Source organism: Ambystoma mexicanum, chromosome 6q (genome assembly GCF_040938575.1).
Source record: "Ambystoma mexicanum isolate Mex_15411 chromosome 6q, UKY_AmexF1_1, whole genome shotgun sequence".
Lineage (NCBI taxonomy): Eukaryota > Metazoa > Chordata > Amphibia > Caudata > Ambystomatidae > Ambystoma > Ambystoma mexicanum.
Window position 1 is genome coordinate 1,405,476,517 of NC_090937.1, and position 542,967 is coordinate 1,406,019,483.

Below are 542,967 nucleotides of genomic sequence, written 5' to 3' on the forward strand. Positions count from 1 at the left end.
TTTTGGGAGCTGCAGGAGCCAAAAGGGGATGTTCAAATGTGGTCAGGGTCTCATCTCATGCCACTCATAAACCTGGTTTCCCCTGCCTGGCCCAGGGGAGGGGTTCTGCTCTGGGTACCGCCAGACAACCCCAGCTGCCCCTGGTCTTGCCTTCTGGAGGCACAGTTCCCTCTCCACACTGCAGTCTTCTCTCAACTCACAGGGCCCGTGTTTGGGTGGTTTTCTCCTCCTCCAGGTCTCCAATGGTTTCTGCAGTTCGGTTGGTCTTCCTCCAGCTTCCCGGGACCTTCCAGCATCCCCAACTCGCTGAAAGTGTGCTCTCCTGCTCCGCCTTTTATACTTCATGTGAGTGGTGATTAAGTTCAGGTGTGCATAGTTGTAAAGGGAGGCCTGACTTTGCCTGGCCTCATTACTGGGACAGTCTGCTGTCAAAAGGAAAGAGTCTGTCTTCTATCTCTGAGCATGTTTTTCGTCAGTAATCTTCATCCTCCCAGTTTCCCTCTTCCTCGTCTCAGTGTTTATATGGAAGGGGGGAGGGGGAATTGGAAGGTCAGTAAATCTGACATAGTAGGATGGGGAAGAGGTCTCAAAGGTAAGGAAATACTGTGTTTCACCATCAGGGGCCCCTACCCTGCTCCCCGAGGTTCTGTACAGTGAAATACCTTGGGTTTTTCACACCTGTCCAGTGGAGTTTGTCATTGCTTTTTTGTGCTTCCTTGAGGGCCTGCAACAGTGGTCTGGTGTATACTGTATTATCTAAAATCCACGCTCTGCAATAGTTATATAGCCCTAGAAATGTCTGCATGTTCTTTACTGTGATTGGTCAGGAAGCGGCACGCAGAGAAGCTGCTCTGTTGGGTATTATTCTCTTGCCGTTTGCTGATATTAACTGACCCAGGTACAGTACTTCCTGTTGACAGTACTTTAGCTTAGCCTTGTCAACCTTGTAGCCCTTTCGGGCCAGTAGTTGTAAGAGCATGATGGAATCCCTTCTGCAGTGCTGCTCAGTGTCACTACACAAAATCCAGGGTGCAAGAATACTGAAAAGAAGGCGTTCTTGAGATCTACCACTGTGAAGTGGGTTGCTTCTTTGGGGATGCTGCATCAAATGGTGGCAGGGCTGTCATGATGCCTACCCCCGGGGAACCAGACCAGGTCCAGCAACCCTGAAAGCAGACATCAAGTTATTTTGAGCAAGCCCAAAAACCCCTGCTAGGGGCCGTTTGGGTGCGGTCCTGGTGCCTATGGCGCCAGGCTCATATGGCAAGTCAGTCCTGGCGCCTATGGCATGCTGCAGAGCTCCAAGCCAAATGAGGCTGGGAAGGGACTATTTTACCTAGGGACTATTCTTTACCCGGGTGGGGCTGGGGAGGAATACTTACCTGGGACTACTTTGGAGGCTATTTAAACCACACCCGAAAGGGCAGCACACGCTTTGCGTTATTCTGCATCCAGCAGCGTAACGCTCACCGTGTCTGCAAGCCTGCATCCAGTCTTCTGCCACGCCCGCCTCGAGTCTGCAGCTCCTAGAAAAAGTAAGGAACAGAAGGAGAAGAGGTTAGAATAAGAGCAAAACCTTCGATCCTTACCTGAATTCCGGAACCACTGCGCCTTCGAGCTGGAAGAAAGAAGCATTTTACGCGCGCCGCCTCGCCTGCTGCAGCATGGCGCTGAACTCACCGGCCTTCGCAGCATCCTCATGATCCACTGCATCCTTCTGCACGTTCCCGCTGCACTCTGGCACCTAAGGGGAACACAAGAACAGCAAAGGTGAGCCAAGGGAATAAACAGAGGCAATAGTAACTACCCCCATAGACTTACCTGATTACCGCCGGAGGTACTATTCCTCTTCACGGGTTGGCGCAGTCTCCATTGCATCCTCGCCGTACCAAAAGGACAACAAGGTGAGACGAAGGGACAAACAACGGGGAACTCTTCTCACCACAATAGACTTACCTAATTTTACCGCCGGAGGCATTATTCCCCGAACTTCATATTTTCTCTCCTCACCTGAATAAGGGAGCAAGCCACAGGTTACATTCTGGCCTTATTTTATTGAACTGTGTAGGATAAGCCAAATCCTTACCTGAACTTCGTCAGCTACCACGAGGAACTCTTCGCTGGGGACAAGCTGCAAACTGTAAGGAATCGGACAAGAGTGAAAGTCAGACATGTGAACTCTTACGAACTACATACTTTTCGGAGTCAATATTGTTCTGGAACTCACCAATTCCTTCGAGCCAGTGAAGCAACTGGTTATCAACGCGCCCCTGCGCTCAATGCAGGATGGAGAGCTCATCTTTTCAAAACATCAGAAGAATATTCCTACGGGCCAAGCAAACGAAGCTAGGTGGGCCAGTCCAGTCTCTCATCACAGCCCTACGTGTCACATTGGTGGAGACCGCAGCTGTCCAGTTCAGATCGACGCCTCTGTGGGAGCCAGGTGAGCGTAACAGGACTAGGAACAACTGGAAACTCTTTTTGTACCACATCGTATAGGGGGTATAAATCCTGGATCATCCTCCAATTTCTCCCGTTGCCTTTTTGACAGGGTAGATCGCTGTGTTACACAGGGATGTGGATGGCACTATTATGCCTTGATTGAGTAGGACCTGTATTGTGTCTCTGATTCCCTTCTCTGCTTCTCTCGATAGTGGATACTGTTTCACTCGGGGTAGTACTGCTCCTGCCTTTAGTGTTATGAGTACTGGAGTCACTTCCTCATCTGGGTTGAGGGTCATTGATAGGACCGGACATGCAAGAGTTCACTGTGGGCTGTCCTAGTCAGGATATGTATTGGTCCCGGGAAATGAGAAAGGATTTCCCCCAACCACGGCCGTGCTTCGGAAAGGGGCAACAGTACCATTTGGTATTCCGTTAAACGGGCTGGCGTCATTCCATTGTTGGCCTGTGTGCTGTGGTGTGTACTGTTGGACTACCTGTTGCTGTTGTCCGTGTGGGCCAGGCATTTGCGGAGGTCATTGTGAGTAGGTCTGGTGTACTTTCGTAGGGGATGAAGGTCATTCAGGGGGCTGACACTTGCTGGGGCCCCAGAGATGATGGGCCATAGCTATATCCCGTCCGTTCTTTGCCTGCTTCTGCACTCCCTTGTGAAGTGCCGCCACTTCCCACAATTCCAACAATGTGAAGGCTCCATCCCTCCCCCTCTAGGTCCCATCCCTCAAAAGCCTCCCCCCCTTGCTACCCGAATCCCGCCTCTCCCTCTCTGTTGTCCTCCTTGTTGCCACTGTGGGTTGGGGTACTGTGGACCTCTGCCCCACTGTCCTTGTTCTCCTCCCGCCCAATTCGCAGCAATTCTGGCAAGTTCTTCGGCAGTTCCCAGCACTTCCATTTGTTGTGGAGTGGGTACTGAGGTTTCCACAGCGATCTTAGCTAATTTATTTTCTACTAGTTTTGCTTCCTCCTCTTGTCGCCTTTGGACAGTTTCCCTGTCACGCTCCTTTATTCTTTTGCATTGGTGTACTATGCCCACCCCTTTGCTTCAATATCCACAATTTTGTCTAGTGCATTTTGCACCTCTTTTGGCAGACCTTTTTTAACAATAAAGTAGGGTATTGATTGGTCCCACGAGCTACCTGTTTCCGCTCTCCACATCTCTTGACCCTTAAGAATGAACTGTGTGGGGTCTTCATCATCACCAATAGTACACTGCATTATTGATTGTAAGTCAGGTGTATCTGGGAACGTTCGACGCAGCACGTCCCATATCTGTGCTTGAATTTTATTAAATGAGACGCCATCATGTGCATCGTTTGCCAATGTTGCTTCCTACCTTTACCCATACTTCACCTGCCTGGTCTCTAATGACCGCTACCAATAAGATTGTTATGTCCCCTACTGCCAGGGGCCCTTCGGCCGTCTGTTTCTTGAATGCATAAATCCATTTACCCGCACCCACATTGAGGGGCGGGAGTGCTTTTAAAACATTGTTTTAATCCATCTGTGTCCATGGCACATAGTGCGGCCTACCGGCTCCCTTATGTATGAGGGGCATCTGCAATTACTCTCTGGGAGTTTGCTCATGGTCTTGATCTGCCTCTGCGTCCTCATCATCTTCGTACTCATCAAACATACTCTTCCCCTCTGCTTATCCCCTTCGGGAGACAATATTTTCATATCCTAGGCTGTCCGCTTCCCGTCCTTTTCTATCTGCACGTTTTGTATGGGTGTGGTATCTATTTTAAAGAGAAAGTCTCCTGCCTTCCACCCATGTGCTTCCTGTTCTGCTGGTTTATCGTCTTGATCTCATTCTGTGCCACTCGCTATCTGGACAATTTTGTCTATGCAGAGGCCAATGTCACTTCTATGTCTCTTTTATTAATATCTGCATATGCGGGGAGCTCCGGCGGAGAGGTATATGAGGGTGGTGGGGCTGTCGCCGGGGTAGCCACACAGGTTAGATTAGTATAACCTAGTATCCCTGAGTTACCAATGGGTATATTCCCTTATGTTCTGCTGGCGGCCCTCCCTCCCTTTCAGAACATTCGCTCCTGCTGTCATTTTGCACTTCCCCTCCCCCTTCGCGCTCTTTTGTGTCTTGGAACATTTTCCAAATGTCTAATATTCCTCTCCTCTTTTGCAGTTGTTTCTCTTTATATTTGGCTGTCAAAAATATGGACATGTGCTCCAAAATACTATTGTGGGAGCCCTGCTCTGACCAGGAGCTGGACATCCTCCTTCCCCTGTTTCTGTCACCCCCCCTCCATTAAAATGGCTCTTGCATGCCTCTGCCTTTATGCCTCTTCTAGTATGCTGCATGCGGCCGCTGCCAGTTGTAAGGAAGGCATGCTATCAAAGTAAGACAGATACAAGTGACCATAGTTCAAGGGTGTTTATTGAACTTTATCAAGGGTGTTATAAACGCCTATCTAAACCTAAATCTAAGATGGGAGAAATCTACAACCATTAAATAATAATAATGTAATCCTAGTGGAGTCTCGTCAAAGGGCCTATAGTAAAAAACTTATTGCAAATCCTTACCTCTAAGTTATAAATAGTGTGGGGTGATGTTCATGAAAAAGAAAGAAGTGTTCACAAAATGATAAGTCAGGTTGTTCAGGCCGTTGGCCTCCCTTCCCCATGTTTTCAGCACGGGACAAGGTAGTTCACTCGAGCATAGCACACTCTTGGGCTTCTTCGGCACAAGGACACAGTTCCATTACAAGCATCAGGGCCTTCTATGCCCAAGTCTCTTAAGTTATCAAAAGTCTCTGGCTTCAGAGGGCCTGATGTATCAAACAAACGAAAAGTGCCTTTCCAAGTATTCTAGTCACAGTGATTCATTCTTCACCCTGGATCCTTCTCAGCCGGGCTCAGATCCCTTTTTCTTTCCACAATACCTTTTCAGGTGACTCACGGTGCACCCCGGATCTCCCTCAGCCAGGCTTAGATCCCTTTTACACAATTAGTCTCCCTGAGCCAGGTTTGGACCAATTACAGTTTGTGAGTCTTTTCTCGGGTGCCTCACGGTTCACCCAGGAGCCCCCTCAGTCAGGCTCCGATCCCCTTTTCACAATTAGTCTCCCTCAGCCGGGTTCGGACCCATTACAGTTCGTATTAGCTATCGAAGACTTTTGAATGTGCAAAGGGTTTGGCTTGACCCGTTGCAGGACCACTTCCATGTTATAGTTCACAATTTTACACTCTCAGTTGGATACCTAACAGAGTCCTTCGAATGAACACCAACGTGGTGCCAGACCACTCTGTATATGGTATCTTGGGATTGTCTCCCAATGTTCAATCACAAAGTTCAATTACTTCTTTAGTTCCAATTATACTCGCGTTGCTCATCGCCAACGCCTCACACATGGTTCTCTTTTGCAACCCTGGTTCTAACACAGACTCGTCTGCTATCAGTCTCTCTGACTCACCGGCTGTGCTGACTTTACTGAAGCTGCTTTGTTGTAGGAGCCAAGGACAGTACCATGGCAACAATTGCTCCTCCCCAACTCGGCTATTGATGTGGGCGCACCCTGTGTACCTTCGACACACAATGCACCTTTCTTTAGCTTTAATTCCCGGTCTTATGTTTCTTATTCTCGAGGGCTCATGAAAGTAGCAGCTTTCCTCCGAAAAGGCCAAGGGCAACTTCCTCCTTGCAACTCTTTATGGTCTTGGCGTCTTTCTTCTTGTATTAAACTGCCGTCTCGGAACTACTGCTTCCTCATATGTTCTGCCTTGCTCAGAGTGTGCTTTCATGCTCCGCCTTTTATCCATGTGGGGAAGTGTAATGGAAGTCAGGTGTGTGTATTTATCAGTAATTGCCTGACTCTGCCTGACCCTTGTGTTGGGACATGTCAGGTATACGGCTCGGGTGTTAGTCAGTTTTCTTTCACAGTGAGCTGTCCGTGAAACAGTGTTTGTGTCGCGGGAAAGAAGGGGGTTGAGCTCCTAGGTATCCTACCTGGTAGGATGGGGAAAATGTGTTTTTGGGAAGGGGATACCTTGTCTTCCCCTCCGGTGTCCCACTTCAACTCCCTGAGGACCCCTCATCCAGGTGATCCTCCCACATTGGTCCACCCCCAGGAATTGGATCCAAAAGCGATGGCCATGTCCTGGTCACCTGGATGACCGATCCGCAGGACTGGCGAGTTAGACACCTTCAGGTTTCTCACACAGTCAATGAAAAATCAGTTTGTTATTCCTTCATCCCCATCGAAAAATCAAAAATGCCTCCCTCTCTTCTCACACACCCACTCATACACACCATACAGTCAAAAATACTCCACCACTTACACTACGCCCATCCTCGGGCCTCCACTGTTACACAATATAAAAGCACAAACAAGACAAGCAAAAATAACAAGCTAAAACAAAAACCTTCTCCTTGTTTCCTTGTCTTCTGTTATACAAGACATGTGGTACCACCTTCTTCCCCCACTCTGGAAGGCTCCCTACCATTCCAATTTCCTTTCCTTAATATTCTTGTTAAAAAATTAAATAATAATAAAAATAAGAAAAACCAAATCCATACCACACCAACAATCTCACTTACTGCATGTTCACTCCTTTCATACCTTCCCATATACCTGTCACCCACTTATTGGCGAAGTGTACACAAGTGGTTGGAGTGTTGCGTACCTTGCTTCATTCGCTGTCTTACCAGGAAGAAAGACTGACATCCTTCCGTGGCTGCTCCTAATTGTGCTTCTACCACTTTAAGTATACAAGCTTTATAAACGCTCCCCCTCCGCGAAGCGGAGCAAAGTGTGCGCAAGTGTTTGGAGTGTTGGGTACTTTGCTTCATTTGCTGTCTTGGCAGGAAGACTGACGTTTTTCTGTGGCTGCTCTTAATTGTGCTTCTACCACTTTAAGGATACTGGCTTTAAACAGCCTCCCCCTCGGCAAAGTGGAGAGAAGTGGAGAGAAGTGTGCGCAAGTGTTTGGAGTGTTCGGAGGTGTGTGAAATTTGCCTACGGTATCCCGGAAATCGTTTACAATTGCTGAAGAGGCGGAGGAGGAAAGCCTCTATCTATTGTTACTTCCCTGTCTTACATTTCGGGACTATATGTGAGTTGGACCATTTGTAGACGATCTGTAGGCACAATTAGAAATCATACGCATGTGGCGAGTACGAAAATGACTGCCGGTATACATGACTTTTTATTCTGAATAAAAGACAAGAGAGTCTGTGGGCAATTGGCCTTTGATCTCCCAGGCAAACTGAAATAATGCGCCTGGCACAAAGAAAAATAACTGTTTGCCATATTTTATTTCGCTGTAAAATTAAAGGTCCTTCGATCTACTTAAAGAGATGAAATAAATGCCTTTGGTGTCTAAGGAATGAACTGTTGGGAACAACTACTTCTCTTGATTGAACTGTTAGGAAGGCATGGTATCAAACTGTGAAGACAGACACAAGTGATCACAGTTCAAGGGTGTTTATTGAATTTCAATGAATTGGTTGAACACCTTTCTAACCTAAATCTAAGGATGGGAGTAAGCTACGACTATCAAATAATAATAACGCAGTCTTTGTCAAAATAAAAGGGCCAATAATAATAAACCTATTACCAATCCTTACTTCTAAATACAAAAGTGTGTGGGACAATTGTGTATGCAAGAAGAAAAGTGTTAAAGAAATAATATGTCAGGACATTTGAGCAGTTGGCTTCCCTTCTCTGCGTTTTCAGCACGGGGCAAGGTGGCACGCTCAAGATTCTCTGCCACGAAGATACAGTTCAAAGCTTAGGTATCAGGGCCTTCTGCCAAAGCCTCTTTTCCAATAACATTCTCTCACTGCAGAGGGCCTGTCACAACAAACACATATCAAAGTTCCATTCTTATCAGGATCTTCACATGCACAGGTTCTAGCTTCCAGTGTTCATCATGGGTCTCCCTCCTTCAGGCTGGGACCCCCTTTTTACCACAATGTTTACACTTGATCTCCCTCGTTCGGGCTTGGACCATGTAATGTCACTTTCTACAGTTTCCCCTTGATATCAAAATCGAAGACTTTTGATTGTGCAATGGGTTTTGCTTAAACCGTTGCAGGACCACTTCGATCCACTTCACACAATGTTCTGATCCATCTACTACTTTCGTTTCTGCCACTTCTTGGCAGAATACCTTACAGAGACCTCCGATTGAGCACATTCACAGTGCCGGACTACTCTGTCAACGGTATTGTATCTTTCCTTCTTAAGTTCAATAATTCATCAGCAGTTTAGCTTTACTTGTGCCTTTCATCACACGCATTTAGTAATGTTTGTTACAGAGCTCGTGATACAATGTTGCAGTTTGCAACCTTGACTTCAACACAGACCGTTCTTGCATTGGTCTCCCCAACTCACCGGCTATGTTGATCTCTTTGACGCTTCTTTGTTCTTGGAGCCAAGGACGACACCACGGCAGCTGCTGTTCCTCCCCGCCTTGGTCGGTTACGCTGGAGTGCCTCCGGTATCTCTGACACACAATGCAGGATTCTTCAGTCTGGTTTCCTGGCCTTACGCTTTCTGACTCAAAGGTTCTTGTCAAAAAGGTCAGGGGTATTTCTCTCCTTGTGAACCCTTCTTGGTTTAGTTGGTGTGGCATCTTTCTCCCCTCGTTCAGCTGCTGACGAGAAACTGCTGTTCCTTCGTGTGCTTTGCCTCACCCAGAGTGTGCTCTCCTACTCTGTCTTTTATCCGTGTGGGGAAGTTTAATGGAAGTCAGGTGTCAGTGATTGTCAGTAATTGCTTAACTTCGCCTGACCATAGTAGCATAACATGTCAGGTACACTGCTCGGGTGTGAGTCGGTTTTCTCCCAGAGCGGGCTATCCGTGTGAAAGTGTTTGTGAAGGGAAGGGGGGGTAAAGTTCCTACATATGCTACCTGTTAGGATGGGATAAAGGTGTGGCAATGGGAGGGATAACACGTCTCGCCATCCGGTATCCCACTCCTACTCCCCGAAGACCCCTCACCCAGGTGATCCTCCCACACTGGCCCACCCCCAGGGTTGGATCCAAAGGCGAGGCCATGCTCTGGCCACCTGAGAGAGGGATCCGCAGGAACTAGTGGGTGAGACACCTTCTGGTTTCTCACATACCCTTCCCCTATGTGATGTAGCCGCATCTGTTTCACAGGGAAACCGGCAAAGGAAATCGACGTTCCCCTGGTCAGTGCCTTTTCAGTGTTCCACAGTGAAACAGTAGGGTTGCAGGTCTAAGAACCAATGCATGACTCGAGGGTTAGAATCTTTTAGTTGGCTTATCCATACTAAAGGTCAGTGGTTTGTGACAAGAGTGAACTTCCTTCCTAAAAGATAGTGGGCCTCATTACAGGTCCGGCGGTAGCCGGTGATACGGCCGTGTTGCCGCCGGACCCATAATGATTTACTGGCGCCTGACGTCCCGTGCCACCGGGGGATTACAACTCTGGTGGCTCAGAAACTCAGGCGCCGGTAAATAGTAAGTCCACATTCCCATGGGAGTGGGGACCACGGAAACACTGGCACCATTAGTAATGGCGCCGGAGCTTCCGTGAAAATTCTGCAGGTGGGTGCCGTCCCGTCCGGCACCCGCTCACTGAGTTGTAGTGTGCCGGTCCAGAAACAACGGTGCCGGTAAGCTTACCGTCACTGTTGTTTCCGGACCGGCACACTTAGAATGAGGCCCAGTATCTTAGATGGGTGATTGCCTATTTGATGGCAAGGGCCTCTAACTCCAACACGAAGTAGTTCTTTTCATGTGGGAAGAGTTTTCGACTAGTGAATAGGATAGGGGGTTCTAATCCATCATAAATGTGCGATAAGACTGCTCCTAACCCGATGACAGAGGCATCAGTTTGTAACACAAACTCCTTTTAAAAGTCTCCCACCTTTAGGATTGAATCTGGCACAATATTTGTTTTAAATTGTTGTAACATATATCATCCTAATCAGTCCAGTTAATCTTCTGGGATTCAGCGTTCTTTAATTTGTTGGTTAACCTAGCTGTTTTATCTGAGAAATTAGGGATAAACCTACGGTAATAACCAAGCAATCCTAGGAATGCCCTGAGGTCTCTCGTGGTCTTAGGCGTTGGGGTATCTAGGACAGCTTTCACTTTTTCTCGTTGGGGCTGGACACTGCCATACCCTACAAAGAAGCCAAAATATTTCACGGCTGATTGGGCCAGATTACATTTGGATGGATTTGCAGTTAAGCCGGCTTCTCTTGGGGTTCTCATAATAATAAAGAGACGGAAAAGATAGTCTTTCCAAGTCTTACTGTAAATTACTATGTTGTCAATATAAGCCCCACAGAAATCGGATTAAGGCTGTAAAATCCTGTCCATAAGCCGTTGGAAAGCGGCTGTGGCCCCATGGAGGCCAAAAGGGAGGACTTTAACCTGGAACAGTCCCAGGGGCCTAGAGAAAGCTGTCTTTTCCTTAACAGGTCCATATACGGGGACCTGAAAATATCCCTTGGTTAAGTCTAGGGTCGATAGAAAGATGGCACTTCCGAGTTTATCTATTAACTCATCGATGTATGTCTTAGGATAGGCATCGAAGGCAAAAGTATAAAAACAGTGTCTTAACTGCTAATTGGAAATTGGTCTTAAAGCTCATCCAAACTTGTGATTCCTGTAAAATCTGGTCTTTGTCTCGCACCTATACAGGTGGTAAATCGCCTAAAGAATTGTGTGGGATTAGCGAACAATGCTGGTCACAATCTATAATCTCCACCCTGTGGACTACATAGTTGTGTAGACACTAACCCAATTCAAAAGGACCCCAGTTTAAGGGGCAGAATGAGTACAACCAATATTGCCATAATAATCAAGGGGCTAAAATTGTCCCAAACTCCTGGGCCGGATGGGCTACCAAATGTTCTAATGAAAGCAAACCTTCAGTTTTGGGCAGAGGTCCTCCACACAATGTTTATGGAAATACTGGACAGTGGCAATATCTCAAATAGCTGGCGATTATCTATTTTAATTCCTGTGCATAAAAAAGGTCCATACAACAACCCACAGAATTATTGCTTGCTAGCTATGCTAGAGTCGAGTAGAAACATAGTTGCCACCCTATTATTAAAATGACTGGAAGAATGGGCATATAATTCTCATAGCCTTCAACTGCAACAACTCGGCTTTGGGAGAGGAGGCTCTACAGTATTGGCCATGTGGGCCCTGCAGCTACTCTTTGCTGATGTCCACAATGGAATGGGTGGGGCATTCTATCTTTGCTTCGTCGATTATTCTGCCGCATTTGATTCAGTAGATCGTGCACGTCTGTGGAATGAATTAGCTGCCTTGGCACAGTGATCCACAGCTATTATATCTTATACGACTCTTGTACACTGATATATCTGTTTCAGTGCGATTTTCCCAGGAGGGTGCCACAACTGTACCCGTCGCTACTAATAGGGGATTGAAGCAGAGGTGCGCCCTAGCACCCCTACTATTCAATCTCTATGTGCCGGATATGGTAATGTTTCTGGCCCAATGTATTAATCATCCGCCTCGTTTGGGAGTGTACGTATCTCTTGGATGGGTTACACGGATGATACTGTAATATTCGATGGTACCCCACTGGGATTACAACATTCTTTAGATGCCCTTGCGCAGTATGCAAAAGACAACAGCATGGTAATTAATCTACAGAAGACACAGATTGTACAGTTGCAGCGCAAGGGAAAGAAGCCCATCAGTCACAACTGGTGGCTAGACGGCACCAAACGGAAACAAGTCAAGACCTACATATATTTGGGATGTCCATTTCCCAGGATAACCATTCTGAACGATTGTTGGGGGCCCTGTGACCTCTAAGTTGATGCGTAAGTGGCAGGTTCTGAGAAATGTAATAAAAACTAGGGGATGTGAATCTATAGAAGGCCTTCTTGAAGTGTACATCAAATCAGCTATGCCGACCTTGATGTATGGTATAGAATCCATGATGGGTGTTAGCACTAATTGGCTGAACAAACCTGCGGGGGAAATCCTGTGGTCGATTTTGGGGGTCCCCAAATCAGTCCCAGTTGAAACTTTAAGAATGGAACTGGGGTTGGCCTTGCTTGCCACTTTCTGGAAGATGAAGTGCTCCAGACTATTTATGAATATACTTGAGGGTAAGTCTGGTGCAACCTCCAATGCATTAGTACTTGAGGCACATGACGAGTTTAGACTTGGTAAAACAGCCAACAACATCGGCCTTCAAGCAGACGTTATATCAGAGGCAGTTGTATTCTTGATTGAATAAAGGAAAAGATCACTGTTATGGGATGGGGTAACAATAATTGATACATTGGGCCTTATTACACGGTAGGCGGTAAGAGATTACCGGCACCGGTAAGGGCACAGGTGATGGTAATCCCTTACCACCCTACTACGAGATCCCTTAGCGGGTCCCTCCCCTAACGCCTGGTTTTACCAGGTGTTATGGAAGGGGCCCGCTAAGGGACTTCAGAGCTAATAACTGTACCGCAAATTGCGGTACCATTATTAGCTCCTTCCCCATTCCCATTGAGCCCTATGGGGGCTCAAATGGGAATGGGGAATGGTTCCCGGATTGAGGACTTACCGGGTCCTCCAAGGTCGGAATGACCCGGTAAATCCCTATTCCGGGAACACGGACCCGGAATGCGGTAAGGGGGTAGCCATGGGGCTAATAGCACCATGGCTACCGCCTACCGTGTAATGAGGCCCGCTGACTCTACGTAAGAGATACCTTGAGTTCACTAAGCAGGGCTTTCCCTGGTGTAATGTAACGCTCACCTGGTATCCATGGGGATGTCACTCAGCCTGTTCTGACCTCTTACGACCTCGAACCCTTCCCTGGAGGCTATTCGACTGGAGACTGGGCCTGAAACACAGGATTGGTAGAGTTTAACTCCCTATTGTCTCTGTGTGCTTGAACCCCTTCTTCCCCAGGGCCCAAACCTTCCCTTAGATCCACAGCTCACCTTGTTTTCTTGGATAGTGTGCTCTCCGTCCTGCCTTCAGTGCAGGGGCGCGTCGATTGATGCGGGCTCGTTGCTGCCTAGTTACTTCACTGGCAAGAGTCCGACAGGTAAGTATAATGAGTATTTTGAACAGTTCTTTAACTTTGTTCCTTTCCTTCCTTAGATGATGGCCGGCGTCCAGGGATGGCGGCGTGCTGCTGAGATGAGTAGCGCTGAAGGTGAGTGAGAGCGCAATGCGCGATCCACCCCTTTCGTATTTGCATTGAACTGAGTTCTTTTTCTGTGTCTTTTAGGTGCCGCGACGTTTTCAGTGTGGATGCCGGTTATGAAGAACAAATGCTGTGGGTAAGCGCGGTATGCGGCGCCTCTAGATGTTTCCACGCTAACCTGGAGTGTCTTTTCCCTCTTGCAGATGGATGAGAAGTTCCGGAGACAGAGTTCCCCCAGAGCCGCTGGGATTCAGGTAAGCGTTTGAAGCTCGTACAATATTTAAAAATAAGCGAAGATTTGCAGAATGCTTACTAATGCCTTTTTTCTGTTCTTTTCCCTTTTCCTTAGGAAGCAGCGTGCAGGGATGGGAATGACACCGCCGAAGATACCCGCAGAACAGAGGAGCGATGACTGATGGGCAGAAGCGCCGCAAGGTAAGGCTGTTCCTAACGGTGTTCTTGTTCTTGCAGGAGCTGAGCGCAGAAGAAAGATGCAGGCCTACTGAAGACCGATCCGAACACGGTGAGTGTCACGCTGCAGTTGCAGAAAACGCAAAGCATGTTTCTCAGCCTGGGTGTGGCTTAAATAGTCTCTGGGTATCCCAGGTGCCTCTGGGCCGAACCACACCCAAAAGACTAGACCGCACATGCAGTTCTGGGAACCGAAATATGTGGGGCCATCCATCTTGTCCGCATCAATGCACTACAAGTCCAATCCCCAATATTATCCTATGGGAGTGAGTGAGTCTGGTGCCACAAGCGGCAAGTCTGACTCCAAGTGGGTCTTTGGAGGGATGGAAAGGCCCTTGAGGGCCATGTAGGTGATCGTGGCCTGGCTCCAGCCTGACATCTTGGAGGGCTGGGGACATGAGGGGCAGGAATCATGACATGTAAGCCCTGTAGCTACTGTGAGCAAGGCATGGTATCGAGCAGTAGACACAGACACAATGGATACAAGATTTGAAAACCTTTATTCAATGTTTTGTTTGGGATGGTAGAAGTCCCAACTGGCCCTAACTCTAGAATGGGATTAATCTCAACAATTTAACACTAACAAGTGCATCCAAGTCAGTTTGGTCAAAATAAAAAGGCCTATACCAAGAAAACCTAACCTTGCCCTCCTTCTCAGAATAACAAAATGTGTAAAGGGAATACAAAAGGAAAATAGTGTCTCAAAATGAAATGTCAGAATGCCTTCAGTACCCACTCCCTTGCCCAGGTTCAATCCCACAGGGCCTAGAGAGTCTTTTAAGAAAGCAATAGGTGGATGGCACAGTTATCTCAGTCTTGCACACTTTGGCTGACTGGTACAATTTCAACAGTTGAATCTTAGGCTTCCAATTTGCGATAGTTCAATCACTTTCTTTAGGCTTTGCCCTCCTTGCCATCAATACTCAGTTCTTATGTTTTTCAATTTCTCACATTTCTGCACAGGCTTACCTCCGCCGGGCTCGAGCCTATCTTGTTTCATTTCATCACACAATTTCTCACAGTTCTGCACAGGCGTCCCTCTGCCGGGTTTGAGCCTGTCTTTCCTTCGTGGGGGGTTCTCTTGCCCAGGTTTTATCTAAGGTATCTTTTTCACTGTCGAAGACTTTTAAAACTGCAAGGAATGTCCATAGACCTTGCATGACTACTTCGACCTCTCTTTTAACAATCCTTCCTTTCACAAAACAATGCTTATCTGGTGGCATCAATACTTCTTGTAACTCATGATTGTCACTCTCTTTAGTCTGCCTTCTTGGCCTTTTCAAAAGTTTATATGTAACACCAATACCTCTTGGTATCTCTTTACCCCCCGCCCCCAAGCCTCTTGGTATTTGATCAGTTCACAATCTTCTTTTGCGGCACCAATGCCTCTTGGTACTTGTAGTTCTTATTCCTCACAGCACCAATGCATTTTGGTTCTTGTAGTCCTTATTCCTCACAGCACCAATGCCTCTTGGCACTTGTAGTTCTTATTTTCTTGCCTTTTTCCAAAGTTCTTATATTTTGCTTTTGCCCTCTTGGCGTATTCACAATTCACATATTACTTTTGCCCTCTTGGCGTATCCACAGTTCACATATTGATTTTTGCCCTCTTGGGCTAGTCACAGTTCACAAATTTAAGGCTTGGCTTTCTCTTGATCCTCTCAACTGTTGATCAGCCCATTGGCCTTCCAGCTTCCACCGTCTGGTCAGCATCAGCCACGGAAGAGCCGTTCCTTCTCGTACCCAGTCTCGCTCAAAGTGTGCCTGTGCGCCACCTTTAATCTTCACAGGGAGTGCTAGTAAGTGGCAGGTGTAAATTGTTAGACCTACTTGCCTGACTCTGCCCGGCCTCATTACAGGGACAGGGCCAATGCAAGTCGGGGGAGGTAATCTCTCAAGCCTCATTCCTCATCTTCCTTGGTGCAGTTCTTTTGTCAAGATAAAGTGGGGAGGAATTATGGGAGTTGTAATTTCACATAAAATAAGCCGGGATAGGAGATAGATGGGTTGTGAAAAAAGGGGGATACCATGTCTCGCCATTGGTGCTTCTCCCCTACTCCACGAGGACCCCCTGCCCGGGTAATCCTCCCTCGCCTGGCCACCCCCAGGGTCGGGATCCAAAAGCGATGGCCTTTCCCTGATCACCTGAGTACGGGATCCCCGGGGACTAGGTTGTGAAACACCCTCTGGTTTTTCACACTACCTCATTAAATACTGCAGCTTACCCTTGCAGCGTTTTGTTTTGTACTTGAGGTTGAACATACTGCCAGTATGAGAGGTTACAGGGTCTTGGATCAAGGAACACATGGAATTGAGATTGTGCCATATTTGCGAGGTCAAGTCCAGAAGACATATTCTGACTGGATGCCCTGGTTTAAAAATGCTGTACGACAAGGGCCATGACCAATTTACTGCAAAGTGGGGGGATATAAATAGGACCATATTTGGTCCATGCTTTATTCTGAGAAACCATTGATGGCGGGTATTAGACTATCAGTCAGGCTGTTGGGCCTGACTGAGTGAAATTCGATTACATACACATTATAACAAATGTTATATCTTAAATGAATGATTAATCATGTTTTAATGTATGGCAATGTTTTTCTTAGAATAATGTGTTTTAAGGTTGTTTTATTGTTTTAGTTTTCTCTGCATTGCAATTTTAAAGTTATGAAATGCAAAATGCTTGAATTAGCCAAAAGCATAAATAAATAATAATAAAAAAATATGCTTTTAGTAGTATGCCCATTTTCTCGCTGGATCGAGGCTGGTCCATGCTCACAACCTGGTGCCCTCAGTGCAGTGCAATTCCTCATGAGAGCGGTGTTCCCACAGTGGGGCGTGTGTGAGGTCCTACGTTCAGACAATGGAACCCACTTCGAAAATGAAGTGTTTGAGCACATCACAGCCCTGCGACTTATCATCCGCAAGCGAATGAGATTTGTGAAAGCCTCAATAGCTTGCTCAAAGAAATAAATCGAAAAGTAAAAAAATGGCACTGAAAAAGGGATGGCTTAATTGCCTGCCTTTAGCATTATTCGCATTGCGTAATCAGCCGGCTTCTGACCACCATCTAACCTCTCAAGAGGTGGTAACAGGATGCATGGCCTCCGACTTGCTCCTCCCATTGGTATCAGGTAATATTATCTGCACAAATAATGTCGCCATATACATATGGTCACCAGGAAAGACCATAGGCGACATTCCTTGTGCGGATAATTTATGGGGTAAATGGAAGCAGGAGTTGCGGGGGTGTCCCCCGGTCCCTTGAAAAAAGTATGGAGGTTGCAGGGGTGTCCCCTGCAGGTTCCATGGGTTAATATCACTTCAAAAAAACTGCGCCATTCTTGTATGGCGATATTATTGTGGGGATATTAACACATGGAACCCTACTATTAGAGCGCTGACGGATGCCGATAATGTTGCTACTGTTCTTGGTAATGAAATGCATGAATATCTCACTTCGGTGATGGATAGTGCTTTTTATCTCTCAACAGCTGAGGTTGCAGTTTGGGAGGTTGAAGAAGGATGATGAAGATAACACACAAGTAGAACAATCTGAACTGCTTAAACCACCACGTCATTATCCAGGGGACAAGGAGCTTTTAAATTTTTTTATTAGAGCGTGGCACAAGCCGTGCTGTGATGGCCCCTTTACAGTAGAGCAAGCAACAGACAAGTGTAAGGAACTCTTGGTGGCAACAGTAAAGACAGACACAAGTGATCACAGTTCAAGGGTGTTTATTGAACAATGAATGCAGGGTGGAAAAACGCCTAACCTAAACGAAATCTAAGATTGGAGCTAGCGTCGGCCATCAAATGAAAAATAAGGCAGTCCTAGTGGTGTTGTGTCAAATAAAAGGGCCTATACTAACAAAACCTATTGCCAAATCCTTACAACTAATTACAGATAGAGTGTGGGTTAGGGTTTCAATAAAGGCGTGTTCTCAGATAATAGGTCAGGATGTGATTGCCAGGGGATCTCCCTTCCCCACGTTTTCAGCACGGGCAAGGTGTGACCTTAGAGCATAGCACACGCTCGAGCTTTACCAGCACGAGCCGACAGTTCCACATCAGCTGTTGGGTTCTTCGAGGACGAAGTCTCTTTTCAATAAAAAAGTCTCTTGCCTTCGAGTCTTGATGTATCCAACAAACAAACAAACACAAAGGTTCTGCTTCATGTATACTTTGGGTGATGGTTTCACCCCTCGGTCCCCATCTTCCGGGCGTAGACCTTTCACAACTCGTATTCAACAATTTCACTGAACAGTTTCCTTTTTAATCAACTTTTGGGTGGTAACTTTCCACCCCTTGATCTCCCTCCTTCGGGCTTTAACCCCTTTCAGATTTCAGCCTCCCTCTTCTGGGCACACTATGGCTTTTCTTACTTTCACTAAACAGTTCACTGTGGACAACCCTCTGCCAGGTTCACTCCTGTCAACACACTGCTCATAGGGACGTCAAGCTTTGCCCCTTTCTGTCAGCATCCCTCCGCCGGGTTCACTCTTGCCAAACTTTGTAACAATGGTCTTACATTCATTTCACCATGCGGGATTCATTTCCCTTAGGTTGTCAATCATCTGTCAGTCAAAGACTTTTGACTGTAGAGAGGATTTTGCAAGACCTGTGTATGCAAGGGCTTTTGGTTACAGTAGTCTTTCTGCCATCAGGTAATCGCCTAGAGTAATCCTGCTTGTGCACCCACGTGGTGCCGGCCTGCTCTGTTGCTGGTTTTCCTCCTCTTTAGCTTTTCAAATTTCAATTTATCCGTTGGCTATTCTTCGTTCAACACAGTTCTGTTTCTTATCCGCTTTTCCCTCGGCTCACTGGCTGTGACGAACTGCTTGGCTTTCTTCTCCTTCGAGTCAAGATTGGTACCACAGAGACCTGCATCTCGCTCTGGCTTTGTTATCAGCAGGGGAGGGTCTCATGTACCGTAGACATCTGCTGCAGCACATGCTGGCCTTTGTTCATGGTCTTATGTTTCCATTTGCAGAGGTTTCACGGGCCTGGATTGGAAAGGGCAATGTCACTTCTCTCCTTGTCACCCTCTCGGTATTCGTCGTCTTTCAGCTCCTCTTGAACTGCCGTACTGAGTTAGCCCTCACATCGTGTGGTCTGCCTTGCTCCTCTTGTGCTCTCGTGCTTCATATTTTATCCCCATGGGGAGAGGAAAGGGCCGTCTGGTGTGTGCGATTCAGGTCAATTGCCTGACTTTGCCTGACACTTGGGTTGGGGGGACAGGTCAGGTAAACAGTTTTAGGGAGAGTCTGTGGTTTTATACGGTCTGAATAAGTGTTACGGTCGGAAAAGGAGGGGTTTGGAGTGCCACCGTATCCTACTGGGTAGGATGAGGAAGAGGTGTTATCGGGAATTACAACCCTCTTATCAGGAGGATTGATGACCCTTAGGGGGAGCTTGATAGGAACCGCCAGGATTGTTATTGTGAAAGGAACTGGGGGTATTGTGGGAACAGTAGTGTTTAGTCTAAGTAGAGTGAGTGTTTGGGACGGAATAACCAGAGGGACATGGAGAAGAATGATGGGGAGTATTCGGATAGGGAACAGGAAAGCAGGAATTCTGAGAGAGATGATTTCTGAATGAACTGGGGTGTTCGATCCTAGGGGATTTGTTATATACAGAGGGGTCGGCAGGTTTAGGTAGGAGAGATTTCATATGGCGAAAGGGGGTAGACGTGGTACAGCCCACAAAGGCCTCAGGAATCTCACCCTCCTCTCCTTCTTCCCCGGTATAATACCCAGTATAATTCCCCCAGGCATAACCCTGGTTTCCCTTATCCAGGTGATCCTCCCTCGCTCATCCACCGCCAGGGTTGGGATCTGAAAGCGCTGTCCCGTCCCTGGTCACCTGAATAAGGGATTCTCAAGGTTCCATGGAAGAATACGCTCAGGTTTCTCACACAAGACTGTCAAATTAGTAGGGAACTACCTGGAAGACGTCATGCCCTGCCGAGGTGAGAATCCCCCATAGCCCAACACGCAGACGATCCAACGCAAGAAGAAAAGGAACAGCGACAGGTTCAAACATGTTCAAAGACCAGAGCTAGACAAGAGCTCACAGCGAGTTAGGTTAGGCACATTGTTTCTTCGTACACTTGGTGATGCCCGCGCATCTGTGAGCTGGGTTCAACTAACAATTCTACACTAGCACTATCGATGAAAAAGAACTTCATGAATTCATAGTAACACAGAGCCAATGGTGCCAGGGAATTTTTATTTATGCTTTCCTCCTTTCCGTCGCACACACTTACCCAATTCTCACAAGAAATAACATGTCTTTTGTTGCCTTGCTTCATACCCCTAAGGTTCAGTTTATATTTGAGCGACTTTTTATTGCCGCCTTAGCATAGCACTATCACAGAAAAGCCTAACTGTTTTAGCAATGATGGCCTCAAGAGTAATGAGTTTTGGTAAAGGTTTGTGTTGAATTCATGGACAACGTCGAAAGAGTACCCGTATGCCACAGTAAGACATATTAGTGGATGGGTTTCCCAACATGGATGCACACCAAAGGAAGAAACGGTCTGTGGGGCTGACAAGAGTGAAACAAAGAAACTTTGTCTCATCCAAAATGGAAGAAGCACTTGATGCAATACCACCAGAGCACAGACTGTTCAGCAGAACTGAAATGTTCTGCATGTCAGTTGTTCCAGGGGTCCAGGCCAACACGAACTCCAAATGGCTCCAAATCACTGTTGCAGACGATCAATTCAATGGTTACGGGGTTCAACGCCATCAAAGAAGAATTGCGAGCTATCAGACTCATGATCATCCACAATAGATATGGTTTGGATCTCCTCACAGCTATGGAAGGAGGTGTGGGCACAAAGATCGGCCCATCTTGCTGCATATACGTGCCCTCCCACGATGGAGAGAATGGAACCCTCACAGAAGCTATCCTACAATGATCAGACTTACATGCCAAGGTGGAATGCATCACGAGCTCAGCCGGGGAAGATGAAGATTGGCTGATGTACATCTTTTCCTGGATAACATCATGGATGGCCAACGAGCTGAAGGTACTGGTAGCTGCCTTAGTGCTAGTACTTCTGGCCTTCTGTGTCATCAGAATAGCAATAACCCAGTGCAAGAAGACTACAAAGAAGACAATAGGGATGAAAATATTACTGGATATAGAAACAAAGGCAGACAGAGAGACACAGACTTTCAAAGTATTACAATCTCACTTGAAGCAATGTCCCCTCTTCCCCTCTAAGCACAAGATTCTCATATACCCCGGATCCACGTAACTACATGGGATGTTGGGTATGGTGCAAGCCCGATGGAGTCTGCTGCTATATGATCTTGGGTTTCGATGAACAAGTGAAGTATGAAGGTCACCTGGGAGGAGTGGCTAAAGTATGGATTCCAAAACCGTACCTAAGCAGGGAAAACATCTAAGGAAGTGTGGTCAATTGCTCGGCCATAGGGGGGATTGAATAGGGAGACCTAAATGTGGCCCTCGTTGTAACAGTCCACCCTCATCTAAACGCCACATAAATGAAAGGTGTACACCGTTCCTGGCCCCATCCTCCCGATTATCAATGTACTGCAGATGTGAGAAACATTATTCACTCAGCCAGCCATTTACACCCTATCCTGATGACATTGTAGAAGAGATACGTTTGCAATAAATGGAGCAAGTAGACTGTGAACACAAAGAAAAGCTGATGGTGTCATGAATAGAATATGACGTAGATGCGTTAGACAAAGCACACACACATTCCTGCATGAAGTTATGCAGACACTTAGGCTACACTGCTCTTAGACACGAAGAACATGCTTATGACTCATTTAACTAGTGGACGGACACACCTTTGCTATGCAGTAACCGCAAGTGGTACAGGAATACATATGAACTGCTGGCTGATGTTTAAATGCCACTAACATGAATGGCCATGTAAATAAAGATGCAAGCCACAGCCACATTAAAATGAATGGAAGACGCTGGAAGAGGTCGAGAATGCAGAGAGAGGCCTGACATTCTGACTTTGCTGAGATGCGCAGACCAGGTTGTCAGTGCAGCTGTTGTGCACAGCCTCCCCAAGGACACTGAGGGCGGGAAAGTTCCAAGTTAATAGAAGCGACAGGACACCTGCAAGAGCAAAAAAGAAAATCCTCAAAAATTGAAGCAGGAAAATTAAGTTTGTGGGCCCTGCACACGTGTCTTCAAACAAACAGAGCCTATTTATCTGAGCCAGACGGAGACCGTCATTCCCATTCAACTTAAGGCAAGATGATATTAAAGTAATACCAGGATGTTGATGTTCTGTCTCATGGCCTAGAGGATCGAAGATGGTAACTTGTTAGGAACAGGCAGTACCTTTGTGGCTGTTTCCACCGCCTTGAATAGTTGCTCATGGGTTGGTAACCTTCCAAGCAGCCAAGACTGAGAAAGACCCTTGCTGATCAATCCCTATCCACCTTCCACGCTAGCTCACACTTTGTTGTGAAGCCTTATGACAGCACACTAACCTGACATACCGGTATTTGCAATATTTAGTAGGTGGTCACAGGAGGAGCCACCAGATATGGTATAGCCAATACATGTGTAGTTTACCTCACTAACCAATCCCATGTTCCCTTAGGTTTTTTGCAATGTATAATGTAACGTCACTGGGCCTTAAAAGACTGTGACGAGTCTGAGAACGATGAGAAAGTATTGGAGAAGGAAGGCAGCCTCCTCTTGTGCCACTGTGGTTATCCAAGGAGAGGAAGGATGACAGGGTTGACATGAAAGAGTGGGTATAGCGAATACAAAAGAACAAGGACCAGATGAAGGACCTGAGTGCCGCCTGCAGAGCAACCATGAGAACTGAGGTCAATGAAGAAGACCTGGTAAAAATAAGAATGCCACATAAGGATCATGTGACTGGTTCCAAGTACAGCAAACCTGCAGAAGTGGTGCAGAAAGGCACTAACCACATATGCACCAGAGATGGAAGGAAATGGAATCTCGAAGGGTTGCCTTGTTCAGAAGGCACACTCTTAAATTGAGAGAATCGTCTTTGGCGGAACCCACTCCGAGGCACACTGTGACCATGAGATTGAAGGAGGAGAATCCCAGGAAGAGAACATAGCCAGAGAAAGCACACAGGTGGAAAGTGAATTGAGAGATGAAGAAGTCATCGCACCGCAGGCCAGGGGCACAGAGGACAAAGGCGGGTGAAAACACCCGATTTTGTTTTTGGCGGGTGAGAGCCTATTGAAATGAATGGTGTGCAGGAGGCTTGGCGGGTGACCCAGCTCTTTACAAGGCAGGTGACACCTGCCAAAAGTGTGTGAGTTTAGAGCTATGCAGGAGGACAGCAAGAGAGAGTGCTGAGCGGACCAGGAGTACACGGCAAGATGCTCCCCTGGGCTCCTTCTGCCCAAAGGCTTGGGGTTTGATGACAGCAGTGGACCCTTAAGAGGGCCTAGCCTAGGACAGTGCATACTGGCAGGGAAGTAACGGCAGGACACTAGTGCATATTGGTAGTGAAGCAACTGCTGGACATTACAAAGGGGACTTTAAATGGCAGGTCACTGTTAATCTCATTATTGCAGATTTGTCTCATGCACAATAAAGCCTTCCTCAAACCAACGTTGTGCGCATATTTTTATAGAAGACCACTAAACTCATCTTCGCAATGACCGATCCTATATGAAACCATAAATATGTAAGATAATGTATGCACAGACTAATCGCTAAGACAAACTTTTTAAATTAGTTTTTGTTCAATTCATGACTCTGATAATGTACCAAAATCACACTTTGGGAGTGTACGTATTATAAGGTGTAGACATAAAAGACAGATTGGGGAACGCAACATCAGATTCAGATAAATTGGCGGCCATATTTGTGTGACGATCTCACTAATTGCATATCGTAGATAAAAACTGCCAAACTTGTTTTGAAGCCATAGATATTAGATTATTTTTGGCATCAATACATCCTTTTCCGAGGCCGTGAATTTCCTATGCCGAGACCGTGAATTTCAGGGCATACGTGACATGAATGTGAAATAAACAGAGCTTTTTTATTTTGCGCTAGTATGGTAAAACATGCAGAATCTATCGTTGCTACTTGACTTACCGGGTCAGATTTATTTCGAAAATGTCAATAAAGGCGCTTTAGTCTGCGTTTGTACATGAGTCTGTTGCTAAAATGGCAGGACATCAAATCCTCCCAATGTGGCCAGCCTGAGCTGAGAGTGAGCAGTCCTTCTTCTTTTTCTATGAGACGAGCTTATCCCATGCTTGTGCGAATGCACTGTACTCTTCGCTGTCACAGAAGGGGATGGTCGTACTGATTTGCAGCAATTTATACGGTTAGCACGCTAAGCGAAGCGACCGTATCCACATTGTTTCTGGCTCTGTCCGTGTATGGTTTGGCAGACAGTGCTCACCATACACGGTGTGGCCATGGGCAAGGTTGAAAAGAAGAGGAAGCCTCTCCCTACCGGCCGTAAGTTGCCCAAGTCTATCGGTCAGCAACAGCCAGACGTTAGGAATAACCCATTCGAGGTGAAAGTGAACAAGCAGAAGTTCAACATATTGGGCAGAAAAACCAAGCATGACGTTGGGCTGCCGGGAGTGTCCCGATCAAAAGCCATCAAGAAGGTGAGGGCTCTAATTACAGGATCATCACAGCATTCCATTTTTGGTTGTTTTCAAATAGATAAAGTGCACTGTTTTTGAAGGGCGATGCTGCGAACTGTGTCACCCCTAATGAATTCTATGACGGCAGGTGGGTTTTAGTTGGAGTGCTTTATCTTCTGTTGCAAGATAACCCTGGGCTGGCGACAGTCGCCGGTGCTTTGGAAGAAGCAAGGTTGGGGAACTTAGCAATTAGAGAAGGAGGGCAGTACCAGGTTGCTATTTTGTATTTGTTTTTATGTTATACGAGGTGCGGGTGGTTATACCTCGAACATATGGTACACGTCGTCCATCTCTTTGCAGATCAGCTCTGTTGCTAAGTGTTCTGCAATAAAGTGAATGTTGAGATTTCAATCTTATGTTTGGTATAGTGTTTGAGAACATTAGGGAATGGAACTAAGTAAGGTGCATATAAACTGTATACAGGTTTTCAAATGTGTGCATATAAACAGCATACTGGTTCCAAATGTGTAATATATACGTGCGAGGCATGGTTAACATGTAAACGCTGAGGGCACATTCGGTTTGCAGGCACAAGTGGGGATGTGGTTTCAGGCTAAAGCATTCCAGACTGAGGAACCATAAAGGTGAATGAGCAGAAGTGGGTGGCTGTGGTGTTGTCGTGTATATGTGGAATGAAGATTACCCCTGCTAACTGCGCAGGGAGCATTAATTCTATTAAAGACCAGGAGGTGAGCATTATGCTTCATCTTCTATTTATTACTCCTCAGAAGTTTCAACAAAAAACACACAAGAAAATGCTGAATAGTATCTTCATTGCACTTTTCCTTTCTTGAAACTACAAATCCCAATGTCTCTGTAGTCCAATACTGTCTCAGCCCAGCTATGAAACTTCCTGTTCCCAGACTCCTCCTCCTCTTTTACATGCTCTGAACTCTCTTTCTTGAACCTTTTAACAGTGTCCCACCAACAGGGTGAACAACTTCAACTTGTCGCAGACTCAACGGATTTGCTTCACGCTTGCACTAATCTTTCCCCCCAGGATCTGGTGCTTGCTGATGCTCGGCCTTCAATTGTTCTTCTGGTCTTCCCCCTAAGAATCCTGCAATGTCAGGGTGGTGTCCATGTACTGTCATATCCATTATTCATTACATGCATCTTTAGACAATACATGGCTGGGTTGGAATTTAATGCTCGCCTCCTAGTCTTTAATACTCTTCATTCTATGTCAAGACTGGAGGCGAGCAATATGCTTGTTCAAAGCTTCCCAACACAGTCGTGGCCAGACCTTCAATTGGCTTGAAATAAAATTCTTTAAATGTGTTATCGCTAGCCCAATCAGCTGCCTGCCTAATCTCCCGCAGAGATGTTCTCATATTCCTTAATGCATCTCGCAACACACCACTTGCAGTTGTTCAGGAAATATGGATAATGTACCATAGTGGTCACCGTCTTAGTCCTTTTTGACTATTGAAAAGGTCACACCTTGTGGGCTGAAAGACTTTAAGCTCAAGTCCTCTGATTTCTGCTACACGCATGCAAGATACTAAACATAACAGCATCGCTAGCTTGCCGGATAGTTGTTTTAGTGACATATGTCTATCTGCCAGCCAGCTCGCCAACAGGCGCAGCCCCACTGTAACATACGTTACTTTATTATACCCCAGCTCTGGAGGCGCCTTATATCTCGCTCTCTCATGAGCCTTGCTACCGCTGGATGTTCTCTCGCTGGGACTCCTTTGCTTGGTAGGTGTCCCGCTGAAATAGCTGACCTGTACGGAACGCTTTCCCATCTTGCAAAAGATGTGCTAGGAAGTTCACTAGAGCACAGGATGAAAATGGCTCCCTTTACACTTGCTCGACCGCTTGGTCCAAGCCGCGTCGTAGCTCCTCCTAGTGGATGGTGCCCAGGATTCTGCGATGAGCTCGGCAGCCTGCGACGAAATGCCTAGCAGTTCCCAGCGTCTCCTGATATCCTGCACGCTATGAGCGGGAGAGACCCTCCTACTCTGAGGATGAGACAACCCAACTGGGTCCGCGAGAAATCGTTCTCCGCTTGGGAGGACTCTGAGTATGTCTGTCATCAGTTCCATTAATGTTGGGGAACCAAACATGCGACTTCCACAGTGTTGCTATCAAAATTACTGCTTTCTCCCTCCGACACTTCGCTAGGGCTCTGCTCAACCTCACGAAGGGAGGAAACGCATAGTGCAGTGCTCTTGTCCACTTCTGCAGAAATGTATCCGTGCCTTGAGCGTCTGGGTCCAGTCTCCAGCTGAAGTAGCTGGGTGTTTGTGCATTGAGACATGACGCAAATAGATCTGTATGAACTGGACCCCATATCTGATTCAAGCGTTGGAATACTGTCGTGTCCAGTCTCCAGTTGCTGGAGTCTGTCAGGAATCTTGAGTTCCAGTCGGCCACCACGTTCAGTGATCCTGGCAGGTATTCCGCCGTCCCTGACTGAAGGCAGAAGTGCCAAAAGTCCTTTGCTAGTTCCGCTAGCAACTTGGTTCTTGTTCCTCCTAGGTGGTTTGTTTCTGACTGCTGATTGTCCATCTTGAGTAGGACCCATGAACTCGCACTCCCTTTTGTGAATGCCTTGATTGCGAAGGAACTCACTAGGAGTTCTAAGCAATTTATGTGCAGTTGGAGCTCTTCTTCGCTCCATTTCCCTCTGGTTTCCAGAGAGCATCATCTCGCTCCCCAGCCTATTCGGCTGGCATCTGATTCTTTCACTAGGTCTGGTCGATCTCTGAAAATGGCATGACCATTCCAGGCGTCCATATTCTTCAACCACCATTCCAATTCTGTAATGTACTCTTGATCGGGTATGTGCTGATGGTACTTCAGACTCTGCTCCAAATGTTTGATCTTCAGTCTCTGCAGAGCACGATAGTGCAAGGGGCCTCGAAAAATCGCCTGTATTGAGGCTGCTAGCATTCATACTATCCTCGCTAGAATCCTGAGCGATAGTCTGCTTGCTCAAGCAGTCTATGATCTCTCTCTTGATGTCCCTTCTCTTTTGAGCCGGTAACTCTTGTGTTGCTTTCCTGGTATCAAGGACGAATCCTAGGAAGTCCAGTCTTTGGGCCGGCGTGGTGTCTGATTTCTCCACGTTCACTAGGAATCCTAGTGACGTCAGGAGGTCCTGCACCCAGGCTGTCTGGTATACTGGCGTCTCTTGATCCTCTGCTAAGAACAGTAGGTCGTCCAGGTATATAATCATCCTGATACCCTTCTCTCCAATCGCTGCTGCTACTAGACTTATCAGCTTGGTGAAAGAGCTGAGCTGAAGCTAGTCCGAAGGGCATTTTTCGGAAATGCCAGAGCTGTTTGTTCCAGCGTAAAGCCAGTAAGGTCCTGAATTCCTCTTGCACTGTCTGGTACTCGTCCTTTAAGTCTAACCTTGTGAGCCAGTCTCCCTCTCTTAGGAAATCCCTAAACTGGTGTATTCCTTCCATCTTGAAATGGCGATACACAATCCAGCCGTTCAGCTCTTTTTAAGTTTGACTGGTCGCACTTTCTCTTTTCTGTGGACCAGGGACATACAAATCTGGGGTCAGCCTTGCATCTCTCTATGGCTTTTTTCCTCTCTAACTGGCTCAGTCTGAGCACTAAATTTTCATGTGCCGCTTGCGCTAAGTGTGCCTGATGGGGACAGTTTGTACTGGCTGTTGAATGAACTCTAGCTGCAAACTCTGACGGTTTGCTAAACCCAAATATCGCTGAAAAGTGTGCCCCAATTGTCCCACAAAATCACTGTTCCGCGCCCCCCCCCCCCCCACTGGGGTATTTCGTGACTCTCACCTGGTGTAAAACTTTGTCCTCGACCAACTCCTCTTCCTCTGCGCCCTCTTGGGAATCGTCCTCTGGCCGGGAAGGAGTCCTATTGCTTATTTTGCCAGTACTGTGCTCTGGGATTCTGGGGTCTTCTTCCCCCTTGAAAACGACCGGATGAAGACCCCAGTAGTGACCGGTCCCGACAAAAACACTGCCTGGGAACATTTTTCGTATGGACTCTTGCGCCTTTTCCAACGAGATGTAGGTGTCGACGAACCAGTCCATTTCCTTGCCGAAGGTCTCCCCGAAGAGCAGGCCCTGTGCCGCTTCCCTGGCTTCGTAGGAAGCTAGATCGCTCAATTTGGAATCAATCTTAAGTAGTAAGCCTCTCCTTCTTTCCGAACAGATGGCACAGTTTGCGTTGCCTAGTAGGCAGACTGCTCTCTGAGCCCAACTAGCTAGTAGGACGTTGTGATCGATTTCCTCCCACGTATCCTTGGCTCTTTCTGCCACATCCATTATTTTTGCGAGTGCGCCAGACAGATCTAATACCTTCTCCTGGCAGCTCCTCCAGGATCTGTCTATCCCCTTTCCCGGGTCCTTGCTGGTCTTTGACACAAAGGTTAAAGGGATGGTCTAGTAAAAATGTTTATTTAAAAAATAGATAGGCAACATAAAAAAAAAATACTAGCATTCTCTGTTTTAAAACTTCCTATGTAAAATTTTGAGCTATTCAAACTCAAAATTCGCAAAAGCAAGCACATGGGCGCATCCATTTTGTGAAATGGATGGCCCGCCTGTGCTGGCTTTTGCTTTTGCGGCACTAATGAAGGAAAAGCCAGCCAGCTGTAGTAAACAAAAGCTACCGCTGGGTGGCTTTCCCTTCATTAGTGCTGTAGGCGGAGGACGGGGACCGGAGACCAGAGCAGGAAAGCTGCAGCTGAATCTCCGTAAGTGCTATTTATTTTTTTTAAAAAAATAAGCACTAGCTGCGTTTTTTTTTTCTAAGCTTTTGAAGCGACGGCAAACATAAATACAACGTTATTGTGTTGGAAAACGCTGCGGTTTTTCTTTCCAAGTTTCTCAGGCTCCTCCGGCTCGGAGGAGCCTGAGAAACTAGGAAAGGAAAAACCGCAGCGTTTTCAAACACAACCGCGTGTGTTTCTGCCTGCTGTGGCTATCACTTTGGGTCTCCGGTGCTCCCACCGGAGACCCAAAGTGAAAGCCACAGCAGGCAGAAACACAACACGGTTATGTTTACATGCCGCGTAGTGTTTCTACCTGCAGCTGATTTCCCATTTGGGGAGCCCGAGAGACCCAATGGGAAATGCTAAATGCTGCGTTGTCTGCCTAAATCTGCTTTCCCATTTGGGGCTCTCGGGCTCCCCGTGGGGAGCCCGAGAACCCCAAATGGGAAAGCAGATTCAGGCAGAAACAACGCGGTTGTGTTGGAAAACGCTGCGGTTTTTCTTTCCGAGTTTCTCAGGAGCCTGAGAAACTTGGAAAGAAAAACCGCAGCGTTTTCCAACACAATAACGTTGTATTTATGTTTGCGGTCGCTTCAAAAGCGACCGCAAACATAAATGCAACGTTTTTAAAGCTGCGGTTTTATTTCTAAGTTTTCCGGGCTCCTCCAGCCTGGAAAACTTAGAAAAAAAAACGCAGCTAGTGCTTATGTTTAAAAAAAATAAATAAATAGCACTTACCGAGATTCAGCTGCAGCTTTCCTGCTCTGGTCTCCGGTCCCCGTCCTCTGCCTACAGCACTAATGAAGGGAAAGTCACCCAGCGGTAGATTTTGTTTACTACAGCTGGCTGGCTTTTCCTTCATTAGTGCCGCAAAAGCCAGCACAGGAGGGCCTCCATTTCACAAAATGGATGCGCCCATGTGCTTGCTTTTGCGAATGTTGAGCTTGAATAGCTCAAAATTTTACATAGGAAGTTTTAAAACGGAGAATGCTAGTATTTTCTTTATGTTGCCCATCTATTTTTTAAATATACATTTTTACTAGACCATCCCTTTAACGTCTTGGGGTCCAACTCTGGCGTCTCCGCCACTTTCCCTGGGAGGTCTGGACGCAGGCATTCAGCGCGCAGGCGTTACCTCACCTCCTTGTCTAGGGCCTTCCTTAGCCTCAGAGCCATGTACTGTCACCCTGGGTGAAGGCTGCCGATCAAAGTACCTGGGGTTCCTGATACTGTCAGGGTCGAACATGTCTATGATCCCCTCTGGTTCCTCTTCCAGATGTTTCTCCTTGTGGGCTCTCTTACCCCCGCTGGGTCTTGCCCACTCATCCTGTTTTCTCTTCCTCTTCATGAGAGGATAAGTTACCTTCTGCTGGCTCCTTGTTAGGCAGAAACCTGTGCAGTTCCCTCTGGGACCACTGCAAAAGATTTAAGACTACAGGTATTTGGCAGTAAACCCACTTGGTAGCAGTCTGTACCGCACAGATTCACTTGGTAGCAGTGGCTGAACAGTCAGACCTCCCTCAAGAAGAGTTAGGCAGTATACAGAGTATTCACAATAGGTCAAAAGAACACAGTAGAACAAGCAAACACTGACCAGAGCTTGGTGTAAAAGAGATATAATTATGTATTTAAAACCACATCTAATAAAACACACAGGCACTAATATTAAGCAGTTCAAAAACACGGTCACTAAAAGATATACACTCCCTTAAAAGAATATTAGACAAGTCTTAAGTAAAGCCCCACTTATTTTCAGACAGCGGTGAGCGCTTAACACAGATGGCACTCTAATAATTCGGTTTAAAAAGGGAGAGAAAGGCAGAGCATAAATTGAAACAGATCCCAACACTTAACCGTGAAGTTAGAGTTCAGAAAGCCGGGTCCACTTTAAGAGGATCAGAACGAAATGTGTCCAAGGTCACACGGTTGAAAAGTGCACAAAAGTCTCAAAGGTTCAGAAAGAGTTGGACCAAAAGAAAGGGACCAGTTAGATGGTCAAGGCGGCCAGCCCAGTCCAGAAGGTTAAGGGATTATTATTACCTTGTAGCAATCTTGAGAAAGGGAGGCCTGGCGGACACGGTACCTTAAAATGGTGAGAATACTCCAGCGGGGGCAGTTGTTCCTGGCAGCGGATGCAAGTCGATGCTTCGTCCAGGGGAAGAGAGGATCTCGTCGGGGAGGAAGACGGGAGTCTGTTGCACTGCCAGGGAAGAACCCAGCCGCGGAGTTCTCAGTTAAAAGGAGCGGTCCTTTCATTAGTGGTCCAGTGGTAAGTGGCTATCCGGTTGCCGGGGTGCTTGGCACGATCAATTCGACCACAAGACGTCATGGGATGTGAGGAAAAGAAGGTAAACTGGTTGTGCCCACCAGTCGGGGGAAGAAGACTCTCCAGCCGGGAGATCTTCTCCGCTGTCGGGAAGTGGTGAGTCGGTTCCGCAGGGCTCCACCGGTGGTGTCGTCGTAGCAGGTCGGCTCAGCTTCTCCCTCGTCGGATTCTCAGGTCCTGTGGCGACTTCTAAAGTTCCAGTCCCAAAAGCCCTGCTTTTATGCAGCACACCCCCCATTCATTCAGCCTAGCTGTCAATCTTGGGCCAATCACACCAGAGTGCGACTTGAGTTACCAAGGTAACTCAGTCCAGGGAGCCTAAACCCCCTCGCACACCCCCTGTGGTACCCAGACAGAGTGGCACCACTTTTGGAGGCTTCTGTGGAGAAGCCTGCCAAAAAGTGGAACAAAGGGCTCGACTTGGGTTGGAGTCACAGAAGAGAACACAAACGCCATTTTAGAATCGAGTCCTGGCAAAAAATACCAACCGGCGAATTAATATTAAATAAATAAACCGGTGCTATGTTCGAGGCTATGAGAATTAAATAATTAAAGTTGGTAGCCTCGAACAATGGGAAAATCCCATAGAGATACATTCGCGGTCGAATATAAAAAGTAGTATCCACTGCCACCAGCCAAAACTCGATCAGGGGGGACGGAGACGTGCCCCCTCGACTAACAGACCCCGGGGCAATCGAATTGCCCCGACCAGTAAGTCCACAATATGATGGTTTGTACTGGTTTCTGTTCATAATTTGGGACTAGTAAAGCCAATGGTGACTTTACATGCCCTGGGAGGCAGTAGTCAGTCCCAGGGTATGGAGTCTATGGTGGGGTGTCACTATGACACCCCTGTGTCACGGCACGGAGGGTGCTGTGTAACACACATAGTAAAAACACATGAGACCCTATGGAGTAAAGGACCCCATAGCCCATAAAACACATTAACATTCAAAGGAACACCACAAATCATGTCCAAGAGTGGGAGAAAGAGTCTCACTCCTGGCAGGAGAAAAAAAAACAAACTCCAGCAAAGCTGCTGGGGGACTCACTAGGTTAGGAAATTCAGCCTAAACAGAGAATTCTCCCTAACACTCCTCTTCCGACCCTGGGTCTTCCTTCCCTATATTATCTTTCCCTGGGAAGGGGGTCGTGAGGCCTGGCACTGTGTGCCTTTGCATGAATGCCTTTTTCAGCTTGGCAAAGGCGTCTACCTCCTCTAGGGTCTTGTCTTCTAGCCTGTATGGTTGACCCCAGAGGGGTCAAAAGAGGCTTGTCTCTTTCGGGTCTGAATACTGCCCTTTGGCCCTGTATACGAGGGTCCTGTGGGCGTGCTGTCATTATCTCTGGTGCTCTCAGGGCTGGCTTAACATCGTCTCTAGCCTTTCCTGTAACGGTTTCACCCCTTGCCTGACGGCATGTATCAACGAGCACCCCGGCACTTCTTTAAAACTGGCAGCGAGGTCAAGGGGTTGTTCCTCCTCACTCCACTCGAATTCCGACATACTCTTGCGTGCTGTGTCCCTGGTACCTGAGTTAGGTGTCCTTTGCCACCCACGGCTGCGTTGACCAAGATACTTTTGTTATTAATGTCTTTGTAAAGGATATCGGCTCCTTTTTATTAATGTTTTTTTATTAATATATTTTTTAAATTTCTTTTTAATGTTCTGCGTGGATGTTGTAGCACCAGTGTTCTTATGCGCTTGATGGTGTTATGCCTCACTGTTAGGCTGTCCGGGCCAGATTGTGTTGAGAGGTGCTCCCCTCTGTTTCGCGGGTCTCCTGTGCCGCGTTTAAGCTCCTCCGAGCTAACAATTCAGCGGCTTGTGCTGTTTGCCGCTAACGTTCTTGCGGCATAGGTTTATGCCAGCTGCTGAATGTAGCGCATGCTACGTTTATTTCTTTAATGGTGCGTAGATCACCGCTGGGCCCGGCATCCGCTTTTCACGATCTCGTCGCTTGAGATAATAGGCCAAGACGCGGTGCTCCGGCCCTGCCTCATCCAAGACTTCATCTTATTCCTCATGTTCCAGTGATGTTTACCTATTTAACAATCTTTCTGCCCAGTCTTGGATTTCTTTTGCATTTCCTTTTGGTCTTTATAATTAGAGTTGTTTGGCCACATGCTCTGCAGTCCACATTCTGCCAGCATGGGTTACAGCATAGCTGGGCCCATTCTTCACCACTTGCAGTGGTACACTAAATCTGGACCCAGTATAGTGAAAAAGATGATTCCCAGGGTTCCATGTCTTAAAATCGAGGCAAAAATGCTGTTTTTTCGCACCACAATCATGTAAAGGATGCAGGGGACACCCCCGCAACCCTCAGACCCATTATACCATTTAAGGGGAGGTAGCGACTCCCCCCGCAACCCCTGCTCCCCTTAAATGGTATAATGGGGTACACCTTTACCGGGTCAAACCACAGAATTTTTGTCGCAATTTTATTACCTACCCGATACCATTCCCAGTGCATGCCCCCCCCCCGAAGCCCCAGACTTCAGTTATCAACAATATGTATTGAATTTTTTCAGATAATTAACAATAAATGTATAAACTGGTAGCAAAACATTAGTTGTGATGTTGTTAGTAAGTGTAAATGACAATTAGCAAAGACTGTTCCACTTACAAAGACTATGCCAACTGCATGGCCATCTGTTTTATCACTCTGGCTTTTTGAAGGTGAAAATAAATTTCAATGTATCAAAATACAGTAACAAACAATTATTTGGTCTTAAAATGAAAATGCAGAGCAACCGCAGAAAATGGGGTAAAGAAAAACATCAACTATAACAAAGAATGGTTTGAGACCAATGCAAGAATGATAAAAAAAAAAGAATAATATGCCTTTTCGATTTTCTGTAGCTTATTAGTACTTCCAAAAACAGTCATGAGAGCATCAACAAGCATTAGCAAGATAACTGACCCATCAATCTTTGAGAATGGTGTTGGAATAGGAGTAGCCCTGTTCCTCTGGGTGCAATTCCCACCAAACATCCCTCAACCCTGTTGCATTGATGACATTTTTAAGTTTAATAGTGGGATGTACCAGCCTTCCCCTTGACAGTGATATATCTACTGCGGGCTGTACCATGTCATGAAAATCCCCCAGCCCCCGTGTAATGTCCAACCTCCCCCATATTTTGCTAATAGTTTGGACCTGCTGCAAGGTGTCCGATTGTAATGTTGCAGGAGCATACACGTTTATGATACACTGTTCCGCCCCAACCCCCCCCCCCCATAACGGGTGTTCAGGAGAGCAGTTTCCGTGCTTCTGGCTGCGCTGAATCCAAAATGGTGGTCATGGAAACAAGCAACCGATTCAGTATGTAGATTAAGCTGGGAGATGGCCAGCTTTTCCAGTAGTTTGCCCAGGAAAGGAGTGATGGAGACCGATAGAGAGCAAGGATCGGAAGAGGGGTTAAGAAGGGGTTGCACAAGGGAGTGCTTAAGGGAGGGAGGGGAAGTTTCCCGTGGCATGAGTGATTGCAGAAATCGGCCAAGGCTGGAGCAAGAGTTTCGATGTGGTCCTTAATGGATTTGGAGGAACAGGGGAAACCCTGCTTTGATGAGACTTTCGTATATCAGGCTTGTCTAGAAACATCAGCGGGAGTGAACGGGGAGAAAGGCAGAGGAGAAACTGCTGGAGAGGGGCCAGAAATGGTAGAGATGGAGGGAGAGAAAGAGGAGGTAGAGGCAGAGAGAGTGGACAGGATGTCCAGAGTTTTAGTGGTGAAATGAGATACCAAAGCTGTGCAGAGGGCTAGGGAGAGAGCGGGAGAGGTAGAACCTGCAGCAGGATTGGCCAGCTCCTGGCAGATTTTGAAAGGTTTGGCCGAGTTGTAGCTTGGATGTAGGCGCTCTTCATAGAGAGGACAGTCTGTATTGCCTTTACAGCAGGCCAGTTTGTCAGAGGGTGCGCTTGATGACCTCCATTTCCTCTCAGCCACCCTACACTTGTGCTTACTGGTGATGAGGTCGGAATCGTACCAAGATTTGTACTTGGATGCTGGCTTCAAATTGATCCTCGTGACAGGGGCAAGGACATCCAGAGTGTTAGAGAGACCTGTAAATGGTGACCACAGTGGAAGAGATACAGAGCCTACAGACCAGGCTTTCAAAGGAGGAGTAGGGCTGCAAAGAATTGCCGAGCAAGGATCCGCTCTGGGAAGATCAGGACTACTCCTCCTCCAGGATTGTTGGTTCTGGGTTCAGAGAGGATCTTGTAGCCATCAGGAAGAGGAGAGTGTCAAAACTTGTGACGGAGCTGGCCGTGAACCAAGTCTTGGAGAGACAGATTACATCCAAATTAAACTCTTAGAGGAGACGGCAGATGTCAGGAGTGTTTGACAGCAGAGCAAGAGTTAAGAGTAGCGATTTGGAACAGATTGCCACCTTTGAAAGACTTCCATGGAGGGGTACAAGCATGAGATACGCCCTGCGTACATGTTCGAGGTGCCCGAGAATGGGCAAAGGAGAAGGCAGAGCAGCCAGAGAAGCATGGGAGGGTGCCGGAGAGGTGGCGGAGGGAGGAGACTGCAGAGAGGTGGCAGAGGAACTAGGTGGCAGAGGAGCCAGAGAGTGGAAGGTAGGAGTAGTAGGAGAAGAAAGGAAGTTGATAAGATGTGGGAAACGTCTATCAAAAAGGAGATTGGCCTGAGGGCCCTGGACCAAGATGGTACCATTTAAGTAGGCATGGTCTTGGGGGAGTGGAAGGGTGGCACGGGGGCCTCCCACCGGGTGCCACCATTAATGGGAGAGGAGGAAAAGCGAGGGAGAGAACAGAGACCATATGAGGGGTCCTCAGGCCTGGAAAGGGAACAACAAAGAGGATGTCGGTGAGGGTCTGTCTGGAGTAAGCACTGGTGTGGGTATCAGCAATTGGGGGGGGGGCCTGGGTTGGAGACCAGGATGTCCCCTTTTGAGCTTTTTCCTACCAGACTTGGTGAGAGGGATAGGAAAGTCGATAGAATAGCATTTGGAGAAGAAAGGGGAGAGAGATGGAGGGGGCAGCCCAGGCAGGAGAGGGGGGGGGGTGGCAAATGCTAGGGGCAAACGGGAGGGAGGGACACGAGGGGGGTCACACAGCAAAGAGGGGAAACAGTTACATATGACACAGAACACTGGACCTTACGAGGTCGTAGCGTGGGTGAAGAACAGTGCAGTTTGTGATAATGGAAGTACAGTACAAGAATGTAAAGCGGGAAGTCTGAGGGGCCCTAGAGGGGAAGAAGAGAACGCAAAGAGATAAAGCACAAACACTGGTGGTACAAGGAACCTGGAAGTAAGAGGAAATGCAGGCAATGCAATGGAATGACAATACAGTAGTGTATACAATAACGTGGAATGGTGACACCAAGGTCACAGAGCGTAGGGACAGTTACGTGGGGAGCAGTGCAGCGAGGGGTGTGTGGGGGTAACGCAGCAAGGGGTGCGTGGGGGGCACTGCAGCGAGGGATGTGTGCGGAGCAACGCAGCGAGGGATTTGTGCAGGGCAACACGGAAAGGAATGCGCTAGGTTAGGGCAGGTTGCTAAGGGGCACAGGCGCGAATGGGGGGGGTGTGTGAGTGGAGCGAGGGAGGTGAGAAGGGCAGATGCCAGGGCAGGGGAAGTGTGGAGCAGATTGCCAGGGGAACAATGCGAGTGCAAGAGGGAGAATGTGAGAGGCTCAAGGTCAGAGGGGTAGCGTGGCGTCTCCCTCCCCGAACCCTCCTACCTTGCGGCCACAGAAAGGACGGTGAAGTCATCCACGCTCACAATCTGCACCGCTACACTATCGCCGGCAAACACCTGCATCGCTCAACACCGCTGCCTTATCCTGCGTGGCCTTTGCCGCAGAGGGTCCGATCCTCGGTTCTTAAAAGCTTGGAAGCATGGATGTAGTGTGCTACGTATTGCCAGGCAGAATCTCCTGCGCACCTGCTTTTCATGTGGGAAATTCTGAATGACACCAGGCCTAGTAAGACTGTTGTTTTGTCCTCCTCCTGTTTCCCCCCACCTCCCCCTTCTCTTGTCGTCTCTAGAAACACCTGTGTACAGTCACGTTATAAATGACATATCCTATTAAGGAAAAGAAAAAATCCTAATTTTTTGGTGTTTTTGGATCAGCTGTTTGTCCTGATAATTGATATATGGAAGACATTTTATTGGAACTTAATAATTTTTGAGCAACTAAAAACATAACAGTTCATTTGAGAAGTACATATGCATGTTTAGAAATACCAGTTTGATTAAATATGAAATTACCATTTGAGATATTATCTAAAAATGAGTTTTTTAAAATTGTTTCCAAATAATTAACTTTGGAAACTTAACAAGTAACCTCGCTGTTCTTGTTTTCAAGAACTAATTGACACTTGGAAGGAAGGTTTGTACCAAATAGTGCTACTGAGATCCACCCTTGGGTTAGTGTGCCAACCTACATATTTGACATAGACCTGATTAACTGCAGGTCTCGCCAATGAGCACCAGAAATATTTTTGGAATATAAGGGTTCCATTGGGTAATTAAATTAAGTTTAAATAAAGAGTGTGCTCCCTTGTTACTTCTGCTTGCTTCTTTACCCAAGCAGGATCGAATCTTGTGGGTCATCGGTCTCTGCCACATTATGGTCCACAGTGTTGTAGTCTTCTGTGACATTTCGGGAAACCCCTCCAAAAATTATGAAGCAGCTGGTTTATGAAGGACAAGTTGCGCCCCCCTCCCCCACCCCTGATTTCATGCTAACAAATCCAGTTCTAGCTGATAATAAACATGTATCGGCAGAACTGACCATCTCGTTTACATTTCAAATATCAATCTTGTTATAGGTCGCTTATTTATGACCTGGCATGTTTGAACAAGATGGGCCTTTGCTAAATGATACAAGACGCTAGTACTTTACCCGAAACATTTTTGGCTAGCCGTTTGTTCCTATTCAATGTTCGCTCTTCTTCGTGTTTTATTTATAGTAGCTTGGACTTGTTTTACATAATTGTAATGCCGACATGTTTGCAGGCCATGTAGTGTTTGTTCTGCAGTTTGTAATTAAATCTTTTCGTAATAATTATTTTAATTCTTTTGTTTAACAAATATTGAGTTTGTTTTCAAAATGCTTTACTCTGTGATTTGTTTTAAGAAATGATGCAAGCAAGTGGCTATGCTTTAATTATAGCGGAGCTGGGAGATCATTTCTTTTGATTAACAAATTGCAAGCAGAATAACTTAGAAGTGAGGCCTTTCGGTCAGTCCCTTATATTATGGTTTTCGCATAGAGAAAACAATGCATTTTTTGTTTAATGCAACACGCTTTTTGTGGCTGCAGTTAAAACAGGTTAACACTGTACTGCATTGTTAATGTTTCAATAATGTTCTGTACATTATTAAATTCTGCTTGAAAATAGTGTCAAAGCAGTAATTTTGAATGGACATTAGTGAAATGTGTCTTCCGTTAATAGGAATGCATTCCTGCCATCAACAATGGGATAGTTCCCAGTCTGGATGAAGATCCATGAAGCGTAGCTTGGAGTTTAGAGCTGTTTAAACTATAAAGGAATTTATGGCAATTCTGTTAGGAATTTCCATCTGGCAAGGGTGTAAAAGCCCTGGCTGTTTTAGATTTTTTTTAATTAACCCATTAAATGATGTGGATATTTCCCTTGCAATGCTGAAGCATAGTTTAGACCTGTGCCCTGATCTGCAGCGCCTGCCCTACAGTGATACAGAGCAGGTTTAGGGGTCACAGGTGCACGACTTGAAAGATCTAATACTACTGTCATGAAAAAAGTGAGACAAATGGACGCTCCTATTTTTTCAAACTAAGAATACCTGAGACCTGTATGCTGGATTGATATGCTGTGGGGATTGTGAAAGATGGATGTGGCGTGGACCAGGAAAGAGGTAACTTTTAGTCTCCCCGTTAAACCATCTCAAGTATGCATTACCATTTTATCATGGGGGGGACTTCGCAGATGGATGTGCGTCTACTTTTAATCAGGAACCACAACATATATATCAGTTGCCTACCCCCACATCTTCTTCCACAAGCTTAAGTTTCATCTGAATTGGATTTAGCCAATCCTTTTGTATATAGTGTATTTGGATGACCCAAGCGCCCTTTCATTCGACATCTGTACTTATAAGTGCTTGAGAGTCTACAGTGGCAACCTTAACACATGAAGATTAATGGTAAGTAACCCAGGTATTTAACACAAGCCCACACATTCACACCACTTGCTCATTTACACATGCACTCATTCACTCACACAAGCACGCCCAACCAAACATCATGCCCTCGTTCACACACATTACATGATCGAGACACACACACACACGTATATTACATAATATACACTCGCACAATAAATGTTCTTACCACCCAGAATCCGTCTTCTGCAGGCATGCCTCTGGCTCCCTTGCGCCAGCTTGCAGGCAAGGCCTGTCATGCAGCTGAGCACAGGAGCCAGAGCAATCCATGTCCTTGGTGTGCGGGGGACGTTCAGGGTTTGAAAATGAAATCATTTCTTTTTGAAGTCACTATTGAAAAAGATTTCTTTTTGTAATCCGAGCCCTCCAGGTGGTGCAGAGGCAGTGGCAGGGGTTGCACGGGGGTTGCCAGGGATCGCAGTTGCGACCCCCAAATTACGTTCATGGATGTTGGGGGGGTGGGGGCGTCTGGGGGGGATGCAGCAGCAGGTGTAGCTGCTGTGGGGGGGAGGATTATTAGCAGCAGTGGGGGGGAGGAAGAGTAGCTGTGGGGGTAGAAGAAGCTGGGAGAAGCAAGAAAGTTGGCATCAAATAGTGGAGGCAGGCGAGAGGATCAAAGCGGGGACTAGGAAGGGAAGTGCAGGTAGAGTAGGAGAGAGTTGAAGGTGGTTTCCCCTTGGAACACTACCTTGTGGTGAAAGTAGGGAAAGTTCAAATGTGCCTGAGGGAGTTAGTGAGACTGCTTTTAGGGCGAACACCATTAGTATAAGGCATCTACAGTAGGGATCAACAATCAATAGAACTAACAAGTGCGTTACAGACTCCTGGGTTGGGGAGCAGGTTTGTGGGCATTGAAGAGAGGCAGAGGGTGGGACGGTCATTTAGTAAATACCCTAGAACAATCCGTGTGTTTTCATTGCCATCTGTGAACAGTCGCAGGGTGTCTCAGCATATGCTGTTGAGTTACTGCACAGAACCACTTGACCACCAAGCTACAACAGTACATGCTTGTCCAAGTGCATATAAGTATACACGCAGTAGGCAGTACCTAGTTTGTCTCTTTCTGCTTTCCTTTTTTTGTGTTCTTTCTTAATTGAAGATTTCAAAATAAAAGCATGAACATGTTAATGTTAAAGGACATTTGTACCGCACACTATCACCACTGTAGTGGTCCCTGGTGCTCTGGCGGCTCTGAAAGAGGGAGGGAGGGAGGGTGAGTTAGTGAGAGGAGGATGGAAAAAGGCAAGAGTGCAGTGATGTGCTGTTGGCGGCCTCAGCCCGGTGGGTCCGTTGGCTATGCCTTTGGTGTTTGTGGCCGGTAGCCGTCGTTTACTGTTGTGCTGTCTATTTGTGTTTTTTGTTTTGTTGTTGCAGTGTAGTGAAGTTTGTGCGGTTTGTTATGGTGTAGGTTTGTGGTTGTTTGGTTTGGAGTTTGAGAGGTGTATGCAGAGAAGGAAATTGTTAGTGGAATTGGTTAGTTGGCATCTCTATCCTGAATTGAAGAGTTTGGCTTGCGTAATCTCTCACAGATGGGGTGCGTGTGCACCCTGTGCCTCTGGTTAGGTCTGGGCCCGTTCTGAATTCGATGCCCCTTTCACATCTCGCTCCCACCTCCACCAGCCTCCCCAAAAACCCCACGTGTTTCTTTACTCCCACTTATATGGCCAGTGCACCTGCCAGTGTCCACATCTCAGTCAGTGAATATAGCAAAAGGCCAATACAAACTGGCATTGGCAGAGGTCAGTCGTATACCGCTCCACTGGCCTCATGCCACCCGAGGCAAGCACTTTTACCACCAACCTCGAGAAGATGAATATTGGAGAGCATCAACTCATCCCAATCTGCGACTTTCCCTATGTTTTGGACTACAACTCCTGTGATATCTTGTCGTTGCTGGCTTGGCCTGATGGGAGTTGTAGTTAACAATCTGGCAAGCCAAAGGTTGCAGATTACAGAGGGTAACCATGATCACTTTAAAAACGTACTAAAGTCTAAATCCGTGCAGCCTCAATTCTCCTTTGATTCAATTTTCACAGCACAGAGGGCTTTGGGGTTGGGAGGACTCTCCCATGAGCCACCCCTTTATGCCTCCAATACAACTATATTCTGGGACTTGCTACCATGGGTATATGTTAGGCATATACTGAATTACTGTGCTTTGTCCCAGCTGTTCAATGAAAAAATCAATAACTTTATTTGGCTGAAAGTGCAAACAAACACACAACAAAATAAATTGCAATAGATATATCCTCCCATTATACGATGTCGCATTTACAGTTACCGCCATGGCACCACCAATGGCCATCGTCCACCAGTCTGTTGCATTCCATGTGCCCCAGTCCTGCTGCAATTTCCCCAGTGGTAATGCATTCGCCCCAGATAGCACAGAATTATGGGACCTGATTGCAGCCGGAAAATAAATATTGTGGTCAGGATGTGGGCTAATTAGGATTGTGCTGTTGGGTAGTGGGGAGCTTTTCATATTGATGCCGTTGGCTGTTCCCGAAGTTCTACCCGGATGAAATCATGGCTGCTCTCCCCCTGGTAATGCAATCTTGTGCAATTTTTAAAATGACCTCCTGAGGTACAAATGAGCAGCCGTGTACGGTGCAAAGCCAATGCATGCTTTTATTTATCAGTGCCTCCTGGGTTCTGGCTGATTACAGGATAGTGGTGCAGGTATACCGTACCTTTCTTTGGGCCCCGCCCGGACTGTACTATGCGGGCCATTGAGCGGGCATTCGTGGCGTGGTGTTGTACTACATAGCCGGCCCCAGCAGCTTGCTTACCATTTGGTGAATATGAATATGGTCTGCTTAAACAATTGCACGTATTGGTTCAGTGGTCTCGAAGTCCACACAGGGTAACCAGGATTAGTTGGGGCCAAATGCACCTCAGTGATCATGGCCCTATTCAAGCCAATGGGTTCTCCACTTAAAGTGGGCCCCAACCCTGTTATACTCTGGTTCATAGTAGTTATGGGGGGGATCCATGGCACCTACCAATCCCATTGGAACTCCCGCAGCCCCTAAATGCTCCCCCTCGATCCTGCGCCTCACTACAACCCTGAGTTCTGACAGAATACTGCATTTGCATCCACGCAGTGTACATGCTCTCTCAGCAGCTGGGGCAACAGTATGCTGAATTAATGCATCAGGTAGTATTTGGGTGCATAGATGACTGGAGCTCAGCAAAGGGCTATTCCCAGGGCAATTCCTGTTTTGGTCAGGATTTAAGGATGGAGAGTCCATTGCGGGAGCAATGTCATTGACTGGGAGATGTTTGGCCTTCAAATTCGCTTTGGTCCATTGGAACTAGGGGCCCATTCATATCCAAATGTGGCTCCAGCTGATTAAATTTGGTTTGGGTCACCATGAGCCATATTGAATGTGTCCTTTGGTTCTTCTGTTTTTCCTGAGTTTGCCTGCCCACACAGATGGGTTCGAGGGTAGGCTAATGGTACAGTTCTGGTCCATAATCACCAGTTCTGGAGCAGGCACATGCACTGAGTTACGTCAGTCCATAGCAAAACTAGTCGGAGAGGTATCCCTGGGAATGGTGGTGGAGCTGGTTAGATGTTGCTTGTTAGACATCAATGCCTCGGCGGCCAAGATGGTTACAGCTCATCCATTGCCACCCACTGCCCCGTCCTCTCACTTGTTGGCTTGGGGGGATGTCTGGGATTTCGAGGCTAATTATGATGGTCTTGTTAGTACTCATATCCTCAGAGGATGGAGGAGATTGGAAAATTTCCACCCTCAGTTCCCCCTGCCCCTTGATTATAATCTCTCAAGTGGCTGGGGAAACCCTGAGGCGGGCCTTCAGTCTTTACTATGGCCTCGCAAACTCCTCTCTCATGTACATTCATTTCCTGCTGCTTAAGTTCACAAGCTCTCGATCTGTTGCATATGCTGCTGCCCATGTAAGGATACTCCCATGCCTTGCAGTCCATAATTTTACCCCCACTGGCTATGTTGATGGTGCCCAGGAATTGGTTGATTTCTTGTATTAAAAGAAATAGGCCTCCCAGTGATTCTTGTAGGGCTCAGAGATGGTTTCTTTTCAGGGTAGGTACCTGGACCTGGATACATCGGACCGGCTGCCAACTGCTGCCTTAACTGACAGAAATGTACGTTTTGTTGTTGCTTGCTCATCCCCCATAACAGCGTTGTTATGAGGTGGCAGAAATTCATTTGGGCTAGCAGTCCTATACTGTATGTGTGGCTTCTCATCTAGTGGCCCGCTTCTCCCTTTACTTCCATTGCCTGAACACCTGGACAGGCTGATAGAGCATCCCTCCCTCCTCATGTGGCCGCCGAACTCCCTGCGGAACGCCAGACTCCTGCGCCCTTTCCACGCACACATTTCATCCAGCTGGAAGAGTCTAGGATTGATGAGCTGGTGGGGGCGTGGCAAATGCAGCTTCTTTGGTCCTGCTGCCCCGCGGGACACCAAACTCCTGCACCGAAACAATGAGCGTGTGTTTTAGCAGATAGTAAACCCCCCGCGCCATCACAGACTCTGTACTGTATGATTGATCAACATTTAAAATATTTCGGGGGTACCGATTGCAGAGGCACTGCGTAGAGCCCCCGCTGATAGCAGCAGTATGGAATATGCAGGGCCTGCGTGATTGAGCCACCACCAGGCTGGGGCTGGGGCTGGATACTGATCAAGCACAGGGAGAGGAACCACTCGTGCATGCCCCACGCTCAGATTCCCTCCAGGCGTTATCAGGCTTCCGATTTCTCCAGTAGGTACAGCAATCCTTCGCAGGGTAGTGAAAGGCAGCCACCAGTCACAAAACAGACTCGGCGCTGGTCCTTATTTCTTAAGTAATGAGGCGAAACTGGAGGTTCGACAAATGCTTACGTTGATTTTCTTTGAGAAATCTGGTAAAAGTAAAACCTTTTATAAAACAGCCTTGCTTTCAGCAGCCGCTTAGTAAACCGATGCGAAAGCTTACTCATTTGCTTCCAGATAGGTGCCGGAGTAGCTGTATTACAAATTAGACATATTGTACGTGATAGCAGGTTTCCGATCACCCATATATGGAACCCCAACTAGAGTGTAGAAAAGGACTGCCCTTTATGCTTCAGTTTACCAAAAACGATTCTGCAAAAGTCAACCACAGAATTGGCAACAATGAAGTCGGTGGCATATTCTGGCTTGCATTGAGGTGTACTGAAAAGGTAATTGCGTCATTCAGAAAAGATCATGTATGCTATGTAAACTTGGCTTTAATCTCGAGCTTCTTCAGGGAGCTGAAACATGCCTCAACTGACAGTGTAATAATATTGTAACACAATAGCAAAACAATGGCTTTTGGCAGCCAGAGGAGGAAGACGCACAAGGCTTTGGTGGCTCGGACTTGTATCCCATGAAAAACTGTATTGAAGGTATTTTGGTTAGTTATTTATATTCCATTTAGTGTGTGCTTCATGAATTGGACAAACTGCATTTCATCCCTGTCTGAAATGCTTTCTTTTGCTCTGCATGCAGATAACCTTCATTTGTTTAAGTGGTAGAAAACATTGAAGCATTACTGATGAGTGTCAACCGCAACGTGCAGATTTCCAAACCTTCTGAAAGGTTATACTGCAATAGGCTTATGCCCCCACTTTTCTTGGTGCAAGGTCTCCAGTTTGCATGCTTTACTTCCATGCAGCATACTCTGCGCTAAACATTCTGGATCCTGTTGAAATCAGAAGAAGCGTAACTTCCTGGCATGGTGCAGTGAGTGTAGAGTTGCTCTTTTAGTAGTTTAAATCACTGGATGCTCATTCGGAGTAGATGCCAATGTACTCTGATCCATTTTTTCATTCACATATTCGAGGAAAATGTACCTTATGGGGATCCACTGATTAGTAGCAGAGAGATTGCCAATTAAGAATGCCTATCCTTTGTATGTGAAACAGTAATTGTAGGTTATGCTGTTTGTGTAGAAGCTGAATTCTTTGCATTTTTTAAGACTTGATTTAAGTTTGGCAAGCACAGTAAAAATAGCATTATTATAGCATCATTCATTATTGCATTATCAACCATGTGGTTGTCAGTGTTACATATCACTATTTGTATCTTTAGTGAGGAATGTCTTAAATTCCCCCCTATGTCTTTTGGTCGGGGCAAGACCTGCTGCATTGTTATATACGTATCTTCAGTCACTGATGCATGTTAGTTACCTCATCCAGTCACTGACATTAGGCGGATGCTACCATGCAACCAATGTTTAGTAAGGACCTCAGCCGTCACTTGGGGACCTCCCACCACACCCCAAATAACACAGTCCTAGGCCTTTTCCCAGAACTGCTCGAGCTCCTGGCAAGACCATAGCCTTTGTATATAGCCTGCATCGCTCTCGGCAGCAATCATCATGCTCAGGGTATAGTTTCCTCAACTTTCGCAGTGTGTATTGCAACATGTGTAGGATTTTATACTGCATTAGTTTCAATCTCGTATTCATTGAAACTATCTTAGTAAGCATACACCTGGACCTCCAATGTCCATCAATCCCATCCATTTCCAACTCCGCTGCCCACCGCCCTCGAGCCTTATCCACCACCTCTGGGGCACCATCTAGAATACCCTTGTATAGGGCAGCCAGTAACCTACAGCAACAATAAGAGTTGGATATATGGATAAGCAGTGCGTTCGCCAGAGGCTCAATCGGATGACATTCCCATCTTTTTTGCATGGCTGCCCTTAACATATAAAACTTGAGCAGCTCCGTAGGCGTACCTTTATGCTCTTCCTGGCCAAGTATAGGGCATCAGAAACTGTCTCTCCGGAAACAGGTGCCCTATTACCTGATAAGCCACTATAGTCCAATTCGATCTCAGAAAAACATACCACGTAGGGGAGAGGCATGGGAAGTTACACAGTGGCAACAATCAGTAATATGGGCCACTCACTGCAGTTCTTGCAAAAATGGCTCTCCAAGCGATTAACATTGCCTGCACAGGATCAAATGGGCAGTCCTCCTTGAAGTTGGAATCTAGTATCAAAGATTTCATGTCCACCTTCCCTGCTGCTGCTGCCGCTGCAGCACTCTCCAGCTGGTGTGGTGGGAGCCAGTCTGTCCCGTACCAAATTGCGCTTGGGCTGCTAACCAATATATCTCCATGTGCGGGTTAGTAAACCCCCCTTTGTTATTAAGCCTCACCATGTCTTCCTAATCTTTCCTAATGGCCTGAGTGCCAAAATCTAAACATGTCACAGTGTAAGTCTCTAAAATACTGCTTTCCCAGCCACATTGGCACAATGACAAACCGGTATAGTAGATTGAGTGCCAAAACCATTTTGATCAATGCTAACCGGCCCGTCATGGACGTCCGCACTTTTTATCCATTTTCATGTGCGTGTACATTGCGTGGACAATGGAAGTTATTGGCCATCAATGTGCTTTAATCTCTGGAGACTGATGCCTAGTTTTTGTAACCTGTCCGGTGCCCATTGCAAAGGGAATTCCCCTCGTGGTCGTGATATGTTCTCGTTTAGGGGGAATGCCTCAGGTTTACCTTAACTTCACAGTCCATCCCGAGTATTGGCCTATGTGCTGTAAGGAACTCGTGGTGACAACAGTAAAGACAGACGCACATCACAGTTCAGAGGTGTTTATTAAACTGTATAGGCAGGTTGGAAAAACACCTAATCTAAGCCTAAATCTGAGATGGGAGCAAGCTACGACCATCAAATAATAATAAGGCAGTCCTAGTGGCGTCTTGTCAAATAAAAGGGCCTATACGAAGAGAAACCTATTGCCAATACTTATGCTAAATACAAAGTATGCTAAATACAAAGTGTGTGGGATAGGGTTCACAGGAAAGAAAGAAGTGTTCACAAATAAGTCAGGATGCAGAAGTGGGGGGGGCAGGGTTGGTTGGGAAGGGGGGGGCTCTTTTTAGCACGGGAGATGGTGGGACTCCTGCACACACTTGAGCTTCCCCAGCACGAGCTAACAGTTCAACTCTCAGCTTATCATTGCCTTCAGTGGTTAAGTCTCTTTTCTACCAAAAGTCTATTGCCTCAGAGAACCTGATGTAAACAAAACGTTCCTTTCTGCTTGCACGTTGGGTAATATCTTTTCACACCTGGATCACCCTCTTCCAGGCTCAGATCCACAAGTTGTTAGCAGTATCGGGCCCTTCGGTATTCAAGCTTCTTATTTGTGCGAGTCTGATGGCTCCAAAATATTAAACAAAAGGTTACCAAAAAAACTCCAAAGTTCTTCTCAATGTCTCTGCTTGTGGTTGGGTGATGGCTTTTCATCCCTGGGCCCCCCTCTTCCGGGTTCAGTCCCTTCTCGATTGCTAGCCTCCCTCCGCTGGGTTCATTATGGCTTTCATCACAATCTCATCTGTGACTTCTGGTGTCCAGTCATTATTTCGAATACAAAATGGTCAGATACAATACATTCGAACCAAAAGGATCAGAAAAAAAAAGTTAATGCTTTTTTTTTTTTTGTTTTTTTAAAAAAATATTTTATTTAATGTCTTTTGTTTTTGCGGTTTGGTATGGGGAAAAATTAGTGTTCCCCCCCCCCCCAAAACGGGAGTCTTGGGGGGGGGGGGGGGTGGGAGGGAGCAGCAGGGTCTGTGGGGGCTTTTTTGTTCGAATGTATTGTAGTTGTTGTATTGTAGTTCGAAACTATGTATTCGAACATTTGACTATAAACCGTGACTTCAATTTGATTCACAAATGTTAATGTCTTTTTGAACAGTTCACTCTGGACATCCCTCCCTGGGTTCACTCTTGTCAACACACTATTCATTGGGACTTCAAACTCCCCCCCCCACCCCTTTTATTGGCTTCCCTTGGTCTGGTTCTCTCTTGCCAACTTTTCCAAATCATATAGTTCCTTGAACAGTTCTTATGATGTGGGATTCTCTTCCCAATCATCTGTCGGTTGAAGGCTTTCGACTGAACAGAGGATTTTACTAGACCCCTGTATGACCACTTTGACCCAAGGCCTTCTAGTAACTGTAGTTTCAACAATAGGGTAATCGGCCAGAGTTTCCAGAGTGAGCACCCACGTGGTGCTCGCTTTCCCCTTGCGCATCAAGAGTTCTTGTTCTTTCTTTAATCAGCCGCCTGCTACTTTCGGTCAACACCGTTTGGTTTTGTGAGGTTGGGCCAAGAGAGAAACGGGGATATTAGTTACAAAGTGTTGGGTTTATTATATATATTTATAAGACGGTTAGCACTTGAGGAACAATACAGTTTTTAGTCAATACATTATATGACAAGGTTGCATTTAGAAACAAGGGGATGTTGAATTCATTGACATTATTATTCAGTTTATAAGAGTTGATTGGGGCTAAGGTTTCTAGTTCGGCAAGACAAGGTCTGAATGGTGCCCAGATGTCTTTCGCTCGGCACGTGGGACACACATTCTGGACAAAGCCTTCTTCACATTCCTTTACATAAGTTATGTCCTTTAACCAGCATTTCAAAGTAGCCTGCGCATTTTAATGGGTACCTTACAGGTGTCCCCAAGTAGATATTTTATTGGAGATAGCCTAGATATTTATCTTCTACTGTCTTGGCCACCTCCCTCCAAAAGTCAAGTATTTGAGGGCATGCCCAATACATGTGGAAGGAGTCTGCTTGTTCGGCCAGGCATTTAGGGCAGCCGTGTGATACTTTGGGGGAGAATTTCACTATTGTTTGTGGGGTCAGGTGGTTCAGGATCTTAAATTGGATTAATCTCAAATTAGTGATGATTGAGACCCCCAGATCCCACTCCCTTCATACGGTACGAGAAGAAAGTATGGGGTTGTATCATTTTGTATAATTTGGAGGTCCCACAGCCAACCCTGTTGGGCGTCATGTGAGCTATGAATGGGTGTGTGGCCGCCCGGTTCAAGTGGAAAGGAGGGCGAGACTCTGCGAAATGCTGCTCTCATTCTGTGGTATTGAAGGGACTGCAATGGTCCGTGTCCTAACTTAGCTACAAAGGCAGTCATTGACACACTTCCCGTCGGGGAACATACCTCCCAGTTTTAGTTGGGCATGGGGATCCCAAGCTCTCCTAATGGTCGGGTCATATGTAGGGGCTATCCCAGGGAAACACCACAGGGGAGACATGCTGTTAAAGGGCAAATCATATGTCATGTTTAACTATTCTGGCCCACGCATTTACAGTGGTTTTGACGGAGTCGAAATAACTAGTGTCTGAGTATCTGTAGGGGATGTGGCATATTTCTCCACCTTGAGGTGAGCAAAGTCTTCAGAGTCGGGGTACCAGTACCCTGAATATTGGGCCTGAGCATCTAGAAAGTATAAAGTCCCAGTTTGGCTTCCAGCTGTTATATGTATGTTTCGTGATTGTTTGCATAAAGTGATTGGTAATCAAAGGATACAACTGTTCCTAGATAGCGGGTAGATGTAGGGGACCAGCGGAAGCCCATCCAGTCGGCGGGCTGTGTCGTGGTGTATGTGAGTGGCAGTATTTCAGATTTGGTGTTTATTCTGTAGCCTGAGTACATGGAGAACTGATGGACATCTCTCAACGGGCAGCAAGGTCTCATAATGGGGGCAAGGTTTATTTCTCGGTCCCGAAAGGATAGTAGGGAGTCATCGGCATATAATATTACTTGTGGGGGGCCATTGATGTGGAATTCTGAGTACTTCGACCGAACCAGCGCAGTTAGGTATTCAATTGTGAGGGAAAACAATAAGGGGGAGAGAGGACATCCCTCTTGCGTGCCGCTGCCTTGAGGGAATTTACTTCAGAGGGTGTGGTTAGTCTGGACCATGGCACTGGGGTTGGTGTTAAGAATTTGAATATAGTTTATAAATTGTGGGCAAAATCATTTAAGCATTTAAGGATGGCGAACATATATTGCCATGATATTGTATCAAACGCTTTCTCAGCATCTAGTAATGCTGCCACGACTTTGGCCTTGGGGGTCTAATTGGGTAATGATGGCATAGAGTCTACGTAAATTCAGGGAGTTCGATCCGGTAGGTATGAATCCTGATTGAGCAGTGTGCACCAAGTGGATCATGAGAGGTAGCAGGCGGTTTGCAATGACTTTGGCGAATATTTTGGCATCCGAATTAGAGTGGCCAAAATGAAGCAACATCCTGTGGGGATCTATGGGGTTTGAGTAAAATGGATATGATTGCTTCTTGGAGCGATGGAGGAAGGGTCCCTGACATGAGAGCCTAGTTCCACATTGCTAGGAGTTTGGGAGAAAGTTCCTGTATGTAGCATTTGTATAAGTCGATCCCGTGTCCATCTGGGACGGGAGCCTTCCGACTAGCTAAGCGTTTCATTGCAAATGGATTTCAACAATGATAAAGGGAGGCCTCTAGGGTTTCACATGCATCTAATGACAGAGAAGGGAGCGGGATCGTAGATTAGTTGGCGAGATCACGGGCAGAAACAATGTCAATATTGGTATATAGTGAGGAATAGTATTCAGCAAACACTTTAATTGCAATGTCCCCATGTTGGTCACATATGCTGATGATTGGTTGTCTAAGGTGGTCAGCTTTGATCAGTCTCGCTAGAGATTTACTGCCTCGTCTCCCTCTCCATATCTTCTTGCTCTGGTGGGTTTGGTGATGTATATAATTTCTTTGTCAGCTAGTTTGCAAAATTTGGCCAGTTGTGTATGAATTTGAGCCAAGGTTAAATCCTCTGGTGTCGGTGCATAATCATTTTCTAGTCTGTGTAATGTCCATTCAGTCACCAGGAGGTCTTGGCGAATAGTTCAGGGAATTATGGGTTTTCGCTGTAATCTGGCCCTGCAACCAGACCGTGAAAGTCTCCCAAACTGTGGCTAGAGAATCCACCGTACCCTCATTGCGCTCAAAGAAATCGGTTATTTCCACCCTCAGTAGGCTCACCATGGTGGCATCATGCAGGAAGGCCGGGGGCATTCTCCAAGTCTGGGGGTTCTTATCTGGGTGTATCTGCTTAATGTCAAGGAGTACAGGAGATTGTGAGAGGGAAAATGGTGCATTCTGGAATCCGTGGGGCCCATTCAGGTGTGATTAACCAGATGTTGCTACGTGATCCTGAGTTATGAACGGATGAGTGGAAGGTGAACTCATCACCCCAGGAGTGTAATACCTGCCAGTACATCTCCATGTTTGTACAATTTATTCATGGCTCCTTTCTTTTCTATGTTAGAGGCTGAGGGAGTCTTGTTTTCAAATTACGCAGACGACACGCAATGTGTCGTCCCCCTTTCAGGGTTTCATGCGTAGGATGGACTGGCAATCAATAGAGTATCATCCGTGTCCTCTCCTCCCGTCAACAGATATGCCGTCAATGGGCCCCTTATTTCCTTGGGCTTATTCTGCAGTCCACACAAGGCAGCATAGTCTTTATCAGTGTCAGACAGCCTGAGTAGGTCCTTCAGCCACACTTTCACCTCCGGGGGGGGGGGGGGGAGGAGAATGTGTCCATTTCATAAGGATCAATCGTGCAGGATGGCAAAAAGTTTACTACACTTCAGGGGTATACCCGGGGACCCTCCCAACATGCCACATAACATTGTACGCGGGACATTCACCCCCACTACATCTGTGACAACCTGGAACACCCCCTTCCAGAAAGGATCAAGAACAGCACACATCTCATAGCATATGGATTATATCCGCTTGCTCCTCCCTGCACCTCGGACAGGCAGCAGATTTCGTTGCATCAAACTTATGCACCTGCGCCGGTGAAACATAAACCCTGTGGAGTGTCTTGAGTTGTATCAACTGCAGCCTAGAGCTAAACGCTCTGGTATATGTAATTGCACATATCTTCCCCCACTGCTGATCCCCAAGAGTAACCCCGCTGTCTCGCTCCCATTGGCCCTTACTTGCGGGTGGGGGGGGGAACTCTGTGCGTATCTGCTAGTATAATTTTATATAGTGTCAATACCACCCCCTACATCCCTGGGAGTTAAGTATGTAATATAGCAGGGGCGTCGATCGAGGGATCTCTGGAAAAACTGATGACCAAGCCTTAAAGGCCGCCCTCATCCTATAATACTGCAAAGTAAGCTGAGGGCCAGCACCCGCCACACCCCCCAATGTCTCCAAGGACAGGAACCTCCCCTCGGGGTACATATCCCCCAACGTTTCAATACCCACCCCCTCCAAACTTCTATTATGGATTTGTCGCACGTTGGTGCCAAATCTTCAATCTGCCACAATCGAATACCCGGATCAAACGGGCATTCCACCCCTACCCTTTTCAACACCCGACTCCACGCATGCACCGTGCACTCCACTGGGTCAAACCTACATTTGTCAGCCACTCTCCCAGTAACCAGGAGACCTTGCAAGGAATACGGGTGTACCGAACCTCTATATGTACGTGCGGCGGCCACCGCCCTTCCCACACCCAGTACCTAGCATAGGACAGCTGTGCCGCCAAGAAGTATGCCTCCGGGGCTCCAATGCCACCCCTCTCCCATGGCAGGGTTAACGTTTCCCAGTTTATTCTCGGGGCTTTGGGATACCAAGACAGACGAATCAGTTGGGACCTCACCTCTCAAATACTCCCTCCCCGGCCAGACTGGTATATTCGCAAACATATACAAAAGCTTGGGGACAACCACCATTTTAGCAATAGCCACCCGACTCGTCAGCGAGAGAGGAAACTTACACCACCTATCTATTTTCACTCTGAATGACCTCCAGTATTCCTTATGATTCATTTCAAGCAAGGATTGCGCACTCCTACTAACTACCACCCCCAGATATGAAACGGAATCCTGTTCCCACCCGAACCCCTCCGTGCACGACGGAGGGGTTGTTGCCTCATTCAAGAGAAAAAGGGAAGACTTGGCTCGGTTCAAACGGAGACTAGAGAAATCGCCAAACTCCGCCACTTCCTGCGCAAGGGGCTTTAGATTGACCTCGGGATTCCGTATAAAAATGATGGCATCATCTGCGTATAATGAGATCAGATCCCTTGGTCCGCCTATGCCCAGCCCCCTATGCCCATGCAGCCTACTAAGTCTGCCCGCTAATGCCTCTATGGCCAGAGCGAAAAGCAAAGGGGAAAGCGGGCACCCCTGCCTCGTCCCTCTCCTAAGCCGAAATCGCTCCAACCACATCCCGCTCACACTTATCTAAGCACTGCATCCCGAATACAGCAGTTTCACGGCCTTCACAAAATATGGAGGGGTACCCACCAATGCCAACACCTCAAATAATCCCATTCCACTGAGTCAAATGCCTTCTCCATATCCAGGAACACCGCCACCGCCTGTGTCTCGGGGTCACTGTGCTCAGAGAGACAAAGCTTCACCTCACTGATGAGACCCAACAAGGCTGAAACACGTGTATGGGGTTGCTTTTGGTACTCTTGTTCAGAGAGGAATTGCCATAGCATTTCGGTGCTGGACTGCCCATGTGGGCGGGACAAAGACTTATATGCAAATGGATATTTCCCATCTGTGAAAGGTACAGTGAGCAAAAAGCGTGTGCTGCAAACTCTTATCTCAGAACAGGTTATCATGCCATGTTCTTTCTGGAGAGGAGCGCCTGCTACCTTCTTTGAAATGTGTCCCGGGGTCTATTTGCGCTAGAATCGCAAACAAGCGCCTAAGGTTTAGCGACGTCGACCGCCCCGGAATAAATCCGGATTGGTCCCTATGCACTATTTGTGAAACATACGGCAGAAGACGGTCCGCCAGGACTTTTGCAAATATCTTCGTATCCAAATTTAGCAAAGATATTGGCCGGTACGACGCACAATCAAGAGGATCTTTGCCCAGCTTTGGGATCAACGTGATAGCAGCTTCCCGAAGCGTGGGGGGGAAGAAGACCCCCCTCCATCCACTCCTCCCACACTCCCAGCATATGACTGGCCACCTCCAGGCCCCATTCTTTATAGAACTCGGCTGTAATTCCATCAGTGCCGGGTGCCTTCGCAGTAGGAAGCGCCTTTATCGCGCCCAACACATCATCCACTGTTATCGGCCTAGCAAGAGACTCCACCGCCACCGCATCAAACCTGGGAAGCGCTGCACCCTTAATATAATCCCGCAGAACTGGACCCGAGGGCGCACCCCTCGCGGCATACAAAGATTCATAGAATGAACGGAACTCCCCTGCAATCTCACATGGCTTCACCAGGACCCCTCCAGTTCTAGACCTTACTGCTGTTATATCACCAACACCCCGCTCCCCTCTAATCGGGTCGGCCAAATATTTACCCGGCCTCCCCTCCTCACCATATATACGAGCTCTAGCAGGCCTCGCAAAGTACTGCACTTCCCTATCCGTCAACACCTTAAACCTATCCAGCCCTTCCTTCAGCTTGGACAGAGACTGCTTTGAACCTGTGCTCCTCGCCTCCTCCTCCCATTGCTTTATCTCCACCTCCACTGCATTAAGGTCCCTCCGTATTGTCTTCAACACACCTAGCTCCACAGACGGGCACCCCCTTCTCAACACCACCTTGAACGCTTCCCAAAGCACTCCTTTGCTCTGCACGGAATCAATGTTTTCTTGAAAATATTGCTTAATCAAGCTGTGTATAGCACTCTCTTAAAGGCCATGTCTAGCAGTGCAGCAGGCTTAAACCTCCATCTGGGCCTAGGCAGCCGGTCTCCCAAGTCCAAGGACCACAGAACAGGCGAGTGGTCGGAAAATGTCCTAGGCAGCATCTCACAACCCACCGTGCATCGGATAACATGGGAACAACCCAGTATATAATCTATCCTGGTTGACGTGTTGTATACCGTAGAATGGTGTGAATATCCCGCCAGGCCCCGATGTAGCACCCTCCAAACATCCCCTACTGCAAGAACATCCATAGCCCCCAGCACCGCTTCTGCAGCCCTCGTGCGTCGCTTCCTCCTCCCCCCCGTGGAGTCCAACTCCGGATCTAAAATGACATTCAAATCCCGGCCCACCAAACATAAGTATCACGGTATTTTAAACATTTTTCAAGAAGGCGCTCATAGAAACTTGGATCGTCCACATTAGGGCCATATACATTGACCAGCGTCAGCAGTGTCTGCCGCAGGCACCCCAAAACAATGAGATATCTACCGGCTGGATCAACCTCGGTCCCGCTGAACCTAAACCCCAATGATTTATGAATCGGGGTCATTACCCCTGCCGAACGAGGAATAAGTGGTAAAGAACTTAAATTTACCCCACCCGCGGGCAACCCCTTCATTACCCTTTCCCCTAAGGTAGGTTTCCTGCAACATAATGATTTTGGCACCATGTCTCTCACAATACTGCACCACCTTTCCAGCTTTACGCGGGTCATTCAGTCCCCGCATATTCCAGCTCAGCACCTTATACACCATGGCTGGAGCCAATGCAGCTCAATGCGACACCCTACCATGCTCATGAGGCCCTGCCCAATAAAATACCATGGTCTGACTGATGCAATGTGAAACTTTTCCAACAACCACCCCCCCCGCCAACCGGGCAGTTTACAAGCACCCAAGCCCCACTTCCCCCACCCCCTCCCACACTGCCCCACCCCAACACGCAGTGAACATCCCCCCCCCCAAACAGTACCCTTTAACCAATAACCTGGGCCACTGCCCGGGGGCACCGGAGACCACTCTCCAAGCAGCCGGTCTCTCTGGCGGGTCAAACAGCCAAATGCGCAGAAAAAGAAAAGCATGGACTGACTAGGTACATAGTTAGCTATGGTCCAGCTTGACCCTCCAGGGTGGGAGTCCCAAATATCCTTTGTCTCCCGACCTTGCTTCCTTGATGTAAGCACGCCTCCCTGCACGACTTCTTACTCAGACCCAGACGGAGCTTCTCGCGGTCACTTAACGGCTCGACACGGCAAGTTCTCAATAAATTCATGCGCAGCAGGCACATCTGTGAAGAAATACGCTCTCCCGTTATGTTGTACCCTCAGTTTGGATGGGTATTGCATGGAGTACTGCATGCCTTGCTCATGCAGTCTCCTTTTCACAGCTGCAAACGACATGCAGGCTTTCTGAACCGCCTGGGTGAAGTCGGGATAAAAGGATACCCTACCATTCTCATACATGATGTCCCCGAGCTCCCTGGCCCATCTCAGTATAGCATCTCGGCTGCGGTAATGAAATACTTTAGCAAGGACCGGCCTCGGACTCTGCCCCGGTCTCGGTACCACCTGCGTTATTCTGTGCGCCGTCTCAACTAAAAATTGTGAGGATAAAGCCGGCCCCTGCAGAACATTTTTTTTAAAACAATTTCATTGCATTTTCAACAAACAAAGCCAATACAAACCAAATACGCAGTGCAAAGATCAATAGTACAATTTCACATTGTTCAATACACAGTTTTGGTCACTGCTCCCCTTGTCCCACCCCCACTTACGAGCCTATTAATTCTATTCACTTTGTATCCGCACCATGTGGTGGGGTTAGATTTTCAGTGGATTCTGTCAGATCTGGTATCGTTCCAAACAGTTCTGCTACCAACAATTTCCATGCCATCAGGGTTCCTACCTCTTCTTCTACCCCTGTGTTACTTGCCTCCTGCCATACTATAGTCTCCGCTTCCGCCCACTTCTTCTACTCATTCATCTTCACCCGTGGCATGTGACAAGCCTTCCATCCCATGGCAATCCTCCTTTTTGCGAGCACGTATGCTAAATCCTTCAGTTTGTTGACATGCTTCAATTTCTGCGACCTGGGGAACCCCCCCCCCCCAGTAAGCAGGCCGAGGCTGAGTCTATGACAATAGTGACCCCTTTTCCGCTAGTTTCCCTGCTACTTCGCTCAAAAATCGCTCAATCACCAGGGAGGGCCAGAAAATATGTACCATATCAGCTTGTTCTTCATCACATTTGGGACATGCTTGTCTACTGGCATTTTCAAACCGCAATATCCTCAGGGGTGTCATGTAGGCCCTGTGCGTAACATATAATTGTATCTGTTTCAATCTAGCATTTCTTGACACCTTTTTATGGTACCCCAGGGCACGCTCCCACATTCCGTCCTCTATTGGGGCTCCCACCTCAGCTTCCCAGTCTAATCTCAGTTGCGGTAATTCTTTCCCAACCTTGGACATCATCATTTCGTACTCTCATGCCCTCCCTCCGCTATATCATATATCATGTCTACGGTTACATCTGGCTCTTCCTCGTTTCTTAATTTCTTGCACCAATCTATGGTATGTTATATACTGACCCACGTGTAACCCCACTTCCTCACCTAGCTCTTCGAAATTTATGATAGTCCCCTCCCGCCAGACATCTCCCATAGTTACCAACCCCACCGATTCCCAGTGGTTCCTAATTATCATTCGTAGCTGCTCATCCCCTCCTGCCAACGCAACCAGGGGTATCTGCGGGGAGCACAGAACTGGGTTTTCCATCATCCGGCATGCTCGGCGCCTGATCCTCCACCCAAGCAGCATCATCCCAGGCCTTGCTTTCATTTCTGTCTTGGGCAGCCAAATCACCTCTTTTAAATAAAATGGGGCATAGTCTGCTCTAAACAACCTGGATTCAGGGGCCGCTTCGTCTGAGAGCCATTTAGCGATGTACTGCAGTTGGCTCGCTACATAGTAGACCTCATAGTTAGGGATCCTCCTTATTCCTCCTTTTTCATAAAAGTTCTGCAACTTCTATAGTACCACCCTATTCCTGGTACCCTGCCACAGGAAATCCCTAGACATGCCGTTCAGCCTGGTGAAAAACTTCCTGGGTATGGGATGTTCCCAAAATCATGCAGAAGCCTGGGTAAGACCACCATCTTGAGCATTGCACTTTGCCCCATCATCGCTAGAGGTAGCTTCACCCAAAATGTCATACTCTTTTCAATTTTCGCTATGGCTACCTCAGTGTTATTCCCATGTTTTTTTTCCACCGTATGGTACACATCTATACCAAGGTACCGAAAAGTATCAACCGCCCAAGGAGCTTGCAGCACCGGCAACTGCCTGATGGGGATCCCCTTATAGCTACCTAGCGGGAAAATAGACTTTTGAGGGTTCACCGCTATGCCAGACAGCCCCGCATACCTTTCCATAACCTCCAGGATGCACTGGAGATTCTCCTCCGGGTACTTCAGGTACAGCAGCAAATCATCCGCATACAAGGAGATCAGGTGTCTCTCCCTTCCCACCTCGATATTGTTGTCTGAGGTATATAGTCAAAGGTTCTAAAGCTAATATGTATAACATTGGGGACCATGGGCACCCTTGTCTGGTACCTCTACCTAGTTGCCATCTCTCGGAAATCACGGCCCCTGTTTTGACTCTGGCCAGCGGTTCACTATATAGCATCTTTGTCCATCTTATGTATCCAGGCCCCACCCCATAGCCCACCAGGGCTGCCAGCATTTGACAGAATCAAAGGCCTTCACCACGTCTAGGGACAGTATTGCCATTTCACCCTCATTCTTGCTCGCCCATTCGACAACCCGATGGAGTCGCCTGTGATTATGAGTTATGTTCCTATTCGGAACATAGCCTGTCTGATCGGGGTGTATTAGTTTGCCATTGACTCTTCGCAGTCTGCTTGCCAAGACAGCTGTCAGTATCTTGCTGTCCTGATTTAGCATTGATAGTGGTCTGTAGGAGCCACAGCTATATCCAGGCTTGTTGGGCTTAGGAAGCGGTATTATGATTGCTTCTCTAAGCGACTCAGGCAGCCGTCCCATCTGAAACGCTTCGTTTAGCATATCTAACATTGGGGGGAGCACTTCTGCTTTATACACTTCATAAAACTCACTTGGAAACCCGTCCGACCCTGAGGTCTTACTAGTAGGTAGCTGTCTCACCACTTCTAATTCCTCTAAGGTAATCGGTGCATCCAGCTTCTCTCTTTCTTCGACACTTATTGTGGGCAGACATATGTCTCCCAGTGTTTCTTTTATTTCCTCATAACTGCTTCTCTCCACATCCCCGTATTGTTCCTTGTAGTAATTTGCAAACTCCTGATTAACTCCTTCCTGGGTATCAGCTACACTGCCATCTTCTCTTGTTATTGTCCTTCTGGTGGGTCTAGGGGTTTCGCTCTTGTATAACCATGCCAAAAGACTTCCTGTTTTATCTCCTCCCGCATGCTGTCTCTTTATATATTTCTGATAATTAAGGTTACACAGCCTATCCCATTGCTCCGCACAGATCTGTTGCAACTTAAGTATCAGCTCCATGTCTATTCCAGTATCATCATTCCCTCTCTGCTTTTTCCAGCTCCCTTTCTGCTTCATGTAGATCGGTCAGGATTCCTCCTTGCAGGCTTTTAGATTTTGCTATGGCTACGCCCCGCAACACCACCTTAAAAGCTTCCCATAGCGTGCTCGCTGAGTCCACGCTACCCGTAAGTAGTTTATGATCTCCTCCCTTATATCTTCTCTAAAAAGGGGATCTTTAAGTGCCTCTGCCCGGGGCCGCCATGTTGGGATCCTCGCTCTTGGAGGGAGGTATTACCAGCCAACAACTAGAGGCGAGTGGTCTGACAAGACCCTCGCTTTATATTCTGCCTGCACCGTTTCCATCATTATTTCCGACGTGGCAGAGACCTAGTCCAGCCTCGTATACAACTGTTGTGGGGCAAAATAGTGGCAGTACTCTTTCCTGGGGGTGCTTCATTCTCCACACCTCCGCCAGACCAAAGTTGTCTAGCAGTGTATGCAGCGCTCTTGCCGCCGGGGCAGGTCTATCCAGTTTTCGATCTGATCTGTCTACCATAGGGTTTAGTACACAGTTAAAATCATCCCCACCCCAGATCACCGCACTTCCCATACACATGCTAAGATTAGTATTCCAGGTTCTGAAATATGTTGCCGTATTCTGATTGGGAGCGTATGTATTCACTATACTTATCTCCCTTTTCTCCACCAATCCCCTCAGTATGACCATTCTCCCATCCGCTTCCGCAGTTTCCTGCAACAAGTGAAAGCGGACATGCAGTGCCACCCAGATGAGCACTACTCTAGCATAGGCAGAATATGTCGAGCCCGCCACGACCCCTTTCCATTTTTTTATTACCGTTCCCAGCTTTTCCTGTGTATGATGAGTCTCTTGTAGCAGTGCAATATCTATCTTTTGTCTGCGCAGGTATAACATAACCTTGTTTCTCTTAAGGTCCCCCATGGCTTGTTATAGTTCCCATTCCCCCCCCCCCATCAGTGCAGTCCAGTTCTCGTTTCTGTTCCTGTCCATATAGGCTCGTTCCCTGGTTCAAACTTCCCCTATCTACAAACACCTCAAACACCCCTCCCTCCCTCCCTCCCACCACCCTTCCCTTCCCCAACTCCCCGTTTCCACCCCACTCCCCCCCCCTCCCATCCCCAACATCACCCCCCCTCCAATCCCCAACATCACCCCCCTCAACTGTTGCCCAGCTCCATCCCTGGATCTCGGGCACCCCCGCATCTAACTCTTTCTGGCTCCCGCCTGTACTCGAAGCTCCGCAGGGTGAGGTCGCCCTAGTGGCTAACCTGCTACAAATACTATTATTCGGGGGGTAGGGCGCTTGCGTCCTGCCGCTCCTATTTGCTATAGCTCAAACGCACCTTGCTGTACATTTTGCGCATATATACGTGCTACTATATTCAAGTCTTTTGAGTTCGACACAATGGTGTCCCTGCTAAATAGCAACTTTGCCCAGTCGCACCCCTTACTCGTAATCCCTATCATTATTTCTGCTGGGGTACCCGCTTTGCGTCACATCAATATACATGCAATGTCCCCATCACTTATGTTCCTCTCGAGCTTGCTCCGCATCTCGTTCCGGACAACCCTGAAGGTCTAGCCATGTCGTTGCTTCTTCGGGGGTGTAAAAAAAAAAAAAAAAAAGAAATCTTGCTTTTGTGCAGCACTTTCAATTTTGCAGGGTATAGAAGCATGTATTATATTCCCGCCATGAGTAACATCCTTTTGATTGCCACATAACTGTACCCCTGCCTCTGGACCAATATTGTATAGTCCGGATACGCTGTGATGGTGCATGAAGCCCTTTCAATCATTCCTCCTTTGCGAAAGTACTCCAATATCCTCTCGAGATCCTTGTAGTTCAGTATTTTAGTGATTATTGCCCGGGGGAGGGGGCCCCCGGCTTCGGCTTCCTCATAAGGGCTCTATGTGCACGCTCCACTGCAAATCCTTGAAAACTTTTTCGGCCCCTATTTCTTGTAAGAGTAGGTTCTCAACGTAGTCTGTAGGGTCTTGGCCTTCCTCCCCCTCCGGCAGGCCGACCACGCAGATGTTGTTCCTCCTTGCTCTCCCTTCCGCTTCCTCCGCACGATTCTCCAAGTTAGCTACCTGTTGCTTTAGTACATGAATCTCCTTTGCATTTTTGGCGCTAGTGTCTGAGTTGGTTTTCACCGCACTCTCCAGGCTGCTTGTTCTCTCTGCCAACGCCCTAACATCTTGTCGTAGCAGGGCGACGTCCATGCCTACTGCGTTTATCTTGGCCTCCAGGGAAGTGCGCAGGTCTACCATCGCTGTCTCTCAGCTCCGTGATGGCAGCTAAAATCTGATGGTTTTCCGTCGCTGCGGTGCTCTCTGCCGGTGCTGTTGCGCCCTTAGGTGCTGTGGTCGCTGGAGATAGTTGCGTCTTGGCGAATGCTTCATTGTGGGTTGTTTGTTCTTGTTTTTGCTAATGGCCCCTCGCCCAGTCATCTTGCGGCCTCAGTTTGTGTCTGAGGTTGCTTGGTCTCAGATGTGTCGATCTTGCTCCTCTGATTTGATTCGGCCCCAGTGTAGCATTTCAGGTCTGGGTCAATTGTTCAGAAAATCCTCTATTTAAGCTTGTGTTTGCAGGGTTAGTTCTCGAGTGGGTTGTGTCCTCCCACGTTTTAGCCTGTTTTATTGCGTCACGGGAAGCACTCTTTCTTTCTGTCTTGTTCACCTGGCTTTTTGGGCTCTGCGCACGCTGTGCACAGCTGCCTGTAGCCTCAGCAGTCTTGTTTACTTCCTTATTAGCTGGAATCCACCCCACATGCAGTGCCTTTCTGTGGTGGCTTCCATTTTGTGACTCTGATCTCCCCAGGGTCATATGTTGGTCTACAACCACCACGTGTGCCCCCAGCTCCCAATGCTGTGCACTCTTTTATCCTTAAGAGTGCAAGACCACCATCGTAAATGCCAGCCCAGCAGTATTAAAATATCCTCCAGTAGCCGTTATTGCTAAATGCGCAATTACATGTTCCGGCTGCCAAAATTGTTAATGAGCAGCCGCTTACAGCATCAGGGGGCCGGGGGGGGGGAGCGGACGGCCAGGGGCCAGGGGGGGGGGGGGGAACAGGGAGGGGGAGCCTTGTTTGCGCTTCGTTATTCAGTAAAATCACCGCTCCCAGGCCTGCCGCACCCTGCTGCTCACCGCGACCGGGTGTTCTATCAGACGGTTGCTTCGCCGGGCGCCCTGTTCGAAGCGAGCTCCTCAATCACTGTGCGCCGGCTCTCGCTCGAGCTGCCGAAGCAATTTGATCTTCCTCTCCAAGGACCCGATTTCTTTGTTAGCCGCCATTTTGTGGGACTACGTGTTCCCCCACGGCAAACACAGAAGAGCTCATATCTTGGGCATTCTTGCCACAAAGTACTATTCCTTTGCTACTATGACAGGGAACATGTTCCAACACCTCCGCTCATGTTTCCACGAACTTTCCAGTCCGTATAAGTGCTTCAATACGGATCGTCATCGGAGCAATAGGAGCGGCCACTCCGGAGCACGTCCTACTCCATGGCTGGCTGGCCACGCCCCCCCCCCCCTGCAGAACATCCTTAATGAACTTCTCCATGAAGTCTTCCAAGTTCCTCTGGGGGACAGTTTCCGGAATTCCAACCACCCTAATATTATTTCTGCATGACCTTGCTTCAAGATCCTCGTTTTTAACCCGAATATTTTGCACTTCCCTTCTCAAGTCTTGCACCACCTGCGCAGTCGCACCAGCAGAGTCTTCTAGAGCCCCCACTCTGGTCTCCACCTGCGAGGTTCTGATGCTTTTCTTATCAATCCTCTCTTGCATCCTGTCCACCTTATAGGTGAGACCATCCAGTTTGGAATTAATGGCAGCAAACCCAGATCTCACTTCAGCCAAGATCAGGTTCAACTCCAAAGAGGGGGGGGGGGGGGGGGAGTTCCTCACTTGAGTCCTTCGACAATGCCGCTGAGTGCCCTGCCTGCGCCATATTGGCCGGATCAGCCTCCACTTCAGGCGCCTCCAGGTCCCTCCGGGAACTATCTCTATGTGAGAATGGTAAGCGGATTTGCTCCTTGCCACCCATCCCCAGCGCCGTCCTCCCATCTGCCGGCCTCCATGCAACCCCCTGTATCCTGAGGCCACTGCCCGCCGCCCCACCATGCGGTAGGTACAGAAGCACGGTCCCCTCCCCTACCAACCCGCCTCGGTATTCAGGCAGTTAATCACTCAGGGTCCAGCTCCTCAGCCCGACTGAGACCAAGCCCCTGCCCCCCACTCAGTCCGCCAAGGCCTCCAAGTCCCAATCCTTCAGCAGGACCAGGCTCTCCCACCACACACTTGCCCCACCACAGCTGGCTCCAGTAACGTATCTGCTCCTCCGAGGGGCTGTTGGAGCACAGGCAGGATGTCTAACCTCCACCCTGTCAACTCAGGACCTCGAGCTACTACAGTGCCGGTCCCGTCCCCCGACTCGAGGCTCCCCTCCTCCTCACACCTCCTAGGCCGCGATCGGCCATTCTAGGGCCCAAAAAGTCTGGTGGAGGGAGGAACTGTTACGCTCACCTGACTCCCACGGAGGCGCAGGCCTGGTTTGGAGTGCTGTTGCCTCTTCTATGGTGAAGCGCAGGACTTGGAAGATGGACAGGACCGGACCTTCAAATCTGGCTTGTCTGACTCGCAGAAATATCCTTCTGTGTGTGAAAAGGGAGTATTAACAATCTGCGGGATAATGTGTAAGCCTCCCACTCCCTTCTCAACCTCCACAAAACCCTTCTGTGATTCCCTGTGAAGTCTCACCTCAGGGTCTGAAAGGACAAGCTCTCCATCCTGCTTCTGATGCAGGTGCGTGATGTAATCCAGTTACTTCACTGGGTCATGGATTGTAGAGAGTTCAAGTTTGCTTGACCTTCCCGGTAAAGTACTGTGAGAATTCTGTTTATAAGTATGAGCCCGAAATAATAATTGTCCGTTGTCTCTATTTCAGGTGCAGAACAAAGATTCCGAGATGAGCAATGGAACCGACGAAGGAAACTAAGGTGAGTTGTTTGATGAGAGCTTCCTTTAGTGTCCTTGCATTAATGCAGTAATGCTTGTCTTTTTTCCCCCATAAGGGCTGGGGTTCGGAAATGCCGGAGATATGGCACCGACCCGAAGTGAAAGGTGCAGTTCCAGTATATATCAGGTAAGTCTTTAATGAGCGTTCAGGTAATGTCTTAGCATTCGCTCACTAACGCTGATGTCTTTTTTTCCCCTTAGGGGCTGTGGTCCGGAAATGCCAGGATGCGGCACCGACCCGAAATGAAGTGGGAATGACCCAACAGGTAAGTCTTATGATGGCAAATTAAGGTTTTCTTATTCTCTTCCCTAGCTCACCTTTTGTTCTTGTCTTTTTCTCCCTAGGCGCTGAAATGTGGTTGCGGATCCAAATGGTCGCTGATGAACATGGAGGTGCCTAGTAAAGGTGAGTGGAATGCGGCGCTGCAGCAATCGATGCGATGTGCTTTTAAAATGAATGTCTTCCTTTTCAGGATCGTCGGCGAAATGTCTCCGGAATGCGGATTTAGCAGGTAAGGACTCTTCCTTCTCCTCTTCTCTTCTCTTCTCTTCTCCCTTTGCAGGGGTTCCAGGATGCTGGCGGGGGTGGCAGAAGTCAGGATGCAGGAGCAGACACGGTGAGTGTCCAGCTGCCAGATGCAGAACAACGCGAAGCGTGAGTTGCTGCTTGGGCGTGGCTTAAATAGCCTTCAAAGTAGTTCCAGGTATGTATCCTTCCTCTCAGGTATGTATTCTTCCTCCGGCCACACCCATGTGGTTAAGTAGTCCCCAAAGAGAAAGTAGTCCCATTCAGGCCTCTAGATGGCCCGGATGTTGCAGCATGGTCTGCATCAGGTAAGTTTACACCAAGCACCTTTAAACACAAAGTCATCTTTTATGAGCCTGGTGCCTGTGGCGCCAGGACTGTTGTCCAATATGAGCCTGGCGCCTGAGTCCAAAGGGCCCCTACTTGGGGCTGCTGAGACTTCCCTCGGGGGACATGATGTCTGCCTCTGGGGTAGCTGGGCCTGGTCTGGCTCCTTGGAGGTAGGCATCATGACAGGAACACCCCCAGTACAGGACGCGCGCGGGCCTCCGCTCACCCTTCTGCACCCTGCTGGGCTCCCACGCCGGTCCGCTGCTCACCTCCTCCTCCTCCTCCTCCTCCTCCTCCTCTCGGCAGCCGCACCACTCCGCTTATCCTGCCGGGTCGGGGGCGCACAGGCTCTCAAGCCAGATGGAGGCCAAGCTGCACCGCAGGATCTACCCCGCCAGCCGGGCCCCTGCCAACCAGCTGCCACAGTATCTTCCCTGATTGCAACACCGGCACTAGGATTCAGGCCGCCGGCCCTCGCCGAGATCCCCCCGGAAGATCACTGCAGCAGGGGACACACCTCCACCTCGTCCACTCGGCGAGGCTCCCCCGCCAGCAGATCCACTCCGCTGGGCCACCGGCCGTGCCTTCCCAATGTTCCAGGCACCACCGGTCAGTTGGCGTCCGATCACTCCGCCGGGGCTCCACCGAGCCGCGCCACCCAGCCTGGATTCACCACCCAACCGGCACTTCATGGCCGCCTCCTTGCTCCCACAGTCCACTGCACCAGATGCGCTAATGCTGCTCAACCAGGTGCTCAAACGTCTCCAAACACGGCCACAGCTCTCCCACACGTTTCCACCTCAGTCCGCTGCAGTTGTAGGTCCTGGAGAGTCAGACATCGCCCTCCTCCGCCGCCGAGTTCCCGAGAGCTCACACAGACACCGCCACCTTGGTCGTGGGCTCTCTAGTGCCCCCCATCAATGGAGTATTTAATCTCATAGAGAAATGGATGCTTTAAAACCACTTGGCTCTAAACAGGGGAAAGACTGAACTTATGATATTAGGTAGCCCGTCCTCCTTGCGAAAACTGGACCATACTTAAAGTTCATTCACGCTAGGCGATAACATTATCACTCCTCTGCCAAAAACAAAAATCTTTGGAGTGATTCTCGATCAGACTCTTTCTCTGAGACCCCATGTAACCGTTGTAGTTGCTGCATCCGTCTATTATGTCAAGCTGCTTTCACATCTAAAGCCCCTTATTACTCGGGCAAGTGCTGAAACAATTGCCAGAGCTATAATGGGGGCTAAGATTGATTATTGTTGCAGCCTATTGCCGGGTCTAAGTAAGTGAGACGTACACAAACTCCAGACAGTGCAGAATTGGGCAGCCAGAGTCCTGATAGGCCTGCCCCCGAGATCACGTCTGAGGCTATGGGCTCCCTCCACTGGCTACAAATAGAGTCTCGGATCAAATTCAGGGTACTGGTGGTCACATTCAAATGCAGACTAGGACAGATGCCACTCTATCTGCAGAGGTACATCACTGATAAAGTTAACGGTAGGGCATTGAGGTCTTGCACCCAGAATTTTCGATTTCTACCCCGATGTAGAACATCGAAAGCAGGGAAAGGCGCATTCTATCTGGTAGCGCCTAAACTCTGGAATCGGCTACCGGAAAACAAATGAAAGCTCTCTAAAAGTCTTTAAAAGAGACTCAAAAACGCTATTTTCTTGATTTGTCCAAGGGACCCCACCCCCGGCCTCAGATATTTAGACTGCTGGCTTCCCACTCAATCTTTTTGTGTCTCCTCTGTCTCATTTGTTAAAACTGTCTGTGCTTTCATGCCTCAGGGTCCACAGTGTGCACTACAAATGTTGAAATGTAATGTCCACCAAATGTAGCTATTCCATAGATTGGGTTATAGTCCTTGGATGATAATCGCATGTGGGGTCTAGGATGATGTTGAAATTCCCGCCCACAGTACCCAAGCATAGTCTATTAGGGGTATTAAGTTTATGATCGTGAGGAAAAAAACTCTGGGTCGTCTGTTTGGACCATACATCTTAAGAAGTATAGAGGGTCGTCCATGCAAGTTGCCCCAGACAACCATAGATCTGCCAAGCGGGTACACCGTGGTTTTTGTGACCTGGTAACCCAATGTGTGGTATATGAGAGCGAGGACCCCCCTAGACTGAGGAGTAATAGTTGCACATTTTTGGTGGCCCCAGCTACGTGCAAAGGAGTCGCTTTTTTTCTTTTTTCTTTTAGTGTATGGGTCTCTTCTTGCAGCATCAAGATTTGTCTTTTGCCGTACAGTTGTATTTTCCAAGACTTTATGGGGTTATTCAAACCACGAATATTCCATGTGAGCATCCTAACGGACTGACTACTGTTCCCCATCAGATGACAGTAAGGAATCACTTTCCCCCATATTCATGCAACAGCTGACAAATGATCCACGCATGTATCCGTCAATTTGTATGCTTTGAACCACTTAACCTCCCAAGCCCCACCCTCACTGTACTTCAAACTTGACAGTGTTGCCCCATAATCAAAAAGCCCATCTTTAAACAGTGGGAGGTGTCCTGCGAATATCAGCAAAAACCTTGGAGCTTTGTCTGGTGCTTGCACGTACCACCAAAAGGGTGCTTCCAGGGTGTTTTATGGTATAGTGGTGAGACAAGAACCACATCGGAGTATTTCTTCTTGGCAGCAATTTCAGAACTGCCAGTGGCGTTTGATGAACAGTTCAACATGACACGGTGGCAGAATGTCATACGGGTAAGTCAATTGGTGTCAGGGGGTATTGGAATGGTTCATTCAATGTAGGATGAGGCTGCTTATGGGGTTTCAATGGAGTTGGATCTGCCTGCATGCTGTATCTGGAGTTTGGTGGGGAAGATCATAGCGTACAGTATCTTTCTGTCACGCAGAGTACGGTTGACTTGATTAAAATTGTGTCGGGCTATCTGGACCCAAGATGAAAAATCAGGGTAGATGTAGATCCTGGTCGAGTCAAACTACAATGAGCCCTTCTCACATGACAGTATCAGGTTGCGGTCGTGATAGTTAAGCAGGCGAGCAATGATTGTGGGTTGGGGGGGGGGCGCCAGAGAGCAGTGTGCCCTTTTCACCAAGAAATGTGCAGAAAACTGTGCTTCTGGAAACAAGGAGTGCAGCATGTCTTCTGTGAATGTCTCCATGGGGACATTTGGTGGTTTTTCTGTCACTCCCACTATCCTGATGTTCTTGCGGTGCAATCGTGATTCTATGTCATCAGGTTTCACTCGGACAGTTTTGTGTTCTTTCTTAATCTGATTAATTTCCTTTCTGTGTATGGCGGCCTCTCTCCTTTTCAAGTTTTGCTTTGAGTGAGTTTACTGTTTAGCCAATGTCATCTAACTTGATGTTCACTACCTCAAAGCCAGCCTGCATTGCAGCCATATATGGGTCCATGACTGCATTCGTGGACGAGTTGGTGTCAGAGGCCTGATCTTGTGGGTTTACAGGGTCAGCGCTGGGTCGAGATGTGCTGCAAATGCATCCAACCGGGCTTTTCTTGCTCCCCTTGAATCCTCCTCGAGTAATTCCCTGCAGTATATCCCTAGACAGCGGGCCCTTATGTTATTGGATGCACAGTTTTATTGGGGCTTTGTTCACAGCTGGGGTCAAAGTGCACTCCTTGCACGGTAAGTTGGGCGGTCACAGGGCCAGGTGGTGAAGGCGTTTGGTCCGTGCACAGAGGTAGTGGTGGTGATATTCTTAGTAATCTGTCACCATCACTCTGGGGGACTAGTGCGCAACAGTGAGTCAGGGGAGACCCACCTTCGCAGTGTCGCTGCTGTGCCTGGGTGTTTTGATCTGCGAGCTTCGTGGCATGGTAATGGTCTGCCTGCAGTTTGTGGGGTCAGCGGGCCTCCAGGCGAGTCACCAGGCAGGTTGCTGTGTGTGAAGGGGCCGCTGTGGCCTGACCCGCTAGTGGGGCATGGTAGCGCTGGCGGCAGGCGTCCAGTGTGCTGTGCATGGGCACGAGCGGAAGTCTGCCTTAGCTACATTTGTATTAGCGCTGTTGTGCACTCCCCTGATGCTGGCATTGACACCCGCATCCCTGACTGGGTCGGTGCCAGTGCAGGCAACATTTGGCTCGTGGGCCTGGCAGGTGTACAGTAGACGCCTCACCGCTTTCTGTGATTGCGTCATCAGTTATCCCTCCAGCGTCTGCTCCGGCTCCAACAGTTCGTGTGGTGGGCGGATTCTTGGCCCGCCCTGCAGGACCCTGTGAGACCACGCACGTAAGTCTGGAAGGAATTCCGTCAACAAATGGGTCAGGATTCACATGTGTAACGCAGCAGGTGGTCCAAACGCATCGCACTGCATCGGAACAACTATTTAGCACCTTGGAGCACCGGATTTTTAAAGCGGGATATCTGGTCGCGGATGTCACGGGTCAGGCAGCCATTCTTGCTGCTGCTCAACAACACCCCACCCCCTCGAAGTTGATATTTCATTTCATTTTAGTTTTTGACAAGAGTGCATAACTGTAGTGCGCTTTTCTAAGCCTAGCGGCGTTGTTTAATATGCGCACATGCTCAGCTAGTTGGTGACTTTCGTGATATGCAGCAGAGCGTCATGCCTGAAGAAACGTGTCTTCTGGGAACAGAGCTGTTCTGAGCATGCATGTATGCATGAGGATAGGATAGTGTCCTCGTACTTCCCTGTTAAATTTGAGAATCCATGAACAACATAAAAGTACAGAGGCAAGTTTGAGAAAATGCACAATTGGTTTGATTTAAGTAAGTGAAGGCAATTCAAAGTCAATGTAGGAAATAAATCTATTCAACTAGTTTTATAAATAGAAAAATGTTACAGGTCAGAGAGCAGTGTCTGCATAATTCTAAGATCAACTTTCAGACTATTTCAATAAAGTAAAGGTATTTCTTTGAAGCGTTCCTCTCTTAAGGTTCAAGAGTGTTGAAAGACTTTGCAAGTTAATTTGACGTCTTTAAAAGAGTCTTTGAATATTCCTCCTAACTCCTCGAGGAGTAAAAAAAGGTATAGAATGTACATTTGGTCTGAAGAGAGGTTCTAGGTTTTAGAGGGGGTAGTAATTGCTTTTATTTTCTTGTCCTCTGCAGATTTTCTGCTACTCTACTCCAAGTTGAAGACTGAAGTCTTTTCTAGTTTACAGCAGAAGTTAGAACACCCCAGAGGGAAAGGGGAAGTGGATAAAAAGATCAGTAGTTGACTGAACACTTTAGAGGGTCTGTGGGGATCGGGAGCTTCCATGGACAGGGAGTCCAGTCTGCTGTCGATGTTTCCTATGCCGGCCTTTAGTTCAAGAAGGATCTCTCTGATGTCTGTAGCCTGGGTGAGGTCTTCGTCTTGAGGTATGGACTCCTCGGGCCTCTCCAGACAGCCGTTTGTTTTTGGGGTTTTGATTATGGTTCCTGCCTCGAAATTTAATTTCCTTTGTGACTTGTCGGATTTCCCCATCCTGATGGCTCTGTCATTCCCAAATTATTTATGGTGCCTTGTCTGTGAGTTTTCCCCCAATGTATCTCTTGTTTTGGGAAAATGCCTGGTGGGCTCACTGGAGTTCTTTTACGGATGAAGCTGGCACTGTGATGGGCGACTGTGGCGGGTGGGGGGCTCTCCGATGGGTCCTAAGAGGTCGCCGCCTGATGTTTGCGATCATTGGGGCGGGGGGGAGGGGGGAGTCTTGGCTGTTAGCCGATTTTCTCTTCGCTCTTGTGGGTGTTTGCCAGTACTACTTGCCCGGTGAAGGGTCGGGGCTCACGGGCTGGCGGGACCGCTGGTGTCTTGTTGGGGCCTAGGCTGCCCCTGTCGATCACCTCTGTGTGAGCACCGACCGGGTGCAGCTCTTTGTAATGTTGTATCTAGTCCGTATCTTTTGTTGGAGGCTGATGAGGGTCCGTTCGCTGCCTTAGGTGGTATGGCCGATGGCCCAAGAATCTCGGCAAGCCAGTATCTAAGCCGGCAGTCCAACGGACAGGGCATCAGATCTCATCTGCTTCCCTCCGCTCTCCCTCCGCGGCGGTTTTTTGGTTGCGTGGCAGCAATGGATCTGCAGGCCGGGGGGGCCTCCAGATGCCGCAGATCTTGTGGCTGGGATTCGGGCGCAGCCTTGGGAGTACAGGCAGCGTTGGCTCTCTGCACTCCGCCGCTGCCGCCCTCCGAGTGATGTTGCGGGGAGCCGCTTCGGCACGTCCTGCACCATGTAGGCCCCGGGCCCATCTGAAGGCAGTGGGGGCAAGGGGGGGGTGGATGGCCCCTGGAATAGTTCTTCTTTTTTTCAGGATTTATGCAGTGTGCTCACGGAGCTCGCATCAGAGCCGCCATCTTGGCCTCTAGTGCCCTCTCTCAGCTTCCATGGACAAGGTAACCAGGACCTGACCGTTTTATCGGCTCTCCCCTCGACTCACCGGCTGTGATGAACCGCTTGTCTTTTCTTGTCTCTGTAGTCAATGTCTGTACCATAAGGCCAAGCGTCTCTCCCCGGCTTGGTTGTCAGCGTAGGAGGACCCTGTGTACTGTACACATGGGCTGCAACACACGCTGGCTATTCGCGGTCTTATGATTCCTTCTGCAGAGGTTTGACGGGCCTTGATTGGAAAGGGCAAGGTCGCTTCTCTCCTCGTCACCCTCTCAGTCTGCAATGCCTTTCTCCTCTTGAACTGCCATGCTGAGTAAGCTCTCTGGACGTGCGGTCTGCCTTGCTCGTATTGTTCTCGTGCTCCACCTTTTAACCCTGTGGGGAAGGGAAAGGACTGTCAGGTGTCTGTGATTCTGGTCCAGACTTTGCCTGACCTGATGTGTGAAAGTAGTTGTGTTGGGAAAGGGGGGGGGGGGGTGGGTAGAGTGTTCAGTATCATACGGGGTATGATGGGAGGGGGGGAGGAATAACGAGAAGGGGGATGCCGCGTCTCGCCCGTCGGTGTCCCACTTCCAGTCCCTGAGGACCCCTCATCCAGGTCCACCCTCGGGCACTAGATTCAATAGCGATGGCTGTGTCCTGGCCACCTGCATGACAGATCCCCGGGCACTAGTAAGTGACACCTTCAGGTTTCTCACTGTGCGTAATGTCCTCCATAATAGGGTCCAGATAGTAATGCATCATCTGTATATAGTGAGATGATCTCATGATGTTCCACTATCCTAATTCCCTGCCTTCTGTGGCAATGTCTGATCATTTCAGCCCTAAGCTCAATTGCCAAGGCAAAAAGTATGGGAGTTGGTGGGCAGTCATGTTGTGTGCCCCTACCAAGAGAGAATGATTTAGACTGTACCGCGTTAACCTGTATGGTGGCAGACAGGCACGAGTAAAGGAGTTTCATATATCGAAATTGATTGTTCACCAAGGTTGCATTTGTGCAGCACTGCAAACAAAAATGAACAGTACACCATATCAAATGCCTTTTGCACATCTAAGGCTTCCGCCACAGCATGAGCGGTGGGTGAATTGTGGGACTTGATATTAGACGCCTGAGGTTTAAAGATGTGGACCTTACTACCCAGCCTGGTTGTACTAATGCGGGCATCGGAGGCAGCAATCTATGGGCAATAACGTTGGCGTAGATTGTATTGTCCACGTTTATAAGAGATAGCGGCCTATAAGCACTGCATTCTTCCTGGGCTTACCAGGTTTTAACAAAACTGTAGCTTCCTGGAGCCTCTTCGGGAGTTGCCCCGTCTTCACAGCCTCACTTTAAGCAAGTAGGGACCAAGAAGAGCCCCATACTCTTAACTCTGCAGTTAGTCCATCAGGGCCCAGAGATTTAGTTCACAGTTGGTCTCTTAATTACCCGTAGTATTTCTTCTACAGTGATTATTTATATGCCCCTGGGAGATGTCTGAGAGAATCCACGTCGGAATGGACTCTAAACGATACTGGGGGCCCACTTTGTCTTTCTTGTCTTGTGCCTGTCTTGTAAAATTGTACCAAAACATCATAAATACCCTGGTCAGAATATTGCATCACATAGGGCTCCTTGTGCACCCCAATGATGTAATACGGTTCTCTTACCATACGGACCAGTGTGGAATTAACTGCGTATATCCTCCTCTGTGCTGCTTCTAAACACGAGGTCATGCAATGCCAAAGACCTGAAATCCCAGCTGCATGATCCCAGTGTGTCACGCTCCACTGCACGGAGAGCGATGCGAGTGATCCGAATACATGTGGGTAGCGTATCGCGGTATCGGCCAGTTCTGTCTGCCCTACCAGGCACCCGATTACAAGAAAAGATCTTTCCTCCTGGAGGACATGTCATTCCCAGATGAATAATGGGAGAAACCCCATGCCGTCGGGTATAAAGTCTGCCATATATTACACAGGCTGAGGTCCTTCATTTAGTGCATGATCGGGGTGCTTTGCCTGTGCATTTTATGTTTACGTCTAGATCAAGAATTGTTTTCATGTTTCCTCCCCCTGTGACTGCTGTCAACGGTTAAGTCATAAGGATGTCTGCTAAACCTACATAGGTAACCCTTCTGCCTGCTATTTTTGACCTCGGAGGTGGTTTAGAGAAAGGAGCTTGCCACTGTGCTCTCTCCAGAACAAGCAAAGCTTGTACCTTTACTGTTCTGTATGTAATGATTTGTATTGCACGATTACGTTACCCAGATATGTGAAAACCAATGGGATGCACTCCCAAAGCAGCAAAAAACGCTGTAATGGCTTTCTGCAAAGAGGCAGGGACACCGAAGTTGGTCCAGACAAACAAATCCCTTTTATTTATAATTTGTCACCAAAACAAGGAAAAGCAAAAGAACACCACGTTTCGCTGTGCTCTCCCCGCTTCATCACTTTAGGAATTTAGACATTGTAGAGGTGACTTAAAATAACACAGCAGTCTCTATGGTTTCACCTCCTGATAGTTACGCAATGTGAAACATAGTACCGCTCTTGGGGAGAAAGGAAGACCTCTTTCAATGTACAATGGCAAGCACAGTTGCTATGATCTATTAAAATATATGAATCACACCACATAACATTTAAAACAGTTTTCTCATACACAATGGTAAAATAGGAAGATACAATTATTTCTTCACAATTATTTCTTCACGTAGAAAAGTGCATTAGGTACAAAATGTGCATATATAGTTCATTGTATATTTAAACTAATTATGATAAAGGCAATAGTAAAAATATTTTTCTGTAAAAAAGAAACTTCACTCGCCAAATAATAAACGCTATGTGAACCTAAGTATAGTATTCTCTCGGGGCGTGGCTTGATGGCTACGTGAGAGGACGTTCTTGGAGGAGCTCCCGATGATCCGATCCTGGGAAGTAGTGATGGTTTTTGGCGGACTTTCGAGCCCACGGTGTAACCAAAGGCGTATGAAAGTGGGGGGCACATGGTGAGTACCCTCCCCACCAGCGAGACTGCATATCCACGGAACTAGACTCTGAAGAAGGTGGCGGTCGCGCAAAGGAAGGGGAGCACCCAAGATGGCCGTCTGTGGACAAAGGGCCATAAATGGTCCGATGAGCTGAGGAAGTTGGTCGGAACGTGGGCAAGCCCAACCAGACAGAGGGGTCGCATGCGCCTCTGTCAGAAGGCAAAAACATAAGGGCGAGCCCACACTGAAGAGGCCCTGGATCGTGGTGGGCTAGCAGAGTGAACCCGGGTCCAGCGGAACCTCGCTGTGAAGAGGCCGGCGAGCGAACCCCACGAGGATACAGCTTGGCGCGTGGGCCCAACCGACGCCGCAGGATGTCCTCCAAGGTGGTGCGACCCCGGATCAAACAGCCCACGATGGAGACCTACGTTAGGTCGCCCTCAAGTGCGGAAGGGGGCAAGAGCAAAGAAACCCCCGTGGCAGCGACGGACCCACTGGGTACTGTCCAGCTTGAAGGTGGCCTGGGAGACGAAGCTGGGCCTGGCCATGAAAGAGCTGCAAGAAGGCCTAAACCTTAAGATCGGAGCGGTCCGAGAAGAGGTGAACATGTTGCCAGGATGTGCGAACGATCGCGGAGCGCACTGGGGAACTGGAGATGGAGTTGGCCCCGACCACGGAGGCGTGCAACACACACGCCAAGGAGCTTCATGCCCTCGTGCAACGAGTGGGCAATTTGGAGGACAGAGCAGAGCAGGCAGAGGGGCGCGCCAGGCGCAACAACATTCGCATAGTGGGGCTACCGGAGGGAATGGAAGGATTGAACCTCGCGGATTTCGTTGAAACCATGCTTTTGCAGGAGATTACAGGCGGGGAGCTGACCCAGGGGTTCGCGGTCGAAAGGGCGCACAGGGCCCTGACCAGGAGACCGGCCCCAGGAGCCCCCCCCCCCCCCGCGGCCGTTGATAGCGAAGATCTTGAACTATCGTGACCGCGAGAAGATTCTCGAATTTTTCCGGAAAGGAGGCACGATAGAAAGGGGGTCAGCGAATATAACGGCGTATCCGGATTATACACTGCTCGTACAACGGAGTCGAATGAACTTTGGAATGGTGAAGAGGAGGCTTAGAGAAGCAGGCCACCGCTACATGTTGCTTTACCCCGCCAGGTTAAAGGTGTTTTATAAGAACAGATCCCTCTTCTTTGAGACGCCGAGCAAAGCGATGGAATGGTTGGATATGCAAGGTCGACCTCAGGAATCGGATGCCCAGACAGAAGCGGCTGGAGATAAGTAGCACGTGGCAGAGGCAACCGTGAGGCCATAGCTATGACATTGGGACTGGAATATAGTTTGATATTGTGCTTGTGTGGAGGAAGTCACGGCATCTGCCGGCGGGTCCCGTTGAATTCACTTCTCCTAAATAGATGACTGGGAGCTCCTGGGGAGCAACCTCTGCACCCGATAGTATATTTAGTTAGGTCACTGTTAGATTGGTGACACCCCGCGGGGTCCTTGTTCTTGGTCACGAGGAGGGTCCAGACGTGGGTAGGCCTGAGATCCAGGGATGGAGCTGGGCTATTGTTGGGGGTTGGCGGGGAGGGGTGGGGGGGGGGAAGTTATGTGCAGTGATGTGAGGTTGGGGAAGGGGGATGGGGGCACTGTTCGTGAATAGAAGGGAAAGAGCCAGAAAACGACCCTACGTGGGGAACATTATGGGAAGGGGTAGGATGGAGATAGACCGACCGGATGGCATCGGGTAATCTCAGAATCGTGACCTGGAATGTACGGGGCCTCAACAGCTACCTTAAACGTAACAAAGTGATGTTGTATTTAAAGAGGATGCGCGTAGACATAGCCCTGCTGCAAGAGACCCACCTCACTAGGGAAAGGCTGGAGGTGGTCAGGAGGAAATGGAAGGGCACTGTTGTGGGGGCGGAGTACTCGGCGTATGCCAGAGGGGTTGTCACCTGGGTGGCGCCCCACGTGCCTTTTCGGGTGCTTGATTCTACCGTGGACCCGGAGGGTAGAATGGTGGTGGTAATGGGTCTCTTGGAAAACGGAGAAGTGCACATCATAAATTTGTATGCCCCCAATAACGATACAGCGGCTTACTTTAGGACCCTCTACGGTAAACTTGGCCCCCTGGCAGGGGGTACGGTAGTGTGGGGGGGGGACTTTAACTGTACCGTAGACCCCAGAATAGATAGGTCCATGGACAGGGCAGGAAAAAACAGCACCGGCGGCTAAAGCGCCGAGTACCTTACTGAAAGACCTAGGCCTAGAGGATGCATGGAGAAGCCTACATCCCACGGATAGACAGTACTCGCACTACACAGCGCCACATGATTTGTACACAAGGTTAGACTACGTGTTTGTAACAGCCGAGATAGTGAGAGATATAGAAGGAGCGGAATACAAGGCCCGAGTGCTGTCGGACCACTCGCCCTTGGTGGTAGACTGGAGACACCAGCCCCCACGACCGCGGATCCCTACATGGAGACTTAGGACCGAGGCTCTGCAGGATGAGGGGTTTCGGGAGGGCCTGAGGGATGCCATTGAAGAATACTTTGATACAAATACGGGAAGCGTAGGCTCTGTGGGCACACTGTGGGAAGCGTTTAAGGTGGTGTTGCGTGGGGTATCCATTTACCAAGCTAAGGGGCTACATGGGGGGGGGGGGTTGAAAGGGAGCTCCGGGAGGCGGAAAGGGAGCTAGAGGAGCTCACGCGTTGCGAGAGCACCGCTTATGATGACAGAACCAAAGTAGAGGAGCTACAGTTGTCCTGCAGCGCACTCTGGGATAGACTGTGCAGACTCAGCTACAGGAAATATACGGAGAGGATACATGCAGGGGGCGACAAGCCGGGCAGACTGCTGGCTTGGCTGTATAAGAGTGAGACCCCCCGCTCGGTGATTAGTGAGATTCAGGGCGAGGGAGGTTGCATCTGCAACACCCAGAAAGAGGTAAATGAGGAATTCCTTAAGTTTTACAGACACTTGTATGAGGACACGAGGGAGGATATGGGTCAAGACATACTGGACACATTGGGGAACATTGAGCTGCCCACCTTAGATGATCTAGAACGTTCTGAGTAAGACGCACCCATCACCTCGGATGAGCTGGAGGTAGTGATTCGGAACTTGCCCACTTGCAAGGTGCCGGGTTCGGATGGGCTGCCCAGCGAGTTCTACAAAACATACCAGCAAGAGTTGCTTCTGCCACTGCTTGCTACTTTCAACGAGGCCTATGAGCAGGGAGAACTCCCGTTGTCCCTCCGTGAGGCTGTAATCATCCCACTCCTGAAACCAGGCAAACCGGCCGTGGAGCGCGGGTTTTACAGACCGTTGTCCATGCTTAACCAGGACAGCAAAATACTCACGGCGGTGCTGGCTAATAGACTGAAGAGGGTGATTAAGAAACTGATACACCCAGATCAGACGGGATATGTTCCAGGTAGGAACATCACCGATAACCACAGGAGGCTACACCATGTCATAGACCAAATTGAGGAAGACACGGGCGACCTGGCTATAGTGTCGTTAGACACGGTCAAGGCCTTTGACTCGGTACGATGGCCCTGGCTGAAAGCGGTCCTGAAGGGGTACGGAATGGGACCTGGATACCTCAGATGGGTCCATTTGTTTTATAGCACCCCGATGGCGAGGGTCAAGACAGGGTCCATAGTCTCAGATTCTTGGCAACTAGGCAGGGGGACCAGACAGGGATGCCCCTGTTCACCCATGCTATATATACTGGCATTGGAGCCGCTGGCAATATGCCTGCGACAACAATATGGGGAGGTGGGCATAAACACTGCCAGTGGAGAGCATCTGATATCATTATATGCGGATGATATGCTCCTTTATTTGCGCTACCCAGAGGAAAACCTACAGTATGTGCTAGAGGTAATAGAACGGTACGCCATCCTCTCGGGAATATCGGTGAACCCTGGAAAGTCCAGTCTGTTCCCCTTGGGCAGATATAGGAATGTCCCGGTGCAGAGGCTGCCTGTCCTGCCAATACCATGGCAGCCCGTGACATTTAGGTATTTGGGAATAAATATTTACCACAAGGTCGAGGCAGAACACAAGCACAACACGGAAATGACGATTGAGGCGATCAAGAACAGCATGGTATTCGGGGGCAATCTGGACCAGACCATGATGGGGAGGGCAGCCTTGCTCAAGATGGTGGTCCTGCCTAGACTTTTGCACTTCTTCGTAAACGTCCCGTTTCTGATACCCAGGAGCCTATTCGCGAAACTTCACAGCGTGTGTAGGGGTTTCGTGTGGGGCAGCTCTAGGAATAGGGTGGCTCTGTGGAAGCTCCAGAACCCGTGTGACAGTGGGGGGATAGGCCTGCCTAATTTCGAACTCTATTACCTGGCGGGGCAGCTGCAGTACGTGGCCAGGTGGCTCTCGGCTGAAGACTCGGCGGAAGCCGGGCTCCTGCGTGGAGATACAGCCCCATACTTTCTAATGGAAGTGGTGTGGTTGGGCAGAGACAAACTGGTGGGCAAGGGGCGGCTACTGAGGCTGGGCTGGGAGATCTGGCACAGGACATGGAAGATTGGGGGGAACTCGGAGCCGTACTTTGGCAGCGCTGTGCGGAGCGACCCCCAACTACTTGAATCGGTCCGCAGATACTGGGAACAGGTAGGCCTAGCCACCCTCGGGGACATATGGCAGGAAGGGGAGGCAGTGGACTTTCAGAGGTTGCAGGAAGAGACGGGAGTACATGGTGGCCAATATATAACCTACACTAGGCTTGTGAAAAAGACTAGAGAAAGATGGCCTGAGACAGTGCTAGCGGAAGACCCAGACGCCTCCCTGGAAACCATGTATGATGTATCGGAGGGCGGGCACGAAATATCGAGGATATATGAGCTCCTGCGAGTAAGGGCAGGGAAGGAGTTGCTCCAATTGAGACAAGATTGGGAGGAGGAGGTGGGAGGACCCATGACGGATGGGCAGTGGGAACTGGCTCAGAGGTACCACAAAAAGGTGTCCCGGAACGCGAGATTCCAACAGCTTCAACTGTATGTTACCCACAGGGTTTATTTAACCCCCGGGAAGATTGCAAAGTTTGGGGGATCAGCTATGCAGCAATGCCCCAGGTGTGGGGAGGTGAATGCGGGATTGCTACACATGTTCTGGGCTTGCCCGGAGGTGCATAGATTTTGGGACGAGGTCAAGACGAAACTGTCCGGCGGGGGGTGGTGGTGCTGGATGTGCAATCGGCCTGGTCATGCATGCTTGGGCTTTTCCCTAGACCACGGCATTTGAAACACATAAGCAAGATAAAGGACCTGGCTTATGTCTTGGCCAAACGTAGGATTGCCATGGGCTGGAAGGCGGCCCACAGACCTAGGGTGGAGTTATGGTGGGCGGAAGCTGAATCCGTAGTCTGGTTTGAAGCGGTCACTAGGGGGGGCGAGGAGGAAGTAGGGCCCTTGCTGGCGGCAATTGGTGGCCTTGTTGGCAAACCCTCACCAGGGTGACAACGAAACAGAGGACCCGGATGATGGCTGCCTAAGTATTTTGCCACCCAATGATGTTCCCGTAAACGACATGTGAGAACCGGCTCTAGTTTAAGGGGGGAGGGGGGAGTTGGGGAGTTTGAAAATGTGTTGGAATATGATGCTTTCTATGTTTTGAAACAGTTGTAGTGTGTGTTTTTGATTTTATAAAATCCATTTTTAAAAAAAAAAATATATATAGTATTCTTCTAACTGAATGGTGGTTACAATAGAGATAGCTATTCATTTTATTTATTTGCAAAGCACACAACTGCCCTCGGGCATTGTGGCGCTGTTAAGAAAGCTTGCTTGGTTACATAAGTGCATAAAGTCCGAACAGGTGGCATAAGACACGAGGGCCAACACCATCTTGAAGAGCGGCAGCAGCAGCATATAACGTCAAAATAGGTGGCATTAACATGAGGGCCAGCCCCATCTTGAAGGGCGGCAGCAGCATACAATGCATAGTGTCAAAATAGGTGGCTTCGGCTGCATACAAATGCAATGTCAATTCAAATGCAGTGTCTAAGTGGTGAGCAGATGCATGGTGCCTGCCCCATTTTACAGGGCAGAAACCTCATACTACTTCAAGGACAAGTATGGGTGGGTGTGGGCGCACACACACACTAGAGCACATTCGACCAGATGAGACAGACACCATCAGTAGGGGAACATATGCTGCAATACAGGCAACCAGATAGATGGGCGGGGTCAAATACTGCAGCACATCTGACCAAGAGGGAGATGCAGACACACACGTACGAGCGACCCGTAGGGGGGGCACACAGATTGCAGTACATTCGATTAGAAGTCGGACACAGACACAACAGCACATGCGACCATGGGGGTACACAGATGCAGCACAGGCGACCAAGGGGGGGGGGGGCACACGCTACAGCACATCCGACCAGAAGCGGGACGAAAACACAAAAGCACCCAGATAGAGGTACACACACTACAGTACATTCGGCCAGAAGGGGGACTCTGGCACAACAGCAAATGCGACCAAGGGGGTACATTGGCTCCAGTGCAGGCGACCAATGGGGAGGCGCACATACTGCAAACACAGGCGACCAGATTTGGGGGGGGCATACATAATGAAACACGGCAACTCTAACGTATGTCACTACAACGGGTTGTAAGCTCAGTAGGATCGGCCAACTAACGTGAAGCAGAGTAATGTCCCAACATGAGGGGTACGATTGTAATAGTACAGTCTGTAGGACAACTGGAAGTAGTTCAGCAGTGGTGCAAAGCGGAAAAAGAGATGGTGGGCCGCATAGTAAGTGTACATCGGGCGGGTGAGTTTCGGATGAGCGTATAGATGAGGATAGGGCGCTCTTGCCGGAAAAAAGGCAGATTGCAGATAGGGGTGTGTAATGGGAGAATAGGAGAGAGTAAGCAGACTGCAGGAGATTGCCTCTTACTGATATAGAATCGGGGGCGTCCCGAGGAGGGGACAGTTGGTTGAATACTGCATCTGGCAGCCGAATTAGCCATTGGCAACTCCTGGGCAATGACGGGGAAAGGACAGGAAGCCTTGAATCCCAGCCTTAAATACCGGACCCGGCTTCGCCTCACGGCTTGGCTGGGCCTCGGTATATGCTGGTGGCAGCAGCAAATCCAGGCTGCATGTTGATGAGGTATACCACCACCTATGTCAAGACTAACATGATAAACTAAAAACATTTGCATGAATGAATGTGAATATTGAAAAATATGTGGCAGGAAGCCCCCCTTGTTTCAAGCCTACATAGAATATCGGGTCAACAAGGTTGGGCACATACAAATTCACCAGCAGAACTTCTTTCCCCAACAACAGTCCTGCACGCATTGCCCCCCACCAGCAACCACGAGGATCAATGAGCCGAAATCGGCAAATCTAAGATGGCCGCCGCTTCCATGACAACCCCACAACAACCCACTAACGCCACCCGTGATTGGCGCACCACCATGCCATGTCCCTCCCCCTCTGCCTTTATCCGATGGAAGGAGCACCGTCTGGTAAAGCCGCAGGAGAGCGAAGGCCAGGAGCTAAGGCCTAGCACACTCTCTGTGGCTCTCCGCTGCTCGACAGCGTTGACTGTGGCCACAGGAGACTCGCTCCAAGGTAAGAGTCAAGGCTCCACCTATAACCCCATCCCATCCAATGTCGGCTCCATTGAGCGCAGGAACTCGATGTTATGCTCCCGCATACTCGCCATCTCCCCGTCAATGTGCTGCCCTACTCTTAATGCCAGGTCAGCCGTGCTAGGGGCTAGGATTCATCGCTCCTCCTTCCTCAGTATCCGGCCAATCCCACAACCACTCAGCCCGCTCTTGCAAAGCCGACCAGTGTAGCTGCTGATACCCATGTACACATCACGTGCAATTCTCTTTCTGCCGACAGCCCCTCACCAACCACAAGTTCGCCAAACGGGCAAGTTCATCCATGGCCACACCCAATGCCTGCTAAGGCCCCGTTCACCCCTGCCGTACCTCCTAATGTCGCACGCCACAGGTCCAGGTCTAAAACTGGACCTGCTCCTTTCCTTCTGCTTCCTCAGAGCATTATCACCCATGACTGCAACCCATGGTCCGTGATGCCAGACACACGGTGTGCCATGCCTAAAACTGCCTTAAATCTGATTGCACCCTATGCTACTCCTGCCTTAAATATGATTGCACCCTGCGCTAATGCTGCCTTAAATGTGATTGCACCCTGCGATACTACTTCCTTAAATGTGATTTCACCCTGCGCTAATGCTGCCTTAAATGTGATCGCACACTATGCCAATGCTGCCTTAAATGTGACTGCACCCTGTGCTACTACTGCCTTAAATGTGACTGCACCCTGTGCTACTACTGCCTTAAATGTGACTGCGCCCTGCGCCAATGCTGCCTTAAATGTTATTGCGCCCTGCGCCAATGCTGCCTTAAATGTGATCGCACCCTGTGCCAATGCTGCCTTAAATGTGACTGTACCCTGTGCTACTACTGCCTTAAATGTGATTGCACCCTGTGCCAATGCTACCTTAAATGTGACTGCACCCTGTGCTACTACTGCCATAAATGTGACTGCACTGCCCAGCATCACAAATACTTCTGACACACGGAACACGAGTGCCTCCCCACTGCTATGTGCCCTAATCAACGCCCAGTCCCTACCGGCACAAGCCTTGGATGTGCACGACCTCATAGTCAAAAACAAATTAGACATCCTCTTCATTTGTGAGTCCTGGCTAAACGAAGCATCAGGCCCTGCCCTATCCCTTGCCATTCCCGAGGGATTCTCCATCTATAGACAGGATTGTACTTCCCACAGAGGTGGTGGAGTTGCTGCCATCGCAAGGGAGACAATCAGGATAGTCCAGGCGGACCTGGGCTCAACCTCTGATTACCTTTTACTTAAGCTCAATCTATCACCTAACTGTACTATTGCCTTCCACATTATCGATCGCCGTCCCGGGCCCAGCTCAGACTTGCATGATGCCCTAATCCATTTACTGTCTGACAATCTTAAGAAGACCTCAGAAATCCTCCTCCTAGGAGATCTCGACCTCAGCCTAAATGACCCCAGTGACCACAACGCCACTGCCTTACACAAGGCCCTCTCCACTCTAGAATTTTCCAAGGCAATCACCGCTCCCACCCACACCAAAGGCTGCACGTTAGTCTGGGTCTCCCACCACAACTGCTCACTAAATATCAAAGAGATCGCTCCCATTCAGTGGTCCGACCACCACAGCATTATATTTGACATTAACACCTCTAATGGACCCCCCAACTCGGGTGTTCCTCTTCCTGCCGCACTCTCAAGAAGCTATAAATTGCTCACCAGGAAAACCTCACTCGATACCTTCTGGTGCCTGCACTGCTCCCCCCCCCCCCTTAGCAATGACCCCACCATTCTTGCTAATGACTTTAAAAAGAGCATCACTCTAGCTGTAGACACGGTAGCCCCACTAACTCTCAAAAAAGCAAAGAAAGTCAAACATGCGAACGCCTGGTTTACCAAGGAGCTCCTACAGTTGCGTTCAAAGAAGAGAGCTGCACATACTTCTTGGAAGAATAACCCCAAAGATTCCACTAAAGCTGCTTTCAAAGCACTGTCTAATGAATTTAAGACAGCCATTATCAAGGCCAAAGCCCTATCCTGTAACACCAGGATAGCCAACGCCAAATCCGCCACTAAAGAAATTTGTGCCATTTTCAGAGCGCTTGAAACCAACACCTCCCCTCCTCCCACTCTTGTTAAAAACGAGGCTTGGTACAACAAAATTCAATTGGCCATGCTCGAGAAACTGGACTCCCTGCACGCCAAAATCCTGGCCCACCAAAGGGCTCTTATCGATATCATAGCCAACAGCCCCAGCCCACCCTCACCAGCCACCGACACCAACCAACCCCCTCTTTTTGAATTTAAGGACATGACTGAGTCTGAAGTCATTGCCCTGCTCACGTCTATCAAACCATCTAACTGCAAAGGGGACGCCTGCCCTGCGCAGGTCATTAAGGACTGTGCAATCCCCCTTGCGCCTTTTTATCACCGCCTTCATCAACGCATCCTTACAGTCTGGCCACGTCCCAGCTGGACTCAAAAGAAGTGTGGGTCCGACCACTCTTCAAAAAACCCACCATAGACCCATCGGTCCCAGGGAATTACAGACCTATCACCACTGTCCCATTCCTACTAAAAATTTTGGACAAAGTAGCTTACCTGCAAGTGCAAAAGTTCCTGGAGGACAACCACCTACTAGAGCTTCGGCAATCCAACTTCCGGCCGCGACATGGCACCAAAACGGCCCTCCTTGACCTTAAGAACCAGATGGACGATCTTAGAGATGCAGACAAACCTGCACTACTTCTCCTTCTGGACCCATCTGCTGCCTTTGACCTTGTTGATCACAAGACCCCATGCCACCATCTCGTCACCGCAGCTAATTTCTCCCCCAGGGCCTGTAAATGGATAACCTCCTTTCTGCAAGAAAGAGTAATGAAGGTTTTTTCGACACAGCCTCTGCCAATCCCAGCCTCATTCAATGCGGCGTCCCACAGGGTTCCTGCATTGCCCCCACCCTCTACAATCTCTTCACGAGGCCCTTCTTCAAAATTCTGGACGCCCTGGGCATCTCGTACACCAACTATGCTGATGACACTCAGGTGCTCATCCCCCTCTCGGGAGATTACACATCCGACCTTAACACCCTCAACTCCATTTACGCCATTATCCAATCTTGGATGGCAGAAAACTGGCTATGCCTCAATACTGAGAAAACCGAACTTCTGCTTATTAGATCCCCGTCCACCCTGGGCAGGCTGGACAAGCAATACAGCTTCTTCACCGTTGACAACATCCCTATCCTAGTCTCTCAAACAGTCAAAACCTTGGTGTTTACCTGTATCCGAACCTGACTATGGACAGCCTACCACTCTAAACTGCTCAATGCTGTGAGGCCGTATCTCTCCCAACAGAACTGCCTCACTATCGCCAGGGCAATAATCGGCTCAAGGCTTGACTATTGCAATACCCTACTCATCAGGGAAAAACCTTGCTAAACTACAACTGGTTCAGAACAATGCCCTTGGGGCCGCCACCGGTACTTCACGCAGGGACCATGGGTCAGGTCTCAGGAAACAAATCCACTGGCTCCCAGTTAAGGAAAGAATCGTATTCAAAACCCTTGCCCTGACGCACAAATGCCTCTGTGACATGGCCCCACCTTACCTTGTCCAAAGGATCGCCAAACCCTGCACCACCAGGCCAGCCAGAACAGCATATGCCAACATGATTACTGTTCCAAAAACTAACAAAGCACGTGCTGGTGGCACCAGCTTCCCCACCATGGCTGGCACCCACTGGAACGCCTTACCACCACACCTTAGGCTAATTGAATCCCATGGTGCCTTTCGTAAGGCCATCAAAACCAAGCTCTTCGTGTAAACCTGCAGGCCCTACGTGTACATCCTAAACAGTCTGTATGTTTACTGCTAATGTATGTACCAATTTGTCTGTAACATGTAATCTCAAGAATACTTGATGGGCGGCTTTTTGTAACCCTTAAATATGCCTTCTTACGATCCGTTTTAAGCGCCTCAATGCCCGTGGGCTGTTGAGCGCTCTACAAATGTAAAAATAAATAAAACTTAGTGTACTACCACGTAACAGCCTTCCGGTACAACACGGTAGCTGAATTTCTTTCGATAAGAAACTTCTTAGGACTGTCTTCTCTCCTGCCTGTGTGCAGAGAATGAGAGACAGGCCTCAAACTAGCTAACTGTTTTCTGCAAGTTTTCCAGGTAGATATGGCTATGTGTAGCATCCTGGTGTATTGGAAGCTCCAGATTCCAGTAAATTCTGTTGTACTGGAATTGAAGCTAGGAGCTTGAACATGCTAGATGTATATAACCTGTACACTCCTGCCTAACATTCTAACTGAACTCTGTAACATGGATAAAGACGTTTCCTTTTATACTCGCGTGTATCCTGGTATTCTGCTCTGTGTGATTCTTACCTGAAGCCCCAGGAGGCATCCTTGAAATATTTCACCAAGCTATCAAGGGCAACTCTTAGAAAGGCAACTGGTTAGTTCAGATACAGTGCAACACACAGGTACCATTCAATAAGGTATTGAACAATGTTATAAAAATACTTTTATCTTCTGTGAAAATTGCAGGTAAGCAAACTGTTAAACGTGTTTTTAGTGTTTTGAGGTGATTACCCTAGCAATTGGGATCAGCGGCCGTAGCCAAGGTCTGGCAGACACTCTCGGTGCTCATTCCAGCAGTCTTTACCATGGGTGCCTTTAAATTGGCAACCTCTTAAGCAGGGCTTTCTCGTGAATTAATGGGAGCAATGGATCATATTAGCTGAGAAGTATGCCAGCTGAATTTAATTTTGTATTTGTTTTTATTTTTTTTTATCAAGCTTCATGCCAGAGGCAAACTTTTAAGAGTGAGGACAGGATTCAAACCAGTGATGCTCGGTGTTGTCTTGCTTTCAAGACAGACTTGTTGCCCCCGAACTATCCTTCGGGCCTGAACATTGTTGTCTTCTAATATTAAACCCTAGGATACATGTTAGTCCTATAAACTAGTCCTTGCAGTAGCCACTGTACTCAAAAAGTTAAACAATTTTTCGATTGGTGGCCTTGCTGATCTCTGGGTTTTCATTAATGGGTCAGGTGGTGATGGCTGCGTGCTGCAGGCAGGATAATGGGAGATCAACTGGAGACAGTGCTTAACTTGGAAGCAAGTCTAACTGTTGTTCCTAAGGTATGGTGCAGCTCTACTGGTCACTGACTATGGCAAGTGGTCCAAGCTCAAATAAGATTTTGAAGAGACTCCAATACTACTGCAACAGTTTTTGTTTGCTCTTTGTTCTGTAGCAATAGCATGAGGCATGTGCCTTTTTATCCGTTGCTGGTTTTCCAATACTCCACCACTTTGTGCCTGATGAGCCTTGTTGCTTATCCCTATGTGGAACAGGGGACTCCTGAAGGTTTTAATCGTACCATGCCCACAGGGCCGGGAGAAGAGCGTGCTGATCAAACTGCTGCTCCCTCTAATCTATTGAGAAATCTGGTGTCTGCAGGCACTAGCTGATTACTAAAGATACTCCTGTGAGTATGATCTGTCAAGCTTGGCCTAACCTAAGGATCCAGCTTAACCTTTGACTTTGCATTACATCTAAACAAGTAGAGTCAACGCTTGGGCATGTTTCTAGAAACATTTTTGCCAGCCATTGGTTCCATCCCAAATGCAACCTTGAAACAATCACCATTAAGGTGATTGAAGTCATGGACGTTTTTGCTGCGTTGACATTATCATCACACACAAAAGAATGTTAAAGGTATTTGTACCGCGCACTGTCACCAACTGAATTGGTCCCCAGGCGCTCTGGCGGATCTGTAAATGATAAGGTGGGATGGGTTAGTAAGGTGAAGAGGGAGTAGGATAGTGAGAGGAGTGGTGTTCTGTTGGCAACTTCAACTCGGTATACACCAGATGCTGAGCTTTGGTGCGGGTATTGGATCGGTGTCAGTCCATGTGTGCTGTTGCTCCGGCTCATGTGTTGTTGCAGTGTTGTGAAGTGCGTGCGGCTTGTTGTGCGAGAGATGGTTGTGTGAGTTTTTTGAGTGAGAGAAGTATGCAGAGTTTGAGCTTATATTGGTTAGTGGGTTACCTGACCTTTAGCATGCTAACATTCACAGTTCTGTCCAAGTGTGGCACCTGTTGACCCTCACAACTGTATCTTGATGCGGTGCAGGCCAATGCTTAGGATTCCATCTAGGTGTGGGCATGCCAACATTCACAGTCCCTTCCAGATGCGGTGCAGGCCAATATCCATAACTCTAAGTGTGGCATATGCCAACATTCAAGTTTCACCCAGTTGCAGGCATGCCAACATTCAAAGTCCTATCTAGATGCAACGCAGGCCAATATTCACAATTCTATCTAAGTGTGGACATGCTAACATTCAAAGTCCTATTTAGATGTGACGCAGGCAAATATTCACAATTTTGAGTGTGGCTATGCTAATATTGAAGTTTCATCTAAGTGCGGCGCTTGTTGACCTTGACAAGTATGTTAGTATGTAATGCAAGGCAACTTCGACAATCCTGTCATGAATAAGTTCAGTCTGGTGGTCACAAATCTTTGAGTGTACCTGGTGTGAGTCTATGGCAGTCTGTTATTTGGAGGTAAAATAGAGGGGTATGGGTTTTCTGGAGTAGAGTAATTGCTCCACCCCCCACCCATGCCACACTCAGTTTTTGTTGGTGTCTGTTAACTGCTGGCTTCACTGGCTTACCCTGCGGACACCTGCAGACACCTCTTCAAGCCACCAATGTCGGAGCTGCCCTTGACCTTGGGGCCCTTGGCCGCAGGGGCTGCCGGGCAGAGGGCTGCCCTGAAGTGTCCTTGATGTGGGGGAGGCGGACCAATCAGGGTGGGGGAGGCGAGCTCAAAAGGAAGCAGGAAGCGGGCGGGCATGGGCAGAGGAACCGCGTGCCGAGTGAGCTCTAGGTGCTTTTAAGCACAATATAGCCATTTTTAGGTGTAAAATAAAGCAGGTAGGGGTCAGGAGACTGTTACCTCGGGGTGGGTGGCTCAGCAAAAGAAGGGTGTCTTTGGCACTGTCCTGAAATGGTTAACAACTTGGCAGATACCAAGCTGCCCCAAAGGGCTACCTCTAGTCCGAACACCAGTTACCTGTGGAGTCCATCAAGGTTCGCTTCTCTATTTAGCAATTTATTACCTCTGTGGAACTGCTGGGTTTATTCGTAGAGGACCCAACCATTGCGATACATTCTTACACAGAAGATACAGTTGTACCTAAATGTCAAGGGCCCACAAGATATTGCTCGACTTTGCTGATGGTTTGCATTCATTCAAATATGGATGGCAAGTTCCTAATTAAAGCTTCTCTCCACCAAGACCGAATGCATACTCCTCGGACACCCCTCCAAGCAGGAACCCTCTTAATGGTAGCTGGATGAAATTACCTTGGGTGGGGGCAACCCTCTTATCACCCATGCAGCAAAATCCCTCGATTTCATAGTTGGAGCAATATAGCCTTCTATCAACACTTCGGAAAACAAGGCTTAAATGGCATAGTATCAAATATCTCAACTTCAAAAGATCAAGCCTTTTTTCCTACCCCAGCAGTTCTAAACACGGGTGTAGGCCCTTGTCATCTTGCATTTTGATGGGGTGAATGCCCTCCTCACAGGGATCTCGCCTGCTCATCTGGCCCCCCTCAAAGCAGCCTACCATGTTGTGGCTCACATCACCCGTTCTAGCACTTTTGACTACATCTGCCCCACATTCGTAATATTACACTAGCTCCCCATCACTTCTATGAATTGATTTGAAAACCGGGTGCCTCGCCTACAAGGTAACCACTGCCAGTACATCGGCTAAACTATATAAACTTTGGGCGGTTCACGGTCCTCTCACAATAAGACTATCAACAGACTTGAAACTAGACTTGTTCATTATGAGAACTAGGAAACAGTCTTTCTCATCCTACACTCTGGTCTTCCGGATTTAATTCCAGGGTGTGCTCGGTATCCTTCAGTTTGGAAAAAGAACGAAGGACCTGTCTCTTCCAGCAACACCCTGGAGTAGCTTAGATTCTGGCTATCTTGTGCACACCCCATCTGTAATATGTGTTGCGATAATTATTACGAGTTGTTACTTAGACTTTATTACATTTTAGAATTATTTTCTATGACCTGTACCATGTGCTGATCCTCCCGAGCTAGGTTTGCGCTGTAAAATACTGACGGTAGTAATACATATAAAGTATTAGTACCCGGCGAGAGTCAACCCGAATGTGAAACACATTCTGATTGGCTCTCGCTGGGTCGTTACCTGGCCGGGAATCCCTTGTCTGGGATTTCACGGCCATTGTTCCCGGCGGGGGGTGTGGCAGCCCCTCAGCCAATGAGGAGACTCAAATCGTGGGTATCCCTGCTCCAAGCCCCCACACGCCTGAGAAGCTGCCATCGCCCCATCGCGACCTTTTTCTTTATCATTTTTAATTTTTTTTGTCCCTGCAGCGTTTCGGCAGAAAAAATGCTTTTAGTACCCCGGTCTTGCGGGCTGGGGTACTAATAGCAATATTCCCCGAGCAGCAGGGGCCTTACTATTACTATTGGCCCTGGGGCATTACCTGACTCGGTAATGCCCCCGCTGCTCGGGGCATATTGCTTAAATATTACCCTGTGTTTTGGTCCACTCTATCTCCTTTCTTGGATGGATCCACTACAGCTACCACTAAGTGAGCCAATGCAATGTTAAAGCTTTTCTTTGTTAAGGTTTGGAACTGTACTCCTATGAGGGGTCAGTAATGTGAGACTCACAACTGTGTTCAGTTTTCTAAAGGTTTGACATTTTATTTGAAATAAAATCCGAAAATATACCCCAACTTAAACCTACTCTACCAGGGGATACCCTGCTTGGTCTAGGACCGAAGGAAAACCTCCTAGCATGCACAAAACTAACCCTCACACTAAACAACGAACATTCAAAACAACATAGAAACAACATAAATAAAGGTTACCAAATAACCAGCGTCTTGGATGACTTCTTATTTGTCCTGGGCAGATCTTGCTCCCCAGGAATGTCCCAAGTCATTTTCTTCCAAGCAAAAGGAAGTCATCAAGCCTTGAAAAGTTCCAAAGAAACAAATGTCCACACATATAAAATATTGACTGGTAACAGTTTGTTCTTCGCTTGATGAAAACATTCCCCCTTCAAATTCCACAGAGAAAACTTCACCAACCGTATTTTTGGATAACTTCCTTCCAGGAAGGAATGGATATAGTTGAAGACAAAATTGCACTTTACAACTCTTCTTGCAACTTCTGCGGCGTCTTTATATACAGTTTGTCAGTATGCTTCTTAGGGTTTGCTCTCTTCCTAGCCACTCCCTTCTGTCAATGATACTCTGAGAGCAGGCCTCCTTGCCCCACAGTTGACATCTGCTTCTACTACGTTAAACTGATACCGTTCTGACAAAAGTATTGACAACCACAGTTCTACTACTGCTTCCGCGACTTAGGATATGTAGGTAACTTCAACAAGACTCTTCCACCTCTATAGGTTGGCAAGGCACTCTTCTCTCTTATATAGAAAGAGGGGGCAGCCTTTTTGCCTTTCCTTTCCGTCTTGAGCTCCCAGACTGCTGTTTCTCGACTTTCTGCTTCACAGATTTCAATGAGTTCCTTTTAAGAAGTACCCAGCTCCCTGCCCCAGCTTCATATACACCCTTTTGCCTCCAGTGGTTACCTCAAAGCTGTATTGCCACCCTAACATCCTTGAATAACCTTGTCAACCTTGTATCACAGCACTATGGGAGTACAACGGCTTCAGCAACTTTAAAACAGTGGTGTTCCGGTCTTCAATGAGCTGGTTTCACTTTAACAGGTTTGGTTTACTGGCTTGGGTAATACTTGTTCGTTTAACTTCAGTCACTTCTACAACTTCTACTTCAGTGTTCAGGATTTACAAGGAGCAAGTGTCTTAATAGAAACAAAATTAGGCACACCCAATTTTGTTTTGATGTTAAACGACCACTTCAAAATATGAGTGTTCACTCCTTTCGGTTAGCATTATGCTTCCAATGTAATCTGGAAACCGTTTCATGCGCATCCTCTTACGATGTTAGGAGTCCAAAAAGAGTGCATGGTCTCGTTTTCCCCTTGTCTTCCAATTCCTCTTCTGGATCGTCTTAACTTTTTTCCACCTGTCTTTGTCATTCTCAGAATTCCAACTTTGCCACATCTTCACTTCTGCTTGTCCATTACTTATCCATGCCAGACCCTGGTCTGTCTTCTTTCCTCCCACCATACTAGCATTTTCGTAATAAAGTGCAAGACACCCAGCTGTCTATGCTCTGCTGCCTCTGAAGTGTTTCTGCAACGATTTTGTTTTAGATTTAATAGTATTTTGATTATGTCAATAAGATTTAATTTTTTGGATGTTATGATGACAATGCCACATCAGACTGCACTGCAGCTAACCTGTAGGAATTACTGGGTTTATTTAGTTTTAAGTAAATTGCCAGTCCCAATAGAACTAGTTATGATTTCCATAGTGTGATTTCCTGATTGAAAATCTTACGTTGTGGTGTAAAGAGTGCGATAGAGTGCTGGCAGTTAAATGGCAGGTAGTGAGGTAGGACCAAGCCTCCTGCTCTCCGCGTCAAGCACACCTCACTTCCCTCTTCACACCATGCACAAGCACCTAGGTCACGCAGCAATCACACTACAGTCACACTACCTGCAGCCTCCCGTTCTGTCACTCACGGTGGGAGGGTGTCACGTGAGCGGGTTCACCCCCGGGGCCGCTGCATCTACATGCAGGCACACAAATACGGGAACTCCCCATTTCTTCGTTGGCACCTCCCATGGTGTCTGCAGGATGATGCTCGCAGACAGCCGCTTCCGCGATCAGTGAGACGGAATCCGCACTCGCGTGTCCCGCTCGCAGGTCACGTGACACGCTCACCCGTTTCCCTCGCGGGTCATGTGACACGGGGGCGGCCTCTATTTAAACCTTGAACTACCCGCGAGTCCTTGCTTCACAGCTGTTCACTTTGGAGGACTCTGTACGGCGATCGGCGATCAGGATTTACTTGTTTTCACGGAACTATGACTCAGACTTCTACATGGACTTGCTTTGGTTTTGCTCTTTGGCATTTGCTACCTCGATAGATCACCTGACCTCGGATTGTATTACGGACTGTCTTGGTTTGTCCTTATTGGATTTGGCGTTTTGCTTTCCTTGCTACATCAAGTCTTCAAGTCATTGATTCTGGTTCTTCTGCACTCGCTACAGGCGGGTAGGCTAGGGTTTGCACCCAGGCCACTGCTCCTCGCCCCTCTCCGGGGAACCAGCTCACGTGCCCCTTCCACGGAGCCAACACCAAGCCCAGGGGATACGCCCACACCATCTCCCTGCTTAGGTAAGCTCCCGCTATTATTCAGTCTCTCTGGTTGACTGTGCTCATTTGGTGCTAATCAAAGCTTTCCTTTGCAGCAGCCTTGGGGTTATCAGCGTTCCGCGGTTCCGGGCTTCGAGGATCACCCACCTGTGGCCTCAATGGTTGCATAGGGAGTAATCTTGTATTCTCTCTCTCTGCGATACTTGTGGACGGAGGTTTCATACTCTTCACGACAATTAAGAAACCTGACACTGCGTGTGTACAATCTACGCAGTAAATCGGACTCTTAAAATGTCATGTTGCTCAAACTCATTGGCTAATAAACACACTGAAATAACTGCAGACACACCGACATCAATAATTACCACGGTTAGAGCACTGATGCAAAACCCCCAAGCGCTGGTTGATGGACAGCATTTGTCTAATAGTATTCTAAATGCCGAGAAAAAAACCTGCCTATTCAATTGGCGAGTTGCTTGTGACAAAAACGCCCAGGAATATACAATTACCTGCTTCTTTCCTAAGAAAAGATCGAGCATGTACCTGTAACACAGCAATGCAGTCGCTCGGTACAGTACCGAAAAGAACAGTATTTCTGATTTAAGGAAGGTTGCTATTGAGGACGGTGACAGTAGCGCAAGTAGACTGTCTACTGAAGTGGAACTAATTAATGAGTTTTCCTCTCATAACACTTCTGCATTGGAAGGAAATTAGTCTGATTGATCTATGCCTGGGACAGGAACTCCCTTGGCTTTGACAGACCTAATGGGGGAAAAGATTCAACTAACTTCCATCTTTCAAAAATGAATACAGAACATCCACACATGCATCACACTTTGAAAGAAGCGGACGATCAAATTAAACTAACCACTCAAACTAGATCAGCCCTCAATGTTGTTTTAAGCTCCTTCATCAACCTATATGATGATACTAGAGACGAAGTTGGAGCTCACGCGTTAATGCTGAGTGAAATAAGTCCTGCTTAAACATTTTGGTTTAACTGTGAAAGAAGTAGGTCAAAATGAAAGCAGTGGTTGAATGAATAAATGTGTTAAAACAAATTTTGTAAATGGAAAACCTGAGATGGTAACAAAGGCCATGACAGTAATTCCATTAACGTGTGCATCTCTACAAACTGAGGTAATTGTTGCGGCACCCAAGGAAAAGTAATTTAAGACCCATCAAAGCCAGCTTCCAATAAACATACTTCTGTAGTGATACAAGCTGAAAGCCCTATTTCTCAAAAGAAAGCTAAAAAGAATCATCAAAAGAGTAAAAGTAAGAAACGTTCCTGGAAATTCCTGAGATCGCTACACAGAACTGAGGACGTAGCAGATCAAGCAGCAAATAATCTGTTGAGTACATCACCCGTAGTCTGAAACAGTAATGCTGGAACACAATTGCAAGATCTACAACGGACAAAGAAGAGCATGGAAAATCAGAAAGTGGAGTCATGTCAAAACTCAGAATTGCCTATGAAATACAAAGCCATTGAAATGTTTATACATTGTGTTGATCCAGCAGGTTCAGCACCAGCTAGGCATTTTGTGTCTGATAGTAGCCAAAATGATCCACAATTAATGGCATACTGCTCAATTGCAACAAAACACTTGTTCATACTGACATGTCTACTCCATGTTCTGTTACTTCAGGAAACAAGGCATGCAGACGTTAATGCGTAAGTAAGGATGTTATACAGCAGGTTGTGCCCAGGCAAGGTTCCATTGATGCTATCGACAACATTGGCCCAAATAAGAAGCCGGGTTGAGAAACTTCCAGTATGATTGTCAATTCTAACAAAGAGAAAACCTCAAGTTTTCACTCTTTTGGAAATGGTTTAATGTTGGAATACATTTTTGAAAGTGGCAATCTAATTTTAAATTCCATGAATGTTTTGCCATTATTTAACGAAAGTCCGCATCTCGGACTACAAAAGACAATATTATTGTTTTTCCCCCAACCAGTTATGACTGAGATTATAATTTTAAAAAATCCACTCGAGCAGTATCTGTGATGCTCACTGCAGAGACCGAAGACATTAGGCAAATGGGTTACGATCTGACACCTTGTGACAGTCTAGATTTGAATTTAGGCAATATGGTAGAGCCAAATTCAAAATATCATAATGTAAAGTATGGTCCAAACTTGAAAATGCATGCTCTGGCAACAACTCCTGGAGACTATAGAGAGATTTGTCATGGCAACCAGGTAGCTGGAAATGCATACTAGACAGTCTTTAGTTTTCCCAAAGAGTTCCAGTAACTATCTATTGTAAATTGACACAAAATGGGAGCTTGTGTAATTTTCTTACATATTTCCAAATTGTTTTTCTAATGGATACATGCGCCACATTTGACGTGGTCTGGGACGGCTATGTAATTTTTCAATGAAAGGCAGTTTGCACTGGGTAGGACGCCTGTTGATTGGTCCGATGGCTGCTTGAAATCAAATGTGTTACATACTCTAGAGAGTTTGAATATATGCTAGTATAAATTAGCCATCAAAGCTACATACTTGGATGGTAAGGTTAAGAGTTTTGCTTTTTGTTAATATTTTTGTACTAGAATCCCTCCCAGTCTCCTATTGATGGAGTGCTAGAAGAGGTGAATTTGTTGCTGGAAGCAGAATTACAAACATCAACAGGTAAGGAAATGAAGATAGCAGGAGACTTTAATTCCACATGCTTGGAATTCCCAATGGAAAAAACAGCCATCACAGTGAATAATGTACACCTGGTTCAGAAAGCAAACAATGGCTTGCGGTGGAGTACCTGCTTGGAAACGTGGGGCCTTGTTCGACTTAACGGGAACATGAGTGGAGACATCCCTAGTAAAAACGCATGGTTTAGAGGAGAGTACAACGCCAGGATAGACTCTATCTTTGTGATCGAGACCCGTGTTTCTACGATGTATGAATCCGAATGTCATTGAAACTACAGAAAGTGACCATCATATGTTGACAGTGGGTGTGGGTTGGGAAAGAGCCAAGACAGCAGTGACGACAGCAGTAGGTATGTCATGTGCAAACAATATCTTGGAATCCAAGGAATAGTCTATGCTTAAATACTATTTTAATTACCAGGTGCAATCAAAAAAGAGGCTAAGGTTCGAGATTAGACAAATTGAGAGATTGTATCTAAATAGGAAAAAAAGCACAGGTTATGCCAAAATTGCAGAAATTGGCTAAAAACCACCGTCACTTAATGATTCAAAGAGACGGAGAATAAATGTTGGATGCAATTCTAAAAAATAAAAGAAAAGGAATGCCGTTTGTTCATTTTTTTGACATTAGTCAAAGGTCAAAAGATGATAGACAATATAGCTCAGCTGAATCCAAGAAGTGAAGATTCTTGGCACCAGCATTTCGAGCTTTTACAAAAAAAAATACAGAAATTGTCTAAATCGAGATCTGCAGGACTTAATGGGCTGGGCAACATTGTCATTAAAAGTGCACTGGAAAGGGGGGGCGCTGTTGTGCACGCTACAAGATGGCCGCAGCCTGGGAGTCGTCCTGCATAGGCTCGCAAATATGGAGAACATCCTGCGGGCCTGACGTTTGCTGGGGTGAAGGACAGATGTTGCAGGGCATCGGACGCTTTCGGAGTGGGATCTATCATAGCCTGCCATCGTGGACCTGTGGACGCTGTGTGGCGGACTGTTGACTTCGCAGGCACCGCAGCTGTTTCCTTGGTGGGCTTCCCCTCCCCCGCCGGAGTTTGCCTGGCTTTCCGGCCCTCTTTCTAGGCGGCAGTTTGTTTTGCGGCCTGCCTCTCACCGCCGCCTTGGTTTCCGGACTGATTCCTGCTGGGAGGATTGGTGCTCGGGCCCCTGTGGTGGCGTTTTGGGTCCGCGAGTCTTGGCTGTGCGCTGACCGAGTGCTGGCTGCTTTTTCCTCGGTGCCTGGAGGAGTGGCCACCTCATCTGCAGAGCGGCGCGGGCGGCCCACCTTCACCAGAGCCCTTCATCTACTCTGGTGGATCTGCGTCCGCGTCTAGTTCGCCCGCTGTGCCCAGCGCGGCTGAGATCCTGCGTTCGTTCCCTTCCCTTCCCCACCCGACCCCGTCGGTTTTGCATCCTGCTGTGCGGTGAGTCGGTGGAGGCTTGGGGTGCACTTCTGTTTTGAGGTGGGGTGGACGGACCGCGATTGCCATGCCTGGGTAATCCTATTGAGGTATCTGTGGGTCTGTCCCCCCTCCTCCCCTACTTCCCTCTATGGTTGTTGACTGGTGGCATTGAGCTGGAGGGGCATTGTGCGTGGGGCCCTGCGCCTGCTCAGTTGGAGGCCCGCGCACCGCGGTGCACCTCGAGCCCCGTATTGGTGGAATGGCGGAGCATTTCTTTGCTCTAGAAACTTTATGGTTTTGACTTGTGGACAGAAGCACTGAGCGGCCCTCTTTTGTCCACTACGGCCCCGTTCAGCCCCTCCCTCCTCCCCTTTCCTCCCATTGACGGCTAATGGTTTGTGCATTGAATCACTGGATCGCAACGAGTGGGCCATTTTATTGAGTTTTTGGGGGCCAGCACCCTCTCTTTCTTTCTTCCTTCCTGAGCGAGGGTTGCCCACCTGTCTCCAACTAATCATCATTCAGGAATCTGCAAGAGCTGGTGCAGTCCTTTTGGTGGCCTTATAGCGGTCTATTTGATCGGCGGCAGTCTACCCCTCTGCTCTTCTCGCCCCGTTGGTGGGGGTCTTCCCGGGGGTGTGTGTTGGATTGTCCCGCTTGGTTGCACATCGCCCGCCTCCGAGATGTTGTGTGGGGCACCTTTTATCCTGAGGGCCAGCCTGCGCGCGGCTTGGGTCTACCCTTGGAGCCTGATATGGGCAACCAGAAGAAGCAGGCAAGGATGGACCAGTATGCCAAGTCAGATTCTTCGCAACAGGAGCCCGAGGCGGGCTCTTCTCAATTCGACCTTATGGCTCTTAACCAAACTTTGTTAGCGCTCAAAGGCAGCACAGTCTAGGCGCAAAACATTGATGCGCTAACTTGCAAGGTGGACGTTTCCGCTGCACAGATTGAAAAGCTGTGTGGGAGGATGTCTGAGGCGGAGCGCCGGATCGCTGAGGGGGAGGATAAGATTACAGTGCTTCAATGTGAGGTGGAGTCTCTCCAGCAAACGGTGAAAAGAGTGGTGGCTAAGAACGATGATTTGGAAGGTCGGTCAAGAAGGAACAATATTAGGATTACAGGGGTCGCTGAGTCCACCCCCCCTCGATAAAATGGAGGAATTTGTGGAGAAACTGCTCTGTGAGGTCCTTGACAACCGTCCTGTCACAAGCATGTTCATGGTGGAGCGGGCCCACCGCTCTCTGGTGGCGAAACCTCCCCCGGGGGCACTGGGGAGAGCCATCATAGCCCGCATATTTAATTATCGGGATCAGGATATCTTGCTTCGTGCTGCCAGGAAGAAAGTCACTCAGGTGGGGGTCTGCTACAATCGGACTTTTTCTGGATTTTAGTCGGCAAGTGCAGAATTTGAGGAAGCCGTTCTTGGCGGTGAAAAGTACTTTACGCCAGAAAGATATCCGTTATTCTATGATGTATCCTGCAAAACTAAGGGTCGTCTATCAGGGGAAGACCTTATTCTTTACAACCCTGGAATCAGCGGAGCGATTCGCCTCGGAACTCCCAGATGCGGGGTCCTCTCCCCGACAGTCATCCTAGTCCACTGCCCGCTGGAGACGTCCCCTAAGTACTTATGCCCTGCCCGCGGGGCCCTTGGCGAACCTTGGGACCTAACTGTGCAGTTCTTGGTCCCAGTTACACAGAGTTATTTCCAAAATGAGCCTCTGCTATTAAGAGGTACAGTGGCCGCCGGCACCCCACATGCCCAGCGGCACCTACATTTTGTGAGGTTGTATGTTTGTAGGAGGGTGGGGCTTGCAGGCCGGTAGGTTGGGGTTTCTGGCATGGGTGAGGGGTGGAGAGGGTTTTTCTTAGGTTTTCAAATTGTTGGGGGGCTGTGTTCGATTGCTCCCAGTTCAAGGGGGATAGGGGTGGGCGTTCCCTTCTGAGCCATGTATGCCTTTTCTAGCGTCAAGTTTTGTCAAAATGTCTGCCGTCCTTTATTGGGGGTTTTCCTCTTGTCACAGGTTTTTCCAATTGCTTTTGATTTGCAGCTACACTGACCACTTCATTGGGTCTTCACACCCCGGTTCATTCTGAGAAAGTTCTACTCAGATGGAATATTCGGGGTTTCATCAATGCTAAAAAGACACGTCTTATCTCTCTTTGTTCGGAATCATCATGTCAATGTCTTCTGTATACAGGAGACTCACATAGGCAAGCATCACAATCCCCCTGCCCTGTCTGGGTGGGGGTGTACATAGATATGGCTCCTCCTACTCGTCTCATTCCCGGGGGGTGGCAAGATACATTCACCGTACCTTGGAATTCAAACTGCACAAATAGGTTTCGGATGGTGAGGGTCGATTTTATTCTGGTGGCTGGTGAGATCGCGGCCTGGCCTGTTATATTTGTAAGTATGTATGGCCCTAATTATGATTTTCCCGAGTTTTTCCTGTCATGCTCAGAACTACCTCCGGACATTTCCGGGGTACGTAGTGGTTTTGGTGGGAGATTTTAACCTAGCCCTTTTCGGCCACACTGGACAGATCAACATCAGCCCCTAGGCCACTTACTTGGGCAGCTCAAACGTGGCATTCCATAGCTTCAGACTACTCTCTAGTCGATATTTGGCGTTCGCATCATCCAAATGCCCGTGAATACACATTCCATTCAGGTGTATACGGGAGTTCCTCTAGAATTGACTATATATTTCTGTTCTCTGAGCTATCACGGGTGGCAGAAAGTACGGTGATTCTCCCTCGCACTTTGTCGGACCACTCCCCGGTACTGGTGAGGCTTTAGGGGTCCATCCCCCCCCTACCCCCTAAACAACTCCGTTGGAGTTTCAGAGCTCGTGCTCTGGAAGATGGGGCGTTTCGGGAAGATCTGCACCGGGCCATTACAGAATTTTTTTCATTTGAATGAGGGCTCAGTCTCTAGTCCCGGTGTCTTATGGGAGACATTTAAGGTCTACTTGCGGGGTTGGTGTATATCTCAGGAAGGGGGGGGTCCTGAAAAGCATTCGCCGGGCGATCGGCCGTGTGGAGGAGGATATTGCTTCTCCTGGGGGAGTCTGACTCCCCCCACGCTTCAGGCTGACTTGTCGGCGAAGAAACGTGAAATTCGCTCACTAATGGACAGCCAGGAGAGGTTCCTGGGTGACCCGGTGTTGCGGGCGAGATATGGGGAGGGTGATCGCCCGAGTAGGACCCTTGCCTGGGCCATAAGGCAGGAGAATCGTCTGGAACCTATGCTGGAAGTGGAATCCCCCACAGGGGAAGATGTCAGAGACGTGGTGGGGATAAACTGGGTATTTCATCAGTTCTATGAAGAGCTCTATACCGCTCGTGGCGGGGCCGGTCACAACGTCATTGCCCAATATCTTGATAGGGTGGCCCTGGGCTGGCTTGACTCTGAGGTCGGGGGGCTTCTTAATGTTCCCCCCACGGTGGAGGAACTTCGTGGAGTAATACGGTTGCTTCCGAATGGCAAGGCCCCCGGTACGGACGGGATCACGGCTGAGTTGTAAAAGGCTTTCCCTGATTTATTCATCCCACATTTATGTAACATGTTCGAGGAGGCAGCCTCCTCAGGGGTGCTGCCGGAAGCCACTAGGACGGCCTTGATCACGGTACTGCTTAAACCCAACAAGGACTCTAGGAAATGCTCTTCTTATAGCCCCTTATCTTTGATAAACGCGGACAATAAAATCTTAGCGAAGTTGCTTGCGGACCGGCTCCTTCCTCATATGTCCGCTCTGATTCTCCCGGACCAGGCAGGATTTATTCCAGGCCGATAGACACAAAATAATCTGCGTAGGCTATTTACATTAATTCACAATGTGAACCCGGACGTCCCTATCGCTGCGATGGTTTTGGACGCGGAGAAGGCGTTTGATTCGGTGGAGTGGCCTTTTCTGTTTGAAGACCTCTGGCGTACGGGCGTGGGTAACATGTTTCTCCATTGGACCAAGCTTCGGTACTAAGCCGCACGCGCCCTGTTATACACAAACTGCATTCAGTCCTCTCCTATTTACCCTACTCGGAACTAGACAGTGCTGTCCCTTCTCCCCCCTCTTGTTTGCCATGGCTATCGAGCCGGTGGCCTGTGCCCTGAGGGAGTTCCACTCTCACCGTGGAGTGACAATCAGTTATCATGTATCTATTGTCTCCCTCTATGCGGATGCTGTTATACTTTAAAAAAAACCTTCGTCCTATTTTACCACCGGTGATGGAGGAGATATCCACATTTGGGGCCGTCTCTAGCCTACAAATAAACTGGCCTAAATCCGAAGTTCTTCCAATCACTCCTGGGGTCTCTGCACAGGATGTCTGTTTCTTTTGCTTGGTGTCCGCGGGGAATCCGGTACTTAGGCATAAGGGTGTCCACTTCTCCTGCTAGCCTATTCGAGACATCACTGCCCTGCAACACTTGGAACATAAGGTAGATGTTTGGATAAGACTTCCCCTGTCTCAGGCAGCCCGCATCTCGTTGTCTAAAATGGTTATCTTGCCGAAACACTATGTGTTCAATAACGTACCAATATGGCCCCCTACATCTTTCTGGAAACGCGTAAGCGCTCCGATGTCCAAACTGATCTGGGCAGGGAAACGCCCTTGCATATCTTCATCCACGTTGTGCTGTACGTACGCTCAGGGAGGGCTTGAGAAGGGAGGGCTAGAGATCCCTAATCTCTTTCTTTACTATCTTATCGCTCCGATCCAATACTCTACTTGGTGGTGGTCCCCCTCGGATGGCTGTCCCCATTCCCATCTCGAGAGGGCCATCGCACAGACCAAAGACTTACGGGGCTTTCTTTGGGCTGTCCGGGAGCGTCATGTAAAGGTGGAGGTCCAACCACTGGAGATCACGTTGAGGGCCTGGGATCAACTGGCGAAATGGGCGGGTTTGGTTCTGTGGTATTCTCCACTGCTGGCCTTTTATAGGGTTTGTGTGGTCCCCCTCACATTCAAACACATTTATTCAGAACTTCCAGACCTTGCGTATTTTCACGTTGAGGGATGTTGCTCCGCATGGTAAATTCATAACATGGGAGGGAACTTAAGTCCAGGGGTGACTGGTCTCCGCTCACTATGCTGCTGTACCTCCGTCTTCGTGAGGTGCTAAGGTCGAGATGGCCGGATTTTCCCTTAGCGCTGGTTGTTTCCCCAATTCTGGAGTATGTCACAAGCCTGACATCCTCTAGAAGGGCGGTCTCATCTTTGTACGGTATGGCTAGATTGTTGGTGTCCCCCTCTTCATCCCAATATAGGACTAAATGGGAAAGCTATTTAACACAATCTCTGACGGAGACACAATGGGGTGTTTATACTGCGTCAGTCCAAATGAATCTCCATTAATAGCAGATTTCGCTTGATTCATTATAAGTTTCTATATCTGCTGTATTACTCTCCTTTGTCTTTGCACAAAATATTCCCACTTAGGTCTTCGAACTGTGAAAGATAGTCTTTGGCTGACTTCTATCACGTGGCTTGGCTCTGTCCTCTTATTTAACCCTTCTGGAGGGCCATCGCAGACGTTATGGAAAAGATAATAGAAGATCCAATCCCATTCACTCCTAAAACTTGGTTGCTGGCATTGGTGGAACTGCGATCTAACAGTGATAGATGCCTGGTGAGCATGGCCTCCGTGGTCGCCAGGTCATTGGTGGACCCTGCCTGGGGGGCGGCTGTGGCCCCTACCCTACACCATTGGGTGAACTCCATGTCGTTGTGTGAACGTAGAGAGACACAGTACAACCATTCACTCCCGCCCACTGGCAGACCCATGGACTTTTGGGTAGCCTTCAGGTCCTACATATCTGATGAGCAGTGCGGCGGGAGGGTCTCATCATCCCAAGGCGCTACGGAAACTAATCTGATAATGCTTTGAAGGTGCCTGGCCATTGAACTGAGTTGCTCCCCTTGTTCTGGTGGGGATTGGCCTACGAGCTATCTCCTTCATAATAACAGTGCACTATAGGTTCTCTTTTTGTTGGAACTTCTGCTGTGACATGGATATGCTGACGCGTTATGGTTTATATGTGGGGCTCGGATGGGGGAGGTGGGTGGCTAGAGGGGATATGTTACGTCCCGTGTAATGGGGATTTTGTTGTATTGTTTGGCCTGTAACTTAAATTTAATAAACGGTTTTTAAAAAAAAAGCGCACTGGAAATGTTTTCCCCAATCCTTCTCTTCTTGTTCCTCTATATTATTGCTAGAAAATCCACACCACCGTCTTGATTTCGAACATTATTACAATACACAAGAAGGGCAATAGGCCTATAATTGCTCGGGTTATTCCTATTGCTCATCTTCATGTAGAAGGCAAGATTTTTGCTGCATTCAGTTTGGAAAGAATCGAGGTCTGGTCAAAAAGTGTGAAAGTAAATTCCAAATCAAATTTAGGAGTGTGGTGGGGGAGGAAAAGGGGGGGGGGTTATGGGTGGGGGTGCTAAGGTACCACATTAAACGGTTCTACTGTGTATAGCTTCCACAAGTCTTCAATTTGGTAAATCTGGTTTGTCTGCGGAGTAAGCTACGGATATGGGGCTTTCCAGAAGATTTATTCACTATTTTAATTCATTTACATTCCAACACCTTTTATTGAGAGTTTGAATGAATGTGCAGAAATGTCAACCACAAACTGATTACGACAGCGCTCTGTATTGGCACCCTGTCTTTTTCATCTGAATTTTTCAGACCTGAAGGAATATTTACCAAAAGTGGCATTTATTTCTCCAAGATTGAAAAACACAAGAATGTCCTGGATTAGTTATGCAGACAACATAATTTTTATGGACCCTACAAAAGTATGTCTCTAAAGTTTGATGAATCATGTGTGTGTATATAGGGTGAAAAACAAATTAAAGATAAATGTGAAGAAAACTAGTCACGCGCTTTAATAGGCCCAAGAGTAAGTTTGATCTTAAATGGAACCTAGGAACAGAGAAACTGGGGTGCATGAACTTAATTACTTGGTTTTTCATTTGGTTTCAAAGCCGCTTAAAGCACTTTAGAAGATAGGCTAATGACAAATATTTTGCATTTTGGAGCCCACATTTTGCAGTTTGGAGCCCAAATGTACCACATTCGTTTGAACTATTTTAGAGTTCACGTTAACACCACTGATAACACTTTACTGTGCAAAAGTGATTCCAGTAGTGTGATGTATGCTATGGCTTTTAATCAACAATTGGAACCAGCGTTTTTGGACCGTATGGCGGAGAAAATATGGCGTGTGGCTCTGTCTTTGCCTAATTGTGTGCCTGTAACCGTTTTAAGATCTGAATTAGCTTTAGCTTCATTAAGAGCACACCTCTGATGGTGGGCCTTGGGCCTGTATCAGTGAATCATAGTGACGGAGCGTGATGATCTGTATAATCTGCATAAGCAAATATTCCATTGTTAGTCTGTAAACTAATCCCTACTCCCCTGGGCAACCATGCACTGGTCTTAGACAATCTCCTAGGGGGGGGTGTGGATCACTATACCCCCCCTTCCCCCGCTTTCGTATCTCAGGGCCTTTGTGCACTGTTACTCCTATCTTACACCTAATAACATAAACCTATCTTACTTCTATGGACACAAAACACAAGACACAAAGAAAACACATGATTCGATTCAATTATTACAATGGAATACATTTATTTATGCACATCAAAGCATGAGGCAGACAATTCTAAAACTCTAGCCAATATCGAATTTGCACCTTTTATGCTTCTGGTGCAAATCTACCATGCAATAACTATAAACCTTACAGGTTTCTAATGCAATCCTGTGATGCAAGCCTGTGATTCTAATGCAGTCTAAATGCAAGCGTCAAACATCCAGCAATCCTCTCCTTCATGCAGAATCAAACTTCTCCAATCCACACCATGCTTCACACTCACTCTTAAAACAATCCCAGTCTGATCTCCCCTTTCCCAAACCCAAAGCTCTTTATGTGAGTGTCTGTTCTAATCATGGGCGTAATTGTAGGGGGAAGGGGACAGGGGTGCCCATCCCCCCTTTTCAACCTCCATGGCACACCATTCTGTCCCCACTCATTTGGCTCGGGAACCTCCCCTTCAGATGCCATGTCCTTCCCAAACCCATCAGCAAAGCCACCCCACTGGTTGTAATCAATCAGTTTATCTAGGCCATGGACCATACTTCCCATTTGCTTGTGCATCTCTCTGTCTCCAGCTCTCTTTGTCAAGTCTCTCCTCTATGGACAACTCTGCAATCAGCCAGTTAGTGGCAGGCCCCTCAAGATCTGGTCACTCGAACTGCTTCTGCCAAGCTCTGCCATCTCTCTGCCAAAGCCATCGGATTCTGCTGCACCAAGACATCTTTCCCTCATTCTCCCATCCAAAACTCCATCAGCAATTAACTCGAACGAACTCCATTTGTATCTAACCCCATTCTCCAACATCGACTACCAGCAACTACTAACAACCAGGGACTCTCCTCTCTCTTCACCTCTGCTTCTACCAATCCAATGACGCACTCATTCCCATGGTTACTTACATTCTCTAAGCAAAGAATGTCTCTTACCTTGTCAGCATTCTATATTCAGGCAGTGCCTGCCAGTCTGTCATGTGTATTTCGTGTTCTGGTCACTATGTGTTCTGTGTCAAAGTGACATAGGATATCACATCTCTGCCTTGGCCTTCCGTGTGCTGTGCAAAACACCATCTTCCATCTATTTCTCCATTCACTCCACTGTTGGCTTTGTCTGCATCCCGAAATCCTCTCTGTGCCCGTGTTCAAAGCATCTCATTGCCTGAAAAGGCTTCTCTCTAGTGCTTAATGGCAAGCGCTATAATGCAAACATATCATTCTAAAAGCATCTCTTTCAATCATATATGGCAATGACCTAACTTAAGCAAACCCTTCATATAACAGGGCCTATTTCTCTCTTCAAATGCATAATGCAAATGGCTAATGCATACAAAGTGTCAGTCTAATAATGTGGATAGTGTCTACTTCAGCAATGTATAATGGATAGCTAAATCAGGATGCAATGATGGATAACTAAACATGATGCAATAATTCCTAAAGGGGTAATACTGGGTAACAATGCGTAATGGTTCTGTAACAAAGAGTACTGATTCTCTAATGATAACAAATCCAGGCATCCTCATTTTATCAGATTTTACAGCATGTACTTGAGGCACAAAATGTGGCCCTCCTAGAAAAAATACATCTAAATGGTAATGATCTAATGAATTACGTTTTAGTAAAAATGGAGGTGTGTTCATATGATTAGTGTGAGACCTGCGGCAGGAGACAAAATTATAAATTCTACAAAGGTATGAAGTAAAAAGTTGGGAACCCCAGATAAATATTTAGAAGTTTTTTTGATCATAACTATCGAAATGTGTGATTCAGATTAAATGTGGTTCCAACTCGAGAAATTCTTGTTATAAGGCCTTGAACGTGCTGCTTTTTCAATGATACAGAGGCTGTAGAAAGCCCAAAACAGATCATGTCCTACTTTGCATATTTCAAGAGGAAATTTTTAAAGATGCATTTTTTTGTGGGGCATGCGTTGGTGTGGAAGAACAATGGAAAATACTGTATAGTGGGAATAATGATGCTTATTCTGTTGCAGTGACAAAAATGCTAAAAACTATTTATTTGAGTTTGAATGTTTATTTGTAATATTGTATGATATTGGTAGATTACATTTCATTAAGTTGATTATATTTTTGTCTTTGATTCTGTATGTCTTGTAGTTCAATTTTAATTGTGGATCTTATGAAAGAATTTTGTATCATTCATTAATTTAAGTAGAACACAATAAAATATGTTGTGGTGGAAAAGTGAAGGAAAACTGATGGTGAAAGGAACTGTGACGTTGGGGGCCTTAGGGTAATCAATGCTATAAAGGATGAACTAGAGCAACGAGGCTTCAGGCTTGATTCCAAGCAGAGTTTTCTTTGTAATTTAGGTTGAGCTATTTAGCAAGATGGTGAGTGATATTTATTGTTCCCCAAACTGTTTTTTAGCGTACGGCTACTCTTCTGAAAGAACATCAGCAAAGGGGACGGTCAAGCGTGTTCAGAGATAAGCGGTTTGGTGAATATGATACCAAACTAACGCCCGAAGAGAAGATGCTGAAGAGGTTTGCCTTGGAAAGACAGGTAACTTGAGTTGAACAATAAGCGATGGATAGAAATGCTGTTCCATTGCTTCTCACCAGAACCTTGTCTCTAAGCTTGCATTACCTCTTGCATTGTGCCTTAGCAAGACCGTTTCATCTGTTGTAAAGCCCCATGTAATCTTCTTTTTGTTGATTACATCCCCCTGACTTTTGTATTGACATGCAGGCTGTTCTAAGAATCGTCTACTAGTTTATCGGGAATTCCTCACAGAATTGAGTCAAATTATACATTATGTAGCTGTAACATGTAAAGTATTTCTGATGGATCAGTAGGTAAACCACATTCCTGCTCAGATTTGCCTAGGAAGGATTTATGTAGTTACTTTGTATGGTTTTCAAATATAAACTTTAGTAATAAGGTCAAATGTAGTATGGTTCTAGCCTGTTCTACTTCTGCTTGCTCTAGAACATATTTGGCTTACTTGTCTTAATTTTTCCAGCGCAATAATGAGAAGAAGAATCTGTATAACCTCAATGAAGATGAAGAGTTGACTCATTTTGGGCAGTCACTGGCAGACATTGAAAAACTTAATGACATAGTTGATAGCGATAGTGAAAATGAAGAGCGGGGAGCACTGTCTGGTGAGTTTTGAGTGTCTGTGTTGAGTGGGAAAACCAAACTGATGAATAGAAATGCTTTAGTTGATGCTTCTTTACAATGGAATTCCTATGCGTAATATGCCATCAGTTTTGTTTAGTGTGCCTGTGAAAAGGTGATAGGCAATAATATGCAAATTAGCTTTAACTTGTGCACCAAATGGGAATAGGCTACACTTAACTGCTAGTACATATCCACGTGGCAGGTGATAGTAGACCACTGCAGGAAGGTTTCAGTTGTGTAAAGTGCATCAGTGAATGTAGTTTTTTTTTTGCACTTAAAGATAGTGATTAGGTTTAGGGAGCCAATCTTTTTCTAATTGAGTGAGTATAGCTATTTAATTAGTATCAACTAGAGTTAACAGCATCTGCCACAAAACGGTTCAGGGTTCTTTTCAGTAAGAAAAAGAAATGTTTATTTTCTTTACAATGCTCATTTTTATACAGTGCACAGTAAACTATATATAAAAACCTTACTTTGGAGACTGCCTGGCTTCAGTTATTTCTTCTGCTTCAGGATGTTTAGCTGGCAGACGCACTTGGCTCGACACAAAGGTTGTATAAGCTGGACTACTTATGCCTGCAGCAGCCCAGCAGACAGCAGCAGTGTGGGGCAGTCCCTTATGGCCCAGCTGCATATGTTGGGTGAAACCCTGCATGTGGGGTGCCCACAAACAAATGCATCACCCGGATGCGTCTGCCTAGTGCAGTCCATAAAGTCTCTGAGGCATGCCGTGGAAGGGGTTGAGCCTTCAAGATTGATGCAGCGTGCTCCCCTTCCTGGGCAGGGAGCGCCGTGCAATTCAGGAGCAGCTATGCTCCGGTCTGGTGACTGTTGGGCACTTCCTGTACAGGGAGCACCGGAGTGCAGTGCAGTGCTGTGCCAGTGATGGAAGTTGGCGGTGTGTTGGGTAATCCTCTCTCAGGTGAGCGCCACACTGTTAGCCAGGACCGCACTGGTGATTGGGTCCAAGCAAAGGTGTGGCTTCACCCTCCATTGTGTTTGTTCTTGCCCCATCCTTTCCCGCAGAGTGTTCTTCCTTTGTGTGTGTGTGGATCAAGTTCAATGATCTTTCGAGTAAAAAAAATGGCATAGTGCCTGGGCCCAAAATGGCTAAATGCTAAAGGAAGGTCTTTTTGGGCACCTCTGTACTAAGGACAAAGAACTTGCTGATCTTAATTTTATTGTTGGGTGGAGGGGGGGAGAAGGCGGTCAGAAAACCATTTCTGCCTGTTATTAGTAGTCATCTAAACATTTTGCAAGCTTTTTGGTTGGTTTCCATACTTTTGCTATCGGAGGGATTCTACAGAGGCAGCCCTAAAAGCTGTAACTCATTTTTTATATGCTGGCCTTATTACCACCATGGCTAACTGGGCCCAGGTTCCTCCAAAGGACCCTGCGTAAGTCTTCTTACTCTGTGTGTTTGCGGGTAGGCTGGAGCAGCTGTACGTTGTACTTTTGGCTAGACCTCCCTGCTGCCTTTTTAGAGTTTGGGCCATTTGCTCCCCGAATGTGCAAAACAGCCTACCAATGCGTTTTAAGTCCCAAAAGCCAAACATTTTGATTGTGGACTTTATGCGTATGTTTGTGCCATGACAAATGTTGAAAATGTCCATTCTGTCTGTCTTTGGTTCTTTAGTGCTCACAAAGGCACCACTGGATGAATGGAATCTAGAAATGACTGGATGGAGGACCCTCCAATAACTCGATGCATAACTGTTCGTGTTCTGTGAAAGGAAGACTTGACTAACCAATCCTGATTGGATTGCCAGCAAACGGTTGAAAATTACAGAACCTACATTAGCAGACTGAAATTGTAAACCACAGTTAACCCATAGTAACTTTCATAAAATACATTCCTCCATATTTTGATAGAGCTTGAAGGCCACTCTTTACCAGCATAATATGCAGGACTTTATAGAAGTAGTCAAATATTTCAGTTGACTTCTCTTGAGGCTGTTGCTATCAGTTGCTATAACCCTCTATAATTAGACTTTTTTTTTTTAACCACCCTGTAAACGATGAAAGGCCATCATGTGAACCTTGGGGAATGGGGTTTGTGAATTGCAAACTTCACATATATTGTACTTGTAGGGTAAAGTTACAGTTGATTATTGAGCCTGCCTCTCGGTAATGAGTGTGACCTCCACTTCTTCTCTTTGGACCTCTCTCCCATTCACTGGCCCATGCTTCACGAGGCGCACACACAATAACTCAGTCCTTGCCACTATTTCCTCCAAAGATAACTCTTCATATGGGAGCATGATCAGCCATGTGGCAATGCAGCTTTCAGGGATTTTGTTTACATGCCCTGTTAATTTGCTTTGCCTCTCATATAGAAAGTAAGAAACGTGACAGCACAGAGCCTGTCAAGTATATTTTTGATAGTATTTTTGTTGTCAACACAACATTTTAAATGGAGAGGGATTAGTGGTAGCTGACTACATTGCCAGTCACTATTGTTAGTTGAACGTCCCTTAGGGAGTGAACATATTGTGTGATTTGTAATGGGGTGGCAATGGACTTTTTATGCCTGGTCAGTAGCTTGCTACTTAAAATGTTGACCCCGGTCTAGTGCCTAATTTGCACACTGGGCTCAAATCTCTGCATCACCAAAACTGTGTGATGCTGGGCACATCATTTCATCTCACTGTACCTTAGCTACCAAAATTAGGAACCATAAAAGGGATTAAATTCCCTAGTCGAAGTGCCTTTTGTAAATAACTACAGTCTGGTTTACTTGGACTATAGTTATTTACAAAGTCAGTAATTTTATGTGCTGTGGATAGCTGAAATGCTTTCTTTGTTGCAATGTATTCACCATACAAAAAATGTTTGTTTCCAAATATGTCTGTCGCTCTTAAGCTCTTGGTTGCAGGTGCAATTTCTGATTTTTGAGTGAAGTCTGTCACTTATCTGTGTTGTCCCCAGTGACTGTTCCATTTACTCCCCTCCACAATATGGTCACGATGTCCCTCAAACTCCCCCATTAAGCTGAAACCGAGGTGTTGTCGTGCTGCTGCTCAAAATGTACGGATTCTTTGGTGGGAAATCCTGTTTTAGATCTCTGCAGCTGCTTTACTTGTAGGGTCATCCAGTCTCTTTTTCTGGGAGCCCTTAGTCTCCACTGGAGTGTCCTGGGGACCTGTTCAGAAGGGTCACTATTGTTTCCTCACTGTGGCTTCTCCAGTCATGAAGAAGCAGTAGGTTGGTCGCCTTGACCTGGTCCTCAGATTTCACAAGTTTTTTGTTTTTTTTTTTAAAAGTTTTTTGGCCTAGCCATCTCCAGCCCTGCAATGGAAACTGGCACAGCTATTAAAACCGAAACCCAACGTCCAAACTCATTTTTCTCTTTGAAACTTCTGTGCTTTCTCGGCTGCTTCAATTGGCCTGGGTCACCTTCCCAAGGTCTCTTGACTTTGAATACCTCAGAGGTTTCATCTTCTTGGGGCTTTACCTGCAAGTACTGCCTCAGGAGCTCTATTGCAACAATTACTGCAATGGGGTCTAGCTCTGCAATCTTTCTTTTCTAGGCCTGGAAGTACTCAAATGGGGTCCACAAGCCTCTCAAGTAGAAGGATGCATAGTCTGCAGCTACTGTTGCTGGTAATGATCTTACTTTCAATTTAAACCCAAGCTGGATACTGACCGATGCAGAGAAGTACTGAATTATTTTACTACTTGGTAAGATGCTGTGAAAACCTGTTTACAAAGGGGATTCCAATTTTTTATCACCACTGTATTTTAAAGGCTTACGTTTTGTTTTTAAAGGACTAGTTTGCTTTTGCAAACTTTAACAATTTTGATTTTTTTTTATTGGCTTTGTTACATAATACAATCTCCCCACCCCCTTTTGTGAATCCCCACCCCCACAACCAGAAGTATCTTTAATAGTATAACAAGCATTCAACTTATGTTCCATATATCAGTGGGCCTTAGGCAATGTCGAAAATCCTAATATTCTGTGTGCATAGATATATTCTGTAGTCATCCTTCAAATAGTCCAGCAATCTGCCCCATTCCGACACAAACTTAATACAATCCCCATGCAAGCTATAGGTCAACCATTCCATAGCTAATATTTGTCAAAGTTTTTTTTGCCAGTCATGGTAAGTTGGTGCGGCCTCCTTCTTCCAGTTCCGTGCGATCACCAATTGGGCAGTTGGCATCATGGCAAATGCCTTTTTATGTGAATGTATCTCGTAAGTTCACGTTTTTTTAAAATATATTATGAGATGTAATATTTCTCAAATGCTGTAAGTTGTCTTCCTGCTTGAGCTTTATTTGGGGGGTGCATGGCCCAATGCCGAAGCGATAGTAACTAAGTCGGTCCTTTTCCGAGAGAGTAAATAATTATTTGCATTGATCAAAAGTTCTAATTCCTTGGTCTAGTGTTCAATCATTAAGCCTTATACAGCCCCCTTCCTTCCATTTTATAAAAGCTTTAGTCTCCATCCCCAGGGGAAACCGAGGGTTCCCAAATATTGGTGTAAACGGTCCCGGGATCGTTGTGTGTTTTTTGTTTGACTACTTCATCCCATAGATCGTCACCAGTGCCGTTATTCGTGATGCCTTCATGCTTAGATCAGCTCTAGATAACAAGAGAACCTCAGCTAATGGAGCACCCACCACTGACCTATACACAGCGACCCAATATCTACTATCGTCTCCTGTCAACCATTGTTTCAATATCCTCAACTGTGCCGCCCAGTAGTAGGTTCCAAAATCTGGGAAGGCTATCCCTCCTCTATTCTTCGATGCCATCATCGTGTGTAAGGCCACCCAAGGTCTTTTATTCTGCTAGACAAAGGTGGATAAAATGCGATTGAGTGATTTTAAAAAAGCTCTTGGAAATCTGAACCGGTAATGCCCGAAAGTAATAAAGGAACGGTGGTAAAGTCACAATTTTTATTGAGGCCATACGCCCCATCCAAGATAGATATATATATTTCTATTTTTGTAAGTCCCTTCTCAAGGCGTCCAACAGATGAGGAAAGTTTGCCTCATGTAACGGTGTCATGGATTTCCTTTATAAAAAACACTAGATATAAAAATAATTCTTCTGCCCATGAGAATTGGGTAGATCCACACGTTTCTGCTCTCTTAATGGAAGATTGAGTATTTCGTATTTTTGTTGATTTATTGTATTTTTTTCAACATACAATTTTATTTGTCTTCAACAATAGTTGGGTCAAAACAAAGGTGCAATTCGAGTTATTGACATTGCGAGGCAACATAAACAATATAGAAACATACAGTTATTGGGTCAATTACAATATATAGTTTCATTCGGAAAGGGTGGGTATTAGGGTGGTGGTTCTAGGCTCAGTGCTTTGTGCACCATTGGAGGGCTGGTGGTTGTCGCTCTACACCAGGAAATACGCCGGTCCGATAGCACAGAGAGTAGAGCGCTCGCTTTGACATCTGTGCCGAGCCTGCTGACGCAGGTTCGAATCCTGGCAAGGCCAAACTCGGCCTTTCATCCTTCTGAGGTCGATAAATGAGCATCACACACCGTGGGTAATAATAAGCAGTGCTCAGATACCTTAGGGTTCATAGCGCTATATAAATGCTAAATTATTAATAGTTCTGCATATTCAAGGAAAGAGGCACCAAGTGCTGTAGAATCTCCCCATCACTCCCACACGAGAAGCCGTAATTTTCTAAGCCACTGCTGTGTCCCAGAATTTCACCCAGCACATGGGGGGAAAAGCTGGGCCTTCTGTATGCATCCAGATCCGAGCAATGGTGATTTTAGCTGCAGTGATAAGGTGGGTGATTAGGTCAGCCGTATGGCCCGTGAGTGGGGAACACACCTTTTCCTGCGTCCCCCTGCTCATTAACTTTCAAACCTGACACTGCTCCAAATTTTGTTAGTTCTGATACTATTGCTTTTAGAGATTCGGCTAGGTCTGATAAGGCTAGTAACGTCATCGCCAAATGCCATTATTATATGTTCCGTTTCTTCAAATTGGATCACATTAACATCTGTGTTGTAAAAAGGATTCTAAATATAATGCATAAAGCAGTGGGCACAAGGGACACCCCGGTCTAGTACCAATCTCTAAGCAGATCGGGTGTGATAGTTGTCCATTAATGGACAACCGCAAAGTTGGGGATTAATAATTTGCCTGTATCCTCTGCAAAAAACGCTTGCAGAACCCCCATTTTTAACATTGTTTGAAAAAGAAAGGGCCACGCCACCCTATCTAACGCTTTTTCAGCATCTAAAGCGAGGAGTATCGCAGGGATACCCCTTTGGTTCACTTTCTCTAATAGGTGGCAGACCCTTCTTAAATTATCGAAGGTCTGGCAGTTCTTAATAAACACCGCCTGATCGGGCCTTAATAATAAATGAAGTCTGTCCTCCATTTGTGTGGCAAAAATCTTGGTGTATATTTTTGCCTCAATATTAAATAGCGCTGTTTGTCTATACAACGCACACCATGCCGGGTCTTTGCTCGGTTTCGGAAATACTACCAGTTTGGCTCCGTCCATCGACGACGTTACCTGCCTACTTTTTTTCAAAAGAATTATATAGGGACTCTATAAGAAATATGGTCAAACTCTGGCCCCCCATTTAAAGTATGTCTGTAAAATCATCTGGGCCAGGGGCCTTTTTCTATGGGAGTTTCCTTATGGCCGCAATCACTTCGTCTTCTGTAATATCCTCCTCAAGCTTCTCCCCATCCATTCCTGATGGCTTTGGGAGAGATATTTCAGCTAAATATGTTTATCTGGCCCTCCTGTAGTCAGGAGTACAGCGCCATAGAACTTTTCAATGCATTTTATGATCCCTTCTGTGTCCACCACCTCTTCCCCTCCCTCATTCTTAAGTTTCAATATTGTTTGGATGGCTATTCTTTGTCTTAATTGACGTGCCAGTAATTTTCCTGTCCAATTTCCCTGAACATAATATTTTTTAGTTTAAAGTGAGGTCCTCTCTGGCTTTTTTTGCCCCTAATAAGTCTAACTGTCCCCTAATTATCCTATATATTTTCATTGTTTCCCTCGTAGTATAGTTACATTTTTGGCATTATGTTTTTAAGTTGAAACTCTAGATCATCCTCCAGTCGCCTAGACATCTTTTCCTTCAATGCTTTGCAGGCTATCGGTTCCCCTCTAACTACGGCTTTGAAAGCATTACAGCATATACCAGGGGAGGTATCCCCCATTGCATTTTCTCTAAAGTAGACTTGAAAGCATTATTCTATTTCTCCCGAAAAGACTGTCCGCTAGGATCCATTCCTGTAGAACCCAATTCCACAATCTCTCGTATTGCCATAGTCCCTATCGCCCCTAAAGCTTAGGAGTCCGATAGTGCTAGAATTCCTGTCGAGACTTCTTGAATGTTACCTGCCATTCATGCAGATACCCAAATATAGTCTATTCTTGACTGGGTTTTATGTACGTGCGTATAAAACGTAAATCCTGGCACCCTTTGTCAGTTAACCTGCCAAGTATCTACCAGCCCTAATTGTAAGAATTTGTCTTTAAGCAGTTGTGATAGTGCACCCTTGTCGTCAATCCCGCGCGATTAGCGTCAATTCCTGCATCTCATATTAAATTAAAATCCCCTGTCAGTATTACGTGAAACTTTCACTTGTCTCCATTGTTGCCATCAAGAAGCTTTCCTGTCACAAATTAGGTGCATATACTGTCCCTATGGTAAATATTTCCCTTTTAATGTGGAATTTCACCACCAAATACCTCCCTTGTTTGTCAGTTACTACTTTTAAAATCACCAATTCAGGATTATTCCTAAATGTAATCTGTACCCCTGCTTTTTTCTCTACCACGTTTGCTTGTAAAAAGCGAGGAGTATCGCATGGATACCCCTTTGGTTCACTTTCTCTAATAGGTGGCAGACCCTTCTTAAATTATCGAAGGTCTGGCAGTTCTTAATAAACCCCGCCTGATCGGGCCTTAATAATAATAATAATTCAGGATTATTCCTAAATGTAATCTGTACCCCTGCTTTTTTCTCTACCACGTTTGCTTGTAAAATCTGCAGGTACCCCTTTAATCTAATTCGTGATTTATCTTTTCTGCATATATAGGTTTCTTGAAGGGCGAGAAAGTCAGGTTTCTGGCTCCTCAAAGATCCAGGCTTGCTACGTTTAGCTAGTGTGTTTAGCGCCCGAATGTTGTACGTAGTTATTTTAAAGCTCATGATAGATGTCTGATCCCACCCTTGGTATTCCTTTCCTTTGGGCCCCGAACCTTTGTGCCTTTTGAGGAGAGATCTAAATATGTTCGGGCTGTGGTTAATGTGAAGTAAAAGGCATATTTTACATATATTAAAGCTTTCCTGATTCAGTTTTGATTGTCCTCAACCCCAAGTCGTACTCTGTTATCCTGCTGGATGGTCTTTCATCTGCACCCCCGCCCCAAACCCCAATCCCTGAACTTTGGCCCAGGCCGGCACATGGGTCCTAGTGAAGACGTCTGGTGAACTAGTCAATGTGCCAGTAAACTACCTGGGATCAACCAACTGCGGAAAGGTATACTAGCACCTTCCATGAGATCCCAATCCGGTCCCCTACTTCAACGTCCACTTTCATTTCGGTCCTCCAATTCCACTGTCCCTCACCCTCCTCTTCTTATTCATAGTATATATCCCCATTCCCCTGGTGTACATGAGTCATCTGATCGGCCCGCCATCACCCCTCAGTTTGTGGTGTGTCCTTTTGATTTGTCCCAGCCTCTTGGAGCTCTGGTCTTCCTATTGTCCCGTTTAACAATCGACCACTCCCCTTGTCGACTCGGCTTCTGCCTTGAATGATCCTGATTGGTCTCTTCTGTCTTCCAGCGCCACAACATCCAGGCCCTCTTAACATGTCTTTACCCGAAGCTGTCTCCCCTGCCAGGCAAAAGGCAGTCCAAATGGAAAGTTCCATCTGTAACTCGCTGTCCCTTAGTTGAGAATACTGGTAACCGGGTTCATCTGTCTCCTATTGATTAGGGTACAGAAAGCCAGGCCCTGATGAAGCTGGACTTCCGATCCAATGATGGTTAAGGATGTACTTCTCCATGCTGCCCTAAGGACTCCTTCCTTCTTCCCATAGGATGCGAATGCAGCCAATACATCCCAGAGTCTGGTTCCCGGTGCTTCCTAGGAGGGCCCACCCAATGTATTCTGTCTTAAAGAATGTCATCCGCAGGGATCTCCAACAGTATGTCAGCGCAGAGAGTTTGTATTGCATGCATACGATCTTTGTCTGTTATCTCCTCTGGGACATTTTTAATGCGTACATTGGATTGCCTCTCTAGGTCTTCACACTGGATTTTGAGATTGTGCATCATCGGTGCTAGCTGCTCCAAGGTTTCATCATCTTTCCTCTTTCCTCAAGTATTCTGCTAACTCCTGTAGAGCTCGCTCTGTGTAATCAACTCGCTCTCCTAGTTTTGAGATTTCCCCTTTAATTTCTGACACAGCACTTTTAATGACCAATCTAACTGCCATGATCTGTTCCTGAAAGCACTCCTGAAGCGTTTCCTTTAGGCATTGTTGGTGTTCCCCTAGGCACTGCAATATTTCTTCTTTAGTAATTGCCATTTGATCTGCTCTTTTGTTGCATTGTATGGAGACAGTGTACTGTGGTAGCGCGTCTTGCCAGGCGTTTCTTTCCCCTCTGGCTGCCAGCACCCTGTGATTGTCGCCTCTGTCCTTTGGGTGCTCACCTTGGGGGGTACCGAGGTGCCTTAAATGCTTCCTTTCCCCTTAGCACTCGACATATGCTTCCCTTGGGATAGGTCACCTGTCTGGTCACTTGCCACAGATTCACTAAGCCGTCAGGATTTTATTCACCACTCAGTCTGGTGACAATCTCTGCCCCCTCTCCTCCCAATGTTAGTTTTCCTCTATGCCCTCTGTATACTGAACAGCGACCAGAGGGGATATCCGGATGGCTCTCCTGCTTAAACATTCAGTCCTATAGGTCTGGTATGCAGCCACCAGATTCTGTATTCTCTCAAAGACCGTATCCCCTGGTCAGTAAGGCCTTGTCAGCGTTGGTGCGGCTATAGTCCTCCTATTACGTGGGTGGTATATGTAGCCTTTCCCCTTGATTGGCAGTTTAAAGTTAAGGAAGATTGGGGGAGTGCTTGCTTTTACCCCTTGCTTGTGTACCCTGCATGTTATCAAGTGTCCCAGAGATCCGAGTATCTTATCCCTCGGTGCCACATGTTCTTAACTGCTTCCCTCCGCGGTCCGCTTGCCACCTCTTCTAGGAATTAGCAGTGCTCCTCCTCTGTTAGGCTCTTTTTGCAAATCAGCTTCTGCACGGGCAAGAGGGAGTGTGCCTTACTCCATCAGGTCCCTCATTCAGGCTGTGCTGCTCGCTATGGCTTCTGCCGGGGTGTTCTGCCCGCCGCGCTGTAACTTCTCTGATTCGCTCAATCCTGAGACGTAATTGCGGCTCCTTTCCTTTGCTAGGGAGATGCACGGTGGAGGGGGGAGCTCATCCTTTCTTCATATGGGCATCATGGGGAGGGAAGAAACGCTGCATTCCCCCTTTGCTATAGGCCGCGAAAGAGCTGCCGATCAGCACTTCCTCCCACCGCAGGAGGCCATTTTGGAATCAGCACTTTATAATTTTTGTAATGCTCCCCAAATAACATTTAACACCCTGGTAAAATCATGTTCTACTCTTCTTTTTTTTTAATTTGTATTTATTTATTTTTATTGGCATTTAGTGAAAAACGGGGAGCTGGTTCGCAAACAAACGTTCAAGGGCTCCTTAATTAAACCACCTCCCCCCTCGGTTGAACAGGCTGTCACGGACGGACGGATCGGGAAGCTTGGATCACTTAACAGCGTGAGTCCATAGTCTGACGGATTAGTCTCAAGTGGTCTCCGACTTACTCCGACGTACAACTTCAGAGTCTGAGTTAAATGTCTGATGAGGCCGAGTCCGTGTCTTTCGTTACCCTGCTTTTGGGATTTTGTGGCGCAAAAGAAGTTAAGAAATTGGGGCCATTCGGATTCCACAGATGTAGTGTTGGCTTGAATCGCAGCCATGAGATATATCTTTGGCAGTCCCTACCCATTCACTCAACGAGGGGAGATGCATTCTCTTCCAAGGTCTGGCCCGGCGGGCCCTCGCCGCCAGAAGCAGGAAATTAGCCAGGAGCTTTATCCATTGTTCATCTCTTTCCTCTAGGCCAAAGAGCACTAAGATGGGATCCAGGGTGTAGCCCCCCCCCCCTCTCTAATCCATCCCAACACCTCTGTCGGCACGACCACCACATATGCCAATAGTTGGCTCTTTCCCCACACCCATGCCAGCAGTGGGGGTCAACCGCCTGGTACATCCTAGTGAGGGGCACCGGATTGTACTGCCATCTGTGTAACAATTTCACAGCATGCATCTTGTATTGGCAGACAATCGAGGTCTTGAAGGCCCGCCCACAGATCTGAGGCCACAGTACATCACTCCTGTCTCGGCCCAGGTCCCTCCCCTATTTTGCTCTGAGACTGCCATTCGCCTCCCCCCCTGGATTCAAGTAGTGCCCCATAGAGTACCGAGATTAGCCCACTCATGTCAATGCGTCTCAATGAGTGTCTAGGATTTTCTCGACCGGGGTGAGGTCTCTCCGAATCAGCGGTTTCAACTTTGCAGACATGAATATCCCCTTCAATCGGAGGTAGATTAGGGGAGATAATGTACAGATGCCCAGTGCCTCCTCAAGGTCTTGAATACCTATGAGTTTGTTGCCCCGTATCAGCTGGCCAATCTTAGTGAGCCCTGCCTCAAACCAGGCCTGGTATTGCCCTACCTCTGGGCTTGCATCTCTAACTGGTGGCGCCCAGATATGGCTCATCGTGAGGCCCAGATGGTAATTTGACCCCCTCTACTCCCTCTTGCTAGGGCCTCCCACATGGCCCTCTGATAGGGATTTTCCCTAATTCGCCTCAGGAGCTTGTTAATGGGGACCCAGAGCAATTCACCAACCGTGACTGGGTACAGGTGGTGGTTTGCAAGATAGACCCATTGCTTATCCTTGTCCTCTCTAAAATGGGGAATTAGAGCCCGGAGTTGTGCAGCCCTGTAATATTGTAGATCAGTGAGGCCCACTCCACCCTTCTCCTTTGGGAGTGTAAGTATCTCATAAGATAGCCTAGGTTTTCTGTCTTGCCATATAAATCTCAGAATACAACGCTTTGCTTCTTTTAAGTGGTCTTCCAAGGCCCCAGTGGGGAGCATTTGGAAGAGGTAAAGCACTCTAGGGAGAAGGTTCATTTTTATCGCATTCAGTCTCCCCATCCATATTTGTCCTTTACTCCATTTCTGTGAACAATGTGTCGAACAGTGCGGGGTAGTTGGCCTGGCCTATATCTCTATCCGGTCTTACTATGTTTACACCCAGATATTTTATCTCTTCTGTTTGGATATGGAGTCCCATGGATTTCAGTTCTTCTAAGTTCCTGACTGGATCCGTGGCGAGGTGGAAGATCACTGATTTACCCACATTCACCTTAAAGTCGGAGAAACAACCAAACTTGCCTATTACTTGGAGGGCTGCCGGGACTGACTGAGTTGGATGTCGTAGGTGCGGCATTATATCTGCGTAAAGGCCAATTCTGTCCCCTACCTCAATACCCCTCACCTCTTCCGTCCCTCTGAGTTCTTGCCAATATTTCCATGGTCCTGGCAAAGAGGAGCAGTGACAGGGGGCAACCCTGTCTTGTCCCCCGTCGGAGATGGAAGCTACGGGAGAGACACCCATTAACCGTGACCCTAGATGCTATCTGTCGGATCTTCATAGAGGGCACAAATAGCCTGCTGGAGTGCCGTCCCATACCAAATTTTTCCAATACTCTATGCAGGAAGCCCCAGTCCACCCGGTAGGAGGCTTTTTCTGCATCTATGGCCACCAGGAACAGGATATCCCCGCGTGTCGCTGCCTCATGCATAAGATGTAGCGTCTTTCTCATTGTATCTGCACCTTGCCTCCGATTTATAAAGCCAACCTGATCTGAATGGATTAGCCTCGTCATCAGGTCTTCCAGCCTTGTAGCGATTATCCTGGTGAATAGCTTAGCATCAACATTCAGGAGGGAAATGGGTCTATAAGACCGGCAGTCTGTCGGGTCCTTATCATTCCTAGGGGATTACAGTAATCAATTCCTTACCAAATGATGGGGGGGGGGGGCCCTCCCTGTCTCCATAATATGGGTAAATAGATCGGCCAGGAAGCCTGCCAACAGTCCGGAAAAGGCCTTATAGAAGCCTGGCGTGGACCCATCTTCCCCCGGGGTCTTTCCTATTTTCAGGCCCGCTATTGCTACAAGGACCTCCTCTGTTTTGATCGGGGTGTCCAACTCTAAAACCTCTCCACTCCTGAGTGTAGACAGGGTTACCCTTTCCAAGTAGGATTCCATCTCTTCTCCATCTGCTTGTCCCTCCTCCCCCTACAGGGTTTCCTACTAATTTGCGAATTCCCCTATCGCCTCCAGTTTTGACTCCATCCCACCTCGCAGAGTCTGGCCGCCAGCATTCCATCCACCTTATCTCCTCTCTCGTAGTATGGTTGTCTCAAGTACTGGAGGCCAGAGACTATCTTCCCCATCTCTATCTCTTTTAGCTTGTGTCGTTTACTTCTAGCTATCTCTGTCCCTTTCCCCTTTTCATCCCACTTTTCTTCTGCCCTCGCCAGGTGGCGTATCTCTCCCCTTTAATTTCTAGGCCATAAGGGTCCTTTTTCTTTTCTTTGCTGCCCCTTCCCTTATCGGGATGCCCTGCCAGGTTGCTTTAACGGACGTCCCACACTATCCCACTCTCCACCTCCCCCATGTCGTTAAGGGCGAAGTATTCCTTAATGGCCTCTCCCATCTCCTCCTGGAAAACCGCATCTTTCAAAAGCAAGTCGTTGCAACGCCAGAGGGACTCCCTGGATTTAAGCCCTGACATTGTAATGTCCACCCCCACTAGGTCGTGGTCAGACCAGCTGACAGGGCGGATCTTGGATTTGTGTACTCTAGAGGTCTGATGGTGCTCCATAAAGAGGTAATCTATTCTGGTGTTAGAACCGTGAGCTGCCGGGTGGAAGGTGTATCCCTGTGTTGTCGGGTGGGTATCCCTCCAGATGTCCACCAACCCCTGACCCCACATGAAGTCGGCGAAATCCTGGTTCGCCTGCCCCTCCCTACCACACTATGGTCCAATCCCCTGTCAGCCCACTCCCCCCCTGCCCAACACAAGGAGCCCCTCCACCCTGTCCAGGATCTACCTCAGTGCCTCCTTCAAAAATGACATCTGGCCTGTGTTGGGGCAGTAGAGCGACACCAGGGTTATCCTGGTATTGACTAGGTTCCCAGAAACCACCAGTGCCATTCTATCCATTCTGCCCCATACTGACAGCTGGGAGAAGAGCCTATGTTTTCTATGAACCAAGAATCCGACTCCCCCCTTCTTAGCGGGGCCAGATGCCCAGAACGACTGGCCTATGTGGGGGCCCGGGATACGTCTCTCCTCCCCCGCCACCAGCCTAGTTTCCTGGACGAAGAGGAGAGCCAGGTCTGCATTTCGCATCTCTACCCAACAGGGAACGTTTCGTGGGCGAATTAAGGCCCTTCACATTGAGAGTCCCTACCCCGAGTTTTTCGGCCCGGCCAGCTTTCTCAGGAGTAGCCATCAAGAAGAACCTGGTTACTCACGCCACCTCCTGCCTTGGTATGCCCCTTCTCATTCCGTTTTATTCCTTGTCCGGGCAAAGTCCCGTTCAGGCTTCCCATTCCCTCCCCACTAGACTCCCCCCCCCCCCCCCCCCCCCCACCCCCCCCTGCACCTCCCCATTAGAGACTCCTGTCAAAGGGCAGGCTACTGCGGGTCCTGAAGCAGTGGTCCTCCTTTGTTCTCCCTGGCCTCATCTTTCCCCCAGTAGGGGTCGAACTTTGCCCATCATAACTGGGTGAAACTTTGTGTCGTCACATCAGTTTTCCTTAATCCATTCCTCCTTCACGTGTTGGAGTGCTCGGTTTCATGAACTTCCTCTTCTCCTTCATCTTTTTTTTGATGGACCAGGGGCTTTCCGGAGCTCTGGAAGAATCGGGGGTGGGGGGGCAGGGTGTCTCCCTCTCCCCTCATGGAGGGGCCCCCGCCCCTTTGAGGACCTGGAGCACCCGGAGGGCTTCCTTTCCGCTCGTCACTGTGTAGTCCACTCCATTTCTCTCAAAGGACAGGGCAAAGGGGTATCACCACCTGTATATGATCTCTTGTCCAGTGAGCCACTGAGTGAGGGGGGCCACAGTCCCTACGACGGCCAAGTGTCAGGGTCGAGAGGTCTTGGAAAACTGTGTGTCCCCCTCAAAGTTGAAGCTCTCCAGTCTCTCCGCCTTCTCCAGTACCTCCCATCTTTTCTCTATAGCGGAGGAAACGCACCACTATGGATCTCTGGCCTCCTCCGCCTCTATTGGCCCACTCTAGCTGGACTGCTTTGACCTCCTTTAGGGTGAACAATTGGTTGATCAGCCCCTGGACTTTCCTTCTGACCTCTGCCGCTGTTTCCCCTTTCTGCTGCGTTACCCCAAGGATACAGTGGTTGTTAAGACGTTCTCTATTTTCAAGATCATCCATCTTTAACATGTCCTTCTCCTCTCATTTCGAGGTCGGTCAGCCTTGCACTTCATGTCTAGGAGGTCCGTCTGGAGGTGGTTTTCCATATCTTCAATTTTCTCTTTGAGCGTGTCCACTCTCCCCCTGAGGTCTCATATTGAAGCTTGTAAATCAGTCCTGGTTGCTTTCATTTCTTGGAGAATATCCTTCCCTTATAAGTGCGGGGATTGAGGGGCTGTCTCCCGCCGACATATTGACTGTGCGCCTGGTGTGACACTTTATGTACTTGGGGTGCCCTCCTGAATCATTGCAGTGATAGAAGTGCCTGAGTGCGCTCTGTTCTGCACTGTGGGGCACCATGCCTGCGGGTCCGGCTCCTTGATTGCGCCGATTCCGTGTGGTGAGGGTTCCGTCTCACTCTGTTCTGGGCCGTCCGGGGATCTCCGCCTTGCTCCTACGTCAATCTGCCTCCGGCCGCCTCGCTCCAGGAAGGTCTTGGAGGCCTCACCCTGGTGGCCGTGAGGGCACCCCTCCGGGATGTAGCTCACCCGGGGTGGGGGTACCCTTTCACACGGGCCCTCGTGGTCCTCCTGAAAGTCTTTCCGTTGATCCTCCAATGGGACGGCTGCAAAGGACCGCCACGAGTGTCACACTTGTACTTCCCGTCTCTGTTGTCTCTCAGTGTCTTTCAGCGATCTGGGACAGAGTTGCTAGGTTGGATTGCTCCGGTGATCATAATCGCGGGTGAAGGGGTAGGGGGGGGAACTCCAGCCGAATTGCTGTCGTAGTACCCCTGCCGGGGTGTAGCAAGCTCGTTAGGCCTAACGGAGGACGACGGAGCGCAAGCTTCACACGTCCACCATCCTCCGCACCCCCTTGCGGTGTTCTACTCTTCTTAACTGTTTCTCTTTTAGATACTTTACTGTTTTCATGCATACTTGTCTATATTTTCAAGTACTTACAATGATTGGAAGAGATTGCTCAGTGCTTGACTTGGAACAGTGCATATATTTTAAATATAGTGCCTAGAGCTATCTTTGTTGTGTGCTGAGGTATGTCTTGTTGTACCCTAGTACCACCCTTCTCCCTTCCTAACAGTGAAGACTGGCTACTCTTTAAAGTTATCATTGTGAGAGCTGTGTCTAACATAGTGGCATCCCTGTCTAACATCACGGGTTGTTTTGATCTAAACCATTACTTAAAGGCCACTTGAAAAATCTCCCTAACCGGTTCCTTGTCAGTATTGACGGTGGAGTCACATCAGACTGACTCGCCAACTGAGTTGCAGTTTTAATAGGTAGAATTGCCATTTTGTGTGATAGTCTCCCAGCATTTCTTGTTGGAGTGTTGTTGTTTTTTTTCACTCTCCTGAGTGAACCGGAACCTTTTTCCTCCCTCATTCTTGTTTTTACTATGGGTTTCTTTTGATGGAGTCTACTTTTCTCCATCTTTTCCTATAACATCTGTAATTTCCTATTGCAATGCACGGCAACTTGTGTGTAGTGCTGCTGGAAGCTCCCTGAGTTTTCCTCTGTGGTTTAATTGTATTTCCTTGTGATGACTACTGTTTCCAAGCATAGGGGATTACTTTTTATCCTACCTACACTTTTCCTGCAAGATCAGCACAACCCACTTTATGTGGCGGGCCGAGGGGATACGTTATATCCCTTTCCTTACTTCTCCTGCAACTTTCTAGCTGCAGTAACAAATCTGTCTGAGTGGCTGGTGGCAGTGCATACTTTTTCTACCAATTTTGTGACCCAACACAGGCTGCATTTGCAGCTGCTTTAAGGGACACATGAAACGCCACATGCCGTGCTGGGTGGAGGAGGCCCGGTTTTCTTTTTCCTTTGCCAGCATCCCTTTGTGAAGCCTGCCAGAAGGCACCTATGAGTCTGGGAGGACAGTAAACTGGTAGGGCTCGGAAACTCAACAGTTCACCTTAAATCCAGTTCTAACTGGGAGGCTGGCTGTTCTGAAAGGACAGCCCCCACCCAAAGGTTGAATGGAAGCATGCTTGTTGAATGGCTGGTTTCCTGCATAAAAGGCAAGGCTCTTGATGCTGAAGCCAGAGTCGATCAATGGAATATCCATTCCGAAGAGGAAGGATGTCTGCAGCAACCTCCACCTCTTAGACTTATCAGTCATCCCTCGACCAGCAACTCAGACATTCTGTCTGCCAAGTTAGCACTGTCCCCAACAGCACCATCAACATCCATGTCCTAAACCGCCCCCCAGGTCTCTTCTTAGATTTTCAGGGACACCTCATCCACCGACTCGGCAACAACATCAAAAGCTCCACCAAGACCCTTCTACTTGGAGACCTAAACTTAGGTTTCAATGATCATAACGATAAAGCTGCTGATACCCTCACTAATGAACTTATTGACCCATGATTCACCCAAAAAGTTATGAACCCCATGCATTCCAAAGACCGCTCCATAGACTGGGTCGCAGACCAGAACTGCCTCACCACTATCACTTCCAATACAGCCATGCCATGGACTGATTGTCACGCTCACCTGATTCCCACGGAGGCGCAGGTCTGGCTTCGAGTGCTGATGCTTCTTCAATGGTGAAGCGCAGGACTCTGATGATGGACAGGAAGGGCCCCTCTCCTCTACTCTGGCTTTTCTGGCTCGCAGGAATATTCTCCTGTGCGTGAAAAGGGAGTATTACCTACTGACGGAATAATGCTCAAGCCTCCCACTCCCTTCCAACCCTCCTCGATACCCTTCCACGATTCCCCGTGAAGTCTCACCTTAGGGTTTGGAAGGATGAGCTCTCCATCCTGCCTCTGATGCAGGGGCGCGTTGAAACCCAGTTACTTCACTGGATTGAGGTTTGATGGGAGTTCAATATAAGCTTGACTATTCAGGTGAGGCGCTGTAAGAGTTCTGTTGCAAGTTCAAAAGTTCAAGCTTAATAATAATGTTCATTGTCTTATTGCAGCAAGCGCTAATGCTTATGTCTTTTTCCCCTTAGTGGCCGGGGTTCGGAATGCCGGAGATATGGCGCCGACCCGAAGTGTAAGTTCTGGATGAGCGTTCAGGTAATGTCTTTGCATTCGCTCATTCAATGTCTTTGTCTTTTTTCCCCATTGGGGCCGGGGTCGGGAATGCCTGGAAGCGGCAGGACCCGAAATGAAATGGGAATGACCCAACAGGTAAGTCTTAGAAGGAAACTGAGCTTTTCCTTTTTCCCTTCCTTCTCTCACCTTGTTTTCTTGTCTTTTCTCTCTAGGTTCTGGGAAGTGGGTGCGGATCCGGATGATCGCTGCTGAAGATGGAGGCGCCCAGGAAAGGTGAGTGAAATGCAGCGCTGCAGCGGTCGAAACGAAATGCTTTTAAAATGATGTCTTCCCTTTCAGGATCGTCGGTGTGATGTCCCCGTGATGCAGCTTTAGCAGGTAAGGTCTTCTTTCTCTCCAATTCCTTCTTATCTCCTTTTGCAGGCGATCCAGGATGCTGACAGGAGTGGCTGAAGTCCAGATGCAGGAGCTGACACGGTGAGCGTCCAGCTGCGAGGAGCAGAACAACGCGAAGCGTGAGTTGCTGATCGGGCGTGGTTTAAATAGCTTTGGAAGGGGGGGGGGGAGAAATGATGCCTGCCTCTGGGGTTGCTGGGTCGGACCTGGCTCCTTGGAGGTAGGCATCATGACACTGATCGCAACTGTATTGAATTCACGCTACCCATCACCAAAAGCCACAAAACTCTCACACCTGCCCCTGCAGCTCAAGTGAGAAGCTCAGAGAACAACCTCCGCCCATACCTTAATATCCCTGAGCTAGCCCCCTCTTTCTCCAATTATCCTAATACCTTAGCAGACATATACAAGGACACTCTCACCAAAGCCATTAATGTAATAACACCTCTTGAATGCAAAAAAGAAAATAAATCACTACACTCCATTTCTTGGATCACTGAAGAACTATAGTCCTTGCGCTCCTGCAAAAGAAAGGCACTAAAAACGTGTAAATTAATCCAAGTGACAGTGCCGAAAACAGCTTTAACTTAATCTCCCACCAATACAAAGCAGCCAAAACCAAAGCTAAAGCCAACGCATTCAATGTACGCATTTCCAATGCGAAATTACACTCGAAGGAAATCTTCACTATCTTCAACAAGCTCATCTTGCCACCTAACACACCAGATGAAATTGTTAAAGATGAAGCCTAGAGTGCCAGTATCCAATATGCCATGCTTCATAAAATCGATCTCCTTCAAAATAAAATCCAGGATCACTGTAAAGCTCTACCTCCTCATCCTAAGCAAACCAACTCAACCCCTGCTTCAACTAACTACACTAAACCCGTCTTCACCTTCAGTGACATCACTGAATTAGACTTGATGAACCTCCTCAAACCCTGTATGTGCAAAGGTGACATATGTTCTCCAAAGCTTATCAAGGACTGCGCAGATCGTCTTGCATTGCTCCGGACAGCTTTCATCAATGCTTCTTTACGAACAGGCATTATCCCAGACAGCCTCAAAGAGGCTTGCGTCTGCCCCCTCTTAAAAAAGCCTACTCTCGACCCTCTACAACCAAATAACTACCGACCAATAACCACTGTGCCCTTCCTCCTTAAGATATTGGATAAAGCCAGTCATGGCCAAATCCAACATTTCCTGGAAACCCACTCCTATTTTAGAATCTATGCAATCTGGTTTCCGAAAAGGACACAGCACTGAAGCAGCCCTGGTGAATCTAAAGAACCAGATCACACAAATCATGGACCAAGGCAAGCCAGCCCTCTCGTTACTCCTAGCCCTCTGGGCTGCCTTCGATTTGGTGGACCACAAGAACCTTGCATCTCACCTTACATACTCAGCAAACTTCTCTAAAGAAGCAGCGCTCTGTATCGCCTCCTACCATGAAGGCAGAGCAATGAAGGTATTCTCAAACATAGCAAACGCTACCCCTACCACCACCATTCATTGCGGAGTCCCACAGGGATCGTTCACAAAGCCCCTCTGCGATAAGCTCGACTCACTTGGTATTGCATACACTAATTACGCTGACGATACGCAGGTACTCTTACCTCTCTCTGGCTCATACCACAAAGACGCAGAGGCACTTCACACAATTTATTCCACCATTCAGACCTGGATGGCGGTCAATTGCCTCTGCCTCAATGGGGATAAGACAGAAATAATTATACTAGGTCAAAAGAATACCCTTGTGAAACTTGATAAACTGTATGCCAATTTCACCATTGATAACATTATTATCCCTGTGGCTTCAGCCGTCAAGACCATAGGGGTCTATTTAGACTCCACTCTATCCATGACCAGACAGGTTGGCACTATCACATCCGCAGCCGCACACACTACCAAGCTCATAAACGCCATAAAACCTTACCTTTCCAAACCCAATTGTCTATCAATAGCTAGAGCAACTATTGTTGCTAAACTGGACTATTGCAATGGCTTACTAGCAGGTACATAAAAAAAAAAAACTAAAACGGGTTACAAGTCACGCAGAAAAATGCACTTCATGCAGCATTAAACATCCCAAAAAGGGAGCATGTTTCTCAGGCTAGACAATCTGCCCAATGGCTCCCGGTCAAAAAGCGATTCACCTTCAAGATCCTCACCCACAAATGCCTCTCTCTCTCTGCACCATCATACCTATCAGAGACAATTACCAAATCCTCCTATACTCGACCCACTAGGTCACAATACACCAACCAACTGCACGTGCCACGAATCAATAGGGCCAAAGCTGGTGGCATAGGCTTCCCATACATTGCAGCTAAATCCTGGAACGCACTACCCACAGACATCAGAGCAGAAAACGCACTCCTTGCATTCTAAAGAAAACTCAAAACCTCACTTTCTGTTCTGTAAATTGCAAATGCTTTTTATGACAACTCTCAACTGTTTTTATGTTAATTGTCACTTTAATCTGTCTGTAACAAACAACCATACTGTAAACTGCAAATGTACATTGACCTGTAACAAAGATCTGTCTAACAAGCACCACGATGCGCCCGGGCTGATGCATGCTCTACAAATCCAAATAAATAAACTGCTAGAGCCATGTGAGTGACCGCTGCTGCTCCAGCACTCTTTTCCAAGCGACAGGGGGGAGATTTCCAGACTGGATGACCGCCTCCCTTAGACTGGTGGGACCATCCATTCCCAAGATGACCGGCACTTTGATCTCTCCCTCGAGGAGCTGTGACCTTCACGGGCTGCAAACTGCCAATACCCTGGGACCTGTAGCCATTGTGCAGCGCATTGCTTTCCGAAGATCGAATCCTCCCAAAACTTTGGGAGACTCCTTCCGTACCGCCAGAGGCAAGATTCCACTCCTTGATGGCTCATCTCCTGAAGGCTGGGCCGAGGAAGCAAGCTAAATCGACTGGACAGGAACCGTTCTTCACTGATGCTTTGAAAAGGGTTCCAAAACCACAGAACCATGAGGAATCCTTTGCTGACAGTCTCTCCGCTCGACTGCTGCTGCAAGGTCCAGCCAGTGTCCCTTCTTCAGTCTGCCTGACCAAGAATCCGGTGACCGGGTCTGCTACCGCTGCATCGTGGGGGCATTGTGCTGAATCCTCTTCACATTTAAGGTACTGTGAGACTCTTTGTAGAACTTGCCTAGAGTTGCTTTGCTGCCCCTGTGTTGCTAAAGGGCTGATTTGTCTGTTTGTGATTTTGGTGTTCTTACAGGGAGCCTTCTCCGAAAGTTAATGCGTTTATCTATAGGAAGCCAGTGTAGAGCCCTTCTGGCTGTGGTCAGATCTGCGCAGGCCCATCACCACACGCACTGTTATTCTGAGCCACCTGAAGGCGATTAATTTCACTGTTCCTGATACCCAGCAGGATCCTAGCACAGTTATCGAGGTGTGCTCCAACAATCGCCAGAGTAGCGCAGTTGGTGGCAGTCTAAGTTGTGCTAGCAATTCGATGTAGTAGGAGGTGCCTGAGACCAAGCTGTTGACATGAGCCTTCATGCTAAGCTCTTGGTCAAGGACAACCCCTAGAGTCTTAACGTTTTGGCAAGGTAGCCAGGATGCATTCAGCAATTTGGAAGGATTGATCATTGGCGTCCAGTTTACGCACCTGTGATCATAGTCTCGGTTTTTGCATTGTTAAAGCCAACCCGTTCTCAATCATCCAAATATAGATAAGGCTGTAGATGTTATGGACTGTGTTGGTGTCAGTTCTGTAGTTGCCTGAGAGTGGAATAAGACACTTAGTGTTGTCAGCGTAGTTAGCGTTCACTACCACACTTGCATCCAACAACTCAAATGAAGGCAGAGTGAAGATCTTGAATCTGACACTGCAACACTCTTAACTAGATAGGGATAGACTACTAAAGCCTCAGGCCTCTGTGAAATTAATGCAAGTCATACCGGCTCTGTGTTGGTCTTGATTCATTCTGCCTGAAAATGTGATTCCAAGTATTAATTGTCAAGTGCTTTTACTTGCCTTATTCTGCAATTGTATACAAACTTATGATACCTGCCAGTATTATCATTCTGTGATAGTTGGTTAATGAATACTTTTGCTAACCTGAAGAAACATTCCTTGTATTTTAATTTAAGGTTTACTATTGAATTGTTACAACTGCAAAAGCCCTACTGTCTATATTTATAAAGTTTCTCTTTCTTGAACTGAAAAGTGAACTGAACACTGCCTAGTATGTATAATAAATAAAAATATTTATATATCTGACATATTTTTTTTTTTTAATAAACCATTTTCGTTTGATTTTTAAACAAAAAGGTACACGACGAGTCAGGGAAGTACAGAGAAAATCGACATGTCATGTTACATTGATAGAAGCCCTCCCCCAATCCCCTCCCGTTGTTAATTCCTCCAGATAACCCAATATACCATAATCCCATTCCGCCTCTATCCAACTCCCCAGGTTCAAGACCCCTTTCCACTTTCAACAGTCTGAGTCCCTCCATGGTGATCAACCCTCAGATCTTGTCTTGCCATTTATCCCATGTTTGGCTGTTTCTGGGGCAGCCCCTATTTCTTTACACTCAGTGTTACAGGTCACAACAAAAGTCCATTCCTTCTCTCCAAGTTGAAATCCTCGGGCGACCGATCCAGCCCACTGCAATATCCCTTTTTAGATATCATCAGTGCCGTTCTAATCAAGCACTGCTCCTTTCAGGGAAAGTCTGTACCCTCCCCCCACTGCCGTCCGCCCAACCCTCAGCATGGGTAGCAGTCTGGCAAAGGCCTCCCCAGTAGCACTTTATCCTGGGGCATTCCCAGATAGTATTGATGTAGGTGCCCTCCATGTAAACGAGCCATAGTGTAGTAGGTCCTGTGCAGTATTTTGTAGTGACCAGCTTCCCGGACTTACTCTCTTCCAGCAGGTTGGCCTCCAACGGGGAGCACTCTGGGAGGTCACAGTCCTCCCTACCTTCATGTCGCATGGCATGCTTTAACCGTGTATATGTGAAGCAATCACTTTCGCGCAGCCCTTGGGAATCTTGCAACCGGCGGAAGGGGACAATTGTTTAGGATGTTTTGTTTTCTGAATGCCTGCTGCAGCTTTTGCTTGGTAGCCTAATTTCCCCCACCTGTGGGAGAACTTGAATACCCCAAATGTGTGCCTCCAACACACCAACCCCCTCCAGCCTGTCTTGCCCAGGAACACGGACCACGCTTCATTTGTAAGCCGACCTGGTGACAGCAGGGGAATCCTCTGCCAGTGCCAGTACAGCATAAGTGCTGGGTGGGGAGGTTCCTCATCATGTTTCTTTCCAACTGAATGTGTAGCCCCCCTTCCAACCCTTCCTCATAAAGTTATTAGTTCATGGTCAACAATTGGTTAGCCCAATAATATTTCGTCTGGAAGCCTCAGCCCCCGTCCCACACAGACCTGACCTGCGTTGACCCTGCAATTCTTGGGGCCACCTTGCCCCTCTGCAATCCCTCAATGACTCGGCACACGCTCGGGGGGACTTGGGAGCATCATCATTTTTAACAGATTGGCTCGACCCAGCATCGAGACAGGCAGGACAGGCCAGTTTTGGACATCGGCCTTAGCCCTCACTAAAATCGGTCAAGGTTGTTCTGGAAGAAGCAGTGCTCTTCCATACCAATGTTGATCAACAGATATATATATTTTTTTACTAATTAATAAGGTTCACGTTGAGGCACCATTCAACAAGTGTACTTCAGTTTTCAATGTTAACAGATAGAGCGTCTAATAGCCAATAAGGGCCACATAACTTGCAAAGGCTAATGGCCCTCCCTGACATGAAAACAAATCTAATTTAAGTCAGCTTTTCATATCTCAAGCGGCCTGTAGTCCGTGAAACAATGACAAATGAAGATGACTGCTGTTTTCATATCTCATGCGGCTTGCAGCCATTAATGGCCGAAGAATGGCAGTCAAACATACAGCATCTGTTCACACTTGGGGCTAGTGTGCACACTTGCTGGACGAATATTTCTTGGCATCACCAGGGTCCAGCAAGTGGTGCTTTCCTGTTCTAGCAGATGAGCAAACGGCAGATAGCTGCCTGTTATAACTGCACACCAGTAGGTGCGAGCGTTGACTTCACACCATTAAGTGTTATATCTGATAAGGATTCAAGAACAGGAAATTGGCAGACACGAACAGATGCATCGTGCACGTCTCAAAGGTTAAGAAGTAACAAGTGAGAGAAATGTCTCTTCACAGCAGATAGCCAAGCGCCGTAGTATACAGTGGAGGCATTCACTGAACGGGTACAAAGCGCTCAATGAAGAGGTGCAAAAACCCACCTAATGGAGTTGTACATAGCAGACCTAACTCGGCGAGCACAGTGACACGCTCAGCTCTAGGCTTTACGCTTCACGATAGCAGACATGACATAATGCACACACACTGGCTGGGAAACCATGTTCCTTCATACATATAAGGCCCAAGCAAAAGGGGAAGGGACACTAACGGCAGCAGACATGCCTGTGCATAGAGGCCTGAGGGGCTGGCGAGGAGGGCAGAGCAGAGGAGTCCTAGGCAGAGCAGCAGCAGGAAAGAGACAGCCGTGCCCAACTAAGCAGAATTCTCAAACCCCAGAAGATGCGGTTTCATTTGAAGCACATTCTGCTCTAAATGGGAGTGAAGCTTGGGGGCTTGCTGAGTGCATTTAAACTGATAGCGTGTTACGTTACATCTGCTTTTGCTTTAGGTTGTTGAATGAAAATAAGATCCTTCAGAAGATAGGGGGGTCATATTAAATACATAAACATAACTCCTGTGTCAAGTGTATAATTCAGAGTAATGCATCAGAGTAGCAACTCTTGAGTCCAAGAACTTTACAATTCCTGGCTGTGTATGTTTAATCATGTTGCTAAGCACACACATTTAGGCATGCCTGTCTTTTAGCGCTGAGACACAGCCTAGGGTGAATGTCGACATGAAATGACTGATGATCAAGGGTCCATTTTCACAGCCTCAAACGAGGTGGAGATAAGAGGCTCATGGTCATGCCCAACTCTTAGGCAATCAAGTCATCCCGTACAATGCCATGCCTTGACCCGACTGGGAGGCACACTTTGCTGCATCAAGACCCTTCCACAGTCCACCAGCTCATTCACAGCCGTTATTCCTCCCTTAGGTTCCCTCTGCCTTACCCCTGCTGATCCGCATAGCCCGCAATGGATCCTAAATGTCTGCAGGCCTATAGCCGGTCGGTAGTGTCCTGCAATATTCCTGCTCTATATCACAGCACAATGCCAGGTCCTTGAGCCATTTTGACAGCGTTGGAGCCGCCTGGTATGCCCGGGGCATTAATATGCAATGTTGAGCTAGCACCGTACAAATAGACAGTAATTTCATACCGCCCTATAGGGCACGTGGTAACCAACCAAAGATGCAACACAGTATAGTTAAAGGGACTTCACAGTGAATCATACCCCCTTTAACTTCAGAGACCTGTCTCCAAAAGGGGAGCAAGTGTGGGCAAATCCACAAGACCTGAATAAAGTAGTATTGGCACATTTGCACCTCAGGCATTTTCCTCAAACTTCGACTGAACCACTGGGACAGGGTACGTCCGATGGAAAATATTCAGCTCTACGAGTGTAAATCCGAATCAAATTGCCACATTTTTAGTACGTGTACATCTAGCGTTCCATTTAGCATCCCCCCAGTGCTTTTACCTATGTCAGCTTCCGATTTCTGCCTACTGGCCAACTCATCCCTGGGGGCCAAACTCACGGCCATACTATAGATCACAGCCGCTATCCTTTGCGGAATTCCCTGAATTCGCCAAGAACCTCAAAAGGGAAACCAAATGGGGCTCCTCCAGGAATGATGCTGACCACCCCCGGAATGACTCCCACAGTCTCTGAAGTTGGAAAGCCAACCCAAATGTATCCCCCCAATTTTGCCTTAACTTGATCCAATGTAACAAACTTTACTTCAGGATAGATTGTTAGTATTCCCATGCCCATATGATTCCCTCGTAATGCTGTCATCGTACGCCTGGGCCAGACTTTGAATCCCCCACACAACCAGTTCCGGAGCATAGAGACTGGTCGCCAATAGCCGAGCATAGCCTTCTCCATGCGTGGACCATGCATGCTGCCGGATTGAACTGGCACTTCTCATTTATTTTAAGGGAAAGTTTTGCGCCTAGAAACACTTGTGTACAGACGTGTTTATAAATGACTTATCATATAAAGTAAGGAGCCCTGCAGAGTATACAGGAACGCTGACCTTATCTCTAACCTCCCATGCAGGAACTGTTGGGAGTCTGACCTCCAGTATGTAGCAAGACACTTGCACCACCATGTACTACAACTCGAAATCAGGCCAGCCTACCCCACCCTGCTCCCATGTTCCTAACAATGAGTCCCACCGAATCCTAGTTTCTTTTTTTTGGGCTCCTCACCATTTTGGTCATCAAAGATTTGAGCTCTGTGAAAAATTGGGAACCCAGTCACACCGGGACATTTAAAAACAGATCGAGCAATTTTGGGAGGTAATCGTTTTTATAATTGCCACTTTCCCAAGAAGAGAAATCGGAAGCGACGCACATCTGTCGACCCGACTCCGGAGTACCTCCACATTCACCCCATAGTTCTCTTCAAAGCTGAGCTCGGGACCTAGCTACTCTGATCCCCCAAACGTCTCGTTGAAACCTGATCCCAGCAAAAACACTCCACGCCTGGGGGGCGCAAAGTGCCCTCATTCAGCAGGAAGATAGTAGACTTGGACCGGTTCACCTTCAGCCCTGACAGCCACCCAAACCTTTCGATTTCCCGAGATACCGGAGCAATGTTTCTACTGGGATCCTTTAATATACAAAATGATATCCTCTGCATATATAGCGAGATCAGTTTCCAGCCCCCTTCCCCTATGCCAGTCTTCAGATGAATGTCGAATCTCCTCAGTCAGCGAACAGTTCCATTGCTATGGTGAACAAGAGTGAGGACAGAGGGCACCCCTGGCGTGTCCCCCGCCCCAGATTAAAGGCCTCGGAGTGATGTCCGGATAGTCCAATCCTCACAGCCATCCCAGAGTACAATACCTGCACACAGGACATAAAGTATGGGGGCACCCTGATCCTCTCCAGGATGGGAAAGAGGTACTCCCACGCAACCGAGTCGAACACCTTTTCCATGTTTAGCATCGCCCCAATTGCCTTAACCGAGGGATCAATCTGTGCTAGCACCTCAGTCTTCTCAGGTTAAGAGCCGTGCTCTTACCCGGAATAAACCCTGCCTGATCTACATGCATTATAGAAGGGAGGAATGCGCCAGACCCCGACAGGATTGTGAACGTTAGCCTGAGTTGCTTGTAGATAAAAATGCAAATGTTGGCATGTTCTTCACTTGGCTGAAGCTCTGAACAGTAGCTTTCGCATCTGGATAGAAATACAAATGTAAATGTTCCTGTTCCCCATGCTGTTGCTATAAATCCGTATCACCCCGTCCCCCTGTTGCTGTAAGACCATCCCCCTGTCTGTGTCGCTATGTTCCCTGCCGTCCTGTTCACGTATCGGACGCTCCAAAGATAACCATCATATCATATCATATATCACATCACTACGCTTACTCTCTACTATACACCATCATTCAACTAGAACACAGATATACCCCTGATTAATTCGGCCTAGCTGTTCACATACCAATACGGCCCCATGAACACCTCATCACCCTAATAAAATGCAACTAGCCGAGCACATTCCGGCCTAGTTGCTCACATATGCCTCCTTCAGGCCCAACGCAGCCAGAAGCCCAGTGTGGATATCCAACTGATAACTCCAGCACCAGACCTAACGCTAGGATGCAGCTACTACCCAGCAATTACATCAGCTGCACACATCTGGTGCACCCACGCACCCTATGACTCTATCTCTCTCTCTCTCTCTCTCTCTCTACTGACCAGAACTATGGTTTCCAAGTGCGTTCAACCTACCAGCGCTTTGAGGTCATACCAATGATATATAGAGTGCTATATAAATGCCAAGTAACATAACATAACAGACTATATCTTAGAAAAAAGGTTTGTGTCTGCGTTTATCTTGGAGATCAGCCTGTACAAGGCGCAGTCCAGCTGATCTTTATTAGATTACAGAATCAGTGTTATGATCCCCTCGGGCATCGTGGGGGCATAGCCACCAGTTTCATTCTTTCTCGCCATGTCCGCAACAAGTGGTCCGCCATCCATGGACCGAACACATTAAAAAATTCAGAGGTGATTACGCCCAACCCCAGGGCTTTAGCCGACGATAGATCCCTGATAGCTTTCATAATATCCTTGAGAGTAATTGTAGCATTTAGGCCTCTACTGCAAAAGAGTTAAGAACCAACAGTGCGGCATCCCCCACCAACTCCTGAAGAATGTCTGAGCACCTATCAGACTTAGAAGTGTACAAATTCCTATAGAAATCCTGTAATTCCGCCAGAATGCCTCCTGGTTCCGACACCAACGAGCTGTCTGCCCGACGGATGAACAGTATATCAGTCTGGCCTCTGGTGCCCTTGTCGGGTATCTACCCGGCCTACCCTCCTCACCAGATCTACGTGCCAGTTGCTGGGCTACCAGAAAGCGTACCTCTGTCTGCCTCCATTCTAAATTGGTTTAATGCCGTTCAGACCTCTGCCAGGGAGTTGGTGGAGCCACTCTCCCTATTCTTGACCTCCAACTCCACAAGAGTGCGTTCTAGCACCCCTGTCTGCAGCATATCCCCTTCAGTACTGTTAAAGATTCCAATCGGCGTCACACACTGGACCAGGACACTTGGTCTTGGCCTGGGATGTGGTGCTCAACAGGAATGCTTTTTTCTTTAATGTCATTGAATTCAATTTGAGCCGATACCCGACTTGTCTCACACCCCCTTTTACAAATATCCCGGGTCGCAATGGACCATGAACCAGGCCGGTTGGTGAAATACAATATTTATTCTTAGAATTCACAAATCACACCTTTTTAATATTGGGCAGCAATCGCCATTGGGGTTATAATTACAATGGAAATGGAAGCAATGCACTTGATTAACCTTCTAGTAGAACATATCCAAAGCACAATTTAATAGGAGCACTTTTTGAATTCGGATAGATGGCACCCACGTTAATGTTTTCCCCTGCAATGTTCCCTCAACCAACAAATAACCAAATTCTGAGTGGATAGAAAGAAGCAGCAGGGATAAGAGGCAGCGAACAGATTCAAAATCCGACCTTCCCTCACAAAATGAGAGGGAAAAACAGATTTTAAACCCTTTGTAATAGCATGAAATGACACTCTGATATTGACAAATAATGAATGTGCAGTTAAATCTTTGGGACAAATATGACTTCTCACAACAGCAGTAATACATAAACCCTAGCTATCACAAGGCAGGGATCAGCAAGAAGCATACACTCCAAAAACAAGTGGAAAATTAGAACATGCTGCAGCCGAATGACACGTTGGAAAGTTGCAATTTTCTCAATTCCTGTTTAAAATGACAAACTAATTTGAGTAAAAATGGGAGAAATACTTGAATTCTCAATGCAGTATTTGGGCTGGGGGATATCACAGGGACAATATAGAGGTTAAAATAGGGTAGGGATTGGATTGCTTAGAGAGTAGAACAAAGACAAACTGGTTAAGATGGGATAGACTATGTGTTATGGGATTTGGGATACTCACAGTCCACGCTTGGGTTTGGGAATTTTGGAACAGTCAGCGGGGTTCTGGTCACAGGACCGCTCGGGTCACCAGGTAGCGGACTCTCCTGGTAAAAGACAGCTGGGCAAAGGTCTGGTCAACGGATGGCAAGTGCAGCTGGGCAATTGGGGTCACTGGATGGCAGAGGTAGTGGACAAGCCGGTCTGGTCTCAGGATGCTAAGGTACCACAGCCTTTCCCCTTTATAATGGGATTTTCTTTATTTAGGCCTTTGCTGGAGGAGTCAGCTATGCTTTGGCCTGGCAGTGAAATCTGGTCACCTTTGCAGTGGGTTCTTGAGTCTGGCAAGACGAATGTGGAAGATCAGGAACGCAGGCGCCAGGAATTCAGGAGAGAGTCTGTCTTGGAACTCTGTCAACCACTCTTATTTACAGAGAATTATTGGTTGGCAGGACTGAGCTACGCCTACCTCCAAGAAGTGGATAGGACAATCAATGTTGGTTGCCTCCTCTAGGAGGAGTCCCAGTTTATGAGGTTGAACTTTATGAGGTAAAAAGCCATCACACAGTCCTTTTTGCCAAAAATCTGTCATAACCTAATTTACCCATTTATACACTTGTGGCACTTTAACCAATCAAATGGGCAGATTACATATTGTCAGTAGAGCATAGCAGTCCAATCCTCACGGTTGTGGGACCTTGTTTCGCCCTACCAGTTTTCCGCGCTTTTCAGTGAGAATTATTACATAAAATTCTATAACTTTATACATGGGTGTGGATGATCATTAGGCATGTAAGTATTAAAATTTGCTATCCTATCATGGATACTTTCCTTGTAATACCCAATTCTCTGCCGTTTCTATTCCCCGTCTGTCAGTGAAGTCTATGACCTCTTAAATGAAAGCCCATAAAATCACATTTAAACTGTCAACTTTTCACATTTTTGCAAAGTCCTGTGGCAAAGATAAGTTTTACAAGTTTTATTTATAAAATAGTCTTTGGAAACAAATTTTCAGTATTGTTTCCCATATACGAGCATAGCTTCCAAGCTACCCCCTCTATCCAGGGTTGTCGGAGATTTCCTTTGAAGCTTCCTGTAACAGTCACGAGTAGGTGTGATTTATCACTTCGCACATCCGTGTCCTAGAAGTTCCATTGTAGGATGGCTCCGCCCAGACCCAAGTCTGATTAGTATGTGAAGTTTCTTTGTCTTGGTCAGTCAAAGTTTTCCAACCTAGCAATTATCACTCGTGTCCTGGAAGTTTATGGTGGTTCCCTTTTGGGGGAAGCCTTAGCTCTGCCAACAGGAATAAGCTGGTTTGTGAGCTTGCAAAATCCAGCCCAGGCAGTTTAACATTTTTATTTTTATTTTGTCCTGAATCAAAACAGCCTATATAGGTTTCCCCAGCAACAAACCTCTCTACATTGCTAGGCACGAACGAGCTTTCATTCAACATTGTACTTTTAAAACCGGCATTTATTTTCCTCTGGTTTGTACAAGCCCATTCTGACACATGTAGTGAAAGCTGGCATATTCCTTTCAAATTCCGTTTTGCTCTTCCATCTGGACACATGGTTTTGTAGCTGTACAAGGCAATTAAATTGACATGTGCACAGAAAGCTAAGATTTCTTTTCAAGCAGTGATTTTTGACATTTTGTAGCAAATTTTAAGCATTTCCCCTGTAGCTGACAAGCTTTTTGTTGATTTTTCTCAGGTTTGGCTGGCACAGCCTGTCTTTCAGGAATGAGGCTCTTTTCTGATGGAGCACAATGTGAATATGGCTGGGCATGACGGGGTCTTTTTGATAAAGGTAGTGTGATGCAGAACAGGGACAAATAGCATCAGAGCAGCATCATTTTAAAGGTGAAATATTCCTCTTTTCAATGGGAATTTTGGGCTTGCAGCAAAACTGTGCTGCTTTTTCACTCCATTTCTTTAAGATACACAAGAACATACCCTAGTAGCCTTTCTCAGGTTGCTCCCTGTTCCATCTTGCCAAATGGCACTTGGCAAAACAGTGCAGCCACCCTTTTTGTCGCTGCAAAACGCAGTTTTGCTGTGAGGCAATGGTGATCACAGGAGCCAGCACAGCCATTTTGCTGGTTCTGCTGAAGTGCAGCTTTTTGATGTGGGGAAGTACTGCCGAGTGGGTAAATATATCCCACAGCACCCCGCACTCTAGTGAAATCCAGCGACCCCCCCCCCCTTCAAGTTAACCTTGAATGCCTCCCTAAGGCTACAATCCCTAGTTTATCGTGTAAAACTATGAAAAATGTTCTGTACCTCATTGCGGTAGACTACGTCCAGGAGCGCCCGAGCCTTAAAACGCTAATGCCATCACACGGTACACAGTCCAGTCAAACATAACTGCCACACCAACAGAGTTTGCGGCAGCATAACACGAGATGCACAACTACAGACCAAAGCTGGGCTGGTTAATATGTAGTTTATGTGCAAGCTTGTATCGTGGACATAAGAGTAGAAGGAATAGCCATGCTCTTCTGGGTGCAGTGTCCTCCATATATCCACTATCCCTAGATCCTCCATTCCTCCCTGAATCGCCCTAGTGACGGATGACTCCGACCGCACACGGATAGAGGATCTATCCAGTTCTGCATGTAAGACTGCGTTCAAATGTGCAGCCACTACTAGCTGTGTATGCGCATATTTCCCACACCTTGCCCACAGAGCCGCGTAGAAACCAGGGTCCTCCACGTTCGGTCCATATATATTGACCACTGTAATAAGGCATGTATCCAACACCCCTGAGACTATGGCAGTCCTTGTACAAGAGCGTAAATCCCAACGATTTGTGGCTATCAATGAGCAAGCCTCGCTAGTAGGAGGAAAAAATGTGTAAAACCTAGCATCTCCCCAAGATCTCGCAAAGCCAGCATTCAGCCCCCTCATCAAGTGAGTCTCTTGTAAAAAATATTTTAGCCCCATGACGTTCACTATATGCGACCACCTTGCTTATTTTTGTATGATTATGAAGGCCCCGGATGTTATAACTAAATAGAGTACAGGTGTCGCCTCCCGCCATTATCCCCATATACAAAGTTGTATGTTCCCATGGCCGAGCGGAGGACCTGTAGACTCCACAGATGCCCACCAGGTGATTCTAAACAGCCAGAGAAGCATTTCTATGCACTCCGCTCTGAATATACACCACATGTGACCCCGTTTTCCTTTAACATCCTCAACCTGAAACGAGCCCCACCCACCCCAACTCCCCTCCGCCTCTACCCAGCCCTCGTCCACCTCAAAGAGCCACCCTACCCCACTGCCCAACCCCAACCAGCAGTGATGCCCCCAATACCCATCGCTCATCAGAGCACATGCCCGGGGGAAACAAACTCCACAACCTTGTCTGACCACCCCTGCCGAGCTCCTTCCCTAGGGGAGGTGGCCTCTATTGTCAGGGTAACTGCTGACCTATTTCTTTACATCATATAACTAACTATGATTGTACCCAACACGGTAGTTAAAGCAAATAGCAAGTCTCGAGTACCAAATCCTCATTCAGATATGCCCGGAAGTGGGCTCTGGGCTCAAGCGTAACAAATTCCCCAACTTGGATTCATCATTTCCACAATATGAGCCTGTTGACAACCGCACCCCCCTGTTTTTCAAGTCTTAGGGAGTGACTCCACAAATTAAAATACTTATGTCGAAACCGTGAAAAAAAGGTTTGGATCTTGTAGATTACACATAATTTAGATGGATAAAGCATCGCATATTGCATCCCCTTGTCTCTCGGCAGTGTCTTAGCAGCTAGGAAGGAAAAGCGGGCCCTCTGCACCAATGGGATAAAGTCCTGGTCAAAGGATACCTTCGCTTCCTTGTACTGCAGTTCACCCAGTTCACGTGCCCTGCGCAGGAGTACGTCCCCATCACGATAATTCAGTAGTCTGGCAATAACGAGTTGGGGATTCTGCCCTGGACTGGGTTTTTGCGTTGAGATCTGATGTGCCCTTTCCACCAAGAATTGGGAGGACAACAGGGGATCCTTTAGGTCCCCCCTTATAGGTCTCCATGAATAACTCCATGCTCTGCGCAGGCCCCGATTCCAGAATTCCCACCGCTATATTATTGCATCTGGACCTTGCTTCCAGATCCTCATTCTTGTCACAGATTTTTTTCACTTCCCTCTGCAGACCGCTTATCACCCGAGTCCCCTCATTGCTAGTGTCCCCCAGTACCCCGACTTGGTCAGCTGATCTCCTCGATCGCCTGCATTTGGTCCATCTTGTATTCCATGCTGTCAAGTTTAGTGTTCACTGATGCAAACCCATTCTTCGTTTCTTCTAGCACTAAGCTGAGTTCTGAGGATGGGTCTACCGACTCTTCCAGTGCAGACGTGCCTAGGTTGGGTGTCTCCTCCGTCTCCCTTCTCTCCAGACCCAGAGTCTCCATAGTATCAGCACCAGGCTTCCATTTTGCATAAACTGCAGGCGGCCCTGCCTCTTGTTGCCTTTATCCATCCGGGTGTAGCCACAAGCTCTTGCTTGCTCTGCCTTCCCTTGCAACGTAGGAGTCGCCCAGATGCTGCAACCCTGATCCACACCATCTCGGACTCGACACACATGCTCCAGCGAAGCCTCCCAGGTCCAGACGTGCCCTCAAGCAGCCGATGGGACTGCCCCTACACTCCCATGCCCAATCCTGGCCCTGGTGACCTTACCAACCTCACTTCCTTCTCTCGCTCCTTCAGGCCACTATTCCACTCTGCGCCACAGGGCACCAGTAGACTGGGAGAGGTCTGCCACCAGGCTATCGATGCCGCCCCACATGTTCCAGGGCTCCTCCGCTAACACCTGCCGCTGCGCTTCAGATTTCAGAGAGCATGTATGCCTTCTAGGCATTGATAGAGTCCAGTTTGCTTCGCTGCACCCTCATGCAAGGCCAATAGGACCACAAGCCAGCAGGTGTCACTAGCTTGTTGCTGTCTCTGCCCTGCACTTACATGTGCTGCAGTGCTTCCACATATACAATGGGCACTGTTCTCCTTTTTCCTGTTGCATCTCACCGTCGGTCTCAATTATGCTTGCCTGTAAGCTGCAGTCATCAGTCCTCCACTCTGTCCCCAGTGGGCCAGCAGAGCAGAGAGGTGGCGCCAGCCAACTCTCTTCTGGGGGCTTCAACGTACCACCAGTCAGGTTCTGCAACCTACGGTCCAGATTGTGGGGTCGCCCCACCCCCACCACGGTGCCTTGCCACTCTATGCCAGCTCAGTGAGCCTCGCTACCCCTCCTGCGAGGCCTGCCCTCCAGGGTCGGCGTCTGGCTTGCAGGTCTCCACCTACCGCCAAGCTTCATTTGACTGCTCGCGGGATCCATGCTCCTCCTCCACAGCTCGGCTACGGGGCTCCTGCTCCTTGGCCTGCTTATGCAGCCGAACGGATCTTCTAGCAGCGGTTTCACATCTAAGCCAGGGGAGACTCTAACCCGTCAGCCACAGCCCAGTGCAGTCATGTCTCATGTCGGGAAGGGGTAGTGGGGTGGCCCGGCCCAGCCACGAGATTTCTTGTTTGTCCCACCGTTTCAGATCTGCGCGTAGTGATTTAAACAGCTGAGGGAAGTTGTGTTTGTAGATTAGTAGGCCGGATTTGGGGATCTGGACGCCCAGGTATTCCAGCGAGGTGTTGGCCCATGGGATTGGCGACTCGGGACACAAGGTGCTTCCCTGGCGCCTCTGGAGGTTGATCGGAAGGACAGAGGATTTGTCATAGTTCACCCTGAACCCAGAGCATGTTCCAAACGCTTCCAATTCATCGAGTAGGGGCTGTAGCGAGCTGGCTGGGTCAGTGATGGTGAAAAGTACATCGTCGGCGTAGAGCGCAATCTTGTGTTCAGTCCCGCCCACCATGACCGCCTTGATGTTAGGATTGAGGCGGATTCTTGCTGCGAATGGCTCCATCGAGAGGGCAAACACCAAGGGAGATAACGGGCACCCCTGGCGAGTCCCCCTGGACATAGGGATGCTTGTCGATTTCCTCCCATTGACTCAGAGTTGTTGATGGGTGTACATTGCATGCCATTAACCAGGTTATAAAGTTGTGACCTAGGCCCATATGGGAAAGGGTGTACTGGATGAAGACCCAGTTCACTAGATCAAACGCCTTATGTGCGTTTCGAGAGAGATTACCAGGAGTGGAGTGTTCATCCTGTTCGCGGACTCGATGATATTGAGTGTGCGCCTGATGTTATCTTGTGTTCCTCTGTCCGGGATAAAGTCCGTCTGATCTTTGTGGATTAGCTCGGGAAGAATCCTAGCCAGTCTGGCCCCAAGGACCTTTGAGTAGATTTTCCTGTCCGTATTCATTAGGGCGATTGGCCTATAAGAGGCCGCTTGCTCAGGGTCCTTTCCCGGCTTCTGCAGTAAGATGGTGGTTGATTCGGCCATAGTGTGTTACCTTTTTGGTAGATAGAAATGAGTTAAATAGCCGTGCTAGTTGTGGGGTCAGAATGTGAGCAAATGATTTGTAAAACTTGGTTAGCCCATCCGGGCCTGGGGCAGTGTTCTTAAGCGTTTTAATGGCCTCTAGAATTTCCTCTGCGGAGATCGGGGCTTCCAGGGAGGAAGAGACCGTGGGGGTGTGAAAGGATTTAAAATAACGCTGCTGTTGGACTCTAATCTCTTGAGATGTGGGTGGAGCTTGCATGGCCGCTTTATGGTGGTCCAGCAGGATTTCAATTATGTCTGGGGTGGCAAATTTACTTATCCCATCAGGCCACTTAAGACTAGTGATGTTGTTTCTAGTGTAAGTTTTCTGTAATTTGTACGCTAGCAGCCGGTCCGCCTTATTGCTTTTGTGATAATAAAATTGTTTTGTGAATGCCAGCACCTTTGCGGTGCGGTCGGCCAAGTGCATCTGCAAAGCCCTCCTCGCCTTTTTTAGTTCCCTGTCCGCCTTTCTGGAGTATTGGGTTTTTAGATCTTTTTCTAGGGAGGAAAGTTTGGACTCTAAGGATTGTGTGAGGAGTTGGGAGACTCTTAAATTGTTCAGAGGCTGCGCTAATAAATATCCCTCTTCTAACCGGTTTCATGGTCTCCCATAACAGCTCGATTGGGGTTTCGGGGTTCTGGTTTTCTTTAAAGTAGTTGACCAATGAGTCTTCTGCCTCGCCCACCTGATCCAGTAACAAGGAGTCATTGAGCTTCCAGAATCTTAAGAGGGGGGTCTGGGCCTCCAGAGATAGAGGTTTGCCGAGACTGGTGCATGGTCAGACACCGTCCTCGTATGGATTTCGATGTTGCTAAAGCAAGGGAATAAGGTACTGGAAGCCAGTAACATATCGATTCGGGAATGGCCACTGTGTGCGTTTGAAAAGAACGTGTAGTCATGTGTCAGGATTGGCTACCCTCCATAAGTCAACCGTGCCCAATTCCCTGAGAAATCTAGCGAATGCCAGGGCTCGAGAGAAGTCAGGGTTGGATGGGGGTAGGGACTTGTCCTTTATGGGGTCAGGAACTAAGTTAGTCTCCTCCGACTAGGAGATGTCCTGAGGTAAAAGTTAGGAGTGGGGGGGAGTAGCTCAGCTATAAATTTGTCCTGATTTGCATTCGGGGCATAGATCCCAGCGATTGTGATTGGTTGGTCTGCAATATGACCCCGGATGAGAAGGTATCTGCCCGATGGGTCTTTTTTAACTGTGTGGTTGGATAAAGGGAATTTGTCAATTAAGAGAACCGCCACCCCTCGCTTCTTCTCCCCGCCAGTGGCGAAAAAGCTCTGTTTGAAGCGCTTGAATTTGATTCGGTGTTCGTCGGCTGGCAGGAGATGAGTCTCATGGAGAATTACTATATCTCTGTTTAGAGCTGCCAGCCTGTGCTCCACTGATTTGCGCTTCCTGGGGGAATTCAGACCTTGGACATTCCATGTCAGGATGCGGACCTCTCTAGCGTTATTAGGGTCCATTACTACTGGGTGCGTAGCATGAATTGTGCAGGCGAGCTATGCAAGGGCTGCAGGGCTGTGGGACCTTCTCGAGTGAGCGTGGTATTGTGCTGCAATTACCGATGTCTACTAATAAAACTATAACCATTAACTGGGGAGTTGAACAGTTCTTTAAACCCAAAACTGCCTCCACCCTACCCCGTAACTGTGAGAATGAGACCATAAAGCTCATTCATGTGGTTACTGGCGGGCCCCGCTGTCGGGAGTTGCATCCCACTAAGTGAACGGAGAAGCCACCCGGGTCATGGAATAAAGGATCCAGGGGCTGTGTAGAGCATATGGGCCTGGGGGAGTGTTCTAGAATGCACGCCTATTGCTGTCCCCCTGGGTATTGGATGTTATCGCAATCTCCTGTGTAGGATGCAGGGAATCTGTATAGCTGATGAAAATCGGGGTTTGCGGGGGATCACTAAGAGAAGAAAGACCTTAGCCTGGAGAGTCGCAACTGAAGGACGAGCGGGGACCTCCGATCAGTCCGGGTTATGCTGCTTCCGGGGGCACCGGGGCCTGCGTCGCCCACCTGCCCGGGACCAGCGGTTGGATATAGGCGAGCCGGGCTGGGACTGAGAACCGGTAGCATAATCCGAGTCCTCATCTGCAGGTTTTGCTCCTAGGAATCGGCTTGCCTCCTTGAGGTTCCGGATTTGCCTGCGCGCACCCTCCCACTCGAAGCACAGAGATGTGGGGTGGCCCCATCGATATTGAACTTTCTTTTCCTGAAGCCATTCTGTAAGGTTACGAAGGGCTCTCCTTTTTTGAAGGGTTATGCTCGACAGGTCTTGGAATAGTGCAATGTTTGCTCCTCTAAAAGTGATTTGTTTTGATAGTCTGGCCTCTCTCATTATTTCCTCTTTAACCCTGAAGAAGTGGATCCGGGCGAGCACATCGGGGGGGGGGGGGGATGACGCTTGCCTAGGAGCCGTACGGTGGACTCTGTCGATCTCCAGCGGGGCGCTGTCTGGGAGGGTTATAATGAACCTGAGCAGGTCTTTGACGAAGCTCTCAAGATCTGCGTTAGTGATTGAGGTGGGGATCCCGCAGATGCGGATGACCTCCACTGTGCGCTTTTCCACCTCCTCCACCCTTCTGTCAAGAGATGCGATCTTCTTAGTGTTTTCCTCCGTGCCCTTATGGATCTCCTTGGTAAGGGCTGCTAGAAGGTCTTTTAAGTCTGTTTTGGTGGCGAAATGCTCGGCTTGCGGTTGCTCCGGTGAAGGAAGAGTGCTGGATGTCGCGGATTCGGTCCGGTCGGTCCCGCCCGCCTTGTTCTGGCCAGAGTTGGACATTATTGCTGCAATATCTGCTTGTTTCACTGATTTACCACTCTTTGGCATGGTCCCGCCGAGCGGTGGGAGCAAGGCAAGAGGAGCTGCTGCTGTACCGCCGAGACCACTCCTAGATCCCGGGTCCAGCCCCGCCAGACAGGTCCAGTATTGAGTGGCGAGCCTCCCTCCATTGATGGTCAGTTCAGACGGGCGAAGGGGATGCTTAGAGTGGTTTTGTGAGCTGCCCGGCGATTTGTTTTTTGCAGGACCGGTGGGCCAGATTCTGCCGGTGGGGGATCGTCTGATCGAGGGCTGCTGGTGTCGGGCGGAGGTGCTGCTTTAGATGAAGGAATGCCCCCCGACGTAGCTCTAGATTTTTGGGGGCTCTCCACGCGGGTCCCGGCTCCAGCAATGCATGTATGGTCCACTGGGGCGATGTGCAGAGGGCTCAAGGCGGGTACGCTGGGGTCCGGGTGGGAGGGTGGAGCGCCAAGGCCACTCCGAGCGTCGGGAAGAGCATTCAGCGGTGTCCCAACCAGACTCTGCCGAGGCAGAAGGCGCTCTTACCCGGAGAAAAGTTTACAAGGGGATCCCCGCTTTGTGGTCCGCTGGATTGCCTCCTGGTTGGGGGGGGGGGAGGCGCGCCCTCGAAGAGCTCGGAGTCGAGGGCCGTATTCCACTGATCAGCTATGCTTCGGGTCCCGCTGGCAGTCGCCGGAGACCCCTGCAGGGCGATGATGTATCCGGGCTGGGGAGGAGGCTCCGTCCGATGAGGCTTCTCCCGGTGGCTCGCCGGAAAAGTGGGCGCAAAAGATGAAGAGGAGGGGTGCCCCTCCCCCACCGGGGCCTCGAGTGCTACGGGCGCCATTTTAGATTTTCCCAACGTCTGTCCGACGGGAGCGAACACAGCTCACCAGGCTTTCAGAAGGCATATAATCGCTGCCAACTCCACCCGTTCGATGCAGCAGGACTTGATAATGCTGTAGATTCTAAGATCGGCTCGGTGGGAGCCCCAGGACGACGGTGCCTCCAGGAGCACCTAAGGATCCATGAATCCCGGCCACGCCTCCGAGAACAGTAGTTTTTAAAGAAAGTAAAAAATGTAAAAAGGAGAACCCAAAGGGCTCTCAGCAACACTGCACATGTGGTGATGTGTGCTGCAAAAGTGTAACACGGATGCTTTTGAAAGGTATTTAGGAAAGAGACTCCATAAAATAAAGTAAAACGTATTAAACATACAAGGTTAGAGCAGAAAAGAGTGAATGAGCGGGAAAAAGGCTCCCCTCATTCAGGAGAACAAGAAAAAGTCCCAGAGGTCCAGCCAAAAGGGCTGGGGGTCTCACTAGGAGAGGGAATTAAGCATACAACTGAATCTCCCTAACAACCCCTCACCTCGCTCCCTGATGGATCCTATCATACCATGTATCCGGACTAGCAGGATCATCAAAAAGTCTGTTAATTAAGGCTTTCACACGACGTTCGAATATACGTGTGGTTTCACCTTGTGGTTCTTTCAGTCAGATTTTCAGTGCAAGGTCCATTTCACGCTGCTCTAGGTCCACTATGCGTCCATCCATTTTAATTTCAGTAGGTCTGCCGAGTGTCGATTATTCTCCAAGATTTCCACTTTCTCCTCCCAGTCAGGTCCTTGATAACCAATGTCGGGCTGCTCTTTATGGATCTAATCTCGTGCAAAAGCTGGCCAATATCTGCTTTTGTGGACCCCTCTTGGTCAGCCCCTGCAGCAGAGAGCATGAATCCCTCGTTTGTTTGTTTTATTTGTAATGCGCGCCAGACCCAAGGGTAACCGGGCGCAGTGAGGAGAATATTCAAAGCTTAAATGTTACCTATAATTACAGTATTTCATAAAATTACAATGTTACACATTTACAGAGGTAGAGGGGATAGGTATGTACAGGCTTAACAGGAGGTAGATCAGATCAAGAGATTGAGGAATTGCTATACAATGAGGCAGTCAATTATATACAGTGTTTGTATGAGTGTATACACATGTAATGTATCTTTGATAATGCATATATGCCTACAAATGAAGTAACGTGATACAAGTATCTAGCAGTACATTACATATTTTTGTCATTGAGGTGTCTAATAAGATTCGATCTGAAGTGTGAGAAAGAAGGTTGGTCTGATCTCAGATTGTGTGGCAGGGCATTCCACCATTTAGCAGCTAGTACAGGAAAACTGGTACCGCCAATTTTAGCAAGTTTAAATCTAGGGGTTACCAAGCAGTTGGAGTTGGGGGTTCTTGTGGGTCTGCTAGAGCTTTTTATTTGTATTTTGTCCATCAGGTAACTAGGAGCAGCATTATTGAGGGCTTTGTACATCAAGGAGATCATTTTTAGATGGATTTTATTGTCGGTGGAGAGCCATTTGTATTGGTGTCTGAAAGAGGAAATATGTTCCCTTTTGTTTATGCCTAAAGCAGCTCTTAAGGAATTATTTTGTAAAATTTGTAGCTTTTTGGTGATAGTTTTGTTTGCACCACTATACATTACAGTAATCAAGTCGGGATAATATCAAGGCTCTCGCTAGGATCATGCAGCTATCGTTGGATAAGAAGGGTTTACCTGCTCTTATTAATTTGCAGCTATATGCTGTGGTGGAAGCAAAGGAGTTGACTTGTTTGGTGAAGGACATAGTAGAATCAAGATAGAAACCTAGTGTTTTCACTTCTCTCGAAAACTTAATGCTGTTGCCATCTATATTGAACATTGAGTAGTCCTTATCTAACTTGTTGATGTTGGCCTGCGTACCCAGGATGATCAATTCGGTCTTATCGTTCAGGCAGAGGTCGTGGGAGGCCATCCATGCCTGAATAATGAGATACACCCTATTCACCAACTCCATATCCTTGCTGTGATCCCCAGAAAGTGGGAGGAGAATCTGTGTATCATCTGCATAGTTAGTGTAGGTGATACCTAGAAGGTCCAGATCATCGAAGAGGGGTTTAGTGATATGTTGTATAAGGTTGGTGAAACACATTTGTGTTACTGTAAAGCTAGCTGAATCTCTATGGAAGCTATCGAGAGCTGTAATCGTGCTGAGGTCCAACTTATTGTCTGGGCGGGTGTTCATAAGGGTTTGCTGCAGCGGCACTCAGCACTGCGTGGTGAGACTACAACACATGGTATTCCATTCCTCCAGGATTCCACTTAATGTAGGTGCAGCGATGCTGCAGTTTCCTGGGAGCCAGCCACGCAATTGAGCCATTTGTCCACAGCTATGCAGGTTGCGCTTAGGTTTAGTGCCTGGGCCCGACCCTTGCCATCTATTCCGTGGCGAGTACTGTATTACAAAGGAGGTCTATGAGGAGAGGTCCGGGTGAGGCTCAATCTGGGTCCTGTCACTTACGTTATTAAAACTTTCAAGGGGCCAAGTTGTGCAATGCAAACTTACTGGCCACAACAGTGACACCATCCAATGAATACAGAGCCCGACACTTATGGCCAGACCCGAGTCCTGCTGCCACGTTAGATGGGTGGATGTGATGTGCCGCGTCAGTGTGTGTTGAACAGTGTGTGTAGTGCAACCGAGAATGAGGGGGGGCTGGCACGTGCAGTGTAGAGACCCTGCAGTGTGCGGCTCTCAAGGACGGTTTGCCAGTCTCCAGGTAGCTGATTGCTGAGCGGTAGTATCTAAGCAAGTCTGCTGTTAAAGACCTCAGTATTCATCTCCCGGAGCTTCTGGGCAGGAACCCACATCTACCAGTTTGGTTTTAATATCTTTATTACTCCATTATTTACACTGGTGCGAGTGTGACATATAAATGTCATGGAGCCGTTCTGCCAGCTCCCATTGGTGTTCTCTGTAAATATAAATGTAACACTTGAACACACAGATGCACACTTGAACCTTTTTCCTGTTTATGTATGATGTATTATATTTAAATGTGTCCTGATAATTTACATTCTAAAGCACGCAAAGTTAAAGTCAAATATACATGTTTGTAAGGCACCAGTTGGCTTGGGGAGCCATAAGTAACTCATGCTAACAGTTGATTTTAAGCTAACAGGTTATCTCCAAGGGTAAAATGCAGGAGCCAAATAGCTTCCAGCAATTTTGAATCCTGTACTTCCGTTTTGATCATGGATAGGGGACTTTGTCTGCCACAGTACTGGCCCTTTACTGGAGTTCCTGGTCCATATGTTCAGCCTAATCTTTGGTCAGATATCCGGTTGCTTTCTGAAGTAGCAGTTAGACTAGACCACCTTTTACTAGTGCTCGACACTCTCCAGGATGTGGGATGGTGGGTTACATTCTTTATTACGGCTAATATGCTTGTATGAGCCAGTCAGGGCTTCAGATGTGATATTTGAAGTGGACATATTTTACTCCTTGTTTTAAAATGATTTTTGAGGCTGCATAGTCCCATTCCAAATGGGGCTTGGCTTTACCCAAGTGGAAACATAATTTACATATAAAATGGATCTCTTTGTAATGCATACTATTTTACACCTAGAAAGTCATTCAAATTAATTAAACAATGCATTTTTAGCTTAAAGATCTCTTCTGATCAGGAAGTAATATTAATGTTCCTTGCCACTGCATTGCTCTGTAGCTACCAGTGATGCAGACAAATGCATGGAGTTGTGTGGGTGAACGGGCAGAGGTACCTGTGTTTCCATTGTTTCCTATTTTATTTTGTTGGTATTATTTTTACTCACTTTTTTTCTTTTTGTTGGAGCCTTCATCTGCTTACAAGGCGTGAAAGTATAGCTGGTATACACCTAATCTGTGCATGGAGACGAAGCCTTTTTCACCTTTTGTTTGTAGTCCCTTGCCTTCCCCATCCTGGTCCGGACCTCTTGGAATCCTGTGGCCTGGCCAACTCCCTCAGATTTCTTGCAACTAGGTCTTGCAGGTAACTGGACCCCCATAATCTGCAGCATGGATAGAAGTTGCGGGCTCTGTCACCCAACCAGGATAGACTTATTGTAACCTTGTATGTGCTTTTAGACAAAGTCTTATTAGTCCACTTTGTCCAACCCATGGAGAGTGCTCTACCAAGTAAACCGTGAATACGAACGTAAATGACTGTTGCATTTATCTACCAACGATGAAGGTTTTCGACAATGGTTGAAAATGCATCTTCACCCTTACCCCTTCACGCTGACCCAGTTTTTTAGAAGTAGATTTAACATCTGGAAATACTGCACTACTAGATATAACTAAGTCCAATTGATGAAAGCGGTACCCGATCTGGAATTCTTGAAAGTGATGTGGGGGTATGGTGAACAAATGACTAATGCAGCAGGGAATACTTTTCAAAACAAATTTGTGTGTGTTGTGAAAATGTGTACTTCTATGTATTGTAGAAAAAAGTTCCTGCGATTTTAATATCTAGCCTTTATTGCTCTACTAGTTTTGTGCCAAAGAGCAAGATGGCTTTGACGTGCAGTGGTCTTCCACGGGAATTGGGATAGATCTAACTCACTGAACGGAATATGTATTGTTTATTGACTGGACTATTGCTATTTTTTGTTCTCAGCTGAACTCACTGCTGCTCATTTTGGTGGAGGCGGTGGACTTCTACGCAAAAAGGATCCTTCGGATGACAAAGAAGAGTCAGAAAAGCCAAAATCGCGCAAAGAGTTAATTGAAGAGCTGATTGCAAAATCCAAACTAGATAAGGTTAATGTCACCATGATAAAGACTTATTGAAAAGCAGTAGAATATTAAGGAAAACTAGAACGAGAGTACACGCTCAGTCCGATAACTTTCATATATGTGTTAGTGCAGGAAAAGGGCACATTTTACTGGGTACAGAGATTGAAACGTGGATGCTTTTATTCAGAACCTGGAACCTTAGTCATCTGTAACATGCAATGCCAATGGATTGTCAATATCTATAAATGCTTCAAATGTGTTACCAGGGCTCCTACCTCCAAGTTTCTTTCATTGTTTGTGTAATTTTTGTGTAATGGTTACTGCAAGGGGTCATCATCCCCATAGACCACTTAACCCTTTTACATTAATGATGCCCCTATAACCACCCGCAAAATATATATATATATATATATCTCTGAGGCTTGTGGAATCTGCTTAGATCACATGCTGTGCATAGGCCGACATCTAGTGGAAGCTGCGGAGTATTACAGTTTGTTTTTCGAAAATGGGCGTCGACACAGGCGTGCCAGTAATACTATCCCTAGTGTGACGTCCACTGTACCCAAGATCCCTCACGCGTCTAGGATCCTCAGATTGTTTTTTTCCGCCATACTGGTCGGAAGCATCTTGCGGAGTCCCCTGGCCTTAGCCATACTTTTGCTAATTATTGAAGTTTAAAATTATTTGACATCCTTCCCCACCCCAACGTCGACACTCGACGACGGCTGGAGAAGACATAGACCGTCGGCTGCTGCACGACGGATCTGGGCCTCGGAAGGCCACTGGCCTCGGCCCGGGCCTAGTAGGCCGCTGGCCTCGGCCCTGCAAGTAGGGAGAGTGGGGGGGTGGTACATACTCTTCACTCTTGGTATATAGGTACACCTTATATATTTCCTACACTTACCAGCCCGCTGCCTCAAGGTGCGTATGGAGGGTACCCCTTTCCAATTCTGCCCCAAGTGCAACCGCAAATACCCTTGGGTCGACAGGCACGCCACGTGCAATCTCTGCTTGCCGAGGGACCACCCCGAAGCGAACTGCAGAGCGTGTAGTAGGTTTAAGCCTAAGACACTTAAGGACTGTTCGACAAAGCGTTGGGCCCACCACGCCAGGCAGGCGGCCATGGCAGCGGAGGGCGCCTTCAGCGATGGCAGCGACGCCGTACTTTCGGACGGCGAGGGCATTACGGCGTCGAAAGACTGCCGAGCGCAGGTCCCTGACCTCGGAAGGTTGTCCGGCAGGGCGGCTATGGGGAAGACCCCCGGCGACGCAAGCGCTACACACCCTACACACACTAAGCACACTAAGTCCAACCGAACCTCGACGACGTCGACTTCTCGGAAAGAGGCACAGATAGAACGGTCCGACTCAGTGTCCTCTGGGCGCTCTCGATCGAGATCGCCTCATGACGCAAGGCAATCATCCACTCTTGCCAAGAGTGCCTCGCTCCCTAGATTAACGGAAGTTCGATCGTCGGAAGACGAAGAGGACTTCCACCCCCAGGCTGCGCTCCAGGAGACCGAGGCCGCAGTTAACACCAGCGAGGCCCCACGCTCGAAACACACAGATACCTCTCCCGATCCTCGACGCCAGGCGTCGAAAGTCTCTGGGGCCTCCAAGGGGCAGGGAAAACATTTTTCCACGCACGGGGAGGGGGGGAAACAGCGGAAAGCACAGCCTTCCACTCCTGTAAGACCATCCTTCCACCCTAAGCAGACAGACAAACACAAATCTACTGGGACTTCAACATCCAGCAAGGGTACCCTTGATAAGTCCTCTAAGTTGCCTACTAAAGTCATACCCTGTTCCAAAGAATGGTCCAGTGAAGACATAGACAGGGTCATGTCAAGGATGTCTTCCTTAGCTGATTTTTATGACAAAAACCCTGAACATTTCCTTTCGTATGACCCTCAAGGGGCCACACCCTCAGGCTCCTCTGATCCTATCCCCCTAAGTAAAAAGGCCCGGTTCGAAAGACCTGAACCCTTCGAGGTGCAGCCTTACTCTACTCCATACTCTACTCCACACCCCAGATACCAAGGACAGCCTTTCCCTGAAGGGGACCAGGAGTTTGAAATTATGGAGGAACAAACCGGGACTGATTACTATGCGGATGATGAGGACCTGGAGGAGGTAGAAGATGAGCAGGAAATTTACAGAGTAGATTCCCCGGTAGAGAGCGAAGCCCCAGTTACCGACTCGCCAGTTGATAACCAGCCCCTCCTTAATAAAGTTCTCGCTCGCGCAGCAGAACATTTTCACATCGACACCCACGGTGTACAGGAGGAAAGGGACTTCGCAGAAGAGTTGGTGGGAGAGAGGAGGCCGGTCGCTCAGACCATCCCTATCCTTAAATCCATCCAACGTAGAATAGATCCATCCCTGGTGAATCCTAACCTCACCAGAGCCGTCAACCCCAGAGTCGAAAAACTTTTTCGGGCAGCCCAGTCTGACCCTCTTTATATAAGAGGACATCTTAAACCAGACTCCCTAGTGGTTACCAACACTCGGAAGAGGGCTGGGACACCCTTATCGTCGTCAGAAGCTCCTCCCGACAAGGAGAGCAAAAAACTGTACGGGTTTGGCAGGAAGGTAGCCTCAACGTCTGCCTACCAAGCAAGGATTGCAAACTCCACCACCCTGTTGGCAAGTTACAACTGCCATCAATGGGAAGAGGTCGCGGCGCTCATAGCCTCTGCTCCTGAACCGTTAAAGGGCCAGTTGGCTCGGATCTCGGCAGAAGGGAGAGCCGTGTCTGGTTGCATATTAAAAGCAACTTTCGACGCCGCGGACAACGCAGGAAGATTGATAGCAGAAGGTACTGTTATCAAGAGACATGCGTGGTTACGGCAGTCGGGGTTCAAAACAGAAACCCAGGCTTCATTAATAGACAAGCCGGTGAAACCCGATCTATTGTTTGGGAAAGCGGTCGAAGACGCACTTAAGAATGCCAAGGACGAATACGAGACTCTCAAATCCCTTGCCCAGCTTACCAACAAACCCCCTAACCAGAGGGGGAACAGTAATTTTCGTCGCCCACGCGGCCAAAATTCACAGAGGCAACTATGCCCAAGGACAGGGTACACAATGGAACAACAACCAGCAGTCTACCCAAAATTACGGCAGGGGTAACAAGAGAGGTCGTGGAAGAGGCAGAGGCAGCCCCAACAAGGGAGGTGGCACGCCTCCACCAAAGCAGTGACGCTCAGTTCAGGGTCCCTTCTCACGCAACCCCAGTAGGGGGACGCATTTCCAACTTCACCCAGGCTTGGGAAGGGATCACCTCAGACAGATGGGTGCTGTCAACAGTGTCCGCAGGATATTGTATAGAATTACTGCAGCGTCCCCGGAACCACCCTCCACGACAAAGAATACACTCCTTAGAACATCAGAAGATCCTTCTCGAGGAGATCGCCATTCTGCTAGAAAAGGACGCGATAGAACTCGTCCCAGGACACCAGGTAAACAAGGGTATCTATTCAACTTACTGCCTTGTGCCAAAGAAAGATTTGACAATGCGCCCAGTATTGGACTTACGGCCTGCCAACAAGTATGTCAAGCCCCAAAAATTCCGTATGACCACGCTACAAGAGGTAATCCCCCTCCTAAAAAAGGGGGATTACATGGCAACCTTGGATATGAAAGATGCTTATTTTCATATTTCTATGCTCCCAGCGCACAGAAAATACTTGCGCTTCAAGGTGGACAGTCGCCACTACCAATTCAAGGTACTGCCCTTCGGGATAGCTTCAGCACCAAGGGTATTCACCAAGGTACTGGCGGTGGCAGCTGCACACCTACGCAGGGAGGCAATCCCAGTGTACCCTTATCTGGACGACTGGCTCATAACTGGGGAAACCCCAGGAATTTGCAGGTCAAACATTCAGAGGACTATCGACCTCCTCCACGAATTAGGCTTCTCTATCAACGAGAAGAAGTCGAGTCTGGTGCCAAGCACCTCAAAACAGTTCCTAGGAGCAATCCTAGATACTCAGAAAGGGTTGACCTTCCCTTCGGAAGAGAGAATTTGGAGTATACTACTGCAAATTCCACATTATCAGTCAGGTCAACAAATAACGGTACGCAAAGCTATGTGGTTACTGGGCATGATGGCGTCCTGCATTTACCTGGTCCCCCACGTGCGTCTGCGCATGCGTCCCATGCAGGAATGGTTGGCGAAACAGTGGTCTCAGGCAAGTGGTCAGTGGGACGATCTAGTGGTCGTTTCGCCAACACTCGTACAGAGCTTACACTGGTGGACAAGAGAGAATCTCGCAAGGGGAAAACCCTTTTACGATCCCGAAGTACAGGCAGTGGTGACTACAGATGCATGCCTGACTGGGTGGGGAGCTCACCATCTCCACCACACAGCTCAGGGTCTCTGGTCTCACTCAGTAGCCAAGAACCACATCAACCTGCTAGAGCTTCTGGCAGTATTCCGAGCGCTTCGGGCGTTCGAGCCCCATCTGCTAAACTTGTCGGTGCAGATCCGGACGGACAGCACGACAGCCATGTTCTATCTGAACAAACAAGGAGGGACTCGTTCGCCAAATCTGTCCAAGCTTGCCCAGAAAATCTGGATATGGGCACTCAGACGGAACATCTTCCTGTCATCACAACATGTTCCAGGGGAGCTCAATTCCCTAGCGGATGCCCTAAGCAGAGACTCCCTCCCAAAAGAACACGAATGGGTCCTTCACAGAGCTATCGTAGAAGATCTCTTCTCTCAGTGGGGTTTCCCCACTATAGACCTATTCGCCACAAGCGAAAACAAACAATGCCCAGGATTTGCATCCAGGTTCCCCCAGCCAGACTCCCAAGGGAACGCCCTGTGGATGAACTGGTCAGGGATGTTTGCGTACGCTTTTCCACCAACTCCTCATCAGGAAGGTGGTGTACAAGATGAACAAGGAATCGATGACGCTCATCCTAGTTGCTCCCATGTGGGCGAGACAACCATGGTTTCCACACCTACGCAGGATGGCGGTGTGCGAGCCCATCAAACTCCCAGCCTGGTACAACCTACTGTCCCAGCAACAAGGTCAAACAGTGCACCAGGAACCCAACTCAATGAACCTGGCAGCATGGCTCCTGAGGTCATAGAGTTTGGGCATCTCAATTTACCACAGAGGTGTATGGACATCCTAAAAGAATCCAGGAAACCAAACACAAGGCACTGTTACTTTGACAAGTGGAAGAGATTCGTTATTTGGTGCCAGAATAAACAAATCAACCCAGTTGATTGCACTCCTTCCAACGTTGTAACATACATGCTCCACCTGCTGGACGCAGGTTTGGTTTTTAACTCTCTGAAGGTACACCTGGCAGCCCTCTCGGCTTACACCACATCCCATAACAAAGTATCGTGGTGGAAAGTACCAGTAGTTAAAGCCTTCATGGAAGGAGTAAAGAGACTTCACCCTCCTATTTCGAACCCACCCCCAGGATGGGACCTCAATGTGGTGCTAGCTAAGCTCATGGGCCCCCCTTTCGAACCCATGCATAAAAGTAGTCTCAAACACCTGACTTATAAAACGGCCTTCTTAGTAGCCATTACCTCTATAAGAAGGGTCAGTGAAATTCAGGCTCTGTCAGTGCAGGATCCTTTCTTTACTATCCACAAAGACAAACTGGTTTTACGCACACACCCTAGGTTTTCACCTAAATTTATATCCAAGTTCCATGTAAACCAGTCCATCGAGCTTCCGGCTTTCTTCCAGAACCCGCAAAGCTCAGCTGAGGTGAAACTACACACCCTTGATGTGCGTAGGGCGGTCCTCTACTATGTAAATAAAACCAGACCGCTAAGGAAAACAGATCAACTGTTTGTCTCCGTAGCTACAGGCAGAGAGGGGGATCGCGTCTCTAAAGGCGCGATCTCGAAGTGGATTATCAACTGTATACAGCTGTGTTACTCTCTTTCTGAAAAAACTCTGCCTTTTACGCCAAGGGCCCATTCTACAAGAGGCATTGGGGCCACTCTGGCTTTCATTGCAAATGTTCCCCTCGACACCATTTGCAAAGCAGATACTTGGAGCTCTATTCACACTTTTACTCAGCATTACTGCATTGACACTCATTCCAAGACAGATACACAAGTGGGACAAGCGGTTCTAAGACACCTGTTTGCTCATGACCCTTCTCACATCCCACCTCCTTCTTCTGGTACTGCTCGCTAATCTATGCACAGCATGTGATCTAAGCAGATTCCACAAGCCTCAGAAGGGATACATTACTCACCGTAATCGTATTTCTGATGCTTGTATCTGCTTAGATTCACATGCGACCCACCCTTCCTCCCCTCCGAGAGAAGGCGCATGATTGCTTGTAGTCTTACCTTTCTGTCTATCTGCTTGGATTATCTGTACTCACGCTACTCCTCATGCTTCCTCATGTCAGAAAAAATACAATCTGAGGATCCTAGACGCGTGAGGGATCTTGGGTACAGTGGACGTCACACTAGGGATAGTATTACTGGCACGCCTGTGTCGACGCCCATTTTCGAGTTTCGAAAAACAAACTGTAATACTCCGCAGCTTCCACTAGATGTCGGCCTATGGACAGCATGTGAATCTAAGCAGATACAAGCATCAGAAATACGATTACGGTGAGTAATGTATCCCATATATATACAGCAAAATGCATACATTTGCGACCAATTCTCCAATGATCAAATTGGACGTGAAATAATCAGCCAATCCTGTTTGTTGTGGGACTGTTCTGTGTAGTGTGCAATTTGGTTGTTGGCGGAACTGTTCTGTCTTAAGTGATGGGATGGCAGAAACACACTAATAAAAGCATCCATCATGAGTTTTTGGGTGTCCACATAACCGTTTGATTTTCATTATTTTGTTAGCGGGAGAGACAGACACAAAAGGAGAACACCATTGAGATGACCGAGAAGCTTGACAATGACTGGAAAGCCATCCAAGGACTTCTAGGGCACAAAGTTCCAAAATCTGAGCGGAAGATTGAAGTAGAGGAGAAGCCAAAGGTAATGGTTGTGTATTTTTTATACTATTAATGTTTGTAGTCTTTTTACTTTATCATGTTGTCAAGTGTGACAGTCTGTGCCCAGTTGCACAGAGGTCTCATTTCTAATGGAAACACCCACTGCCATAGTTTAAAGTATGTTTGTGTGATCAGAGACAACTGCTGCAGAGCTCTAAGTTCCTGAAAACATGTTTGTGCAGCACGTGTAACCGGAGCAACAAACTGGTCTTCCCTGCTGGGTGTCCGCATGCTGACATGGATTGATGCAGAGCAACATTGGGTAGAAGGACGACAGAGCACTGGAGCCACCAGAGCCCTATAAGGAACTTCAATCAAAAGATGGGACTTTCACATGATCCCTAAGGCAAGCCATTTGAATCTTTGCAAGACTCTTCTAGCTAGCAAGTGATATTCATCGTCACTTGTACACCAACCAGAGGTGCTGAACAAGTAGGTAAGTAGGCATAACCAATATCGAGCTTTGTTAGAAGAACATTACCCCGTGGAGACCTATGAAAAGGCTATCCCAAACTGGAGTAATGGCTGCAGATTACAAAGCGGGCAGAATGATGCATACCGAGGGGGCAGGCAGAGACGAGTTCACTTGAACCAGATTATAAACTTTGGCATGGTGCATCACCTGATATGCCTGGGGGAGTTGGGAGATGGAACGCAGCTGAAAGGCCTGAAAGAGCTGAGGAAGATGATGAAGAGGACTGGTGGTTCAGCGACATTAAAGTCTGTATCATGCCCAGAAGCGACAACCCGACCAAAGGGTGTGATCATCTGGACTGGCTGCAAGAGCAAGCAGGATGTTAGATCTGTAGGTTCCGAGTGAGCTGGACCCATATCCTTGAGACCGGCAGAGCGAGCAGTGCGCTATATGCCTTAGTGAACGCGCTTGGCACTATAACCCTGAAACAGTTTCCTCTGTAGTGCCAAGAATGAGTGTATGTGCCAACCAGTGGGTTCTAACACATGGGCCAACTGGCCAGATTTAATTTTCAGGGACTCTCACAATACCAGGTTTGTGCAATCATGTCAGCGCATTTAATACATTTTTATACAACAATAATGTTGTATAAAAACTGTTTTTAAATGCTGACGTCCTACATCTGTATTGTTAGGTTTTCTGTAAGCCCTCTGATAAGGGCAGTTCTTTTACTAAATTGGACCTGACTCTTACAGTGGGAGTTCTTCTGAGCAGTCTGCCTTCACTTCTAGGAGGGGAGTGCAACTAAAGTACACCTAGACTCAAATGCACACAAAGGTAAATGCTTACAGTATATTTACTGTAAAGTATTCCATTCATATTTGTCAGTTGTTGAGAAATCTCTACAGAGAGGTAGGTACTTCAAAATATAGGAACAGTATGTACACACTGTCTAGAAGAGACATAAACACCATTAAAATCAGCACATACGTTTGGGGTAGGAACAGTGTATTAGAGATTTAAGTGTTGTAATCCATTTACAAAGGCAAACCAGAACTTTCACAGGTAAGTGACAAACGTCCAGACAATGCTCCTACATATGTAAATGCAGGTCTAAACATGTACACAGTTCAGTTGACATGTTAACAAAGCCTTTTAGTTCTTGTTTGTGAAGTCTTTTCCCAGGGAGAATCATTTGTAGGCTTTAAGAGGGGTTTCTGAACCTAATATGGGGAGAGGTTTTTGGAATCCAACTTAAAGGTGCAACAAGTTGAATTGCTAGTCTTTAATCAAACTCCCAAAGGTAGATTGGTGGGGCAGTCAGTCTTCAACTTGTGAGGTGGTAGGCTTGGTGTGAGGAAAACCTAATCTAAGCAAAGCCTAGTAAGGATCAGAGGCCCACATAGGTATGCACAAAAGTATGCTATTTATTAAACTGAAGCAAGTCTTGCGTTCCTCACACTTACTGGTAACTAAAAACCACTAACGAACATATGTAGATCCAGAGTTTGATGACCCCAAAATGGGTTACCTATCACTTTACTATTTAACACAGTAATCTATTGACATATACTATGTAAGATACTTAATGTGGGCGCGAAAGGGTTAGGAGTAAGTTCATAAACCATAAAAATGTCTAGTGTACTCTAACCCACAATAATTGTATTGTATAAGTCCATCCTTGCCATTTTTAGAGAACCTTTTGTTTTGGTTCCAGCAACACAGAACCTTTAGCCGGTCAGATAGCACAGTGAGTAACATGCCCGCCTTGGCATCTGTGCAGAGCCTGCGGACGCAGGTTTGAATCCTGGCATGGCCAAACTCCACCTTTCATCCTTCCGAGGGCGATAAATGAGCACCACATACCGTGGGTAATAATAAGCAGCGCTCAGATGCCTGAGGGTTCGTAGCGCTATATAAATGCAAATTAGTATTAAGGAACAGCAGACTGGAACAGACATTGGACAGAGGGCATGGCTGGTAGTCCCCATGGAACAGTGCAGTTTCAGCAACACCTGCCTCTTGGTGAGAGGTTGACCAGTTCCCTGCATAGCTGTGAGGATGCCAGGAAAGATTCCAGTGAGGAGGCTGGAAAGTGCCCATGCATCAGTGCTGTCAAGTTCTACTCAAATGCACACCTATCCATGACTCAGACATTAGAAGAGGGATGGATGCAGGGCGGGGCTTCAAAATGGTTACTCTCCAGGATTTGCCAATGCTAGTTGCGTCGGCAGTCCTTGGGCAAGTTTTTACTGATCCTTCGGCCTAAGACTCTTGTATCTAGTTGTCGACCATCTCAAATGGCTTTATATCTTCTCCTTCTAGCTGGAATTAGGGTTGGGGGCATGCATCAGCCTACCAATCGAAGAGATCTGCAGATATTCAAACTGGTAGATGCGGTCCTATCTGGGACAGCCTGAAACCTCATATTTTTCCTAAAAACCGAACATACCCTTGCTCAATTGTGAAGTGAGATCTGACAGGTCCAAGGCCCATTGGCAGCAAGTTCATTCACATAAAACTGTCCGGTAGCCCAGGGCTGGACTACCGTGAAGTGCATTCCCTGATGATTTTTATGACCTAAAGAGTAAGGCAGATGACCAACAAATAAGATGGCTCAAAGAACGCGTCTGGTAGCAGGAGTAACGGCCATTTTGAGTATGTTACTCCAAAAGACGTTCTCGTTATAAAAAATAAGTGTATAGATGTGCACCGAGAAAAAAGTAAACTATTCTCATCCACCAGCATGTTCAATACTCTCCATGAAAGTAACTTATGTTAAAACAACAAAAGTAAGACCGTGCCCCAGTAGCACTCCACTGAATGGTATTTGTACTGCAGTGTAAATATGCAGATATAAAATGAAGGCAGGCATTTTTGCTGCAATGGAAGCGATATTTACGGAGCAGTGAGTGAAGCAGGTGAGTGGAAAAAGGGCATCCCTCGTCCCCAAAAAAGCTCTGATTGGGATTCTGTTGACAGCAGAGGAGTAAAGTTGCATAAGAGGTTTTAATGAAAAGCTCAGTAAGTATTACCTGCAAGTGTCAGGAGCTGCAGGTGAGGCAGCCTTCGGTATTGGGATCCTAGTGGTCCTCACCCGAGCAAATGTAGGTTGTATGTTTTACAGCCAGAGTCCTGGAGAAGGAAGGTTGTAGAGGTGGTGCAGAGAGCCTGTTGCAGTTAGTGACAGTCTGGTACGACTAGAAGCAGGACTTCAGGCAAAGCCACAAGAGGATGGGACCAGTGATGGATCTGAAGCCAGAGGACCCCATGCTTGAAAAGTCCATATAAAGCAGCCAAAGAAGAACGGGAACCTTAGGTTCTGAGGTCAGTTTGGACCTCTGATTTTCTTTGTTTGCGGTGTTGGTTCCTGTTGTCTGGTCTGCATGCAGAGACCTTGAGATGTTTGGGACAAAAGCATTGTTAAGCAAAGTTTGCATGCAGTACCCTTTGGGACCTCTACACACAACTAGAACTACAGGTGTAAACAAAACCAACCTTTGGTATAAGTCTGTACTACACAGGTTTTGGTAGTGGAGCTGAGCAGCCAGGCTTATCTCAAGAGGGAATGTGAGTTATGTTACACAGAGGTCTACAATCACAGGTGTTCAAATAAACTCTTTACACTCAAGGTTTCTTTCTTAAATACTTATTCAATTATTTTACTGTCAGTTATAAAACATTCATAAGGAGGCAATATCACACACAAATATACTTCAGTACTGTACACTCTAAGTTTCTGAGGCATTCAGAATACTTTGAAGGAGGAGCAAAAAGGCATAGGTTATCAGAACATAGAAAGATTACTGGTCTTTCTTAGGCAGTACAGATGTTTAGAGTTCACCAGAGGAGTGGATTCAATTCAATAGGCTAGGCCAAAGTCAATGGGCTAAAGTTTTGGCTAGGATGAAGCAGTTCTGGTAGATAAACGGAAAAGTCTCTGCAACAGTTCTTAGGAATAGTTGTAGCAAGAAGAATCATATGTTGGGTCACAAGCTGATTAGGCCTGCGAGTTGAGAAAGTTTCAAGCAATTTCACAGCGAGAGGTAAATACTCTGGTTTTTACAGTACCTTTACAAATGTAGAAAAAGATGCAGATGGTGACCTCTGTTCCTGCAGATCTCGCTGTTCCTGGACCTCAGTCGTGGGGACAAGAGGGAGGACATCGGGGGACTCCTGCATTACACTGGGACTGGTCAAAAAACTGGCAAATCTTCAATTCCGGTAGCTGTAGTCAAGCACACAAACTGGTGTCCCTCTCCCTGGTTATTCGGTTTCCTGAAGCACTCTGAGGAAAATACGACCAGCTCCGAGAATCGTATCCAGGTGGCTTAGTGTCGAGTTGATTGGTCCCACCAACTGAAAGGGAGGAGAATTCCTTGCAGGGCTTCTGTCGAGATGAACTTAGCGATTCGTACCTGCAGCAGGGCTTCACCGGGCAAACCAACGGTCCAGGAGTTGCAGCAGCCGTCCTCTTCAAGCTCGTCTTCGGTTCTTTTGTTCCAGTGGTCGACTCTGCCTTCCAAGCCGAGAGACTAGCCGTTTATCCAGTTTCCTCCCATTCATTCCAGCCTAGCTGCCACTCACCCAGCAGGATGGCTGTCCTTGCCGGACAGTCAGCTAGCCAATCGTGCCAGAGTGCATTTGGGTCTCTTAGGAGACTAAGCACAGGGAGTTTCGGGCACGTCCCTCACTTCCTGCCCACCCCAGACACTCGGGCGCCAGAGGCGGTCTTCAGTCCTGAAGCCCGCCTAAGGCGAATGAACAAAGGAAACTCTAGAAGGACCTATCCACAAAGAAACAGCGAAAAAAGACTGGGACCTGTTTTTACAGAGGGGGCTCAGATGCTATCTTGAAAAACATGGCTCCTGCGATTTAACGGGAAAAATCATGGTATTTCAAATCATGGTAGTTTATTGTAAAACCACTGCCACCAGCCGTTTCAAGAGGAAAGGGTAGCATTTGACTGCTACATGAGTATCTAGACACAGGGGATACTAAGTAACCCCTCCAGCACTCTATTGTAAAATAGGGTGTGCTTAGTCTAGGAATTTCACTTTACTTACTCTGGAAAACAGTAGTTTATCCCAGAGTAGGTGGTTAAACCTGGGGGAAAGCCTGGAAAGGTTTCCTTGTGCCACTGCACTGAGTGTGCTGTGTGACACACACACATGAAAAGATGATGCCTATGAAGTTGTCTAAAACTCCATAAGCAAAGCAATCACAAGAGTAACACCCATTTCAAAACACATGAGAGAGTGGAGAAAAAGGGTCACACTCTCTCCAGGTAAAAAAATCAAGTCCGCAAAATCCAGCAAAATTGCTGGGGATCTCTAGTGTTAAGGGAATTAGCACATTTTTGAGAATTCTCCCTAACAAGAATCGGTGTCAACCTTGCATGACCCATCTCAAGGTGACCCACAAAGAGCTGGACATGACTTTTGGAGCAACAACAATGAAGAATTGTGGTGATATATTAGAGTAAGTCACAGGGATTCTCTTGGTAGAATAAAGGGCTGCAGAACAAGAGGGAGGAGGATTTGCTTGAAGTGGAACAGTTGTTGTATAGGTTTGAGCCTGGTTCATGCCAGGCAGCAGCCACTCCAAACTCTGGTTTAGTAAGTATGTTGGGTCCAGGAAGCTTCAGCAGCGTATCAGAAGGCTGCAGACTCACATGTTCCAGTAGATCCTGCTGGATTGAAGCCAAGCAAGAGCCTGAAGCACAATTCCAGTACAGAGAGGCAGAGTATTCCCTTCAGGGGTAATCGAGTCACCAGTCCAACGGCCTTATGGATCCTCAGGGACAACTCCTCTCTCCAGTAGCTTCCTGGAAAGCTTCCAGTTAAGAATCTGTAGAATTGCTCTGGGTCCCTCGCGCAGTACAAACCAGAAAGCAGTCTTCCAAGGATGCCTTTGTAAGATCTGGGAGGAGCCCACATAGACGGAACAGCCTTTTTGTCCATTACCCATGGCCCAAAACACACAAAGAAAGACTAACAAAATGTCTGTGGTGGAGGACTTCTAAGAAGCAGTGGTAGTCACTGTACTCCTTTTCGGGGAGCAACTGACTGTCTAATCCCCAACACACTTTGAGCGGGACTATTCACTCTAGTATATAATGGGATACTCTGGGAACCACCTATCCATATGGGCTACTGTGGGCAGCACACCAAATGTTGCAGCTGTCAGGGAGAAATCTATAAAAATCTATGTCCACAAAAGTAAAGTCTGAAAACTAAGAAAAAGTGTTTAAAGGGACTACTCCATCTAAACAAACTGCAAGCCTAAAAGGGCTTTCTGACCTTAAATTTTTCTATACATGTTGGATCAGTCTATAAAGTTTTGATAGTCTGGTCTGCAGTAAGTGCTCAAATTTACTGCTGCGGGGTAATAAAACACATCATCACGCTGCTTGGCTGCCTAACCATTGGTGCTGCGGTTTGAGCATTTAATTTGGTGAGCCCAGTAGCTTCCTGTGCAGGTCACGTAAGGCCAGGTTTACTCATTGCCTGGAAAGGGTTCACAACAATTGGGAGTGGGTGATGCTGTGTGCTCCGGATAGAAGGGTTCATATTAAGATGGTTCCAAAGTCAACCCTGCAAAGGAGGGATTTTGGGAGGCCAACCTATCATAGGGAACATGAAAGACACTGAAGTCTAGACACACTGAATTAAGGGGGGGAGCAGAGCGGCAAGGCTTACAATCAGGGGAGGTGTGAAGGTGGCCTAGGGCTGCAATAAGACGCACAGGGTTCGTCTATAATTCTAGTTAGATATGCAAGTGCAAAAATATACAATGATTAATTAGCCCTTTAAAATGCACACTAATCAATAAAACCTTGTTGGGAAGTGTAATAATTGAAGCGCCTTAGTCATCTTGAGTAGGTTCCAGAAGTAAGCTTTATTCTAGTTACATTAAGATGGCAAGCATGTACCACTGGGTCTGATCACCCCAGTTGGGCCTCTCCAACTGGCATACTCCTGGAACCTTCACAACAGGCATTCCTACACTCACAACCAAACATTCCCTCGGACACACCAACATTCTCTCATGCATTCCCAAGCACTTGCATTCACACCAAGCATGATACAACACATCTCCCTCCTTCCCACACACAAATCCACAAAAGGAAATTTATAGGAAAACACTCCTACAGGGCATCTTTTTTGTGAGGGATGCAACTCAGAATAAAGGTGGAGGAGCGCCTCCAACATACCAGCTGCGCCTCCAACTGCAGCCACTCATCCTTAGGGAAGGTGCCCCCCCCCTTCTACCCATACTCTACCTCTTAGTCACATGAATGGGAAGGTGCCCGCCCACCCCCACTTATTCACATACACACCTGACCCATTCCTCACTTCACTCTAAGTCTGTGTGCCTACAAAATATCCATTGACCAAACCTCACACCAGAGGAGAGATCCCACTCCATTCCTTATACATCAGTGTGTTGGCGCAGCGTCACCACGAACCAGTGTCCTGCCCTCACACCAGGGAGGTCCCAAACCATACCTAATTCGAAGCCAGTTTAACATTTCGCGCCGTACGCGACGTGCATCAGAAAAAAACCCATTTTAACCTGAAATTTGCTGAACAGGTCACCCTACCCAAACTCTTTACTCTCAACTTTTTACAAAAAACTAGTTTATCTTTTAAATACGATGGCACAATCCGAAAAAGTTCATAGCTGAAGCAGCTCTAAACCTGTAAATTCTCAATGTGCGTTGGACCCTTGCATTTTTAGGTCCACCAACCAAAAGTCCATAGCTGCGCACAGCTGTAAACATGCAAATTCTCAAAGCTCTTAATCCCCTGGATTAACAATATAAGATTCACATCCTACAAGTCCACAGCTGTAATCAGCTCTTAACCTGTAAAATCTCCTATAATTCTCATTATAATGCAATAGAACTGCTTCTTGTATCTTTTCCAAAGCGCACATGGAGGCTCTTAACACACCAAAAGGATACCAGTACACAGCTTTGTCCAACTTTCTGACAGCTGCGAGTGCTGCTGTGCTTTGCCCAGAAGGTGGCATACCACAAAACAGCACAAACGTGGGACTCTGGAATCGCATCGCTGGCTCCATAACGATCCCCATGCTGCCGTGTGTCCATTAGTTCAAGTACTTGGTACAGTACCTGATGTCCTGTTTGAGCAATCAACATGTGGTGCAGACCTGACGCAGTTGCACCATACTTCTTCCCTCCTATGCTTCTCGATACCCAATGAGCGTGCTGCTCTTGCTCGCGTTATTCCATCTCTTTCCGCATTCTCTTATCTGGCGCGCCTCACATCAAGTCCACCAGGAGTTCCCGCAAGAATATAAAAAAATATGCTCTCTGCAGTCTGACACAGGATGAAACTACCCGCCCATCATATCCTTCAAATCCCGTTATGATGCCAGTTCTACTCTTGTTCTCCACACGTCCGATCCTGTGACACTAACTATTAGCACAGCTTCTGCGCTCCAAGCCTCCATCCAGATGCATGTGTTGTCATGCTCAGAGAGCGTCGGAGGTGCTCTCTTCAAATTACCTTCAGGCTAGCTGGCAAATGTTTAGAACGCCATGCTCTGATGCATTCCATCAATCCCCATCCCTCTCAGCAGCGAGAATGACGTCACCAATGGCTTCACTGCTATCAAGCCCGAAGGAGCTCTGACCCCGCATCGGCTCAAACGGTCACCTGCAGCATGGACCCCTCCACGGGCGGCAAACCGCTTTCTGCTCCTCCGGATGCCGCCATAAGCGAGCAAGATGCCGACACATCCGGCACCCCACTCTCTAGGCCCACCGATGTGATGCAAAGCCCACTGGCTGAATGTTGGTCGAAAGAGTGCCCAGAACCCACATTTCCTCTCTTTGCTAAGGCAGGAACTCTCATGTATGCTCGCACATCATACTACATTTCCTGTTTTTGCTCTGATCATGGATTGCACTTTCTTCTCACTGCTCAACTCTGGCCAGTTTCTCTTTCCTTTGTGCCCAAGTACTACTTCCTACTGTGCTGTAGCTGTTCCTCTTCTTTTTTTCTGGGATATTAGGCTGCAGCTCCCCCTTTTTTTCTTGGCCCTGGGTAATGGGACTGACTTGTGTGGGGGGGGGGGGGGCAGTGGTTCCTTTCCTTATCTGCACCCCCCACAGCAGATTGGCCACCTTATCTTCAACTTTCTGTCCACGCAGGTTCTTTTTCTTTACTTGAAAGACCAACTTGATGCCAGTGCAATACTTAAAGCTCCTTAGTCATCTTGAGTAGGTTCTATAAGTAAGCTTTATTCCAGTTACATTAAGATGGCAAGCATGAACCACTGTCCCATCAACCAGGCTAGGCCTCACCAACTGACTTGCTAAGGAACATTCACTACAGACATTCCTACACTCACAACCAAACATTCTCTTAGACACACCAACATTCATTCATGCAGTTCATAGCACCTGCATTCACGCCAATCACAATACAACAGGAAGAATCACAATACAACAGGAAGGAAGCCGGGTCCTCCGCTTTATAGTTAGGCAAGACATCTTTAAGGCACTATAATGGACTAGGGGGAAGAGCGGCACTGGGAAGGCTCTCTGATGCAAACTGTAATCACATACACATAGGCAAGCACTGAAGAAGGTAGTTAATGTCTAATATAAGGCGCAATTAACTATTAGTTGAATAGATTTGTAATGTCAGATCTCAAGCTTTTTAAAAGCTTTGCTAGTGCTATAAAGGAGTCATCCCCCCCCCCACCCCATCTCCTCCCCAGAAGGAATGTAGCCTGTGAGATCTAAATAGACCCCACAGGCTTAGTGTGCAGTTTTCTTCACTATGGTCAGTGTTAACTGACTCACCAGCTGTCCACTGTCCGTCAAGGGTCCATGCGGGTTAACAATAGGACTCACATGTTTTGAGCGGCAGAATGCAGAATGGGATCTATTATAAATGTAAATTATGGAGGAAACTAAAGGACCCAGATAACGTGAGCTGGATGAGTGAAATATGGATAGAATTAATGAAAAATGTTTTTACATAGATAACAATGTTTAGTTTTCTTTGGGCCACGCCTCAAGGTTTGTGAAAGTCTGCAGAGCTGCAGCGTGTTTTTGCATAGTTAGCAATATGGAGGAAAGTATGCCCTGATAAAACTGCTGACAACAAAGAAACCAGGCTTTGGAGCATCCCTATTATGGAAAAAGGATGGATTTGGCTGTAGTCCAGATCCAGCTCCAGTGACTTCACCATTGCAAGCCAGGACTTGTATAAACCCCTGCTTGAAACCACTTTGGCAGCAAGGAACGGGAAGAGGGACAGGAGAAGAACGTTCAGGCAGCAGAGTCCTTTGCTACCATCCTCATTCGTAAGATTAAACTGGTTATCCTTACAAGATCGCCTTTGGCCTTATTTCCCTAGAGGGGTCTATTGATTCTGGTGTGAGTGTAATTGGGGACACCCTTACAACCTTTAGGGTAAGTATTGTCACACAGCTACTATAAAATACATATATACATTCACTTGTAAAAAGATGGAAAAGCATTTGATTCAAAACCAGTACAAGTAATCGGATGTATAAAACAGCAGAATCACTTAAGAGCAACACTAGAATAGTGCCCTAATAATGGATTGGGAACTCTAGTCCCCTAAAATCAATTGTTCCAAAACATCTGCTTTTTAGGTAGGTAAATTATTGGATTTGGATGCTGCCAGTGGTTGTGATTTAGTGTTCCAAAAGTTCAGGTAAGTAGATATCTCAATCTAACTACACTGGGAAAGGCCCAGGAGAGGATCCTTGACTAGACAACCACCTGTCTAAGTCTGAGAGAGGGAGGGAGAGGGAGAAAAAAAACACACTCCATAATGGACGGGCAGGGATCACAGGAGCAGATGTGTTAGATGCGAGTTTGGCAAGCGATCTTGGGAGACATCCAGGGAGCAAAGAAGACTATTGCAATGGGAGGAAGTCCCCATGATCAAGTGACGACAGGTGATCGTCGGCTGGCGAAAATAGGGGCAGGCACTACAAGACTTCTGTTGGGACTAGAAGGCTGAAAATGCAGAAGCACGCATCTTTTAGCACAAGATGAATATCCTCCAAGTTCCAAGCATGCACTCAGTTGTCCAAACTGGTCACGTGTTGAAAGATTCAATTAATGCCTTCTTGAGATCCAGACGGAGGAGCAGGGCTTCACTGGAACAGCATTGGAGTAGATACTGGTCAGCTTCAGGAGTCGTCCTCTGGTCTTCGGTGGCTACACTTCTTCGTAGAGATCTTGGCTCCATCAGTAATCTTATGAACAGTTTCAGAAGCCCTCCTTTTATCCAAGATTCAGGCTTGGTGGAAGCCCAAAGCCACAAATGGTAATAATCTGCACATGCTGTCATGTACAGCCACTGTCCACCACATCTGCCCAGCAACAGGTGGGTATGAGAGATGTAGATTGGGACTAGACATTCCCAGTCCCTTTTTATATGGTACACACACCAACCTCCCCTTAGCTCGTGAAGGCCAGAGCTTCCCTGTGAAAAGGATTTCCATACAAGGCATTTCCTGAGCTGAGAAGGCAGGAAGAAGGCCAAAGAACAATATTACCATAGAGTAAGTAAAATCCCTTGTGGCACGGCCATCTTAGGGTGCTAGCCGCCTTTACTAGCCATTTGCAGTAAATGCAAAAGGACACAAGTAAAATGTCACAAAAATTGTAAAAATCACAGCTGCCACCAGCTTGTCTTGGATACCATGTAAAAGTAACCAAAACACCCATATATAAAAAGGATATAGGAATACAAAGTATCCTAATTGCACTTCACTGTAAGGGGAGGTGTGCAATTGTAACAATACTTCACAAAGAGAGACATCTCTCGGTATTGATAGTCTAAGGGACTAGTCAGTTTCCCCATAAGTATGAGCAAAACAGGCGAGGGAAGTAGAGCAGAAGGCTTTGCTTACTTCAACGTCGGGACAGGATTAAAAACGATGCAGAAAGAAACCATGCCCCATTGTCTATGGGAGGACAGCAGCAAAAATAAAATCTTTGTAAACAATGGTGAATTAGAACGAGTGGTGCAAAGTCAGTGGGTGGAACGGGCGCAGAGCGGTGGGCCCTATTGGCCATGAGGCCAATTATCTCCTATTTTGTGAAGAGTGCAGGAGTGATAAGAAGGCCTAGCCAGTGTGCAAGGCAGCAGTGGTAGTGGAGTAATCGAAGTCTGTTAATCCGTCCCCCCACTCCATGACCACCAGAGCGTGGTTGTGAGAATGGAAGTAGTTGGTGATAAAGGATGCTTTTTTGCAGACTGATTGGGCATTACAGAGCCCAAGTGATTACTGAAGGAAAGGTGGGGGAAGATGGATAATGTTGGAGAAGGTAGATTGGGGCGGGGCGAAGGTTGGGGAACCTGGAGTAAGAGGTGGAGAACAAGGAGTGAGTGATCACTGGAATAGGCAAGGGGTGGAGGGGTAGCTAGAGTTTGCAGAAAGTGAGAGAAATGTAAGCAGTAATATTATAGGGTGTACCAAAATTATTACTATTAGTCTATTGAGCGCTGAACTAGCTTTGGGAAGCAACAGCGCTTTACACTCGTAGGGGAAGGACACAGTGAGGGAAGCCGAGATACACGGGTGTTGGGAGCTAACACAGTTGGAGAGGGCAGGCAAATTTGCAGCAAGGGATCTGTAAGCAACCAGTGGAGGAAGCAGTGCGGCGTTCAAACACTCAGTCTCGGGTAGGGTGGGGAGTTGAGGGTGTGTGGACCTCAGTCTTTGGGAAGAGCCATTCCTTCAAGAGGAGGGTGTCGTGGTCCTTCCTGACCTGTAAAATCAGGGGTTTGAATATTCTATTGATGTTGAGGAGGTTCCAGAGTCTAGGGGCAGCTGAGTAGAGACTTCCCACTACCCTTACAGTACAAATGGCAACTACACAAAGACATAGTCTCCAATGTTTTCGCAGAATGGGGCTCCCCAGAGATGGACTTGTTTGCGACTCTAGAGAACTCGCAATGCCCAGATTACGTCTCCAGGTACCCTCAGAACCGTTCCAAGTGGAACGGTCTCTGGATAACATGGTCAGGGAAATTTGTTTACGCTGCCCGAGCCCGCCCCCTGCCCAACTCCCCATACTCAACAAGATTGTGCACAAGATGTACCAGGAACCATACACCATGGAATTGGCGGGCCTGCAGTCTCTCAATTTAGCAGCCTGTCTCCTGCGGTCATATGCACAAGGCAAGCCACTTGGAAAACCGCCTTCCTAGTGGCAGTCACTTCTATAAGGAGAGTCGGTGAACTACAGGCCCTTTCAATTCTAGACCCTTTTGTCACAATTCAGAGATAAAGTAGTTCTGCGCCCACGGTTTGTGCCAAAATTAATTTCAAAGTTCCATGTGAACCGGTCTATAGAACTACCCACATTCTTCTAGAACCCCACTAACATGGCGGAAAGAAGCCTTCTCACACTGGATGTGCGCAGGACAGTCATGTACTATCTGGAATGAACTAAACCACAAAGGAAAACAAATTTTTTCGTTTTAGTGGCAGCTGGTAGAGAGGGGGGCCCCTTGTCTCTAAATCAGCCATCTCAAGGTGGATGGTCAATTGCATCACACTCTTGCACTCTTACCAAGAGCGATCTGCCCTTTAAGCATAGAGCAAACTCTACTCTGGGCCTTCCATAGCATTCATTGCAAAAGTCCCTCTTGAGTCCATTTGCAAAGCGGCAACCTTGAGTTCTGTGCACACCTTTACAAAACACTATTGCCTAGACTCTCACTCTAGGTCTGATTCTCAGGTGGGACAAGCAGAACTACTACATCTTTTCACTACTGTTCCGTCTCGCCCACCACCAACTCTGGGTACTGCTTGCTAGGCTATGCAATGCATGTGATTCTAAGCAGATTCACAAGCATCAGAAGACTTGCATTACTTACCGTAATAGCATTTCTGATAGTATATCTAATATATCTGTGTATCTGCTTAGATTCACATGCGCCCACCTTTTCTGCCCGCTCGGATGGAAGGAACAGACATCTTACTACTTCTGTATTTATGTACTCACTCACAGTAGTCATAAGGCTCCCTCACAGCAGAAAAAATACAATCGGAGGGACCTAGAGGCGTGAGGGATTTTGGGTATGCTACACGTCATGTTAGGGATAGTGTTACAGGCACGCCCATGTCGACGTCTCCTTTCGATCCTCGAAAGACGAGATGCAAAACTCTGCGGTTACCACTAGATGTCAGACTATATGCACAGCATGTGAATCTAAGTGGATATAAACTTCAGAAATGCTGTTACGGTAAGTAATGCATGTCTATAGACAGGAATGTACGAAAATACTCAATTTACTCTAGGCCTCAAGCATACACTAAAAAAATGAAACCAGCAGGTGATATCGCACAACACTCAAACATATATACAGTCCCCATAGGTTCTTAAAATGTATTTATTGACTTAAATCAATAAAAGGAGGTAAGTTGTGCAGTAAAATGGAGCCAAGTCACAATAAATATGCCCTAACTTCAGAAGTCCAATCCAGATGAAGAGTGGGGCCTTGACCCAAAAGTCACAATACTTCTCCCAGTATGTAAGCGGCAGGTATAGTACTTGTGTTGGTGATTGTTAAATAGAGGAGATGCAACAGAATTACTGCCAAGTAATCTTAGGTTTCACGGCTCAGGTGCAACAACCAAAAAGCAGTGAAATGGGAGTATACAAAGAGACTTGTTCTCAATGTTACTCTATGGAGGACATGGGAGACGTGCTTTGTGTTTAGCCCTCCCTCCTCCCGCCCCCACAGACTCTGATTTTCCCAGAGGACTAGGGGTCGCAGGAGGTTGGATTTCCCACTGTTGCTTCCAGTGAGAGGTTCCCAGGAGCTTCCAGTGCAAGGATTCTTCTGATCGGACCTCTTTAGGACACTTCACAGAACGGGGGAAGGCGAGTTCCAGGGACAGCCACCACACACAGACGACCGCTGGTGTCCTTCCAGTCACTGTTGTAGAAGTCCTTCCAGAGCAGGATCTCTTGAAGTTGGCGGCTGAAATTCGGCAGGATGGTGACTTACACCACAAGCGAGCGACCACCTAACCTACGTTCCAGCTGCAAACATGTAATGGCAATGGTTCTAGCAAGGTAGCCCACTGGTGATCTGGTCAGTCCACTGGGTGGCGCAGGGATCCTTGCGAAGCTCAGGACAGCTGGATGCTCTAACACGTCTAGACTGTTTGGGCCTACCAGTCCCGTGATTGAAGCAACACCCTGGGCCTTTGCAGATCAGGTAGTCCAACAGGGCATGACCTGGCCAGACGCTGGAAGGGATGCTGGGCCTCTTCAGGACTCTTCTTCAGATCTTCAGTCGGCTGTTCTTCTACAAGGGATACTTGCCTCGAACGCTGATCTTCAGAAGTGGCTGCAGGAGTCCTCTTCAAAATCCAGCCTGGAAGCAAGTCTAAGCCCATCAATGTTAAGGATCTGCACCATTCAAACAGCCAGTAGTTGTCCAGTCGGGGACACCTATTGGTTTTGCTCCTGCCCCACACCTAGACTGACTGGCACCACGGTTGTGGAGTGGGACCAGACAATCCTTGAGCCATGCATACACAAAGGCATCACTAACCCATGAAAGCAGCAGCTTTCCCTGGCAATTGCATGACCGTATGAGATTTTCTGACCTAGCAAGGCAGGATGAGGGTCAAACATCAAGATGTTTAAAGACCAGCGAAAAGCTTGTGGCATGGCCATGTTAGGGCACGAGCCACGTTTCGTAGCCATACACAGTGAATACAAATGTGCACACTATAAATAACGCAAATATTTTAAAAATAGAATTGCTTTCACCAGCTCGTTTTTGGGCACATATAAAGGTAACCAAAAATGGCAAGTGTAAAAATCTAGTGATACAAAAGTATCCCCATTGCACTGCATTGTAAGATGATGTGTGCAATGTTAAAAAGTAACAAAAAGTGAAGGACAAAAAGGGAACCCTAAAGTCTGAATGACTGATCAGTTTCCTCATAATAAAATGAGCAAAGGACCAGGGGAGTGAAGCTTGTTAGGGAAGTTTTCCTAAAGACCCACTTGGAGGAAAGACTTTAGTAAGCTATTCCAGTGCTTTGTAGATCCCCCAACTCTTAGTATCAGTCTGTACTACTCGGAGACCTTGGTAGAGGGGCAAAGCCGATGCTTGCCATAAGAGGAAGATATGAGCTATTGGTAGGTACACTGAACCTAGCTATTAATGCACATTAAAGAAACATTTGTGCATACATTCATATTAAAATATATATTTTATTATATTTACTCAAGAATCTTTTTAAATACTTGGCACAGTAAACCAAAAAACTTATGAATACTTTAGAATACTTTTCAAAGGTCACTGCCTAGTTTGTAGTAGTTGCTCACGGTTACATTTGTTAAAGCTTTTGACAGAAATTACAGTTCTATTGTATTATTGGCAAGAACGCACACTTGTGAATCTTAGCCGATATCCGGTAGACATTAACTCTGCATACACATATAAGATAGGGACTTTTGGGAAGGTAAATGGTTGGTTAGTGTTGTGCTAACAAGTCTTCTGGTTCTCGAGGCGGTTTCTGCACACAGCAAGTCTTTCAAGTTCCAAAACGCAACCGTGGCTAAAGGCAGTTCGGAGATGGCTTTAAGTCTAGACAATCAGCAGAATACGAACATTTCCTGTGGATACTTTAGTGTGTGTAGTCTTTTGGATGTAGCAAGATTAAACCAATGTTGGAGACCCTGTTAAGGACTCGCTAAAAGGGACACAAGCACCAGCTGGAGTCAGAGTTAAGAGGGGGCTACCCTGGATACCTCCAACGTGCTCTCCAACGCTCTGGAGCTATTTCAGATCAAGATAAGCAATACCCCCCACAACCCCCCACAATAACTTAGGTTAGAAGAAAAGATCATGACTGGATTCTCCTCGATGTGGCAGTGCAGGACCCGACCTCTGGATTCCTTGGTCTGATGATGAAAGGTAGGACAAGGACGGGATCGCTTGGCAGCAGTCTTGAGGGAGGACCTCTGGCACGGTTTTCATCAACTTCTTGGGTTGCACTGCGGTTTTGGTGCCTTTTCTGCAGCCTCAACAAAGGATGCGATTCGCCCGGGCAATCTTATTTGGTTCCTGCAATCCCACACACTCTGCTGTGGGGGTCTGGACAAGTGTATCTCTGGATTGTATCTCTGGAGTGTCCTTGAGGGCTCAGCAAAGACTTGGACGAATTCTGCCTTTCCACAACGATGCACTCGAAATGGGCAGGTCTCCTTGATTTGGGGTTCCGCAGCACTGAAAACTCACATGACCTCGGGAGATGGCTCAAATCAAAGTTAGTCTTGGGACTGGGTGTTCCCACCAGTCAAAGGGAAGAAGTCATCCTCTTTGGAGTTCCTATGTCGCACAGAAATCGGGGTCAGGACAGCAGTGGTCGCTTCAGTGTTGCAAAGGGTATGCAGGCGTTTGTTGTTTTCTTCTTTGGTTACTTCAATTTCCAGTGGTCGTCTTGCCCTTCACCTCGGGAGCCTCACCTTTTACACAGTTCCTGCATGCACTCCTCTGCAATCTCTCAGCAATTGACAGAAAGGGGCAGGTGGCTGTCAAATCAGACAGCCAGACCCGCAGTGGGAGCTGATTCCATTCATGCACTCAGGCAGACAAAGGGCAGGGTAGTGAAAAACTCCTCCTCGTACTTTCTGCCTGCCCAGACACGCTGGAGCCTAGGCAGAAATACCCAAGGGTTCCCGCCAAAGGAAAAAAACACACACAGGCCTCCTCCTACTAGGACTGCCCGCACTGGAGCGCATTTTTCGTGCCTGCCATACTTTTCCAAAATGGCCGACGCCAACAACGCGACCCGCTGAAAGCCCTGCGCCCAGCCGCTGTCCCTGATTGGCCGCCCAGCCGCATATTCACGGGCCAACACAACCGGAAGGCGGAAGCCGGACCGTCTCCACAAGGGCTGCTCATAAGGGCCTGTCTGCGGCTGTCCGCGTGCCGCACGCCCGCTACACAGCACTTCGCCTAATTCAAGAACATTGAACTGCGAAGTAAGTCGGTTGATCAGGTGCCCTGATCTCTATACTGCCGCATGTAGACTAACTCGCTGCCGGCCCCAATTTTGCCTGCTGCCCTTCACAGCATAACAATGGCAACCCATTCCCTGCGCACCTACCCTAATTAATCTCACAACCTTCAGTCCACAACTATGCCACGTGCCCAGCTGGTCATGCAGGGGCCGCATATTGTCTGTTTATAGCAGTCACCGGGGTATGCAACATTACCACTACTGGTGGTCAACTGCTTCCAACATATACGCCTTTCTGATAATAGAAATCCCCTTCAGCCAGTATCTTACCTGGTCAGGATAATTGTACTTAGCCTACTTGACCAAATGCCAATTGACCAAATGCCAATTGTGTTTTGTAACAGCCTATCACCCAACCATGTTGGATAGTTGTACCTAGCCTACTTGACCAAATGCCAATTGTGTTTTGCAACAGCCTGTCTCCCACCTGCGCTAGAAAATAGTACTTAGGCCATCGGTCCAACTGATTACTGTGATCTGCCCCAGTCCACCACCCAATTATACTTGAAAGTCACATGCCCAAATGCTTCTCTGAACCCTGTTTCAGCCCAGCTAGTTCCCACCTATATAATGCTATCCCTCCTGACCACCATCATGTTCCCTTTCTGCATAATACCAAACTCCACGCCATGCACAGGAGGACACTTCATTAAGATTAACGAAGGCCTAGCTAGACTAGGATGTCAACGACACTTTCCTGTCCCCTGCCCCACCCCCTTCCTTCCTTCCCTCACTCACGCCTTTCCCCACACAAGTTGCTCCTGGCTACTGTATATCTACCACTAATAACACAGTAACATTAGACATCCCTCGCCTCACTTCCAACCTCTCCTTACCCGCACATACCCAAACTACTAGCACCAACAATAGGACAACACCCATCATGGGTATTGACAGACTCAATAGACTCATGACAAGAACTAAAACTTCCCTCCAAATCACCTCACCCACCACCTTTCCCAACACATCCACCAAACCAAACATCACCCCTAACAACCACCAACACAAAAGCCACCACAACACACATCCATTAAACTAAGTCCAAATCCACCAAACCCACCCAATACGCCGCATCCTACCTCCACACTGAAAGGTGCACTCATCAACTCTCGCTCACTAAGAGCCCTTGCAATAGAAATCCATGACCTTATTGTAGACCAACATCTTGATATGCTGGTAGTCACCGAAACTTGGCTACACCGAGCTGCAGGCCCACTATTAGCTCTTGCCATCCCTACGGGCTTCAGTATCCTCAGAACAGATAGGACTAACACTCATGGAGGTGGAGTCGCCATAATAGCCAGAACTACCTTAGAAATCAGAGACTGCCCTCTAGAACAAATACAGGGCTACGAACCTCTGTTAGCAAAATATACTTCAAACCCCAAAACCACCACAAACTTTTTGGTAGTGTACAGATCACCCAACAAAAACACACACCCCGATCTGGACATCCCCCTACTCCTTACATCAAGCCCAAAACCAAATGCATAATCCTCGGTGACATTAACCTAGGATATAATGATCCACTAGATCATGATGCACTAGCCTTCAATACAGCTATGACATAAATGAACTTTGCACAGCTGATAAACCTACCCATTCCAATGGAAGAACCCTGGACTGGCTCCTCTCGCTCAACGTTGATGTCTCCATTGATTCCATCCTCTGTCAAATGGTCAGACCATTTCATAATCCATTTCACGTTAGACAATGCTAGCACAGTCTGCACCACTCCCCCGAAACCAGACACCTATGAAACTAGAAATATTAAACTCTCTCCTGACAACCTCACTTCAGCCCTGAGCTCTGCCTTAGCTAACACAGTACAAGGCACTAACAACCCTGCCTACCTTGCAGAACAATACCAGCAAAGCCTTACCCACACCATCGACCTACTTGCTCCCATTACAACCAAAACCCGCAGACCCGATAAACGATCTTGCTTTTGGTTCAACGAGGAATTAGTGGCCCTAAGATGCATAAAAAGATTGCTCAAACACCTCCACAAGAAAAATAACACTGCATAATCAGCATCAGCCTTTACGGAAGCCAACAAAAAATACAAAACTGCAATAATCACCCAAAAAGCCAATGCTTTCAACCTACGCATCACCAATGCGTCCTCAGACAGTAAAGAACTGTTCACTATCCTTAGAGAGCTCAAACTCCTGCCATACAGCACCAACTAACACTAGTAAAGACTGGTGCACCACCATACAAAACACCCTATCATCCAAAATAATACGCTGCAAAACAAAATCGACAGTAAAAAAAAAAACACTCCTAGCAGACAAAACTCCGCGCACCATAGTGGCAACCCCAACCAACACCACTCTTGGCCCCCCTTTTCAATTCACCCTAGTCTCTCACAAAGAAGTACTAAACACCATAACTAAACTTAAAGCCTACAACTGTAAAGAAGACCAATTCCCCTCCCATCTAGTGAAACTCTGCGCCCCACCCTTACACCGATCATTACTGAGTTTGTCAATGCCTCATTTCTCACCAATTCAGTTCCCACTAGCATTAAAAAAGCTTGGGTGACACCCCTTCTAAACACACACTGGATCCAACCATTCCTACCAACTACCACCATCACAACTGTCCCATTTCTCCTGAAAATAATTGATAAAATAGCCTACACCCAAATTCAAAACCATCTGGAACAATAACAACTGTTAGGAGACAGTCAGGCTTCCGCCCCAACCATAGCACAGAGACAGCCCTTCATGATTTAAAGATCCAAATGGATGCCACCAGAGAAGCAGGCAAACTCTTCCTACTAATGCTGCTGCACCTCTCAGCGGTCTTTGATCTGGTCGACCACGACAAACTCTGCAATACATTAGCCAATAATTTCAACCTAGCAAGGAATGCAACTGACTGGATCAAGTCATTCTTGGCAGATAGGACCTCTAGAGTATGCATCGGCAAAGAATCGGCAGACCCTGTGCCAGTCCCCACAGGCGTTCCGCAAGGCTCTTGCCTATCTCCCACACTGTACAATGCCTATACTAAATTGCTATTCGCAGCCTTGGACGCTATGGGTGTCATCTACACCAACTTTGCTGATGACACCCAGATCCTCATCCCACTCTCAGGTAATTACGAACAAGACTCTCTATTAGTCGACCAAATCTACTCTCTCATACAAAACTGGATGGCCAACAACAGCCTCTGTCTTAACGACGATAAAACGGAGCTCCTCATAGTAGGCTCCTCCTCCAAAATTGAAACCCTTAAGCCTGTCTTTAATCATTTACCATTGACGGTACCATGATCCCCGTTCTTAAACAAGTTAAGGCCCTTGGCGTTTACTTGGATGCCACCTTAACGTTGTCTAAACAAGTAAACGCACTAGCCTCATCCACTTCATACACCTCCAAACTCATTACCCTTAGTCGCAAATTCCTCTCAGCCAAAAACTGTTACACTAGCCAGAGCTCTCATACTCTCCAAGCTACACTATTGTAATATCCTTTTCCTCGGCACCTCCAAATCCAACCTAGCCAAATTTCAACTTATGCAGAACAAAGCCCTCAGAGCTGCCCTAGGTATCAAAACATTTGAACACATCTCCAACATCGGAAGAGACCATCACTGGCTCCCCATCCAAGCCAGAATTATATTCAAAACCCTGAGCATCACACATAAATGTCTGGCCAACAAAGCACCCAAATACCTCACTAACACAATCTCTAAGAAACCCCAGACCAGACCTCTCAGATCCAACAAGAACGCATACCTTGACATCCCAAGATACAAAAGGGAGAAAGCGGGGGGTAGTAGTTTTAAAATCCTGGCTCCCAAACATTGGAATTCTCTTCCCGCTAACATTATGAATGAAACTTCTTTTTCAAAGTTTAAAAAGTCGGTGAAAACCTGGCTCTTCAACAAGTACTAATTTCAATCTATAACACCATCCTGCCCTGACTAATTGTACATATCTGACTGTAATGTTTATAACTGACTGCAATGCTTATAACGGACTGTTGTTTCCTGTCTATCTTATTTCTCACTTTGAAGATTGCATTTTTTCCACTGTCTGTAACTACGCTGTGTTACCTCCGGGTCTGGGCGTATAACAAATTTAATAAATAAATAAAAATAAATAGGACGGTAGAAGAAGGGCTAACAAAAAACCACGCTAGCAATGGCAAAAAAGAAGGGAGGTCTTAAATTGGTACTTGGGTGTCCCTTTTGTGCACTACTGAGGCTATCGACATAGCCTGCGGTAGAAAAATCACACAACAGTTGGTAGAACATGCCCACTGCCACCAGCCATAACTAGGAGATTGTCTATGTGACTAAAAACTCACACAGATGAGGGGAATACTAAGGATCTATCCTTAAGGACTGTAGTTACTCTAGGATAAAGAAAAAGCATCCAAAAGGAGGACCCTAAGTGTCCCCAGCAACTCTGCCCGTAACAAGCCGTGTGCTGCAATAGTAAAATACAGATGCCTTTTAAGAATTATGGAGAAAATACAGGTAAAATACAAATGATAGTTCTTAAAGACAGGGCATATAAGAATTAATGAGTTGGAAAATGCTTTGGAAAATGCTTTAATCATTAGATTCTAGAAGTACAGCAAAAACTGCTAGGGGTCCCACTAGGTTAGGGGATGAAGCATAACATGATCAATTCCCCTAACAGTAGGTTTCTGCACCATTCAAATTGGCAATGGTTATCCAAATGTGGATAGCCATTGACCACATCATCTGCCCTGGAACAGACATTAAGTCGCCAGGATGTGTCCTGGAACCAAACAGTCCCAGCCCCCACATCTGGGCTCACACACAAACCACCCCTCTGCCAGCGAAATTTCCTGAACTATGAAAGCAAGAAGACAAAATAATAAAAAGGCCAAAGGACAAGCGAAACCCTTGTGACATGGCCATTTTAGGATGCTAGTCCCCATTGGTAGCCATTTGCAGTTAATGCTAACATGTACAAGTTTGATGTTACCAAACCAGTTTAACAATACTGCCATAACAGCTAGTCCCAGGCACAATGTAAAAGTAACCAAAAAGCCATTACAGAAAAATGTAAGGATAGAACGTATCCTAACCACACTTCACTTTATTTATTTGCTTATACCGTGCTGGAAGCCCACCGGCCTCAGGGTGCCAACATTGAGACAAGGAACAGGAACTTAAAAGACAGTTTTAAACATAAAGGAGCTGTCAGGGAAAGGCTATTCTTGCTTTACCTAAACGGGTGAGTTTTAAGTTTTTTGGGAAAGATAGTGTATGTGGACTCTAATCTTAACTGTAAAGCTAAGTTATTCCATTTAGCTGCAGCCTTTATATGGAAGGCTTTGCCCAGTCCATGTTGTTCACTTGTACGGTGCAACCATGATTTGGCCCTGTGCTTCTTATGAGGGCTCGACCAGGTACATAGTGGACAATCTTTTCTTTAAGGTATACTGGTGCTTTCCCGTGTATATACCAGTGTACCAAGGTCAGAGCCTTAAACTGGATTCGGTCTTCCACAGCTAATCAATGCAGGTCTTTTCTGTCTTCACTAATGTGTGCCGCCTTAGATTTCCTTTTTATTATTCTTACTGTGTTATTCTGAATCATTTGGTATTTATTTATGCACCATTTATTTGCCCCTAACAGTGGTGCATTGCCATAATCCCGCCGGGACAGTATGGTTGCTCTGGCGATGGATGCACAATTTTCCTCGCTCAGGTAAAGTCGAATTGCCCTGAGGAGCTGTAGATAATATGAACAGTTCTTACTTGTTTGCATGACCTGAGCCTCCACTCTCAATGATGATTCAATGAACATCCGCAGTGTTTTCACTTTGCTAACTACTTTTATGGGAGCATCATTGATGAGGAAGGACTCATAATGGTGATTTAACTTGGCCCGAGCTTGGTTTGTTCCGAAAACCATCAGCTCTGTTTTTTTGACATTTAGTCGCATCCAATTGTTATCCATCCAGATTTCAATTGGCTTATATAGTTTCTTAACTTTACTTTGGCACTATCTTGTGCATAGTTACCACTCTCCAACTGAGTATCGTCTGCGTAGTTGAAGTGCGAACCGATCTTATCTTATACTACACAGAGGAACCTGATGTAAAGGTTGAAAAGGAGCGGTGATAAACTGGCAACTTGTGGAACCCCACAGAATATGGGTGTCTCATAAGAGAATTTGTCCCCCCTATTGCACCTTGGATTTCCTATCTGAGAGGAAAGCTGTTAACCAGCCAATTGCTTCTTTAGAGCAGTTTGCCGCCTTCTCAAGTGCCTGTTTGAGCTGTAGGTGATCAAAAGCTGCGCTCAGATCAAGAAGTATGAGTAACCCTATGTTCCCTTTGTCAATTATGCACAGCATATGCGTCTGTAAATCAAGCATTCCTGTTTCCGTGCTATGAGCAACTCGGAAGCCCGACTGCTGGTTATGCAAGATCTCATTTGCCTCCAATGATTTGTAATTGGAAGTGGTGATCTTATCCAGCACTTTCAGGATGACATTATAATTTGTGATAGGTCTCAGATTTCCCGGGACGCTTTCATCCAACTCTGGTTGTTTCACCAGAGGTGTGATGGTTGCCGTTTTTAATGTTTGTTGGGACAATATCGGGGGGAGGACCGTTTCGGCGCATGTAGTTTGTTTCACTTTAAATTGTAATGTGCAGTTGTAACAATACAAGACATTCAGAGAGGCCTAGTCTCTCAGTACTGACTGCGTTTGGGACTGATCAGTTTCTCCACAAGAATGAGCAAAAGGGCAAAGGAATTAAAGCAAAGGGGTTTACTTTACTCTAAAAGGTCAGGTTAGGAGTCCAAACAAAGCAAAAAGAAAGTATGTCCCATAGAAGTCTATTGAGGAAAGTGGCAAAAATAGAATCTTTCCCAATATGGAGCAAGGAGGGAAGAAGAATTCTGTGAATGAGGTGAGGTATAAGGCAGTGGAGTGTGAGAGCAGGGAGGTAGAATAGTAGAATGGGAAACAGTGCCAGTACGAAGATTGCAGGGAGAAACAGTTGTTTGTTTATGGTGTGGTCCAACACAGGACCTTTCGTGACAAGGATGCAGCTTTTTAAGGTTGTAGTGAAAATCATTGGGTCGTAAGTGACCACATAACTAGCTATATAGATATTCATTGAAGCCGTAACTATTCTGCCTGCTACCACTTGGAGTCAGTAATAACCTAAAGGAGTCCTTGCTGAACTCAGGTTAGACTCTTAGCCCACACCAAAGGCCTTTAGGAAAAGTAGTCCTTTTGTGGTAAGGTGAGTTCTTTGAATGGGCAGGTGGAAATGTGAGAACACACATTTGTTGTAATGAAAATCTTCACAATATTTTGTGACGCGTATCTGTTATTGTCCTTAATGTTTTTTATTTAAAGCCTTGAAAATCCTGTGTTCTGCAATTTCTTTTGTTTTTCAACCACTATCGTGTCTTTGTTTTAACAAATAAGTGGATATATCAATTCATTAATTTTGCAACGTGTTCTCTTTTGTAGCCCGATGAATATGACATCATTGTACGTGAGCTTGGCTTTGAGATGAAAGCACAGCCATCTGATAGAATGAAAACCCAAGAGGAGCTGGCAAAAGAGGAGGAGGATAAACTTCAACATCTAGAGGTACTGTAGCAGCACACAGATGTCCTGTTCCGTTGCTGACATTTATTCCACATATCAAATGGCATCTGTGCTCCTGGAGGATCTGAAGTAAGGGATGGGTTGGTTAGGTTAATGAGGGTAGAGGATACCATGTATGTTGCTTTGCTGCTGTGTTGATGAGTGCAGTTCAAAGATATGATTGTACTTTGTCAGTCTTTTACGTGTTTCTAGGTGGTCTGTATCGAGGGCAGGAAGAAATGTGTCCAGATGGGTGTGTCATGTTCATTGGTCGGGCGGTGGAATATATATTTCTGATGTTTGTTAATCTGCTTGGAATCACATGCTGTGCATAGTCCGACATCCAGTGGTCACTGCGGAGTATTGCATTTTGTTTTTCGTAGTCAAAAAAGGGGACGTCGACATGGCGTGTCTGTAACACTATCCCTATAGTGACGTGCGTTGTACCCACAATCCCTTACGCGTCGAGGTCCCTCAGATTGTTTTTTTCCGCCCAGTTATTGGTCACCTCTATGCGGAGCTCCTCGAGAGACATTGCAAAATCATTTCTTCTACCCTTGGTCGTTTATTATTATTAATATCTAACACATAGATCCCTCCCTCGACGAAGGTGCAAGCTGTTTTCCGCCGAGCAAGATCTTCAACCGAAGGACGAGCGGAGGAGATCCTTCGGCGTCGTCGAACACGTGGCCTGGCCTCGCCGGCCTTACACAGTAGGGAGAGTGGGGTTGTGTGATCTTTTCTTTTTGCTCCGAGAATGCCTTTCTCTTTCCCCTCCCTCTCTTTCGAGGTCGTAATCACAGTTCTTGCCCTCAGCTATGGAGAGGACGCCCTTTAGGTTTTGCCCACTTTGCAAAGGCAAATATACCTGGAAGGACAAGCACAAACGGTGCAACCGTTGCTTGCCCCTCGATCACAAGGAGAACGGCTGTGCGGCCTGTAAGTTACTTAAGCCCAAAACGATAAAGGACCGCAGGGTCAAAAGGTGGGCGGCCTACGCCATGTCTAGGTCAGATTCCTCGCCCGCTGCCGCCGCCGAATGTGACGAGGACAGTGATTACACGGCCTCCGTAACAGAGGTTGTAGACCTCTCGAGGGAACGTTCTCGCTCCTCTTCGTCCGGCCCCGACAAGCCCGGCTCACGCCCAGTTTATGGGGATGAACACCCCGGCGACAAGGACGCACACAAGAAATCTCAAACACATACCCCACGGCACGCATTCGTCGAAGACGAAGGCAGCCATAGCGCCAACGGAGGCGCTGGGCCCACCGGCGTCTTCCGCCGACCGTAAGGGTCGCCAGCCCTCCCCGCCACCGCTCCCGCAACAGGCGACCGGGCACTCTGGAAATAAGGGCGCTAACCCCAAACCCTCAGGCGGCGACGCACCTCGTAAGAGTGCGCACGTTGCCAGTAAAGACTCGACGGTACCTAGCGCGACGGCGAGCGATCCCTCGGCAGACAGAATGATCGCCGAAAGCCTCGCGCGTATATCTTCTAAGGTTGGCCAGAGACGGACGACAAGTGACACGCCGAAAACTGCGCACAAGGCCAAAGAAACGCCGAAGGCGCCGGAAAGTAGGCTGGGACAGCTCCCACCGTCGACGGAAAGCCCTAGCCTGCCAGAACACTTCTCAGAAGGCGAAGGCACCTTATCTTCGACACTATGGGACAGATCTAGGCGAATACAAGGAGAAGAAACTCCTTTTTCACTCCCAGACCGCTCTGGCCTACCTCAGTGGACCTTACAGAAGTTGCAGTCCTTTTATGGACAAGTTGGACAGATTCATGGCCATTCCAGAAAATGGGACACCTAAAAGACCTAGGGAGGTACTCCTACAAAGTCCAAGGGCTAAATCCCCGAAGTTGTTCTATAACCCCTTTCAGGAGGATATGAACTTACGACCTCACCGAAGAGGACACTCACTTCCAGGAAGGAGAGGAGTTCATTAATGATGAAAACCAACAAGAGGGAGAAGGCTTCCATGAGGAAACTAACATAAGTGAGGAAGGGTACGAAGAAGACCCAGGTGAGGGTGACCCAAATCCCTGGCAATCACTATCAAGGTCTACAGAGCCAGACATTAGACATCAGGTCTCCTCAGACCACACCAGTTGGGAACCCTTCGCCTGTTGACGATCAGCCCACCTTTAACGCGCTGCTGAGGAAGGCAGCAGCACATTTTGAGGTCGAAACTGGGGAGGTCACCCCAGACACTGACTTTGTGGAAAGGATTATCAAAGAAAACCCCCCCCCCCCACCAGCCAAACAATTCCAATACTCGCCTCTGTTAAGAGACGAATCAACCCTTCACTGGCCACCCCTGCATTAGTAAGAGGGGTTAATCCAAGAATCGAAAAATTGTTCTCACCCTCTCAATCAGACCCACTATATATTAAGGGTCACTCAATCCCGGACTCCTTAGTGGTGACTAACACTAGGAAAAGGGCTGGGGTTCCACTGTCTACCAGCGAGGCACCCCCGGATAAAAAGGGGGGAAAAAGCTTTATGCCCTAGCCAAAAGAATTACCACCTCGGCAGCGTTCGCAACTAGAATTGCCAATAATAACACATTGCTGGCAAGCTCCGCTGATGCGCAATGGGGAAAGCTGAAGCAGGACATCGAGGAAGTCCCTGAACCCCTAAAAACTAGATTGCTGGCTACAGTTAATGAAGGGTCTCTGGTCAACCAATGCATCGTTAAGAATACCCTCGATGCAGCGGAAACAGCTGGCCGCTCTTTGGTACAGGGAATTCTGCTGAAGCACCACGTCTGGCTTCGCAATTCCGGGTTTAAGGCAGAAACGCAAGCGGCGCTCATTAACAAGCCTATTGAAGAGTCTAACCTCTTTGGAAAGGCAGTGGACGACGCACTGGAAAATGCGAAAAAAGAATTTGATACCATAAAGACCTTGGACCAAATCTCAAAGCCCCCTAACAGGCGGGGATTTGGCAACAAGCGTTCTTTTCGTGGCCAACGCCAGCAACAGAATCAACAACTTCAATATTCTGCCAACAACTACCAAAGTAATAGTGGCCAGTACAATCAGAGAGGTCAACGCCGTGGCAAGGGGAGAGGCCGGGGTTCCACCCCTAGAGGCTCCCAAGCCACCAACACCACCAAGTGACGCGAAGATTCGGGTCCCCTCCCATGCATCGCCGGTCGGGGGCCGGTTAACATCCTTTCTTCCAGCATGGGATGGAATAACATCAGACCGCTGGGTACTATCCACCGTAGCCCGCGGCTACTGTATAGAGTTCAACAGTTCCCCAACATACAGACCCTCGAGCGGACGACCCATGACACCAGTACACCTCACCATCCTTCTCCAAGAAGTGGACCAGCTACTGGAAAAAGGAGCTATAGAGGTCGTGCCTCTATCTCAGGTAACGGAAGTTATTTATTCAGTGTACTTCCATGTACCCAAAAAGGATCTAACCATGCGCCCTGTATTAGATCTGCGCCCAGCGAACAAAAGTTTTGTATGCTGACCTTACAGGAAGTGATCCCACTGCTATCACAGGGTGATTACATGACAACACTGGACATGAAAGATGCATACTTTCATATTTTAATGTTGCCAGCGCACAGAAAATACCTCAGGTTCATGATGGAGGGCAAACACTACCAGTTCAGAGTGCTACCCTTCGGCATAGCATCTGCACCAAGGGTATTCACGAAAGTACTGGCAGTGGCAGCGGCCCACCTGCACAGGTTATCCATCTCCGTATACCCTTACCTCGACGACTGGCTCATAACAGTGGATTCTTACGAGATATGCTTCTCAAACACCCAAAAGACTGTAGACCTTTTGTTCCAACTGGGCTTCTCCATCAACGAGAAGAAGTCCAGCTTAGACCCCATTCAAGTCAAACAATTCCTAGTGGCTCTAATTCGAACAAAGGACGGCCTCGTCTTCCCCTCCAACGAGAGGGTCCAAGACATGCTGTTTCAGATCCCCCAATATGTGGCAGGTCGGAAGGTGATGGTGTGCAAAGCGATGCGCTTGCTAGGAATGATGGCGTCATGTATTTATTTGGTACCTCACGTGCGCTTACGCATGCGCCCAATGCAAGAGTGGCTCAACAGCCAGTGGTGTCAGGCCAGCGGACAATGGGACGATCTAGTGGTGGTCTCGCAGGCCTTGGTTCTCTCGCTACGGTGGTGGACAAAGGAAAACCTGCTAAGAGGGAAACCCTTTGCCACACCCGCAGTGGAAGCCACTCTAACCACAGACGCCTCCCTCACAGGATGGGGGGGGCTCACCTATCCCATCAGACTGCTCACGGAGTGTAGACTCCGAGCGTAGCATCCAAGCACATAAACCTAATGGAGCTACTGGCCGTGTTCAAGGCACTAAAAGCCTTCCAGGAACATCTACAAGGGAAGACAGTGATGGTCCTTACGGACAGCACCACAGCCATGTACTACCTCAACAAGCAAGGGGGCACCCACTCTCCAGGACTGTCCAAGCTGTCCCAGAATATCTGAAAGTGGGCTCTCAAACACATGTTGCTACTGTCGCAACATGTACCAGGGGAACTCAATCTGCTAGCAGACGAACTCAGCAGAGACTTCCCTCTGCCCTCAGAGTACGAATGGCAGTTGCACGAAGACATCGTCTTCAATGTCTTCACACAATGGGGATTCCCAGAAATAGACCTGTTCGCAACTCTGGAGAACTCACAATGCCAAGATTACGCCTCCAGGTACCCCCAGAACCAATCCAAGGGGAACGGTCTATCGATTCCATGGTCCGGGAAATTTGCTTACGCCTTTCCCCCCGACTCCCCTTCTCAACAAGATTGTGCACAAGATGCACCAGGAACAAGTTACCATGATACTAGTGGCCCCTATGTGGGCCCGGCAGCCATGGTTCGCTCACTTGATGGAGATTTCTCTAGCTCCCCAGTGAAACTTCCCTGCCCGCACAACATGCTGTCACAGGACAAGGGCAGGACACTGCATCCATGCCCTCAGACCATGAACTTAGCAGCCTGGCTCCTGAGATCATAGAATTTGGACACTTACAACTCCCGCAGAGATGCATGGACATCCTCAGGGAGGCTAGAAAGCCTAACACTCGTCACTGTTATTCTAGCAAATGGAAGAGATTTGTCATCTGGTGTAGAGGAAGAAGCATCGACCCAGTTGACTGCTCCCCCACGCACATTGTCCTGTACCTGACCCATTTACTGGACTCGGGTCTAGTGTTCAATTCCATTAAAGTCCACCTAGCGGCACTTTTTGCATACACCACTTCCCAGCTTAAAGTGTCGTGGTGGAAAGTCCCAGTTATCAAAGCCTTCATGGAGGGAGTAAAGAGAATACACCCTCCGATAGCAAATCCAGCTCCCGGCTGGGACCTGAATGTGGTACTTACCAGACTCATGGGCTCACCCTTTGAACCCATGCACAAAGCAACTCTTAAAGTCCGCACTCTTAAAACCGCTTTCCTAATAGCTGTCACCTCCATTAGGAGAGTAAGTGAACTACAGGCTCTTTCTGTTTTAGACCCCTTTGTAGCAGTTCACAAAGATAAAGTGGTTCTACGCACGCACCCAAGGTTTGCACCGAAATTCATCTCAAAATTCCATGTAAACCAGTCAATAGAACTACCAACGTTCTTTCAAAACCCTTCCAATTCGGGAGAAAAAAGTCTGCATATACTTGATGTGCACAGAGCTGTCATGTTCTACATGGAAAGAACCAGACCACTGAGAAAGACTAATCAGTTCATTGTCTCGGTGGCAGCAGGAAGAGAAGGAGATGCAGTTTCAAAATCCACTATATCTAGATGGATTGTTCAATGCATCACTCTCTGTTACACTCTTGCTAAGAGAGAACTACCCTTCAAGCCAAGAGCACATTCTACTCGAGGCACTGGGGCATCCATAGCATTCATTTCAAATGTTCCCCTTGAGTCCATCTGCAAAGCGGCAACCTGGAGTTCTGTGCACACCTTTACAAAACACTACTGTCTAGATGCACACTCTAGATCTGACTCCCAGGTGGGACAGGCAGTATTAAGACATCTTTTCTCTACTGTTCCTTCTCATAACCCACAGCCAACTCCGGGTACTGCTCGCTAGTCTATGCACAGCATGTGATTCTAAGCAGATTAACAAACATCAGAAGACAATGCATTACTTACCATAAAAGCATTTCTGATGGTTGTATCTGCTTAGATTCACATGCGCCCACCCTTCCTCCCCGCTCGGATGGAAGGAACATAGACACCTTTCTACATCTCTCTCTTTTCTGTACTCACTCACGTATAGAAGGCTCCCTCAGGGCAGAAAAAATACAGAGGGACCTCAACGCGTGAGGGATTGTGGGTACAACGCACGTCACTATAGGGATAGTGTTACAGACACGCCTTGTCGACGTCCTCTTTTTGACTACGAAAAACAAAATGCAATACTCGGCAGTGACCACTGAATGTCGGACTATGCACAGCATGTGAATCTAAGCAGATACAACCATCAGAAATGCTTTTACGGTAAGTAATGCATTGAGAGATATATATATATATATATATATATATATATATATATATATATATATATATATATATATATATATATATATATATATATATATATATATATATATATATATATATATATATATATATATATATATATATATATATATATACACCCACTTGTAGAGGTGAAGAGTTTGTCTTATGTGGGGGGCATAGTTGGTCTGCATAGTTTTTTATTTATTTCTATAGCACACCTTAACCCGAAGGTATCTGGGTGCATTGAGAACGGTTACAAATGTTACAGGTTTCATAAGTTGCAGGTATACTGTTGTTAAATAATGCCATGGGTACTTGGTAATACAAACAGGGTTACAATACAGGCTGTGCAAAGTAATGTGTATAGACAAAGATTCTTGATTCGAGGTACAGTACGGTAGGAGAACTACAATTGACTTCTAAAGTTAGTTCTTCTCCATTAGCCATTTAATAACGTTGCTTTTTAAGTTTAGAGAAAGATTTGGTCATTTTCAAGGAGATAGGGAGCGAATTCCATAGATTCTCAGCCATGACTGGGAAGCTTGACCCTCCAGACTTTTGAAGTTTGTACCTGGGGACTATTAGTACCTGGGGGGCTGCTTAGTTCAGCGATTTGTACGTAAGGGACATGGTTATGAGTTGGATCTTATTCTTAATTGAGAGCCATTTATACTGTGTATTTCATTGTGAAGAAGAGTACTAAAGTTGGGCAAACCACTTGTACTGTGGGCTAACCATTAATCTAGAATGCCAAGGAGCAATGTATAGTGGGGTAAAAAATCAGAATAATTCATATAGTAGGGAAATGATTAACGCAGGATGCTAATGTGCGAGTGGGCCCACGTGCAAAGTTGTTTTATGTAGTGATTTATTCAGGGGTTTCTTCATGTTGTACTCTGACTACTTGGAGAATTTAGACATGTACTCACTGAGTGCACTGGAATCACTTTTTGAAGCCAAGTTGAACACTCTTTTGCTGCACTGTCTAGTTGCCTTTTAAAAACTATATGCAGGACCATAAGTGAAATAAGAGTTTCTGGTGCTTGTGAATCTTCTTAAAATCACATGCTGTGCATGTAGTCTGCCATTTAGTGACAGTCACCGAGTAATGCATCATTTTTTTTTTTTCTCCAAACATCGAAAAGGGGCGTTGACCTGGGTGTGCCTGTAACACGATCCATATCGTGACGTGTAGTGCACCCATGATTCCTCACGTGTCAAGATCTCCCAGATTCGTTCTTTCTGCCATTCTGGTCGGTCGCTCTTATGCAGAGCTTGTGTTAACGAGATTTGTTGTTTCTGCGCATCTTCGCATTCTTCGAGATTCTCAGCGATTTCTTCGACTGTTATCGTTTGCCGTCTGCCGTCCTTGAAACTTCAATCTGTCTTTTCGATGGCTGCCATTATTCTCGACATTTCTCTTTAGAGAATCCTTTCCCGCCTGTTCTTTCACTTGTCTGACTGCTCCTTTTCCACTTTTACAATGGAGAGAACTCCATTTAAATTTTGCCCTTCCTGCAATAGGATGTTTCTGTGGAAGGAGACTTGTAGGTAGTGTAATAACTGCTTACCTAGTGGCCACTATAAGCAGTGTTGCAAGGGCTGTTGACTCTTTAGGCCCAGAACGCTTAAAGAAAGGCGCACAAAGTAGTGAGTGGCGTACGCCATGCAGGCCGAGTCCTATTCTTCTGTCGGCTCTGTTGCCTTGGACGAGAATTCCTCTAGCAGCCACAGCTCTTGTTCATAGTCCGAAGACATTGTTATGGGATCGGCTGGCTCCGACGTGCCCATCCCCTTCAAGCATGTTGAGCGCACTGCTATGGGGGGGAACCATCCCACGCATTCTCACATTAAGGCTAAACACAACGCTGTAGGCCCGTCAACAGTTTTGTCGGGGCTTGGTGAACTTGAGATTTCAGGGCCCGCTCTGCCGTCACATGTGGCTCATAATACCAAGTCTTCTGCTACCCAGGTTGCCTCCCCTAAAGTTTCCACGCCCGTTTCAGATGCAATGAAAGATGCATCGAAACCCGCCTCTTTAGGCAAATCTCACCCTAAATTGAGGGCGAAGGGACTTTCCTGTGGTTCTGGTCTCCAGGAAACCTCTTCCCTGCCCTCCAGTTATACACTGGCCTCTTCTCCATTGTCCCAGTCCTTTCAGGGGATCAAAGACCCTGCTCAGCCAGAGTTAGCATTTCCACTTTCAGAAACCCCAGCCGCTACCTCCTGGACCAGGGAGAGGTTAGAAGAATGTATGAACAAGCTATCAGAATGTATTGGGTTTCCTATACATTTGATTAATTCTTAAGAGGTCTCATCTCTGAGTGAGGCCCTAGGCCCTGCAAGTCTACTAAGCTTCAGTTAGCCATAGCCCACCTTACCTCTCCTGGACTAAAGCTGCCTGATCCCTCTGAAGAAATTTTTCAGGATGATCAAAATGATCAGGGTGATGTCTTCTATGTTCCAGATCATGATTCTATTTATTTCTTTTTTTGGATTTGTAGAGCGCACTACAGCCCACAGGCCTCGAGGCACTATGAGGAGACGGAAGAAGGCTTGATTCAGGGTTACATAAATGCGTCCCAGACAGAGTATTGCTTAGTACAGATTGTTTCTGTTTATTCTGTTTATGGTTTGTTCTGTGCAAAATGCTTCCTTTTTTAATTTGGTTTTATTTTCTGTGTTGCACGGTTGAGATCAGATTTATCTTATTTGCTTGGCTAATCATGTGAATCGAAGTTGAATGTCAGATTTATGATTAGTTTTTATTATACCGTATGATACCTACTTGATCACCCTCCGAAGTTTTAAGGGTTGAGGTCTAGCTTGCTGGGGCTCTAACCTGCACCTGCAGTTTGCACGCAGGTTTCTGAAGTTGGCAATGAGCTATCTTGCTGGATATATTAGTAATTTTTGGGATTCTTTCACAATTGGTCACATAATGTATGCTAATGAACAGTTAGTAGCAATCTTTATTTCTGTGATAGCATGTTTATATTAGTATTTAAATTGCAGGCTGAAAGACTTCGTAGAATGCGTGGAGAAGATGAAGATGGATATTCAAACATGAAGAAACCAAAACATGTGTCGGCTGATGACCTAATGGATGGCTTTATACTGGATAAAGATGATAGACGCTTACTGTCATACAAGGTAAGCTTCCTTTGTTTTAGTTGATGATGGTGCTCTAACATTTTCACAGTAGAAGTAGTAATCTTATCCGGGAAAGCTTGCCATGGACCCTTTGAGCACCTTTTCCCAATCCGGGCACAGAAAGCCAGAATGTCCTCAGTAAACCAGTGAGTGCTTAAATAGCTGTGCGCACCCTAAATCCTACTATAGCCTTCTGCTTGGAAATATGTGGTTATTATTACTATCCATTTATAGTAACAATGAAGTCTTTCTACTCAGTATTCCAGAAGTCATTTACAGTGTAATCTTGTTTCCTGGGGTTTATAAGGATCAGTGTTTCAGATCTTTTTGATGACTTCTGATACTGGAACTAACTGTATTTCAGGCAAAAACAAGACGCTCTTTACAATCTGTGAAAGTTGGTCTCCAAGCATTGCTGTCTGACTCAATATTTGTTTTAGTCTATTCTGCCTCTTGTTTTAGATGTAGTAATTTACTAAAGTGATATGCCCCAAGGTGGCGGGCTGGCCCTGTAGGTAACGGCCCACCGCTTAAGTTAGTTTTATGTTGATGACTGTGTTGCCATCAACATGAAAACTAACTCCCCAAATGGCAGCACTGAGTGACGCCGGGCCGCACAAGAAAGTACGTTTATCTTTTTTTTTTTTTTGTTCAAAAAAAGACACCATTAACACCCGTGTAGGGAGCTACACAGGTGCTAAGGTGATGGGGGAGCGGCGAACGGAAGGGAAAAGCCCGACACGAATGAAAATGCAGGAAACTCAGGCTTTCCTTAGTGAATACTGCCAGAGCATTCTCATTGGTTGACGGTGCCACTCAGGGTGAGGTTTGTTGCATCATAGTTTGCTCCCTAAAGTAAACTACTTGTGGCACTTGAAAACATTAAAATAAACCTGCTGCCTCGCGCTCTATTGCTAGGCCTAACCCCCTTGTCAATCCAGTTAAAGCAATTAAAGGGGATGGTAATATGCTCCGGTCTTTTTCCCCATGTGGACAAATTCTGAGAGGCCACCTTATTTGATGAACAGGGAAAGACTAATGTCTAGGCAAACTCTATGAGCAAGGCTTAGACTTAGGAGAGTGTGAAAGTGGTGAAGGATTCAGTTAAGCACACACAAGGCACTCTTAACACAAGTTAGGCAGAATGTGTAAAATACAATTCTATTTATTTAAGTCTTGGACAAACTCCTAGCACTTTAAAAATCACAGGTAACTTAAATTGCAGAATTAAATTTCAAAAAGAAGCAAAAGAAAAGTAAACGCAGAGAAAGCAATCATTTTGTAAAATCAATAAATTTGATAAATAAAATAAACAAAAACACAGGTAAGTGTTTGGTGAGATGTTCATATCAATGATCAATCTTCCTGACCTGTGTACACCCCAGAACTTTATTCTTGGACTAGGTAACTATTTTACCTTGTACTGAGGTGAAGGGGAATCCCCCCCCCCTCTCACCTAGTCTTTTACTCTTTTTATGGGTGACCTTTTTATGTCTCTCCATAGTGTATGGTTGACGTTATAGTTTCCTACAACTTTTGGGCTTAGGCTGGGTTGCCCCTATGGGCTCCCCTGTTAATTTATTTCATGTACTTGGGTGAACTACAGGTCCAAAGTAGTAAAGAGGGATTTCCACCCCCTCGCCCTCCACCCCCCCCATTTACATTTTAAATAGTGAGCCAGCACACCCCACCTTATGTGGAGTGCTGGGGTCACACAATGTATCCCCTTTCTTACTTACCTGGTAACATTTTGTTACAATTGCGAGTTTTACATGAATGGCTGGTGGCAGTGGTTTTACATTTATGACTTTTAGTCTTCATTACTCGCAGACTGTTAATTCAGCCTCGGTAATGCACAGAAGGGCGTCCATTTTCCTAAAATGGTGGGCTCCTTTTCTTACCATTTCTTGTGTGCTTGCTGTTTCTGAAGTCTTCCCCTGCCATTCTAGGCGAGAAGGACCTGAGTGGTTGTTTTGTCTTTGGCAGCAAACCTGTGGATTCCTGGCCCTGGCTCCAGAGTGTCTGGGAAGGCAGGAAGCGAAGGAGGAGTCCAAAACTCTGCAGCACTTTGTCTTTCACCTTGCCTGAAAAGAACAAACATCCAGTGGGGGGCTGGCTGTCTTGATTGGACAGCCAGACTGCCCCTTGTTATAAAATGCAGTGAGAGAATGCAGAAGTTGTGCTGTTACTGATAAATACTCCGAACCTGCAAGCTGATAAGTCAGTCACTGGAGCTGAAACCGAAGAGGAAGATGAAGTAACAACGGCCGCATTGATTTCCAGTGACCGGAGAGCCTGCTGTGTAACTGGAGCCTGCTGCTACCCTTCCGTCATATTGTCCTGGGAATCCCGGAAAGGATGACCCCGACCCAGAGCCTGGTGAGATCCACTAGACTCGAAGACTGCATTTTGAGCAACCCCCACGTAGTGCCGCGACCTTGCAGGGCTGCAAAACCCCAAAACCCTGGGATCTCAAGCCATTGTGCGGTGCAGTGTCTTCTGAATTCCGAATCGAGCTGAAACGTTGGTGGCATCCTGCTGGAACTCCAGAGACACGATTTGAGTCCTAAGTCACCTCCTCGGAGTGCTGAACCTTGCAAACGACAAGAATCCGACCTGCAATATTCAGTCATATTTTGGCTCCTGAAAAGGGCCCCAAAACCACAGAGCCACATCCAGCCGTGAGGAAAATCTTTCCTGGAGCCTTCTCTGTTGATCCCTGCTGCAAATTCTCTTCCATTGTCTTGTCTTTCGCTTTCATGACAAAGGAATCTATTGACCAGGTGTTTGACTTCAGAATCTGCAGTCTTCCTGCTGCAACTCTTCGTCTGTGCTGAGCTATGTGTTGACGTGAGTATTTACTTACCTTAAGCCCGTGTGATTTCTGTAAAGCCTTTGCAGTGTTTTTTATGATTGGGAGTCCTCTCATCCAGTTCACCCAGGCCCACTGCTGGAATCCTCCTAGGGTGTCTTCTCCGAAGTCCCTGGACCCTAACTAACTTTAAAGTGAACTACTTATTGGTTTGAGCAGTCTTCCTCAGGACCTCTGACTGTTGCCTGCAACAGAACTCTAACTCACCCTGTCTACAGCTGACCCCTAGACCACTAGGGTCCCTCTTCTGCATCCTAGAGAACTCATGCAATAGACCAGGGAAGGACTGGATAAGGAAAGTGTACTGCCTTGAATAGAGCAAGTGTTTTATAGTGTACCTATTTGTGAAAGAGTTAGCTGGTAACTGTAACTCTGAGAGTGAACAGTTACAAAGTTTCTTCCTTGCCATGGATGTGTGTGCCATTCGGAAAAGTGTGTATATATAAGGTTCATTTACTCGCCTGTGAATTGGGTGTTCCTCTTTCCCAAATGTAATTCTGTTGGCTTCACCATCTAGTTCTTTCAGAGTCTAGGTGTATAGGTTCCCCAACTGGGTCTTGCTTTCCCTTACTTGCTGTATAGCCTTCCTAGAATAACATGGAGTCATTCATAAAGGGTAACATGGAGGTTTTGCTTTCCCTGGTCTGCTTTATTCAGATGCTAAAACAGTTTTGGGTCTATACAAACCTTTAAGTTGATGATGGATCCTTTAAAAAGTAGATAGGTTTTCCTTATCTTGAGTTAGCTGTATGCCATCCTAAAAATAATTTTAAGAGTGTGTTCCGCTGACCTGAAAAGCAACTGTAATTGTATATTACACAAAAGGTCTTACCCACCTAGAATAACTGTTATCCTCCAAGTAGTTATAGGTGTATATTGTTCCTTGAATCTGTCTTTCACTATTCAGAAACGTATCCTGGTAACAGGGTTGGTTGATTGTCAGTTATGCAGTGACACTCAGCAAAGAAATCACAGTGTCTACTACCCTTGAATGACTGTAAAGCAATCTGAAAGTAACTAATGGTTTTATTCCCCATGAATAGTTGTGCCCTATACTAAATGTGTTTGATAAGGTCGAACTTACCTATAAATACTGTTTGTTTCTGTGCACATTAAAGCATAGTGTTGTGTTTTTTAATGTGTTAATCTGATCTGTGATAGTATTTTTTTCCCCAAGATTTATCTCGACCTGCTTGTAATTAAATAAACAATTTATTTTTACAATACAGTGTTTGTGTTTCTTTGGACCATATGTGCACTACAATTTCTTTGTACCGATTATACAGCGCTCTCTCCCTCCTAAGATATGCCTGGCTGCTCTGTCTATGCTACCATATACTCAGGTGGCACAGCATTCTACTAAGAGTGGAGTCTTGTACTGTCTCTGTTAAATGGTTTTACTAAGCCCTTAGTTGGACTTCAAAAAACTGTCCTAACAGTAAGTATTGCACTAGAACATTCAATGCTATTATATGTACGTTCACTTTTGGTGTGCTCTGGCTAAAGCCTTTACTAAGACCTACTTCAAAACACAGCTAAAACAATCTGAGCCACTGTAGTGTAACAAAGCCAGTGAATAAAGAACCATCTAAGAAAGAACCAAATTAGAGCACTAATATTTAGGAAAGATGGGAGTTTGAAACCCCATACACAGCCATACAAAGGGTGAGGGGGAGGCTAGTTCCCATAGTCACTGGTCTGAACAAGTATGGCAAAGCCAACAGTTGTGTTTTTGAAGTTGAATACAATCCAACCACTTCAGGGATTTAGGTCCGGCTAGTCGCTGGTTCCGTGCTCTGATGAGACAGATTCTGGTACTTTAGTACTCCATACAGGCGATGGCAACTATGAAGAAATGGCATAAATTGGCCTCTTTTGGTGGAAACAAAGAATCTGCTCCTGCAAGGCATATTTTATAGTTGGAGAGATGCAACTACAGGGGGGAGGCCTCTTGTCCGAACTCAGGATGACGACAGATGCAGTGAGATGGCCTGCTAAAAAAACTGGCCAGCCCACAAGTTTTCCCACCAGACCAGGGGTTGAAGCACTGATGAAGGTCTTAAGTAAATCAGCAAAGGAGCAAGGTATTCTCCAGGACAGTTGATTAAGACCATGCTGGATGGCTGCACTGACGAGTTTTGGTTCTTTAACAAGATGCTCCTCTTCGTAGTCGTCTTGGCTCCATCTGTACATCTTCTGAATAGCTGCAAAAGTCCTCCTTTTATCCAGGATTTGACCTAGAGTTGCCCTAAGCACACTGATGGTAAGAACCTGCATCATTTAAACTTGCAATCAAAAATGACAGCCTTTGGACACCACATCTGCTTAGGGTGACGAGGCCAATAATCTAGCCTTGTGGAAATCTGTTATTTGCACCTTTCCCTCCATGGAGTCCTATGGAAACCCATTATTTTTCCTTATTTTGAAACGTCTTGACTTTTTGGTGGTCAGTAAAGCCTTAGGCTTTACTAGACTTGCCTGTTTTGCTCGTTCTTGTGGGGAAACGGACAAGTCTCTTAGATTATCAGTACATACATTATCAGTGTATTTTTACAATTGCAGACATCCCCTTACAGTGAAGTGCAGTTAGGATGTTTTGTATCCTTATAACTTTTTTATTAAATGCTGTATTGGTTAATTTGACAATGTGCCTAATGCACAGCTGGTGCCAAAGACACAGCTGGTGGTAGCTGTGATTTTTACCTTTGTGATATTTTTCCTGTGCATTGTTATATTTACATTGAATGGCTACTAAAGTTGCCGTGCTATGAGATTTTTCGCTTGTTCTTTGGCCTTATTATTCTTTGGCATTTTTCCTGCCTGATCAGGTCAGTAAATGCCTTCTTTGAGAGTCCCCTTCCCGGGGAAAGCGGTGGCTTTCGTGGGCAAGGAGGCTTTGTGTGTGCATGCCATATGAGGTGGCAGCCACTGTCTGGCCCCAGTCCACGAATTCTGGCACCCAAAACTCTGTTGCTGGATTGGTACGATGACTAGTGTTTGTCTAGGATTGGACAACCCCTGGCTGTTATAATAGTGCTTATACTTACCATTGGTGGGCTTGCTCCCAGCATAATTCTTGCATAAGAAGAGAGCTTCTGCAACTATTCAACAGATCATTAAGATGGATTTCTAGAATCTGGCCTGGTGGACAAATTTTAGGAGGCTACCCTAATTATATTGAAAAGGGAACTCTTGAGAGGTTAGCTAAAACCCAATCAAGGTAGCAATGGTGAGCAGTTGAGGCTTATTCTTAGGAGTGCGAGTACGGTTCGGGCCTTCCTGTAAGCCCACATAGTATGACACACAATAATTCAATTTAGACAAAGTATAAAACAGTTATTTATTATAGTGGGGATCCTGTTTTAGGTTTTTTTTTTTCTCCCTTCTGGGGGTGTCTTTCCAGTGCTTTCATAACTTTTCAGATATTATCAGTGTTTTCCAGAGAGCCTACTTCAAAACATCGCATATAAGTTTTTCCATTGTAAACACACAAATATTATTTAATTGCGTGCATAAGTAGGGTAATCTCTCATGACTTTCTGCAAGAATAATATATGCCCAGGTTTGAGGTTAACCTTGAACTCTACCCTATTGCAACCATCGCTCGGACGTTCATCAGTCAGGCTGATTTGCACCTGTTTTTACAATGGTATTATGTATAAAATATGGCAGGCTTGGAGAACTCAACATCTCTTTCAGGTAATGCATACTGAGCTTGCATTATTTTCCAAGTGTCACACACTTTGGTAAAACAGTGCTTTACAAGCCCCTTGTTTTATGGCTTATCTCTTGGTGACTGTTCTGATACATCGAAGAAGCCGAACTAACTGCATTTAAGCAGCACGGAAAAGAGAAATAAATTACCGGCTGCATGAATAACCTATGCCCAGGTACTTTTGCCCTCATAGTGAAAATCTAAAAAATGGTACCCATGAATATACGCACAGTAAGTGAACATACGTGCAACACCTTTTCCTCTGAGCCTCTAGGTACGTATAACATACCACTCCAGTGGACACTGGCCGCAGGCTTTGCTTCCTGCACACATCAGAATACAGCAACGACTAGGACAAATTCGGTCTTGCTGGTCCATAATTGTTCCACCTACTTACACCACACTACACCTCAACAACTCTGACATCAGTATGCAGTGAAGACCTACAACAAATGCAGACCAACCGGACACATAGCGAGTCTCTAGCACTCGCACCATCCCCTGACTACTCTTAGCACCCATCCACATGCCTCACCTTATCGTGGCCATATGCACACACGCATTCTAATCATACTCCGTGATCTCCAACACACTAGCTTTTGGTCCACAATGTTGTTCCCACCACTAGCGCATTGAGACTAAAATAATAGTAAAAGGTACTGTATAAATGACAACTACAATATATCCTAAAGTGAAATATACAAATGTAGTTTGGTTGACCTTCCCTTAGAAGAAAGTGTGCAAGATAAAATAGCATTGGACTTTTATAAAAAAAAAATAAAAAAAAATAAAGTATTGAATACCAGAAAAATAACCTGAGAGGAAATGTTCCAATAAAGATGCTGGCAAAGTATAAAAGTTGCTCACCTTTTTAAAAAATATATATTTTTTGAATTTATATAACAGAAAAAATTGAAACAATCCCCTTCTCCAGCCCCCCCACTGTCCACCCACCAACCCCCATACATGGAAGGTGTATCCAATGGTCTGTCTGATCTGTCTTCTGTAACAAGTTCAGGAAATCCCCAGCAAGCGCAGTCTGTGGACAGTACTGCTCCACGTATTCAATGTGGAGAAAGTCCAATATGGTCGACCACTTTGTCGTGAATTTTGTCTGTTCCCCTTGAATTGCATATGTGACCCATTCCATCGAAGTCCCACAGTTTCTGAATCCAGTCTGTTACTTGAGGAGGGTCAACTGACTTCGATTTCTTGGCTATTACTAACAGTGTCGCAGGCCTGAGAAGGGCGTAGTCTTTCCACTGGTATTTCGGCCAGAGACTATCTGGCCCAGCCAGGCCTAGAAGGGTATCGGTCAGGGGGATCTTATTAATGAGATGAAAAATATTTTGCAGGTGTCCCTCTACTTCCCTCCAGTACCCTTGTATTTTTGGGAAGGACCACCAGATGTGTAACCAATCCTCCGTATTCCCACATCCTCACCAGCACTCTTCCGATGTGGACCGGGACAGCCTATGTAGTCGTGTGGGTGTATAGTGCCACTGGAACATTCATTTTAGCCAGAATTCCCTAATTTGGATAGAACGTGTCAGCCGGGGAAGGTCGCATCACACACTGGCCCAATTTGCATCCTGTACGGGCGTGCCCAGGGTTTGTTCCCATCTAAGTTGGTAGGGGAGTCTGGACGGTGAGGGCTCATTGTAAGGAATTTGTACTGGTTAGATATTAAGTGCTTGTCTCCTGGGTTAGAGGTTAGACATTTTTCAAACTGTTTCAAGGATTGTGTGGAAGCTAATTTGTTCAAGGTGGTCATCGGCCAATGGTGCACTTGTAAAGGGTTTGATGTCATTGCCCTGAAACATATCGCATATTCTGGTGCAACCCGCTCAAACCCATATTGTGAACGTGGCCTGCTGCATGCCTGGGGTAAATTGGGGCTTAGCGAATATTGGGGTGAGGGAAGAAGGGATGTAGCAATATGGTGTCGCTTAATTGCTTGATCCCATGTGTATTCCACGATTTTTGTGATCTCACTACAGTGCATGTTCTGTGGCCTGTTCGACTTATTGAGCCACAGTAAGTCCCCCAGCTGTTGGCCTAGTAAAGCTCTTCATCTGCCCACATATTCTGTCTAGTATTCTCGGAAATTTAGGAAGACCCAGGCCCCCTCTGTTTGGGGGGGGGAGCATTAAGGTTTTCAACGCTATTCGTGGAGGCTTGTTCTTCCAAATAAATGTGGATAACAACGTGTTTAAGGCACGGAAGAAGGTTGATGGTCCCTTTTTAATAGGGAGGGCTTGGAATAGATGGAGAATTGGGGGTAAGTTAACTATCTTGATGGAGTGACTCTTTCAAGCCACATGATCATATGTGGGGTCCAAGTCTGTTATTGGGTTTGGGCGAGGAGGGGTTGGAAGTTTGCCTTATATACTTCCCCAGTGTACGCATGATGGATACCCCTCGTACTCGGATGCTCTTGGGAACCCACTTCAGTTGTGTCGCTGCCTTGGCTCTGTTTAGTTTGTCTCCCTCAATTGATCGGTTTAGGACTTCTGATTTCGGGGCATTGATTTTCAGCCCGGCAACCCAGCCGAATATCTCAAATTCCAGCAGGACAGCTGGAAGAGAGTTAACTGGGTCTGTGATGGCAGTAGCATGTTGTCTGCATAGGCCATTAGTGTGTGCACGTCTTTGCTAAAGTGTATACCCTTTATTGCAGCTGTTTGTCGGTAGGGGGTCCAGGTGTAGTGCATATAAGAGTGGGGATAGGAGGCAGCCCTGTTTGGTGCCCCTCTGGAGAGGGATTAAGTGACACCGTTGGCCGCTTACCAGTAGTCTGGCTTTGGGATTGGTATAGTTGGCTTCTACCATCGCAATAGATCTGGGCCCAAATCCCATTGTTCGCAGGGTGCAAAAGAAGAACGACCATTCCACTCGATTGAACACTTTCTCTGCATCTAACGAGACAAGCATTGCAGGATCCCTCTACTTATCGACTCTAGTAGGTGGCAGATCCTCTGTAGGTTATCATGCGTTTGTCGGTTCTTAATTCTCATTAGGTGTTCAATACTGTAGCTAGGACCTTGGTGTATATTTTAGCATCCAGGTTCATGAGTGCAATTGGCCAATAGGACCAGCATTTGTCCAGGTCCTGGCCTGGTTTAGGAAATAAAATGATCTTGGCCTCCTACATCGAAGGTGTTATTGTGCCCGAAATGTGAAATCAGTGAGTTTAGGAACTACGATGGAGCTACCTCCTTTTTTTCAAAAAATATTTTTTCAGAAAGATGCAGGGTAACCATCGAGGCCCGCTATGGTCTTTTGCACTTCCTCTTGGGTAATATCCGCTTCTAGCTGGTCCCTTTCGGACATCGGAATAGCTTTCAAGGGGGTTGCCTGCAGATATGCCTGCTGGAGTTGTGAATCGGGGTGTTCGCATTTATATAGGGTTGAGTAGTAAGCATAGAATTGTGCAGTGATTTGATCTGTTGTCGTGACCATGGCCCTGTGCTGGTCCTTCACACTTGGATAGTTTGGGCCGAGTTCTTCCCCCTCAGTTGCCTTGCCAAGAGTTTCAGTTTTGTTTGCCTTGATAGAATATTGATGCCTAAGGAAGATTTTCTTTCCGCCTGTTTTGTGTGAGAGATTTAACTTGCCCTTTGCGTCCCTATATTTCTCCAGCATTGGATCTTTCATGGATTCACGTGCTTAGAATATTCCCCGTCGTCAGGCTGGGAATCCTCGGTAAGTTATATAGACATTTTCCATAGGAAAACTTCCGACACTTTTGTGTCTTATCTACGTCGTTTTGGGCCGCGCACGCCGGCACCACGAGGACGTAGGGGTATATATAGCTCCGCCCCCGCGGCTCCCTCAGATTTCAACCGTCTTCCAAAGTGGTGGGATTACCTCGCGTATCTGCTATTTGGTTAGGTTGTTCTTTCTACTTCTGCGACTGTTTGTTCTTCTCAAGAGAATGTCTGGAAAGGCGTTGTTTCGTCTGTGTGCTAGGTGCGGCCTTAAGAAGGTGTACGAAGGGGATGGTCATATGGACTGCATTTACTGCCTTCATCCTCACCACACGGTGGACACTTGTGAAATCTGTCAGGGTTTCTCCCAGAAAACCCTCAAAGATCTAAAAAGACGCCTGGTCGATTGGCTCAATGACGGAGCGGGTGCGTACCCGGCATCGGAGGTGGGCTCCACGGCCTCAAAAAGTAAGTCGGAACCCCCGACGAAGAAGGCATGTGTTGCCGAAAAACGAACCTCGGAGTCGGCCGAAAAACGACCCTCGGAGAAACATTCGAAGGCCTCCTCCTCTTTACACAAGGCGCCGTCTTCTTCCTCCTCATCTAAAAAGGAGAGAAAAGAACCATCTAAATCCTCCTCAGGAGACCGTCCTAAGTCTACCTTGAGTCGAGAGGCCGCGGCCAGCAAGTTGGCCCCAAAAGCGGCGGGAACACCTCAAGGCCCTGCGCCACTGGCTTCGCCGACAACCCGCTCGTCGACGCCTGCGTCATCGGCAGCTCCTCCCACATGTCAGACTGCGGTAGGAAACATATCGTCAACGGTGGTCCCGTCGATGGGATGGCAACCGGAGGCTTTGGATCCCGTCCCGCCAGAGGCCCTGCTTCAACCAGAGGGCGACTTTCTCCATCTCGTCGGCTGACTAGGAACGCGACACGGTCGCGCGCCCAACCGATCTGGGTCTGCAGCCGACCAGCGCAATGTCGCTCTTGGGTGTGGGTTCCATCCCTACTACCTCGTCATTACTGAACCCCCAGGCGGTTCTGTCCTTGGAGGTGCTAAATACGCTACTGAAACTATTACAGCGTTTGGACACACAAATACCCCAGCCTGGGGCCCCGACACGGATACAGTCTATGCCATTCGTCGACGAGCCGGGCCCGGCTCCTCGCTCGGCGACCAGGATTACGGCCGCTTCCCACGTGCCGGAAGATTGCCCTACCCTGCAAGAAGGAGAACTATAGGACTCTGACCGTGAGGGATCAGGTTCAGACATCTCACTATCCTCCTCAAGGGACCCAACTTGGGACTCTGAAGCGGAGATGGAAGCTCCGAGAAGCCCGGCACAGCCATCGCCACCTGACGATGTGGGTGCATTCCATGCCATGATGAGTAAGGCGTGTTGGGAGTTTGGCCTAGTCCCTGAAGAGTAGAAAAGGGATTGTTTTCTTTTTGATCATATGGGCAAGAGGAGGAAATCCATATTCGCCATCCCGATTTTGGATCATGTCGGGCAAGAGGGCCTGAAGACCATGCGGCACCCGTTCTCTGAATCGGCAGTGAAAGGTCGTTTGGAGAAGAAGTTCAAGGCTCCGGAATTGACTCCCAAGTGCCTGACGTCTCAACCTTCGCCAATGCACGACCCCTCCAGACAACGAGGCCAGGAGACGGGACGCTTTCGGCAAGAAGGTGCTGTCCGTCGGCGCGACTACAGTTAAAGCAGCCAACTCCTTGGCGATTATGTCTAGGTATGACAGGGAAATGTGGCACCGACTGGCTCCTATCTTGGAGCATTTGCCCGAGGAACATAGAAAGTCTGCAATGTTGCTAGTGCGGGAAGGAGAGGAGGCCTCCAACCATGCTATAAACATTGCTGTCGACCTAGCAGAGTCCGGTTTTAAGCATATCAATAATGGCGTAGTTCTACGTAGACAAGCCTGGCTCAAGTGCACTACGTTCAGGCCGGAGGTGCAATATAAAGTCTTGGATATGCCGTGTGAAGGGGAGAAACTGTTCGGTGAAAAAGTTGAAGGGCATGAAAGAGGATACTGACACGGCACGGTCACTCGGAGCCCTCGAGTGGTAGGAATTTTCGTTCCTTTCGTCCTTTCAGAGGGGCCTCTGGTAACTCCCGGTTTGGGTCATCTAGAGACCGAGGTTTCAGCAGACCCTCCTACTGGTCCCAAGGCTACAGGCGTGCGGCCCAATCTTCTCGTAGAGGCAGAGATTACCAAACCTCCAGACGGCGGGGTGCCTACCCTTCGTCGACGAAAGATAAACAAACCAAGAACCAACAATGACATGCTTCAGGGCGTCCTGGGGAGTCGAGTGTCTCGCATCGACGAGTGGGAGCGCATAACAGACCGATGGGTTTTGGACACGATTCATCTGGGCCACTCTCTACAGTTCAAGGGCAAGCCACCACACATTCCACCGGTGTTCTCGGCCCAGCCCCACCTTCAAATACTACTGCAGGAGGTGGCGCTTATGCTGCAGAAAGGGGCTATAGAACTGGTCCCGGTGGCAGAAAAAGGTCAGGGAGTGTACTCCCGGTACTTTGTCGTCAAGAAACCAAATGGAAAATGGCGTCCCATTCTGGATCTATGAGCACTCAACAAACTGCTCAAGAATTTAAAATTCAAAATGCTGACGCTTCAGGGGGTGATCCGATCGATACAACCCAGAGATTATTTGTCGTCGCTAGACCTTCAGGACGCATAACTTCCATATCCCGATGCGTCGACGGCACAAGATTTCTGCGGTTCGTCGTCAGACGAACCCACTATCAGTTCAAGGTCCTCCCGTTCGGCCTAAAATCGTCTCCCAGGACGTTCACCAAATGTCTGGCTCCAATAGCAGCCTGGTTAAGAAAGGAAGGTCACCCTTATTTGGACGATTGGCTAGTGAGGGGACTGTCTCCAGAAAGGGCACAAGAAAGCCTAGATGCCACCCTGTCCCTCCTGCAACGTTTGGGCTTCGCAGTGAACTTCGACAAGTCCTTGTTAAGCCTTCAAGGACCTTGGTCTTTTTGGGGGCAGAGTTTCACACACAGTCGGGACTGGTGAAGCCATCCCTCGAAAGGATTCAGACTGCAACAAAAGGCATCGGAATGGGAGGTCGACACCAGAGTGTCAGTACAAAGGTACATGTCCCTGCTGGGGACCATGTCGTCCTGCATACCCTTGATAAACAACTGTCGCCTCTTCATGAGGCCTCTTCAGGAATTCTTGGCAGATCGATGGGCACAGAGTCGAGGATGCTGGTCGGACAAGTTGACCATCAACGGCCAGCTCGTGCAGGCGCTTCAATGGTGGAGAATCTCCATACACCTAACAAAGGGAATGCCCTTACTGGAGCCTGCGTTCCAGAAGACAGTGGTTACGGATGCTTCCCTAACTGGGTTGGGAGCTCATCTGGACTCCTTACAGGTTCAGGGATGTTGGTCATCGGAAGAGTACTCCCTCCACATCAACCTGCTAGAGTTGAGGGCGGTGCGTTGGGCCCTAAAATCCTTTCTGCCATAGATAAAGGGCTCAGTGGTGAGAATCATGACAGACAACACGACAACCATGTTTTATCTAGGGAAGCAGGGAGGAACTCGCTCCAGGAGTCTGTCGACGGAAGCCCAGGAGATCTGGCATTGGGCCCTACAACACGACATACATCTGTTGGCGTTCCACTTACCAGGAGTAAAAAATGTGCAAGCAGACGCTCGCAGCAGAGAGATGAATTGTCTACACGAATGGGAACTGAACGATCAGCAACTGCACCGTGTCTTCGCAGAATGGGGTCATCCGGCCCTCGATCTCTTTCAACAAGAAATGCTCCCAATACACGAGCAGGTGGCCACAACAAGACTCGCTAGGGGACGCGTTCTCCTTCCCGTGGACGGGCAAGTTTCTGTATGCCCCCCCCCATTCCCTCTCATCTGTCACTCTGCAATGGATCCACAGATATCCTTGTCGGGTGATCCTGGTGGCCCCGTATTGGGCCAGACAAGTGTGGTTCTCCGATCTACTTCACCTCTCAGCGGCAGAACCAATGAGGTTCCAGAAGATCCCCAACCTTCTGTCTCAGGAGAAAGGGACCGTTTGGCATCACGACCCGGACAACCTCAGTCTGACGGCCTGGCTCCTGATTTTGCAAGCCGCAAGTGCACCTTCCACGAACACTTCATACACATACAAATGGAAAAGGTTCTGCATATGGTGCGCAGGTCAACCAGGTCTAGTCCCGCGGGCGATCACACCGGAACAACTCCTACCATACTTGTTGCTCCTGGCAAATAACGGGTTATCTGTTTCATCTATAAAGGTGCATCTAGCTGCCATCTCGAGATTTACTCAGAAGAAACATTCCACTCCACTGTTCAGTGACCGCCTAGTTAAACACTTCCTTAAAGGGTTGTTTCGAACCTTTCCTCCCAAGAAGAAGTTTCCTCCGATCTGGAGTCTGAACCTGGTACTGGCAGCCCTGATGAAACCCCCGTTTGAACCAATGTCATCGACATCATTAAAAAATGTTGTCTTGGAAATTGGCTTTCCTGGTGGCCATTACTTCTGCTCGTCGCCTGTCGGAAATACAAGCGCTAGTGATCGACCCTCCGTTTTGAGGTTTTTCAGTAATAAAGTCGTGCTGGCAACTAACCCGCATTTCATACCTAAAGTACCTTTCATGTTCCATAAACACGCGGCTATAATGTTGCCTACGTTCTTTCCAACACAGTCTTCAGTGGCAGAGAAGACTCTCCATACATTGGACGTGAAAAGAGCTTTGAAATTTTATCTCCATCGCACTCAAAGCTTCAGAGACACGAGACAACTTTTCGTAGCTTATGGTCCTGCGGCTAGGGGTAAAGCGATTTCAAAACAAGGACTATCCAGATGGGTGTCTTCGGCCATTTTCTTATTGTCATTCCAAGGCTGGAAAGCCGCTAGAAAAGCGTCCAAGGGCCCATTCGACGAGATCTACATCGTTGTCGACTACTTTGTGGTCCGGAATTCCGCTGGGGGATATCTGTCAGGCGGCTTCCTGGTCGGTACCACATACGTTTACCCGACATTACTGTCTCGCACAGCAACATGCTGAAGATACACAGATGGGGCGGGCAGTACTACGTCACCTGTTCCAATAAGGTAAGCCCCAAGTGGGGTTGCATCCTTCGGCAACTATGCTTTAAAGTGTCGTGTCTTTTACAGTTAACATGCTATAATGTAATGTGTTGCCATAGTAAGTGGGCACTGTGCTGCTTGTGATGTTGGTTTGCATACACGCCTCCAATGTTGGGGGATACTGCTATACAATATATTCTAAGCATGTGAATCCATGAAAGATCCAATGCTGGAGAAGGGAATAGTTTCTTACCTGTAACTCCATTTCTCCAGCATTGGTATCTTTCATGGATTCACATGCGCCCGCCGGCCTCCCCTGAGCATGCAAACCAGAGATCTCCCCCCCCCCCATACTACTTTGGGGGCTGAAATCTGAGGGAGCCGCTGGGGCAGAGCTATATATACCCCTACGTCCTAGTGGCGCCGGCGTGCGCGGCCCAAAACGACGTAGATAGGACACAAGTGTCTGAATTTTTCCTATGGAAAATGTCTATATAACTTACCGAGGATTCCCAGCCTGACGACGGGGAATATTCTAAGCATGTGAATCCATGAAAGATACCAATGCTGGAGAAATGGAGTTATAGGTAAGAAACTATTCCCTTCCTCTGAATCTGCGAACTGGGATCAGTTTCCATTTGGTTCATCGTGGTGCTCAACTCTACCTCCAGCTCAGCTGTGATCTTTTGCCTTGGCTTACCCCTATGAGCTGGCACCGCTATAAGCTCTCCCCTTAAAGTCGCCTTGAAGGCGTCCCATAGAGTGCACGGGCTAATCTCTCCACTGGAATTGGAAGAAAACTATTCCTGTATTTCTTTGGACTATTTCCTCGCAGCTGACCTGATCCACCAACAGCCCATCGGGGAATCTCCAAGCCCACAATGTATTCCTTGCATTGGGCAGATTGAGGGTGATTGTTATCGTTGCGTGGTCCGAGATAGTTATGGCGTGAGTTGTGATTTCAGAGATGCGGCCTAGCACTGTGGTTGAAGCCCAGATGTAGTCCATTCTAGATAACGATTTGTGTATGTGGGAGTAGCGTGTATAACCCACTTCATTCCCTCGGAGTGCCAGCTGCATAAATTTGGTGTTGAGGGCTCTGGATACCGGGGGCTGGGTGTTTTTGGTACTGGAGCTTCTATCCCGAGCAGAGTTCAATGCACTGTTAATGTCCCTCATCAAGATGGTTTCACCAACCCCAAAACATTACATGTGTAAGGACTATTTTTAAGAAGCTCTCTTGGCCTGTATTCGGGGCATATACTGAGGCCACTCGCAGGGTAAACTGGCCCAGTTTGACCAGGGCGAATTCAAAGCGGCCTTCTTTGTCAGCGTGCGTTTTCAATATGGACCCTTGGACGCCCATTTTAAATGCAAGGAACGCCCCCGATGTTTTACCCTTGGCGTTGGCTTGGACGATTGGGGAGTATTGTCGTAGCTTCAGCCTGTGCTGTTCTTGTGATCTAATATGCGTTTCCTCAATGGCGAGAATATCAGGCTGGTGACTGGCGAGAAATCGGTAGAGCTTTTGCCTTTTTACTGGGGTGTTGAGCCCCAGATATTAAGTGTTAGGCACTGGAATAATCGGGGCGTTTAACTTGTGCAATCTGACGGGAATCCTGTTGCTACAGTTGCATATTGAGATCATCCACAGCCCTCAGTGTAACCCCCTTAACAATTGAACTATTTACCAACCTTTGTTCAACTCCCTCCCACTACCCTGTCTCACCCCTCCCACCCCACCCCCCCCTTGATTCCCTCTCCCCTGCCCCCCATCCCTGGTGTAGGTTGCCTTAGCTAAACCACCCATGGACAAAACCTTGGAGGCAACCCGCTAAGTAACCCAGGGGAGTTCATATGTGGGGTAATCTATTTCCCCTTTCCCTTACTCCAATTAGGATTCCAAGATGAGCTCTTGATGACCCATTGTTGCTGTGAAAGGTGTTTGTGTTCCGATAGTTCTCTTTTTTCAGTTGTGTGACCCCTATGTTGTGGACGCTTCTCTTGTAGTAGGGGTGGCCGCCGGGGCACTGTGCGTGGGTTTCTTCTGTGGCCTCCGTTGAGTGCGGTCCTTCGTTGTCCATTCCCAGTGTCGGGGGTTCCCTGGAAGCGTACCTGTTCACATCTGATGGGCCCGGCAGGTCTTCCAGATCGATTTGCATTATCCTGGCACCCTCCTCCTTGGTTGTGATTTATATGGGTAGCGCCGTTCTAGAAAGAGCAGACTGTATGGGAAGGTCCACTTGTATGCCATCTTATTGGTTTGCAGGTGCTCCAGCAGCTTTCGCATGTCCCTTCATTTCTGCAGGGTTAACTGAGATATATCCTGGAAGAGTTGGATCTCGTTGCCATAGTCGGTGATTGGGGTAGCCTTTCTTGCTGCTTCTGTGTTGACTTTCGCCCAGGGATGCAATGTGTCTTGCCACATCTGCCAGCTCTGTGGTGAACATATGGAATTGCGTTTGGAGGGATGCCGTAAGCTTGTCTTGAAATGCCTGAAGACAGCGCTACTTTTCCTCCTTTTGAAGCAGCCATGTCGTCCCCTGCCGAGGACGCTGCGCCTTGGGTGTAGTCTGATTCACCAGATGCCCCCTCGGTTCTGGACCAGCACTCCTGCAATGGATTTTCTTAGGAATTGGTGTGCTTTTCCTTCCTTTGGTGCCAGGCATTAGCCACTTGTAGCTGAGGGGGTGAGGAGGTTTTAGCAGATCTGTGCAGCAGCGCTGACGTGAGGCGTTTCAACTGCCAAGCGTTGGGTCTGGAGGAAACCGCCTAGATACAGACCTGTAGTGCTGGGAAGGATCCCCTGATTGGGATCATTTTGATTGGGAGACCTTGCTCCCTATAGAGGTGGAGTGGCAGCTCCCTCCCTCCCCTAGTGGAGCACAGATGTAGCAGGTTGAAGAAAGAACCGAGTGGAGTGCAGGATGGGGCATCACAGTGGGCTGGTAGTGATAGCGGGAGGCCGCCCGGCTGTGTTTCTTGTCCGGGTCCGCCCACCGGTGCTGCTTGTCCAGTTGCGCACCAATGTGCGATAGCCGGGGAGGGTGGGCCTCCCCGAGTCCCCACGAGGAGGCGCTTGCAAATGCGCGGTGTTGGTTGGAGGTGCTGATGCAGGCAAGATGTGGTGGCTGCCCTGGGTTGCTTAATGCTCCTGGGGCAGAGCGGCGGGTCGGAGTGACGGACCCGTTAGCCGCCCCAGGGAGACGGGCAGTGCCGTGGGTTCTGTACTGTGACCGCAGAGCGGGAGTGTTCGCTTGGGTGCCCGCTCCGCTTATGCGACCGGGTCAGTGGGCTCCTCCAGTCCGATTCGCGTGGTCCTAGACTACTTTGGGGAGGACTGCTGTGCATGTCGCGGGAGTTTGCAGGGTGCGTACTCTCCTCCGGATCACCCTGCCTTCCGCCTCAGATTCAGGTTAGCGGGGGTGCCTCACACCAGTGCATCCCTATTTTTGCTGTTCCGGATGGCACAGCACTGCTGCTTTATCGGGATGAGTGTGCATGGTCGCAGCTCAGCTGGCCGCATCCTTGCTTATCTGCAGCCATCTTGGAATCCCCCCAGGTGCTCACCTTTTAAACCCATGTTATGCTTTCACAAAGGGCCTGGACATATTACACATAACTCTTCGCTGTTTTCTCCCCTAGTGCACTGAATGAAAACCTTGGACGCCGGAGAGCAATTATTCACACAGGCCCCCAGCTGCACTGCTAAATGGCTCTTTACGGCTTCTTTATTCATACCATCGACAAAAAACAATAAATGAAAGGATACATGCAACAAAAATAACTAAATGAATAAGTGCCATATATGCAAAGAATAAAAAGTCTAAATGAAATACATCACCGTTGACGCAGCAGCAAGAAACGTCCTCATCTGGACAGAAGTCACTGAAAAGCCCTGAAACAGTCAAGGAGAGGGATCTCGGCACCAACGGGCCTGGAACGATGCAGCCATCCTCCAAGTGAAGCTTTCTACTTGGCCGCCTCAATCTCCTCCTTTTAAGCCCTCTGCAATTGCGGGGTGGCACTTTATAAACCTTAACCTTCAATGAGCAGATCTCTTCCCTTTTCTCAAGAGAACATGAAAACAACTCCATAAATCATGATACTCCTACGTCCCGTCCCCTTTCCTCCATACTTGTGGGACATCTCTCCGTCCTGTGGGACGGGACCGGAGCACTTTGTAAAAAGCATCCAAATTTTTCCAGAAATTTGTCCTTCCACTCTTTCCAGCGCGGGGCCCGGCACGCGGCTGTAACCCCGCCCACCTTGGCTCCGCCCCGCGCATCGCCCCTCAGTCCTTTTCTCCGCTCGATCGGGGCTGAACGCACTTGCATCCTCTGAAGATTTTCTTCCCTGTTTTCCCTCTCTGGCTCTCGCTAGCGTTCGTCTTCTAGTCTGTCTACGTCTTTTAAATTAGACTTTCCAGACTGTTCTTCGTGTCATCGTCACTTCGCGAGGGCGGATCCCCATCCTCTTTGTTTAGTGTGTTTGGGTCCGGAACACCGTTGGGACTCCTGTTTTTACTGTGACTCCCTTTCGGTCCGGGCTCTTCAACGTCGGTTGGAACGGTGGGAGGAGGTGTTCCGACGCACTCCCCCATCTCATTTTCAGGCGTTCATCGACGAGAAGAAGAAACGCCTGGTAAGTTCTTTACTTTTCAGAGCACCCCGGCCGGGGGATTCCTTTCTGGGTTCCTCTCGAGCCGGGAGGGGCGTTGATCGCTCTGTCACCGGTGTTCGCCCTGAGGTGCCTGTCGGGCCTAATAATTCTACCGGAGTTTTCTCTGAGGGTCTCCGTAAGGGGCCTGTGTACACCGGAGTAACTTCCGAGGCCCCTCCTGTGGGGGCTGTGTATAGACCCAGTTCTGCTGAGTCGCAGGGTACCGGAGCTTGCTCTGAGGCCTCTCTTTCGGCTTCCCTCAAAAACAAGACCGGGGTGCGCCCCGAGGCCTTGGCTGGGCTTGTGTTTACCGAACGGATGTTCGAGGCCCGTGCCGAAAAATTCAGGTATGGGGGTGTCTTGCGTCTTTAGTCAATAACACCAAATTTTGTGTGTGCAGGACAAGAGAGAAGGAACCCAGGGAACATTGAACTGGAACCACCGCGCAGTGAGAAAAAACTGGGGTACCAGAATAAGAACATATCCGGACTCGGCCACATGAGGCCAGAACCGGGATTTTTCCTCTTTGGATTTATTGACTAAACAAGACACCCCCATACCTGAATTTTTGATCGGTATAGGCGCAGAGTTATCTAGCACCACTGCAGGATTTAGTCCATCGTTGACACGCGTCTCCATTAATTCACGTGGAGATTGAGGTTTGATGACATCCTCCACCTTTTGACATTTCGGAGTGGTTGCAACAGAACCATCCGTCTCCTGAAGAAGGTTGCTTATATTTGCCGGCTTTAATTAGGGGCCTATTGTGACGACCGAAACATATGTTGAGTTACAGCAAATAAGCAATATGCTATTTGTTTTTGTATTAACACTTACTGTAATCACCACGAGGTGTTGAAATGTGTTAATATATTGGTTCTAGGTGGTCTTAGTACCACAAGTGTGGAATATTGACATGTATAGTGAGATTGTGAATGAATGATGGAATGAATGGTGGTGTTCAAATGTGGATGTTGAGAACAATAAATATTTGTGTAAATTGCTTATAAATATGTATTTTTTTGACAAGACTTGGTATTGTTTAAATGTGTACAGATGTTCTGATCTCATTTCGCCCAGGTTCATGTTTGTTGTTCCATTATATTTAGCCTGTAGAACCTGTGGCAGTAAGGCAATCCCTATTTCGAAACACAACATGAGAGCTTATGCCTTCCCGCCTCTTCCTCTGGTTCATCGAGCAATTTGGAAGTTGAAGAGTTCTGTCAACTGTTCTCTTTTACTGATAGCTCCGTGGTGGCCGGCCAGGTTTTGGTTCTCAGAACTTCAACACCTGTCGGTGTGTCCGCCGATCAGGTTACCAGTAACTCCCGATCTTCTTCACCAAGGGGAACAGCAGATGTGGCACCCCTCCCCACAATCGCTCAGCTTGGCGGCATGGTGCCTGAGTTCAGGTCTTTAGAGCATCTGAATTTGTCTGCGGATAACATGCGTATTATCCAGGCAGCCAGAAAACCCTCGACCAGATATCAGTACAAGAGTAATAGCTCAGGTTCTGTCATTGGTGTCTAGTGAAGAAATTGGATCCAAGGGGGGGCCACGGTTGACAGTGTCCTTCGTGTTCTCCCTAGCAGAGTCAGGGGTTCATGTTCTGTCATGCAGGACTTACCTTTCAGCGGTCTCCGCTTATCTTTCTACGGATCAGTGTTCGTTTTCTCTGACTAACCCAGTGGTAAAGAGGCATTTTGCTGGTTTAACACGCCTTTACCCTCCAGTTCGTAATCCGCACCCACCATGGGACCTGAATGTTGTCCTGACGGGGCTGTGCCATAAACCCCTTGAGCCAATGGCTACTGTGGACCTCAAGTACTTGTCTTGGAAAGTGTCCTTTTTGGTCGCCGTCGCATCGGCAAGGACAGTGAGTGAGCTCCAGGCATTGTCGGTGGAGCATCCTTTCTTGGTCTTTCACAAGGACAAGGTAGTCCTTCGAACTAATCTGGCTTTTCTGCCGAAGGTAGTGACCGAATTCCATTTGAATCAATCGATCTCCCTACCGGTCTTTTTTCCGAACCCCGCCTCTGAGGCGGAGAGGGTTCTACACTGTCTTGATGTCCGAAGAGCTCTGAAGTTCTACTTGGATAGGACTTCCGAGCTTAGAAGTTCTAAACTTTTTGTGACTTTCGGCAACCCTCAAGGCAAGCAGGCGTCTAAGGCAACTATTTCTAGGTGGATTGGCGCCTGCATCACGGAGTCTTTCACTATCCAAAAGCTGAAACCTCCTAAAGGTATTCATGCACACCTGGTGCGGGGCAAGGCAGCTGCGGTTGCTTTTCAGAAGTATGTTCCCTGAGAGTCCATCGCTAGGGCAGCTACTTGGGCCTCTCCATCTGCTTTCTGTAAGCATTACTGCCTCGATATGAGTTCTAGAGCTGATGCTCAGTTTGGTCAGGCTGTGCTGAAGAACCTTTTTCAGTAAGGGGTATTTCCATCCATCCGTAGTTCCTGTAAGGAGTGCTTGGGAATCTCCCACAAGTATGGAGGAAAGGGGACAGGACGTAGGAGTATTACCAGGTTACTCACCATAACGACCACCTTACTCCTAGTCCATAGTCCCCTTTCCTCCATACGCCCGCCCGCCGTCCCCTCTAATAAGGTTCCTCTGTTATTGCTAATGGGTCTCTGACCTGGCAAAGAAAAGGACTGAGGGGCGATGCGTGGGGCGGAGCCAAGGTGGGCGGGGTTATGGTCGCGTGCCAGGCCCCGCGCAGGAAAGAGAGGAAGGACACATTTTGGGAAAAATTTGGATGCTTTTTACAAAGTGCTCCGGTCCCGTCCCACAGGACGGAGAGATGTCCCACAAGTATGGAGGAAAGGGGACTATGGACTAGGAGTAAGGTGGTCACTACGGTGAGTAACCTGGTAATTAGTTTTGACAATGTCCATGGTAACGTTATCAGGTACCAGCCGGCACTGGCTTATTCTAGCCTATTTGTTCACCTTTTCCCTCCAAAGTGTCCTTGGGTGAGCAATGCAAACTAACATAAGCAATGAATAATGTTGCAAACATGTTAACCAGTGGAATAATACGAGCAACGTTCAAAACATGTTTATCCTGTAAACAATTCGGATCAAGTGCAGAGTCCACTGAGGCCTGAAGCAAAGCGCCATGTTTTATTTAAAAACATTACAATCCACCTCTGATTTGACTTCCATAACTCAGTGGCACCAAAGTCCTGTTTTGAAACTGGTGAAACGTAGGTAAGTTAGGAACACACCGAGTACAACAGCAGCAAAAAGTTATCACAATTACACAAATACAAGCAAAGGTGTAATACAAAGTTAGTCCAACATCTGGAATCCAAGAAAACAACCAGGTCCACCAATTCCCAGTGTGGTATTGTTACCTGAAGTCTTTCAATCTTTCGATGTGATTTTCAATAGAATGGGAATGGTCACACAAATTAATATTCCCCCAAATAACCTTATAGGGCTAGTGAAACCTCTGGGCCAAAACCAGAGGGAGGCTACCAGAAACTCCCATGGGAAATGTGGAGTTTGTGGGTCTGGTGACCATGTGAAAGGAGATCCCAGATGTCAGGGTAAACCTTCAGGGATCTCATCTGTCAGCTTAGCATTCACACATGATGTGGATATACCAATGACGTGCTAGCTTTCCCACTCCAGCTGAAGAACCCATTGGCGTTCAAGCTATAGTTTTAGTATCTCGGGGACTGTGGGAACAGCAGAACATTGAGGTCTATTATTCCATTCTTGATAATACTAAAGAGTATTATAAAGTCAGTGTGCTCATTAATGGTCAAGACACCCCTGCCATTGGAGACACTGGGTCCAGTAGAACTGTGGTAAATTAATGTTTCTTTCAACCTAAGGAAGTTGCTAAGACTACCAAAAGGCTTACCAAGTTAGCAGGAGGTCCAGCTATCATTAAATGTAATGACATGACTGGTTACAATCATTGTGAGTGTACAGTCTGAATTGTCTGGTAGGGTACTTATAGGCAATGACTTGAAGGCCCTGGGTGTCGTTTTCAGCACACCAAAGAAGTGAAGGAAGCTGACAAGAAAAGCCGTGCAGGCAACCTTAAGAGACCTTCCAACTGAAACCAAGGGGAAACCGAGTGTCCAAAGGAAAGAAGGGCCTCCAGCCCAAAACTTCGTCAAAGAGTTCCTGTAGAAGAGAAATTCAAGGTCACGCCCCCACCACCAGCTGAGGCTGAGTCGGTGCCAGAAGAATCATCATCTGATGAGTTGGAGATGGAGATTCAACCCTATCTGGAAGATATGGATCCTAGAGACCATCTTGAGCAACAGACTTATTCTTGCAGAAGTTGGACCCACAAGGACAGACTTCAGTAGGGAACAGAGAGGATCCCTTTCTAAAAGGTCTGTGCCAACAGGCAGCTTCCCAGAGTGAAGGGCAGGACCCTGGGAAGCCTAGGCTGTACTGGGAGGATGGCCTCATCTACAGTGATCCTATGGAGTCATTTGCAGGAGACTGGTGGTACCCCAAGAATTGAGATCCAAATTCTTAAAATTGGCACATTAGGTTCCCCTTGCTGGTCATTTGAATACAAACCGGACCATGGCGAGGACACCATTGAACTTATATTGGCCCAGGATGGGTGTAAAGGTTGAGAAACATTGTAGGAGTTGCCATAATTTTCAATTATCAGGTATAAGTGGAGCCAAAAATGTGGCACCTTTTTGGTGCCTCTCCCAGTTGTGGGAGTTGCTTTTGAAGAGTTTGGGTATTGACATTGTTGGTCCCCTAGATGGTGCAACTTCTCAGGCGAGCGATTTTATATTGGTTGTAGTGCACCATGCCACTAGATACCCTGAAGCTATACCAACGGTAACTGTTTCTGCTCACAGTGGCTAAGGCCCTACTTGGTATTTTTACCAGAGTAGGTTTTCCTAAGGAGCTCGTATCTGACAGGCGGTCAAATTTTATGTCCCACTTCATGAAGGGCATGTGGAAAACGCGTATATCTCTAGACTGGAAATAGAAGCTTTGCTATTAGGTCCGGAGCAAGAAAAAGAGGAGAGTGAACCTCACAGATCTGCTCAGGGGACACCCTTCGGATGGTTCTATAGAAGGAATTAAGCCCTTCTAATTTCACACTGCAGCAACGTGAGGAGTGCAAAACTTTGTTAAATCAGTTTTCTCTTCTCACACCAGATTTGACCTCTTGAGGGCAGCATGACATTGGTGATAGTGTACCTGTTAAAAGCAGGCGCTACAGGATGTCGGAGAATGTGAGTAATCACATTAAGGAAGGGGTCAACAAGATGCTTGACCTTGGAGTGATTCAACATTCCACAAGTCCATGGGCTAGACCAGTTGTGTTAGTGCCAAAAGTAGGTACCAAAGAACTTGGGTTCTGTGTGGACAATAGGGCTTTGAATTCAGTTAACAAAACCGATGCCCATCCTTTGCCAAGGACCAATGAACTGGTGGATAAGCTGGTACATTCGACTTGACAAGTGGTTATTGGCAGATTACCATGACTGACCATGCCAAAGAGAAAACAGCATTCTCAATCCCAGAAGGCTTGTACCAGTTTATGGTCACGCCCTTTGGATTAAAGAATGCACCTGCCACTTTTGCAGAGACTGGTTAATCATGTTCTGAATGGGTTAGAGAACCTCTGCATGCCATAACTGGATAACATTGCTGTGTTCAGCCCTTCCTGGGAAGAACATGTTATCCACCTGGAACAAGTGTTGCAGGCCCTTCAACAGGCCAATCTGCCCATCAAAGCAAGTAAGTGCCAAGTTGGTCAGAGCAAAGTGGTCTACCTTGTTCATGAGGTAGGATGAGGGCAGATTAAGCCAGCAAAGTACAAGCTGTACAAGACTGGGCCACTCAAACTACTCAAACTCAAGTAAGAGCCTTCCTAGGACTTAATGATTAATACAGGAACTTCATTGAGAACTATTGAACCATAGCTTCTCCTCTGAATACTGTCTTCTCCCAAGTACCCTAAAAAGTGCAATGAGGACTGTGAAAACGCATTTCAGGGGCTGAAAGATGTCTTCTGTAAGGTTCCAGTGCTGAGAGCTCCAGATTATACTTGTGCCTTCTTAGTCCAGACTGATGCTTCCAACACAGGGATAGGAGCAATCTTGAGTCAATTTGATGGCAAAGGCAGGAAGCACACACTCTGCTTTATTAGTCAAAAACTAAAAGATGGGGAAACCAGGTGGGCCACAATTGGGCATGAATGTTTATTATTGTATGTTCATTGAAGTTCAGGCCAAATCTCTATGGAACTATGTTCAGGATTCAAACTGACCAACCCTTAAAGGGGTTGATGCGGATGAAAGGGGGAAAAAACAAATTACTTAGGTGGTCCTTTAGTCTCCAAGGCTTTGATTTCACTATTGAGCATAAGCCAGGTACCCAACATAAGAATCCTGATGGTCTTTCCAGAAAGTATGACCGACTGGATCAAGAGATTCATCCAGGAGTTGATTAGATCCTCCTGTCCCTTATTCGGGGGGGTTAACTGAGGGGGGGCAGGTGTTGGGGAGATTTATCATTTTATGCTTCATCCCCTCTCATAGCGAGACCCCAGCACTGTTTGCTGGACTTCTAAACGTTTTCTTTCTATCCTGAATGAATGGAGCCTTTTTCCACTCATTCGTTCTTATTTGCTCTGACTTTTGGAACTCGGTTCTGTGTTTTACCTTTACTGTGGAGTCTACTTTCCTCTATCTCTTAAGGCTTCTGTTTTACTTTTGCAGCACGCAGCTCCTTATGGGCAGTGTTGCTAGGAACCCTTTGGGTTCCCCTGTGAGATTTTTTAACTATCCTAAAGTAACTACAGTTCTTATGGCTAGATGGACACTAGTCTCCCTCTTAAAGCGTTATCATCAGAGATAAGCACACACCCCCTCTTAAGTGGAGTGCTAAGGGGATACCTAGTATCCCCCTTCTCTCTGCTCCTGTGACTTTTTAGTTGCATAGACAACCTTCTAGTTATGGCTGGTGGCAGTGTGTTCAGTCGCGGTTGTGCACAATAGGGTCCCCTAACTTCTAACATGGTAGCTCGGCATTTCTAGCGTGGTTTTTCTTTGTTAGCCCTTCTACTCTTCTGGGAGGGGGCCATCTCCCGATGTGCTGTGCCTCTCCAGAGCTGCAGATGGCGAATACCAGTAGACCTCCAACCCAATTGCAGTGCCTCGTCTTTGAAAGGCCGAATCCTTCCAAGTCTTTGAGCTCCAGGTGAACCTCCAGAGGTATAATCGGACTCGTCTTAAGTCGCCTCACCAGAGAGACGGCAGGACTCCAGGAATTGATGTGTTTGGAAAAAAAAAAATGTATAACTTTATTTATGAAGAAAGATTCACGTCTCACATCAGATAAGCATTAGAACAAAACAACCATTGGGTGATATAGCTGGGAAATAGGCCTGTGGGTGATGGGCACAACAGGATTACTTTGAAGAACACTAACATAGGACCAACACCAGTGATTCAAAGCTTTAAACTGTGGGCATCTTCAACTCCACTGTAGCCTCCGGGTGCTGAGCCAGGAGATAAGTCACTAAGTGGTCCCATATGTTCCTAGTCTGTGGCCCACATAACGATCCATACTCCTTATCGATGTCGCTCAGCCAGATCATGTCCTCGGGATTCGAAGAAGATTGACCGGGTGAATACTGTTGTATTGTTGGTGCTGAGAAAAAAGCACCAAAACTGCAGACTGACCAAAGAAGCTGAAGAAATCTGTGCCAATGGTCCTCTCTCTAGACTGCTGCAGAGACCTCCCTGTCCGAGACCGTCCTCTCGTCACCAGACCGAGGAATCCGGAGACTGGGTCTTTCACTGCTACACAGAGGAGTATATAGCCACAAACATTCCTTCTAACCGAAGGTACTATGGGGTAAAAGGGTATTGCTTACCTTCAACCAAAGTCGCTCCAGAGCATTGGACTTTACAAAGAGAGGGTGTCCACTCTTACTTAGAACCAAGCTGCCGGCTTGTCTCCTGCTTGGGAGTCCTTTTAACAGGGTCTCCAACGTTGTATTAATTATTCTAGCATCCTTATCTAGAGACTGAAAGTATTCACTGGAACTTTTGGTGTTCTCCTTTGTAAGAGCTCTGCTACTGTATGACTAACCAAACCTTCTCCTTCCTAAATCACTATTTTATGTGGTTTTGCTAGCTAAATACAATTACTGTATATCTTTGTCTGTGCACAGTCATCCAGATAATATGGTAGAAGGTATCCAGTTAATTGTCAAAAATTATTTCGAATGACAAAAATGTCGAAAAAATTATACCTACATTTTTTTTCCCCGAATGTCTTTTTTAATTTACATGTTTTTGTGTTTGTTTCGTGAGTAAAAAAAAGGGTTAAAAAAAGGGGGTTTGGGGGTGAATATCCCCCCATTTCAAACTAAAAATAAAAGACATTTGAATTTTTATTTTTATTTGTTTAGGTAGAATATTTTTCTGACATTTTGGCGTTCGAAATTATTTAATTCGAAATAGTCACTATAAACCATGGTAGAACTGTCAGTGTCAAGCTCTGTAACAATTGTACCGCAATCAACTACCAACGAAGCAGTGGCCTTCGAAAACTAGAAGTAATCCTATGGGTATTGGTTAAGTGATCCGAGCATTTTAAGACATTCCTTGTGTAAATATAAGATATTTTAATATAACACTGTGTGTAAGCATTTCTTTGGACTACTGTACCGAGTTCAGTGTTTTTGCCTGCAGCTCACATCTTCCTCTTATAAGCCTGACTGCTCTGCCACTCTACCAAGGTTCCAGGAGTAGTACAGACTGCTGCTAAGAGTTGGGGACCTGTATACCCTTGGGATAGTTTCAAGAAGTCTTACCTCAGTGGAATTTAGGAAAACTCCCCTAACAATATGGTCCAAAGAAACGCTATGTATTGTAAAAATAAATGGTTTATTTAAATACAAGTAGGCCAAGATAAATCCTGGAAAGGTAAGTACTATAACATATCATATAAACACAATTATAAAAACCAGCTCGATACTTATGGGTTACAACCCAAAGTATAACCTCATTAAGAATACAAGGCGAGTACAATCTACAACACATTCAGAATGACAGTCAGCTATTCAGGGAGAGTAAAACCAGAGAAAAACCAGGTTATGTATACTTTTAGAATACAAGGGTAGTCGACCTGGTCAGTTGAGAAGGAATCACTTAATAACCAACCCAATTACAAGTATGCACTTTGTAACAGATATTACTTTGTAGAACACCGTTCAGAGCTAGTAAAGCAACTCTTAATTTCTGTAGGGGCGTTAAGCACACAACTATTTTAGAATGCACTAAGCAATTCAGTGAAAGCAAAACACAATTACACTTTAAGATAGACACAATGTATTTCAAGCAAAGTATTTGACCTATTGGTACATAACTATCCGCTACCTAATAAGCTAGGTATACCCATTATACTTTTAAGAAGTGTATAATACAGTTTCTAAGGTGAGTAAGAACTTTATGAAACGGGACACCAAAGCAATTCCGGGAAGGAAGCACAACCCAGTGTGAAAAGAGCAGCAGCTATTCTAGGTAAGATGCATGTAATTTTAAGAGAGGCTACCAACAACTCAAAGACCAGTATTAACTCAAATACTGTTTTAGGTCTGTATACAGCAGATCAGGGAAAGCAAAACCCAAGCCAGTGGTACACTTTAAGAAAGACATCCTGTTATTCAAGCCAAGTAAACCCTGTTGGTAAGCTTGCATGCTCAATCAGTTGAGAATAATTAAACTGTACCAACACGTATTGCTTTTTATAAAGTGGAATACTGTTCAGAGTAAACCAACTTGTATAATTTTACATGTGACTGCTGAAATAGTAGTGGCTTGCACCCACAATTGTTATATCAAAATGACAGTAATGACCAGTTCCACTGTTTTAACTAGTAGGGGCTTGCACTAGCAATTGTTAGTTACAACACAGATAGCTACTTTCATACTTGTTACAATTTCCAGACAGAATCATTGTCATCAAAGTCCTTCCCTAGTCTATAGCATGTGTTCCCGCAGGCAAAAGAGGGACCCTAGTGATCTAGGTGCCAGCTGTAGGCAAGTCAGGATAGGTTTCAGTTGCAGGAAAGTCAGATTCCCAGAGGATATCTTCTTTAACAAGTAAGTATTTTCTTCAGAGATTAGTGTTCAGGGAAGGCTCCCTATATGCATTCCAGCATTAGGCCTGGGCAAGTGAAATCTGCAAACTCCCAATCACGTATCGCTCCCTCAGCTTCACAGGATGCACCCCAGACTTAAGGTAAGTATTACCCAAGCCAACTCAGTACCTTAGGAGAAAAGAATGCTTTGGAGTGGATACTGTCAGGATGTAGCAGCACAGGACCCTGTCCCTGGATTCTTGGTCTGGAGACAAAAGAACTGAACACTGGATGGGAACTTGCAGCAGCAGTTGTCAGAGGAGGCTTCCAGCAAAGGTTTCTTCAGATTCTCGCGTCTCTGTGGATTTGGCGGCCTTTTACAGGTACCTGATAAACGAATATAGCTGGTCAGATTCTATTAACTAATCTGGTCCTGCACTCTGGTGAGGGACTTCAAGGATTAGACTCGTGTCTGTGGAGGTCTAGCAGGAGTCCACCAACTTTCGTATGGATTCAGACTTTGGAATTCCGTGCACTGCACTCAGGCTCGAGGTCCCAAGGGAAATTGGCGGTTTGCAGCCCGGCAAGATCGCAGCATGTTGTGGGATGGCTCAAAATGCAGGTTTCCTTTAGACTAGTGGATCTGGGGAGGTGTAGTCACCTTCAGGACCACCTGGTTGATTGGAAGGAAGGGTTGCATCAGGCTCTGGTTACACAGCAGGCTCTCCGGTCGCTGGAAATAGCTACATGTCTTCTTCATTTTCCTCTTCAGATTCAGCCCCAGTGCCGGCTTGTCAGCAGGTTACAGGATCAGAGTATTTATCAGGAACTACAGCACAACTTCTGCAAACTCTCCCTGTAGTTTACAGAAAGGTGCGGTGTGGCTGTCCAGTTGGGACAGCCAGCCCCCAATTGGTACTTGGTTCCTTTCAGGCAAGGTGAAACAAAGGGCTGCAGAGTTTTACACTCCCCCCTCACTTCCTGCCTTCTCAGACACTCTGGAGCCTCTGCAGAGAATACAAAGGATTCATGGAGAAGACAAAACTTCAACCAAGGTCGTTCCTCCTGGAATGGCAGAAGACGACCTAGGAAACAACAAGCAAATGAGAAAATGGAGAGAAAAAAGGAGCCCACCATTCTAGTAGAATGTTGGCCCTCCTGTGCATTATCAGATGGGCCTGCTCAAGAGCCTGCAAAACATATCCTAAGTGGTCAATATGTTCTTTCCAAGTAGGGCTGAACACTGCAATGGCATCCAAGTATTTTATTTTTTATTTTTCATTTATTGCGTTTGTTTTACGCCCAAACCCAGGGGTTGTAAGTGACTCCGATCAAGCAATCTCACTAAGTCAGTGCCTTGCCTGGGATGCCCAAGTGAAGCCCTTATTTATGTATTTTTATGGCAAGTTATAATCTGGATGATGAACCCTTGTATAACACCCCTCTCTCAGAATCCCCCCGACCCCGCTGAGCCAAGAAGTCGGTTGGTTTTGCAAATTTAAAAGGTTTATTTGAAAAGTAAACTATATATATATATATATCACACTTTTATAATAAATTAATGTTTGATAGCACACTTGGGAAGATGATAGTGATCAACAATGGATAATGTTACAGTGGTACACTCTTTTTGATGGCTTAGAAGTGATATAGAGAGGATAAAGTAGCTGAGAATGCTTTTATGGCTTCAACGACAATGCAATGATGAATGAAAATGCAGTACAGAAAATAAACTTGATATGGCTTCAACAAAAGACAATGTAATCACTTTTCCTTGACAATTCACCCCCCCCCCCCTTTATGCAATATAAGGAGATGGAAAGCAGAGCACACAGTTCTCAGGAATGCAATCAAATACAATACGAAATTCAGTCCCCCCCCCCCCCAGCAAGCTTAGAGGAAAACAGGTAGAAGTTTGAAACACAGGCCCAAAATGCTTTGAATGTGATGACAATGAAGTGAGAAATGTGCTAAAATGCTTTTAATTCCCTCTAGAGGTTCAGGGTGGGTGATATCTAGTTTATATTAGTTCAGGCTCACTTTAGCAATGCTCTGAGTAACTAGCAGGTTAAAACGAATTTTAGCAAAGGAAAGCAAGGAGCTGCTGATTTTTACATGTGGCTGAAATTGTGCAAAATGTCAAATCGCGGCAAATTTAATCGCGCGCGTCAAGCGTAATTTCGGAGGCACTATAAGGAGTAGCAAGTCGGTTCTAGGTTCGTTGGAAAGCCTAGAATCTAGCACAAACGGTTCCGGAGATACGGACGATTTTGTGAAGGTAGTTTTTCGGATTTGAAATTTAAAAGTTCAAAATGACAGGTGACAGTTTTCAGCATTAAAAAGGACAGAATGACACACACGATTCCTATGAGATAGTTCTAAATAGGTTAAAATAGTTTTAATTAGATTATTTTAAACTAAGAGATTAGTCTGGCGCAGTCCTAGAGTACACACTATCTTTTGGACAGGAATGGCTTCGTTACTGATCGGGTCAGGATTGGCTGGACTTCTGCTAGCGGTTCTTCACAGCGGTCTGGTCTCTGGTTCTGCTCTCAGCACTGCACAGTTCTGGTCTCTCTGGATCTCTGGTCTCTGGAGGTTGATGGATTTGAAGTCTGGAGTCTCCTGGCAAAGCGTCCCGCAAGAAAGTGGAAAGTGAATGTCCTGCCTGTGTTTCAGAGGTCCTTTTTATGTCTTTAGAAAATGGGTGTGTGCCTGGGCCAAGCTAAGCCTGCCCCTCTCACTTATCATTGGCCAAGCTTTCTTCTCTCCCTTGATTGGGGGGAAGAAATGGAGTGTCAGAGTGATGCTGTAGGTTTTATGGTCCGAGGATCCTTCCCCTGTCCAATTGCACACAAATCTATATTTGAGCCAAACACACATTTATCCATGTACCATTTTTCTAACATTATAGGTCCAGTTAACATATTTTCTGTAGTACCAAACCATCCGATCCCTGTCTTTGTCTGATGTCGTGTCCACTGATGACAGAATTCTCCCCTTTTCATCCGGATAACGACCTTTAAACCTTTCCAGATTTGACACAACTGTACACCCCCCTTCAACACACATTCCAGTAAATTTTCATTTGTCTAGCTTAAACACAGTGTCTGCAATATCAATAAATGGCGGGGTTCTCCCTCAGAACATGGTACAGAGTCCTAACGCCTTTTAAAATGTGCACGGACAAATCCCAAGAATAATATTATTTATATAATTTTGACCAGTCTGCACTATGAGTTATCTATCTTTTTAAAATTATGCCCTGGTCAAAAAGGGGTGTGGCTTCCCACACACATGGTTGAATAACTGGTTTATCCACTTCCCCCAAGCTGTTTGCTCTCACAGGCACTGCCCCTCCCAGTTTCTCCCCAGAGGAAGCCATTTACGACCCCGCCAATATAACATTTGCCTGAGTCCAGGACAGGGCGTTGTTCAATTTCCTGCAGTCTGCAGGTACCCCTCCCTTAATTCAATCAGAGAGGTGTGATCTCCTTTTGGTGGGGGCATCAGGATGCAGCCAGGCCTGGGAAGAGTTGTTGAGCCAGTTCAACTCCTGTCGGGGGTAGTTGTCAGGCAGAATTCAATTTCTTTAAGCCAAGCTTCAGCTAAATGTCCTGTTTGTTCCCAGTTTAAATCAAAGTTACAATTTTTACACATGCAGCTAGAATGCTGATTCTAAGTTCAAAACCATGACATTTAACAGTTGCAAACTATGTGACACTCAAAAGTAGGTCACTCATTTAATTTAAACATTTCGATTTTAGTGGTTTTAAATCCAATTTCAATTAAGCTGCTGACATCCACAGCTCTGCCAGTCTTGTTATAAACATTGTTTTGGGCTCTTCATCTTCCCAGATTTTGTATGCACACAGCACTTCATTCTGCCAGATGTCTGCTGGTGTTCAGTAAGATTTTTGAATATCCTGCAATGTTCGAAATAGGCACTTTGAGCTTGCATTCAGGAAAACAAAGGTGGTTTTAAGGCGCTTTTGGTCTAACAACACTGTTATTTTTCCTTTGACACAATAGAAGACTCAGGTTGATCAATTCTGTAAAAGTATTTTAATAAAAATTGTTTAATTTTTTGTTTTTAAAGTTCGCCCTCGAGTGAGGTGCTTGGAATTTCTTAAAAAGCTGCTTCATAGATGAAAAAAGATGATTTTATTAGATTTCCCTATCCACAGGATGTTAAAAAAGGAGGACAATGCTAATAGATGTGTTTCTATTCTCTACTTCTATTCATTTAGTTTGAGAAAGTAGCGTCCAATTGTTTCTTCCGGTTTTGCTTCAAAATTTTCCGGAAATTCATCTATTAGCATTGTCCTCCTTTTTTAACATCCTGTGGATAGAGAAATCTAATAAAATCATCTTTTTTCATCTATGAAGCAGCTTTTTAAGAAATTCCAAGTACCTCACTCGAGGGCGAACATTAAAAACAAAAAATTAAACAATTTTTATTAAAATACTTTTACAGAATTGATCAACCTGAGTCTTCTATTGTGTTAATATATAAGGGTACACTCAGGCCAGAGACCCGTTTCCTGGTCCTTTTTGTGACTATTATTTTTCCTTTGACACCACCTTTCACCCCTGGCGCTTCCGGTCCATCATGCTGGCACTGGTGGGTGGCAGGTAAGACAACCATTTTGGTGTGCGCACAACCGCGCGGTTTTCCTGGTTCTGGTATAGAATGATGGGCGGCGACAGCTCATCCCCCACATCTACCCCGTCTAATAATTCAACATGGGTCAAAACCCTTGACAGGGTATCACGGCGTAGTTTACAGGTATGCTTGGTCTTGGTTGTTACATGTTTACAAAGATTAGGACAATTTACAAGGTCAAATATACTTAATTGCACAGTAGGAAGGTTTGCAGTGGTTTCATCTTATTTTACTTAGAAGCCTAGCAACACTGAGGAGATGAGGCACATTTCAAACAGGCATAAGATCTTAATGGTTACATGATAGGTAGATTAATAGTTTTGCATTCAATGACATTGCATGTGGTACTTATATACATAGCATAGTGGTTGGATGTGGAGGGTCCGAACTGGGCTGGGCCAGCCGTTGTCTAGCTATGTGTCTGTCGTGAGGTTAGTATTTGTTAAAGAGTCAGGTTTTAAGCAGTATCTTGAATTTGTTGAGAGAGGGCTCATTGGTGGTGATAGCTGGGAGTGTGTACCAGATTTTGGGGGCTGCTACAGGCAAACTGGATCTACCTGTCCTTGTCTTTTTAAAATGGGGAATGCGTAGGTGCATGTGTGCATTGGATCTAAGACTTCTAGTTGTGTTTTTCTGGCTCAAACGTTGGTTGAGGTAGCTGGGTGTATTACCTGAAACCCATTTTTTTGCGTTGGGGTGAGTGTTTTGTGTAGTATTCTGGCTCCAATGGTTAGCCAGTGTTCTTCTCTTCTGTGTTGAGATATGTGATGCCTTTATTTGAATGCCTAGCGCTACTCTTGGAGCTTTATTTCGAGGGGATTGGTTCCTCCGACAAATTCCATATCTATGACCGGTAATCCCCACAGCTGTGCTGCTTCTGAACATTTTCTGCGTCCTGCCTCGATGACGTCGATACGCTGTCCTCGAGGGCCTCCGTCGAGCCGACGTCACCGAATGGTATAAGTAGGACGCACAACACCCGTAGCCTCAGTTCCGTTTTTTCCGTGAACATGTTCGCTTCAGAGACCTCGGCGCACCTCGGTTCTTTGAACTTGGTTTATGAAATCGAATATCATGTCGTCTTCTTCTACCCTGCGGTCAGGATTCAAGAAGTGTGGGGACTGCGGTTCCAAGATGTCGCTTACGGACCCGCACAACGCCTGCCTCTGGTGCCTCGGTGAGGACCACGCCACGGACAATTGTGACGAGTGCCAGTCGTTAACATCAGAGGCCTTGCGGGAGCAAAAGAAGAAGCTTTCTGTAGGTATGGTTTCCAAACCGTCGGCGTAAGTCTCGGTCCCGGAGTGGTTCCCGCCATTCCTCTGTCTCTTCGAGGCACTTGCGGAAGCGCCGTCACCGGTCTGAGGACTCTGCCCGACAAGGGGGTTGCTTGTCCCGGCAAGCATTCTACTCCTGCGGAATGGGCGACATTTCATAAGGAAATTATGATTTTTGAGTCGCAGGACTCTAGTCCGTCCCCGCCTTCGAAAGAAGCTGACCGTGCTAGAGCCACCACTCGCATGCCTCCGGGCTCGGGTGGTCGGCGCAATCATCGGGAACCTTCGAGATCCCGATCGGACAAGGTGGATCGCTCTAGACATGCCTCGAGACCGTCGGAGCCTGTGAGGTCTTCTTTGGAGCAGTTGCATATTTTTTTTTTAAGTACCTAGTAGAAGTATGTTACAGTAGTCAATCTTGGGTAGTATGAGGGCTCTAGCGAGGGTGATGCAGTTTTGTTGTGTAAGGAATGGTCTACTTAGTGCGATAAGTTTAACGGTGTATGCTGTGAATGAGGCAAGAGCACTGATGTGTTTGCACATGGTGAGGCTAGAATCCAAGTAGACTCTAGAGTTTTTACTTGGTTGGAGATGGAGATAGGGGTACCATCAATGATTATTGCTGTGTATTGTGGATGTAGCTTAGATAATCGGGCGGGGGAGCCTACTATGAGAATCAGTTTTTTTCTCGGTTTAAGCAGAGACCATTTGCTGCCAACCAGTTCTGGATGATAGAGTACATTTTGTTTACAGCGTTGGTGTCCTGTTCAAGGTTTCCTGATATGGGAATAAGTATTTGAGTGTCGTCAGCGAAGTTGGTATAAATTACTCCCTTTGTGTCTAGCGCTGCAAATAGTAATTTAGCGTATGCGTTAAATAGCGTTTGTGAGAGCCAGGATCCTTGAGGCACTCCGACTGGGACTGAAAAGGGGTCTGCTGCTATATCACCTATGGCTACTCTGGATTTGCGATCTGAGAGGAATAATTTAATCCACGCAGTGGCTTCCTTGGAGAATCGGAAGTTGTTTGCTAAGGTTAGACAGAGTTTATTGTGATCTACTAATTCAAATGCTGTGGACGGTTCAAGTAATAGCAAAATGCATAGTTTTCCTGAATCCCTGACTGCGTCCATCAGATTTTTGAGATCCAGCAATGCGGTCTGTGTGCTGTGGCCTGGGCGGAAACGTGATTTCTTTCCCCTAGCAGTTTATTTGCGAGGTGGGGTTGGACTTGGGTATAAGCAATTTTATCTATGATTTTGCATAGGAAGGGACTGTGGTGATGAGGCTGTAATTAGTAGGGACGGTGGGATCTAATGTGGGTTTTCTAAGGAGTGGGGGGGTAACCCAATCTTCTTTGATGTTAGTTGGAATGGTGTTGAATTTAAATGAGGCATTAATGAAGTTGATGATGGCGGTTACTAGGGTAGGGGTGTATTCCTTAACTAGTTTTGCAGGGAAGTTATCTCCTTTGCAATTGGAGGGTTTAGGTGATACTATGGTTTTTAGTACTTGATCTGTGGTCACTGGGGTGAAGTGGAATTCAGGTGTATCAGTATCAGTATCTTTTGAGGGCAGAGCGGATGGCTCTGAGGTGGCTACTAGCATTTATTTATTTTAATTTGTTTGCATGTCAATTTTATTTTGCCGAGTGTTTATTTTGGAGCAAGTGCGTCCTGAATAGTGGTACACCAAGCTTTACTTACTTTGACTATACTAGGAGGGAGGATGGGAGTTTCAAGTTCTTTGATGTTGGCGAACAGTTCTTTGCTGTTTGAGGTGGCATTGGTAATGCACGAGTTTAGTGAATTTGCTTTCTGGATGTTTACTTCTAGCTTGTAGGATTTGGATACTCGCTGTAGTTCTTTTTTTGATTCACTAGTGGATTATTTCTATAGAGGTGTTCTTGAGCTCTTTTTTTTTTTTTTCCTTCTAAGTTTGATGAGGTTGTCATTGAACCACTTCGCTGGAGTTTCGGTTGTTTGGATTTGAGCCGGGGCTATTTCAACAATGGCTGAATTCAGGCAGATATGGTAATGCAGTGAGAGGGCGTCAGGGTTGGGATCTACTGGCGGCTGAGTATTGATAAACTTATTAAGTAGCAGAGTTAAGTTTTCAGGGCTGAGTTTCCTCGAGTTCCGCATCAGTGTAGGTAGCTTAGGGATGGCGGGTGGGGAGGGGTCCTTCAAAGTGATGCTATTAAATCTGATGAGTTGATCAGTACTGGACATTTCTGGGATGTCTTCTAGAACTGTGGTGTTCAGTGTTAGAATCTAAACAAGCATTCAGCCTTTAGAATGTGTTTGTGCATTAACAATTTTTTTTAATTGCATTTCTAGAAATGCATTGTGGAAGGCTGCGGCTTTGAGGTCGGATTGGTCGTTATACCATAGGTTAATATCTCCTAGGAGTATGATTTTAGTGTTGTGTTTGAGGAGTGGGGAAATGACCAGGCGTAGTTCTATATCTGGGTTATTCGTAGAGCTGGGGGCTCTGTACACTACAAAGAAGTTGATGGTGGTTTTGGGGTCAATAGTTAACTTTAGGGCTAGGAGCTCATAGCCTGGTAAGGTTTCCGTTTTACATTCTCTGAAGTGGAGAGAAGAATTGGACGATAATGGCAACTCATCCCCCTGTGGCCTCCTTGCGATCTGATCCGAGTAATGTTTAGTTGGGAGGTATCGCTAAAGTGATCATTGGGCCTGATGCTGCATGGAGCCAGGTTTCAGCTATTACTAGAAAATCCAATTTGTGTTAGAGAATAAGGTCATGTATGTCAAAGGCGTGTGCGCCTAAGGATCTAACATTGAGTAAGGCGCCTTTCAAAGGTTTTGCGACTGGTTGGGAGTAACTGGTGGGAATAGTGGGTGATGGTGGTGGAGGCAAGCATTGAGTTTTCTGGTGATTGTATTTGGGTTTAGGATGTGACGGTAAGTTAATGCTCGGGGTTGATTGAGTGCTGGACTCTTGGTTTCTGGCTATGTGTCTGAAGGTGGGTGAGCTAGTGGGGTTCTTGGTAGTGCAGGAGAATAGTCTTGCTTTTCTGGTGGTTCTTAGTATGGGTCTCGTGCCTGCGATGGATGTGTAAGTTCTGGAGGAGCGTCTAAGGCAGCAAGCTATTCCTAGCAGGGGCGTGGAGGTGAGTGTGATGGAGGCACTGGGTGGTGTCATGATGAAGGCTGGTATATTGGGCAGAAATGGGGTGGGGAGTGGTGTCTATGGTAATATAAACGTGCTAGGCCTGACCCTATCTGGATGAATGCACTGTTCAAGCATTGATTGGAATCTGAGTTAATCTTATGGAATTTGTGAGGCATAATGATTTGGTAGTACTGTGTTGCTAATGCTCTCTTATTGGTAGGCTGAGTTTGTTATCGGTCATACAGTAATGATATTAGTAGACATACGAAGGCGCATAATGTTAAACCTAGAGGTTTGGCCAATCTATGCTGCGTTTGGCATCGAATTCCTTCTGGCATAGCAGGATGGATTGGTGTAGACTGTGCTGTTGGTAGTGGATGGGTAAGCACATTGAATGGGGTAAACAGTAAGAACATAGTAAATATTTTGCTTTGAGCTGCTTTACTATTTAAAAGTTCTAGGAGAGGCTGCACAGTGGTAATCTAGGGCAATACATTTACTATTGCATTTGAAAGGAATATCGAGGCATATTCACGGTAGGCAAGCGTTGGTCTGACACTGACATGCGGTCTATCAGTAGATGCTAATTTAGGGCGCTACATTTGACTTGCATTTAAAAGGAATAAGAAGGCAAAACCTTGATAAGGAGGCATTGGTCTGACACAGGAATGCGGTACAAAAGCAAAGGAGATGTGTTTCCAGAGTGCTCAGGTAAAATGGGCAGACACAATGAGGGTGTACATGGTACAATCGGGAGTACTCTGCCGTGGACTAATAAAGGTTACTGGCTAGCGGCTGTTAGGCAGAGACTGAGAGAGGTGGTACTAAACAACATTTCAGTTAGTATCATTTGTGTAATTACATTTCGTGAGGTATGTTAGATGTGTGTAAGGCAGTGTGACAATAGCATAAGGTGCACAGCAATGAACAGTGCTTTGTAGTCAATTTAAACCCGAGACAGTGCACATAGTAGTGCTGTAGTATACTTTAGACACACTTTAGACTTTTATATAGTTCATTAGTGTGTCTCTGTGATGGTCCTTAAAATGCAGTCGGGAATCGGGTGGAATGGCACCTACCACGATGCGTGGGTACGAATGGTGGGGTTCAGCGACATTAGGGCAGTCAGCCGTTGTATATGGATACCTTGGGGGGTGTCGGTGAAGGGACTGGGACTAAATTGGGCAGGGGTTCTGGCGCATGTGTGGGGCTTCACGGGACAGGCACAGGACAGGTGCCTCTTTTGTGTACCTAATTTGGGGCCGGCTCTCAAGAATGCCATGCAGAAGTCCTCCATCCCATTCAGAACATGATTTACCAACCTTTTGTAATTCAGCAGGTGCCTTCATTAGTCCAAAAAGTATTACCTTAAACTGGCAGAGGCCTCTTGGGGTTGAAAATGCAGTTTTCTCCTTGGCATGGTTTGTCAGAGCCATTTGCCAATACCCTGAGGTTCGGTCAAATGTACTGAGGTACTTGGCTGAACCAATTTTATCCACCAGTTCATCTGTCCTAGGTAGACGACACAGAATCTCAACTCCTTGGATCCTTCCTTTGGCACTAGTATAACTGGACTAGCCCATGGACTTGTAGAGGGCTCTATTACCCTGAGATCAAGCATCTTCTTGACCTCTTCCTTTATGTGGGTTCTTACATGGTCTGACATTCTGTATCCCTGCTTTTGACAGGTAAACAGTCACCAGTGAGAATATCATGCTGGCCACAAGGGGTCAAGTCTGGTGTCGGTCAAAACAGGGAGGCAAACTGATTTAACAGAACTTTGCGCACCTCCTGTTGTTCCAAATTCAGATCAGAAGAGAGATTAACTACTTCTATTTTTCCATCTAAGGTCCATCTTCCATGAGAAGGTCAGGTAGAGGCTCACTCCCCTCCTCCTACTGCTCAGATGCTAAGATAAATAGCTCCCATTTCTGATCTGGATGCATGTACCTTTAGGCTGTTGTTGTGCAAGGCCCTGGGGGCCTCCTTGAGATTGCCCAGGTCCACCAAATAATTGACCCCTCCAAGTTTGCCCACAACCTAGAAGGGTCCAATCCATTTGTCCAGTAAGGCCCTCTGCCTTGTAGGTACCATAACTAGAAGTAGCTGGTTTTCAGTAAACTCAACCATGTTGGCCTTCTGGTCACGCCAATGTCAAACCAGAGCCTGACCTGCTTTCAAGTTATCTGAAGCTTCTGCAATCATGTCATTCCCCTTCGGAGATTTAACACATAGTCAGTGACCCTCACTGGCTTGCGGGAAGGAGCACTCTCCAACCCCTCCTTGATTAGGGGCAATGGACCTCTAACTGGATGACATAGAGTAGCTCAAAGGAGCTAAAGCCAACCCCTTCTTGTAGGACTTCTCTATAAGCAAAGAGAAGGCATGGCAGTAGAAGGTCCCACTTTCTTCTAAGGGGTTCTTCTAAAGCACCTATCGTGCTCTTCATAGTTCTATTAAACCTCTCCACCAACCCATTGGTTTGGGGATGGTAGGTTGTTGAGAATTTGTCGGTCACTCCACAGTTTCTACACATGCCTTGCATGTATGTAGTGGGACATAAAATTGGTCCCCCTGTCTGAGATAATCTCCTTAGGAAAACCTACCCTGGTAAAAATACCAAGGAGGGCCTTAGCCACTGCTGAGCAGTACCATTACTCATGGGTATTGCTGCAGGATACCTGGTGGCATGGTCTACCACAACCAATATAAATTGGTTGCCTGAAGATGTTGGAGGGTCTAGGGGACCAACAATGTCAATCCCTACTCTCTCAAAAGGAACTCCCACCACTGGGAGAGGCACCAAGTGTGCCACATTCTTGGCTCCACTCTTGCCAGATGTCTGACACGTGTGACAGCTTCTACAGAATTTATTTACATCAGACCCCATATTAGGCCAGTAGAAATAAAGAGAAATCCTTTCATTGGTCTTCTTGAAACTTAAGTGACCAGCCAAAGAAGGAATCTCATGGGCTAACTGTAGAAACTGGGGTCATGCCTCCTTGGGCACTACAAGTCTTCTGTAGTCCCCTCGGGTAGACTCTATAGACTCACTGTAAAGGAGGCCATCCTGCCAGTACAGCCCGTGCTTCCCTGGCTCTTGCCCTTCCAGCTGGGAAGCTGCCTGTTGACGAAGTCCTTCAAGAGTAGGACACTCTTTTACCTCTGCTGAAGTCTTCCCTTTAGGGGCTACCTTGTTTCACCAGTAATTGTTTCACAATCCTCTGGTTGGTCCTCCCACTCAGCTGGTGGGAGGGTCACAAGTGTGACCTTGGACTGTTCTCTCGGGGATGTCCTTGTTTTGTGCACAGGGGTGATAGTTTTGTTTTTTCCTGAGACCTTGGGTTTCCCCTTTGTCTGGAATTAGAAGTTTGTTCTTCATGTGAACTGGTTGGTATAGGTACATCTGTAACAACCCATTGAGAGTCGAAATGAGCTCTCTGGCCTTCCTAGTCTTCTGCTGCTTCCTTTAACGGGGAAGCCTGGGGGTGCTTGATACAACTCCAAGAGCTTTTAAGTCATTCCCCAACAGGACCAGCCCAGGTACCTCATTCTGTACACTGACAGTTATTCTTACAGTCCTATTGTTGCACTGGGTGAGAGCTGGTAGTATTGGAACCATCTGGACAGGGCCTCCAGCAAGCGTAGTGGGACCTTTGCGTACCTTAACATCCTCCGGTTTGAAAAAGGTTTCATCCACTACAGTAATGCTGGCCCCAGTGTTTCTAATGGCAGGGGTCTCCTGACCATTAACAAGTACACTGTCTTTGTAATATTCTTTGGTGTTATCTGGAGTAGAGTTCTACACATCTACATGCTGCTGTTCCCACAGACCCAGGGACACTAAAGAAACACTGACAGAGACTCCAACGGGGTCTTCAGCCAATAGATGAATGTTTCCACTTGCCATATTTACTTCTCCCTCTGGGGTGAAGGCTAAGGAGGCAGTGTGGACCCCTGAAGGTTTATCCTTGCATCTGGGATCCCCTTTCACATTGTCAGTGGACCCACAAGCATAATCTTTTCCAAATGTTTTCTGGAATGGGGGCTTTTGCTAACCCCACTCTGGTTTGGCACCAGAGGTTTCACTAGACTGACCTGGTTTCCCATATGGTTTACCCTTCTTATGTTGTGGCCCTCTTCTGGGTGGTTGAATTTAGAATTCTCCGTCATCTTTCTTGAGCTGCTTCCCCTCCTTTTTGTGAGTGACCTGTTGGCAAGCCACAAGTCAGCAGCCTTTGCTAGCTTATTGGGATCAATCTCTTTTTAGTCAGCCAAATGCTGTCTCAGCTCAGGAGAGCAGGCATCAAAAATAGATACCAACAGAAACAGATTTCTCATTCTTTCAAAGGTACACTGTAACCCTTAACCCATCCATCTAAGTTTTTCAAACATCACACACCCAGGTGGTAGCCCAAGGGGTACCAAAAGTCTTTTTGAGGGTCCTAAACCTCTTACGGTATTGTGAAGGCGTTTTCCCAAATCTAGCTATCAAAGCTAGTTTCATATTCTCATACCCCAATCCTTCACATTTCCCCCACCTCCATTACAGCATCAGTTGCAATCTGGGGGAGCCTAGACAAAAGCCAAGGAATCAAATGATTCCCTGATAGACCCTAAATCCCATGTATTCAAAAGCCCTCAACCAATCCATAATATCAAGTTCTGCATCATACATACTCACTGCTTCTTTGAGCAGGTACGGCCTCTTTGGACTGGAAGACCTCGAGGACTCTGGGATAGAAACATTTTCAAGAGACCATTTTTTTCATTTCAAGAGCATGTTGCATTTCTAGTTCCCAGAGTTTGATGTCCAGATGTTTGGATTCAGCTTGAGTCTGTATTCTTTTGAATTCCAATTCAAGTCTCATTGTTTCATGAGACACATATTCTGGTCCCAGTGACGGACCTTGTGGGGTTACAGTGGACAAAGGTTGAGTCAAAAGGGCAGGCTGAGGCATAGAGGGGTTCCTATCCTGGGACTCCTCTCCCTCCTCTGGCTCTTCTAAGACATTAGAGTTAGACTCTGAATTATCATCCCCATTATCAATTTCCACATTTTCTGAATTGGTAGCAGTTCCAGGCCTACTATTCCAACTTTGGTGATCTAACAATCTGTTTATCAATTAATTTTTATTTCCTTTAACAGAGAGGTTCTTAATCCTACACATCTTTCAGTTGATCTACTGTTAAAATGATCGGGGCTTTCTGCTTGAAGTTATCATATTAGACATGTTACAATTGCTATTCTAGTGGAGCTTAGCCTTGTGAAGGTTTTTACTTTAACAAAAGTAAAGCAAACACTCTATGTATGAACTCTACAATAGATCCTCACCGCCTGCCACCAGTGTTAGGCAAGATTGTATGCAGTACCCTTCGGGTGCACTACAATAACCTTGACCTCCTGGCAATAGGGACCCAACTTTTGTTATAAGTCTGAATTACACAGTTTGGTAGTGTGGCTGAGCAGCCAGGCTTATCGCAAGAGGGGTCATTGTGAGCAGTAATGTCACACAGTTTCACAGTAGCAGTTATTCAAATAAACAATTACACTCAAGGTTTCTTGATAAAATAATTTATTTCAGTCAGTTATATAAGCCTTATTCTGAAGGGAGCAATATATGTGACAATTAAAGTACACTTCAAAACATACTCTGTTTCTCTAAATCAGATGATATCCATTGGGGATGGCCCTCAGCCACATCCTACACCCTCAGGTGCCTTAAATAGCTAGGACACTGTGGACATTGATTTATCACTGGTACATTTAGAGCAATACTGAGTTTGGGGTAAAACGATGGAATTGAGGAATAAAACAAAGGTTAACAAATGATTCTTAATTAGGTAAGTACCTTCCAATGTTCAATAAATAAACCCTTTTACTGGGGAAAAGATAAAGCTCAGCGGTAAGAGTCACTCAGGGAGCCAGGATGCCAATGTAATTGCACAATGTCAAGGGGAGCTGAAGATCTTTGCAGGTGGGTAAAAAATCTTGCACAATGATTTTAGAAATATTTCGCAAAAACATAGGACACTTGAAGGGCCACAAGCTGGGAGGCTTGTGAGTGCAATGCTTAAGCAACTCTGCAAGGTAACCAAGACAGGTCTCAACTGAGAGCAAATGAGGCTACACAACAAGAGGTAAGTTCTTAGACTTTACAGTACCTCTGAAGAGAAGAAATGGTTCCAGCTGGCTTCTATTCCTGCACAGCTCTGCAGATCCTGTTCCTGAGCCTCAGTCGTGTGGACAAGAGGGAGGCTGTCTGGGGACTCCTGCTCTGCAATGGGAAGGTCAGCGGCAGCAATGGGCAAACTTCAATTCAGCGGTTCTTCAGCGGTTCTTTAGTGTTTCAGCTCCTCGCGTCTGACCAGAAATAGCAACACTGCGGTTCTTGGATACCACTTCCGACTTTCCTCGCATCTGGGGTCCAGCACTGTGTTGAGGTGGCCCAGGCTTGGTCAGACCTGCATCAGGAAGTCCGGAGGATCTTTCTAGCGCTCGGGTCCGAATGAAAAGCAATGCACACAATCTGGTGTCCTTCTTCCTGGCACTTCGGTTCCAGCAGCAGCAGTGGAAATACAGCCAACTTCGAGATGATGTCCAGACAGGCTTACTTTGGAGTTAATTGGTCCCACCAACTCAAAGGGAGAAGTCGTCCTTGCAAGGCTTCTCTAGTTGAGGTGAATTTGGTGCTTCGGCACAGTAGCAGGGCTTCACCGGGCAAACCAGCGGTCCAGGAGTTGAGGCAGGCGTTTCTTCAAGTTCATCTTCGGATCCCTTCGTCCAGTGGGCAACTCTGCCTTCCAAGCCAAAAAGCCGTGCCTTTTATGCAGGTTTCTCCCATTCATTCCAGCTTAGCTGTCAATCGCACAGCAGATTGGCTGTCCAAGCTGGACAGCCAGCCGGCCAATCACCTTTGGGTGCATTCCTGTAACCAAGATGATTAAGCACAGGGAGTTTTGGGCACCTCCCTCATTCCCTGCCCCTGCCAGTTTTACTGGAGCCAGAGGCAGGCTTCACTTGTGAATCCCGCCAAAGACAAAATGAACAAAGGGACCAAACCTGGTTTTGCGCGCTGAGTAAATCTCAAGAAGGACCTTTCCAACAAGAAATAGTGAAAGAAGACTGGGGCCATTTTGCCGAAATGGCCACCCGTGGGTGCCTTACTGTAGCTGCGAACGCAGCCTGTGGTAAATACACACAATGGTAGTAAAAAGTAAACCACTGCCACCAGCCATTAATTATAGAAAAGGTAACAAAAAAAGTTACATGAGAAACTAGACAAAGGGAATACTAAGTAACCCCTCCAGCACCCTATTGTAAGATAGTGTGTACAGGGTATAGAAAGTTACAAAATGTAAGTAAAGTCAATTTCACATCAGTGCACTTGGAAATCAGTCGCTTGACCAAGAGAAGGTATTTAAACCTTTGGGAAATCTAAAAGACTTTGCTGGGCCACTGCCCTGAAGGTGCTGTGTGACCCAATGTAAAGATGATGCCTATGGAGTTTGTCAGACTCCAATGTCACAAGAAACACAGACAATAAATCACATTAAAATTATGAGAGGTAAACCGCCCTAAAGTCCAGCAAAAGGAGCTGGGGATCTCTAAGGTAGAAGGGAATTAGCAGATTTTTGAGGTTTCAAAAAGTACTTACCTGTTTATGAATTATGTGTTAAACTTTGTTTTATTCCCCTATGTAATCTTTGCACCAAACTCGGTATTGCTCGAAATGTACTAGTGATAAATCAATGTCCACAGTGTCCTAGCTATTTAAGTCACCTGAGGGTGTAGGGAAGTATGTGTGCCATCCCCAATGGGTATCATCTGATTAGAGAAACTAAGTGTGTTCTGAAGTATATTTTAAGTGTTACATGTGTTCTTCCTTTCTGAAGAAGGCTTATACAACTGTCTGTAAAATACACTCAAGGTTTCTTGATAAAAAATATTATTAATGTAAGTGTTTATTTGAATATCTGTACTGTGAAACTCTTTGTCACATTACTGCTCACATCGACCCCTCTTGAGATGAGCCTTGCTGCTCAGCCACTATACCAACCTGTGTAGTTAATACTTTTTCCAAAGGTTGGGTCCCTATTGTCAGGAGGTCAAGGTTATTGTAGTGCACCCAAAGGCTAATGCATACAATCTGGCCTAACACCCACCCTGGGGTTAGTGATGGTACAGCCCTGACCAAGGGATTGGGCAAAAACCTACTTAAACCCATGTACAAATTACTCACCATAGTAGTTTTGGTACTTCTAGTCCATAGTCTACCAACCCCTTAAATAGGTAGTGCAGTCCAATAATAACTGATTAAGAAACTAACTGGCTTGACCACGTAAGGGCGGAGCCAGTATGTGATTTGAACATATGTTCAGACTTCAGGTCTCTCAAATTGGTATGCCATATTTAAATTGTGCTGAGCCGCTCTCCATTTTTATTTTCCTAGAACCATTTTGTACCTGTTTCATCTTTGATTGAGATCTCTGCTGTTCTAGGAGTACTGTGGTGCTGAATAGGGGTGTAGACTAAACATTTCTCATCCCTGTACTCCTTCAGGACAGTAGTCGTTTTGGCACATAAAGGTTGTGATTGGTAGATTTATTCTAGCTATTGTATTTACATGTGAATGATCTGTCACTTTTTGTTTGATCAGTGTTTGTAAGGTGTGGTAGATTCATACTACAGCTCTAGGGCTCTTAGCTTAAATTCCAGACATTACATTGTTTTTATCCCAACATTGTTGTGCTGCTACATTCCGTCTTTGCTTCCAGTTTCATTCTGAATTGTAAATAATTGCAGGATGGTAAACTGGAGTCTCAAAATCAGGACGAGGAGGAGAGCGTCAAAGAGGAAGGCAGCGAGAATGAAGAAGTGGAAATGGGGAGCGATGAAGAGGCATCTGAAGATGAGGATGCGCAGGAGGAGGATGATGATGATGAAAGTGATGCTTCGGACAAACACTCTGACATTGAATCAGATGAGTTTAGTGACGAGGAGGCTGAAGTGACTAAGCAGAACAAGGAGACCCCTAAAGCCAAGCCAAAGAAATTGAGTAATGCAGAAAAAAAGGCAGCGATTGAGGCTGCAAAAGCAGAGCTCCCATACACGTTTGCAGGCAAGTGTTTCAATGTGTGTAATAGCTGTGATCCCAAAGACCTGCACACTAGGATCTTTGTGATATTAACAATTTTTTATGATAATTTGCAGAACCATGATGCTACTATGTACCAATTTAATGTTCCAAAATGTGCAAACTTCCCCAAAACAAAATCTGAGATGGCCCTGCAGGCACTGAAACTTGTGACTTGCATGTTACCTATATATCCAGCAGTACATCCCAGCCTAACTAAATGAACAGGCATCCCTGAATCCTAGGAGTTCACTATTTTACTAGCTTCCCAAGTTTTCATGTAGCAGCAATGCCAAGACAGAATCAAATGAAACACCATCTTCAACTTAAGTAGGACAGCATTGAAAAGGATCACAATTTCTATGGCCACTTGGCCCAGTCCGGTTTCTGGGTGGGTGAAATAATCATGGAGCGCTGGCGAGTTTCCCTCAGGACTAGTTAACAGGTTTAGGGGAGCTGTGGTGTGTTTTGTTGCGAAAGGTTTTCATTTTGCTGCTTTCCCCTCATAGATTACTGTGGGACACCCTTTCTTTTTGCTTTGAACCCTGATCTGAGGTTTTGGAGCTAGGTTAAACCTTGTTTACTTCCCTTGTGCTTTTGGTCATTCTTAAACTGATCAGTTGATAAGACTATCTGGACTGAGAGATAACTATGTCTTAGTGGATTTCTTGTTTTGTTACAATTGCACACATCGCCTTAATTTGTATGCTTTGTATCCTTTTATCTTTCTGTAATGGTTTTAGGTTACTTTTACAATGTTCCTAGCTCGAGCTGGTGGCATCAGGTATTTCTCTACCATTTTTGTTATCTTTTACTCGTACACTTTTGCGTTTACCACAAAATGTTACTCAAGGTGGCTAGCACCCTAAAATGACTGTACCACAAGGTTTTTGCTCGTCCTTTGGCCATATTGTTGTTTAGTCTTATTCGTGCTGGCTCAGGTCAGGAAATGCCATATACGAGAAGCACTTTCTATGGGAAAACTGCTGCTTTTGTGGTCTAAGGGGTGGTTTGTGTGTGAGGCTGGATGTGGGGGCTGGGACTGTCTGGTCCCAGTAAACATTCAAGAGCCTGAAAGTCTGTTACTGGGCAGATGTGGCCAGTGGTTATTCAGGATTGGTTAGCCACTGGTGCAGATCCTTACTATTGGTGGGCTTGGCCAAGCTTCCATCCCAAATCTTGGATAAAAGCCTTTTCACAGATCATTGTTGGATCCAAGTACTGTATGAAGATCAGCCAGTTGACCTGAGAACGGCCCCTGCAGCAGACCAGCACCATCCCCAGTGAAGTCCTGCTCATCTGCCTGATATCAAGAATACCTTTTTCAGTGCCTTTTGAGTCTTCGGAAGTGTCCATGGACCAATCGATGGACTAACCAGCTCTCTCCTGCTCTCCATCACTCCAGCTGTCTCCGTTCCAAGTGCATCCTTGGAACTTGGAAGATCTTCAACTTGTGTAGCAAGATGTTTGCTCCTGCATTTTCAGCCTTCAGGCATCAATAGAAGCTGTGCTGGGGCTGCTGCTTTGTTCGTCCATTGAAGATGGCCTGTCGCTGCCTGAACGTGGTGACTCTCATTGCAACACGTTTTTATCACTCTTGAGGCGTCTTGAGCTGGTCTGTTCCGCAGAAGTCTTCATATTTTTTTTCATTTGGGTGTTCTCCTGAACATGTCTGCAACCAATACCTAAGCACCGACCAAAACGAAATCCTGTGCCCAAAAGGGCCCTCTGCTTTGCATACCTCGAGCCGCCCTCGAAAGGACCAAGCACAGATGACTGTGTCCCCAATGTTATCCAGTACTTCGGCAGTGGTCTTTTGAAAAATGTGAGTGAGGGGCGTTGGTTAGATGCCCCACCACCCCCTATTCACCCCCTAACCCTCAGGTTCTTTTTCGTGTTAAATGGGTTTAAAGGCCTGCCTATAAATCACTCTTATTAGCACATTTCTGAGAATTCTCCCTAACACATAATAGATCACTCAGTTTCTTGTACAGTTGGTTAGCCCTCACAAGATAGAGAAACACTGGTGGGAGCCTCTGAAAGGCTTTGACTGGTAAACTGGGTTAAAAGAGTAGCTATTGAAACCATTTAGAGAATAAATTGGGTATATTTTACTTTCAGCAAAGCTCAAATGACAACATACACAAGTCCTTTGCAAGGTCTAGCACCCTGGTCTTTTATTGCAATTCTTCCACTAATGCTCTGATAATGTACTGTCAATCATCATTACTCCTAGTCCAACTCTTCCTTGTCACAGTACTTAAAGCGATCAGCTTTCCAATAGGACCCTTACCCATATTTCTTTTCAGAGCTGTAGCCACTCACAGCCTGGGATATAAAGCACCTGACATGTCCAAGAATCTGCCTGTCTATACCAAAGGAAAAGGGACAATCGCCCTGCCGGGGAGGCAGAGACTGTAATCAGTACTGTGACGAGGAAGAGTAGCAATAGTAGTAATGAAGAATAACAATAAGTAATCCGAGCATTGCATCAAACACCCTCTTTCCCATCACAGTACTTATTTATTGGAGTGTGCTGTGCCATAGATCCAGGATTGAACTGGCACATACTTGGACTGAATAAGAATGGCCTCCTGCACAGCAGGAGCTAGTGACCATCCAATGGAGAATCATAAGTAAACCGCCAAGGTAGAAAGAGGAGAGTGGAGGGCATCCTTCACAGAGATCAACCGGCAACAGGAAAAAGAAGCGGGCTCTAGGGATAGGCACAAACCCAGGCAGCTCAACAAAAATACTTAAGGTAAGCCAAGGGTCCCTTGCCTGGAAGACCAGCCAAATCCAGGGACCACCGAGAATAACAAGTCCCAGGAAAACCAGGGAAGAAAACAGGAGCATTATGGGACATGTCATGTGCTTTAAACCCCAGGCTGTAGCCGGAGGTGGGATTATGAAAACAAATTGTGAAAGGGTTCTGTTGGAAGACAGGTGGACCTCCTAACCACGGGAGGTTGCGTGTACGAAAGAAGGGTCTGTGTACACAAACTAAGAAATAGAGTTTTGTTCTGGAATAATTTGGAAAAAGAATAAAAAGAAAAAGAGGACACTGCGTTGGTTTTGAACAGCAATCCACACATGGTTAACAACAGAAGCAGTGATAATCTGGCACGCTTACAAACAGCTGCAAACACGTGATCGCAAAGACCTGATTTCAAGCACAGTAAAGGGTGAAAATAGTTCTCGGCTGTCCCAAATGTCAGAGTGGACACAAGATCAGAAGATATACTACGGGGGAATGAAATTGAGTTTCCTGATTGTACTGCTGTGTCCTGAAGATGGCCTAATAAATTAATTTGAGTGACAACACTTGAGAGGGTGTAGTACACGCAAGAAGGCCCGAAACATGGCGACCAGTTAGGGATCCAAATTTTTTTTCACCATCTCTTTTCCACATAACCAAATAATAGTTGTGTGATAAAAGAATAGCAAAAACAAAATCCAATTACCCCATTGTTGTATGAAAGTGGTGTGAGACGAATATGAAGTATGTTTTTTATACTGTTAAAAAAAGAAAAATAAAGAGAATTGTTACTAAAGTATTCTTGAAATACAAGTGTGTCAAAGTGTAATATAGGTGGTTAATCTACCAAATGACACAGTAGATTTCAATCATCCGGCCTGATTTCCACTAAAGGGACATCTAGAGAGGGGTAGTTAATCCGACTTTCCTTTTGGTTTCACTGTTTAACTCTCCCCAGAGTACAGATCTGAACCCCTCGTTATCAAACATAAGGGGAGTACCCAATTAATTGTTCATCCAGTCAGGTGGACTGCCAGCAATGAGCACTGTGACGAGGAAAAGGGACATGGAGGTAATTTATCATTATATGTATTAAAGTACACATAAGAAACAGACGTGAACTGAGTGCAGGGCTTTGTAGGGAAACCGGTCTGGGAAACCGGTCTGTGTGCCACTCGAGGGCCAATGGACCTTACAGCCTATTCAAGGCTCAAGGTTTCTCTGGTCTCGTGGTCTAAAATATGGTGACTTTATCCCCTAACCTTGGGTATTCTGACAAACTCGATTACTTTTCACTCCTCTGCTCCAGTGCCACTGAAGCTTTCAAATACAACCAATGGCACACTTGATCTCAATATATTAACTATTCAAATATGAAAGGTATTTATTCTTGTATGAAGTTAATAGGCTAAACTGGGTGGAATTTCAATTTCTCACAAAGGCCAAACACACAGAAGCAACTTTCAGTTTGCCACAGAGACTCGGTGCCCTTGACCAGGGTTGGCTTCCCCTTGCTTAAAGCATAAAAACAGTCTGTGGCACTCATGGGGTGCATACATTATAAGGGAAACAAAGAAATACGGATGGGGGTTGATTGCCTCAGATAGTCACGAGACGGCGAGCCAGCAGAGCGCAAAAAAACGAAATGACCACTGAAAAGCTGTAAATCCTTCTTTGTCGGCAGGAGCCTGCTGTGGAGGGACCAGAATTAAAAGGTAGCAAGGTAATAACACGTCTGTATGCCCCGAGGAAAGTGAATGCCGCAATGCTCCAGCAAATGCAGGTTGTAAGGTGAGCAATGCAAAGCGCACATTTAAAGCTCCAGAACAAAAGTGATTTCCAGAAAAATATATTGCCATTTTAGAAGACTGCTGACAGCATGAGGTAGTTGCTGGGGGGCCCTTCTATGGCACATGGCCCCTTTCAACTGAAAGGCTCGGACGCTGTCCCTGTCCTTGACGCATCAATAAAATAAAAACATAAAATAACTAAGTGTACACAATTAACTGCTTCAGAGAATGATTGAAGACATTTTCAGCTGTGTGTTATACAGCACACAGTTACACTGGGAAGTTCAGTAATACTCTGCAGTGAGAGCACCGACTAAGATCTCTGAACAAACAGTACATTATCTCAACGATAAGCTCGGGCATCAAACTCTGATCGAGGCATAGGATGTGTGTGGTGTTACACTTACACTCTCTGACACTTGCTTATACCTCCTGTGCTTTTACGTAGGTCATCTGTGGCCAGGCAACATGTCCACATCCATCAAAATCATGGCCAATTTAAAATGCTCACCACCATTGCATATGAATGGATGCTGCAAAGCTGGGCTGGCTGGGCCTCAAGCAGCCAGGCCCAGAGGAGCCATAAATCGGTAACTTTGGTCAACTAAATCTGTAGGCGGTAGTAATGCTTAAAAAGCAGTAGCCTACTGTCTAAATCAGTAGGGTTGGCAAGTATGTAGTGACACACAGCACCTTCAGTGCAGTGCCACTGATAAATCCTTTGGGTTTTTCTTAAGGTTTAAATACCTTTTCTTGGGTGAACTATGGTTCCCAAGAATAGTAAGGTGAAATTGATCTTACTTACCTTTTTAGGGCCAGCACACACCATTTTATGTGGCGTGCTGGGGGTTACTTAGCAGTCCCGTACCCTGCTTTCTCATGTAACATTTTTTGTTATCCTCACTACTTTAAATGGCTAGTGTCAGTGGTTTAATTTTTACCAGTGTGGTTTTCTACCGCAGGCTGAACCCTAAACTGCATAAGCACCCACGGATGTCCATTTTGTCAAAATGGCCCCTGTTATTTTTTTTGTTATTTTCTGTTTGTGATGTCTTTCTTGGGTTTTACTCTGTGCGTTGATCCCTCTGTGTGTTTTGCCTTCGGCAGGCTTCAGCCCTGAAGGCCCGCTCCTAGCTCCAGTGTGTCTGGAAGGACAGGATGTGAGGGAGGGTCCTGAAACTCCCCTGTCCTTTGTCTCTAGGAGTGCCTGAACAAAACCAGTCCTTATTGGCTGGCTGTCCTGAAAGGACAGCCACCCTACTGTAACAGACTAGGCTGTGCATGAATGGGAAAACGTGCTTAAAAGGGGAGGGTTTTAGGACTAGAGGCAGAGTCGACAACTGGAAGAAACATCCGAAGCAGAAATCGTGAAGAGAAGCCCTCTGCAACCTCCTGGACCTCGAAGTACCAGTGAAGCCCTGCTGCTGTGCTGACTGCCTTTTTCGAATTGACAGAAAATCTCCGGATGGGACGACTTCTTCCCTTGGCTTAGTGGGACCAACTAACCCCGAGACGAACTCCACTGGACAATATTCCCCGACTGGCTGTGCTTCTGTTGCTGCAGAAGCCCAATGCCAGGGGTCGACTGTCCATAACAGAGTGCAACGTCTGCCGCAGAACGTATCCGGCCAAAACCTCCAGGAGCCTCCTAAGGACACCCCAGAAGCAGGAAATCCTGATGCATAGTCCCGAGCCGAGGGAGCATGGAAAGTCCAACTAGAGAGATTTGATCTGAATCTGTGCTATTTATGAAGTGTTAAAACTGCAAAGGGCTGCTGAATCTCAGAGCGCCTGAAGCTGTTGACCTTCCAGAGTACTACCGCAGGAGCCCTCCAGACGTCCTCCCACTTATCCCGCCCCCCCACCCTCCGACTGAGGCTCATGAATCAGTGTCTGCTTGGCTGTAGCAAGACGGAATCCAGCTGGACCACTTTTCTTCTAACCAGAGGTACTGTTTGCGCTTGGGGGTACTTACTGTCTTGCCTTAAGTCGTGTTGTCTCACTTGAGGTTTGCACTTGCTTAACTTTCTGAGTTGATTTCAACTCCCCTTTGCACCGGCCTAACAGCTTGTGTGTCATCAGTGATTTCCTTTGAACTATCTAACTTTGTTTAGTTTATTATTTGTAATGCGCTCCAGACCTGAGGGTATTCAGGCGCAAGGCACAAGGATAGTCCAAGCTTGGTTACAACATGTAGGATACATTTGTGTGCAGGTGCCGATTGGTTACATGTGGGCACAATAGGTTGCGATATAATGCATGCAGTGTAGAGAGGTGAGCCGGGCATAGTCAGCAGGGTATGTGCCTAGATGTCGGCATCTTTGAGCCAGTTAGTGATGCTCTGGTTGAACTTGTGATAGGTTTGATCGATTCTTAGAGGGGATGGTAGCGAGTTCCATAGGAGTGCTGCCTTGACCTGGAAGCTGCTCCCGCCGATTTTGGCATGTTTGTATCTGGGGGACCAAGAGGTGGTTGGTGTTGGCGAGTCTGGTGATTCTTGTGGTAGCATTCAGAGTGAATCTGTCGGATAGGTAGCTGGGTGCTGCATTGTTCAAGCATTTGTAGGTGAGGGAGGCAGTTTTTAGTTTTATTTTATCATGAGTGGAGAGCCAGTTGTTGGCTCTTTTGGTATTAGAGATATGTTCTCTCTTGGGGATTCCTAGGGCTGCTCTCAGCGCATTATTTTGTAGGAGTTGGATTTTTTTGATGGTTTGTTAATTGGCTCGTATGTATAGAGTGTTGCAATAGTCCAGCCTGGATAAGATGAGGGCTCTGGCTAGGGTGATGCAACTGTCCTGTGACAGGAAGGCCTTGCCAGCTCTAAGCAGCTTGCATGTATATGCTGTGGCCGAGACCAAGGCATTGACCTGCTTGCTGAAGGAGAGAGTGGAGTCCAGATAGAAACCCAGAGTTTTAACCTCCTTGGCGACAGTGATAATATTATTGTCTATGTTAAATGCTGAGTATTCGGGGCTGAGTTTTTTGAGGGTTGAGGGAGTGTCCAGGATGATGATCTGTTTTGTCATCATTCAGGCATAGACCGTGGGTGGCCATCCATGCCTGGATGATGAGATATATCCTGTTCACCAAGGCCAAATCGTTTTCGTAATCACCTGTAAGCGGTAGGAGAATCTGTGTCATCTGCATAGTTAGTGTAGGTGACACCCAGAAGGTCCAGATTATCGAAAAGGGGCTTGGTAAAGATATTGTAGAGGGTGGGTGAGACGCAAGATCCCTGGGGAACTCTGCAAGTTATGGGGATGGGGTTGGCTGCTGCCATAGGGGAGAAGACTCTCATGGTCCTGTTGGTTAGGAATGATTGTATCCATGCTATGGCTTCTTTGGAGAAGTGGGCTGCTAAGTCCAGGTGGCTGCATAGGACCCTGTGGTCGACCAGGTCCAAGGCAGCTGATAAGTCCAGGAGCAGGAGGAGGGCTGATTTCCCCTTCATCCCGGAGTTCATCTATCTGTGACTTGAGGTGTATGAGGGCTGTTTCTGTCCCATGTTGGGGCCGGAAGCTTGATTGCCTAGTTCCTAGCAGATTGTTTTTTTCCGCCCAGTTATTGGTCGCCTTTATGCGGAGATCCTCGAGAGACATTGCAAAATAATTTCCTCGACCCTTGGTCGTTTATTATTAACTATCACATAGATCCCTCCCTCGACGTAGCTGCCAAGCTGGTCTCCGCCGAGCAAGATCTTCGACGGAGGGACGAGCGGAGGAGATCCTTTGGCGCTGCCGAACACATGGCCTGGCCTCGCCGGCCTAACACAGTAGGGAGAGTGGGGTTGTTAGTCATTTTTTTGTTTCACTCTGAGAATGCCTTTCTCTTCCCCTCCCTCTCTTTCGAGGGTGTAATCACATTTCATGCCCTCAGCTATGGAGAAGACGCCCTTTAGGTTTTGCCTGCGTTGCAAGGGCAAGTTTACCTGGAAGGACAAGCATAAACGGTGTAACCGTTGCTTGCCCCTCGATCACAAAGAGGACGGCTATGCGGCCTGTAAATTACTTAAAGCCAAAACTTTAAAGGACCGCAGGGTCAATAGGTGGGCAGCCTATGCGATGTCTAGGTCTGACACCTCGCCAGCTGCGCCGCTGCCGAATGTGATGAGGACAGTGATTACACGGCCTCCGCAACGGAGGTTGTAGACCTCTCGAAGGAGAGTTCCCGCGACAAGGACGAACGCAGAAAAACACATAAGCACATGCCCCACGGCACGCATTCGTCGAAGACTAAGGCAGCCATATCGTCAACGGAGGCATCGGGTCCACCGGCGTCTTCCACCGACCGTAAGGGTCGCAAGTCCTCCCCGACACCGCTTCGGCGACTGGGCTTTCTGTAAATAAGGGCGCTAACCCCAAATCCTCAGGCGACGCGCCTCGCAAGAGTGCGTACGTTGCAGTAAAGACTCGGCACTGCCTAGCGCGACGGCGAGCGATCCCTCGATGGAGAAGCTGATCACCGAAAGCCTCGTGCGTATAGCTTCAAAAGACGGCCAGAGACGGACGGTGGGTGACACGTCGAAAACCGCTCACAAGGCCAAAGAAACACCAAGGACGCCGGAGGGTAGGCTGGGACAGCTCCCACCATCGACAGAAGACCCTAGCCAGTGAGAAGGTTTCTCAGAAGGTGAAGGGATTCTATCTTCGACGCTATGGGACAGAACTAAGCAACTACAGGGAGAGGAAACTCCCTTTTCACTCCCAGACCGCTCTGGCCTACCTTACTGAACTGTAGAGAGGTTCCAGTCATGTATGGACAAGCTAGACAGGTTCATGGCCATCCCAGAAAATAGGACACCCAAGAGGCCAAGGGAGGTACTCCAGAAGGGGCCATGGGCTAAATACCCAAAGCTCTTTAACCCCCTACAGGAAGACATGAACTCTTACGACCTCACTGAAGAGGACTCTCACTTCCAGGAAGAGGATGAGTTTGTGAATAATGAAGACCAACAAGAGAAAGAAGGTTTTCATGATGACACTAACATAGGTGAGGAGGGCTACGAGGAGGACCCTGGTGAAGGTGGCGCACAGCCCTGGCAGTCGCCATCAGGGTCTACAGACCCCGACATTATAGACATTTCTTCTCCTCAGACCACACCGGTCAGGAACCAATCTCCAGTAGACTATCAGCCCACTGTCAATGCGCTACTTAGGAAGGTAGCAGCGCATTTTAAAGTTGTAACTGGGGAGGTCACCCCAGATACTAATTTTGTCGAAAGGATTATTAAAGAAAAACCGCCCACTAGTCAAACTATTCCTATCCTCGCCTCGGTTAAGAGACGACTCACCCCATCGCTGTCCACCCCCGCGCTGGTAACAGTGGTCAATCCAAGAATTGAGAAATTGTTCTCACCCTCTCAGTCAGACCCATTATATATCAGGGGTCACTCCGTCCCGGACTCCTTAGTGGTGACTAACACAAGGAAGAGGGCTGGGGTTCCACTGTCAACCAGCGAGGCACCCCCAGATAAAGAAGGGGAAAAAGCTTTATGCCTTGGGCAAAAGAATTTCCGCCTCGGCAGCGTTTTCAATTAGGATTGCCAATAATAATACATTGTTGGCAAGCTATGCTGATGCTCAATGGGGAAAGCTTAAGCAGGACATCGAAGAAGCCCCAGAACCTCTAAGAACTCGCTTATTGGTTACAGTTACAGAAGGAGCTCTGGTCAACCAGAGCATCATTAAGAACACTCTTGATGCGGCAGAAACTGCTGGCCGTTCCTTGGTGCAGGGAATTCTGCTGAAGCGTCACGTCTGGCTTCGCAATTCCGGTTTCAAGGCAGAAACGCAGGCGTCACTCATTAATAAGCCAATAGAAGAGTCAAATCTCTTTGGAAGGGTAGTGGACGAAGCACTGGAAAATGCGAAGAAAGAATTCGACACCATAAAGACCTTAGACCAAATCTCAATGCCTCCCGACAGGCGGGGATTTGGGAACAAGCGCTTTTTTTCGTGGCCAACGCCAACAGCAGCAGCAACAGCATTACACTGCGGGCAACTGGCCCTCTAATCAGGGTACCGGTTACCAGTTTAACCAAAGAGGACAACGCCGTGGCAAGGGCAGAGGCCGGGGCTCCAGCCCCAGAGGCACCCCGGCAAGTAACACCAAATGACCCGAAGGTTTGGGTCCCCTCCCATGCGTCTCCGGTTGGGGGCCGGATAGCATGGGAGGGAATAACATCAGACCGGTGGGTATTGTCAACCGTAGCCCACGGGTACTGTAGAGTTCAATCGGTCCCCCACCTACAGACCTCCAAGGGGACGACGCCAGTCACCAGAACACCTCGTCATCCTCCTGCAAGAAGTAGAACAGCTGCTACAGAAAGGAGCAATAGAGGTTGTGCCCCTATCTCAGGTAATGGAAGGTATTTATTCAGTGTACTTACTTGTACCCAAAAAGGACCTAACCATGCGCCCTGTACTAGATCTGCGCCCAGCGAACACATTTGTAAAACCACAAAAATTTCGTATGCTAACATTACAGGAGGTAATTCCCCTGCTATCTCAGGGGGACTACATGGCAACACTAGACATGAAAGATGCATACTTTGATATTTTGATGTTGCCAGCGCACAGAAAATACCTCAGCTTCATGATAGAGGGCAAACAATACCAGTTCAGAGTGCTACCCTTCGGCATAGCGTCTGCACCGAGGGTATTCACGAAGGTACTGGCAGTGGCAGCGGCCCACCTGCGCAGGTTGTCAATACCGGTATACCCTTACCTCGACGATTGGCTCATAACAGGGGAGTCCTACGAGACATGCTTCTCAAACACCCAGAAGACAGTAGACCTTTTGTTCCAACTGGGCTTCTCCATCAACGAGAAGAAGTCCAGCTTAGACACCAGCCAAATCAAACAATTCCTAGGGGCTCTAATTCGAACAAAGGACGGCCTTGTCTTCCCCTCCAACGAGAGGGTCTAAAATACGCTGTTTCAGATCCCTCAATATGTGGCCGGTCGAGAGGTGACGGTACGCAAAGCAATGTGCTTGCTAGGAATGATGGCATCATGTATTTATTTGGTACCGAACGCGCGTCTGCGCCCAATGCAAGAGTGGCTCAACAGCCAGTGGTGTCAGGCCAGCGGACAATGGGACGATCTAGTGGTGGCCTCGCAGGCCTTGGTTATCTCGCTACGGTGGTGGTCGAAGGAAAACCTGGTAATAGGGAAACCATTCACCACCCCCGCAGTGGAAGCCACTCTAACCACAGACGCATCCCTCACAGGATGGGGGGCTCACCTATCCCATCAGACTGCTCACAGAGTTTGGACTCCAAGCGTAGCTTCCAAGCACATAAACTTATTAGAGCTACTTGCGGTGTTCAAGGCACTAAAAGCCTTCCAGACATACCTACAAGGGAAGACAGTGATGGTCCTCACGGACAGCACCACAGCCATGTACTACCTCAACAAGCAAGGGGGCACTCACTCTCCAGGACTGTCCAAGCTGTCCCAGAACATCTGGAAGTGGGCTCTCAGACGCATGTTCCTATTGTCACAACATGTACCAGGGGAACTCAATCTGTTAGCAGACGAACTCAGCAGAGACTTCCCTCTGCCCTCAGAGTACGAATGGCGATTACACGAAGACATAGTCTTCGACGTCTTCACACAATGGGGCTTCCCAGAAATAGACCTGTTCGCAACTCTGGAGAACTCACAATGCCTAGATTACGCCTCCAGATACCCACAGAACCGCTCCAAGGGGAACGGTCTCTGGATACCATGGTCAGGGAAATTTGTTTACGGTCCCCGACCCCCCCTCCCTCCCCGACTCCTCTGTTGAACAAGATAGTGCACAAGATGCACCAGGAACAAGTCACCATGATACTGATCGCCCCGATGTGGGCCCGCCAACCATGGTTTGCGCACCTGATGGAGATGTCCTTGTCCCCACCAGTGAAACTGCCCTGCTCATACAACTTGCTGCACAGGACAAGGGCAAGATAGTACACCCATGCCCACAGAACATGAATTTAGCAGCCTGGCTCCTGAGGTCATAGAATTTGGCCATTTACAACTCCCTCAGAGATGCATGGACATTCACAGAGAAGCAAGAAAACCCAACACTCGCCACTGCTATTCTAGCAAGTGGAAGAGATTTGTCATCTGTTGTAGAGGTAAGAGCATCAACCCAGTCCACTGTTCTCCCACACAAATTGTCCTTTACCTGACCCATTTACTGGACTCGGGTCTAGTGTTCAATTCTATTAAAGTCCATTTAGCGGCACTTTCTGCATACGCCACCTCTCAACTTAAGGTGTCATGGTGGAAAGTCCCAGTTATCAAAGCCTTCATGGAGGGGGTAAAGAGAATACACCCTCCGATAGCAAACCCAGCTCCTGGCTGGGACCTTAATGTGGTACTTACCAGGCTCATGGGCTCACCCTTTGAACCCATGCACAAGGCAACTCTTAAGGACCTCACTCTCAAGACTGCTTTCCTAATAGCGATCACCTCCTTTAGGAGAGTAAGTGAACTACAGGCTCTTTCTATTCTAGACCCCTTCGTAACAGTTCACAAAGATAAGGTGGTTCTACGCACACACCCAAGGTTTGCACCAAATTCATATCGAAATTCCATGTCAACCAGTCAATAGAACTACCAACGTTCTTTCAAAACACTTCCAATTTGGGAGAAAAGAGCCTACATACACTCGACAGCTCTGCGCACATCATGTTTTATATGGAAAGAACTAGGCCACTGAGAAAGACTTAATCAGTTCTTTGTCTCGGTGGCAGCAGGAAGAGAAGGAGATGCAGTCTCAAAGTCCACTATATCTAGTTGGATTGTTCAATGCATCACTCTGTTTCTCTCTTGCCAAGAGAGAACTACCCTTCAAGCCAAGAGCGTACTCTACTCGAGGCACTGGGGCATCCATAGCATTCATTGCAAACGTTCCCCTTGAGTCCATTTGCAAAGTGGCAACCTGGAGTTCTGTACACACCTTTACAAAACACTACTGTCTAGATGCTCACTCTAGATCCGATTCCCAGGTGGGACAAGCAGTATTAAGACATCTTTTCTCTACTGTTCCTTCTCACAACCTACCTCCAACTCCGGGTACTGCTCGCTAGTCTATGCACAGCATGTGATTCTAAGCAGATTAACAAACATCAGAAGACAATGCATTACTTACCGTAAAAGCATTTCTGATGGTTGTATCTGCTTAGATTCACATGCGCCCACTCTTCCTCCCTGCTCGGATGGAAGGAACATAGACATCTTTCTACATCTCTCTCTCTTTTCTGAACTCACTCACGTATAGAAGGCTCCCTCAGGGCAGAGAAAATATAGAGGGACCTCAACGCGTGAGGGTTTGTGGGTACACTGCACGTCACTATAGGGATAGTGTTACAGACACGCCTTGTCGACGTCCCCTTTTCGACTACGAAAAACAAAATGCAATACTCTGCAGTGACCACTGGATGTCGTACTATGCACAGCATGTGAATCTAAGCAGATACAACCATCAGAAATGCTTTTACGGTAAGTAATGCATTGTCATCTGGGAGTATGCCATTTTATCTAAGATCTTTAAGAGAAAAGGCACTGTAGTAATCGGGCGGTAATTGGTGGGTATAAGTGGGTCTAGGGACTGCTTTTTCAGTAGAGGAAGCACCCATGATTGTTTGAGGTTGGATGGGATGGTATTGGTGGAGAAGGATGAGTTACGTTTCGTGATAAAGGGGGCCAGATCTCTGGCTGCATCCTTTAGAAGTTGAGCGGGGCATAGCTCTCCTTGGCAGTTGGTGGGTTTGAGAGATAGTATGGTATTTTCTGTTTCTCTTATGGTAACTTTGGAAAACTTAAATGTGGGATGATTGGTAGAGTTACTTGGTTGCTCTAGGTTGACGCTAATGGGTTTGTTACCAGCGAGTGTGGCTTTTTTCTTGGCAATTTTTGAAGCGTAGTGACTTTGTTGGCTAGAGCTTGCTGTATGCTGGCGCACTAGAGTTGGTCTTTGATGCAGTTGTCTGGTAGAGGGATGGGTGCTTCTAGCTCTTTGAGGATGACAGAGTTCTTTCGTGCTAGAGTTGGCTTGGGCAATTCTATGGTTGTAAGTTTCACGCTTAGCTAGGATGATTTCTTTTTTGTATAGGGCTGTGATGGAGCTGAGGTTGGCTTTGTTTTCGTCAGAAGGTTGTGCTCGCCAGGATGTCTCACAATGCCTTTTTTGTTTGCGCAGTGAATTTAGGTGTGGGGTGTAACATGAATTGAGATGGGCTTTGGGTTTGCTTTGTCTAAGTTTGAGTGGTGCAATAGAGCCTAGAGCTGTGGTCATGAAGTGCATTAGAACTATAGCCTCTGCCCCTTTGGCTGTCCTGGTTCCTTAAAGGCATCTTTCTGATTCCATTGACTCTGGCATTGTTTGCCCCTTCTTAGGTTGTAGCTTGTTGAATACTGTTACTGCTGGCAAAGGCTTACCGAGATGTCATTGGAGGATTCAGTTCTCACATTATAAGAAACTGTTTGAATGGATTGTGTCCTCCAAAGTATTCCACATCTTTTGACATGTAATGTCCACAGCTGTGTACTTCGGAAACTTTTTCGGCAGAAGGCATCCTGCGTCGATGGCGCCGAGTCGATGTCCCTCGAAGGCCTCCGTCGAGTGCAACGTTACCGGATGTTATAAATGGGACGCACGGCACCCGTAGCCTCAGTTCTGTTTTTTCTGCAAGCGTGTTTGCTTCAGAGACTCAACGCGCCTTGTGCATTCCTCGTGAATGTCTTCTTCTTCAACCCCTCTGACGCGCGGGCTGGCTTCAAGACTTGCCAGGACTGCATCGCATTTGTTTGTGGTGCTTGGGCGAGAGTCACGACACTGACGACTGTTCAAAATGGCAGTCGCTGACTGCTAAGGCCTTGCGGGAGAATAGGGGAAGCTTCAGGTAGGTAGGGGTTCTAAACCCATTGAATCCCGTAAATCTAAGTCTAAGGGGATGTCCACTGACGATTCGAGGGGAGACTCTCTGCGTCAGGAGGAGTCCCGGGGGTCTCGGTGTGGTTCCCGCCATTCGTCCTCCTCGTCTCGGCACTCTAGGCAGCGCCGTCACCGGTTGCCTTCCCTGTCCTCAGCGGAGGATGGAGCCGCGAGGAAAGTGGCTTGTGCCACAAAGTCCTCGACTGCAAAGGAATGGGCTGCCTTCAGGGAGCAGATGCTGGTGATTTTCCAATCCCAGGGCACAGTTTTGTCCGCGCCTTCAAATGCACCCGGCAAGGAACGGTCTCGATCCGTGGCTCGTGCGCCTTTGGGCTCGGGTCCTCGGCGCGATCCTCATCGGGAACCTTCAAGGTCCCATTCGAACAAGGCTCAGGATGGTCGCAAGATACATGCTTCCAGGTCTTGGTCCTCGTCCCCAGCAAACTGCTAAGGGCTCTAGGTCGGCGTCGACCCCGTCGGCGCTGTGTACGTCGTTTGCCTTCGTACCAGCCCTCGGCACCGGATTCGCCGTTGCAGAAGCCTTCGGGGCCTTTTGGCCAGGATTTGCCGTCTGAGACCCCTGGCACTGTGGATCCTCCTAGGAAGGCTACTTCCAAGTCTCTAAGGCCTGTTAAGGACTCCGGACCCTCGGATGTCCTGAGATAGGACTTTGACCTCTCTGGATGACTTCTATGAGGAGGAGAGGTCAGATTTAGATTTTTTGAGCCTGATGTGGCTCCTGTCTTTTCTGGGGATAGTCAATTGGAAGAGTTAAGGCAATCTCTTCATGATGCCAGTTGCTTAGACACTTCTCCTGAGGTGGAGTTTGGCAGGCCCGGGGCTCATGCTGAGTCGTCCTACAGGAGACTGATGGCTAGAGTCACAGAATATCTTAGTTGGTCCCTTCCTCCTGAAGCTTTTGTTCAGGATAACTTGACAGATATTCTGGATCAAGGTCCGTCCTCTGACCCGGTGTTACCTTTTCATTTGACCTTGCAGAAAAGGGTGGCAGCTGCTTGGCAGACCCCAGAATCTCTTCCGGCAGTTAACAAATTAACTAAAAAATACTGCCCTTCTTGTAGCGACCCCAGCTACCTTTCATCTCACTCCACTCTCGAGAGTTTGGTGGTTCCGGTGGCTTCGGCCACCTCGAGGCAGGCGGCATACCCTACCATCCCTCCTGATGCGGATGACAAACGCTTTGACGGTTGGGCACGCAAGATGTTTTCTGCGGGGAGTTTGGCGCTGAAATCAGCCAAATCCACTTATGTCTTGTCAAGATTTTCACTCTGTGGAATTGTTTCTCTTGTGGCTGATCATATTCCCGAAGGGGAAGAAAGGGATGGGTTCCTTGCTCTCGTGCAGGATGTTAAGGATGCCATGTGTGAATCCCTTCAGTCGGGTTTGCACACGGCCGACAGTGTTAGCCGGTCCATGGCTGCGAGCATCGTTATACGCAGATGTGCGTGGTTGCGGAAGTCTGGTTTTGCTCCGGATGTGCAAGCCCTTCTTTTGAACATGCCCTTTGATGGAGCGCATGTGTTTGGCAGCAAGGCTGACGAGAGCCTTGAGAGATTGCAGACCTCAAAAGCTGCAGCAAAATCTTTAAGTGCAGCTGTGCCTCAACCTCTGCTTTTTCGTCTTAGGGGACAGCAGTGGAGGGGACGTTCTTTTCGTTACTACTCTTTCTTTGGTAGAACGAGAGGAGCCGCCAGTCAAAGGGGTCAGCGTAAAAGTACCCATGGTGGTCAGGGAAATAGAGGTGCTAAAGCCGCTTAGGCAGCTGCCTCTTTGCCTTCAGGCGCTGCCACAGCCAATCCAAAATAGTCATGAGGCCATGTCCCATGGTACGCCGGTTTTGGGCAGACTGTCTCGGCATCTCGAAGAATGGCGAGTTATTACTTTGGATGCGTGGGTTCTGGATACAGTAGCCCGCGGCTACTGCCTTCCCTTCCTACAGGGGCATCACGACAATCCACCGGGGAATCTCTTTGAAGCTTCCAGATCAGCTCCTTGTGCAGGAAATGTTGACCATGCTAGAGAAAGGCGCTATAGAACTGGTGCCTGTAGCGGAGAGGAACAATATTTTTATTCCAAAGAAAGACTGGGGATTGAGACCCATCCTGGATTTGTGTTGGTTGAACAAACTTCTCAGGAAGGACAAGTTCAAGATGGTCACTTTCTCAAGTCCTCCAGGCCCTTCAACTTCAGGATTGGTTGGTGTCTCTGAACCTACAGGATGCTTAATTTCATGTGCCGATTCATCCCAAGCACAGGAAGTACCTGAGGTTTTTGGCTGGCGACTCATACTTTGTTTCGGGTCCTGCCATTCAGATTGACCTCTGCCCGAGGGTCTTCACCAAGCTAATGGTGGTGGCTGGCCGCATATCTCAGGCGAGGGGGGGAATTCACTTCTACCCCTACTTGGACGACTGGCTGATCCGTGCGCGTTCTCCCGAGCAAAAATTGGATCACCTCGGTCTCACCTGCCGCTCCCTCCACAAGCTGGGCTTCTCCCTCAATTTCAAGAAGTCTCCTCCGACACCTTCCCAACAGCTCCAGTACATCGGAGTTGTTGGACACGTTTTTTGGGGAAGTCTTCACCTCCCAAGATAAGGGCTCATCACATTGTGCAGATGGTGGACAAGTTTCAACATGCCCAGAGTCTCCCGGCTTTCAAATTCTTAAGGTTGTTCGGCCTCATGGCATCCTGCATTTTCCTGGTGCAAGAGGCAAGGCTGAGGTTGAGATCCCTGCAATGGGTCCTCAAGATGCAGTGGCCACAGTTCTCCGGCAAGATGTCGGATCCCGTTCAGATTCCGATCTCGGTCTCCCAGGATCTTCTGTGGTGGGCCAACGAGGGGAACCTGATGAAGGGGGAGCCGTTTTGGCAACCGTGGCCGGAGGTGACTGTAGTGACGGACGCTTCCCTCACAGGATAGGGAGCACATGCTGAAGACTTGACTGCTAGTGTCAGAGTCCAAACTCCTCATCAACCTGTTAGAGCTGAAGGCCATCAGGCTGGCCCTGAAGGCTTTTCCGCCGTCTGTTTGAGGGAACAGTGTCCTGATCATGACGGACAACACAGTGGCCATGCATTACCTCAACAAAAAAGGAGGGATAGGGTCACTCCCGTTGTGCAGAGAGGCAATGCAGCTCTGGTTCTGGGCAATCCAGCAGGGAATTTCGCTCTCGGCAGTTCATCTGGCTGGAGAGGACAATGCAGCGGCGGACGCTCTGAGCAGGCAGAGCATGATCTCTCACGAGTGGGAGTTGGCTCAGGAAGTGCTTCTGGATCTCTTCGCCACCAGTGCCAACCGGCAGTGCAAGAGATTCTGCTCAAGGGACTTTCCTCCGAGAGGAGCCCTGGGAGACTCATTGGTAGTGGGTTGGTCATTCCCACTGCTGTATGCGTTTCCTCCAGTCCCCGTCATTCCTCAAGTGTTAAGGAGGTTACGTAGGTTCGGATCCCACATGATCCTCATTGCTCTGGATTGGGCCAGAAGAGTGTGGTACCCGGACCTTCTAGAAATGGCCAGCAACAAAATCCATGTACCGTTGCTGTAAGTTTTGCGACTGGTGCAGAGGACAAAATGTTGATCCTTTTTCAGTATTCCATTCCCATGGTTTTGTCTTTCTTGCTTTTTTTGGCCCACAGGGGCCTCCAAGTGGGTACCATTAAGGGTTACCTGGCGGCGCTGTCTTCAAGCCCTCATCTGAAGAATGTTCTTACTTTAAGATTCCTTTGATTTCCCAAGTTCTTAAAGGGCTCACTAATGTGTTCCCGTCGTCTCCTTTCCAGGTGCCGGTTTGGGTTCTGAATTTGGTTTTGAAATTCCTGATGGGTTCTCCGTTTGAACCTTTGCACTCTTGTCCTTTGAGATTCTTTCAAGACGGCGTTCTTGGTTGCGGTTACTTCTGCTCGCAGAGTGAGTGAATTGCAGGCACTTTCATCTAAGCCGCCCTTTACTGTGTTCCACAAGGATTGGGTTGTACTGAGCGTAAGTCCTTCCTTTCTACCTAAGGTAGTGTCTGAATTTCATTTGAGCCAGAACGTGGTTCTTCCTTCCTTCTGTCGTCGTCCTCATCCTGGTAAGGAAGAGGAGCGACTCCAAAGGTTGGACCCTAGGAGAGCTCTGAGCTTTTATATTTCTAGGATGTCCAGGGTCAGAGTGGACGATCAACTCTTTGTGGGTTATGCTGGTCACTGATTGGGCCAGGCTGTTACAAAACAGGTCTTGTCCAGGTGGATTATCCTCACCATTGCTGAATGTTACCATGTTGCGGGCAAGGACCCTCCTGAAGGGTTGTGAGCTCAATCCACTAGGGGCGTGGCTTCTTCCACAGCCCTGCAGCAGGGAGTTCCTAATAGGAATATTTGTGATGCAGCCATGTGGGCTTCTATCCACACCTTTGTTAAACATTACTCCCTGGATACACTCCATGGCCAGGATATGGCCTTTGGTAAGGCGGTTCTTTATTCTGCCATCTGATTGGGTACTGCTTTGGAAGTCTGTGAAAGATGTGGAGAACACAATCCATTCGATGAACAAGTTACTTACCAACTGGTAACGTTCCTTCGATTGGATGTTCGTCCAACGTATTCAACATCGCCCTCCCAGCCTGCCCCTCCGGAGAATTTCCTATGCGATTGCAGCTTACGTTTCCGCAAGGCTATGTGCAGTCAAGCAGACATGTGCATGTCGCACGTTATGGAGGAAAAAACATAAACTAAGGCTACGGGTGCCGTCATCCTATTTATAATATCCGGTGACGTCGCCCTTGACGGAGGCCTTCAGGGACATCGACCCGACGCCATCGTTGCAGGACGCCCTCTGCTGAAAAAGTTTCCGAAGTACACAGCTGTGGACATTACATGTCACAGATGTGGAATACATTGGAGGAAAATCAAATCGAAAGAACGTTACTGGTTGGTAAGTAACTTGTTCTAACCTTTTATGTTTTCCTTAACCCTTCCTTCCTACAACTCAGAATCTGAAAAGTATTTCGAGGGGATTGGGTCCTCCGAAGTATTCCATATCTGACATGTAATCACCACAGCTGTGCTGCTTTGGAAAATCGTCTGTGTCCTGCGTCGATACGCCGCCCTCAAGGACCTCCTCCGACGGCACTGGATGTTATAAGTAGGACGCACGACGCCCGTAGCCCCAGTTCCGTTTTTTCCGCGAACGTGTTCGCTTCGGAGATATCGGCGCGCCTCGACTCTTTTGGAGTTTCTGTTCTTTCTCGGTTCTTCGAACATGTTCGTATTGTGCAGTATATTCTTCGTGAAGATGTCTACCTCGTCTTCCACCCCGCGTCCGGGCTTTAAGAAGTGCGGGGACTGTGGGTCCAAGATGTCGGTGACGGACTCGCACAACGCCTGCCTCTGGTGCCTCGGGGAGGCCCATGACACGGATGACTGTGTCGACTGCCAGTCGCTCATGTCCAAAGCCTTGCGGGAGCGCAAGAAGAAGTTGTCTGTAGGTAAGGCGTCCAAGCCACGGAAGTCGAGGTCTGCGGGGCTTTCGACGGACGATTCGAGGGGCGACTCTCCACATCGTCGGAAGTCCAGTGGGTCTTAGTCCCAGAGTCGGTCATGCCACTCCTCTGCCTCTTCGAGGCACTCCAGGAAGCGCCGTCATCGGTCACCTTCCCCGTCCTCATCCGAGGACTCCGCCCGTCGGCGGGCGCTAATCCCACCAAGCATGCGACGCCGGAGGAATGGGCTTCCTTCGGGAAGAAAATGTTAGCAATTCTAGAATCGCAGGGCACTGGTCCGTCCGCGCCTCCGAGTGGGGTCGGTCGTGATCGGTCGAGAGACGCTGCTCGCACGCCTTTGGGCTCGGGTGGTCGGCATGATCCCGCTCAGACAAGGGGAATCATTCTAGTCATAACCGGTCCCGGTCCGCTACGCACTCCAGACTGTGTGCACCTGTGGTGTCTTCGAGGAAGACGTCGACGCCGGTGGCGCCGAGGTCATCGACGGACTCTTTCGAGGCCCTGCCTCCGAATAAGTCGTTGACTCCATCGGCACTCAGGCTGTCGAGGGACACGCTCGGGGCTCCGGCCTCGAGGCCTGTGTCGACGCCATCGATGCTGTCGGCGCCGCATTCGGCCTAGACGCCAATACACTTGACGCCCTCAACGCCTTTCGAGGCTGTTTCGACGGGGGTACCCTGGGGCTCGGTGGAACCCCCTAGAAAGGCTCTGGCCAAGGTCAAGCATGGCTTTGTTCCACATTCTGTGCCTTCTTACCGCCATCTTGTTTTTTTCAGAGGTGGATGAGGGCTCTGATGATGGCATGGTTCCTCATACGGTGCCAGACGAGATTCTCTCGGGCCATAGCCAAATTGAGGACCTGCGGCAGTCCCTGCACTATGCCAGTGGGCTGGACACCTCTCCGGAGGTGGAGTTTTGTAGGCCTGAGCCTGTCACTCATGCCGACTCCTTGTACCGGCGCCTTACGTCCAGGGTCACTGAGTTCTTGGGGTGGTCTGCTCCCCCAGGGGATTTTCTTCAGGATGACCGTGCGGATATCCTCGATCAAGGTCCATCAACTGACCCGGTACTGCCATTCCATATGGCTCTACAGAGGAGGGTGGCGGCGGCTTGGACTGCTCCGGAGAGTCTCTCGGCAGTGGGCAAGTCTTTGCCGCGCAAATACCGCCCAGCCAGTAGTGATCCCTGCTACTTAACCAGGCACCCTACTCTGGAGAGTTGGTGGTGCAGGCGGCTACGGCCCGGCAAAGCAGGCATTGTATGCTACCATCCCTCCTGATAGGGACGACAAGCGTTTGACGGCTGGGCGAAGAAAGTGTTTTCTTCAAGGGGGTATGGCGCTTCAGGCGGCCAACTCCGTATGTGCCTGGTCACGTTTCACGCACACTCTGTGGAACTGTGTTTCCTTAGCAGTTGAACATATTCCCGAAGGGGACGAACGGGATGGTTTCCTTGCCATGGTTCAGGATGGCAAGGATGCCATGTGTGAGGCTGTTCAGTCTGGTTACGACACGGCGAGCACCGTGATACGCAGGTTTGCGTGGTTGTGGAAGTCGGGGTTTGCTCCTGATGTGCAGGCCCGGCTCCTCAACATGCCCTTTGATGGGGAACATCTTTTTGGCAGCAAGGCTGACGAGAGCCTTGAGAGGTTGCAGACCTCCATAGCTGCAGTGAAGTAGTTGGGCGCTGCAGTTCGCCAACCTCCGCCTTTTCGTCCTAGGGAACAGCAAGGGAGGGGAGGTTCCTTTCGTTATTACTCATCCTTTGGTAAAGCGAGAGGAGCTGCCAGTCAAAAGGGCCACCGTAGGAGTGCCAGAGGTGGAAAACAAGGTACTGGAGGTGCCAAGGCCACTCAGGCTGTTGCCTCTTTGCCCTCAGGCAACGCCGCAGCCGCTTCAGCTCAGTCATGAGGCCATGTCCAATGGTTCGCCGGTTGGGGGAAGGCTGGCGCAGCATCTTACAGAGTGGCGCGCCATTACTTCAGATGTGTGGGTTCTGGAGATCATAACCCACGGCTACTGTCTTCCTTTCCGGCAGAGGCCTCAAGACAATCCACCGGGGAATCTCTTTGAAGAGTCTGGATCTGCTCCTTGTGCAGGAAATTCAATCCCTGCTGGAGAAAGGCGCCATAGAACTGGTGCCTGTAGCGGAGAGGAACAAGGGATGGTATTCCCCTTATTTTTTGATTTCCAAGAAAGACGGGGGTTTGAGACCCTTCATGGACTTGCACGGTTTGAACAAACTCCTTAGGAAGGACAAGTTCAAGATGGTTACTCAAGTCCTCCAGGCCCTTCAACTTCAGGACTGGTTGGTGTCTCTCGACCTCAAGGACACTTATTTTCATGTGCCGATACATCCAAAGCACAAGAAGTACCTGAGGTTTGCGGTTGGCGCCTCGCACTTTCAGTTTCGGGTCCTGCCGTTCGGATTGACCGCCGCCGCAAGGGTCTTCACCAAGCTCATGGTAGTGGTGGCAGCGCACCTCAGGAAAGGGGGATTCACGTCTACCCCTACCTGGACGATTGGTTGATCAAGGCGCGCTCTCCTGAGCAAGTCCTGGATCATCTGTCAGTCACCTGCCACTCCCTCCACAAGCTGGGCTTCTGCCTCAACTTAAAGAAGTCCCATTTGACACCAACTCAGAGGCTCTAGTACATCGGAGCTGTGCTCAACACGTCCCTGGGGCAGTGTTTTCCTCCCCAGTTGAGGGCTCATCACATTCAGCAGATGGTGCACAAGTTTCAGCTTGCCCAGAGTCTTCCCAGTGTTCGAGTTCTTGAGATTGCTCGGCCTCATGGCATCCTGTATTCTTCTGGTGCCAGAGGCCAGGTTGCGAATGAGATCTTTGCAATGGGCACTCAAGCTCCAGTGGTCTGTCCTCCGGCAGGTTGTCGGACCCTGTTCAGGTGCCGTCCTTGGTCGCCCAGGACCATCTGTGGTGGGCCGTCGAAGACAATCTGATGAAGGGGGCTCAATTTTGGCTACCCTGGCCGGAGGTGATGATCGTGACGGATGCATCCCTCACGGGATGGGGAGCTCATGCCAACGAGTTGACAGTCAGCGGTCGTTGGTCTCCGTCGGAGTCCAGACTCCATATCAATCTGTTGGAGCTGCGGGCCGTCAGACTAGCCCTGAAGGCTTTTCTGCCGACTGTGCGAGGGAAGAATGTCCTAATCCTGACGGACAACACTGTGGCCATGCACTACTTGAACAAAAAGAGGGGAGGGGGGGCAGGGTCACTTCCTCTGTGCAGGGAGGCGATGCAGCTCTGGTTCTGGGCAATCCAGCAGGAAGTTTCGATCTCAGCAGTTCATCTGGCCGGAGACGAAAACGTGACGGCAGACGCTCTGAGCAGGCAGAGCGCGTTCTCTCATGAGTGGGAGTTGGCTCTGGAGATTCCCCTGGAGATCTTCGCCCTTTGGGGGACCCCTCAAGTGGATCTCTTCGCCTCCAGTGTCAACCGGAAGTACGAGAGGTTCTGCTTGCGGGAATTTCCTCCAAAAGGAGCCTTAGGAGACACGTTCGTGGTGAAGTGGTCATTCCCACTGCTGTACGCATTTCCTCCAGTCCCTGTCATCCCGCAAGTACTGCGGAGGTTTGGTTCCCGGATGATCCTCATTGCTCCGGCGTGGGCCTGAAGGACGTGTTACCCGGACCACCCTTCACTGTGTTTCATAAGGACAAGGTTGTCCTTGGAGTTCGTCCTACCTTTCTTCCGAAGGTGGTGTTGGAATTTCATTTAGGCCAGAAGGTTGTTCTTCCGGCGTTTTATCCTCCTCCACATCCTGGTAAGGAAGCAGAGAGGCTCCATAGGCTTGATCCTAGGAGAGCGTTAAGCTTTTATATTTCACGCATGTCCCGGGTCAGAGTGGATGATCAACTCTTCATTGGTTACGCTGGAAAGCGTTTGGGACAAGCTGTGACGAAGCAGAATTTGTCTCGCTGGGTTATTCTGGCTATCTCCGAGTGTTACCGCTTGGTGGGTAAGGACCCACCGGTGGGCTTGCGGGCCCATTCTACCAGGGGTATGGCTGTCTCTACTGCCCTGCAGAGGGGTGTTCCTATTCGTAACATCTGTGATGCAGCCACCTGGGCTTCGGTACATACTTTTGTACGTCACTACTCCCTCGATTCCATCCGTGGGCAGGATCTGGCCTTTGGCAAGACGGTCCTTCACTCCGCAATTTTATTGGGCATTCTAAATTTCTGTTTTCTAAATTCTTTTCTGTTTCCCACCTCCTTGCATTGGTACTGCTTTGGGAGTCTGTCATAGATATGGAATACGTCGGAGGGCCCAATCCCCTCGAAGAACAAGTGACTCTCTTACCTGGTAACGTTCTTTCGATGGGATGGTACGACGACTTCTTCCATATCGCTCCCTCCCTGCCTTCCCCGCTACAGAATTTCTTATGCGATTGCAGTTTGTTTCCGCAAGGCTTTGTGTCAGACTGGCAGAAGACTGGTGCCACACGTTCTGGGGAAAAAACTACAACTGAGGCTACGGGCGTCCTACTTATAACATCCAGTGACGTCGGCCGTTGGAGGAGGTCCTCGAGGGCGGTGTATCGACGTCATCGACGCAGACGCCGAAGATTTTCCGAAGCAGCACAGCTGTGGTGATTACATGTCATAGATATGGAATACGTCGTCTGACTATCCCATCGAAAGAACGTTACCAGGTAAGAGTAACTTGTTCATTAGTGTGATAAATTAATGCAATACTATCCTCACTTCAGGGTGTAGGAGAAATGCATTAGCATCTCCAAATAGTATTCACCAGCTTTATTGATTCTGAAAAGTAATTCCAAAGTTTGCTTGAACCATTACAAACAATTGCCTTTTTAGGAATGCTTACTTAAAACAGATGTTAAATAATGTATAACAAAAACCTTGAGTGTAAGTGTTACTTTGTCACTTGTATTTACGGATTTCATCTGTACAGCTCTACAGCTCACATTTACCCCTCTTGAGATGGGCCTGGATGCTCGTTTGTGCCTTTAGAAACTTGTTGAGCACCCTTAGGTCCAGTATGTCTTCAACCCCCTGGTTTGTTCAGTAAGCCCTTTATTCTTAGCAGGAATACACCCCCTTCTGCATCTCGTTTCTGGGGACCTTTTCCACAGCGCCCTTTTGTAGCAGAGACTGCACTTCTTGGACTAGAAGATGCTGCAATCTTTCTGGTTTGCATACTGGAGGATTGTCTGGAGGTTACTTTATGAGCTCCAGCGAGTGCCTCTGATGGAGGAGGGATGGCACCCATTCGTCAGATGTGACTCAAGCCCATTTGTCGTTGTTTGATAGACGACCTCCCACTGGGGTGGTTAAGTGGCTCTAGGCCGGTCATGCTTGCTTGCCGGACTGGCCCATAGGCTGGTAGGAGCCTCTGCATCGCTGGAAACCCCTGTTGGACTGGGTTTTGTTCCTGTACATATCCCCTGATGAATAAGGGATCTTGTAGGACGAGGACGACTGGTACGTACTGCGGTTGTCCAGCGAAATTCTGTTAACGCCCCTTCGCTGAACAAAATGAATGGTGCCCTGTGTTGTAATGTGCCCAAGGAGCAGGCGGTTTCAGTGTCTTTATGGCCTGCAGGGCCTCATCCACCTTCTTCGAAAACAAGGCTGAGCCATCGAAGGGCATATCTGTAACCCAGGATTGAACATCTGGTTGGAAGTCCGTGGCCTTGAGCCAACTTTGTCGGCGTAGGACCACTCCATTACCCATCTGGCAATAGCCCGTGTCAGCTATGTCGAGTGATGGCATGGTCCGATGCAATCTCACCCTCATGGAGAATGTCCCGTGCCTCTTGATTTTTTGTCCTCGGGCAAGAATTCCAACAGGGGGCCCCATAACCTGTGATCATAGCTGGTGAGTTTGGCCATAGCGTTCGCCGCCTTGATAGTCATGGCAGCTGTTGTGGTGATTCTCTTGCTGAAGGCGTTAAGGTGCTTGTCCTCCTTGTCCGGGAGCACTGAGCAGGAGGAAGATGGGTTGCTGACCTCTTCCTGGCTGCCGCAGAAACGACAGTCTGGGGTGGGCTGTGTGCGGAGACGGGCAGCAGCGCTCTCTGGGGCCCTGTATTTCTGTCGAAACTGTCCTCCTTTGGAGGTGCAGTTGCAGGGTGCACCATGGCAACTAGGCCGTCATACGAGAGATCCTCCAGTAGTGGGATTGACATGACTTCCTGTGCTGTTCCCTGTATTGATATAAGACGCTCTCCTTTCTTTGCTCCCCCAGTGCTAAGCCAAACATCATGGACGCTCTAGACATGAGCGCATGGAAATCTCCTACTTCATCAGGGGGAAATCCCCGAGAGGAACCTCATTTGGCTCACCAGTTAAAGGCTCTGTCTTGTGCCTCTCAGTCATTCTTCACTCCTGGGCTGGAGTCCCCTCAGCGGAGAAGCCGCAGGAGCAGCTCCGCGCCCGCACCTGAACAGCTGACTAGACCTGACCTGACTGAGAATAAAGATCATCAGCTGTGCAGTGTTCTCACTGCACCTGGGTAATTTCACACCCATCTCACCTGCTTGCTGCTACCCCTACTGAGCCCATCCTTGTTCCTAAACCACGTGGAGCTTAGACTCTGTGGTCCCCGTGCCTGAACCCCCTCATTCTGCTGCATTCTTATTTCGGCACCTTAAGATGGCTGCTGCACCGTGAGTGTGATAACATCTCACTGCCTTCAAATCTGTGCCTGCAACGTTGCCAAGCAACATGCACCACCTGACCCCGGCGTCATCTGTTTAATAGTCCGGCATCCGCCGGCAGGTGGAAGATTGCCATTGTGTAAGGCCAGTTAAAGGCCCTGTCTTGTGCCTGGAGTCCTGGAGAACTGGCCAGGACACTCTACCCACCTGTTCTAGCCCTAAACCGCACCCCTCCTGCTGCATCATGCTCATCGGGAGGTTGTCCCTGTTGTCTGCAAATGGAGGTCGACATACGTGCTTAAGGCAGTAAGACTTTCATCACTCGGCATACAGCACTACAACGCCTTTACTTGGTGTCCCAGCACTCATCACAAATTGTCCTCATGTGCACTATTATTGCTTATGACCGCATGCATATCGTGTGTCCCCTTGTTCTCTGGAACTTTCTCTTCAGACACCACCTAACACGAGTGATTGTATCTTCTGTGGACCTCTACCCCGGCTACCTATCACCCATTGTGCCTCCACCATGTCGCTGTCCGTTATATTTGATCTGAAAGTAGAATATGGTGTGCAGTATGGCTTACGAAAGAGTAGTACTACCCGTTAAGATCACTCGTATTGTATTGTCAATCATTGTGTAAATACCTCGTGTCTCACCCAAGAAACATCATTAATGTTTGGATATCTATACTCGGTTAAGTTACTAATACGCTAAAACGATTACGGCACATTCATGGGAGCAATGTCTTTATGCCAAACTACCACGTTCTCTCTGAAACGCCCAATACATGTTGTTCAACCTATTGTCATATAATATGCAAACAACCTAGATCAGATGTATGTGACTAGACGATCGTATGCCAATTGTTACTCAAATACATTTATAGTGCTGTGCGTCAACTAAGATTTGCATGTGGCCACCCTGTGATTATAAAACTATATGTAGTGACCGTGTAGCACAATCCGAGGTAATTACCATATGAGCAAAGTGCTACAGGCCATATCAGTGCTACCCTAGACTATTTACATCCCCACTAGGACATTTGTACCATTAGATTACTGCTAATACACTGCAAGTCCCTTAACAATATCAAGTCATGCCAGGTTGGTTAACACTCATTATGTTCCCTTTCTGTATTGTACCCCATGACTTGCCATGCACAGGCACATACTTCCTGTCCCACCTAAATGGTCTTCAGTTTAGCGTGCCCCCGACACCACCCTATCCCCTGCCCTAACCCATTCCTTCCACATATAAATCCTTTCCATCCCCATTTTGACCAGGACAACACCCCTATTGGCCCTAGCAGCGGCCAAAAGTCTAAAACTATTTCCTCGCCATGTACTCTTTCTGCTAAAAACGCACCCAAATGGCACTCCTACGCAGTCAGATGTCACAGAATCCGGTCAGACGCATACCATCCTACCCCATGCAGATTTAGACTATACCAAACGTAAACAATTTAAGCTGATCTCTTCAGAGGTTGGCACCAGAACCCAACGGCTCAGGTCATGGACTACCAACTGCCCTGGCATTGATGCCTCAGACACAACTACTACTACACTTGCCACATCTAAATCGGATCACCAATTCAATTCGCCCAAAGCGACTACCACAAATACTAGGCAACAAACCACCCCATACAATGTCGACAATTCTCACTTAACACCCACAGTTCAAATTCCATCTCCTACACAACTCAAAATAGCTCTTATCAATGTACAATCCATAGCTGCCCATGCCCCGGAAATACATGATTATATTATTGACCAGCAACCAGATCTGCTCATAGTGACAGAAACTTGGCTCCATCAAGCTTCTGTACCAATGCTTACTATTGCCACCCCTCCAAATTACACCATCCTTAGGACGGATAGAACTAAGACAGTAGGTGGTCGAGTAGCAACCCACCTCAAACTAAGAGCCTGTCCCATTGATAATCTCGATGGATACGAAATTCTAATAACTAAACTTGCTACGAACCACAAAACTATATCCAAATAGTAACTATATACAGAGCACCCAATACCAATTCTCAGCCTGAGTTAGATATACCACTACTACTAACTCCACTCATCAAACCAAAGACAAAAAATCATTCTTGGCAACCTGAATCTTGGCTTCAATGATAGCCAAGATCATAAAGTAGAAGCTTTACACAATGCTCTTAAAGACATGCTATTTACACAACTTGTATATGTGCCAACCCATAGTAAAGGTAGAACGCTAGACTGGGTATTAACCCTTAATACCACAGTATCCATAGAAACGATCAATCCACTACCCTGGACAGATCACCATAGTGTTAACCTTTCTATCATGTGCAGCGAACTGGACTTAACTAAACCTACAACGTTGGATTCCTATGTAACCAGGAATATTTGCAAACTCTCAACTGAAAACCTTAACCCAATTCTAAAAAATACTTACAGATAAGATGATTACTAATGATAACGTGTTCCCTTGCAGATATTTACCATAACTGTCTCACAAACACGATCGATACTTTAGCACCCTGTGTCACTAAAACCAGGTGATCTGATAAAAAAATCCTCCTTTTGGTTTAATGAGGAACTAGTATCACTTGGGCGGATCAAACGCTCGCTTGAACATCTATACAAAAAATCCCATACTCCCGAGGCCGCTGACGCCTTCAAGACCGCAAACAAAATGTACAAAGCAGCCATCATTGCACACAAAGCAGATGCGTTCAATACTAAGACCAGCAATGCATCCCCAGACTCAAAAGAATTGTTCTCCATCCTTAAAGAGTTGGAAACAGTGGTAGAAGTGTACGAAAAGTAGTAATGGAACTATGTTCCCTACTGGCCTGCACCGCTCCCCACAAAACCCATCGCCGTGCGCCCTCCCATACACAATAAAAACCCCAAAACACAAGTGCCTGCTCTTTAAGGGAACGTCCATTGCAGTGCACTGAAAGGCCAAGTTTCAACTTCTTCCTACACTTTTATTTTAAAATGAAACCGTTCCGGAACGGTTTCTTTTTCAAATAAAAGAATAGGAACGGTAACACTGAATTAAAAGAAGTAGAGGAGCACCGCTCCCGACCGCTCCCGCCCACTTCGACCACTGGTCGGAAAACCCCATCCCGATCATCAACCCTGTTCAACTGGGCAAAGAATGGTGCCCCACTATTCAAGATGCTCTCGCCGTCAAAATCAAACTGCTACAAAATACAATTATCACTAAAAGAAAAGTACTAGCTGAAAAACATACCATTTCCGACTCAACCACTAGACCTATAGAATGTAACATTCCAGCCTTCCACTTCTCTTCAGTCTCCCAAGAAGTAGTGCTGAACACCATAGCTAAACTGAAAGCTTCTAATTGCAAAGGGGATAATTTCCCAGCGCATCTAGTCAAACTATGTGCCCCTACCCTTAACACTATTATCACTAACTTCAACGCTTCCTTCAATTCTAACTTGGTCCCAGCCAGTATCAAAGAAGCTTGGGTCACGCTGTTATTAAAAAAGCCTACGCTGGACCTTCTACTTCCGACCAATTACCGGCCCATAACTATGCTCCCATTCCTTCTTAAAAATATTGACAAAATAACATACAATCAAATACAAATACATCTCGAACAGAACAAACTCTTAGGAGCCAGACAATCCAGGTTTAGGCCCAACCACAGCACTGAAACCGCTCTTACTGACTTGAAAATCCAAATGGATACTATCAGAGACTCAGGAAAAATGGCTATACTGCTGCTGCTGGACTTATCAGCAGCGTTTGATCTTGTAGACCATGACAAACATTGTGACATACTAGCAAAAGACTTTAGCTTCTCCAACGCCACACTCTGGATTAAATAATTTTTGGTTGAACGTACATCCAGAGTCGCCATCAGCAAAGATGCAGCTGATCCCATAGTTGTCCCCATCGGAGTCCTCCAAGGATCATGCCTTACCCCAACCCTCTACAATGCCTTTACAAAACTCCTATTCTCAGCACTAGACGATATGGGTGTCATCTACACAATCTTTGCAGATGACACCCAGATCCTTATCTCCATCACCGGGGATTATGCCCAAGATACACAGACCATTTACAAAGTCTATGCCATCATTCAAAAGTGGATGGCAATGAACAGTCTCTGTCTGAACGATGAGAAGACTGCGGTTCTCATTGTAGGCTCCCAATCTAGAAAGGGCACTTTACATCCAGACTACACATTTCAATATTGACGGTACGTTGATCCCAGTACTCAAGCAAGTCCAAACTCTTGATGTATATCTAGATGCTAATCTCACCATGAATAAACCTATCTCAGCCCTCATCAACAGCATACACAGCCAATCTCATTGCCCTGAGCCACCAATTCCTTACACCCTCCAACTGTATTACGCTGGCCAGAGCTCTGATCTTAACCAAGCTCGACTACTGTAATGCCCTCCTGCTAGGAACCTCCAATATCAGTAAGTTACAACTACGGCAGAATAAAGCTCGCAGACCTGCACTAGGTATGAAGAAATCAGATCACATCTCCAACATTGGGCATGAAAACCACTGACTGCCCATCAAAGCCAGAATCATTTTCAAAACATTGTGTTGTACATAAATGTCTCGCAAAGCCCCCAGCTACCTCACCAATGCTATAAAGAAAAAAACTATTAGTAGGAATCTCGGATCAAACAACAAGGCACTGTTAGAAATCCAGCGTCATAAATGCACAAGAGCAGGAGGAAGTAGCTTCAGAGTTCTCGCCCCTACCCTCTGGAACTCCCTACCACTCAGCATTAAAAATTAGGAAACTATTTCAGGTTTTAAAAAAGCGCTGAAAACCTGGTTGTTCAACCAATATTGATACCTCGGGCTATCCTGCCATGGCCGAACCAACTATGGCATTGGCTGTATGTTGAATGTGTATGTCCTCCTTCGTATTCATTTAGTATATCAATTTTGTAATTACACTATTTTAGAGCCGTTCGGCTAAATGCTATTCCTTCTATTGACTGTAATACGGTACAAGAAACTTGATAAGTTGTCTGTAACCTCGCCGTGATACCCTACGGTCTGGCCGTGTAACAAATGTAATATATGAATCCGCAGTGATGAGATCGTCAAACTCATCTGTTTGATCGGAATGAGTGGGATACGTGCCTTCCTCAGACTCTGTGTCCACTTTCTCATCCATCAGGGATTCTGGTGCTGACTGGTGACTTTGCAATCCGAGGGGTGAGGAATATTGTACCCCTCTCTGGAGGGTCCTTGGGTCTCAGCCGGCATCCGTCTGCTGGATTTGCCTTCCAGTGTTCTTATGGACAGTGGATGCATGGTCGCCACCAGTGTTGTCAGTGGCGACAAAAGATCCAGTGATGTGTTCCTTTGGGGGAACGGTTGTTGATGACGGACTGTTCCCGCCAACGGCATGGGGTTCCATTGGGGCAAAGGTTGTAGAGGCTGCACAATCCCCGCTGACGGCAGGGGGTTCAAAGGTGGTGGTCTAATGAGGCTTGCCGCACCCCACTGTGTACTCCTCGGTGGCTGTGTCGTAGGGGGGAGATGACTGCTTTGACACACCAGCCTCCTCCTCTTCTGATTGTGAAAGATTTGATTCCGAGACCATGAGGCTACCTGGTAATAGAGGAAAAAATGAGTGTGCACCACTGAATAAAAAAATGTTTTGAAATCAAAAAGATGCTTCAATGATAACAGTACGTCTTGTTCAAAAAATCGTTCAAAGGGAGCTGGCTGTGACGAGTCTGGAGACACCCTGACTCAAAATACACAAGAAGCAGGAGACCTAGTAAAAATACTGGGTCACACAGCCGCTCTCCATTAGACCCAACCTGGGTAAGAAGTTCCTGTGAGTTGAAGGAAATTCAGTAATGTATCCAAAGTAATGTGCTTATTCTAATGATGGAATCCATTGTTTATCAAAAATGATTTATCAGAAAAAACTCAGAATTTACGCTATCACTAATACATTCTTAATGAGGAAGCAATTGCCACAGCTCGTTAACAAGTCACTTAAATTGCCTATGCATTTCGGAAATAAATTTCCTTCTTCAGGGAAAGTGTTATTGCAGGTCAGTATGACACACAAACAATGGTTGCAACGTGACAGTTGAGAAAAAACAAATGTACATAATTGTGAAAACACATAATTATCATGAGATTAAAGCATAACACATACCATTAGGTTGAAATTTCCGTGGGAGGCATGCCAAAAAGAAAAAATGAGGGGGCTGTATGTATACACATCTTGTAATTCAAGTGGTAATCTGGGAGCTCGATTAACTGTAACGTGGCATGACGCTGTACCGAAGCAGAGTCGGAGGCCTCGCCGGCATCTTCCAGCCAAGCGACGAGACTGCAGTGATGGTCCTTCAGCGTCTTGGACGAGAAATACTGGCAGATCTTGCAGTCCTTAATGACATGTTGGGGTCGAAGGTGAAGACAATGGAGGCATTCCTCGTGGTGATCCTCCACATGAACGTTCCTCAGCCCACAATGGGCACACGCCCTGAACAGGCACTTTCTCGTGGATTCTGCCATGAGGTAGGCCCAACTGTGTAGCTGACCGGCGGCGGGAACGTTGGACGGAGGTCTCATTGGCATTGCGTTGCTGGTCGTCGAACAATGTCGAAGAAAACACGTTTTTTTCCATAGAAAATGCAAAATTATCATATATTGATCGTAGAAAATTGTAGATATTAGGACTCCCAACACTAAGGTGCGGTTAAAAAATCTGAAAATGGCCGACATAGGAGGAGCTAAGGGAGCTATGGGCAGTATGAAGCAAAACGACTAAAGAGCAATAAAGTGACTGAAATTTCAGTTTAATTTAAACTGCTCTATTTTACAGAGGATTCCCAGCCCGACAGGTAATATTCACAGCATGTGAATCTATAAAAGATCCAATTCTGGAAAACTGTTACTAAACTGCTTCAGAAGATTTCCAGAGGAACCCAACATTTTTTTTCACAACTTGTGCATGCCTTTTTGACCACCATTCTGACTCTGGAAAGGACTGCAAACTAGATAGGAAAAGACTCTTGAAGCCTAGGCTCTGTGAAAAAGGTTGTTTAGTAATGTACCTTGTGTTGGTGTGGTTTCTATCATAAGGTTCAGAAACAGTGTTAGAAATGTCTTACCTTTGAATTGTCACTATTCTAAAAAGTAATTGCAAAGTACGTACTCGCTACTGTTGGTAGGGCCACAGTATTATTCCTGAAACCGATTAAGTTACATGTGTTGCCGCGTACATACTTGCTAAATGTTAGTATATCTATAATATTCCTTAAATAGAATACATTACATGGATTACTACAAGTTATTACTTACCTCACAATTGTTGCCATTATTCAGAAAAGTAAATCATTTTTATTTGTATTCTATTGGACTTTTCTATTGCACCTATACAAAAGTGTTTCCAGGTGCTACAAGACTCGAGGGGGGGGGACATGGGAGATATCATTATCATACGAAAAACAGCAACAAGAAAAGAGATGGTTATATTGGCCTTGGCACAATCCTACTGTGCAAGTGCTTGAGGAAAAGTGCCGGGGAGTGAGTGGTAGAGGGAGAAGTGCAAAAGTGTGGGGGGGGGCTCATGTGCTGTACAGGCCACGGCGGCACATGCCAGTGGGGGGTGTGCAGTGGGCAGGCGGACTGGGTAGGGATAGTCCGGGAAAGGGAGCCCAAGGGCAAATGCTGGCGAAGGATGCTGGGAAGGACTGTAGAGGGGTCGTCTGGTCCCTATATGACTCGGAAGGGACCAGGCCCCAGTCACAGCAGCAGTTGTAGAGTTTAGCAAGGGAGGGGGAGATGAAAGGCATAGGAGAACACAAGGTCTTGAGAAGCTTCCGGAACCTAAGATCCGGCTCGCGTCTGATCGGGAGGCTGTTCCAGAGGGAGGTACGAGCTGAGGAGAGAGAGAGATCTACCTCCGACTCTGCTTGGAGAAAAGATTGACCTGCAGAGAGTTGGAGCCAGAGGACCGAAGGATTCGCTGGGCTGGACTTCAATGCATGATTGATTCTGTAGCACCAATTTGTCCATTATTGTTTCTAGCCTTTTGATAAGGGTCAGTATGAAACTGTTGTTTGCTAACAGACTAATAGCAATCACCTGGATGGTGAAAAGCGCACCTAAACTGCAAGATAGGATGAGAGGCCTTATATATGATGTAACCCTCCGAGGAGAAAGATACATAGAACGACAAAGCGCGGTTAATAATCCCAGAGATTATGCGTCCGCTTTCAAATCCTATTTAAATAAAGATATAAGTGAGCAGGACGCCCCTATAGGAATAGATGCAACAGTAAACGCAACTGTAAGTAACTGGAACCCCGAAAGAAGTAATGGCACATCAGGCAAACCTAGAGAGTGGAAACTATGTGTGCCAGCCGCAGATTGTGCTGGGTGCTACAATCAGCTAATGATCAGAAGATACGTCCTCCTTGGCATCGCATGCAGTTGAAGTATGAATGAATACAGGCGAGGATATGGCGATCAGATGGGAAAAGTGAATATCGATGCACCATAAAAATACAATGATGGGTGATTGTATAGATAGCAGACATGAAACTAACTACGACTTAAAAGGATGCTGGGGAAAGACATATTCTGGGAATGATTGTAGCTGTGATTAAATGTAGAACTGCTCTGTGAAGACTAGACAGTCTGTAGAACACTGTAAAGTAGACTTTTGTACAGTCTTTAAAGGCATCACTGCACATTGGGATCTAAGAATTTTACAGAAAAAAATAAAATAATGTAATGATCGAAAAATGCCCAAAAGAAAGAAGAGCAGCCGTTCCCCTGGACTATTAACCTTAAGGGGTCCTATTGTTCTGTACCATAGACCAATATGTACACAGCCCCTACCTTCCCTCCTTACTGTGGTATTTTTAAGGGCGGATCAGTTTGCCCGTCAAAACAAATGCGTCAAGCCAGGGAGTGAGGTTGAAAAAGGTTTGGCAGCTTGTATGTCATAATCCTGGATTGTCATTTTTTTTTCTCTTACTTTCCCTTCAGCTCCCGAGTCTTCTGAAGAATTGAAGTCTTTGTTATCTGGAAAATCAGCAGAACAGCAACTTGTTGTATTGGAGCGAATCAAGAAATGCAACCACCCGAGCCTGGCAGTAGGAAACAAAGCCAAGCTAGAAGTAGGAGCTTTTCCGCTTAACTAACATGTTAAAAGGTTGTGAATGTCGGATCATTCTACAGCATTGGGGCTTTGGCACGAACTTTATAACCTGGGTTATGGCTAATTTCCAATTCTCCGCAACTCAATTATGGGTGAACGGTACCAAGTCAGAAACGATAAACCTCTCTAGGGGTACGAGACAAGGCTGCCCTCTGTCACCATTGATCTTCGCGCTTTCCATGGAACCTTTCGAGAACAGGGTCCGGCAAAATTTAGGGATTCAGGGGCTCATGGTGGGAAAACGGGAGTACAAAGTGGCGCTGTACGCGGACGACGTTCTTCTCACGATAACTTACCCTCTCTTCTCTGGCCCCACTCTGGGGAGAAATCGAAGAATTTGCTCTCAGGGTTCAGGGTGAACCTTGACAAATCTGAAGCAATGGCAGTCAACCTTACCAAACAGCACAAGATGGACCTACGCCAGGCCCTTCCAATCCCATGGGCTGCTTCCTCCATAGGGTACCTGGGTGTTCAGATCCTCAAAGATCCATCCTTAATATATCAGTGCAACTTCCCGCGGCTGTTTGGCGAGTTCAAGCGAGATTTAGAACAATGGCAAGCGCAAGACATTTCTTGGTTCGGCCGCATAGCCGCAGTGAAGATGAACTTGGTCCCCAGGCTGTTATACCACTGCATGGCCCTTCCAGTGCATATCCCAGATAAGGAGCTTATATCCCTGCAAAGGAAGGTACAAACGTTTATCTGGGGTGGGGGGAAAGGCCCAGAATAGCGAAGAAAATGTTGCTCCGGGGAGGGAGCTGGGTGGCCCGGATGTAATGAGGTATGCGCTAGCGGCACAGCTGTCCCATGCGTTCGTTTGGGTCCTCCCTTCAGATAATCCCCTGTGGAGGCACATAGAAGAGGCCGGGAGTCCGGTCCCATTGGCGGACTTCCCGCACCTCCCACCAATCAAAATCCAAGGTAAACAGGGCCTGTTAGCAACTACCAGCAATACGATGTGTAAATGGAAGGCTGCAGCCCGCAAATGGGGTTGTACATCCTGGCTAGTCCCGCTCACTCCATGGTGGAACAACCCTGAATTCACCCCGAAATCTCCCCACATGGGTTCGCCGCATGGCAGGCTGGAGGGCTCCGGAACCTTTCAGATTTCCTGGTGGAGGGCCACCTGAGAGGTGCAAAGAGAAATTTGGGGTCTTAGAATTAAAGTTTCCGGTACTCCCAACTTCGGCACTGGGCCTCAAATAGGGTGGTGGAGTGGGGGGCCAGAGCTCACTCTCACAGTACCGAAAGCTAGGGGGAAGGTGTCCTCCCTCTATAAACTCCTAGATAGAACCGATCCCTCCAAGAAGGGAAGATGCATGGTGGAATGGGAGAGGGACCCCGGACGTGGGATAGATCCCACGGAATGGGGGAAAATCTGGTCCAGGTTACATAAAAGCACTCAATGTGTCACGAACAAAGAAAGCGGCTACAAGATATGTTATAGATATTATACAAAGCCGGCTCAACTTAACAGACTCGGACATTTCCCCAAATTGCTGGAGAGGCTGTACAGAAAAAGGCTCTGTTCCATCTCCTCTGGTCTTGCCCTTGAGCGGAGAAGTATTGGATGGAAGTGGTAGGTCACATCAAAGAAATAACGGGCCTGTCTATCCCCTGGGATCCAGGGGTTATTCTCTTGGGTGAAACGGGGGGGTGGGAAGGGGTTCCTGGTCTCCGGTCACATGTCACGACTATGCACACACCTACTCCTAGCCGCAAAAATTGCACTGGTCCGAGTATGGAAAAGTACAGAGGGCCCGGGGAGCTCATTATGGTGGTTTAAATGCTGGGAAATTGTGGTGGCCGAACAAATCACGGCAATCCGCTCTGGGAACTTGGGCCCATTCACAAATACTTGGGCTCTGTTTATGGACTTTGCTGCGTAATACCCAGCCCTCACCCGAAGGCCTCCACTCACGCTGGTTGCAGGACTGAGAGGCACTGTTTTGTTTTCATAAGGCACAGGGCAGCCCGCCCTCTGGGCTCGGAGCATTTACCGGTCCTCTCTCCTGGGGTAACAATTTGTAATGGTGTTTGCTGACTGTAATTGCTGATGCGTACGGTTACGATGCAGTGTCTGTTTTCACTTGTTACATGCTTACTAAAAAGTATTGTTGAAAAAAGGTTGTGAATGACAGACAAGAGAAACCTACTTTGTTCGCCTTGATGATAGAACTTTGCGCTTTAAGCACCCTTTAGTCTAATATGAGGGACTACTGCCTTCTACTGAACGAAGCTGGAAATTGTGTCAAAGCTGAGTTATTGAGACTGGAAAGTGCACCTAACCTACAAACCCCGTGTGACTTTAGCCCGCCTTCTCCCTTTTATTCTATCATTCATAATCAATTTTGCGGTTGGTATTTGATTCTTCCCAGCAATCTAATTGTGTTGCCATTCTGTTTTTAGCAGGAAATGCATAATGGGTGCCTTTTTTCTAAGCAAATAGTTTTAAGAATTTATTTTACACTAAACACCCCACCCAACCCATTTGTGTCACTCAGTTTAGCCCCTCTACTACATTTTTGATAGCTTTTGGGATACGATTTTGTTCTAAATCTGGCTTTGTGAAACTGTTTCAGGGCTTCCTTTTGTTCAAGGTAATAGCGAGGTGGATTTAAAATTACCAATCTGATCACATGGACTCTTTGTGAGCCCCCAGTGGCAGCGTCTGTCATTCCGAACTGGTTAAGGCCAGGATTTGGGTCCCTGAGATCTCCCTCTCACTTTCTGATGGGGTGACTAAGACCAAGTATCAGTCTTACTAACAATCCAGAATGGTTGGTCATCCAACCCTTTGCCAACAGGCCCCTTTAGTGATTGGCGGTTGTCCTTTTGCCAGACCCTTGGGTAGTGGTATTAAGGCTCTACTCGCCTTTGCTTCACTCTGGCTACCTTTGCTTCTGGAACTTGGAAGTGCCAGGTCTGCCAACCTGCTGAGTTTTCCTGTGCTTCCTGTCGTTTTTATAGCAATCACTTGGCAAATCTTGCTAAGTGCAGTGGCTTGGGCATATTCAGGTTTGGAGTTTTTTGCCACTGGAGCTCCTGGTGACTCTGCGTGGCTCCCCACATCTGCAGGGTTGAGCCTTCCTTGTGTCATGGTCATCGGGCCGAGAACACAAACATTAAAGGGTCACATACACAGGGGGCCCGGATGGTCACAGTCCTGGCACCTTTGGCGCCAGGCTCATGAATAACAATAAGCAAGAACATTTATCTGGGACAAGAGTGCTTATTTATGGACATAGCACCTCATTTTGGGTGCAAAGTGCATTTAACATGGGAACTTCCATTCACTAAAGCAGCCCCACGTGTACTCTTGGGTGTGGCTGCTGCTATTGGGTTGCCTTGCACGTGCTGACTCTCTAGGAGTGGCAGGGTGTGGCAGGCAAGCCAGGACTAGTGGGCGTGCCCGCGTCTATATAAGCTGCTCCGATCCCAGTGACTGACGCTTCACGTTATTCTGCACTTCCATGCAGAGTAACGTTCACCACCGCCTGGGATCAGACTTACCGACTGGGGAAAATCTGCTCTCATCTGTACATCTTCCAAAATGCTGACCTCTTCATCTTGGCACCGCAGCTCATCTTCAAATCTTCCAGAACGCTGAAATCTTCATCTTGGCACTGCAGCATGACACGCTTGTCCGACAGCAGCACCTGCAAGGAAAAACGAAAGACAAGGTTAGACACTTAAGACATTGAGTTTAAGGTTGCGCTACTGCTGAACCTTGCGCTATTCCTTAAACCATCACTTACCTGCTGTCGGACATTGCACATTCATCCATCTTCAACCCGGCCGTGTCTCGCGCCCCACAGCTGCTTTTGGGCCACCTATTGGGAAGAAAACAGAAGAGGAACATTATTCGGGAATTGACAACAATATTGGGAGCAATAATACAAAGACTTTAAAACGAGAATAGACCAAGAGAAAACAGAGGGAAAGAGATAAGAGACAAGAGACAGGCACTTACTACCAACCAGGAGAAGCATAGCCGCAGCTGGACTGGACTATTACTTACCGGGGATCAGTGCAGGAACTAGGTCCCATCGGCAAGTGCGCCTACCAGAAGTAGCAGGACGGAGAGCTTACCTTCAATAATTAACAGGTGAACCTTATTGGCCGATACATGCTTAGAGAAACCACACCTTGGGGAGAAGAGTTTGAGAGGTACAATAGATAGTCACAGATCAGCGCACTCACCTTCTCTCATATCATGCAAGAGCAGTGTCACCAATTGCCACCGCTAACAGCTGATCTGCAGAGGGAGAGGCCTGATTGGGGTGATGCTGGGAGGGCTGCATCCGTGCCCCAACGCCTCCGCAGAGACCAGGTGAACATAACACCTTGCTGGAACAATGTTCTGGTTTGTTGACATTACATCCTGCTGTTTTCCACCAGAAGCGTCCACTTGGCTGTGCGTCGCTGTTGTCCACTATGCCACATTTTCAGCTTGATGCATTCATGGGTCTCCAGCCTTTTTCCCATTCTGGCATTGTTTGATATGTCAATCTATTGTCCACTGAGCTGCCAGGAGCCGTCTTTGCGGGATCCCTTGCCTTACACAAGTCTTCACCACAAAATCTCTGATGCAGGCTTGAAGTTCAATGCTGTGGGAAGGTCCTTTTTTTGTTTTTGTTTTGTCAGTTATTCAGGGTGCAAGCCTGAGCACCAGTTCCTGTAAACTTCACCTAAGAAAACAAAACGCTGTAATTACCGGGTTGTTTTGTGCTGCTTGTTAGGACAGTTTTTCTTAAGTCCTACCCAGACTTCATAAAAACCATATCTGAGGCAGTATGTAAGGTCCACTCTTAGTATAAAGCTATACCACCTGAGAATGTGTTAGCAGAGCAGCCAGGCTTATCTTACGAGAGAGGGCTGTCACTTGTTACAAAGAAATTGTAGTATACATATGGTCCAAAGAGACACAAAGTATTGTAAAAAATAAAGGGTTTATCTAAATGCAAGTAGGACCAGATAAATCTTGGGGAAATAAGTACTATAACTTATCATATAAACACAATTTAAAAATACAACTCACTACTTACGGGATACAAACCAAAGTAAACCCTTATTGCAAATACAATCAGTAGCCCATATGAGTCAAACATACAGCACATTCAGAATAGCAGTCAGCTATTAGTGGTGTAAAATCAGGCGTTAGAGGAGTTATCCTAGAGTCCCACCTGCAGGTATGACTTTAGTTAACTATTCCAGTGTTTTGTAGATCCCCCCTCCCCCCCCCGCTTCGTATCAGTCTGCACTAACTCAGGACCTTGGTAGAGTGGCAGAGCAGTGAGGGTTATCTAAAGAGGGAGATGTAACCATCACACATAGGTAAACCTTTCAATACTTTCAGATAGGCACTTCTTAGTTGGTATTTGCCGAACATATACAATTGTTACAGGAGTTTGACAGTTCTAGCGGTAATACCGCGCCACCGCAAAATACAATAATTCTATTTAGTCTGCATGCACATATAAGATGGTGATTTTTGGGGAGGAAAATAGTTGGTTAATGTTATCCTAGTAGAGCTGCAGGTTCTAGTGGTTGTTTCGCAGCACTGTAAGTCCTTAAAAGTCAAAAACGCAACCCTAGTTAAAAGGTAGTTTGTATCAGGTTTAAAGTCTTGCAAAGCAGAAGAAATCAAAAGTTCCTGTGGATACTTTCTTGTCTCTAAGGAAGAAGATACAAGAAGGTTTAACCTACGTTGGAGACCCTGAGAAAGGACTCTCTAAAGGGACACAAGCAGCGGCTTGAGTCAAAGGTCAGAGGGGGTTGCCCTGGACTCCTCGACGGGCACTCCAACACTCTGGAGCGACTTTCTGGAATCGGATGAGCAATACCTTTTGCCCCACAGTACATTAGGTTAGAAGAAAATGTCTGTGCTGGATGCTCTGTGATGTTGCATCTCTGGACCCGACCTCTGGATTCCTTGGTCTGATGACTGAAGGCAGGACAATGGATGGAATCTCTCAGCAGCAGTCTCGAGGGAGGACCTGGGGCACGACTTTAAACAACTTCTTAGTTCACTCTGTGGTTTTGGAGCCTTTTCTGCAGCACCAACAAAGGACGTGATTCACCCGGTCAATCTTCTTCGCTTCTAGCAGTCCCGCACTCTGTTAAGTGGGTCTGGACGAGTTGGATCGGATCTCTGGAGGGTCCTTGAGGGCTCAGCAAAGATTTGGATGGATTCAGCCTTTCCACAACGATGCACTCGAAATGGGCAGCAGGTCTCAGAGCTCCTCTGTCGCACAGAAAACAGGGTCAGGGCAGCACTGGTTGCTTCACAATGTTGCAAAAGGTCTGCAGGCATCTCCGGTCGTTTCCTTCTTCGGTTACTTCAGCTTTCAGTCATCGACTTTTTCACTCCACACCTTTTATACTGTTCCAGCACACTCCTCTGCAATCTCTCAGCATTTTACAGAAAGTGGTATATGACTGTCCAATCAGGACAGCCAAGCCGCCCCCCCCCCCCCGTGAGAGCTGGTCCTATTCAGGCACTCTGGCAGACAAAGGACACAGGGGGGGTGAAGCACTCCGCCCCACTTCCTGCCTGCCAAGTCACTCTGGAGCCTAGGTGGGGACACCCAAGGGTACCCGCCAAAAGCAAAACACACACACACACACACACACAGTGACACCCTCCCCCCCTCCCAGAATGGTAGAAGAAGGGCTAACCAAGAACAACAACACTAGTAATGGTGAAAAAAGAAGGGAGGCCCCAGGTTGGTACTTGGGTGCCCCTATTGTGCACTACCGTAGCTATGGACATACCCTGCAGTATAAAAAGTACACAATAGTTGGTAGAATACATCCACTGCCACCAGGCTTAACTAGGAGATTATCTATGAGACTAAAGAAATCACAGGAGCAGAGAGGTGGTTACGGGGAATCCCTTTGGCACTACACATGAGGTGCTGTATACCCATCTCTCAGACTATTAAGTTTTGGAATACTATGTATCTCTCTATTCTTAAGAACAGTGGTTACTTGAGGATTTACGAAAAGAATCTCAAAGGGGGCCATAAAGGTCCCCAGCAACACTGCAATATTAAAATACAGATGCCTTTAAGAGGTATGGAGCAGCCAGACTCCTTAGTACAATAATTCAAGGATAGTAGAGCCTGTCAGTTATGCAGTGACACTCGGTTATGAAAATCGCATAATAAACCAACCCCGTCACAAGTATACACCTTGCAACATTACTTTTTAGAACTCAGTTCAGAGCTAGTAAAACAACTCTTACTTTCTGGAGGGGCCTTAAGCTACTCAATGTCAAGTATGAACACTCAATAACTTTTTTAGAAAGTGTTAGGCAGAAACCTGTGCAGTTCCCTCTGGGACTTCTGCAAAAGATTTAAGACTACAGGTGGTTGGCAGTAAACCCAATTGGTAGCAGTCTGTACCACCCAGATTTACCTGGTAGCTGTGGCTGAGCAGTAAGACTTCTCTCAAGAAGAGTTAGGCGTATACAGAGTATTCACAATAGGTCAAAAGAACACAGTAGAGCAAGCAAACGCTGACCAGCGCTTGGTGTAAAAGAGATATAATTATTTATTTAAAAACACATCTTGTTAAACACACTGGCACTAATGTTAAGCAGTTTAGAAACACGGCCACTAAAAGATATACACTCCCTTCAACGATTATTAGACAAGTCTTAAGTAAGGCAACACTTCTTTTCAGACCGGGGTGAGCGCTTAACGAAGATGGCACTCTAATCAATCGGTTAAAAAGGGAGAGGAAGGCAGAGCAAAGATGGAAACAGATCCCAACCCTTTCGGAAGAACACAGTAGGAGAAGAAGGCAGGTTAAAACCGTAAAGTCAAAGTTAACAAGACCGGACCCACTTTAAGAGGCTCCGGTTGAAATGTGTCCAAGGTCACACGGTTAAAAGTGCCCAAAAGTCTCGCAATAGTTTCAGAAGGAGTTGGATCAACAGAAAGGGACCAGTTAGATGGTCAAGGCGGCCAGCCCAGTCCAGAAGGTTAAGGGATTATTGTTACCTTGTAGCAATCTTTAGAAAGGGAGGCCTGGCAGACATGGTACCTTAAAATAGTGAGAACGCTCCAGCGGGGGCAGTTGTTCCTGGCAGCGGGTGCAAGTCGGTGCTTCGTCCGGAGGAAGAGAGGATCTCGTCGGGGAGGAAAGCAGGGGTCCGTTGCACTGCCAGGGAAGAAACCAGCCGCGGAGTTCTCAATTAAAAGGAGCAGTCCTTTTATTTGCGGTCCAGTGGTAAGTGGCTATCCGGTTGCCGGGGTGCTTGGCACGGGCAATTCGACTACAAGACGTCCTGGGATGTGAGCAAAGAAGGTAAACTGGTTGTGCCCACCAGTCAGGGGAAGAAGACTCTCCAGCAGGGAGATCTCCTCTGTCGTTGGCAAGTGGTGAGTCGGTTCAGCAGGGCTCCACCAGTGGTGTCGTCGTAGCAGGTCGGCTCAGCTTCTCCCTCGTCGGATTTTCAGGTCCTGCAGCGACTTCTGAAGTTCCAGTCCCAAAAGCCCTGCTTTTATGCAGCACACCCCCATTCACTCAGCCTATCTGTCAATCAAACATGCTAAGTGGTGAGCCGGCCGGCACACCACTTGGGCCAATCACACAAGAGTGCGACTTGAGTTGCCAAGGCAACTCAGTCCAGGGTGCCTAAACCCCTTCCCACACCCCCTGTGGTACCCAGACAGAGTGGCACCACTTTTGGAGGCTTCTGTGGAGAAGCCCGCCAAAAACTGGAACAAAGGGCTTGACCTTTGGTTTGGAGTTACAGAGGCGAACACAAATGCCATTTTAAAAACGATTTCTGGAGGAAAATACCAACCGGTGAATTAATATTAAATAAATAAACCGGCGGTATGTTAGAGGCTATGTTAAAAAGTATTAGCCTCGAACAATGGGAAAATCCCATAGAGATATATTTGCGGTCGAATATAAAAAGTAGTATCCACTGCCACCAGCCAAAACTCGACAAGGGGGGACGGGACAGTGCCCCCTCGAATAACAGACCCAGGGGCAATCGAATTGCCCCTACCAGTACGTCCACAATATGATGGTTTGTACTGGTTCTGTTAGTAATTTGGGACTAGTAAAGCCAATGGTGACTTTACATGCCCTGGGAGACAGTAGTCAGTCCCAGGGTATGGAGTCTATGGTGGGGGGTCACTATGACACCCCCGGTGTTACTGCTAGGAGGATGCGGTGTAACACACATAGAGACCCTATGGAGTAAAAGAGCCCATGAAACACATTAACATTCAAAGGAACACCACAAATCATGTCCAAGAGTGGGAGAAAAAGAGTCTCACTCTTGGCAGGAGAAAAAAACAAACTCCAGAAATCCAGCAAAGCTGCTGGGGGACTCACTAGGTTAGGAAATTCAGCCTAAACAGAGAATTCTCCCGAACAGAATGTACTAAGCAAATCATGGAAAGAAAAAGCCAATTACGCTTCAAGAAGGACACAATATATTTCAAGTTAAGTAACTGACCTATTGGTACATAACTATCCGCTATCTAATAGCTAGTTATACCCAGTATAATTTTAAGAAGTGTAGAATACAGTTTCTAAGGTAAGTAACAACTTTGTGAAACTATTTTAGAATAGCACCAAAGCAATTCAGGGAAGCCCAACCCAGTGTTCTTTATGCAAGGTAAGACCAATATACTTTTAAGAGGGACTATCGGCAACTCAAAGACAAGTATTAACTCAAAAAGCAGACCAGGGAAAGCAAAACCCAGTGATACACTTTAAGAATGGGACAGTGTTATTCAAGCAGGTAAACCCTATTGGTAAGTGTTTAAACTCATTCAGTTAAGAATACTAAAACCGTACCAATACTTTTTAGAAGGGAGGGAAACGCCATTAAAATTAAGCCTAAACTTGATGACACTGTGTAATTTCTTTCACAGAGATACAGTTACCACACCAACTTTTTAGCAAGTAAGTACACTTGTTATATTTTCAAAGTAGAGTCCTTATCTTATAAGTTCCTTCCCTAGTCTACAGCATGAGTTTTCTCCGAAGCAGAAGAGGAACCCTAGTTGTCTAGGTGCCAGCTGTAGGCAGGGCAGGGTAGGTTTCAGTTGCAGGAAAGTTAAAGTTCCAGAAGGTATCTTCTTTATTTCTTTTTTTATTTTAAATCTTTATTCAATCAATGGTCATGTATTAAGCACACTCGTTCACAATTACAGATTCGTGGTGCATAGCATGTTCACAATAAAACATCAACTTTTACATTTACAAGTGGGTGGTGTCTGGTTACCCAGTACCATCAGTTTCAGAATTGTTCTCGCTCAAATAGTTTGTTCTAGTTCATTGGCACAGCCAAGCCTCAAGGCTTGGTGCATTCTTAGACTTCCAACACTTTAAAATACACTTTTGTTGCAACTGCACAAACTTTGAACAATCTTCTTGTGGTTTTGCAGCTTTCCCAATATCACAAAACAAGTAATTGAGTGGGGCGAGTGAAGAGCGGATATTGACTATGTCCTCTACGGCCTCAGCTACCTTGCCCCAAAACGTCAAGACCGGGGGGCATGACCAATACATGTGCTCCCGCACTTTGAGCATTCGCCCATACAATCTGGAGTGAACTTAGCCATTCTAGCGGGGGTGTAGGTCAATTGGTTTAGAACCTTAAATTGGATCAGTCGCAGCCCGGCATTCAGGCATATTGACTTGGTCAGTTGGCAATCATCTGCTATTGTAAGTCCCACTTGTTTTTCCCACACTTCCTTAATAGTATTATGCAGGGGAAGATGAGATTATATCAGTTTATGTAACCTTGACACTCCACATCTTGTGCCATCTGTTAATACCAGAGCATTGATGCAGCTGTGTCTCTCTGGCTCTACCAGGAATGTTGCCAATGACTTTATTGTACCCTCTATCTCATCTAGTGTTACAGGTAGTTCCAGAGTGAGCCTGGACTCGCGACCGTGTTGGTAACTCTATTTCTAAGTATTAGGAAAGCTCCCCCGCCATAACCTGGTCATGATTAGAATATAGTGTAGAGTAGATATTAGCAAATATTTCCTTAATATCTTTTTCACGTGTCCTCACAGTGCTATCGGGCCATGAATGTTGGTTATATGTTGTCTGTGATTCTCGGTTTTCACCAGTTTGGCCAACTGTTTTATCGTCATACTTCCTTGCTCTAGTGGGCAATCAACAGTATTTCCTGGTCTGCCAGCTTATGGAATTCATCCAAAACTCCTGTATCTGTGCCAAAGTCTCCTCCCTATGCAATCTACTGGATCCATTTTCCAGTTCACCGAGTTGATTTTCCACCGGCCCAACTCGGATCTAATACTTTTGAGAGTCTTGGCCATAATGATGCTTCTAACCCACACCTTAAAGGTCTCCCCAAGCACTGAGTGTGCTCGGACCGAGCCCTCATTAATCCTGAAAAATTCAGTAATTTCGACATGTAAGGAATCGGTCGCACTGGAATCTCTGCGAAGGGAAGGAGGCATTCTCCAGCTTGGGGTCCGTACCGGATAATCCAAGATCTCCAGGCTAAAGGAAAATGGGGAATGGTCGGACAAGGTATGTAGAAGGATAGTGCAATTCTGAACCATGGCAGCTAACTGTGGAGTAATCAACCAGACATCTATGCAAGACTGAGACTGGACTGAGGAGTAATATGTGAATTCCTTACTTTGTGGATGTAGAGTCCGCCAAATGTCAGTGAGGGGGAGGCATAGCAATATTTGAAGATGTGTTTGCACAGCAGCTCTGGTAAGCACGCGTGAGGTACACAAGGACCTATCCAATCTTGTGTCTAAAATGGTATTAAAATTGCCACCCCCCACCCCATATTACTCGGGTCTACCCAGCAAAAGGAACATTTCAGCAATTAAATGGTAAAACCCTAGGTTGTCCAAATTGGGCCCCTATGTATTGACCAATACGACTGGGGGGGCCGGCTATTTCTCCTCATACTAGTACATATCGACCCTGTGGGTCAACGCTACGCTTTGAGAACCGGAAGCCCAACAAGGGATGAATAAGGGTGAGAACACCTTGCGCTTGCGTGGAGTATTCCGTGTAATCTCAGTGGGCCCTAGTTGAGTGCAAAGAATGAATTCCCCTTTTTCAGGGTGTGTTTCCTGCAACATTAGTATCTTGGGCACATGCCATGAAACATATGAATTTCCTTGCCTTAGTAGGATTGTTGAACCCCCGCACATTCCAGGTCAAAAATGTAATCTGTACCCCTCTACTGCTTGATCCAACTGCTGCCATACCCAGTAAACTCTATAACAGGCTCCCCTCTCTTGTTCTCGGGCCTTGGATGTTTGTTCTGATATGCGTTTCGCAGTTGAGGTGGGATCGGAATGGAAGACTCCACATAGTTCATGGCCTTGGTAGGATTCTCGAAAAAGAGCACCCTGCCTCCTTGTTGTATCTTAAGTTTTGCTGGAAATATCGATGCATCTGGAACCCGCCGCCGTCTCAATTGTCTCTTCACCGGGTCATATGTTCTTCTGAGCCTGTATCCCTGCTTTGAAGTCTGGATAGATGTGTCTATTGCTTGCCTCATATTTTAGCATTCCTTGTTCTCTCGAGAGCCTCAGGATAAGGTCCCTGTCCCTGTAATTCAAGAGTCTTGCAATAATAATGTGGGGAGGGGCCCCAGGCCTTGGAATTGGGGCCAGGGTGCGATGAGCTCTTTCAACCAAAAACTGTTTGGAGAATAAGCCTGTAGCTAACAGGGACTTGAGGAGCGACTCCACAAATGTTTCCATTAGGCATTTTCAGGCGGATTCTGGGATTCCAACGATGCGCACATTATTTCTCCTGGAACTAGACTCCGTCATCACATTTGCCCTTTATCTTGGACAGTTCTAGTTTCAGATGTGGTTATATCCTGATCATGTTGATCAACTTAGTCCTCTGTTACACTAATTCGACGTTCGACCTCATTTATCCGTCCACTCTCCTCCTCCAGTTTCGATTTGAGAGACCCTATTGTTGCAACTATGTCGTCCAATTTAGACCTAAAGCCGGCCTGTACTGTTGTCAGTAGTTGGTCTTCTCTAGCGTTATCAGCCGGTGGTGTAGGTGCATCCGTGTTTGGTAGTGTGTTCTCGCCGCCAGTGTTTGCAAGCTGGTGAAGGAATCCATTGGGCCTTTCTTAGACCCCCCGCCCCTCCGCGCCCTTCGTCATCTTCCTTAAATCCTTGCTAAAGAAACGCTCTTCACCAATCAGCTGGGTATATTTCAGCGTCGCCCACTAGTCGAAACAAATTTATCGTGGGAGATGGCTGTTCTATTAGGGCACTATCCCCAGTGGTTCCTGAGCCTCAGTCGTGGGGACAAGAGGGAGGACGTCTGGGGACTCCTGCACTGCACGGGATTGTCGGTAAACGCTGACAAAATGGAGTCACTTCAGTTAGAGTATCTGTTCTTCAAGCACACAAGCTGGTGTCCTTCCCCCTGGTTAATCCTAACCAGCGCTGGGAATGGTATCCAGGTGGCTTTGATTGAGTTGATTGATCCTACCAACTCAAAGGAAGAAGTCCTCCTTGAAGGGCTTCTCTGTCGAGATGAACGTGGCGATTCAGACCTGCAGCAGTGCTCCACTGGGCAAACCAACGGTCCAGTAGTTGCAGCAGCCATCCTCTTCCAGCTCATCTTCGGTTCTTTCGTTCCAGTGGTCAACTCTGCCTTCCAAGCCAAGAGACTTGGCTTTTAAACAGTTTTCTCTCATTCATTCGAGCCTAGCTGCTACTCACCCAGCAGGGTGGCTGCCCTTGCCGGACTGTCAGCCAGCCAAGCATGCCAGAGTGCATTTGGGTCTAAGCACAGGGCGTTTCAGGCACCTCCCTCTCACTTCCTGTCCAGCCCAGACACTCAAGCGCCAGAGGCGGTCTTCAGTCCTGGAATAAAGGGACCAAACCTAGTTTGGCACACACTCTAGAAGGACCTTTCTAAGAAGAAATGGCTAAAAAAGAAGACCGGGACCCGTTTAAACAAAGGAGGCTCTGGCACCATCTTGAAAAACATGGCTCCCGCAATTTAACACTACCGGTGGTCGCGGTTGGGAAAAATCATGGAAAGTTCATTGTAAAACCACTGCCAGCAGCCATTTCGATAGGAAAGGGTGGCATTAGACTGCTACATGGGTATCTAGACACAGGGGATACTCGGTAACCCCTCCAGCACTCTATTTGTAAGATAGTGTGTGTTGGGTCTAGGAATTTAAAAAGACTAGTAAAGTCAATTTAAATTTACATTCTCTGGGAAACAGTAGTTTATCCCAGAGAAGGTATTTACACCTTGGGACAGCCTGGAAAGGCTTCCCTGTGTTTTCAGCACTGAGGGTGCTGTGTAACACACATGAAAATATGATGCCTATGGAGTTGTCTAAAACTCCATAATCAAAGAACACTAGTAAAACACACATCAAAATACATGAGTCGGTAAAAAAGGCTCACCCTCGTCAGGTAAAAAAAATCAAGTCCTCAAAATCCAACAAAGTTGCTGGGGGTCTCTAAGGTGAAGAGAATTAGCACATTTATGAGAATTCTCCGTAATTATGTCTCAAAGAGCTTCTGTACAACTTCATGATCGGCAAACCTTATCCTTATCGCAAGTCTCTGCCCCTCAGGGTGACCAGGAGGCACAGCTATTGATGCTTTCTCCTTTCCGGTGCTATCTTGGGTCCTGGACTCTATGGACAGAGTTTCAACACAATAGGAAACTTAAGCAATACTTTAGGCGAGTAAACCAATAGTATGGAATTATACAGATCAATGGTAAGTAAAATCACTTGTTACAGCAACTCAGAAAGTTTCTGTTGTAGGAATAAAAAGGGTTATTTAGCACCAGCAATAGCAGTTCAGCACGTTCAAACACTTGTAGTAATTCTTTTCAATGGCCTTGAGACTTTAGCAGTCCATCCCTATCTAGATAGGAGTTCTTCAAAGTCAGATTGGAGGGAAAGCAGGTAAGGCACAGCAGCAGAAAGTTCCATATGATTCTCAATTACAAGTAAGTAGAATGCTTTTGTGGGTCAAACGTTTTTCAGGGACCTTGGGAAAGGCTCCCTTTAGGCACACAAGTGTTGGGCCATGGCAAAAGCTATGGGTGAACACCCAAATACCGGAATCAGCACTTCAGCAACAGAGGAGTGTCAAAATGGCTTGAGGTAAGTATTACCCCGAGTCCCACAGTACCAGAAGCCTGATGAAGAAGGTGCAGCAGGATTCTTTCACGGTGCAGCAGGGGTGGACCCGGTCTGCTGTTCCTTGTTCTTGGTGATGAATGGAAGGACACTGGAAGGGATGTTGCAGCAGCAGTCGAGAGAAAGGACTCTCGGCAAGGAATTCTTCATACTCCCACATCAGTCTGCAGTTTTGGTGTCTTTTCACAGGCTTCTAGGATGAACCCCTTACCGCCCGATCAATCCGCCTTGATACTTCGGTCCTGCACTCTCAGGGGACTTTGAGGAAGGGGGTCCTGTCTCAGGAGGTCCAACTGGAGCTCACCAAAGTTCTTGGGGTATTTGTTCATGGGAAGATGATGCACTGCAAATGGGTCGGAAGTCCCCTAGTATTGGCGGTTTGCTGCTCAGGAAGGTAGGTCACAGCACATCGGGGTAGAGGCTCGCTCTGCAGGTCATTTTAAGGCTAGTTTGTCCCACCAGCCAAAGGGAAGGAGTCGTCCCCTTCGGAGCTCCTCTGTCGATTCACAAATTGGGTCAGAACAGCAGTTATCTCTTCGCAGTTACTGGAAGGGTCTGCAGGCGTCTCTGGTCATCTTATTCTTTGGATCTTATGTTCAGAGGTCGACTTGCCTTCTGTCTCAGGAACCTCGCCTTTTATCAGGATTTCACGCTCATCGTCTGAAAACTCTCTGTGCAGTTTACAGAAATGGCTGTGTGGCTGTCCAATCAATACAGCCAGCCACCAGTGGGAATGGATTCCTTTCAGGCACCCCAGAAGATGAGAGAAAGAAGAGTTTCAGGGTCCTCCCATGTTTCCTGTCCTCGCAGACAAACTGGAGCCTCAACGGGCTACACAAAGGGTTGCTGCCGAAGACAAAACTCAAACCAGGACCTCCCCCACCCAGGATGGTAGAAGGACCAAGAAAGGACAACCACACAAGAAATGGCGATACAAGAAAGAAGCCACCATGTTGGAACAAAGGTGACCCTTCTGTGCCAGCCACAGCTATGAAGATAGCATGCAAGCAAAAATAGCACAAAAGTCGGAACACGTCCACTACCACCAGCCATAACTGTAGGATTGTCAGTGTAACAAATGTTTCAGGAGCAGAGAGAAAGGGGATACTAGGTAAGCCCTCACCACTCCACATAGGGTGGTGTGTGCTGATCTCTCAAAAGGAAAAGCTAAGAAGGATTAAAAAGTTTCATCCTAACATTGAGAACAGTGGTCCTTAAGGAAAATGAAAGAGAGCCCAAAGAGCTCCCAGCAACACTGCACAAAGGGTGCACTGCGATGCAAAAGTGAAACACTGATGCCTTGGAAAGTATGGAGGGAAAGCATGACTCCATAATATAAAGTAACAGCACAATGCATAGGGTTCCCATGGTCTGAGCAAAAAGTGCAAGGGGTCTCACAAAGAGAGGGGATTTGGCATAAAATGGATAAATCTCCCTAACAGTGGGCCTAACCAGTCCCAAGACGAACAGCATTTTGCGCCCTGCCTGGAACAGCTGTGATCTCCACAGCCTTCAGTTCGCCAACACCCGGTGTTAGGCAGAAACCTGTGCAGTTCCCTTAGGGAGCACCGCAAAAGATTTAAGACTACAGGTGCTTGGCAGTAAACCCACTTGGTAGCAGTCTGTACCACGCAGATTCACTTGGTAGCTGTGGCTGAGAAGTCAGCGCTTAACATAAGGTGACACTAATAAGTTGTAAAGAAAGGGAGGGAAAAAGGCAGACTTAAGGAAGCACACAAGTTTCAATACTTTTACAAAGAACCACAGTAAGGCCGGATAGGCAGAGTTCTACTGGAGGGCAAGGAAGTCAATTGCAAGGCCCACTCTTGGAGAGAGCAAGCAGAAGGGGTCCAGGTTCACACAGTGGGGTTATGCCCAAAGAGTCTTGTAGATAGTTCGCACAAAAAGGATGAAATTAAAGTCAGGAAAAGTTAGCTAGGTTGTCCCAGGCTAGCCCAGGATAGAAAGTCGAGGCTTTAGTGTCACCCCGAACGATCTGTCGCAAGGGAAGCCAGGCGGGACACAGTACCTTAAGTGTGAAGGAAGCTCCAGCGGGGGCAGTTGTTCCTGGCAGCAGGTGCAAGTCAGTGTTTCGTCCAGAGAAAGAAGAGGTCTCGCCGTGGAGGATAGATGAAGGTCGTTGCACTGCCAGGGAAGAGACCAGCCGCAGAGTTCTCCGGTTACAAGGTACTACCCTTCTCTTTGCGGTAGTGGTAAACTGTGGTATTCCGGTTGCCGGGGTGCTTGGCACGGGCAAGGCGGCCACGAGATGCTCCAGGAAGGTGAAAAGAAGGCAAAACTGGTTATCCCCACCAGTCCAAGGAAGAAGACTCTCCGGACTGGAGATCTCCTCTGTCGTCGGGAGAAGTGGTGAGACGGTTCAGCAGGGCTCCACCGGTGGTGTCGTCGTTGCAGGTCGGCTCAGCTTCTCCCTCCTCGGATTCTCTCTGTGGCAACTTCTGAAGTTCCAGTCCCCAAAGCCCTGCTTTTATGCAGCACACCCCCATTCACTCAGCCTAGCTGTCAATCAAACATGCTAAGTGGTGAGCTGGCCTGCTCACCACTTGGGCCAATCACACAAGAGTGCGACTTGAGTTACCAAGGGAACTCAGTCCAGGGTGCCTAAACCCCCTCCCACACCCCCTGTGGTACCCAGAGTGGCACCACTTTTGGAGGCTTCTGTGGAGAAGCCCGCCAAAAAGTGGAACAAAGGGCTCGACTTGGGTTGGAGTCACAGAAGAGAACACAAACGCCATTTTAGAATCGAGTTCTGGCAAAAAATACCAACCGGTGAATTAATATTAAATAAATAAACCGGCGGTATGTTCAAGGCTATAAGAATTAAATAATTAAAGTTGGTAGCCTCGAACAATGGGAAAATCCCATAGAGATATATTCGCGGTCGAATATAAATAGTATCCACTGCCACCAGCCAAAACTCGATCAGGGGCGATGGAGACGTGCCCCCTCGAACAGACCCCGGGGCAATCGAATTGACCCGACCAGTACGTCCACCATATGATGGTTTGTACTGGTTTCTGTTAATAATTTGGGACTAGTAAAGCCAATGGTGACCTTACATGCCCTGGGAGACAGTAGTCAGTCCCAGGGTATGGAGTCGATGTTGGGGGGGTCGCTCCGAAACCCCTGGGTTACGGCACGGAGGGTGCTGTGTAACCCACATAAAAAAAAACACAGACCCTATGGAGTAAAAGACCCCATAGCCCATAAAACACATTGAAAGATAAAGGAACACCTCAAATCATGTCTAAGAGTGGGAGTAAAAGAATCTCACTATTAGCAGGAGGGAAAAAAATAAACCCCAAAAATCCAGCAAAGCTGCTGGGGGGACTCGCTAGGTTTGGGAAATTAGCCTTACAGAGAATTCTCCCTAACACCCGTGATCCTGTGCTGTGCGTAGTCACCCGAAGAATGAATCCACCTGTAACTTTGTGGGCATCAAGCTTGACGTGCAGAGACCCGATACAGCTCCCCAAAGTCCCCTCACATGAGACAAGGACCAAGAAAAAGGAGAAGTCTACTGTCCCAATATCCATCCTTCAACCGAGCCTGGAAAAGGTGTCAACAAGCCAAAACCAAGAACATCCGTTGCTAGGCATCCGCTACACAACAGCTGTCGCCAGATCCACCGAAGTCCCCTTGTTCTGTCGTCAAGACCGATTAACCTCTGACCGAGTCTGCTGTTGCCTCTTCACTGGAACCGTCCTGCATTAACAATTTCTTCATTTAGAGGTAGATGGCTGTATCTGCACCCCTCTAGGGCTCCCATAGATACATTGGGGTTGACAACCCATTGTACTCTATCCTGCCTTAGGTCACTGGTCCTTGAGTCGACTTCACAAGGAACTTGACTTGAAAAACCCACCTGCAAACCCAGAAGAGATCCCGTTGAACTTCGAACACTGTATCCTGCCTATCCTGCTCCAACTTCTAACCTCAGGTAGGGTGACCAGATTTAAAAAGTAAAAAACCTGGAAAGGGCAATTTACATAAAAGTAGGACTAACTCTTGAAAGTGTCTGTCAAGGCACTACACTTCGGTAGCTTTTGGAGGAGAAGGGGTATACGTGTTACTGTTCAAAGAAACACATTAATTTATCACAAACTAAAAAAGTTGTAAAATGCAGCATTTATTCTGCGCGAGATTGTGCATTCCTGCCCGCCAGCTATAAAGACTACACAAAACCGGGACCACTGCAGTTTCCAATGGGAACATAATCTTGAGAAAGGCGGACAGAGCACCAAATGCCAGAACAGTCCTGGCAAAACTGGGATGTCTGGTCACCCTAACCTCTGGTGACCTAGGGCCCCCTGAACACTGGGACTCTCATAAGCTAGGGTTATCGTAAATTGGAAAAGTTTGCATATATGTTGCAGATGGTTTTACTAAGCGATGTTGCTGTATAAGTTATTCTGAAAGATACTATACCCATGGTCTATTACTTAAGAAACTTACAATTGTAACTCATTTTGAGGGGTGTAGGGTTCCATGAGTTTTGCCTGTATTATCTGTCGGTTTATTAGGTGTTTTTGCTAGGTTTGTACGAGTCTAATGACATGGCAGTTGTTTGCTTCAAGGCTTAGCGTATGAATGCAAGGAAAAAATCAAAATAATGTTAAAGAAATTATAGGATTGGCTTCTTGAAATATCCAGTACAGTCATCTTGTTTGTTTTCGATTGTATTTTTGCAGAAATTGTTTGGCTTTCTCTTGGAGTACATTGGTGAGCTGGCAGTGAGTGACCCACAACAGTTGGCAACAATTGACAAGATGATTGTGTGAGTAGAAATCTTTTAATGGACTTTATATGGATTGTTTGGGAGTGAATTGCTCCTTTACTGCTAAAAGTTCAAACTTTGCTTTCCCTCTGCTAGTTTATATAAAGCTGGGACATCTATACATTTCCCTGTATTACGCAATTGTTTGTTTTGTGCTCCAAAATACGGTATTGAATTGAAGTTCAAAAACTGTAAATATTTGATTTACAACATTGTAAATATCCAGGCATGTCACTTTGTTTACTTGTTAAGCAACACTTCCTGCCCTAGCATCTAGTCCTGAGGCCGTTTATGGTGATGGAACACTTTATAAATTCAGAAACATAACAAATGTAAAGGAACTAAAAATAGAGAACACTTAGATACGAAAATTAATTAAATAAAAATAAAACGTGAGCAATCATTTAAAAATAAAATGTAACCATGCTTTCTTGTTCTTGGCCTGTGGTAGAGTCCTAAACACACAGATCCAAGAGGGAGCACACACTGGATAGAAAGTAAACATTTTAGAGTAATTCCTCAGAACCTACATGGATCTATGGCCAAGTAGAAGATTCTGCTGGGACCTTGTGCTGCTAATTTCAAATGTCCATTAAGGTGAAATACTGCATCTTTTTGACCAGAAGGAATCCTGTCTCGACCTCATCATCCCTCTAATCCAGCAAGGACAGCTAGATTCTTGCACTGAAGCCCTTCCACCCCATGGAGCTCGTGGACCATTACTTTAACCGGTGCCTATGATGTCTGAGTCGGCACTTAAAGCTTTTTGTTTGTCATTCAAAAGTGTCTGCTCAGTCATGTGACTCCTTGGGATAGGCCACTGAAGTTGTGCTCTGCTTTGAACTCTTCTATCCAGTCCTTTGTCCTCACAGGGTTCGAAAGTGAGGAGAGCTGGGAGCCATTTAGCTCCTGGGTATAGCCCAGGAGCTCCTGGTTGCCTTAAAATCAAGTTACCAGGAGCTATATTTGGTTCTACAGGCCAACTGATGCCATGCAAATATATCCATATGACATTAATCCTGTGCATTTAGGAATGTGCATGAATGCAGTAAGACACATCCAGAAGATGTTTAAAGCCTAATCGGTGATATTTAATTCACAAAAGTTTATAGTTTGCATATCCTTGGGGAGTTACATTTCCAGCACACTATATGCCATAATAGCTCCTGGTTTCCAGCGATAGCTCCTGCTTACTGGAGATGCCGAAACCCAGATGCTGCTTTTGGCTCCTGCTAATCAAATCCTTATTTCGATCCCAGTCTCATCTGAGCATCAAAGGCCTGTTATGAAAGGCCAGTACTGTTGCATCTTTCTTGTGAAATGTCTCCTGCAAGGCTGCTGGCCTCTTTGTTGCTGCAAACATTCTGCCCCTTGGGGCTTTGGTGCAGTAATTTGATCGGGAATAGGAACCATTACCATCAGAAAGACTGACCTCTAAACTAGCCACAGTACCCTCGGAACTGTGGACTGTTTCTTCAGGACTCTGCAGCTCTTTTCACATCCTTTGTGTCATTCGGCCTTAAATCCATCACTGGTGGCTGTCAACAGTACCTTAATGCTCTGTGTGCAGTCTTTGTTCCTTAGTACTGCCACTGTGAAGTCTGCTACTGACATTCTGGCATTGTGGTTCACGTCGGCAACCTTCTGATTTGGGGGCCTATGGAAGAGCCTTCCATCCCCACCAGGCCATAGGTTGCCTTTTCTGCAGCTTCTGTGGAACTCTTGTAAAACTTGCCTGTTTTCCATACAACCTGGAATTGACTATTGAATTTGTCTTTTTCGTTCCTATCGACAGCATTTCTGGAACTTTTAAACTATGGATTTGAATATTTGACTTGCCTGTACAATCATGTTTATTGCATGTAGATTGTTTTAGATATTGTTAGAAAACATCTACTGCTTATTTTATGCCCATTTTATAGAGCATTATGGCATATCCCCTGCTTCAGGTGGATCAATGATCCTGAGTCCAAATGTGCAGACCATGTTTTAGAAAGTATGGTTCCTGCATACTTGGGTCCAGCAAGTCACTCAGTCTTGGAGTTGGTGTCCCTCCACACTTGTATTCTTGATGGGCCTGGTCCTCCTGTTTTCTGGCTGTGGTTTGGTGATTGTGAAATCATGTCAGGTAGTTGTTTATCCCTGTTGGGTTAGATTTTTATTTCTATGCTAAATCTCCTTCCACTGTAAGACCCCGAGCACTTTTTGCTAGACTTGCAGATTCTTTTTCCATGTTCCCACTCACTCAGGAACCTTTTTCCTCACTTACACACTTTTACACTATTTATGGTCATTTTTCTGACTATGCATAGTTTACTTTTGAATCTATTCTTTCCTATAACCTTTTGGCCATCTATATGTTATTATTGCAGCACACAGCACTTTCTGTGCAGTTTTTCTAGTTTGACATTTGGGCTTCCTTTTTAATTTCTCTTAACTTACCTTGCAGATCCCTTTTACTTTTTATATAGTGAGACCAGTACACCTAACCTTATGTGGAGTGCTGGGGATATGCATGGTAGCTCCTTTCTCGCTGTTGAACATACTTCACTCATTTTTGTATGATTTTTACTCCGGCTGTCAAATCAGCTGCGGTAATGCACAGAAGTATTACCATTCTGCTAGAATGATCTAGAGGACCCCCATGCTGCCTGTCATGACCGCAGCCTCCAAGGAGTCAGGTTTAGCCCAACTGCCTCGGAAGCTGGGTCACACCTTCATTTCCAGGCACCCATCGGCTCCCATAGGGGCCTTATGGACCTTGTCCTGGCGCCAGTAGCGCCAGGCTCATAAGGGGACTCAGTCCCGGCACAGGACGTGCCGGGCTCATGATGTAAGGAATGGTGCTTGGGTGGACCTACCTGCTGCAGACCATGCTGCTCACTCACCTGCAGGATGAAATCCTCATCCATCCATGGCTGGAACTACTTTACCTCTGGGTGTGGCCAGCACCACTCCCTGGGACTGGATACTGGAACTATTCTGGAAGCTGGGACTTCTTACCTGGGCGAGGCTGCTGTGGAAGGAGACACCTAAGCACTCCAGTAAGCTATTTAAACCACGCCCGATCAGAGCAACGTGCTTCGCGTTATTCTGCAATAGCAGCAGGACGCTCACCGTGTCAGCTCCAGAGAATCTTCAACTTCTGCATCTGGGGAAGAGAAATCTGCAATCTTACCTTCCGAAATACCATCTTCGTCTTCAGCAGCATCTGAAAAGGGAAAAGAACACCAGGTTAGCACGAGATAAAAACCAGCGCAGCACTTACCCAGTCCATCGGTGCATCTCAAGCCACGGGCTGCAGCTTTCCATTTTTTCCGGCACCCTGTGGAAGCAAAGACATTGGTTAGTAAACCTCCGTGAAACTTTCCTTACCTGCGCTGCATTCTTCTCGCCTCCGCCGACGCTGCTACTCGCATCTGCGAAACAAAAGGACATCATTAAGAAATACAAACTCCATCTATACGCACGTGTTTTGGGCAGCGCTCATCTTTCTCACTCCTCGGTGCATTCCTCGAAATCCATTTTTCTACCCAGCTGCTTCTGCGACCTGAAAAAGGAACAGAGACATTAAGAAGTGCTTTTAACTTCGAATTGACATTTTCTACTTACTTGCCTGCAATACCTTCGCCATTCCATCGCTCTCCGGACCTCCATATTCAAGCAACCGCCGTTCGTGCTGCTAACAACGGCCTAGCTCCAAATCTTCATCCTCTGCAACCAAGAGGCTGGACAATTAACCAGTGAAGTAACTGGCTTCGGCGCCCCTGCACTGACGCAGGATGGAGAGCTCCGCTTTCACCTACATAAGGTGAGCACATTTAGCCTACGAACTACTTGGGAGTACCAGGAAGGGGAGGCAGCTTACCCCACAAAGACTGATATGCAAATGGATATTTCCCATCTGTGAAGGTACAGTGAGCAAAAAGCAATGGCTGCGAACTCTCAATGTGGTTAATGACCACTGAACAGGTTATCATGCCTTGTTCTTTCGAGAGAGGGGCGCCTGCTACCTTTTTTGTATTTTTGAAAGGAACTTGGGGTTGGTCACCCTAGGTTGCCTGGGGGCAACCAGACGTGGACTCCCTGCTCACTGTGCCTAGAGAGGCTCAGCTTCACCTCACTGATGATGCCCAACAAGGCTGAAACACGTGTATAGGGTTGCTGATGATACTCTTGTTCAGAGAGGAATTGCCATGGCATTTCGGTGCTGGACTGCCCTTGTGGGCGGGACAAAGACTGATATGCAAATGGATATTTCCCATCTGTGAAGGTACAGTGAGCAAAAAGCAATGGCTGCGAACTCTCAATGTGGTTAATGACCACTGAACAGGTTATCATGCCTTGTTCTTTCGAGAGAGGGGCGCCTGCTACCTTTTTTGTATTGTAGCTTACCCAGTCAGGCTTATATATCCATATTAACCCCTTGCTCTCATAATTGCAGACACCTCACCCTTCAGATCAAGATCTCCGTGAGGAAGGGGCCTTTCCAGGCGGGCATTCGAGGCCTGCGCGTGACCCTAGAAGACTCCGAGAACCCCCAGCCCAGACCTGCGCCTCCGAGGGATTCAGGTGAGCGTTACAGAACGCAAAGCCTACCGCAATTTTCCCACCCAGGCGCAATAGAAACTTCGGACACAGATCAACTGGCTCAATTGCTTGGGGAACTAAGGGCAGAAGTACACGCATCTCGCCAAGAAACAAACGCTTTACGAAGGGAGTTGATCATTGCCAAGGAACGGACGGATGATCTGGCCAGACAGTTGCTACAGGCTCAAGCGGGACAGACGCCACTGCCTCCCTATGGAGGGGGCGGCACTCCTACAACCTCAAGTAATCCGGTGCAAATTAATCTGCCAGGGAATGTGCCTTTGGCCCCGCCCGAACATTTTTCCGGTGATCCAATGCGATATGCAGTATTCATCAATCAATGCCGCTTGCACTTTCTGTGTAGACCCGCCGCATTCCCAACGGACCAAGCCAAGGTAGCGTTTGTACTTTCCTATCTTAGCGGTAGTGCTGCAGATTGGTCCATTCCTCTCGTGACACAGGATGACCCGCTCCTCTATAACTTTCAAGACTTTCAGACCAGTATGGAAAAGTTGTTCGCAAGACATTCACAGGGGCAGACCTTGGACAATGAACTCCTGTCACTCAGACAAGGTAATCAGGATCTCCTGGCTTACATAGCGTCCTTTAATAGACTGGTGGTTGAGACCAGGTGGCCTGAAGATAAGAGAATCACGCTCTTCTACAGAGGTCTACGTGGGGAACTTAAAGACGTTTTAGCACAGGTGGTTAATCCGCCGCAAGACTGTTCAGATTATATCGACTTAGTAGTCCAATTAGATCATCGGCTACAGAACAGGAAGACCGATCGATCCAGATTTGAAACCCGGGTACTTTCAAGACCTCAGAGCTCCGCTAAAGGGAATGACTCCGTGGAACCAATGCAAATAGGAGTAGTAAAAGGACCATTAACTCAGAAAGAACGGGAAAGAAGGCAATTACAGCTGTGCCTATACTGTGGGAATTCTGGACATTTCCTTCGTGATTGCTCAGTGAAACCGGTCAAGAAGACCGTAGGAGTTTCTGATAAAAATGCTGAGAAACTGGAATCGGGAAAAGACCTCGCCCGACAAGCGTAGAGGTCCGCTTGCCGAGCGTTAAAACCAGTTCCTTGACCTCGCATTTGGTAATGCCTATGGTCCTCATAAGTCCCAATAGACCAGATCGCATGCATGCTATCAAAGTATACATTGATAGCGGAGCAATCGGTAACTATGGGGACCAAGACTTGGCTATCAGGATGGATCTTCCCCTACATCCCAAGATGGTAAAGGACGTAATCACTACAGTGGATGGTACTGAAATAGCTTCCGGACCAGTTTCTCATACCACCATGGAGGTAACGTTGTTACGTCAAGACTGACATCGGGAGAAGATTGTGTTTGATGTAATCAAGGCCCCGCAGTTTCAGGTGATTCTGGGAATGCCTTGGTTGGAAAAGCACAATCCTCAGATAGACTGGCGAGCCAAGGTAATCCGGTTTCCAGAATGCGCTTCAACCTGTTATCCTCAGCCCGAAATCAAGCTAGCAGCCATCACTTGCGAGGACCCCCGATTACCTCTGGAGTACCAAGAGTTCAGCGACGTCTTTCAGAAAGATCAAGCCAACACCCTGCCTCCGCATCGGTCATACGACTGCCAGATAGACCTAATACCTGGGTCCACCCCTCCGTGCAGTAGAATATATGCCCTCACTGAACCAGAAAACCTCCATCTCAGGCAATACTTGGACCAGTACTTGGCTAACGGATTCATCCGCCCCTCGAAATCCCCGGCTTCCTCAGCTTTGTTCTTCGTCCTGAAAAAGGAAGGTGACCTAAGAACTTGTATCGATTATCGCGCCCTGAACCAGATTACAGTCAAAAACCGATACCCGTTGCCCTTGATTCCTGAATTATTGGACCAGGTGAAAGGCGCCTGCATATACACAAAGTTAGACCTCAGAGGAGCTTACCATTTGGTACGCATTAAGGAGGGCGACGAATGGAAGACGGCCTTTCGCACTAAATATGGATTATTTGAGTATCAAGTAATGCCCTTCGGACTATGTAACGCACCGGCCGCTTTCCAGTATTTCATGAATGATGTCCTCAGAGAACTTATTGATGTGTGCGTAGTCGTTTATATTGACGACATCCTGGTATACTCAGCCTCAGAAACTGATCATCGTAGACACGTCACAGCGGTTTTACAGAGACTTCGCCAACACCGCTTGTTTGCTAAACTGGAGAAGTGCACCTTTCACGCAAAGGAAGTGGAATTTTTAGGGTTCATCTTGTCACCCAACGGAGTTCACATGGACTCAAGAAAAGTGGATGCTATCACCAAATGGCCTTCCCCAACTTCCGTGAAAGGTGTACAGAGCATGCTGGGCTTCGCTAATTTTTACCGAAGGTTCATTCCTGAATTCTCTCGGGTAGTCCAACCTATCACGGCTCTTCTGAAAAAGAATAAAAAATTCGAGTGGACTCCAGAAGCCGAACAAGCCTTCCAAGAATTAAAAGCCAAATTTATCTCTGCTCCAGTCTTAAGGCATCCCCGTCCAGAACTTCCCTACATCGTCGAGACAGACGCTTCCAGTCTTGCAATGGGGGCGGTGCTGTCACAAAGAGACCCCGAAACGCACCAGTTACACCCTGTAGCCTTTTGGTCTCGCAAATTTTCGGCTCCTGAGATCAACTACACAATTACGGACAAAGAACTCTTGGCAATTAAGTCCGCCTTTAAGGCCAGGCGGCATTATCTTTTGGGAGCCCGGCACACAGTAACTGTAATCACGGATCACCATAACCTCCAGTACCTGAAGTCAGCTAAAGCTCAATCTTCGAGGCAACTACGCTGGGCTCTATTCTTCGCAGAATTCGATTTTGTAATCACATATCGACCAGGCGTCAGGAACGGAAAAGCAGACGCCCTTTCCCGGATAGGGGTAGACTAACTTACAGCTAATCCGGAGCCGGTGCCAATAATTCCTGAACAAAAGATACTAGGAGCAATCAACACACTATCCCTCGAAGAGATTAAAGCAAGGGTCAATCAACTCATAACTCCCGAAGATTCATCGAATTGGCAATTGAAAGGAAAGGATTTTACAATAGATCAGAACCTATTGTATTTCCAAGGAAGACTATTCTTACCCTGCGTTGACTTACAAAAACAGGTCATCACCTGCTACCATGATTCTCTAATGGAAGGACATCCTGGAGTTGCCAAAACCTCAGAGAAAATTAAAAGGCATTTTTGGTGGCCATCTTGGAGGAAAGATGTTAAAAAGTTTGTGGTATCTGCGCACAAAACAAGAGTCAGAAGGAAAAGCCAGCAGGATTACTACGTCCAATAGACATTCCACCAGGCCCTTGGCACACGCTCTCGATGGATTTTATCACGGATTTACCCCCTTGTTCCGGATACAACACAATTCTAGTGATCGTGGACCTTTTTTCAAAAATGGCTAATTTTATTCCCCTGAAGGGTTTACCTACAGCTTCCATTCTAGCCCGAGAATTTCTTGAAAACATTGTCCGGTTGCACGGTTTCCCTTCAGTACTAATCTCTGACCGAGGGAGCCAATTTATTTCCCATTTTTGGCGGAGTTGTTGTCGTTTAGCACAAATAGATGTACGACTTTCCACCAGCCATCACCCTCAAACCGACGGGCAGACTGAGAGAACTAACCAAACTTTAGAACAATATCTGCGCTGCATGTTGCATCAATCCGAGGGTACTTGGAAGGATGTCCTTTGGATTGCTGAATACGCTTACAATAATTCAATCCATTCTGGGACGGGAAAAACCCCTTTTTTCCTGCTGTATGGAAGTCATCCTCGAACCTCAAATCTGGACCCACCTCAAGCTCTCGGAACACCTGCTGTTGACCATCTGCATTCGACGATAACTCAAGTATTTAAAGAAGCCACAGCTCATCTTCAACGAGCTAAAGAATCATACAAAAAAGGAGCAGACCAACATCGAAAAGAGGCTCCTCAATATCAAAAAGGAGATAGTCTGGCTGTCCACTAAACATTTATCTTTAAAAGGGCCACGCACCTTCAACCCAAGATATTTAGGAACCTACTCGATCACGGCCATGATTAACCCAGTGGCTGTCAAACTAGAATTACCTACTCGAATGAAGATACATCCTGTCTTCCATGTTTCTCTCCTGAAACCTGTGCAACCCGGAACCCGTTTGACTAAACCCCCTGAGCCAATCCAAGTTGACGGGGAATCCGAATTTGAAATTCGAGACATCTTGGACTCCAAAATTTCCAAATCAAAACTATACTACTTGATTGATTGGAAGGGATATGGACCCCAGGAGAGATCTTGGGAACCCTCAGAATATGTACATGCACCTCGTCTAGTCCGAAGATTTCATCGGGCTTTTCCCAACAAGCCAAAACCTCCGGAAAAGACAAGCTTGGGAGGGGCCTTGAGGGGGGGTGCTGTCATGACCGCAGCCTCCAAGGAGTCAGGTTTAGCCCAACTGCATCGGAAGCTGGGTCACAACTTCATTTCCAGGCCCCCATCGGCTCCCATAGGGGCCTTATGGACCTTGTCCTGGCGCCAGTGGCGCCAGGCTCATAAGGGGACTCGGTCCCGGCACAGGACGTGCCGGGCTCATGATGTAAGGAATGGTGCTTGGGTGGACCTACCTGCTGCAGACCAAGCGTTGTCAGTAATCCCACCCACTCCAAAGGTGGCACTTTTCATTGGATAGTAGACCTGAACGGTAGGAGCTCAGTCTATTCCAACACGCCCTGTCCTTGGTCTGACCACCACATTATCCACTTAGAATGTATTGTGTCCTCCCACGTATTCCTCATTTTTGATATCTCCAATATCCGGCTTCAGCTGCTTTGTAAAAGAAATTAGGTGGAGGGCGCTGAGCGTCGATGCAGTGTACTCAATGTCCCTCCAGAACCCTCAGTCTCGAGGATGATCCCGAAGGTATATCTAGCACGCGCAGCACCCGTTGGCTTCGTCTTCAACTCCGACCCCCCCGAAGACCAGGTTTAAGAAAAATAGCAAGACTGTGACGCAAAAATGACGCTGACGGACCCACATCGGGTGTGCTTGTGGTGTCTCATGTGGAGCACAAAACCTTGACCTGTCTAAAGTCCCAGTCGATGACCAAATAATCTCTGAAGGAGCGTTAAGGGAAATTGGCGGTAGGTAGAATCCCCCATAAATCCCCTTTGATTACCCTGTCAAAAATCATTCTTGCGACGAAGCCAGAGAGGTCTCTCCTCGATGGAAGAAGACTAAAAGGTCCAGGTCACGGGGTGGCTCCCACCACTCCTCGTCGAGGAAATCAAATAAAAGGCATCATAAATCGCCTACTTTGTCATCCTCGTCTGATTGCTCCCGAGAGAGGACTATATCTTGCCCCACTAAGGCCTCTACTCCCGCTGAATAAGAATAATTCAGGAAGGACACGGTAAAATATTTCGAGAGTCAGAAACCCTCGAAGCAAGTAGTCCATGCTCCTAACGTGTCTTCTGAAGCCGGTAAGGAAAGGCCTCGAGCCAAATCTTGCCTGCCCTCTTGCCCGGGACAAAGGCCAGATTGTCATTGAGAGCTGCCGAGGCCTCGACACTAGGTCATCGAAGAAACCGAGCCATCGAAGTCAGTCAGACATGTTGAAGTCATTGACGCCATTAGCGCTGTTGACGCCATCAACGCCCAAGACGTCTTCATCAAACACATCGGCTCCATCAGGATCTGGCTCTAATCCATCAATGCCTTTACCAGTAATTCAAAAAACCTTCACACCTTTGCCTAGAAGGGATTTTTTTTTTAATCACTCGCATCCATTTATGAAGACCATGCGCCTTCAGATGACAATGATCCACATTTTGGATTGCAATATGGCACTCCTAATGTCCCTGATAGCTTTATATCAGAGAAATCTAGGGTGCAGGATCTGCGTGAAAATGTACAGTCAGCCAGTGGGGCGGACACTTCACCAGCATTGGATTTTGGTAAACCAGACCAGATGATCATGCAGATGCATCTTACAGACAGTTAATGACCAGGGTCACTGGTTTTATGGGGTGGAGCAGGCCTGCCCTGCCGTTGGAACAGAATGACCTCACGGATATCCTGGACAAAGCTCCTCAAAGGGATTGTATCCTACCTTTTCATTTGGCTCTACAAAAGAGAGTAAGTGCAAATTGGGAAGCACTGAAATGAAGTCCGGCAGTCAATCAAAACTTGACAAACAAATATAGGCCGTTAAGTAGTGACCCCAGCTACTTGGCTAAACATCCTAACCCAGAAAGTCTGGTGGTGCAAGCAGCAACCACTACCTCCAAGCAGACTGCCTATCCGACCATCCCACCAGATCGGGATGATGCACATGTAGACGCCTGGTCAAGGAAAATATTTTCTGCTGTTAGCATGGCTCTCAAATCATGTGCCCTTGCAAAATTCACCTGCACCCTATGGAACTGTGCATCCATGGCGGCTAAACATATTCCCAAAGGCGAAGAAAGAGACTGCTTCTTGCCCATTGTAAAAGATGGCAGAGAGGCCATGTGTGAGTCTCTCGGTCGGGTTTGTAGTCTGCTGACAGTATCAGCAGATCCATGGCGGCAAGCACCGTGATGCGCAGGTTTGCATGGTTTAGGAAGTCTGGATTTGTACCGGATATGCAGTCTAGAATCCTTAATATGCCTTGACGGGTTTCATCTTTTTGGCAGCAAGGCTGACGAGAGCCCTGAGAAGCTGCAGACCTCGAAGGCGGTTAAGTCTCGAAGTGCTTCTGTTAGGCAGCCTCAGCCCTTTCACCCCAATGGACTGTCTTGAAGGGTAGATCCTTTTGCTACTACTCAGTTGGAAGAGTGAGGGGCATTGCTGGTCAAAGAAGATTATCTCATGGTGGACGAGGGAGAGGTGCAAAGCCACCCAAGCAGCAGCATCTTTACCATCAGCCACTGCTTCAGCCGCCTCAAACCTCTGAGGTCTTGACTCGCGACACCTCGGTGGGAGGCAGATTGTCTCTGCATCTGAAAGAATGGCGTTAGATTACTTCAGAAGCTTGGGCTTTACAAACCATACCCCAAGGTTACTGCCTTCCCTTCATTCAGAGACCTCAGAATCATCCAGCGTTCCACCGACGCTGAAACTCGTCTAAATGTTGTGCCACTCTCCCTCCAAGTTGACTGCTGTTGTGGCAGTCATTCATGAGGCTTGGACTGGCGGCCCCTAGTAGAGGAGGAGGCGGAACCCCTCTTTCACTGACTTTGATCGTCCTTGTTCCGCTGAGCAGACTGGTAACATCGACAAAACCCCTGAGAGGAATAGCTGGAGCAACGGTAGCCTTTGTCGCGGGATCCCGCATACTTGGCATTCACAGAGGCTCCCCGAAATTAGTGAAAGGGATGAAACAAACGCCTACACTGCAGCATCACCAGGGACATCGCTGTATCAGAATCCTCCTTCATATTCTTCAGAGCCTCGTCATCTGCGGAATCGAGGCCCCAGCTGGTGGCCTGGGTTTCGCCAGCAAAGATGACTGCTTGGGAGAGGAGCTGGAATGTCTGGAAGACTCTTTGCCAGACCGCGAATGACGCCGGTCCTTCGAAGACGACTTCTTCGCTGATGAGGACGAATGTTCCCGCAACTTCTCCTTGTCCGAAAACGAAGGCCTGTGTGATGGTCCGCAGGCTTCTCCAGCCGGCCACTCTAAACCTTTTACTGCTGAGCCCGTGGTGCAGGCATGCCTGGAGTGGGGCCTTCCAACCCCCGTGCCTGTCTACACCGGCCTTGCCACTCAAGACTCACTGCTATTTCTGAAATCCAAAGCCGAGCCTGCCTCCGGGCGCGGTTTCTTTGGCACCGGCTCCACCGACTGCACCCTCTGGCGCGAAGGAAACCTCTTCGCCGAAGAAGTAGAAGACTTGCCCCTGCGAGCTGAACCAACCTCTGATCCTGGATAGGCCCCTTCGTTTAACCTCAAATCAGCCGCCGGTTACGGTCTTTGAGCGTCTTCTGAGAGAACCCCTGGCAAATCTCGCAGTTCTCCACGGAGTGATTGGGGTACAGGCAGTCTGCATGAGAGTCCCCTTCACACATGTTCTAGAGACCGCAGGTCTCGCATGGCCGGCACGACGACTACTTCGGGCCCATGGATGACATGATGGGCCTGGAACACACCAGAGTTGCAAACCGTAGAAAATGTGAAGAGCAAAAAATTCTCCAGAGAGAACACGAGGTGATCCTAACAGTTTGGAGGTGTTAAAATCTGAAGGGAAGCCGCGGGGGTGGGGCTATTTATACTGGTCGTCCTATTGGTACAGCCCAAAGCACCTATAAAGACGTCGATGGGACACTCAGTGTCGACGTTTTTCATAGGAAAACTGCTATATGAAAGTTACTGATGTTTCCCAGCCTGATGACGGGAAATATTCACAGCACGTGAATCCATGAAAGATACCAACGCTGGAGAAAAGGAGTTACAGGTAAGAAACTACTCCCTTATCTATCGCACACCACCAGAAACCCAAGCTCTCCAACCTGCCTCTGCCTCCAGCGCTTAGTCTTAGCTCATGCAAGCTCACTAGAGAACACATTTTACCTTTGCTGGACACGCCTAACCTTAAACTGCCATACTCCAACGACCCCAACATCCTAGCCGACCTCTATGCGTCTGCTCTAACCACTGTAATGGACCTGATCGCCCGCTAATGCCACGCATAGCGAAACTTTTTAGATACTCACTCATGGTGGACCCGAGACTAGCGAATTCTGCAAAGAAAAGCTCCTTGCTGAATCAACATGGCACAAAACGCCATCTGACGCCACAAGAGCAGAGTTTAATAAAATTTCCAAAACCTACAAATTGGCTATCATTTTAGCGAAATACTCTTCCTTCAACACAAAAATCGCCAATGTGAAATGCGACACCAGAGAACTGTTCACCATCTTTAGGGAATTTGAGACCTCATCTTGGGCCCCCCCACCTAGTCACCAAGGATGAATCCTGGTTTTGGGTAAGAATTTCATATTTGGGATAAATCTTCCTTACCTGTGTCAACCTCAGAACTTGTTGCTTTGACTAGGTAACTATTCTACCTTGTCCCTAGGTGTTAGGGAGAATTCTCAAAAATGTGCTAACTGAACTTTAGGACTTTATCTCTCATGTAATTTTTATGTGATTTATTCTGTATTTTTTTTCTTTTTTTTTCTTTTTTTTTTTTTTACTTTGGAGTCTAACAAATTCCATATGCATCATCTTTACATTGTGTCACACACCACCTTCAGTTATCAATATGAATGTATCCCACCCTAAATCGAAGATATCTGAAAAGAAATTTTACTAATCACTCTAATTCCTTTCTGGGTGACCTCTTAGTTCCATCAATCATCCAATTCAATTACTCATGGAAGTCTTGGAAAATTGAATTGGTTGGATAGGGAAGACATTTTTTACTCATGTGTTCTTTAATTCACATTAGTAAAGTGCATTTGTACAAAAAATACAACAAAGTTTGAACTAAACAGTGATGTCTGTGTAACATTCAATAATAAGCAAATCTTAATAAAAGTAAACTTTTTGTCTTCATGATTCATGACAAAAAACATTGAACAACATAACAAACAAGAATTTAAGTTTCAGAATGTGACCTAAAAAGTGAGTTTAAAAGAGAAACTTAAATACAGCTCCCTTATTGCACATCCTATTGTGGGTGTCCTGGAAAAATATCCCTGCATCTTTCCCTGGTAACTGCTCTGTCTGGTAAAGAGGCAGGGATTTGTAAGGGTTCCAAAATGTCCTAAGGCTGCAATGTAGCCTGGTATCTGGGTCTTTATGGTTAAAGAATTCTTTGCCTATGTGGGGCTTGATCACCAACCAAGCTCTTCACATTTCGGCGGTCTTCAGACGTTTTGTTATTCCGCCTTCATGAGGGCATCTCATTTGAAGACCCTGTATAAACATGCAAAAAGTAGAAATTGGTGTTCGGCTGACAAATTACCTGCCGATACTGTAATCCTGGGTCATGTCTGGTCTGGAGTGCTAGGCCGTCCCTCCAGCACCCGTGCGGCTACTACTGTGCATCGTTATTTCCACAGTTGTGGTACACCTTTGCCAGGGCCCTTTCCTAATGGTGTTTGTATGGGTCCCTGTGGGTGTAGAATACAATGACGGAAAAACTTGTATCAGAGGGGCCAGTTTTTGTGGAGCATTTCTTATTCAGAGTGGGGCGCCATCTTAAAATGCAAAGGGCCCTGATGGGTTACTTGGGTGGATCTCCAGGGTTCTCATAAAATGCAGTGGACCGGAGCGGTTTGGTTGGGCATGCCAGGATGTGAAGGAATAGTTTCCCGCCTTTGTTTTTACCTGTAGTCGTTTGAATGCAACTGGAAAGTCAAAGAAAAGAAAAACCATATGAGAGATGTGTTTACTCTAACAGCCAGTGGCGGAGTTGCAGGGGGTTAAACCGTAATCCCAGATCAGTGGTACCTGCACGTAGTTAACCTGCGGGTTGGGCTCTCCAATACCAGTGTTGTGTGTCCGGCGGGGTCCCCTGTGGTCTGTAAACCTGTATCCGATGATATTATAATTACTGTCCATGGGGTGTATGTTTGTTAGGCATATTGTAAAAATGCAATTTGTCACACAAACATACGAAAAACTACTGATGGATCATGGCCCATGAAGTTGGTTTGCCGTGAGCCGTATACATCAACTCTGTGACGGCATGCTTTATGTGTACAAAAAAATTCTCCTAAATACGGGGGATGCAGGTCGGAATAGAGGTAGACGCTTACCTTGTTGCTCGTGTGGGACCCACAGGGATTCGGACACACGCGAATGTGTCTGTGTCTACCAGCGTCCGTGTCTGTGAGATCGGAGTCGCGCTGGTTGCTAGGGAGTTGCAGACGCAGGTTCTGCAACGGCATTGGTGCACGTGACCCCGGAAATAACGTCTCCCAGCTCACTGCGTGCAATGTTTACTGTAGTCAAGGTGATGGGGTTGATTCCCTTTGTTGTGCTGGTCCTGGATCTGGCTCTGGGTCGCTGTCGGACGTGAAGCTGAGTTGTGCAGCTGATCACAGCCTGTAAAGTTCCTTAACAAAATATGCCGCTGGGAAATGTGTAGCCCGCTATGTATGGTGCTGTCGTGCTGGTTGAGAGTTAAAACCAAGCTCTCCCCTTTCTGGCTCCAATGCTGCTGGGGTCTGTATATGCTGCATGGAAGACGTGCACATAAAGTCACCCTGAAAGATCTTGTGGTGTTGGACCTACAATCTATGTGGTCCGGCCTGATTTTTATGAAAAAGGTATGCTGAGTTATAGATCTAGTGTTGTTCGTATTATAGTCAATTAAATGCTCAGCATGTCAGTTGATTAACAAAATATGCCGCTGGGGAAAGTTGTAACCCGCTATGGATTGTATTGTCATGCTGGTGGAAAGGTAGAACCATGTTCTCCCCTTTCAGGCTCAAACGTTGCTGAGGTCTATATATGCTGCATGGAAGACGTGCACATAAAGTCCCCCTGAGAGATCTTATGGCGTTAGACCTGCGATCTGTGTGGTGCGGCCTGAAACAAGTGTATGCTGGATTTTTGATCTTATGATGTTCGTGTTATAATCGACTCAATGGACCACCGATTGAAAAATTTCATTTAATCCCTGGTGGTATGAGTCTAAGCCGTGAATGCATCTGGATTCCTTGTGTAATGAGCTGTTACATCTGCTCAACCCTTCACTTTCTCTAGTACCCACCATTTTATGTCGTTGGGTGAGTGTCTAGCCTCCAAGTGTGATACCAAAGGTGCTGACAAAGTTTTGCAACAGATTTTGGATCTGTGTTCCGAGATCCTTAAATGTGCTGATCTCATTGTCTGTCCCACGTATCTCAAGCCGCACGGGCATTCAATACAATAGATGACTTGGGAACTCTTGCAGTTGGTAAAGTCTTTCAGTGTCCATGTCCTCTGGCCAATCTTAAGTTTTCATTTTACTCGTAAATTGACACGCCACGCAATTCCCACAGGGGTGGTGCCATTGTATAGGACGTAATGTTTTGTCCTGTTTGAAAAGATTCTGCCTTGAAGAGGGAATGCACTAAATGATCTTTGAGGTTTTTGGCCCTCTTGTATGCGAATCGCTATGGTAGGTCCTCTGGTAGGTTAAGTTTGGCAATGTGCCAATGTTTCTGAATGATTCTCTTGATTTTTGCTGTATGTCTAGCATGTGTAACCACGCAAATGAGGCGGTCCACCCCCGGATCAGACAGGGCATTTTTGCACTGCAAGAGTAGTTCCCCATTTGTGTTGAGGGCCCTTTTAGCAGATTGATCCAGAAGTTTTTTTGGATAGCCTCGTTCCTGTAGTCTTTGTGACAACATTTTTGCATGTTTAAGAAAATCCTGTTTCGAAGTACAGTTCCTCCGTATCCGCAGGTATTGACCATAGGGCAGGTTCTGTTTAGTATGCAACGTATGATTACTATCGTGGTGTAATAGAGTATTTCTATCTGTGGTTTTACGATGGAGATCACACAATAGTTTACCGTTGAAATGTTGAATAGTAAGGTCCAAAACGGGGACCTTGGATTTACTGTGTTCAATGGTAAATTGTATGGCTGCATTGCAGGAATTCAACCATTCCCAAAAGAGTAGGAGCTGACTCAATTCACCTGTCCAGATGAAAATGACATCATCTATGTACCTGTGCCAATGAAGAACTTGATGTCTCCAGCGGTTAAGTGGGGAAAACGCATATTCCTCATATTTGGCCATATATAAAATGGCCAAACTCGGGGCAAATGCTGCCCCCATCGCAGTCACCTTCATTTGGAGGTACATCTGTTTGTCGAAAGTGAAGAAGTTCTTTTGGAGGGCTATCGTCATTAGTTCAATGATGAAGTTCGTGGGAACCCGATCTTGTGAAGGGTTACTGGTCAGCCACTCTCTGGTGCATTCTATTGCTGCTTATTGCGAAATATTCGAATAAAGAGACTTAATGTCCATTGTGACTAGAATCTGGGTAGCTGGGTCAAAAGGTAACTCCTCAAAGATAGTTATGGTATGAGTGGTGTCTCTCAGGTATGTGCTGGTTTGCATACTAAGTGGTTGCAAAAAATTGTCCATGAATTTACTCGGAGGTTCCAACACCGGCTCACATCTTGAGACAATCGGTCTGCCTGGTGGGTTGATTGGATCCTTATGAATCTTGGTAGGGCATAAAAACAAGGAGTTCTGCCCCCTGGAGTGGTGAGAAAGTCAGCTTCTTTGGAAGATAACCAATCTATAATGCAAAATTTACCACTTCTGATATTTTAAGACTCGGGTCTTTCGTGGGATCCTTGCGGAGGATGAAATAACATTCCCGATCATTTAAGATGGTCAGCACCATATCCTTGTATTGAGTGCTGGTCATGATCACAATTCCTCCTCTTTTGTCTGACGATTTAATGACAATGCCCTTATTGTTTTGTAGGGCTGTGAGTGCTTGTTTCTCATCCCTAGTTAGGTTGTGATAGACTCCTACTTTCTTTTTGTTATTTTTGACTTTAGAGAAGTCCTGTAGGGTGCATTTTTCGAACGTCAGAGGTTCGTTGGGTATCTGACTGTCCGATGGGGTGAAACTCGATGGTCTGTGAAGACCTGTCTGTTTCTAGATCCTCGGAGTCCGTAGAGTGTTCTTTAAAGAAAGTACGAAGTCTCACTTTCGTAAGAAATGTGCGGATTTCAATTTTGGAATCGTACCAATCCGTGTCTGCAGTGGGTACGAATGATAAACCCTTCATGAGTACTGATCTTTGGCTTTGCCAGATTGGGGACCTGGCTGACCACCTTGATTGAGGTTTGCTAAGTAATTGTCAGCAATATACGGGTACACAATCTCAAATAGAAAATCTTTAATGTCTTTTTGCAGTTTTTTGGTCTTCCTAGATAGTGTAGTTGTTTTAAAGTCCTCAAATACTTCTAACAATTGTTTTTGGGCATCAGTGATAGTTTGTTTATTTTTTATTTATTGCATTTGTTATACGCCCAAGCCCTGAGGTATCACGGCGTAGAAGAATTTGTACATTAAATACTTGGCATGAAGCTTGGTGGTTGCAGTTAAGTAGGGTTATACATATTCCTGGTTAACTTTACAGTTGCATTACAGGTTGCACTACAATGAGCGATACCATGGTACTTAATATAGAAAAAAAGAGGGCAACCAGAGGATGGATGCCCTGAGGGATAATGTGGTAACTAATAAAGCATACAGAGGAATGAGAGCAGTGAGAAATAGCATGGTAATTCCTATATACACAAAGGCATACAGGAGAGTGAAACAGTGTGAAGTGCCGAATATGACCCGGGGCTGGCCCCTTAAGTCTACCTGTTAGTTCCAGTCTGCGGGTGAGGACTTCAGGGGATGAGGCTGTCACTACCGAAACGGGGATGAGCGCAGAGGCTGGCAGGCCTGTTGGGCACATGTGGGATTCAATATTTGTTGAATAAGCAGGTTTTAAGGAGTTTCTTGAATTTAGTTAGTGATGTTTAATTATTGATGTAGTTTGGGAGGGAGTTCCATACTCTGGGTGCAGCTGTTGGGAAACTAGAGTTCCCTGTTCTCGAATTCTTGAATCTAGGGATGTGTAGTAGTGTATTGTTGTTAGATCTAAGCACTCTGGTAGTGGTTTTACGGTTGATACTTTTGTTGACATAGTTGGGTGTGTTACCTGTAACACATTTGTGTGTAGTTGTGAGGGTTTTGTGCAGAAACCTTGCTTGGATAGGTAGCCAGTGAACTTCTCTTCTGTGAGAAATGTGTTCTCTTTTTTATGCCTAGAGCTGCTCTTAGTGCTTTATTCTGCAGTAGTTGCAGTTTAATTAGGTTTTTCTTCGAAGTCCCTAGTATTAGTATGTTGCAGTAATCAATCTTGGCAAGTATTAAGGCTCTGGCAAGAGTGATACAGTTTTGTTGTGAAAGGAAGGGCTGGCTCAATGCAATTAGTTTGGCAGTATAAGCAGTGGAAGAAGAGAGGGCACTTATATGTTTATTCATCGTAAGACTGGAATCTAGATAAATGCCTAATGTTTTTACTTGGCTGGAGATCGGGATGTCAATGCCGTCTCTGACCATGGGTGTGTTGAAGTTTGGCTAGTTTTTGTTGGGGTGCCTACTATCAGAAATACAGTTTGTTCCCCATTTAGACAGAGGCTATTTGCTGCTATCCAGTTCTGGATGATGGCATAGATTTTATTAACAAGAATAGTGTCTTGTTCGAGGTTGCCTGAGATTGGGATTAGTATTTGAGTATCAGCAGCAAAATTCGTGTATACATCTCCCATTGCATCTGGGGCTGCAAACAGAAGTTTTGTATAAGCATTGTAAAGTGTTGGTGAAAGACATGAGCCTTGAGGGACTCCAAACGGCACCGGAATGGGGTCGGCTGAGATTGTTGGTTTTGAATTGATTCCCTTCTGTCTCTAATTATTTCTGCATTTGGTGACTAATTCTCTGCGCCGTGGTGATTGTTATGACCATTAAGTCCCGGCTGCATTTTGTTGCAATATAACTGAAATTAGTCGCGTATTCTTTATCGTCTAGGAAGAGACATGGGGTATTTTTATCAGACCATTAGGGATAATGCTTGCTTTCAGATATTGCCTTAAAAAGTGGCCATGTAATTCTGTTCTGAAAGTCTTCTTTTTTTAATCGAAGTATTTCATCCCCTGTGTTGCTGGTCCCGTTTGCAGTGGCACAGGGAAGTCTCTCAAATTTCACAAAGGTTTAAATACCTTCTTTTGGTGAAACTGTTTCCAAGAGCAGTGAAGTGAAATTGACTTTACTTACATTTTGTAACTTTCTAGACCCAGCACACACTATCTTACCATAGGGTGCTGGAGGGGTTACTTAGTTGTCTAGTTTCTCATGTAACATTTTTGTTACCCTTTCTACAATTAATGGCTGATGGCAGTGGTTTACTTTTTACTACCATTGTGGGTTTTTACCGCGGGCTGCGTTCGCAGCTGAAGGAAAGCACCCATGCGTGCCCATTTCGGCAAAATGGCCCCTGTCTTCTTTTTTCGCCATTTCTTGTTGGAAAGGTCCTTCTTGAGATTTACTCTGCGCGCCAAACCAGATTTGGTCCCTTTGTTCATTTTGTCTTTGGCGGGATTTACGCATGAAGCCCGCCTCTGGCTCCAGTATGTCTGGCAGGGGCGGGAAGTGAGGGAGGTGCCCGAAACTCCTTGTGCTTAATCCCCTTGGTTACAGGAATGCACCCAAAGGTGATTGGCCGGCTGGCTGTCCGGCAAGGACAGCCACCCTGCTGTGTGATTGACAGCTAGGCTGGAATGAATGGGAGAAACCTGCATAAAAGGCGAGGATTTTTGGCTTGGAAGGCAGTGTCGACCACTGGACGAAGGAATCCGAAGAAGAACTTGGAAGAGGGAAGAGACGCCTGTTGCAACTCCTGGACTGTTGGTTTGCCTGGGGAAGCCATGCTGCTGTGCTGAAGCTCAGAATTCCCCTCGACTAGAGAAGTCCTGCAAGGACGACTTCTCCCTTAGAGATGGCGGGACCAATAAACTCCAAAGTAAGCCCGTCTGGACATCCTATCAGAGCTGGCTGCATTTCCGCTGCTGTTGCTGGAACCGAAGTGCCAGGGAGAGGAACACCAGATTGTTTACATTGCTTTTAAGCCTGACCCGACCGCTAGGAAGATACTCAGGACTTCCCTGATGCAGGACTGAACAAGCCTGAACCACCTCAACAGAGTGCTGGACCCCAGAAGCAAGGAAAGTCTGAAATGGTATCCGAGAACCACAGTGTTGCTATTTGCTGTCAGACGCCAGGAGCTGAAACACTGAAGAACCGCTGAAACGAAGTTTGCCCATTGCTGCCGCTGACCTTCCCATTGCAGAGCAGGAGTCCCCAGACGTCCTCCCTTTTTTCCCCAAGACTGAGGCTCTGGAAAAACAGGATCTGCAGAGCTGTACAGGAACAGATGCCAGCTGGAACCATTTCTTCTAACCAGAGGTACTGTAAAATCTAAGAACTTACCTCTTGTTGTGTAGCCTTACTTGATCTCATTTGAGACCTGTCTTGGTTACCTTGCAGAGTTGCCAAAGCTTTGCCCCTCGCAAGCCTCCCAGCGTGTGGCCCTTCAAGTGTTCTATTTTCAACAAACATTTCTAAAAACTTGTGCAAGACTTTTTACTTACCTGCAAAGAAGATCTTCAGCCACCCCTTGACATTGTGCAAATAACATTGGGTGTCCTGGCTCCCTGAGAGACACCTCTTTACCTCTGACTTTGTGCTTTGGCCTTTCCCCCAGGAAATGGTTAATTTAATCTGTATTGGAAGGTTTTAAAAAGTACTTAGTTGTTTGTGAATTATTTGTTAACCTTTGTTTTATTCCCCTGTTCTATCTTTTACACCAAACCCAGTATTGCTCTAAATGTACCAGTGATAAATCAATGTCCAGTGTCCTAGTTATTTGTCACCTGAGGGTGTAGGAAGTGTATGTGTGTCATCCCCAACGGGTATCATCTGATGAAGTGTGTTTTATGAAGTGTATTATAAGGGTTATATATATATATTGCTCCCTTCTGAAGAAGGCTTATACAACTGACTTTGAAATAAATTAATAATGTATCAAGAAACCTTGAGTGTAGTGTTTATTTGAATAACTGTACTGTGAAACTCTGTGTCACAACATTACTGCTCACATTGACCACTCTTGAGATAAGCCTGGCTGCACAGCCAAACTACCAACCTGTGTAGTTCAGACTTATACCAAAGGTTGGGTCCCTATTGCTGGGAGGTCAAGGTTATTGTAGTGCATATCCAAAGGGTACTGCATCCAATCTTGCCTAACACTAGGTGAAGGGGAATCTTTTTCCCCCCTTACACCTAGTCTTTACATTTTTTTATGGGTGATCTTTTTATGTCTCTCCATAGGGTATGGTTGAAGTTATAGTTTCCTACAACTTTTGGGCTTGGGCCTGGCTGCCCCTATGGGCTCCCCTGTTAATTTCTATTTCATGTACTTGGGTGAACTATAGTTACCAAGTAGTAAAGAGGGATTTTCATCCCACTTTACATTTTAGATATTGAGCCAGCACACCCCACCTTATGTGGAGTGCTGGGGGGATAAAATGTACCCCATTACTCTTGCGTCCTGTCCCCTTTCCTCCATAGTGTATGGGCGTCCACCGCGAGGGACGGGAGACGGAACCTTTCACCCGAAAAATCTTCTTCCCCTTAGAGGCGCGCGGCCCTGGGAGCATGCGCCTGCATGACTCTGCCCACCGCCGCCTCCCCCAGTCACCTTTTCCACATCTACGGGAACAAGCCAAATTCACCAACGCTCCTGGGTTTGGCTTCGGCCATGTAATACCACATGCTCTTTCCTGGATATTCTTTGTCTTTTTCTTTTCAATTAGGTACTTGGTCCTCCGACGCCACGCTCCTCCCCGGCACATGTCGAATTCAGCGGGCTTCAGCAGGTGTCCAGCCTGCGAGAGGCTCTTCCCTACATCAGACCCCTATGCCCTTTGCGGCCTTGGCCCCGACCACAGCTGGGAAGGTTGTTCTGCGTGCGATGCACTGACTCCACAGGCATTGAAGAACAGGCCAGCTAGGTGGAGGGAGCTCTTCCAGAAGTCATCCCCCGAGGACCAAAAGGACTTTGTCAAAAATCACTCGAGGCCGAAGGAAAGGCCTTTAGTCCCCATTGCACCTCGTTGGGGCAACTCCTTCCCAAGGAAGCGCCTGACCGGGAGGAACCTTTTGGGTTCTAGCACCAGCACACATACCGAGGCTAGTCCAGCTACCGGCCTCGCGGCCGAGGGGTCTCCGGATCCTTCCTGGGTCAGTGCCGAGGGGCCGCAATGTTCTTTTACTGGGGTTACTCCCGAGGGGTAACGCCCTAGTACCGGCCTCATGTCTGAGGGGGGGCCTTCACACTGTACTACCGGCAGCTCTGCCGAGGGCAATACGCCTTCCAGGTCACGGCTTGAGGAGCGGGATGGGCCTTTTGTTCCAACAGCAAACGACTTGGACAGGGCTGGTTCCAGCGAGCCAGGCACCACGACTTTGGCATGCAGCTCGACAAAATGGCCGCTGCACCAGACAAGATGGCCGCTCGTCAGATACCCCCTCTTGCGTAGCAGGTGGAGGAAAGAGTAACAAGGTGGGACTGCTGTCAACCAGGTGCGTGGCCTACAGTTAATCCATCAGCAGCACAGGGCAGGTTACCCCTGCACCCCAAGCAGTGTGCGCTCCGGCCTCAGTTGCCTGTAGCCACTCCATCAATATTCCCTGCCACCTCTACAACCTCGGAAGACGGGTTCTTCGAAAGGTTCCTAGGGCTGCCTCCATCAGTTCCAGACCCTCCGAGCACTCTGGTGGACACTGACGAGTAGGACGAACCCGGCACGCCATCTTCAGCCAGGGTTTTTTCACGAACGCCTTGCAGGTTTGGCAGAATATTTGGAACTTCCTCAGCCCGAGGTAGAGCAGCCCAAGGAGGGGGTCTTGGCAGTATTCCTCACCCTAAAACCCCCTACCAGAACAGGGATCCCTATGCAGAAGGATGGCGTGGCCCTGGCCAAGAAGGGGTGGCTCAAGCCGTACTCGGCCCAACCTGTCGATCGGCGCCTCCACACCAAGTATAGGCAGATGGAGGGGGATACACTCTTGCTTCTGGCGCATCCTCAACCGCACTCTTCTGTGATCGCTGCGGCGTCACTTTACTCTATGCCTCAGTTGTCCTCGGCCACCTCGTCCTCGATGCTGCTAGGCAAGGAGGAGATCTTGGAGGCGTACGGGAAAAAGCTGTACTCCAACGCCTCCTTGCACCTGCGTCAACCTTACACGGATGCCATGCTGGCAGCCGTTAACCAAAGACTCTGGTGGGAAATTGCGGACTTCCTCCCAGAATTTCCAGCGCAGAGCCAAGCACGCTTCAAGGCGGGCCTATGAGAATCCAGGCTGGTTGCGGAGGAGGACATGGAGTCTGCGGTGTCCCACATCGATACCTCTGGCTGAGCCATGCATGGCCACAGACATGAGAAGGCCTGCCTGGCTCCGTGTTACTAAGTTAACCCTGACGTCCATGAACGCATATTGGACCTTCCATTCGAGGGTAGTGACCGCTTTCACTCCACCACGGATGAAGAATTGGATAAAAAGAACAGCTCACAAACACTGAAGTCTTCATCTATTCTTATGAAGGCCACTCCCAAGGCCTACACCCAGTCACAGCAATGCTCTGACAAGGGGCGGGCCTTTGGCGGGTTCCGGGGCTTTCAAGAACCAAAGGTCCAGGCAACCTGACCGTTCTCAGAGTCAGCACTGGAGGAAGCCACAAAAGGAGGAAGGGGGAAAAGGCTTTTTCCAATCCTCCTTCCTCCGCAGCAGCCTCAGAGGGAAAGAGGGCATGACTCACCCCTTTGGGTCACGTGTCTCTGGTGGGGGGCAGACTTGTCTTTCATGTGCAATTTTGGTGCCATAATTTTTTGGACCCCTGGATCCTCTGCGTAGTCTCCACGGCGTACCGCCTACTGGCACCTTCCTCTCCCACAGATTGGGACAGCAACTCTGTTGGCGGAGATCCGGTCGCTTGTCGAGAGCCATGCTGTGGAAGAAGTCCCAACCTCCCGCCGAGGCATGTGCTTTTATTCCAGGATTTTCGCCATAAAGAACCAGGCTGGCCTGAGAGTTGTGTTGGACCTTCAACCTCTCCCTTCCTCTGCAAAATTTCAAGATGGTTACGCCAGCGCTTATTGCGGAAACACTGGGCAGGGGAGCCTGGATGTGCTCCCTGGATCTGAAGGACGCATACCGACATGTCCCGATTTGGAAGCCGCATCGTTCCTTTCTGCGGTTCAGGATCATGGGCTACCATTTCCAATACAAGGTACTACCCTTTGGCCTCAACTCCAACTCAGCCCCCAGGGTTTTTACCAGGTTGATGAATGCAGTGGAAACCCTCCTCAGGGCTTAGGGCCACCATGTCTACCAATGCTGGACGACTGGCTTGTCCGGGTTACATCTCCAAAAGCGGTTCACCATACCTCCTATGCACTGATGAATAATCTCCATGATCTGGGGGTTCACTATCAATCTCAAGAAGTCTTTGCAGCAGCCCACGCAGACCCTGACCTTCCTGGGCCTCATCTGGGACACAAGCTCAAAGAGTCTTTCCCTCGAAGACAAGATAGCCATCAAAAAAGTCAACTCTCACTTTCTCTCCAGGGCTGTGGCCATGGCCTGGTGGTACCAACGTCTGTTGGGTATAATGGCGGCGGTCCTGTTGGCCGTACTCCACACAAGATGAGGAGATTACAGCTGCACTTCACAGCCTCATGGAATCATGAGAAGGGCTCCCAAGCGGAGCCAGTCAGCATTCCTCCCTTTCCCCACCCAGACCTTGGGTGGTGGTCCACAGACTTCAACCGGCAGCAGGGCAAGCCCTTCCGGCAGCCAGCTCCTCATGTCACTGTTACTACGGACACCTCCCTAGTGGACTGGGGAGCCACTCTGGACAGCCACAGCGTCCATGGTGTCTGGACTCAGCAGGAGTCCCACATACATTGGCTTGAATTGAAGGCCATATGGCTGGCTCTCAAGGCCTTTCTCCCTCTCATCTAGGACAAGACAGTCCTTATCCAGACGGACAACTCCACCAGCATGTCCCATGTCAATAAGCAGGGGGGGGGTACCAGAACTCCTCCACTATGTAATCTAGCCGTCAGCATGTAGAACCTCTACCTCACTGCAGTCCACCTCCCGGTGGAGTCCAACCTGGAGGCGGACAGACTCAGCAAACTGGGGGCGGACAATTACGAGTGGCAATTGAACGACCTGGTGCTGAAGGAGATCTTCCTCAGAGGGAGGCATCCCCAAGTGGATCTGTTTGCCTCCCGGGTCAACAGGAAATGCCAGCAGCTCGACTCCTGCAGGGGCAGGGCTCCGGCTCCCTGGGCGACGCATTCCAGATACGGTGGAATGACAGAGGGGTGAAGATTAGCAAGGGCAGAGTCAGTGTGGGAGTCCGTGGCAGAAATGGGAGGGGGAATGAAAGTGGCAGCAAGAACAGGAACTGACACTTACTTCATTGGTCGAATGATGGAGGAGACTGGCAGTGCAGGCAGAGGCTTAGCCGGGGAACCTAAGATATCTAGGTAAGAAGACAGGAGAGCATGGTCCGACTAGAAAAGAGGTGTAGTGAGAGGGTTGGATATGGGGACGTCTGCTGAGATGAGGGCATCCAAGGTATGTCCGCTTGAGTGTGTTGGACTGGACAAATGAATGGTGAGGGGAAGAAAGTCTGAGGCTGTGGAAGAGTCAGTTGCCGAAACAGGAGTGTCAAGGTGAATACTGAAGTCACTGAGGAGAAGCTTGATTTTGGAGGCAAGAAGGGAGGTGGGGTCAGACCACTCTGAGAGGAAGCGGGAGACAGGATCAGGGGTCCTTTAGATGGTTGCAAGAGTCAACCAGAGGGTAGGAGAGACACCCAAGTCTTCAGACGAGGCAATCGAAGGAAGAGTGGGAATGTTGGTAGCAGACAACGATTCAGGGAAGGCAAAGGGCCACTCCACCTCCAGACCGGTTAGGCCTGGACTTAGAGAGGATCTTGCAGCCCTCAGGGGGTGGGAGTGTCAAAAGCAGTGACACCGCTGGCAGTGAACCACATCTCACTGAGGGCGAGATTGTCGGTCTTCAAGAAGGAGACCGATATCAGAGTAGTGTTTAACAGCAGAGCAAGAGAGTTGAGGGTAGCCAGGTGAAGCTGGTTGCCACCTTTCAAAGGTCTTCTGAGGAGTGGTGCAGGGATGTGGTACATCGTCGGTGGTGAAGGGGCAACAGGGGTAGCAGAGGAGTGGCAGGAGAAGGAAGGAAGTTGATGAGAGATGGAATATGCCTATAAAGGAGGAGGAGGTTGGGCTGAGAGCCCTGGGCCATAACAGTGCCATTCTATAAGACATTAATGATGCACCTAGAGGATGAGAAGCATGCCAAGCGTTCTTCCTATCTGGTGCCACCATGAATTGGCAACAAAAAGAAAGGGGAGAAGACAAGTCCATGTTGGGAGTCCATAGGTCTGGATAGGAAGCGACAAAGAGGATGTCTGACAATCTGCCTGGAAGAAGCATTGACTTGGGTGTCAGTGATGGGCAATCCTGGCTTGGAGACCAGGATATCTTTTTTGAACTTTTTCTTTCCAGACTTCGAGAGAGAGGTAAGATAGGTGAATAGAGTAGCAATTCGAGTAAATAGATGGAAAGCACCATGGAGGGGAGAGAGCAGGGAGATGGAAAGGGGAAGAGAGAGACTGAGAAACTGCAAAGCAGAAGAAACTGCACAATGCATGACAAACTCACCAGGTGGCCTAGCAGAAAGACAGCAGACAAGTCGGGTGCACGAGACGTCCCAGGTCGCCAAAAACAAGGGTGGGTAGCTTGATGTATGGAGAGCCTCCACTTACTAAATGCTTGGGGAAGCCGGGCCTCCCATGCTTTACGAAATGGTGTGCACCATCAGGAACCCTCCACCATTGGGGCCACTTTGTCGTGCTCATTGAGCGCACCAACCTGAGACTTCTATGATCCCTCTTGCTGCGATTGATCCAAGATACCCATCCCTCGCTGTGGTGTTCAGATGAGGCAACGTTCAGTGTTCTAAGAGCGTTGGCCTTCTCAGAAAAGGGCTGATTAAGCTTACCAGAACACCCTGGGAGTGTGGGGAGCGTTATTTCTCAGGTCCTGGGTCAGGCAGGCGCCACAACTTGTAGTCTGCAAATCTCTCCTTGTCCAGATCTGCTCACCAAGCGCCCGCCCATCAGTGACTCTGCGCTCCCCTTATACACCAGGACCGTTTTAGAGCCCAAGGTCATGACGATGCCCACATATTGTTCCTGTTGGGGAAAGGATGGTATGGAGCTCGATCTCGGTGCTCCACACCGTCGGCCATCTTAGGTTTTAAGTGGGTATTAAATTTTAATTGACATTGCTTTCCTCCCAGTCGGTTTCCATCGGCAGGGTATGACGACTTGGCGCAGGTCAATGCAGCAGTAGATTACAGCAAAGGAGTCTACAGTGGGTCATCTAAGCACAAAACAAATCCGCCGGTACTAGTGATTAGGGAAAAAAGGCTCCGACCTGTGTCCAGGTTTTTAACACTGCAGAGCATTTGGCGGGGTTGATGCAGTGATTTGTCACTAAGAAAAGTGGGGGAACTGTCTCATTCTATTAAGCAAATCTTGCAGAACACCAAGTCATTTGTTCCCCAACCCCCTGCCTGGTAAACGACTACCTCCAAAAATCCTGAAACTCTTTTTAGTCTACAGTAAGTGTTCAAACTCATGGGTACCTTGTGTGCCAGGTAGCCGCTTCCGGGGTCTGTTGCTAGCCGCGGTGTCCCTCACGCCCAGCCTGGAACAGTGCACGCCCAGGTCTTATAACTTGGAGTGTTGTTCAGGGAGCAGTTCTACGTCGCTGCCGGGAGTAGACTCTGCACTGCCTGGTTCTTCCATGTCCGAACACAGCACCAGCCACCCAGAGTCACCTAGCTCCTCCGCTCAGCCCTGTGTGCTGTTACACTCCGAAGCTCATCTTTTCTCCTAAGGTACTGTGTGGGCTTGGTTATTACTTGGCTTCACAGGATGCACACCAGACTTAAAGTGAGTGGGTAATTTGTGTGGTTGGGAGTTTGCCCATACCACTTGCCCAGGTCTAATGCTGGAACACATATAGGGAACCTTCTGTAAAGGCCCTGAACACTTTAACTCTGAAAGTTGATAATTAATTGTTTAAGAAGATCTCCTATGGAACCTTGACTTTCCTGCAACTGAACCCTATCGCAACCTACCTACAGCTGGCACCTAAACCCGTAGGGTCCCTCTTCTGCCTCTGAGATAACTTTTGCAAAAGACTAGGGAAGGACTGGATAAGGAAATGATTCTGCCTTGAAAGTATAACAAGTGTAAAAGTACTTACTTGCTAAAGAAGTTAGTGTGCTAACTGTATCCCTGTAAAAATAAGTTGCATTCTTCCCCCTCTAAAAAGTGTAGAATTTGTTTTACTAACTTTGAATGCCCCCCCTTCTAAAAGGTAATAAGTATTGGTACTGTATTATCATTATTAAGTGAGTGAGTGTAAAAGCTTACCAATAGGGTTTACCTACCTTGAATAACATTGTGTCATTCTTAAAGTGTAACATTGGGTCTTGCTTTCCCTGGTCTGCATTATACAGATCAAAATCAGTCTTGGGGTTTATACCTACCTTTTAAGTAGCTGGAGGTTCCTTTAAAAATATATAGGTCTGTGATAAATCCACTGTGAAGTGCACAGGAGATCTGCAATCAGGCGCTGACTCTGGCAATGCCAGGGAAAACAGGGCAACAAGGGGTTAAGTATATCTGTCAGCTGGAGGGAGTAATTGACAGTGCTCATCGCCAATCATTGGTAGGGATTCAAGTATTGTCCTTTTCTTTTCTTGTTTGGACCGGTTGCCAGGAAACGGAGGAGCCGGAGGAAGAGAACGACGGTTACAGCTGGGCGTACTAAAAGGCGCCGGAGGAAGAACAAGAAAGACCGTTTTGTTTAAACTTTAAGTAATAGAAGTTTTGCCGCTGCGCTTATGCTAAGGAAAAGGTTGCTGATGTTGCGGAGCGATCGTTAATCGGTGTGTGCGGCCAGATTAACTGAGCCCTTCGCGCCGAACACAGTGTGACGAGGTGAGAGGGGGACTGAGACGTTGTAGCAGAGAAGAGGGGGAAGGAGTGTGAGAAGCGATCCCCTTTCTGAATCAAGTACGTGAAGTCACTTATGAAGCCAGCGAACCGAAGTTCGTTATAACGAAGGCGGGGAGGGGAATGTAACATGGAGATGAGGAACTTGCTGGTCCGAGAAGAGTAGACGAGTGACGGAGCCGCCGGGTGTTCTCAAAACAACACAGCTGAAGGGGCGGAACACACTCTGAGCAGCAGGGTAAACACGCGCTGCCGAGCTTCATTCAGCAGTCAGCTGAGGGGAGGAGCTTACGAGGCGCTGCTGAGCCGTGGAAGAGAGTTCGGCTGGAAGGCGGAAGTTTCAATGTGCATACAGTGTTTAAGAGGTGATTAGAGTCCTAAGGAGAAGAAACGTTGTAAGCCATTCTCAAGGGCCATCAGTAAATGAACCAAGGCACGTGTGAGTCAGAGTGAGACAGAGGGAGAGAAGTTTAAGCCCGAACACGCGTGTGTTAAGACGGATTTCTGAACTCTGTCTTGGTGGCGCAGAAGTTCAGAAGGCCAACCTAATTACTTGGAACAGGGTAACCTCTGGACAAGCCAGACCAATCAAGGTAGCGATCGCGGCGGTCAAGACTAGGTCTCAAGAGGGGGGAGGGTGACTGAAAGCCCGCAATGAGCACACAAAGCAAGAGCGCTTACAAACTACTCCAAACAGTTGTTATATCAAAAATAGATACACATTTATTTTAAGGCCTTTAAAATAATGACCGTAGCGAGAAAATCACAATATCACAATATTAAACCAACACATACCATATCAACACAATATATATACAAATACACAGTCGCAAGCGTTTAAAGCACGAAATATGTAGTCCACCTGAAAGGAAAGGAAAACAGGCAGTGCGATAACGCTTTAGACTCAGTTCGCCTTCAGAGGCACCTAACTAGATGGAAGTCCGAGCCCTGCGAAGAGTGGAGCCTTGTGCTCAAAGTACCTGCCACGCCGGTGCCAACGGGCAAAAGGGGAAGCTCTTCGGAGGAAGTCGGGCAGTTCGGGTTAGTGCACAGCAGAAGGAGAACAGGTTCCGCAACTCAAGCGCAGCCTCCACAGCGGGCAGAAGCAGAGCGCGAGTACGGCCAAAAGGGTGCTGTTTTTACACAGCAGGGAAAAGCAATGGGATACTGCAGGAGGGCGACCAGATCCTAGCTAAACTACTCACCGGTCCCCGAAGCAAGCAGACCCAGGCTTCTCCACGTTGGTTTCAGCAGCTGGCAGGTTCAGAAGAGCAGGGAACGCCTCGTAGTCGTGTAGAGCAAAAAGACATCCCAATCGACGAAACCAGCACAGTTTGTTGCCGCAGCAGGACAACGGAGCGGCCGTGTGTATTCGAGCCAAATGTACACTCCTCCCTTCAGACTTGGGAACGCCAAGTGTACGAAGCGTGGGAGAGTGACAAGGACTCGGAATACAACACAACCTGGCGGCGGTTACAGAGCAGGACTCCCTTGTAAGCTGGTCAGTCAACTGGATGGCCCAGAGACACTTCCGAAGGCTTACTTGGCAGGAGTTGATGAAGTCGCCGGGAATAGCTGTTCCTGCTATTCCAAAGGTCCAAGCACCAGTACAGGCCTTCTGGTTCGATCAAAGGAGGAAAGGGTTTCACAGGACGACAGCAGTGCAAAGGAGGATTCCTTCAGCGGGTCACCAGCGATTCCTCGGTCCAGCCTCTTGGTTGCAGGATACTTGGCTCCTGTATTCCTTCGTTCGTGAGAACTCAGGATATCGACATGGTAGTGGTGTTTCCAGCTCCCTCTTATCCACGGTTCCCTTCGCGCCAAAACGGAGGGGAGCCAATGGGAGATCCGCTCATCAACACACATACCATACGTGGACCAATCACGGACCACGGTGGTCCCAGGCATTCACACCACCCTAGACTCTCTGGCACCTAGGATGTGTATTGGGACCAGACATCCCAGCCCACACCCTGGAGGCACAAAAACGACATGTAGAAGCCCGCGAAAGCAACCACGTTTCGCGGGAAAGTACATGCCCAAATAAGGAAGGCCCCGGGTCGCTCGACCTGGGGAAGGTGAAGGGAGCAAGACGGTCAGTGGACAAGTCAAAGGAGCCTCGTGGTCTGGCCATTTTGGGAGCCAGGCCACCATTTTGGGTTCAGTGCGAAAAACGTGCTCAGAACGCCAAAAGGAGCTCAAAATAAACAAAACGATCGCTGCCACCATTCGAGTCCTGAATGACTTGCACCGATCAAATACCATCCTAAAAGAGTATCTAGGGCCTGTAGAAGGCTAGAGACCCAAGAGAGCTGTAACTTAGCTTACAGTGCCCTCTTGTGTCATGTTGCACTAAAGCCGCAACACGATAAAAGAAACTACGGGAAACAGCGTTCCCCGGTACTGACTGTCTTAAGGGCATGTCAGTTTCCCCGTAAGAAGGAGCGAAAGCCCAGAGGAGTGCAGCAGAAGGCTGCACTTCTCTGGCAAAGTCAAGAACAAGGTGCAAAACAACAGCAAAAAGTTTAGGGGTTGCCACATGGAAGGAAAATTACCTACAATTACGAAATCTTTCCTAACAGCGTGTAAGTGTGAAATGGAACGTTAAAGAGAAAGAGCCTGTTTTTTTGTCCCTCATTGGAAGAGCATTTAACAATATATGAAAGAACTTGATTCCAAGAAAGGGGAAAGAGAAGGAAATGAAACTATTATATATTGTGGCTAAAAGATAAAACACCGGAAGTTGTTGATAGCAACAAAGACTTTATAATTCAAAGAGCTGGAAAAGTTGAAGAAGAGTCAAGGCATTTGATATGAAATGAACTGTCAGAATCTATAAGAAAGACCTGAAGGAATGAGAATGGAACATTCCTAATCTTAGAGACTTACCTGAAAGAACCCAGTCCGCTGCAGGAAGCTGTCACCAATAGAAGAGCTCGCCCAAGTTGAAAACATATACTTTTTCCTAAAAGAGAAAAGAGAAGAAAGTTAATTTGAATAAAAGTTGTTTCAGAAACAGAAAAAAAACATTTACTTTTAGTCTCAGTGTGCTTATTTCATAATACTGAGAATACACGTTTACAAGGTCTTCGATTATCTGCTGCTCTTCTAAACTTGTAACCCAGGGTTGTGCGTCCATGAATTGATTTGGTGCTACTCTAAAATAGTTTCATGAAGTTCTTGCTCACCTTAGACATGTTTTATACACTTCTTAAAACGTATATTGGGTATAACTAGCTATTGAATAGCAGATAGTTATGTGCTAATAGGTCAATTACTTTGAAATACGTTGGGCCTGACTCATGGAACATTTTCCTATGGGATTGCGCCCTAATAAAAAACTTCCATGAATCGGCCCTTTGTGTCTGTCTTAAAGCGTAATTGGGTTTTGCATTCCATGATTTGTTTTGTGCATTCTAAAGTAGTTATTGAGTGTTCATACTTATCATTGAGTAGCTTAAGGCCCCTCCAGGAAGTATAGGAGTTGATTTACTAGCTCTGAAATAAGTTCTAAAATGTAATATTGCAAGAAGTATACTTGTGACAAGGTTGGATTATTATGTGATTTCTTTACTGAGTGTCAGTCACTGCATGACTGACCGGGTCAACTACCCTTGAAATACTGATTGTATTCTAAAAGTATATCTAACCTGGTCTTATTCCCCAAGAATAGTATATTACTATCCTGAATGTATAACCTTAGGTTTGACTCACTTTGACTGGCTTTTAGCTCCTCTAAACACAGTTACACCTTGGTTTGCATACCATAGGTATGGAGTTGGTGTTTATGATTGTGTTTATATGATGTTCTAGTACTTACTTGCCCAAGAGGTATCTCGGTCTAATGGTATTTAAATAAGCACTCTGTCCCTCCTATGATAAGCCTAGCTGCTCTGCACTTGCTCCCCACATTCTCAGGTGGTACAGCCTTATGTTAAGAGTGGAGCGTATGTACTGCCTCAGATATGGTTTTCATGAAGTCTTGTTAGGATTTTAAAAAAACTGTCCTAACAGCCTGAACTACCCAATAGGATTGGTAGCTATGGCTGAGCAGCCAGACTTAGTCTAGCAGGGAGAAGGCTGTAGTAGAGTACACAATCCTTTGAGCAGATAGTCAAGAAGACACTTAGACACTCTTAGTTATATATAAATATTATTTATTATACATACCAGGCAATTGAGAACACTTTTCCATTCAGGTAAGAGAAACTTTCCTACATATATACAGTAGGACTTTTGCAGTTGTAACTCAATTGGTAAACCTTAAGTTGGAATGCAGGTAAGGGAAAGCGTTTCCTCAGGTTAGCAAAAGTATTTATCAACCAACAATCATAACATGATAATACTGGTAACTAAAATAACGTGGTACACACTTGTAGAATAGTTGGAAGCCATTCAAGTTAAGTAAAGCGCTTGGTAAATAATAGTTGGAATCAAAGGTATCCAGGAAGAATGAATTAATCAAAACCAACACAGAGCATGTAAGACTTGCATTAAATTCAGAGGCCTTAGGCTTAAGTAGGCAATCCGTATCTAGGAATGAGTCTCAGTCAGATTGGGGACAAAATAAGTAAGGCATCTGCTGTAAAGAGTCAAGAGTTCCAGAAGAAGACTTGTAGCAAGTAAGTGTATATGAGCAGACGTGTTTGTCACTGATAGGCTCTGCCCCCACACATCAGTCCTATTGGATAAACGACAGGAAGACACTGCATGACACCAGGTATCATCACAATACCGCACAGAGTGTATGGGAGGTTTGCTGACACCAATGAATATCGAGAAGTTGTAAAGAAGAATTGACATGTGTAAAGTGATGTCATATGGACAAGATATGACTCACCGAAACGATATGAGAATAGTTTAAAGAAAGATGTAATTGAAGAAACCAGAGTAAATATACATACAAACAAGCTACTGAAGGGGATGAGGGAAGGTAACTAGGATAAGCAACATACGCAGGACATGTTTCTCCTAGATTAAGTAAATGAGTGAACATTTAAGAGTGCCATGTAGTGACAACGCAAGATGCAGAAATGCCTATGAGAGGTAGAGCAACCAATTCTCCAGAGGCCAAGAGGAGTAATGACACCCAGCTTAATTTAATAGCACTAATTAAAAGGTCTAATTGAACAAAATCGTGGTCTCCTTACACGTGATTCAGAACTCAAACACTTATTTGTTAAGCTCCAGACGAAAATAGTAGTGTAGCTACACTCCATTAGGAGTTCCAGAGAAGATCTGTCCTTAAGATTAACTACAAAGAGGCCTTGGCTGATGAGTAGACCGTTTTTCTGAAGTCCAACTAAGGGCTTAGTAAAACGATTCAACTGAGACAGGACAAGACTCCACTCTTGTTATAAGGCTCTACCACCTGAGTATATGGTAGTGTAGACAGAGCAGCCAGGCTTATCTTAGGAGGGTGAGAGGGCTGTAGGAAAGTACACTGAACCTGTAGTATACCAAGGATTCAATAGAAACACTGACAACCAGAAGTATTATAAAAGATAAAGGTTTATTTGAACTACAAGTAAGTCAGTAAGTCAAGTTAAGTCTTGGGGGTAAGTACTGGTCATAGAGTCATAAATACATTTATATAAACACACCACAATGCTTGAAGGTACACAGACCAAAGCATAAATATCTGGTCAAATAGCACAGCGAGTAGAGAACTCGCTTTGACATCCGTGCAGAGCCTGCTGACGCAGGTTCGAATCCCGGCGGGGCCAAACTAAGCTTTTCGTCCTTCCGATGTCGATAAATGAGCACCACACACCGTGGGTAATAAGCAGCACTCTGAGGCCTGAGGGTTCGTAGCGCTATGTAAATGCAAATTACTATAAAACCTTCAGAATACCGAACAATAATTCTAGGGAAGTCAGACCTTCTCATACACATTTAGTATAGACCACACCTATTCATGGGGAGTAAAACCAATAGTAACTTTTTTGATTACTTTCTGGAGGACATAGGAAGTTCAACCGAGGAACTTTGTAATAACTCCTTGAAAGTAAAATCGAGACTGTATAGTTGAGACTGGATTAAAGCGCAGGGATTTCTACATACTTACAGCTCCCTTCAACATTTGCATGGAGAACATAAAGATCTGAGTATATTAGAACCATTCCCTAGTATTTACCCGGATAGAGTAACTCGGCTGAGCTTCCTGCGTTTTCGTTGCAACATAATACGGAATAATTCTTCGATTTGGTTGGATTCCTTCGGATCAAGCTAGCTGCAGATTTTGCACAAATGGTACGGACACACTTCGACATTGGGTCCTTGATTATTGGCCCTTTCTCATCTGTGTGTCATATATTTTGGGAAATATTACGAATTCTACGAAATGAACGTGGCTTAGGTAAATTCTTTAATATGGTCCCTTCTAGCAGGCTGTACTACCTCATCAATGGTTGCTATTTTATCAGAGCATTGGAGTTAGATACTTTTTGAAGCTGTTATTTTTTGTTCTTTTCCTTTTTTCTTCTGTATTATGAATATTTCTTTTTAGGATTTTAGGAATGTTTTGTATGAAGCATATTGATGTACATCTTTGTATATTAAAGGTGGAATTTGTTTCAACCCATGATTAGATTTTTATTTTTTTAAACCATTTCACAATGCCGTCGTAAAATCAGTGGGGTCGGGGTGGTCATATCCTTTCAGCTATGTCTCTCCTCTTTCCCTATCTTTGCCCTCTAGGTCTGGTCATCGTCTTTATTACCTTTCGCTATGGAAAGGACACCATTTAGGTTTTGCCCCTCTTGCAGGGCCAGATACCCTTGGAAGGACGAGCACGATAAGTGCAATAATTGTCTACCCCTTGACCATGACGAAGCACAGTACGCGGCCTGACACGGATGTCCTATGTTTAGATTCCCCTCCCTCCTCTCCGGCCCGCCAAGCATCCCCAATGGACGATCAGGAGGCATTCAATGCCATTTTAAGAATGGCGGTGGATTATTTTAAAATCGCCACCCAGGAGGCCCTACCTGAACAAGTTTTTGTGGAGGATATTCTTAAAGAAAACCCCCCTCCAGCCAAGCCATACCTCTCCTGAATTCCATTGAAAGAAGATTGGCTCCTTCCCTAGTCACACCAGTCCAGACAAGGGCAGTAAATCCAAGAGCGGAGAAATTATTTTGCCCATCGCCTACTGACGCTACATATATTAAAGGCCACGCCACCCCCGACTCCCTAGTGGTTAGCACCACCCTGAAACGGACGGGAGTACACCTTGCTACGGGAGAGGCACCTACTGATAAGGAGTCAAAAAGATTGTATGCCTTGGGTAAGCAAATTATCACAGCAGCTGCTTTTACCACGCGCATAGCAAACACTACGTTGCTTGCCAGTTATCCCCGTCGTGGCCGAGGGCCGGCAGGTCAACCAAAATGTACTAAAAAACACGGTGGATACTGCAGAGACGGCAGGAAGATCCCTAACCCTGCTCAAATGGCAAGCTTGGCTCTGAAACTCGGGCTTCAAGCCAGAGACCCAAGGAGCCCTTATTAATTAACCTATCGAGGAGTCGAATATCTTTGGTCAAGCAGTCGACGATGCTCTAGAGACTGCCAAAAAAGAGCACAAGACTTAAGTCCCTTCAGCAAATCACACAAACATCCCCCCCCCCCAGAGGGGAAGCGGTCCCTGCCGGTCCTTTCGAGGCCAATCCCGTTCCGCACAAAACATGTACAATACGGGAAACACCTGGAACTCGGGACAAGCATCCAGCACCCCCGCCAACTATCCACCTAGGCGCAGGAAAGGCAGAGGCCCCAACTCCAGAGGAGCCACAGCCTCTGGTCAGAAATGACCTTCAGATCCAGGTCCCCTCCCATGTCACCCCTGTCGGGGGGGTGCTTAACATCTTTCCTTTCGGCATGGGAGGGGGATTACATCAGACCAGTGGGTTCTAAAATCGGTCGCCCACGGGTACTGTGTGGAATTCGCCCGAGCCCCCACTGCCACAATTCAGACCACGCAGAGCACGACGCCTGACGCCAGACCATCTGTGAATCCTAATACAAGAAGTAGAGGCACTTTTGGGAAAGGACGCCATAGAAGCCGTCGCCATTCTTCAGGTAAACGAGGGTATTTATTCAGTGTACTTCCTTGTACCCAAATAGGACCTCACCATGTGCCCTGGGTTAGACTTGCGCCCAGCGAACACATTTGTCAAACCTCAAAAGTTTTGTATGGTAATCCTGCAGGAAGGAATCCCACTGAAACAGGGGGATTACACAGCAACATTGGACATGAAAGATGCATACTTTCATATTTCAGTGTTGCCAGTGCACAGAAAGGTTCATGATAGAGGACAGGCATTATAAATTCAAGGTACTCCCCTTTTGCATTGCCTCGGCGCCAAGCGTGTTTACGAAAGTCCTGGCAGTAGCAGCAGCACACCTGTGCAGAGTATCACGACTGGCTCATAACAGGGGACTCTTATGAAACGTGCCTAGTGACTACTCAGAAGACAATAGACCTTGTGTTCAGTCTGGGATTCTCCACCAATGAGAAGAAATCCAGCTTAGTCCCCAGCCAAGTCAAGCAATTTCTAGGGGCTCTGATTCAGAGAAAGGACAGCCTCGTCCCCTCCAACAAGAGGGTTCAGAACATGCTTTCTCAGATCCCTTAATATGTAGCCAATCTGGAAGTGACAGTACGCAGGCCATGCGCCTGCCAGGTATGATGGCGTTATGCATTTACTTAGTTTCCCACGCGCGGCTGCGCATGCATCCCATGCAAGAGTGGCTTAACAGCCAGTGGTGTCAGGCCAGCGGACAATGGGAAGATTTGGTAGTTGTCTCGCCAGCCCTCGTTCTCTCTCTCTGCAGTGGTGGTCGAGGGAAAACCTCTTGAAGGGAAAGACCTTCACCACTCCTGCATTAGAAGCCCCTTTCACGACAGATGCATCTCTCACGGGGTGGGGGGCCTCACCTGCTTCAGCAGACAGCGCATGGAGTGTGATCCCCACAAGTAGCGTCCAACCATATAAATCTGTTAGAGCTGCTAGCGATATTCCAAGCACTGAAGGCCTTTCAGACACAGCTACAGGGGAAGACAGTCCTGGTCCTGACAGACAGCACCACATAACATGTATTACCTAAACAAACAAGGGGGCACACACACTCTCCAGGGCTATCCAAGCTGTCCCAGAACATTTGGATGTGCGCTCTCAGACTCAAGATTTTCCTACTGTCACAACACGTTCCAGGAGAACTCAATCTTCTAGCGGACGTGCTCAGCAGAGATTTCACACTGCCCGTAGAATACGAATGGCATCTGCACAAAGACATTGTCTCCAACGTCTTCGCAGAATGGGGCTTCCCAGACAGCGACCCGTTCACAACTCAGTAGAATGCCCAATGCCAAGACTATGCCTCCAGGTACCCCCAGAACTGCTCCAAGGTGAACGGACTCTGGATAACATGGTCAGGGAAATTTGTCTACGCTCCCCCCCACACCCCCCAACTCCCATACCCAACAAGATGCACCAGGAACCAGTTACCATGATCTTGGTGGCCCCCATGTGGGCCTGCCAACCCTGGTTTGCTCATCTAATGGCAATGTCCCTCTCCCCCCACCACCCCCCCTGTGAAACAACCCTGCCTGTACAACATGTCTCAGGACAGAGGGGAGACACTACACCCATGCCCGCAAACTCTGAATTTAGCGGCCTGGCTCCTGAGGTCATAGTTTGGACACCTTCAACTCCCTCAGATGCATGGACATACTCGGGGAGGCTAGAAAACCTAATGCTCGTTATTGCTATTCCAGTAAGTGGAAATGCTTTGTCATCTGCTGTAAAACCAAGGGCGTCAATCCCATTGACTGCTCGCCTACCCACATTGTGTTGTACCTAACTCATTTGTTAGACTCTGGTTTAGTTTTTAATTCACTAAAGGTTCCTCTAGCTGCACTATCAGCCTACACTAGCTCACAACAGAAAGTGTCATCGTGGAAAAGGTTCCTGGTCATTTCATCGCGGGGTCTTTTTTCGCTGGGTACACTGCAGTTTTTTTTCTCGAAAAAACTCATTGAATTTTTAATTTTATTTTTGGTGGGGTTACCACCCCAAACCCCATCCCCTTTAATTCTTTTTCTATCCCCGTACACCCACACCCAATTTATATAATTTTTTTAACCCCCCCCCCCCCAAAAAATGCGATGATTTAAAAAAAAAAAGATACTTCTAAAATTCAGTCTTGGTCCAGAATCATTAAATACCCCTTCGGGATGGCATACAGCAGAGACCTACACCCTCATGTGACTTCAATTGCTAGGGTGCTGTTGACATTAATGTATTACTGTTGGCATTCAGAATTAGTTAAGAGCAAGTAAAAAGGAAAAGATTCGGGGCCTTACCTATGGGCCCCGGGGCATTACCTGAGTCGGTAATGCCCCCGCCGCTCAGGTCCTATTGCTTAATTAGTACCCCGGCCCGCATTATTTGCGTGACCGGGGCACTAAAGGCATTTTTTTCTGTCCCGAAACGCTGCGGTGTTTCGGGACAGAAAAAAAAACGACCAAGAAAATGGCCGCCGCCATGGAGAGGGAAAACGGAGTCAGTTTTCCCTTTCCAGGGCGGCCATCGGGAGTGGACGCACTGGGAACACAAGTGTTCCCAGCGCGTACGCTCCTGAAAAAAGATCAAAAAGAAGGTAAGTGGGGTTGGGAGGGTGGGAGTGGGACGAGGGAAGCGGGGGGGGGGGAAACGTACCTGTGTCGCCGGCGGGGTACGAGGGAAGCACCCAACCGTGTGGAGGCACAGAGCGGGGGATGGCCCTGCTCTGAGTCTCCACACGGCTGGAGGATTCCCTCGTTTGTCCCTCGCCGGGGACCAAGAATGTAAGTTGGGGGGGCGGTTGGGAGGGAGGGAAGGAAATCGGAAAAAAAAGACTTACCCGAGTCCCCGGCGGGGGGCGAAGGCAGCCCCTCAGTCGCGGGGAGGCTCAGAGCAGGGGATGGCCCCGCTTCGAGCCTCCTCATTGGCTGAGGGGTTGCCACGCCCCCCGCCGGGAACAAAGGCCGTGGAATCCCGACGGAGGGATTCCCGGCCGGGTAGGGACCTGGCGAGAGCCAATCGGAATGCTTGTTGCATTCAGATTCTCTCTCGCCGGGTACTAATAGAGCAAACAAGATCCCACAAATCTTTCTTAAGCAGGCAAATACTTTCAGATCCCCCAATAAGAGTCATTCAGTTAAAAAAGGTTAAGCCAAAGTCAATAGGCCAGAGTCTAGATAGCACTTCTTTGGAGCCAAGTAGAAAAGTCTTTGCACAAGGTTTCAGAAGTCTTTGATGAAAAAGATGAATCACTGTAGGACCACAAGCTGTTAGACTTTTGAGTAGTAGAAGATGTGAGCAACTCTACAGCAAGAGGTAAGTTCTCTTAGAGTTTATTCAGTACCTTTAAAATGAAGAAAGGATGCAACAGATGACCCCTGTTCCTGTGCAGCTCTGCAGATCTCAATGTTACTGGGCCTCAGTCATGGGGACAAGAGGGAGAACGTCGGGGGGACTCCTACACTGCACTGGGATGGTCAAAACTCGCAACCGGCAAATTTCACTTTCAGTGGCTGTTCCGTGTTTCAGCTCCTTGCGTCTACCGCAAATAGTAACACTGCGGTTCCTGGCTGTCTAGATGGGCTTTCCTTGCTTCTGGTGTCCCGCACTCTGAGGGGGCTCAGGCTCGGTCAGTCCTGCTTCCTGGGAGTCCGGAGGATCTTCCTGGCGCTCTTGGCCAACTTCAAATCAATGCACACAAACTGGTGTTACTCTCCCTGGCTCTATGGTTTCCAGCAGCAACTCTGTGGAAATTCAACCAGCTCCGAGATGGATGTCCAGGTGGCTTACTTTGGAGTCGATGCAAACTTGGCATTTCTGCACTGCAGCAGGGCTTCACCGGGCAAACCAACGGTCCAGGAGTTGCAGCAGGCGTCCCCTTCAAGTTCTTCTTCGGTTCCTTAGTCCAGTGGTCAACTCTGCCTTCCAAGCCAAAACACTTGCCTTTTATACAGTGTTCTCCTTCATTCTAGTTTAGCTGTCACTCACCCAGCAGGGTGGCTGTCCTTATCGGACAGTCAGCCAGCCAATTAACTCAGAGTGCATTTGGGTCTCCTAGGAGACTAAGCACAGGGAGTTTCGGGCACCTCCCTCACTTCCTGCCTACCCCAGACACCCTGGAGCCAAAGGCGGGCTTCACTTGTGAATCCCGCCAAAGGCAAAACGAACAAAGGGACCAAACCTGGTTTGGCGTGCAGAGTAAATCTCAAGAAGGACCTTTCCACACAGAAATGGCAAACAAAGAATACCGGGGCCATTTTGACAAAAATGGCACCCTTGGTTGCTTTAGTGCAGCTGCGAACGCAGCCCCCGGTAAATGCACATCACGGTAGTAAAAAAGAAACCACTGCCACCAGCCATTCAGTGAGGAAAGGGTAATATAAGATTGTTACAGGAGAAGCTAGACAAAGGGAATACTTGCTAACCCCTCCAGCTTGTGTGATGGTGTGTGTTGGGTCTAGAAAGTTACAAGTGTAAGTAAAGTCAATTTCACTTTACTGCTTTGGGAAACAGTAGTTTATCCCAGAGAAGGTAGTTAAACCTTGGGAAATCTAAGACTTCCCTGTGTCACTGCACTAAAGGTGCTGTGTGACGCAATGTAAAAGATGCCTATGGAGTTTGTCGGGCTCCATAAGCAAAAGAAACACAAAGCTCAGAAATTGCATTAAAAATACATGAGAGAGTGGGAAAAAGGGTCTTACACTCTCCAGGTAAAAAAAAAATCCAGTCTTCAAAATGCAGCAAAGTTGCTGGGGGGCTCTAAGGTAGAGGAAATTGTCACATTTCTGAGAATTGTCCCTAATAATAGTCAACAATGTGCATATAGCACGAACATGTAGGAGCAGAGGAAGGAGGTATGCAGAAGAACTGGCTAGCACCAAGAGAGGGTATGGGCTGTTCTCCGCAGTATAACGTAGAACCAGAGGAATATTATGGCCAAGATCACACACAGTATCAGACAAATGCGCCACAAATAGAGCAAGCACAAACTGTCCCAGAGCAAATGCAATCGCCACAAGGTCAAGCACCCATGCAGACCACTCAAGCACAGCAACCACAGTACACAGAAGTGCAACAAGCAACAGTGGAAAGCAAACCGAGGAGCCCCACAGGCTTCCAAACCCAGGATTGGGATTATTGCAGTAGTGGGAGGGAACGCTTACATGGCTTCAGGGATGAATGTATTTATTTAATGTATTCATTGATAATGGCCACTGCAGCCCAAGGGCATTGTGGCGTTATTGCAGGAATCTTGGGTATATGATACATGGCGAATATAGGAATCTTAGGCATATGAAACAAGGCATATATATGCAGTTATTGATGGCATGAGTTGGTACACATTATTCCACATTTATATCCACATAGGAAGGCCCACAGAGTGAACTGATGTGTTCAGTACTATCTTTAACAGATCCACGGGTCAGGGTGACTATAGGAGGCAAGACCTTTATGTTCCTTGTGGACATGGGAGCAACTCGTTACTGTGTTCGAGAGGGAAATTACCCAATGTCTGGGATCGCCATGAATGCGCAGGGATTCTCTGGGGCCACAAGTTTTGTTCCTTTTACTGACAAATTACCGCTTTCTATATGTGAACATGACGTGCCCATGCCACTACTATACTCTCGGCAGACACCAGTTAACATAATAGGATGTCTTGATGACAAAACTTAATATGACCATATCCTTTACTGACAAAGGGATAGTGTGTTCGACTCCAGGGATATATTACATGAACATGAGATAATTTATATTAGCCTTCACATGCCAAACAGCATTACGAGGGATTCCTTTAGAACCAGAAATATTTTTGTAAGGAGTGAATATCTTGTTGACATGGCTTCCCTGACAGACAGGTAAAATATTGAGAATACCTGATGAATTTGTGTTTAGACCAGAAATACCTATGTATGATGAGGAAGAACAGGTCATTCACATAGAGCTAGAGGCAGCAGCAGTAAATCAAGAAAGGGTGGTTGTCCATGGGACAGATAATGGGGAAGAGCATGGAGACCAGTGTTGGCCCTTACGGAAGGATATGGATTGACACACTTGACACGCAAAGATTTGTTCAGAGATGAATATTCAGATGATGAATTAGTATTTTTCATAAGTCTCCATTATTGGATGAGAATTGAGAATGGAGAAATACCACAGAGAATGGCATTGGTAAAACAGTGATTTTTCCAGGAAGAATTGGAGAATGTGCCAAGCATCTTGTGGACTAATAGTCCATCTGACATGGGTCTATTAAGTGGAGCAGGTGCAGAGAAGATCAAGCTTAAACCAAATGCAATTTTGCCACATGCAAAACAGTATCCTATGTCCAGAGAAGCAGATGAAGGCGTATTTGAGACAATTTCTACCTTAATAAAGCAGGGAATATTGGTACCATCAGTCTCTCCAGGCAATACAACTGTGTATACCCAGTGAATAAATCAACTGGGGGGCATGGAGATTTATTCAGGATCTCCTCCGCTTAAACAATATTGTTGGAGTAGATTTTCCTTTGGTCCTGAGCCCTGCTACAATATTATGTAACGTCCCAGCTAAAGCCAAATATTTTACAGTCATTGATTTAAAGAATGCGTTCTTTTCAATTCCCCTTCATGAAGATTTGGCTTTGTTTTCGCGTAGAAACAATCGACTAAAACACATCAGGCTGTTTCAGGGGTACCTTGAGTCCCCAGCAGTCTTTAGTAGTGTCCTTCAGATGGACTTGGGCAATGTACAACTCCAGAGCACGATAGTCCAGGTGGCTGCGAGCTTGGTGGGCTGTGCAAGACAAGGGACTTTGTTTCGCCAAGCTTGGCTCCAAGTTATGGTGGTCACAGATGCATCCGACTGGTTGGAGTGTCCATTTGTTGGATCTGACCGTGAATGGACTGTGGTCTCCCGCAGTGTCTCTGGAAAGCATCAACTTGCTGGAGCTGAGGGTGTAAGGCTGGCGCCATGTTCTACACTTCTCATACTAGAGAGGCTAGAAAAGATGACCAGCTTTTCATTGGGTCTACTGGTGATCGTGCTGGCAGGGCTGTGACCAAACAGACACTGTCAAAGTGGATCATTCCCTGCATCTCGGAATGTTACGATCTGGATGTGGAAGGATGCATGTGAGGTTCTCGGAGCTCCATTCTACTGGGGGAATGGCTGCCACCTATGCCCTGCAGAGACGACAGGGGGGTCCCTGTCCTGGACATCTACCATGTGGCAATACAGGCGTCTTTGCACACGTATATGAAACATTAGTGTTTGGATTCCTTTGCTCGCCCGGATGCTCATTTTGGTAGGGCAGTTCTCCAGAGTTTTATGGTTTAGGTGGTGTCCTTGCTTCCTCCCTCCTCCAGATTTATATACTGCTTTCGGAGTCTATCATAGATGAGTAATCCATGGGAGGAAGGAATCCATTAGAAGAACAAATGACTTACCTCTTGGTGGTTGTCTAGTTGAGGGATGTTCCTCCCACGGATTCCAAATCGCCCACCATACCTGCCCCTCTTGGCGGAAAGCTAATACACCATAGGTTCTACGGTTCCTCAGAGTTTGAGTGCTACGGAAAAAGAATGGAACGGAGGTCACGGTGCCCCAGTTCATACTGGCCCCGACGTCCCGTCCGGCGCACTGAGGCATCGGATTGAGCCGGGCTGCACACAGTAGCAGCCAAAAAGATTCAGAAGAACAGCTGTGCTGGGATAGGATCATCATAGATGAGGAATTCATGGGAGGAAAATCCATCACAGAAACATCCATCACCGAGAACATTACCGAGATTTAAGTAATTTGTTCTTTGATTTACTAACTCACTTTAATAGCAAGTAAAGGAAGTAGCCCAAAGTACATTTGTTTCACTTCAACTCCAAAACAAGATTGCTACAATCACTTTCTGTGCTAATAGCTTGCTAGACCTCAGCAGGAGTCATTATCACTTGGGATGATGACTGTGAAAAACCAAAGGGTGTTTTCACTGCCTAGACCCTGGAGATCCCTTACTCAAGTGGCCAGGGCAAGACCATTGCCTTTGAATCCAGACCCTGGGGGTAGACAAGTGCAGGAGGATCACCTGGGTGAGGGGTCCTCATGGAGTGGGGGCGTAACACCCAATGGCAAGACATGGTATCCCCCTTCCAAATATCCCTGTCCCATCCTATTTTCCAGGATATTCCGACTTCCCAGATCCGCCCCTTCCTACACAAACACTGAGCCGAGGAAGAGGTCGTCTGAGTCTGAAAGGAGTACCACCCATGCAATACATTGGAAACGTCCCACTAATAAGATCCGGCAGGGTCAGGCACTTGACCTTAATTACATACACCTGGTACCCATTAGCCCTCCACACATGGTTAAAAGGTGAAACAGACACACTCTGAGCAAGGCAATGTACAAGAATGTGCAGTACTTCTAGGGCGACTGAGAACCAAGCGGAGCAGAGCGACATGCCGAGGGACAAAAGCGAGGTACGGAGAAACTTTGAACACCCCAGCAAATTATCGTTTCCTCCGAAGGGCCTTAAAGGTTGCGCAAGGAAACCCAGCTAGAGAGCAGAGACCAACCCTGGTTGTGTTTCAAGGATACCAGCCACCCAGTTGGGGAGGTGCAGCGGTAGTTGTGGCATCAGCCTTGACTTCAGTATCAAAGCCGCGAAAGACGAGAATGAATTAACACAGCTGATGAGTTGATGAAAACAAAGAAAGTCCGGTCTCTGTTAAATAAAACTTGACATTAACAGTATCCAATGAAGGAAGGTTGCATGTGCATTGTAAAGAACTGTAAACTAAAGAAACGGAGTGGACCGGCAAAAGAAGGATTGCCCAATCAAATGTCTCTGTGAAATGTCTGATGCTGTAGAAGCAGCGGGAAGAGAAAGAACTGAGATGTAAGATTTTAACTATTAGGTTTGATACCGTCAGAGGGAAACCTGGATATGAGAGATGCATTTACCAAGGTGCCTTGGTGTAGGAGAGATAAGTGGCATTTGCAGAAAGAAGGTCGAAGTGGTCATGCCGAGGTAAGAGCAAAAGCCTTGCAGTTTCGAAAGTCTTCGGGAGCAGTAGGGAAGTGAAAGTATTGAGCCCGACAGAGGGGAGCCTATGAAGTTGTGATTGAAGCTTGGGGAAGGGAACCCCCACAAAATTGATATTGAAAGGTTTGAGCCCGGCGGAGGGAAACCTGTACTGAAGTGTGGCAACGAGAAGGAAACAAGCTTTTGTTGAACTGTATTACAAGCTAAAAGGTAACCTGGGCTGGAGTGAGAAAGCCGAGAGGTGCAGCGGATAAACAAGTGACTTTTCGTGGAGGGCCAAGATGGCCTGGTCCATGAAACAAATCATTTTTTTTAAAAAAAAACATTTTTATTGGTTTAACAGTGTAACTTAGACTCGCATAACATCACATGACATTGTACAGCTTATTGTGTCTCCATAAACTCGCACCCCTCAACTCTCTTCACCCTCGACCCAGCCTACTCCACGTGCATTGTACTACACAGTACACCTTACTTTCCTGCAGCAATTCTTCCCACTAGTCTGTTATTTGTGTCTCAGTACTACTGGCACCCTGGGCATCTTCATGTTCTGAAGCCCACAATTCTTGCACAATGTGCTTCCAGGCATCCCATTTTGTGAACCCTGGCCACGGCGGGCCCCTTCTTGCCACACTGAGGTTTCAGCAAGCGTCCACTTTTGGAGGTCGCTCCACTAAAGGCGCACCTCTGGACCCTTGCATGCTTTCCAATCCATTGATATCCTACGTTTCTCCAGGATATATACTAGGTCTTTCAACCTACTAACATGTCTCACCTGTTTCGGCCGCGTGAAAAGGTTTAGCAAACAGGCTGTAGGGGAGCTCATATCTACGGTTATCCCCGCCTTGGCCAGGGCCTGTGCAATTTCATCCCAATAATGCCATAGTCCAGGCCCAGAACATATGCACCAAATCTGCATTAATTGCCCCGCATTTCGGGCAGGCCTGCTCAGTTGCCTTGTGTTAGGGAGAATTCTCTGTAAGGTTAATTTCCCAAACCTAGTGAGTCCCCCAGAAGCTTTGCTGGATTTTTGGGGTTTATGTTTTTCTCTCCTGCTAAGAGTGAGATTCTTTTACTCCCACTCTTAGACATGATTTGAGGTGTTCCTTTATCTTTCAATGTGTTTTATGGGCTATGGGGTCTTTTACTCCATAGGGTCTCATGTGTTTTTTATGTGGGTTACACAGCACCCTCCGTGCCGTAACCCAGGGGTGTCGTAGCGACCCCCCAACATAGACTCCATACCCTGGGACTAACTACTGTCTCCCAGGGCATGTAAAGTCACCATTGGCTTTACTAGTCCCAGATTATGAACAGAAACCAGTACAAACCATCATATTGTGGACGTACTGGTCGGGGCAATTTGATTGCCCCGGGTTCTGTTGTTCGAGGGGGCACGTCTCCGTCCCCCTGATCGAGTTTTGGCTGGTGGCAGTGGATACTACTTTTTATATTCGACCGCAAATATATCTCTATGGGATTTTCCCATTGTTTGAGGCTACCAACTTTATTTAATTCTTATAGCCTTGAACATAGCGCCGGTTTATTTAATTAATATTAATTCACCGGTTGGTATTTTTTGCCAGAACTCGATTCTAAAATGGCGTTTGTGTTCTCTTCTGTGACTCCAACCCAAGTCGTGCCCTTTGTTCCACTTTTTGGCAGGTTTCTCCACAGAAGCCTCCAAAAGTGGTGCCACTCTGTCTGGATACCACAGGGGGTGTGGGAGGGGGTTTAGGCACCCTGGACTGAGTTACCTTGGTAACTCAAGTCGCACTCTTGTGTGATTGGCCGAAGTGGTGAGCCGGCCGGCTCACCACTTAGCATGTTTGATTGACAGGTAGGCTGAGTGAATGGGGGTGTGCTGCATAAAAGCAGGGCTTTGGGGACTGGAACTTCAGAAGTCGCCACAGGACCTAAGAATCCAAGGAGGGAGAAACTGAGCCGACCTGCAACGACGACACCACCGGTGGAGCCCTGCTGAACCGTCTCACCACTTTTCCCGACGACAGAGGAGATCTCCATTGGAGTCTCTTCTTGCTTTGACTGGTGGGGATAACCAGTTTTGCCTTCTTTTCACCTTCCTGGAGCATCTCGTGGCCGCCTTGCCCGTGCCAAGCACCCCGGAAACCGGAATACCACAGTTTACCACTACCGCGAAGAGAAGTGTAGTTCCTTTTAACCGGAGAACTCCGCGGCTGGTTTCTTCCCTGGCAATGTATCGACCTTCATCTTTCCTCCACGGCGAGACCTCTTCTTCCTCTGGACGAAACACCGACTTGCACCTGCTGCCAGGAACAACTGCCCCAGCTGGAGCTTCCTTCAAACTTAAGGTACTGTGTCCCGCCTGGCTTCCCTTGCGACAGACCATTCGGGGTGACAGTAAAGCCTCGACTTTCTAACCTGGGCTAGCCTGGGACAACCTAGCTAACTTTTCCTGACTTTAATTTCATCCTTTTTGTGCGAACTATCTACAAGACTCTTTGGGCATAACCCCACTGTGTGAACCTGGACCCCTTCTGCTTGCTCTCTCCAAGAGTGGGCCTTGCAATTGACTTCCTTGCTCTCCAGTAGAACTCTGCCTATCCTGCCTTCCTGTGGTTCTTTGTAAAAGTATTGAAACTTGTGTGCTTCCTTAACTCTGCCTTTTTCCCTCCCTTTCTTTACAACTTATTAGTGTCATCTTATGTTAAGCGCTCACCTCTGTCTGAAAATAAGTGGTGTTTCTCACTAAGACTTGTCTAATAAGTGAATAGGGTTGTATATATATATGATAGTGACTGTGTGCTGAATTTACTTACCTCGTTTTTGCTAGTGTAAATCACAAGTGTGTTTTTAAATAAATAATTATATACTTTTACACCAAAGCTCTGGTCAGTGTTTGCTTGTACTACAGTGTCTCTGTACCTATTGTGAATACTCTGCATACTGCCTAACTCTTCTTGAGGCAAGTCTGACTGCTCAGCCACAGCTACCAAGTGAATCTGTGTGGTACAGACTGCTACCAAGTGGGTTTACTGCCAAACACCTGTAGTCTTAAATCTTTTGCAGTGGTCCCTAAGGGAACTGCACAGGTTTCTGCCTAACACCTTGCTAAACTTGGCTATCTCCTTTGGGGTCAATACGCCCTGTGAATGACATATAACTGAGTCAACTGGAGCCTTGCGTTCCTAGATACCCTTTTGTGATATGCCAATATTCGACTCCAGGCAACATCTGTGATCTGCTCCTGCAAGTCATCTTCCCAACTGCACTTGGTCTGTTCAAGCATATCTCCCCATTGTGACATGAATAACTCGTATATACTCGACACTGTATGTGCGTCCCCTCCGCTATATCATACGATGTTTCTATGAGCTCATCTTCTTGTAGTTCTCCCTCGCTGCCCGGCCATCTCTGCGGCACTCCTCTGAGGAATGCAGCGTGTTTGATGTGCTGCCCCACATTCACGCCTAATTAAGAGGTGAGTGTACTAAAGTCCATCGGTTTGCCATCTCGGAGCAAGTCACCTACTGTGACCACCCCATTGCTTCCCAATACTTCCTGACAATCTGAGTTGGGGGTCGTCTTCTTTGATTGTCAGCAATCCGCAAGGAGAGTAGGGCGGTTCAACGAACTGCATCCTTGTATCTGAAGCCAGAGTGGTCCGTAGGGTCCAAATATGCCGCATTACCCCGTGCTACAAAATGTGGGAAAGGGAGTTTACTCCGCCATGCTGACATTTCTTTGGAACACTCCTTTTTGCATTAAACATTCTCTTTACACATTGATTGTATTATAACGAGTGCAGGCTTTAGATTTATTAGTATAGTACTTTTTGCTGAACCCATTTTTCCTACAAATGGTATTCTTATAGGGCAAGATGGTAGTTTTCCAACCCCTTTTAAACAATAAATAAAGGTTTTGAAACTTGCAGCTCTGGTCAGTGTCTACTTGTGATACCATGCCTCCCTCACATGACCCACCCCCAACTATGGCCCTTGTCTTCACCTCGGGCCATAACCTGGATGCAGGGTCATTATACCATCATAATAACTCTTCCCTCGGTCTATAAGGCTATATAAAGACCTATCTTATGTTGTCGTATTAAATTAACAAGTGGATGTTAATTCATGTTTGTACTTTGGTTGACACTGACCTGCATCTGTTTTTTTTTTCTTCTTCTAAAGTCACTTGTATGATCTCTGTCAGCTATTTCCTGATGCTGCTAGCGAAAGTCTCAGAGGTGTCTTCCGAGATGCAGCTCATGAAATGGAAGAAATCTTAGAAGCAAAAGGTCATTCAAAATTTCCTTCGCTAGATATGGTGAGAAGCAGAATACTGTGTAGTTTAAAATTCGATTCTTTGCCAGGATATTGTAATGGTATTTTGTACTCCAACATTAACCATTGTTAATTACTGAGCTAGCCATATATGTGAGCTGTATTTAAGGAAACCGAATTCCAACTGGTAGAACGATTGACAATGAGGTGTTCTGTAAGTTGGCATTCATTGTCAGTGTTGGGTCATATCCTTTTTTTGGTTTTCTTTTTGCTAACTCATGTAAATCCTTTATGCATTTTGCTGGCCTTTTTGTGTTCTATTTTTTTTTTAAATAAAAAAAGACTCAGTACTGCAATCATTTTGGATGCACTGCCCTAAGTAGTCCTCATGGCAACCACGGTTTGTGTACTTTAAAATTCCCCATTTTGTCCCGGGGTCAGTCCTCCTCCCCCGAAAGTGTTGGTCATAGGCTGATGGCAGCTGTGTACTTTTATATTGATTGCAATGTGGTGTAGAGTTTTATTCACATTAGTAGCCACTTGCTTCCTGAAAAAAGGGCAACATGGCGTTTTTGTTTAAGTTCTCTGACCTAGGCACGTTTACTATATTTGCTTTTTGACTATTTGCTGAACCCATTTTTCCTACAAATGGTACCCTGGTGGTTAATCCATAGTTATGAAAAGACACAACGGATCAAACATAGAGGGTATAATGAACATCTGAAAGTTGGAGAAGAAAAAGCTTGTAGAATTAGGACTAGTTGATTTACCGATGTTGATTAGTGTATGGATGTTGATTGTAGGGCTGAGTTGGTCACTCCCAGCCATGGGGTGGGTTTATAACTGGACCACTCATTCACTGGATGTCGCAGAATAGTGTTATGTCCCAAAGTGGGTTGCAGTTATGGGTTAGTGGCAACTTTGTAGTTTATTTCTGTCTGCGTCACTTTGCAGCCGTTTTACTGTGTTTGTAACCACTGGTTCCATGTGATTACAACGAAAATGGGAATAGCAAAAAATGCAGATACATTTTTTAATTTGGGGGGGGGTGGTCACCCTCCCAAGGCCCCGTTTCCCTAGGTCCATAACCCCACCCTAACACCCTCCCGACCCGTTTTATTCCCTTATCCCACCCCATATACATTTTTAGTTCTTTTCATTATTTTAGGGTCGTTTAAAAACGTGCTCGTTATTCCTAATTCGTTTTTATCACTGTATATCATAACCACTTACCTCCCTGAGCACACCAAAGGGACTACCAAGGCATTTGGTCATTTGGCCTTGTTTAGTTTTATTGTGGGAACCACCATTTGGGCAGTTTTGTGAGTACTTCCCAAGGGCAACAAAGGCTCCCTTATGTGAACGACATCCAGTTATTACGGATTGAGGGTCTCCCAGACACCTCAGTTCACATCCTTGTCTTTGTGTATGCCTGCAAAAGTTATGTTTGGTAGTGGGCCAAAACCTATTGGATTGCTGCCAAACCTTTAAATGGTGTAAGGATGGCAATTGAATCACTGGGGTAGCCCTCCGCCTTATGTTTAGGTCTGGAGCAATGGTCTGTGTAGCTGAAGACTTAGTTGGAGGCTCTTTGCTGTGCTGCTCACTGATGAGGCAGAGTACTTCTCCTCTTTGATCCAAGGGAATTCTGTGTCTGGCGCTCTTCTTGGTCCGGCAAGGACAGCTGTATCTTCTGGTGCGGCAGCCTTGCATGAGCCTTTCAAGGCTCTTCAATCAGCCTTGAAACCTGGATTTCTTATGTACCTAGGAGTCCTATCCCAGCAAGTGCCTGCTCCAATCTTTATTCTGTAAATAATGTATTTTGCTGTATATTCTAAATACTTTGCACTGTATATAAAGTTTGAGTATATGTATTTTCACTATGTAACCATGTCTAAAGTTGCGTACTGATGCCTCCGGGCCTGACGGTGCGAGTTACAAATAAAACAAATACAAATATATAGGTGATACTCACCGGAACAGAATTTAAAGTCCCCACAGGCTGTTGGTAGCAGTTGCATTTTTGCTGCTCTTCAAAAGTTCTTTCTCCTTCAACTGATATCCCAGCCAGTAAATCTACCGCTGCCCCTCCTTCTGGGATTCACCTGCCTCCATTCCTGAAGCCCTTGGCCATCACTGTAGTATCCTGTGACTTGCTTTAAGTGGTCACTATTGGGCTCTTTGGCTTCTGCTGCTTCTGTGAAACCCAGCACTTTTGTTGGTGCCTTTGGAAGGGGTCATCCAATGTTGTTCAGTGTATTTTCATGAACCAGCTGTCTCTAGGGGCTCTGCCTGCACACTTTACCGCAGCAATGGGAATCATGACCAAAACTAAAACCATATGTTGGGAAAGATTTTCTTTTTGCAACTTTCCCTCCATAGTTTCCTATGGCACCCCATTATTTTTCTGTTTTTGGTCCTGTCCTGACTTTTTGAAGGGAAGTAAAGACTTCGGCTCCACTTCCTTTGCCTTTTTGCTCACTTGTCATGGGGAAACTATCAGTACTGGGAAACTGTTTCCCTTTTGAATTTTTGTATTTGTACAATTGCACGCAGCTCCTAGCAGTGCAATGGGATAATTTTGATATCACCCTAGCTTTTTACCCCAAGGATATTTGGTTGCTTTTATGTGCCTGCTGGGTAAGATGTTAACCTTAATGCTAAATCTACCTCACTTGTGAGAACCCCAGATCTTTTTGCCGGACTGGTAGATTCATTTTCCCTATACCTCAGTGAGTGGGAATGTTTTTCCACACTCACAGATCCTTTAACTCTTTTTATGGGTGTCATTTTAAGACTCTCCGTAGTGTCCTTTTGATTTTATCCTCTTGGACAACTTTTGGTATATTCCCTTTTATAGTTACTGGTTTGCCCTTAGGGAACCCCTTTTAAATTCTCTGGCTAACTTTGTCAGAACTACAGTTACCAAGGATAAAAAGGATATTTCTATCCCTTCTACATTTTAAGTGAAACCAGCACACCCCACATATATGGAGTGCTGGGGAGATACTTGGTATCCTCTTTCTCACTAGCACTGTAACAATTCTGTTACAGGGACAAGCTCACCGTAAAATAGCTGGTAGCAGTGAACCTTTTTACAAATTCGGTGAACCTTTTCTGTGGGCTGTTTCCACGGCCGTGTTAAAGGCACCGATGGGTGCCCATTTTAGCGTCCCTTGTACTTTCTTGGATCTTCCACTGCCCTCCAGGGTGGGAAAGTCCTTTGTGTGATTTCTATTTTTGTGGGAGACCTTGGTCAAGCCCGCCTAGGCTCCAGAGTGTCTGTTAAGGCAGGAAGCGAGGGAGGCATCCAGCCCTCTGTTTTCTAGCCTGCCTGCAAGAATCAAGTTCAAACTGGGAGGCTGGCTGTCCTGAAAGGACTGCCACCCCACTAGGTTTGAATGTTGCACGTCTGTTTGTTTGGCTGGGTTCCTGCATAAGTCTGATCCTGGACGCCGAAGAGGTAGTCAACCACTGAACCTGAATCCGAAGAGAAAGATGAAGAAAACGCAGCTGAGGCCGTTTCCGCGATAATGGAGTGCCTGCTGTTGCCTTTCCTTCCAAGCGACGTGGGGACTCTGAAAATGACAACCCTGACCCCGAGCCTGGTGAGATCAACTAGACTCATGAGGACCTGCATCTTGAGCCATCGGACGTCATGCGACCTTGCTGGACTGCAATACCCCAATACCCTGGGACCTCGAGCCATCGTGCGGTGCATGATCTTCCGAATTCAGAATCTAGCTGAAACTTTGGTGGCATCCTGCTGGACCTCCAGAGATGTGAATAGAGTCTGAAACGTCCCCTTAACAGAGTGCTGGTCCTTACAAACGACGAGTATTCAGTCACAATATTCAGTCTTCTGACTCCTGAAAAGGGCGTCCAAACAGAGCTGCATCCAGCCACGAATAAACTCTTGCCTGGTGTCTTCCCCTTGATCCTTGCTGCAAAATCCCTTACAAAGTCCTGTCTTCCGTCTTCATGACAAGGGAGTCCATCGACCAGATTTTTGGCTCCAGAGCCTGAAGTCTCCCCCGCTGCAACTCTTCTTCTGTGCTGAGGTACTGTGTTGGCTGGGGTACTTAACTTAAGCCTGCGTGATTTCTGTAAAGCTTTGGGGTGTTTCTTGTGATTGGAAGTTCTCACATCCAGTTCACCCAGGCCCACTGCTGGAATCCTCCTAGGGTGTCTTCTCAGAATTCCCCGGACCTTAACTTTAAAGTGAATTACTTACTTGTTTGAACAGTCTTCCACAGGAACTCTGACTTTTGTCTGCAACAGAACCCCATCTCGCCCTGCCTACAGCTGGCGCCTAGACCACTAGGGTCCCTCTTCTGCCTCTGAGTATACTTGTGCAATAGACTAGGGAAGGACTGGATAAGTAAGGGATTCTGTCTTAAAGTATAACAAGGGTTTGAAAGTACCTACTTGTGAAAGTCACAAGTAACTGTCCCTCTGAAAGTGAGCAGTTACAAAAGTTCTAACTTACCTTGAATGTGTTGCCATTCTGAAAAGTATATGTAAGGATATTTTACTCAACTGTGAATTGGTTGTGCTTCTTCCCCAAAAGTAATGCTGTTGGCTTCACTTTACTATTCCTGTTAGGATATAAATGAGTGCCCCAATTGGGTTTTGCTTCCCATGACTTGCTGTTAGACTGTCTAGAATAAGTCTGCCTTAGGGTATACTTACCTTTAAGTTGCTGGTAGCTCCTTTTTTAAAAGTATATGGGTTTTACCTACATTGAGTTAGCTGTGTGCCATCCTAAAATAAGTTAATAGGTTATTGCTTACCTTGGTCTGTGTTCCACTGACCTGAAAAGCAACTGTAATAGTAGATTACAACATTAGGGTTTACCTGCCTAGAATAGATGAGTGCCATTCTCTTAAAGTGTTCTGTAGGTGTAGCCTACCTTGGTCTGCCTGGTGCAATCCTAAATTAGTGTAAAGAGTTCTTGCTTACCGTAGTATGTGTTCCACGGAGCTGAAAATCATCTCTAGTTGTATATTACACCAACGTGCCTTATTCACCTAGTATAACTGCATTATCCTGAATGTGGTTAGAGGTTTCTACTGTTCCTTGAACAAGTGTTCCACTGTTCAGAAAAGTATACCTGCATTTTGGTTTGCTGCGTGATTTCTTGAAGTGTCACTGCATAATTGACAGGTCTTGTATTACTGAAAAAAAATCAGAAAGTAACATATGGTTTTACTCCCCATGAATAGGTGTGGTCTATACTAAATGTGTATATGGTCTGACTTCCCTAGAATTACTGTTTGGTATTCTGAAGGTGTATGCTTTGGTCTGTGTACCTTCAAGCATTGTGTTTTGTTTTGATAGTGTGTTTGACTCTATGACCAGTACTTGCCCCAAGACTTAACTTGGCTTTCTTGTATTTATAATAAACCTTTATTTTATATAATACTTCTGGTTATGTGTTTCTATTGAATCCTCAGTATGCTACAGGTTCTTTGAACCAGTCTTTAAAAAAGGGAATAGATCCGATCCAGGAAATTATCATCTACTATCAATGTTGGACTGCTCAGGTAAATATTTGCCTATTTACTTCTACAGAGGCTACAGATCTGGGTCGACGATTCGGGTGTTCTGGACAGATTTGAAAGCGTTTTCAGAGCCGGATACTCGACCTCCCATAATCTGTTAATTATGAACAATCTCGGAGTCAAAGCCTTGTCGCCCAATAATCCCCCATTATATGCATTATATATCGACTTTAAGGCAGCCTTTGACACCGTTAATAGGGATAAATTGTGTAGGAAGCTGAATGGAATGTGGTGCCTGAGGGGCTACGAAACACTACAGTACAGTTGAGGCTGGACGGAAGCGGAACCACCACCAGAGCAATAAAACAACTTGGGGGGGTGGGAGTGGGTGAAGCAGGGATGTGTGACTGCACCAACACTTTATAACCTGTTTGTGTCTGACATTCCTGAGTACATTTGTGATGTACATAATTGCCCCCACAAAACTTGGAACTCAGCATTGCATAGTAATGGCCTATGCAGATGATGTGGTCATTTTTGACCACACATTTAGCGGAGTACTGCGATCGGCTGAGAAGCTCTGGGAATATGCGGAATTAAATGAATTGGTAATATACCATACTAAAACAGAACTGATTCTTTACAGCCATGGCAAGGTTAGCCGCCCTAAAATGAATGTCAGATGTGTGGAAATTCAATACACCCACTCGTATAAATACCTGGGATTTGAATTTGACTCAAACTGAAATTTTCACTCTTGCGTGCAAAATCGCTGAATAAAAGCGGCACAACTTACTGCTATGATTGGTCCGTTTCCCCGCAAATAAGAGTGGTTACTCTATCTGGGCAGCCCGTCAATTATATGGTCCCAATGTTGATGTATGGTCTGGAGGCCTTGATTAATAACAATCTGGATTGGCTCCAGATTATTGAGGGCAAGTTCTGGCGAAAGCTTCTGGGTCTCCCGCAAGGTATACCGATGTCAATTCTGAGATTGGAGTTGGGCTTGTCTTCCCTGAAATCCTTAGTCTTAAAGAGAGTGGAACATTAAAATATATACAAATACTTCCAATATTTTATTGGTGTCTGTGAAAGAGGATACGAGTATGAACAAACAAAGTTCTTGGTAGAAATGACCTCACTATTCAAGACTATAGGATGGATTCCTAATTGGGACGACAGCTCAGAACATCTGAAATACCTTTTGGGAGAGCGAATAAAGTTATGGGACTGGCAAAACAACTTTGTACATCTAGAAAGCCTAAGTAGTTATGGATTCATATCACATATACTTTAACATGTAAAAGGGCTCAAGGGTACCTAAATGTATGTCCATAAAATAATTTAAGGTGTTTTATAATGCTTATGCGCATTAACCATCTGCCAGTGTTAACAGTGATCGGCCCTGAACGAGCTATACCTAAAATTGAGTGCTTCTGCCGGATTTGTAAGAACAAAGCAGAACCTGAAACAGCTAGACATGTTCTTATGTTGTGCCCCAGGTTGAGTTTATTCTATATTAAGCATTACAGTAGCTATGTTCATAACCTGGACTACATCAAGGAAGACAAGTTCTGGTACATGTATATAAATACATTAAATGCAAGTCTCCATCTGGCGTTATATAGAGTGTGGTAGATGGTCAAGAGAAGACTGATGGACTCCAATCTCCCCATTTAACAAAGGTTGATGAAGGGATCACTTGAGCTTGACGTTTACTAATCCTTACGGCTGCGGGTGGAACCCAGCTTTCCACTTGTAAGTGAAAGATCTTATGAGCATTTTGAGTTCAGAATATATGATTGATGGATATTTTGTATATTCTTATCATTGTTTGTTTATTTTATGTACATTTGTGTTTATCTGAGGATAATGATCTGGTTGCTTACTCTATATTAGAATAATATGCTGTATTGTATGAGTTTGCTAGAAATTTTGATGATTAATCTGATGTTTTAGATATGCTCTTAATTGTTTAAATTGTTCAGTTATATGTAAAGTTTTTGTTTATAAAACTATCACATTAAATTAAATGTTTAAAAAATTAAATGTGTACCTTCCTACAGCCCTCACTCCCTCCTAAAATAAGCCTGGCTGCTGTCTATGCTACCATATACCCAGGTGGTACAGCCTTATACTAAGAGTGTACTCTTGTACTGTCTCAGTTGAATAGTTTGCTAAGTCCTTAGACTTCAGAAAAACTGTCCTTACAGTGCCTAAAGACAAGCTGGTGACTGCAGTTGTATTTTTACTGATTTTGCATTATTTGTGGTGTGCACATTCACGTGTAACTAAAATGTGTGTGCCATGAGATTTTCATTTGTTCTTTGGCCATATTGAAGCTTGGCCTTATTCCTGCCCGCTCGGGTCAGAAAATTCTGTATAAGGTCATGCATTTGCCTGGGAAAGCTGCGGCTTTTGCAGGGACTTTGTTGCCCTGGAGGAGGCCTGGGAGTCACAGCCCAAGTCTGCTTCTGGGATGGAAATGAAACCAGTAGTTGCCCTTGATTGGACAATTACTGGCTGTTTTCCCGATCTGTGTCCTTGGTCGTATACAGACATTGTCCACGCAATTCATAAATTAAAACCTTCAAAATGCACAAGACCAGATGGGCTTCCCCCTTGTGTAATTAAAGATGATCCACTGTTCTGGGCAAAAATCTTTTTGGAACTATTTCATTGCATCTTTCGTTCCAAAATCATTCCTACTTCATGGCTAACTTCTATTATTATTCCACTACACAAAAAAGGTCCTTTGAATGACCCCAAGTGGGTTTCAGAAAATCTATGGCAACGGAACTGAATGCAAGCATTCTAGCTCACCTTATTTCACTCTGCTAATGGTCCTGTGTTTATTGCTTCTTTAGATGTTTCGTCAGCCATTGAGGTGAGAGGTGTGCTTTGGTGGAAAATTTTTGTCTATATATTTCCGCCACATTTAGTAGCCCTCATTGCTCTTCTTCACCATAATACCAACTTTAAAGTGCAAATTACTCATGAAGGCCTGCTGACGATGCAATTCCCACTGCGATCGGTGTCAAGCAAGGGTGCAACCTTGCAGCAGTACTGTTTAATTTGTACCTTGCCGACATCAATAGTATCTGGGACTCTTCAAAATCATTTGCGGCCTGCTTGGGTGCCTCAAATATTTCCTGGCTTGCTTACGCGGACGATGTCCTTCTTTTTGATCGCACTCCATCGGGTCTTCCAAATAAACCTGAAAGTTTTCTTCTGTACTGCACCCAAAATAATCTATCTGTATCTTTGGTACCACTAATTTAATTATTCTGTAAGAAACTAGAAGCAGTCATCCTTTATGGATTAGATTTATGCCTTGTGGAAATTGACATCTATCTAAATAAGCTCCAAAGTAAAATTTGAAAATACACGCTTGGACTGCCCAAATATCTTCCAAATGCTATAATGAAGCATGAACTTGGGCTTAATTCTTTGGCCTCTCGCTTTAACTGGAGACTGCTCAAACTTTACTAAAATGTAATTTCCTCCTCCGAACTCCTTTTTATGAGGATTTTTCAAAAATGTTGGCTAATTCCCAGCCTGTGTCAATTGCTCAGTTTCAATAACACATGTTAAAACTTTTAGAACAAATTAACATGCAGCCTGAGGACCTCAAATGGCAGCCAGGCCTTGCAAAAAAAAAGGCATTTCTTGAACGATTGGGCTGCCACTTCTGATCTAACTTCCTTCTATACCTCCTTTTCTGAATATGCAAAATGTAGGCATATCGAATATCGCCGTCTTCTATATTTGACCCTATTTCCTTGTAATAAGTCACTTAACACATACATGAGGTTTCGCAACAAATTTATTTCACACAAAAATGCGGATTAAGCACTGGTAGTCTAACGCAGAGTCTTTTAGCGACACTACATGTCGATTCTGTTGCTGCACTGACACTGTGGAAACCTTAAAACATCTTTCTTTTCTACTCATATTTTGAGCAAATTAGATTGCATTCTTAATATCTTTTAAAATATGCAAACACAGCATCAGCCAGAAAAATTATCTGGCTTAGATGCATGTGGGGCAGGAATAATGCCATAATTCTAGCCACTGTCCGCTTTCTATGTCATATTGAATCAGAACTAGATGCAAATAGGGCAGGAGTAATACCATAATTTAAGTCATGGCATGTTAGTCATATTTAATTAGTACTCAAAGTTTAATCTGAGGAATGCACTATTTGTGAATGTTTTTTTCCTGTTTTTGTGTACTCACAATGTCCTTTTCTTAAAATGTATGTTAATGTTTTATATTTTATTCTTTTGATTATGATTAACACTCTTTTGTTATTCATTTTACTATTTGAATGAAGTAGAAGACATTTTTCTATTCTTCACAAGAAATGTTATTTGTTACATGGTTTTAAATGTAATGTCATTTAAAGTTGTATTTTTGTTATGAAACTGAGAATTATTTGTAAAGGTGCATAAGCACTAAAAACAAATAAAAAATTAAAAAATAAAAAAAACTACTGGCTGTTTGAATGGTGCAGATCCTTACCATTTGTGGACTTGGAGTTTCTTCCAGATCGAAGCTTGGATAAAAGGAGGACCACTGCAGTGTTCTTCAGATCTAAGTTGGAACAAAGAATCCCTCGTAGAAAGGCACCCTACTGAAGGTTCAAATAAGATTCCTGAACTGGCCCCGAATCCCTTCCTATGTCTGGCCCAGTGAATCCCTGCTCCTCTGCATGATCTCTGAGGACCCTAAGCAGTGCTTCAGCTCTTGGACTAGTGGGACCAACTACTCTCAACACCTTCTGGAGGATCCACCCCTTCAGAAACTTTGGAAGTGGACTGCCGAGTGGTCTGAGCAGCTCTCTTGTGTGCTACCTCGCCAGATCCATTGCTGTTACAAATTGAAGACTGAAAATGTGGTCATCAGCTTGTGCCACAAGCCGCTTTCTCCCCGAATTCCAAAATCCTACCTTCAAGGGAACCTGTCCTGGAGCAGCTGGTTTGACTGCGAAGGGATGGACGCCTGTTGTCACCTGCAAACGGTGATGGTCGTTGCTGAAACTTGCTTTCCTCCATCCAGTGAAGTGTCTGCATTCCTTCACCGACAGGGGTTGCATCTTGTATTACCAACCTACAGGAAGAATCCTTGCACCTGCAACTCCTGGGCTCCAGGCAGAAAACCTGCATTTCCTTTAGTAAATTGTTTTACTTTGAAACTAATCACCACCACAAGCCAATTCAATCTTTCCTACGGAGAACTCATACTGGTGACTCATTCTGTTGGTTCCTGTGACTTAAGACCCATTCATTTTAGGGTTCTGACTTGTAAAGCTAGGATATTGCTCACATGATTAGTTATCATTTACTGCATCTAAATTATCTGTGTTGCTTGATTGTTATTTGATGTATATTTGAATCTATGGGGATTGTATATATTTGAATTATAGTGTGTTGTGTGATAAAGCTACCGGTTAAATTCATTTTCCAGTGTGTTCATAAGGCCTAAAATAAAGAACTATTTTTATAACTAAACTGAAATATTGTGTGGACTCAAAGAGGGCCCCTGACCCCACTCATACTCTCCTGAAACCAAGCCATTACCGCTCTGCACTCTACCTTTATTGGGTTTTGACTAACCTCTCCGAGCTCCCTGTTAATTACTAGGGTGGCTTACTAAAATCTTTCCACCAGGCCAGATTCTAAAATCCATTTGAACATCATATCTGAATCCTGCGCCTACAACTCCACGGTTTCCTCCTTAATTAGGCTGGTCTGCATCTTGGGAAGTCTTCAGACGTTCATCTGTAACCGCTTTAATCTTCTTTGTTCCTAGGCTTCACCTGCAGTCCCTTTTGGAACTCCACCCTAACAACGGCTCACACTGCATCTGAATTCTTCATACCAGTGTGCAAGCTTTTTTTCATACTCAGCTTGTCGAACCAGGATCTACATTTCCTCTGTGGGATCGTCCATCCTTGCCAGCCCAACGATTGTTCCCCATACAGCTTCCCTCAAACTTTGGAAACTCTTACCTTCTTACAGACTTTTTCCTGTTAAATATATGAATGCACTTTTAAAACTCTGGCTAATTACAAGCACCTAAATATTTTAAATACAATTCTGCTGAACATTACTTTCCAGAACGGTTCGTTTTTTAAAAAAAGCGTAGGAAGAAGTTGAAACTTGCACTTTCAGTGCACTGCACTAAACATGCCCTTAAACAGCAGGTGCATGTGTTTGGGGGGTTTGTATTGTGTGTGGTAGGGGGCTGGCGATGGGGTTTGTGGGGAGCCAGGGCAGTTCAGTAGTTCTACTACTTAGGAAAGATTCTTCTTCTTGCAGCTTTCTCTCCTTTTTGTTTTGATCTTTTCCTGTTTTTGGAGGATAAGTAAAGCTTTTTTACTCCGCTGAACTTGCTAACCTCATCTGTCTTGGGGGGCATGGATCAGCCCTTCAGCCTAGCATTGTATGAGTAAAGTTATTTCTTTATTTTTCCATGCACACACCACTTTCTCTGAAGTGTGGTAGAGACACTGTGTCTTTAACTTTTGTTGTTCAACCTCTTAAGTGCCAGGCTATTATTGAAGTCTATGTAAAAAGGACGAGTATACTCGTCCTTGGCACTTGTTAACTTGGTAGTTACTTGCATGGTATGTCCAGGATGGGCTGGTGTCGGCAAATACTTTTGTGGTGTTTTATGTTTCAAAGTCTTGTGCAGTTTTTGCTTTTTAATGCGATTCAGAGTACCCTATACTCTAAAATAACAATCCACAAGATTTTCGCCTGTTTTGCCCATCTTTCATTTCAACCTTCTTCAAGACCTGGAGCGGCCAGATTTTCCCTATATGGCAAACACTTTACCAGGTAAAGCACCTGCTTTCACAGGCAAAGTGACAATCTATCTGTGTGTGTGGCCATATGTGGGGCCAGGGTCTATCTGGACACAGTCCACAATCATGACGGAGTGTCTGTTGCTGGGCATCTGCAGTGGCCAGCAAAGCATACATTAGTTTTCAAAAATTGATTAGCAGAGTTTGCTAATTAAAGTTTTCTTGATTAGCAAACACCTAGTTGAGTCAAAATTTTGTACTGATATTTTTAATGTCACCAGACATTATTTGCAGGGTGCAAAATTTGCACTTGCTACGATCCATAGGCTAGTGATATTTAATTCTTGGCAAATTCTGTGTCTATGTATAGATTTGAGCTGGTGAGGGACATTTTATGGCTGGCTAGTAGTCGCAACTTGAATTTTTACACCTTATTTGTATCCACAATATAAAATAAGCAACACTACAGAATTTGTGTGCACCAGTGAAGTAAGATAGTATTGAGATGTTGGTCTGTAATATGTGAAGGTTAGCTGCATGAATGGACACAAATACAGTAGGGCTGGATGACATGGACCAAAAATCATCTCTAGATATTTTTGGGTTGACTGGCAATATGCAATATATATCTCAATATTGTTTTTGTTCGTTAAATGCTCAGTTAGTCAACTACATGCGAGATGCCAACAGTGCTAATACTGAACAGTAAATACAAAACACAACTCTTAATCTTGTCAGTTTACCTCATCCTGAAATTGTAATTGATTCAAAAGGATGTCATCTCAACAATAATGGCACTACTAACAAAGAATACAAGTACGATACACATCCCTATATGCACTGAAGTGGGCATTAAGTGACATTTTGTCATATTGATTTGTCATCTTAATTTAATGGGTGACATATATATTTCTGAGGCTTGTGTATCTGCTTAGAATCACATGCTTTGCATAGGACGACATCTAGTGAAAACTGCAGAGTATTGCACATGAAGTTCTTCAGAGTTCGAAAAGGGTCATCGACAGAACTTGTTTGCAATACTATCCCTAGTGTGACGTACCCTGTAACCATGATCCTCCACATGTCGAGGTCTCTCAAATAATTTTTTTCCACCATCGTGGATAAACGACTTACTTTGGAGTCCTGTATCGAAAGCGACTTTTGGGTTTATTCCATTTTAATTTCAACTGCCGGTTACCGATCAGCACACCTTCTCAATGGCTGTCCTTCGTAACTGTAGAGAAGTAGTCGAGTATCCCCACTAAAAGCTCCACCCCCATGTTGCCTATATGTTGGGAGCCGGAAATTGCAACACATGCAGTACCAGTGAGAAAGAATTCTTGAAATAAAGTATCCATTGAGAAAACCCTATATGCATTCGCGAAGATATGGTGGCCTGCTGGACAAAGTCCCGGAAGAAGTGTGAGTATGAATGAGAAAGAAGATTGGTGACTTCATGTGGAGCAGAGCTGACACACCCAGAAATGATACACGAGGCAAAACAACATAAACATTCTATAAGATCTGAAGAGGAGGTGTTAAAGGTGAAGATGCTCATGCTACAGAAATAATGAAGAAAATGCAAAATCAGTTTACACTTGTACAGATGCAGTAAAGCAAGTAGAGAAAGTGATCTTAAGTCTGGCTACGTAGTGAGTAGTTTGTGGCGATGTGCCAATGTATATACATAGGAATGTAGAGAATCTGTATGTTCCACAATGCACATTAGCAAGGCTTGAAACCCTGTGATTGGAAAGGGTTTTCAGTGTGGCGCAGTTGGAAAATAACTGATGGCGGAGGAGAAATACAAGAAAGGCTTGGCTGGCCCAGCACCAAGAAGACAAGGCCACCATGAGCCAGATTGCCATACAGTAGTTACATGAACGTGGGAAAAAAACTTCTGTTTGAGGTGGAATGGAAAAACACTGAAGGCGTCAAGAGTTCATCATTTAATAGTATTAAATGCAGCAAAGAGCTCAAACTCAGTCTCCAGTCACATGGTCAGATCAAAATAGGCATTTGGTCGAGCTACACCGAAACTAAGAAGATGCTCCCTTTTATTCTCAGGCACAGAGATTTTCTACAAGGCCGTGTTCAAAGCCTTAATTGACTGCCAGACTGCAAGAGTAATGCTAGATGTTGGGCTAATTGGGAGGGGAGACATGATCACGCCCACCCTGGAGTAAGTAGCCTGTGTGCTGCTAGTGTGTGGAATATTCCAGAAAGGTACAAGGGTGCCAAACCAATTGTAGATGACCACGTGTCAGAGACCTATAGTTTGTGTAACCAATAAGTGTCAAGTATTAGTATTCCGTGTGCAAAGAATAATCGCATGCTTTGCAAATTGCAATCACATATTATTGCTAAGCTAATTTGGGAGCATGAATCCAATTTGTTCGCTCTTGGGTACAAATTGTTTATGTTCACATCAATTGATGAATCTATCGCCTTTATTGAACATCAGCCACAGGTAGAGTCTTCACCTGTACACCTAACAAACCTGGATCATAATACACAGAAGGCCAGTATTGCTTTAAAAGAGCAACTTGATTCAGTTGCTAACCTAGTCAAAGGTTTGGCCTGGTTGGAACCATTGATAAAAACAATCACGAATGCCAACATGTCGATTAATACATCATAATATACTGCTTTTTCCATCAGCTCATAGAACTGCTGTGGCTTCAAAAACTATTATACACATGGTTCCATTCTTCTAAATTCAGTGAATTGCCTTCCATCAGTATGTTACAAGAAACGATGTCCGTGAAGGATATCATTTCAGATGGGTATACGGTATTCTCCCACAAGGATGAAAAAGGACCCGTGGGTAAACCCTATGGTGGTCTAGCGGTTTTGATAAAAAATGACATTGATTGCTCCTCATATGTTTTTGCAGCTTCTCCACAATTCTTAGTCATCCACTTCACTTTACTCATGAATCCGCGTCGATTCTTTTTAATTAGTTCACTCTATTGGTATCCAAATTCGATTCCCATTGGAAAAATAATCTTCAAACTTAATGCTATTTTAACCAATGTTTTATTACTCAATCCTAATTTTGAAATCATTTTAGGAGGCGACTTTAATACGTCGCTCCATATGGCACATAGTGTGCTTTCCATGAACACTCTATCCCGGATCAAGGGTTCTTCTTGGATCCAATTCTTTGAGGATTGGGACCTCCAGATAATTGCTGATAACATTCAAATCAATCCCTTCACCTGGCAGAGAGGCCGGATGAAATCTTATATAGACTACATCATTCTTTCTAATGGAGTAGCTAGGACGGCAGATCCACTTAAATTAGGTATTGCAGGGAACAGTGACCATCTGTTGGAGTGCTTGCTTGCTATAAGCTTTGATATTCACAAAGCTGATGCGAATCTCACTCTGCCTATAATTGGCTGTCATGATTCCTGCCCGAAAACCCTCCAAGATGTCAGGCTGGAGCCAGGCCACGATCACCTACATGGCCCTCAAGGGCCTCTTCATCCCTCCAAAGACCCACTTGGAGTCAGACTTGGTGCTTGTGGCACCAGACTCACTCACTCCCATAGGATAACATTGGGGATTGGACTTGTAGTGCATTTATGGGGACAAGATGGATGCCCCCACATATTTCGGTTCCCAGAACTGCATGTGTGGTCTAGTCTTTTGGGTGTGGTTCTGCCCAGAGACACCTGGGATACCCAGAGACTATTTAAGCCACACCCAGGCTGAGAAACATGCTTTGCGTTTTCGGCACCTGCAGCGTGACACTCACCGTGTTCGGATCGGTCTCCAGTAGGCCTGCATCTTTCTTCTGCGCTCAGCTCCTGCAAGAACAAGAACACCGTTAGGAACAGCCTTACCTTGCGGCGCTTCTGCGCATCAGTCATCGCTCCTTCTGTTCTGCGGGCATCTTCGGCGGTGACATTCCCATCCCGGCACGCCGCTTCCTAAGGAAAAGGGAAAAGAATAGAAAAAAAGGCATTAGTAAGCATTCTGCAAATCTTCGCTTATTTTTAAATACTGTACAAGCTTCAAACGCTTACCTGAATCGCAGACGCTCTGGGGGAACTCTGTCTCCGGAACTTCTCATCCCTCTGCAAGAGGGAAAAGAAACTCCAGGTTAGCGTGGAAACATCTAGAGGCGCCGCATACCGCGCTTACCCACCGCATTTGTTCTTCATAACCGGCATCCACGCTGAAAACGTCGCGGCACCTAAAAGACACAGAAAAAGAACTCAGTTCAATGCAAGTACGAAAGGGGTACATCGCGCATCGCGCTCTCACTCACCTTCAGCGCTACTCATCTCAGCAGCACGCCGCCATCCCCGGACGCCGGCCATCATCTAAGGAAGGAAAGGAACGAAGTTAGACAACTGTTCAAAAGACTCATTATACTTAGATGTCGGACTCTTGCCAGTGAAGTAACTAGGCAGCAACGAGCCTGCATCAATCAACGCGCCCCTGCGCTGAAAGCAGGACGGAGAGCACACTATCCAAGAAAACAAGGTGAGCTGTGGATCAAAGGGAAGGGTTGTACCCCAGGGAAGATGGGGTTCACACACACAGAGACAATAGGGAGTTAAACTCTACCATTCCTGTGTTTCAGGCCCAGTCTCCAGTCGAATAACCTCCAGGGAAGGGTTCGAGGTTGTAAGAGGTCAGAACAGGCTGAGTGACGTCCCCATGGATACCAGGTGAGCGTTAAATTGACAGCCAGTTACTTTCGGTGCAATGGCATCCTGCCACTTGTAGAAAACTTAACAGTTTAGTGAATCGCGATCTGTGGGTTCCTTCCTTCAATCCCAGTGGTGAAGACCCAGCTCTACAAATTGACAGATGGAATCTAAATATGATTCAACAGCATCTTTGCAACATAGCTGACACAAAGTTCTAAGAAGCATGTAGCTGTGAAACAACTTCATTATAATCATCTGATTAGTGCACTAAAACAAAAAAAACTATGCACTGCGACAGCTAAGAAACTTGAACCTTAAGGCTACAGAACATATTCTAAGAAAAAAAGCTATTCTTCTATCATACAAAAATGAGATTAAAAGAATTAAAATTGAAGCCTTTTTGGCATACAATCAGAGAATTATTAATCTTATTTGTACTAAGAACACAAGGCAGATATGGAAGATGATCAGAAATCCAATGGGCAAACAGCAAATTGAGCTTCAATCCTCAATCTCGGGGGATACCTGGGTGCAATATTATAGACCTAAGTACTCTTGTCCATTAAGATTTCGTGAATTTAACACTAAAGATTTTTCCAAGGACATTTTACCACACTGTCCATGGGAAATAAATGATATTTATGATGCCTTAACTAGACTTAAAAGTTCTAGGGCGCCTGGTCCAGGCGGGCTCCCCCCATGTGTCCTAAAGGACGATCCACATTTTTGGGCCTCAGCTCTTAAAAGGCGATTTGATATTGTATTTCAAACAGGACTATTCCTAGTTCCTGGCTTACGTCTCATCATTCCTCTTTATGAAAAGGGTCAAATGGACCTTCCATCTAACTATCGTCCTATTGCATTCATTGATGTTGCTGCCAAAGTTTTTGCCGCATTAATTCTACTGGACCTGAATTCTTACATTAATATGCAGAACACACTCTCACACTGTCAAACTGGTTTTAGGAAACAGTTAGGCACTCAACTAAATGTGACTATCCTAGCCCATCTTTTGGCAGTCTCTACTCAGTCCATCAAGGGTCCCATTTATATGGCATTTTTAGATCTTGCTGCAGCTTCTGATAGCGTTATCAGAAACATTCTATGGGCAAAGATGGCTAAATTTGGAATTTCGGCTCACCTTGTAGCAATTAATGCCCTATTACATCAGGAAACGAATTACAAAATCAGAATTGACCAAGCTGGCTCTTAACTGAAAAAATCTCTACAGAAATAGGCGTCAAACAAGGGTGCAACCTGGCATCCGTATTATTTAATCTGAATCTGGCAGACGTTGATGAACTATGGCTTGGTCAGAAATCTTTTCCTTTTAAACTGGGTGGTTTAACTCTAAATTGGATGGCTTTTGCAGATGACATGATCTTATTTGATAGAACGCCTTTTGGTCTCCAGACAAAAATTGACATTTTTACCGAATTTTGTAGCCAACATAATCTCTCAATCGTACAGAAATCCAACTTTCGCATATTTTCCAGTAAAAAACAAGGCAAAAAGGGCATCTGTATAATTGGCTTCTAGGAGGAAATCCTATTCAATCCAAATCAAGTCTCACATACTTGGGTTATAACTTAACCAATTCTAACTTGTTAATCACGTGGTACAATGCCCTCAATATCAAAGCAGCTCTGCTGATTGCCCAAATGAGAATCATCCTCAACAAATTGTGTACATTTTCATTAATACCGCAAATTGATTTCTACTTAAAGTAGAGTCAATTTTGTTATATGGGCTTGACACCTGTTTACTCAATTTGGACAAACAGCTTAATAGGGTTCAGGGACTCATTTGCAAAAAGGTTCTCGCATTACCCAAAAGTCTTCCAAACGCTTGTATTAGGCATGAATTAGGCTTATCGTCGTTGGCTAGTCGGTTAATGTGGTGCAGACTTAACAACTTTAGTAAAATCCTACTACCGCCAATTCATTCCTTATATGAGGATCTGGCGGAAATGATACATAAAGATAGTCCAAACTCCATGGCTAGATTTTAAAAGCAAATGCTTGACACTTTAACTGAATTGGGAATGGTTGAGCGTATGATCTGGTTTATCGACCGGCAAAGGTAAAAAAAAATAGTTGCAGACTGGTTGGGATTCCACTAGTGATCAATTGGCACATTATGTACAGTTGTCTGAATATGCTAAATTTAGACACAGGCACCAAGGATGCATTATCTAAAGATCTGCCCATGTGAACGAACCAGACAAATGTTTGAGATTTAGATTTAATCTGTTTAACACCAAGGAACGAACTAAGTACTGGCATGATGGCCAAATTCACCTCTCAGATTTAGGATGTCGCTTTTGTCTCATTCCAACTCAGACTGAAACGTTGAAACACTTAATACTCTATTGTCATGGTCTAGAATCTCTGCGCTCATCAATATTGAGCAAATATTTCATAATCAATTCTACATTCTCATTAGAATTATTCTGGTGTTTTTGTATGTGGGAGGACAGCAATACCCTATTCATAGCACTAACATGCTTTTTATCCAGCATTCAAACAAAATTAGATAAATTTGGCTCATAAAGTGATCACAGGTCTCTTAAATAATAGAAAGTACTCCTCTTTGTTTGTACAATTTTTATTTCGAATATGGTTCCTATGATATTGTATTACTCTCACTCTTTACTAAACAAATCGAAAAAATGTAAACATTTGTGATTCAAAAGTTGATTCATGGATACTTGCATTCTTACTTTTATTTAAATTGTATTTTTGATTTTAATCTTGCTGTATTGATAGATATCTATATATTTTTTTCTCTTTTCTTTCTATTTTCCTTTTCTCTCGCTTGTGAATTAAATTTTGAAATATGGATGTGTTCTTGTTTTTTCTAATTGCATTTATGTTTACAACTGTCGTATTATCTATGATGGATATTTACATCTTTTTGTTTTGATAAATAGTATTGTGTGTTTTATAATTTTTGTATTACTCAAGTTTTTAATGATTTACAAGTGTTTTTTACAAATTGTAAAGATGCTTGCATCAAACACAATTTTAATAAAATAAAAATAAAAAAAGTATGACACAGAAGATGACTTGCACTTTGGATGGGCTTAGTTGCCCACCTGACAGTAGAGACCCAATCACTTCCCCCGTCAGTATGGAACGTATACTTAGATGTTCCTTGTAAGCCTATCACATCCCCAAGTAGGTTTTTGAAGTTTGTCATGTAGTGTGACGCCACTGATGACCATTTATTACTATAAAGTTGTGTTTTTTATAATATGTGTTGAGAGAAATCGAGCAAATGTCCGTTGTAACTCCCGGTTTTAGATAATTGAAAATAAAACAGCACCAAGTTTTGCCAACTTCCTGAGTCGGTTTGATTATTGATGTTTGAGTAAATTCTGCATCCCCATCCATCTCGGAAGTATTGCTACCTCATCTTAAAGGGCCCTCGGTCTATGGGTTCATAACCATCGCAACGCCTCATTCCGGACACTGAGACAGACGTTTGTACCGACAACGGGCTTCGGCCTACACCTGGCTTCGTCCTACCAGTAGGGAGAGTGAGGAGAACTGATCCTTTCTGTCTAGAGAATGCCTGCCCCCATTTCCTGCCCCTGCTGCCTTTGGCTTGCTGCCGGTTTGTCCACTTTTCATTTTGGAACATACTGTTTACATTTTTCCCTAAATGCAATAAGACGTTCCCATGGAAAGACGCACATAAGGTGTGTAACCACTGCCTTCCCCATGATCACTCAGAGTCCTGCTTTGCATTTTGCAAGCACTTTTGGCCAAAAACCCTTAAGCGTTGAACAAAGCAGTGGGCTGCATATGCCATGATGGCGGAGTCGGAGACCAATGCAGGAATCTTTGAATCGGATCACAAAGGCCGAGGCACCTATAGCCGTTCCTTGATGGATTCGTCGAGGGAAGGCCACACGCTGGCGGTAGACGTCTCTCGACCTACCAATCCACTGCCGACTAAACCCGTTGTGGTTACGCCTCTGTGCTTACCACAAGGCGCTCATGAAGGCACTACTGCATCGGGCGTGCATAAACCCTGTTCGATGGATGAGGCAGAGACACCAAAACAGCCATCGAAAAGTCACAAATCACATTCTCCTTCAGAAAAGCATCACATGGAGCATCAGGCTCATGGTAAACAAACAACTGGTGCCACTGAAGGTTATGAAGAAGGCTCTTCATCTCGGTCATCTTTCCTTCCCAAAAAAACACCCAAGGGAAAGCCTGAAGGATACCCGTAGGGCTCACTCCCTACAGTAGGCCCCACAGACACCCCCAGGGCAACACCCGATGTGGTGAAGCCCCCCCTGCAGAAACACCAATTACTGGGGCATGGTCTCAGGCGAAATTCACAGAAACCATGGGAAAAAGATAATTCTTTGTCAACTTAATTAGTAAGTTGCCTACTCCACAAAAACCTGTGCAACAACCTCTGGGGCCAATCGGTCCTACACAGCCTCAGTGTGCCCAGTCACCCACCTATTGTCCTGCCATCACACACACCGAAGGCTTCGCAGGGTGACCTAGTCGGATCATGCAGACCAGGACATCTGGGTCGTCAACCAGGATGATCCCAACCAGGATACCCACATGACACCACAGCGGTCATACTTCGGCCAAAGCTGACCAGCTGCTATATAATGAGTTGCTAAAGAAGGCAGCTCACCATTTCAGAATACAAACAGATGAGACGAGTACTGAGAGAACTGATTTTGTTGAGGACATTCTCAATGAGAAAATAAAACACCAGTTGGGCTATTCACCTTCTTGAATCCATCAAAAGAAAACGGTCTGACCACCTCCTTCGACCCCCCCCCCCCCACCCCTCCTATCACCAGGGCAATCAACCCAAGGGTGAATATCTTTAAGACATCGCCATCCGAACCCCTCACTCAGGGGACACACAAAGCCGGATTCTCTGGTGGTCACTACCACCAGGAAGAGGGCTGGCGTTCCTCTCTCCACTTCCGAGGCACCTACGAGCAAGGAATGTAAAAGCTCTACACACTGGGCAAGCGTATTACTACCTCTGGCGCGTTCATGACCAGAATAGCTAATAATACTATGCTGCTCACCGGGTAGAACAGCACCCAGTGGGATGGCATCATTAAACACCTAGACTGCATGCCGGAACCTACACGATCACACCTGCTTTGGATGGCCACAGAGGGGAAGCAAGTGTTACAGAACCTTCTAAAGAACGTTCTAGGCTCTGCTGACACCTCTGGGAGTTAACGCAGAGGGAATGCTCTAAGCTTTAAGCCGGAAACATAGGCAGCCCTCATTAAAATGCCTAATGAATAGGCAGTCCTTTTTGGTAAAGCTGTAGATTAACAGCTGAAAACTACCAAGAAAGAACATGAGACCATCAAAACACATGGTCAAATTTCAAGAAAACCCTTTATACAAAAGTGAGTGTTCAACAAATAGTAATTGCCATGTGTAAGGCTTCAGCAGATCGTACCAATCTGGCACAGGTATATCTGGTTCTTCCTTTGCAGCCCCCAGGATCAATCATCCTACCAATACCAGCAGCAAGGGTTTCGCCGTGGAAAAGTGAGAGGCAGGGTTGCAGCCTCTAGAAGCACAGCAACCACTGCCGCCAAATGATGGGCTGATTCACTTTCCCTCCCATGCGTCCACAATCGGGGGATCGCATAACACTGTTTGCCCAGCAATGGGAGGAAATAACTTCAGACTGCTGGGTGCGCGGCACAGTGGCCAAGGGATATTCTGAGTTTTTGAAAACACCTCGCCACCATCCACCTAGAGTAAGAAAATTGTCGGCGGAACATTTCAAAAACCTGCAAGAAAAAATCAAAATACTGCTCCAAAAGGGAGCAATTGAACTGGCGCCATTTCTAGAAGATAATCAGGTAAACTATTCAATGTACATCCTTGTTCCAAAGAAATATCTAAAAATGCGCCCAGTGCTGGACCTGAGCCCTGCAAACACGTATGTCAAGCCCCAAAAATTCAGGATGACAACGTTGCAGGAAGTCATCCCACTATTGAAAATAGGGAATTACATTGCACATGAAAGATGCATACTGTCGTATTTCAGTGTTGCCAGCGTGCAAAAAATACCTAAGATTCAAATTGGGAGATAAGCACTACCAATTCAGAGAGCTACCATTCAGCATTGCATCGTGTTAGGTAAGATTTGGAGCAGTGCCCTTTGGGTGCACTACAACAACCTTAACCTACTGACAATAGAAACCCAACCTTTGGTATAAGTCTGTACTACACAGGTTGGTAGTGTGGCTGAGCAACCAGGCTTATCTCAAGTGGGGTTCACAGTGACAAGTATCCAAATAAACCCTTACACTCAAGGTTTCTTGATTAAACAATTATCAATGTATTTAACAGTCAGTTTGAATAAGCCGCCTTCAGGAGGGGCAATATAATAGTAACACACAAATACACTCCAAAATTCACACTCTTAGTTTCTCTAAATCAGCAAATGCCCATTTGGGATGGCACACAGTGTCACGCTCACCTGATTCCCACGGAGGCGCAGGTCTGGCTTCGAGTGCTGATGCTTCTTCAATGGTGAAGCGCAGGACTCTGATGATGGACAGGAAGGGCCCCTCTACTCTGGCTTTTCTGGCTCGCAGGAATATTCCCCTGTGCGTGAAAAGGGAGTATTACCTACTGACGGAATAATGCTCAAGCCTCCCACTCCCTTCCAACCCTCCTCGATACCCTTCCATGATTCCCTGTGAAGTCTCACCTTAGGGTCTGGAAGGATGAGTTCTCCATTCTGCTTCTGATGCAGGGGCGCGTTGAAACCCAGTTACTTCACTGGATTGAGGTTTGATGGGAGTTCAAAATAAGCTTGACTATTCAGGTGAGGCGCTGTAAGAGTTCTGTTGCAAGTTCAAAAGTTCAAGCTTAATAATAATGTTCATTGTCTTATTGCAGCAAGCGCTAATGCTTATGTCTTTTTTCCCCATTGGGGCCGGGGTCCGGAATGCCAGGAAGCGGCAGGACCCGAAATGAAATGGGAATGACCCAACAGGTAAGTCTTAGAAGTAAACTGATTTTTTCCTATTTCCCTTCCTTCTCTCACCTTGTTTTCTTGTCTTTTCTCTCTAGGCTCTGGGAAGTGGGTGCGGATCCGGATGATCGCTGCTGAAGATGGAGGAGCCCAGGAAAGGTGGGTGAAATGCAGCGCTGCAGCGATTGAAGCGAAATGCATTTAAAATGATGTCTTCCCTTTCAGGATCGTCGGTGTGATGTCCCCGTGATGCAGCTTTAGCAGGTAAGGTCTTCTTTCTCTCCAATTCTCTCTTTTCTCCCTTTGCAGGCGACCCAGGATGCTGACAGGCGTGGGTGAAGTCCAGATGCAGGAGCTGACACGAGCGTCCAGCTGCGAGGAGCAGAACAACGCGAAGCGCGAGTTGCTGATCGGGCGTGGTTTAAATAGCTTTGGAAGAAGTTCCAGGCATGTATCCTTCCACCGATCAGGTATGTATCCTTCCCCGACCACACCCAGGTGGAAAGTAGTCCCACAGGTAAAGTAGTTCCATTCAGGCCGCAAGAGGCCTGGATGTAGCAGCATGGTCTGCATCAGGTAAGTGCACATTAAAACACTTGAACACATGTCTAGCTTTATGAGCCTGGCGCCGGGACAGGGGTCCAACATGAGCCTGGCGCCTAAGGCGCCAGGACTGTGTCCAAAGGGCCCCAGCTTGGGCCTGCTGGCACTTCCCTGGGGGGGGAAAGATGCCTGCCTCTGGGGTTGCTGGGTCGGACCTGGCTCCTTGGAGGTAGGCATCATGACACAGACACTTCCTACAACCTCAGGTGACTTCAATAGCTAGGACACTGTGGACATTGATTTATGACTGGTACATTTAGAGCAATACTGAGAGGTTTCAGAATAAAACGAGATCACACCAATTTTCTGAAGCAGGTAAGTACTTTTGAACCCCCCCAATGCAAAGTAAATTAACCCTTTCCTGCAGGGAAGGTAAAACACAGAGGAGAGAAGTCATTCAGGGAGCCAGGCTAGCCAATGTCAATTGGGCAAAATTCTAGGTGAGCTGAAACACTTCTTGCAGGCAAGTAAAAGTTGTGCACAATGTTTTAGAAGTCTTTGTAGAAAAAGTAGAATCAAAGTAAGGTCACAAGCTGGGAGGGTTGTGAGAGGTAGAAGATGCAAGCAACTCTACAGAAGCAACCAAGACAGGTCTCAACTGAGATCAAGTGAGGTTACAACAACAAGAGGTAAGTTCTCTTAGACTGTACAGTACCTTTTGTTAGAAGAAATGGTTCCAGCTGCCTTCTGTTCCTGCGTGGCTCTGCAGATCCTATTGTTCCTGTGCCTCAGTCGTGGGGACAAGAGGGAGGACTTCTGGGGACTCCTGCAACACAACGGGATGGTCGGCAATAGAAAAGGACCACCTTCTATTCAGCGGCACTTTGCAGTTTCAGCTCCTCGCATCTCAGCAAATGGCACCACAGCACTCTCACAGATACCACTCTGCATGTTCCTCGCATCTGGGGTCCAGCACTCTGTTGAGACTGGCTCAGGCTTGGTCAATCCTGGTTATTGGGAGTCCGGGGGATCTTCCAGCAGCTCTGGTCCGTCTTAGCGGTGATGCACTCCATTTGGTGTTCCTCTCCCTAGCACTTTGGTTCCAGCAGCAGTGGAAGTACAGCCAGCTCAGAGAGGAGGTCCAAATGAGTTCACTTTGGGGTTGATTGGTCCCACCAACTCAAGGGGAGACATCATACTTGCAGGGCTTCTCTAGTTAAGGCGAATTTGGAGCTTCAGCGCAGCAGTAGGGCTTCACCGGGCAAACCAACGGTCCAAGAGTTGCAGCAGGCGTCTCTTCCAAGTTCTTCTTTGGATTCCTTCGTCTAGTCGTTGACTCTGCCTTCCAAGCCAAAAAGCTTGGTCTTTTATGCAGGATTCTCCCATTCATTCCAGCCTAGCAGTCAATCACACAGCAGGGTGGCTGTCCTTGTCGGACAGCCAACCATCCAATCACCTCTGGGTTCATTCCTGGAACCAAGGGGGCTAAGCACCGGGAGTTTCGGGCACCTCCCTCACTTCCTGCCAGTCATACTGGAGCCAGAGGCGGGCTTCACTCGTGAATCCCGTCAAAGACTAAACTAACAAATGGACCAAACCTGGTTTGGGCGTGCAGAGTAAATCTCAAGAAGGACCTTTCCAGCAACAAATGGCGAACGTAGCCCGCAGAAAAAACACACATTGGTAGTAAAAAGTAAACCACTGCCACCAGCCATCAATTGTAGAAAGGGTAACATAAAATTGTTACATGAGAAACTAGACAAAGGGGATACTAAGTAACTCCTCCAGCACCCTATTGTAAGATGGTGTGTTTTGGGTCAATTTCACTTTACTGCTCTTGGAAACCGTTTATCCAAGAGAAGGTATTTAAACCTTTGGGTCATCTGAGAGACTTCCCTGTGCCACTGCACTGAAGGTGCTGTGTGTCGCAATGCAAAGATGCCCATGGAGTTTGTCAGACTCCAAAACGGAAAAGAAACGGTGTTAAATCACAGAAAAATTACATGAGAGAGTGGGGAAAAAGGTTTTGCTCTCTCCAGGTTAAAAATTAAATAGAGTCCAGCAAAAGTGCTGGGGATCCCTAAGGTAGAGAGGAATTGGCACATTTCTGAGTATTCTCCCTAACACTTCAGCACCCAGGGTGTTCACAAAGGCCCTAGCAGTGGTAGCTGCCCAGTTGCGAAGGCAGGTCATTCCAGTGTACCCTTACAGAGGCGACTGTCTAATTACGAGGGAACCGCACCAGAGATGCCTACAAAACATGCACCGATCAATCTCTTGTTCCATTTAGCCTTCTACATAAACTGAAAGTTGAGCCTAGTGCCCAGCCAAGTAAAGCAGGTTCTGGGTGCACTAATCAAAACAAACGGGCTAGTCTTCCCCTCCGAAGAGAGGGTTCCAACCCTGTTGTTTCAAAGCCTTCAGTATGTAGCAGTCAGGTAACGGTACGAAAGGCAATGCGCCAACTAGAAAGGACTTCATCTCCCTAGTGCCACACGCCAGACTGCATGCATCCAATGCCGGAGTGACTAGCGAAAATAATGGTCGCAAGCAAGCGGTTTGTGGGACAATCTAGTGGTAGTTTCGCACCCTCTGGTTCAATCGCTACAGCGGTGGACCAGAAGCAGTCTGCTAAAGGGAAAGCCTTTCAACACACCAGCGATTGTAGGCCACTCTTACAACAGACGAGTCAATGACAGGGTGGGGGGCTCACACTAACCAGAAAAAAACTTCCTTCTGTAGCTGTTCGCATTCCTCAAAGCACTTTAAAACTTCAAGACTCAGTTAGTACACAAGACAGTCCTAGTCCTCACAGACAGTATCAGAGCCATGTTTTATGTAAACCAACAGGGGGGAACACACTCTTCAGTACTGTCCAAACTAGCCCAGAACATCCGGCGGCAGGCACTACATCACATGTTTCTAGTGGCACAACATGTTCCAGGGGAAGTCCATTATCTGGCAGACGTGCTGAGCTGGAGTACAATGCTACACTCTGAGCACGAGTGGCAACTAAACACAGACTTGCTAGACAACATCTTCTCAAACTGGGGGTTCCCAGCAATAGACCTCTTTGCAACCCTGGAGAATGCACAAGGCCAAGATTATGCATCCAGGTCTCCCCAAAAGAGGTCCATAGGGAATACACTTCTGATAATTGGATAGGGAAATTTGTGTAAGCTCCCCCCCAAACCCGCTCTCCCCACACGACACCTCTTCTCAACAAAATAGTCTACAAGGTACACCGGAAACAAGCAACACTAATCCTAATAGCTCCCATGTGGGCACGGTAGACCTCGTTCTCCCACTTTCAAATGATGTCACTGTGTCCTTCCATGAAACTACCTTGTCCAGACAATTGGTTAACTCAGGATCAAGGGACAACGCTACACCCATGCCCTCCAGCATTGAATTTAGCAGCTTGGCTCCTGAGGTCATAGTTTGTTCACCTAGACCAAAAGTGCATGGAAATACTCGGAGGCTCGTAAACGTAACGCGCAACACTGCTACTTTTACAAATAGAAGCGGTTTGTGTTATAGTGCAAAACACGGTCTCTCAATCCAATGGACTGTTCACCGTCCAACATAGTCAACTACCTTCTATACCTACTTGACTCAGGATTAGTCTTTAACTCAAAGTACACTTGGCGGCTCTCTGCTTACACAGCAGAATTTCGTGGTGGAAGGTGCCAGTAGTTAAAGCCTTCATGGAGGGTGTTAAAAAAAACTATACCCGCAGTTTCTAATCCTACTCCTGGCTTGGGACCTCAATATCGTACTGACGAGGCTCATGGGGGGAGGGGGGAGAAGGGGGCCTTCAAGCCTATGCACAAGGCCAGCCTTAAACATCTGAATATAAAACAGCCTTTCTTGTAAGCCATTACGTCTATTAGAAGGGTCAGTGAACTACAGGCTCTGTGGGTACAAGATCCCTTTGTAAGTATACACAAGGACAAAGTGGTGCTATGCGCTCATCCTCGATTTTCACTGAAATGTATATCCAAATTTCATGTGATCCAAACTATAGAACTTCCTGTGTTTTCTTTCAAAACCCTACAAACGCAGCAGAAAAAGGCTTCATACACAAGATGTACGCAGAGCTGTCATGTTCCACCTTCAAAAGACCAAACCTATCAGAAAACAGATTTTATTTTGTATCTATAGCCGCTGGATGCGAAGGGGGATCCTCTTTCTATTTTATTTTAACATGTTTTTATTGGCATTTATAGAAGTACAACCATGCATTTCGATTTTCCATATCCAATTCACATCATGCACTTACATCAACATATTTAGTAATAACAGTTAACCACAAACCAACAACTTCCTACGCGTGTCTTACTGTGCGCCAGTATTGTCAGTTAGAGCGAGTACATCATGGTCTGGGGCTCAGTTTTCCTATCCACCCTGAGGTTTCAGGATGGTCATTGTTGGGTGCTTTAGGGTGACCGCTATGTCATAAGTAAGCGTCCCTTGCCTTGACTGCTTCAGTGGAGGTTTGTCATCGGATGGGTGGAACATCCCAAACCAGTGCCTTCCAGGCCGCACACTTATCATTATTGTCGGGCTCCGATCTGCTAGCCCCTTCCATCCACACCTTGGTCTCTGCCTCAGCGCAACGTTCAAAATCCTTGCGCCATTTTACATATTGTGGCCCCCTCAGCAGATTTCCAGGCCATGGCGATAGTTCTCTTGGCCAATATGCAAGCCAAGTCCATAAATTTGACCACGTGTTTAGATTTGCTGATTCTGGGGTATGCTCCAAGCAGGTATTCCTTCGGTGACCACTCGTATCTTGCTATCCCTGCCGGCCTGTTCTATGCGCACCCAAAACCCACGCACACAACCCCAGAACATGGGTATTAGATCTGCTTCCCCGTCTCCGCACCATGGGCATTGTGGACTCGCATCTTTATTGAACGTAGCTATCATGTGTGGGGTTATATATGTGCGGTATAGCACATTCAGTTGTATCAGCTTGAAACAATGGTTTCTCCATACTTCTTTGGGGTACCCCAGTATCCTCTCCCATTCCTTCTCCGTTATATCCGGGCCCAAGTCTTTCTCCCATTGCTCTTTCAATGCTATTCCCTTGGGGTTGGGTGTATCTATTAGCAAGCTATACAGACTGGATACCGGACGCCAGCCATCACTTAAGTTCTACATCAGGGTCAACAATGGGTCCTCTGGTAGTTCCTCCGGCCAACCCTCCCACTTTTCTCTGGCCACCTTTCAGTACTCTTTGATACCATACCAAAGAAACTGCCCGCCTGGCACCTCCTCCTTTTCCTGCATTGAGTAAAACTCCCTGTAGACCCCATTTTCATATAGATCGCCCCATGTGTATATTCCCCATCTCTCCCATCTTCTCATACCGCCAGGTCTGTGCTACTTTTGCATGTGTCTGCCACTATCGGCACCTCCTGTGAGTAGGGGTTTACAAGTTTCAGCAAAGCTAGTGCTCTCCTCCATATCTTCCTTCCTAGTACCACCAGCATTGGGATGTGTTCCAGACCGCCTTGCTTTACCCACAGTACTACTTTTAGTTTAATAGGAGCCACCAGTTGTTGCAACAGTTCAGCTTCTGAGGTGTGCTCGTCCGCCAGCCATTTAATCACGTGGCTGAGTTGGGCTGCTAGTTAATACCTTTCAAGGTTTGGCAATTTAACCCATCCCTTATCGTACGGCAGGTATAGTGTTGCAAGCGAGTGTCTGTGGCGAGCCGTGCCCCACATAAATTCTCGGAGCAGCGAGCGGAAGAAGGACGCCTTAACATAAGAGTGCACATTGTTGAAGTAATACAGGAAACTCGGCAGGATAATCATTTTGGTGATGGCCACCCTGCCCAACAGCGATAGCAGCAGTTTAGACCAGAATTTCATGGATTTCCATAAACCCTTAACCACCATCGCCGTATTATGTTTGTGTCTGTTCTGGTGTATGTTTTATGTCTACCCCTAGGTACTTAGGGGACCCTATTTCTAAAGCAGCAATTTCTAAATGGATAGTCAACTGCATCCAACTTTACTATTCTTTTGCCAATCGAAAGTTGCAATTTAAGTATAGAGCACACTCAACTCAAGGCACAGGAACAACTCTAGTCTTCATAGCAAATATGCCCTTGGATGCCTTTTCCAAGGCTGCCACTTGGAGTTCAGTACACACTTTCACCCAGCACTACTGTCTAGACACTCATTCTAAGGGTGATACACAGGTGGGACAAGCGGTGTTGAAACATCTTTTTGCAGTGCTACCTTAAAACAACCCACCTCCTTCTACAAGTACTGGTTGCTAATCTATGCAAAGTATGTGATTCTAAGCCGATCCACAAGCCTCAGAAGGGATACATTACTCACCGTAATTGTATTTCTGATGCTTGGATTTGCTTGGATTCACTTGCGCCCGCCCTTCCTCCGCTCTGGGATTGTAGTTTCTTGGGGGGAAAAACATAGATCTTTTAAACCTGATGGTCTTTCCTACACTCCACGCTTACAACTTACATGCCCTCTTGTCAGGAACAAATAATCTGAGGGGCCTTGATGCGTGAGGGATCATGAGTATACGGTACGTCACAAACGGAATGGGGTTACAAACGCGTCCTGTCGACGTCCCTTTTCAAACTTCAAAGAACTTCATGTGCAATTCTCTGCAGCTTCCATTAGGTGTCGTCCTATGCAAAGCATGTGAATCTAAGCAGCTACAAGAATCAGAAATCCAATTACATTGAGTAATGTATCCCATATACATATATCTAGATGTTAATAATATTGTTTAATCCTATATCGTTTTTGAAAATATATCGAGATATATACTAGATATATCGCCCAGCTGTAAAATAGATATAATAAGGCTACGAAAACAGTTCAGCAACCGGGTGCAGTTGGTTTTACACAGGACCAGTGTCCTGTGAATTGTATGCTTGACACATCATTTCCTGTGTAAGTAGTAGTTTCGGAAATCAAAAAGTTTGGCTATGACTTTCCTTTAACATTCTGGAGTCTGTAATATGGTGTTGCGGCAGTCAGGGGTAATTGCTTACTGCAGGTGGACAAGATGGCCATTGCCTGTCATTGATATCAACTATTTTCAATGTAGCACCAAGTACCACTTTTGGGGGAGGGCAGGGCCTCTAAAGATCCTCAAGCCCGAGCCAGGATGGCCTAAGCTCAGAATTCCAGTCCTGTGCACTGGTAAAATCAAGATTCACTGCTATTAGTGCTCAGAGCTCCATCTTGGCTGTGGATACTTTTTTTGGTCCGTTTTTAAGGGAACCAGGCTTTGCGCAGTTCATGCTTCCCTTAAAAAGAAATTACACATGTCTGTGATTGAAAATAACTATTTCCAGGACCTGGATGTGAGCCAGGAGGTGCACAGGTGAGTGGGTAGTGGTGGTCGAGGTGTGTCACTCCAGCAGAGACATGGCTAGGGGCACCACCTCCAACGAGGTGGTGAAGAATAGGCAGATGCCTGCCATGGAATACGGGCCATTACTTGCAGATTCTGGTGCATTCCAAGCCACTCCCGCAGGTGGTAAAATATAATTAAATCTTAGAGCTAAGTGAGCTCTGGGGGCTAACTACAGTGCATGGTATTGTAGTAGTAAATAGACACATGGGTGCCTGTCCCATTGCTTTCACCCACAGTTTCATGGGTATGTTTTGAACAAAAGTACACAAAGTGCCAGAGGCAGACACTATTATTATTACCGCCTGATCGAAAGAGATAAACCTTTACCTTTTTCATGTGCATGAATAACTAGATGGAAAGAAATAGGAGTACATGGGGTGAGTCTACATACCTGTTCCTACCCCACCTCCATAGGGTTTAATGGGTGTGAAGTCCTTGCCCACCTCTCCCTTGGCTGACCAGGGTTGATGGATTTCTGGTCCGGTGTCCTCTCCTGGACTTCCCTACAGTGTTTGGATTTGGAGAGGATCTGCGAAGAGCTTTTCTACTACTTTGAAACACCTACAAACTGCCTGTTGGCTTGACTACTCTTGTTCAGACACTTAAAGACTCCTAGCCTCCTAAAAAGATCTGCCTTGGGATCTGTCACTCTAAGGGCACTAGGCCCCGTTTGTTCTAACGAGACCAGAACTTTTTACGGTTTAGAGCCTTAATTTATACGGTTGTGTATAGCGCTTCTAACTGCATACTCTCCGACATATTAGTTATTATCTGGTTCTTAATTACCTTGTTCTTTACTACTGTGCTTTGCTAGACTACGGTAGCTCAGACTGTGTACACTCTACTCTACTCTTACATCCTGTCCCCTTTCCTCCATACTGCCTAGGTGTCCCTCGCTAGGGACGGGAGACAGAACCTTTTGCACCAGACAGCCCTGGGAGCATGCGCTCCCCTGACTCCACCCACCGGCGCCACTCCTGCGTCCAACTTTCCGCGTCGACGGTAACGGGCCAATTTAACCAGCGCTCCTGGGTTTGGCTTCGGCCATATAATACCACGCGCTCTTCCCCGGATACTTCTATCTTTTGGTCTTCTTTTTGTCAATCGGGTACTTGGTCCTCGGCATTACGCTCCTCCCTGGCCATGTCGACTTCGGCAGGCTTCAGCAGGTGTCCGGCCTGCGAGGCGCTCTTTCCTACATCCGACCCCCATGCTCTTTGCCTCCGCTGCCTTGGCCCCGACCACAGCTGGGAAGGATGTACTGCGCGCAACGCACTGACCCCACATGCACTGAAGAACAGGCTAGCTAGGTGGAGGGAGCTCTTCGAAAGCTTGCCTCCAGAGGACTTGGGACTTTGTCAGACAGAGATCGAAGCCCAAGGGAGGGCTGCTGTTTTCCATCGCACCCTGTAGGGGAGACACCTTCCCAAGGAAGCGCACAAGAGGGAGGAACTCTCTGGTTCTTGCACCAACACATGTTCCGATACTAGTCCAGCTACTGGCCTCACGGCAGAGGGGGGTCAGTAGATCCTTCCGGACGCAGTGCTGAGGTACTGCAAGGTTCTTTTACCGGGTGTACACCCGAGGGGCAACGCCCTAGTATTGGTCTAATGTCTGAGGGGGCGCCTGCACGCAGCACAACCGGCGACACTGCCGAGGGCAATACGCCTTCCAGACCCTGGCCTGTGCAGGGTAGGTCTCATCCTCCACCGCCAGGAGTCTTGGAGGAGGCCGGGTCCAGGGAGCCAAGCACCACGACTTCGGCATGTGGCTCGCAGCTCGACAAAATGCCAGCTGTGCCAGACAACATGGCCGCTCGTCCGATGCCACTCCTAGTAACGGAGCAGGCAAACGAGTTTCAGGGTTGGACTAATGTCAACCAGGTACGTGTCCTACAGTTTATCCATCAGCAGCATAGGTTCCCCCTGCACCTGAGACAGTCCGCTCCAGCCCCAGCAGCCACCAGCCACTCGGTCAATATCACCTGCCACCTCATACAGGATTTTCAAAGGGCTCCTGGCGCTGATCTCAGATGGGGGCCATCCTGCGGGATACAGTCAGGGACTTGCTCCCTACGGTCACTCCACCAGTGCTGATAGTCATTCCTCCTATGGCTCCAGTACCACAGGCCCCAGCACAGCCCCCGCTGCCACTGCCGGCTCCTTTGATTCCGGCTCCCCTACCTCCCACAGTCCAGGCAGACGAGGAGGACCCTGACACGCCATAGTCAGCCAAGGCTTTCCACGAACAGCTTGCAGGTTTGGCGGGATATTTGGGCCTTCCTCAATCTGAGGTCGAGCAGCCAGAGAAGGGGGTCTTGGCAGATGTCCTCGCCCTATGACCCCCTACCAGAATGGGTATCCCGATGCAGAAAGACATTGTTGCCTTGGCCAAAAAGGGGTGGCTCAAGACACACTCGGCCCGACCTGTCAATAGGTGCCTCGATGCCCAGTATAGACAGATGGAGGGGGATCCACTCTTGCTGACGGCGCACCCTCAACTGCACTCTTCGGTGATTGCTGCAGCATCACTCTACTCTAAGCCTCAGTCGTCCTCTGCTACCTTTTTCTCTGCGCTGTTGGGCAAGGAGGAGAAGATCTTGGAGGTGTACGGAAAGAAGCTATACTCAACGCCTCGCTGCACCTGCGTCAATCCAAAGCGGATGCCATTCAGGCAGCTGTTAACCAAAGGCTTTGGCAGGAAATAGCTGATTTCCTTCCAAAACCTCGGGTGCAGAGCCAAGCATGCTTCAAGGCGGGTCTAGGAGAAGCCAAGCTGGCAGCGCAGGACATCATTGAGTCCATCATGACACACATCAATACCTCTGGCCGGGCCATATGCATCGCCATGGACATAAGGACTGCCTGGCTTCGGGCTACAAGTTTAACCCTGACATCCAGGAACACATATTGGACCTTCCATTCGAGGGTAGTGGCCTTTTTCACTCCACCGACAATGAGGAATTAGATAAAAAGAACAGTTCGCAAACTGCAAAGTTTTTATCTATCCTAACGAAGACCACCCAGTCGCATCAACGCTCCGATAAGGGGCGGACGTTTGGCAGGTTCCGGGGCTTCCAGGAACGGAGGTCCAGACAGCCTGCCCGTTCTCAGTCACCACCGGTGCAAATAATCAAAAGGGGGGAGGGCGGTGGCAAGGGCTTTTTCCAGCCCCCCCCTCCGCATCAGCCTCAGAGGGGAAAAAAGGCATGACGCGTCCCTTCGGGTACACATGTCTCCGCAGGGGGGCATGCTTGCCTTTCATGTGCAGTTTTGGTGCCAGAACTTTTTGGACCCTTGGATCCTCACAGTAGTTTCCTCTGGGTACCGTCTACCAGTCCCTCCCTTTCCTCCCTCCTCCCCTGCACTCCCACAGACTGGGACAGTAACGCTGGTGACGGAAATTCAGTCGCTCGTCGAGAGCCAGGCAGTGAAAGAAGTCCCAGCCTCCCAGAGAGGATTGGGCTCCTATTCCAGGATTTTCACCATACAAAAGAAGATCCAGGCTGGCCGGAGACTTGTTTGGCCGCTCCACCCTCATCCTCTACTTCCCTCTGCAAAATGTAAAGATAATTACTCCAGCACTCATAGCAGAGACACTGGACAGCAGAGACTGGATGTGCTCCCTGGATCTAAAGGACGCTTTTCTACACGTCACCATTTGGCAGCCGCATCGTGCCTTACTGCGCTTCAGGATTCTGGGCTGCCATTTACAATACAAGTTGCTACCCTTGGCCTCAACTCAGCCCCCAGGGTATTCACCAGACTCATGAATGTGGTGGCAGCCCTTCTGAGGGCCTAGGGCTGCCACGTCTACCCGTACATGGATGACCGGTTCATCAGGGTGAGATCTCCGGAGGCAGTACACCACTCTTCTCCGCACTTATGAACACTCTCCACGACCTGGTGTTTACTAGCAACCTCAAGAAGTCTTTGCTGCAGCCTACGCAGAACCTGACCTTCCTGAACCTCATCTGGGAAACCAGCTCAGAGTCTTTCCCTTGGAGAATGAGGTCTACCTTAAGGCCGTCCACCTCCCGGGCTAGTCCAACCTGGAGGCGGACAGGGTCAGCAGACAGGGATCGGACAATTAAGAGTGGCAATTGAATGACCAGGTACTGCTGGAGATCTCCAGCAACCAGAGGTGCCAGCAGTTCGTGTCCTGGCAGGGGCAGGGCCCCGGCTCCCGGGGCAACACATTCCAGATACAGTGGGGCGGCATGACAGCGTATGCCTTCCCTCCCGATCCCCTGGTCCACAGGGTGATCTGCAAGATAAGGAATCTTCTCGCCTCAGCGTCATACTGATAGTTGCAGGGGGGGCCGCGAGACCGTTGTTCTCCGATCTCCTCAGCCTCACGGACATACCACCCATTCACCTTCCAAGGGGGCCAGCTTTTCTGACGCAGCAGGGGGGGCCGGGTCGTCCTCCGTGCTCCACAGAAGTTGGCCCTTGCAGCGTGGTTCCTGAACAGGTCACGCTCACGGACCTGAGCCTCTCGCAGGCAAACCTAGAGCTCATTCAGGGGACCAGGAGCAAAGTTACCTGGAGCCAGTACAAAAGTAAATGGACTAGGTTCTGTCATTGGGCAGGCTATAAAGAGATCGACTCCCTTACGTGCACACTGGATGATGTGCTCTCCTTCTCTGCGCATCTTAAGCTCTCGGGCGCGCAGATGAACACATGCCGCACCTATTTGGCATTCACACTTATGAAAAACACAGTTTCTTTGTTAAAAGAGAGAGTTGCAAGGGAGCAGACGTGTCTCTGGTTTAATCCACAAGCGAATGTTCATGCACAGTGTCGTGCTGAAAAACACATATTAGACCATGCTGGGTCATGCGTTTGCTGCTTCTTAGATGAAAAGAAAAACACTTTTTTTTTTTTTTATAGGTTTTCTCAATTAAGCAAGTGCAAAGTGTTAAAAACAAGCGAAGGGTGATGGACTGTTCTTCGATAGCTTTTTCAATCAATTTTTTCTCTTAGTTTTTTCATTAGAAAAGGGATCCTCAGGGTTGTTTAAATTGGGGATCCATGAACCGAATGCACTGACTCCAGGTAATGTTGTTAAGTTCTTGGGTCAGGTCATTTCATAGCCGACCGGTTTCTGTGGTAAGGGTTGATTACGCCACATTCATCAGGGCTCGAAATGTGGGCCAGTAGGTAAAAGCCCTCTTCATTACTGGTGCAGCATTGTCTGCATTAATAATATACCTCTCCCTGTAAGGATGACAGGAGGGGATAGGGAGAAAGAGGTCACAGTTTAGAACCTATGGTGTGATGATTACATAACATACTGCACAAAAAATCTAAAAATGGAAGGGGAGTCTTACCCTGTCCATGTTGCTCATTTGCGCACAGAGGGATAATGGCGGCCTGGGACCTAGGGGCCAGAAAGGACAGCGTTAATGCCATATGGATTGTGCATATACACAATCGCTTCGGTGCATGTAAGTATCTATTCATTGATTTACATAACCAAAGATCGCAGTTGAATGCTATGCTGGGGCGGCCGCCTATGGTGTGCCCGCTCACATTTGCAAACATAACTCGCGGGCGGGATGCGGTCTAGCACAATCCCGTCTGCGCGCTCATCTCGAAAGAGCAGTCTCCCGATGATCGGGGACAGCGCCTACTGTGTAGGCACAAGAAAATTACCTGCAGCATCAGTCTGGGTCTGGCGAGCCGCGCGCGAGAGAGGTTTTGACGCTCTGGCTCGCCAGATCCTTCTGTTTATAGTTGTCATGGCGCCAGGGTCATGAGTGTTTCCAAAATGGCCGCCCAGAATGGGACACTAGGCCTCCATTTTGAAGTCAGGCTGAATGCCACTGAATGTCCGATGTCTGACAATGCTTGTCAGGCAGGGGCCAAAATTGATGGAGGTGTGTATATGCATGGACTAAGTGTATGCACAGGCACCGATTACCAGAAGCTGGCGGTGCTGGTGGGTGGCATCAAATGGCATACTCATGTTTGGCACCATCCACAATGCATTCGGAGGTGACAGGCAAAAAAAGAGAATGACAGATGAGGATGCATGTAACATCACAGAATGTGTACAAATCAGCAAAGGACTAGAAAGGCACATCTTCATAGGGTGGCTAGGGTTTGCCAGCTCGTTGGTTCGTTCAGGCCAGTCTTGTCAGTTTTTAGACTGAAAATCCAAAGCTACTCTCTTTGGAAGAGGAGGTCATGTATGTTGCCACCCCTGGTGGATACTTTGATTTTCTCAATGATCAACCATGTAAAGTCCGTTGGGTTATGCTTGCGGTCAAGAAAATGTCACCAAAGGAGCAGTGATTTTTGCAGTCCGTATGCATGACCTATTTTCTGCCAGGCGTATTCTAATAGGTCTCATGGTCATGCCCACATAACGTTTCATGCATGGACAAGTGATGACATAGATGACATTACAGCTATTACAGTTCGTCAAGTTCTTTTGTATCCATAGGAAGTGCCATCCAATGTCTATACTGGTTGATCTGGTGGTGTTCGGGCATGAACTGCAGGACCCACAGGGTGTGCGTCCAGTGGCAGGCTTTTGCCCCTACAGGATGTTAGGTCTGGGTTCGATGTCCTTATAAGAGTGCACCAGGGAGTCTCTCAAATTTTTCCGTCTTTTTATGGCGAATCAGGGAGTGTCCAGGCATGAATCGCCAATGTTCAATATAGGCCAAAGTTTTAAAACCTCCTTCTTGATTTTATTAGTCAGAGGAGAAAAACTGAGCACAGCTGTGATTTGTTTGTCTGATTCTTGTTGCTTGGTGTGATGTTCCAGGGTTTGTGCTCTGGGGATGTTCATGGCTCTTTTTCGGGCTTGTCTTACTAGACGTTTCGGATAACCCCTCCATCTCAATTTTGTGGCTAGGGCTGCAGATTGACGGTTGTAATCTGTCAGTTGTGAGCAGTTCCTGCGATAGCGGAGGAACTGTCCAAAAGGTAGATTCTTCTTGAGACTGGCCGGATGGTATTTCTTGTATGTGAGTAATGAATTTCTGTCTGTGGGTTTGTTAAAGACAGTGCTCATGATGGTCTCATTCCTGATTTCCAATGTTAGGTCAAGGAAATGCACTGTACTTTTGCTATGGGATTTGGAGAATCTCAAAAAGGGATTTTGATTGTTGAGCCATATCATGATCCCTTTTTGAGATTCTCCGAATCCCATAGCAAAAGTACAGTGCATTTCCTTGACCTAACATTGGAAATCTGGAATGAGACCATCATGAGCACTGTCTTTAACAAACCCATATACAGAAATTCATTACTCACATACAAGAGCTACCATCCGGCCAGTCTCAAGAAGAATCTACCTTTTGGACAGTTACTCCGCTATCGCAGGAACTGCTCACAACTGACAGATTACAACCGTCAATCTGCAGCCCTAGCCACAAAATTGAGATGGAGGGGTTATCCGAAACGTCTAGTAAGACAAGCCCGAAAAAGAGCTATGAACATCCCCAGAGCACAAACCCTGGAACATCACACCAAGCAACAAGAATCAGACAAACAAATCACAGCTGTGCTCAGTTTTTCTGCTCTAATAAAATCAAGAAGGTTTTAAAACTTTGACCTATATTGAACATTGGCGACTCATGCCTGGACACTCCCAGATTCGCCATAAAAAGACAGAAGAATTTGAGAGATTCCCTGGTGCACTCTTATAAGGACATCGAACCCAGACCTAACACCCTGTGGGGGCAAAAGCCTGCCACTGGACACACACCCTGTGGGTCCTGCAGTGCATGCCCGAACACCACCAGATCAACCAGTATAGACATTGGATGGCACTTCCCATGGATACAAAAGAACTTGACGAACTGTAATAGCTGTAATGTCATCTATGTCATCACTTGTCCATGCATGAAACGTTATGTGGGCATGACCATGAGACCTGTTAGAATATGCTTGGCAGAACATAGGTCATGCATACGGACTGCAAAAATCACTCCTCCTATGGTGACACATTTTCTTGACCGCAAGCATAACCCAACGGACTTTACATGGTCGATCATTGAGAAAATCAAAGTACCCACCAGGGGTGGCAACATACATGACCTCCTCTTCCGAAGGGAGCAGCTTTGGATTTTCCGTCTAAAAACTGACAAGACTGGCCTGAACGAACCAACGAGCTGGCAAACCCTAGCCACCCTATGAAGATGTGCCTTTCTAGTCCTTTGCTGATTTGTACACAGTCTGTGATTTTGCATGCATCCTCTTCTGTCATTCTCTTTTTTTGCCTGTCCCCTCCGAATGCATTGTGGATGGTGCCAAACATGAGTATGCCATTTGATGCCACCCACCAGCACCGCCAGCTTCTGGTAATCGGTGCCTGTGCATACACTTAGTCCATGCATATACACACCTCCATCAATTTTGGCCCCTGCCTGACAAGCATTGCCAGACATCGGACATTCAGCCTGACTTCAAAATGGAGGCCTAGTGTCCCATTCTGGGCAGCCATTTTGGAAACACACTCATGACCCTGGCGCCATGACAACTATAAACAGAAGGATCTGGCGAGCCACAGCGTCGAAACCTCTCGCACAGGGCTCGCCAGACCCAGACTGATGCTGCAGGTAATTTTCTTGTGCCTACACAGTAGGCGCTGTCCCCGATCATCGGGAGACGGCTCTTTCGAGATGAGCGCGCGGACGCGATTGTGCTAGACCACATCCCGCCCGTGAGTTATGTTTGCAATTGTGAGCGGGCACGCCATAGGCGGCCGCCCCAGCATAGCATTCAACTGCGATCTTTGGTTATGTAAATCAATGAATAGATACTTACATGCACCGAAGCGATTGTGTATATGCACAATCCATATGACATTAACGCTGTCCTTTCTAGCCCCTAGATCCCAGGCCGCCATTATCCCTCTGCGCAAATGAGCAACATGGACAGGGTAAGACTCCCCTTCCAATTTTAGATTTTTTGTGCAGTATGTTATGTAATCATCACACAATAGGTTCTAAACTGTGACCTCTTTCTCCCTATCCCCTCCTGTCATCCTTACAGGGAGAGGTATATTATTAATGCAGACAATGCTGCACCAGTAATGAAGAGGGCTTTTACCTACTGGCTCACATTTTGAGCCCTGATGAATGTGGCGTAATCACCCCTTACCACAGAAACCGGACGGCTATGAAATGACCTGACCCAAGAACATAACAACATTACCTATAGTCAGTGCATTTGGTTCATGGATCCCCAATTTAAACAACCCTGAGGATCCCTTTTCTAATGAAAAAACTAAGAGAAAAAATTGATTGAAAATTTCATTGAAAAAGCTATCGAAGAACAGTCCATCACTCTTTCCTTGTTTTTAACACTTTGCACCTGCTTAATAGAGAAAACCTATTAAAAAAATGTTTTTCTTTTCATCTAAGAAGCAGCAAACGCATGACCCAGCATGGTCTAATGTGTGTTTTTCAGCACGACACTGTGCATGAACATTCGCTTGTGGATTAAACCAGAGACATGTCTGCTCCCTTGCAACTCTCTCTTTTAACAAATAAACTGTGTGTTTCGTAAGTGTGAATACTGAACTGGGTAACTCACAGTAGGAAATCCCAAAACGGTCCTCTTTGTTATATATACAGCACCTATTTGGCAGCCATAGGGGCCTGAAGAAATTCCAAGGAGGAGATCTTCTCCTCTTCCAACCTGATAGTCAGAAGACATTTGGCAGGCCTCTCCAGGCTCTGCCCACCCTTCAAGAAACCACACCCTGTGTGGTATCTCAATGTAGTGCTGGGCGCCTCAGCACACAAACCTTTCGAGCCAATGGCATCCACGGACATCAGGCTGGTCACCATTAAGACATCTTTATTAGTAGGCCTCACTTCTGCTCATAGAATCAGCAAGATCCAGGCTCTGGTGGCATCAGAACCGTATGTAAGCTTTCCATTTAAACGAGGAAATAGTCTTATCTATGTTTTTTGCTGACCCTAGGACTAGGCTCAGAGGGTCTTGCAATGTCTTGATGTCAGACGTGCTCTGAAGGTCTATCTGGACAGGACCAAGGGTTGCCGCAAGTCGGACTTTGTTACCTTAGGGGGCTCGGGGGATCAAGGCCTCTATTGCACGGTGGATGGTCTCTGCCATCAAGGAGCCCTACGAGGGGCAGCACAGACCATTGTCAGCCAACATGCACGCCCACACTGTCAGAGCCACTGCCATTGCATTCCAACGGCAGGTACTGTGGCAGGTCATAAGCGGGACAGCCACCTGGGCCACCCAGTCGGCTTTCTGTAAGCATTACTGTTTGGATGCCGGCTCTAAGTCAGACGCGACTGTCGGACATGCAGGTCTAAGGAATCTGTTTTCTTAAGGAGGGTCTCCTCTCTACCTTCTGGCTGCGTTCAGTTGTAATCGCCCATGCAGTATGGAGGAAAGGGGACACAACGTAAGAGTAATTAATACTCACTCACCGTAGTGACTAACGTACTCTGTCCATAGTCCCCTTGATATGATAGGTTATTTATAGCGTGCTTAATACCCAGAGGTTTCTAAGCACGGACCCTGGTAACAAACCTGTGTTGCTCCGTGTCGTCTTGCTTCCAAGGCGAGCACGTTGCCGCTGAGCTATCCTCCTGTGGGAGTCCCCTTGCCTCCATACGTATCACCGCCCTCCCCCCTTAAAAATACTGGTGTCATTAGGCAATGGTAAATATTGACGTGTCAATGGGGACTGACGAGGGGCGCCGGTCGACGGAATCAGCGGAGCGCCCCTGCACGCCTCTAAATTTAAAGTGTAAGTGTTTTTTTTCTGGTGAAAAAGGTTCCGTCTCCCGTCCCTAGTGAGGGACGCCATGCAGTATGTAGGAAAGGGGACTATGAACTAAGAGTATGTTAGTCACTACGGTGAGTAACTATTCATTTTCTAAAGTAAAGTGCTCTTTAGCAGAGTACCCCAAATGTGAAAGTGTATATAACCAGTAATGAATTTATAACTGTACTACTTAACTACATAACGCGCCTGTAGACAAGTGTTTTTAGGCGCGACAAGACAAGGAGGGGGAAACATAGGGAGGACAAAACAACAATCCTACAAGGCCCTGTATCATTCAGAACGTGCAGGGAAGTGGAAGGGGAAGAAGTGCCAATGGGGCGGGGGGGTTAGGGGGGTGCAGGTAAAGGAAGAGTGCAGCCAACGTGTGGCTAAGTGCAGGTAATTCAAAAAGTGCTGCCAACGAGTGGCTCATAAGTGCAGAGAGAAGGGACTGTAGGGTTGCAGATACAGAACACAAGTGCTAGGCGAGCCGTGAGGCAGTGCAACTGGACATGCAGGAGTCTGGGCCCATATTCAGAAGGTAGCCAGGTGACAGTGCTTGGAGCAGTCGGGACATCAGCAGGGGAGAGGAAGAGGGAAAGCGGAAGCGAAGAGGAAGGTTTTTAGTTGCGATTTTAAAATGCTAAGAGTTTGTCCACAAACTAAATAATTGCATTTTTATACATTCTGCCTAACATGAAGAGTGCTTTGTGTTCTTAACTGAACGATTCTCCACTCTCTCACACTCTCATCAGTCTAAGAATTGCTGCTCAGTCACACTACCTAGTACTGTGAAATCTTCTCTTTTTAAGTAAAGTAGATTAATCATTGGTCATGAAACCCCTGTCGATAGATTTTCCTGGGATTTAAGTGATTGATAATTGGAAAGGATTGCTTTTAAAACCACTCTAAAGACTTTAGCGAAAACATGCTGGAGTTGCTGCCTTAGGCCATTTGTTAAATGAATGGAATCTTGAACTCCTCCCTCTTCAAATAACCCTTCCTCCCACTTGAGCCGGTCTCACCTCACTTCTGAGATGGTATTGGTCCTTGGATATTCTTGAGGCAAATGCTTCTATGGCTATTTTATTAGGATAGGGTTCTCCATTCTGTCATCGCCCTCTTGGTGTGTGAATCAAACCAGCTAAAATGTTCTGAATGCAGGGTTATTTAGGAACATTCTGTGCCATGTTTGAACTGTGTATTTTTTCTTTGATTTTTCTAGTACATCTATTTGAAAATGACTGCAATCCTGTTCCCTACGTCTGACTTTTGGCATCCAGTTGTAACTCCTACACTGACATATTTGAGTCAGTTACTCATCAAGGTATGTAAAATAGTTTATAGCAGTATATCAAATAATGTTATTTGTGTTAGGATTACTTAAAACACCACAGCAAGGATTTATTTTGTGTGACAAACCTTACACAACATACATAACACATAACCCAATTTAAAATGCACAAAAACGTATGAATCCCGTTTGCCAGTTTGTTAAAAGAAACTGAATTTAATACGAATTGGATATCTACTCGCATTTCCCACATACCTAAAAAGTACAGATTAAAAGCACATAATTCTATTTCATATTTTTTCAATAAAATCAATTCTTATTCACATCCCCAAAAATATCCTGAATTAAGACCCAAAAATCTACAAATCTCCCAGATGTATTTACACTGATCTTAGAACTGTGGACACTGAATAAAAAGATGCTTAAGGGAGTGTTTGTGCCCAGCCATATTGTGCAGTATTGAAAGCTTATCTATAATGGATCTGTCATGGGTTGCGAAGTTGGAAAACCGCATTGGATCTTTCATGGATTCACATGCTGTGAATATTCCCTGTTGTCAGGCTGGGAACCTCGGTCATTTTTAACTTGGTGTTTTCCTATGGAAAACTTTGACGTCCTTTTTGGGTGCTTTAGCCACCACCAATAGGACGTAGGGTATAAATAGCCCCGCACCTGCGGCCTCCCTTCAGATTTCAACCGTCTCCAAAGTGTTGGGTTTACCTCGTGTTCATTGTAATTTCTACACGTGTGGTGCGATTGGTGAAAATGTCTTCAGGAAAATCATTGTTCCGGCCCTGTGCAGCCTGCGGCCTGCGGAAAGTGTATGAGGGGGATGGGCATATGGACTGCCTTTATTGCCTCTACACTCATTCGGCCAAATCCTGTGAGATCTGTAAGGCGTTCTCTCAAAAGACGCTTAAAGACCGTAATCGGCGGTTGGTGTGCTGGCTAAACGAAGGTACTTATCCTTCCTCGGAAGTGGGCTCGGTGCGCAGCTTGACATCAGAGAGACCGGCCCACGCGGCAGATCGCCAGTCAGCATCAGCGGAGCCTCCGGCTAAAAAGTCCCGGCCTGTCCCAGTGGTCGGTGAGAGTGATCACCCCTTGTCAGGTAAACACCTGTCTGAAGGAAAGTCTTCGGCCAAATATGGTCGCTTGGACCAGTCACAAGGATTTGGAAGTAGGCCTGAGAAGGAGTCTCAGGGGAAGGCCAAGACAGATTCTTCGTTGAGACGCTCCTCTTCAGGGGACCTTCACAAGTCCTCCTCCAGTAGGGAGTCGTCAAAGCATCGGTCCAGTGGGACCAAGTAGGCGGGATCGCCTGGACTATCTGCTCCCCAAGCTGCAGTTCCTACTACGTTGTTGTCGACGGGAGTCCCGTTGTCGACAAGTCTGTTGTCAACTGCAACACCGTAGTCGACTGTGATGTCTACAGCTCGGGTCGGGGAAAAAGATCTGATACTGTCGTCGAGCAGTCTGTTACCAACAAAGGAAGCGTGGCAGGCTTCGGCATTTGACTCTCGTCTACCAGACACGATTCTGCAGCAAGACACTGCATCGGAAGCGGAGGACGAGGGGGATCCAGTGGCGGATCAGTCTGCCCTGGGCCTGCAGTGTGTTGGTCCAGCGACATCGGGGGTGGGAGTTGGTCCACCCAGTTTCCCTTTAATTAACCTGCAGGCGATGCTATCTCTCCAGGTGCTGTCCACGTTACAATCTCTGTTGGGCCAACTGGACTCCAGATTACCTCCTCTAAACGTGGCTCCGGCGGGGCCTACCGTCGACGCGGCAGGTGTCCCTCCGCAGCCTGTGGCTTCAGCTGAATTAGCTTCACCCCTACAAGTGCCAGAAGATCGGCCACGATCCCACCCTGAGGAGGGTGAGCTACCAGATTCCGAATTTGACCGTGGGCCTAGAGAGACTGACTGCTGGCTAGTCACCATCGAGAGACCCGGCGTGGGATTGGGATGTTGAATTGGAACCACCTCGTAGTCCGGCACAGCCTCCCCCCCCACCCCCCGACGATGTGGGGGCATTTCATGCAATGCTGGCTAAGGCGACCACATGGGCAAGAGACGGAAAGTGGTGTTCTCCATACCAATCCTTGACCACGTGTGGTAGGGAGGGCCTACGTACAATGCACAATGCAACACCCCTTCTCGGAACCAGCTATCAAAGGAAGGCTGGAGAAGAAGTTTAAGGCCCCGGAATCGGCACCAAAGTGCTTGGTTTCACAGCCTACTCCTGAGTCAGTGGTTTCAGCGGCGGCAAGCCGAAAAGCCAGGAGTCAGCACAAATGTACCACCCCTCCTGATAATGAGGCCAGGAGACAAGATGCCTTTGGTAAGAAGGTTTTGACCGTGGGAGCGATGACGGTGAAGGCAGCCAATTCTCTAGCGATCATGGCTCACTACGATCGTGAGATGTGGCATTGGTTGGCTCCTCTGCTGGAACACCTAGCGGAGGAACAGCGAAAACCGGCTATGATGTTGGTGCGCGAAGGAGAGGAGGCGTCAAATCATAGTATAAACATTGCGGTGGACCTGGCGGAATCTGGTTTTAAACAGATCAATAACGGCGTGGTTCTGCGTCGACAGGCATGGCTTAAGTGCACAGACTTTCTGCCAGAGGTGCGCTACAAAGTGCTGGATATGCCTTGTGAGGAGGAGCAGTTGTTTGGGGAGAAAATCGATGAGACCCTTAAGGGTATGAAAGAGGACTCTGAGACTGCCAAGTCGTTACGAGCCTTGCAGAGTGGGCGCTTGTTTCATCCCTTCCGTCCCTTTCGTGGGACTTCGGGAAATACCCGATTTGCTACCCCCAGAGATCGAGGCTACGGGCGACTAGGCTACTCCGCTCAGGGATATAGGACGGCATAGTCCACGCAGAAGAGTAGAGACTTTCAGGCATCCAGGAGAAGAACGGGTCAAGCCCCTTCATCCAGAGGCAGGCAGGCTAAACCACAGCAATGACTATCAAGCGAAAAGCCTGCTGGGGGTCAGGGTGACGCTACATGTGAACGAGTGGTGCAAGATCACGACAGACCGTTGGGTGTTGGACACAGTGCACATGGGACACTCCCTGGAGTTCAAGTGTTCACCTAACCCCATTGCTCCAGTGTATACTGTACAGCCCTACGTTCACATTCTTCAACAAGAGGTGTTGCTTATGCTGCAGAAAGTTGCTATAGAATTGGTTCCGGTAGTCGAGAGGCGCCAGGGGGTCTACTCCCAGTACTTTGTGGTAAAGAAACCCAATGGCAAGTGGCGGCCCTTACTAGATCTTTGAGCATTGAACAAGACTCTGCAACGCCTGAAGTTCAAGATGCTCACATTTCAGGAGGTCGTGCGGTCTGTGCAGCGGGGCGAGTTTCTGGCCTCGTTGGATCTGCAGGATGCATATTTTCATATCCCTATGCGTCGGTGACACCGAAAATTCCTATGTTTTGTCATAGGAGAAGATCACTACCAGTTTCGAGTACTTCCGTTCGGTTTAAAGTCTTCCCCCAGGATGTTTAGAAATGTCTGCCGCCGGTGGCGGCCTGGCTCCGAAGAGAAGGTCATCATGTGTACCCATACCTGGACGACTGGCTGGTTCGTGGATCGTCTTCGGGGGAGGTGCAGGAAAGTCTTGGCACTACCATACAGCTGTTGCAACGACTAGGCTTTGCTGTGAACTTCGAGAAGTCCTCTCTGTCGCCCTCCAAGGACTTGGTTTTTCTGGGGGCACAGTTTCAAACTCAACTGGCGCTTGTGAGGCCATCAGAAGAAAGGGTTTGGAAGCTGAAACGGAAAGCAGCAGAGTGGAAAATCAGTACAAGGGTGTCAGTCCGAACATACATGTCGCTGATAGGAGCCATGGCGTCTTGCATCCCACTGGTGAAAAACGGTCATCTCTTCATGAGGCCGGTACAGGGATTCCTCGCCGACCGATGGACACAGAGTCGGGGACTGTGGTCCCACAAGGTGGTGATCAACGGCGAGCTGGTGGCAGTGCTCAGACAACTTGGTTCGGGGCATGCCTTTGCTGGAACCGGAATTTCACTTCACAATAGTGACGGATGCCTCTCAGACGGGGTGGGGAGCATGTCTCGGAGACTCGCAGGTCCACGGCCTGTGGTCTCAGGTGGAATCCCGTTTTTACATCAATGTGCTAGAACTAAGCCCAGTGCATTGGGCCCTAAAATCGTTCCTGCTGCGCATACGCGGGTCGGTGGTGAGGGTGTTGACGGACAATACCACCACAATGTTTTATCTCGGGAAACAGGGGAGCATGCATTCCAGAGTGCTGTCGAAGGAAGCACAGGTACTCTGGCATTGGGCTCTATTGTACGACATCAACATCGTGGCCTTTCATCTACCAGGAGTGTTGAATGTACAAGCGGATGCTCTCAGCAGAGAGATGAGTCAACTAAACGAGTGGCAGCTGAAGAATCGGCAGGTGTCCATGCTCTTCCGAAGGTGGGGCCGTCCTTCAGTGGACCTCTTCGCGACGGGGGACAACAAGCAGTGCAAGGAGTTTGCCAGCAGGTTGCCTCCTCCCGAGTCTCTAGGGGATGCATTCTCATTCCCGTGGACGGACCGGTTTGCTTACGCTTTTCCTCAGTTTCCACTCATTCGACTGACAATCCAGCGGATTCGGAGATACCCATGTCGTGTGATTCTGGTGACCCCATTCTGTGCCAGACAACCATGGTTCTCGGATCTCGTTCATCTGTCGGTGTCGGAGCAGATTCGGTTGGCGGTGACGCCAGACCTGTTGTCTCAATCTCGATCCGGGCTCTCTCAGCCTGACGGCCTGGCTCCTGATTTCTCAGAGTTTGGACTCCTAGACCTTCCTAGTGACTGTCGGCGTATTCTAGGAGCAGCAAGAGCTCCTTCCACAAATGCCTCTTATGCAAGCAAATGGAAAAGGTTTTGTGTGTGGTGTAAGGATCAACATGGAGTGGACCCTTTTAACATTTCGCCGGAGCAGGTTTTGCCATATCTGTTGCAGTTAGCAAAAAAGGGCATCGCAATCTCCTCTATAAAGGTATACTTGGCGGCAATCTCTAGATTCACTTGGAAACGGCATGCAATGCCTCTGTTTAGTGATGGTCTTATCAAGCATTTCTTAAATGGACTGCTTCGAATTTTTCTGCCAGTCGAAGTTCCCTCCAGAGTGGAGCCTTAATGTGGTTCTGTCGGGTCTGATTAAGCCTCAGTTTGAGCCAATGTCGTGAATTAATTGCAATTTTTTGTCTTGGAAAGTTGCTTTTCTAGTGACCATTACTACGGCCAGAAGAATATCGGAGTTGCAAGCTTTAGTGGTGGACCCTCCATATTTGAGGTTCTTCAAGGATAAGGTGGTGTTGGCTACTAATCTGCACTTTATCCCCAAGGTACCAACGACTTTTCATAAACTCTCGTCTATTAAGTTGCCATCGTTGTTTGCTTCAGCCTCCACGCCTGCAGAGCGGTTTTTGCATTCGCTGGATGTGAGAAGAGCGTTGAAGTTCTATTTGAATCGTACACAGGACTTCAGACTGTCTAAGCAGCTGTTTGTAGCTTATGGACCTTCCATCAGAGGACGAGCGATCTTCAAACAAAGCTTGTCCCGTTGGGTTTCGTCTGCTATCTCACTCTGCCACGCAAAGGCAGGAAACCTTTGCAGAAGATCCCGAGGGCACACTCGACAAGGTCTACAGTGTCGTCGGCGGCATTGTGGTCAGGTGTTCCGTTGGCGGACATCTGCCAAGCAACCTCCTGGGCGGTGCCGCATACCTTTACTCGACAAGGCAGCATGGTGAGGATGTGCAGGTGGGACGGGTGGTCCTACAACGCCTGTTTCAATAAGATCAGCCCTGCAGCTTCGGGATATTTGTTTAAACTTGATCACTGAATGGGTTTGTTGTCTCATGTAGGGGATTGTTTCTATATTGGTTTGCATTTGCACTCCGCCATGTATGATGGATACTGTTATCTAATCTATTCACAGCATGTGAATCTATGAAAGATCCAATGCCGGAGAAGGGAGTAGTTTCTTACATGTAACTCCATTTCTCCAGCGTTGGTATCTTTCATGGATTCAGATGCGCCCGCCGACTGCCCCTGCATGCAAACCTGAATTCGGTTGCCTCCACTTTGGAGGTTAAAATGTGAAGGGAAGCCGCGGGGGCGGGGCTATTTATACCCTACATCCTATTGGTGGTGGCTAAAGCACCCAAAAAGGGTGTCCAGTCAATTGGTCGAAAAAAAACTGGTCGACTGCAATTTGGTCGACGCAATTTGGTCGAAAACCAAATGGTCGAATTTTTTTTTATATATATATTTATTTTTCGGGTTTTCGTTTAGTAAAAAAAGGGGTTTTTAGAGAAAAAAAGGGGGTTGGGGGGTCCCCCCCAAAAAAAAGGGTTAAAATAAAAAAAAAAAAAGAATTCGACCATTTGGTTTTCGACCAAATTGGTTCGACCATTTGTCTGGTCGACCAATTTTTTTCGACCAAATGTCTGGCAACCCCCAAAAAGGACATCGATAGGACACTGAAGGGTCAAAGATTTCCATAGGAAAAAGCTAATTTAAAATTAACCGAGGTTTCCAGCCTGACGACAGGGAATATTCACAGCATGTGAATCCATGAAAGATACCAACGCTGGAGAAATGGAGTTACAGGTAAGAAACTACTCCCTTATGGAAAAGGATTCTTGATTTACCATCTTGTATTCCCATCGAGGTACTGCGACTTGAACTTGGTAGCAATGGTAATGAAAAGATGGGTGTCTCCTTTCTGTTAAATATCTTACAGATCCCGTTTGTCCATTGTTAGGTCCATTGTTAGGTCTACTGCGACAGGGAATGTAAATGAAGACTGTCTCAGATTACATGAACCCAGTATTAGAGCGGTTTAAAACCATTTACTGGTGCCCTGATTGGGACTTATGTTATTTTGAGCTGAAAAAGGTATTTGAACGAAAAGGTGGAACTATGAGATTGGATTAACAATTTTAACCATCTGGCAAAATAAATATCTTGTATCCATGTACCCGAGATGCTATATACACACATCTGGGAAGCCTCAATTATACCGGAGACTTTGTCCCTCTAAAAACCTACGTAGGTTCATTCTTCTGTTGCATACACGTCGACCCCCTGTGCTAGCTGTAACTGGACCTGCACTGAAAATAATAATGGAAAATAGGATCTATTGTAGCTGTAAAATTCCGGAAAATATTGAAACAGTGAAGCATTTGTTAACAGAATGACAAATATTGGGTGCTGTGAAGGCATCATGAAGAAAACGCAGACAACTGAATAGGATTTTAGTAGAAACTTTTATTAACTAAAAGTAGGGGGTTGGAAGAAGGCCTAACCTGCGCTCAACTAAGGTGGGATTTCCCTACCTAACTAAAACTGATAGTCTGTGTCAGGAAGTCCAAAGTAAATGTCTGTCTGTGTCCAAAACCTCTACTTGCCCTAACACCCAATTGTATACCAATGTGTAGGGATGTCAGCATCAAATAAGAAGTGGTCAAATGAAGGTTCAGAACTTCATCCAACTCTTTTTAATATTTTAGTGTATCGTTCATTTATAACGTGATTTTAATACCAGTGAGTGGCTTCTAAACGCATTATTGTGATTCAAACCTGTGTTGTGCCGCGTTGTTGCTTCCAAGACAAACGCATTGCCCCTCAGCTATCCTTCCTCTTGGATGGAAAAGGGATTTTCCTTCCCCAAGGTTCAAACAGCTTACTTTACAACAGAGGGGTTCTCTTCCTCAAGTCTTCAAGTCTTTTAAAGTTCCTAAATAACACAATTTCTCAGGATATTCAATGTTCCAAAATAAAACAGATCCTTGGGACAATTCCCAGTAGTTCAGTTTGGTTACCTTTCACCAGTTCATCAAGTTCAGTTCCTTACTTTTAATTCACAAAGGTTTTTCTGTATTCAATCACCAAGTGGCTTGTCCTTAGGTGGGTGTATTCGGTCTAGGCACAGTTGTTGACCACATGGTCCACCCATCACGGGTCATGCAACCGACCCACCTTAATTTTCCTTTTGGTTGACATTTTTAACACTTAAGTAATAATGAAAGAAAGGCCTAACTATCACGACAGGGATTTTCCCTACATAACAAAAGTAGACTATGGGTGCTCGCCCATTGCAAAAAATGCAAAGAAAATGTCGTCTGTCCAAAACCTACTTCTAACTGACCCTACTGCTATAACTAATAACACCAACTTGTTCATCTTCCAGTAACTTCCCCTTGGCTGGACTGCCTGGGCTCTTCTCAGGGTTATTCCTTGAAAACAAAGTTCTAGTAGTTCCAAAAGTGGATAAAAGTTAATAAAGAAGGTTTCTCCAGTTTATTTTTCCCTTTTATAAGACACTGTTGCTCTTGATATAGGTTAACTGGTTTAGCTGCTTTGGGGTTCTGGATGCTTAGTGTCTCCTTTTTACTCCTCTTTTTCTGGCATTCTATCTTTTAGTCTTTTTATCACTTTAATTCCTCCAGATTCGTTGTGTTTCACACTGCCCCTAATGGGGTGTTTTTGACCCTCCTTAATGTACTATGTACAGCAACTTCTGTGGCCCTCCAAAGGCTTATACTTGGGGTTTCTCAGGTTCCCATAAATGACCATAGCGTTTCCTTTGGTTCACTTTCTTACTGTTTCCGATAAACGGTCTTCTTGGACTATTATAGATAATGCTCTTATACATTCTCACACGGTTTGTACTTCAGCTTTTCTGATGCTCTCCTAAGCGGCTTTCACATTCAAATCAACCAGTCTCTCAATGTCTCTCAAAGGGTGCTGTTGGCCCCTTCCCGTCTTTGTAAAACAACTCTCAAGTTCTCTCCCCAAGACCTATACTTCGGGTTTCTCAGATTCACGTCATCCGCATTCTACTCAAATGTTTCTGATAGGGCATTGCCAAACCTCTTCAATCTTTATCAAACAACTGTGGTGGGCTTCCCCAATGTCTCTTTTCAGTGTCTCTCATAAAGCACTGTCGAGTCCCTCCTAACATTTTTTCCTCCAGTCTTTTTATCCTTTTACATTTGTTCCATCATATTGTCCCCCAACACCCCTCTCTGCAATATAACCGAACCACCACCCCACACCCCACCTAAGATATATACAAAACAAACTAGTAACCCACAGCTTGTAATTCAAATCAACCAGGTGTACCTCCCCTTCTCCAGCATGGGGTCTGGCATGGATTCACATGCTCATGAATATTCCCCGTCGTCAGGCTGGGAATCCTCGGTAAAGAAAAAACCAGTATCAGTTTCGTTTCTGATCTGTCTTTCGTAGTAGTAACCAATCACTGATCTCTGCGTCATACTGACCACAGCCAATGACTGCCCTCTACCTAAGCCCCGCCTCTGGCAGCCATCTTCAGATTTTTACCGCACGTTCAAGTGTTGGGATCCTCGTGCTATTGCTCTCGAGCGTTAGTGCTTTTTTCGCGCTTTTTCAGAGGAAAATGTTCTCTCTTTCGGTCAAAAGGGCCTCAAGCTCCACCGTTTCTTCATCCGATCAACGGGGACCCGTGTTGGATTCTTCTACGCCCCTCAAGGGTGAAGATTTCGTCGAGCCACGCTTTTGGGGGATTCCAGAAGTTTCTCAGGCCCATCTCGGACATGGCCCAGGAAAAGGGAAGCTCGACGCCCGGAAAGCTGTTCAGGATCTGCCCTGGATGCCAGCTTCAGAATGTCTTTAAGGAGAACGAACACTCCCTTTGCCTTTACTGCCTACATGAGGACAAGACGCACGTGGAGAAGGACTGTGCGTTTTGCGGCAATTTGTCGGAGCGGACCATGAAGGACCGCCATCAACGTCTCGCCAACTGGCTGGAAGGAAAGAGCCCGTCAGGCAAGAAGAAGAAGTCCGAGCGGTCTTCTAAGACCTTTGAGGGCGCCCCGGCGACGGGGGTCCAACAGAAGGCCAAGCACCGTGAATTCGCTGGCACCGGGAGCGCCGAACGGTCGGGCTCTACGGGCGCCAGGCAGGGCGCATCCTCCCCGGCGCCATCAACCACGAGCCAACGCTCTGGCTCGGGTAAGAGGAAGGCCGAGCACCCGGCGAAGCTCCTGGAGAGACCCCGGTCGAGCTCGAAGGCCCCATCGGAGGGGGAGCGAGGCGGTGACCCTCCCCCCAAGGAGAAGGCGGTGAGCGCACCTAAGGTGATGAAAGCCTTGATCCATCCGGCCAAGGCCTCTATCGAGACAGTCGCGGCGGCCCTGGCTCAGCCTGTGGAGGCTACACCAGTGGTGGCGACCTCGGGGCCCAGAGTCTCCCTGCCACCGCGGAGGGAGTCCTCTTTCATGCCCATCGACAGGACCCCCGTGAAACCTCCGACGGAGAAGAAAAAGGGGGGGCAGGAGGTCGTCGTGGATTCGGCCTCAACCTCTGAGGAGGAGCTGATCGAAGTCTTAAGCCACGGCGTTGGCGTGGAAGAAGACCAGCCCGTCGGGAGGGACCCCGACATAGGAGACGATGAGAATGTCGAGGGTGCCGACGGGGCTCCTGACCGCCCGTCGGACTCTCCTCAACCAGTGCCGCAAGACAACTGGGCGGCCATTTTGTTGGCTATACAGTCCTTATGCTCGGAGATAAGGACGAGACTACCGTTACCACCAACGGAGGAACCGCTCCCGACGGGGGACCCGGAGCCAGGCCCTTCTGGGAGCCCTCCCCCTAAGAGAAGGATTCATCCTCCACCTCCTTTTCGGCCATCGCGCCCTGTTCAGCCCTCCTCCCCGTCCACGACACGTGGGGATGATACGGGGACTGACACAGCCGCGACGGGTACAGACGACGAGGTTTACGACGAGGATCTCCCGTCGTCACCTCCCACCCGGGCTTCACCGCCCGACGAGATTGGATTGTTTCACTCCATGATCGCCAGGGCATCCGAGCTTTTCCAGCTCTGCCCGGAAGAGAAGAAGGAAGGTTTCCTTTATCAACGGCGCGAGGCCAAGAGGAAGACGGTCCTCGCTGTACCTCTACTAGACGATATTTGGGATGAGGGCCTCGCCCTCCTCAAGAACCCATCCACGACGCCGGCTAGAAGGGATCGGTACGAGAAGAAGTACCAGGTCCCGGACGCGGCCCCCTTGTGCCTTCGGGCACAGCCGACCCCTGACTCGGTCGTCTCCGCGGCGGCCAGGAAGAAAGCGGGGGGGGGGGGCGCGGCCTCTACGTCGACCTCCCCGCCGGACGGCGAGGGAAAGAAATTAGACACTATGGGACGCAGAGTCATCTCGTCGGCAGCGATGACGATTAAGGCGGCCAACGCCTTGGCTATCGTAGCCCGCTATGACAGGGAGTTGTGGTACAAACTGGCCCCCCTGCTGGACTTCCTACCAGACGATAAGAGGGCGGAAGCCCTAGAGATCTTGCAGGAAGGAGAGGTGGCGTCGGACCACGCCATTACGATTGCGACGGACATCGCTGACACTGGATTTCGCCAGTTGGGCAACGGCGTGTGCCTTAGGCGGCGTGGATGGCTCAAGGCTACTGACTTCCGTCAGGACGTGCAGACCAGAGTCTTGGACATGCCGTTCGACGGAAACAACCTGTTTGGGAAAACAGTGGACGATTCCCTTCAAGCCATCAAGGCGGACACGGAGACGGCCCGGGCTCTTGGGGTTCTCCAGCAGCGGCGGCCGCCCTTTCGGAGCGGCAGAGGCAAATAGGGTGCCTCCAAAGGTTCCAGCGGCGGATTTTCCACCTACCGTCAAGCGGCCTGTTCGTCGTCACAGGAAGCTTACAGGGGACGAGGCAAGTCAGGCGGACCCCGCCGTCGTCGCCAAGGAGGACAAGGTGGCAAAGCCTCGTCGAAGCAGGACTGAACCGGCCGTGGGGTCGGGCCCCCACCGAAGCACCCCGGTGGGAGGCCGGCTGGCGAGCTTCGTCAGCGTGTGGGAGTCCATCTCCACAGACCATTGGGTGCTGGATGCCCTAGCTCAGGGTCACGCGCTCGAGTTTCTAAAGAAGTGCCCACGCGTTCCCCCTGTGGCCAGGAAAGAACATCACGTCCCTCAACTTCTCTTGGAGGTAAAGGCGATGCTGAAGAAGGGCGCCATCAAGCTCGTCCCAAAGAGGCTTCGGGGCTCCGGAGTTTACTCAAGATACTTCCTCGTGAAGAAGACGGGAGGATGGCATCCCATCCTGGACCTACGACGACTGAACAAATTCATCACGGCACAGAAGTTCCGGATGGTCACCCTCCAACACGTCCTGGGTCAACTGGAGGAGGGCGATTTCCTGTCGTCGTTGGATTTGGAGGATGCCTACTTCCATATTCCCATCCTAAAGGGACACCGAAAGTTTCTCAGGTTCGTGGTCCAAGGGCGTCACTATCAGTTCAAAGCCCTTCCCTTCGGATTGAGGTCGGCACCCAGGGTGTTCACCAAGTGCCTCGCACCGGTGGCGGCGCAGCTGCGCCGAGAGGGGATCCACGTCTACCCCTACCTGGACGACTGGCTCATCCGAGCAAAGACGAATGAGCTCGCCGTGGAGCACACGGCAAGGACCGTCCAACTGCTCACGGACCTGGGATTCTCCATAAACTACGCCAAGTCCTACCTGGTGCCCGCGCAAGACGCACTGCTTCTGGGAGCGAAGCTCGACACAGTGTCGCTTCTGGCCTCTCCGTCAGAGGAAAGGACGAGGGCCATCTTGGGCAAGGTGCAGCGGATTCTGGCTGCGGACGCGGCCAGGGTGAGGTCCATCAAGTCCCTCCTCGGTATGATGTCTTCTTGCATTTATCTCATCCGCCTGTGCAGGCTCCGGATGCGCCCGTTGCAGGAGTTCCTGGACGCGCGTTGGATCCAGATGACGGGCAGCTTCGAGGAGAGGATCACACTCGACGAGAGTTTCCGACAAGCGATCCGGTGGTGGGGCACCCGCGCGTATCTGACGGCTGGCATGGACTTCCAGACCCCCGGCCACCAGGAGACAGTGACCACGGATGCCTCCCTGGAAGGGTGGGGAGCGCACACCGAAAACCTGCACGCAAGAGGCCTTTGGCTTCCGACGGAGAAGTCCCTCCATATCAACGTCCTGGAGCTCCGTGCAGTGTTTTGGGCCCTCAGGTCCTGTCTTCCGTCCCTCAAGGGCAAGGTGGTGAGGATCTTCACCGACAACACCACCACAATGTTCTACATCAGGAAGCAGGGCGGGACCAAATCCCCAGCCCTGTCCAAGGAGGCACAGGATCTGTGGCATTGGGCCGTCGCCCAAGGGATGTTTCTGGTGCCGTTTCATCTGGCAGGGATAAAAAACCATCGCCGACTCGCTCAGCAGAGAGCTGCGCTCGTGCCACGAGTGGGAACTACGACAGGATCTAGTGGACCGCCTCTTCCGACGGTAGGGCACACCCCAGATCGATCTGTTCGCGACGGCGACGAACTCCAAGTGCCGGAGATTCGCCAGCAGGTTTCCCCAGCCGAGGAGCATGGGCGATGCTTTCTCGTTCCCCTGGGAGGGCCTGTTTCAATACGCGTTCCCTCCATTGCCATTGCTGATCCGGCTCATCAACCAGCTCAAGAGGTCACGGTGTAGGATGATCCTCGTCGCACCTGCGTGGCCGAGGCAGATATGGTTCCCGGACCTTCTGGACTTGTCAGCGTCCCCGTCAATCAAGCTGCCAGTGGACGCAGATCTTCTCTCCAGGGAAGGAGGCGCCATCCTCCATCACGACCCGAAGTCGCTGAACTTGCAGGCCTGGCTCCTGCAGCGTTAGAGTTTGGAGGATACGACATACCGGCCGACTGCAGAGAGGTTCTTGCAAAGGCCAGGACGTCCTCAACTCTTAAATGCTATGGACACAAATGGAAGAGGTTCTCTGTCTGGTGCCACGCACAGAAGATTAACCCTCTACGGATTACGGCTCCCCAGGTACTGCCGTACCTTCTGACGCTGGCCAAGGCTGGACTGGCGCACGCGTCCATCAAGATTCATCTTGCTGCGATCTCCCGATACACCAGAACCACGGGGCGGACGTCTTTGTGGTCTCATCGTCTGGTGAAAGAATTCATGAAGGGACTGTTCAGATCGTTCCCGCCGGTGAAGGCTCCGGCCCCGGCGTGGGAGCTCAACGTGGTGCTGACCAAGCTCATGGGACCTCCGTTCGAGCCTCTGCACTCGGCTCCGTTGAAGTTCTTGTCGTGGAAAACAGCGTTTCTTTTGGCCATCACCTCCGCACGAAAGTGGGAGAGATCCAGGCCCTTTCCTGCAAGCCCCCGTACTTGACTTTTCGACACGAGGGTAGTGCTCAGGACGCACCCCTCCTTCATGCCCAAGGTGCCGTCGGACTTCCACCTCAACGAACCCTTGGTGTTGCCTGTTTTCTTCCCGTCGCCTTCGTCGCCGGCCGAAAGGACTTTGCACTCGCTGGATGTGGCTAGAGCGCTGAAGTTCTACGTGGACCGCACGAAGAGTTTTCGGAAGACGTCACAACTTTTTGTGAACTTTGGACCTGTCAATCAGGGGAAGGCTCTCTCAAAGGCCTCCATTTCCAGGTGGCTCTCCGGCTGTATCATGTACTGTCATCGGTTGGCAAACCGACCGGAGCCTGGCCGTCCGAGAGCCCATTCCACCAGAGCGATCGCAGCTACCACGGCGTTCCTATCTGGTGTGCCCTTGCTGGACATCTGCAGGGCTGCTACGTGGAGGTCGACGCACACCTTCACGAAATTCTACTGCGTCGATCGGGATTCCAGGGAGGGAGTCCAGGGTCGGCCAAGCAGTGCTGCGCAACCTGTTCGCCTAAGGTGAGCCTGGTGAGGAGGTAAGAATTGCTTAATGTTGAGTTTGATGTGATGCTTAATGTTGAGCCTTTGCCACCTCCCGTGGTTGTGCATGTGTGTACTGCTATGTATTCTTTATTCATGAGCATGTGAATCCATGCCAGACCCCATGCTGGAGAAGGAACAAGTTACTTACCTGTAACTGTTGTTCTCCAGCATGGGTCTGGCATGGATTCACATGCGAACCCTCCCGCCTACCCCTCTGCGGCTCTTCACTTGGTCATACTGCCACTTCACGTGCTACCAAATCTGAAGATGGCTGCCAGAGGCGGGGCTTAGGTAGAGGGCAGTCATTGGCTGTGGTCAGTATGACGCAGAGATCAGTGATTGGTTACTACTACGAAAGACAGATCAGAAACAAAACTGATACTGGTTTTTTCTTTACCGAGGATTCCCAGCCTGACGACGGGGAATATTCATGAGCATGTGAATCCATGCCAGACCCATGCTGGAGAACAACAGTTACAGGTAAGTAACTTGTTCCTTATCCCCACACGTCCTGCCTTCCACTCCCTCCAACCATCTCCTCCATAATCTTACCACCATCCTTCCTGCCACCCCTGACCAGGGGGTCAGTGGGGTTTCTCGTCCGGCGAGCTAAACAATACGTGAACCAAAGCATTCCAGGCTGCCACATTCTCTGAACTTTCCCTCTTCCCAACCTGCATTGCCTTGTACCACACTGCAGCTTCAGCTGTTGACCAATGGCACAAATTTCTCCACCACCCCTCTATGCATGGACCCTCCTGAGATTTCCAAGCCATGGCAATTCTCCTTTTCACTAACACCCAGGCTAGGTCCATCAATCTATTCACTGGTTTGGCACTTTTGGGGCATGCAAACACTCCAAGCAAGCAGGCCTCTGTTCTATTCAGACAGATTTTGCTACCCCTCCTTTCCTGAGCCTCGATTCCATCTCTTCCCCAGAACCCCCGAATTGCCTGGCACGTCCAGAACATGTGCATCATGCCTGCCCTGCCCTCGCCACACCTAGGGCACACTCTCACTGTTGTGAGATAAGATGTGGGGTCATATAGGCCCCATTGAGCTTAATCAGCTTCAGCCTAGCAGTTCTTGAAACAGTTTTTTAATATAACAGTGCCCTTGATCATTCTGATTCTGAGCTCTCTACCTACTGTAAAGAAGGCATGGTATGAAAGTAAAACACACAAGTGACCACAGATCAAGGCTATTTATTGAACTTTATCATGGGTGTGAAAAACGCCTATCTAAACCTAAGATCGGAGCAGGCTACGCCTATCAAATAATAGTACAGGCCTAGTGGAGTCTCAAATAAAAAGGGCCTATACTAAAAAAAACAATTGGCAATCCTTACCGCTAAGTTACAAAAATTGTGGGGTAATGTTCAGGCAAAAGAAAGAAGTGTTCACTAAATGATAAGTCAGGATGTACAGGCCCGTTGGCCTCCGTTCCCCACGTTTTTTGGCACGGGCAAGGCGGTTCACTCGAGCATAGCACACTCTTGGGGTTCTTCGGCACAAGGACATAGTTCCTTTTACCAACTTCAGGGCCTTCTATGCCCAAGTCTCTTAAAAGTCTATTGATTCAGAGGGCCTGATGTAACAAAAACAACGAATACATTTCCTTTCCAAATATTCAAGTTGGGCGATTCATACTATTAGCCTTCCCTCAGCCCTGCTCAGGCCAATTTTAGTTTGCAGGCATCCCTCAGTCGGGTTCACATTTGCCACAACAATATCTTCTCTGGTGACTCACTGTTCACCCCGGATACCCCCTCTTCCGGGCTCAGATCCCCTTTTATACAATTTAGTCTCCCTCAGCCAGGCTCAGACCAATTTTAGTTCCTAGGCTATCGAAGACTTCCGAATGTGCACAGGATTTAGCTTGACCCACTGTAGGACCACTTCGATTTCACAGTTCAATAATTCTCATCCGCTCCGTTGGATACCAAACGGAGACCTTCGAGTGAGCACCCACATGGTGCCAGTCCACTCTGTATCTGGTACCTATTTCGGTTTCATAAAGTTCAATCACATAAGTCATCTTTCCTCCTACAATGTTGCCGCTTGCAACGTTAAGCCGAACAGTCTGGTCTGCCTTCAGTCTTTCCGACTGACCGGCTGTCCTGGATTCACAGGCGTTGCTTTGAGCAATCACTTCTCCCCCGCCTTCGCTATCAATGCAGGAGAGCCCTCTGTACCTTCGACACACACTGCACCGTTTTTCAGCTGCAATTCCCGGTCTGTTTCTTTTCCTCTAGGCCTCTTGAAAGTTGCAGCTCTTGACCCGAAAAGGTCAAGGGTAGTTCCCTCCTTGCAGCCCTCTCTGGTCTTGCCGCCTTTCTCCTCGGTTTAAACTGCCATCTCGGAATGTCTGCTTCCTCATGCGTTTGCCTTGCTCGAGTGTGCTTTCGAGCTCCGCCTTTTATTTGTGTGGGCAAGTGTGATGGAAGTCAGGTATGTGTAATTATCAGTAATTGCCTACTCTGCCTGACCCCTGTGTTGGGACATGTCCGGTATACGGCTCTGGTGTTAATCCGTTGTCGCTCACGATGAACTATCCGTGCAAAAGTGTATGTGTCGGAAAAAGGGTTGTGGGGTTGAGTTTCTAGGTATCATACCTGGTAGGATGGGGAAAAGGTGTTACAGGGAAGGGGATACTGCGCCTCACCCATCGGTGCCCCACTTCCACTCCCCGAAGACCTCTCTTCCAGGTGATCCTCCCACACTGGTCCACCATCAGGAACTGGATCCAATAGCGATGGTCGTGTTCTGGCCACCTGGATGACCGATCTCCGGGGACTAGCGGGTGAGACATCCTCAGGTTTCTCACACTACATCCAACTCCCGTTTGTGCCTCCCTTTTGAAACAATTGTGTACAGGCTCGTTATGAATGCCATATCATATCCTAATACTGCTCACAACCCCTGGTACAATCTGGACACACCATGTCCTTCCTCAGAAATGTCATACAGCGATCCAAGTATGCTATCTTCTTCCAGGCGACCCGGGAAGCCCTGCCATCTCCTCCGTGCCTTATGTACTATTCTGGAGTATGTCAAAAACTGTCCTCTCTGTACCCCAAACCTCTCTTCTATCTCGCAAAAATCCAGGAGCCACTCGGGGGAGAGTAGATCCCCAACCGTCACTAGCCCGTTGTCTTTCCATTGCAACCTGATCAGCACTGTCTGCTTTGTCTCCACCATAAATTGCCACAAGGGGTGTCTAGGGAGAGTAGGGTTCTCCTAATTTGAACAGCGCTTTAGACCTGGTCCAAATCTTCCTACCGAACTGTAGAAGGTAAGGGGGCTCACGCATCCAATCCCTCCCCAACTACGGCACCTCCTTCAGCAAATACAGAGCCGATTCCGCACTCGAGAGGGTGTGCACCAATATGCTTCAATATCCGCCGGCCACCTTGCCACGTGCTGCAGTTGTCCTGCTAAATAATATGATTAGAAGTGTGGGCCATACCCCTCAGTCTTCATAGTTCCTATATAAAGTGTCCACGGGCCACCCTGAGCCTGCCAGATCCCCATATAAAGCCCCCTGTTACTGTTCGCAATTCCTTGAAGTACTTCGGTATGAGATGCGGAATATTCAGAAAATGATGCAACAAACTGGGTAGGGTGACCATTTTCATTACTGCAATTCTACTTATCACTGAGAGGTAGTGCCTCCCAAAACCTGATTGAGCTCACCAACCTAGTTTTAGCCCTCAGTGTTTTCTCCTGGTAAGTCATCTTTGTATCATTAACGCCTAGATATCTAAATGTCCGTACTCTTCACTGCAGTCCCTAGGTTATCTTGCGGGCTGCGCACATTAAAGAGTATGTTGTCCGCATATAGCGAGACCACATGATGTAGTTCATCGACCAGGAGCCCCCGTGTCCCTGAAATCCGCCAGGGGCTCCAGCGCCAAGACATAAAGCATGGGACAGTGGCCAGCCCTGTTTCGTGCCGCTCCGTATAGAGAACCGTCCTGATGCACATTTACCTGTCTGCACCCTCGCTACAGTCGTGGAATAAAGCATCCGGATCCACCTCATAAACCCCTCTCCTACCCCAAAGCATCCCAAAGAGGTGTACAACCACTCCCACCGGATTCAAATGCTTTAACCGCGTACAGAGCCATCACTTATGCGTCATGTCTATTACTGCATATAATCTGCTCAGATTCTCGGATGACGCTCTCCCCGGGACATCCCGTCTGGTCCGGGTGGATCAGCGTCCCTGTTACTCGCTTCACTCTCTCCACCAGGACCGCCGTGAGGATCTTGATATCCTGATTAATCAAAGATATTGGGCGATACGAATCACAAACCGCCCTGCTTTCCCTGGCTTCGATATTGGGATAACGTCACAATTCATGCCCCTGGTCATCATGGCCAAACCAGCCTTTCGTTTGGGGCCAGGTTAAGGCTTCCATTGTGGCCTCAAGGGCCACAAAACACCATCAGGGACTCTCTTGGAGCCAGTCATGGCACCTTTGGCGCCAGGCTCATACTGTTATGTGAAGGACAACATTTGGATTGGGACTTCAGTTAACATGGAGGCACTCGCATAGCTCAGTTCCAAAGAACTGAGCTATGCGGTCTAGTGTTTCGGATGTGGCTGGGCCTGGGACTACTTTACTTGGGCTATATAAGCCACACCCAAAAAGCAGCACATGCTTTGCGTTATTCTGCAGTTAGCAGCGTAACGCTCACCATGTCCAGTTCTGATCTCCAGTGTTTCTTGCATCCTGCCACGTGCTGAATCCTGTATCTGGAAGAACGCCACCATTATTCAGCGCTTACCTGTAAGTAGCAGCTTGGCTTTGGTCTTGAATCTTCAAACTACCACCAGCTGCTCACCTGAATACACGCGATCCGGGGATTCTTCATCACGACGCCGCATCCATCTTCGGAATGCTGCAGCAACCTGAAAAAGACAAAAAGAGACATTATTAGTGAACGCTCGCTCACGGCCACGCATGGACCACGAAATCCACTTACCAGGTGTTGTCTCTCCTTGATCTAGGAACATCACAGCGGCCCGGAACATCATAACGATCTGCAAAGGAAGCGGCGTAGGCGCAGCTCAGCAAAAAGAAAAGGCAAGAAAGCACTGCGCATTCACTTACCTTGCTGGGATTCTCATCCTATACAGCACAGCAACGCCAAAAATATCCAACTCATCTGAGGGAAAGAAACTAGAGACATTAATAACTATAAAAAGGCAAAAGAGGAGAAGGGCAAAATAAAAGACTGTAAAACAGTAGTACCTACCTCATCAAGCAAATCGGAGTCACAGCAGGCCTGGACCTGAACACGGGGCAACGCACCAGTGAAGCAACTAGGTCGCAGAACGCCCACACCTCCAACGCGCCCCTGCACAGAGACGCAGGACGGAGAGCACACCATACCTAATATTAAGGTGAGGAGAGAGAATAGACTTAAGGGAGGAATTTGAGGTTGAGGGAGGTGGGAATCAATCCAAGAGAGACATTTAAGCCTTATATCCAGTTCTCTTATATTACAGGCGCTATCCACGTCCAACACACTATCAAGGGAGAGGGTTCGAGAGTGCTAATCTTTCAGCCAGGTCTGAGTGGCGTCCCCGTGGATATCAGGTGAGCGTAACAGATAATAGATTCTTCCATGCTATGGGGTAGTCATCCTGCTTCATATGCCTTCTCCAAGGTCTAACAGTCTCTGGCCATCTAATATACAAATTCCTTGAAGGACATCACCTCCCGCCGTCTTACCCGTGGCCAATGCACAGATCCCTACCCTTAACTGCTCTATCGTAAGCGCTGCTCCCAGAGCTTCCACCTGTTCTGTATTTGGGGTGGGTAGGCCTATGTCCCAGAGTGTTTCTGCAATCTTTTGCACCTTGACCCCTCCCTCCCATACCATCTCCCCTCCCCTCCTCCCCCCCCCCCCACCCACCCACTCCCCAAAGAAGTCTTGGTATAATCTCTGCAAGACCTCATTAATTTCTATCTGCAACTTCCATAATTGCCTGCACTTGTCTTCTATCTCAGTAATCCCATCCCGATTATCTGCCCCACGGCAAAGCCACGATAATAATCTGCCTGGGAAATATCCCTTTTCAAATGCAGTTTGTCAGTGGCATAGTTTCTGTAGTTAAGTACTCTGAATTTTTAGACAGGCACAGCAAAGAAGCACTGACACATATATTTATATAAAAGATATATATTTATTATATTTACACCAGAATCACGTTAAATACTTCAGACGTTTATGGTAGAACACTTAGGGGAATACTAGATAATACACTTCAAAGGGCAATTTCACTTGTGTTTGGTCGCAGTTACAATTGTACCAAAGTTAGAAAGGGAAAATACAAGGTTATCGTATTATCGATAATTGCGCACTCATGCAGTTTTCAACAGGTCATATGGTAATGCACTTACTCTGCAAACATTTATAGAAAAGTCACTTAAAGGGAGGAAAATAAGTGTTTAGTGCAACATGAGCTTAGTTCCAGGTTCTAGAGACTGTTTCTTTGCCTGGCAAGTCGTTGAAGTCCAAAATCGCAGCCCTACCTAAGGGCAGTTCGAAGAGGGCTTGAAGTCTTTGCAAACGGCAAATAATGAACAGTTCCTACAGATTTCCTCCAGTGTCTAGACCAGAGCAGTATTACCACACGCCCGTCCCCCTTCACACCCCTATTTTCGAACCCCCAATCCTCCCTGGGAATGAGACGGGGCTCATTCACCCAATGGCACAAGGCAGGGGTGCACAGAGGTGGGCGACATGATGATGGGTGCAGAAATTAGATTGTTTGAAGACTAAACAGCTGGGGTTATCCCAGAAGGACAGGCTTAGGTACTATCCGCTTTTACACTGGCTGATGCACTCTGAGTTGAAGAGAGCAGCCACCAGAGAGGTGATGCCATTTGAAAAATGAATTACCACACATACAGGGGACAAACAGATTGTCTCTAAACTCTATGCAATTCTAACTGAAGTAGATGAAAATAAGACATGGGGGTACGTGAAGAGATGGAAAACATTAGGAGAACCTAGCCTGAGAAACCATTGGGAGAACTTGTGGGTTCAGTGGCATTACACCCCAGAGAGATTACATAGGATGTAATCCAATATCACACAGGAATTTTGGAAGGGCTGTACTGGGGAGGGATACAGGATGTGATATAGCATTTATAATGCGCCTATACACAAGTGTTTCAAGGCGCGACGAGGCAAGGGTGGGGAAATGGATGGAAGACAGATAGCGATCCTACTAGGCCAGGTGACATTCAGATCATGCAAGTGCACGGGAGGGGGGGAGGGGAAGTGCAGGGGGGTAAGGGATGGGGCAGTGCAGTATATAGGATAACAGTAAAATAAATAAGACAATAATTAATAGATACAAGTGCGGCCAGCCCGGTGGCAAGGGCAGGGATAAGTGCAGACATCAGGTGGCAAGTGCTAGTAGGGGCTATAGGGATACAGAAACAGTCCCCTAGTGCAAGGGTTGTCAGGGGGGCAGTGCAGGTGTGCAACTGGCAGGGATGGGACCTGGGCCCGAGATCAGAGGGTTGCCAGGTAACTAGTGCAGTTTCAGATTCAACCAGGATATCAGCAGGGAAGAGGAGGAGAGAACAGAGAAGCAAAGAGGAAGGTCTTGAGGCACTTCCGGGAACCAGAGATGGTTCTCCTCAAGATTCAGTGGGGCAGGAAGGCTGTTCCAGTGGGAGGCCCCAGCAGAAGAAAGAGATCTACCACCAACTCGCTGCTTGGAGTAGCGACTAACCCTGAGGGAGTTGGAGGCAGATGAGCGAAGAGCTCAAGAAGGAAGATATTTCGGAAGAGATAGTTGAAGGTATTGAGGCCCCAGGCACCAGAAGGCCTTGTGGACAATGCAGAGGGTCTTGAACTTAATCCTCGCCACCACTGGGAGCCAGTTCAGAGATTTCAGTCCTGGAGAGATACGATGCCTGGGCTTGAGGCCAATGACCAGCCTCGCAGTCCTGTTTTGGATGAATTATAGAGGGCGGAGAGTAGAGGCAGGCAGATTTAGAAAGAGGCTGTTGCAGTAGTCCAGCCTAGATAGAGAGAACCACTCTGGAGACTGAGTTTCTGGGGGAAGGAGAGGAAAGGAAGAATACCTCTGAGGAGGTGCAGCTGGTAGTGTGCCTTCTTGGAGACGTCAGCGATATGAGGAGAGAAGGAAAGGGTGGAGTCCAAGATGACATCAAGGTTTTTAGCCTCACAGGTGGGAGCAGGAAGAGGGCCAAGAGAGGCCGGCCAGAGAGTGACAGGAAAGGAGGGAACAGGTGCGCCGATGAGGAGAATCTCGGTCTTACTGGCATTGAGGCTGAGATAATTGGCGGCACACCACTTCTGGATGGCGGACAGAGATGAGAGAAGAAGAGGTGGCATAGCACTGAAAGTCGGGTCGGGTCAGAGAGTGGCAATGCGGTGGGCAAGAAGTGCCAGGTATTGGTTGAAAAGCCAGGGAGAGAGGTTACACCCCTGGGAAACACCACAGATAGAGATAGGGGAGAAGAAGGACCCAAGTTGGACCTGGGAGGATCAATCTGAGAGGAAGGTCGTCAGCCAAGCCAGGGCCTGATCGGTGATACCCAGGTTATAACAGAGACGGTTGAGCAGGATGGCATGGTTGACGGTGTCAAAGGCAGAAGAGATCAAGTAAGAGGAGGACACAAGGGGTGTTGGAATCAAGGTTGGAGAGCAGATCTTCACAGATGCTCAGGATAGCAGTTTCCGTGCTTCTGGCAGCTCTGAAGTAAGACTGATGGTCATGGAGACAACAGATTCAGAGTGAAGATTAAGCAGGGAGATGTCCAGCTTTTCCAGGAGTTTGCCTAGGAAAGGAGTGAAGGAGATTGTACGATAGTTAGCCGAGCAGGAAGGGTCGACAGACGGTTTCGTAAGAAGAGGGTGCACAAGGGAGTGCTTCAGGGCAGAGGGGGAAGACTCCAGTGGCGAAGGAGTGGTTGGAGACATATATGGTGGGGATGCCCAGAATTGGAGGTATTCTGGAAAGACGTGGACACACAAATACAATCAACAATCCCTGTCCTTTCCACCCCCACCCCAAAGGAATGGATGTGTGGACCCTTCAAACGGGAATTCTCGTTGCCTACTAAACCCATGAAGAAAGCCTCCATAGTAATGCTTATAACGGCCTGGCTGGTATTTGCCAAACGATGGAAGAAGAAAGAACCCCACGCCCCCCCCAACTCGGGTAGAATGGCTACATAAACTATGGGGAATACTGGCAATGGAGTGGATTACCTATAAAGTGCAAGGTGATGCAGACACATTTAATCATGAATGGGGGGCAGTTTTGGAATACCTCAAAAGTGACTACATGATACAATGTTATCCACAAAACATAAGCCTCTTGGACATAATGTGACTTCATATAACCAATGGGAAGATGTGAACTAATGAATCCTCGGACATGGAAGTGCAGTGCGGTGATGGGAGGGGGGAGCGAAAGGGGGAAATTCCTTTTTTTTTGTTACTTAATGTTTACTTTGAAAATGCTAATAAAACAATTAAAAAAAAGAGAAAAGTAGACGCCATAGTATAGGTAAAACATAGTGAACAGAGTTCCAAAAGTCAGAGCAAATAAGAATGAATGAGTGGAAATAGACTCCGCTCATTCAGGATAGAAAGAAAAGGGTCCAGAAGTCTAGCAACAAGTGCTGGGGGTCTCACTAGGAGAGGGGATGAAGCATAACGATGATAAATTTCCCTAACAGGCGGCAGTAGTGGAGACCCACAGTGGCAAACCCAAGCGAGCAGCCAGGTGTGCCACCTGCTGGTCCTGAATCACAAGTGCCTCTTGGGGGGAAATGGAACTTCTGGTATACAAACGACTGGTGACAAGACAAGGGGGGGTGTAATGTACCCCTAGAGAAAGAACTTGATAATACGAACCACTGAAATCTATATTAAAAGTAACTGGTATTTGGGCAGGAGAGCATACCCAATCTACCAGGAAAACTAAAACAAGGAACCCAGACTTAATTCGAGCACATGTGCATGTTCGTAGCACCACTCTTCCTCGTCCCAGTGCTTTGGTAAAAGGAAGACAATACTTGGCAGGCTAGTAAATCTTGTCTCTGAGTTGGGATGAAACTTGAATAGCCAGTAGAAGGAACAATTCTCTTGGCATAAGCATGAGCTGGAATTGATCAAGGAAAGGAGGTCATTTTCTTGGTCACAACTTTGTAAATTGGTACTTTATTTTGTGACCGCTACAAATATATTAAGACTTCAAGTTTACCCAAGTGGAAATTGTTTTGTTAAGCCTATGGATCTTTATTCCCTCCTGACAATTGTGGAACTTTTCATTTTTCTTTTCTACACTTTTTTTTTTTCCTTTTGGCAACTTTAAGTTGGAATTGTGGGAAAGAGTTCCGAGTTATCAGCTGAAGAGAGCCAGTTTTTTACGTTCTATTGAATTTATTTATTTATTTAGCGCTAAAGCCTGCCGGCATCGGAGCGCATTCCAAAAAGACAGGACAGTGATTACAAAAACGGGACAAGAATAGACACACAGAAGATCGTATCATGGGGAGCTGAGAGAGGTCGCTAGTCCAGTTTAAAGAGTAGGGTCTTTAACTTCTTTCTGAAGAGTATGTAGTTGGTTTCTAATTTCAAGGATACGGGCAGTTCATTCCATTTATGGATGCTTCTGTTTGGAAAGGCCTTGCCCAGGCCGTTTTGCTTTTTAGCTGGGGTTGTCTGGAGAAGACCTTTGTTGGAGGATCTTAAATTTCTAGATGGTTCATGCAACTTGAAGTGTTTTCGTATGCTGGGGCTTTGCCATACAAGCATTGGAGGACCCTTGTGAGGGATTTAAAAGTAATTCTCTCCTCCGTGGCCAGCCAGTGTAGATCTTTCCTATCGCCTGTGATGTGTTCCCTCCTTGGCCTACCCGTGATTGCCCTAAGGGCATTATTCTGAATTACCTGGCATTGCTTCAGGCATTTCATATTCGCTCCCAGAAGCAAGGAGTTGCCGTAGTCCAGTCTTGACAGCATAGATGATCTGGCTATGGTAATGCGTTTTTTTTTGGTTGAGTAAGGGTCTAATTTTTCTCAGGAGTTATGTGATGGTCAGATTAGGTTTTGGATGCATGACGGACTAGTTTTAATTAGGGACATTCTGTCATAGACACTAGTTGAGCGTTAGGGAGAATTTTCAGTTTCTGTGCTAATTCCCTGTTATCTGAGACACCCCCAGCAATTCTGCCGGATTCTGGACTTTTTTTTAATTTTAATCTCCTGAGTTGAACATTTTACCGATCACTCATTCTTTTCTGACTAGGGTTTTGATTTTTACTGTTTCATGCAGTCTGGTAAGCTACATATGTTTAATACAGGGATATTCTTTTTGCTATGCGACACTCAGCACCCTGTGTAGTGTCACTGAAAAGTCCCTTGGACTTCTCTTAATGTTTAAATATATTTTTTTGCACAGTTCCTAAGAATAGTAGGATAACGTTATCTTACTTACCTTTTCTTTTATGGGTCCAGAACACACCACCCTATGTGGGGTACTGGCGGGTTACACTGTAACTCCTTCTCCCACTCCTCATGTAACCTTTTGTTACAACTGACTAACTTAAGTGGCTGGTGGCAGTGGTTACTTTTTACTACCTTTTGTGCAGGTTACTAGCAGGCTGATTTCTCAGCTGCAGTACAGCACCCATGGGTGAACATTTTCTCAAAATGGCCTGTGTTGTCTTTTTTCACCATTTCTTTCAATTGTCTGTTCTTTCTGGGCTTTTCTTCCATCCCTTAAAATAGATTTGAGTCCTTTGTAAGTTTTGCCTTTGGCGGGCTTTAGCTCTGAAGCCCACCCAGACTCAAGTGTGTCCGGGAAGGCAGGAAGTGAGGGAGGAATCTGAAACGTCACTCTCCTTTGTCTGTAGGTATGTCTCGCTGAAACCAGTTCGAACTGGGTGGCTGGCTGTCCTCAAGGACAGTCAACCCCCAGTTGATTGACAGCTGAGTGTGTGAATGACTGGGATCCAGCATAAAAGGCAAGCATTTTTGGACTACAGACAGTTGACCACTGGAACAAGGAGACCGAAGCAGAAGACGAGCAGAGACGCCAGCAGCACCTCCCAGGACAGCGAAAGCACTGGTGAATCCTTGCAGCTGTGCTGATCCGGTTTTCACATCGACAAGGAAGACCCGCCAAGGACGGCTTACTCCCTTAGGCTGGTGGGACCAACTAGCCTCAAGACCTTCATTTTGGGCCATCCCCCAGTTGCTGTGACTTTTCGGAGCTGCAAAATCGCACTACCCTGGGTACCTGGACCATCGAGTGCATAGTCATCCGAAGATCGAATCCAGCAGGCATCAGTGTGAACCTCCAGAGGCAGGCATTCTTCACCAAAAGTAATCGAGGAGAAATCAAGCAGCTATATTAGTTTCTTCTTGGCGCTAATGAAAAGGTGTCAAAAACACAGAGCTGCTGAAGTGAGCTGAATCCATTGCTGCCGACCACTTTTCCTGAGTGCTGCCGCTGAAGCCAGTCAGAGGTCCCCCCCTTCATCACCACAACCAAGGAGCAGGAATCCGGGTCTGCAACTCTGCACCTTGAGGGAAGCCAGCTACAATTCCTTCTACACTTGGTACTGTGGGGTTTGGGTTGTAATTAACTTGTGCCATTTTCGGTGTTTACTGGCTTGGGAAGTAATGTTCTCTTCAACTGAGAGTTGCTCTCAACTCCTTTGTGCAGGCCTTGCAGCTTGTGCACTATCAGATAGGCTCCCCTTGAGCTCCTGTGTTTCTTCAAGAACCACTGACTGGTTAATTAACTTTTCCTCTGAAGATCTTCATCAGAACAGGAATTGTCCATTTGACTTTGGCTGTACTGGTTTTCCAAAGGTTCAAACTTCTTGATCCTAAAGGCTTTGGCAGTGCTGGTTCCTCCACAGGTTTCAATTGTGTACACTTTTATTGCTAGGAAATAGACTGCCTATATCCTTCTAGGAGAGTATACTTAACAGTTGCTAAAGTGTGTTCTGCCTAACTAGGAAACTTTCCCTCTAGAAAAAGTTACTTAACTACATTGTTTCTTATATAACTTGATTCCATTTCACATTGAATGTTAGTTGCTTCATTTTAGATGTGTGTGTGTGTGTGTATATATAGAGATATAGATATATAGAGATATAGATATATAGATTAATATAACTTTAAGTGTGTAATAGTTTACTTGGATCGCTGTTTACTGATTTCAGTGTACTGCTCTACAGCTCACATTACCCCTCCTTAGATAAGCCTGGCTGCTCAGCCACTCTACCGACTTGTGTAGTGCAGGCCTATATGAGTTGGGTTCCTAATACCAGTCCCACAACAGTTGAACTTTAGAAAAACGTACCTAAAGGTTTTGCTGAGGCAGGGAAACCGCGCGTAGAGTTGGGGCAAATTAAGATCTTTCTCCAATCCCATTTTTGTCATCAATAAATGTTTATAGCAACAAACACACAACTCCTGTGTCAGTCTCCTATCTCTGCGCCTGACTGTCATCATGATCTTTCTTAATCTTTTGACTCTCTGGCAGTGTGTTGGTGGCGCCCCCATATACCTGGAAATTAAGTTGTACTAATGAATATCATTGCAGCTTTTCTAAGGGTCTCTTGTGATAGGAATGCCAAATTGGAAGCTACCAGTCGAGCATAAGAAGTCACTCCCCCCATAAATCCTCTAATGCGCAAAGCACTCCATTTCTTAGTCACCAAGAGTCCATTATTCCTTGCCAAACGCTATTGTTGCAGCAAATTTTGAGGCCAGGTTCCTTGTTTATTTCTTGAGTTTGTGACAAGGTGTGTTTTCTCACAACTGTATGCTAAAGACCAAATGCACAGGAAGTAACTTACTTTTCTATTTTTAATTTAGGGTGGTGCGTTACAAACCACCATGCATCCACCCCTGGGAATTACCTAATTGTTTACACTGTTGATGCCCGTCATCCACTTTAATTGAGCAGGCAAAGCCATGGTTTCCCTTAGATATGTGCATGACTCTTATTGTTTAATTCATAAATTTAATTTCAAAAGACATTGGATTGTTTAAGAAAAGACTGGTTTTGACTAAAGAAGGCTATGAATGGAGAAGCTGCCTAAACTTAGCATTGGGGTCCACACTTTTTCTTGATGCTAAACCTGCTGCCCGGGTACAGTTTTCCATAGCTGGATGTCCAGCTTCTTGACCTTATCTAGATTTGCTGTACACATGCTTGGTTTGAAACATGAATCTGAAGGATTCAGTGAGAGCGACTGATTGCCATTCCCAACAAATTATTTACACATGCCTAAGCGCTGTGGCAGGACATTTGCGGAAGCTTTGTGAGGATGTGCTGTGCAGCAGCAGCCTAGCCTTATTTCCTCTACACTGATTAGTGTTTATTCATTAAGGAAATGTAATGTCGACTTCTGCGATTCCTGAGGGTTATTTTAGTCAGGAAATTGACAGGATGAAATGCCAGAATGGAGTTCTGCTGCTAAGTTAAAATAGGCCTTGTAATGTTTGGCTGATACACTTTGATGATGAGCACCGCCCGCAATGGGTCTCTTGAGATTAAGGCATGTGAAATAACCAAGTAGAATAGGCCATTTCAGCTAAAAAGCCACACATGTACAGCGCCACCTAGTAGCCATCACTGGAATTGATGTTTTGTAGTGGGAACATCATAATAAAAATGTTTATACTTTTTCATACACTTCTAAAGCATGTGCATCCTGTTGCTCTGCTTTGAGAAGTCCTCACATTTTATATGTTGTGGCTGTGTTTTAGTGCTTGCAGCGATTGCTTGTCCTCGGGTTTCGTTTCCCTCTCTTCTCCACTACCGCAACCTCCCTGTGTGCATTGGGAAGAGTTGGTCTTGTCATGAGCCAGGAGAAAGCTGTGTGTTTTTCTGTGGTGGTAGACGTTTTGTTTCCCCTTCCAGTATGTGATTGGCAAAGTAGCTGAGGTAATTTGTTTTATTTGTCAGTGTTTGATAATTTGATTGTCTTTTCCTCCTAGGCATACTTGCATTCTTTCCTGTCCAACCCACCAAACACTACTAGCGCCACTTTAAAGTTTTGGTCTGTGCCCCTGATTTAGGATAACCCCTGCCTCTAGGCGACCAGTTGGAAAAGGTGCTTTGTTTCACTTACAATTCATTGATAAAGTATCATTCTATGTTATGTAACGCTTTACATTTCACTGGAAACATGACAGAACCATTACAGTAGTCCTCCTTGCGTGACAGTGTGTTCCATATTGGACCCCTCAATGTTTGATTAGAGATTTGGGCAACACTCAGACACTTGGGTGTTGGAAATATGAGTAGTAAGAGTCATTTGTGAAAAAAACGCATAATTGAAGCTTTGCATATTTTCTTCTCCACCTGCTAATTAAGTATTTTCTTTTTCAGTGCCCAGTCTTGTCCCTGAAAGATGCTGCAGCTGGTCTATTGTTGTGTTGTGTGTTCATGGACTATATATCACTGTCAAAGAGATTTGCTCCTGAACTCCTAAATTTCCTTCTGGGAATCCTACATCTCGCAGTGCCTACAAAAGGAAACCTTGGTAGGTTGGTTTGGGAGAACCATTTGTCTGTAAAAGATCTGTTTTTGGCATGCAATTGTTGATATTTTGATACTCTAAAAGGCTTTTTTTGGAACATGTGAACTATAACCACATTCCCAATTAAGATGGGTTTTCATAATCTGCCCTGGGGCTGGATTCTGGGCAGCCAACATTTTATGGTGAATAGGAAAGATACTGAAGTCCAGTCAAGGTAGGGTAGCAGAGCGATGAAGCTTGGATGCAGAAGGGGTGTGAGAGTGGTCTAGGGCCACAATACAATACACACAGAGTACTTCAATAATTCCAATTAAATAGAAAAGTATACAAATCTTAATTTATTAGGCCTTTTTAAAATGCACTCAAAGCAATGAAAACATCAGGTAAGTATTATCACACAACTATCACATACATACATATATACATCCACTATTTAGGGGGATCTGCACAGAACCCCTACCTTCAATTTTGAAGGCAGTTAAACAACAGTTAGCATAATCAGAAGCAATACTTTCAACTGTATATAGTAAAGCAAGTGAAGAATTAGGAAACGTATATTCAAAACTAGTAAACGCAGGTAAGTAAAGAAACATAGTAAAAACGCTAAGAAATCCAATGAATAGATCCATAACCTATAGTAAGTACAGCCCAGAGAGGAAATGGGGCCTAGTGTCCTACAGTCACCAGTTCCACAGGTTATTCTGTTCAGGTAGGTATACTATTGGATTGTGCAAAGCCAGTTGTTGTAATCATGTGTTGTCAGAAATCAGGAAAGTGTCTTTCCCAGTCCCACTACGCTAGGGTAGGCCCAAGGCGTAATCGTTGACCAGACCACCACCAGTTTAAGTTGGGCAAAGGAGAGAGGGTCAGGAATATACGTCAATACCACCCTAAGGCGGGAGGAGGAGCATGTATGTTAACTCTTTTCCTCCTTACCTGGATTTTCCCAGAGAACACTTCTGAGGTTCTAGAATTTGCTGGGCCAACTCACTTCTAGGCATGGTCGGCCGAGGGTGGTTCAAGGGTTGCAGGTGCAGAGGTCAGTTTCAGAAACGGGGTTTAGTTGGTCGCAGTGCTTGAATCTCTCTTACCAGGCACCATCCAGCTAAACTCCCTTGGGAAGAAAAGAAAAATACTTCATTGGTGCAGGGGTCGTAGGGTGTCTACATGGAGCAAAGAAGATGGATTGCAACAGGAGTCGTCACGATCAGGTGACAACAGGTGATCTACAATGGGAGAACAAAGCAGCAGGTCTGGTATGGCTTCAGCTCGGACTTGGAAGAATGAAAATGCAGGAGCAGGCGTCTTGTAGTACAAGTTGAAGATCCTCTAATTTCCAAGGATACACTTGGAATGGTGACGGCTGCGGTGGGGTACCCCAGTGGAGAGCGATCAGTCCACCGGATCAGAGACATTTGCAAAGGCTCTGAAGGCACGGCGCCTTGAGCAGGGGTAGAGACTGGTTGTTCCCACCGGTCCAGGTATCTTGAGCACTGATGAGGGTCTTCTTGAGATAAGGCAGGAGTAGGGCTTCACCGGGTCTTCATTGTAGTTGATGCTGGCTCATCTGTAAAGGTAGTCCTCGGGGCATCAGCGGCTGCTCTTATTCATAGGCAGGCCTTAATTTTTAAACATAGAAGTATCAGGGCCCAAATAGTTTCCATCACGCTTCAGTGTGCCTAGCATCCCGGCCACTGTTGCAGAACCCAGAGCTGCTCCCTACAGTTTCAACATATATGCGGTTAAAGTTGCAACTCCCGAAGGTTCATTGGGGGTGATGGGTGTACTGAGTTTGGCAGATATGATTTGCACATACCAATCAACATTACATAACGTACTACTTTGGTCTTGACATGAGACAAAAGGTTAAGCGCTTCTTTAAACTAATCTTCATTGTAGCATTTGGCTCCGATTCCATTGGTGGCTTGTGGAACATGTTGACCATGGTATGACCTCATTTCATCGCCGGATGTTTTTTCGCAGGGTTTTTTACCGCAGATTTATTTCGAAAAAAAGAATCGCATTTTTTGGGGGGGGTTTAAAAAAAATTATATAAATTGGGTGTGGGTGTACGGGGATATAAAAAAAAAATAAAGGGGATGGGGCTATATGAAAATTTAGATGAGTTTTTTCCGAAAAGAAATCTGGGGTAAAAAACCCCGCAAAAAAAGTCCTGCGATGAAATGACATGGAACCAAACCATATCGCCACTGAAAACAGAGCAAGCATGCTTTCCTCCTATGGTAAATTGATGCACTAATGCAGATAAAATTATTACTGAACCTGTGACCTTGCCTGCCAAACACTGCAGCAAGATAGGTTAGTGCTCAGGACCGCCTTTTCCTCTGGCCTTGCCCCTTGGTTGCTGCTGTTGACTGTCCTGTTGTCAACTCACCCTGCTGTGGCAATGCCATCATTTATAACAGTGGCTGAGCTGCATCAATGTCATGCAGGCGGACTGGAGACCTGGCCATAACGAGCACCTAGCACTGTCACGGTCCAACTCCATATTATTCATGAAAATTGATAACTTCCACTGCCACACCAGCATGGGTCATGTGATGAATCTAGATGTTTCGTCCCTTCTCCCTGGGGCAAGCCATGAGGGGTGGGAGGTGAGGCCGCTAAGAAGCCCCCTGCACCCTCTAGGGTTTTGGGAAAGCAGGCAATCACTGGCAGGGACTCCCCTCAAGGGGACAAGGACTCCTATTCTCATAAGGAACTCCCTATAACTAAGACACTTTCTGCATACATGGAATCCGAAAAACGGATGTTACATTAAATGTTCATCCATGCTCCCACGGCAGTCAGGCAGCCCCAATAAGATAAGTTGAGAGCAAATACCAAGAACACAGACAAGCAAGACATGAACATAGAGGGGACAAACCCACACTAGTGGTGGAGAAGGATTAAGGAGGTTTCCCTGCCAAATAAGACACCTTGGATTTGATTTTTTTTATTTAGGAACTTGAGACTTGATTTTGGAAACTTAGATGACAAGAAGGGCAAACACGGTTTAAGCCGGAATAGCTGTTTTCCACCAACGAGCTTTGGCTCTGAAATCAGGAGGGATGCTTGGCAACCCTGGGTGAGGTCGCGGTGAACAACGCTAAAGGCAGGACACACTGCCTAATTAACGATCATGGTTTTTTTAAGTTGTAGGGCTAGTTTTAAAGTATAGCTTTGGACAGAGGACCATTTTTGACATTTTCATTTTACTATTGATGAGCACATTTAGTATAGTTTGTTTTAGCAGTTGGGGCTAGAAAGGCATTTTCTTAAAGTTACATAAAACCCTTTGATACCATGTCCTCTGGTCCGAGTCCTCCTTCTGGCTTGCCACAATCATCGGATTCATGAATGACAATGAGCCGCCCCAGGATGCAGCGATATGTGGCCACTGTTGCTTGTTGTATGACTAAAACTCACTGACATTTAAAATAATGTTGCATAAACACCACATCATTATCAAACTGAGACAATACGTTCAGGAGCTCCGAAATAAGTGCCAGGACCCTGGTAATCACCCCCACAAATTGAACACTGGGAGCCTTGGTTCCAACGATTATCTCTGGAACGGCTGTTGGGAAAGATTTCTAGTATGGCAACTGTCCCTCCATAGTTCTATTGACCTCCAAAGACTTTGCTTTTGTTTTTGAACCTGTCCTGACTTTTTACAGGGAAGTGAAGCATTCAGATTCACTACCCTGGCCTTTTGCTCATTTGTTATGGGAAAACAGATCAGTCTTTCTGACTATCAGTACTGGGAAATGTGACGAATCAAAAGTATTCGTCCCTTCTCCATCTTGGAAGTTAGGGTGGTGAGCCCACTCCGCAAGACTCACCCCAGGAGTCTGGGCAAGTGGGACCTCAATGGAAGACTCCCCCTTAGGGGACAAGAACTCCTGTTCCTGTGAGGAACTCCCTAAACCACACAACATAGTAACATAAATGGGACTATCTGCTACGAAGATTAATGAAACAGCTGCATATTTGGCTGAAGGTAATGCTGGAACCAACCAGCCCAGAGAAAGAAAGGGGAATGTCTCTTTAAGAGAAGACGCATACTTAACTAGGAAATGTGGATGAACATGGAGAAGAAGAGTATCCTACGCAGGGCAAGCCCCCTGATGGGAGCACGCCTTGGAGAGGTGAACCGAAGGCAAGTTGCGGAGCATGCTACGTTCGGGGATCTGAAGAACGCTAGAGTGACCTGCTGGAGACCTGGCATATCCAACAACGGAGAAGCTGTTATGAAACATGAAGGAGTGCTGTGTCAGGTGGTGGTGTGACCACATCCATATTGTGGTGGGCAGGATGCCCGGCGAAACCTGCCGAGACCAACAGAGAAGGCAAGTGGGAGCGCAGACAGCTGCCTAACTGTAAATCCTGCATGTGGCAAAAGAGAAGCTGAGAACAGGGGGCCAACAAAACCTCAGAACAAGTAAGAACGCAAACGGCTTCCCACAGTCAACCTCTGTATATGGCAGAAGAGAAGTCGAGAACGGGAGCGTGACACAACCAAGGAACGAGAGAGGCAGTGTCGAAGAGAATCACCCCTGCGAATGCCATGGCCCACATCGTACCCCCGACATACAGTGCAGTAACTGCTAGAACGGCAGAAGTGGAATACAAGAAGAGAAACTCTTTCCAGTACTCACTACAAGTTACTTAATATAAACTTGTGTGATTGGAACTGTGTAAAGCTGATGAAGAAGAGATTGAATAACCTTGTGTGGGAAGTATATGAAGACTCTGAGCCAAGACCAGATAATAATAATAATAATAATAATTTGGCATTTATATAGTGCTACGAACCCTCAGGTATCTGAGCGCTGCTTATTATTACCCACGGTGTGTGGTGCTTCTAAAGGAAGGAAATTACTAGGAGTCCCAAGATGAAATGGTGAGAAACTGTGGCATAAAATATTGTATTAAAGGACAGATAAGACTATCAAGTGACCAAGATAGATGCAAAGAGAGAACCCTGGAGAGGGGAAATACCAAGTGGGAAGAAACCACAGCCTAGCTAAGAAAGCCTGGACCAATAGATTGAGAGGTCTAAAACCACCAGCAAGAATGTTCAAAAGGATCACGAAGAAACTTATCACAGATACAGCATTAAAGAGAGTAAAAAACCAGAGACTGTTGTAGAAGAGCTGCAAGAGTTGATCCAAGGGATAAAGAGATTATTATAGAAGATTGTGCTAGACATGTAGCACAAGGAATAAAGACATGGGGGGGGGGGGGGCGTAGTGACCTTATGAACCTTTATGGTCTCGTTTGGTAGTAGAAAGATCTCGTTCCCAAGCGTGTGGCTTTCGCATTGACAGGAGCGGTTTGTGTGTGGTTAGAGAGTCCCTTTTATATCCTTCCATTCCACAACCTTTTTTACTTACCAGTAACTTTGTTGCATCTCTTCTCTTGAACAATCACCAACACAAATACCTTACCTGCATCAGATACATTCCTAGGGAAAGCCTTGCCACTTTTGGACACAAGGCCCACTCTTAGGGATTGGACTGCTGAAGCTAGGGAATAATATTTGTGACTTGGTTCCATCTTACTGCATCACTTTACTTACCTCTATTGCTGATGGAAGTCATTGAATGCATTTAAGAATCTAGGCCCCAGAAGCTTAGAGTGCTAGCCACTCTCCGTAGCCATTTGCGGTAAACGCAAAAGGGCATGATTAAAAAGTTTCAAACTCGGTAGGAAAATATCCGCCGGATGAAAAATGTCCATCCTGGACATACTGTGTTTGTTACAAAAGAAAGAGTTCTAAGGATACAAAATATCCTAATCCCACTTCACTTTAGGTTGAGGTATCCACTCAGCATTGATGGTCTTATTGACTCCTCGGTTTCCCCATAAAAATGAGTGCAAAGCATAAGGCTTTACTTATCTGAAAGAAAGTCATGTTAGGATTCAAAACAATGCAAAAGGAAAGGGTGCCCCGTAGAATTATATGGGAGTAAAGCAGCAAAAAGAAAATCTTTCCTAAACCAGGCATATATAAAAGACACCCTTAAACTCCTGCCTTGTTCAACAGAGAACTCATGAACTAGTCACTGGAAGCCTGAATACTTGAAAGGCTATGCAGGACTGCTCACGTGGAAGTACCTCTGGAAACTCTGATCCCCACAAATTAAAGACCAATTTCCAAAAAACATCGCCCAGCTGAAGTCCTCAACAGTCCAACAGCATAATGGTTCAAGCAAAGTAGGTTTTAGACCAATGGGAATAACATCTGCACTTGTTTCTATCTGAGGTGATCTTAAAATCAACAAAGATGGCAGCATCACTTTGCTCTTATAGTCCTTGACATCTCTGGAGCTTTTGACAGTGTTTAATAGAAGAAATTGAATTGCGCAAAACACGTTCAAAGGAAAGCCTTCACCATGGATAGAACAGAAAACACCTGGCTTCTGCCACTCGGGTCAAACTCCTGCAGCATAACCTGTGGCATTCTGCAAGCAACAAGCTGGACACCTCTGCTCTTGAACAAGTACATTTCGCCTTCATGACTCCTGAAAAGGAATCTACCCACCTACTAAAAAGTTATTGCAAACCTCTCCTGAGAGTATGGAAGCAAATCATTCACCATCAAATGGCATTCATTGAAAAATAAAATACACCGTAAACCCACCCGCTGTTCTTGGAACCAACTGTATTAGGTGCATGTTTTGAATAATTCTATTTAGTTGCTAGATAAGGAATCTAGAAGATTGTAAATTCTGATTATACAAATGTTAAAAGCAGATCTTTTGTTTTAGGATATACTCTGGTTCATCCCTTCAGACCACAAGGAAAGAACAAAGAGCTGCTTATAGTGCACAACCAGCAAGATATTGAAACGTGGGAAAAGAAGAAGATACCCCTGCGTGCAGTAGTTGAAGTAAAGGAAGGCAGTGAAACTGATGCAAATCATTTCAGGTATGTGATGCAGGGGAAATGGGGCAACAACTGATTAGTGTTACAAAGGCATGCCAGACATAGGAGAGCAGGTAGCACTATTATTGGAGTTACGGATTCAATCATGAATAAGCGTTATGGTGTAAGAAAGCAGTGCCAACCTGCTTCTCCTTCAATAACTGCATTCTTTTTAGAATGTATTGTCATTCCACGTATTCCTTATCTTATGATATTTCCAATATCCCGCTTAGCTGGTTTGGAAAAAACATTTTCAGCAGAGGGCGCTGCGCGTCAATGCCTGTCGACTCGATGTCCCTCGGAGGCCTCTGTCTCGAAGTCGACGTCACTGAAGGTATATATAGCACGCGCAACATCCGTTGGCTTGAGTTCTGTTTTTCCACCTTAACACTTCGGATCTAGTATCCCTTGTTCCTTGTGAAAGAAATCTTTGAAAATTGGCTTCATCGTCGGCATCTTCTACTCCAAAGTCAGGTTTCATAAAATACTGTGACTGCGGTTCGAAGATGTCAGTTATGGACCCCCACAGAATATGCTTGTGGTGTCAGGGTTCAGCTCATCCTACGGAGTGTGAGGACTGCCTGTCCAGGATGTCGAAAGCCCTGAGGGAGCGCAGAGGGAAACTTGAGGCAGGTTGGACCCATAAATCCCCTTAGACTCCGTCGAAAAGACAGACTTCGGACGAGTCGAGAACTGTTTCTCCTTGCTGTATGAAAATTATGCGATCCCGATGACAAAGTGATTCCCACCATTCGTGGTCAAGACATTCGAAGAAACAGCGCCATAGGTCACCATCTTTGACGTCTTCGCCCTCTCCGGAACAGGTCGTATGCCCAACTAAAACAGCCTCACCTTCTGAGTGTGAAGAGTTTAGACTTAAAATGAGGAGTGCTCGAGAATGCGGCCTTGACCCCTTCAGTACTATCAAAAGCCATGTTCCAGTCAAAAGACCTGATAAGCAGGCCTGTGCGCCTTCGGGCCCGGCAGGCAAAACTCCTTGAGTGGTCTAAAGATCCCTCGAGTCAAGGAAAAGTCCCTTCGAGGAGTGAGTCGTCGACGCCATCGCACCAAATGATGCGTCATCAGCGCCAAAAAGCCATCGACGTATCAGGCTTCGAGCTCCTCAATGCTACAGGCGTCAAAGTCGTCGACACAGCCATTGAAGCCGCCAACCATATCAACAATTTCATCACCTTTGTCGACATATTATGACGCCATCTGGTACTATGGAGAAAACATATACACCTTTATCTAGGGCTGACTTTCAAGTGTCTTTCCTCTTTTATGAGGATCCAGAGCCATCATCAGATCTAGACCTTTTGGTCTCCAATATGGTACGCTATCGGTCCCCGAGGCCCTCATTTCTGAATACTCCAGAATTAAGGATCTTCAAGAGTGCCTGTAGCCAGTGGTTTGGACACCTCACCAGAGGTAGAGTTTGGCAGATCAATCTGATCATGCAGAGGTTACCTATAGGCAGTTGATGTCAAGGATAGTTGAATATATGGGATGGTCTAGACCAAGTCCAGTGTTTGAAAAAGATGACCTGACCGACATTCTGGACAGGGGGGACCTCGGGAAGATACAATTGTTCTATTCAATGCAGCTTTGCAAAAGCATGTAGCTACCAATTGGGAGACGCCTGAACTCAATCCAGCTGTCAACAAGAAACTGTCCTCTAAATACAGGGTGTCAAGCAGTGATCCCTATTATTTATCAAAACGCCCAACTCCGGAGAGTCTGGTGGTACGAGCTGCCACCTCAACCACTAGACAAAATGCCTACCCTACGATCCCTCCTGATAGGGATGATTAGCGTTCCGAACCGGCCCTGGAACATCTGACCTCCACCTGTCACTCCCTTCAGGCTGGGCTTCTCCCTCAACTTCAAGAAGTCTCACATGATACCATCTGAAAGGCTCCAATTCATTGGAGCAGTCCTGGATGCGTCCCTGGGAAAAGCCTTGCCACCAGAGGTGAGGGCTCAAAACATTCTGCAGATGGTCACCAAATTCCATAGTGCCCAGCATCTCCCAGCCTTCGACTTTCTAAGGTTTCTCGGCCTCTTGGCATCCTGCATTTTTCTGGTGAGAGAGACTCTCCTGAAAAGGAGATCTCTCCGGTGGGCTCTCAGGACTCAGTAGTTCCAATTCTCAGGAAGGATGCCGAACCTCCTACAGATTCCGAGCAGACTCTCACAGGACCTTCGGTGGTGGGCCTGCCAGGAGAACATTCTGAAAGGAGGACCTTTTTGGCAACCATGGCCAAAGATAACTGTAGTGATGGACGCCTCATTCACGGGTTGGGGAGCCCAGTCCTGGGTTGGGGAGCCCACGCCAACGATCTGATAATCGGCGGTCGTTGGTCTCCATCCGAGTCCAAACTACACATCAACCTTTTGAAGCTGAGATTAAGCGGACTAGCGCTGAAGGCCTTTCTGCTTTCTGTACGGGGAAAGAATGGCGTAATAATGACGGACAACACAGTACCATGTACTACCTCAACAAAAGAGGTGTAGGGTCACTACCACTGTGCAGAGAGGCAATGCAGTTCTGGTACCGGGCAATCAAAGAAGGTATTTAACCTCGCCGGGGTGGAGAATACGGCGACGGACGCTCTGAGCAGGAGGTGCATAGAGTCCGAGTGGGAACTAGCTCTGGAAGTCCTTCAAGAGATCTGCGACCAGTGTCAACAGGAAGTGCAAACTATTCTGCTCCAGGGAATTTCCCCCAATAGGAGCTCTAGGAGACGTTTGTGGTGGACTGGGGATTTCCACTCCTGTATGCATTTCCTCCAGTCCCCGTCATTCCTCAAGTTATCAGGAGGTTGAGAAAGTATGGGAAATCCATCATCCTAATTGCTACAGATTGGAAGAGGGGGACGTGGTACCCGGACCATCTGGACATGTCCATCTGCCCTCCAATTTGTCTTCCACAAAGAGAGGACCTTCTCTTGCGAGAGGAGGATCGTGTTCTCCATCCAGAGATCAAGACACACAGCCTTCATGCATGGTTTCTGAGAGGCTGAGATGAAAGGATTGGGACCTCCTGAATTACATAATGGAGATTTTGCTTCTGGCCAAAAGGCCAGCAACTATGTCTTTGTACCGCTGCTGTTGGAACAAATTCTGCAGTTGGTGTAGAGATAAGAATGTTGATCCATTTACATGTAATACACCCATGGTGTTATCCTTTTTGTTACACCTAGCTAATCGGGGACTATAGATTGGAACTATTAAAGGATATCTTGCAGCGCTTTCTATATTTAAGCGCACTTCGGTGGAAGTATCTTATTTCAAAACCCTTCCTAATAATACAATTCCTAAAATGGGTTGACAAATATTTTACCCCCGATCCCTTTTCAGGTCCTGGTTTGGGATCTCAAGTTGGTGTTGAAATTCATGTGTGCTCCTTTCGAGCCTATACACCCCTGTCCTTTGAGGCTGCTAACCCTGAAAAACATCTTCTTAGTAGCCATTTCATCTGCCTGAAGGGTCTGAACTTCAGGCTTTATCCTGCAAGCCTCCATACACTGTTTTTGGTCCTTAAGGTGAAACGCACCTTTTTACACAAAATTGGATCGGAATTCCATCTGACAAAGAGAATAACATTGCCATCATTTTACCCTCCTCCGCACCCTGGGAAGGAAGAGGAGAGGCTACACAGGCTTGATCCTAAATGAGCACTAACCTTCTATATCACCACAATGTCAAAAATAAGACAAGATGACCAACTGTTTGTTGGCTACTCGGGCCACAAGTTTGGTATGGCTATAACTGAACAGACATTATCCAGGTGGATAATACTGGCAATATCTGAATGCAACAGACTGGCAGGAAAAGATCCTCCCGAAGCCTTCGGCTCATTCAACCAGAGGCATGGCGACTTCCTCTGCATTGCAGAGGGAAGTACCAGTAAAAGAAATGTGTGCGGTTGACGCATGGTTGTCCATGCAAACTTTCACAAAACATTACAGTTTAGACTCTTCTTCAGGCCAGGAAGGCTTATTTGGTAAGACAGTGTTGCATTCTGTGCGCACAGACCCATGAGAAATACTAAATTGCCATAGAAATTCTGACTCCCTCCTCCAAAAATACTAGAAAATGATTTGGGAGTCTATCATAAGATCAAGAATACGTGGGAGGACACAATCCATTCGAAGTACAAGTTACTTACCCCTGGTAACGTTCTTTTGGCTGCATGTCCTCCCACGTATTCCTTATCGCCCCTCCCAACCTATCCCGCAGTAGAATTTCCTTTGCCATTGCTGTCTGCACTCTATCATGAGGAGTAACTGTCAGGTATGGGATAGATCCTACATTCGTAAAAACAGAACTGAAGCCAACGGATGCTGCGCCGCTATATATACCTTTGGTGACATCGACATCAAGACGGAGGCCTCCGAGAGACATAAAGTTGACAGACATCGATGTGCAGCGCCCTCTGCTGAAAAAAGTTTTTCCAAAGCAGCTAAGCTGAATATTGGAAATATCATAAGATAAGGAATATGTGGGAGGAACATCCAGTCGAAAGAACGTTACCAGGGGTAAGTAACTTGTTCATTCATAGCATAACCTTCCAATAAGTATCATGTTGGTTTTAGAACATTGATGGACTATGATGTCTAATCCATGAACCTGACAGCATATGCAATGAAAAATAAATGTGCCTTTATATACAATGACAGAACAGTAATCTACATCTGCCTAATCTACAATATATATGCCTGATGGCATACAACAATTAGCAAGGTGCACAAACTAAGGGCGGTTGTTGCTGTCGGCATTGGAAAAAAATGTTTTAACCTTTTTTGCTCCAGTAATGATTCATTTTAATGCACAGTGCACCCAATGTGCTTCAATTTCCTGATTTGTGTTGATGAGGGTCTGCAGTTTGTATAACTCGGTTATCTTTTGTAGGTTGTCTTGCATAGCACTCTGTTTGGATCTTGTACAGAGGTGTGTTGCATTGTATGGACTGTTGCCAGCCTTCAAGGAAATATTTCAGCCCATTAAATCGCTCCTCAGTGAACATCTGCCAGTTGATGAATTGCCCAAAGAATTACAGGTAACATCAAATAGGTAAAAGATTTTTGTGAAACATAATCCCTGAATCCAGAATTAAAGTCTACCTCCTATTGAATTAGCAAGAAGGCTTGCATGCTGGCACCCGTGGGTGTACTTGGTATTCTGTATGTCACTCACTGCATATGGACGAAGTACGCATTCAACAGAAAAAGGGAATTTTGATGCGGTTGACATGTTTCCGAGGAAGGAAACCAGTTTACTACGTCAAAATTACAGTTGATTGCAATTGAGAATAAAACACATTTTAGATATAAATCAGCAAATTTACCACACATTTAGATAGAAACAGATGTGTACAGCAATGGACTAGTTTCCTTGTGTGTCTCTTCAAACGAGGTGATGTTTTAATTTGACTTGTAAAAGCAGCAGGATCCCCAGTGTGCAATGGCCTAACCCCCATAAGGTTAAGGATTTCTCTGTGCTGCTTCATATTACCTTGCCGCCCTATTACCTCTGCTTCTGGAATAGAATACAATATGTACGCTTGGGCCTGGTCTCTTTTTACAAGCCAAGCATTGATTTGATTGGAAATGTTTGCAATTCATCATTTTTCAGGGCAACCCGAATAAAGGATATATATTATCTGATGGGTGTACTGGAGGTCCAGGCCAGTTTTAATTTTTAAGTCAGTTCTGCATATTTGCAACGAATCCTGTTCTCTATGATGATCACTCCCATTTTGTCTCCCTCCCCATTTCATCTAGTCAAAAACTAGAGTTCTATGGTCGCAAGGGATTGCTGAGGTTGTAAGAGGGGAGAGGTCTGTGAAAGACAATTGGAGGGCACCTTTTAAGCATGCATTCATTGGTCAGAAAATGGAGGCAAAGATGGTAGACAATACGTCAGCCATTCGGAGCTACTTAGTTTGTATTTAAAACGCAAAACCACAATCTACGAGTGATTCTCTGTCCAAAACATGTCTGAGTTTCCAGATCTGCGCATTTTGCCATGACTGCCAAATCAATTGTGTATCGAGTAAAATCACTAGGGTTTACCCATGAGCTTGATTGTTTAGATGGGATATATTTCTCATTCCGATATTGATTTGTGGCAGTGTTGCAGCAGTTGGAGGGGAATTTCCATTGTCAGCAAGCAATAAAGGTTCCTTCTTGAAAACGACCTATCCTATATTGGCACTGTCACAGCCGTTTTATTGATCCAGTATTTAAGACTGCTCTGGGGGAAAGCTCTGTAATACTGCCTTATGCTTGGGAACATTGATGAAGTGTTTTAGGCATTTTAAACTGTGCATTAACTTTAGAATTTAAAACCAGAATCCTGTAATCAGGTTGCTGTTTCTCCATACGGCTTTGTGCCAGGGCAATCTGCTTGTTGAGTCGCCAAACATCACTAAAATCGGTTTACCTGTAAATTTTTTTCATGTTTACTGTTGATACCCTGAAAACATTACTAGCCACTGGGTCAGAAAGCCCAGCAATGTTATTTTGAGATCAGAAATGTGTTATTATTCCTCCTTTCCACTGGCTAACCTCTGCTTCTCCTACTACACACTGTTTGTCCTGCTCCCAGTACCCATATAGGACCTTGAACAGCGCACCAATTCATACAGCTATGATTATTCTGAAAGTGAAAATTCTTGCAGCCCTGCCATACTGTGTGAAACATTCACACTTTTCCTGATACCTCTGAAACGGTCCCTTGCAACCTTACAAGAAGTCAAAACTGGTGTTAATTATATGGCTTCTGTTTAAAAGGTCCTCATTGCCCATCCTTAAAGTACTTTATTTCTATTGACTGGGGAAGGTCCATGTTTTGCTGGCAGGCGTTTCAATGGGGGACAACCATGCTAATGGACTGTCTCAATCTCAGTGTCTGTTGCTGTGCAGTACCTACACAATTCTGCCTCTGGTGCAGGTCCTTAAAGGAACCACACAGGAATAGGGGGAAAGGGACATATAAAAAAGCAAGCAGCCCAGTCCAGACGTGTAGGTTGAAGTTGCGGGATGCGCTGCTTGCATGAAATTTGGAACCTGGTGGTAGCAGCTGTAAAGATGACTGGAGAGTTGGCGGCAGAGAAGGCGAGTAGTTGGTGAGAACTGAAGTAGAAGGGAAGAAGATGGTAACATCAAGAGTAGAAGGGAACAATGTAATATCAAGAGTGGAAAGTAAGGATAGCAGTATGCGCAGTAGCAAAGATGGAGGTAGCAACATCAGGAGTGGCAAGAAATTGGTGGTGACAAGAGGGCTTAACATCTGGAGCCGAGGGTGAACCCAAGGAGGAGATGGTGACAAGAGGTGACCTCTGGAAATGAGTGGAAAAAGCAAGAGCGCTAGCACAGAGTGTGGAAACAGCAGAGTGATGCAAAGACCAGGTGGTCGATGCAGCAAAGGTGGTGGTAAAACCTAAAATAAGGGATTGGCAATCCAGTGTTCCAGTGGAGGAGATAAACACACTGGACAATTTAGAGGGGGAAAACACTAGACCCTGGGTAAGAGACCGATGCAATTATAACCTGAGGAGAGAGTGGGGCAGAGGAAGGGGTGAGGAAGCTGAGACAACCTAAGAGCAAAGAAGATCAGAATCTAGCCAGTGAGAATAGGCTTGTTCTGGAGGGCATTGTTGGCCCTAGGCAGGCCCAGGCAGTGAGGAGGAAGAGGCGGCATGGGCAGGGAGAGCTCGAGCAGTTCAGAGGGGGAAAGGTCTAGGGTTCTCTCTAGCTCTGTGCCAGCCCCATCCAATGGCCCATCCACTAAGATAGATTGTTTATAGGTATGGGATCCAGGAAGGCCTGCACATAATCTGATAAACAGGGCTCGGGAACCCTGTGGCCCTCCAATGCCGGATGTGCTATTTCCCTGAACTCTGAAACTTAGGAGCTTGACACCAGAGCCAAAAGGGAGGACCTGGCCCATTAACCCAGCCGGGTGGACATGTACCTGCAGACCATCCTGAATGTTTTGTTTTATTAACTTTCTTTGTAAGGGGAGTTTATAGTTGCTGCATAAACCCTAAATAAAGAAATAAAGTAAGTGAAAGAAAATCATGTGGCCTGGGAGCTGCTTAGAGGAGCAGAGGTTCTTAAATGCATTTTGTCCATACTTGCTTTGTCCCCCTGTTGGTGTTGCACTGAGGGAGGATTCCATGGGGGAGGAACACCCTTATGGGATTAGGGACGACTATGTTCAGAGAACTCGGTATGCCCCTGCATTTGTACACTTAAACCCCTCTCCAATTCTTCAACCCTACCCTCCCTTCTTTTGATAAAGCCAATATCTGTTAAAGTTTCAAACTTTCAAAAAAAGGCAAAATGTTATATCTGACTGACATATACTGAGTAGATGATGATCAGGAGTCCACGGATCACTATGGAAGAACAGAATGACCATTCTAGCACCTCAACGACTAAGATGATGATCAGGAGTCCAAGGATCACTATCATAAAGCAGAATGAGCACTCTAGTTTCCCAACGAACGTGATTGACACGAAACAGCTCCCTTTCCCATCACAGGAGTTTAAGTACCTGACAGATGAGATGCAGAGGAGAGATTATCCACCAAGCAGGAAAGCGGCAAGCTGGGCTGCAGAGAGCAGGACGAAAGCTAGCTGGAGGGAAGCATAGGGAAAAAAGCAAGTAAGGTCCCAGAAGCCAGGACTGCTCACATTACTGCCGTCTGGAACCTCTGGGCATACCGAACGACGAAGTGCCCAGCAGAGAGGACACACCACAGGAAAGAAGCAGACATCCGGAAAGCTGCTTGCGTCCGTGGCGAAGCCCTGTATGTGATCAGAGCCTCCAGAGAAGTTGCTGCCGCACGGGGGATATGCTGGTACCTTCCAGCAGCAAGCAAACAGGTACGCGGCTTACCCGAGTGGTGCAGGAAGCCCCCGGGGAGCAAAGCGGTGAAGACGGAGGCTGCAAAAAGTGGGGGTCTGAGACCTTGGGAACCGAGTGTAGGTCTGGAACACGCTTTCTTCTGAAAGCCAGAAACCAACGCTCCCGGTTAAGTCTCGGGTACAGTGTAAAATGTTATGCATTGTCCATCGTGCTATCAATGCCACAGGGGCCTTGTTCCTTCAGTCAAGGCTGGCTCTATATCAACCTAAGAGAAACCTTCGCTCGGCTGATCAGCTTCTACTGACTGTTCCCCCGCTTTTCGGATGGCAGATCCTTTTCAGTACTGGCACCCACGTTGTGGAATACGCTTCTGCTGCATGTTAGTACCCGGGCATTATCTGCCTTTCGTACGTAGCTGAAAACATGTTTGTTCTCCTTGCCTCGCTTTCGGGCAGCTCACTGCTTCAGTGCCTTGATCCCTTCGGGTGTTTGCCGGCCGCGCTTTATAAATTAATAAAAAAAATAATAAAATAAGCCAATCGAAACATTGCAAGTCTAGGATCTGTACCCACATGAGAAACTGAAACAAAACCGAATATTGCAAGTCTGGGACCCGCAACCAAAGAGAGAGAGCCTATGTTGAAACTATTACTCGACAGGGGAGTAAACCAAGCAACTGTGAATGTTACGAGTCTGGGACTCACACCCATAGAGAGACAGTCCATGAGAGGACGAAGACTTGGCAAGAGAGCACACCAAGCCATATTGAGTGTTGCGAGTATGGGACCCACACCCAAAATAAGTGAAGAAAATACAGTACAAGAAATCCTACACTTGGCAAACGGTGTGTGCCAAGTTAGTAGGATTAATACTAAATAAACACTGTCCAAATGGTTAGTTAATTGAATTTCTGAACGCTACGTCCGGCCAATATGGAAGTGCTTGTGGCTCTAGGGGCCTATTCATCCAGGGACCTATCCATCCAGATGCCTAGCGGCTACTTCACCTTAAAGGGTGGTTTCCCTGTTGTTGAGTCTTGAGAGGCAGCTGTATGGGAATCTCTGCGCCCATTTGCAAGCACTATTGGCTGGCTTTCTTATCAGGTCAGGAGCCCGCCTTAGTACATGCCCTGGTGATCGTTCCTCGCTCTCCACCTCCAGCAGGATCTGTACTGCTATGGTAGTCTTTCATTTTGGCGACAGGAATTCCTTTGAAGTAATTTACTTCAAAGGAATACCGCTGAAAATAAATCATTGAATTATATAGGGGGTTTGGTGTAGGGGGTTAAAATGGGTGGGGAGGCATTTGGGGTAGGTGGAATAGTATAGGGAAAGAGGGGGGGGCTTGGGGAACCCCCAAATAAAATATTTTTTTTCAGTGGAATTCCTTCAAAGTAAATTACAAAGGAGGAAATTCTATCGGTAAAAAGACCTGGAGCAATCTTTCTGACATGAGGAATCCTCATCCACCAATTTACCACTTGTTAAGGATGGCTCATTATCTGTGGCAGTTCTGCGCATCTTCCAAAGTCGCAGTGCGCAGGCTGGCGGCTGAAAATCTTTTCTAAAGACTTACCTGCTCATGAAGGATATTTTGAAGATGTGAAACTATTGATGGAAACCACCTTCAGTAATATTTTTTCTGATGTAAACACATTTTCCTTGTTAATCGGTGTATTCAATGCCTACCCGTTAGAATAAAATATTAAAAGAAAACTCAAGTTTTCTGCTCCAGCTGCGCTCAACCGGTTATTTTTTTTCTGAGAAATGTCAGACAATGTGTGAAGACTCACTAGGATGATTGCACAGGGGCAACACTCTCACCTTGAGATCAAGACGCAGCTTTGCAACATCGGTTCGGTGCTTGCAAGCTTAAGTACAATATAAATTACCTATGGAATACTGTTATGTGAATGTGTCATCAGTAAGATTAAGCGGAAGTTGAAACATGTTCCACTGTTTGTTTATGACCTTGTCTAACTCTTTAGGATATCGTCTGCCATGTGTTAGAAGAGATGCGCAGCAAAGAAAAATGTGACGATGCGCTGGTGTTTGAAAAGAAGAAACCCGTTCCATTAAAACTCTTCACACCTAAAATAATGGAAGTGTAAGTTGGCAGACTGCAAAACCTTCGCTGTTCGACAGAGGGAGTATTTACTACCCAACACATACTCTTGCACAAAGTTTCGATTGTTGTCTGTCCATGTGCATGCCAGTATTGGGAAATGAAGAACTATACATATGGTCCTGCTTGTTCATGTGTATTTAGAAAACCTCGCCTCTGCATCAACCAAATACCTTAATGACCTTGGAACGCTAAATGTATACATTAGGACATGCCGACTACTATAGTAGACACACTATTCTATTTTACCACCATAAAATGTCATTGATGGTATTTGGTCGGTTTCTGCTTTTTCAGGCTAGACTTTGTTAAAAAGCAAGGAAGCAGTCGAGAGGAACGTGAAAGGAAGAGGCTGATTCACAAGCACAAACGTGAATTTAAGGGGGCTGTTCGGGAAATTCGGAAGGACAGTCAGTTCTTGGCTAGACATCAAATTTCAGAAATTATGGAACGGTAATATTTACTTTGGAATTTCTTTTTTTGTACATTGAGTTGTGGGTGCTGAAAGAAACTTGTATGACAGTGTTTCAAGTTATGATTCATAAGTGTGTGTTGTATTTATCTGAACAGTCATGCTTCAAATCCCCAAAGTGTCAAGCCACGTATTAACGCAGGCAGCCTCCCTCCATCCTGCCCAGTTATGCTACTGAACACAGCACCCACTCCAGCAAACGTTTTATAAATGTACACTTTTTGGATAACCGCTAAAATCAAATTACTCTCCCATCTTCCATTGCCCCCAAACCCCCCCCCCCCCCCCGTATTAACAATTTCAGGGCATCAGAGCAGTAATGCAGTCACACATGACATAACTCCATTGAACAGCACACCGCTGAGGCAAATGCTTGCTAATGTATCTCAACTTTTGTAAGCTTGAATTTTCTACTCTTCTGGTCAGCCCAAATGTTCATTTCTGGCTATCACTAGTTTTTTATGTATCCAATTATATGAAACGCATCTTTTATTATAAATAGTTCAGTGGTTTGTTTATTGTAAGTGGCAGAAACAAAACTGTGTTTGTATTTTTATTATTGAAACACCAATTTCGGTTGTATCTGTAGGGATGCTGAGAGAAAGAGGAAAGTAAAACAGCTTTTCAACAGTCTTTCAACTCAAGAAGGGGAATGGAAGGCCCTGAAGAGGAAAAAGGCGAAGGGGAGGTCTCGATAGACCATGCAAACAACAATTCAGAGACTGCTTTTACCAATGCTAAGACCTTTCACCTAGGCACTTAGCTGTGAATGTTTTTTACTCATCTTGGAGACACATTAAATCAAACGTTTCCAGACTACTCCAATCTTTTTCTTCTGAAGTTGTAGTGGCGCAGTTTGTATTTGACTAGCATTTGCTTGTTTGGTGCGAAGATTGATTATTGTAGTCTTCTCGTACTAATTCGTTTTTTGGTTATTCTGCAAAACCAAGAAGCTTTTAAAACTGCAATGGGATAGAAGAAAACAATCAGGTAAGAGGCACTTTGAGTTCAGTCTGTCCTTGTTAACATTTGCTGGAAATTCCCTTTTTTAGAAAGGTATCATCCCATCAAATTGGTCACGAGCAATGCTGGAACATGGTTGAAAAATGCATTGTTTGTGTGACAATAGTTGAGCAATAACTTTGCGCCCAATTAAGAGAATTATAGATTATCACCACATGTACATATCACATATACAACAAATGATACATATGATGTACAATAGAATATGAAACATAAAGATGATCATTGCATATAAAATAACTAATGTAAAATTACGAATATTTAATGTCCACATTGTACTTTCTATAAACCACATATCGTTCATTCATCACAACAGGTAATCAATCACTTGTTAACTATTTCATCAATCACCCAGCAAAAGTGCAATGGATAGGGAACTAGATCTGCCAGCATTACAATAGGCCCAAAATTGATCTGTGACAAACCAATCCAAATTATCTACATAATTCCCCAGGTATCTACATTGTATTTCATGTAGGTTGAGGCCCTGCGTCAGATGTCTAGTAGTTGCCATCACTTGAGGGTACCTACAGATTCTATATACTCTAGTTATTCCTTTCCTAGCATCAAGAATTAACAATAAGGGTTGTTATAACATTTTGCAACTTTCCCTCCATAAGGTTCTATGAACCCCATTCTTTTAGCTTTGTTTCTCAGGCTGACCTGACTTTTTGAAGGGAAGTAAAGCCTTCAGCTTCAATGCTCTTGCCTTTTGCTAATTTATGGGCAAACTGACTAGTCCTACTGACTGTCAATAGAAGACAAAGAATGTTTATCAGATTTGTTTTACATTGCGCACAGCACCTTACAGTGTAATGCAATGGGGATACTTTTGTATCGCCCACATTTTTAATATTTGGGATTTTAATTACTTTTATATGTGCCTAAAGACAGTTTGGTGGCAGCAGCTACATTTCTATCATGTTTGCATTATTTTTCTTCTGCACATTCGTGTTTATGGCTTATGGCTACTAAATGTGGCTAGTGCGATAAAATGGTCTTGCCACAAGAGTTTACCTTGTTCTTAGGCCATATTGTAGTTTGGCCTTCTCATGTCGAGAAATACCATATAAGGTCATGCACTTGCTCGGGAAAGCTGCTGCTTTCACGTGTGTGTGTGTGTGTGTGTGTGTCTGTCTGTCTGTCTGTCTGTCTCAGTCACATAAAGGGGGCTGGGAATATCTAGTCCCAGTCCACATCCTTGGTGCCAGAAAGTCTGCTGCTAGGGCGGATGTGAAACCAGTAGTTGGCCCTGTTGGACAACTACTGGCTGTTTGAATGGCAGATCCTTTCCATTGGTGGACTTGGACTTGCCTTCTGCTACAGCTTTGGGTAAGACGAGTATTCCTGCAACCATTCTACAGATCTATTTTGGAGCCAAGAATCTTCGAAGAAGAGCAGCCGCCGATGACTCCTTGAGGAACACTTCTGCAGTGGAATAGCATCCTCCCCGGTGATTGGCCCGGTGAAGTCCTGCTCCTCAACTAGTTTTGATGCTTTCTCAAGGTTGCATGCCCCAAGAGCCTTCAGAAGTGTCCCTGGTGCACTGACCAGTTCCCTCTTGGGCTACCTTGCATGAATCGCTGCTGTGCTGCGTTTAAACCCGGAACTTTGGTGGTCCCCAGCTTGTGCCATAAGTCGCCTTCTCCTGAAATGTCATTTTCCTAGCATCAAGGAAACCTTGCCTGGAGCTGCTTGTTTGACCGTGACTGGAAGGATGCCTGCCGTCGCCTGCAAACAGTGATTGTCGCTGGAACTCTCCTTCCTCCATTTGGTGAAATTCCCCGAAGGCCTGCATCGCGAAAGTCTGCATTTCTTTCACTTTGCTTGCATCTTGCAGGCAAGTTGTACCTGACTGGAAGAAGCATTAGAAACGGCAACCCCTGAACGCCTCTCAACCGAACAAAGGATGACCATGCTCCCAGCGATTTTCCTTCCCCTCTCCTCCCCAGATGATCCATTGTGACCCCTTGGAAAATCGGAGTAAGTTGTAAGCAAGCGTACCTGTGCCTGTCCCCACTTCATGGCCCTCTGTCCTCCATAGAATAACATTACATTGGTCTCTTAGGTCCCTCTTACGTAACTTTGGTCGTCGAACCTGGCTCAGGTATCCTTCCCCTAGGTTAGCCTTGTGTCTGGAAGAGGTAGAACTTAGCTGTTTTCTGACAAATTGTTATTGTACTTTGAAATAGTGTTGCACTGCTTCTCCAACATGGGGTCTGGCATGGATTCACATGCTCATGAATATTCCCTGTCGTCAGGCTGGGAATCCTCGGTAAAGAAAAAAATCAGTATCAGTTTCGTTTCTGATCTGTCTTTCGTAGTAGTAACAAATCACTGATCTCTGCGTCATACTGACCACAGCCAATGACTGCCCTCTACCTAAGCCCCGCCTCTGGCAGCCATCTTCAGATTTTTACCGCACGTTCAAGTGTTGGGAGTCCTCGTGCTTAGCTCTCGAGCTTTTACTGCGTGTTTCGCGCTTTTTCAGGTGATTTTTCACTTTTTTTCGGTTAATCGAGCCTCAAGCTCCACCGTTTCTACTCCCGTTAACGGCTACCCGTTGCGGGATTTTCCTACGCCCCTCAAGGGTGAAGATTTCGTCGAATCAACTTCTTGGAGGATTCCAGAAGATTTGCGGCCTACTTCGAGATGGCCCAGGATGCGAGTTCGTCACCCGGACCCAAGCTGTTTCGCAGCTGCCCTGGATGCGGGCTGCAGAATGTGTTTAAGGAAGACGAACATTCGCGATGCCTCTACTGTCTTCATGGGGACAAGACTCATGTAGAGAAGGACTGCCAGTTCTGCAAGAACTTGTCGAAGCGGACCATAAGGAACCTCGATCCCATCTCGCAAGCTGGTTGGAGAAGGGCTTGACGGGTGAGAAGCAGAAGAAAGGGTCTGAGCGGGATTCTAAGTCCTGTGCAGGCGCCCCGGCGATGGGGGCCCAACACCAGGCCAAGCGCCGTGGGTCCGCTGGCTCCGGGAGCGCCGAAAGGTCGGGCTCTTGGGTCGCCAGGCAGGGCGCACCTTCCCCGGCACCGTCAACCATGAGCCAACGCTCCGGTTCGGGGAAGAGAAAGTCCGAGACCCCCGGTGAGCTTCGGGAGAAGCCCCGTCCTATCTCGGAAGAGGGGGAGCGAGGCGTTGCCCCTCCCCCGAAGGAGAAGGCCCGGGACGCACCTAAGGTGGTGAAGGCCCCTACCCAGCAGGCGAAGGCCTCTATCGAGGCTATCGCGGTGACTCTGGCCAAGCCGGCAGAGACACCGCCAGCGGAGACTGCCTCTGGGACTAGAGTTTCCCTGCCGCCAAGGAGGGAATCCTCTTTTCAGCCCATCATCGTGGCCGCCATGATGGAAGAAGCGAGGGGGGGCACGGTGCCCTCCTCGAGCTCGGAGTCAGCCTTGGAGGAGGAACTGACCGAGGCCGTGAGGAACCTCGAAGTCCAATTCGAGAAGGTTCGATCCCGTCAGGAAGATCCTCGGGAGACCGAGGAAGACGACGATGGTGAGGAAGAGCGGCCTTCCCTTCCGGCGCAGCCGGATCCTAGGCCTCAGGGTGGCTCGGCGGCCATTTTGTCTGCCATCCAGTCCTTATGCTCTGAGATAAGGACGAGATTCCCACGGCCCAGGCCGGAGGACCCGCAACCTGGCCCGTCGGGAAGTCCTCAGAACAAACGACGGAGGACCCAACCCTCTCCTCCGCTCGCCCCGTGAGGCCTACAGTTCCCTCCTCATCCTCCCACGAGTCGGGAGATGACGGTGCGTTGGGCTCGACGACTGGTTCTGAGGGCGACGACGACAGAACGGGTCTCCCGTCTCCCAGCGCACGGGCCCCGCCGCCCGACGAGATTGGCTCATTCCACGCCATGATCGCCAGGGCGTCCGAATTGTTCCAGCTCTGCCCGGAGGAGCAGAAAAAGGAAGGTTTCCTCTATCAGCGCCGGGAGGCCAAGAGGAAGACGGTCATCGCGGTGCCCCTAATCGATGATCTGGGAGGAGGGCCTGTCGGTTCTCAAGAACCCCTCCACGGCACCAGCCAAACGGGACCGGTACGAGAAGAAGTACCGGGTCCCCGACACCGCTCCCCTGTGCCTCAGGGCCCAGCCAACGCCAGACTCGTCGTCTCGGCGGCGGCTAAGAAGAAAGCGGCGGGGTCAGGAACCTCGACGTCGAATTCCCCGCCGGACGGCGAGGGAAAGAAGTTGGACGCCATGGGGCGGCGAGTCATTTCGTCTGCGGCGACGATGATCAAAGCGGCCAACGCCCTGGCGATCGTGGCCCGTTACGACAGGGAGCTCTGGTTTAAGCTGGCCCCCATATTGGACTTCCTGCCGGACGACAAGAGGTCCGAGGCCCTGGAAATACTGCAAGAGGGCGAGGTGGCGTCGGACCACGCCATAACGGTGGCAACCGATATTGCCGATACCGGGTTCCGCCAGCTGGGCAACGGTGTTTGCCTACGACGACGGGGTTGGCTTTGGGCGACCGACTTCCGTCAGGACGTCCAGACCAGGGTGTTGGACATGCCGTTCGACGGCAGCAACTTTTTCGGGAAGGCGGTTGACGAATCCCTCCAAGCCATAAAAACGGACACGGAGACGGCCCGCGCCCTAGGAGCCCTTCAGCAACGACGGCCCTTTCGGAGCTCCGAAGGCAGACAGGGTGCCTCCAAGGGATCCAGCGGTGGCTCGTCTTCCTACCGCCAGGCGGCACGCTCCTCGTCTCAGGAGGCCTACAGGGGTCGCGGCAAGCAGGGAGTGCCACGCCGCCGTCGGCAAGGTGGCCAGGGCGGCAAGGCCACCACCTCCAAGCAGGACTGAACCGGCCGTGGTCTCGGGCCCCCACCGAAGCACCCCGGTGGGAGGCCGGCTGGCGAATTTCGTCGGCGTGTGGAAGTCCATCTCCACCGACCGTTGGGTGCTGGCTACCCTGGCAAGAGGACACTCTATCAAATTCCTGAAGAAGTGCCCTCACGTTCCACCTGTGGCAGGAAGGAAAGTCACGTCCCGCAACTGCTGTTGGAAGTACGGGCGATGCTCAGGAAAGGCGCCATCGAGCTTGTCCCGAAGAGGCTCCGGGGCTCCGGGGTGTACTCAAGGTACTTCCTCGTCAGGAAGAAGACGGGCGGCTGGCGCCCCATCCTGGACCTTCGTCGTTTGAACAAATACATCAGATTACAAAAGTTCAGGATGGTCGCCCTCCAGCACGTACTGGGACAGCTGGAGGAAGGCGACTTTCTATCGTCGTTGGACCTGGAGGATGCATACTTCCACGTTGCCATCCTCAAAAGTCACCGAAAGTTCCTCAGGTTCGTCGTCCAGGGACGCCACTACCAATTCAGAGCACTGCGTTCGGATTGAAGTCGGCCCCCGGGGTCTTTACCAAGTGCTTAGCACCAGTGGCGGCGCGGCTGCGCCTGCAGGGGATTCACGTCTACCCCTACCTGGACGACTGGCTCATCCGCTCGAGGACGAGAGAGCTCGCTGTCGAACACATTGCGAGGACCGTCCAGCTACTCACAGACCTGGGATTCGCCATAAACTACCCAAAGTCCCACCTGGTGCCGTCGCAGGTGGCCCTGTTTCTGGGAGCGAAGCTCGATACAGTGAGGCGCCTGGCGGCCCCGTCGGAAGAACGGACGAAGACCATTCTAGGCAAAGTGCAGCGCCTGCTGGCCACGGACATGGCCAGGGTGAGGTCCATCAAGTCCCTCCTGGGGATGATGTCCTCTTGCATCTACCTGGTGCGCCTCTGCAGACTACGGATCGGATGCGCCCTCTTCAAGAATTTCTCGACGCCCGTTGGATGCAGGTGACGGGCACCTTCGAAGACAGGGTCCCCCTCAACGAGGTGTTCTGGCTGGCTATCCAGTGGTGGGGCGTTCGAGCGCACCTCACGGCGGGCAAGGACTTTCAGACGCCGGCGTACCAGGAGACGGTGACGACGGACACCTCCCTGGAAGGTTGGGACGCCCACACCGGAGATCTCCACGCAAGAGGCCTCTGGCTCCCAGAGGAGAGGCTACTGCACATCAACGTCCTGGAACTCCGAGCCGTGTTCTGGGCTCTCAAATCGTTCCTCCCGTCACTCAAGGGCAAGGTGGTGCGGATCTTCACGGACAACACCACGACAATGTTTTACATACGGAAGCAGGGAGACACCAGATCCCCAGCCCTATCCAAGGAGGCACAGGATCTGTGGCACTGGGCGGTCCGCCAGGGGATGTTCCTGGTTCCCTTCCACCTGGCAGGAGAAAGAAACACCATCGCCGACTCGCTCAGCAGGGAGCTGCGCGCGTGTCACGAGTGGGAACTGCGCCAGAATCAGGTGGATCAACTCTTCCGACGATGGGGCACACCCCCAAATCGACCTGTTCGCAACAGCGACAAACTCGAAGTGCAAGAGGTTTGTCAGCAGGTTTCCCCAACCGAGAAGCATGGGCGATGCCTTCTCGTTCCCCTGGGACGGCCTATACCTGTATGCGTTCCCTCCGTTGCCGTTGCTGCTTCGACTCATCAGCCAGCTCAAGAGGTCCCGGTGCAGGATGATCCTCGTCGCACCGGCGTGGCTGAGGCAGATCTGGTTCCCGGACCTTCTGGACTTGTCAACGTCCCCTCCCATCAAGCTGTCGGCGGACGCGGACCTTCTCTCCAGAGAAGGAGGCACCATCTTCCACCACGACCCGGCGTCGCTGAACCTGCAGGCTTGGCTCCTGCAGCGCTAGAGTTTGGAGGTTACGATATACCGGCCGATTGCAGAGAGGTTCTTGCAAAGGCCAGGGCGTCCTCGACTCTCAAAAGCTACGGTCATAAGTGGAAGAGGTTCTCTATCTGGTGCCGAGCACAGAAGATCAACCCCCTACGGATTACGGCCCCTCAAGTGCTGCCGTATCTGCTATCGCTGGCAAAGGCTGGGCTAGCCCATGCCTCCATTAAGATTCATCTGGCGGTGATCTCCAGATATACCAGATCCACAGGACGGACGTCCCTGTGGTCCCATCGACTGGTAAAAGAGTTTATGAAAGGACTGTTCCGGTCGTTCCCGCCGGTGAAGGCCCCGGCCCCGGCGTGGGAACTTAACATGGTGCTGACCAGGTTCATGGGGCCCCCATTCGAGCTGATGCACTCCGTTTGTGTCGTGGAAGACTGCGTTCCTGGTGGCCATTACCTCCGCACGACGAGTGGGAGAGATCCAGGCCCTATCCTGCAAAGCACCGTACTTGACTTTCCATGCCTCGAGGGTGGTGCTTAGGACGCACCCCTCCTTTATGCCCAAGGTGCCGTCGGACTTCCATCTTAACGAGCCCTTGGTTTTACCTGTTTTCTTCCCGTCTCCTTCGTCGCCGGCCGAGAAGACTTTGCACTCGCTGGATGTGGCTAGAGCGCTGAAGTTCTACGTGGACCGCACGAAGAGTTTCCGGAGGACATCACAGCTGTTCGTGAACTTTGGACCTGTGAATCAAGGGAAGGCTCTCTCGAAGTCTTCTATTTCCAGGTGGCTCTCCGGCTGCATCATGCACTGTCACCGGTTGGCTAACCGACCGCTGCCAGGCCGTCCGAGAGCCCATTCGACCAGAGCGATCGCTGCTACTACGGCGTTCTTATCTGGTGTGCCCCTGCTGGACATCTGCAGGGCTGCTACGTGGAGGTCGACACACACCTTCACGAGATTCTACTGCGTCGATCGGGATTCCAGGGAGGAGTCCAGGGTCGGCCAAGCAGTGCTGCGCAACCTGTTCGCTTAAGGTGAGCATGGTGAGGAGGTAAGAGATGCTTAATGTTGAGGTTTTTTTTGTATTGCTTAATGTTGAGCCTTTTTCCACCCCCCGTGGTTGTGCATGTGTGTACTGCTATTTATTCTTATATTCATGAGCATGTGAATCCATGCCAGACCCCATGCTGGAGAAGGAACAAGTGTTCTCCAGCATGGGTCTGGCATGGATTCACATGCGAACCCTCCCGCCTACCCCTCTGCGGCTCTTCACTTGGTCATACTGCCACTTCACGTGCTACCAAATCTGAGGATGGCTGCCAGAGGCGGGGCTTAGGTAGAGGGCAGTCATTGGCTGTGGTCAGTATGACGCAGAGATCAGTGATTGGTTACTACTACGAAAGACAGATCAGAAACGAAACTGATACTGATTTTTTCTTTACCGAGGATTCCCAGCTTGACGACGGGGAATATTCATGAGCATGTGAATCCATGCCAGACCCATGCTGGAGAACAACAGTTACAGGTAAGTAACTTGTTCCTTTTAAATCACCACCACAAGCCCATTGCTTCCCTTTAGCAAATACCTTCCCTGGAGAAACCTTGTATTGGAACCTGCAACCTTTGGGAACTAGGTCCCATATTACTTAGGGCTGGAATTTTTAAGTAAAGGGAATTGTACTTGTGGCTGGTGCTAATCATTTTACCTACATCTGAGTACTTACCTGTTTCACCTGGTTATTTATTGGGTGTTATAATATTAGTGAACCTACTGGTGAGTGTATATATTTGTGTCAAATCGTTTTGTTTGATATTACTACCTGCTAGCCTCATTTCCTGGTGTGTTCTTAAAGGCCTAAATAAAAACCTGTCTTTTTATAACTGACTGTGTAGCTGAATTATTGTTATTCTGTGTGGACTCATAGGGGCCCCTGACCACACTCGCTCTCCTGAGACCGAGCCTTAAAAGCTTGTCACACTAGTCAAAACCCAAACAAGGTAAACTCAGAGCCTCCCTGTTCACCATAACTAGGGTGGCCTTGTAAAATTAATAAATCGGAGTAGGAAATTCCATATTTAATGGTGTCCCCAATAAATGTTTTATTCTGACTCCAATCCTACGTTCTTATATTTTCAGGCATTCATATCCATTAGACCAATCTTGTTGCCGATTCATCATAAATAACTTAAGGCACATCTCAGAATAATCTCTGAGGGGTATTTTGTATGGCCAACCGTCAACATTTATTGACCGCACTCCAAACTACTGTGTTGCACTAAATACTATTAGTTTAATCTGCTTTTTTGCCTTTTAAACCTCATTAAATTATTTTTTTAAACAATTGGTTTTTCAACAGTGCAACTTAAAGACACTTGTATCTTTCACATGACAATATGACCTATTGTGTCTGTTCATTACCTTACCCCCACCCCCAACATTCCCCGCGTATTCCACCTCCGTCATCCCTTAAACCATGCAACAGACTGTACTCCGTATCTCCATTAGCCTCTAGTCTACCGGTTGCCCTTGTGCTTGCCCATCCCTATTGGTACCATTGTGCGTGGAGCCTGTCAATTCCTGCAACATGTGCTTCCAGGAATTTAGATCTATTTTGTTTGCCTTAGCCCCGTCGGGCTGCCTCTTGCTACACGGAGGTTTCTGCCAAAGTCCATTTCTGGAGGTCTTTTCCCCCACAGGTGCACCTGGACCTCTGTGTGCTTTCCAACCCATCGCTATCCTTCATTTCGCCAGGATATATGCCAGATCTTTCAACTTACTAACAGGTCTTGCTTGCTTTGGTCTCACAAAGCTACCGAGCAAGCAGGCAATAGGAGATCTAATGTCTAATGTTATACCTGCTTTGGCCAAAGCCTTGGCTGTCCAAGCTCAAAACATGTGTACTAGGTCGTCAATTAGTCCACCTTTCGGGTAGTATTGTTCATTTGCCTTACAGAATGTGGCTATTTTCTTCGGGGTTAGATATGCCCTATAGGTTGCATATCATTGGATCAGCTGAAGCTTAGCATTTCTGGACACTTACTTATGATATGCCTTCGCTCTGCCCCAGCCCACATCTGTCAATTGCTCCTACAAGTCTACTTCCCAGTTATGCCTGTCCTTTACCAGCATATCCCCCTAAATGGACAGCCACGATTCTTGTTTTTAAAGCCACGAAAATTAACTTTAAACTGTAAAACATTTATATTACTGCATTGTCTAGTTAAAGAATTAAGTCTTTAAAGTTTATTCATTAAATAATCTTTGAGCTAAAAGGGGCTGGATTTGTCCTCCAACTGGGACCATTTTATTCCATGCTACCACCAAATTTCAGTTTAGCCCAGGGCTGCCCTGGAGATTCCCCAGTTTGAGTGACTGGTAGGTGTCACTTCCAAAAGTAATACGTAGGTGTCCCAGAATCTATTGTCTCAAGCTGAGGCCCAGACAGAAGTATGATGGGGGTGTGATATTCTTCCTCTTGGCCATTTAAAGTTTTCCAGGGCAGAAATGAACACGTATGTGTACCAGAAATCCCTTTGTGGCTCCTTTTTGGGGGAGGAGGGGGGGGGCCCACTCCTGCTGTCAGCACACAAATGTCAATGTAAACTGAGCAGGAAACCTGTTTGACTGGTTCCCCAGTATAGCCAATGCATTACCCAAACCCTCCTTACATTTCTAGGCATGGGCAGGGCCCTAATCACACTGTACTTTTTAAAACAGCATTTTTCTCTTTTGCAAAAGCACATTTTTACACGTGGTGAATTCTGCTGGGATGTCCCCTGCAAATTCGTTTTTCTCTCCCATCTGGATTCCAAACATTGTTTGCAGCCCTAGTTTCTCTTAGCTGTATGTTCAAGGCAAATGTCCACTGAAATTGACATGTGCACAGAGAGGCTTCTTTTGAAGGGTTTATTTTTGACATTTTATAGCCAAAGTCAAGTGTTTTTCAGTACGGCTGAGAGTAAATTTCAGGTGATTTTCCAGATCTTGCCTGCCACAGCCTGTCATTCAGTGATGATGTTCTCTTCTGCTGGAGCACACTCTGAATATGGAGGGGCATAGCAGGGTCTCACTGATAAAAGCAGTGTAATGTTTAAACAGATGAAAAGAGCATCAGGGCAGCATCATTTTAAATGTAAAATATTTCCTTTTCCAATGGGAAATTTTGAGCAAGCAGCAAAGCAGTTCTCTTCCTTGGTGCATGTAACATAGCACACTGGCAGCCTTTCTCAGTGTGCTCCCTGTTCCATCTTGCCCCATAGGTGTTTGGCAAGACAGTGCAGCCATCATTTTGTTGCTTTAAAACGCAGTTTTGATGCGCGGCAACGGTGCTCAAAGGAGCGCAGCCATTCTGCTGGTAACTGCTGAAATGCAGCTGGGAGATGCAGGGGAATTCTGCTGAGTAGGTAAATGTATCCCACAGAGAGACTTAGATATTTTCAGATTAGGCACTGGGTGATGACCACGGAGATAAGAAAGGCGGAAACTCGTACCACAACGCAGTTCGAACAGTTCCTTTTAACGCACACGGGGACCAAAGGGCAAATCTCAGACCTCTACAAACTCTTTGAGAACGCAGCCCCAAACGTGAACTGGGCATACATGAGCAGATGGGAACAGCTATTGGGGAGTAGAATAGAGAGAGAGGACTGGAAGAGGCTGTGAGAACTGGAGATCGTGTTTAAGGGTGGCGGTTTAGTTATGGAACGTGTATCTAAACTACAACAGGAGTGTGTGGAGTACTGGGAGAGGCTTTGCAATCTCAACTATAAAAAATACATAGAGCGGCAACACGCGGGGGGGATAAAACTGGACGCCTTTTAGCATAGCTGTATAAAAGTGAAACTCCTAGAATCCCCATCAGAACAATAACGAGAGAAGATGAGGAGGTAGTGGACACTCAAGAAGGAGTAAACAAGGAGTTTGCGGACTACTATACGGCGCTATATGGGGACAATGAGGGTTGCAGCCAAGAAGAGATAACGGAAACATTGGAAGATATAGGACTGCCTAAGATAAGTGAGGAGGAGAAAGAGGAGCTAGATGCCCCGATCACTCTTGAGGAGCTAGAAGAAGTAGTGAGACAGTTGCCTACTAGCAAGACCCCAGGGGCGGATGGATTCCCGAGTGAATTTTATAAAGTATATAGAGAGGAAGTCCCCCCCCCCCCCAAATGTTGGAAATGCTCAACGAGGCATATGAGATAGGACGGCTGCCGGAGTCGCTCAGAGAAGCAATCATAATACCGCGTCCCAAGCCTAATAAACCAGGGCACAGCTGTAGCTCATACAGACCTCTGTCGATGCTAAACCAGGATGGCAAAATACTGACGGCTGTCCTGGCAAACAGATTGCGGGGAATAAATAGCAAGTTGATACACCCTGACCAGACGGGGTATGTCCCAAACAGGAACATAACCCATAACCATAGGCGGCTCCGACGGGTGATAGAATGGGGTAGTAAGAATGATGAGAGATGGCGATTGTGTCCTTGGACGCAGTGAAAGCTTTTGACTCGGTCAAGTTGCCGTGGCTGCTGGCGGCCCTAAAGGGATATGGGATATGGGATAGGGCCTGGCTATATCCGATGGGCGGAGATGTTATATAGTGAGCCGCTAGCTAGAGTAAAAACGGGAGCGGTAATATCTGAAAAGTGGCAACTAAGTAGAGGCACCAGGCAGGGGTGCCCCTGGTCTCCGATGCTTTACATTCTGGCCTTGGATCCCCTAGCTATATACCTCAGGCAACAATATAACACAATAGGTATTGAAGTAGGGGGGGAACGTCACCTGATATCCCTGTATGCGGATGACTTGTTACTATACTTGAGGTACCCGGAAGAAAATCTCCAGTATATTCTGGAGGTGATGGAGAGGTACGCGAGGCTGTCCGGGATAGCGGTTAATCCACAGAAATCCAGCATTTTTCCGCTGGGCAGCTATATGAGCACCCCTGTGAGACGACTACCAGTATTACAGACACCGTGCGCGGTCAGCTCTTTCCGATATCTTGGAGTGGATGTGTACCACGCGGTTGATGAAGAGTATAGGCAAAATACTGAGGTAGCGGTTGCGAAAATCGAGAAATGTATAAACTTCTGGGTGAAGTTGCCCCTAGCAATGATGGGACGCGGGGCAATGTTGAAGATGGTGGTCCTTCCTAGGCTCCTACACTACTTTAGTAATATTCCGTATATGATACCCAAAACGTTTTTTGTCAAACTGAGTAGTATGTGTAGCGACTTCCTGTGGCAAGGTACTCTAAACAGAGTGGCGTTATGGAAGCTGCAAAACTTTTATGAAAAAGGGGGGGATCAAACTTCCTAATTTTGAGGTCTATTATGTGGCGAGTCAGCTACGATATGTGGCTAAATGGCTCTCAGACGAAACGACCCCCGAACTACGGTTGTTTGGACAGGACTGCACCCATTCCACTTGAAGGAAATGATCTGGTTGCCTGAGTCGAAAGTGAAACGGTGTTGGAACATGATGATGCTTGGATGGGGAATGTGGCGCAGAGCGTGCCGGATGATGGAAAATCCATTCCCGTGCTCCCAGCAGGTGCCGCTGGCCGCGCTGGTAGGAGATAATGAGCAACTGAGGGTGATTATCCGGACCCACTGGGAATCGGTGGGCTTGGTGACGTTAGGGGATATATGGCGGGGAGGGGTCATTACGGATTTCGGAGTGCTTGAGGAAGAAATGGGGTTGCATTCGGGCCAATATATTACATATCATAGAATTGTACGGAGAATTCGGAACACGTGGCCTGAACTGTATTAGAGGGGGAACCGGATGCTTTCATGGGGGCAATATATGATGTTTCTGAGGGAGGGCACGAGATCTCTAGACTGTATGAGATGGTGATGCATAAGGTCGGGAAGGTGCCGACGCAGCTAAGGTTGGACTGGGAGGCGGAAGTGGGAGCCCCGATGGAAGATGGGATGTGGGAATGCGCCCTTGGGTACCACAAAAGGGTGTCTAGGAATGCGAGATTAAAACAAATACAGTTGTATGTGAGACACAGAGCATACTTGACACCTTTGAGGATATCCAGGTTTGCGAAGGCTGGTAGACGGGCGTGTCCCAAATGCGATGAGGAAAAGGCAGAAATGACGCACATGTTTTGGTCATGCCCAGTAATTGGGCGTTTCTGGGGGGAAGTGGCACAGAAATTAACGGAAAAAGGGATCACGATCATCATAGACACTGCTTGGGGCTGCTTGCTGGGAGGGTTCCCCAGATCACAAAAACTTAAACATGTCGGAAAGCTCAAGGACTTAGCATACGTGCTTGCGAAAAGAAGAATTGCTATGGGGTGGAAAACGTGTCACAAGCCACGAATAGATGTATGGTGGAGGGAACTGCAGAAATGGGCGGAGGCTGAAACGGTGGTATGGCAAGAAGCGAGTAGCGCAGGGGGAGGGGAGGAGGCAGGAAACCTGATGGCATGGAAGTCAATAATAGCAGAATTATTTGGTACGATACAAGACCTGGCAGAATCCACGGGAAGTGATACCCCGCCAAAGACACCGAATACAGGGCGCGAAACATGAATAGGCTCATAAGGGGGAGGGAAGGAGGAGAGCAGTGCGCATGATTATTCAATGAACAGTTGATCTATTATATAATGCACTGCATGTTTGGTTTGTATTATCGTTTGGTTTGAAAATTAATAAAATGTGTTTAAAAAAAAATAAATATGGTACAATAGAAAGTCATCACATCCATTGAAGTAGTATGGTAATTGTTAGTTTTCCGCTAAATTCAGAACATTCAGATATTGCACAGTTGCTATAATTAGGGAGACATTTGCTGTATTGAATATCTCATACCATAATTGGTCTTTAGTGAGTAATACTTTGTTTAAAAAACTTAAAAAAATATCTTATCCTTAAGTTAAGCAGAAAAGAGCATTCCGAGATTAGGTGAAAGATAGATTTTTCTTTCATAGAGTTTTTCAGAATCTACAGGAAGTGCTTAACATTGGGACTTTGGAGTATTGAGCCAATTTGATTTTAGTTCGAAGTAGATTTAATCTAAAACGTAAAAAAGTATCAGCATATGATCTATCTGGAAAAGTTGAAATGCATTTCGGAATGTCGTTCAATGCTTTTACAGTAAAGGGTCCTGCTTTGAAGGCTGAATATTGAAGACATTTTTCTCTTGTGACAATCCAGTCATATCTAAGAAGCTTGATTTTCACTTTGTCTGGAAGGGGGCAAGATCTTTGAAAGAGATGTCAGCTCTAGCAAGAGTCTTTTTACACTCATCGACCCAAGAGGAGATCGAATTGTTGCCTGGGGATTTCATCATGTCTCTTACCGCCGGAAATACATTTTTAGCGTTATCTGGAGTTAGAAGGGCTTTCCGGTATAGTGCTAACATTGCCCAAGAAACTGCCACAGCTAGAGAAGACAACCCAAGTTCATATCGGATTATGGGTATTGGGTAACTCTGAGGGACCGGCAGTATTGCTTTCCAGTATAGACCTTCAATATAGTCCCAATTTACTTGTTTGTTCATAATCTTAGTGTGACTACCATATGTTATTATAGGTACTGCTTTCTGTAAATAAAACATACGAGCAGGTATTAAAAAGAACCGACCATACTTTCTTTGTAGAGCTTTAGCCTTACCTTGAATTGCTAGAAGTTTCATTCTGTTAGAAATGTCATCTTTATATGGGATGTCTGCAATGCTTGAATTGATGTTGACTCCTAGATATTTATACTGATGTATTATATCAAGTGGACAGTTGGAGATGTACCACTTAAATTTGATTTTAGATTTTTTTGGAAATGGTTGGACAATTAGAATTTTCGTTTTTTTAATGTTAATTTCAAGTTTATTTATTTCTACATATTTTGATAACGCTCCCAATTTCCTCTGAAGCCCTATAGTGGTTTTGTCGAAAGGAACCATATCATCTGCGTATAATAAGTAGGGGATTGTTAAGGAACCTAGCCGTGGTGAAAATGACTGGACGGTCAACATTTCTTTAAAAAAATCACTGATATAGAAGTTAAAAAGGATTGAAGCAAACAGACATCCCTGTTTTAGACCTGTATTTGTTATTATTGTATCTGACAGAAGGCAGTCGGTTGTAAGTTTTACTCTTACACTCGTGTTCGAATAAAACAATAAAATGAGGTTAAAAATATGAGCGGGGCAGTTAGCATTAGAATGTTTTTCCCATAGCAAAAGGCGAGAAATAGAGTCGAACGCTTGTTTGAAATCGACTAGGGCAAGATAGATTGGTTGTTTAAGACGAATGGCTTGGGCTTTCAGTATGGCAATAATAATTAGATTTAGTGATGTACCAATACATGGGACAAAGCCAGATTGATAATGGTCCATTAAATCCTGCTCGCAAAGCCATTTTATAAAATCTCGCACCACAAGCCTTGCTAAAATTTTCCCTGGCACATCTAACAGTGCTATAGGGCGGTAGTTACAGGGGGAAGTTCTATTTCCGGATTTAAAAATGGGGATTATAATTGCCGTCTGCCATGATGGTGGAAATTTATTTTGGTTTATAATATTTTTAAAAATCAAATATAAAACCTCCGCCCATGCTTCTGGGTTTTCCTTTAAAATAGCATTTGTTATCATGTCAGGACCAGGGGCACGTGAATTTTTTAATTTTTTGATTATAATAATTATATCCAAAAGGTCAAAATCCAATGATTTGGTGACAAAACCACTTTGATTTATAGAAGAATTGTCTTCTTGCGGTTTGAGTAAGAGGTTCTCGTAGTGTTTTACCCAGGTCCTTTGGTCAATGCAATTTAATAAGATAGATTTTTCAGCTGTTTTTTCTGATCTATTTATTAGTTCCCATATTTCACCCGCATTTCTGGATAGAATAGCTTTTAGCATAGCTTCAGTGTTGCTTTGCTTTGTTGACGCTATTATTTGCTTAATTTGATTTCTATATTTATTTTTTATTTTTTGTTTTAATGTTTTATTATGGTGTGCCGAAAGTGATCTTAGGTCACACCTTAGTTTTGCTTTAAGGGAAATTATATCAGGGTTCCATTTGTGTTTGAGTATCGGTCGGCTTGGCATATTTAGTGCTTGATTCGAGCATAATCTGGATTAAATCATTGTAGTATGTGTGGTCCATCTCCTCTTGTTTTTGATGCAAGAGTTGTGTTAAGTAGTTTATACGAGATGGGGTCCACCGAATTCTTGTCCTTGCATTGTTAATTCCAAGTGGGACTCTGTAATATTCAGTGTTTAATTTAAAATGAGGTCTCCAAGAGGTTACCACCAAATTATGATCGCTCGAGGAGGTTTCAATAATTTGGAAGTTCATTATTGTTTTAGTTGAATTATTAGAGATGAAAACATAATCTAGAGTTGATTGAAGATTGCCTCGTTTCCAAGTTGGTATCGGGGGGGGGGGGGTACATCCATAGGGAATGTGCCATTTAATAATGTGAAGTTTCTGATTTTCATTAAAGATAACCATTTGCCTGGTCGATAACCATTTGCCTGGTCTTGTATTGGTTAGTTTTTCAAAGGGCTGTAACAGATTCATATTAAAATCGCCAGCAATTATTGTATTGGTTGGATCAGGTTGAAGGAGAATTTGGTCAAGAATAAGCTCAATTTTGTCAGCAAATTTGAGGGCATCAGCAGAAGCTGGATTCCAGTATATATTTATGACTGCAGTTATAGGAAAGAGAGGATGGTTTTTATTATCAGTCATAATTAAGACTGGTTGGATACCAGGATCCGGGCTTTTCCATGCAGAAATGGTTAGTTGAGTCAGTTCTTACTGCTATAAGCAGACCCGCTGCAGGTCTTCCCTTTGCTGGTTTAGAAGCATTAGTTGCTACAAGTTGATGATCCGGCCAGAGAGGAGTGTTGCACATCCATGTCTCTTGTGACAGAATGACATCGTAGTTGTTAAGTAAAAGAGATTTGGAGTTCAATAGGTGGGAGAACCCACGGGTATTCCAAGATATGAGGGTGCATTGATGATGGGGGACCCTATCTTGCTAGTACTTATTTTCTAAGGCTCTGGCAGAGAAAACCCATGACCATTTGGATTGTTGCAGGGGCGGTTGTGTTTTGGTGATTGGATTGCAATTGGAGCATGAGGGGTTCGAAATGAACTGAAGGGGGATTTGATTATTTGATCCTGGTAATTTCTGAAGATCAGGAACCGGAGGAGATATGGGTTCAAGAAGAAGGCCTTTTTCAAATAGTAAGTGGCGTTGGTCCCAGACGTAGTTTTTTGCAATTAAAGATCGAATTTTGACGTCAACAATGTCTTGGTGAGCTGGGCTGGGATAGGAAACACCATCAATGTCCTCTGAGTTAATGTGTTTTAACTGAGGTAGGGAGTGAAATATTGTAAGTATAGTGATCCTATTTGGGAAGGGATCCGAAAATATTCTATCAATCATAGTGAGCCTGAGGGTTTCATTTGCTAGAACTTTAGGAAGCCATTCTTGTTCATGAGAAGCAACCACATCAGAAAAGTTTGAATTTGACGGATCACCAGGGAGAGGTAAGTTAATGGGAGCGCCCACATTTGTAGTTTCTGTGGAAGGGAGAGAAGGTGTTTCATTCAGAGCTGTGCTCATGATCTCTCACAGGAGAGTCTTTGGCAAAAGACGCTCTCTTCACCAGTTTTTTGTCTTTTTTGTTCAAGGGTCATAAAAGGATTAGCATCATGGTCCAATACAATGCAGAACATTGGATCTCGAGGTAATGCTCTTGCTCTATCATGATGTAGACTTTGGTGTACCGTTTCCATGACAGATAGTTATTTGAATAGACCGATGGATTCATTAGGTCATCATTTGTGGTATGCTTGTGTAAAGGTTCTACAACATGTGAAGATGGTACAGGCTCAAAACACGGAGATATATAAACAGGCTTCTTACCTGCGAGAGACATCGCACCATCAGAAGGCAGCTCAGGGTTCAAAATAGGCTCTTTGGAAGAAAGAGCAGGAATCACTTGGGCCGCAGCCTGACTAGGCTGCAAATTTTGTACAGATGGTAGGGAGATATTATCTACAAACTTTTTGGCTTTAGAAGCAGGTAGTTTGTTTTTTTTAGTCAAAGTTTGATTCTTGTTTTTTTTTTGTTTGTTTTTGTTCGCGGATTTTCCAATATCGGGTCTGGGATATTATTCAGACTTTGGAGTGATGTTGACTTATTATGTTTTTTGCGTTTTCGTCTCTTATTCAGTAAGCGACGATTAAAGATCTCATAGACTGGACTTTGATCTGGTGGAAGAGAGGGCGTTGATTCAGGCTCGGGACATAAATCCACCACAGGGACAAAAAAAGACTCCGATGGGCTAGGGATCTCAGGGATTGGAGTTTGGATCGCAGTCCCAGGAGCCTCCTCAGCAGGTGGGATGTCTCTCTCAGAGGAAGGAAGAGTACTTTTAATGTTTAATTCGGCTTTCACAAATGCCGGAAAATGTATTGCCAGCCAATCAATTTTGCTAATTAAGTTATTTAGCAAAAATTCCTGAGAACCTACACGGGAGTCTAGGAGTTCAAAAAGTTTGGACAGTGAGAGTATCGAGGTGTTTATGGCCATAAGGGCAGGTTCGACAGCAAAATTGGGGAATGAAGGAAAACCAAAAGATGGGCGAGGCGTTGCTTTGACAAATGATGGGACTTCAGTGTTGCTTGATGAAGCAGAGTCCAGAGAGGAAATTATGTCGTTAGGGCAGTCAGTTGGAAACATTTCAGGGGAATTGGACAGCCTTGAATCAGCAAAATCATTCAATGTAACTTTTTTCTGTTTGTAGGAAGGAAGCGACACAATTTACCGAGGGGAGATATTGCGTTGAATGTGCAATTGGATCATTAGAAGGGGGGGCTTAGAGTTGTTTTTTTTCAAATTTTTTTTTTCATTTCTTTTTTTTGTCATTTCTTTTTCCCCCTCATTTGAATCAGTATTGTGAAAGGCAGAGGTAGGAGATCTGCAGCTTGACCTGCTCACTACCTCTGAATAGAGGGGGATGGTGAGAATTTGAAGCATGTGCTGGAATGAGTAGAGACTGTGAAGCAAGACATGAGGTGAAAAAGGCTCTTTCGTCAAAAACCGGGTGCTGGGTGTCATAGCACTCTTGCATGGTTTTATCAGACATGCAGATCACAGAGGGGAAGTCAGCTGGTTTTTCAGGATGGATAGTGGTGGGCTTAGCAATCTCTTCTGGAGGAGGGGTCAATGCTAGAGAATCATTGAACGCCTTTTCAAAGCCCTGAGACAAAGAACTTCCAGCCATTGCGGAAATTTGAGGACCCGGGCGTATGTGGACAGAAAAGCGAGGGGCATAGCAGGGAGGGGGATGGGGCATTCCAGCAGTTAGCCTGAACATATTGGGGGTGGTACTACTAGCTGAATGCACAGTGTTTTAGTTCTCGAGAGACACAGTATGTCTAGGTCTCTCACTTAGTTCTTCAGATGGAGAGCTGGGGTAATGGTAATGCCGAAATGTATTTATCCCAAATAGGGTTTTCAGCACGGCACAACACAACAGGGACACGGAACAGGCCCACAGGGAGGGGACCGAATCAGATGACTATCTGGGCGTCGGGAGTATGGAACGAGCGCCCAGTAATGTGCGAGCCGCTGCACGGCTTCCGAAGCGTCTCGACATCGACTAAGGAGGTTGTAGGGTTGTTAGGCTCACGTTCAGGGCTGCACAACACAGGGGAGGCAAGGAGTTAAAGTCAATGCAAGAGTAGGTGGGGTGTTTATGAATCGATGACACAGCAGCGGTAAGGCTGCACCAGGGGAAGGGCTTGACTGACCAGGTTGGCGAAGCAGGAAGCAAAACGGAGCCTCGGTCAAAGAGGAGAAACGAGAAATGGAGGCATAGTGCTGCAGCAAGCCGCAACAGCACAGCGGACAGCCGACAGTACTTTCGAGTACTTGCGGTGGTGCGCGCGCGGCGGCTTGGTTTTGAAGGCACGCAAAGTTGGGGGCGTGGCTACAGCCAAGGGAAGTCCGTAGGTAAGTCCAATGAGGCAGGCGGAGGCAGGAGAGGCAGCAGGACCCGCCGTACAGCCGACAGTACTTTCGAGTACTTGCAGTTGTGCGCGCAAGGTCTTAATAGTCCGCCTAAATGTAGGAAAGTTCTGCTATGCTTGAGGTGCCATCAGGTGGTGGTGGTCTTTCTCCAGGAGACCCACCTGACGGCGGATACTGGATCTAAATTTGGCAGGGGTTGGGGGTGCCATAGGTATTTTTCGTCCTTCTCTTATTCCAGGGGTGTGGCCATCATGGTACATAGCTCGGTAGGGATTAGACTGTCCCTGCTTTTGAAGGATCGGGAGGGTAGGGCATTAATAGTACAAGGGGTAATCCAAGGGGAGCTATATACATTAATATGTTACTATGGTCCTAACCAGGACACAACGGATTCTCTACTGTGGATCGAGAGGCAGCTGGGGGGGGTCTCCCAGAGGGAGAGATTGTGTGGTTGGGAGACTTTAATACGGTCTTGGCTTCATCTCGGTATTGGACGGGTAATGGCCCGCGCCAGGATAGTAGCTCTGATTGGATTCAGGGAATGCTAGCAGTGTGGGGGGTGGAGGATGTATGGAGAGTGAGAAATCTGAAAGTAAATCAGTTTACACACCACTCTGCGTCACACAATTCAGTTGCGCGCCTAGACTATTTCTTGGTATCCCAGGCGCTTCTGGGGTTGAGAAGGGATGTGGAGTTATTGGCTCGTACCCTCTCGGATCATGCCCCTGTAGTGCGAACCATCTTGCTGAAAGGGAGAGTCTGGGCGAGACCTCCCTGGAGGTTTAAGAGTGAGGCCCTTTCGGATGCAGTTTTTATGGAGGAACTGTCAGCAGCTATAGATTCATACTTTGGGGATAATGAGGGGCCGGTATCATCTGTGTCCACTCTGTGGGAGGGATTTAAATGTGTGATGCGGGGGGTATACATAGCCAAGGAATTGGGCATCATTAGACAGATTCGGAAAGAACTGTCTGACAAGGAGGAAGAAATTCGTAACTTGCAGGCAGTTGCCCCCACGCCTACTAAATTTCTGCAAGGGGAAATAATACAGAGACTCCAGGAGTTTCATTCTCTCGCCCAGAGGGAGGTGAAGTATCTGTGGGACAGGGTAGCTCTTTGTTAATATGGGAAGAGGGCGATCATGGGAAGGTCGCTTGCTAAGGCTACTCGAATGAGCGGGCAGGAAAGCAGAATTACAGTAATTACGGACGAAATGGGGGTTGATCAGTTTGAGGATGAGAAAATAGTCCTCGAATTCTATAAATTCTACAGTCGCCTGTACTCCACACAGTCACAGGCCACACAAACGGATATCGACACATCTGGACAAAGTGGGCTTATACTGGTGCTCTGATGAGCAACGGGAATGGTTGAACAGGCCACTGACCCTGGAGGAGGTGGTCGATACTATTAAGTCACTGCTGGGCGGGAAGTCTCCTGCCCATATTTATTGCAAGTTTATCAACAGGCGGTGGACGAGGGACGTCTCCCAGAATCCCTCAGGGAAGCTGTGGTGGTGCTGCTAAAAGCTGGCAAACCTTGCGGTGATTGCTCTTCGTATCGGCCAATAACGCTTATCAATCTAGATAATAAATATTGGCCAAAGTGCTGGCGGCTAGACTGGTGTCGTTGATGTCGACCTTGGTTAGGGCTGATCAAGCAGGGTTTATTCTGGGGCGGTCGACATCGTTTGGGCTGCGCAGAATGTTCGGCCTGATGGCGGCACCACTGGACAGCGAGTCGGCGATCGCAGCCCTATTGGACGCCACTAAGGCATTCGATTCCATCGAGTGGCCGTTAATGTTCACGTTGCTGCGACGGATGGGGTTGGGTGCACTGTTTATCTCCCTGGTATCTCTGTTATACAAAGGTCTGATGGCCAGGGTAAGGGTGAACGGACAGAAGACAGAGTTGATACCGCTGCAACGCGGAACACCCCAGGGTTGCCTGCTATCCCCCCTGCTGTTTGCCTTGGCAATAGAGCCATGGGCTGAACGGGTAAGGGAACTGCATCTGCATCGGGGAGTCCAGCTACATACGCACTGAGTGGTCCTTTCACTATGTGCGGATGATATGGTCCTATTTATTCGTCATCCTGAGGTCAGTCTGGATCCGATCATGGCCGATATCGAGTTGTTCGGGGAATTGTCAGGGCTTACAGTGAATCCTAGTAAATCTGTCATATTCCCGTTAATGGAGACGATGGCTCAATTACAAGATAAATGGGGATTCCAGTGAGAACTAGAGAGTACGCAATATTTGGGGATCACGATGGCCAGGGAGGAAGGGGTGGTGTATCACAGTAATTATTTGGTCACACTTGAACTAGCTAAATCTGCAATGCTCAGGTGGAATCCACTCCCGCTCAATTTGCTTGCTAGGATCTCTGTGGTCAAGATGACCATTCTACCCCTGTTTCTTTGTGTTCCTTAATGTGCCCATTGCAGTTCCTAGGAAATTCTTTCGGGAACTCCGCAGTGACCAGCTTTATTTGGGCTGGTAAGCGAGCAAGGATCTCTTGGGACAAACTGATAGCACCCGTTCGGCAGGGGGGGGTGGTCTGGCCCTGCTGGACTTCGAGCTATATTAAATAGTTGCACAAGCTAGCTGTCTACGATATTCGTATGGAAGTGCAGCCGAGCACCGACACGTGGAGATGGAGAGATCTATAGCGTCCCCGGCGCTGCTATGTGCAGTGATTCTCACTGCGCCGAACCGACTATGCAAGGTCCGGAATATGGTGGACCTGACTTGCAGGGCCTGGACACTTCTGGAACAGAAGACTAAGGGGGAGGTATTATACTGTGAAAGAAAGATGTGTGTGCCTGATATAGTTCTTAAACACTAGCATTGAGACTTTAGCTAAAAAAAGGCTTTTCTATTTGTCATAACAGGGTATATATGCCATTCACTGTACTGTTGCACTGTGGGGTGATGTCTGAGATTAGGGACAATGTGCCTTAAGCTTTTTGAGTTTGGTGAGAAGTGGAAGAGTAATGTAAAGAGAGATTGCATAATGTACAGTGCTCTGAACCCGGGTGTATTAGGCGCTACGTTGCACAAAGCATGCTCACACCTAACAATTTACATTCAAAACACGTGCAATATCAAACTTTTGACATTCAAATAAAATGGGCAACTTGGCACAGCATATGTTTTCAGTGGATGTGGGTAGTCATGAACAGCTTAATTCAGCGCGTCCCATTCCAAAGCCCATGAGCACATACAAATTATAAGAAAAGGGACTCGCATTGACATACAAGACGAATCTATGCTGATGACACTGTCCTTGTGGATAAAACTCCTATAGGTCTGCAGAGGTATCTAAAGGCCCTTAATCATTACTTGAGACAAAATAGCCTCTTGATGAATTCAGCTAAAACAAGTGTTACGGCGCTGGGTCCACAAGGTGGTAAGAGACAACCATACTTGAAATGGTATGCTAAACAGGACTGAGAATGAATCTCAATATGACTTATCTGGGGGCCTTGATCAATAACAGTACGTGCGACTAACCGTGCCGACAGTGCCTCAAAGCCAGGCTTAAAATCCTGGCTGGTCAAGGTAGGAGGATTCACAAAACTTTCAGCAAATTTTCAATCCTGCCGATACTTACAACTTAAAGGTGGTTCCGTCAGTAACTTTTGGAGGTGAGGCTTTCCTTCTTCCAAAATTTGGACTGCCTTGGAAGGTGCTTTCTGGTGTAAGATTTTGAATCTTCCGACTATTGCCTGCACTACTTTGCTCGATACGAGCTGGGTCTTATTTCATTGCAAGCAAGAGTAACTTGGAAATCTTTTTTCTGAGAAGTACAATGCCCTCTTTTTATAAGCATTTCAGAACAGATAGCGTTCTTATGAAACAATGGCTTCATCGTTGCCACAGTATTCTGGAAGCTCTGCAGTCTGACCGAGAGGAATTATTCAACTTCATTGGAAAAAAAAAAAAACTTTGGCAAGAAGATTGAATCAGAACCCATGAGGAAAGAAACTCCATCGCCTCATAGACATTTTAAGAGAAGAAACAAAACCTTGGGGGTACTGTTCCGAAATACCTTGCCAAAACCCCCCCGTGGTTTGTATAGAGATCCATTTCTTTGCGTCAGATTTGGACTATATCCTATGAATCAACTGTTAAAAAGTATGGAAAAGGGCAGTGGCTTGGAGCCATGGTGGCTTCGTAGGAGCTCTTGGCTTGAGCCACTTGACCGAAGGAAATGCACTGGTGAAACGACTTACTTGATGCTGTAAAAGAAGCAATCTCGTAACTGTAAGATGCGGCAAGGACTGGCGAGTTCCCGACCTTCATCAACGTCTGTTTCGGGAGATTTCCTACTTATGAAGCATGTGTAGTGTGCCCGAAGACCGAGAAGGCGAAATGGCGGATGCCCTCTCATACCACAAGCACCCTGAGGCTTGAGCGTTTCACTGGACATTGGGCATATGCAATCCAAGACCTGGGGAGCGTGGTTGGTGCTGCCTTATGTTTATTGAATTTATATAGCGCTTTACAGTTTAACAGGTACAAAAGTGAGAGAAGCATAATGAAACAAGTCATTAGAACAATAAGTAGAACAATTTACTAAAGGAGGGGGAGAGGGGTTAGGTGATTGGGGTTACAATGTCTGTTTTAAGGTTGGGGGGAGGGGATTGGAAGAGGGAGTGGTCTGGTGTCCTCAATGCCCCTAAGTGGTATCAGTGACCGGTTTGATGTCATTGGGGAAGGGGGAAGGAAGGAGGGAGGGGAAGGGGGGGCAGGAAGAGCAGGGAGGTAGGGAAGAGGAGTCAGGGGGGAGTGGAGAAGGAATTTCAGGGAGGAGCAGAAGGATGAGTAGGTAGGGGTGGAGCGGATAGAGAGTGGTAGGGAGTTCCAGTGAAGGGGGGCCAAGGGTTGGAAGGAGTGGAAGCGTGTGGAGGCACATAGGGCAGGGGGTACAGTGAGAAGGTAGAGGTCTGCTGAGCGGAGAGAGTGGGTGGGGGAATATAATGAGAGGAGGGAAGAAAGGTAGGGGGGGCAGGTCATGGAGAGATTTATAGACAAGACAGAGGAATTTAAATTTCAGTTGTGAGAGGAAGGGAAGCCAGCCAAGTTGAGAGAGAGAGCTAGGGAGAGAGAGAGAGGAAGAAATAGTCTCGAGGGCCGAGAAGACAGAGTACGAATAGAGGAGTGGTAGATGGATTTTAGGGGAGTTAGGTGAGAGACAGGGAGTCCAAAGAGGAGAGAGGAGCAGGAGAAGAGGCGGGAGAAAATAAGGGAGGAGATTAGGAGTTTGGAAGCATGGAATGTGCGAGGGGAGCGGATCTTGCGGATGTTGAAGAGGTGGTGCTGGCAGGCTCGAGAGGTTCGAGAGAGGTGGTTGGAGAAGGACAGAGAGGAGTCGAGATGGAGGCCGAGATTGCGGGCATGGGTAGATATAGGGAGGTTGGAAGGTGGAAAGTGGATGAAAGGAGCGGCAAGAGGGTGTTGGGGAAGAAAAGCACCTCCGTTTTGTCAGTATTGAGGGAAAGAAAGTGGGATGACATCCATGGCCATGAGGCAGGAAGAAAGAATGTGGTGGTCAGATGTGAAGGAAGAGAAGGAAAGAAAGAGTTCGGTGTCATCGGCGTAGAAGTGGTGGGAGATGCCGAAAGAAGAGATGACTGGGGCGAGAAGGGAGGTATAGAGAGAGAAAAGAAAGGGTCCAAGTACGGATCCCTGAGGCACGCCATAGGTTCAGGGGGAGGCTGGAGGAGGTGCAGCCGCCCCAGGAGACAGTGAAGGATCGATTGGAGAGGTAAGAGGCGAGCCAGTAGAGGACAGAGCATTTGAAGCTGAAGGAGGACAGAGTGCTAAGAAGTAAGGGGTGGTCTATGGTATCAAAAGCTGCAGCGAGGTCAAGGAGGATGAGAATTAAAGATTGCTTAGCGTAGAGAGTAGTGAGGAGAGAGTTGAGGACATAGGTAAGGGCGGTCTCGGTGGAGTGTTTAGGGCGGAAACCAGATTGAGAGGTGGAGGGAGGAGGGCGTGAGATGAGACGAAAGCAGAAAGTTGAGAGTAGGCTAGGCGCTCGGAGTTTTGAGATGAAGGTGAGAAGAGAGATTGGTTTGAAGTTGGAGGCAAGAAGAGGGCTAGCAGAAGGTTTCTTCAGGATGGGGATTATGGTGGCATGTTTGAAAGCTGAAGGAAAGGTGGCGGAGGAGAAACCGATGTTGAAGAAGGTGGTTAGGTAGGGAATAAGGAGAGGTTAGATTTTGGGGATGAGGGAAGTGGGGATGGGGTCAGAGGGGGCAGCAGTAGGGTGAGTTTTGGACAGGAGAAGGGAGACGGGCAGGGGTGATAGGAGAGAAGATGGACCAGTTGGCAGATCTGAAGGAGGGGAGAAGGAAGGAGGGGAGAGGATGTTCTGGGGCAGAGAGGATTTTGGATGAGAAGAAGTTGGCGAAGTCAGAGGGAGAGAGGGGAGAGTTTGTGGAAGGGTCTGAAGTAGGAGGGGAAAGAAGGTGAGAAAGGGTCTGGAAGATACGACGGGGATGGGAGGCTTGTGAGTGGAGGAGGGTAGAATAGTAGGAGCGCTTGGCAGATGAGGCAAGAGTCATAGAGAGAGTGGTATGAGAAATAAGAGGATTGATTAGTCAGAGAAGGGGATTTGAGCCAGCGTCGTTCGAGGCGACGGAGGAGGCGGCGCATGGACAGAAGGAGAAGAGAGCCAGGGTTAGGAAGGTTTGTGAGAGGGGGAGAAGGAAGTAAGAGGAGTTGGTCAAGACTGGAGGTTATAGAGGAGGACAGGGCATCATCAGCTGAGGGAAGCGAAGTCAGGGAGGGGGGAAGGGAGGAAGAACAGGATTCGAGGAAGAGCGAAGGGTTGAAGTTGCGGAGGTCGCAACGAGAGAAGGAGGGAGAGGGTGGGGAGGGGTGAGGGAGAAGGAGAGCAAGGCATGGTCGGAGAGATAGTTGCGGAGAGACAGTACAGGGGCGGAAGAGTAAGGAGAGAGAAAGACGAGATTGAGCGTGGATCATGAGGAGTGGGTAGTGGGGGTAGGAAGGGGACAGTGGAGGTAAGAGTCAAGTAATGATTGAAGAGGAGAAGAATGAGATGTGGATGAGAGAGGGAGGTTGAAGTCACCGAGGACTGAGAGAGGAGTAGGGGAGGGAGAGATGAGAGAGAGAAGATGGTCCAGGTCCTCGTAGAAGAGAGGGGACCAGGAGGTCTGTAAATCAAGGAGATCGCGTGGGGATAGGTGAAGGATTTGAAGAGAAATTCAAAGGAGGAGAAGGTGGGGAGGGTGAGGGAAGGGGATGAGGGAAGACATTTAGGGTGAAAATTAGGCCGATGCCGCCTCCACGACCAGAGGAGCGTGAAACATGAGAGGAGGAGGAAGAGGGGGTGGAGGGAGACGCAGGGACAGTAGAATTGAGGGGGGATCCAAGTCTCGGTGATGCAGAGGAAGTGAAGATTGAGTCGGAAGAACAGGTCGAGGGTCGCAGTGGCTTTATTGCAGATGGATCGGGCGTTCCAGAGGGCAATGTTGATGATGCTGGAGGGGTTGGCAGTGGGGAGATGGATAAGATTAGGGCGGGTAGGGATTGTGCGGGGAGGAAGGGGTAGGTGGGTGTTAGGATGAGGGGAAGGTGGAGGAGGAGGAGGAGGGAGAGGGAGAGGGAGAGGGAGTTGGAGGGAAGCCGACAACGGGAAAGACGGATAGGGTGCATGACAGGAAGGGGAATGGAGTAAGTGCTGCTGGACACACTAGAGTGACCACAGTTGTAGATGTCAGGGGCTGTTGCAGGTGCTGTAGGGAGGGGTGGAGGGCTAGATGGCTGGTGAGGGGAGGCCTTCGAGAAGGATGGGGTGTCTCAGTAGGTGAGAGGGGGGTCAAGGCAGTGGGGTGAGGGTGGCTGCAGCAGAGCGTCCGAGGGTGGAAGAGACCTTTGGATAGGGGTTGCGGCAGGAAGCGATCACGGGCAGTGGAGAGGTCAGCAGAGCAGCGGGGTGTCCAGGGCAGAGAGGTGAGAAGCTGAGGCCAGGAGGAGGTGCAAGGAAGGTGGTCCGGTGTCCTCGGGAGGGAGAGACAGAAGGTGGGCTGGAGGTGGTCAGGTCGAGGCGGGCTGGAGTGCAGGCAGAGATGGTCCGGTCCAGGTCTGGAGAACACTGTCGAAGAAGTAGGTCCGGTGTCCTAAGGAGGAAGGAAGACTCTTGTGTGGCAGCCTAGTAGTGTTAGGGCAGGCTGGAGGCAGTGACTCTTGCAGATGATGCTCAGAGGAGCTCAGGGGCTCTTGCAGATGTTGAGCGCCTTAGGAAAGGATGAGGTAGCCCAGCAGCACGCACAGGAGGAGGAGACGAAGGAGGACAACAGGAGGAAAGTCAGTCACTTGTGCGGTAGCCCAGCAGGGTTGGAGCGGGCTGAAAGCAGTGAGCGCAGGGGCTCCTGCAGATGGTGAGCACCAGAGGAAAGGGCGAGGTGGCCCAGTGGCGCGTCTTGGAGGAGGAGACAGAGGAGGAGGACGACGGTTACAGGAGTAGGAGAGAAGGTTTAGACATTTGAGCAACAGCCCCTCAGGGTCAGCGTGGGCTGGAGTGTAGGTTGGGGAGCACTATTGGAGAAGAAGGTCCAGTGTCCTCAAGAGGAGGAGAAGGTAGGCAGTCCAACAGTGTCAGTGTGGGCTGGAGGCAGGGAGCGCAAGGGCTATTGCAAATGGTGAGCTCCGGTAAGTGGTGGGATGGAAGTAGAATCCCCACGGGGGCAGAGTGGGCTGGAGAGCAGGCTAGGCGAGCACTGGTGGTGTAGGCGATGTGGCTCAGTGACGTGCACAGTCCTGGCAGGTGGTAAGCTCAGGTGGTAAACTCAGGAGAGCGCCAGAGGCAAGGTTGCGGCCCAGCCGGCAGGCGAATGAAGCCAGACACTGGTGGATTTGGTGCGGCAGCTCAGCAGTGCGCACAGTCCTGGGAAGGGCGAGACGGCCCAGCCGGCGGTCGTCAGGTAATGGCTCTTGCAGATGGTGAGCTCTGGAGAACGCTGGCGGTAAGGGTGAGGCAGCCCCCAAGGCGGGCGAATGAAGCCTAGATGGCGGTCCGTAGGCAGAGCGCGAGGGTGCCAACAGCACCCAAACACTGGTGGATCTGGCGAGGCGGCTTAGCGATGCACAGAGTCCTGGGAAGGTTGAGGTGGCTCAGCAGGCGGGCGATTGGAGACCAGATGGCAGCTCGGTGAGGGTGATGCGGTCCAGCTGCGCACCCGAGACAGTCAGATGGAGAGGCCGACCCGGGCCTTGTAGGAGGAAGAGGCTGCGGCCTGGAGGCAGAGCGCCAGGACCATCCGGGGCTCAGCACGGTGGCCGTCCGGGGCACTGTGAGGTAGCCGTCCAGGGTACAATGGAGGCAGATGTAGGAGACCGCTGCAGAGGGAGATCCCGGGACGGGGCAAGGAGAGCTTCCGATGCAGGAGAAGTGATTCCCGGCAGTGCGCGGGTATCCGGAGGAGTGGGCAAGGTCGCTGAGAGAGATCCAGTAGCTGGTGTGTATTGGGGGCGAAGAAGAGCTCCTGATGGAGGAGAAATGACTCGCTGCAGGTTCCGGAGGCGTGGGCAAGGTCGCTGAGAGAGCTCCAGTAGCAGGCGTAGCTGGTGAGTATTGGGGGTCAGGCAGCAGGAGGAACTTGAGCGGGCAGGGAAGCGGGTCCGGAGCAGAGAGCGGCAGTCACGGCTGGGTGAGTGAGAGACGGTGGGAAGCTGTAATGGTGCTGATGCAGTGGAGGGCCGCTTGATGGGTTTGAGTGAAGGAGATAGCGTTTTAAGAGGAGATTTGGTCCGATGGTGCCAGGCGAAAAATAGAGAAAAAACGTTCTCAAAAAAGTTCAAGAAAATTGTTTTAAATAGTGTATTTGGATGATATGAGTCAGCCTGAGAGGAGGCACCGGATCAGGCGTCTGTGCTTCCGCGCCCCCTGGTGGCAACACTGTGGTAAGATATTAATAAGATATTCTCTCTGGCCACGGCAGCTTCGGAGGTGGAGCTAGGTCCGACCACTATACTATAACGGGAGAGCTCCTCGACAGGACCCCAGACAGCCCGCCTCGGCAAAGAGCTAGCAGGGGCACGTATACAGCCAGCAGGACTGTCCCTCCCATCAGGGAAGTGCCGGAGAAACCTATGCGATGCTCCCTAAGAGGACAGGGAAATCGGGCGGCACACACGCATGGCAACGGCAGCAGCCTGGACCTCCCTGACCCACACCGCCCTGGGCCCAGGGTTAAGGAAGCAACATGCCTGTGGAGGGGGTAAAACAGCCATGGTCCAGTCACCCTGTAATTGAAATCAACCAGGAGACTCGGCAAGCTACCCCCGTGCCCAGCATCACTGGGGAGGAAGCAGCATAGATGAAGCAAGAGGCACTGTATATGAAAAGCAAGCCGAATCCCACCTGATGAATCCTGCGATCTTCACCCCTCTTGCCGAGACAGGCTGCGACCCACACCCCTCCACGATGACGGAGGGCAGCTGGATCCATTGATCAATTCTCCTGACAAACAGCCGGAAGGTAGAGCGGCCCTTGCCGCGCAGCCCAACAACCCGCTTGCACAGCCTAGCGTCCCCCTCATGTGGGGTTCGAGGGTGCTACCACATGGGAGCCCGGCCCTCTGGGAAAACCGGAGACCTGCATGTGGCAGCGGTGGCTACAGCAACGGCCCCCAACCTCCACCAACACCATCACGCAGTGCCCATGCAGCCTGCAGCTCCAGGGATAAGCTCGGCTTGAAAGCCCTCTCAGCCACTCACAGCACTGGCGGCAGAGCTGGCCTGGGCCACAACAATGCCCGCCCGACACCGTGGCCTCCCCGAACAACCCAGCAATCAAGGTGCTAATTAGCAAGAGACACCATAGCCCTCTTGAAGAGGAAAAGGCCCGTTTACACGCAAGGCACCCGAGCAAGGCCTCCACGAAAGCACCAGGAGTGGGGCCCCGAGCCCTGTCAGCACTCAGTAGGCTCATGGTAGAGCCTACTTATGGGAAGCCAATAATGCCAAGAGCCCCGCAGTGCCTCACAAAAGCCCAGGAAGGGACAAAACACAAAGAACACAAATAAAGGCGTCCGCAGCGCAACCTCAGCCCCAACCTACAAGAATACAGGTGGGTGAGACTACACCCCCTGACCACGTTTGCACCATAGTGCAGGGGGGGGCAAAAGAAGGGAAGGTCTTGCCCTGCCAGCACACGGTGTTACAGCACAATGGCCAGAAATCCAAAATCGGCGAAGCAGACTGACATTTACACGCTGTTGTCAACCCCGCAACAGAAAAAGCAAAGGTGGGGAGCAAAGCTTAGCTATGACCACAGGAGCATACCCAGAAGCTGCACCCGGCCTCTCGGTGCAGGCGGTCACAGAAACAGACCTTCAAGAGCTATTGTCAGCTATCACCAAGGAATACCAGAAGGGCACTGAAGAGGTGATGAGTAAAATCACAACCCTGGACAAGCAAGTTGGTGAAATGGAAAACGGAACATCGGAAATTGAAACTAGTCTATATGAATAAATTCGGGAGGGTGCAGACAGGACCTCAGCGCTTGAAGTCAGATGAGAGGCCCTCAAACTCAAGCAGGAAGATGCCGAAAACCGTTCACGGCGCAACAACACCCGCCTAAAGAGGAGCCCAACAACAGTCACAGATGTGGAACTGGAGCTCTACGTAAGTGACTTAATCCGTTTTATCCTGACCCTGCCAGATGAATCCCCTCTTGAACTTGATAGGGTTTACAGAACTAGGATAAAACCGGGCTCATCCACCCCACCCGATATACTAGCAAGAGTACACTTCTATAAAGTCAAATAGGCAATAATGCGGGAAGCTGGGAGCTCAGTTTGCATGAACTTCAGGGACGCCTCTATCTCCCTGGCAGCTACGACACTCATGAAAATTGAAATCCTTGAAACCCATTACAGAGTGGCTCGGAGAGAAAAATGTCCCATACCGCTGAGGATTCCCCACTGCCTTTACCTTCACCTGCGAAGGCAAGCCCTGGTTCATCCGCACCCCAAAGGAGGCAGAGGAGGACAACCCTGACAAAGAAACACCCTCCCTCGAGGGCACATCAAGGGATCTCATGGAATCCTGGACCTATGTGGAGAGCTGGCACAGGATTAGGGGCCCCCCACCCAAAAGTAAGCGGAACAACAAAGACTGAGAAGGAGAGGTCCTCTACTGCTCATACCACCCTAGAAACAGGTCGCTACTATTTAGGGCCACAATCTGACATCTCAGCCACAAATCTGACAAAACAGGGCCAGGCAGAGCCCCTGGACACCTTCAATGCAACTCCTTCCAGTTCAAGTGCAATACAGCACTTCAGTAACAAGCCCGCCGAAACAGACGTGCTCAGACCCAGGGGACAATAAGTGCGGACCGCAGATCCAATTACCTGCTAAACGCAAAAACTGCAAGTTTCACCAAAATGTTATGAGAGGCGCAGTTGCCTTCAAGATAGTAGATTGCCATGGCCTAGCCAGATACTCCGTTGGTCGAGGATTGGTCCTGACAACCTGGATTTCTGGGGAAAACGGGTGGGGGACCTCAGGAGGGGACAAGAAAAACCACAAAAGAATCTGCTCACCATCAGAGACTCGTTGCTTAAAGCGATCCGCAAGCAGCAGCCAAAACTTCCACAGAAATTGAGGTAAATACGCATAACCATTCGTCCAAGCATTACGGTTGTCAGAGTTCTTGAGGGAGACGGGGACTATAGACATCTGGAGGCTTGCCAACAAAGGGGCCCGAGACTACACTTTCTACTCGCATGTCCACAAGGGATTTTCCAGAATAGACCACCTGTATTCAGTATTCTCTTCCCATGTATCGAACACATTTAAATTGGCCACAGAATAATATCAGATCACTCCCCAGTGATCACCTGCCTGCAATGCACGGCCTGCCGGACCCCCCATACAAAGGTCCTGGAAACTGCAAGACCATATCCTAACAGATCTAGCAAACGGCAGTGAGCTATCTGAAGCCCTTACAAATTACTTTAAAGAAAATACAGCAAAAGGCACCTCCGAGGCGACTGTCTGGGATGCAATGAAACACGTGGTCAGAGGGGTAGCAATCAACTGCACGACGGCGCATAGAAGCAGAAACCAATTGCAGCAATCCAAGCTCGAAGAGAAGGTAGCAGAGCTGGAAGAAAGCTTCAAAAGACGCCAAACCACAAAAGTAAGCAGGGAGCTTAGAAAGGCTAATTATAGTCACCGCTCCTATACGTGCTTTCTATTGAGCAATTCGCCAGCAGAATCTACCAGAACCCATTAATACATGGGATAGAGGTAAAGGGAAAATCCTATAAAACAGCCTTGTATGCAGACGATATTCTCCTGACCGTGACCCAGACCGAGCTCGCCATGAGAGCCCTTTGGCAAGAACTGGAAGCATTTGGAGAGGCATCGGGCATTAAAAATGAACCTGGTACCAAGACTGATCTACTATTGCCTGGCTCTCCCAATCTCCATTCCAAAAAAGGACCTGCAGAAGCTACAAACGGGCATCATGAAATATGTTTGGTGTGGGAAAAAGCCACGAATAGCTAAAAGAATAATGCTCTGGGGTCCGGTGAGGGATGGATTGAAGGTGCCGGATATTGCTAGGTGCTGCCTTGCAGCGCAGCTCTCATGGGCCTTTACGTGGAAACTAAGCACCAACCAACCCTGCTGGAAAAAGCTAGAGGAAGATTGGAGCCGGATCCCACTAGAGTTGCTTCCGCACATCGTAAGGCCCCTGGACCCCCCAATTCTGGCCCTCTAACAGCAACCAGAAACATGGTGGAGAGCTGGAAAAAAGCAGCTAGTCAATGGGACTGCAGGAGCGCTGTGGGACCCATATCCCCAATTTGAGACAACCCCGACTTCACCCCGGGAATCATGCCAAACGGTTTCGACAGGTGACGAGAAGGAGGCCTGGAGTACATAGTGGACTTTCTCTCGAATGGTGCCCCGCTAACATTTGAAGCATGCAAAACAAAATTCCAAGTGCCAGAAGCTGAAAGATTCTGCTATGCGCAGCTTAGACACTGGCTATCCCACAACACGATAAAGCATGGGGCCAGGGAGCTAACGGCATTAGAACGCACTCTTAACAGCGCACTCTCCCACCGGCAAAATATCCACCCTATATAGACAACTAGACAAAGCGGACCCAAGTAAAAAAGAAGCCTACATGCAGAAATGGGAAAGGGACAGAGGAAAAGAACTGGGGGTGGAGGAATGGAGCCATATCTGGACACAAATGCACAAGAGCTTGTAATGTGTCACAAAGAGGGAGCAATCAAAGTGTGCTGCAGGTGGTACTTAACATCGGAGATCCTAAATAAAAGCAACTCAGCAATCCAGTCACAATGCTGGAGAGGCTACCCAGACACAGGCTTTCATCTCTAATGGTCATGTCCGAAAACCACACAGTTCTGGAAAGAAATATTAGAACAAATCAGACTGATCACAAGCCTGTCAATTTTATGGGACCCGGGAATAGTCCTACTGGGAGCTACTGGTGAAGGACAATTTCCGATGACTGGCCGCTTAGCAGAACTGTGTTCTCACCTACTCACAGCAGCAAAAATCTTGATAGCAAGACTGTGGAAACATCCTGAGGGCCCGGCAATTCCCATGTGGTGGACCAAATGTTGGGATATAGCAGTTGCAGAAAAGATAACAGCCTTTCACTTCAGAAACAGAAGCAAATTCTACATTGTCTGTGCGCCCTTCTTAGATTATGCGCAGCAATTTCCAGGAGTGGCACGGCAAACCCCAACCCTTCGCTGGTTAGCGAAGCATGACTAAAACGTTGCCCGAGTATCTGAAGGATGCGCTCACAGACCGTCCATCGAACTAAAGACCCCGGAATAAAGTGTGAATCGGACCCATATTCCCATTTCGTCCCCAACTCCATAAACACTATGTCTGGAGGCATTGACTTTAAAGTACCCCCTCGCATGAATCACCATGTGTATATGTAGTGCCCTCCACCCCCCTGCTGCCTCCTCCGAACCCCCCAGACTCATTTTGTTGTAGTTTTCTTGTTTTGTTTAGTTTTGCTGTTGCTGTTCTCTCATGGTTTGAACGATGCTTAACAATGCATTCGTATGCTGGTAAAACCCCAATAAAAAGATTCTTTAAAAAAAAAAATATATTATTATGGAAAATCCTTCACGGAGGGGTGCAGATTCTGTCAGGAAAAAGACACTGAGTCATTAAAACACATCACATTGCTTTGTGAAGGGCTGACCGATTTAAGAACCAGACACATGTTCAAGTGTATTGAAGCCCGTAACACGCGCAATGTGAAGGAAATTTGGTCTTTCCTCTTGAGAGTGGAGAATCTTGCAGCAACGTTTGCCTTGTTGAGTTTTTTAAAGGAGGTTTTTGAACATATCAACTGATTCATTTTGATAAAGATATCTGTTCATCTTTTTATGGAAATGTGTGGATACACGATAAAGGTTTTAATAAACCATAAATCATTAAATGAAAAAAATGGCACTATGGGGGGCATTAATGGGAACGCTCAGAGTTAAGCTGGTCATGACTTCCCACATCCACTGAATTTGAAGGGGATTATTGAATTCAATCTGCTCTAGTCAACTACACTTTAAAGTTTAAGTGAATTTCAAGGATTTTGTTAAACCATAGTTTTTCATGGCCCACTAGCCGGCCTTGTACATGTTCCCCCAATATCTTTCTTTTGGAACCACTAGGTGGGCATGAGATTTGGCTGTGGCCATTATACATGTCTTTCTGACCTCCAAGCAAGGGCCCGGTGGCCTGTGAGCAGGGCCTTTGGCAGTGCCCACTGTATCTTTTAAAACACTACCACACCACTTGGTTTCTTTTGGGCATACTAGCCATGGTCTTTGACCACACCCCTTGACATGTTGGTGTCCATGGCCAACTATACATGTATTTTGGCCCTCTACTTATTTATTGTTCACTTTCTAGGCGCTTATACAGCAAATAAATACTGTTTCAATGCGCCCACAGGGCAACGGGGAGGGGATATAGGGATGAGAAACATTAAAATACATTAAAAAAAATATATATAAAATACAGTGGGGGGGGGTGAACTTACTAAGCCTTGTGAGTTTTCAGAATGTGCAAGTGCAGAAGGGAGGGGGAATGGGGATGCTTGTGGGTGAGCAACAGGTGAAGTGCAATGTATGGTAAGTGCAAGCCTCCAGGAAGGAGGGTGTGCCGGGGATAGACCGAATCTGGGGGTGTTTCGGTGTGGGAGGTCAGGTACCTGAGGATGCAAAAGTGTCCTGTACACCAAACAAGCAACTGTGAAATTAGCAGAGGAGAGAAGGGGGAAGGAGGAGGTACAGAGGAAAGTCCTGAGGAGCTTCCAGAATTTAAGGAAGTCCTGCTCAAGATGAAGAGGGAGGAGGAGGCTGTTCCAAGGAAGGGAACCAGCAGAAGAAAGCGATCCACCTCCTGCCCTCTGTTTAGCGAAACGCTTTTCACACAGAGTTTGTGCCAGAGGAGCGCAGAGGTCTAGTGGGGGGAATATTTAGTAAGAGCGAGTTGCAGATAGTGTGGTCCTCGGCCACAGACAGCTTTATGGATGATACAGAGGGATCTGAATTTAATTTGTGAAGCAACCGGGAGCCAGTGAAGACTTTTTGGCAGGAGAGATGCAATCCCGGGGCTTGTGCCAAGGATATATCTTGCTGCCCTATTCTGGATTAGCTGGAGGGGTCGCAGAGTGGATAAAAGGTAGATTCAGGAGGAGGCTATTGCAATCGTCAAGCCTAGAGAGAACCAGCGCTCGGGTAACATTGAGTTTCTGGGGGAAGGTGGGAAAAGGTAGAATTCCTTTGAGAAGGAAGAGCTGACAGTGGGACTACTTGGTAATGTCCTGGGTGTGAGGGAGGAAGGAGAGAGGAGTCGAAGATGACTCCAAGGTTTTTGGCTACAGAAGGAGCAGGGGGAGAGCTCCTGGTGGAAGGCGAGAGTGAAAGGAAGAATTCGAGAGTAGGGGTCCCAATGGGCAGGATCTCCGTTCTGCTGGCATTGAGGCAACAATTATTGGAAGTGCACTAGGCCTGGAGGGCTGATAGGCAGTCAGGGTTGATGGAATGTGTAAGAGGGTCAGCAGGAAGTTTGAAGAAGAGTTGTGTGTTGTCTGTGTAACACTGGAAGTTGGAGGAGATGAGGAGTTCGAGTTGAGTAAGGTAGATGTTAAAGAGCTAAGGCGAGAGGATAGAGCCCTGGGGGACATCAGAGGTGGAGAAGGAAGTAGGAGAGGAGAAGGTGCCCAGGATGACTTGGGATGAGTGGTCAGTTAGGGAGGTCCTTAGCCAGTCCAGTGCCCGCTCCGAGATACCAAGGGTGTCGTGGAGCCTTTGTACGAGGATGGAGTGGTTGACTGTGTCAATGGTAGAGGAGAGATCGAGAAGGATTAAGACAGCTGGGGAGTTGGAATCAAGGGATGCAAGCAGTTCTTCATGGGTGTTCAGAAAAGCAGTTTCCGTGCCTCTTGATGCTCAGAATCCAGATTGATAGTCACGGAGAACACCAAGTTCAGTGTGAGAGTTGAGATGGGGCAGTGCCAACTTCTCCTGTAGTTTCCCCAGGAAGGGGGTGATGGAGATAGGGGCGGTAGTTGGCTGGACATGTAGGGTCTGCTGACGTTTATTTAAGGGGGGGCGCACAAGGGAGTGCTTAAGGGAGGAGGGGAAAGAACCGGTAACAAAGGAGTGGTTGCAGAGCTCAGTGATTGCAGGGGCAAGAGAGCCAATGTTGTCCTTGATGGTTCTGGATGAGCAAGGGGAAACCTGTTTGGAAGACACCTTCATGGAGCGGACATCTCTGATGGCTTCTTTAGGGGTGACCAGGGTGAAGGAGATGGAGGAGGGTGAGTGGCCTAGGGAGACAAGGGGGTGAGGGATGGGTTGGGACACGGAGTAGCAAAGCTGTCCTGAGTTTTGGTGGTAAAGTGATTGGCCAGTGCGTTGCAGAGGACCTGAGAAGAAATAGTGGAGGAGACTGCAGAAGGGTTGGCTAGTTCCCTGCAGATTTTGAAAAGTGCAGCCGTGTTGTGCCTGTGCCTGAATATGGGCCCTTTTCTTGGCACGGATAGAGAGTCTGTATTACCTTTGGAGCCGGCAGCAGGGCAGTTTGGTCAGAGAGTCAGCCTGAAGTTTGCCACTTCCGTTCCACCGCTCTGCACATTCGTTTAAGGGCTGCAAGTTCTGAGTCATATCAAGTCTTGTGCTTAGAGGTGGGTTTCAGGCGGATCCTCATGTCTGGGGAAAGAATGTCAAGGGTGTTGGGGATGGACAGCTGGAATTTGCTGAGAGCAGCGTCGGTGGTAGAGTCTGAGTTGGGGTAGCAAGGGGGGGATAAAGGTGAAAGTGAAGGCAGCAGCTGACACTCGTTTCATCAGGCGGATGTTCGTGAACGAGGTTGGCAGGGCCTTTGGAGGTGCGGTCAGAGGGGGCCATAGGGACCTAGGTGGGAGGAGTGAAGAGAGTGATCTGACCAAGAGAGAGGGGTGACCAGAGGAGATGAGAGAGGGAGGTTGGAGTGGATGAGGGCATCCAGAGCAGAGCGAGTTGGACCAGAAGGGAGAATGGAGAGGGATAGAGAGGTGCTGAGGTCAATGAAAAGAATGGATGCTGTGCCAGGGGATCCAGGGCCTATCTTTTAAAACGCCACCTTTCTTTCCCGCTCACTAGCCATGGCCTTCGCCCATGACCATTGGCCCTGGTCTTCAGCCGTGGCCCCTTTACATATTGCGCCAATAGCTTTTTTCCCAGTCCCACTAGCCAAAACATTTCCATGCACTTGCAGGCACTCACCAAGTGCCCCCCTCCTCATGCCATGCTCCCACCCCACTCTCCTTAAGTTCTACACCCCCTCCCTAGCCCTCTCCCGTCCCTCCACACAACACTCGCCTTTTTGTATGATGCAATTTCATTCCCAATCTAGTTTTCTATCATAACCACGGTTATCCTGGCAGATAAACCCTGGTTATGCGAGAACGTTCGAGCAACGCTTTGTGCTCAAGTTGTTTATTTGGTCCAAATCCACCCTGCAGTTTTTGAGCTTCGGCCTTCCCAAAGTTGGACTTTTTCCTCTATGGGAAAATGAATGGGAGTCGGCCGAAAACAGCTTTTTTTTTGCTTACTTGATAACCTTTTCATTTTTTTAGGAATCTTTCCCAAAATGTTCAGACTTGGGGGAGTTTAAGGGAGGGCTGCGAATACAATATTTTTGTTTGGTAAATATCAGCCAAATCCACCTAGTCAAAAATTATTAGCAATAGAAATTGCAGATTTCCTATGGCCCACAAGTATCACCTTAACCACCCTATTTTGTATATTACAGCCATTTGTAACCTTCCTGTTGGATGAAATAGAGCATCCGAAGAAGTTGTGGTACTGTCATTTAGCGTGATTTATATTTTAGAATCTAGTTTGCAAAGGTAGCGGGCGCCCCTCTCTCGACAGAACAAAGCCTGATAACCTGTTCAGTGGTTATTAACCACTTGAGAGTTCGCAGCCACTGCTTTTACTCACTGTGCCTTTCACAGATGGGAAATATCCATTTGCATATCAGTCTTTGTCCTGCCCAGGGGCAGTCCAGCACCGAAATGCAATGGCAATTCCAACCTGAACGAGAGTACCACCAGCAACCCCATACACGTGTTTCACCCTTGTTGGGGATCATCAGTGAGGTGAAGCTGATGCCTCTCTAAGCACAGTGAGAGGGAGACCACGTCTGGTTGCCCCCAGGAGACCTAGGGTTACCAATCCCAGGTTCCTTGAAATTTAGTTTGCAAAGGTAGCGGGCGCCCCTCTCACCTCACTGATGATCCCCAACAAGGGTGAAACACGTGTATGGGGTTGCTGGTGGTACTCTCGTTCAGATTGGAATTGCCATTGTATTTCGGTGCTGGACTGCCCCTGGGCAGGACAAAGACTGATATGCAAATGGATATTTCCCATCTGTGAAAGGCACAGGGAGTAAAAGCAGTGGCTGCGAACTCTCAAGTGGTTAATAACCACTGAACAGGTTATCATGTCTGTTCTTGCGAGAGAGGGGCGCCCGCTACCTTTGTAAAAATATTTGTTAAGGAACCTGGGATTGGTAACCCTAGGTCTCCTGGGGGCAACCAGACGTGGTCTCCCTCTCACTGTGCTTAGAGAGGCATCAGCTTCACCTCACTGATGATCCCCAACAAGGGTGAAACACGTGTATGGGGTTGCTGGTGGTACTCTCGTTCAGATTGGAATTGCCATTGTATTTCGGTGCTGGACTGCCCCTGGGCAGGACAAAGACTGATATGCAAATGGATATTTCCCATCTGTGAAAGGCACAGTGAGTAAAAGCAGTGGCTGCGAACTCTCAAGTGGTTAATAACCACTGAACAGGTTATCATGTCTGTTCTTGCGAGAGAGGGGCGCCCGCTACCTTTGTAAAAATATTTTAGAATCTAGTTTAATTTTGGGAGGCTACGCAGTGTAGCCCACAGTACAGAAGTACCTTTTCTTGCTTATACATTATATATCTATATATGATGGGTAGTATAGCTCAGTGGCAACGTGCTCCTCTTTGAATCAAGACGACACAGAGCAACACAGGTTTGAATCCCGTGTCCACGCTTAGAAACCTCTTCGTATTAAGCATGTTATATAAAACCAATTATAATGACATGGTCGCAGGCTCTAACTTCCCGGAGTGTGCCCTGTATATGACTGCCACTTTCCCTTCCACAATTCTTGTTAGTCTCTCTTCAGGCCAGAGATTTCTTTTCTCTTTTTCAGGACCTCAACTCTCAGAATGCACCTGGGTGCAACAAAGAACACCCTGACTGGAACCAGAGGGATGGACTATCTATCTGTGTTCTTGTATTGCGCCACTAACCCTAAGGTCTCAGGCGCACACGGGAGAGGGGGGAAAACAGACAACAGTAATATAAAATTCAAAAAAGACATGATAGGATGGCAATAATCATCCTACAAGCCAGCAGGAAGGAAGAACTAATGTGATGTTACACATGGGTGGCAATGTAGGAGTGAATGAAAAGAATGTGGTTGTTCCTAGAAATTTAGGAACTCCCGTCCCCTGCACACTATCTATTATCTGAGGAGCAGATCAAAAGTTAGGTATTTTTAGATATATATGTTAAACAATTTCATGTAGTATAATCTGAAGTTCAATTAGTAGGGCATTGGGAATAAATACCCAGCTCACAAGATTTATAACAAAATCGACACATTTATTTAGACACTGTTAGTTAGGCCCAACACGTTTCGAGTAACAACTCTTCTTCAGGGGCAAATACATCTTTCACAAAATTTCTAGAAAAAGATAAAAGAAAAAAGACCATCTTCAATATAACTGTGTATACAATTTACATACATTTTGTACATTTGAAATTCGAATATAGTGTATTACAATCTTAATTAGAATACAAGAGGTAACTCATTAGGTGTCTAGTATATACATCCAGTATGGTGATACTCAAAAGTACCAGTACCAGCTATTGGATGTTTTCATAGAATCATTAGTGAGGGGATCATAGGAGAAGCTATTGATCAGTCTAAAAAAAAAGGTGGATTGTCTAATTAAAGAGTAGTCCTCCTGATGAGTTGATCTGACTAGATCAGGGAAAGGAACAATTTAACTTACCAACAAAGTTGGCAATTTAGTTGTAACAAAGGAGTAGCCAAGAGTGCAAACAGCGGATGCTTAGGAGAAATCTTACGTCACTATGCTGAAAGAATAAAAAAATAAATAATAAAAAATGCAGTCAAGACTGAGTTAAGCTGCGAGCCGGCGTCAGAACTATTTGTAAATAATGAAAAATAATCAAACCGCGCATGTGCGGGATGATAAATGCTAAATCAGGAACATAATAATGGCGAAGGAATGCTTCCATAAATTTAAAGATCGATACTGAGAAAGCTGCCAATGTGAATAATAAAAGCATGCAAATGTGCAAGAAGACGAGTAGTGTGAATGTAGTAACCGCGCATGCGCAGAAATGGGTAACGTGGCGGAAGGCAAATGCAATAAAGACATGAATGTCTGATGACAATCAAATTCTGCACTCAAGGCTGGAACCATAATAAACTTACATAAAATTGTAAGCGGAAAGAGTAAGAAGTCAGTCAGTCTTGTCAGTGTATGTTCGAAAAATTGGGGTAAAGTAAAAACTGTCAAGAAAAGTCTGTTAATATGTGCAGTCAATTGCATATAAACAAACATAATACAAGTTCTTAATACCAAATATTAGATATGCAGTACAATATCAAAACGTCCTAAAGTTTACGAAATGTCTTAAACAATACCATTCACAGGATGTGGTGTACATAGGAAAGGTGTATGGGAATGTATAGTACATTTATAATCACAACGGATTGATCAATCAAAAGGTACAGATGAAGGAAGAATCAAGTCATGTAAAGGTAAGTGAAACATTTTTTTTAAAACAAATGGGTAATTCTGAGGATATTTCCTCAACCAATACAATTCACAGTGTGGTGTACATCTAAAAGGTATATGGGGGTACATAGAACTTCAGATTGTACTACATGAAATTGTTTAACATATAGATCTAAAAATACCTAACTTTTGATCTGCTCCTCAGATAATAGTGTGCAGGGGACGGGAGTTCCTAAATTTCTAGGAACAACCACATTCTTTTCTCTCATTTATCCGACCTAGTTGCCAAGGTCGAGTTTTTTGATCCCCCGCACCTCAAACATTCGTAAAATCCTATTAGGTCATTAATAATACTTTCTGACTAATCCTTTTCCAAAAACGTAGGTGTGCCCTGGCGTTTGTACTTGTTTGCTTAATGTAGGAGTGAATGTCAGGAACATAAGGAGAGGGAGAGTTACTCATGACCTATATCGAACAAGAGCGTTTTTAGTTTCTTAAAAACAACTAATGAACTACTGTCAGCCAGATATTTTGGCATGGAGTTCCATAGGGCAGGAGCCCAGGAATTGAAACCATATCCTCTGAATCTCTTCAGAATAGACAGAGGTTGGACCAAAGAAATATTACAATTTGATCGTAGTAAACGACCAACGGGTTTCTTTTTTTTATCCTAGCAATAAGATATGATGGGGCCTTGCCATGCAAGCATTTGTACACAATGGATAGCCCCTTATGCTGCAGCCTCTGTTCAACAGGCAGCCAGTGCAGGCTGCGCCTAGCTCAGAAACGTGCATATTGCGCTCGAGTCCAAGCACAGCTCGCACTGCGCTATTTTGAATCACCTGCAACGTTCTAAGATTGGCCTGGGATGTACCAATCAGGAGGCTGTTGCAGTAATGCAGCTTGCAGTTCACAATCGTAACTGCAATCAATGCAAGATTTTCCCTGGACAGATAGGGCCGTATATGCCAAAGGAGCTGGATGTAAAAGTGGCAGGAAGATTTAAGATAGTTGGTCTGCCGAGTGAAAGACAGTTGAGGGTCGAAAAAGACCCCAAGAGTTTTTACAGGTTTTGATACGTAAATAACATGCTGACCAATCAGAAAATTGTCGTATTTCACATCCAGTTTCTTTAGTCACTGCTGAGTCCCCAAAACAAGCATCTCAGTTTTGGCATTATTAAGAGTCAAAGAATTCAAGGCCATCCAATTCTGGATTTCTGCAAAGATGTGATTGATACACTCTACATCTTTTTGATACTCACCAGTGAGTTTGATAACAATCTGCGTATCGTCGGCATACTTGGCAGAATATATGCCCATAGCCGACAGGAGAGCACAGAGGAGACGCGAGTAGATATTAAAAAGTAAGGGCGAAAGACACAACCCTCGAGGAACACCACATAATAGTGTAGAGGCAATGGAAAAAGCATTGCCTCTACACTATTATGTGGTGAAAGCAAGTTACACTCATATTTTGTGGACCCAGAAAAGTTTTAAACCATGCCGTTGATTCTTTGGTGCATTTGCCAACTGAAATTAACCTGTCCGCCAAAGGTTGATGATCAACAAGATCGAACGCGGCGGACAGACCCAAAAGCAGCAACAAGGCTATATTACCCTCATCGACTATGCCAGCAATGTATGATTTGAAATCCAGCAATGCAGTCTCGTCCCATGATTAGGTCGGAAGCCAGACTGTTTAGTAGCTAGTATATCTTGTTCTGCAACAAAAGTATGATATTGACAGTAGGCTATTTTATCTAAAATGTTTAGGATAAAATCAACATTTGTGATCGGCCGATAGTTCCCAGCCTCTGCAGGATCTGGGTTTTCCTTCTTAAGCAGAGGTGTAACCCATGCTTCCTTTTTATTTATTTATTTATTTTTGAATTTTACATACCCTTGAAATACAATCGCACCAACAAGGTGCACGATCAAAACTTGAGGAAAAGGAAACTGGGAGGTGTAAAAGGAGGAGGGTTGGGAGAAAAGGAAGGGAAGAGAGAAAGGAAAAAAAACCTTCATAACATTACCCATTAACTGTTCCCCCCCCGAAGCCGCCCCTTCTCCTCCCGCCCCCGCATGAAATTAGAGCCCAATTTAATTCTTAGTCAGTGTCCGAGATTTAAAGTTCAGAGGGATGTGGGGGATCTCAGTTCCAAAGTCTCCTTTCAGGTGCCAGACAAATCAGAGCCTACAGATTCATTACTGTTCAGTAGATATGCGATATATGGTCACCAGATGTCTGGGGGGCGTGCATGCAATGGTAGGGTTCTTATAAATTCGCTTTCCACATTCTGGCAGTATGTTATGTCTCTTTTCCAGTCATCAAGTTTGGGTAGTGGGCCTCTGCCCCAAGACATGGCGATCCTCCTCCGGGCCAGCACCAGAAGGGCTGCTAATTTACGTGATGCAGCTGGAAGGTATTTAGTGAGACCCAGGAGTGGCCCGAGCGGAAGCGGGGTCACCTGTTCGCCTATGATGTCAGCAGTTATCTGTAGGACTGAGTTCCAGAAACGTCGTATTCCGGGGCAGTCCCAGGCCAAGTGGAGGAAGTCCACACGAGCGGCTGCGCATCTTTCGCATTGGGGTGATGTGTCTGGATGGTGTTTGTGCTTCTTGACTGGGGTATAGTATATTTGGTGTACAAAGTTAAAATGTATTAATTTGTAACGAGAATTCAGTGCGACCTTTTGGGTTTGGTTTAGGATATAGGACCAATATTCTGTGGATATCGTCTCCTGAATGGCAGTTTCCCAATTTTGCTGGGTTTTAGTGTTGGGTTTCCCAATATCGGCCACCATGGATTTATATAACAGCAAAACCAGTCTCCCTTCCCCCTGCGCTTGAATTGTGTTATGTAGTAACTCCCAGGTGGGGGGTTGTTTAGGAAATGAGGGAAATAACTTGTGTAAGGTATGGCGTAATCTAAAATAGAGGAAACCATCTAGTCAAGTATTACCCCCCCTATCGTTGGCCATTTGTGGGGTTAGAAAGGTACCCTCAGGGAACAGGTCTCCAAGTGTGTGGACATTGACCTTGTCAGCCCATATTAGAAACACTTTTTCGTTTGTGAGGGGAATGCCGGGAATAAATCTGATTGGAAGTAGAGGGGAGAATCTCATGTCTACTCCGTATTTGGTCGCCATCTTTTTCCAGATTGCGTATGTAGATAGGACTGTGTTGAGCGTGTTATATGGGACTGGGATTTGGCTTATAATGACAGCACTTAGCAGGCCGGGTGAGGCCAGGGCTTGTTCCACTTGCACGTGTGGGCGAATGAAATGATCTGCGTACCAGTAGCTCAGGAAGTGAGCCTGGGCTGCCCAATAGTATTTTTCTATATCTGGGAGCGCCAGACCCCCCTTGGATGTTGGCAACACCAGAGTGCTATACGCGACGCGAGCCGGTTTACTCGCCCATATGAGCTCTAGAACTGCCGTCTTGATTTTTTGGAGAAAGGATTTGTGAAGGAGTAGTGGGATGTTTATAAATAAATACAGAAGTTTAGGAAGAATGACCATCTTGATCAAGGATACTCTACCCCATATCGTTAACGGTAATGATTTCCACCTATGGATACGTTCTTACATTGAGTTTAGCGTGGTGACATAATTATCTTTGTAAATCTCATGATGGTTCCGTGACATGTAAATACCCAGATAGCGCACCTTTGAGTGCTCCCATTTAACGCTGTGATCGTCAATGAATTCAGTTGTATTGGGGGTCAAGGGAAAAACTACCGATTTGGAATGATTGATTTTTAGCCCAGACATTTGGCCGAATCTTATCACTTCGCGCATTACATGGTTAAGATTCTCTTGGGGGTCGCTGACAAACAATATGACGTCATCAGAGAAACAATGAATCTGAGCCCTCTGTGCAGTTGGTTTTCTTGTAATCTTGAAGCCAAAGGCTCCATGATAAGGGTGAATATCAGTGCTGAAAGCGGGCAGCCTTGTCTTGTTCCACGCTCTAGTGATATGCTCGTGGATCTAGTGTTACCCAGAGTGACATATGACCGTGGGTCGTTATATAACAGAGACACTAACTTGATAAAGAAATTCCCAAAGCCCATCTGTTTAAGCACTGCCATCATGAATGGCCATTCAACAGTCTAACGCCTTTTCGGCGTCAAGGAGTACCGCAATCGCCTGTTGTGATGGATCTATGGCCTCGATGACACCGAACAATCTTCTGATGCCGTATGTGGTACTGCGTCCTGGAATGAATCCGGCTTGGTCTCCAATCACCAGGGCCGACATGAGAGGGAGTAGCCGTGTTGCAAGTATTTTGGCAAGAATTTTGTTGTCCAAGTTGATTAAGGAGATCGGCCTGTAAGATGCGCATTCATCTGTGGGTTTGCTGGCTTTATGTAGTACCAAAACATTGGTTTCACGCAGTGTGGGGGGGAGGCTTCCGTGCTGAACTGCTACTTTATAGACGCGGAGCAGGAGTGGGGCGAGGATGGATGCGTGGGCTTTATAAAACTCTCCAATGAGCCCGTCTGGTCCTGGCGCTTTGGAGTTAGGAAGGGATTTTATTGCCTCCAGAATTTCTTCCTCTGTTATTGGAGTGTTTAGTGGTTCTCCCAGGTCTGCTTCCACCCAGTATAGTTCAGTGTCGTTAAGATACTCCTGTATAGAGTTCGGATCTGAGTTACCTTTGGAACTGTACAGGTTCTGATAGAAATTCCGGAACGTGAGAGCGATTTCCACCTCAGTATATACCCGCTGTCCTTGAGTGTCTTTGACACATTCAACTCGAGTCGGGGTTTTGTCCATTGACAGTAGGCGGGCCAACAAGGTGCCTGGTTTCTGTCCCTCCCCATATTGCCGGATCTGGTGACCATGACCCAGGAATTTTATCACCCGTTCGGCCGTTTCCCTGAACTTCAGAAGTTCCTCCTTTAGGTCGGCTTGAGTGTGAGAATTTGGAGCAGTGAGAACTTGACGCTCTAGATCTTTCAAATGCTTCTCACTACTTGAGAGCTCTCTCCGGATCAGTTTTAGTATGCCGTTTTCTTTGGCCAGGCATATGCCACGTACAAAGCATTTTAGGGCTTCCCAGATGGTGCCGGGGGAATCGACAGAACGAGCGTTTGTCTCGATGAAGGCCATTATTTCCTTGCGTAGTTCATCTGCAAAGACTGTGTCGGTTAGAGAGCCATGTTTGAATCTCCAGTTGAGTCCAGGAACTGTTGCGCTTGCTAGGGAGACGTCGAGGGTGACCATTGAGTGGTCGGACAGGGTGCGTGGCCAGATTTGGCTCGTCCCCCAGACGAATGGGCTGTGGGAGGATGCCAAGATATAATCAATCCTGGAACTGGTGTTGTGGACGGCAGAGTGGAAAGTATAGTCCTTTGCGTCACGATTATGCTGCCTCCAGGTGTCAGTTAGGCCAAATGTCTGGCAGATCTCTTAAACTTGAGCGCTGGCTTTGGACGGGTTCCCCGCTGTGTTGTGTGATTTGTCTAGTCTGGGATCAATTGGTGTGTTGGGATCTGCTCCCCATATAATGGTTGCCGCATTGGTTTTTCTCAGTTGGGGCATCACCCAGTTAAAGTTGTTTGGACCATCGGTATTCAATGCGTAAGAGTTCACAATTACTACTTCCTTTCCCGCGATTATCCCCTTCACCAACAGGGCTCTTCCCTCAGAGTCTTTCTGCGAGTCTATTACACTGAAGTTCGTTCTCCTATCAATTAAAATTGCGGCGACTCTGGCATAGGATGAGTATGATGAGAAATACCTATGGCAGTCCCAAGATCTGGCCCAGTGCAGTTCCGACGATGGCAGGAGATGTGTTTCCTGCAGTATGGCAATGTTGATTTTATGTCTTCGGAGATATTGAAAGACTTTCCTTGTTTTCGCCGGCTGATTACCACTGCGAATGTTCCAGGTGGTGACCTTCAGTATTGTCGCTGCTATCAGGGAGGTCTGGTGAATTTATATTTGAAGGGTTTGGATCATGTGACTGGTGAATAGATTCATGCGAGATTCTGGAGAGCTTGGCTTCTGTTCGGACAGCTTTGAGCTGCATGTTCATTGCGGGGTTGGGATGCGGGGTGAAAGCCGGCTATGTTGAACTCGAATCCCTCCCTTGAGTGGGCAACCCCCAACAGGCCCACGACAAACAATCCCTTATAAACCAAACTGTCAACATTGCTGTGCAAGGGGCGCTAGTAGCCCTCCAAGACGAGGTTGCTCCCTCCCACTATTGCATTTCTATTTCGTGGAGATGAATGTATTGCGTCGGCAGAGAGCGGGTGAGTTTGCTTTGTGTTAGCTCCCGGCCATTGTTATGAGCAGGCCTACAGCCGTTACGATCCAAATAGTCGCTTGTCTCTTTGGGAGTGTTAAATAATTGGGTCTTCCCTTCAAATTGAATGCGGAGTTTCGCCGGGAATATCATTGAATACTGAATTTGGTTTTCCTGCAATCCTGCGCTTCACAGCTGTGAACGACCGTCTTTGTGTTTGGACTGCTTGTGGAAAGTCTGGGAAGAACTGTAACTTATCTCCATCGTATTGCAGATCTCCTTTGTCTCTTGCGGCCCTGAGGATTGCGTCACAATCTTTATAGTTCAACAGCTTAGCTATAATGGGATGTGGATTCGTCCCGGGGATAGGTCTTGAGTTAGGTATTCTGTGAGCTCGTTCAACTACAAAAAGCTTGGACAGGATGTTAGGGCCGAACAAGTCCGTGCAGATCTTCTCTACGTGGTCCTCCATCTTGGTGGTCAGTTGATGCTCTCTGACTCCGACGATCCTTATATTATTGCGCCGGGAGCGACCTTCTAAGCCCTCATTTTTGGCCGTTACTCTTCATCTGCGCTTCGAGAGAGGACACTCTGGTAGCCATGGCTGACGCCCCGTCGTCAAGGTCTGAGACCCTCTGCTCGACTGTCTCTAGTCGGTTCTCATGCCCATCCAGCCGGTGCTGGAGCTGGTCCACTTTGGAGGAGAGTGTGTCTAGTTTGCTACTCAGGCCTCCTATGCCGGCTTTGAGGTCAAGGAGTATTTCCCTGATATCGAAGTCCTGTGATTCTTCTCCGTCATGAGGTGGAGCCTGGATGGGGGATTGAAACCTACTGTTAGGGGGGCCGTTTTGGTGGAGGAGCAACATTCAAAAGGCAGCTTTCTTTGCAACCTATCTGGTTTCCCCATTCTTGTTGTGGATTGGCGCTTCTGTGACTCTGGTCGCTGTGTGGTGCTGGTCCGTGGGATCGGGTAGGGCGATTGTATGTATGACTTGCCGGGCCAGGCGGTGGAACGAGCCGGCCTGGAGACGAGGCCTTGTGTCGCCTCCTGTGATATGGCGTCTTTGATATGTACCGGATATTTGCTGCTGGGTTGAGGGGAGGTGGCAGAGCTGTTGGGAATTACGCTTCTGGGTTAGCACCACGGGAAATCGAAAGCGATTCTCAGGTCCGTATGGGGTGCCTCTGTATGCGGTCCGGAGTTCCAGGACCAGTGAGGCGTCCCAGTGTGTTTCAGCGCCGGGGCCCTGGGGTGTCGCTCACTGCCGAGTTCTTCTCCCCGGGCTCTCTGGCATGCGTGCCCGGGTCGTGCCTCCCGTCGCTTTCTGCTGCTTTCTGGACTGGGGGCAGCGGGGTTCCAGGCTGACGCAGCCTCAGGAGTTATGCCTCGTGGTCGGGGTCAGCGCCGCTCACTCCCGGCTCGCGACTCGTCAAGGCCCTGGCGGTTCCGTTGACTTGCCTGTCACACGGAGGGGCTTGGGGATTTGCTGCCGTTCCGCCGCGCGTGTGGATGCGGCGATGGGAAGCGTCGTGCGCTCGTACCTGGGTTGCTGCTGGTCGCGGGCGGCTGCCTCGGCTTTCTTCCCTGCACCGGCGCTGGTTCGGTCGCTCCTCTCGGGCCGCTCCCAGGCGCCGCAAGACCGCAGGGCTCATCCGGCAGTCTCGGAGCCCATCACCTCCCGGATGCAGTCGGGCGGTAGGCCCCCCACCGTCCCGAACGATGTTCCACGCTCCCAGTCCCCCGCGCCCGAGCAGAGGCTGTGACTCCAGGCCCGCACAGGGAAGAGGGGGGGGGGTTCTTCTCCACCGGGAGCCTCGGGGCGAAGCGTCAAGCAGCAGGCAGAATAATTGTGGATCTGGGTTCGAAAGTGTCTCGCCTAGATAATGCCGGCGTCAGGGCTTAGTTTCACCAACACGATAGCAACGATTCATCAGGATTTCGTGGGAGCTTCACGGAGCTCACAGGGAGGCCGCCATCTTGGACGGCTCTCTAGCGCCCTCTCCTAACCCATGCTTCCTTTATATTTTCAGGGACATATGACTCATGGAAAGATCGGTTAATGAAAGTAGTCACCCATTGGGCAAGGGTTGAGATGTATTCTTTAAATAATGTAGCAGGAAATATATCCCATTTACACGAAGTAGGTTTGAGCTTAGAAACTGTATCAATAACCTCTTCTGTAGAGACTGTATTGAAGGAAAAAAACAGGGGAATCCCAGACACATTCTGTACTACCTATTATAGAAGTCATATGGTTGGAGATTAATTTGACCTGGGCATTAATATTATTTTGGTAAGTAAGAGTTTTGTTAATATAACTGTTATGAATGTTTTGACACCACAAGCTATCAGCATGAGGTACGGGAACCTTAGTGCAACCCTTCAGTTCCTGAAGGATAGTAAAAAGTTCCTTTGAGCTTGATTTTGCTTTAGAAATCCGAGAATTTAGGTGCAGTTCTTTAGTAAGAAGGATAAGGGTTTTATAATGTCTGACAGCAAGCCTATATGAGGTGAGGCTTGTCTCAGACGGATGCTTTCGCCATGATCGTTCCAGTTGGCGTTTTTTTCCACCATCTTCAATTATCTCTACTGTAAAAGGGGCATAAAATGGATTATTTCCTTTTTTTAACAGAGGATTTAAGAGGGGTGAGTGCATCAAATGCTTAATCAACTGCGGATCTTATATTAGCTACAAAGGCTCTGAGAGGCATCGGTTCTTCAAGTGATGGTAATAATGGGAGAACTAGACATGGAATCGACTGCCATTTTTAGATACCTAAAAGGGACGTGGCACCAAACACCCACGCCACCAAAAACTCCAGTGGGACCCCAGGGGGAATGGTGGGGGCAACAGAAAACTAACCAAGACTGAGAAGGGACTGCAGGGGAGACAATCCTCCCCAGGCACAGTTGGAAACAAAACTTACCAGTACATGAATAAAACCACAAAGGAGCGCCTGAAAACATGGCTGCAATCTCACAAATGGAGATTGAAAAAGGCGGTGGGGGTGTAAACCCTTCATGAAGCCTTCCAGAGAAAGTCCCAACCCCCAGAGGGATAGCATAGCCAAAGATTGGCCACAGGGAACACGTGACCAGGGAGACGAATGGGAGCCAGGATACGTGTTAGAAGGGGCAAGCTGGGATATAAAAGGCCAACCAGCACAGAAGCGATTGAAAGGTGTTCAGGTGAGATCAGGTGGAGTGGTGATGGATCAAGAGACCTGGTGAGGATGGGCAGTGGAGCAGAATGCTGAGGAGACCGGTAGTGTCTTGTGAGAGTGCAATTATGGTATTGTGTACGAGAGTGTAGTACCAGTGGCGTGTAGCATAAGAAGGGGGAAGCAAAAGTGTAGGGAGAATTGGAGAGTGTTTATGGTTGGAGGGTGTTGAGAAGGGAAGGGAGAGGCAATGGTGAGGGTGGCGTGAAGCAGGAGGAGGGTGTAGTTGGAAGAGATGGGCAGATGCAGTGTGATAAGATAAGGACACAAAGGCGTAGATAGGAGATTGAGGGTCTCATTACGAGTTTGGAGGCAGCCATGTCCTTAATAAGGGCATGGCTGCCTCCAAACTCGGGTACGGGTTCCCTGAATGGGGAAATACCGGGCCATTCCGACCTTGGAGGGCCTGGTATTTCCCCATTCAGGGAACCCGGACCATTCCCATTTGAGCCCCCATAGGGCTCAATGGGAATGGGGAGCATGCTAACAACGGGCCCATTTATGACGGGCACTTTGTTGGCATGCTGGGCCGCTTGTGGGGCCCGCTAAGGATGCGTGGTAAAACCAGGCATCCAGAGCGGGTCCTGCGAGAGGCCCTCGTAATAGGCCGGTAAGGGGTTAATGGCTTGGGCACCGTTAACCCCTTACCGCCCACCTCGTAATGAGCCCCGAGAGTAGAGAGTGGAAGAGAACGAGAGTGGGGGTGCAGAGCAGGAAGCAGATGGAGAAAAGAGATTGGGGAGAGAAGCAAAGACTGGTAGAGAAGAGGGGCGGAATGGAGTTGAAGCCAGAGGTAGACTGTACGAATATCTTGGACGGAGGACAGTGACAGTAGATTACCTACAAATTTAGAGGGAAAAATGGAGGCAGAAAGAGAAAGTCACTGTGGGTGCGTGGGGAGGGAAGGCGGATAAGTGGAGAAACCACAGTGAAATCGGTCTGACTAAAGGACAGAAGATCATTTAGAAATTCCCTGGTTGAGCCACATAGAGAAGGCCACAGTCTTTAGATTCCACTCCCAAGGAAGACTTTTGAAAAGGTTTGAACATCTGGGGGCTAGGGTGCAAGAGCCCACAGGAAAGGCAAGAGAGCTGTGTACACCCCTCCCCCTGGTTTCAACCAGGCCAGCCTTTTTAGACGTGGTTTAAAAGTGTAATAATACACTTTAATATCTACTCTGTGGATTTTTTAGGCCATCTGTGACAATTATATAATTCTTAATTGTAAGTTTGGGGACGATTTAAGACCTTTTTGCCGCCGAGACAAAGTTATATTCTGCCCAGCCATCCAGTAGCTAAAACCGTTATCATGACACCATTGAACCCACTGTTTATTGGAGGGCCACGTAGGTGGTTGGCTTCACTGTCTAATGGGTATAGTTGTGCATGCTTAATCTTAAAATAAGTACAGGTTGCACTTGAGTCCACCATTGTGTATAGCACTCACTGAGAGATGCAAATTGGCCTGCCTGGTCCACGCTCAACAAAACTATAAAAGTAATGCAAAAATAGTAAAGGTAAACCACTGTAGTGACTCCTATACTCCAAGTACATAGTCTCTGTCATCCATACTTATGGGACATTGGGCCTCATTACGAGAAGCGCAGTAAAAACAGGTTCATTACCAGCATGGAGGAACTAGTGGGTCGTGTCATGATGCCTACCCCCGGGCATCAGGACCAAGGCCCTCAGCTCCGGGAGCAGTCATCCAGACATTTGTTTAAACCTCAGCAGCCCCGGCTAGGAGCTGTCTGGGTTCAGTCCTGGCGCCATAGGTGCCAGGTTCATAGACTTTACTTACCTGATGCAGACCATGCTGCAAAAGAGTCCAAGCCTACATGAGGCCTGGATGGAACTATTTTGTTACAGGGACTATTTTTTACTCGGGCGTAGCTCTAGGGAACTTCTTACCTGGAACTACTTTGGAGGCTATTTAAACCACACCCGAACAGCAGCACATGCTTCGCGTTATTCTGCATCCAGCAGCATGACACTCACCGTGCCTGCAGCCAGCAACCAGTCTTTTGCCACGCCCGCGTGCCTGCAGCCAGCATCCAGTCTTCTGCCACGCCCACCTCAAATCCAGAGCTCCTAAAATGAAGAAAAGGACAAGGTTAGAAAACGAACTTATTTCAAATTCCTCACCTAATTCCGGAACCATTTCATCTCCAGACCTGGAAAGTACATCAGTCCTGCACGCGTTGCCTCGCCAGCTCTAGCACGGCGCCATACTCACCAGTTCTCACAGCATCTTTCGATCTGGCACTGCCTCCATCATTTCTTTGCCGTAATCCGGCACCTAGGGACACAAGAAAAAACAAGGTGAGCCAAGGGAATCAACAAATACAACCTCTTACCACCATAGACTTACCACCGGCGGTATTATTCCATAACTCTCCACATTTTCATATGTCGCATCTGTAAAGAGGGAGAAAAACAACACGTTAACACATGCAATAGTTACGGACAGCGTTGGGTAACGCAGACTCTTACCTGAATGCCAGCAGCAGCTACGAGACCTTCTTCTCACGAACTCAGTTGCAAATTAAGGAAGGGGACAAGAGTGAACATCGGGCACATTGAACTCTTTGAACTTGATACTTACCAATCCCGCCAGGGACTTCAGAGTCAATACTTACCGGAACTCTCCCAACACCTTCAAACCAGTGAAGTAACTGGTATTTACGCGCCCCTGCAAGACACGCAGGTTGGAGAGCTCATCTTTTACGAACATAAGGTGAGGTTACTAAGGGGATATCGGAGGTGATTAGTGGGGGAGAGCGAGAACAGTTGGGAGGCCATCACTAAAACCCACAGGTGGTTAATCCCTGTCTCCACTTGCAGGAAAATATTTCTTCGGGTCCAGCAGACAAGACTAGGCGGGCCAGTCCAGACAGTCATCTCTGCACTACGCATCACGTTGAAGGAGACCGCAGCTGTCCGGGTCCGATCGACACCCCTGTGGGGTCCAGGTGAGCGTAACACTGTGCTTGTATGCTAATAGTGGGTGATTACGAATGCGTGAACCCCCATGCCGGTAATGGCCATACCGCCATGGCGCTAAAGGCCCTCCAACCCCCCCCCCATAGCGCCATCACGGGACCTGCCGATACCGCCTCCGCCTAGGGGACAACCCTTAATACCGACCCGGTAATAACAGCATGCTAATACCGGTCTCGTAATACCTGACCCGGAAGTAAAGTCATTGCGTTGGAGCTGGAAATGCATCAGCGGCCATCTTTAAAAACACAATCCATTGCAATCATCGCAAACCACCAGTTGTGTTCAGGAGAGACCAGTGCCAATCCCTTCACCATGTCAAAGGCTACCCGGAAAACAACCACCCGCCTGCGCAAAAAGCGTTTTTCAGATGAAGAACTTAATATGGTGGCAGACACCCTTGCCGCACATGCAGCAGCGCAAAAAGGAAATCTGGGAAGAGGTAGCCCTCAAGGTCTCGGCAGTCGGCACCACCTCACGGACAGTGAAGGACTGCAAAAAGAGGTGGGATGACCTCCGCCTCAGGGTCCGGAATATCCTGGCCAGCAACGGGAGGGAGGCCATGGCTACAGGCGGGGGTCCCCACTCACCTGCCAAACTGTCACGCTGAGAGGAGACGGCAAGCACGTTCATTCAGATGGAGTCCATCGAGGGATTTGGAGAGATGGAGACGGGATGGAGACGGGTGCCGCAACATCTGCAGATGGAGGTGAGTGACCCTGCAGATCCCTGTAGGGGAAACCGTAGCACAAGTGATGTGGAAGAGAGTCTAGGCAAGGCAATGCATGTCCCAGCACACACATGAACATATCCTTGTCCAGATGGAGGGCCAAACCCTGGCACACTGAAATGCATGCTGAGTGCCAATCCCATTACCAACACACACAGACCGGGCCCATGAAATACATCACACAAACCCCAATACAACGGCATGCCACCTGCCATGCAGCAAACGCCAAAATGCCCCCTGCATACTACCCTGTGTGACACACCTGTAAGATATTAATGCATGATAAATGAAATACTCCACAGCACCATATAATGCATCTAGCATGTAACACCATCACTGATGCCCTGTGGGTTCCGCACAGGGGCAAGTAGCCACGGATTCAAGGGATATCCTCCATCACCTGCAAGAGAATACAGATAGGTCTATGTGAGTCACTCTGAGCTGCTACCTTCAGGATACACAGTCATGGGCGCAGCTATTTGCTGTCGACCTGCACATGTCCCTGTATGTATGCACGAATATTGTTTAGATGCATTCGATACTGCAATATGGTGTGGTAGTCTGGATGGCGTTGTACAGATGATGTAGGGTGAAATCATGCATGCTGATCCGGATGTACTGTGGATGTACGACGATGTTTTGCCTCCCATTTTTGCTGTGTATACTACACTGTGCATGGTCACACTAGCCACATTGGCACAGTTGCAATCCTGTTTACTCATGCATTGCTTGACATACACATGGTGGCTAGGTTGTGCGTCTTACATGTGGTCATTGATATACGTAATTGGTCAAATGTGTGCAGGTAATGTGTCATGTTGGGGTTGGGAGGTTCAGGTCAGGAGTCGTTAGCTCTGCGTGCATTCTCCACTCACCGTCCATTCCCACCCAGGTGGAGTATGCATCCCCCCCCATTTTCACCCAGGTGGAGTATGCATCCCAACACATCACTACCCCGAAGCACTGCCATGGGCCAGTCAGGCAACTCACCAAGCAGCCAGGCACGTTGTCCAGCATGTCGCTCCATGTGACGGGGTAGCGTGGAGTTACGCAGCACCATGGCGTCATGTGTTGATCCGGGAAATCGGGCGCAGAAATGTGTGATGATCTTGCTGGAGTCACATACCATCTGCACGTTGATGGAGTGGTATTGCTTGCGATTGCGGTACACAGCCTCTACGGCATGGGGGACTACCAATTCTACATGGGTGCAGTCCAGGACACCGACACAATTGGGCATGCCTGCCAGTGCATGGAAGCCTACTTTGAAGTTGGCTATCTCCAGGGCAGTCCGAGGTAGGGATATGTGGGTGCTAGCGTGCTTCAGGAGGGCATCCAGCACTTGGTGCAGCATGCGTGAAAATAGTGGTTGTGAAATGCCATGCAGCTGGCCCACTGAGTGCAGAGGAAGTGGAGCACAGACACCACCTTTAGTAGCGGGGGGATGGCAGTGCGTATTTCTATGAGGCTGGCAATGTCGTTGCCTATCATGTCCACTATGGTGGTGATGGTGTCCCGGTCCAACCGGTACAGTGTGTGGATCTGGTCAGGGGTTAGATTGAATGAACTGGGTCTGATGCGAGGGATTGGTGGCTGCCTACGAGGTATTACTGGCTGCACTGGTGGTAATTGCTGGGCCTGTCTAACCCTCCTTCTCCTCCTGCATCTCCTCTGTGCTGCCTGTTGTTGTTGCTGCTGTAGTTGTTGTAGTTGCTGTTGTTGCTGTAGTTGTAGCAGTATAGGCATGTCCTCCAGCGCCATGCTTCCAACTGCTAGTGGTATCATTTATGTGTAGGAAGGGGTGTGGTGTGTGGCTGTACTCCTTTTATATTGGGCCAGGCTCCATTGACTCCACCTGTGGTGATTGTGTGCACCTGTGGCAGTTGGCTTGATTGCTGATTGCTGTTTATGGGTGGTCCGCGATGCCTGTATGGTCGCCATCGTGCAGGCCCTAATTACCGCCCTCGGGATGGCGGTATTTGCATGTCCGCGTGGATTGTGATGTCCTCCTATTACCGGCATCCCGGTATTTACTCCCCGAAGGGGCGCGTGTACGCACCTATAAGGGAGAATTCTCTGTTTAGGCTGAATTTCCTAACTTAGTGAGTCCCCCAGCAGCTTTGCTGGATTTCTGGAGTTTGTTTTTTTCCATCCTGCCAAGAGTGAGACTCTTTTTATCCCACTCTTGGACATGAATGTGGTTAATTCCTTTGAATGTCAATGTGTTCTATGGGCAATGGGGTCTTTTAATCCATAGGGTCTCATATGTTTGGCTATGTGTGTTACACCGCACCCTCCGTGCCGTAACACTGGGGTGTCCTAGAGGATCCCCACCATAGACTCCATACCCTGGGACTGACTACTGTCTCCCAGGGCATGTAAAGTCACCATTGGCTTTACTAGACCTAAATGTACTAACAGAACTAGTACAAACCATCCTATTGTGGACGTACTAGTAGGGGTACCCCTGGGTCTGTTATTCGAGGGGGCACTGTCCCATCCCCCCTCGTCGAGTTTTGGCTGGTGGCAGTGGAAACTACTTGTTATATTCGACCCTGAATATAATTCTATGGGATTCTTCCCATTGTTGGAGGCTAATACTTTTTCCCGTTAGTCTCTAACATACCGCCGGTTTATTTGTCTTAAATAAATCTACCGGTCGGTATTTTCTGCCAGAATTCGGTTTTTAAAATGGCGTCTGTGTTCGCCTCTGTAACTCCGAACCAAAGGTTGAGCCCTTTGTTCCACTTTTGGCGGGCTTCTACACAGAAGCCCTCCAAAGTGGTGCCATTCTGTCTGGGTACCACAGCGGGTGTGGGAGGGGGTTTAGGCACCCTGGACTGAGTTGCCTTGCCAACTCAAGTCGCACTCTGGTGTGATTGGCCCAAGTGGTGAGCCACCCCGCTCACCACTTAGCGTGTTTTGATTGACAGCTAGGCTGAATGAATGGGGGTTTGCTGCATAAAAGCAGGGCTTTTGGGACTAGATCTTCAGAAGTCGCGACAGGACCTAAGAATCCGACAAGGGTAAAGCTCAGCCGAACTGCAACGACGACACCTCCTGTGGAGCCCTGCTGAACCGACTCACCACTTCCCAACGACAGAGGAGATCTCCCTGCTGGAGAGTCTTCTTCCCCTGACTGGTGGGAACAACCAGTCCCTTTGCTTTTTCTTCGCTCCAGGGCGTAGTGGTCGGATTGCCCGTGCTGAGCACCCCGGCAACCGGATAGCCACTAGCTCGTACTGCGACCAAAAGGTGGTGCCTTGTGACGGAGCACACCGCGGCTGGTCTCTTCCCTGGTGGTGCAACGATCTTCAACTTTCCTTCGACGACGAGATCATCTCATCTCTTGGCAAAGCCCTACTTGCATCCACCACCAGGAACAACTGCCCCCGCCGGAACTGTCTCTCCACATACAAGGTACCGTGTCCGCCTGGCTTCACTTGTGACGGTTAGCGTGAGGTGTCTTAATCCTTGCCTTTCCATTGGGTCGCCTCCAGACCTTCTTAACTTTTTGTTCTAAACTGGTCCAACATTTCTGTGACAATTTGCTACAAAGACTCGAAGTGCATTTCCACTGTGATACTTTTTGGGACATATCGCCTTGCCTATCTCCGAGTGGGCCTGGCCTCTGAACTTTGTGATCCACAGTAGACCCTGCCTTACTTGCCTTGCATTTGCTGTGTAAACGTGTTGGTACCGAGTTGGTGTCATACCCTGCCTTTTCTCTCCCGTTCTAACGAGTGCCATCTAGGTTAAAGCATTCACCTCTGTCTGCAAATAAGTGGTGCCGTTGAACCTAGATTTGTCAAACTATTGTTAGAGGAGTGAGATACTTATAGTAATTGTAATTGAAGTTGTTTGCCGTATTAGTGCCAGTGTGTTTTCCATAGATTTGTTTTTATAAATAAATAACTATATATCTTTACACCCAAGCTCTGTTCCGTGTTTGCTTGTTCTACTGTGTAAATTGCCCTATTTTGCATACTCCACATACTGCCTAACTCTTCTTGAGGGAAGTCTGACTGCTCAGCCACAGCTACCAAGTGAATCTGTGTGGTACAGACTGCTACCAAGTGGGTTTACTGCCAAACACCTGTAGGCCTAAATCTTTTGCAGTGGTCCCAGAGGGAACTGCACAGGTTTCCGCTTAACGGCGCCATTGCCGGTATGAGAGGGCACGGTACAGGCAGTGGCGGTATTGTCGGGTCGTAATGCACCGGACCTGTTAACGATGCCGGTATTACCATTCCGCCTTCCTTTTTTCATTACCTCCATTCTCGTAATGAGGCCCATTGTGTCTTACGGGGATGGGACCACTTTTGTAGTACTGAAAATCTTTTTACTGGACCACCGTTGTATCACTGAAAAATATGTATCCCTTTTACTTTTAGCAAAGACAGTTGCATGCGCAGTCACAGTCTTCCTTCCCATGTCTCGCAGCCAAGTCCTTTTCCACCTGCCTAGGTCGTACTGTATTGATGGCTAAGTTTGGAGGGGAAGGAGGGCATGTGTATGGAGGAAATGGGAGTTTGTAATAGAAGTATACAGTGGTAACTATGGTGATTAACGTTTTCTTAATCCTCAGTCCTGCCACTTTTCTTCTATAGTTTCAAGCATGAAATCTAATAGGGTTGTTGCTGTCTAAATAGAATGAGGGCCGTCCAAATATCCAAGCATAAAGAACCCTTTCCACCAGGGAGGATTTTGGAAGAAAGTATGTGTAAAAAGGTCTCTTGGCTCATATGGACCTCAGATACCAGAGGAAAAGGGAAGTGTGTATTCATAAAACAACCTGGACTTTGTGGAAAACTACGATAGACACTCCTGCCGAGAGTGCCTAGAGTGCACTTGGCCTTCTTGCTGCTGCAAAAATGCTGCTTAACAGTGTTTGAGTGTGAAACGGAAGAGGCTTCCAAATTACAATTTGCACTTGTAGCTGACAGAGGTCCTGAAGGAGTTTACCTGAATACTGAGTGATGCCAATTGCGAAATTAAAGTCAACACATTGTCCAAGAAACATTGAATACGATTTTCCTCCATCAAGAGCTGAATAGCAGAATCTGGTCCATTTGCACTTGGAGGGACAGCGTGTAAGATTTCTTTCTCACCGCCTAAATGATCTTCATATTCTCTGCTGACAGACCTAGGTGACGCATGATCAGCTCCTCAGGAACCAGACTGCTAAGGACATGGAAAAAAAGCAGGGATGAAGAATGAGGCCCTCCCGCTATAATTGAAGTCCCTTTCTGAAAGGCAAAAGAATTGGCCATTCTATTGTTAGAGACATTGTGTCTGAAAACCAGAACCTGGCAGTCCATCAGGTGGCTATGAGGAAAATTGAACATTGAGTTGTGTAATGAAACCTCTGAATTTTCTGGCGAATGCGGGGAATAGAGGTATAGTCAGATAGCCCTTCCCATTTGACCATCGTAGAATCTCCTAGAAAGACTGGCTGCTGACCCATCGAGAGGCATAGGAGGCAAAATTGCTTATTGATGTGAGATGCATAAAGATCAACCTCGGGAAATCTGAAACTTCTTGAGAAACTGCTATTCGTGGTATGCCTCTGAGAGGTGACTCAATGAAGCTTCATCTGCTTCACATCCTAGGAATTTTGCATTCCCTAGAGGTGCAGCGCCTGGTGAGAAAATGCCATGACTTTGTGCCCTGTCCCACGTTTCCACCAGGAGGACAAGGGGAGGGAATCTGTGTCCCCAATATGTGCACCCCCCTGCTTGTTCACATGGATCATAGAGGTTGAATTCTCTGCTTGAATTCAAACTGCTTTGTTCTTAATGTTTGGCGGAAGGCCGTTAGTGCTAGAGAGATCGCCCTCAATTCAAATACATGTATATGGTCCTTGGAGTAGGCCCAGAGGCAGAGTGGCCCTGATCTTTCCTGAGTGGATCTTTGCTTCCATCATCCCCACTCAGACCTATTCCTTCTTTGAATGCCTGGTCTGCAAGCTCTTTATTTCTCCTGACCTCTCTCTGACCTTGGCCCCCATCTACAGGCTTCCTGGCCAGGTCACCCTCTTCCTCTCTGAATGGGCTGACCTCACTTCCTCTCTCCTTTCCTTTACCCCCAGCTTCTCCTGTTTGGGGATCTCAACCTCCACCTGGACTCCCCAGACTCCTCTGGGCTTTTATGCACCCTATGCAACTCTTTCCTTCTCCATTCTACCCTCTGGTCCGACTCATTCTGGCGGACACACCTTGGATGTTTTCATCTCCTAAGACATCCCCCTCTCTAATCCTCTCACTACCCCTCTCTTCTGGACAGGCCACTTTCTTCTTTCTTCTCACTTGAAGCTTTCTGTCCCCTTGGCAATGGCCCACCAAGCTCTGCCACCTTCCTTTGTGGTTATTCGACCAATGAAGCGAGTGTCAGTGTCCGCCTTTGTCTCCACGTTCTCTCCTTCACCTACTCCTGCGACTGACTCCCATCTTGACACACCCCTTTCCAACCTTCACCTTTCCATCTCTAACACTCTGGATATCTTTGCACCTGTCATGAGGATCCTGAAGCCTGCCACCAAGTGCAACTCTTGGTAGGACTCCGATCGGGCCACTCTGAAGTGCAAGCGCAGAGTAGCTGAACAGAAGTGGAAAGCTTCGGGTGCACCCTCTGACAAACTAGTGTGCCGCCTGCTCCAAAGGCAATATAGACTCCATCTTCTCTAAGAAGAGGGTCCATATTCAAGCCTGCATCTCTGCGGCCCCTTACACCGCAGCCTAACCTTTCAAAATCTGCAAGGAGCTGGCCAATCCTACTGCTGTATCTACTGCTTATACACCTACCAAGGCCTTCTGCACGGCACATGCCTCTCATATTACCGCTAAAACACAGGACATCCTACCTGCACTCTCCTCTTCTCTTGTCTCTCCCTCTACCTCTCTCTGGCCCTCTTTGGTAGCTCCCCCTCCCCTCCCCTCCTCTCCTCCCTCTCTCCAGTTACAGCTGATGATGTTTCCATCCAGACAAGTCCGGTCTATGAAAGTCTCATTCAAACAGGTGCCATACTCTTCCAGAACCATTATGGACAACAATGGTTCTCTAGCTCCTGCCTAGGCTGATTTTTGTAATCACTCCTTCACCACTGGATCTTTCCCCTCTCTTCTCAAGCACTCCCTTGTGCAGCCCCAACTAAAAAAGCCTTCTGCTGACCCCTCCATTACAGCAAACTATCGCCCGATCTCTATCACTCCTTTCCTGGGCAAACTCCTGGAGAAGTTGGCTATCTCCCAGCTAACCCTCCACATTGAATCTGTTAGTTGTATACATGAACATAGGTGCCAGAGGCACGGATGCTGCATTCCTAAACACCTGTGAAGACCTGCTCTCTAATCTTGACTCTAGCTCTCCTTCTATCCTCATTCTCCTCAACCTTTCCCCTGCATTTGATATGGTCAACCACAACATCCGGATTACTCGTCTCCGCCAGACCCTGGGCATCATGGAACAGGCACTGAGTGGCTGACCTCCTTCCTCCTGGACCGACCATCCCAGGTTGAGCTTGGGTCCTTTCTCCACCACCTCTCTCTGCACATGTGGTGTTCCCCAGGGCCCAATCCTCGCTCCACCTTGAGCCGATCTCGTTAAAATCCAGAAGCTCCTCAAGATCTTTCTTTTCTCTTCTTTCTCACTCCCTCTCCCCTGCTAACCTACCCTTGCTCCTGCTCTGTCTGCTGACTGTCCTCTGGGACTTACAGGACACCAGGCCCCCCCACCAGTTCCCCTACACTTGCCGCCTGGCGCACCTTGCACTGCCGCCTGGCTTACCTTGCACACCGGGCTGGGATTGCCCCTTTAGTCCCAGCCTTCCTTGCACGTAACTCTGGGCCCTGCTGCTCTGGTTGCACTTCTCGCTGTATCCTCTCCCCTGCACTTCTTGTTGCGCTTTTGCATGATCTAAATGGCACAAGGCCCAGTAAGAATGTTTGTCTGGTCCTTCCTTTGTTCCCCCTCCCTTGTTGCGCCTTGAACGTGTGTGTATAGGCGCATAATAAATAAGCAATCAATCAATCAATACTGAGAGGACCAAGGATCATGGAGGAGTTGGTTATATCTTGATCATGAACTGAGATTCTGTAGCTCGAGACAAGAAAAAAACAATGTTCATATTTTAATGTTCATGTTTTCAGACCGCTCATAGGGACTGTTAACAAAATGTCGCAAGGCCTATCGACCTCTTAAATCAGTGTTTTGGGAGAGGGATTTGCTCCAGAAACAAAGCTGTTATGGTCAAAATGGCCACAATTCTGTTTGCCATGTGAAATACCTTGAACAGGGCAGTGTTCATAGAAACCCTATAGTAATCTGCTTACGAGAGGCTGTCAAAGAAGACATCCAACATTTCACTGAAAGATCTAGGTTGAACAGAAGGTGCAGCAGCAACTACATTGTCTGTTTGGCTGCCAGGCGAGATTGTGCTCTGTCCTACCAGTTGTCTAGGTAGGAATATCCATAGACTCCTTAAAGGCAGAGATGACCAGCTACCATTGCCATCTTTTTGTTGAAGACACGGAGTGCCTAGCACAACCCAGAAATGGTTCCTGACCAAAGTGCTGTCAGGGCCAAATGTGGAGTTATGCATCTTTCACATCTACCGCACATATTGATTCACCAAGGTATGACACTGACTTGATCTGTGCTGGTGTGATTTTGTGTTTTTCTGAGTAGGTATAAAGTGAGCCCAGATAGTTGGAGAATGTGGTGCAGGCCAGTGAGGTTTGATTTTGGCTGTGTGAAGAGATGATAGGAATAATAGCCTGAACGCCTCTCCAAAGTTACATCCTTGATGGCCTCCATCTGCAGAAGCTTCTCAATCTCTCCCCCCCCCCAAAAAAAGACGGAGTCCTTATCTGCACCAAGTGGAATGATAAAAGTGAAAGGGAGGGATAAGGGAGTCTGAAACCCTGACTCACCACAGAGAGAACCCATGGGTCTGATGCGATGGTCCTCCAAGCTTCCACATTGTGAGTCCATTGACCTCACACTTGAGTAGCATGGAACCTGACCTGGAAGTCCCTTTCACCTATTTCCTGAAGGGAAAGCGGAACCGGCGGAGGAGTACTGTGTGTTAAAAGCCCCTGTTCTCTGCTGGTTTTTCAGAGGCAAGCTTTGGGACCAATCACAAAGTCTGGCCTTGCGTCCTGGTCTCCCCGAAATCCAGATAAGGATTCAGGAACAAAATTCCTACCTCGATGTGGCTGGGAAGGTTTTAACCTGGGGTGAAGCAAGTATAGATAAGGTCTTTGCTGTGAAGGTGCTTGCTTTTCCCTTGGCTTGCTCCTCCTCCATTGAGCTATGGAACAGATCTACCCCTGTTAGGATTCCTCCTTACCATGGGCAGACATCCCTCCTCCTGGGTCACCTATGGCAACCCCGCTGAACCTGCTGGTATCTGGCAGCCCTGGGAAGAGCGATCTGCTCCGCTGAAGGCCCTCGTCTGCCGGGTCCCATTCCAAGATGCCCATCAGAGCAAGACAAATCGGCCCCAACTAAGAAGGACATGGGCTGTTTCGACGTAATTCCATTGAGACGTGTATGCCGTGGCCTGCCGAATCACATCGGATAGGATAAAAGAGAAAGACACAATTTCCCCAGCTTCTTGCAACACATTTCATGCTGTTTTTTACAACGCCAGGACCCTGTAATAGGTATTTAGCATCCTTGCTTGCTATGGGGCAGATTCTGTTTGTTCATTAACTTGCATGAATCTAACCTTGTTAAAGACTCATATCAAAGTCCCTATCCCTACTCCCTCAGAAATGTATCTTGTGGACAATGCTTCCTTTTGTAAAGCAACGTAAGGAAGGGCTTCTTGAGTATCTGGTGGTTCGACTGAGGGAAAGGGTGTATTAAGGTAACGTGACGGGGCACTAAGGAATATAGGGGAGGACATTCTTACCTTTATTTGTACACACCTTTTTTGTGTTTTCCCCAGTACAGCTCCTGACCCATGTACCAGGAGTACCACGAAGGAGGTCTATTATATAAGCTGCCTCTGCCCTGGGAAGCTAGAAGCAGGGTGTTTGTATGAATCGCTAGAGCAGGTTCTCTCTTTCCAGGGCACTGGAGGGCAATACTTCAGTGACTCCCAGGAGGCCTCTGCACTAAGTCACGATCCCACGGATCTGTCAATCCCATCATAAGGGAGGTCTAAAACATTATCCTGCACCGCCTTCGTGAACTTAGTTGCATGCAGCTAATTCGGTCTACATACATTGGTGCTTAAAGCCATGCCCTTGGCCACCGTTTCGACATGGTGTGCCACCAGCTCTAACATATCCTGGGCTATGGCCTGAACATCCACCTGATCAGATTTGTCTACTGGAATAAACTTGAAAAAAATCAACAAACTTCCACTGAAGCTTTAGATTGCAACTGCCACCTGAGCGTCTGCGTCTGCTTGCCATAGGTTCAGCCCTGAATTTGCATAGGCCTTCTTCTCAAAGGTCTCCAGCATCTTTTCTTCCTTGCGCAGAATTACAGTAACAGATGAGGAGAGTATCAAATAAGACTGGCATCGGTTTCTACCAAAGAGGAAGGTTATGATATGATAAGTCATTTATAATGCACCTGTACACAAGTGATTCTAGGTACAACAAGTCAAGGAAGGGAGGACAGAAGGGGGACAAAACAATGATCTTATTAGGCCGTGTGTCATTCAGATCGTGCAAGTGCAGGGGGTAAGGAGGGGGAGACGTGCAGGGGGTAAGGAGGGGGAGACGTGCCGGGGTGCGCGCGGGAGGGGATAGTGCAAAGTAACTCGTAAGTACTGCTGAGAGGTACCTAGTAAGTGCAGAGTCAGGGGACTATAGGGTTGCAGATACAGTCCCATAAGTGGTTGGGAGGGTCGGAGGCAGTGCAAGGGCAACCGGCCGTGCAGGGGCCTGGTCCCGTAACTTCAGTGGGAGGCCGGGTAACCTGTATGCGCAGCAGACAAGGGCATCAGCAAGGGAGCGGGAGAGAGAAAGCGGAAGCGAAAAGGAAGGTTTTGAGTTGCTTCCGGAACCTTAGGTGGTCCTGCTCTAGTTTGAGAGAGGCAGGGAGGCAAACGAACAAAACGGGGATAGTATTCACTTTTTGTTTCGTCTCATATGGGGTATTTGACCTTCCTGTTATATACAGTACATAGTATCACACAAAACAAAGGACAGGTACAGGGTCAATTTGTTCTTCATTTAGTAGCAACTGTTATTGTGTTCCCTATGGCTTACCCTGGTCCGAAGAACACTGTCCCTCTGCGAGGTTCTCCACTTGGGTTGCGCTGGTGCATCGCCTATCTAAGAGGGATAGGAATAAGAGCAATCCTTGCCCTGGTGCAACAATGGATGTGTTATAAAAAGATTCGTAAAAAAACACAGTCCAGGATGGTTATTCCCAGACTTTTGTCATGGAAAGGACCAGCAGTTCACGTGGGACTATTTGCAATTGGTAAGTCACCTTGCGATTAATTCACCCTCCGTGAGGTGTGCTGAGCTATTCCATGGCATTCATTCCATAAAATATTGTGAGGGGAGACGACAAAAAAATTGTAGCCTCGCCTATTAGGTAAAATACTTTTTTTTTACACTTGATGTATCAATACTATCTTTTTTATCACTTTCAAAAAAAGTCACAATGCTCCTTATTGTATTTCTCAAGCTATGGTTTCACTAAGCATGATTAATGCAAATACAACCTTATGTCCTGTCATATAGGCACTGGTCAGTAATAATGATTATTTTGTATGCATGTGTCTCGCTTAGTTCCGAGTCATCAGCTAAGTCTCTGGTCGACCGGTTTCAATGACTTCATCCTTGCGTCATCTTCTTCAGGACCAATTTCTTGGATGTTTGAGAAATTGGTTCACGGCCATCGGGAATTGGATGAATGCTAATTGGCTCAAGTTAAACTCCGACAACAGAGATTATGATTCTGAGCAAATCCCCTACTGAGTCTTCTTGATGGATTAATGACTTTAGACCTGTCTCATGGGGTCCTTTGCCAACCCTGGTTTCGATTTGTCAAGAACTTGGGGTGAAAAGCTCCTCCTCTCTTTCAATGGTTCCCGAGGTCAGTGACAGGTGTATCGTGTTCTTCTTTAAAATTAAAACCCGGAGAACAATTCTGGCTTACATTCCTGAGAGTCTGGGGTGCCAGGTGGTCGCTGTTTCCATATCTGGCACTCTGGACTACTGTAATGCGGTGTTCAAGTCTCAGCCCAGTTTTGTGATACAATGCCTACAGGTCCTACAGAACTCTGCTGCCCGCCTGACATTGGGCCTGCCCAAGTTTGCCCACACTTGCCAGGTGCTATGAAAACTTCATTGGCTTCCTGTGGAAGCGAGAGCTACATTTAAATCCATCTGCATTGTGCACAGGGCTTTTTATGGTTCTGGCGCTGTGTACTTGCAGGAAAGGTTTGTTAAGTATTGTCCTTCCTGCAATCTTCGCTCAGCTGACCATATGCTGCTACGTGTTCTTTGTGTGGTAAGGAGAACAATTGGTGGCCAGACTTTTTCTGTAGCTGTGTCTGCCCTTTGGAACACTCTCTCTATCTCGCAAATAGCTCTCTTGGCCGCTTTAGCAGATAGCTCCTTCCCAGTGTTTAGTGGTTCACCAGCGCCAAGATGCCCTTGGGTCTCTGTGGTGCTCTACAAACTCCCTTAACATAACCTAACATAACAAGGAGTGGAGCAACCAAATACCAGCTTGCACAGAACACTCTAGCCTAGTTTTCTGATGTTTCAATATAAACGTGGATCCAAATGTTGATTTGGCCTGAGACACTCAAGAAAGAGTGAATGGGGGTTGATCCCGGGAGCGGGTGATTGTGCGATACACAGAAAGCCCCCTTTGCCCCAGAATAAATGGAGGAAGGCCAAGGCCAACTGCACGGGACGCAAGAGGAGAAGCAATAAAATGTAAAAACATTTGAAAGACAAAGCATGCATGAAAAAACCATGCGAGTCTGGTCCCAACTGCAAACAGAAAAAGACTGAGTTACGGGACTTTGGGAGATATGAGCCCGACTCCCCTTAAAATAAAAGGACAACTAAACTTGTTTTGGTGCTACAGAAAATGCTCCAGTACAGTGCACGTAGAATGAAATGTCCCAGTGAAAGAAGGGGGGCAGCAGCCGAGAGTAAAACACAATAAACCAATTGTATTATGAAAATGGAGGCATGCAAGATTGTGATATAAAGCATGAGAGGTTGTCCACTAATTCACTAATAAACAGCACAATACGTAGATGGGGAGATGTCATGCACTCACCTGTGGGGCGGAATCCATACACTTTTAGAACGGCAGCCAAACCGTTTTACAATAAATGGAGACTGTTCTCCAAACTTTCGGCCAAACAATACTGATTCTGTGTTGTCCACGGGACCAGTCACGTGTCGGTGACACGTAGTTAGGTCCTTTTCTCAGAACGCTCAGTGCTTCTGATTGAAGTTTTGTGGGCAGTTCGGTTACGCTCGAACTGCTGCCTTCCTACTTCAACCATTTCGGACGCCTCGCTTCACTCTTGTATCTTCCTGAGGCTTCATTCCGACGGCTGTCATCTACAATCATTTCGTGTACGCTATTCCATGTCAAGGCTTCCCAGCCGGCTGCGTACATTCCCAGCAAACGCTCGTTCCTGCGGTGGCTTGCCTGCCGGCCACGGAGCTTCCAGTTCAATTTATCAGCATTTTCACGTCTGCTTCATTTCTATGCGAGACAGCTCCAGCTCCCCTGATTCCCGCATTAACCTCCCAGCTGCAAGCCATTCCCGCAGTGGCTTTCACAGCCAGAGGCTGTTTCTCCTGCGACTCCACAGAGACTGTTTCTACTGCGGCTCTACAGGGGCTGTGTCTTTGCTACTACATACGGACACTGAAGACAAAGGTACAATAATTATACCATTTAAAGTATTTGAATCCACTATACTTCCGGAAATACGGAAGAGCTATTAGTTGCTGTTTGTTTTCCTTTCCAATGGTCTGATGTAACAGTTCATCCCAGTCGGGGTGAGTTTTCCTTGATAAAGAATTCCTCATAAGAGAATATTTGGTTTGGACTTGCTAAAGACTTTCAGGGTTAATAACGTACTGCATTTCAGTGAAAACCAATTCAGAATTATGTTTTGTGCACTGAACTAACAAACACTATCCAGAGTGCACCAACCCGACTCTAGTACGGCCCTCGTTCCGTTCGGGATTAGCTTCTTACTAACCTTCCCTTCCTTGCCGTTGTTTTCCTTTGTGGTTGGATTCATCTGGGACTTCACGGTTCTTCACATCAACAAGTCATCTAATCATTTAAGGTTAGTGCAGAACATAGTGGAGATTAAATGTAACCAAGGGGGACGACCTGGTATTTACCATTTGTTTTATTTGTAACAGATTGGAGGCTGTGCATAGTTATTCATCCTTTCAATTGATTCTTCACGCTGGCTGTGTATTACTTCAGACAGTGAGTAGAATCAAGGGAAATGATTCTTCCTTGAGGATTCTTCACTGAAAGTAAGAAGGAAGACCCAGATCCATCGTGTATCCTTTAAGTATTCTTCTTTGGTAAAAGTGATCATTTTAGATTGAGGCTGGCATGTCAGAATTAGAAGCCATAGCTATGGAGGTAGTAGATCCTCTGGAAGCCTTAACTAGGCTGGTAGCAGATCTACGGAATGAGATGATAACTGCCCAGGATACATTGCGTCATCGCATGGATGTTCTTCAGGATTCAATGCGCGCATCCCCGCACCAGGGGAGTGGTGTTCCCGCAGCCAGTGCTTTTAGCTTCTGGTTCATCTCAACCTCCAAGAGAATCAGTTCAAGTACTGATGCCTACCCAATTCCCTCTCGCTCCCCCCCGAGAGATTCACTGGCGATCCCAAAACATATCGCACATTTGTTAACCAGTGTCGCTTGCATTTCTTGTGTCTGCCAAGTTCATTTCCCGACTTAACGACCAAAGCGGCATTTGTGTTGTCTTATTTGGGTGGCACAGCGTGGGCCAATTCCTTGTTAGAAAATAAGTCCATTATTATACGACTGTGATGCTTTATTAGAAGCAATGAGTAAAGTATTCGACATGCGATATGCCACTCAATCAAATGATTTGGAGTTGTTGGACCTTCAACAAGGTACTCAACCATTACTGTCCTATCTGGCCAGATTTAATCAGTTAACTGCTGAAACGAGTTGGCCTGAGGAGAAAAAAGCAGCTGTTTTTTACAAAGGGCTGTCGGAGGACCTTAAAGATGCTATCTCCACTGTGCCTGTGGTACCTGCGGGGTTTACTGAACTTCTTGATCTCATACTACAAATAGACACTCGCATAAACGCTCGTGAGGGAGAAAAGAAGCTGTTTTTTCCCTCAATGGCACGGCCCGACCCTCCGGTTGTGGCACCCAGTGACCCAGAGCCCATGCAGATAGGGGCGATATGTGGTCGTCTTTCAAATGCTGAAAGGGAGAACAGACGAAAGAATAATCTCTGCATGTATTGTGGTTCTGCTGACCATTTGTTGGTCGCATGCCCTAAGAAACCAAATCGGCGTCCAGGAAATCCCAAGACTCGGCCTCAGTAGGAGCCCCTGTACCAAGTTTCAAATTGGGCTCCAATCAGATTGCTCCTATCACAATCACAGTGGAATTACGCTTCCCAAACGGTAAAATACAAACTCAGGCAATGATTGATTCAGGAGCTACTAACAATTATGTTGACCTGTCTTTTCTGAAACAAGCTCCCATACCTACAGTGACTAAAAAAAGTACCAGAAACAGTAAACACTGTTGACGGTTCCATTCTTACTTCCGGTTTGGTTACTAAAGAAACCTTTCCTATTGAGGTGATTCAAGGCAATGGACATACTGAGGAAGTAGTGTTTGATGTCATTGCGGCACCTCAGTACAAATTGATTCTTGGTATTACTTGGCTGAGCCTACATAATCCCTTCGATTGGATGACAGGTCAAATTCAGTATCCTTCCTCATATTGTAATGAACATTGCTTCAAGGACAAAGAATTGGTCAGAGAATCATCTGTTGCGTGTCTGCTTGACACTGCATTCACTATTAGAGCGGTGTCTTCACCTGATATTCATGTGCCACAAGAGTACCTTTCTTTTTCCGATGTTTTTGACAAAGGTATGGCTGAACATCTACCACCTCATCGTTCTTACGACTGTCCGATAGAACTGCTGCCTGGTTCTAAGGTTCCAACAGGAAGAGTTTATTCCTTAACTCAAAAAGAAGATGCAGTTCTCAAGGAATACATTGATAAGGAACTTAAGATGGGTTTCATTCGTCCTTCTCAGTCTCCTGCAGCCTCTCCATTGTTTGTTGTACCGAAAAAGGAGGGCGATCTTAGACCTTGTATCGACTACAGAGCCATCAATAATATAACTGTCAAAAACCAGTATCCATTACCACTAATCAGTGTATTGTTAGACCAATTGGGCTCAACAGTCATTTTCACCAAGTTAGATCTACGAGGGGCCTACAACCTGGTACGCATTCGTGAGGGTGATGAATGGAAGACTGCTTTCAAGACTCGATACGGTCTATATGAGTACCTTGTTATACCATTCGGACTATGCAATGCCCCCATTACTTTTCAGTTCTTTTATGAATGACATTTTCCGAGACATCCTAGACTAGTTTGTGGTCATCTATTTGGATGATATCCTCATCTACTCTTCATCACTCCAAGAGCACATAGGTCATGTCACTCAAGTGCTAAGCAGACTACGAGAGCACAAATTGTTTGTGAAGGCTGAAAAGTGTGTATTTCATACTCATGAGGTTGAATTTTTGGGTTATGACATCACAAGTACAGGAGTACGTATGAGCAATTCTAAAGTCAAGGCCATTTTGAACTGGCCGATACCCAATAATACAAGAGCCTTGCAGTCCTTTTTAGGATTTGCTAATTTTTACCGGCGCTTTATCAAGTCTTTTTCACAGACGGGAGCGCCGTTAACAGTTCTAACCAGTTCCAAACTGTCTTTCGTCTGGAACAAAGAAGCACAGAGTTCATTTGAAGCCTTGGAGGCCTTTACCTCTGCTCCTGTTTTACAACATCCTGACATCAATCTGCCATTTTTTGTAGAGGCGGACGCTTCTAATATTGCAGTGGGGCTATCCTTTTCCAAATCTGTCCACACAGTAATGAAGAACATCCTTTGGCTTTTTATTCACGCAAACTTAATCCTTATGAATGCAATTATACAGTTACAGAACGAGAACTCCTAGCGATCAAAGACGCATTACAAGAGTGGTGTCATCATCTTTTAGGAGCTAAACATCCTGTGACGATGTATTCAGATCACTGTAACCTACAAGCTTTCAAGACAATGAAATGTCTAACTGCCTGTCAAGCCAGATGGCATGCGTTCTATACTCAATTTGACTTCCAGATTACTTACCGTCCTTCACGTGAAGTATTCAAAGCTGATGCATTATCACGCTTGGGCACTGACAAAGTCAAAACAGAACCTCATCCTTTAGTGGCAAATCATGTTGTTTGCACTTGTTCTGATCAATCATCATTAAAGCAGGATTTACAGGAGTGGGTAGTGCATCACCCGCAGGAGATACAATCACTGAATTTGGATATCCAAAAGGGTCTTCCATTTATGCAAGGGCTCCTATAACTGCCTACTGAAGACATACGCTCTAGAGCCATACGTTGGGGACATGATTCGCTTATAGCGGCTCATCCAGGGCAAAAGAAAACTGTTGAATTACTGAAACGATGGTATTGGTGGCCTTCCATGTCCAGAGACGTGATCGACTATGTCCATTCATGTGCAGTATGCGCTCGGTGCAAAAATCATCCTGCAAACCCATGGTTGTGATGCAAAAACTACCGGTACCTCATAAACCATGGTATATGATTTCTATGGATTTCGTGGTTGAGTTGCCGCTAGAACATGGTTGTAACACGATATGGGTTGTGGTGGATTATTTTAGCAAACTTTCTTTATTCATACCATGTAAGGGCCTGCCTACTGCTGCTGTACTGGCAGATCTCTTTTTGTGACATGTTTTTCGCTTTTTTAGCCTACCATCTATCATTATTACTGACAGAGGCTTGCAGTTTTCATCACATTTTTAGAAGGCGCTTACTTCTGCTCTGCTGATTGATGCCAGAATGTCTAGCTCCTTCCATCCTCAAACGGATGGACAGACCGAAAGAACTAACAATACAATGGAGCAATATTTACGATATCTGTGTTTACAGTATCAGTCCGATTGGTTGTCCATGTTACCGGCAGCAGAGTTTGCGTACAACAATTTTCTTCATACATCTATTGATACTACTCGGTTTTATGCTCTATATGGCCAACATCCTAGATCCATTCCATTGGATCCGGACCTGATTTCGGACAATCCTGCATCAAACTGTACTCTGGGAGAGTTAACACTATTGCATACTAAAGTCTGACAACAATTGGTACGTTCCCAACAGAATACCAAACGTTACGAGGACGCCAAGAGAACATCAGTGCCCATCTATCAGGTTGGGATGAAAGTATGGTTGTCTGCAAAAAACTTGAAGATACCAGGCAAGAAGAAACTTCTTCCACGGTTCATTGGTCCTTTTGTCATTGACAGACTTATCAATCCTGTCACTGTTGGCCTGAAGTTGCCTACTTGATGGAGAGTACATCCCGTATTTCATGTTTATTTGATCAAACCTTGCAATTCAAATGCCCGATTGCCTGTTAGACCTTTGGCCGTTAAGGTTAGAGGTTCCGATGAATACGAAGTGAAATCCATCATGGACATGAGAATACGTCATGGCAAACCCTACTATTTAATTGATTGGGAAGGCTATGGACCTGAAGACCGGACATGGGAACTGTTGGACAACATTCATGCTCCGTTGTTGCTTCGTAGGTTCCATGCAAAGAGGGGTGTGGAGCTGCCTTTGGGGATGGTACTATGATGCACTCACCTGTGGGGCGGAATCCATACGCTTTTAGAATGGCAGCCAAACCGTTTTACAATAAATGGAGACTGTTCTCCAGACTTCCGGCCAAACAATACTGATTCTGTGTTGTCCACGGGACCAGTCACGTGTCAGTGACACGTATTTAGGTCTTTTCCTCAGAACGCTCAGTGCTTCTGATTGAATTTTTGCGGGCAGTTTGGTTACGCTCGAACTGCTGCCTTTCTACTTCAGCCATTTCGGACACCTCGCTTCACTCTTGGATCTTCCTGAGGCTTCATTCCGACGGCTGTCATCTACAATCATTAAGTGTACGCTATTCCATGTCAAGGCTTCCCAGCCGGCTGCGTACATTCGCAGCATATGCTCGTTCCTGCGGCGGCTTCCCTGCCGGCCACGGAGCTTCCAGTTCAATTTATCAGCATTTTCACGTCTGCTTCATTTCTATGCAAGACGGCTCCAGCACCCTTGATTCCCGCATTAACCTCCCAGCTGCAGGCCATTCCTACGGCGGCTTTCATAGCCAGAAGCTGTTTCTCCTGCAGCTCCACAGGGGCTGTTTCTACTGCGGCTCTACAGGGACTGTGTCTTTGCTACTACATACGGACACTGAAGAAAAAGGTACAATAATTATACCATTTAAAGTATTTGAATCCACTATACTTCCGGAAATACGGAAGAGCTATTAGTTGCTGTTTGTTTTACTTTCCAATGGTGTGGTTTAACACTTCATCCCAGTCGGGGTGAGTTTTCCTTGATAAAGAATTCCTCATAAGAGAATATTTACAGGCCGATTCATGGAATCAATGTGCGCTGAAAATTCCGGCGCAAGCGTGCGAAAACGTGCGATTCGCAGTGAAAGAGCGAAAATCGCAGTGCATGTGCGAATATCGCAGGGAAACCATCGCACATCTATTCATGGAAGTCCGTGCGCAAGTAAAATCAGGGATGTGCGCTGAAAAAGTGCGCGGCGCACGCCGGCGCACAGGTCATCTAACGGCGTGCGCCAAAGCCACAGCGAAAGCACACATTGCGCGGCGCACATAACAAAAGTAGGCGGAACACGAGGCGGAACACTCGGAATGGGGAACAACTCGTGAAAATGTGGGCGTCACGGGGAAAGTACAGGAGGCAAGTGCGCGGAACGCCCACACGCTCGCCTACAACACGTATTCATGGAATCGAATAGGGCAAACCAGCGCACGGGCAAAGACGCGCACTGACCCAAACCCGTCCGCCACAGGAAGGCAGGCGGTAGCGTCCCTGCGCAGGAAAAAAATGTGCGCCAAAATGTGTGCTAACAAAAAGCACGAATAAACAGCTCTGATGAATGTCCCATATTGTGGCCCCCTACGACAAATGACGTGCAAAGGTGTACGCGACAAACGGCGACACCCGCTGTGTGAAAAATTTGCTTGTGCGCGATCGGGCATGAGGGAGCGGGGTACGTGTATTTCAGGGGTGCGCGTGAAGTTACACACCCGATTGTGCCTGGGGGAGCGGGATACATGTATTCCAGGTGTTCGCGGGAAGTTTCACACGCGATTGGGCTGGGTACGTGTAAATCTGGGGTGCGTGGGAAGTTTCACGCGCAATTGGCCTTGGTCGAGCAGGGAACGTGTATTTCGGTGGTGCGCAGGAATTATCACACGCGACAGACCCTGTGTGAGTGGGGTACGTGTATATCTGAGGTGCAGGGGAGTCCTACACGTGAATTGGCAGTGTAGGTCCTCCCAGGTGTTCCCTCTACACCCTCCACGGCCCCTGCAGGCAGCCCACACCACAGGGGACTTCATGTTCCGCAGGCAGCCCATCCACCATGGGCATGCCCCCCAGGCAAGCCACATGTCAGCTTGCACCACTACTACTACTGATCACCAACGCATGATCCCCTGCACCCCACCCCCCAGCAGTGCGGGGCACCTGCCAGCAGGCCCCCACTCATGTCCCCTTGCGCACCCACCCCCCACCAGTGCAGGGCACCTGCCAGCAGGCCCCCACTCATGTCCCCCTGCACCCCCACCCCCCACCAGTGCGGGGCACCTGCCAGCAGGCCCCCACTCATGTCCCCCTGCACCCCCACCCCCCAGCAGTGCGGGGCACCTGCCAGCAGGCCCCCACTCATGTCCCCTTGCACCCCCACCAGTGCGGGGCACCTGCCAGCAGGCCCCCACTCATGTTTCCCTGCGCACCCACCCCCCACCAGTGCGGGGCACCTGCCAGCAGGCCCCCACTCATGTCCCCCTGCACCCCCACCAGTGCGGGGCACCTGCCAGCAGGCCCCCACTCATGTCCCCCTGCACCCCCACCCCCCACCAGTGCGGGGCACCTGCCAGCAGGCCCCCACTCATGTCCCCTTGCACCCCCACCCCCCACCAGTGCGGGGCACCTGCCAGCAGGCCCCCACTCATGTCCCCTTGCGCACCCACCCCCCACCAGTGCGGGGCACCTGCCAGCAGGCCCCCACTCATGTCCCACTGCACCCCCACCCCCCACCAGTGCGGGGCACCTGCCAGCAGGCCCCCACTCATGTCCCCCTGCACCCCCACCAGTGCAGGGCACCTGCCAGCAGGCCCCCACTCATGTCCCCTTGCACACCCACCCCCCAGCAGTGCGGTGCACCTGCCAGCAGGCCCCCACTCATGTCCCCTTGCACACCCACCCCCCAGCAGTGAAATGGCGATCCCACGACACAAACCAAAAGTCAACTATGTACATCAACACATGTCTGCCACATGAAGGCAGGTGGTAGCGTCCCTGTGCATTAAAAAAATGTGCGCTAACGAAAAGCCGTATATACAGCTCGATGAATGTCCCATACTGTGGCCCTCTAGGACAAATGACGTGCAAAGGGGTACGCAACAAACACGGACACCTGCTGTGTCAAAAATAGTGTGTATTTCGGGTGCTCGCGGGAAGTTTCACATGCGATTGGGCCTGGCCGAGCGGGGTACGTGTACTTCAGGGGCTCGCGGGAAGTTTCACACGTGATTGGGGCTGGCCGAGCGGGATACGTGTACTTCAGGGGCTCACGGGAAGTTTCACACGCGATTGGGCCTGGCCGAGCAGGGTACGTGCATCACTGTGGTGGGCGTGGAAGTACAGGAGGCAAATGCGCGGAACGCCCACACGCACATGCAAAAAAAGTCACGCTAATCCAGAAACACGTACGCAAGCAGGAAGCAGGCGTACGTCGACCCGCGCAGCATAAAAGTGCGCGCAAACAACAAACAAGCTCAGACGCCAGGATGAATATACCGTTCCTAGCAGCAGAGGCCGTGGGATACCGCAGGAGGAGGAGGATAGCCAGGGCCAGAATTTCTACACCCAGAACTAGCCTTTTTGGGATGCCTGATGACCACGTGTATGGGAGGTATAGGTTTCCACCTCACATAATACTCGACCTGGTCAGTGAGTGGGAGGATAACCTCACATCACCCACCCTCTACTCCCAAGCACTCAGCCCCCTGGTGAAGGTCCTTAATATACTGCACTTCTTGGCCACTGGATCATTTCAGCGGACAAGTGCCATAGTGGGGGGGTTGTCACGCTGCCTACACCAGGTCTTGGCCATCATGACTGCATGCCCATCAGTACGCAGGCACATATACCTGCCCAGAACACCTGCAGAAAGGCAGGCTGTTGCCAGGATTTTTACGGGGGGTGGCACAGTTCCCCAAAGTGCTAGGTGCCATTGACAGGAACCCATGTGGCTCTACGTCCCCCCAGGGCAACTGAGCACATCTACAGAAACTGCAAGCACTGGCATTCCATCAACGTGCAAGGTAGTATGTGATGCCAAGGGAATCACCTCAGTATATGCCAACTATCCAGGGTCCACCCACGACAGTTTAATGTACAGAATGTCAACCCTAAACTGGGACCTAGAAGCTGGTCGGCATGGCGATATATGGCTGGTTGGTGAGTATAAATGCCACAGCACATGCATTCGTGTCAGATACTGAGTAATGTCACAACCCCACTAATGATACCCATCACCACCTCCCCAGGGGACAGTGCCTACCCTCTGAGCACCCACATGATGACGCCAATTCGGAACCCCACCACCCATATTGCAACCCGGGGCATAGTGCAGCGCACATTCGGAGTGCTGAAGTCACACTTTCACTCCCTTGACAGCTCTGGTGGGCAGCTGCTATACGCTCCCCCAGTAGTGTGCAGGATCATAGTGGCAGCATGTGTCCTGCACAACATTGCAACACGCAGGGGCCTGCCGGTGGACATGGTGGTGCCCCCACATCCCCAACCACATGCACGCCCGCTGCGCATGGGAGGGGGAAGGGCACGGGGTGAGGCAGCCCGTACGCAGCTGGTGGCTAATTACTTCACCTAAAATCACACCCCTGTGGAGTGCACACAGCCCTGGCACATACCAGCTGACTATCAATGATGAAGAGTCAACTGTCACAACCATACCAGCCTGAGATTGTTCACCTGGTAGTGTTCCATTGTGTGCATCCCTACCTACACAAACACCACCAATGCTGTGTCATCAAAAGACACACTTCTATGCTGCTAAAATCATTACCCCCTTGCAAGATACAACATGACAACAGTGCCATGTCTCCCAACACCGCCCCCCAACACACCATGGCATGCTATGTGAGAGCAAACAAAGGAATCCCCAAAACATGACACAAGTGTCACAAAGTACAGTGTCCCAATGGGAAAATGGCCACACACAATGTGCTCCCATTAATGTAGAACTGACAACACACATGACCTAAGACTTACCACAATACAATGCAGCTAGCCACCCCAAACATAGCATTCACATTACAGTACTAAGTTAAAGGATACGTAGACTTACAACCTGGTGATGCTAGCACATCGACCACCCCCAACTGTACAGTGTTGGTGCCACGCAAATCTGGAAGTGCACTGCTTACAACATGAACTCCATCTCCAAAGTAGACGGCCTTGTGAAGACATGTGGAATGAACCTGCAAATTAGGAGGGAGACATGGATGCACAAGGACACATCAATACACCATGCAGTGTACAATACTACAACAATATGCACTAGGAATGTATACACAGTATTGACTACAGACTGCCCACACATGTCATGGGAGTCCAACGTCACTGTGTAAGTTACTGTCACTTGGGCACACCCTTTGCAAGCCCATGGTAACGGGAAGCAGGAGGGGTGTGTGTCTCACGAACCCAAGCATCTAACCCAAACTCGGGAAAAGCCTGCATGTGCCCAGTCGCAATACAGTGGATGCCCACGGGAGCCACATAAGGCAACACACTGTAACAAAAAAGCAAAAATCAAAAATGGCCATGTGAGGGACAGGGGGGGTGGGGGAGGCCACCCAGGAGGTCCGAGGGCAAGGTGCACACCAACAGCCACCTGTGTGGATGTTGCGAAAAAAAAATACCTCCATGGGCTCATGGCCTGCACGGCTACGCTAATGTGAGAGATTCTGAATCGCTGTGGTCGCTCTCATCACCCTGTGCTGCTGCTGCCACAGGAGGTGGTGGTGCTATGGGAGGCAGCCCACGCAAAGCCCTAGTCTGGTCCTCCATGGCAGCAAGCATGTGGGTGTGGAAGGTCTCGTTCTGGAGGATTATGGTGCGGAGATCCCCATGCACCACCTGACGTGATGCCCGGACCTCCTCCCGAGTTGCCTGCATCTCTGCTGAGAGCGTACGTGTGACACGCTCCAGTAGCTGTTCTGTCCTCGTGACAGTGGAAGCCTCAAGCTCCACAAGAGTCTGCCTGAGGTGATGGACTTCTACCCTCAGGGCTTCCCTCTGGCCCTGGGACTCTAAAGAAATGTCTTCCCGCAGAGTGTCCAGGGCCACCCGTCTGTCTCTGTTGGACGCCAACATGTCGTCCCTGAGTGATTGGCAAATGGAGTCTGTTGCCTGCTGTAGTTGCTCCATCTGCCTCTCTGGGGGGACAATGGAAGTGGCCACCCTCTCCATAGCTTGGGCCATCATCTCAGATGCTGCTGCCTGTTGGTTTGCCATACCGTATATGGATCTCTCCCATGCTGTATTGCCTGGTGGCGTACGGCCACCGCGTTGGCGGGCACCACACCTGTCTGGGGCAAGGCGAACTGTGCCTTGCTGTGTCGGCACTGCCTGAGGCTGCAGGACTGCATTCCCCCTCTGATCTGCTGGCCCAGGAACAGGATCAGATGTTGCGGAGTGTGGCCCTGCATCCGCAACCACCAAAGGCCGACCTACCAACACTGACATCCCCATAGTGGGCTATACCCCTGGTGCAGGTGGGTCGGACAGAACAGAATCCTTCCCAGAAACCCCTACCTGCGAAGCCACATAGGTCTCATCATCCGAATCAACACCCGAAAAGAGGTCTGGTGAGGTGCACCCAGAGACACCCCTGGAGAGAACAGTCTGCAGCAAGAGTGGGTTCTCACCCACCACCACACCCCGTCCCTCATTGGTGCCCGGTCGTGCCCGAGATTCCTCCTGGGTCTGCACCATCTCCTCACCCTCAACAGCATCAAGTGCGTCATCCCCTGCAGAAACATGAAAGACAAAAAATGGAAACTGGCATTAGCACCATGGCACACAATTAGGCATCACGAGGTACTGAACCAGTACTTGATTGACACATGTCCCACATGGCTATAACCCTCCCATTCATGCACTGTCACTGAGTTTGAAGGGGAGGAAAATGTCAGACACTGATGACACCAAGATGGAAGAGCAACATATTAGCTGCATGCTGGCTAGCAGAGCCATAACACATTGGCCTGTGAGTGGCATGTCCAATCCACATACATGACCATGCCATCACACAGATGGCATGTACCATAGGCATGTCACATCGTTTGACAATAGGGCTCAGATATGCGTAGTGAAAGTGGGGGGATCGAAACAATCAGCCTGAATGAACAATGAGAAATACGGAACAATGTTGTTGCAAGATGCCACTTCAAGGGCAACTGGCGTGATGTTGCACAAAAAGTCTACTGTGGGCAGAAGGGATACTGTAATACCCAAATCCAGGGGCGCAGAATGTTTTGGATGAAGCACATGGGTGACCCAAACCACTCGGGCACACACACCCTCACCTGGCACTCAATCAGAACCCCTCACACACACAACATACACATGGATCACACACACATGCATGTGCACTCACCGGACAATGCCTCGTAATCTGGCAGATCTCCCACACCTTGGATCTGTTCCTCTGTGACATAGGTCCCAGTAACAGACTCATGTACAGTGAGTTAAATGTCCTCTTGTGGAGACCCGCCTCCAGTCACCAGAGTAGCGGCATGACTTGAGGCCATTTTTTTCTTTGCCCTGCGCTTAAGGTCATTCCAGCGCTTGTAGCACTCACCAGCTGTGCGCCTCACTGATCCAAGGGCACTTATGATGTCCGCGACGGTCTGCCCGTTTGCCTGACGTCGGGCAGGTGTGGTCTTGCACCCTGAAGTGATCAACATTTTGCTGTCGTGTGCGGACACATGCTGCACAAGTGCATCACGTTCGGCATCATTGAAGCTAGGCTTCCTTTGCGTGCCGGACTGCATAGCCGTGTCTGGGGTATCAGCCTGTAGTGGACGAGCACTCTTCCTCTTTTTTTTTGGAAGGTGGTGGGGATCCTGAGTGGCCTACACCGCTCTGGCCACTAGGGGCAGGAGCACCGGTGGACTGTGTAGTTGGAGTGTGGGAATGCACACTGAGCATGGGACTTGGTGCAGGCATTGGCTGAAGTGTTACGTAGTCAGGGGGAACGTTCGCAAGATGGACTGGGACCAACTCTGCCCTGGCTGGGAGAGTCAGAGCTGGGGTGGATGGAGCTGCAGCTGCCCCTGCAGCCTCCCCACCCTGCCTACTCGGGGCAGCAGATGACATAGCTGCCCCTGATCCACGTGGCCTGGTGACACCAACTTGCACCGCCATACGTGGCCTAGACTTGGCGACCTGGAAGTCAGCCTGGGAGTCACCCTCTGCCAGGTCAGGTGCCACCATGGGCTGGTCCAACAAGGGCTGATCAGAGATGGTGTCAGCCACGTTTCCCTCAACTATGGGGGGGCATGGGTGTCCCTGACTGGTCCTCCACACATGGGGGGCTAGGGGTACCCTGCAAATCCCAGCCACGTCCCCTACCGCGCCCACCACGGCCACCTCTTGAGCCTCGGCCACCTTTGCCACCCTTACCGCTTGGTCGCCTCCCAACCATGGCACTGATGTTGTTGTGCGTATGGGAGTTGTAGTAAACTATTGTCCTGGGCAATTGGGTGTCAAAGGGGTAGGGTACTAGATGGAATTCGTACCCTAGTGCTCTAGCAAGGCTGTATGTGACCCCTGCGGAAAGATGACGGGTCACGCAACGCACAGGCACCCCAAAAACTGAATATAACGTGCACGCAACCCCTCGTAGACCACGTGCGTGGAAGAATGAACCCGCACTACGCTGTGGCACCCAGAAACACAAAAATGAACGTACACGTGTTACACGCAGCCCACAATGATCTCTGAAGGGGTACGCGACACAAGCACAGTTGGTAAATACGTGCGCAACTCACCGTCTGCCTGGAAAATGAGCGTGAAAAATATGCGCGTGTGCAACACCCCACCCAAAAGAAGAATTGTACACTGTCTGAGGAGACAGGACAAAAGAAGAAGTGAATGCTGTTTGAGGAAACCGGCCCAACAGAAAATCAGAAAAAAGCTGTCAGAGGTAACGGGGAGTACGAACTAGAAACGCTGTGAAGTAAATCGCGTGTGAACCGACAAGAAGTACAGAATTCACCCACTCGCTCTCCACGAAAAGCACGTACAAGGAAATGACGTCCTACATGTGCCTTTTGAACTGGCCCACACGTCCCACGTCACTTCCGCGTATACGCGCTAAGGCCCTATCCTCCAATTACACGAGCTGACACTCGGACGTGCAGTTCTTGGACGTGTAACATGCACCCGTGTACAGGGAAACGCCTGCGCACGCACATCAGAGACGCGCTTACGCGCTAAGGGCCTTTGGTCCAATGAAATCGCGTACGCGTGCTGACGTGCTTACGCGCTAAGGGCCTTTCCTCGAATTACACGCTGACGTGCAAGATTTTCACGTGCCAAATCACTCCGTATCAAGCTGGCCACGCGTAAGCACACGGAAGACCACGCTCCTGCCCAGAAGGCCGAATTACTGCCCCCCAGAACCCCGAGCACGCTCCCACCTGCCATCTGCTGCTGCCTGCCGCCCACGTGCCCTGCTATTTGCTGCCTGCACATCAGCCAGGGGTGCAGTTGCTGTGACCACCCCTGCTGGAACTGAAGATTCCCGACTGGGATACCATCGCTCCACAGCCCAGCCCCATGACCCAGTTGCCCACCCACGCCTGCCTCTGGGGTTGCCATGTCGGGCACACCACCATCTGGCAGCACTGGCAACCCCCAGCCAGAGAGGCAGAGGGGCACCAGCTTCACTGCCACCGAAGTTGGTGTCCTGGTGGAGCTTGACCTGGGGCATTATGATGCCCTCTTCGGATTATCACGCGCCAACAAGGAAGGACGGGACAGGATCTGGGACGACTTTGTGGTTGCCATCAACGCGGAGGGGGTGGCAACCCGCAACATCAAGCAAGTGAGGAAGCGCTGGGAGGACTTGAGGTCCAGGACCCTCATGAAGGCCCGGCGCCTCGTGGAGGGGGGCCGGGGCACCATGAGTACCATCCAGCTGAGGGTCCTGGAACGCGTATGCCCAGCGCTCCACGCACAGATCCTTGAGAGGCATACCCGTCTGGAGTTGAGCGGTAAGTGTCCAAGCATTGCCGTCTGAGACAGGGCATGTTGCAGTGTGCTGGTTGTCTGATACTTGCCTGTATTTGTGACATAGGCCATGTACGTATGTGTGTGTGCTGGGACATCATGGTCATGCATGTGGGACCAGTAATGTGTGAACCACATGGTTGGTGCATGTGTTGAAATGCAACATGGGGAGCTCTATGCGGAATGGACACATGAAAGCATGCCAGTCTCTGTTCCTGGACATGGGTGGGGGTGAGGGATGGGTGCTGATGCCATGTGGTGCCATGATGACATGTATGGTGTCCATGTCTGTGTCTGACCTGCATGTATGTGACTTGTAAATGCCATGAATGCATGACACATGCCTGTGACAATGTTTGGATTCACTGATGCAGCCTAGTCATCCTTGTATCCACTGTGTCTGGGGTGTACAAGTCCAGATGGATGAAACTACGGTGAGGTGTGTGCATGTGATAGGCATGACCCATGATGCATGTGAGTTTCAAACCAACATTGTATGTTTAAAGAGTCCCTTGGACATGTATGCTAATGTCCATGGCATGCGCCATGACTGTTACTGCATGTGTTTTGCCTGCACTGACCCATGTGTTGTGGAGGGACATGATGGAAGTGATGTTTGACAGTGTCACTCATCTGCTATTGCTTCCTGTCTAGGGGACCATTGTACAGTACCATGATGCTTGTGTTCTATGTCTCCCTCTACACAGCGCCAAGTGAAGGAGAGGACGAGACGGCGCTGTGGAGCAAAGCGGCGGGGATGCCCCCACGGCTGCAGCGGAAGGGGTGGGTGAGCCCCCACAGGGACTTGCAACGGCAGAAGACGGTGTGGAGCCATCCAGGGTGGTGGTTTCCACAGAGGAGGAGGAGGCCGCTACTGAGCCGCACATGGGGCCTGGTGGGGCCATCCCTGCTGGTGCAAGTGGTGCAGTCCAGGGGCAGGGGCAGGAGGCAGCACAGGTCGCCGTGGAGGGGCCTGTGCATGTCACTGTCCCTGACACTGTGACTGCACCACCATGCACCAGCAGGGATGCCCCATTCCAGGCCCATCCGCAGGTAGGGGGGATGTCCATGTCATCTGACACTCCTCTACCTGCGGACGAGGGGAGCCCTGGCCGCATGGAGAAGGTCCTGATTGGTGTCTCGTTGCGCACGGGTGTCATTCATGATGAGGTGCGTGCTTTCCGGGGGGAGCACGCACGTCATCACGAAGAGCACCGTGCCAACGTGCCCCAGTTGGAAGCGACCATGGTCGGGGGTTTCCTACATGTGTCGGGCACTCTGGCGACCCTCTCCTCCTCTGTGGAGGCTATGCGCCAGTCGTTCTCCATGCCGTCTTCCGGCCCAGATGCCACCAGGGCCCCCTGTGGACCTGCCCCGACCAACGCAGCCAGCTCGGTGGGGATCCCATCCCTGCCACAGTCGGAAGTCGGAGGTCAAGCAGGGGTGGACACACCAGCAACTGGACCCCAGCAGATGGAGGATGTGACGGCATCATCGGGTAGGGCACGTGCACGACGGCGTTGGTGGATTCCATCAGCCTGGATGCCGTCATGCTGGAAGAGGCAGTTGCGTCGGAGGCAGCGGCAGGCTCGACGTGGGAGGCATCATGGCTCGGGGCCATCAAAACCGGAGGGGCAGGCATCGGCCGGAGGGCAGGAGAACCCTGGAATGGGAGTGTCTTCCGTGTGGGAGCGGTTGGGCCAGCAGATAGGTGCGGAGCGGCGGCGGGCGGAGGAGGAACGGCTCACAATGGTCAGGGCGGAGAACTCCATGCGGAGGGCACTGAGGCGGGCTGAGTGCCTCGAGGGTATTCGCAGGGAGTTGGAGCTGGACACTGCATTATCCCTGCGAGACCTCGGGGACAGTGAACATGCCCGCCTCCAAGCCATTGAACAGGAGTTCGATGATGCCCTGGCCCATGACATCAACCAGTGAGCCGTCGGACTAGCCCGCCGCCTTTGAATATAGTTATTTAGGTTTAGGTTTCATTTCTTTATTATTATGATGATTTGGAGTCCACGGACTTTGCTCCACTTTTTGTATATAGTTGTATTTTAGATAGGGTTTTTGTTAGGTTTCATTTGCTTTTGGGATGATGGACCCTTCAGACTTTCTTTTTCAATTTTCAGGACATGTATATACTTTCTTTTGGTCATATTCACATGGAGTAATGTTTTTTTATGCTTTTCATCTTTGGATTTCGTTCTATGGACTTTGGGGATGCACCACTTATATTTTTAAATTTTTTGGATTTCTTTTCTTGCTTGAATTTGACTTTCTTTTTCTTATTTCAAAAATTATTTCTTCTTTTGCATGTGTGCTTTTCATTTTGACATTTGTTGTACTTTTTAATACATTTATTTATTGTACATTATTGGTGTGGTGTACAGTGATGGTTTGGTGCATGTCTCCATGAGCATTGGCACAGTCATGTGTTGCAACGGTGTGGCTCTGTAGGACATTTGCTGATGGGCATGCTGGTTCTTTTCAGACTATCATGGAATGGGTGATTTACTAGGGAGTGGGTGCAGTGGATCGTTGGGTGTTTGCACTGGGGGGTGGAGGGTTGGGAATTGGGTTGGCATTAGGGCCATGGGTCTGTATAGTCATGGCGTGGTGTTTGGGGGACATGTGTGGGGGCCTGCTGGCAGGTGCCCCTGACTGCTGGGGGGGAGTGCAGGGGGACATGAGTGGGACATGAGTGGGGGCCTGCTGGCAGGTGCCCCTCACTGCTGGGAGGTTGGGGTGCAGGGGGACATGAGTGGGGGCCTGCTGGCAGGTGCCCCGCACTGCTGGGGGGTGGGGGTGCAGGGAGACATGAGTGGGACATGAGTGGGGGCCTGCTGGCAGGTGCCCCTGACTGCTGGGGGTGGGGGTGCAGGGGGACATGAGTGGGACATGTGTGGGTGCCTGCTGGCAGGTGCCCCTGATTGCTGGAGGTGGGGGTGCAGGGGGACATGAGTGGGGGCCTGCTGGCAGGTGCCCCGCACTGCTGGGGGGGTGGGGGGCTGGGGGACATGAGTGGGGGCCTGCTGGCAGGTGCCCCGCACTGCTGGGGGGGTAGGGGTGCAGGGGGACATGAGTGGGGGCATGCTGGCAGGTGCCCCACACTGCTGGGGGTGCAGGGGGACATGAGTGGGGGCCTGCTGGCAGGTGCCCCGCACTGCTGGGGGGTGGGGGTGCAGGGGGACATGAGTTGGTGACCAGTAGTGCAAGGTGACATGTGGCTTTGCTGGGGGGCATGCCCATGGTGGATGGGCTGCCTGCGGGACATGACCAGGGGTGCAGGGTAGTCCCCTGTGGTGTGGGCTGCCTGCAGGGGCCGTGGAGGGTGTAGAGGGAACACCTGGGAGGACCCACACTGCCAATTCACGTGTAGGACTCCCCGGCACCCCCGTAATACACGTACCCAGCCCATTCGTGTGTGAGACTTCCCGCGCACCCCTGAAATACACGTACCCAGCCCATTCGCGTGTGAGACTTCCCGCGCACCCCTGAAATACACGTACCCAGCCCATTCGCGTGTGAAACTTCCTGCGCACCCCTGAAATACACGTACCCAGCCCATTCGCGTGTGAGACTTCCCGCGCACCCCTGAAATACATGTACCCAGCCCATTCGTGTGTGAAACTTCCCGCGCACCCCTGGAATACACGTACCCAGCCCATTCACGTGTGAAACTTCCCGCGCACCCCTGGAATACACGTACCCAGGCCAATCGCGTGTGAAACTTCCCGCGAACCCCAGTTATACACGTACCCCGCTTGCACATGCCCTTTCGCGTGTGGAAGTTACCGCAAAACCCGTAATACACGTTCCCCGCTTGGCGTTTGCTGTTTGGCAGTCCGGTAAACTGGTTTTGGGTTGGCGCAGACCTTTGCGCTGGATTGGGGATTTTGATGCCTTTTCCTTGCGCGAGGGCGTTCTTGGGGGCGTAACTGGCGCTGCTGCAGGGTCGCTGCGCCACGGCTGGTTTTGGAGGCTGAAATCCATGAATACGCTGTGCGCTGAAATGGATTTTATCGCACGCGGCTGGCGCAGTCTATCGCATGGGAACACTGTGCGCCAGCCGCCTGCGCCACTTTTGTGTGAATTTCCATGAATTACCCTGTTAGTTTGGACTTGCTAAAGACTTCCAGGGTGAATAACGTACTGCACTTCAGTGAAAACCAATTCAGAATTATGTTTTGTGCACTGACCTAACAAACGCTATCCAGAGTGCACCAACCCGACTCTAGCACGGCCCTCGTTCCGTTCGGGATAAGCTTCTTACTGACCTTCCCTTCCTTGCCGTTGTTAAACTTTGTGGTTGGATTCATCTGGGACTTCACGGTTCTTCACATCAACAAGTCATCTAATCATTTAGGGTTAGTGCAGAACATATTGGAGATTAAATGTAACTAAGGGGGAAGACCTGGTATTTACCATTTGTTTTATTTGTAACAGATTGGAGGCTGTGCATAGTTATTCATCCTTTCAATTGATTCTTCACGCTGGCTGTGTATTACTTCAGACAGTGAGTAGAATCAAGGGAAAGGATTCTTCCTTGAGGATTCTTCACTGAAGGTTAGAAGGAAGACCCGGATCCATCGTATATCCATTAAGTATTCTATTTGTATCCTTTTTTGGTAAAAGTGATCATTTTAGATTGAGACTGGCATGTCAGGAGAGTTATATTTTTTTATAGGAGTTGGAAATTCTTACGGAGTTGGCGCTGTACACAAGATTCACATATTACAGAAGACTTCAATTATGTTTGTCATGTTTCTATTTCAAAAAGTCGCGACAACTTGTATCTTGCATTGTGCCATTGTTTTTTAATGTTAGTGATGTGCCGACATGTGTTTCGACCACTTGGGGGTCTTCATCACTTCATGACTAATGACACAGGTTCAGAGATAAAACCTGTGTTGGCAATAAAGTACAAAGGAAAGCCAGGTGGATAACAAAGTGTCAAGGGTTATCGGTTGTGTGACCTGTAATGGGTGGACCATGTAGTCTGACAACTGCGCCTAGACCGGGTAATCCCAACTTGGGAAGAACCAAGGAAAATCAAGATACAGAAGCTGTTTTGTTTAAAAGTGTTGAAGTGAATGAAGAAACGAGCAATCTATGTGAACTATTGGAAAACCTGAAGGGTTACAAAGATGAGCTGGAATCAATATTGAAAGTTGAGAGATTTGAATTGACTGTGGTTTTGAAGCTGGAAGAGCTGCCTTCTTGGGGAAGGGAACCCAGAGACTTTGTGAACTGCGTTGACCTTGGGGAAGGCAACCCAGAGGCCTTCTGGAGTTGTTTTGAACTTGGGGAAGGGAACCCCAAGCCTTTTTGGAACTGTTTGAACTTGGGGAATAGAAGGGGAAGCTGAAAAGCAAGCCAGGAGCTGGAAAAAGCTTGGAACTTTATGTTGAACACTCTTTCTTTTATTGCTGACATCCCATGACATTAAATATCTTTAGTTGTGAGGGCAAGTATAGGTTTTGGACACAGACAGACTTTTGAGATGAACTTAATGACACAGACTATCCTTAGTTTCTTTAAGTAGGGAAATAAATCCCACCTTAGCATAAGGCACGTTAGGCCTTACTCCATCCTGACATATAAGATAAATATATATTGGGCCTCATTACGACCCAGGCGTTAACCATGGCGCTATTAGCGCCATGGTTGACGCCGGTATTTTACCGATTGCGCCATGGTGGATGGTGGAATTACCGCCCCATTCCAAGGTTGGCGGGGCGGTAATTCCCCATTGGTCCTTCCCCATTCCCATTTTTGCCCCCATAGGGCTCAATAGGAATGGGGATGGTGGAAATTATGGTACCGCAAATTGCGGTACCGTAACTACCTCGAAAGTTCCTTTGCAGGTTCCTTCCTTAACGGCTGGTAAAACCAGCCGTTAAGGTGGGGACCCGCAAAGGGACCTCGTAATTAGGCGGTAAGGGGTTAACGGCGCCGACACCTTTTATGTGGCCGTTAACCCCTTACCGCCTGGGTCGTAATGAGGCCCATTCTTTTTTTATAGAAAAGTGAATCTGTTGTCTCTTACTTCATGATGCCTTAACACGCCCCACCAGCCATCTTCCCTTTCTAGGTAAGATCATTGAGAAAGCGTTAGCCGTGCATCTCCAGCAACACCAACACCAACAATATCCTCCAAACGTACCAATCTGGGTTCAGACGCAGATGCAGCATAAAGACAGTGCCCTCAACATCCTTGACAACGGCCAACCCTGTCTCCTGGTTCCACTTGACCTCTCTGCTGCTTTCGACACAGTAGACGACCATGTGCTCACGGATGCCCTACACTTGTGCGTGTGGCTCAGCAACCTTATCCTACGCTGGTTCAAGTCCTAACTTGCCAACCGCCTGCAGTTTGTTTAGATGGACTCCTCTTGATGGACTCCGCTTGATCCCCAATGCTAGCCGTCATGCAATGTGTCCCGGAGGGTTCCGTCCTCTCCCCAGTGATCTACAATCTATACATGGAGCTGCTAGGAGCTCTTAGCCACCCACAACATCCACCAATACGCCAACACCACACAGATATACCTCAAGATCTACAGGCCCCACATTGCTACAGGCTCAAAACTTGCCTCTTGCTCATCCAGTCTTGGATGGCCAGTGCATACCAGAAGCTCAACCCCTCCAAGACTGAATTCCTACTCCTCACCAACAACACCAGACGTACAGGCCTGGCTATCAACCTGGAACCCTGAGGGCTTCACACCCAAGCTCACCTCCTGCCTCAAATCCCTCAGGTTCCACATCAACAAACATCTCTCCTTCAACGCACACAAAGCTAAGAAAACTCTGACAGCTTGGCATCAGCTCTTCCTCCTGTGGAAAGCCAAGCCCTTCCTCCCTCTGTACAGCTTTAGATCCACCATTCAAAGCAGCATCATAAAAGGACGAGCAAGAGAGTGTCAGAGAGAGACACAGGAACCTCAAACCAGCGAGGTCAGGGAAGCTGCTAGTCCATGGAGAACGCTACTTTGCATGTCAGCAAGCAGCCGTAAGGAAAAGGTGTGTGAGTCAGACTACAGGAGAAGCAGACTAACAGGAGTATGCCAAGTAGAAGAGAGTCCCAGGAGGGAGACTCGAGGAAGGCTGACCAAAGGAAGCCAGAATGGCATCAGTACTAAGAGACCGTGGGGGTTTTTTCATTGGTGAAGAGACCAGGAAGCAGACACCAAAAGGAAATGGTGCCAGAAGAGGGAGAAGGCAGAGACCTGTTTCTGTGCCGATATTACACTGGAAGAGAGATGCTGAAGGATATGCTGAGAAAGAGAAGTTAAAGGAAGAGCTGACCAGACAAGACACAGTGCACCAGAGAAAGAAAACGCTGCCTCAGTGACGCGACCCCATTGAATAGCAGGTAACTGGGAGAGCAGGAGACCCATGGAATACGACCTATATAACTATTGGAATAGGGGGGCGTGGCCAGCACGCATGCCGTGAGGACAGACTTCCACGGAGCTCCGTCCGTGATCCTTTAATCGAACAAATTGCTCTCGCTTAATCCTTGTGCGAGACCTGACAACTCCAGAATCCCACAGGGGAACCGACTGCCTGCACTCGGCAACAAAATCGGACGAAATCGGTGAGCGGACGCCGGAGAACGGGGAGCCCGGGACCGTGCCCCTTGCGCCTTCAAGATGGCGGCGCCCACTGCGTGAGGCGACTGATCCGGCCCCGTCCGCCCAGATCATCCATCGGACCGCTGCGGCTGGGGGAGCCAGAACGGTGGGGCTTGCTGCCTGCGCCACGAGCGGGCACTGGAGACATAGAAACCGGCACTGAGGTCAGCCGTCGGAGAAAAGCCGCCCGCCGTGGACCCAGGAGCGCGGAACCCAGGATCGCTCCCGAGAAGCCGACGCACCCGCAGGAGGGCGGGACCGGGTGCGCTTCTGGCCGGGTGGTGGCGCCGGGGGCGCTGCTGCAGGCGGAGGACCCTGGTGCAGCGACGCAGGCCGGGCTGGGCCCCCTTCGCGGCACGCGCCGGCGCCTGACCTTCCCTCGATCCCCCGGAGGTCCGAGGCTGCGCCGCAGCGGCTGACCCTGGGGCCCTGCATTAACTCCAGCGAGGAGGCCCGATCTGGCCCAGCAAGGCCCTGGCCGTCCCTGGAGCCCACCCATGAAACAAAACTAGACCTATAGCAATAAAGGGCGATCGCTGCGGAAACTGGGGACGACATCTCCCCGACAACAGCCCACTTGAGGCACACCCAGGAATCGGATCCCACTCAAACACAGAAAACTAAACTGATCTGCTCCACGTCTTCTGCTAGCCTGAGGCCTCCCAAAAACCCGCACCCACAAGCTTCTGGGAACTGACCTCAGAAACGCGAGCAGCCAGAAACAGCGGAAGAGCTGGGGCGGGGTCCCCAGGTAAATTACCAAACAAGGGCCGGAGCCGGACCTGCACTCCACAGGAGATCGCATTCATAACCTCCAAGCCAAGGGATGTCTCCCCCCAAGATCAAACCGAAACTAGTCACGATGGACTCCTTTACAACAAGCAGATCTCAAAGACAATCAGCACAACAAGACCGGGAGACCCCCGAAAACTTGCCCCAACAGGAAGAGGACCTTAAACACACGCAAGTCCTCCAAGCAATAGCTGCCCTCCGCACATCACTCGAGGGACGACTGGAAGAGGTAAAGTTGGATATGCAACTCATGCGCCAGGATGCCCGCAACCTAACGGAACGAGTCACACTGGCAGAGACTACCTTACATGAATACACTGAAGACACCCGAGATCTAAAAAAGACGGTCAGAGATTTGGAACAAAAGATGGCAAGACTGGAGGCCCGCTCTGAAGATGCCGAAGGCCGCGCGCGCCGTAACAATATTCGCATACTGGGAATTCCCGAAGACCTGGAAGGTTCGGACCCGACGACCTTCATTGAAACGCTCCTGCAACAAGAGGTAGGGGCGGGAAACCTCTCCCAGGGGTTCTCTGTTGAAAGGGCCCACAGGTCTCTCCAGAAGCGTCCTCCGCCCGGATCTCATCCCCGGCCGATCATAGCCAAGATCTTAAATTTCAGAGACCGCAAAACCATACTACGGTTTTCCAGAGAAGGCGGGGAGATAAAAAGAAAAGACTCAACAATAGTTATATATCCGGACTACACCCCGGCGGTGCAGCAGGCCAGAAATTCCTACATTCCAATAAAAGCTCGGCTGAGAAAGCTCAACTTGAAGTATATGCTGCTCTACCCGTCACGTCTCAAGATTTTGTATAACGGAAAGGCGACATTCCTGGAAACCCCGGCCGCTGCCAACTTGTGGCTCGAGCATAATAATCTGGCGGACGACAAGGAAGCACCACAGAACTTAGATCGGAGATAACCGTTCTCCCCCGGTGAAAGCAGGCTAAAGACAGTTCCCCCCCCAAAAATAAAAGCACAGGCAATAACGAACTGCAGACGAATGAATCACCACGAAAGCCCTGCTGTGATGCATGCTACATCGGACGAGAGCTCGGAGGAACACACGAGCGGCGGACAAGCAACCCACCCCACCAAAGAAAGGTGTAAGCACTTTGCTCACACACAACCTGATCCGGAAGGCCAGGACTGGCCTGGAAGGCTCAGGACCCCCTGAGCGCTGCAAGTTAAAAGCAACTGCTAGGGACAGTTTGGAAAGTTTTGTCTAGTTTTTCCCCATTTAACATGATGGGAGTTCCACAAGTTCAAAAATCTCCAATCAGCGGAAAGATCGAAGTCGGAATGAGGGGCCAGACGATGTGGAGGCCGGGACACAGCGGAAAAGATGGTCGGCAGGGGCCAAATAACTGTAAGTGTAACTCAACTACCCCGAAATGTCGTCTAATGCAAACATAAAGATATTGACCTGGAACGTGAGGGGCCTGGGCTCTTACCTACGCCGTAATAGAATCAAATCCTATTTGACCAGAAAGAAAGTGCAGATAGCGCTACTGCAAGAGACACACTGCACGGCGGAATCACTGGCGAGGCTGAGGGAACACTGGG

At 47.4% G+C, this 542,967-nt stretch overlaps 1 protein-coding gene across 1 annotated transcript; it reads left to right on the plus strand.

The window, feature by feature from the left end:
• Positions 1 to 24,254: 24,254 nt before the first annotated feature.
• Positions 24,255 to 447,700, plus strand: NOP14 (NOP14 nucleolar protein). Its single transcript, XM_069632061.1, has 18 exons — positions 24,255 to 24,686; positions 108,251 to 108,385; positions 108,846 to 108,987; positions 154,380 to 154,522; positions 161,355 to 161,492; positions 187,494 to 187,616; positions 197,155 to 197,292; positions 245,349 to 245,664; positions 282,321 to 282,451; positions 302,392 to 302,477; positions 354,024 to 354,159; positions 398,043 to 398,144; positions 428,319 to 428,472; positions 435,246 to 435,405; positions 440,320 to 440,467; positions 446,273 to 446,391; positions 446,707 to 446,862; positions 447,471 to 447,700. The coding sequence occupies exons 1-18, from the start codon at positions 24,450 to 24,452 to the stop codon at positions 447,577 to 447,579; spliced, it is 2,673 nt and encodes an 890-aa protein (XP_069488162.1). The 5' UTR covers positions 24,255 to 24,449; the 3' UTR covers positions 447,580 to 447,700.
• The last annotated feature ends 95,267 nt before the right edge of the window (positions 447,701 to 542,967 follow it).

Excerpts from the sequence above, each read along its gene's own strand:
- NOP14 (XM_069632061.1), top strand. The coding sequence starts at position 24,450 with ATGGTTTGGCAGACAGTGCTCACCATACACGGTGTGGCCATGGGCAAG. Across the intron at positions 398,145-428,318 it reads TGAGTCAGTTACTCATCAAG|TGCCCAGTCTTGTCCCTGAA; the intron begins GTATGTAAAATA and ends TTTCTTTTTCAG. Across the intron at positions 446,392-446,706 it reads ACACCTAAAATAATGGAAGT|GCTAGACTTTGTTAAAAAGC; the intron begins GTAAGTTGGCAG and ends CTGCTTTTTCAG.